This window comes from Mustela nivalis (assembly GCF_964662115.1).
Source record: "Mustela nivalis genome assembly, chromosome: 7".
Classification (NCBI taxonomy): Eukaryota; Metazoa; Chordata; class Mammalia; order Carnivora; family Mustelidae; genus Mustela; species Mustela nivalis.
In genome coordinates, this window is record NC_139026.1 from 35,295,100 (window position 1) to 35,871,815 (window position 576,716).

Below are 576,716 nucleotides of genomic sequence, written 5' to 3' on the forward strand. Positions count from 1 at the left end.
TAAAATAAAGAAAGAAAAACTTACCAATGTCTTCATGATTACCCCCTAATATGTTTGTGTCTGTAATCTTACACATTGTTTCTGGTAAAAGAGGTAAATGGACTTTGGATCACTGATGCACCATGGCCACGTCAGAAAAATAACCAAGCATTGTCAGCAGATGACAGGAATGGATCGTTGAAAGTGGTTTAATCTACCCTAATACTTCCATATACCACTTTTACTTAGACCAGCTGTGTTTGGTTTGGTACGCTTCATAAATTTATTCTAACATGAAGAGTTCATGTCTTAAGCAAGGAACCCAAACTGAATTTACTGACATAGGAGTTTCAGGCAGTAGTATCTTCCATGTATGCAATCCACTAAGAATCCATGATCAAATCTTTCCTGGCAAGCTTTGTGTCCACACTTTACTCGAAAGAAGAGGTGTTTTCACAAACCCTGGATGGTTGGTATTGGGCCATGAAGGATGTAACCTGTAGCTTGTACTTGAACATGTTACCTACTACACTGGATCCACTGTGGGTGTGTAAGTTTAGCTACATCCTCCGACTGCCCCAAACTATAGGTCTTTTCACTTGTCAGCTGCAGAGGTCACATTCTGTGTTCACTCCTCTGATGTCACACTACTGCCATTTCTATGAGTATCACTTTGTGGCCACCTGAGAAACAGCAGACCAACTCATCTTCAGCATCATTCACAGAGCAAAATTTTGGAACAAATACAAGTTCAAACAGTAATTAGTTCTATAAACAGAAGTGACAACAGATTACCCCAAATTTCCTTGACTTTGTAGAATGAGACAGGCTTTGCTTGTATAGTCACATTTTATAAATAATATTGACAGGGCAATTGGTAGAGTTATACCCAATGGGATATAGTAAAACCTGATATTGATGAACTCTACTGTATCATTTAATATAAAATTATCCAGTTAAATATTAATAAAATGTAGTAATATTTAAATATTTGGTCGCATAAGACAAATTTCTAAAAATATGCTTTGAAACACTGTAATTCCAGGGAAATTTCTCAAATTGTCATTATCATAAAGTATAAGCAAGGCACATTTACAGAAAAGTAGCCTATTGCAAAGGAAACATAAAGCAGCCAAACATTAAGCATAACAACATATTTAAAATAGCACAAAGAGAATTAAAAAATGAAAATGTATTGAGATTATTAATTGGCTCTATGTAATTTAATAAGTTAATGTCTGCACAGTTAAAAACCTAGTTATTATTGTTAGAGTCATCATGGCCATTACTTTCTAAAGGAGATTAGAACAAAAGGCTACATGAAAATCACTTGTTTCCCCTTCCCATGCATACATACTCATCTCTCTCCTTCCTTGCCAATCTTGATTTTCTGGTCATAAATAATCTTTTACAATATACAAAAGAACTATCTAGATGCAAAATACTTCTATGAGATTTTTGGCATTTTTGAAAACAAATCAAACTGCTTGATTTCTTAGTACACAGTTTTGACAACTTCATTAGAGTCTCTAGCTGCTCCATGATATTACCAAGAGGAAGTTCTTAGAGGAGTTACTTCCTTTGCATCTTCTGAGACAGAAAAGGAAGAGACATGAGAGAAATCATTAGAAAACGTATTTCTAGAAGTCTTCAGCTATTACTTGAAACATAGAACTCTATTCTCTCCATCCGACTGGAGAATGCTGACAGCTTTGTCTTGAATGAGAGCAATTTCTGTCAAATCCAAACAATGCAGGAGAAAATTTCAATATATTTCAGATCAGAATAGAAAACCAGTTCTAGTCTAGTCTTCAACTGGCTGAACATTTTTTCAGCCTCTCCTGTGATTGTATTATAAACCATTCTCTTATTTGTAACATTTTCCCCCCTTGCAATACAATGACAGATTATTGGGCAACCAAAAAGGACACAGTCTCAAACTGTTCTAAGTAGATCCTCTACCTCTATGACAAAAATGTAATTAGTTCCAGTGTCATTTAATAGTCAATTCCCCAAGTGCCTATCCTTTCTCTTTCCACCTTGACCTTCTCCTTTTAGGATCTCTAGCAACTTTTCCCTAGCACTGTTTCAGATGCTATATTAACTTCTTAGATCCCTCTAAGTATTTATTAATGACCCCAAAAAGTTGTCTCATATTTGCAACGTTTTATTGTAGCCAACAATTTTCTAGCTAAACAAAAGTTTCTCTGTCCGCTCTTTGGAAGTAGATGAATAACACAATAACATCAGAGAGCAGTTGTAAAAAGTTGAGGAAACATTTTGAAAAACTTAGAAGAAAAATGTCATAGAAATTTCAAGTTAATGGAACTTCAAATCCCAGCAGTGCTGCAGGGGGAAAAATCCATCTCAAAGTTCTACAAATAACAGCAGAAGGCCTATATGTGGTGAAGTGGCAGATGGAATGAAAGCCAACGCTAAGGCTTCTCTGATTACATCCTGCAGGAAGACCACCCAAAATGACACAGCAAGAAAGGTTCAAGTCCTGGTACATATGCATCTTTCTCTATTGCAAAACTCAGCAGAACAGAGTGAGTACACTGTTCTCATATGGCCATTTGAGCTTGTTCTCTCCTTCCAGTGTGTGGCAGGTCCAATGCTTAACCCAAGTTTTCTAGCAATACCCACGAGATTTAAATAGTAGGAAGAAAATTCTATAATACTGAAAATATGTAAATGAAGTGGAAACTCATATTCCAAAGGTACATACAAACGAATTGGAATCATTGTCATTCTTAAATTATCCCTACAAACCCAGTTTCCTCCCTTGTAATAGCAAAAAATAACCAAGACTTAGATGCATTTCCTTTCTTTGTACTAGAAATGTACAAACACTATGAGAAAATGCAGCCCTAAGATGAAAATATCAAATGCAAAGAGTTCTTGAAGCCCCAATTTCAACTTATTATTATTATTATTTTTTAATATAATTTTTTATTTTTTATAAACTTATTATTAAAAGAGTTTTAAAAAATATATCAGGTTGATCATGAGCAAGTAATAGAATTCTTTCATTTAGAGTGTTATTTTATGTTCTACTCAGCACCAGTGTGCCAGGCTGAAGAAACAGTGCCAAAAAGGAAAGGCATGGCCCCTGCTTTTACTGGTTTCAGAACAGAGGGCTTTCAGTCCAGGTCAAAACTTTACCTTGAGGTCAGAAGAGCAAGATGGTGGAGTCAGAGACTGAAATGACATCAGATTCCAGGAGATGAGCTAGATAGGTATCAAACCATTCTGAACAGGTACAAACTCAACAGGAGAGTGAAGAGAGGAGCAGCAATTCTAGGAACAGAAAATCAACCATTTTCTGGGAGGTAGGATGTGCAGAGAAGTGAATGCAAGGCGATATATGGGAAGAGAGACCATGGGGGAGAGGCTGGCTCCTGGCAAGCAATGGAACAGTGGAGCACAAAATTGGGACTTTTAGAAGTCTGCTCCACTGAGGGACATCACTCCAGAGTCTAAACAGGGGGGTGGAGCCCTCGCAGAGACAGTGTGTTCTCAGGTCCCACAGGGTCACAGAAAGATCGGGGGTGGCTGAGTGGGGCAGAGCTGCCAGGTTTCAGAGCAGGGAAGCTGGCTACAGAGACGGAGCCCAGGAGAGGGCTCTCAGCTGGGGTTACCTTAAACCGTGACCCAAGGCACAGTCAGGCCACTGTTCTTCGAACAGAAACCCCAACAAGCTGCAGATCCGGGGAGATTCACCTTTCTCCTTCGGGAGGAGCAGCTTGAGAGTGTGGGGCAGGAATCTGCTGGTTTTGGGGCCTTGCGCCAGAGACAGAAACGCTTGGTCACAGGCTGGGTGAGGTTGGAGTGTGGCCGGAGACCAGGGAGATGGGAAGGACTGTTTTTCTCTGAGGGCGCACTGAGGAGTGGGACCCTGAGCTCTCGGCTCCTCCCGGCCAGAGATCCGGAGGCCTCCATTTTCATTCCTGTCCTCCAAAGCTCTATGGAGAGCGTTAAGGGAACAAAAGCTCCCGAGAGCAAACTCCAGCCGATTACTCAGCCTGGCTCCGGGCAAGGGCTGTCCAATTCCGCCTCGGGCAAAAGACATTTGAGAATCCCTGCAACAGGCCCCTCCCCCGGAAGATTAGCAAGAACATCCAGCTGAGATCAAGTTCACTGATCAATGAGAACTGCAGAACTTCAGAGGCAGGGGAAAGCAACACATAGAATTCATGGATTTTCCCCATGATCCTTTAGTCTTTCAAAGTTAAATGTTTTCAAACTTTTTTTTCTTTAATTTTTCTTTCTTATTTTAACATTTTTTATTTTATCTGATCAACACCTTTTAAAAAATCTTTTCTAATTTTCATTGTTATAGTCATATTTTATCTCTTCATTGTATTTAACCTTATTTTTTGTATACATATAGATTTTTTTTTCTTTAAAATTTTGGGATACAATTTCTTCCAATCAAAATATACCCTAAATCAGGATCTTGGCTTTGTTCTACTCTCCAGCCTGATCACATTCTTTCCTCTTTTATTTCTTTTTTCAACCAATTTCTTATCAATTCCTTTTTTTAGAATCTTTTTAAACTTTCATCTTTATAGTCATATTCCATTCCTTCATCGTGTTTACTCTTATTTTTGTGTATATATGTTTTTCTTTCTTTAAAATTTTGGGAGGTAGTTTTTTCTAATAGACCAAAATACACCCAAAATCAAGGCACAGAGAACCCCCCCTCAAAACCAATAAAAATAGACCCATACCCCATTATCTAATAGTAAAACTTACAAGTCTCAGTGACAAAGAGAAAATCCTGAAAGCAGCTCTGGACAAGATGTCTGTAACATAAAACGGTAGAAATATTAGATTGACAGCAGACTTATCCACAGAGATCTGGTAGGCCAGAAAGGCCTGGCACGATAGTCAGAGCCCTAAATGAGAAAAATATGCAGCCAAGAATACTATATCCAGCTAGACTGTCATTGAAAATAGAAGGAGAGATAAAAAGCTTCCAGGACAAACAAAAGCTAAAAGAATTTGCAAACTCCAAACCAGCCCTATAGGAAATATTGAAAGGAGTCCTCTAAGTAAAGAGAGAGCCTAAAACTAGTAGACCAGAAAGGAACAGAGACAATCTATAGTAACAGTCATCTTATAGGCAATACAATGGCACTGAATTCCTACCTTTCAAGAATTAACCTGAATGTAAATGGGCTAAATGCCCGTCAAAAGATACAGGGTATCAGAATGGACAAGAAAAATAGGACCCATCGATATGCTGTCTATAAGAAATTCCTTTAGACCCAGACACCTCCAGATTTAAAGTGAGGGGGTGGAAAACAATTTTCCATGCTAATGGACATCAAAAGAAAGATGGGGTGGCAATCCTTATATCAGATAAATTACATTTTAAGCCAAAGACCATAATAAGAGATGAGGAAGGACACTATATCATACTTAAAGGGTCTTCCAACAAGAAGATCTAACAATTTTAAATATCTATGCCCCTAACGTGGGAGCAGCCAATTATTTAAACCAATTAACAATAATATCAACGAAACACATTGACAATACAACAATAGTAGGAGACTTATACACCCCCTGCTCACTGAAATGGACAGATCATCTAAGCAAAAGATGAACAAGGAAATAAAGGCTTCAAATGACACACAAGGCCAGATGGACATCACAGATATATTTGGAGCATTCCATCCCAAAACAACAGAACACACATTCTTCTCTAGTGCACTTGGAACATTCTCCAGAATAGATCATATCCTGGGTGACAAATCAGGTCTCAACCAGTACCAAAAAATTGGGATCATTCCCTGCATATTTTCAGACCACAATGCTCTGAAGCTAGAACTCAATCACAAGAGGAAAGTTGGAAGGAATTCAAATACATGGTGTATCATGTACAAATACAAATACAAAGAGTATCCTACTAAAGAATGAATGGGTCAACAAGAAAATTAAAGAATTTTAAAAAATCATGGAAACAAATGAAAATGAAAATACAACTGTTCAAAATCTTTGGGACACAGCAAAGGCAGTCCTGAGAGGAAAGTATACAGCAATACAAGTCTTTCTCAAGAAACAAAAAAAGGTCTCGAGCACACAACCTAACCCTACACATAAAGGAGCTGGAGAAAGAACAAGAAAGAAAGCCTAAACCCAGCAGAAGAGAAAAAATAAGAACAGAGCAGAAATTAATGAAATAGAAACCAAAACCCACTCATGAGGGACCTGTCCTCACAAACTAATACTCCCCTTATCTTATAGCTAAATTTTATCTTTCTTTTTATTTCTTTTTTTTTTAAGATTTTATTTATTTATTTATTTGATTTATTTATTTAATTTATTTATTTGACAGAGAGAGATCACAAGTAGGCAGAGAGGCAGGCAGAGAAAGAAGAGGAAGCAGGATCCCTGCTAAGCAGAGAGCCTATGCGGGGCTCGATCCCAGGACCCTGGGATCATGACCTGAGCCAAAGGCAGAGGCTTTAACCCACTGAGCCACCCAGGCACCCCTTATATTTCTTTTTAAAGATTTTATTTGAAAGAGAGAGAATGTGCACATGCACCAGCAGGGGGAGGGACAGAGGGAAAGAGACAAGTAGACACCCTGCTGACACATGGGGCTCAATCCCCAGACCCCGGGGATCATGACCTGAGCTGAAGTCAGGCACTTAACAACTGAGTCACCCAAGCACTCCCAATTTTATCGTTAATAAAGCTATCAGGCAGTATGTAATTATGTTACTATGCAATGACAATTTTAACAAGATGATCAAATTTTCTGCCAGTTTCTGCCAGTTTGCACCTTGTCTAGGACCCAAGGTTTTCTTGTAACTGACACCTGAATGTGCCATACCTAAGTCTCTCAACCGAACAGGGTTGTGCTTTCTTCTAGGATCATGACTAGAGAATCAGGGTCTTCTAAATATGACCATTTTAACTAAATGACCTATGAGGCAGAGAATGGGCTATGCTTGGGCTATTTCCTAACACTTTTCTACAGTTCATCAATAAAACAAAAAAATTACATCATCTTTTTTAGAAAGCGACAAATTGGATGTTACAGGCAACTCTTAATATTATTATAACTATTACATATTAATGATTATTGATAATTATATTTATTAATTTTATTGATATTAATTAATATTAATATCATAACTATTGCACATTAATGATTATTGATAATTGATAATTAATGATTATTGATATGTATATTATTGATTATACATTATGTACATTATTGTACAGTATTGATTATACATTAGCCTTGATGTGTCTCTGTTTGACTCTCAATCTCTACCTTTTTCAAACTTTCTCCAATTTCTGTTAAAATCCATGACAGCGTTAAGTTTTGTTGCTATAGATTTTAAAAAAGGTTTACACGACACGTTTGTTATCAATGCTTTATTGTTGAAAACAAAATTGAAATTCTCTGGCACATAAAACAATTATTTCTACAAAAGGAAAGCCTACAAATCTTGATAATTTATACAAATAACAGTTTCTCAAAAAATAAAACTTTAATTTAGTAAACTTGTCTTGTGCTCTATATTTTTAGCACTGTCTGCAATAATCCACCATAAATCCCTGAGCGGAGACATTTTTTGACTGTGACCTTTAGTCCCCCCCAACCTCCCCCCACGTTGGTCAGTTACTAAGCCCAGCCCTGTAGTGAAAGGTGTCAGGGACATTTAGCTATTAAAGATCCATGCATTTTATGACACAGGCCCAATTATTAATGCTACTTGGGAACTGGGTCAAAATGAAGTGCCTCTACTGGTGCAATCACCGAACCTATTAAGAACCAAGTGTGTGAAAGGAAGAACATGAACAACAAAAAGACATAAAATGTTAAGACTAGGAAGTCATCATAGGTCAATAACTATTTAAATAAATAAAAATGTTAGACATTGAATTTATCTCTATATCCTTATATTAAATTCCTTACTTATTTACTTACTTTTTTTTTTTTTTAGCAATTGCCAATGCACTAGAAGATGAAAAATACACTTCAACCCACATTTTTGGTTTGACCACGGGTTTGCTGTTGTTAAATGTTAAATATCATTCTGAACACACAGTGATTTAGTTATAATTTAACTTTTGGCCCCTTCCATGAAATGTTTATGAAATAATATACACATTAGGAAGGCCTTTTTATTAATGCCATTAACAGACCTCTCTCACTACATCTGCCCTTCTTAAAAAAACACTAATGCCATAGGAACACTACTTTAAATTCTTTATCCCACTTTACTCAGATATGTAGGAAAACATTTAAAATATGGAGAAAACATAAGATGATGTATTAGGTATGTCCAGCCTCCTTTTAGTGGGGACGCTGACCGATATTTACATGAAGTGTTAAAGGAAAGGAGGAAAAGCTAATTTTCAGTTGCAAAGAACTGACTTAATGAATCAAGTTTTGTTTTGTTATTTTGCTGTGGTAGAATAATAAATAAATAAATATGCAGGGTACTCTACAGCTACTTTCTCTATGAAGTTGATAGTGAACCCTTTTGCAAAGTTAATTTTTAGTAGCAAAGTTTCCAAGCCAAAAAAATGTTTGATAAATGTTTTTCTCTACTTCATTTTTACTTGTGTAATGATCACTGAAGTGGTTACTAATAGGTAAAGAGGTAAAATATCAGTATGCTAGTGAAAGTAGCATTCAACTGTGAAAAAAAGCACTTGGCAGAAGACCTAGAAACACACGGGGTGATGGTATACTCTACTATCGCTTAAAATAGGTCATTTTTTGATGTCTTATAGGAAGAGCAAAACCAGTAAAAATTACTCCTTAAAAACAGCAGCATTGCTGTTTAGGAACCTATTAGAAAGGGATTAGCATTTTATACCAACTCTTTCTAAAATATAAAATCATTGGCAGCCATTATGATATACTTCTTTGCGCAGACTTGATTTTTTAAGTCAGTAACATCTGGGAAGCATATAGCACCTTCCCTTTTGTCTAACAGCTGCTGGTTAGTTATCCGAACTAGATCACTTTTAAGTTCTTTAGATGTAATCCTTATATAAGCATGTGCATTAACCAGGAAGAGCCATTTCAAAAGCCTTAGAATTAATACAATGAATTCTCCAAGGCAGTTTGGGGGAATATGTTGGTGACATTAAAATAAAAAATGCCTGCCGACACTTTTAAGGTCTCCCCAACCTGTCCTGCAACACCAGTGTGAAACGTAGTTAGCTCTGCTCAGAACATGAAAAGCAAATGCTGTCCAAAAGAAATGAAGACTGTGACATCCAAATCATAAAATGTTATGTGCAATAGTCAGGAAATAACTAGATTCTGACAGATCCTGATGTTCTTAAAAAAAAAAAAAATTTTTTTTTTTCCCTAAGTTTCAGAAATTGATAAGCAGGCTGTCCGGAAGAGGGAAGACAGCAGCATCAGGACAACTGGCCAGCTCACTGGGATTCACGCCACACTTGAATCATTCCCTATTAACACTTGATCTTAATAGCTTACCGGGGCTGAACAGACCCTCTGACTTCCTCTCACAGTGTTTAAGGAACAATATAATTTCTAAATTAGCTTTCAAGAATGAGCAAAATTTGTAACTTAGATTCCCTCCCCCCGCCCCGCCCTCCCCCACCCTCCCAATGCCATAAGATCCTGTTTTAAGTGCTCTGGTTTATAGTTTATGGGTAACAATTACATCCTTCAGGAGGTTTCCAATGTTCCCCTTTTTGGTGTTAATGGCTGTGCCAACAACGAAGTGAATACTGGCAGTGACCTCAGTGACCTCTGCCCCCGTCTTGAAGTCCATACTAGCTCTTGTCATAGCACTGCTGGGAAGTTCTGTTCATTCTTGAAGCCAGCTTCCTAATATGGAGGAGGGCGAGGTACTGCCCTCCAGTGTCAAGTCTTGGAAGTCTTTAAACCTTGCTTCTCCATGATATTCCACAGTTTGCGGAGATTGGACTGCGTGATGACGTCATCTGGCTTGAGCTGCAGTGCCCGCAGGTAGTTGGCCTCAGCCTTTTGCAGCCGGCCATTGAGATGGAGAATAGCCCCCAGGTTCATCAGAGCTGCCGGATACTGGAACCAGAGAGAGGGAGGAAAATGATTAAGAGTCTTGTTTCAAGCTTTCCTTCATGGAAGACAAAAATCTTCATCCACTTATGCAAATGATTCCCTTATGTCTGGAGGCATTTTATGGAAGCAATTTAACAATTTATACAAATAGACCAAGATAACTAGGAAGAAAAAAAAAAGTTTTCAAACAGCTGGTGTACTTTGTGCTTTAAACAGGGCAGGCAGCTTGAAAAATATTCTTCGTTAATGAGAAAGCGCAGGTTACATATGAAAACCTAGTAACCTAGTCAGACTGTACTTTCCTGAGAAAAAAGGTTAAAGTCCTACATTTTCAGATAAAACTACGCTTTCTTTTTTCAACTCAAAGCCAAGAAATATTAAGTTGGAAAACCTGATAAATCTACATCTACCCACTCTTTGTTTCCTCTCCTTAGCAATATCCCAGGCCACTTAGGCAAACATAAGTAAATAAGTTAAAAATTTGTAAAATCTTACTGATGTTTTCAGGGTAAAAACCCTGGAAAAAAATTCAAATGTAACCACTAACATCCTTTCCAAATCTAAGCCAAGTAGTTTAATGAGACAAAGATCTCCTCGTGAAGTCAATCTTTCAAACTTCTAATGGTGAGTGTTTATTATAAATACAGCAAAATAACAGCATACCAAAACAGATATAATATAGTACATAAAAATATAACTTCTGTAAGAAAAGTTTTATATTATTTGCTTAAAAGTAGTTGTGATTCTTCAACACAAAATTTTTTGTAATGTGTGATATTTGCAATACAAAACTATCATATGAAAGGCCGAGTTAAAAAAAAAATCTATATATATGAGTTATATACCATTAACTTAACACAATGGTCTCCATCCCCCAATTCTCATTCATTAACAACAAAAAAGTCCTTCCCAAAAGAAAAAATACTTTGCTTCCTATCTACACATAAAGGCTGTTCTGCTCTTGTCTTATTGCTGGAACTTTCTGGCTAACAGAGCAGCTAATATTTTGGCACTTACACAAATGCATATTTCAAATATCAGATAAAACTAAAAATGTTTATGCTAAGATTGTGCTTTCATTTTACAGATGGTGTCAACTATTAATTGTCCTGACAACTCTGTGATGCAGTGTAAAATAATTCACAATTATTTTTGCAATTCAGTATTTTCACAAAATGTGTGCATTTTTCACCTAAATTCAAGTGAGTCCACTCTTTACTGTGAAAACAATTATTTCTGAACAAAAACCAATGCTGGGGGCAGGGCTGAATAGCTCAGAATAAACCAACTGGAAAGAGATGATCAGATATGGATTTTAAGAGGTCTGGATTTGAATTCTTGCTCAACCACCGACTGTGATCTTGGTGAGGTCCGCTATCATATTTTTCCTCCTTTTATTCTGCTTGAGGTATACAGCACATGCATATTTATGATTTTTATGCTGTTATACATACTTTATAATTTTTATTTCAACGGCTACATAATGTCTCTGGGTATATAGCAAAATTCTCTCAAGTCCTCAACTACAGGGCATTATTTTCAAACTTTTCTACATCCTTTTTTTCTTTTCCAAAAATAATATTGCAAATATAAGCTATGCCTGACCTTCAAAAATCTTTTTGGTCAGAATGACTCCATACTTATCAAGGAAAATACAGATGGTCAATTTCTAATTTTAAGTCCCAGTCCAAACAAACACAGTTCTAAATTACATGTACAATGAAGCTCCACCCTGGGAACCCAAAATAATACCACCTACTCTATCTTCCCAAAAGAACTTTGTTATCATTCTGCCTGTTATTATCTTGACTTTCTTGATGCCTAGACACATTTCTCAACTATGTTCCCTCACAGAGCTTAGCACAACTATCAGTAAACAGATACTACACTAATGGCAAAGTGTGTTCACAGTCTGAATTACTAGAGATGCTAAGTAGATAAAATGTTTAGACTTCCGCTATCCTGAGTGGGAAGAGAGGATATGGGGAGGGAGGACTCCAGTTGGAGACCATTCCTGGCTAACCAGAAATAGAAGGGACCCAGGGACGGGGGCTGAGAGAAGCCAGATGGCTCTGTGGGGTGGTCATTATTTCTTGAATCACTTTTGTTATCGAAGTATCCATGCCTCACTATAACTACAATTCAAGGGATTATTAAAAACACTCAAGAGTCACAGAGTCACAAGGCCTAGCTTCCAGTACCAGCTCTGCCCCAGTACCGTGTGCATTCAGACAAGTTGAGTGATCACTCGAGACCTCAGTTTCTTCCAGAAACGGGATGATAACAGTACTCACTTTGCAGAATTGTTGCTGAGATTACATGAGAATATAATATTATGGGCTTTTCCCTCTTCTCCTCTGTCTCCCTATCATCTCAAAAACACAAAGTAGAAACTCCTGCCAGTGACCACGGAAAGCCAATGCTGTGGATCTGTGGCCTGGCTCTACCAACCTTCCAAGCTCCGTGGCCTTTCTCAGGCTAAAGTTGGAAGGGAGAGATGTAAATACACGTGGTGAAGAAGGTCCAACCACAGAAACAGGCTTTACTATTGTTACTAACTGACATCCCGGGTTCTTCTGTCCCTGGAACACTTTGAAGACACCTCCCTACCATCAAATGATGAAAAGCGAAAGCTGAATATCATCCTAGAAAAAGCACAATTAGGAAGTTTGTCATCAAAATGAGTTCTGAATGCGAATTATAATAGCATTTTTGGAATAACTTCAATTTTGCATTATCCACCCTAGCATGTTATTCATTAAAAAAAATAATAAAAAATTGACATTAGGAAGTTAAACAGAGCCCATAAAAGTTTACATAAACTCACTGTGCTCCTTAAAGAGTAAAAATCCAAGTAAACTAGGGCGCCTGGGTGGCTCAGTGGGTTAAGCCACTGCCTTCGGCTCAGGTCATGATCTCAGGGTCCTGGGATCGAGTCCCACATCGGGCTCTCTGCTTGGCAGGGAGCCTGCTTCCTCCTCTCTCTCTCTTTCAGCCTCCCTCTCTGCCTACTTGTGTGATCTCTCTCTGTCAAATAAATAAACTAAAAAAAAAAAAAATCTTAAAAAAAAAATCCAAGTAAACTAAAAATGTATACATTTAAGAACATAATATTTCTAAGCAGCTAGTGATTTCTATGTTTAGGTAATAACATTTTGGTCTGAATATATCTATCTTACTAGAATAAAAAAGATTTTTATTTTAAAAACCTACAAACACCTATCATTATGCAATGCTTTTAAAAATATCACTATAGGGACACCTGAGTGGCTCAGTCAGTTAAGCATCTGCCTTCGGATCCAGTCCTGATCTCAGAGTCCTGAGACTAAGCACCGCATGGGGATCCCTGCTTGTCAGGGAGCCTACTTCTCCCTCTGCCTGCTGCTTGCCCTGCTTGTGTTCTCTTTCTCTCTGACAAATAAATAAACAAATAAAATTTTAAAAAAATAAAATGAAACATCACGATAGCTTCTTGCTTGAGTGAGTGGAAACTGAGGGAAACTGCATGTGTGCCCAAACGTGATCCAAGATAACAGCTTGGAAGTGTCAACAGTAATTATGACATAAACAGTTTCATGTGTTTGTTAAAAATTTACAAATAAAACTAGATATAGGTTACTTTTTGTTATATGGTTGTTTTCTTTATTCAAAGACAACGCACTCCAGCAGTGACCAGCAGTAGCTTACTGGATGCCCAAGGGACTGAATGCCTGTAGGTCTTCTGGTCTTGCCTCTAGTTCAGGGAGAAGCCTCAGCATCCCCTGGGAGTTTGGCAGAAATGCAGAATTTCAGGTATCAACTAGCAAATCAGAATCTAAACTTTAAAAAGTTCCCCAGGTGTTTTGTATACTCATCACACTCTGAGAAGCAGTGTTGTAGAGGTTATTTCCTGATCTTAAGTCATGTTACTGTCCAACTTATGAGTTTCATATGGGAGAATGAAGTCACTTACAGAACAAAAAATATCAGATCAAATGTCTTTTCTTCCATGAAGTGAATTCTTTTGGTCATGCCATTATTTAAAGTAGTAAATGTTCAAGTGAAACTTTATTAACAGAAGCTGTAAGTGACTAAATAGTAATAGACAGGAGGGGGCATAAAAAGCCTCTTGATAACCAAATAGGAGCATGTATAAGTTTGTGAACAGAATTAAAGACTCTGTAGCCACATAACTGAAAGGCAAGAGGTCCAGGTGACTGACTGACTGATGACACACTGGTGTCGTTTCTCTCTGCCTGCTGTGACTCATGGGCTGAGGAACAGAAACCCAACACAATGGCTGATGTCTTCCCTCACACACATCTTTTATTAAAGACAGCTGATGAAATTTTCAGCATGTTAACAAAGACAGTCAGCAGCTTGCAACCCAGTAAAATGGAGCTTGTGGTTCCGTACAACAAATGATACTGCCTCCCACTTCACAGACTAGAAAGGAGAACCAGACCTTTCTTATTTCCTTGAAAAAGACAGATGCTTTACATCAAAAGGGCTGACTGGTAGCCATACCCAGGCAGCAGATGACGGCTTTTTCAAGTCTCTGGGGAATTATGACTTTGTGGTTACTTGACTGTGGTCTTTGGCTTATTTTTCCAACATTAGAGAAATAAGCAAAATTCAAGTAATAGGTGTATAATGGGGTGGGGTAGAGCAAAGGCAAGATTATGCAGGTCTGATTCCAGTCTAACACCTCCCAAGGAATTCAGGTGAGCTCATAAGCTATCCCAAGCACATGGGATTAGGAAACAAAGTTATTTTCCTGAACTTTACCTATTAAGTAGTCTTGGAGACATATCTATGGAGGAAGAATAGTAAAACCATCTGGGCAATTAGGATTGGGCACTCATGTTTCCACTGAGAACAGGACTAAAAAGTAGAACTTTTGAAGAGAGAATTTGGGTAGAACTTAAAAAATGGAAAAGAGCTTAGTTGAGATGGTCTGATGAGGCAGGAGTTGGAAATCTATACTACAATTGGGTCTTCTTTTTTTTTTTTTTAAGATTTTATTTATTTATTTGACAGACAGAAATCACAATTAGGTAGAGAGGCAGGGGGGTGGAGGGAATCAGACTCCCCACTGAGCAGAGAGCCTGATTCGGGGCTTGACCCAGGACCCTGGGATCATGACCTGAGCCAAAGGCAGAGGCTTTAACCCACTGAGCCACCCAGGCACCCCAACAATTGGGTCTTCTTATCCCATTAGTGCCTGTGAACCACTTCCCTTTGGCGAGGGTAAATCAATAGGCAACAGAAGCTTTGAGAAAGATGAAGATAGAAATATTGACCCATATTTCTAATTTTATAAATCTGCTTATTCCCATTTAGAATGTTGCTGAATTCATCCATATAATCGTGTATTTACTGTTGTATGAACTAGATAACTTTTGAGGAGGAATTTCTGAGGTTAGCCTTATCCAGCTACTAATTAATACACTAAATTTGGGGGATGTTTTCAAGATAACCACCTTTAACTTCTGAATATAATTTGCAAACTTAAATGACTTTTCCAAGCTGTTCTTAATGGATTCTCTTTTTCAAATAGTTACTAGCTTAACGAAGGCTACATACTATCATTCAACTGTATTCACTCAGTTGAAATTGCTTACCCTACTGAATTTATTGACACAGGAACTGTACTATGATGCTTAAAAAGTAATGGTATAAACTTAAAAAAAAAACATATTCAAGAAAAAGAGTATTTACACATGAATTTAAAGGATTTCTATTTATTGTGCCTTGTACAGGTAGATATTTAGTAAGTAATTACTGAATTAAAGATTATCAGTCAGGCTTATGAAGAAAAAGTATCAAAGTTTTGATAACTTAATTCCCACTCTGCTCCAATATCATTCCTCCTCCTCTGTCTCACGGGCATGCTTAACAGTCAATGCCAAACTAGAAACCCGAATAAATTATCCTTGATTTCTTGCCTTTCTTTATATACACATATATATGTACATCCAATTGTTAAATCTTGACTTTACCCAATCATCTCCCTTCAATTTGTCTTCTAATTCTTCTTGGTCCCTCTCTCCCTACTTGTTTTAAGCCCTAATCACCATTTCTTGAATTATTTAAATAAAATTATTTTGAGAAAGAAGAATAACAAGTGAATGGGTAGTTGAACAGATTAACAGGTGACAGATTAAATTAATGAATGAACACATGAGTAAAACCATGTGCAGGGTTTTTACTATAAATATTACAGGTATACAAACAAAAGCTTCAGAGAGTACAGGAAAGGCGGTACTTGCCTAACAAATGAAGCTTTATAAAGACAACATAAACCCTCAAATATCTCTTGCTATCATACTACTGAACTCACCCCCATTCTCTCAAGAAAACCACCATTCTTGAAGTTGGTTATCATTCCAATACATTTCACACTTTTATTTTTTTGTACCCATAATAAGCGGACAATCTTCTATAAGTTTTGATTTCATAAATTTGTCATCATCCATCATGAGATGTCATCCCACCAAGAACACATAAGAAACCTGGATTTTTTGCTCATCATTTTGTTTTTCAGATTTATCCATGTTGATATATGTAAGGTTCAGATCATTCATTCCATTGAATGACTACCCATTCTCTTAAGGATGAACTTAGAAATTCTTTAGAAGAAGAAGAATATGCCATCCATATTCTTGTGGCTATCTCTATACATACTTATTGGGAGAGTTTTGAAGATTGGACCTGCTGGATCACAGAAGATCTGCAACTTTGGCAGATGTTACCAAGTTCTTCTTCAGTGTGGTTGTTAACAAATGCGTAAGCATCAACATGTAACAGGGGTTCCTTTATTCCGTCATCCTTAATGATACTTGACATTGTCTGACCCTTTAATTTTTGCAAATTTAAAATGGTAAAATAGTATCTTATTCTGTGTTTGACTTCTTTTCCCCGATTACTTCAAAGGCCAATAACATTTTTGTGTTTATTAGCTCCCCCCCCTTTTTTTTTTCAGTGGTCCACCTGTTCTTTAACAATTAGACAGAATTTACCCAGGCTGAAGTTTTAAATGGATTCTCACTGTTTTTCAAATAGTTAGTGAATAACTTAACAAAGGCTTCCTTCTATCATTCAGCTGTAGCCATACAGCTGAAATTGCTTACCTAATTGAATTTCCTGGAGCAGTATGGGCTGGCACCTACACGGTGGTATTTGAAAATAAGGGAATTACACAGAGCTCCCACCACCTCAAAACAGCCCCAGATAGGACTGTCTGGTCTAGTGTTTTGCTGGTCAGTCACTTTCTTAAGACGGACAATCGGATAGGCGCTGTTTCTAAGATGAAAAATCTGTTATGCACAAATGGAAAATCCTCGATAGAGGTGCACTTTCAATGTGGGTGGGAAGAGGACAGAAATCTGGGCAGTAGAGAAGAGCCACAGGATCCACAATGATGTCTCGTAGCAATGCTGGGGAATCTTGGACGACAACGTGTGGGTGAAGGCAGGCAGCTCCTAGTTAGCCCCACACAGAACTGACTTTTCTTTATGGCCTCTTTCTCTGTCTTTATGTTCTTGCTGGCTTCCTTATTAGTTATTTTTCTTAGGGACAAGAAAATTTAAAGCAAACAGTATGCTTCGTATTCTCCCTCTCTTTATTACCCTCCATTTTTAATGCCACTGTCTCCTATATATCATTTGTTTCTAAATTCTGTCTCCTTTTGTCCTTCCATCTTCAATTCTTGCTTTGCCCCAGTCTATCTCCCACTAGACCATTTGTCTTTTTTAAACACAAGTGGGGTTTCAGAGGGTCAACCTGTGCCTACAGCAAAGAATTCACACTCTTCAGCTCAGTGCTAAGAAACCGATTACTACATGGCACCCAAAAGAAGCCCTCAATATACCTACTGAGTGAGCCATGTGAAACATCTATTTCTGCCATGTGCAATTTTGAGCATCATTTTTTTTTTTTTATCAGACTGCTTCTCTGACAAAGCCCTTCTTCCATTTTCTTTCCAGCCAACTTCTCATTAAAAAAAAAAATAATAAATAAAAGAGTTTAACAATATCTTATTCATACCTTACTTCTCTATGTTCCCATAGTATTGTCTACATACATTAATTGCAACACTTACTACAGTGAACTATATCTACTTGTTAAAAGCATCTGTCTTCTTTGCTGGAGAGTGAAACAGACAGTGAATTTATTTTAACTGTCTTTATAATGCTAGTGCCAGGCTCTGGCATATGAAAGAAATTCTCAATGAATGCTTGCTGAAAGAAGAAAAAAATATTTGATTTAGCAGAAAGAGCTGACCTAGAAGAGGTGAATTCTAGCCTGATCTCAAAGTAACTTAATAAACATTTATTAAGCTCCTACTATATGTCAAGGTTGCTGTCAGACACTCTAGAAAAGTGCCAAACAAGAACAGTATTTTTTTAGTCTGTATACAGTCTTAGCTAACTTTAACTGCACATTTGGCATTTATCACAAACCGTTTATGCCCCTCAAATTTATGAGATCCGTGTAACTGTTATACATTTATTGTTCTAAGTATTGTTCTAAGCACTACAGGAGACTTCACAGATGGATTCACTGCCCTCGAGATGTTTATAGTCCAGAGCACGGATACAAATTTTTTTTCTACAGAGAGGAATCAGAGATGTCTAGGAGGGTGAGCTGTGGAGGAGAGAGAGGGGAGATTACTTCCTTATGGCTCTGAGGCTATTAGACAAGACGAATTGTCAGGTTGCTTCTAGTCTTTGATTCTTCCAAAACTTTTGAAATTGGTTGTCACGTCAAAATCAACTTGTTACTTTTTAGAAGTGTTTTCAGTGAACTGCTAAGAACAGAGCCAACAATGGACAGAAGCCCTAACAGAGAAGTGTCTGTATTTCTATTAGTTCAGAGATTAAGATGTCAACAGTGAGAGCCATGCTGTAACCTTTTTGAGACCAAATCAAAATAGGCCAAAAAAAATCATATTAAAGAATGAACTACTGATACAGTAAACTAAAAGATCTGCTACAAAATTCTGTGATAAGACAAAAAATCACATGTACTGCTATAGTCTCAGTTCAGAAATGACAGTTCTTTGTGGTCATAGTTTGACTACAATCATATTTTGAATAAAGTATCTCTGCAAAAAGATTTACCAAACTGTACCCATAGCAAGGGAAAACAACATGGGGGACTTATCAATGGCAAGGCAAACTCTGACAGATAATAGAAATGATTCATTGTGATTCTCAGTTTCAACACAGTATTTGCGTTTTTGAAATAGCTTTGAATAAAATAAAAGAGGTACAGGTGACAAGCAAGACACAATGCTGTATTAAGGGAATAGTTTCAGTATCTCAGTGACACATTTTATCCTGTGTGCTCAATCCTTCTCTCCTACATCTGCCCCATCCCAGCGGGTGTTGCAAGAATGTTCATTTAACTTTTATGATGGGTGTGATCGCCACAATGTGGAGTGCTATTCATTTCTATGGCAATCAAAATGCCAAAAGCTGTGGTTTGGGGGATAGCAAACAGTGATTGTAACAGAGTCATTTCAAAGGTGGTAGTTACTGCTAACAGAATTTAAAGTGCACATACTAAATTAAGATTGTAACTCAGAAATTATTTTTCACTGGAGATTATTCTATTTCAAAGACAGGTTTTCCTGATGGCCTTAATTTCCTAAGAACATCTCTTACATGATCCAAATGGGAAGCTTGGATTTCAGGCCACCTAAGTGTCACTCATGGCTTTTATAAAAGGCAATCAGTACGCTATTTATCTTGATTGGCGATAAGCACGTAGCTCATCATTTGAAGTAAAACTATAAATAAAAGTTCTACGTAAGTGAGAAAACATGACTTAAACTACATGCAGATTAGAAGAACGAAAATAAGTAGAATTTATGAAGGTTAAAAACCTTAAAGGAATGAAATCTGGAAAAGAATCTGCACCACAGGCAAAATCTATCTGAAAAACACCAAGAGCTGTCTTTGCTCTTACAAATGCGGATATCTGCTACGAAAACCTACAACATCTTCTTTTCCTTTTCTTTGAACCAAATTCCTTGTCTGTTTCCAAATGTGATTTAAGCAACATAATTCACTCTACACTTGATTTGCTTCTTTTTGGTATGAAGGGGAGGGAAGAACACGTGCATGCTTTCTCAATCATAACGGTATTACGCAGAAGGATTTCCAGCTGTGTGGGCCATCCACATGCGTATGTGTGAAGCGTGAGTTTGAATATATCTAATAAAATGATACTCATTCCAAGGAGTTGAAACATGTCCCTGGGGTAATTATGTTGTTATTAAAATGTATCTCAGAGATACGCTGGAAGTTGAGATTTGAGTTTACAATACTTAAGAACTTAATTGTCATGGGAGAGAAAGGACGAGAAAAACATTTTTTCTTTTTTTCCTTTTTTCTTTTTTTGGAGGGACTGGCTTTTTTGCCATGCAAATGGATCATCTGATTTTTTTTTCATCTGATTTAAAAAAAAAAAAACTACAATGCAGCAAGAGCTATTGACATACTACATTGGGTGTTGAGTTTAAGAAGTTGATGGGCACCGGGTGTTACATGCAACTGATGAATTACTGAACTCTACATCTGAAACTAATGATGTTCTGTATGTTAGCTAATTGAATTTAAATACAAAGAAGGAACATACTACCTTGACAAAATCCAAGTTACAGCTGGGGTAAAGATTCAACAGATGCCATGACAATCAAATTCAGGAAAATGTTTTTAACCTATGTGTGTATCACTTCTCCAACTGATTTCTATGTTTGTCAATCAATAGATGTGATCAGATGGAAGTCAACTGAGAGATTCCCCTTTGCATATTGTTGAAATGACAAATTCCTGAATAGGCCTTATTGAAAATAATCATTAAAAAAAAAAACATGGAAATGAGCACGTCAGAGACCTCAAAACAGTAGATTAAATGAAATCTAGAGCAGGCATACATGCTTAAAAGATGAGTAAGACATTTTTTTCCTTTGACAAAGCAGATAAGCAGGATTCATTCAAGGATGACAGTTTCATTCAGATCAATCACATTTCAACATGACATTAGAAGGGAGCAACTGTCCACCCACAGAATGAATATGAAGAAATCTGTTTCACAAAGGGAATTGACCATAAGCTTCACACACACAGCAAGTGGAAAGTTTTTTTAACACTCTCAGTTAGGATGACCAGATCAAACATAACAAGCAGGGGTAAAGCAATCCCTACAGAAACTATAAATCTTTCCAGGGACTAAAAATAAAATGTAAACACACTAGCTGATGCCTGGTATTCTATTTTGCACTTTTATAAGACCAAGACTTTGTTGATACATGCTTGGAAAAATAGTGATGCAAGGTGTTCACACATCATTTCAAAAAATATTCCATCAGGACACCAATCAAGGTGAAACCATGCTGACTCCAAGCCAATACACTTGCCAAAGTGTCACACTTGCTGAAAATGTAAAAATAAACATGGCTTGTGTGTATCTAAATTCATGGCAAATCAAGACACGTTGAGTGGCAGAACTTCTGCCTCTCACACAGTATAACCTCACATAGTACCCTCAAGATCCCCATATTCAATCACAAATTTTGCCTTTATTTTTGAAATGTTCATACCCAAAATTGCTACATTCAGACTATATCAATCATCTAATTTCAAGCCATACAGTTAGCACATTTTTATATCTTCAAGATGGTTTTAAAGGTGGGCTTGATGACATTTTTTTGCATAATAGCTTCCTAAATTGTATATGATATGATTTTGTATTGCCTTTACCTACTCTACCAATGTCTTATCTTTTCTCTGAGAAACTCTATTTTTTAAAATGCTACACCCTTACTTTCCTGCCTCCCTTCCTTGGTCTATTCAGTTAATATAAAACAAAGAACCAAGCAAATAACAAGCAGTCAATAAAGCAATGACACAGATCCAGAGTCCAACCAATTGCTGGCCTCAGATATATTTACTGGATATTTATTTATTCTTATGCCACAAATAATAACCCAAATGAGACTTGAAGAAGAACAAGATAAAATATTTTGAACCCAATGACTGATACTCATATGCTAACTCTGATTTCTTTTAGACTTATTTTCCATACTGAGCTAGGGAACAAAAATGATTATGTGATACATGCCAACTATATTTATAAAAATCACACAGTAATACATTTTTACCTCCTCAAAAAAAAAAAAAACAAACATCATTTTGCACTGGTAATACAACAACCTTGAATAGTGATCTGATATTTAACTACAGAAGAACTTAGCCACATATCTCTTCTACCAAGGATTCATGTTGAACAAGTTAAACATAAAGGTCTTTTCTAGAAGTACAAGAAAGGCACAGCTTTTTAATTCTTCCAGATAAGAAACCAGAAGCAAGATCTTTTTCTGTTATTACATGTTAGTTATTCTTAAAACAAATTATCTTATTAATACTTAGCTAACTAAGTTGTAAGCCATTTATCTCATAAATGTTTAATGTCCATTACATATAGTAATTAAATCCAATTTCAGTATCTTGAAATGGCTCACAGAAATTAAGCTATGCTCTAATGCCTATAATTTAACACTTTTATTTACTTCAGTCAAAGACAGAAGTTGAAGAACTTTGTTAACTTCTTTGGTTCATCTGAGAGAAGTAGGAATGAAATGGTAATTGTAAAGTCAATATTCTTAGGAAATTGAGTCCAGGATGCTATGGAATATGATCATTCATAGCGGCCATGTGGAAAATCAGCCTCCAACAGAGCAGCAGGAGTACCTTTGGCTAATCTATAGGTCTGTTTAATTCCAGAACCTGGGGAACAATGGGAAGCCAGAAAGTGTGTATGGCCATCCCATGAAAAGAGAATGGATGTATGAAGCTATCTCTTACTAAATAAATGGGACTTAAGGGAGATGAAAAAATTATTTTTAACAAAGAAATAACAATAAAGAATTTAATGAGAAAGTCATGAATGGACCTTTTTCAGGCTGCATATGGTTAAAATGCTATCTTAGAATCCTTGAAACTATAACTTCTAAAATAACTGAGTTCTTAAACTATCTCATCCCTTATAGCCAACTTTATTTCTTTTTAAAATATAATTTTTTCATTCATTCAAAATCTAATTTTTGAGCACCTACTTTGGGAATTCAGCAGTACACAAAACAGTTAAAAATCCTGTGCCTCACGGAGCTTATATCTTATTTTAAAACACACATAATAAACACAAAAATATAAGCAAAATATATAGTATATTATATTGTGATACATGAAAGGATAAAAAATACAGCAAGTACAAGGTTGAAGAAAGGTATGGAAGGAGGCTGATCAACAAACCATAGCCTGGAAGTCATATCCAGCCCAGCCCTTTCACTCAAGAGGAAGAATAATACATCACAGCACATGAAAATTATATAAAACTCTAATATCAATGCTCATAAATAAAGCTTTAATGGAAAATAGCCACATTTAATCATGTACATATGGTCTACAGCTGCTTTCATGCTACAAAAGCACAACCGAGTAGCTGCAACAGAAACGTATAGCCACAAAACCTAAACTATTTACCGCCTGGTCCACTGCAACAAAAGCTGGCTGAACGCTCATATACAATATTAAATAAGAAGATCTCTAAAGGTCTTGAGAGAAGACAGCATTTGAGTGTAGAACTAAGGAAGGCAAGGGAGTAAACAGCACAAGAAGTGACATGGTCTGCCAAGCTTTGAATGTTATTTTGAAAGCAGACTAATGAAGGAGTTGACTGCAGTATTATATATCAACAGTGATGTTGAGGTCTGTGACAAGGATAGCAGCAGTGGAAGTTGGCCTGTGCAATTAGAAGAATGAAACAATTTGCTGTTGAATGAAGAATGAAACAATTTGCTGGAAAGACCATGGGACAAGAAGGCATGGGAAGAAGATCATGAGTTCAATTCTGAACTAGTAGCTTGTGGGGTGGGGGGGTCTCTCCAAGTACAGATACTAAGTAAACACTGGGTAGATTAGTCTGGAGTCTGAAGAAGAGATCTCAGCTGGAGATTTAAATTTGGGAGCCATCAGTATATCAATGCTATTTAAAGCCATGAGAGGGGATGAGATTCTGAGAAAGTGATGATGCAGAGAATAACAGGTCAAGAAAAAAGAAAAAAAATCAAGGTCAAGAGATTGGATGGCTGGGAAAGAACAAGCCAGGGGGATGAAGGTTAAGAGGAACCAGAGCTAAGAATCTGGAAACCAAGTGAAGAAAGTGTTTCAAGGAGGAATGAGTAATCATCTGTGTCAAATGCTACTGATAGGACAAGTAAAATTAGAACTGAGAACAAATGGATTTAATGTTGTTGAGTGCTGTTCCAGTAACTTTGACAAGAACAGCTTTGGTGACATCATTGGAGAAAAAGCCTGCCTGGAGTAGGTCCAAATGAAAATGGAAAGTTACACTATAAAGGGAAGGAGGAAAATGGAGTGGTAGCTAGAGGCATAAATTGGTTTGAGAGGCTTTTTGTTTTTCAATTTGGGGAGAGATAACATCATGTTTAAATGCTGATGGGATATTTCAGTAGAAAGGAGAAATTTTTTAATACAGGGGAGACAGTGAAAGACAGGGAGAGTGACAGAGAGGCAAGAAACTGTAGGACTCTTGTCCTTCGATAGTTAAGGACAGAGGCATCTAGTGAAGAAATGAAGAGGCTGATTTAAGCTAGAAGTAGAGATTGTTTATAACAGTAGGAAGAAAGGTATCACTTACAGGCACAAATGCAAATGGGTGGTTAGATGGGGGGATGGAGGTTTGTGAAAGTTCTGATTACTTCTGCATTCTCGATGAAAAAGGATGCAAAGCTGTCAGTGGAGTGGGATGATGAGGAAAAAGATGTTGGAAAACTTAGATGTGAGAGTAGAATACGAAGTTATCTAGAAAACTATCAAGACAGAATGGACTAGATAATAACATGACTGTCACCCAGCACTGAAGGCTCACTTGAGGCCAGTGATACTGAACTTTATAGTGAGTTGTGTTTTTCTCTAACTATGTTTAGCTTCAAGAAGCAGGCAGAGAGGGATGTAGCCAGGTGTCGATTTGGTCAAGTATGATGACACAAAAAGAAGCAAAGGAATGATTACCATGACTGATCTTGGAGTTTATTTAAATAAGAAGGTATGGAGGCATAATGTGGTCAAGGACATTGAAACACTGGTGATTTAATTGATTGTAGATCCTGGCTATGGGCTGAAGCATTTGGGATGTTCGTGCCACAGCTGGAGGTGGTACTCAGGTTGTGGGATGTTTGAATGAAATCGTTGAGTTATAGAAAACAGCAACCAGGTAAGAGGGCTCCCTTAGGAGACCAAAGTTGGTAAACTATTTCATAACTTGTAAAGTGACAGGTGATGCGGGCAAAAGAGGGATACATGGTTGTTTTATGGGGATTAGATTCTAGGCACGGTGGATGACCTGTGAGAACTGGGTCTTCTGGGGTGACTAAGATGATCTTGACTATAGCAAGGAGAAAACAATACAACAGCCTTTTTAAACAAATACTAGTGAAAATGGGCTTTAGTTAGGATAACTGTTTTAGTAAAGTTAGGTTTCTTAAAGATATGGATAAATAAGATGTGGGATATACATACAATGGAATATTACACAGTTATAAAAAATAAAATCTTGCCATTTGCAATGACATGGATGGAACTAGAGGGTATTGTGCTAAATGAAGTAACTCAATCAGAGAAACAGAATTATCATATGATCTCACTGATATGTGGAATTTAAGAAAAAAACAGAGGAACACAGGGAAAGAGAGGAAAAAATAAAACAAGAAGGCTGAAAGATACTCTCCACTTGTTAACAACTAACTTTATGCATTAAAGTAGCTATTATTTAAGACTCTGGAACTTTCACCAAGAAAGCAAGCAAGGCACCCAAACATGTCCCAAAATGTTTCTAATAATTAACACATTTCTTAATTTTGTTATTAGATTGTTCTAGGTGCTTTGCAGTTCACGTTTTATCATCTTATTTTTCCTTGTACTTCAATAGCTAGTGAAAAGCAATACTGATCACATTTTTATTTGGTGTCAAACTCAATAGCATTTAATAGATGAAAAATAAATGTTTATGTCAAGTAAATTAAAAGAACCATGGATTTAACATGATAACCAGTAGTATTATTTTATAGTTACAAACTACAGTATTCAGTGTGGTGATTCAAATAGTGATTATCTCTTGTGGGGAGAGACAAGGGGATGAGATAGGGAAGAAGCACGGAGGTAGATGGAAGTTATTGACGATGGTTAGTTTTAGAGTTTCAAGGAGTGCTCCATGATGTTCACAAGCACAAATTTCATTGTTTATTATTATGCATCTTTACTTACATAATATGTTACTAAATTCTATGTGTTTAGATATTAAATTTGAAATGTATTGTAATACCATGCCTTTGTTGGGCTCCCCCATTGGCATAAACCAAAAAAAAGTCCCATATACCCAGGGAAAAATTTCCCTTCTGCCATATATCTTTGGTCAAAGTCAAGTGGGGACAGGTGAATAAGATGCCGCATCATCCTAGGCCCCAAAATGAAACACACAAAAATCATCAGTCATTAGATTATTCATTCATTCAGACTTATATCCATGTTTGCTGTTTTATTTGCTTGCCACTCCTTCTTGTATCTTAGCTTCTCCTTTTGGAATTTCTATTCTTCCTAAAGCAGATGCTTTTAGAAAATGTTTCTTTAATAAAAGATTACTGATGGTAATATTTTTCAATTTTTGATTATATAATGTGTCTTTCGACATTTTTTTTTTTTTTTGGTCCAAAGGAAACAAGGTTTATTGTAATATTGGTCTCAATGCATTTTCTGTCCAGAAATTAAATAAATACTTTTATCAATATTTATTAAACACATATTATATGTCAAGAAATTTACCTAGCACTGAAGATTCCATGGTGAAAGAGAATTCAGACATTGATTTTAATGTCTGTAATCCAGGGTCACAGAAGGATCGTGGGTGTCTGAGTGTCGCAGAGCTTGCACGTCTTTCGACATTTTTGAAAAATATTCTCAGATGCTAAGAGAGTATTACAGAAATTTTCTTTTAACATCTATTTTTTTAAAGATTTTATTTATTTATTTGACAGCAAGAGATAGAGCAGGAGGGGAGTATAAAAGGGAGAGGGGAAAAAGCACACACCACCTTGCACAGGAACCCGATGTGGGGCTGGATCGCAGGACCGCGGGACAATGATCTGAGCTAAAGGCAGATGCTTAACCATCTGAACCACCCAGGTGCCCCTTCTTTTAACATCGTAAGGAGATATTTCATTATCTTGTGTCTTTTAGGGTTGTGTTAATTTTATGTGTTCTTGTTTAAATTAGCATTCCTTCATATGTAAGTTTTCTTTCTGGTTGCTTTTAGGTTATAATCTTGCCTCTGGTTCCCTATAATATACAATGCTGAGCCTGCATACAGATTTCTATTTATTTATTCAATTTGGGATATATTATATCATCCGAGAAAATTCTGGGATATTCACTATTCTCTTCTCAATGTCTGGTTTCTGAATAGAAATACCTATTCTCATTGTATTCTCCAATTTTCTTAACTTCTCCTTCATATTCCTCATTTTTCTTTTCCACATGGCATTCTAGGTAATTTGCTCGCATGTACCAATTTCATTAATATTCTCATTTGTCATTAACCTGTTATTCAATCTAACCTTTGAGCTTTGATTTCACTCTCCTGTCTATTTCTTAACTATGTCATACAGAGCTATTCTGTATTCTGTTTCTGACATTTCAGTATCTGTAGTCTTTGAAGGTCATGGTGGTTACTTCCTTCTTGTTTTCTTTAACTAGTTAATTGTTTGGTCTTAATCTGAGGAGTCCAGAAAGCCTGAATTGGGGATGCTTTTCTCCAGAGAGGATGTGCATCTACAAATAGAGAATCTGACCAACCTAAAACCACCACATTCTGCCTTGAAGGTCCTGATTCAATTATAAGCCCTGTTTCACCACACTGGTGCAGGCACAGATTCATTAACCAGAAGGCAGGGCTGCTAAGGGGCTCCAAGCTCAGGATAACCCTGCTCCTACAGGTGACTTGCCATGCTGAATCCCAAAGTCCAGTTCAGAGCTTCCTTTCTTTCCTTCTTTTCTTTCTTTCTTTTTTTGTTTTATTCCTCATCCCCATTCCTTCTTTGGAAGAGTAGTTCTTACCTCCTCCTTGAAAGCCCAACAGCATTTCAGAAGGAAAAATATTATTCTATCCTCTACCTGGGGAGAGAATTTCTATGGCCTGCTCTGCTGACAAGAAGTAAAGGTCTTTGTGATTATAAAAGTCATTGAAATTTTGACAGTTTTAAGAATGGACTTCAAAATTCAAGAGCATACTAATGAAGAGCTGGTCAATAACAATTACATAGTCTGTATCCTGTACGTAACACCAGTCTAAATTACAGGGGAAGGAAAGTGGATCTTGCTCTTAGAATGTTTTCAAATTCAAGGGAAGGGAGGCAGTGGCAAATACAGATAAGCAGCATCAACAAAACCATACAGAGAAACACGTCGACATCCTCCTGGAATGTTACCCACTTTTGGCAGGACCCTACTCTGTTTAGCTTATAATCGAGAACCACTACACAACCCACAGTTTATTTATCAAAAGTATGTAGTGTTTTTTAAAAAAAAGTACATAGCGCTTTTCTTACAAAGAGCACTTATCGTCATGGGAATAAAAGGCACAGCGTAGGGAGTGAGGTCAATGGTATTGTAACAGGGTCAGATGGTGACAGATGGCAGCTACACTTCTGGTGAGCACAGCAGAATGGATAGAGAAGTTGAACCTCTGTGTTGTACACCTAACACTAATGTAACGTGTGTCAACTATATTCAAATAAAGAACAATTTTTACAAAGAGCCTGGGTGGCTCAATGAGTTAAGATTCGACTCTTGATTTAGCTCAGGTCATGATCCCAGGGTTGTGGGCTCAAGCCTTGCACTGGACTCTGTACCAGGCATGGAGCCAACTTAAGATTCTCTCTCCCCCTCTCTCTGCCCCTCCCCCCTCATAAATAAATGGATAGATAGCACTTATCACTTGCTTGACTGCTTTGCGTTTTTGGCACAATCCCTTTCTTATATTTCATGGAAATTTTAGTTTGATATTATGTTGTCAGCTGAGCAATTCTACCTTTTGCTAAGATAAAATCTAATTTCACTCCCATGAAACAAGAACGAAGAATTTGCTTTCCTCCATCTAGTCTCTTTCTTTATCATTAAGCGACAAATTAGAGTAGCAAGCACTGCTACTTCACAGAACACATACATTTATTCCTTCCTTCATCTACAGAAAGAGAAAAAAAAAAGCCACTTCCCATGCTGCCAGGATTGGGGTTCACAGGATGGATAAGTGTTCATGTCTTACTTTCTCTGTTGTCTACCTCAAATCAAACTTTCTCATGTAGACACAAATGCACTTACAGGCATATATCCTTCAAGCGGCAAAGTTCTACCCAGCTGCGAGGAGCTAATGTCAATCTACAAACTGGTCATTTATGGATTACTGTCAACTGAAATATTTCGGAATTATCCTTACAACATTGAGTGGTTACCTGCTTTCTACATGTAAATTCCCGAACAGCGTTAGATGGCTGTTAAACATGGCAAATCATTTTCATGCTCAAAATGCCATTATTTGTTGAATACGTATTGTATACAAAGCCTCTACATCTTCTTTAGTCTTAGTGTCTTAATGGGTCAAAAACTCTGTCTGTCATCACCAGAATCATCACCATCATCATATCATTATTTATACTACAGGTACCTTACATTTGTTTGCTATTTTTAAATTGTTTGAAGCACATATATTTACTTGGTTTCATTTCATTTGCAACTGGCTACAGAAATTTGGATCTTAAAGGATAAAGTAAGTTGTTCAAGGTAACACAACCAGAATTCAGTACTGCTGGGCCCAAACCCCAATTTTCCACTCCATTTCCACTTCCTTTTCCACTCTACTATTCCAATTTATTATGATGGTGCTTGTTTTCATCTTGGCAAACACTGGTAGTTCATAATGTTTGTCATAAGGATTTGGGTACATTGGGTTGACAATATCCTATAAATATAATTTAAGGGCATAAGGCTAACTGAAAGATGGAGAGAATGACAGAGATACAGAAAATCTATTTGTACCAACATGGATTTTTTATGATTTTTCTGAAGCATACTAAAACACATTTGTGTCATAAAACTATTCTTAATTTAGCTTTTATTTCTTGCTTCATGTACTCTGAGAATAAAAATAAATACTTAGAGAAAAATAAAATTTATTTCTTTACAATTGGCTCATTGCTCACAAACAGTAGGGTTAAAACCATACTGCGTAGGTATTGAAAAACAAAACACTGCTGTTCGTGATTATTAAATCACACCAAATATTCTATTGACTTTTCATCTTTGAATGCAAAATAATGTCACTAGCAATCTTGCTAAATGCCCGTTATTTTAATGTACTTAATTTATAAATTTGCTTTCCATGATGTCCTATTGAATGAAGATTGATTAAAATATGATCAATATTATTTTTAAAAAGCCACTAAAGTATGAGGAAATCTAAGATTGATAAACGTGAACAACAAAGCAATTCAATAACAAAAGAATTGGTTAATCAATTAGAAATATCTATAATGTGCTGGTAGTACCAGGTTTCCTTTCTGGGAGACAGTTCCAGAGGTATAATGGGAGCTACTTCAGTGTTTTTTAGTGTTAGAGATGAAAATATTACCTTAATTGCAGCCCATTCTTGCTAGCATCTGTTAGGTGAAAAGAACCATTTTCTAGATAAGTAAAATATAGAATAGCTCTACATACGTTATTTAGGAAGCATTAACAAGATGCTGTTTTATCTACATAATTACATTTTGTTCAGATAGATCATTCTTGTTGGAAATCAGAGAAAGACCTTAGATTATAAAGGTGTTGATAAATTCATTTCCAAAAGAGGAGGAATTGTACCAAAACCTGTGTGTGTGTGTGTGTGTGTGTGTGTGTGTGTGTGTGTGTGTGGTGTATACACACATACCACACACGTCTTCAAAATGGCAAGTAGGAACAGCTCTGGGTTAGTAGTAGGAAGAACTGGTCTTTTATTTATTTATTTAAAAGTTTTTCTTTATTTGACAGAGAGAAAGAGCACACAAGTAGGCAGAGCAGTAGGCAGAGAGAGAAGGAGAAGCAGGCTCCCCACTGAGCACAGAGCCTGAAGCAGGGCTCAATCCCAGAATCATGACCTGAGCTGAAGGCAGACGCTTAACTGAGCCACCCAGGTGCCCCAGATCTGGTCTTTAAATCCTTATTTTCTCATTTCCTATTCATATAACTTTGCAAAAATTATCCAACGTTGTCATGTCAGTTTCTTACATGAAAACAAAAACCAAACCAACCAACCAACCAAACAAAAAAATCCCAGCAGAAATAGCTGTCATTTTGCTTACTGGATATTACAAGGAATAAGTTAATAGTGGAGGTATACAAATACTTTGAAAGTTTGTAAAACTCCACAGAAATGTTAGTTATTTTGTAACATATTATCAAAAGAAATGCTATAATATTTCAGTGGTAATTTGCAAACTTTGAGGTGGTACTTCCTTAGTGGAAAAAACACAAATCAAAAATGAAAATACATTATTTATAAGGGTAAGGTAATCTAAAATGGGAAGAAAATCAACAATTTTTTTCTTTTAATTTGTGGGATATAAATTCTATTTTGTGAATTCTTCAGCTGAAGAAGAACAATATTAGACCTTGGAGAATCTCTTAATCTAGTTTGCTCTCAAGAGGCATCCAAGACACATAAATATCTGTGCATAGAGCATATATCAAATGTATTTCTTTCTCCTTCCTAATGCTGGAAGAATTTGGACTCTAGGAAAAAGTAAAAGTTATTGAGTAGCACAAAGAAATTCAAAATATATTTAAATGTTGGCTCTAAATCACAAGTGTACACTTAAAATCCAAAATGAGTAGACTGTGTCAATATTGTACACAGTAAGAATTTTATTATAGAAAAAAATTAAATCGTACTCATTTGCCTATGGGGTTGTTTCTATTTAGTTTAGAAAATTTCACTACTATTATAAATCTTTATCATAAATGTCAAAGAATAACACCTACTGTGTAAGAAAAGAGAATGAAATTAAGCTTTTAATCAAGAAATTAGGAGCTCCCTGGGAAAAAGTTGGGAGAGGAAACTATGTCGTATTTCATTCTTCTGCAAAGTAGAAAAGTCTGAAAAAAATCTTGAACCTTTATAAAAGGATATTGGCTTTCAAAGAAGCTGATGATTATGAAAAAAAAAAAATCACTACCTCTCAGCAACAGAAATGGATGTCTCTTCGTAGAGCATATTCATTAAAAACACCATTGGAAATATATGACATACTCTAATTTATTCTAAGTGTTCATTAAAAAGATATGACATACCCTGATCTAACAAGTTATCTCAGTGGGTATTTAGGTTGCTTCTATTTTCCTTACAATTAGAAACAATACTACAATGCATGAAATATTTGAGATAGATTTTCAAAGATTAGTTCATGCGGCCAGGGAGAAGAACAGGAAAGGATGTGTGGGCAGAAGATGAATTTCAAAAGAATAAGGGTAAAGGACATGGAATTTTAGAGATGTTGAGTCCACAGATGGTGAGTAGCACTGAGGGTTGGGAGGCAGTTAACAGCCAGTTCCTTGTAGTCCTATGGTACTAAGCATGGAGACAGGGATAGGGTATCCTTGCTAAGAAGAACTCATCCTTTACATATTTGGTTTCTGCTAAAACTTTTGCTTAAAAAAATGGCTTTGTTTCTAGCAAAGAAGTGTGGGAAAAGATTATCAGCAATCAGAAGTCTATTTATAACAGTAATTTGAAGGCACTATGTTTAGAAAGATGCTGTTTTTAAGGCAAGATTGAAGAACAGATTTAAGGGACCTAAGATCCGAGGCAGAGAGTGGAGACACCTTAAAAATTTCATGTAAGGAATTACAGAACCAAAGACCAGGCACTTAAAAGAGAGATGAAAACTATTACAAAAAGCCATTTTTGGTCATTCTCTGGTAGGATTTATTGATCTGCTGGTTAAGGGAGAAGAAAAGGAAGGAAAGGGGAAGGTAATTGAGATTATTAGCTTGGCCAACTTGAGTAGAGGGTAAGTGTGAGAATCCATGAGGGAGAAATGTCTGAGAAAGAAGGATGGAGTCAGTTACTCTGTATCTTCCATTTCTTTCCATCTCTACCTAGCACCAAACCATCATTGTCTATAGCATGGGCTACTTCAATGGCCACACTCTCTACTTCCTACTTGTTCCTATAATTCCTTCTCCACACAATGGCCTCAGAGAGCTTTGTAAAATTTAAATAAAATTATTTTACTCGTATACTTAAATCACCCAAGAAGTTTCCTTCTATAGTTAAATTCAAAATCGTCTCTGTCTACCCCTACTTATTTCCCCAACCTCAGCTCCTGCCCCCCACGCCCCCCACTCTCATTCATATGCTCCCTTCACTTTGGTCTTCCTTCTGCTCCAACCTTCCTTCCACCTTGCTTTCAGGCCTTTGCACAAGCTGCTTCTCCCCTCATTTTTGCATGGCTGGCTCCTTGCTATATCAGTCCCAGAGTATAAATCATTTTTCAAAGAAGCTAAAAAGTGGTTATCCAACCTAAAATATGGATCTTGTTTTCTTACGGCTTATGCTTTATTTTACTCATAACATTCAATCATCCAATAATATCTCATATTTTTAAGTACTTTCACCACCAGAAAAAAAAAAATTCTTTTCATAAACAGAAGAGACTTTACTTACCTTGTTTACTGCTAGTTCCTAATACCTAAAGCAGGGCTAATGATGAATGGGTATTCTATAAATATTTGCTAAATGAAAGAATGCATGCTGTGTTTGAAGTGCCCTGTGGTACAACCATGTACAGATAGCTGGAAAGTAGATTTGAGCCATGGGGAAAGATAAAATTGAGAGAAACGCAGGAATGAAGTACAGTTGTTTACAGTTGATTTATATCTTATAGGCTCAGCTGTAATTTGTGTTGGAATGTTGTGAGTGAGTGAGTGTGTGTGTGTGTGTATGTTTGAGAAGGACAATCTTCCCATAATAATTACTTATAAATGACTTCGACATACCCTTTCCAAGACACAGTATCAAACTGAAACTCATCTCTCCCTTATTTCTCTTTAGATGACTAGTAGCCTGGATTGAAACCTTGGCTCTGCCACTAGTTAGCTGTGTGGCTTCAGACAGATTCTCTGTAACATTTATTCAATAACTATTTAGTAAGTGATCACCAGGGACAGACACTGTATTGGTGTGATGGACTCAATGTTCAACTAAACAACCACAGACGCTGTCCTCGCGGGGCCTATATTGTTGTGAGAGAAATGAACAATCAGGTAATCATAGAAGTAAATAAACATCAACTATGATAAGAACTATACATAAGAAGCAAGGTGTAGGGAGCAAAGGTACTTCCAAGATTTCCCGATAATAACTGTCAAGTTGAGATCAGATGAATGAGAGAAATCTTCATCAGAGTTACCCTCGTTCAAAAGTAGAAGTTCAAAGTTGTGAGTTGGGACTGAGCATGGCATGTTCAAAACCCTGAGAGAAAATCAGGCTGGTGATTGCTCAGAGAGCAAAGGAAAAAGAAATGGAAGAGATGACAGCAAAGATCACTCAAAACCTGATATAAGGACTTTAGTGAATGAAGGAGCCGCACTACACATGGTCTTTCACAGGGAGCTCCTTATCTCTCATAATGATACGCCCATTTGTACTTGGGTGGATGCCAATGGTGGGCTTCCTAAATTGGCACAGAACATATTATTTCAAAACGTGACTCAAAATTAGGAACTATAAACTCTTTCAGATATGTCAAAGGCCTATCTGGGAAGTACCTGTAAAGTGAACTGAGTAAAAGCAACTGGTGTTTGTGCTGGTTCAAAGGAGCACATCTGTGACATTTGTAGAGTTTTCATCTCCATCACGTACGTGCTCATGATGCCAATTTTTATAATAGTAAAAAGTCATTCGTTCTGACTTCAGATTGAGAGACAGTCTTCCTCGTCTGAGTTTAAATTTTCATTTCTAATATCTAAGAAGAAAGAGCTTGTTAAGCAAATGAATATCGTGAAGAGGGTTTCCTGGAGGCATATTTAACCTACTTGCAAGGTCAACTACTTTATGATGCATGGCTTACATGCAAATGGGAAGCTACTAAATGTAAATTAGTTTGTTCATTACAATGGTCTAGTGAGGTTTTCAAACACATTATCATCAGTTAAGTCACTGTGATAAAGTTTTAAAAGCTGCATTTCTATTATGAGTCATTCATTCTTTATTTCTTTCACTCATGCACTTACTCAATAAATCTGTTCCTTGGGGAGTCTCATGCAGCTCAGGATGCAGCAACTCCATCCATCTGAAAGTTGCTCGGGCCAAAAAGCATGGTGTCTTGACCCTTCTCTCTCACACCCTACATCAAATCCATCAGCCAAGACTGTAGTGTCTAGCTCAAACACGCACATAGACACGGACACAGACACAAACACATATGTACACATACATATAATCATCCGCCTCTTGAAGAATTTCTTCTTGGTCATTCTTGTAAACTTACCTTCTGACACTAACACATCAGGTTTGGAAATCACAAAAACTGAAATCTTTCCAAGGACTCTGGGTTTAGAACATCTTTTCTATGTGTTTTCCCTGGTTTTTGCAGGGATCTAAACCTGGATCTCTGGTCCTGATTCTCCTTTAGTCTTCAGTCTCCTATTCAGTTGTCTATAGGAATCCCAGTAGTCAACTTAACTGCATTAACTTGCACATTAGATATGTTCATCCTTCAAGAGCCCCTGTTTACACAAGTGCTATAATCCACCTGTCACCCAGCCTATAAACTCCTCTCCTTCCTTACTCCCATGCTCCTTATTCAGGAATCATCAAACGTTGCCTGTTTGAACTATATATTTCTCGAATATTCCTCTTCTCCCTCCCCTGCTTATAATCGCCCTAGTTTTAGGGAGCTTATTAACGTTCTCTTCATTTCCTGGACCTTAACTTACCTCTTTCTTTGTTCAGGCAAGAGGAACAGGAGGCGAGTTTCTTTTGCAGAGATTTAGGGGGTAAAAGCTTAGCAAAAACCCATCGATCACAATCCCTTGCTGATTTTCTAGACTCTCATAGAAACAAACCCAACAATAAGTTGACAACTTATTTAATACACAGAAAAAATTTGAAGCAAGAGTTATAAAAATATTTTAGTGCCTTTTCTTCCTTGTTTTATATGACACATTTGGGAATTCACTGGAGGTAGTGTTTCATTCACTGAACTTGGCAGTTTTAACTCTCAGGCACAAAGGAAATGGAAATGTCTGGGGATGTCTGAAGGGTTGTGTTTTACTTTCTCTTTTCCATTTCTTTTTCAGCAAAGGTCTGCCACAATTGAAAATACAAAAATATAATATTTAAAATAAAATTTTACAGACTTGATGACAATAAATTTAGCTATGTATCCTCTGTTTGCAAGGATTATCTTCCATAATGTTTCATTATTGATTACTTGTTGAGCTAGAGGTAGAGCTAGAGGTAGAACAGACTTTGATAGATGAATATGTGTGTACACACACACACACACACACACACACACACACACACTGACCTGGCAACAATTACTTGCATGCCTCCCAAGAGACAATGTGGGATGCTGAAGCGCCAATACTTTAACACATCGAATCTTAAAAATCTTGCCACACTACCACCATTAAATTTCAAGTCAGTTTGCAAATAGTCATTTGCATAATCATAGAGGGGAGAATGCTTTACACTTTAACTTAACTTTGCCATTTGTCTATTTCTTAAGACAGAAAATCCCAAGTTTTTCTTATTTCTTTACAGTTGCAGTAAATACAACTTGATAGTAACTTAGAGAGATGCCTGATAAGGGACCCATGATAAAAAGGCTCATTTTTAATCACAGGAATTGCAAGAACATGGATAGTACTTTTATTTAATTGAACTAAGCAAAACAACCCATTATAAATAGAAACTCATAAGATAGAATAGCAAAGCAAAGATGGACTATGAAAATAATATAAATAACATGGTGAAAACCTTATTATTTTTCCCCTAGTACACTCTGGTTTTCCCTTCTTTCTGGGTACATAGTTGCCAGCCACATGCAACATTTCCCACTTTTATTTGGTGGCTAGGGTTCATCATGGACTTAGGTTCTCATCAATGAAATGTGAATGGAAAGGATGTGTGTAACTTGCATAAAAGGAAACCCTTACCCTGAACTTCCTTTCTTTAGCTCTCCATACATTAGGGCAGAGGTGTGTGTGCAATTAGCCGTGATGATGCAGAAGTGGCTAAGGCTCTAAGGGATGGCAGAGCAAAAAAATGGAAGATGGAGGCCCTGAGACTCTGTCTGAGGCTGAGAGCTCCTAGTCCTGGCTTCTGTGTGGGAGAAATTCTGCCAAAATATACCTTTTGGGAGAAGGCGGGGTTATCTCTATAATATAGTGGCAACCATGAAGGCAGGAGGCTCGTTTAGGGCTTCCCTATGAGAAGAAACATGGCTCTTTAAGGAACACAAATGTATTTTTCAAAAGAAGGCTCATAATTCCCACTTTTTCCTTTCCATCCAAACCAGTATGTGCATGTTAGTACTTTTTCTCTCTTACTTATCCGTCTTATTTATCTTCTTATTCTCACTTAGTTATCCATTCATTCCCCTTCCTCTGTGTGTATAAACTGGGGGGTGTTCAAATACAGTGACAAATCTATACCTTGCATTTTCACTAATCATATATCTATTTCCGGATGATACCTTATAAACAGAGTGTGTGTACGTATGTGTGTGTGCATGTGCACACACGTGTGTGTGTTTTTAAAAGATTTTATTTATTCACTTGACAGAGAGAGAGAGAGCAGAAGCTGGGGGAGCAGAAGACAGAGGGAGAGGGAGGAGTGGGCTCCCCACTGAGCAGGGAGTCTGAATCAGGGCTCAATCCCAGGGTCCTGAGATCATGACCTAAGTCAAAGGCAGACCCAGGCACCCCAAACAGAGTGCGTTCTTAATAGCTCTGCAGCATCTCTATACCATATACTGAAACCATAAAAAAATAAATTCCATATAAATTAAAAATCTAAATTGAAAATCAAAAAACAAAACAAAATCTTATTGTGAGAGAGGAGGCCTTCTTTAGCAAGACAGGAAACTCACATGTCATGGTGGAAAACATAGACATCTTGATGAGAAAACCCAGCAGAAAAAAATGGGCAAAAGATATATGACAGGCAAGTCTCACAGAGAATGATAAAGAATTAATTTACAAATATTTAAGATATGGTATCACAGTAGTAGTCAGAAAGATGCAACTAGAGACAAGAGATAGTAATTTTTGTTTTTCATGTGGATGATAATATAAAAGATGGATACTCTTCATATCTGGCAATGGTGCTGGTGGGAATGTGGATCTTAATAACATCTAAGCAGATATAAAATAAAAGTAGCACTGCAACACTGTCTATAACAGCAGGAAGAGTAGGAACAAAGTAGGAAGAAAAAAAGAAGTACAAACAGTAGGAAGAGGAAAAAAAAAAGAAACATGTACTGTTCATCAACAGGGTAAAATCTGAAGAAATGATGGTAATACTCTGGGTTAAATTTTTCTCTTCTTTAAAATGACCTTTAGTCATTTTCCAGCACCTTTTAAGAAGTTTTCTTATAAGCCCAAAACTAGTGTCGTCTGAGCAGAGGGTGGTTAAGGAAGGAAATCTGGGGCACGGAACACTGGAAGAACAGTGAAGGGAGGTGCTGGGCTTTAGATCAAGGAGGGTCTGGACAGAGAAGGCTTAATACAGTGACTAAGAACACAGACACTTCTGTAAAACACATAGCAATTCTTTGGGGGAAAATGCTGACATTATGAGAAAGGTTAAGTTCAGTCAATATTAAAGAAAATGTAACTTAATTTGGCAAACACAGGATGTTGAGGTCTTCGGTTATATCTGATACGACTGAATCTATTTGCTGATCTACGAACATTTCGATGGAGTCTCAGAGTACAAAAGGAAGTCTCGGAGTATTGTGTGTAAGAGGAATCTCTTAAGTGTAGACTTCATTCAGGAGAATAATATGACCAGATTTACATGTTAGAAATGTCACTCTACAGCAACCTAGGAAATGGGTCTAAGAAGGAAACAGACAACTCGTACGTACAGTGGTAGGATCATATTGAGGAATCTGGACAAGGGCAGTTTGGGCAGAGATAGAGAAGGGGAAGACAGATTTGAGAAATGAAAGGTGAAATGCCTAGCAAAATGGCAGATTTGGGGCTGCTTTTTAGGGCGGTTCCGTGCCTAGGAAGATAACGGTACTATTTACAAACTCCAGGAATTCAGGAGAAAGAGCTGATCTTAAAGAACCATCGTATTGAAACAGGTTAACTTTTCCAGACACTTGTGATATGTCAGCCGCATGACTCTTAATTCATAACAATGGAAATAGAACTTTCAATATTAAATTACAGCAAATGAGTTTTCTCTCTAAAGGGCATGAATGTGACACTCTTTAGCAGGATCTGATGTTAGAATAAAGTACTTTAGTGATTATATTTCATTTGATTTCTCCAACTGTAATTGGTTTCTCCTTTTCTCCTTCACTCAGCCCATGGATTGAAGAAATTTCTTAAAGACAGACTAAATCTAGGAAAGTATATCTACATCTGACCTTTCCCTCCTAAGGCTTCTGAAAATTAGATATCTCAATGTCACAGTTAAAACACCTAAACCATGGTAACAATCTTACAGTATATTATGACTATGTATCATCTTTCCAAATAAATTATTAAGAATTTCATATGAAAATAATAGCATAAAAGTGCTAACTATGGAGACAGGAAAATGCTTTTTCTCTCCATGTCTTCTATCAAAGCTGAAGTTCAAGCCCTTGAGCTCATGCTGACTATAACCCTAGTGTATATACAATGAATTCTAGAAAATGTAAGGAGTAGAAAGAACATATACAGAACCACAAAATGTAAAAATCTGCTCTTTTTAAATACTATCTAGCCAACTCCTTGTTTTGCTTTTATCAAGTCAAGATACCTGATTGAAAACCCCAAGAGTTAGCAGTTATCTACGGAAAGATCATGACTTCTAAAGAGGTCAGCATTTGGAATTTCGAGGAGCTTCTCTGGCTTACCACCGTGTAATACTTCAAACTGATTCTCAGGCTAAGACTGTAGAGATTGTAAGGATTTAAAATTTAAGCATTTTGTGGCTTATGGTTTTGTTCTTATACTTCCTACTTGGCATCATGCTGGCTGCAGAGCAGGTGATTACAACGTGTCTGATTCAGTTTCGGAGTGCTTATTATGCCTATGTGACTGCTTAGTTTGGCTAAAAGCACATACAAAATATAAAAATGTATCTGCTATATTGAGAATTAGTTGTCTTCTGAATTCCACAGCTAGTAATAGCAATAGTACCATAAAGCTAATAAAAGCAATAATTATAGTGACATTCAGTGACTGCTTAGTATGTGTCATTCAATCTTCAAAATTCACTTTCACACAAACTCTATGCAATAGATATAATGAGAAAATTGAGTTAATTTGTGCCAGGTCATACAACATTTAAATGGCTGCCTCAGAATAAAAGCAAAAGTTTCACTGAGTTTTATAATATAGGCATACCTCAAAGAGGTATTGAGGGTCCAGATATTGTGGGTCCAGTTCCAGATCACTGCATAACATGAATATCAAAGTAAAACAAGTCAAATGAATTTTTTTAGTTTCCCAGTGCATATAAAGTTATGTTTACAGTATACTGCAGTCTATTAAGTGTGCAATAGCATTAAAAAAAAACAATGTATATACCTTAATTAAAAAGTATGTATTGCTGGGCGCCTGGGTGGCTCAGTGGGTTAAGCCGCTGCCTTTGGCTCAGGTCATGATATCAGGGTCCTGGGATCGAGTCCCGCATCGGGCTCTCTGCTCGGCAGTGAGCCTGCTTCCTCCTCTCTCTCTCTCTCTCTCTCTCTGCCTGCCTCTCTGCCTACTTGTGATCTCTCTGTGTCAAATAAATAAATAAAATCTTAAAAAAAAAAGTATGTATTGCTAAAAAATGCTAACCATCACCTGAGCTTTCAGTGAGTCATAATCCTTTTGCTGACTGACGAGGGCAGTGGCTGCTGAGGTGACTGTGGCAACTTCTTAAAATAAGGCAACATTGAAGTCTGCAGTTATCAATTAACTTTCCCTTTTACAAATGATTTCTCTGTAGCGTGTTATGCTGTTTGAGAGCATTTTACCCAGAGTGGAACTTCTTTGAATAGTTGAGTCAGTGCTCTCAAAGAGTGCCACTATTTTATCCACTAAGTTCATGCAATATTCTAAATACTTTGTTGCCATTTCAACAATCTCCACAGCATCTTCCTCAGGAGTGGATGCCACCTCAAGCAACTGCTTTCTTTGCTCTTCCCTAAGAAGCAACTCCTCGTCCACTCTAGCCATGTCATGAGATTACCACCATTCAGTTCCATCTTTAGGTTCTGCTTCTCATTTTAGTTTTCTTGCTCATTCCACCACATCTGCAGTTACCCCCTCCACTGAAGTCTTGAACCCCTCAAAGTCATCTCTGAGGGTTGGAATCAACTTTTTCCAAACTCCTATTAATGTTGACATTTTGACCTCTTCCCACAATTCACAAGTGTTCTGAGTGGTATTTAAGAATGGTGAATTCTCTCCAGAAAGTTTTTAATATGCACTGCTCAGACCCATCAGGGGAATCACTATGTATGGCAACTACAGCCTTACAAAATGTGTTTCCTAAATAGTAAGGCTTAAAAGTTGAAATCACTCCTTGATTCATAGGCTGTAGAATGGATGTTGTTGTTAGCAGTAATGAAAACAACATTCATCTCATTGCACATCTCCAGCTCTTGGGTGGACAGCTGCATTATCAATGAGCAGTAATACTGTGAAAGAAAAAAAAAATTTTTTCCCCAAGTAGAGCTCAACAGTGAGCCTAAAATATTCAGTAAACCATACTGTAAGCAAATGTGCTGTCATCTAGGCTTGCTGTTCTATTCATAGTGCACAGGCACAATATTTTAGCATAGTTCTTAATGGCCCTATGGTTTTCCTAATGGTCAGTGAACACCGGCTACTATGGAACATCACCAGACGCATTGGCCCTTAACAAGAGGGTCAGCCTGTCCTGTGAAGCCTGGAAGCCACGCACTGACTTCTCTTCTCTAGTTACATAAGCCCCAGATGGCATCTTCTTCCCATAGGGCTGTTTCATCCATACAAGCTTGTCATTTAGGGTAACTACCTTCATTAACTATCTTAGCTGGATCTTCTGGAAAACTTGTTCCAACTTCTGCATCAGCACTAGCTGCTTCTTCACCTTGCACTTTTATGACCAGGAGACAGATTCTTTCCTTAAACCCCATAAGCAAACCTTAGCCACCTCCAAGCTTTTCTTCTGCAAGCTTCAGAGAACTAAAGAGAGTGAGGGCCTTACTCTGGATTAGCCTTTGGCCTGAGGGAATGCTGTGGCTGGTGTGATCTTCTCTCCAGACTACTAGAACTATCTCCACATCAGCAATAAGGTTGTTTCACTTTTTTATCATTTGTGTTCACTGGAGTAATGCTTTTAATATCCTTCAGCAACTTTTCCTTTGCATTCACAGCTTGGCTATCTCATCAAGAAACCTAGCTTCCCACTGATTTCAGAGGCTTTCAACAAGCTTTCCAAGATTTATAATAGAAATCTATCTATCATCTTTCTACACTATACTAGTCATTTTTAGCTTTTGATTTAAAGTGAGAGATGTGTGACTCTTCTTCTCATTTGAGCACTTAAAGACCACTGCGGAATTATTAATTAGCCTCATTTCAATGTTGTTGTGTCTCAGGAAACAGGCTAAAGAGCGGGAAATGGAAGAATGGTCAGCCAGTGCAGCAGTCAGAACACATACATGTATCCATTAAGCTGACCATCTCACATGGGCATGGGTAAGAAGCCCCAAAACAATTTCAATGGTAAAATGAAAGGCCACAGACACAGATCACCATAAAAAAATTATAAAGAAAATGTTTGAAATATTGTGAGACTACCAGAGGCATAGATTGAGCAAAAGCTGTTGGAAAAATGGTGCCGATAGACTTGCTTGATGCCGGGTTGCCACAGACTTTCTATTTGTAAAAAATAATGCAGTGAAATCAAGGGAAGGGCAATAAAATGAGGTTTTCTTGTACAGTGAAAGCACAAATGTGCAGATGTTTCAGAAGAGCACACGTTGTATACATAAGGAAGCCATCCAAAGCTTGATTATTATCATTGGATTTTAAAAACTGAGAAGTTAATGCTGATGACAGCTTATCTGTATGGCACTTATGTTTCAGGCACTATTTTAATTTCTGAAAATTCAGTAATTCACAGGATTCTCAAAAATGATTTTATGATTTAAGTACAATTAGTATCCTGTCTGACAGAAAAAGAAATTGAAAGAGAGGTGAAACTACAAACCCAAGATCATATAGTAAATGGCTTTGCTGCTACTGACTGAGGCAAAGCCAATCAAGAAGAGAATGACCTTTCAGCTAGAGGTCCACAATCTTATGACATGTTAGAATCACCCGGGGAACTTTAAAAACTAGGATGATGAGCCCCATCTTTGACCAATTAAAATCAGAGTATCTAGTAAGACCCAGGGTTCAGTACATTCCTAAAGCTCCTTCTAACATGGTTACAGCTGAGACAAACTGTATTACACAAGGGCAAGACTGGTATTTTTATTCTCAACAAATAACATTTGGGCTCAAGGTCAATGACAGCAGGCAGATTTAAAAACAAAAACAAAAACAACAGCAACTAATAGAACTGTACCACTATTGCCTTTGCTGTGGTAGAAAATTTGTTAGCATTGATTGTAAGCAAGAAAATTATAGATAATATAAAACAAAGAGTCCCAGAGTGGATGTAGAATCTTGGGTTTATTTAATGAATGTCAAAGCCAACTTTCTTATCAGTTTTAATTGGACAATAAATTCACCCTGTTGTTTCCAGGAACAGTTCAAGAATATCATGTTAAGGGAGGCCTTGCAGGATCTTTTGTTAACGGAGCTCAAACAGATGGTTAATTTCTAAAATGTTAACTTCTTTCTGTGGGTCCTATTTTTCATGCCACTATATATTTTTTTCTTTGTTAAGTTTTTTATTTTAATTCCACTACAGTTCACATACAGTGTTACGTAAGTTTCAGGTGTACAATATAGTGATTCTACAATTCTATAACATACCACTTTATTTTTGACAGACACAGAGGGCAGTATTTTCAAGGCATATCAAACACTTCTCTCAATTCAAATAAATCCATACAACTATTTTCCCACTGTTTTATGAATAGGGTTTCAAACAACAAATGAAGTCCTAAAGAGAAATAAGGATGTCAAATTGTTTGTAGCATGATGGCAACTAGTTGTGACCATAATTTTAAAAAAACTATTCTTGGGCACCTGGGTGGCTCAGTGGGTTAAGCCTCTGCCTTCGGCTCAGGTCATGATCTCAGGGTCCTGGGATCAAGCCCTGCATCGGGCTCTCTGCTCAGCATTGAGCCTGCTTCCCCTGCTCTCTCTCTGCCTGCCTCTCTGCTTACTTGTGATCTCGCTCTCTGTCAAGTAAATAAATAAAATCTTAAAAAACAAACAATGTTCTCCCTGTGGCAAATAAAAAAGCTCTGAGATAAAGGTAAAGTAGATAAAGGTTAATGCTGGGCAAACCTTATCTGTTGGGGGGAATGTGGTCAAATACTAACTTCATTAAGACATTTTCTCAAAGGCATAATTTTCAAAAAAATGTAACCACATTCCCTGCCCCCCCCCCCTTATTTTAGCTTCCTTCCATCAGTGTAACTCATGGGAGAACAAATAACAAATGTAAATTGTGGAGGAGGTTAAAATTGAGTGCTCTTTTCCAGGTGCAGGGTGTTGTTTCAATGACCCTACAAAAATAAAAACATCACAACCAAACTCCACAGAGGAGATGCAGTTAGCACTCAGGCCCTTGCTTCTGACCCAACAGACTCACCACTGAGGCTGGCCACAGGGAAGGCAGACAAAGTCTGGAAAAAGATACTCTCCCTGGAAAGCATGCATACAGTTGAGCTAATTTGTTATTTTCATCTTTAAAATTATTTCTTGACCACAATCAGGTTTCTTAAAGTGCAGGCTACTTCTCTTTTAGAGACCATGTCTTTTCCCTCTCAAGGCTGAATCGAACACACTGACACCCAGGTCAGTGGTCTGTCATGTCAGCTCCCTGGGGCACTTTCCCTCTCGGGATAGGGACCTCCCCTGCTGTTTTTGTCACTTCCTTTCCACCGGTGTATTCTTCCCATTGTGGCTCCAAATATGGAAACAGTCACCCAGAGACAAGAGCACAGGGAAACTAAATGCAAGGTTTTGTTTTTCCCTTATAAACTTGGGGAGGAAAACTTCTTAGCTCCTTATTCATACCCTAAATTCTCTCACATACTCTTATCTTCAGCATTGCAATATTTCTGTCATTTTGTGAAAAGAAATTTTTTACAGGGTAAATTCCCTGTTGGGAGGGAAGTATGCCCTTTTAGGGGTCAATTTTTCAAAAACCAGGGTCAAGTTTTCATTCAGGTCTGAATGAGTTAAAAAAAAATCAGCTTCCACCTTAAGATTTAGTTCGTGTTTTTCAAGGTTACATGAGGCCGGTAACGTATGCATACCATCACGCCAAGGAAAGAAGCGTAAGAGTTAAACTGCTTTCTAGATAATAAATAGCAAATGTATTTTATTTTAGAATACAGAGCTCTGTAGCCCCTGTCCCAAAGGTTTATATATGTTTATTCTATTAGATGTGTTGTCACGTCTACCACAGGCTGAGTTTTAGAATCCAAAAGTATGAACACTAAATAGGAGACGCAACTACCTGAGTGATTCTGAATTTCATGAGAGTAAGAATTCATTTAAAATGAGAGCTTCCAGTTCACTGTGATCACTGTCCCCTGATACTCCGGTAGCGAGACTGAGTGAACCAAGAGACCCAGGCGGGTGCCTGTCAGGGATTAGGAGAGAAGATTTCAAGTTTCCACATTCACTGAGAGTTAAAACTCAACCTCAGCCTTGAAAAATCTCTTAAAAATCACTCAAATGGCTCTTCAGCTACTGTACAGCCTCTCAATGTGTTCTTGGCAGTCAGTGTGGTTGTGTTTGGGTCTGATTTCCAATGTTGCAAAAGATCAACCTGTTTTGTGCCGAGCAGTCCACGCAGTGGTTGGCTTGCATTTAGAGGCCAAGTTTTTCTGGGGGAGAGGAGGAGATACACAGCCTGTTCAAAGTGCTAGACCCATGCCACGAGAGAGCCGCAGTATGGAAGGACAGGAAGCCAGCACAGACTGAGAGGACAGAAGCCTCGCGTGCATTCCTTCACAATATTGACTGAGCACCAGCCCGTTTCAGGGACCGCATTACATACTGCGGAAAGCACGCTACAGGGAATGAAGTCCCTGCCATCTCAGAGCTCACATTTGAGAGAGCAGAGGCAGATAATGCACATACAGAAGGAAAGACATAGACTACAGACGATGATAAGCTCCAAGGGGGAAAAAAATACAGCAGGGTAAAAGAGCGAGGGCATGTTAGGGGTACAGGAGTGTTTCAGATTGGGCAGGAAGGGAAGTCTTCCTGATATAAGGTACTATCTGAGCAGGTATTGAAGATAACACTTGAACAAGGCGTGCTACTATCGGGAGGAAAAGCATGAGAGCTGCAGGAAGGAAAGAGGGTAAATGCCCTGAGGAAGGAGCGTGCTTGAGCCCGAGATGGGTATTGTCTACAGAGGCTCATTGTCTACAGAGCCTGGGAAGTGGAAATGACTTCTTAATTTAAATTTATGCTATGTTAAGAATACATAGACATATTCCTGCAATGTAAATTATGTAGCACTTCCTACGGATCACGCAGCATTCTAAGTGTTTTTTATGTATTGTGAAGTTCCGTAACAAACCCTCTGAGGTGTCTATTATTAACTCCATTTACAGAGTGAGCATATGAAGGTTGGGGAGGAAAGCGGTCATCTTGGTTTATCCAAGATGCTAGCGCCAGAGGTGGTGAATGAAGCCTGATTTAGTGTGCACATCATTTGATTCCGGAGCCCAAACGGCCAGAGCTACATTGCCAGGGCAGGTGAATAAGACATGATTCCATGAGGAGTTCCCTGAAGAGACTGCTGGCACACAACTTTTTTTTTTTTTAAAGATTTTTTATTTATTTGATAGACAGAGATCACAAGTAGGCAGAGAGAGAGAAAGGAGGAAGCAGGCTCCCAGCTAAGCAGAGAGCCCGACGCAGGGCTCGATCCCAAGAACCTAGGGTCTTGACCTGAGCAGAAGGCAGAGGCTTTAAACCACTGAGCTCGGGCGCCTGGGTGGCTCAGTGGGTTAAAAGCCTCTGCTTTTGGCTTACGTCATGATCCCAGGGTCCTGGGATTGAGCCCCGCATCGGGCTCTCTGCTCAGCAGGGATCCCGCTTCCCTTCCTATTTCTGCCTGCCTCTCTGCCTACTTGTGATCTCTCTGTGTTAAATAAATAAATAAAATCTTAAAAAAAAAAAAAACATAAAAAACAAAAAAACAAAAAAAATTCTGAGCCACCCAGCACACAACTTTTTTAACTGCTGCCAAATCATGAGAATACAGCCGATGTCTAAGCATTTCCTAAATTTGATGCTATTAATATACCAGAACTATATACTCATTATTAAGATTTATGCTTTAGAAATACAACATGTCATGGCTTAACTATATCTGTTCCTAACAACATATTAAAATTTTAAACATTGATTTAAGTTTGAAAAGCACTGTCTATTCTACACCAACGATCATTGGGCATTGCACACTGTTCATTCAGTCAAAACTTTTTGTTCGACATGAGCCTTCAAAATGTGCAACAATAAATTGTCTCTGGTGGTCAGACGTCAGTGATGGTGTGCATCTCAGTGCTTCAGAGGGGTTCCTGCCTGCACCAAAGGACCCTGACTTGTTCTGTGGCTCCTACCAACACCCATTGGCCAGACTCTGGTTATCCCCGGAGTTCAGAATGTTCTAGTATGTACATATAGTGCTAAAGCTTGTACACACTTGAAGAGGGAATACATTTCCCTCAAACAGAAAATTCAAACCAAGTTTTAAAAAGAATTGAGTCATATAATGTTTTCATGCAGTAGTTCCTCCGACATAAACATCTTTAGCTACTTCAGTTTAGATATAGAAAGTACTAAAATTAGTTAAATAGGAAGGACTAGAAGACCAATTCTGAATTAATAAGTTTTGCTGTAATACTCCATTAACACGACTTCATCAAACAGTTTAAAAACCTACAATCAATTTAACACATTTCTAAGGAGGTTTTGTTTTTTTTTTCAAGGAATATTTTTTTTAAAAAGAATATATACTGGTTTATTTATATGTGGGAAAATTTTAGATTCCTATGTATGTAAACATTTTTCTTTTATTGGACATGAAATCACAATCACCATAGTATATGAAGTTTTTCTCAAATATATCTCTAGATCACAAACATATATAGTAGAAATAAAATAAAATTGGATATGATGTACCCATGGCATTCTAACACAATTCTTATTATATTTTATTTTTAAAAGATTTTATTTATTTGACACAGAGAGAGACAGCCAGGGAGCAGAAGCAGGGGGAGTGGGAGAGGGAGAAGCAGGCTTTCCACAGAACAGGGAGCCCGACTCGGGGCTTGATCCCAGGACCTGGGCCGAAGGCAGATGTTTAAAGATGGAACCACACAGGCACCCCTCAGAATTCTTATTCTAAAAACAAATTCAGGGGGCACCTGGGTGGCTCAGTGGGTTGGGCCTCTGCCTTGGGCTCAGATCGTGGTCTCAGGGTCCTGGGTTCAAGCCTCACATTGGGCTCTCTGTTTGGTGGGAAGCCTGCTTCCCCCTCTCCCTCTGCCTGCCTCTCTGCCTACTTGTGATCTCTTTCTCTCTGTCAAATTATAAATAAATAAATAAATAAACCACATTCAGTAATAGCAAAACTTCCCAAAGAAGTTTTACTTGCTACCAACTAAGTTAGTACCTACTGTCCAAAGTGGCCTTCCAAGTCGTAAAACAGCATTTCACTAAACCATTGTGCTTGCTTCAAATTTTCTAAGGACTTATTAAAGAAAAGGAAATAAATTTTCTTTACGAGAAAATGAGCAGCACATTTACTGTGACTGTGTGAACTAGTCAAGGGCAAAGTAATCAATACATTGCAAGCAATACAAAATAGTAATTTGTCTGCTATGTTTCTTGAGGTCCCTAAATAGGCTTTCAACACACAACATGACAAGGTGATTGAGTTTATGCATTGTTAGGCATTGTTGTATAAGCTGTAGAAGATGAAAACTTTCAAGCTTCATCACCTAGATAAACCACTCACGACAAAAATTAAGGAATAAGTAAATGCTAAGACTACATCTGCTACATCTCTAAGAGGGCAGAGATCATAACAACTTTGTTTCTCATTGTATCCCCAGAGCCTACTTTAGAAACTGATAGGTACTCTGCTTCTCTATATTTAAGGCCTGTACCATTTTATTTCTCCAAGGTTTCTCCAACTGGGATCTATAAAGACTATGTGAAGTGGGGTGGATATAAGCATATGTTCAAGGATGTATGAATTAATCTTAAGAATCTGTCAATTTTTCTAAACAGAGCTTCTGCTCAAAATGATTAGTATACAAACATTCTAGACAATGTCAATCACCACATTTTAAATAAGAACTGTCCTTTGACTTCAGAGTCTGAGGTTTTGTGACCATTATTGAATTTTTGGTAAACAATCTTATAAAAGAAGCAGAAAGTTAACAACACAGGTTCTGAAGCCAGACCATCTGGCTTCGTATTCTGACTCTACCACTAGCTGTGGTACCCCAGAAAGTTGTCCTGCCTCAGTATTCCCATCTGTAAAAATGTGGTAGAACTTTCTTGGGAGTCAAGATGGTGGAGGAATAGCAGACTGAGATGACATTAGGTCATAGGAGTTCAACTAGATAGTTATCAAACCATTCCGAACACCTACAAACCCAACAAGAGGTCAGAGAGAAGAGAAGCAATTCCAGAAACAAGAAATCGACCACATGAAAGGTAGGACGTGCGGAGAAGTGAATCTGAAGCAGTGGGAAGACAGAACACAGGGAGAGGCTGACTTCCAGCAAGCAGTGCAGCAACGGAACACAAAATCTGAACATTTAGAAGTCTGCTCCACTGAGGGACATTGCACCTGAGGCTAAGTGGGAGTGGAGCCCTCTCAGGGACAGTGTGGTCTCAGGTCCTGCGGGGTCACAGAAGGATGGGGGGGTGTCTGAGTGTGGCAGGGCTACAAGGTATCTCTGATACCTCACAGGTATCAGCTAGGAGGTATCTGCTCTGATACAGCAGGGAAGCCAGCTATAGAGTTTGAGCCAAGGAGTGAACTCTCAGCTCCGGGTTACCTTAAGCTGTGATCTGCAGCACAGTCAGGCCACTCTTTGAGCAGGGACCCGACAAGTGACAGGTCCACGGAGACTCACTTTCCTCCTCTGGAGGCAAAATCTGGGTTCGGAGACTCCAAACGGGGCTGTGCACCACAGACAGAAACACTTGGTCATAGGCCAGGTGAGCTCAGAGCACCGCCGGAGGCCAGGGAGATATGAGTGACTTTTCTCCAAGGGTGCACGGAGGAGTGGGGCCCCAATCTCTTGCCTCCTCCAGGCTGGAGATTGGGAGGATGCCATCTTCATTCCCATCCTCCAGAGCTCTACCGAAAGTGTTCAGGGAACAAAAACTCCAAAGAGCAAACCCGAGCAAATTACGTAGCCCCGCCCCTGGCAAGGGCGGCACAATTCCGCCTCGGGCCAAGACATTTGAGAATCACTACAACAGTCCCCTCCCCCAGAAGATCAGCAAAAACATCCAGCCAAAACTATGCTCACTGATCAAAGAGAAGAGCGGAATTCCAGGGAGGGGAAAGCAAAGCATGGAATTCATGGCTATCTGTCCATGATTCTTTGGTCTTGCAAAGTTAATTAATTTTTTTTAATTTATTTTTTTCTTATTCTAATTTTGTTAACTTTTCCTCTTTCCTCTTTTAATGTTTTTACACAAGTTAATCTTAACAATACCTTTATAAAAAAAATCTGTTTAAACCTTCATCATTATAGTCATATTTTATCTTTCAGTGTATCTAACTATATTTTTTGTATACATATAGGGTTTTTTCTTCTAAAAAAAGCTGGGATAGAATTTCTTCTAATAGATTAAAATGTACCCTAAATCTAGCACACAGTTTTGTTCTAGAATCCAGCCTGAGAAAATTCTCTCCACATTCTTTTTTTTCTTTTTCCAACCAACTTATGTTATAAATTTCTTTTTCAGAATATTTTTAAAATTTTCACCTTTACAATCATATTCCACTTCATCATGTTTACCCTTATTTTTGTATATATGTAAGTTTATTATTCTTTAAAATTTAGGGAGGCAGTTTCTTTTTTTTGGGGGGGGGTAGTTTCTTTTAAGGGACCAAAATACACCCAAAATCAAGTGAGTGGCTCTGCTCTATTCACCAGTCTACTCTCTCTCTCTCTATATATATATATATATTTTTTAATTTTTTTAAAAAAATTCTTTTTACCCCCTTTTAGTATTTTATTCTCTAGTTCATATATTATTATCTAGATAAAATGGCAAGGCTGAAAAACTCACCACAAACAAAAGAACAAGAGGCAGTTCCAAAGGCTATGGACCTAATCAATATGGACATTGGTAATACGGCAGATCTAGAGTTCAGGATGACGATTTTCAAGGTGCTAGCTGGGCTCAAAAAAGGCATGGAACATATCAGAGAAACACTGTCTGGACAAATGAAAGTCCTTTATGGAGAAATAAAAGAACTAAAATCTAACCAAGCAGAAATTTAAAAAGCTATTAATGAAGTGCAATAAAAAATAGAGGCTCTTACTTCTAGGATAAATGAGGCAGAAGAGAGAATTAGTGATGTAGAAGACCAAATGATAGAGAATAAAGAAGCTGAGCAGAAGAGAGACAAACAACTACAGGAACAGGAGGGGAGACTTCGAGAGATAAGTGATAACATTAGACAAAACAATAGGAGAATTTGGATTCCAGAAGAAGAAGAGAGAGAGAGGGGAGCAGAAGGTATATTGGAGCGAATTATAGTAGAGGATTTCCCTAATATGGCAAAGAGAACAAGCATCAAAATCCAGGATGCATAGAGAAACCCCCTCAAAATCAATAAAAATAGATCCACACTCCATCATCTAATAGAAAAACTTACAAGTCTTGGTGATAAGGAGAAAATCCTGAAAGCAGCTCAGGACAAGAAGTCTGTAACATACAATGGTAAAAATATTAGATTGGCAGCAGACTTATCCACAGAGACCTGGCAGGCCAGGAAGGACTGGCATGATATATTTGGAGCACTAAATGAGAAAAACATGCAGCCAAGAATACTATATTCACCTAGGCTCTCACGGGAAATAGAAGGAGAGTTAAAAAGTTCCAGCACAAACAAAGATGAAAAGAATTAGTAAACACCAAACCAGCCCTATTGAAATAGGAAATATTGAAAGGGGTACTCTAAGCAAAGAGAGAGCCTAAAACTAGTACACCAGAAAGGAACAGAGACAATATACAGTCATCTTACAGGCAATACAATGTTAACAAATTCCTATCTTTAAAGAGTTACCCTGAATGTAAATGGGCTAAATGCAATTCAAAATAGAAAAGACACAGGGTATCAGAATGGACAAAAAAAAAACCCAAAACCCATCTGTATGCTGTCTACAAGTAACTCATTTTAGACCCAAAGATTAAAAGTGAGGGTTGGACAAGAATTTACCATGCTAATAAACATCAAAAGAAAGTTGGGGTGGAAACCCTTATATTAGATAAATTAAATTTTAAGCCAAAGACCATAATAAGAGATGAGGAAGGACACTATATCATATTTAAAGGGTCTGTGTAACAAGAAGATATAACAATTTTGAATATCTATGCCCCTAACATGGGAGCAGCCAACTATATAAACCAATTAATAACAAAATCAAAGAAACACATCAACAATAATACAATAATAGTGGGGGACTTTAACACCTCCTCACTGAAATAGACAGATATTCCAAGCAAAAGATCAACAAGAAAATAAAGGTCTTAAATGATACACTGGACAAGATGGACATCACAAATATACTCAGAACATTCTGTCCCAAAGCAACAGAATACACATTCTTCTCTAATGCACATGGAATATTCTCCAGAATAGATCACATCTTGGGTCACAAATCAAGTCTCAACTGCTACCAAAAAGTTGGGATCATTCCCTGCATATTGTCAAACCACAATGCTCCGAAGCTAGAAGTCAATCACAAGAGGAAAGTTGGAAAGAACTCAGATATATCAAGGCTAAAGAGCATCCTACTAAAGAATGAATGGGTCAACCAGGAAATTAAAGAAGAAAAATTCATGGAAACAAATGATAATGGTAACACAACTATTCACAATCTGTGGGACACAGCAAAGGCGGTCCTGACAGGGAAGTATATAGTGATACAAGCCTTTCTCAAGAAACAAGAAAGGTCTCAACTACACAACCTAACCCTACACCTAAAGGAGCTGGAGAAAGAACAGCCAAGAAAGCCTAAACCCAGCAGGAGAAGAGAAATAATAAAGATCAGAGCAGAAATCAAGGAAACAGAAACTAAAAAACAATAGAACAAATCAACAAAACTAGGAGCTGGTTCTTTGAAAAAATTAAAAAGAATGATAAAACCCTGGCCACACTTACCAAAAAAGAAAAGAGAAAGGACCCAAATTAATAAAAGCATGAATGAAAGAGGAGAGATCACAACCAACACCAAGGAAATACAAACAATATAAGAACATATTTTGAGCAGCTATACACCAGCAAATTTGACAATCTAAAAGAAATGGATACATTCCTAGAGACACATAAACTACCACAACTAAACCAGGAAGAAAGAGAAAACCTGAACAGACCCATAACCAGTAAGAAGATTGAAGCAGTTATCAAAAGTCTCCCAAGAAACAAGAGCCTAGGGCCACATGGCTTCCCAGGAGATTTCTACCAAACATTTAAAGAAGAATTAATACCTATTCTCTGGAAACTGTTCCATAAAATAGAAATGGAAGAAAAAGTTCCAAACTCATTTTATAAAGCCAGCATTACCTTAATCCCAAAACCACACAAAGAACCCCACCAAAAAAGAGAATTACAGACCAATATCCTTGATGAACACAGATGTGAAAATTCTCACCAAAATACTAGCCAATAGGGTCCGACATTAAAAAGATTATTCACTACAACCAAGTGGGATTTATTCCAGGGCTGCAAGGTTGGTTCAACAACTGCAAATCAATCAATGTGCTACAATACATTAATAAAAGAAAGAACAAGAACCATATGATACTCTCAATAGATGCTGAAAAAGCATTTGCCAAAGTACAGCATTCTTTCTTGATCAAAATTCTTCAAAGTGTAGGAATATAGGCTACTTACCTCAATATCATCAAAGGCATCTATGAAAAACCCACAGCGAATATCATTCTCAATAGGAAAAAACTGAGAGCTTTTCCCCTAAGGGCAGGAACATGGCAGGGATGTCCATTATCACCACTGCTATTCAACATAGTACTAGAAGTCCTAGCCTCAGCAACCAGACAACAAAAGAAAATAAAGGCATCTGAATCAGCAAAGAAGAAGTCAAACTCTCACTCTTTGCCAATGATATGATTCTTTATGTGGAAAACCCCAACGACTCCACTCCAAATCTGCTAGAGCTTGAACAGGAATTCAGTAAAGTGTCGGGATACAAAATCAATGCACAGAAATCAGTTGCACTTCTATACACTAACAAAAAGACAGAAGAAAGAGAAATTAAGGAGTCAATCCCATTTACAATTGCACCCAAAACCATAAGATAACTAGGAATAAACCTAACCAAAGAGGCAAAGAATCTGTATTCAGAAAATTATAAAGTACTCATGAAAGAAATTGGGTAAGACACAAAGAAATGGAAAAGCATTCCATGCTCATGGACTGGAAGAACAAATATTGTGAAAATGTCTATGTTACCTAAAGCTATCTACATGTTTAATGCAATCCCTATTAAAATACCATCCATTTTTTTCAAAGAAATGGAACAAATAATCCTAAAATTTATATGGAACAAGAAAAGACCCCGAATAGCCAGAGGAAAGTTGGAAAAGAAAACCAAAGTTGGTGGGATCACAATTCCAGACTTCAAGCTCTATTACAAAGCTGTCATCATCGAGACAGTATGGTACTGGCACAAAAACAGACACCTAGATCAATGAAACAGAATAGAGAGCCCTGAACCAGATCTTCAACTCTATGGTCAACTAATCTTCGACAAAGCAGGAAAGAATGTCCAGTGGAAAAAAGACAGTCTCTTCAACAAATGGCGTTGGGAAAACTGGACAGTCACATGCAGAAAAATGAAACTGGACCATTTCCTTACACCACACATGAAGACAGACTCAATGTAAGAGAGGAATCCATCAAAATTCTTGAAGAGAACACAGGAAGCAACCTCTTCCACCTCAGCTGCAGCAACTTCTTCCTAGAAACATTGCCAAAGGCAAGGGAAGCAAGGGCAAAAATGAACTATTGGGACTTCATCAAGATCAAAAGCTTTTGCACAGCAAAGGAAAGAGTCAACAAAACCAAAAGACAACTGACAGAATGCAAGAAGATATTTGCAAATGACATATCAGATAAAGGCTAGTATCCAAAATCTATAAAGAACTTGTCAAACTCAACACCCAAAGAACAAAGAATCCAATCAAGAAATGGGCAGAGGACATGAACAGATATTTCTGCAAAGAAAACAGCCAGATGGCCAACAGACAAATGAAAAAGTACTCCACATCACTCGGCATCAGGAAAATACAAATCACAGCCACAATGAGATACCACCTCACACCAGTTAGAATGGCTAAAATTAATAAGTCAGGAAATGACAGATGCTGGAGAGGATGTGGAGAAAGGGGAACCCTACTATGCTGTTGGTGAGAATGCAAGCTGGCGTGGTTACTCTGGAAACAGCATGGAGGTTCTTCAAAAAGTTGAAAATAGAGCTACACTATGACCCAGCAATCACACTACCGGGTATTTACCCTAACGATACAAATGCAGTGATTTGAAGGGGCATGTGCACCCGAATGTTTATAGCAGCAATGTCTACAATAGCCAAACTATGGAAAGAACCTAGATGTCCAGCAACAGATGAATGGATAGAGATAATGTAGTACATATACACAATGGAATACTATGCAGCCATCAAAAGAAATGAAATCTTGCCATTTGCAACAACATGGTTGGAACTAAAGGGTATTTGCTGAGCAAAATAAGTCAACCAGAGAAAAACAATTATCATATGATTTCCCTGATATGAGGAGTTTGAGAGGCAAAAGGGGGGTTTGGAGGGTAGGGAAGGAAAAAATGAAACAAGATGGGATCAGGAGGGAGACACATCATAAGAGACTCTAATTTTTTTAAAGATTTTTTTTAAAAAATTTGACAGAGAGATCACAAGTAGACAGAGGGGCAGGCAGAGAGAGAGAGAGAGAGGTAGCAGGCTCCCCCTGAGTAGAGAGCCCAATGTGGGGCTTGATGCTAGGACCCTGAGATCATGACCTGAGCTAAAGGTAGGGGTTTAACCCATGGAGCCACCCAGGCACCTCCCCCATAAGAGACTCTTAATCTCACAAAAGAAACTGAGTGTTGCCAGGGGCATGGGGATATGGAGAGGGTGGTTGGGTTAAGGACATGGGGGAGGGTGTGTGCTATGGTGAGTGCTGTGAAGTGTGTAAGCCTGATGATTCATAGACCTGTACCCCTAGGGCAAATAGTACATTGTATGTTAATTTAAAAAATGTGGTAGAACTTAACTTTGAATGTCAAACTAGTATAGATGTTATTAGGCTGACATTATCTCATTGAAGAAAAAAATGACAATTTTCTGGAGCCCAAGTTAGACACAATTTTCAAATAATCAATAGACTTATACCTAGAAATACAGACCTAGAGTAGTTATCAACTTTTAAACCTCTCAATATTATTATTCCCATTTAGGAGAATGCTCTTTTTTTTTTCTTTTTACATCTTTAGGTATATGTGAAAAATGTACCTACCATCCAAACATGGAGATCCAGTTTATACACATTCAAATGTTAATAATGGGTTTAAAAATTTTATTTATTTGCCAGAGGGAGAAAGAGAGGTTGAGAGAGAGAGAGAGAAAGACAACACAAGTGGGAAAGGAAGAAGTAGGCTCTCTGCTGAGCAGAGAACCCCACGTAGAACGCAATTCCAGGACTCCAGGATCATGACCTCAGCCAAAGGCAGACACTTAACCAACGAGCCACCCAGGTGCCCTTAAATAATGAGTTTAAAGCAATGATAAAATCATATAGTGCTTAGGGTATTATCCATCATCTGATCTCCATAAAATTTCCCTACAAGTAGCAAACGTTTGGGAGTTACTGTGTCAATCAGCATATTATAAAATAAAATGATAATGTCATATTATTTGATGAATAAAAAACTCAGCATATGCACATGTCTCCAATAAAGATTTCTAAGACTAATTAAAGTAAATAATTCTTGAGTAGCAAAATAATTCCATCCCAAAGACCTGAGGAATCTATTGCTCTCAATACAAGTCTAATGATGCTGTATCAAAAAAAATGAGATATTAAAGTAGAGACAACTAAATTTAAGTGAGAAGTTATACATTCTTAATAGGAATCTCTTTGTCCATTGAAAAAATAAAATAGATGTCCATGTATTGAATTTAAGTAGAGTGACCTACAGAAACACATCTTTAAAATCTTTTGGTCTTTTATTGGTTTCATACTGGTATTTTTCCAAATAGTTTTTTGTCATGTCTGGTATCATTTTAATAAAGCAACTAATCATGATGAAGATATATCAACCCATACTATGAATTTACTTATTATTGCAGGTCTGATTTGCTGATAGTTTGATAGCACAGCTGTGGTTACAAGCAAAAGTAGAGCCAATGAAATAAGAAGAAACCCATGATTAGGGGCTCCTCGGAGCCCTCCTAAGCAGTTGACTCTTGGTTTCAGCTCAGATCATGATCTCAGGGTCCTGAGATCAAGCCCTGTGTTGGGTTCTGTGCTCAGCACAGGGTCTGCTTGAGATTGTCTGTCTACTCCTTCCCCCACTGAGGCTGTCTCTCTTTCTCTAAATGAATACATTTAAAAAAAAATCTTAAAAAAAAAAAACCCTTTTGATTATAAAAATTTAGCATATAGTATAACCCTTTGGGAAAAGACAGTTGAAACTTGTTAAGAAAAAAGAGAAAACAATTATTGGTTTCTGGTACTATAATGGAAAATGTACTATATATTTAAGAGAAAGAATTTGTCACACAGGAAACTGTAATATATGTTGAGGATTTTAAGGTGTTTGTTTTAGTGGGTTTTATCAGTATTCTTATATATACAACCAATGAAAATTACAAGTGGAATCAAGAAATAAGTTGGTATAAGAATAGATTCCATGAGGAAGATTCAGCTGTCTCTTCTTTGATCAAATAGTTAAGTAGATAAGGATAGAGTACCTTAGAATGAGCAATAAGGAAAAAAAAAGTGATGGATAGAGATAGTGATAATGTTTAACATCCATTCTTGAACTTGTTGAAATCTGTCATATCACACTTTCAAAAACACGGTTTATTATTTCTTCATGTAATTTAAGCACTTAATTTTTTTTGGGGGGGGGGGTCATGAATTGCTAGAAGTATCTCCTATATATTATTTGGCAAATCATTTTAATAAATATTTTTTTCAAAATTGCTTATCTTTAAAATTCAGCATTTCTAAATTCCTAAACTACTTTTCAGGTGAAACCAATTTAATCATCGTGTAACTAAATCCAACTCTCTTATCACAGAGCTCTCCTGACACCACATTTGCTCTCTATAACTTCCCATTTATTCTTCAAAAAAAAAAAAATTTGCACACATTGTAAAGCTGCATTTCTGAGCTTTATTTCAGTGGAAACCATTTAAGAAAGTAAAAACAAACAAACAGAAAAAAGGAGATGAAAACCAAATAGGAATGATGAGAGAGTTGGTCAAATATAAATCTCCTGTTCTTAAGAAACTGAGTTCTCTACAGTTTTAACTTTTGATGTAACCATAATGTAGTTCAGGGTCATTTCTAAAACTCCTGAGTATCACAGTAGCCACTTGTTGCTACTTGATATTCAAGGAAATAACAGATGATTACAAGACAAAGACTGAAAAATTGTGTAGCACACACATTTTCCCCCCTCTTAAAAATGTCACTCTGTTCAGCCGTATATTCTACTGCTTGTTAGCAAAGATTATGTTACACATATTTAAATAAATTCTTCTCAAGTGATAAAGAAAAACTCTTGATTCTGATATTATCCAGTGATAGGAAATTTAGCATTTATAATAGCTCGCTCTGGGAGAATAATGTCATTCAGGATAAAAACATCTCTCCTTGACCAAAGAGAGACACAGGCTCCTCTGAGCCCTCTTTTTGAGTAGGCCTGGTCCTTGGGTCTTCTCTGAGGCCATAGCAAAAATCCTGCTAACTTCACTTAGTGAGAATCTCTCCACCCCTGCTCTCTGAACAAGTTCTTCATCCCTCACGCTTGTTGGTTATAAATCCCCAGTGTTTTTACTGTATTTGAGGTGACACCCCATCTCTCCCCCCATTGTGACTAATCCTCCTAAATAAAGTTTTGCTTACTTTTTAAAAAGAGTATCAATAATCATTTTTCTTTAACAAGGACATAGGGCTTTCATAAGAAAATAATCTATCAATTTACTAATTTTTCAGGATCTGCCCAACTTTTACTTGTCTTTATGATCAAATATAATAATATAATCTGCAGATATAAATATGTAAGAGTTCTGATAGATATCAAGCAGTTAAGGGTAGAGGAAAAAACAAGGAAACCAAAAAAGGTGGTAAGATGTTATGGGAAAATTAGAAGAAGGAGGGAATAAAGATTCATACACAAACATAGCTTTTGGTTAATGTTTCAGTATATATTTAGAAAAACATAGCCCCGTGAGATCAGCCAAGATCAGAAACATAGATGCCTATAAGGATAATAGAAATGGAGAAAACTAGCTGTCGAAATAACCGAAGGGGATTATGAAGAATGTGATGACTGGGGTGGGGGAAGGGCACATCCTTCTGATGGTGGCACCTCCCAGCCCCCCCACTTGATACTCCCAGGTAGCATTGTGGACCACTGTGGTTAGATTAGCTGAGTTTTCCCAGAAAATGCCAGGAATCCAGTTACTCTGGAGAAGGAACTAAATACAATTTTAGTGTGTGGTCCCACAATTCAAACAATTATAGTTATAAATCCATGCAAAGGATACCCCCACAAAGAAATGTGAGTAAAAATAAACATGCTTGGAATCAGAGAACATAATTAAGTGAATTTCCCAGAGGTTTTGATGTTCCCCAACCTAAAGTACTCAAGCTGATTTTCTTTATAGCCAAGAGCCCCTTATGTTCCTGCCTGTGCCTCACACCTCCTCCCCAACCCATCCTTTTCTGGTTGTGATTCTGAAACACACACAGAGTGCATACACACATTCAAAAACTCATGTTTAAGGATGATTGCATGTGGACTGTGATGAATAACAATGCCCCAAGTATGGAAAAATTGTAAATACAGCTTAGTTTAGGCCAACTATATGATCCGAGGCTAGGCAAAACCTATCCCACACCAACAGTTAGTAAACAAGTGCATTCTAATAATCATCTTTATATTCCAAGCATGGAGACTTGTACAAGATAATACACAGAAGAAAAAAAAAAGCAACCACTTCAGACATACATTTTTTTTTTTCTGGTTTACCTTACATTTTCAAAATGGAAGTACAATACAAAACACAGTACCATGTAAGCAGAGAGAGGTAAATGTACCCCAAACTAGACTTTGTAACTTGTTAGAGGAAAGAACTACACCATCTAAATGGGGAAGAAGATCGACAGTGGAAAGGAGCTTGAAGACAGACCCAGGTGGGACAGGACAAAAACTGATCTTGGCGTAAATGAAGCTATCAGGGAAGCGAGCATCTATGTTGGTGAAATTAGACAAGAATTAGATATCTTATTTCTCCTGATGTGTGCATAAATATACATATCGATGTGATGAAGGTTGTTTATGAACTGAAGTAGAATGAGTGTTTGTTGACTTAATTACATACCTGTGAATAAACAAGTCTCATTTCGATGATATCTCTGGGCCCATTTAATAAAACCAGGTAAAACGAGGGGGAAAACTAATGGCAATTTCTCTCTTGATTGAAACCAGTTTATTCTGGGTTTGTCAACTTCCCTCATTCCATTTTCTCACTGTAAAATGTAGAGATGTATTTGAAACTGAAATCACTAGCAACGTGAAAGCACATTTTACTCATGAAGTCAGTATGGTGATTCTGGGATCCACATATTATTAACGTCTGAAAGTCAAAAGACACATGGTATATAATTTTCCCACATCACAGAGGGTTGTGGAAACTTCTGGAACAGGCCATATGGTTCTTCCTCCATTTACAAGCAGAAATGTGGTTTAACTGCTTCCCAGACAAATTATTATTAACTGCCCCCCCCCCAACAAAAGGACAATCTCAGTAATTTCCCCACCAAAAATCTCTTACATGGTCAAATTTGAATCTGTCCTGTTTAACTTAGTTTCATGGTCTCTTGTTCTAGTTAGGGTGGAAGAATATCTTTCCCATCAGTAAATAGCTATTTTCAAAATATTTTCTTATCCCATCCATCAATAGCTGCCCAAATGATTAATTCTTAACTGCGACCCCCCCCACCAGCCAATCCCAGCCTTAGTGGTTATTTCCAATGAGCAGCCATCTCCTCTCACCCTCCCACCCACCCCACCACATTTTTCATAAAAAGGGTAGTCCACACTGAAATTCATACATTATAAAAATGTTGATTATCTCATAACACAGCTGCAACTCTTACATAGAAGCTCATTTCTTTGAATCCCATATTTCTCATTTTATCGTTGACTTAAAATCATTGCTGAAGAGCCCGAATGGATAACACTGGCTTTAATTTTATAGTAACACTTTAAAATAATTTATGCTCTAAGTGCCTAGGAAAGGTATAATGTACATATGTAATTTCCTATTGGATAATCTGATCCTTGGAACAGATTTCCCTTTATTTCATATGTAATAACGGCACATGATAGAACATTTATGAAATACTATACATCTTAGAGATCTAAATCTCTGACTGTAACATCTGACACAAAAGTCAGAGAAGTTGGCTCAAAACGAGAACTCATCTGTTGGTGATTTCAGAACTTCATTTAAAATTATCACAAAAGGGGGCACCTGGGTGGCTCAGCCAGTTGGGCATCCGACTCTCTCTCTCTCTCTCTCTCTCTCTCTTATTTTTTTAAATTAACACATAATGTATTATTTGTTGCTTCACGGGTACAGGTCTGTGAGTCTTCAGTCTTACACAATTCACAGCACTCACCATAGCACATACCCTCCCCTCAGCTCAGGTGCACTTTTTCTCATTTTATTTAAATTCTGTGTTGGGCTCCACACTGGGAGAGGAGCCTACTTAAAAACGTGCACCTCAGCACAACAGCTGTTCACAGGTCTTTGACCTCAAATTCTCTCCTCTTCCCACAGCATTAGCAGATAAGTAACTGTGATAGAAGTAATTTACTACCTCAGCTTATGCCCCTCTATTTCTAATTTTCCACCCTTTATATCTTCAGTCTACTTTCTGTTCTTCAGCCCCTAAGGAGAAAATGATCTTTGAAGATCTTTGGTATGTTTCTGCTCTCTCCTCTACTTGGACACATTCTTCATCTCATATTTAGAAACATTCACATCTCTTACCACCTACCTCTAATATTTGATAAATATACACTTAATGCTTCTTTCTTATTACCCTGTCTCTTTCATTTATCTTCAAACTTACAGAATCATTTGACACTCTCTGTTGCCAGTTCTCCATTTCCCTAACCCATTACCAACTTCTGCCCATGTCACCTGCACAAAGTTGTACTCGGTATAGGTAGTCAAGGGCATCTTATTCTCTGAAGTCAGCAAAAATTCTCAGTCTTTGTTTTCCTTTGCCTTTAGCAGCAGTGAGACTTGCTCATTAACACTGATTTCTATGTTCTATCATTGTCTCATATCCTACATTCCAAATGCAGAGATTTCCAGGGGTTTGAAATCATCTCCCTTCTCTACTTCTGTACATCTCTCCCTGGTCATCTTAACCACTCCTTTGGCAGTGTCTCCTTTTTGCAAATAACTCCCACATCTCTATTCTTAGCTCTGGCCTCCCTCAACTGCCTACTTGATAGGAATGTCCCATGGACAATTATAATATCCTATCTCTCACTCAGAATCTGCTTGGTCCAAACTTAACATTTTTTTTTTCCTTGAAATAAATACACTCCTCTGACTTCCCTGTTTCTGTGTAGGGTTTTTCTTTTTCCAAGTTACCTAAACTCAGAATTTTATTTTATTTTTTCAAAAATTTGTATTTATTTGACAGACAGAGATCACAAGCAGGCAGAGAGGCAGGCAGAGAGAGAAGGAGGGGAAGCAGGCTCCCTGCTGAGCAGAGAGCCCGATGCGGGGCTCCATCCCAGGACTCTGGGATCATGATTTGAGCTGAAGGTAGAGGCTTTAACCCACTGAGCCACCCTATACTCAGAATTTTAGAACATTTCATCGGGCCAACTAGTTTTCCTATTTGTATCCCATCAAATAATCTTATTTCCTCTGCATATTCTTTTTCATTGCAATTTGTTTCTGTACTTCTTTTAGATTATGACTTCTGCTTAAAAATATTATAATAACTTTTTATTTGGTTTTCCCAAGGTGGCACCTTCTTCCAACTCTAATTTCCCAAATGCAACCCACATTCTTCATTTCAAAATATGAATGGCCATTCAAAATTATCACTTTCATTATGTCATGCTGTTCAACATAATTCTGGAATACAAACTCCTAATTCTTGATATGGCATCCAATGCCTTTCTTCTGGTTTTATCTTCATTTCTTGTTCTATTTTCCCCCAGTAGTCCTCTCTGCCCCTAACCCCGGACAATATAAGCTATATGTGTCTGCTTACTATTTCTCATGCCTAGTTCATGTTTTCTCAGCTCCATGCCCTTATTCATGCATAGGTCTCAACCTGCCAGAATTCTATTTTTTCTCCTCCTCCTGCTAAAATCTTTGCCTACAAACAGTCTATCATTTCATGACTATCTAACTTTCCTACTCTGACTCAAAGCCTTCTAGGATCAATCCAACTGAAAGTAATTTCTCTCTCCTGTACACTTTTCTAGCACTACCTTGTATCACTCACAAAGTACTTATTATATAGCATTATTTACTGCCCTAAAGTGTGAGGATTTGGATCCATGCATTCTCTCCTCCACTGCCTCCCCATATTAGATAGTACAATTTCTCAAGATCAAGGGTAATTTTTCATAACTTTGAAATCTACTTTGAAGCCACTGCACTTAGCATAGAGTCTTATACAATGCTGGAATTTGATTAAAAAAAACAAAATGAAATGAAATCAGACTAAAAATAATAACATCTAGAAAAATATAAGATATATAGACCTGATCATTAGTAATTACCCCTCTCTAACTTCTAGAGTTCACTAAAAGCCAAACACAAGTCTTGGGTGACTTTGTATTATGCAAATTTCCCGTTCTTCACATTAGAAAAAAAATTAAAAATCCATAAGTTAATGCAGAATTTGGCTTAATTCCCAAAGGAGGAAAAAAACTGTTTCATTTAAATGTTCCCTCTAGTCCTCAGGAGTCAGCATTTTTTGATGTGCATAAGTGAGAGAGAAGACAGAGTTATCTTTTTAAAGTAACCTCCAGAGAGAAATCAGTTTTATTTACACAAATGAAAAGGTAAAAGTGAAAAACTTAAAAATAGCAATTTTGGTTAAGAGTCTTTCCATTATAAAAATATTTTAGTGTAGTACGAGATTTAATGTTAGATTATTCCCTCCTACTCACCAAAAAAATCAACCAAATAGGATTAAAAAATGTAATGGTGCCATTTTAGTAATAAATATATTTCTCTAACTGTATGCTTGAGTAAATGACAATGTATTAAATATCTCTGATGAAGAGACAATATCATAATCTAACGGTGAAAATTACATGCGCTTGCTAATTTAGACTTTGATTACTTTAGCATTTGATCACTGGAATTCTTTGTATTTAAAATGTTCCAAGAAGTCCATTAGCAACTTTAAAGCAAACTGTATGAAAAAATATGGCTTTTGTAGAATAGAAAGAAATGAAGAAATTAATTATGGATGTACTAAAGAAACAGAATAGGTATTTTATTAAGAGAGTAATATATTCCACGGATAACAATGTTTTCAATATGATGATAATTAAGTGGTAGTGCACAGGGTTATAGCCACAAAATTTACTTTGGAGAGTCACGATCTGACATGAACATTGCTATAACACCCACAGGGTCTCCCACACAGAGCTCCTGATTGTCATAGTTGGACATTCAAAAAACAGAAGAACATGCCTTTTGAAAAATAAGATTAGACTACTGTATAGACAAGAAAAGTATAAAAAACAGTGTAACTACTGAAATAAAGAAGGAGAAAGGAAGTCTGTTTACTAAGTTCTTTTGCAAGCAGGGAACTGAAATTTATTCTATGAAAGCACAGAAATAACATAGGATGTTCTTAAGACAAAAGGAAGAACAGTTATGATCAAGACAAATGTTAGATGGATGCTTTAATTTGGACTGGATGCTAACTTCTAATAAATTGTTACATGGACTATTGTTTAAAGAGGTCTCCTTGGTTCAGAACACAACCTTCTATTATTGCCAATGTCTTTATGAGTCTTGCCATGGTGGCAGCCTACTTATCTAGATTACTTACAGAGAACCAAAACCCAATTCATAAAACAGATTAGGGAAAGACCCCATTTCTTGACCCATAATTGTAACAGCATTTACTTACTGTTAAGTTTGATCTTCCTATTCTATCTAATCCATAAAATACTTAATTTATTGTTACTAGATAAAGGAAGTAGCATTTGAATAAACGTATTTTTCAAAAACAGGCTGCAGAATGTTTATGAAGAAATTTGGGGGGTTTCAGAAAAAGTGGCATTAAATTGGGAGATTAAATATTGATTTTATGATTTGGCCAGCCATTTAAAATAAACAATCTCATGAGTCTGGCTTAAATCTAGGATATCTCAGTGTCTTTTTCATTTTTTTTTTTTTTTTTAGGTCAAGTCAGATTGCTCAGCTAGTTCTTTTCTCACTAATCCATTATAATGTGCTGAAGAAGACCATTTGATCAACTACTTAACAAAAAAAACCCTGACACTTAAGTGACTGATACTCAATGAGTAACAGTTGAACTTAACATTGTACTTATTATGTGTGTTATAGGCATTATATTAATCAGTGTGAAGGGAAAAAAAAAGAAAGAAAGAAAAAACTCTGATTCTTGCCTTCAGTGAATGAAGCTATATAATGAAGATCTCAGGGCACTTGGGTAGCTCATTCCTTTTAGTGTCCAACTCTTGGTTTCAGCTCAGGTCATGATCTCAGGGTCTTGAGATCAAGCCCCAAATTAGGCTTCATGCTCAGCTTGGAGTCTGCTTCTCTGTCTTCCTGTCCCTCTCCTTCTGCCCTCTCCCCACCTGCACATGTGTGCACATGCACGCTTTCTCTCTAAAATAAATCTTTCAAAAAAATTAAAGATCTCATATTCAACCACTATAAACACTATACAAAGATGGTCATCTCAGGCATTTACAAAGCTACACCTCCTAATGTCTCCTATGTCTCCCCCTGAGCCTCCTACTTCCCTTTTCCTGATCTGTTTATCCACAAGCACTTATCACTGTCTGACACCATATATGTTTTACTTATTTTTCTACTTCACCTTCTCAGACCAGACTGTCAGTTCCTAACAGGCAGGGACTCTGGTCAATTTTGTGCACTTCTGCGTATCCAGTGCCTGGAATGGTCCTTGGCATTTAACAGGTACTCAGTAAATATTTACTGAATACATAAATGAGAGGACCGTTACTATTTTCATTTCCTAATCTCCTGGCTTGCATTGCCTTCAATATGCTGCATTTCTCCATCAAGCTCTCTGTTACGCACTGAGTAGCCTGGGTTACAATGTGATAATACTTATCAACTGCGATACTGAGTGAGATATTAATTTCTCTGGGCTTGGGCAGAATGGGGAGCACAGACATATCTGTGGGCTGTTGTGAGAAATGAATGAGAAATGAATTCCCATGAAGTACTTAGCACAGTGTCTGACGCATAATCAGTGTGTTCAATAAATTTTAGCTGTTATTGTTCTTACCATTATAACTATTAAGTTATTTTCTTCTGTTGCCAACAGCTCACCAATTCTTGAAGTACCACATAATTAATGTAACTGGGGACATCAACATTCTGGGCTAAGGTTACATGTGGTTGTATCTGCTTAAAAAACAAAAAAAACAAACAAAAAAAAACAACTCCCCCTGTGTGTTGCATTCAGGGAGCATTAATTCTCCTCTTTCGTGCTCCTACAGGACTGTATATACCTCTGTGTAGCAATTGCCACACTGTATTTGAATCAGTTGAGTATCTTCAGTGTTCTCCGCTCCATTATGTGGTCTTCTAGGGAATGAAATCTCTGTATCCTATGGCAAAGCAGGCACTCTATAGATGTTTGCCCAATGGATGAGTTACTGTATAGAAATGAGACTTATCCCACTATCTGTAGTCTTATCACATATGCACTTTCATTACTGTTTCAAAATTACATTTCTCGACAGACAGTCAAGACCTAGAGAGGAAGGGGAGAAGGCTTTAGCATTGGAGGGCAATGCCAGGCCGTGTGCATGAGAATGAAAGCAACACGCTGGAGGTCAGTGGTGTGCAGCGAATAAAAAAATGCTTAGAAAACAGATATAAAACTGGTTCTTATTTTCTCATAAATGATTCCTCCATTTCAATAGTAATGATCTAATTTATATCCATCCCACTTTATGGAAGTGTGACTACCCAGGGAAAAATTCTAATAAAAACATACTTGATAAAGTTGAAAAGCACAGTTATTAGAAATGAGGACTGTGCAAGAGGCAGCGGCACAGCTCGAGGTCTGAGTGTATGTAAAGATCAAAAAAAGCTTATGATGTTAGGAAATCCTTAGGTATTTAACACCATAGCAAAAAACACTTTCAGGGAACTGATTTTAAAAGCAACCAAATGCCAAGTATTTGATAATGCTAAAACCTGTATTCAAGTGATAAAACCATACAGTATGGTGCTTTACACAGGATAGAAACCGCAATTTGTATCTCTGCAAAAAGAAAAGAAGCTTGAGACTGGGAGATCGGATTGTTGAATTAGCCATTTAGTGAGTATTCAGAAGAAGCGATCAGAGAGAAGCAGCCCAGTATCATGAGGCTTCTATGTCTAAAGCTATCACATGCTGTGACTCTATCCCTTTGAGTAATATTTCTCATTAGGAAGGTACTTACATTAGGTCTCAGTCTGGCTGCCAGATCATAATATTTCTCGGCTGCTTCATTGAGGCTGGCCTGTCTGTTAAAGATGAAAAAAAAAATCAAACTATATCATTTATTTTAAAATTTCAGAGAAGTGAACCAGAATCATTATGCAGCAAGATAATATTAACTTTTAAAAATATTACCATCATACCAATCAAACTGTAAGTTGCCTAAAGCAGATAAAATACATTAAATTGAATGCATGCAATATACTTATTGTCTTTAAGGCATTACAAATAGTATCTCAACATAATCCTTTTAGTAGTTGTTATTAGTTTAAATTTACGTATTGAGAATTAGAAATGTTATTTTTATTTTCCAAGCTAACCCAGATAATGTTTTAGGGTTGGGATTCTCTAGCTTCAACTGGATATCCCAGAGAAATCTTGATTTTTAAAAATAAAATGTCAAAAAATTCTCTATCTACAAGTCAATTTGCTTTCCAATTTAGGTGGTGAACCTTCCATTGTGTGCAACCTACAGGGAAAAAAAAAGGCGAGATTCTTCCTCTCCTTGCTGTCTGCACCAGCGTGCACCCATGACACAGCCTCGGCTCATTGTATATTCCTGCTTGAGACTTACATTTCCGAATGAGAGACAGAAAGATGGCTACCTTTACTGACAATGGTGGAAATAATAGGCTATATCCTGGTCAGACTCTTTCTGTAAAACAGTTGCTATCACATGTCCTGTCTCTTCCCCCTTCCAGGGCTACCTTTTTTTCCTGCTGATTCAAGCTATATTCTCTGGCCTTTAGTGAATTCTGTCATCCTTGAAATAGCCAGTTTCTCTTGACTAACACCAAATACCCTGAGTGAAGCTGTTGACTTACACAAATAAGATACACACTGAATTTTAATAAGTTTATGCATTGTCTGCTTTTGCAATTCAAGGGATACTCCTAGGTTTAGCCAACTGGTTAGCAGGAGAAATAAAATCTCAGGGTCCTGAGGAAGCCTGGCCAGTTAACCATCATAAACACAGTATGTTTTTCAATCATACCATGCTGCTTCATAAAACCCTCAAAGATGGCAGGTAATAAAGGCTGGAAGTTCTTGCAGTTGTATTGTAACTGGTGACTCTATTTGCAGAGTATGGAAATGCTATAAAATAAGTCAAATTCAACTTCCAAAGATGCATACAGCACACCTATAATGTGAACAATAATAGTAAATGGCTTAGAGTCTGAAGTTGAAATGGAGTAGTTTCTTTTGAACCTGTGATGTTAAGAAGCTTCTGACAGAATTCAATGGAATGTTACTCAGCCATAAAAAAGGATGAGATCTTGCCATTGGCAACAACATGGATGGATCTAGAGGGTAAAATACTAAGTCAGGGAGAGAAAGATAAATACCATATGATTGAACCCACCTGTGGAATTTAAGAAACAAAAGAACAAAGAAACAGAGACAACCACACCCCCATACACTTAAATACCTTTAGAGAACAAAGGTGCTTGCCAGAGGGGAGCTGGGTAGGGGAAAGGTGAAATAGATACAGGGGATTAAGAGTACACTTATTTTGAAAAGCACTAATGTACAGAAATGATTAATCATTATATTTAATCGCTATCTTGTACACCAGAAACTAACATAACACTGTATGTTAATTATGCCTGAATACAAAATAAATGAATTCCAAAACAGGGCAGGCAGGAGTGGGGGGAAGGAAGAAGTTTTGAGGTGAGAAGATGACAGAGAGGTCAGGAATAAAGAGGAGAAACAAAAATTAACTCCCTCAATTAGAAAATCACATTCAGGCTTTAAAAGAGGAGGTACACTAGCCTATAAAATTGAATTTGCACTTTGGTCAAGTGCGAATAAAAACTATAAAGACATATCCTATGCAACCATATAAATAATAGGAATAACTGAAGATAACATCTCTCTGGAGACCAGGACATATTTTTCTAATTTTTAAAGGAAAAATAATTAGAAACACTGCTATTTTTAATGGGGTTACCGAGAAAGTAAAAATCCTTGACCTAAGGCTCTACTGGACTCATGACAGTTACAACGTGCTGTTGCAATTTATATTCTCATAAATGTTGGAAGTTCAATTTCAAAATGTCAAGAAAAGTACTTTAGTCTGGTATGAAACAGTAAAAATTCCCTTGCTAGGGTATTTAATGAAGGTTCCCTCCACCAAATTATAGAATCATTTTGGTTCAAATTCATTTGGAAATTTGAACCAGAATTCATTAGGTCATGCCCTGGAAGGGTTTTCTCCAGAGGAAAATAAAAGGCAGGGAGGTAGAAAATTAGAGTAACTTAATACTACAAAGAAGTTAAGTTACTTTGAAGCAAAATCAACCAATAGATGTCTAACATAGAAAGCATAGCAAACATTAATATTCATCTTTATGGATACCCAAATTCATCAGGTAGACACGGATCAAAGAGAAACTGAGGAATTCGCTAGATGACATGCCTTTAAAATAATAATCAATAAAACTAAAAAAAAAAAAAAAAAAGGTTTTCTCCCCCAAAATGTTTGCTCATTTTTAAAGTCTTCTTTGTCTTTAGTGGTTTAATTTCCAAGGGAAATATCTAGTTTAGAAGGCTTAGTTTCTTAACCTAGGAGTAGAATTGATATTCTAATGAAATAGAAAAAAAGTAGAGTTTATTAGATTTGTCATATAACTGTGAAAATTAATTTTCACTCTAGGACAGTAGGGGAAAGAGTATGTCAATTCTACCCACTGAATGTTCATTTACTATTCTTGTTTTATTTTCTAGATGAGAGAAAACTCATGATGGACTGTCCATGTCCCCTTTACAGGGTATGCTGTATTTTATACTCGCCTGCAAGAAGCATCACGGGAGTGCTTAATACATCTTCATTGCAAAAATGATGGAATCATTAATCAATATTTGAAAACTAAGGAAATTAACAATATTCTGTTAGTTGCTTAGGGGATTCTTGAACTCTCAAGAACCTCAACCACTGAATTGTTAGCACAGACCGCAGGACTCAGGTTGCCAAAACTATCAGGATAGAATTTATTTAGAGAAACTAATGAATAATTTTTCCTGAATATCCCTATCCTTTCTTTCTTCACTATCTCTTCCCTGAGACAGAAAACTTCTAAACCCTCTACCTATGTGTCACTTACAAAATACCAGGAATTGATTACTCCATGTTCCAAAAACACCATGAAGTAAGTACTATTACTATTCCCATTTTACAGATGGTTAAAATGAGGTTTAGAGGGGCTCCTGGGTGGCTCAGTGGGTTAAAGCCTCTGCCTTCGGCTCAGGTCATGATCCCAGGGTCCTGGGATCGAGCCTCGCATCGGGCTGTCCGCTCCGCGGATAGCCTGCTTCCTCCTCTCTCTCTTTCTACCTGCCTCTCTGCCTACTTGTGATCTCTGTCTGTCAAATAAATAAATAAAATCTTTAAAAAAAAAAAATGAGGTTTAGAGAGGTTGACAACTCCCCCAAGGTTACATAGCTGGAAAATGAGAGATCTGGGTCACAGACTCCACAGGTAAGTATCTGAACCACAGGATCGTGCTGATATCTTTGTATATACTAAGATACTGTCAAATGATATGGGATACATTGTTCGGTGGCAGTTTACCCCAACAATTTCTACATCAAATACTAAGAAAGGAAGAAAACATGCCTTTTGATTATAATGTTTAAAAGCCACAATTTAGGGGCACCTGGGTGGCTCAGTGGGTTAAGCCTCTGCCTTCGGCTCAGGTCATGATCTCAGGGTCCTGGGATTGAGCCCCGCATCCGGCTCTCTGCTCAGCAGGGAGCCTGCTTCCACCTCTCTCTCTGTCAAATAAATAACATCTTAAAAAAAAAAAAAAGCCACAATTTAAGTGTAAGAGATGAGATCTGTAAAGGGAAGAATGTGGAGGATGTTTGCAATAACAGGTTTTACTTCCCGCCCACCTCCATCCCCCATATTGATAAAAGTGCCCTTCACTAGACTAAATCAAGCAGACGATAGTTTTTTAAGAACAGAATGAAATACACTATTGTGGTTTGCATCGTGTACCCCAAAAAGGGGGAAAGGGAGGAACTGAGAGGAAAGGCAAAGAAATAGGGAATGAGGGAGAGTGAGAAGAGTGCTGGATACTCACTTCCTTACCCCACCATCTCCTGTTTTTAGGGAAGAGTCACAATTAGGTTTGGAGGGCAACCATAAGTTTCCCATGTGTCCAAGTAGAAGACTCAGAAAGTGGGTAAAGGGGAAAAGCAGTTGGCCTTGCCAAGAAATCTCCCAGGCCAGATGTAGACAACCTTGTGTTTTGACCAAGACACACTTTACAAAGCCAGGAATGGGAAAATGAGTTATACAAATTATTCATACCAGGAAGCTGCACTGGGTCCAGATGGGTGACTACTCCCATCTAACATGCCACCCTTAGGAGTTAACATAAAGTTATGTCTCATATCATCTACACCAACAATAGACTTATCAAGCAGAGATGCAGATGGGGGCTCTTATCTCATTGCCAACTCCTGCTGGTCATATACATAGGGCCCTCCCTGTCTTCACCCCTTCTGTGGCATCTCAGGACCAGGAAAGGTAAGGAAGTAGAAACAGCCTCCAGTATAAACTGGACTGTGATGTAAACCTTGGATTCCCAAGAAATTACTGAATTGTGCTATCTTTAAAAAGTCTTCATTTTTTATTTATTTTATGTTTTTAAAAGATTTTACTTATTTATGTATTTATCAGAGAAACAGAGAGAGACAGCACACAAGGAGGGGGGATGGCAGGCAGAGGGAGAAGCAGGTTACTGCTGAGCAAGGAGCCCGATGCAGGACTCGATCCCAGGACCCTGGAATCAGGACCTGAGTCAAAGACAGATGCTTAACTGACTGAGCAACTCAGGCATCCCTAAAAGTCTTTAAATTCAGTCCTTATGCTGTCCCAAAAAAGGTGTGTTTAGAGTGAAAACAGGAATGAAAGTCACAAACAAATGTTATTATCTCATTACTACAGAATTCCATTTTGTACCTGGGACTATGAAACTTTTAACTGTTAAAAATATAGAAATATATTTCATATATCTAATTCCCCTCCCTGGCATTATTTTATAATAGAAAAGTATCTTTTGGAACACAGGTTTATGGCCCAAATTCTTAAAAGAAAAGATATATCTAGGAAATTTGGGAATCAATGAAATTGTGAAGTAACAACTTAATACACTATGAAATGTTTGAGGGAGTGTGATTAAGAGAATCATTTATATTTAAATACATTTGAACACATTCTGTGAAAATTAAGGTTGCTAAATTCAAAATTACTTCCTTGAAAATATAAAAAATAAAAACTCTAGTTGCAGCTAGAAGACTACAATTATTATTATTGTCAATTTTATATTAAAAATTATTTCATATGAAAAAATTATTTCATATTGATAGTAACTACTGTTTGACTCATATAAAAGACAATATTTTATTAAAGTCTTAGTAATTATTCTAAGATAACTTATAGGTTTTCTTTTCCCCCACTCCTTCCTCTTCCTCCCCTTCTCCTTCTGCTCCTCATTCGTCCTTCTCCTCCATGTTCTTTTTCTTTCTTTTTTTAAAGATTTTATTTATTTGAGAGAGAGAGAGAGCGCACGCATGAAAGGCAGAGGGGCAGAGGGAGAAGCTGGTTCTCTGATGAGCAGAGGGCTTGATGTGGGACTTGATCCCAGGAGTCCAGGATCATGACCTGAGCCAAAGGCAGTTCCTTAACCAACTGAGCCACCCTGGTGCCTTTTTTTTTTTTTTTTTTAAGATTTTATTTATTTATTTGACACAGAGAGATCACAAGTAGGCAGAGAGGCAGGCAGAGAGAGAGGAGGAAGTAGGCTCTTTGCTGAGCAGAGAGCCTGATGTGGGGCTCAATCCCAGGACCCTGGGATCATGACCTGTGCCGAAGGCAGAGGCTTTAACCCACTGAGCCATCCAGGCGCCCCCCATCTTCTTTTTCTAACTAGAAAGCTGTCTGTCTTTATATCATGAAAGTAAAATGAACAGTAGCTGAGTTTTCCCCGGTTCTTGCTAACAGCTAAACTGAAGTGTAGCTTAAGTTACTCAAAGCAGCACTAAATTTTAATTCTAATTGATAAATGTATACTAGGAATAGAAGTAGAATTGAGATAAACAAGGACATAAAAATGTGTGGAAAATCTTAAAAGGGCAAAGCTAGAGTCACACACATGTATAAAAACAATGAAGTAGAAAAGATCCTTATAATGAAAGTCCTAGAAGATATTGTTTATGACCACCAAGCCATCTTAAGTGAAAACCTCTCTCTCAATACATCAAAAATAGCTTCATGATCTGTTGGTATCCATCTCAGTTCTAAACATAAAAGTTGGTGAGGTAAAGCAGAAATGTAGAAGTAACAGAGGAAAACACTAGGCTGATGGTGTAATTTCACAAAGGATTCCTCTGAGGTAGAAACTTCTTGATGCCCCATGAGAGTGTGAGCTCATTCTTTCATGGCCTCAAATCTTTCAGGGCTGCTAAGGACAGGTTAAGCCAATGTCTAAACAGAGTACAGAATGAAATGTACTGGGAAAATTGAAAGGGAGGAAATATTTATTGGCAATGCCAATTATTATAGTGTTCATATATAGTAAATAACTCTTTATGTTCAGCTGGTAATGCTTGGGTGGGAGAAAGAGTTCGACGGGGGCGGGTGTGGAAATAAGAGAGGCAAGATAGAACTTGCTTGCGGGGGTAATCAAGAACACACACTCTAAGTATCACTTGGGACTTGTCAGAAGTGTAAAACCTTAGGCATCACCCAAACATACTAAATCAGAAGATGCGTTTTAACAAGATCCCCAGGTGATCCACATACACATTACCGTTGGAGAGGCACTGGGTTGAAAGACACTCACCTTTAACCTCATCTATCACTGCCCTTTGCTTTATAGACCTTACAACCCATTAAAACCTAGTTGAAATAAGCCCCCTTTGGGCCAAATTTGAAACTAATAGACAATTTATAATTAAAAAACCCAATGACTTTTTGAGGGGTTTTAGGTAATTTTGGAAGTATTAAAAAAGAAAGGCTTAGAGAGCTTAGGGGGAAAAATATATATATCCAACTTGGGTGCGAGTGTGTGTGTGTGTGTGTGTGTGTGTGTTTGTGTACACATGTGTGTACACTCCCAATCTACCTTGAGAAATAATCTGATTCGGTTCCTTTTTCCCTTAAGAATTTACATTTTAAGTCACTTCCAATGGAATTTATAAAGAAATTAATATATTTAAATTCTTGATTTTAATATATTTAATTACGTAAGATGTGTCAAGCACAGAAACTTAAAGATAACAATTTTTTTTTTTTCATTTGTTCATTCTGCTCTCTAGAAGTTAGGGCAGCAACGGGAACCTGTTGGTGAAGTACAGTTTTGCTTTCTTTACTACCTTAGGGAGCAATGACAACCTGGGTTCTTAGCCCTGGAAAAACCATATAAGTTCACGCTTAGCTCAGCTATAAGTGTGTCCTTTGTCAGACACTGTACCATTCTAAAAACTTAATATCCCCTTGAGAGCACAAATGTCACATTCTCCCTCCTATGAATGTACATCTATTTTCTAAAATTTATCATAAAGAGGTAATTTAATAATATTGGAAGGATCTTACTATTTAGGCTTTACACGTTTGATAACCTATTGCTCTATAAATCCTTTCTCCAACAAAACATTCGAGAATCACAGCCTCTGGGTAGTCATCCAGTTAGGAAGACATAAGGGAGCCAATGTGACACAGTGAAAACAGTATTATACTTGGCCAGAATACACTAAACTCAAATGTCAGCTTTACCAATGGTGGGAGATATGGACTCTCTTTAAAATTCAGTATCTTCATATATAAAATGGAAATACTATTGTCCATGTCACATATATGCAGATATAATAAAGAGAATGACAGATATGAAATGCAAAATAATAGTACCAGACAGATAGATACTTAAATAAATGTGACTTTGTTCTTCCCTTAGTCTGTAAATGGATTAAAACATTTTTTTTTTTTTCTGCCAAAGCCCATGAATGCCATGAATCAGGTAAGGTTTGTTTTTAGTGACTCTGAAATTCCTACTGGTATCAAGGATCTTTCTGCTCTTTCTAGCTTCTAGTTCTAGGAGACCACTGAATAAATTCATCTGTACAAAATGCTTCTAACAGAATAATTGATTCAATACTTTCTTCTTAAAACTCTATAGCTATAAGTCAATTGAGTTCTAGCATTTTGAATTCCTTTGATATTTTCCTTTGATGATAACTGATGTTCTTTTTTATAATACTCTCATCCGGAAGCATCCAGTACTTTCCCCATTTTATTTGAAGTACTAACAATGTCATCACATATAGTTTAATGTTCATCATGGGAGGCCACTCAACATCTGTGATCACCCTCTCTAAAAGTATATTTAGTAGTTAGCTGCAATGTGGATCCCACCTTCCCAAGAAAGACACAAGCCAGAAATTCTCTCTTCTTCCAAACTTTATAAAGTAGCTGAGATTCCAGCACATGACTCACATTCGACCAATCAGATGCAACCTCAAGGGAATGGAAGCCAGAAGTAAGCCTAAGAGGGAGGCAGCAGGGTCCAAGAGAATCATCCAAGGAATGTGACTCTGCTTGGTTCCTTGTGGGTGACGGTGGTGGAGCTCGGGCCTTTAGAAGCTGCTAACTCCCAGGGAGAGCCAGATAGATGGTCGGTAATTATTTCTGACCATAAAGAGTGTTTTCAAGCCCAAGACTGAAAGTGTGGCTGCAGAACACTCTTTCATAAATCCTGTTCCTGCTTTAACTGGCAAAAGCATATTCTTTAGTTTACAACTAAACAGTGTGACCCATTCATGAGACAAGTTTAGGAGCAGATGCATTTTCAGCAGTTTTGCTTTCAATACAATCACTGAAGGCCTTCAATCTAGCTTCGAAATTTCCACTATTGTTGACAGCTGCTTATGTGTTCCATGATTGCCATCAGAAATTTCCTATTTATACTAACATTTATTTATACAAGTCCAAGTGAAACTATATATATATATGTATAAATGCTAAATATAACTACATACACATATACAGCATATAATTATATATACTTATTTACAGATATACAAATAAAACTACATATACATACTATATACCCACCACATATATACTTACATGTATATATACATACTTGTATACTATATATAATTATACTAACAATATGTAATTATTAGTGTGTATACAATATTCTCATTTTATCCTCTAATCATTTATCCTTTCAGTCATCATTTTGATACCTTTAGTACTTTACATTGAATTCTGAGAAGAGATCTATAACTTATATTTAAATTCTCAGCCTCTCAATTGTGCCCTGACTCCACTGTAATTATAAACTCAGAAATCCTGTTAATCTCTTAGGAATCTTTTCTAATGTCATATCGTTCCTCTTCCAAAGTACCTATTTCATTTTCCCAGATGTATTCTGTGTCAGAGCTAGGGTAGGTTACATTGTTGTAATAGAAACATATCCTACCCTCCTACACTGTTGGTGGGAATGCAAGCTGGTGCAGCCAATCTGGAAAACAGCATGGAGGTTCCTCAAAATGTTGAAAATAGAACTGCCTTATGACCCAGCAATTGCACTATTGGGCATTTACCCTAAAGATACAAACGTAGTGATCCAAAGGGGCACGTGCACCCGAATGTTTATAGTAGCAATGTCCACAATAGCCAAACTATGGAAAGAACCTAGATGCCCATCAACAGATGAATGGATCAAGAAGATGTGGTATATATACACAATGGAATACTATGCAGCCGTCAAAAGAAATGAAATCTTGCCATTTGCGACAACATGGATGGAACTAGAGCGTATCATGCTTAGCGAAATAAGTCAAGCAGAGAAAGACAACTATCATATGATCTCCCTGATATGAGGAAGTGGTGATGCAACATGGGGGCTTAAGTGGGTAGGAGAAGAATCAATGAAACAAGATGGGATTGGGAGGGAGACAAACCATAAGTGACTCTTAATCTCACAAAACAAACTGAGGGTTGCTGGGGGGAGGGGGTTTGGGAGAAGGGGGTGGGATTATGGACATTGGGGAGGGTATGTGCTATGGTGAGTGCTGTGAAGTGTGTAAACCTGGTGATTCACAGACCCGTACCCCTGGGGATAAAAATATAGGTTTATAAAAAATAAAAAAAAGAAAAAAGAAACATATCCTAAACCTCGTGAATCAGGACAATATTTCTCGCTTCCTTACTCAGGGTGGGTGAGTAGGAAGGTTTGTCCCCATTTGGTAACGTCGGGATCTATTTTCACAATTTTCAAGTCAGAAAAAGGGACAAGTACTGATTCTTACAGCTTTGGTTAAGTGACATACGTGGGGTACCTGGGTGGCTCAGTGGGTCAAAGCCTCTGCCTTTGGCTCAGGTCATGATCCCAGGGTCCGGGGATTGAGCCCTGCATCGGGCTCTCTGCTCAGTGGGGAGTCTGCTTCCTCCTCTCTCTCTGCCTGCCTCTCTGCCTACTTGTGATCTCTGTTGGTCAAATAAATAAATAAAATCTTTAAAAATAGAAAAAGTAAAAAAAAGTTTAAAAAAAGAAGTGACATACGTCATGTTCATGCATATTCCACAATTCAACTAAGAACCATGAAGTTCTTCAACTTGGAGGAAGGCAGAAAAGTACAATCCTATTACATGTGTTGTAGGTGGAGAGCCGACATATTTGGTGAACAGTGCTGATACTTCCACACCACATAGTGTTCTTGTGAATCACCTTGATAACAGGGATTAGGGATGTTCTAAGTGGCTCTTAGGTTTTAACTAAATCTCACTGCCCAAACGAGGGCTCCTTACTTGGATACACCTGATCTGTCATTCTTACCTGAACTGCCAATTTGAAATCCAGTATTTCCAAACTTTCTATGTGCTGATTCTATAGAGAAAGATCATTATCCACAACTGAGAGTTGAAATGGGTCTGTTAGAAATTTCTCAAATTTTAAGCCTCTTGAAGTTCACAGTAAGATAAAAATTTGTCCCTTTGTGGCTAGCCCCAGGAACTTGCCTCTTCCAGTTTGGTCTCATTTAGGTGGTATGACTTTTTTTTTTTTTTTTTTTGGTGATGAGTAGTTTTTCCTCATTGATAGATTCTTTGGGTCATTTTTTTGGGAATTAGCTAAGGAAAGGGGAAGTCAAATGTATATGTTCAAACCATTTCTTGAACTATGACATTTTCTAAATTGCTGATTTTGGATATAAGGGTAGCCATTAATCCAGCTAACCTAGACACAACCAGGGAGACATCTATTCTTTCCCTCATACTCTTTACCTCACCAAGCCCTGTCAATTTTATATCCTAAGTATCTTGCAAAAGAAGAGAGCTCTGAGGGAAGACTATCAAAGTCAATTTATAATAGTTTGGTATCCCCAGAGGAAATTACATGTAATAATAAATAAGCAAGATCTTGCCAGCTAAGGATTTTGATGAGGTTGCTTTCAAAGCAAAGCAAGTAAACTTTCTTACTCCTTTCAGCAAAGTCCTCAATGCTCTTGGTGAATAAGGGAAGAGGTTGAGCACTTGCACAGTAAGTGCTCAAGAAATACCTGAATTTAATAAAGTCAAGAAACAGAAAAACTAAGTGAAAACGTTCATGGGGGCTGCCACCAAGTGGAATAGGATATAGTCAGGCTGCTGCGGTCATAATGGCAATCAGTATTAGGAAAGCGCTGACTGACTGCACATTAATGAGGAATGCAGACTGCAGAAAGCTAGAAAGAAGGTTCTGAAAAATAAACCCTGAAGATTTCCACACTGCCAATGTATAACAAAAATTTTCCGCTGGTTTCTAGCACTATGGTAACTAAGAAAAAGTTGGAAGTGATATATTCAACAAGGACCTTATTTGTATCTTTCTCATAATGGGTTTTCATTGGTAGACCTTGAAGTTCAGATACTGATTTAGTATGTAGCAAAATACCTTGTTGAGGAAAGTATCTATTAAGATTAAGATGCATTAGCCTGTAGAAACTTGTGCATATCCTTCCTTGTAAATGGTTTACTGTGACTAAAAGCACAGTGTTTTATTCCTGAAGAAGAGACAGCCCTCTCCCTATAACAGCACCTACTCCTGTCATGCAAATGAAGATGTCTTTTTAAAAATTATCTTTGCATTGAAGGTCCATGAGATTGGCTATAGTTTACTTTTTTAAAGATTTTATTTATTTCTCCCACTGAGCAGGGAGCCTGATGCAGGGCTCAATCTCAGGACCCTGCGATCAAGACCTGAACTGAAGGCAGATACTTAATGACTAAGCCACCCAGGCACCCCTGCCTATAGTTCATTTTATAAATATACCATCAGTTGATTGAATGCTGATTTCTCTTTATAGATATCAGTTTTAGGAATGCAAAAGTTTAAATGTGGAGTGAGCACATTCAACTAAAACCTCACAGTATACTTCCTTCTCAAACAGGCTTTGAATTCCTTATTTAAAACTTATAAAAAGCTGGGACGCCTGGTGGCTCATTTGGGTAAGCATCTGCCTTTGGCTCAGGTCAAGATCCCAGGCTCCTGGGATCAAGTCCCACATTGGGCTCCCTGTTCTGTTGGAAGTCTGCTTCTCCATCTCCCTGCTGCTCCCATTGCTTGTTCTCTCTCTGTGTCTCTAACAAATAAATAAAATCTTAAAAAAAAAGTTATAAAAAGCTAGGTAAGGGGCGCCTGGGTGGCTCAGTGGGTTAAGCCGCTGCCTTCGGCTCAGGTCATGATCTCAGGGTCCTGGGATCGAGTCCCGCATCGGGCTCCCGCAGGGAGCCTGCTTCCTCCTCTCTCTCTCTGCCTGCCTCTCTGCCTACTTGTAATCTCTCTCTGTCAAATAAATAAATAAATCTTAAAAAAAAAAAAAAAAGCTAGGTAGGAAGCCATGTGGTTCTAAAAGGACAACACAAAGGATGCTTGTGGTATTGGAAATCGTCTATACTCTGACTAGGGTGATGGATACACAAACCTACATAGGTGTGATGAAAAAGCACAGAACTCAATACACACACACACACACACACACACACACACAGGTATGAGTAGAACTGGGGAAACACAATAAGACCAATGGATTGTATCACTATCAATATCCTGCTTTTGATACCGCACTGTCATTCTACATAGATCACCATTGGGGAAAGTGAATAAATGGTACAGGGGATCTCTCCGTATTATTTCTTACAACTGCATATAAATCTAAAAGGATCTCAAAAAGTAAACAAAACTACTTTTCTTGAAAAGTAGTGTTAAAGCTATTGAACTGTGAAGCCATTCCTCTGGTATTTTTCTTCCCTTGTAAGAATAATCTACATAATTACAAACCTATTCCTAGAGCCAAACACAGAGCCCATAGTGTGGATGTCAGTTTACGAAGCATTTAGGTGAAGATTTAATCAAGTGAAATTCACGTAAGAGAATGGGAGAAGGGGTATACATATTGCTAACAGAACAAACAGTCCTTTTAGAAAAACTGTATAAATCATTTGAGTTTCTTAAAACCACTCTCCTTTAATCTAAAACACCACTCATGGATGCAGTAACTTTCTTTTTATAGTCACAACAAAAATTGTTGATCTAACTTAATTGTTTTGCTATTATAATAATCAGGCTTCAGACTATCCTTCTGAAAATGGAAGCACTAACAGGTCTACAAAGATACATTGTTTCCATACATAGCAACAATGTTAAATACAGCACCATTGTGAGACTTTGCTAGCCCTTAGGTATATTTGTACTTGACAGTTCTCTCTACCACCAAACATAATAAAGTGCATTCACATGCCATATTCAATATAATTAATATAAAACACAAATACTGAGATGCAGTTGACCAACCAACATAATGTTTGTTTCAGACCTTTAAACAGTTATTAATTTTAATTTTTTGATTTTTTTTGAATTTTATAGTGATTTTTGAAAGGAAAGGAAAATGATTCTCGGTAATTTTCAGAGTCCTGAAGGCTTACATCCTCTACATACTGTGCACATGAACTGTAACTAATAAAATACTCCTGACCGACATTAGCGTGGTAAAACAGCATAACTCACTTCAAGAATGTGGAATAAGGGGCACCTGGGTGGCTCAGTTGGTTAAGCAACTGCCTTCGGCTCAGGTCATGATCCTGGAGTACCAGGATCAAGTCCCGCATCGGGATCCCAGCTCCACAGGGAGTCTGCTTCTCCTCTTTCATGCTCTCTTTCACTGTCTCTCTCTCAAATAAATAAATAAAATCTTTAAAAAAAAAAAAAAAAAGAATGTGGAATAAGGGAGTATGACAAGGGACTTAGTCTACCTAATTCCTTTCCCAAAGCTGCAGTGTTGGTCTTCCAAGGCACAGGGGCAAAACTCACCTGAGCATGTGCGCAGCACTGAAGACCACATCAAACTCTGTGCTGTCCAATTCAGCGGCTTTCTTCGCCATCTCAGCTGCTTCTATGAGGCGGGCTTCTTCCAGAAGAAACTGACCTGCAAAGTATAAAACCAGGTGAGCTTCAACTGGGAAACTACTGCTCTAATCCTGAGAAACAAATAAAGTCACTACAGAGAAAAATAGAGTGGTAAACATGATCCGAAGCTAAGATTTATGTGTGCTCCTCATCTACATCTCGTGACTTGGTCCTGTTTTCTATGCCATTATCTTCTTTGCAGGACATCCCAATGCATCTGTCTGGTATATTCACAAAGTTGTTTTTGTTGTTACTTTTTTTTTCCCCTTAAAAAACAAATCCTGTATAAACTATTGAACTAAAGATATATTACAATTAAGAGTTGAATTGATTTGTATTATTGGTCATTTAAAACAGCTTCTGTCTCTGATCCATATGTATAGACAAGGCTATCTATATTGAGATGTATAAACTTGTTATACTTAAGCAGCACTAAAATTATTGGAAGAACATATAAAGGTCCACGGAGCATTTACTTACTCTTAATTAGACTGACTAATAAACATGGAGCAAATATTAACACGTTCACATTTTTGAGATAACTTGAAGGTCAGTTTTGCAAGGTTAGAATTATTCCACACAGAGCCATATTACTCTTTGAAACTATACCTCCAGAACTGGCATGTAGTGTTATCCCCAAAACCCATAAAGACAAAAAAAAATAAATAAATAAAAAAGAATTTGGTCCAAGTTTTGGGGTGCCAGGGTGGCTCCGTGGGTTAAGGCTCTGCCTTCACCTCAGGTCATGATCTCGGGGTCCTGGGATCGAGCCCCCATATTGGGTTTTCTGCTCAGCAGGGAGCCTGCTTCTCTCTCTCTGTCTGCCTACCTCTCTGCCTATTTGTAATCTCTCTCTATCAAATAAATAACTAAAATATTAAAAAAAAAAGAGAACAGGCTGTTTTTCTCTTTATTTTATAGGAGGGGATTTAGTAACAGCAAAAGTAATGATGTTAAGCCCTATCTGAAAAGGAAATTCAAATGAAAACTAAATCAGTGCATAAAAGAGAGATGCTGAAATCATTCACGTAACTTTTGGGCTTGCTGAGTTGTGGGCTAATGATTATTTCTTTTTGCTTTGGGTTTCCTGTTTGCTTAAAGTTCAAGATTTTAACAATATGAGCAAAAGTTATAAAAATGATTTGCAAGTCCTAAGCTGCACAGGGAAAAACAAATTTAGAAATGGTAAATGGCGAATTTTCCCTGATGGTGGTGGTTTGAAGGAGCCCATTATTTACTGCTTATCTAATTCATATTACAAACTGTCTTCCAAACCAAAGGACTAGTCCTTAAAACACAAGAGGCCATTTTCCGTTTTAAGAATTTATAATAAGCCCCAGACTCTGGTCATATATAAACGTCAATTGCAAAGAAATGGTGAGTAACGATAAGCCGACTTTTAAGACCAGGACTTAGAGACATCTTAGCTATTTCTACAAATAATCGTACATCACTTTCTTAGTCTATCCCCTAACATTCTGTGCCTTTCTCAGGTCTCAAACATAATTGTTAGGTCAGAAAATTATTAAGAACACTGATTTGTAAATACAGTTGACCCTGGAATAACACAGATTTGAACTGTATGGACCCATTTATATCCCATTTATATGTAGGGTTCCCCCCCATAAATAGAGTACAGTACTATAAATGTATTTTCCCTTTCTTAATGATTTTCTCAACATTTTTTTCTGTAGCTTACTTTATTCTAAGAATACAGCATGTTAACACATCGATAAGATATGTGTTAACAGTCTATGTTATGAGGAAGGTTTCTAGTCAACAGGAGGCTATTAGTAGTTATATTTGGGGGGGTGTCAAAATTATACACAGATTTTTAACTGTGGGGATCGTGCTCCTAGCCCTCATGCTGCTCAAGGGCCAACTGTGGTTTCATTTATAAACAGAAAAACACATTACTTATGAAACTTGTGTGTACATTAGCTATAAATATATTGATACGAGATTCAGCTGAAAGTAATGCTGTTTAAAGACAGTGAAACAAGAATTAAACACTCTATGGCATAATGCAAAGTAATATCGCATCATATAAATCTTAGTAAAGGATACCAGACTAAACCTATTCTTCAGTTAATTACTCTGATTACAGGTTCCAAAAATTAAAACATAATATTAATTGCTACCTATCTTCAAAGAATAATGTCTACCTAAGTAAAAAAGCATTAATAAGTATGTTAATTAATTATGTGATATTTAAACAAAAGATAATGTAGGAGTTTATTGACAGTTACTTTTCCTTTCCAGACAGCTATTAACTCTGAAATGTGTTCTGTATTAATAGTAGGAAAATGCAACAATTAACTGAATAGAGAATAATGAAGGTTATTTAGTAAAACTCATTACTCCAGAGTATACAGGGTAAAGAAGACACACTAGCTCTGGTAAAAAAGAAAGAGAAAACAGGGACACGGTATCTGTACTGTCCACATAGAAACAGAGGACCATGACAAGATGCTTCCGTGTTGAAGATAATGAGGCTCAATGGCCTAAAAGGTCAGTTTATGTGCAATGTCCCAAGGGCAAAGCCTTTCAAGCCTCATGGATGCCAAACCCATCGTTAATGTACAACAACTTCAACAATGGATAATAACATTAACCAGTTGTATAAAATTGAATATACAATTTTTATCATAATTTCCAAAGCTTTCTTAAGCTTTGTCAGCTTTGTTGTCCAAAATGCAATTTATAGACAGTTTGCAAGGTCCCTAAACCACATGAAACACGTAATTTTTACAAAACAGTAACAGAAAAAAATCCCCATATGATCATTTTTAACAGAATTCATTCATCATATTAACATTCAGAAAAACAATATCACAACATATTAGTTAGGTATTTGCATAATTCCCCCCATTCTGTTCTCGGCAGGCCATAGATCTCAATATTCCAGCATTAGTGTTCTGCTATGATAAAGACATAAAATATTATGCAGCATGGACCTTTTGGTGTCTTTTTTTTTTTCCTTCACTAAACTTGAAAATGTGAACCGAAGTTGAAAGTGAATTATTATCCTGGTATGTTATATAATGATTGTTTGTTTGAAATATAGCCCAGAATTGATGGAAAACGGAGCGATAAGCATTTCAAATACAGAGAACCAACATAAATAGGGAAACAAAGACACACTAGGTTTCTTCTTAATAATGATCCAAAGAGCCACTCATGATATATTATTGGGGGAATAATGAGAAACAAAATCTGCTCTTACTTCTTCTGGAAGACTTTGCCTGAAGTCACTCTTCTACCAGCCCCATCTATTACAGTTACCACCAGACATTGCCTCCCTTAATGTAACCTGCTGTTTCACATCCTTATTTATCCTCAACTCTCAGGCTCGAAGGCTTCTCTTGTCCCATCCCAATCACCAGTCCGTCTTGCCTGCCTATTGTGACTGGGCATCTTTTGTTTTTAAGCCCTAAAACATTTCCTTCCTGGTGAATCTTTCTTTGACCGCTTCCCAACAGTATTAGGATTGCTTATGATTAGTTCACTGCAATATAATTTACCATCTAAACCAGAGCTCTTAAAAGAATAAAAGGGAATGGTATTATTCATGAGACAGGAATAAAGGGGGTATAAAGCAGAATTGCCTCAGTATGGCCTTCCGACACCCACATTCCGAGAGAGGATGTGGGTGTCAATCCTTTTTTTTTTTTTTTTTTTTTTTTAAGATTTTAGTAGGCAGAGAGGCTAGCGGAGAGGGGGTGGGGGGAAGCAGGCTCCCTGCTGAGCAGAGAGCCTGATGCAGGGCTCAATCCCAGGACCCTGAGATCATGATCCAAGCCAAAGGCAGAGGCTTTAACCCACTGAGCCACCCAGGTGCCACACTCCTCTCATCTTTATCACTACTGGATAGTGAATCATTTTATACAGTGTCTTTGAATGACTGTTGGCTGAATGTGATCAATAGTAACAAGAGAGACTAAGGGGCTCTTTACTGAAGAACGTACACATCTATGGAAAGCCCACCAAGTCGGAGCCACATGCTGAGGCTCAGTGGGTTGGAGCAGCTACTTGGCCTTTGATGGTGAAGGGAATTACAAGGAGAAGCCATGGAAGTATGGGGAGTGGAAGGGAAAGCGGGCACTTCAAGGAGCCCATCTACAGTGGCGGATTCTGGAAGGTGTGAAAGGTTACATTTTTCAGTGGCTCATAGCCTTACTGCACAACAGAATCATCTGGAAAGTCCGACAGAACAGAGCTAGGCCCCAACCCCAGAGTTTCAAATTCAGTGGGTTTGGGGTAGAGCCCATGATTTTTTTTTTTTTTTTCTTCAAGATAAGTGTACTCTTCAACCCTATCACCCACACTGCCCCCCCGCCCCCCACCAACCATCCCTTTCTGGTAACCATCACTTTGTTCTCTGTAGTTAAGAGTCTATTTCTTGGTTTGTCTTTTTCCTTCGCTTGTTTGTTTTGTTTCTTAAATTCTACATGTGAATGAAATCATATGACATTTTTCCTTCTCTGACTTATTTTGCTTAGAATTATTCTCTCTAGCTCTAACCTTCTTGTTGCAAATGGCAAGATTTGATTTTTATGGCAGAATAATATTATATATGTAAAATATATAAATATAAATAATACACACGTGTGTGTGTGTGTGTGTGTGTGTGTGTGTGTATAAAAATGTCACCTCTTCTTTATCTATTCATCTATCAATGGACACTGGGGCTGCTTCCACAGTTTGGCTATTATAAATAATGTTGCAATAAACACAGGAGCATATCTATCCTTTTGAATTAGTGTTCTCATATTCTTTGGGGAAATACCAACTAGTGTGATTACTGTATCATAGGGTAGTTCTATTTTTAACTTTCTGAGGAACCTCCATGCTGTTTACAACAGGACTGCATCAGTTTGCATTCCCACCAACAGGGCATGAGGGCTCCATTTTCTCCACATTCTCGCCAACACATGTTGTTTCTTGGGTTGCTGATTTTAGCTACTCTGACAGGTGTGAGGTGATAGCTCATTGTAGTTTTGATTTGCATTTCCCTGATGATAAGTAATGTTGATCATCTTTTCATGTGCCTGTTGGCCATCTGGATGTCTTCTCTGGAGAAATGTCTGTTTATGTCTTTCACCCATTTTTTAATTGGATTTTTTGGGTTTTGGCTCTTGAGCTGTATCAGCTCTTTCTATCATTTGGATACTAACCCTTCATCAAATATGTCATTTGCAAATATCTTCTCCCATTCAGTAGGTTGCCTTTTAGTATTCTAGATTGTTTCCTTTGCTGTGCAGAAACTTTTTATTTTGATGTAGTCCCAATAGTTTATTTTTGCTTTTATTTCCCTTGCCTCAGGAGACATACCTGGAAAAATGTTGCTATGGCCAACGTCAGAAATTACTTCATATGTTCTTTTCTAGAATTTTTATGGTTGCAGGTTTCACATTTAGATCTTTATCCATTTTGAGTTTACTTTTGTGTATGGTGAAAGACAGTGGTCCAGTTTCAGCCTTTTGCATGTTGCTGTCCAGTCTTCCCAACATTGTTTGTTGAAGAGACGTATTTTTTCCCCCAGTGTATATTCATTCCTCTGACAAATTCATTTGACAAATGAGGAATGAACATGATTTGCATTTTTAACAACTTCCTACTGATGCTGCTACTCCACTGTCCATAGTTTGAGAACCAGTGACTAATGGGAACAAAATAATTGTTTTGTACCATACTCTGGTACAACAGGACTGCATCAGTTTGCATTCCTGCAATGGGTGGGATTAGCCACCCTTTAGATTAAGCTCTTCTGGTTAATAAACAACATATGGCATGTCCTTCCCTACATTACAAAGAACAATGACCAGGTTACACATATGTGTGCAGATAGAAAGATACATCTGTATGAGTAAGATACATGCAATAAATACAAGTTTACTCTCACAAATTCTTAACATAAGGATATTTAAGAATTTTATCTTTCATATGTAGAACAGTTGTGAGAAATCACTTCTCTCTCACATACAGTAAACAAACACATTCTTGGTGTTCAATAATTGAGCAGAATTTCAAATAAAGAAACACGGAAATCTTAAGTAAAATACATTTTGTTCTCATGTATATCTTGTGCTATCACACTTTATCACTATTTGTTTGATTTATAATTTGTCTTACCCAAGTTAATTATCATCATCTTATTTAATTGTCTTCATTCAAAAGGAGAACAAAGGCAAAAACAAGACTAGAAATTACAAAGAAAAAAAAAAGTAATCTGAGTAGAGAAATACAGAAAAGGAATTTTAAAAAGAAAGCATTTCTAGAGGTCCTGATTCAAAGAGTGTTAAGTCTCCCCATAGGCTAAAAAAGGAAGAGAGAAAAACGAGTTGATAGTGCTAGACTCAAGTGCTTCTGTATTACAGTTATACCATTTCTTCTCTGGACATTTCTCTAACTGAACCATTTAAACTACTTGGTGGATTTTTACCAACATTTCAATATGACAAGCTGGTGAAGATCAATCCTTCATTAATTCCTGGCTTTAAAAAACTGCCAGAAAGGTAGGAATCCATAACAATGTAAGCTGGCCTTAAGCCTAGGCTCAAATACTGCTTTGTAAAAGTTTTGCACATAAACTCCCTGGATTAGTTGGGATTGGCATTTCTTACTAAAATATATGAAAAATCCACTCTTGTGATCAATGCAAGTAAATTAAGGAGCTAAAACAAACTGTAATAGATGTCATGATGATACAATTCTCTCTGGGGGAAAAAAATCATTCATAGGTAGCTTTAAAAAATGTTCAAAGACAAATGAAAATCTTATTTATCAAATAACAGCTAGAACTTAACATCTGCATTAAAATAGTTCCCCTTGGCAGAAGACATCAGACCATCTAAGCAGATCCAGAATCAACGGACTCTTAACCACTACCACCTTGTCCTAAGCCATCATGTCACTCTAAACTGCAGCAATAACCTCCTAACGGGTCTCCATACTTCTGCCCTTGACCTACAGGGTATTCCCAAAATAGCAGTCAGAATGATCCTGTTAAAATGGGAGTCAGTGCCCATCATTCTACCCCTGACCTAGGGAAGGTGACTGTCCTTATACTGGACTATACAGCCCAATAGAGTCAGCAGGGTGTTCCTCCCGCAATCTCTCATCCTATTCTCTGACCTCATCTCCTTTGTCTCCCTCAACGCTCCCTCTTGGTCACTTATTCCATGTACACTTGGATAATGTTGTCTAACATGCTGGAGGAATAAAGACTCCTGGTATGGAGTATTTATTTGCCACTCCCTGCCCTGGAGTGCCCTTCCCCCAGGTACCACAGTGGCTCACTCTCTTACTTCTTGGCACACTGTGGGGATTTAGCCACTACACATTCACTAACAGGACTGAATTACCTAGGTCCCCATGTGGCTACCTCCTTCATCTGCAAGAACAAGACCAGCAAGCAGAGGTCACCGGCTGCTTGCCTATTCACACCTTCTCACCTTAGAGTGATTTTAGGCAGGGCTGCAATTAATGGCCACATGCTGGGTATTGCAAAATTTTCAAGGTTGCCTTTCATGGTGAGGTCTCTATGAACAGTGCCTCTGGAATATAAGCAACATGGCAGCCCTGGTTTAGATCTCGGAATGTCCCTTGGAATATGACAAATAATCCAGACATCAATCATGCCTTCAAAGATACCTTAATTCCAAAACAATCTAAACTATGCCATTTGGCTAGAATCTATTATATGCTATTGTACTGTGGAATAAATTCAATGGTCTGGGAAAAGGAAGAAACTACAGAATTATCGTATCCAACCCAAGAAATGTATACCGTGCTTAACACACATAAGATGTAGCGATACTTGTAGGAGAGGAGGGGGGAGGATGAATGCAACACTTATCCTTGAATCAGTTCCAACTTAACAGAGAAAAGAGATGATTATGGAGATAGTTTAAGCACAAATATATATATAAACTTGAGATATAAACTTTGAGGAGATAAAAACTTGATATAAACTTGAGGAGATGCAAGGTCTCACAGGCTAAGTGCATCATATCTGGATGGAGGTAAATGTTTGGTTTTGCACAACTTATAATTAAAATTGAGTATACATAGAGTAAAGGGGACAAGTAAGGGTACCACTTGAATTTTTACACAGTGGCTCCGGTCATATAATCAGCAGCCAGATCATAAAAAAGAATATCCAGAAGCACTTGTCTAAACTTTTCAAAGATTCAGATGGTTGGAGCAAGGAAAGAGCCTGGAAGATGGAAATACCTGGGCTGATTTTGGTGGTATCTACGGGTAATGAGACAGGTGGATCAGGTAGAACAGAAGTAAGCCCTTTAAGGAGTGTTTCCATTAAGGAAGGTGAATAACACACCCCTGATGAGACAGGGTAGGGAATAATGCAATGCTCAGGATTTAGACCACCTGTCCAAAGGAGATGCTGCTCAACAGAGGTTGTTAATGTATGCTAATTAGACCCAGGAGAATTAAAATGTGGAGGGGAATCATCTCTTTTGCTTCTCTGAAGGGATGCTTGTTGAATGTCTCTCTGAGAATCCCTTGCATTTTTAGGTATGTTCTTAATTCTTTTTTCTTTCTTTTTTTTTTTTTTTTAAAGATTTTATTTATTTATTTTTAGATAGAGTGCACGAGAGAGAGCACGAGGGAGGGGAGGGACAAGGAGAAAGAGAGAAGCAGGCTCCACACTGAGCAGGGAGTGAATATGGAGGCTTGATTCCTGTACCCTGGGATCATAACCTGAGCCGAAGACAGCCGCTTAACCAACTGTGCCACCCAAGCACACCTTCTTTTTCTTTTTAAAAGTAATCTCTATGCCCAACATGAGACATGAACTTATGACCTTGAGATCAAGAGTTATATGCTTTACCAACTGAGCCAGCGAGGCACCCCTGCTCTTACTCTTTAAAACCAGTCACTCTCAGGGCACCTGGGTGGCTCAGGCAGTTCAACAGCTAAACATTTGACTCTTGATTTCAGCTCAGGTCATGATTTCAGGCTCATGAGACTGAGCCTCGTTCAAGGCTCTGCATGAGACTGTCTCTCTCCTCCCTTTGCCCCTTCCTCCGGCTCTCACGCACGCATTTTCTCTCTCTCAAATAAGTAATCCTTAAAAAAATACATAAAACCAATCTCTCTTCCCTTCCCTTCTATTAGTTTTGTTGCTTTGTGTTTTTGTGCTCTTGGCAGCTTGACTTAATAACAGCTCTGGTTTATTGAGACAAACCCAATGTGATAAATGTGCAGTAGTTACTGGCCAAGAAAACAGGTGGGCCAGATGAACAGGGAAAGGATGCCCAGGAGAGCAATCCAGACTGCTCACTTTGAGGGTGGGAGGGCCCAGATCTGTCCCTATGTGAACATGAGACCAAAAATTTGCCCTGAAATGGACAGGTGGCAAGGAAGGTGTCTACGGCAAAGGAGATTAGAGGAACTGCAGGCCAGGGCTCTGTGCTCAAGCAGAAAGGAGGTCAGGAAGGCTAGGGATGCTTTACTGTGTTTATTTCTCCCCTGACTCTTTCCAAAAGGGTTATGAGATGCCAGGAAAACCACTGAGGGGTTAGAAGACTGTCAGATGGAGAGCAGGAAGTAGAGGGAGGCAAGGAGGACAAGAGGCGGGGCTGGGGAGGAAGTAAAGAGAAGACATTAGGGAAAGAAGCAGTGGGGGAGGGGCAGAGAGGGAGAAGCAGCATACCCCACTAGAGGCGTAAGTAATACATAGATTTAATAGCGATCAAGTGCACCATAGAAAGGAAAACAAGTCCATGCTAGGCTTCAAACAATCTAAAGAGTTTCACCATCTAAACGAAGGGCAAGACATAATCCAATGAGGTTGGGACCTACTCAAAGATACAGAGATGGGTAGTGTCATTTCTTAGACAAGAGCAATGCAAGGAAAAAGACACGACAGACGTGAGGGGTCCAACACAGGGAAAGTCAGTAAGGAAGGGAGTATGCCTCTGAGACGAACTTGGGGTGGTAATGAGAATGTGGGGAGGTGACCCCAAGGGCCAGATGCTCACATCCTCTTCCTCGGAAGACCTCCGCGTCTTCTCCTTGCCCTCCCACACCATCTCAACGGGCTCTTCTGACGTATTCATTTATAGACATGTCACTAAGGCACAGAAGAGTTAATGACAGGGGAGCAAACTTCAGAACAATTGCTTTCAATTAAGAGGAAGGCAGAACATAAACAAGAATCTCAAAGTGCACTCAATTGCTAAATCAAATAGCTAAGACGGGAAAAACCGTCTCTCTCTCTTTTTTTCCCCTCTCTGCCTTCCTTGCTTCCCCACTGCCCCCCGCCCCGCTCTGTTCCCAATTACTTGTTCCTTATAATATCCATCCTTCTTGCAAACAGTTACTCCTTTTCTGTCCAGATGTTGATGGATACAGATTCCTCTTTTTCTTAGAATCTAGATTTTTGCCTCCTCTTCCCCTAATTTCTGCCTCTTTTTCATATACCTTATTCAAAAATTTCTCTATACGATTTGTTCATTCTCCAAGATATTATTATGGGTTCTATTATATTTAAAAATAGGTGGCCATTGTTACAAGTTATTGAGGATATATGACACGCTAGTTCTTTTATAAAATTGTAAATGAATCCTCACAACCTGAGGCATTTGTAATCATCTCCAGATTAAGAATTTGAGGAACAGAGAGGCTAGCAAAAGGTACAGCATGCTCAAGGAGTAATCAACAGAGAGGCGAGGAGAGCCTCATTCCAAAATCCCCTGTACCCTCTACTCCCTAATCTAATGCTTAACTTAGTTCTTATCATCCTGCTTTTGTGGCTTCTGGTGTCCTGAACAAAGATAGATTCAGAAGAATGCATATACGTAAATTGTTGCTACAGTCTGAATGTTTGTGCCTCCTCCCCCTCCCCCAATCCTAGTTCAAGTTTTGAAATCAGGAGTCCTCCTGAATGGGATTAGTGTCCTGACAAAAGGACCCCAGAAAGCTACCTTGTCCCTGCCAACCATGTGAGGGCACAGTGAGACCATCAACGGGGAAGTAGGCCTCACCAGACACTGAATCTGCCCACAGTATGATCTGGGACTTGGAGCCTCCAGAACCGTAAAAAATAAACTTCTCTTGTTCCTAAACCACTCATATAAGCTATGTTGTTACAGCAGCCCAAATGAACTAAGACTGGACTGAACTGCATCACGTAGTTACAGTTTAAAACAAAGTGGATTCTAGTCCCATGCAAAAACTGGGAGCAGAGATGAGAAAAGGAAAGAGTAAAAACTAAAGGTCAGCAAATTCTTCTCTAGTCACTCTTTCATAGTAAAAATACTGATGGGCCATCTTCGTGTGGGGCACTGCAGCCCGCGTGGGACTCTCCAAAGCAAGGCCACTGTGTTTATTTTCATGATTCTTTGATTTTGAGCCACAGTCTGTTCACTTTGCAAACAGGGATAGCCTGCCTGTGTTATCAGAAAGAATAAATGAGAAAATGACAGCACGCTACGTGGGGTGAGGTCTGACGCCCTGTCTCCTCATTCTTCCTTTCACTCCTCCTTACATGGGCTCCTTCTCTCCCTCTCCCCCCTTCATGTTCTCTTGAAGACCTCAGGCTGCCCTTCCTTCCTGAGGCCTCTAAGTACATGATTATGAGAGCTCCATGACTTTCTCCACCACCAGTCTGCCAAAACCTCAGCCGTCGGAGGCTCTGCCACCATTGGGACCCACCAGGCTTACATTTGATAAGAGCATCCTTTAAAAACACAAGGCCTGGGTGGCTCAGTAGGTTAAAGCCTCTGCCTTCCGGTCCTGTCTCCCTGCCTTTTTGTGATCTCTGTCTGTCAAATAAATAAATAAAATCTTAAAAAAAATAATAATAATAAATAAAATCTTTTTTTTTTAAGATTTTATTTATTTATTTGACAGAGAGAAATTACAAGTACACTGAGAGGCAGGCAGAGAGAGAGAGAGAGAGAAGGAAGCAGGCTCCCTGCTGAGCAGAGAGCCCGATGCGGGACTCGATCCCAGGACCCTGAGATCATGACCTGAGCCGAAGGCAGCGGCTTAACCCACTGAGCCACCCAGGCGCCCCGATAATAAATAAAATCTTAAAACACACACACACACACACACACACACACACACACACACACACACACAAGGCAAACCAGAAACATATCACAGGCTGAAGAGTCAAAGGAGGGTTCAAATCCTTCCTTTGCCAACTTGCTGGGCCTTCAATATTGTCACATACACTCTTGATACCTTAAACCCCACATCTGTAAAACCAGGACAGTATTATTTCTGCACAGTGTTGGATTACCGCAACAACAAAAGATACATAAAAACACCCAGCACTGGTGCAGAGACATAATTGTTGAGCACTGAGTTTCAAAATAATAGCGCTAGCATTAATGAGGACAGATGTGCCCAGCATGACATCAAACGCTTTTCTTCATGTAAATTCTCAAAACGCTGGCGTCAGGTCATACCATATTACTCCAATTGATTTAATCAACCTTATATTGTGAAACATCTTATAATCTTTGTATATTTTATTTTTTTTTAAAGATTTTATTTATTTATTTATATGATGGATCAAGATCACAAGAAGGCAGGGAGGCAGGCCAGGGAGTGGGGGGGTGGGGGAAAAATGCTCCCCACTGAGCAGAAAGCCTGATGTGGGCCTTGATCCCAGGACCCTGGGATCATGACTTGAGCCGAAGGCAGAGGCTTAACCCACTGAGCCATCCAGGCGCCCCACGTCGAATATTTTAGAATGACAGAATCAATAGTATTTTTTTGTTAGATTTATGATAAAATATGGTGGGTACTATGGTCCGAATGTTAGTGTCCTCCCCAAATCCATATGCTCAACTCCTAACACCTAAATTGATGGTAATAAATAAAAGGTGGGGGAGTGGTTTTCAACTTTCAGTGTATCTGATACATATTTTATGTATCAATAAACCTACCAACAGAGCATGTAAGCATCTCTTTATCTCCTGTATTGATTAAGAGACAGTGCAGTGTAACATTCAGGAATACCTTGGTTCAAATGTTGCCCCTACTATTTTTTTTCTTTGTTTTTTAAAGATTTTTTATTTATTTATTTGGCAGAAAGAGAGATCACAAGTAGGCAGAGAGGCAGGCAGAGAGAGAGGGGGGATAGCAGGCCCCCCGCTGAGCAGAGAGCCCAATGCAGTGCTGCCCCTACTATTGACTGGCTCTGAGATCTTGGGGACTTTACCTTACAGCTTGATGACTTCACTTTCCTCATCTGCAAAATGAAGACAGTCTGGTAACCTCCCCACTTGGCTTTTGTGGGGATTAGATGAAAATTCCATGAGAATTTCTCAGGACAAAAAGGTCCTAAGTAAATGCTTTGTTACTGTTACATTTGATGAATTCATCATGAAAATGTGGTATTTAACAGAGAATTCAGGCAAGATGCCTTTTGCTTTTTATTCCTTTCTCATTTAATTTTTATACCTTAAATTTTACATGTTGAGTTCAGTTAAATAATTTTTGGATAATTACTTGTTTACTATAATTTTCTATAAACTATCTGAATGATAGTTTAAGTCACTAATTTTTTAAGATTTTATTTATTTTTATTTGACAGAGAGAGAGAGAGATCACAAGGAGGCAGAGAGGCAGGCGAAGCAGGCTCCCCACTGAGCAGAGAGCCTGATGAGGGGCTCAATCCCAGGACCCTAGGACCATGACCTCAGCCGAAGGCAGAGGCTTTAACCCACTGAGCCAACTAGGTGCCCCTAAGTCACTTATTTTTTACATTTTATCAAGTATATATTCCTTCATAATGTACATGTTAAAGAAAATATAAAATAGAAAGTAAGCCTTTCCCCCCACCCCCACACACAAAAAAAGGCTGCCAGAGTCCAAAAACCTAGAACAACTATTAACATAGCTTGTTTGGTTTTCTTTTCTTTCTTTCTTCTTCTTCTTCTTCTTTCTTGAGAGAGTCTGTGTGTAGAGTTGGAAGGGGCAGAGGGAGAGAGAATCCCAAGCTGACTCCACAACCAGCACAGAGCCTGACACCGGGCTTGATCTCATGACCCTGAGATCATGACCTGAATCAAAATCAAGAGTTGGATGCTTAACTGAATCACCCAGATGCCCCTTGTGTTGCTTTCTTCATGCTATAGTTATTTTGTAAAATTTAATCATTCTTCATGTACAGTAACATAGGTAGCTGACTGTTATTGTATGTTCTTTATAAATGTAACTTAGGATTTTAAATATTTCATCAAATAGAAATAACACTAATGTATTTAATCATTTTTCTTTTTCAAGTATTTAGATGCTTTTCCATTTTTGCCTCTAACAAATAGCAATATTGTGCTCCAATTACAGGCTTTTGTTGATAATCTTAAACATAGAAGAAAAATATTTATTTAACATATGTTTTAATGAGAATTATTGAGAATAAATGCTAGAGTAACTTAAGGGAATATGTTGTTATTTGAATGTGAATCTCTTTATTTCTAATGAAATGCTGTATTTACTTATCTTTTAAAATCTGTTATATTTCCTCTTTGGGGAATTACTCATTCATGTCCCTTGGTCTTTATGTTCTGTTTTCCTTGCAGGTTTACAGCTTCTCATGTCTTAAGTAGACGGATGTTTTATCTTGTGATTTTATGGAAATTATTTCCTATCATTTAACTCTTTGTCCTTTAACTGTATTTCTTTTGGAAATACATTAATCCTTTAATTTTTCCTCTATTCTTTGCTTATAAGCTTAAAGACTCCCTTTCCTGGTCTTCCTTTTCTATTCACGATGAAGTTTTAATTTTAAAAAGTGTTCAAACATATTGCACATAAAATACACACAGGTGTGAAGATTAAAAAGATTAAATAATATTAACCTATTAGACACATTGTAATAGCAAATTTAAAAATAAAAAAATCACAGGTAAGAAATGAAATAGTTTAGAATGATATTTAGAAATATCATGTTCTAATTATGTATCTGTGAGCTGTCTGTGCTGTCCTTGGAGCAATAAAGGGACACAAATACTGATATTTTAATAAAATATTTTGGTCTTAAGCATTAAACATAATTGCATCTCAATGAAATTTTGGAAAAGCTAACCAAAATCTATTTTCAAAAATGTATTTTAAATCAAGGCAATACCATTACTTAGTTCATTATTTAATTTTTAAAAATTACTCTTGGAGTTTATGAAGTGATTAAAATATAGAATGCTACAACACAATCAACCCCAGTTCATTGCCATCATTGCCATTCATTAAAGCTGTTCAGAACAGCTTTAATTACAATAATAAAAAATAACTACAGACCTCTTACCAATTCGACCTATCACATATTTTGAATTCCCCCTTTCAGTGTTCACTGAAAAAATATCAAATATGACATTTTAACAATTTCCTCCCGGACCTACTTTATTTTTTTTTTTAAAGCATTATTTTGTTATTTATTTGAGAGAGACAGAAAATGAGACAATGAGTGGGAGGGGCAGAGGGAGAGGAAGAAAGAATCTCAGGCTGACTCTGTGCTGAGTGTGGAGCCTGATGGAGGGCTTGATCTCACAGCCTTGAGATCAGGACCTGAGGCGAAACCAAGAGTCGATGGTTTAACCGACTGTGCCACCCAGGCACCCCAGGGCCTACATTTTAAAATGAAGTTTAAGAGCATCCTGAAGCCAAAGAGACTATAATATCTATAATTGAAAGTCCTGTGCTTAGAAGTTGAAAGAGCTGGACTTTTCAAGTTCTTTTCCCACTATGAACGTTGAAAATTTCTGACCTAGAGAATCACATGGAAATTCTGAACTTCCATTATTTCAGTCAAATGGAGTTGAGATCTATTCCTACCTCACAGGAATTACATAATGATTGAAAAAGATCGGGATAAATGTAGTAACACATTTTCAGGTTTCTAAAATTGAGAAGTAGAGCCAAATAATAATCTAGATAATCATAATTTTAAAAATTCTACACTTCTTTGTAGGTTCAAGAAAAAAGACAAAATGACTGTTCCTTTACATTAGAAATGATTTCATGGTTGCCCAGATCAGTCCTCTTCTATTACCAATGCTTCAATTCCCTCTATCATCCTTATAAACCCACAGTTGAAAAATCTTCAATGGGCATTCATTTCATAAGCTGATGGCTCTCATAAATTCTAATGTTCCTCCCATGGAGCCGGAACTATCTTCTCAGAGTTTCCAGCTATGGTCCTAATTCTGCCCTTGAACTATCTTCCAGACATATGCTGTGTCTTCTGCATCAAGCACTCTCCCTGCTTTATTGCTCTTCAATGTATCCTCTCGTATCTACAATTCTTTCTGGTGATCTCCTATTTATTCAAATACAGTTTATGTGTAAGTTCATCAGGCATAGTTCTCCTGCTCCCCAACCCCCCAAATCAAGGCCCCTTTATATTCCTTCATAAAACAACTGTAATTATAATTAAATGATCATTTTTACAATGTGGGCCTCCCTTACCAGTTTGGCATCTCTATTGGAGCCTGTCTTGTTCCCTGTTGTCTCTCTACATCTAGCTTGATAAATACTGAGTTGGATGAAGAGGTTCAGGACTCATCACTATATAGCTGAACCCCTAGAATGAACAACTTCACCCAAGATTATAACTGTAATTAAGAAAATAAGGCTAAGGGCTTAACTCTTAAAAACATACAGTTAGAGGTTGATAGAAAAAGAAACCATCCAAGGTCTACACAAAAGTGTACTTCTCAAGAACATTTATCACAGTCTGCTTCCTTTTCCCTTTTTTGTTTTTGTCCTTAATAGCTAATGAATTCCCATCCACCCAGATTTATACACAGTAGTTGTCTTATAACAAATGCACATTAACTTAAGCTGTTTTAATCTACATAAAATTTACTACTATACACATAAAGAAAAAATTGTAATAGAATTATTCTGTTTGATAAAATGGTTTTCCTACTAATTCTTCAAAAAGAAAAATAAAAGAGAGTGACTTCTTGTCTTCACTTTTATTCTTTTGGCAGAAGCTTTCCACTGGAGCCACTGGGAAAACCAGGGAGAATCCCTTGAAGTACAGGCCCCCATGGCACTTCAAGGCACCAAATTCTCATCTTTGAAATTTATAAACCAAATTCCATAAAAATTTCATATGATTTGTTCCATATGGGCATGGGATGCACTGTAAACTTGATGACACATGAATGTAACATTCTACTATTACTGATACCATGGTGTGAAACCTGTTTTCTACATATTCTTTAACATTTTTGATGCAAGATCACGTAGAAATTGAGTATATATTAACAACAACATGAAATCTTAGTATAGAAAAACATTTTGAAAGCTCACATCAACTCTTTCACATTTTACAGATAAGGAATCTTAATCCCAGAGATTACAGGTACCAGAAAGCCCTACATTTAACAAACTTATTGAACCAGTTTTATAAACCTATCCAGCTTTCTTTGTTGCATGCCATCCTGAAGAAAAAAAGACAATCTTGTACTCAACCCTTCCTCAAAAACACAAAACTGGTAGATTAAAAATACAAGTAACTGAGAGTAATTTTTAAAAAATACTTTAATTATTTATTTGTCAGAGAGAGCGAGAGAGCATAAGCACAGTATGAGGGACAGAGGGGGAAGAAGGGAGCAAGATGTGGGACTCGATCCCAAGACTGAGCTGAAGGCAGATGCTTAACTGACGACTGAGCCACGCAGGCATCCCAACTATGAGTACTTTTAAATACTGCCTTCTAATGATCATTGCAGTCAATATAAATTATATAATTAATTCTCTTTGTCTAGTCCCAAATGGATGGCATTTTCAAACTCATGTGTATAATTAACAAGCAAATCAAAAGCACATCAACATACAGGAGAGAGAATTTCCAATAGAACAAAACTCTCCCACGCTGACATTTTCATGGGCATTTGCAAAAGTATTGGGAAAAAAAAAGATAACAAAACAACGTGTATATCTTATTTAAATAAATAAAATTTTTAAGCTGAGGAAGTATTATTATTCATTCAATTGTGGGTATAAATATCCTAAAAATATCCATAACCAGTAAGTTGATGGAGAACTGATAGGAATCATACTATGTATCTCCTTGGACAAGAAATGCTAATGGAACAACCTTTTGGTCTATTTTGGAAACCACATTCAAGTCTAAAATGGAGACCATCTCTAACTGAGCTCAACCAACATTTATTGCACATTACCGTGTATAGGACAATATGCTAGATATTGATGTGCAAAAATGGAAATCATGGTCTCTCCATTCTCAATTGTCTTAGATATTTTTTTTTCTTAGATATTTCTAAAGAAGGTAAGTGTATTCTTTCAACAAAATATTTACATTTCCACAACTGTTCCCAAGTCTAATCTATCTTCTCTTGACTAAAACACAGCAAGAGTTCCCCTAGACCTTTCCCTAATCCTGTCTTCTCCACACAGTCCCCTCCTTTGCCCTAGGAAGAAAATGCAAACTCCTTAGCTTGATTGATAAAACCCCACAGGCTCTGCTCTGCTTTCTCTCCAGTCTCATCTCCTCCCACTTTCCAATTTGGTTCAATATGATCCAGTCATATTGGCTTTCCTTCTCTGCTGTGAACACCAGCTTGTTCTTGCCTTTGGCCTTTGAACTTTGTTTCTTCTATCTGAAATGCTCTTACCTGGCTCTTCAAATAGCCAGTTCACACGTAGAGATTTCAAACATCACCTTTTCACAGATGTTCTCCTTGACTCCTTGCTGCCAAGAAGCACCCTACTTCTCCCACATCACCTTCTTAAAATGACATCACACTATTTATTTCATACATAGCACTACTCACTTTCTGAAAATAGAATGGTACCTCACACCATCAGACACGTTGTATACACATTAAAGTGGATAAAAGTCCTTCCCTAAACTTTTTAAGCTGAATTATAATTATATGCATTTGACATTCTAAAACTGCATAGAAGGACCTACTAATTGAAAATACCTACTTATCTACCTGCATATCTGCTTGGGTATCTCCCCATGTTGTGAGAGAAATGGAACATACTTTAGAGAAGAAAAGTCAATGGCAGTTATCAAGAGACTCAAAGGTTAGTTACTTTTAACTAACTTGGGCAAGCCAATTTCATTTCTCTAGGCTTTGGTCTTTAGGCTTTATTTGTACAAGAGAGGAATTATATCAGAGCATTTTAAGGAATCTTCCGGTTCTAAAATTTAGTTATTTGAAGTAGATTTATCCCAAATTAAATGTACATTTTTTTAGAACATAAGCACAGTCAGACAGGAATATCAAGCACTCAATTATGGGCTTCCTATCCATTTGTAGGTTATTTTGTCTTAACTACCACTTCTTGATGCTTTATCCTGAGTCTTTTTCATTTCCTATTCCAGAATGGGAAAAAGTATTGAAACTATTTCATAAAATTATAGGACATTATGTACTCATTCCTCCCATTAAAAATACACATATTTTTAATAGTGTATATCGCTAGAAACTTTAAAATAATCCAGGAGTGCTGAGTCCGTTTTTACACATACAGTTACAGAATGCGCATTATCACTATTTTCAAGTAACCTTTACAATAAAGGATTTGTTACACTTTCTGTCAAAACTAAATCCAAAAATTTCTCACTAATACCGAAACTGGAAAAAAAAAATCAGGAGGATGATGTCATAGAAAATAATAATAAAACAGAAGTGGGTAAAGACAGATAATTCATAATAATGAGGAGGCAAACTCTTAAAACGAACACAACAGCTTTTTTTCTCTTTGCAATTCCAATGAACCAGTAAGGAAATATAAAGGAATCAACTATGAAAAACCTAAAGCATATAATAAAATTATGGAAACAAGATTAGGAGATTATTAACTGGAACTAGTTTGAGGTAAAGGAAGCATAGAAGGCAAGATCGGGGAAAAAAATTCTACTTCAAAAGATGCAATAAGAAGCACTCAGGGAAAATAATCATGGACCTACTTTAATGCACAGTAGGGGTGCCCAAAATAGTATGCATGAGAAAATCTAATTTAAAATAGTTCATATGAGAAATCCTGTAAAAATAAAATAAATTCTGCAGCAAACTTAAATTAGTTGACTGCCAACCCAACATGCAATAACACTGCATCGTGAAACAAAATCTGGACTAGTTATGTAACAGCCCATGTGAAATTACAGGCTGCGTTATGCTGGAAAGATAAAGCATCATGACCCGAGATTTATAAACATATCCAAAATGTAAATAAACAAATGGACTTGTGGTTGGTAAAGTGCATCTTCCATTTTACTTTTTCCATTTTCCATACTGACAGCCTCTCACTGAATTTTGTTTTACCAACTGTAAAATGTTAGAAAGAATAACTTTAAGAAGGGTATTAGCTTTATTCCTTCAAGATTTAACCACCGTCTATCTTTCAGTTCACTACTCGATAATAACACATCAAAGCCAAGAGCGGTCAAAAAATCATCCCCCCACCCCGAGAATCAGGAAAATTAAATGCTTTTTGATTCCTTGAAAGTCATGCCAACTACAAATCTGGTAGAAATAAGTACTCTTACCCAACACCAAACCAGCTATATACTTCACCTCACTTACCACATGACTCACTACTAATGACAGAGTGGAGTGTGACAGACTTGTTATGTAAGTTCAACTCTGGGCTGATTAAGGCCAATGCTAACCTGAATGAGAAAGACATCTTTTACACTATTTATGGTTTATCCTTGACCCCAGTCTCAAGTATCTAGAGGATTGGGTACATATTTTATTTTCCAGCAAGCTAGAACTTGTCGTCAAAATGTAAACCTCCAAAACTTCAAAATGATAGATCAGTGAATAATACATTATCATTTACAAGTATAAGAGAGCTAATATTCTGGGTCCATACCAGGCATCAGGCAAAGAGCAGGATGCTTTTCTGATGAGCCCTTATTTACAGTTCACACTGGACTTGAAAGAGACAATTGTGAAAATGCCTCTCCCCACTGAAGTCCTATGAAAATTACTAATGGAAAATGTAATGCATAGCCCTCGAGAACATGACTGCTTTGAATGAGAAGCTAAGACTACAGCATGGGGCGAAACCTGGAGCAACGAAGCCCATGCCGTCTCAAAATGCTCTTTGCTGGCAAATCCTAAATCTTATACCAACATGAACAGTAAATGTGGGGGATGTGGAAAAAACTATCAACCACTCACCATAATGCATGTAACAGTTTCCTTTCGTGGGATCCAGCTCAATAGCCTTCAAGAAGAATTTTTCAGCCTCACTCTTACGACCCTTAAAAAACAGAGAAAATGGATGATTCAGCAGTAGATCGTGAAGGACCATTTACCTCCTGGGCCCAAATGAAGTAAGTAGACTCATGCCTACTTAGCAATCATCACACACGCAAAAAAGTGTTTTGTTTTGTTTTGTTTTTTAAATTTTTAATCTAAACAAGGATGATCAAGGAGAGTATGCTGAGAGAAATGACTGAAGTCAGAACCCTGGGAAACACCAAAATTAGAAGAAAAGACAGTGAGAGTGAGTTCATCAAAGAGATCAGAGAAGAGGCCAGGAAGGCAAGAGAAAAAAGTTAAAAAAAAAAAAAAAAGGATTTCACAAAAACCAAAAGGATGAGATAGTTTGAAAGAATGGTGGGAAACATCATTTTCATTTTCTATTTTATTATCTCCCTTCTGTTGGTTTCCTCTTCACTTCTTCTTCCTGGTAAAGAATTTGGAGCATTTTGGCTTTTGAGATGATTTTGTCCTAATGGCTCGCTTTACATATGAAGAAGTAGGTCACAGTTTGTTGAATCTCACACAACTACTGCTTATCTTTCATGACTAAAATACTCCTAAACCAGGATTTAATCTAAAGCTAGTGCTTCTTCCTAGCTATGGTTTTAATTTTAAGTAAGAAAGAAAGTAAGAAAAGAAAATAAGCAACAAGCAGTGGGAAAGACTTGTAGGCAATAGACTGACTTTTCATAAAATAATATGATTCCTGGTAGATCCTAAAACTGTATGCTCTTTACCGTGTTATAGCTTCTGAACTGAAATGGCCTACAGAGTAACACAAAGGGGTGGCTTGAGATAGAAGAGCCCCAAGGAGAACTTTCCCGGCGCAACCCTGTCTTGCCCTGTAAGGCTGGAATGAAGAGTTCTGCTGTCTGCGTGGCAGCAAGGCACTGGGTGGTGGACATCTCCAGAAGTCATGGTCTAGAGTGAAGAAAGCTCATCTGATCTCCTTGCTCCTTCTAACTTATACACCATCTACCACAGCAACTTCAGGCAATGTTTTTCTTTCTTCAGGTACTTTTTTAAACCACTGCTACATAGATAAATCTTATAAAAGTATAGGTGTGTAATTGACCTACATTCCACCATTCAACTTTGACTCACTTCTCTGTCCACCCCTCCCTTTTTGTTCATTCACTCATTTAAAAAATCACTGTCCCTACATCCTCTATTCACCATTACTCTCCACAGTAGGGCCCAGCCTACATATAGTTTCTACCGTCTACAGCAGACGGCAGACAACTGACATCTTCATTTCTTCTGCTATTTCACTAATTCTACTCCAGTCAAGTAACTTCTCTTTAACTCACAAGTCTTGCAAAATACCCAATAATTAAAATTTTAATTCCCTGCCATATTTCTCATAACATTTTAACATCCAAGGAAAGAAAGGAAAGTACAGGCAAAGGCTCCCTACACATGTCATACTTTCATGAAGTTAGTAAGACTTAGCAAGAATCTTACAAAGTTACGATTCCATAAAATAATTAAATAACTGCACTGAATCAGGCCGAGTAATGTGTAAGTTTGGATCATAGGTTCTAGGCTGGTAGAACAGCTTCCCCATTGGTGTAGCCATGTGACCCTCAGAAAATTATATCATCTCGTAGCTGTAGTGTTCTCTATTACATAATTGAAGATAGGTAGAGCACAGAGAATTTCTGGGGCAGTGAAACTATTCTGTAGAATATAGAAATAATGGACACATGTCATTATATATTTGTCAAAACTCATAGACAACACTAATGCAGGTTGATAATGATAGCAAAACTGTGTAGGGTCATAGGAAGGTAAGGGAGTATTTGGAATTTGCGGAATTGGAAATTGCAGCTCAATTTCTTAAAACAACATTTTATTTATTTATTTGTGGGGGTGGGGAAGATGAGAATGGGGGGTTAAGGCAGAGGGAGAGGGAGAGAGATAATTCCAAGCAGACTCTACAGCGACTACAGAGCATGATCCTATGACCCCAAGATCACAACCTGAGCTGAAATCAAGAGACTGATGCCCAACTGACTGAGCCACCCAGGTGCTCCTCAATTCTTTTTTATAAACCTTAAACTGCTCTAAAAATAAAGTGTATTAACTCTAAAAAGAAGATATCAAATCTACTTCATAAGATCAGTAGATCACCTGAGACAAACTGAAAAAGTAGTTATTACGGTAACCTAGGTATAAGTTTGTAATACATGTTAACTATTACATATACACACATACAGTATGCAATAGAACACAGAATTCTAAATGTCAAAGAGTATTTTTTGTTATCTACACAGTCTCAGTAAGTTGTGCTCAGCCTTTAAATCACCATTAGAAAATGATGTACAAAGAACTCACAGAAGATAATTAAAGATACAAAATGAAAACTATTCTTGTAAAGTCTGTACAAATGTTATGTGCAAAGATACAGAGGGTTGTGAAGCTTCTTCCACTTAAGTTTTTAAGTTTTTCAGGATAGAGAAGAAACTGGCTCATTTATCAATGTCACAGTAAACGGGGTTATAAAATGCTTGTGTGTAGTCCACTGGCAAAACAATAGTATGTAGCGCTAAAAACATGCACCAGATCTCAAAGGACAGTGGACTCTGGTTGCTCAGTGGACCAAATTATTAAAGGCAATGAGTCCCAACGTCTCTTAGATGTAAAATAAACACATCAAAGGCCAGAACAATCTTTCTTGGGGTAGAGGGGAGTATAAAACCATCATGCAAAAACCTATCTTTCTGCTTGGATCACTATTTATTTAGTCAAGTGCCAAATAATGAGGAGGAAAATCAAATCCTCACAAGAATATAAGAAATCAAGTCAACCACATGCATAAACCCACCACACACATATATTACTGTGTCTTAGCAAGAAAGATGGCACCTGGGAGGTTAACACTATGCTTAATCCAATTTATTCTTTCAACTGTAACTGTTTTAGAAAGATGGTAGTTAAGGAAGTAGAGAAGAAAAAGTAATTTCTCAGCAGGTTTTTCTTGGTGCTTTTAGATTTTGTCAGCATTTTCTACAAGCAAGGACCATGGAGTACTTACTGGTTGTACAAACTCCCTGCATCTAGCACATTACTCATTTCGTATACTGGCTGATGTCTGAGCATGTGGGGTGGTTCAGAAAACCAAGTAAAAGGCACTGTGGTCAGCTGTGACAAATAAGGGAAATGTGAGTTGGGAGGCTCAGTTACTACCACCATCTCTGTGACTTGTTTATGTGCCTGTTCCTTTGTTTTTGTTGGTTAAAAATTATTTACTGAAGGCCTACTCTTTGCCCTGTACAGCTCTAAGTAACGGGGATGGAACTGTGAACAGCACAGCATGCTTGGCCTCGGGTCCTTCGTTGCAAGAAGCACATAACGAACACATAACCCAATAAGCAGGGGAATTAGTTACAGAGCACTGTGGGCAAACAATTTCTCCAATTCTCACTGAAAGAACTGGCCCAGAGACAACAAGCCTGTGTTTGAGTCTTGTTGAATCTACTTATTTAACAGTGAGAGTGACTTGGAGTATCTTTAGGAACACATCTGAGTCTCTTTTTCCTCATTTGGGAACGTAAACATAATTAATACCAATTTGGAGGATTGCTTAAAAAAAAAATCACAAGTTGTAGGGAAATAACTAGCTTCGGATTTATCATACAAAACTCGGACATTCTTTGATATTTTTTCCTTCTGTCTTTTCAAAAGAATCCTTCCTTCCAACTTCAATGCCACTATGTGGTTTTTACTTACCAAAATTTAAAAATCCTTTTCCAAATTTCATGTCATATAGAAAGTAAAAAATTTTTTAAAGATTTTATTTATTTATTTGTCAGAGAGAGAGAGCACAAGCAGGGGGAGCAGCAGACAGAGGAAGAAGCAGGCTCCCTCCTGAGCAGGGAGCCCAATGTGGGACTGGATCCCAGGACTCTGGGATCATGACCTGACCTGAAGGCAGACACATAATGGACTGAGCCACCCAGGTGTTCCTAGAAACTAAGTTTCACAATTTTTCTATAAAATGCTTCTCATTCCTGACACTTTCCCCTGCCTTAAGTCAAATCTCTTCTCATTTTGCCTCTAGAAGGACACAGATTTCAGACGTCCTGACCTAATAAACTTCATTTCGTCATATTAATTAATTTCTTAAGTGAAACTGTTTTTAGCTTATGCTCTTGCTCAGAAATATTTTAATAGCTCCTAGTTTCCATACGTTCTGTTTAATAATCAATTTAATTTTCAAAATCTTCCACAATCTAGCTCAAATCTTCCTGGAAAAATTCCCCTACCTTATCAGGCCAATTTCCTCATCTGCCTTATCCATAGCTCCTATGTCTTCCCTTAGTTATTTCTTCCAGTCTGTAATGTTGCTCATTTTTTCACTTGTTATGCATTTTTTGCCTCAAGCCTTAACTAAACACTCAGTTTTCTATAAGGCTTTCTGTGATGGCTGCAACTGCTAATAATTTCCTTTTTCTCTTAATTGTGATGATGTGATTACTTTTAAGAGTCCATACTAACATGCTAATTATATGACTTGAACTCTAAGATACTAGACCAAGTCCCTTTATATATAAAGTGCTTGGAGAGCAGATATTTAATTTGTACAAAATTGTAATTCTAGGTAAGTATTTACAGTTTGTACATGACTATTCACTGTACCTACACACAAGTCAGTTAAAACAGCAAAAACCCAGTATCCCAGAAAAAGGAGCAGTTGACAATGCAGGTGATTCAGAAGTCAAGGACATAAAACAGCTAGAGAAATTCTTGGCATAGTGCTAGACTAGACACTGTGCAGAGCATAGCGTCAGTCCTGAAAATTAACCAATTGGACTGTGAGCAGCACAGTGCGATCTGGGAGCAGTGGCTGTGGGATCAGAAGAGTGAGCAGGATGAGAAGAGAGAACCGACATTTCCCTGGACAAGGACAGAATCGATACCCAGGGATTAGAGCTTTGCGAGTATCAATATCCCTACATTATATTTACATTATATATTACTTGTAACACTATACTGAGTATTATAAACATAGACACAAGATAGCATTATTTAAATTTATGGAAAAATCATTAGGTCTTGTCAGGTCATCCCTCTCTTGACTGGCAGCAAGCAAACCTACACATGGTAGTTAAATAGTGAGTAAGGCTTATAGAGCCTGTTCCATGGTGTGGGAGTCACTTTCAGCTTATTTTGTTTCCTAATTAAACTGGATGCTACCATCACTGTTCAGAAACTGATGCCCACCCACATGGGTGTACAAGGCAAGGAGCACCTCTTCTGATGCCTGAGTAACACTGCTCCCCACTACAAAATATACAAATATATATTTTTTCCATTTATTTATTTATATATATTATGGAGGGGGGCAGAGGGAGAGGGGGAGAGAGAATCTTAAGCAGGCTCCATGCCCAGTGCAGAGCCCAACATGGGGCTCAATTCCACAACCCTGAGATCATGACCTGAGCCCAAACCAAGAATGGATACTTAGTCTCCTGAGCTACCCAATGCCCCTACACATAACTATTTTTTATATAAAAATATATACACTCCCACAAATATTCTTTTTAAAAAAATTTATTTATTTTCAGCATAACAGTATTCATTGTTTTTGCACCACACCCAGTGCTCCATGCAATACGTGCCCTCTCTAATACCACCACCTGGTTCCCCCAACCTCCCACCCCCCACCACTTCAGACCCCTCAGATTGTTTTACAGAGTCCATAGTCTCCCATGGTTCACCTCCCCTTCCACTTTCCCCCAACTCCCTTCTCCTCTCTAACTCCCCTTGTCCTCCATGCTATTTGTTATGCTCCACAAATAAGTGAAACCATATGATAATTGACTCTCTCTGCTTGACTTATTTCAATCAGCATAATTTCTTCCAGTCCCATCCATGTTGCTACAAAATTTGGGTATTCATCCTTTCTGATGGAGGCGTAATACTCCACAGTATATATGGACCACATCTTCCTTATCCATCCGTGTGTTGAAAGGCATCTTGGTTCTTTCCACAGTTTGGCGACCGTGGCCATTGTTGCTATAAACATTGGGGTACAGATGGCCCTTCTTTTCACTACATCTGTATTTTTGGGGTAAATACCCAGTAGTGCAATTGCAGGGTCATAGGGAAGGTCTATTTTTAATTTCTTGAGGAATCTCCACACTGTTCTCCAAAGTGGCTGCACCAACTTGCATTCCCACTAACAGTGGAAGAGGGTTCCCCTTTCTCCACATCCCCTCCAACACATGTTGTTTCCTGTCTTGCTAATTTTGGCCATTCTAGCTGGTGTAAGGTGATATCCCAATGTGGTTTTAATTTGAATCTCCCTGATGGCTAGTGATGATGAACATGTTTTCATGTGTCTGATAGCCATTTGTATGTCTTCATTGGAGAAGTGTCTGTTCATATCTTCTGCCCATTTTTTGATATGATTATCTGTTTTGTGTGTGTTGAGTTTGAGGAGTTCTTTATAAATCCTGGGTATCCACCTTGCAACAGCAATCAGACAACAAAGAGAAATGAAAGGTATCCAAATTGGCAATGAAGAAGTCAAACTCTCTCTCTTCAAAGATGACAATCATGATTCTTTATATGGAAAACCCAAAAGACTCCACCCCCAAACTACTAGAACTCATACAGTAATTCAGTAACATTGCAGGATACAAAGTCAATGTACAGAAATCAGTGGCTCTCTTATACACTAACAATGAAAATACAGAAAGGGAAATTAGAGAATCGATTCCATTTACTATAGCACCAAGAACCATAAGATATCTGGGAATAAACCTAACCAAAGAGGTAAAGGAACTGTACTTGAGGAACTACAGAACATTCCTGAAAGAAATTGAAGAAGACACAAAAAGATGGAAGACCATTCCATGCTCTTGGATCGGAAGAATAAACATTGTTAAAATGTCTATACTGCCTAGAGCAATCTATACTTTTAATGCCATTCTGGTCAAAATTCCACCGGTATTTTTCAAAGAGCTGGAGCAAATAATCCTAAAATTTGTATGGAATCAGAAGAGACCCTGAATCGCTAAGCAAATGTTGAAAAACAAAAATAAAACTGGGGGCATCACGTTACCTGATTCCAAGCTTTACTACAAAGCTGTGATCACCAAGACAGCATGGTGCTGGCATAAAAACAGATACATAGACCAGTGGAACAGAGTAGAGAGCCCAGATATGGACCCTCAATTCTATGGTCAAATAATCTTCAACAAAACAGGAAAAAATATACAGTGGAAAAAAGACAGTCTCTTCAATAAATGGTGCTGGGAAAACTGGACAGCTATATGTAGAAGAATGAAACTCAACCATTCTCTTACACCGTACACAAAGATAAACTCAAAATGGATAAAAGGCCTCAACGTGAGACAGGAATCCATCAGAATCCTAGAGGAGAACATAGGCAGTAATCTCTTCGATATCAGCCACAGCAACTTCTTTCAAGATATGTCTCCAAAGGCAAAGGAAACAAAAGCGAAAACAAACTTTTGTGACTTCATCAAAATCAAAAGCTTCTGCCCAGCAAAGGAAACAGTCAACAAAACAAAGAGGCAACCCACGGAATGGGAGAAGATATTTGCAAATGACAGTACAGACAAATGGTTGATATCCAGGATCTATAAAGAACTCCCACAAATATTCTTAACTCTCAGAGCTCTTAGGAATACTAAGTATGAGAGAGAGTTACACTGGGGATGCTTGGGTGGCTCAGTCGGTTAAGTCTGCCTTCGACTCAGGTCATGATTTCAGGATCCTGGGATTGAGCCCCACATCAGGCTCCCTGCTGAGCAGGGAGTCTGCTTCTCCCTCTGCCCCTCACTCCGCTCCTACTCTCTCTCTCTCACTCTCTTTCTCAAAGGAATAAATAAAATCTTTAAAAAAAAAGAGAGAGAATTACCCTATTAGGCTTTAGCTTGAATTGTTATAGTTGAAAAAGTAAACCATACCACAAATTTTGTATATACTTTTTTAAATAATAAATAAGCCATTATATCAACCCCCCCCGATAAAGTGTGTCTTAATCCTATAACTCAGAATTTACTGAATGACACCAAAAAACAGCAAGATTTGGCATTATTGCATTGCATTATATACATATGTGTGTATATATATACATATATATAGTATATTTACATATATAAATTATATAAATATATAAACATGTATATATTTCTTAAATTTATATATTTATACATGAATGTAATTAGTGTATTAATCTTATTATGAACTAAATTGCTCCCAGAAGACTTTACCTGTCCTTCAACAGTCATCCAAGCATTACATAAATAAAACCAGTCATAAAAGAACTAGGCTATCAATTTTGTCTTTATAGAACTTAACAGCTTATAGTTACTCCTTAGTTATTTAGTTCACATGCTCACATGTTTTCAGTAAAGTGCAGAGCTGTGAACAAAGTAGTAATTTCTCCACTTTACATCTGAAAACTTAACATGAACTATTTTCTATAAAATCATAAAGACAGTTCCTCAGGACAAGTCTAATTTGCAATCAAGTATTTATAATGTAGCCAGGGACTACCTGTGTGTGTCTTCAGTGTTGGTTGGAGTCCCAGTTAGGATAACTAGACAATTTCCCCTCAGTGTCCCTGGTCCTTATTTAGAGGCTGCTATAAGTTTAATATAGAAGCCTTTTGCAGTTGTGTGCCCACAGGCTACTTCTGGACATGTTAGCATTTACTCTTGGAACATGTCTGACAATTACGAATAGTGGTCATTTTCCACAACCAACGAAATTCACACCTTCATTTCACACACAAGTGTCTATCTGTAGGGTCAATACATAAGAAAGGGAGGCAGCCATACAACAAGTCCAAAATCTTAAGTGTAGCTTGGTAAATGTGTTGTTTAAACATGGATTGTGGTTTAATGAGTGCAAAAGGAAGAGCAAGCAACTAAAAATATACTCTTGAAAAATTAATTTGTGAAGACCACCACTTACCAATGGAAAGGGCATTATTTGATAGTCTATTTTAACATCACCACGTTAATGTATGAAGTGCCTTGAGGTAATAAAGGTGTTTCCTTCTCAAAAGACCAAAAAAAAAAAAAAAAATTCAAAAAAGCCTGATAATTCAACTAATTTTTACAAACCAAAATGATTGACATCAAACCATTTATTTCTCATACCCCTCTAGTTATTATATATTATCAACCAAAGCTAACTTGAATTACAGGCAAAGTAGAAAGATAAGACAGTGGTAACTTTAGTGATGAGATATTTCATCTCCATACCACTAAAATAGTCTTTCCCTCTTGAAGTGATAAGAAACAATTTGATTTGGAATCACTGGAAGTTAGATGGTTGATGAATTGGATACAGGTAGAACAAGAAAACAGGAATCAAAGATAAGTTGACATCTGTGGCTTGTAACATCTAGGTGAAGGCAGATTCACTTATTCAAATGGGAAAGACTTAAGTGTTGGTAGGAAGGTAAACACACAGTGGAGTAATCAAGTTCTACTTGATTAAGATGTTAGGGCAGGAGAGTATGGAGAACTAATTTAGGTAAGACTGACCAGATAGGAGGCCACAGACCAAGCACTGGTAGGGAGAGAGAACACTAGATACCTGGTACTGTGCTTTATAAGAAAGTAAAAGGAGAAAACTTCCAAGAATGCCAAGAAGGGAGGGGGGAAAATAAAAAGAAAAACAAAACAAAAAGAGCTTTTATAGGGACGCCTGGGTGGCTCAGTTGGTTAAGCGGCTGCCTTCGGCTCAGGTCATGATCCCAGCATCCTGGGATCGAGTCCCACATCGGGCTCCTTGCTCGGCAGGGAGCCTGCTTCTCCCTCTGCCTCTCCAGGCCTCTCTGCCTGTGCTCACTCGCTCTCTCTCTTCCTCTATCCCTGACAAATAAATAAATAAAATCTTAAAAAAAAAAAGAGCTTTTATATTATAATGTTTTCAATAACAGAGAAAATACATATCTTACAATAACTTTAACTTGGCTTTCATAAATATTTAAAATAATAATTCAAAAAAATTCTAAATTATATGTTGCTTTCTACACTGCTTTGATGTTATGAGTAAAAAAGTTAGATTTTAGGGGCACCTGGGTTGCTCAGTGGGTTAAAGCCTCTGCCTTCAGTTCAGGTCATGATCCCAGGGTCCTGGGATCGACCCCGGCATCAGGCTCTGCTCTGCAGGTAGCCTATTCCCCTCCCCCACTCCCACCCGCCCCTCCTGCCTCTTTGCTTACTTGTGATTTCTGTCAAATAAATAAAGAAAATCTTTGAAAAAAAAGTTAGATTTTAGGGTGTAAATACAAACAGCTAATTTCTAAAATGTTATATAACTGAAGGTGTTTAGCTTCAGATTTCCTGTTATATTACAAGTGTTCATTTCCTTTCTACATCTGTTCACTTGCATATTTTCCCTTCAAGCTTAAAGAGGTCATCCACACATACTGTAATAACATTTCAGTGGGAGATAATTAATTTGATAGGATACATCCACATCCCAAGCTCCATCTGGACAAATTGCTTCACTTGTTATACTGCCTTGTTATACTATGCTCAATGTCAAGTTAAAATCAACATATTACCATAATTCTTCTCCATCCATAATAGTTTATAAGAGTATTCAGATATTTTATTAAAATGTCTGATGAAGTGGTGGTAAAGTAAAAAATTTTATTTGAATCAAATTTATAATTACACTACAGATAAATGTCCTGTAATAGTTTACTTTACTAAACATTTTACTTTAATAAAATTTTACTTTTTTTTTTTTAAAAGATTTTATTTATTTATTTGACAGACAGAGATCACAAGTAGGCAGAGAGAGAGGAGGAAGCAGGCTTCCCGCTAAGCAGAGAGCCCAATGCGAGGCTCGATTCCAGGACCCTGAGATCATGACCTGAGCCGAAGGCAGAGGCTTTAATCCACTGAGCTACCCAGGCGCCCCTAAGATTTTACTTTAATAAAATTATGCCAGTCATTTTTGGGGGCACCTGGGTGGCACAGTCAGTTAAGCCTCTGATTCCTGGTTTTGGCTCAGGTTGTGATCTCATGGTCGTGAGATGGAGCCCAGCACTGGGTCCATACTCAGCGGGGAGACTGCCTGGAATTCTCTCTCCCTTTGCCTCTGCCCCCTCCTCTTTATCTCAGATAAATAAATCTTACACAAAATAAATTGTCAATCACTTTAAAATATTAATATTGTCTATTTTTATTATTAATTATATTTTTATTAACATGTAATGTATTATTTGCCCCAGGGTTATAGGTCTGTGAGTCATCAGTCTTACCTACTTCACAGCACTCACTATAGCGCAAACCTTTCCCAATGTCCATAACCCAGCCACCCTATCCTTGCCCCCCAACTCCCCAACAACCCTCAGTTTGTTTTGTGAGATTAAGAGTCCCTTATGGTTTGTCTCCCTCCTGATCCCATCTTGTTTCATTTTTTCCTTCCCTACCCCCAAACCCCCCACACTGCCTTTCAAATTCCTCATATCAGGGAGATCATATGATAAAAAATTTGTTATATTTAGATGTTAAGAGTAATGCATGTAATTTATCTTTAAATCACAAATAGAGAAATATCTGTTCTTAATTAAAATAATGAACTTTTAGCAATTCCTTAAATTTATTCACTGGGTTTCTTAATTCAACAAATATTTATTGGGTACCTATCATGTGCCTATCACTGTGTTATGCACCAGGATGAAAATGGTGAATAAAGACATAACCTCTGCCAAAAATAAGGGCTATGGAATTTCAGTTAGAACAGCTGACCCAACCAAGCTGAGTACTTGGAAGGAAAAGTTTTAAAAGGGAATTGCTGCTTGCTCTAAAAATCTGAAAGGTGTATATGATTAACAAGTTGAAGGGGAGAAAAAGTATTCTAAGTTGAGACACAGCAAAGGCAAAATCTCTGGGGCAGGAACACAAACTCACTGTATAGAGCCCAGGATGAGGGAGACAGAGAAAGGATGGGCCATTTGAAAACGCAAGGAACAGTAAAGCACACCTGGTTTATGGGTTCTAAGAAGCAAGCTGTCATTATCTGCTCTGTTAATACCACTCTGAGGGCAGCATGGCTTCTGGGTTGGAGTGGGATCAGAAGGCATGGGGGCAGATTCGTTGAGGCTTTTAAAAAAGCAGTGATGGGGTTGCTCATGGAGATAAAGAATACTGGACAGACATGAGGGATATTTAGAAACTACAGATAAAACTACCCGGTGGATAGGAAAGGGAGAGGGTATGATGAGGGGACGGAGGTAACAAAAATGACCTCTACGATCCTGACTGTGAAATCGACAGAAGGAAAAAGAAAAAAGCATATAAACAATGGAGGAAGAAGACTAGGGAAAGGCAGTAAGACTAGTTTTGAAAATTGTAAAGATCGAGGTACGTTTGGGACATATGAGATGCCAAGAAAGCAGTTTGTTAATAAGGCTGAATCAAAAGGCTGGAGGTAGAGTAAAATAGTCTTTCAGGAAAATAGAAATAGTCAATTAGGTCAAATGCTGAAAATCATCTACTGGATTTAATGACACAGAGATGACTGGTAACCTCAGTAAGGCATGTTTTCATGGAATAATAAATCCTGAAGCCAAAAGGAGGTGGGGTAAAGTTTGAGGGGTGGGGATGGGGACATGGATAATGCGCATAGACAGCGCCGTCGGCATGTATGTCTGGCTGTAAAGGAGCGGGGAAGCGACAATGTCAGTGGAAGGGGAGGAGACACACGGGGTGTTCTAAAAAAAGAACATAGAAATCAAAACATTAAGTCACAACCAGACATAAAAAAGAATGCCCAAGTTTTGTTGTTGTTGTTGTTGTTGTTTTTTAATCCTTAGTTTAATTGAACATTCATAGGGAAAATAACCCCAATCAATTTTTGGATATATTGGATAATTTTCCAATCATGGCCTTGGCCAAATTAAACCTGCCCAGAACTTTTACCCAAGTCCTTTCCTCCTGGGTGCTCTAACAATGACTTGATCCCTGCTTCTGTAGGGACACTTAACATAAATACTCTAATTATCATTTGTTATCCTCTTTTCTAATTGTGAACCACTTCAGGAGAATTGTTGGATCAACACTTAGCCAAGGGCCAGATGCATAGTAGGTGGTCATAAATGCATAAAAATGTTAAGTATCTCGGAAAGGCAAACACTAAAAACACATTTCTTAAAAGCATATTCTCATTGGGATTGTTGCTTCAGTGATAAAAGGACAGAGCCTCCAGTGGGTAAATCTGATGAAATCATGAGGCCAGACTGATACCCAAAACGTCCCTACGGTCATTATTGTCAACACCTCCATTATACCAGGGAGAGGAAAAAAAAGAAATCACAACTTTTATCAGCATTCTGGGGTCCATAAGATGGCACCAGAAGTTCATAAAAATTGGTTTCCAACAGGAAACTTGACTAGGATGGATAAACTGGTCAATGTGATTTGATCTCCGTTTAGACAATTAGGGCAACTGAAACGTCCCTGAATCTCAGCTCCTCACAAGTCCAACCATTCAGCTGGGCTGGTTTATGCACAGAGTGCTTCTTGTTTGTGTCAGGACCCGTTTCAAGAACATTGGCTGCATCACTCCCTCCCAAACTCTTTAGCAATAGCATGGGAAGCAGCTCTGCTGCTTGCCCCCCCACCCCCCCAAGGCAGCCTTGGCTCACACAGCCGAGTTGACACACTTGCTGCAGAAGCTTAAATCCCATGGGGATGGTTAGGAAAGCAGCCTTGTGAGAGTGGAAAAGCAGGAGCCTCAACACAGCTGCTTTGCAGCTGGGTCACAAAGGAGAGCAAGAAATCCCTCGACACCATAAAAGGTAGCGAATGATGGGAAGGCAATCTCAGCGCGTCCATTTGTCACTGGCTGGGAGCCACTGGCTCTCAAATCCACATGCTCTCACAGGAGGATAAAGCCAGATGTAAATAATTCCCTAATTTTATACTTTTTTTTTTTTTTTTTTTTTTGTAGAAAGCTTCAGCAATAAAGGAGAAAGAGAGTTATTTGATTTATTTAGACCCAAAATTTCTTTGATGAGTTAACCAGGGTACTGAAGAAAACACTGGATTCAGTAACAGAAATCTGAATTCTAGTCCAGTTCTGGTACCAAAAAGGTGAAACCAAGGAAAGCCACTAATTTGAATAGGTTTCATTTTCTTTATTTGTTGGTCGAAGGACCCAGGCTAACCAAACTCTATTGGCTACAACTCCCTGCTTAAAAAGTGAAATTCAATTCCGGGACTCAATCATTAGTTTAAAATTCAGATTAAAGAAAAGCTGAATTCTTAATTTTGCTTCCACTGCTTTTCAGTCTATGAGAGGGAAGAGTAATTGGCCCTTTTGCCCCAGAGCCAGTTAGCTAACACTGAGGTCGGGGGTAGCAGCTGAGACTAAAAATCAAGTGTAGCTTATTCTACGTACTAACAAATGAAAATAAATGGAGTTTGGATAAATGATCCATTTATCTTCTTTTAAAAGTACTTTCAAGGGAAAGATGCCTGTCAAAGGTGGAATGTTCTAGAAAAGTTCTTCCACCAACCAGGACACATATATATTGGAAGTATATACTATACTTGTAAGTAATTCCGGTTTGCCTGAAAATACCCTGTCTATACCCACTGTTCTAGAGTATAAAACACATCACCCCCTTCCTGGTTTGGACAAAAATTCTATAGTAAACCTGATTCTTTCTTAGTCTCTCACAAGCGTTCACCTAAATTAGAAGAGTCAAACCAGGGCCTTTGTACGCCGGCACTGTCCCACCAGAGGGAACCTCTAGGCTCCATTAGCAGCATCCGTGAGGTCTCACGGTGACCTCGGCCTCCCATTCCTCAACACGGTCCTAACAAAGAAGGCATTAACAAAGATATCCTTTCACAGCACAAGACCTTGGGATATTTGTCAGGCATAATTAAGTTTCCATTCATCTCTGCTTCCCAAAACACATTTTTCAAGTAGTCTGTTGTCTCAGCACATTACAATTCTGCTTTTATAAGTTCTAGAATAAGAACAGAAACATGACAGAACGGCTCGCTCTGTGCCCGGCACTGTGCCAACCGCTTCCCATGGATTATCCTACTCCCTCAGAGATAGTACCAGTATCTGTTTTATGAAATAAGAAACTGAGGCCCAGAGAGGTTAAGTACCTGGCCCCAGGTACAAAAGCTACATCTGGCTGAGCTGCGGTTCAAACAGAGACATTCTGGCTGCAAATTTTGTGTCCTTACATTATAACCTTGGTCGGGAAGTCAATTAACAGGAATCATGGTGCTATTTGAAGATAATCTCTGCAGAGCCAGGGTCCACCCATCCATCTCTTCCTCATGGTGTATTCTGAGAGTACCTACCACAGGCCTACCACCGTGTCAGGCACAGAATAGGGGAAGATAAAATGATACCACTCCTGCTCTTAGAAACTGAGTAATATCACGGTGACTCTGGAAGCAGGCCCTCACCAATTGCAAGATAATACTTAAAAGGGCTCTTGTTAGACATATGCTTAGTACATAAGGAGAGAACAGAAACCAAGACATCTATTCTGCCTGCATGAGTCAGGGGAGGTCTCAAAAAGGAGGTGGTATACTTCAGCTGGCTCACAGATGGAAGAAAAGTTGGCCAGAAATCAAGACAACTGACTATCCACTCAGTCCAAGTGCTGGTGGCTTAAAAGTTCTCTTTATAAGATCCAAGTAAAGAAAATTATTTCAAAAATCAGTCTAATGGAGAATTTTTTCCTTGATTTACCACCATTCAAAGGACCTGTAGCTTACAAAGGTTCATTTGATACCAACTCAAAACACATCTCTTTGATAAAATAAGGTTATTTGACAACAACCCTTAGCCAATACCTACTTTCTGTCAGGCCAGTGAATCTTGGGCAACCTTCTGTGAATAATAATTTTCTGTGACTTACAAAAAAGATCTAATGCAAACCGCATTGTTTAATAAACAACGCTCTTTCACTTTAATTTCCAAGAGTGTGAAGGAGCCAGAGGTAGTACATACAAGATTACAAGAATCTTTAAACTAGGCGGGAAGGGGAAAACATACACACACATACAAGCAGCAAATGGTCAGAAGCTGGCACATTACCAGCAGGAAGGTTTGTATATATAAATGCGCATGACAAGCATATCGCTGAACTGGCTCATTCCCAAGTCCTAGCAGTACAGTGTGCTAGTTGACAAACACATGGATTTCGGCATTACTGCAAAATAAAATTCTCTTTCTTTCTTTCTTACAGTATGAGAAAAACGTGTAAAATCACAAGAAAATATGGGCCACTAATAGGAAAATTTGAGTAGAGAGGTGGCATGGAGATGGGAGAAGAGCCTGTCTGAACTTCTTTGCCTCTAGATGGACAATTTAATAGTAGTTTAGCTCAAGGCGAAATGATCACTGTCAACATCTCAGAGCCTCTTGACTTTGGTAGGAAAAATAGGTGATGAAGGCTGCAGAGAACTCATTAAGCATCAACCTCCAGAACTGTCTTCATCACATTCTGAAGTTTGACATCTCAGCTGGCAGGTGTATCTGTGAGATCCAGGAGGGACTGATCTGACACATCAAATCATGAGAGCATTTTTAGCAAAGCAGTGCAAAGGTATATAGGATGGCAATGTAGTCAGCTTGACACCATTCCTTGCACAACTGCTATAAATACAGAGGAGGTGTTGCAAGAAACATACTGACCTACTCAAATGCTGGAAATGGAATGCATGTGCACTTTGGGGGTACATGACTCCAGGCCATGAAAACACAAACATGGTACTCTGAAGACTTGGGGAAAGATATAAGCTATTAAATCACCTAACCATTTAAAGCAGTTTTTATTTAAAAATAAGCATAGATGTGTTATAGTGGACACCTGATGAGATCAGTCAGTAGAACATGTGACTCTTGATCTTAGGGTCATGAGTTTAAGCCACCACATTGGGCATGGAGTCTACTTAAAAAATAAAAAAAAAAATTAAAAAAAAAAAAAAAGAGTGAGGGAGAGAAGCACTGACAAAGAAAGAGGGATACAGGCTTGGAAATAACATAGATCTGAGTGTAATCTCCTCAAGAATAATCCCTAAATAGCTGGGCTACTTGAGCAAATTCTTTAATGTATCTAGAAATTTAGTTCCTTGCAGGGATAAGAATGATACTTCCTGATGAAGCTCATAACTGAGATAGATCATGCAAAGCTCTTAAAACAGGATGTGGTATACAGTAAGTGATCAACATATGTTAGCTATCATGATGTCTGTATAATATGAATACCAATAGCTACTGTTCAGTATCTTAAAAGGATTAAGTGAACTAAAATATATTTTAAAAAGCATAGCACTGCAACACATTGTAAGCACTCTAAGAAAAACTTAATTCTATTCTTAACTAGAACTTTTATACTTAAATCCATTTGTTCAAAGGTAAGTCAGAGAAAAAGAGGATTTATTTTTCAAGTATTTTACATAGCATTCTTATAACACACCCACATGAAGAACTTGGTGACTCAAAATACTGTTATCAACCAAATTGTCTCTTGTTCTGAAATGCCTTAGAATGTCGTAGGCAAAATCCAACTTTGAGCTCAGAGAATTTGAAGCAAAGACAAAACAGAGAGAATACCGAAGCTCAAAACTGTTACAGTAAAAATAAATTAGAACCACTGTTGATAAAATTGGGAAATCCATATAAATACCAGTGACAGTTTAAGAACACATTTCCCCCCATCCGGAAATATGTATTTTCCAAAAGGTCCATTTTCGCTTCTTAAATCCTGCCATGATTTGGCAAGGCCAGGCTGAAGTAGCTGGCATGGTTCAAGCTGCTACTGATCTTAGAATGATAAGTAGGAGAATTATCATTGACTCTCAGTATTTCAATATGCAGATGCCTGGTATTTCATGGAAGGAAATTTTAATCAAAATATAATTCTCTTCAAACCTGTCGTGCTTCACACTTAGTTTTCTTTCTTTCTTTATTTTTAATTGTGTTATGTTAATCACCATATAGTACATCATTAGTTTTTGATGTGGTGTTCCATGACTCATTGTTTGCATGTAACACACAGTGCTCCAGGCAATCTGTGCCCTCCTTAATACCCACCACCAGGCTTACCCATCCATGCATCCCTCTCCCCTCTAAAACCCTCAGTTTGTTTCCCAGAGTCCATAGTCTCTCATGGTTAGTCTCTTACTCTGATTTCTTCCTCTTCCTTCTCCTAATGTCCTCCAGGCTATTCCTTTTTTTCCACAAAAAATGAAACCATATGTTAATTGACTCCCTCTGTTTGACTTATTTCACTTAGCAAAATCTCCTCCAGTCCCATCCATGTTGATGCAAAGGTTGGGTATTCATCCTTTCTGATGGCTAAGTTATATTCCATTGTGCATATGGTTCCCATCTTCATTATCCATTCATTTGTTTAAGGGCATCTTGGCTCTTTCTACATTTTGGCTATTGTGGACTTTGCTGCTATGAACATTCGAGTACATATGGCCCTTTTTTTCACTACCTCAGTATCTTTGGAGCAAATACCCAGTAGTGCAATTTCTGGGTCATAGGGTAGCACTATTTTTAATTTTTTGAGGAACCTCATCATTGTTTTCCAAAGTGGCTGCACCAATTTGCATTCCTAACAACAGTGTAAGAGGGTTCCCCTCTCCACAACCTCTCCAACATTTGTTGTTTCTTGCCTTGTCAATTTTTGCCATTCTAACCGTTATTAAGGTGGTATCTCAGTGTGGTTTTGATCTGAATTTCCCTGATGGCTAATGATGTTGAACATTTTTTATGTCTATTAACCATCTATATGTCTTCTTTGGAGAAGTGTCTGCTCATGTCTTCTGCCCATTTTTTGACTTGATTTTCTGTTTTTTGGGTGTTGAGTTTGAGATGTTCTTTATAGATTTTGGATATCAGCCCTTTGTCCATAGTGTCATTTGCAAATATCTTCTCCCATTCCATTGGTTGCCTCTTTGTTTTGCTGACTGCTTCCTTTGCTGTGCAGAAGCTTTTGATCTTGACAAAGTTCCAAAAGTTCATTTTTGCTTTTGTTCCCTTGCCTTTGGAGACATGCCTTGAAAGAAGTTGCTGTGGCTGATGTTGAAGAGGTTATTGCTTATGTTCTGCTATAGGATTTTGATAGATTCCTGTCTCACATTGAGGTCTTTCATCTATTTCAAGTTTTATCTTTGTGTATGGCATAAGAGAATGGTCGAGTTTCATTCTTCTTTATACAGGTGTCCAATTTTCCCAGCACCATTTATTAAAGAAACCGTCTTTTTTCCATTGGATATTTTTTCCTGCTTTGTTGAGGATTAGTTGGCCATAGCGTTGAGAGTCCATATCTGGGCTCTCTACTCTGTTCCACTGGTCTATGTGTCTGTGTCTGCACACTTAGTTTTCAAAGTAAATGGCTCCAGATATCTGTGTCACTATTTCTTTGTTTTTAAAAACAAGCAATAAGAAGCACTAGAGAGGCAATGTATAGAGAACTAGAAGGAAGTACACAAATCTAGAGAAGCACTAGAGAGGCAGTGTATAGAGAAGTAGAAGGAAGTACAGAAAACTTCCAGAGAAGTTATGACCAAAAGCAGAGAGCTTGCTAGAAAAGCAAGGAACAAAGTGGAAAAGGTATATTTACATGTACCTAGATTAACTAGATTAATGACCAAATGATTAGATTAACTAGAGTAAATAAAGTTAGAAAAGAATGAAAAGTCTAAGCTATGTGTCTACACCAGGCTCAATTATAATAATTCATATTATTTTTAAGAAAGATTTTATACAACAGGATGTACCTTTTTTTTCAGAGATAGTGACTGTTTTAGATGTTGATGGCTTACAAGAATACTACTAAATCCATTCATTTGGAAGATATATGGAGATGTTCACTATCATTTAAAAAAATTCCTCAGTTTTACATCAAGATCTCTTAACTGTCTTTTAATACAAGTAAGTTATTTTAATATTTGTTTCAAATTGAGTGGTAGTATGTTAATGGAAAGTTAACACTTTCTAAAGATCATAAATGAACTCCAGCAAAACTGTAGTGAAAAAGAAAACCTTGCTTCTTCTATAATCATCATCAGTGTAAACTCAATTTAATCACTTCCAGTAGGGAATTTTTCATATTGGTTGCCATCCTATCAAACTTACATGTCAAGATAATTCTTTAAGAAAAATGTAAAAATATTATGATAATTTCTATGAAAGATATTATTATTCCTGGCTGCCATATATCATACTTTTAAAAAATAGAGGATTATCTGTATTCTATTACACCTGTCAGAAGAACACATATTCATTATCGTCACTACCACTGTTCATGAAATTCTACACATTCCCTCTGAAATGAGTGATTTATATTATGCACTCTTCTGAGATTACATTCCGATGGCTATCAGAACAAAATATATGGCCAGAAGATCATATCCCACTATGTTATTAATGGGAAAAAAGGAATACAGTCAATTTTGCATTTTTTCATTCCTATCTTTCAATAATGATAATGATTTCTATATTCAGAGGAATACCATATCTTTTTACTGAGACCAAGAGAAGAAAAATTATTTTATACCCCAAAATGTTGTCATCCAACTATTTGACCCTTTAAATTCACTCTTCAATCCCTTTTTAACCCAGAGGATCTTTGACATATCTTTTTTCCATTTCAAGTTTCTACTTAAACTTCATTTAGTTAACATATAGTGTAATATTAAAGAATTTAGTGATTCATCACTTACATACAACACCCTGTGTTTATCACAAGTCCACTCTTTAACACCCATTTCCCCCTTAAACCATCTCCATGCCCACTTCCTCTCCAGCAACCCTCAGTTTGTTCTTAAAAGTCTGTTTTATGGTTTCCCTCTTTTATCCCCAAGTTCAACTTTTTTGTCTCTTAAATTCCACATAAGTGAAATCAGATGGTATTTTCTTTTTCTCTGACTTATTTCACTTATCATATACCCTCAATCTCTATCCACGTTGTTGTAAATGGCAAGATTTCATTCTTTTGATGAGTAATGTTCCATTCTATACACAGATAGATAGATACCATATCTTCTTTACTCTTTCATCAGTTGATGGACATTTGGGCTCTGTCCATAATTTGGCAATTGTTGATAATGCTGCTATAAACATCAGGGTTCGTGTGTGCCTTCGAATCAGTATGTTTGTATCCTTTGGGTAAATACCTAGTAATGCAATTGCAGAATTGAGGGTAGTTCTATTTTGAACTTTTTTGAGGAATCTCCATACTGTTTTCCAGAGTGGCTTCTCCAGTTTGCATTCCCACCAACAGTGTTAATTAAGAGTGTTCCCCTTTCTCTATATCTTCACCAACATTCTTTCAAATTGCTAACAGACAGAATGGAAGAAAAATATAAGTTCTATTTTTTACTTACTTTAACCTACTTCGAACATTTTTTCATTTCCAATTACTTATATAAAACACACTGTTGCCATTTATCTTTTAAAATCTTCATTCTTCCTTCTTTCATTCTTTTCTCCCACCATGCAACACTAAAATAACTTATTTGTTCAACAAATAGTTATTGCTGTACAGAATCCTCCCTTGGCATCTTAAAAAATGAGAACAACTGAATTGATATCCTAAACTAGCTCTCATTCTAGTGGGGAAGACAGACAAGAAAACAGTTAAGAATAATAGACGGTGACAGAAATGCTTTCATGGGAGCACAGATAATGGAAGAATTGAGTCAGCAGGGAAGGGTAGTGATGTGTCAGTGTTATACCCTGACAGAAAACTTTTATGTTAATTGGCCAATATCTGTTTCAGAATCATTTCACTTACATCCATTCAATAAATATTTATTGAATAACTATGTGCTAAGCACCAAGTCAGTAACAATAATGAATATCCAGGGCCTCTATTCTTACTGCCTAAAAAAAAAAATGATAGTAATACATTAGTATTCAGTAGATACTCATGCACGCATGCAATAAGAACTCTGGAAGAAAAGCGTTAAGGCCGTCTGGAAGAATCAGTAACCACTTTATGAATGGTAGTGTTAAAGACAAGACTGGATGGATGGGTAGGACTATGCCAACTGGAGACAGGAAAAAGATATTGCTGCTGCTGGGATTCATATGCCGTGGCCACAGCATATCTGGAAGAGATAAAGAGTGAATAGATGTAACATACTTTGGGAGCTATCAGAAGCTTAATGTTGCAGGGGTAATTGCTGGTGAGACTGAACAAGAAAGACTGCAGCCAAATAATAAACAAAATTCTATATCACACAAAGACATATAGATTTTACTGAATAAGAGTCATGCCATTGTTCTTTCTGCTAACGGTGACATTTATTTTGTCCTTATAATATGCATACCAGGCAGTGTTCTAACTGCTTTTATATACATGCATAAACTCATTTAAATTCTGACCAACCTCTCAACAAGGGAATCTTTTGCTTTCATTATGTATACATGTTGAATGACATAACAAGAAATTAAATAACTTGACCAAGATCACAGAGCTGATAAATGGTAGAACAATCTAGGCAATCTAGAGGCAGTGTTCATATAAGTGTATCCCCTCTAACATGACAGAATGCTAATGGAAAAGGGAAACCTGTTACATCTTCAAATGTATTTTTCAAAATATCTGTTTCTATAATGTTGAAATACTAAGAATATATCTAATGAGCATTTGCTATATACAGTATGTTATAGGAAAACAAAAATATATACCACATTCCATAAATACCTGTGATTCCCAATATATCCACACATAGATAAAGACACAGACACAGACTGAGATAAAGAAACAGAAATAGAAATAGAATCACAGCTAAGATGCGTTTATCAGACACAGAAACCCCTGGAGCCATAAACCCGTAGGCAAAGTGTACTTTTAAGTAATTCTGATGACTTGCTGGAGGTTGAGTGTGAAGTAGCTCATGAGAAAGAGATTCCCAAAGGCCACAGAGCTTAATGGGCTCCCAACCTTTCATGGCCTTTACTTCCAAGAACCCAATGAGGTTTTCATAGTAAAGAACCAAAGAAAAGATCCTCTCCTGTAAAGTCAGGGAAAGGAGAGTAATCCTTGTAAATTATACGCAGAGCCTTCTCCACAACACAATCCCTCCTCTACAAAGTAAGAGACTATACCAGAGCCTTTCACAGAAGTGAGGAGAAATGGCACTCTTACTTCATCTTCCTATCTCCTTTTTGTCTCATGGAAGGTGGTGAGAAGGGAGTAGCTACATAAGCAGAAAAAATTGTGAAGGTCACAGGACAGGGACACTGGCCAAATGAAAGACTGAGATTTAATTGAATGATTAGAGAACATTTCCCCCTCCATCAAACCTTACCACCATCACAACAGTACTCTAGTACAAAAATAATGGAATATGCTTAAAAGCTGCAAGGCACAGAGTCTCTCTGAGAAACAGTACTGAAGATAACCTAACACCAAGAGAGAAGATAAAAGGACCCCAGAAAAATTTAAAGCCTCCAGCTACAATAGCTAAAACAAACACTGAACTATGCTTAACTATTAGTCAGATTAACATAAATCCTCACATTAGAAGCCTATTAATTTGGATTCCTATTACCAATTCAACATGTCTGGCATTCAACAAAAAAATGACAAGGCATGCCAAAAGGAAAGAAAAACATAGTCCAAAAAGACAAAGCAAGTGTCAGAACCAGACTCAGATGTTAGAATATGAAACAGATGGAATTGTCAGAAAGGGAACTTAAAATAACTATGATTAATATGTTAACAACTCTAATGGAAAAAAAGTAGGCAACATGCAAGAACAGATGCATAATGTAAATAGAGAGAAAGGAATTCTAAGAAAGAATTAAAAGGAGATGCTAGAAATCATAACTGAAATGAAGAATGCACATGATGGGATCATCAGAAGACTCAGTATAGCTAAGAAAAGAATCAACGAGCTTGAAGAGAGGTCAATATAAGCCTCCCAAGCTGAAATACATCATTACACAAAAATGAATGAAAAGTACAAAACATACAAGAACTGTGGGAAAATTTCAAAATATGTAACACATGAGTAACTGAAATATCAAAAGGGAAAGAGAATAGAATTGAAGAAATATTCAAAATAATGAGAAATTTCCAAAATTAATAACAGACACCAAACTACAGATTCTGAAAACTCAGAGAACACCAAGAAAGATAAATTCCAAAAATAGTAAGCCCAGGTGTATTATATGTAAACTGTAGAAAACCAAAAGCAAAGAGAGAAACTTGAAGGAAGTCAGAGGACTTACACCTTATACATGGAGGAACAAAGTTCAAAATTACATTGGCCATCTCATCAGAAACCATTAAGAAGTGAGTGAAACTCTCAAAATGTTGAGATAGAAAAACAAAGAAAACCACAACACAAACCTAGAATTTTATATCCCACAAAACTATCCCTAGAAAGTGAAGTAGAAATAAAGACATTCTAGGCAAATAAAAACTGAGGGAATTCATTTGTTCCTCTCATTGATATAAGGAAAGAATCTCACAAAATTCTGTGCTTTTTCATGATAAAACACTCAGAAATCTAGTAACAATAGCATCAAAAAGAATGCTTAGGAATAAACTTTGCCAGGAGGTAAAAGACTTGGGACACTAAAAACTATAAAATATTGCTGAAATAAATTAAAGAAGACAGAAATAAAGGAAAGCCATTTTGTGTTCATGGCTTAGAAGACTTAATATTGTTGATATTGTTAAAATGTCCATACTACCCAACACATCTACAGATTCAATGCAATCCTGACAAAAACACAAAAGGGTTTTTTTTTGGGGGGGGGGAGGGAACCTTCCTAAAATTTATATAGAATCTCAAAGAACCCCAAATAGCCAAAACAATCTTGAGAAAGAAAAACAAAGCTAGAGTTCTCAGACTTCCTGATTTTAAAACATTAAAAATCATAATAAAAACAGTGTGACATGGGCATTAAGATAGTAAAGACAGACCTTTAGACAGTGGAGCAAAAATAAAAGCCCAGAAATAAACCCTTATGTATATGGCCAAAGCCATGCAACTGAAGAAAGGATAATCTCTTCAACAAATGGTGCTATAGGGGCGCCTGGGTGGCTCAGTGGGTTAAGCCGCTGCCTTCGGCTCAGGTCATGATCTCAGGGTCCTGGGATCGAGTCCCGCATCGGGCTCTCTGCTCAGCAGGGAGCCTGCTTCCTCCTCTCTCTCTCTGCCTGCCTCTCCGACTACTTGTGATTTCTCTCTGTCAAATAAATATATAAAATCTTAAAACAAAACAAAACAAAACAAAACAAAAAAAAACAAATGGTGCTATAGAAACTGGATATCCACGTGCAAAACAAAGAATCTGGATCCTTCCCTTAAACAATAAATAAAAATTAGCTAGGGGTGCCTGGGTGACTCAGTGGATTAAGCCGCTGCCTTCGGCTCAGGTCATGATCTCAGTGTCCTGGGATCGAGCCCCGCATCGGGCTCTCTGCTTGGCGGGGAGCCTGCTTCCCCTTCTCTCTCTGCCTAACTCTCTGCCTACTTGTGATCTCTCTCTGTCAAATAAACAAATAAAATCTTTAAAAAAAAATTAGCTAAAAATGGGTTATAAACCTAAATATAAGACCTGAAACTATAAAACATCTAGAATAAAACAAGAGAAAAGCTTTATGATAGTGGATTTGGCAGCAAATTGTTGGATATGACACCAAAAGAAGAGGCAAAAAAAGTAAAAATAGACAAATGAGACCACATCAAACTTTAAAAAGTTCTGTGTAACGAAAGAAAAAAAAAAAAAAAGAACAAAAATGAAAAGGCATTCTATGACACTGGAAAAAATATCTGCAAACCATATATCTGATAAGGGGATAATATCAAGAATATAGAAATAACTTCTACAAGTCATCAACACCACTAACAAAATGCAAATAATGTGATTAAAAATGGGCTAAGGACTTGAATATAATCCTCCAAAGAACAGGTATCCAACAAGCATATGAAAAGATGTTCAACATCACTAATCATTACAGAGATGAAAATCATAATCAGAGTAAGATGTCACTTCACACCTGTTAAGTTGGTCACTATAAAAAAAAAAAAAAGAGAGAGATGATACAAAAAAATAGAAAACAAGTGTTGATGAGGATGTGGAGAAACTGGAAGCCTTGCATGCTGTTGGTGGGAATGGAAAATGGTACAGCTGCTATGGAAAACACTTATAGCCATTCCTCAAAAACTGAGAACTAGAATTACAGGATCCAGCAATCTCTCTTCTGAATATAAGAAAAAAAACTGAAAACAGGATCTTGAAGTGCTATGTGCAGCACACCCATGTTCCCTGAAGCCGAGAGGTGGAAGAAGCCTAAGTGACTACTGACAGATGAGCAGATGGGGAAAATGTAGTCTATACATACAATAAAGTATTATCCAGCCTTAAAAAAGAAGGAAGCCCTGTCATAGTCTAGAAAATAGATGAACTTCGGAGACAATTCTGTTAAGTGAAATCATCCAGTCACGAAAAGACAAACGTGGCATGATTCCCCCTGGATGAGATATCTAAAGTAGTCAAACTCTTAGAAACAGAAGATAGAATGTCAGAAGCCACAGGGATGAGAGGAGCTATTGCTCGACGGATAGAGAATTTCACTTCTGTAAGATGGAAAATTTTGAGAGATCTGAATGTGCATATGGTTAACACCACTGTACTATTTGCTTAAAAATGGTCATGATGGTAATTTTATGTTATATGGGGTTTTTTGACCACACAAACACCCCCTGCCCCTCCCCCACAAGAGCAAGGTAGAAAAAAAGTAGAGAAGAAAAAGAAGCCTCGGAAATACATAAAAAATGGTTACAGGGGCGCCTGGGTGGCTCATTGGGTTAAGCCTCTGCCTTCAGCTCAGGTCATGATCTCAGGGTCCTGGGATTGAGCCCCGCGCATCAGGCTCTCTGCTCAGCGGGAAGCCTTCTTCTCCCCCTCTCTCTCTGCCCGCCTCTCTGCCTACTTGTGACCTCTGTCAAATAATTAAATAAAATCTTTAAAAAAAATGGCTACAAACATGGCTAACATTAATTCAAATATAACAATAATCACTCCAAATGTGAATGGTCTATGTATATACCAATGAAAAGACAGAGAGTGTCAGAGTGAATAATAAGAAGAAGAATAAAAAGAAACCAACTACATGTTTACAAAAAACCCACTTTCAATATAAAATCTGATAAATAAAGCAAAGGGATAAATAAAGATAAAGCATGCTAACGCTAGTCAAAGAAAGTTGGGCTATTACTTTCAGACAGAGTAGAACCGAGAAAAAAGGAAAATTATTACACAGAAAGAGGAGCCTAATGAGAAAGTCAGGAGATACCAGGATGGAATACAGAATGTGACAAAAGAATTATAATATATGACAAATACATGAAACAAGCTGACTGAATGGGGTGAGGAACCAAGGTGCTAATCTATGTTAAGTCAGAAAATGAATGAAATGTGTAAAACAGAAGGGAAAAGAAAGAACACATAAGAACAGTCCTCTAATATAAAGCTCTTTCCCATGGCACTACAGGTGAACAATTCTAAAACAACTATATGTGAACAGTAGAATATGAACAGATAAGAAAATGCATGGTGGATGGTAAAAGCCAGGTTTCTCTCTGTTGAAATGGAAGTTACAGATAAAGAAGAAAAGGAAACTTTAAAGATTTGTACGGTAATGGATTAGAGCTGAAGGCATCAATATGAACTTGTGTTTATATGTAAATGAACATATATATATATATATATATATATATATATATATATATACACACACATTTATATATGAAAATATATAAAAGAATCTATATTGGGGCGCCTGGGTGGCTCAGTGGGTTAAGCCGCTGCCTTCGGCTCAGGTCATGATCTCAGGGTCCTGGGATCGAGCCCCACATTGGGCTCTCTGCTCGGCAGGGAGCCTGCTTCCTCCTCTCTCTGCCTGCCTCTCTGCCTGCTTGTCATCTCTCTCTGTCAAATAAATAAATAAAATCTTAAAAAAAAAAGAATCTATATTTGTATGAACTTTTGTTTAGCATAAAACAGATACAGTTACATATAGAATATATATTATCAATGTATATACATTGGCTAGTAGACTGACATACATTTCTGTCACCTGAGAAGAGCCCAGAAGCAACAAGAGCCCAGAAGCAGAAAGTACACCTAATAAGTACATCTCGGTTCTAAACCATTCCCAAATAAAAGGAACCAGGACTCCTTGGAAAAATACCTGATTCTAGGACTTGGGCCATAAATATTCAAGATGAGTCTGGAGCATGTTTTAGTGACAGAAAGTAAGAAAGTTCCCAAAGGAAAACAGACACGCATACACACAATGAAGTATGTCATGGGGATGTCGAGGCCTATGGAAAGAGTTTCTATTTGTCAAAGCTGGGAAAAAGAACTAATCTGAGCGACAAACTAAATAAAATAGTATCCTGTTATAATCCAATGTGTAAATGAACATAAAATGTCGAATGATAACTGGCGAGAAGAGACAAATCTCTCACGCAGAAGAATTCCAAATAATTTATGCTGATATTCTCTCCTTAAGGACATTATTTATGGACCATACATAGCCACCTCCTTTCAAAGACTAGAAGGTGGAAAGAGAGGGAAAAAAAAGAAAAAGTCTTTACACAGGAAAATCTGATAAAAACTACCTCAGGACAGGTCATCAAAGTTAATATAAATAGTGATAAGTTATACTGATAATATATGAATATCCTTGATTTGATATGATGGGAAGGATACTTTATCTCTATCATCTTCCTCCTCAAAACTAGTAATTCCATTCTTTTTTTTTTTTTTAAAGATTTTATTTATTTACTTGACAGAGACAAATCACAAGTAGGCAGAGAGGCAGGCAGAGAGAGAGAGAGGAGGAAGCAGGCTCCCCGCTGAGCAGAGAGCCCGATGCAGGACTCGATCCCAGGACCCTGAGATCATGACCTGAGCCGAAGGCAGCGGCTTAACCACTGAGCCACCCAGGCGCCCTAGTAATTCCATTCTAATGACACAATATCAGCCAAAGACTCATTGAAGAACATTCTACAAAATATATGACAGGTACTCCTCAAAAACCAAGCAAAGCCTGAGAAACTCTCGTAGCCAGGTAGAGCTAAGAAGGCAAGTCAACTAAATGAAATGTAGAATTCTTGGCACAACAAAAGTTCAGCAGGGAAAAAGTGAAGATACCCGAATAAAACAGAAACTTAATTTAATAATAATATATGAGTATTGGCTCATTAATCATGATAAATGTACCATAGTAGAATATGAATTTAATAGAGAAAGTCAGTTTGAGGGCATACTAGAACTCTCTGTACTAACTTGATAATAATTCTGTAATCTAAAACTGTTCTAAAAGTGTTTACTTAAAAAATTAGTTTCTTAAAAATCTAATGTAAATGCCACAAAATTTTAGCCTTTGGCTTACTTGACTTGAAAATATTTGTATTGTATTTGTTACAAAATTCTCTTCTACTATATGCTCAAAATTGTTTGTAAAAACAGCAAGTTCATAAGATAAAAAATATTTTTAAACACCTATTATGATTCCAACTGCTAAATGGGAAGATGAGATTATTCTAGGCAAAGGAAAAAACTCAAGGAAAATTGAAACTACTTCCTCCATGTATTACGAAGGATTTAAGTATAAGCATTTAGTACAGGCATGTCAGCAAAAGATTGTAACGCACAAATTAATGAAGTGAATTTCTTCTTTCAAAATTACAGCTCAAATTTAGTGAGCATAAAAACAAAGTTGTTTTTCTCAGCTAGTGTTCTGGAGATTCCAAATGCATCCACATTATAACATTACCAACTGTAGTTTCATTCATTTTGGTTTTGAACTAATTTAGACAAATAGCTATTTTTTGAGTAGTCCTAGGCCCAATGCGAGTAAATGTTTTCTTTCAAAATGTTGAACTTGGTTATAGCTCTATCCTGATTCTTTCCTACTAACTCTGTCTACCCATTTTAGGGGAAAGTGATGAACTATACTCAGTAAGTATTTAGATGTTTAAAATTGAATGATTCTTTAAGAAAGAAATTACCAGGTTAGCAATGTCTCAGGTGTTCTGGCTCCAATTCATTGGTCTACCAGGTAAAACTCAGTGCCTTTTCCACTTATGCATATTTCTAGAACTTCTGCACTCTCTCCGTCCTGCCCCCTTTCAATTTGGCATACTATGTATTTCCTCAGAGTTCATTTGGCAGAATATTCTTTTCTCTGGATGATAAGAGATTCATATTAAAAGGAAGGAATCCATGACAAATATACTAAGTAGGGCTTTAACTATAAAAAGACTTTCAGAGCCTTTAATAGATAGTATGAATGTTAACATATATTAAGGAAATATAGTATGCAGATTTTTCCCACACTAAAAAAATCTTTTAAGCAATATCTAGACAGACTAATGTATGGAATACATTTTGGGCCTGACATTTTAACAGAAACTATCAAAACAATAATGACAGTGGCAAAATTTTGGCACCCTTAAGTTTCATTGTATTTGAAATCCCTGTTTTTATTATCAAATAAAATCCATCCTTGCATGTAACATTACTTGCTTAATCAACTTGAGTTAATATTTCTAGTCATAACAAAGTTAATCAATACATGTCACATATATACATACGTGTGTGTGGATGTGTATACCGAGCAAGATATTGGTGTATTGCTGGAAGTAGGGACTGGGACAGGATGGAAGACCCATCTTTCACATAAGTGAAAATAGAGTGTGGACGATAATTGCCAGTTGGGAAGAACATGTACCCGAGGTGGAAAAAAAAAAGAAAAGAAAAGAAAAGAAAAAGCAGATAACCTCAGGAAACTATCTTGAACTAAAATAACAGATTTCAGCTAAATCCTATACCTCTGCTGAGGTAATCTCTGTGAGGTATGCAAAGGTATCTTGAAAATATAAGAGTGCAGGGTTCTGATTAGTAATTTTCTGCTTGAGGTGAGTAAATTTCTGATTCAAGCAGACAGAAATGTTGTTCTTTTAACAATTAATGTTTCATCTCAAGAAATAAGAAATAGAAAAAACTATATACTAGGGATTATCTTCAGGTTCTGTTTCTCGGGAACAAAAATTTCCCAGACTATTAAATCTAACAACTATACTACCTATTTCTATCATTATATGACATCATGATACACACAATACATGGTCTGTGCCCACCTTACACCCAACGCCACATGGCTAATAGCAAACTGACCCAAGGGTCCTATGTATGGGTGAATCCTATATGTTGCTGTCTTCCACCTATACTATTACTACAATGAACATGGGCTACAATGAACAGTCAAGAATGTACCTCGTCACTTTTGACAAAGAGCCTCAATTATACCTTGGAAATGAGAGTCCTGCAATGTTAAGCCTTTAGAAAGAATTATGCTTCCCACTAAGAGAAGAAATAAATATCTGGGCAGATAAATCTCAGGTGTTTTGGCTCCAGTTCAATGTTCTACCAGGTAAAGGTCAGCAGTCATGACACGCAGGCACCCCACACTGTCCTCCCTTTCAGTTGGGAATATCACAGTGCTTCCTTCAAAACCTAAAATATGAGAGAAATTCTGTGCTATATATGGTATGCCATATACCATACAGACCATATTTAAATAAAAAAATGTGATCTTCACTATTTACATGCATAGATACCTGAATCCATTTTACAATTACCTGTTAAAATTCTTTTTTATTTAACAATTTACACAGAAAGTATCTTTTCACTCCAGAACTGTATTACGAGAAAAATCTAAAAACTGAATGAAGATTTGTTTTAAAAATACATTTTTGTGCATTTGGAAGTTAAAACATTTATGCACATGAGGCACTGTCTATGCATGTTTTATCATAATAAACAAAAGTCTGGAGATCAATTGAAATTGTACAGCTTTCAGGAAAATCTAGGTGTGGTATAATCCAGTAAGCCTTGGACCTGATCTTGATTGAACCTCTGTGAACCTCAGTTTCCTTCTGTATAGTAGGTATGTAGATTGAGGCATTGTATGAGGACATATTGGAATAGCATATGTAAAATGCCTAGTTCATTGCAGGGTAACAAGTATTAGTTACTTGCAGAAGGTACCCTTCAAACATAATGTGGGTAAATACAAGGAGAAATATGACAACATTATGGGTTTGTGAACATATCCATGGTCGGGCTGGTTTGAGCCTATTTACAAGACTGCAAAAATGAGAACCTTCACATCTTAGAACAGATGTGGCCTCCTCTGTGTGTGTGAGAATATTTATGGAATATATATGTCCATATCCAGATGTCACAGGCTGAAAAAAAAAGGCATTGTTCTTTTGCAAAAATAATGATCTATCAACAACTGGGGAGGATAGCTAGCTATTTTTGAAAATGTATGTTGTGGGTGCCACCTTTCCTAAAGATGAACATGGGCTTAGAACAGGATGAGGTTCTAACAAGGAAAGCTACTTCAATTTCCTATTAGGAAAAAAAAAAAAATTACCAAGTGAGGGAAATATAAAAACAGAATAGAAAGTGTTTCACTCACAAAAGGTTTCCGTGCTGGGTTACATGACAGGAGAGTCAAAGAATAACAAGCTGGAAGTCATGAAGCATAATATATGTACTATAAGAACACATCACTGAGGCTTATTTAAGAAATTAAAGAACTGTAAAGTGAAAGAAAAATGCCTACCAAGTGGTGTGGAATCCCAGGCCTACAATAAAAATTAAAGAGTAAGAAAGTAAGATCAAGGTACCTACATAATTGTCCCCTCTGAAACAAAAGCCAGAAGCATGACAGCCCACAGCTACAGTGGCTATGGACGGTCTGGCTATGATTTTCTCCTAAACAGAAGATGATGAGGCTTTCTTGAGGTGAAGGAAATGCCCTACTGGTCTTTGTACCCCCACTGTTTACTATGGAGCATGAAATGAAGTTCAGGCTCAGAAAATTTGTGTAAAAATGTCGATTTTTATGAAGGATTGGTTTTTTCTTCTTAGACTCCTGCAAGGAAGCCAAGGTATATTTAAGGGAAATACCACTTCTCCATCTCCATCATTCCAATAATGTGGGATGCCAGAGTACAGGGGAATTATGAGGTCTGAGCCTGCTGAGCTATTTAAATTGCACTAGATGATAACTATAGACCAAATACAGAAATCAAATCAACAAAATAACAATGCAGTGCAAGTTGGTTTAAAAGCGATATAACATTATTTAACCCTACAGAAAAAGTTCAGTTTTTTCAAACATAGCAGCATGTATATGCAGCTATAAAGCAGCTAGAATTATTTTGTGTGACCTTTAACGCCGGAGAACTTGATCATTTTAATTTTTTATGATTCTGCATTTTAATTTTTATGATTCCTAAGACTACCTGGCAAAAGAAAATATCTCTAACAATGACTTCTACTAAATGACATATAAAATCAGAATAAAACTGGTGTATTTTCAGATATCTGGATTCCTGTCACTTAGTGGCAGTAAGTAGAGTAATTGTAAGATTGATTCTAAATAACAAAATGCATATCTTGAAGTGAGTGAGTGGTTTCTAAAAAAAGCAAACTACCAGATTCATCATGGTTCACAGTGAAAATAATACAATGGTAAGTATACTATCTCTAGAAACCTCTTACGTTTAAATGAGGTAACTCCATATAAAATACTGATCTGAATTTGTACTGTAAACTAAACTTTCTTCTACCTATATCTATCTTTTTAAAAGATTTAAATTTATTGACAGAGAGAGAGAGATCACAAGTAGGCAGAGAGGCAGGCAGAGGGGGTGGGGGAAGCAGGCTCCCTACTGAGCAGAGAGCCCCATGCGGGGCTGGATCCCAGGACCCTGAGATCAGGATCTGAGCTGAAGACAGAGGCTCAACCCACTGAGCCACCTAGGTGCCCTTCTATATTTCATTTAAGATGTCAGTAGTATGATAAATGCAATATTATGCCTTCTCTTTTCATGGAACAAATTTTGCAACTTGAATTGAACATCTCCATAAGAATCATTCAGTCAGAGTCACGGGGAATTTTGTCCCCTCTCCCTCCAATCTCAACACGGCTGGGCAGTGATTGTAATAAAACAAAGCAAGCCAAATGCTAGCCAACATACAAAATGAGAAGAGCTTTGCGTTAAAGAGAACCAAATGGAAAAATAATCTCGGGTCTAAACAGCAATAATTATTACAAAAGACCCAAGGAAACACACAGCACTGCCCTTCCAGATGGACTACCTCGACACCATTGTGGCCTTGGGGAATGGAACTTTACTATGGAACCTCAAGTACTTTCACAACTGGAGTTTTATGTAGCCCAATTAACTTTGGCGAGACATAGAAATCTGGCTCAGTGCTTCCATGCAGTAGCCAAAATAAAGGTTTTCTGTATCAAGAATTACTGCAGAGTCTCCCATATCCTTCCTTCTCTCTTACTAACCCAAACCTGAAAAATAAACTAACAGCTAACAAGCTTTTTTTTTTTTTTAAAAAAACTACAATTTAAGTCAATATTAATTTTACTGGCTCACAAAAACCACAAAATATTTGGCTTAAATAAATTGAACAGGACAAAAAGAGAGGAAGACCAAGAAAAATTAAAGTAAGGATGTGCACACAAATAGAGAACATACAGCTTTAGAAACAACTATTAAAATCATCTGAAATACCAAAATAATAGAAATGTTATTCCTTCCTTTCTCTCTCAACGCATGCCCAATTTTAAATTCATGGCATTAGCCCTAGGTAACAAAGTTCAAACAAGGAATAAATCACAATTCTAAGGAGAGCTCGTGTTTAGTATTTTAATTGGACATGACATTAGTATGAAAGTTCCATATATTTTAAAGAGATGTCACCTGGGCTCAACTATATTTAAACATGGAGGGTACCAGTGACCCTAAGGCAGAGCTATTCCCCATGGTATCCTGGAAAATTTGTAGTCTAGTTACAGTGTCGGACCTAAAAGTACCAATAGTCAAAAACAGAAGTCTTAAGTTCACGACCTATGATGTCTAATAATAAAAATGTGTTTAAGCACTCAAACTAAACTAGTATTTAGAGGTGATATTTAAAAATAAGTTATAAAAATGGGGAAGTATGAAGTGCTGGCTTGTTTTTAGAATCTCCAATCAGGGGTGGCAAGGGGTTCAAAAAACAGACTCTACTGTTACAACTATTTAATATACAATGGAAATTACTGATGTTCAACTGAGAAAACCCTGAGGTTATGTCCAATTCTACTATTTAGTAACTAAGTTATTCCTGGAGATGTTGCTTAAATCTTTGAAGCTGAGTTTCTTCATTTATAAAAAGAGGATAATAGGGGTGCCTGGGTGGCTCAGTGCATTAAAGTCTCTGCCTTCGTCTCGAGTCATGATTCAGCACATATCATTGGAAGACAAGTGATGCCTAGAATGCAGGAGTTTCAATACACATGCTACCCAAATGAAGGGATGCATGCGGAAACAAGCTTCAGAACAGGGAAACAAAAAATATTAAAAAGTCAGTCACGTACCCAGACCTTATATAACTTAAAACTGGAAGGTACAAGAGACTACAGGAATAATTATACCAATATAGTGAAATGGACATACTGAGATTAAAAAATAAATAAATAAATGAAAAGTTCGTTCCTCCTCTGTGTCTACAGTCAAAAGATGTAGATTTACATCTGCCATCGATCTGGGAAGTGCTCTTCTTATAGAGATACTGAAACCAGTGCTATGAAAGTACAGAGAAGGAAAAATAATTGCTTGAAAGACTCAGGCAAGACTTCACAGAAGTAATAAAACTGGGAAGAGAGAGACAAAGGACATTTTTCAGGGGAATAAAAAAAAATTTGCTCTATGGAATTTGTCAAAGCATTCTGGGAAACTCAAAATTGATTTGAACTTTTCTAAATACCATAAATACTTACAAATTCTGAAAGAAAAATTTGTATAAAAAACATACGGGCGGTAATTAAGCCACCAAAATCATTTCCTTTTAATATAATTCTTATATAAATTTTATACTACAGTCTTAACGCTGATTTAGCTGCATGTCACTTTTACATATTTTGCCTGTGGTTAGTTTTGACCAAACAGCAAAAATACCACACCCCATTTCTATTCCTCTTCTCTTGAGACTAATAGCCAATTCCACTTCATCTTATATTTAAAGCATTCAGAAGTCAAAATGTGTGGCATTTTCCACCTTGCCAATTCCATGTTAAGTCAAAGGCATATTACCAGCCAACAAACCCAAAATTAGACAAAGGCAATCCATTGGGATAAGAAATTTGCCAAATCTCATAATTCAAAAAGAAACTGCTAAAGATGGTTGTGGGGGGTTGGCACTGTGAGTTTAAGCTTTTCCATAATAAGGCTTGTATTTCATCTAATCAGCTAGTCGGAAACTATAAAAGTTTTGTTGGTGGGGGGGAATTAAAATTTGGATTGTAATGCACGAGTCTTTCCTTCCCTTCCATATGTTTCAGTAAATTAAAACTTCTAAATCCTGTTTTTTTAAAGAGATGCCTTCTAGAAAATAAAGCAGCCTGTAAAATCATATTTTTGGTACAGGAACCTTAAAATATTCAGGCTTGAAATGAAGAAGAAAAAAAGAACACATGGTTTCTATATCCAAAGCAGTGTCACGGTCTAGGTATATTCAGAATTAAGTACATTTGCGCTTTCATCTTTTTTTCTTTGCTAGATGACTTTAAAAAAAAAAAAATCAGGCATCTTAAACTTTTATAGATTTTTTTTGAAGATGGCCATTTATCAATCTAATTAAAAATGTTTCCATTTGAATTCTATAAGAATATCTCAAAGACAGCATTTGTAGTAAGAGGTAGATATGAATTCTGTTCTTAAGTGCAACTATGTGAATTATCATACTGTTAGAATAGGAAATGAAAAGATTTTTATATGGTAAAACAAATTTTTTTTCCAATAGTGATCCTATTAATGGCAGAAATAGCAACTTATACCTCCCAATTCTGAGTAATGTTCTCCTCTCCCTTTGTTCTTTCTCTATTGGGCCTTCATATTAGCTTCTTTCATTTCTTCTTTCATATTCTTCTTTATTGCTTCATTTTTTTGTATATGGAAAGATTTCCCCATCTTTATTTAATTTAATTTAATTTTATTTTGTATCTCTATACCGAAGGTGGGGCTTAAACTCACAACCCCAAGATCAAGTCCCATGTCCTACTGACTGAGCCAGTAGGTGCCATGTTTTCCTATCCTTTAAATGAAAATTGTTTGCCATCATCTTTTTAACTACTAAAAGCTGTTTCCTGTTTTTTTTTTTCATTATTTATGTTTTTATGGCATCCTACTTTATAAAAAACGCTATATTACCATTTCTAAGGCTTTATTTTTATTTATCTATTTTAAAGATTTTATTTATTTATTTTACAGAAAGAGAGCGCAAGCTGAGGAAGCGGCAGGCAGAGGGAGAAGCAGGTCCTCCACTGAGCAGGGAGCCCAATTCAGGGCTAGATCCCAGGAGCTGACCTGAGCCAAAGGCAGAGTCTTAACTAACTGAGCCACCCATGCATTCTTCCATTTCTAAGGATTTAAAAAAAAAATCTTGTTTCCTCCAGTTTCCTTCTCCTAATAATTTGCTTCAGCTCCAATATTTTACAGTTGAAATTTTCTAAATATGATTGACAATCCTTGTTTGCCCATTGTTGTTTAAAAGCTATTTAATAAAAGCTGAAAGGAGTTCCTTAGCTATAGGTGTGCTTCCCAGATGGCAAAGATTCACTTTGGTGCATCTGGTTTGGGAACTAGCCATTTATAGGTGGTCTTTAAATGTAGGTATATGGATTTCTTTTCTCTATAGTGATTCAGTTTCTCCAGATAAGAATTCAGACAATTTCTTGGACAGTAGGGCGTGTGTGTGTGTGTGTGTGTGTGTGTGTGTGTGTGTACAGTGCTGGGTGAGTGAACTCTGGTATTACTGATATCCCGCTTGTGGTGGGGGAGGGGTACTGACAATCTGGGCACTCCACTGGAAGACACTGAATCAATCTTTTTAGTCCTCTTTGCATTTCACCTTTGATTGTGCAAGCTGTCCTAATCATGAACCTCTCTTATTCAACTGCTGTACCACTATAAGCTTTTCCCCTGCCTTGGACGTTGAGTATCCGGTTACTGGCATTGCACACACAGAAGAGACCTGACTGTTCAAAACACAGATGACAGCTGATTATCCCCTTTAATAAAAATTCCTTAACTCACTGTCTTCCATGCAAACTGCCTTCAAGTCTTGAGTCTCTCTGGGTTTCTTTTTGAGTACATACAGACCTCTTTTTAACATTATCCCAAAGTCTCTTCAGATGGTGGACTCTGTTCTGACAAACCAATTTCCACTTTCTGACTTCCAAAAATCAGCTTAAATTTCATTTGCCCCACCATTCTGATTGTTCCTGTGGGGCTATTTCTTCTCAATATTTTATTCAATATTATAAATATTTATTATAATATTTATTATGATTCTTTACCCCCATGATCACCATTTCTTTGTCCACCCTTCTTTTTGCAACATACTCAGCAACTCCTTCCAGATTTGGGATCTTTTGAAGGACATCTTCAGTAACTTCTTTAGCAAGAGTTTCTAATGGCCTGATTTTTATTTAATTTCTTGGTCTAGGAATTTCATCATCATGCAAGTAAATTCAAAACTCAAAACCTGATAAAAGGAGGGCAGTAGTACAAACTCATTCCTCCTCCATTCAAATCCCATGCTGAGATAGCAAACCTTCATGCTGCCTTCTGATATCAGTAAACAAACTTATTTTAGATTATTCTTTCACTGAAGGTGTGAATTTTCTTCCATTATTTAGGAATCTAATCCCTAGCCTTCCATTGGTCCAAAACTTTATCTCTTACTCCAGCAAAAATGAAAAACAAACAAAAAGTCCATTCCCTCCTGTTACTGCAACTGGTAAACTCTCCCAAATCAGCTGCAAATCAGCCAACTGTTTACTGTTCTGGCATTCAGTTACCCCTTACTGCTAGCCCCTAGGAAACTGTCTCACTACTTTTTGAGCTCACTTATGCATAAAGAGTGTATCTATTTATTAAGCATATCTAAATGTATTTTAGTAGTGTATCTTCTGGCTACTGAGTCTGCCTACATAATTTCACTAATAGCATTTTAGTGGTCTCTTCAAATGGCTATGTAATAATTTTAAGTATTTAGTCTACCATCTTTGGTAGAAAATAAAACATTATTTCTTCTATATAATTATAAGATACTTCTCTATAAATTCATGCCAGAATTAGTCTCCTGACCTGCTCTATGCTTTTTTAGGAGTCATTTATTTTTATTAATATTGAAGAGAGATTAGGTGATATAACTAAAATAGCACAGATAATAGATTCAGTTTAGGATTGAAGGCTAGTTCCACTACTTATTATCTTATTATCTGGATAAACTCAGAAAAATTTACTTAAATAGTATGAACAATCCCCTCTAGTGCAAAATAAAACATTAAGATTACTTTGTAACACATAAAATGACAATTTTTCTAAGTCAAGTAACACCATAACCACAAGAATGTGGACTCCAAGGTTGCTTTTCACATAGGGGGTGGCCAAATGATGGCTCTGCTGCTCTCATGGAATGATTTCTAATTAATATGAATTCCAGGTGACACTAATTGACACACATGCAAAGCCTTACATAACGCTGGCTATTTGGAAAGAATCAGACCTCATTCCACAGTGTAGCCAGTTTGGGGCCAATCGTGGTTTACAGAACATAATCTTTACACAAATATTGTTACTGTGACAAATTCATTATGTAATCTATATTTGGGATTCACTATTTCTATTTTTCCATTAAGTTACATCAAGGATCATGACATACCACATTTTATCGATGGCAAACGCTACAGAAATACATTTGTCTACAGGTTCTACACAGAGTTCTGACAGTGATAACCATCTGACAGTGGTTACCTCCTAAGAGTCTGAGTTAACTGACTGAGGCCCAGGACCTTAAACTCTATCCACCTCAGTCTGCACGGAGAAAACCAGCTTCTGAAGGGTGAAGAAGGAAGGTAGTTACTCACTGTTAGAGCTAGCAGTTTCCCATAGGTAAGGTGAGCAGGGATGTGGTCCGTCTTAGATCTCAACGATTCCATATACCAATGCTCTGCTTCAGGGAGTTTGCTTAATCGCATGTACGCTTCACCTGGAAAGAAAGTCATGAACATTAACCTGAGGATATAGCTTTCCAACAGCTGCAATGGAGTCACATCATGTTTCCCTTCCATAAAATGTCAGATGTTGTGGCATGGACTTTCACTCATTATCTCATCTGAGTCCCCAAAAGTCATCAGAATTTCCATTTTACAAATAGGAAAAACTTGTGTTCAGAGAGATTAAGTGAAATACCTAAGTTTAAAAATTTAGTAACTAATAAAGCTTTGGTTTTTAACCTAGTAATGCTAGACCACAAGCATAGGCTCTTTGTCTTTTTCTTTTTCCTAAAGACAGGTTTGGGGGTGCCTGGGTGCCTCAGCTGATTGAGCGTCCAATTCTTGATTTCAGCTCAGGTCAGGATCCCAGGGTTGTGAGACTGGGCCCCGCACTGGGTCCCGCACTCAGCTTGGAGGGGGCAGTCTGCTTGAGATGCTCTTCTACTCTCTGCCTCTCCCCCCACCCCATGCTCTGGTTCTCTGAAATAAATCTTTTAAGAAAAAGATAAGTTTGCTCTTTCTTATGTACAGTTGTTCTTTTTTATTCACATTTATTCCTTTAGAAATTCAAGTATTTATAGAATAAATACTAAGTAGAGAGAAGTATGAAGACCTAGACAAAGAGATTAAGGGCCTGCCAAGATTTACAACATTGTTGAGAAAATAAGATTAGTTGGAGGAGTGAGAAATATTTTGTATTAAGCATTGGTGCTAGATTTTTTTCAGAAATCATTTGCAGGTTATATTTTAATAAAATTTCTGAGTATCACTTGGAAAATCCAGTGACTATATAACAATTATTCAGCATGCCCAGTACTATGTACAAAGCTAGTCTAAAGACTTTAAGCCATCCGTTATTATTTCCAAGTTATGCAGATGTTACCTGTCAAAGATCATTTCACTAACACAAGCAAGAAAAAAACAAAAACTAAAAAACTGGAAATAAAGCCAAAAGTCTATCAGTTCTCTACTTTTTATTACCCTTCTCCCCTATTTGCTTATAGTAAGGAAGAATATTTACCTGATGAGAATATTATATTTTAAGTTGATTTGTGTATTTAAGTTAAGCATTATAGTTTTAATAACCACTGCAAATATAGATGGTACCTCAATTTCTAAGAACAGGTAATAGACTGGTAACCTGAATTATTTGCCAAAAAAACCATTTATAGCTTAACTAATCATAATGATGACAGCTTATTCCATTTAAAGGCATAATCAGAGGCTTTTCCTAAATATATTACCCACATTGGCTATACATCTTTGCTTCAAAGGGAGAACTAGCTTCCTTTTATTTAAATCATTTTCTCTTTGTTTTACCACAGTGCTGCCAATACAGATATGTTTCATGTACTGTTGATTTGAGTCTCCTGACCTTTTGAGTGCCCTTTGCTTGACTTGTTAGTAAAAAATACTGGTGGCAAATCTGTAATATGCACGAAATTGTATATACTACTCACACACATCAATGTATTTCTAGTTCTTGGAACAGTTCTTAAACTCTACTGTCATGAAAATGATAGTTGGAAATGTTTTCCTTTAATCTAAAACTTAAAATATGCTAGCATTTAGGAATTCGATTAGATTAAACAGAGTACTTGTGTGCATGGCAAGAAATACTGAACCAAAGACCAACAGAATGGAATACACAATAATGCTTATGGTGGTGGTAGGATTAGGCTTGAATTTTTTAAATTTTATATTTCTGTTATTTTGTATTGTTATTAAAGTATCTCTATAAAAATGAAAACACTGCAAATAGATTTTTTTCTTTTTTGCCATGTTGAGCTAACAAATGTTTCCCCAAAAACCCAAACAGTAATTTTTTTTTTTTTTTTTTTTTAGGGAAAGCAAACCATTTTTTCATACTACAAAAATACTAGGTATGATTTATGTAAAAAAATGCAATAATCCCTAAAGTATTAATAAATTTAAAGCAACTAATGGCAAGTTATACCTAAATATTGATCTCTACAGTGGATTCTAAAGTAGTAGAAAACACAGACTAAAGTCAGAGTTAGAATTAAAAGATGGGAGGGATTAGAGATTCTGTCTGGAATCAGCCTGAAATGCCCATTTGGGTCTTCAAGTGCTCACAGGTCAACTTATAGAAGCTGTACCATCATTACCATTAACATAACTTCTACTTTTCATTTCTAAAAATTCAGCTAATTTGTAAAATAGGAAACAGTAGGTATTCTGTACAAAAAAAAGGTGAAAGAACCCCAATTCCATAGTGTTTTGAGACTGAAATGTGTATATTTAAATTGTTGTCTGAAGATCATTTCACAAAATGTTCTATTTTTCCCAAGTCATAAATCTATTATTAAAAGCTATTTTGAGATGAAATACTAACTTGCTAAATAATTAGTGGCTGGCTCATTTTCTTCAGTAATAATTCACATTTGAAAAACTTGTAAGATGGGGAAATATGAAAGGGCTACAAGAAATATAATGTAATAATGCCTCATGGCAGTATATGAAAAATGTAAATGACCAGCCTACTTAGGTACTACCCATTACCTCTCAGAAAAACTTCACATAATCATTCACTGTATCTCAGTAATAACCATGATAATCATTCACTGAATGTTTATTATGAGTTACGGTAGCAAGCCATAGGGGGCGCATGCCTGACTTATGAGCACCTATTCCTCTCAATCTCTATCTTTGGGCATGCAGCCCCACGAGGAGCCTTCACACATTACTCCCATTCAACTACCGCTAACTAGCTGTTCAGACTTCGTTTGCAAGATGAAATGATTTCCAATCTCTATATTAGTTGCTTTATACACGAATCTCATTTTTTATTAGTGAATATCTTTCCCTGGGTTTTACAGATGAGAACATTCAGAACCTGGGTGGCTAAATAAAACACACCAGGTCCTAAAGGTTGAAAGTGGTAAAGCTGGAATTCAAACCCAGGATGACCTGACCTCAAAGCATGCTGCTTTAACCTGCTGTAGGGAACAATCACAAACTTGTCAATTTCTCGGCTCAGGGGAAAAGTATACTCTTTCTCACTCCTGGAAAATTGTTTTCTAGCTTGTGATACATTCCCCATCCAGATAATTTCACTGTGCCTTGGGCTTATCTACAGAATTAAAGGAATAAGGAAGAACAATAACAATCTATAGATGACCTTTAAAAATGCTTCTGCTGCATATGTTACTCAACTGTTAAGAATATGGATCCTAGGAGATGCACTTGAATTCTACGGCTAATCTTAACACAAAAGCAGCCTATAAAAGTGGTAATACAATCAAGATGCAAACCTTAAAATGCAAGAAAAAGATAATGGATGAATTTAAATGTGTTTTAAAAGTGACTCAATAGGGGCACCTGGGTGGCTCAGTGGGTTAAGGCCTCTGCCTTTGGCTTAGGTCATGATCCTAAGGATTGACCCCCGAGTCAGGCTCTCTGCTCAGCGGGGAGTCTGCTTCCCCCTCTCTCTCTGCCTGCCTCTCTGCCTACTTGTAATCTCTGTCAAATAAATAAATAAAATCTTAAAAAAAAAAGTGACTCAATAGAGATGTAGAGAACAAACAATATATTGACAAGAACTGGATACGTACCTACCACTGAAAATGTAGAAGCGTCACATTTCTCACTTCTAATTCGTACTAGGGATTAGAGGACTCATTTTATGGATGAGGAGGAAGGCTCAGGAACTACAAATGACTTGCTCAAGGACAGTTAATAACCCTATTCTAAAAGTTTTGAACGGCTCTAAAGCCCATGTTTTTCTCCAAGGCATCAAGATGCCTACCATACAAAGCTGATTATTTATCAAATACCTACTAATGTCTTAAATATATTTATACTTTATTATCCCTACACTGTAATTAACATCAGTCTCATTTCACAAATGACGAGACTGTGGCTCACTGAGATTAAGCAACTTGTTCAAGGTTCAAAACTAAACAAATGCCAGATTCAGGATTCAGATCAGGGTTCTCTCTAGCTCCTTCTACTGTACCATTCTGTCCAAATACTATTAAAAGAAATAGAGAGGAGATAAAATAACTGCAAACAGTGCCATCAGTGGATTCAGTTTTAGAAGAGAAGGATATATATGTAATCCCTCAAGCTTGATTAAAATATTAAAATCATAAAAATCCCATGAAGAAATGGCCACAAGAAAAGAAAATGTTACATTCAATAAGGAAGGAAGTGAGAAAACTTGATCAGGAATAGAGTGGGGGGTGTAGCCTTAATTTAAGTCATCTTCTCTGGTGCTGTAATTCTTCTTAACTTAGAATAATAGAAAAAATGTTTATAGTACCCAGGAGGAAAGAAGCAACGAGGACTATTTTTCCTTCTCATCCTGAAAAAAAAAAAAAATTGATATAATAGAGGCACTTTCATAAGAATGAGAAGATCTGCTGTGATGATGTAGTGATCAGGTTCATCACCCAGATTTATCTTCAATTCACTTGCAGACAAAAGGGATTTGGATGTCTCCAGGCTGGCTTCAAGCAGGTATAAACCAGTTTCAGATGTAGAACAAATAATGTCACTCTTCCTCCCTAAAAAGCCCTAGGTCTAAATAACACAGGAAAAAGCTAACTCCTTAAAGGGAAGAATGCTGGATTATTGATGATGTAATAGCCCAGATTTCACTGATTCTCATGTTTCAAGTTACTGGACAGCTCTGGCTTGCAGATAAAGAATAGAGTATGTAATGGGACACACTACCTATACCTGCTAGAGTTACCTTCTGTTTCCCTGGTCTCTGCTCAGTAGTATATTTCTGTGTGAAGACTCAGTTTAGATTCTCTATTTTTTTTTTCTTCTGGCCATTTTACTGAGATATAATTAACATACAACCCTGCCCAAGTTTAAGGTGGAGAGCACAATGACTTGATTTCATATGCTGTGAAATGATCACCACAATGAGTTCAGTTAACATTCATCATCTGGCATATAGTTTTTAAAAAAGAAAAACAACACTTTCTCTTCCTGTGATAAGTACTTTCAGGATCTGCTTGCTTAGCAACTTTCAAATATGCCATACAGTGGCATTAATGGTAGCCATCAGGTCGAACATCACGTTCTTTTACTGGAAGTCTGTACCTTTCAACTGTTTTCATCTAATTCTCCTATCTCCCATTTCTTTATTAAAAAAAAAAAAAACTAATAAAAATAAAAATCCCCAACTTCTGTGACCACGTTTACCAAAAGTGATCATGCTTTACTCAAAATTTATAATAATTGAGTAGTTGTAAATGTTTCTTTTTACTCTTCAGTGCTGTCTCTCACACCAATTTAGGGTAATCATCATGGACAATGCATATGATGGTAAGCATAAAAATTAATTAATTAATTAATAATAATTCATTTCTACCTTCATGGTACTTACAGTCGAGTGACAATGAAACGTGTTTTTTAGGTTTCCAAAATTTGATGCTCAGGGCACATCAAACAACACAAAAACTTTCTAGTACTTATACTTCATTTATTTTGTGTTTAAAAAGGTAATTTCAGGGTGCCTGGGTGGCTCAACCAGTTAAGCATCTGCCTTTGGCTCAGGTCTTGATTCAGGGGTTCTGGGATGGAGACCCATGTAGGACTCCCTACTCAGCCCACCAAAATACGGTACCAATTTCACTTCCACAGACATTATATAAAAAGAACAACTTCCTAAGTCCCCAGGAAAATGAGATTGTGATACATTTTTAAATGTCCGTTTGAAAAAGAAAAAGCACTATCACTTCAATTTTATTTAATTCCTACATTTTTACAAATTTTTTCCACAACCTATTGGCCATGAATATTTTTTATTTGCAGGTCCTTGTTTTTTTCTTTTTTTTTTTGATAGTTTTAAGCCATTTTTCAACTAAGATATATACCTTTCCCTTTTGATATGCAAAAGAAGGTCAAAACGGTTTTTCATGTCAGACTACTTTAACTTTTATTTATGCAAATTATTTTCCTTTGTAGTTTTGTCACTGCCTTTTATGCATAAAAATTCTTTATCATAGGGACATATATTCTAATTATCTAGCTTTATTATTAAAGTTAGCTACTTATTCCATATGAAATACATCTGTCATGTAATGTGAGAGAGGTCTAATTTTATTTTTGCAAGCATCATTTAATCAATTGTCCCAATCAACTCTGTTTCCTCACCAACATTTAATTTTACATTATCTAAAAAAAACCTGTAAATTCTAATTGTGTGTAGTGTGTACAACACTACTCTAACTACTACAGGTTTTTCTGATACTTTCATATTGGGTAGAGCATATCTCTCCCATTATTTTTTCTCTATCCTTTCTTGGCTCTATTTTTCTGTTAAGTCTACCAAATAAACTTTAGAATCATTTTGTCAAATTTTTGATAAAATTCTTTCTGGAATGTTTATTGCTATTAAACTATAGTTTATGAATCAATTTAAAAGGGAAATTTTTAGAAAATTGAGTTTCCCTATCCAAGTACTCAGTTCTACAATGTATTCAAGGCTCCTCCCTTTAATTATTATTATTAATAATAAAATGTTATTTTTATAATATTCCTGATCTCAAACCAGACTGGGAGATGTGTCGAGCCAGACACAAAATCCTACATTTCTTCATCTGTCCTCTATCCTAAGTTCAGAAGCCTCTGGTTCCAAAGAGTCTTGATAAACACCTGAAAAATAATTGATCGAATTATGTACCAACTTAAGATTTAGATGTGTTTTTGCCAAGTATGTGATTGAAGAGAAATTTCCAAGTAATATCTTTTTCTAGAATCTGTGATCTGACAGAACTGTATGACATCAGGAGCCTATTACATCAAGGGTTTAACTTGCTGTGATTTTAATTCTCACTTTTTACTTCACTGTGTTGGCATTAACAGAGAAGCCTTAGGGAGTCTGACTTTTTTATTTATATATGTCATAAACTTGTTATAACAACAGGTTGTCAAATTTTGTGAATCTTTTACACTCCCACCCCAGTCCTTTCCTCGGCCTGATCTTATCCTTGTAAAATACTACAGTCCAGTTGCCTTAAATACATTAGATCTGATGGGAAATGCTCAGTAGCTACTGTACAGAGCAGGAAAAGATAAAGAAAGAAATTAAAGTGGTTACAGAAATTAGAGGCTGTTTTGTATTTGACACCAGATTTCAACAATTATCACTTTTTCCACTGGGGTAAAGGGATTAGAAGTAAAATGAAACAGGAGTCTAAATTAAGGAGGGTCATGAAAAGGTTCAACATGTTAACGCTTCACCAAGTCCTACTGCATCAACTTAAGAAGAAACCTGTAAGCCAGAGAGGTTTAGTTATAAGCAAAAAGAAGAAATGCAGGGAAAAAACTGAATACACATCTCATTAAGTTAAAACAAAAAAACAAACAAACAAAAAAAACAAACCCGAATCATCAAGAAAGCGTTTAAACCTCAGTGAAAGTTAAAAGGGTTCCTAATTTCTAGTGCTAAGGTCATATACAGGAAACATCTGATATGCCATCAAAAGTTAACTTGGAAAAAAGCCAGGAGCCTGTGTCAATATTTCTCTACATGCAACTGGGGATCCTGGAGTTGCTTAGGCTAATCAATCCCCTTTATGTTTTCAGGGAAATAAATCACTAAAAATAATCAACAAATATTAGAGCCATTCCTTTTTAATGCTGAGAATTTTCCAAAATATAGAAAATGAGACTGTGTACGTTTTCATGTGCATGTTGGTGGAGGTGATGATCACCTCCCCCAAAATAAATACTGTCTTCAAAAAAACTACTGGAGTAAGTAAAATGGCTTAATACAACTAAAATAATTAGGAATCAGCAGAAATACAAGGAAGTGCTAAAATAGGTTTTAAAAATCAAAGTTTACACTGGAAAATGTTAAAAGAATGAATAAATGTTGTACAAGCCTTTAAAGAATTAATGAAAATAATGGTATTTGAAGAAATAAGACTTGAATATTTACAGGAAGATGTCAGAAGAGTATAATTACAAGCATTTTCAGATTTACACTTATCTTCTTGGGAATGTATTTCATAGGTATTTCTGGATCAAGCAATATGTCTCTACAATATATAATGAATAATTTATTTTATACTATCTTTTTTATATGAATAGCACTTGCTAAGATATGTCAGGAACTTAAAAATTCACCCTATTTGTAATGATTATTTGAAAATAAGATTCTAGAACAGCTCAAAAACTCCATGACCATACGTAACATGTTGGCAAAAAAGACTTGCATTCTGGAAGAAAACTTCGTATGCTCTTTTTAAATTCTTTATTAAATTTGAGTATAACAATAGATTCTATCAGTGTAGATAAAATTACAACTAAGTAGCAGCTCATTTGGGAAGTTAAATGATTGATTTTTATGTAGAAAACAGTTTTTCCCTACCTCTTAGGAAAAACAGATACAAATACATACATAGCAAAGTACATATAATTACTAATATATTTAGTTTCATTTATTTTTAAGTATATTTATTTATTTTTAAAGTAATCTGTACACCCAATGTGGGGCTCCAACTCACGACCCTGAGACTAACAGTCACATGGTCTTCTGAATGAGGCAGCCAGGCACCCCAAGTAATGTTTAATTTTAAACTTTATTTGTATTACTTGACAATTCTAAATACATTCAACTTAGAGTTTCCTTGACACTGACTTTCAAAATTGTATCCTTTATAACAAGATTTTCTTCTTACTCAGGATTATACCTATTTCACCTAAATGTTATCAAAACTGGCATCTTTTAAGAATGGCAGATTTTGAAGTCTAATTTCCCAAATATAACATAACATCACCTCAATTTTTTAAAGAATAAGCTAATACCTATTTACTTCTGAGTAAAAGATTCACTTCATGGATATTGCCCAATAAAAGAGTAAAATATATGTGTTTTTTTTTTCCCATCATTCCTACTAAAGCATCAGAAAACGTTTTTTTTTTTTTCAAGGAAAAATAGTGAAACTCTGGAAATCAGAGAATAAGGATATGATTAGGCATTAATTTGAGTGTATTCATTTCCTTATAACTCAATTTAAAAATAAAGTTTTGAAACTTCAATCTTTTCCTTTGCCACTAAACTGGCAAAAGTATGAATTAATGTAACAGGTGGGCTCATGTGGTTTTAATAGCAATGAAATATAATCAACTGTCTCATATCATATTTCCAGGAAAGCAAGTGACATCTAGACCAAGCATGATTCTTAGCAACTCTACTACTGGCATGAAAGTGTTCAAACTCCCCATAGGGACCATATATCTTCTGGTCCTGCATTTAATTGAAACTTTAAACAAAATATATTACCTATTTAATGCAGCTGAACTAGATGCTGGCCTCTGTAGTGTACAGACTAATGCCTTACAAATTAATGTCTGTAACCATTGCACATAATGTAGAATCTGTACCAAGAGTGAATGGTAAAAAGAAGAAAATTAAACCACTACAGTTTTATAATGTAAAATGAACTTTGAGAAAAAAAAAATTTACAGATTCTGAACATATATTTTATATATTTATTCTTTTGTGATACACAGCCAAAAGTTCATGATATCCTTATTTCCTTATCTTATTGGTTCCATATCTAAAATTGCTCAGGTTTATATTTCACTTTTCTGGACTCATAAACTACACACCTAACACTGATCTCCTGGTCTTGTCCTTTCTGACAATGAAAAAAAAAAACAAAGTGCTATAAAGAGACTTATCTTAAAAACTAGAAGTACATAATCTTTTGGGAGGTACATAGATCAAGGCTAATCCAATTATATGGTCATACTCATATTTGTAGGGCTGACTCACTAATTTTCAAGAGTGCCAGTGGAAGCAATCATAGGAAAATCACCAGAACTCAAAACAGGGGAAGCAGATGGTATAAAAAGCTTAACACTACCAGAGTGTTAATGCTTCCACACTTGAAGGATGTGAAGTTCAAATCTGACACAGTTGAAAACCATTTCTTTCACAGTCAGCATGCTAAATGCCTTGAGCAAGCCACTTAAGAACAGCCAGTCACAGAAGAAAACATTAAGCATATGAACCATCACGTCCAAAATCTATTCTGAATATCTTGATTCTAAATGGATTCTAAAACAAGGTGAGGTGCACACACACGCATTAGAATAATCCAGCAAAAATAAATGATTCAGTTAAAAAAAACCTAGACATACAGAAGGCTGAGAGAAAAACAGAATCATTTATAGCCATTCTACCAACTGAATTCAGCATGTAATGTACACTTATTTCAAGTGGAGTTAGGGTAGATTTTCAAGGGAGAATTTTTACATGTTGTTTTCAGGAAGGGCATTTGACATTTTGTGTGTCAGTTCTCATGTAAGAATAAGGAATCTGAAGATCACTAGCAGCCATTTATGACACTTGGCTCTTTTATTTCATAGGTCTCTTTCTTAAAAATATAGTTCTAAAGTTTGGACCAGCTTTTTGATCCCAAAATTGCTCTAATAAATTCACTGTGTTCCCTATTCATTGTTTCTTTCCCCATTCTCTCTGACTGGCTCAATAAAATTTAAGGAAAGCTCTCATAATTAAAGAGCTGGGGTTTTTAAAACAAAACTGAAAATTAAAAAGATTCCTCCCTCCTTACTAGAGAATATGAGGAGAAAACATCTTTTCAGTTTCAAATCTATACATGTAAGAGAGTTGTTAGTTATAGGCTGAAGGAGAAAAATATATTTCCTATCACTGAGCTGGGATTTCATAAGTAATAGGGATGTGTGTTAAAAAAATGAGAAATTTTCAGGAAGAAGAGAATCAAAATGGTAAGATCAAAATAAAGGGGAATAAGGCAATAGATACCAATGGATCAATATCCTGTCATTCCCATGGAAGAAAAGTACAATCTCTCTCTAACATAAAAAGCATGTTAACACTGTAAACACATTTTCTTTTAAAGAAGAGGAAAATATAAATATGTATGCAAATTGTGACAACTAGTGTCACATTAGAAATAAAAAAGAGGATTTTCCAGTTTGGTTGGTTTGGTCCAGACAACATGCATTGCCTAAAGTTATAGATAAAATATTCTTGAGTTGGGGTGCCTGGGTGGCTCAGTGGGTTAAATCCTCTGGCTTCGGTTCAGGTCATGATCTCAGGGTCCTGGGATCAAGCCCTGCATCAGGCTCTCTGCTCAGCAGGGAGCCTGCTTCCTCCTCTCTCTCTGCCTGCCTCTCTGCCTCCTTGTGATCTCTGTCTCTCAAACAAATAAATAAAATATTTTTAAAAAAATTCTTGAGTTAGAGTAATATAATCTTCCCTCTTATTTATAGGCATTAACATACTAGGGAAAGGTACTGAGAGCTCCAGCCCAACTGCGAAATCACCTAGAAAGTTTCATGAGAACAGGAACCATATGGGTTATTTCATGTCATACCACTACCACCTCTGTAACCTCCACCTAGCACTTGAGACCTAAAAAACATTTTTTTTTGCACACAGAGGTTATTCTGAACATACCAATTATACACTGTAATGGCAAGGCAATAATTCTAGATTCTCTCTTACTCCAGGCAACACATTATGCCCTTTTGTTCTCAAGATCTATTACCCAGATGAAATGGCCTAAATTGCTAATATAATTAACCCAACAATTACTTTGCATTGAGAAAGCCAAGTAATTTTATTTTAAATAGTAAATAGGCTTAAAATGACCTTTGGGATTGAGAGGGCTCAAAGTGATAAAAGTAATTTAAAGTTACAGTCTAATTTAGTTTTCTATAATCTCAGGAATATTCAAAAGCAATATTTTCATATATATAATAAGGTAAATAATTATAGAGAAAAAGGAAAAACTGAAGATGGTTAAAAATTATCCTACATTTAAAAAATTTAAATATCCTGCATATTTCATTTTTGTAGGTGTTTTACTGATTGTTAGTAAAAATGAAGAGATTTTTAATGTATCTGGACAAAGAATAAGACATATACATCTATAGATATTTTGCTGATATTAAAATTGGAAAATAAAAGCTATATTGACATAGTAAATAATGTGTCAACTTCAGTAATACACAAGGGCTAAATAGAAAAAGCATTTGAATGTGAATCAGGAAACTACCTTTCTGGGGTGCTGGGCTGGCTCAGTCATTCGGAGCATGCAATTCTTGATCTTGGGGCTGTGAGTGTGAGCTCCATGTTGGATATAGAGATCACGTAAAAATTTAAAAAAATCTTATGGGTGCCTATGTGGCTCAGTTGGTTAAGCATCAGCCTTCAGCTCAGGTCATGATCTCAGGATCCTAGGATCAAGCCCCAGGGAGCAGGGAGCCTGCTTCTTCCTCTCCTCCCCACTCATGCTCTGTCTATCTCTATCTCTCTCTCAAATTAATAAAATCTTTAAACAGAAAAAAGTTTTTAAGTCTTTAAAACCTACCCTTTTGGTTTCAACACAAACTATAATCCTAAAAAAATCAGCTCAACTCTTTGGGTATTAATTCCTACTTCATAAAGTAAAAGAGATTATATTAGGAGGACTTTTCAAGATAAGAATCTTCCATCTCTAACATTCTATGATCCTAAAATAAAATATAATTTGAGAAGAGGAAAAACCGAGATTCAATCAAGGGCTACAATGGATGTCAGAAAAAAAAAAAAAAAAAAGTTTTACAAAGTTCAGAGGAAAAAATATGTCTTGACAGGAAAGGAGAAGAAATCTAACCTAAATATGACAACTTTAATTTAAAGGGTGTACTCTATTAATGGAATTAAATCAATTGGGCATTAGCTGAGTATGCTGTTTCACTTCAGGTTAGCATAGTTAAGGCTACAAGATGGATTGTGACTGCGATTGCTGAGGAAAATGGACTTCATGAGAAAAAACCCAAAACTGTAGACAGGACAGAACTAAATGCAATCCTTGTTGAATGTCATCACTAAGACAAAATCTTATTTATAAAGAAATCATACTCACTTTGCTAAATATAAAAAGATCTGACAGAATACAACCAAAGACTTTTGGGGCTTACAGGCTTTCAGAAAAGACAGTGACTACAATGGACGGTAATATGAAACACCCACCATGTTGTGCATTTGGTCCAAAATGCTGTACTTTTCACTAAGATCGATCCTCAAACTAATGCTTCTATTACGGCCATCTTCTAGATAGGGAAGCTTCAGTTAAGTATTTTGCTCAAAGTCACTTATCTTAAGTATCAAAGCCATAATGTGAACCTATCTGACTTCATACCATAGCGAATCTTCATTTAACCCTAGCTATTGCCTCAAGAAGAAACTGAGGCCCACAGAAATAAAGTCATAACTGGCTAGGAGCAATTTCAACAGTTACTTTGTGATGTGATCTCTTATTTCATGTATTCAAATGCCCGGCCAATTACAAAAGCCACCTAGCTGAAAGTTTATTTATTTATAAAATAATACTTAGGATCTCCTTTATGGTTCTATGAAATCAGAGAAAAATGAAAATATATTTTAAATAGTTATTTTTTTAAGTTTACTTAGGCATTGCCACCAAAAAACAAACAAAAAAACAAACAAACAAAAAAAACCACAAAGAAAAAACAAAACAACACAGGATAAAATATAGAAAAATTTAAGTTGGGAAGCAAGTTAATCAAACTTGTTATTTTCTGTTAATACACAAACAGGAAAATATGCTCATTTCGTTTCAGGATAAGTAGACTACTGGCATGTAGCACAAAGAATAGAAGTTTTTCATAAAATGTTCAAAGGATGAGAAAATGCAAAGACCTAGAGAGTTTGGTTTTGTTTTTTTAAAAAAGCAACTGCAATGAATTGAGTTATGACACTAAAGAACATTCAAATATAGTTGTATTTTTTTCACATACACTCCTTTATTGCTCCTAACCTCCAAATAAACTAGAAAACAGAATGGAAAAAGGAGAATATTTGTATATATAAACACAAGTGCCTGGTTGCGGGGGTCTGGTGGTCATGAAAGTGTCACTGAATGAGCCCTGAGAAAAATGCATACTTACAGGCTGAATCTAGACAGACATTATAATCCATCACTGATCCCTAAAGGGCACTAATAATATGTAAATGTGTGAATTAGAAGACACATTCGAGGCTGTTGATAAACTTGATAGGATAATCAGCACATGCTGACAGACTAATGAAACTGATGAACTGATAGGGCAGCTTATCTCCTGGGCCATTTTTTCTCTTGTCAAATGGAGGCTAATCAAAATGTATTAGGAGTTAAAGCAAATACTCCGAGGATTTCACCCATTTGATTAGGAGGTGAACTCACTCTGAGAAAATTATAGTTTCGTGAACAATTGAAACTACGAAATCTGCTCAGCTGATAGACCCTCACCTAAAATTAAACAGAAGGCAGCCACCGTAATTACGGAAGAAATGTAGAATCTTAAATTATATTGGGATTCTCCCCTTGCAAATTGTTAGAGTGCTTTTCAGAGTCTGGGTGAAATGACCTCTTTCTATAATGAAAAATAAGACAAAAGACTAAGCAATAACCCCAGGGACACACTTATCCTTGGCTGCCTGTGTGTGCTCAGCATCTGTTAAACCATATGAGAGTCAGATCCCAAGGTACCAGCTGAATTTTCAATCAAATTTATTTGCATAAAATAATTGAATGAATTTTCTGCAATCACTAACTATAGTGAGTACCATACTTCCTATTAACAATAAAGATGCCAGATGCAGTCCGTTGCCAAGGAGCTGAGTCCTTTCCTCATTTAAAGAAAGACATCTTACTTGATAATTCAGGAAAATTGGGAAGAAGGCCCTCTAATGCATTCACCTTAAAAATAAAATCATAAATGAAAAGCACTGTGCCTCCTTAGAGAAAGCTAGAGAAAACAATCCTTCTAATATTCATTTTGACATGAGTAACTACCCAGCATTAATACAGAAAAGTTAATTCAACTGACAAATCTATACACTAGCACAAAGCTGGATAAATGGGCTGGGTAGATAGCTAGAGAGTGAAAGCTACTGCTTTAATTCTTAAGAGCATGATGGCAAAAGAACACTTAATGAAGCTAGATTTTAACCTTTTAGTAATTATACAGAAGAGAAAAGAAACCACAACTAAAATTACCCCAGGCCCTCTTCCACATGAGTGAAAAATCCCTCCAATGCTGTATGGGCTAACGGGGACTGGGATTCCCAGACACAAGAAATGAAAATACTGACCTTTGCCAAACTATGTTTTTTGTTTGTTTGTTTTTCTGTTTACAGACCTGTGCCTCATTCTATCTCTAAACTATTTCTGATTTTTTTCTTATTTAGGAAAAAGAGAAAGTGAGTATGTTTCCTAGCCATGTATTTTCTAGTTTGGGAAGGTGCGGGATTTTTGTGTGTGCTCAAACCAAACAGCTACTATCAATTTTCTCAAATCACAGAATATAGAATCATCAGTTGCTGGGTCATAGGGTAGCTCTATTTTTAACTTTTTGAGGAACCTCCACACTGTTTTCCAAAGTGGCTGCATCAATTTGTATTCCCACCAACAGTGTAGAAGAGGGTTCCCCTTTCTTCACATCCTCTCCAACATTTGTGTTTTCTTGCCTTGTCAATTTCTGCCATTCTAAGTAGTGTAAGGTGGTATCCCCAATGTGGTTTTGATTTCAATTTCTCTGATGGCTAATGATGATGAATATTTTTTCATGTGTCTGCTAGCCATTTGTATGTCTTTTTTGGAGAAGTGTCTATGCATGTCTTCTGCCCAAGTTTTGACTTGATTATTTGTTTGTTGGGGTTGAGTTTGAGAAATCAAAACCCACACTGAGATTCCACCTTACACCACTTAGGTGGGGGTGGGTGACCCTGGTGATGGGTATTAAGGAGGGCACACATTGCATGGAGCACTGGGTATTACAGGCAAACAATGAATCATGGAACACTACATCAAAAACTAATGATGTACTGTATGGTGACTAACATAACATAATAAAATTTTTTAAAAGTTAGCTTTCAATAAGATATTATTTTAAAAAAAAAGCATCAAATAATCTGAAAGATTACATAGTCTCATTTATTTTATATGCAGAGAAATAGTAAACAACTTAACCAAGTTTAATAAAAAAGGAAAAATCTGAGTTTGCAATTTGTGCTTTAGAGAAAAATATTTGATTTGAAGACAAAAGCAACTTTTTTTTCCTCTCCTTTATGTGGAAATAGCAAAGCTAATCAATCAGCAGGGCATTTTAAACTGTAGGGATTCTTTTCCAAGAGTCACATACTGAATAGGCAGTTTTCTCAGTGGTGTCTACTATCAAACAGATATGGTAACAATTTACTATATAATGCAGTCACAGAGCAATCACAGACGATAGATAGATAGATTATTTCATTAGAAATTCTAGATCCTAACCTCTTGCACCTAGAAAAATCCATGTCCTAACTTACATACTATCTGACTAATAAGACAACTAAACTAATTATTCAATGTAGAAAAGGAATGATGATAGTAGCACATTTACCTTCTTCACATACGGTTCTTACTCTAAAATAATACTCTGAAAAACCTACGGTGATCCAAAACCTTATCAATGAAAACCATACAAGTTGGTTCAGTTATTCTCATCTTTAAAATCATGACTCTCTACTCTCTTCTTCAAAATCATAACTCTCTATATCATACCATGTATATTTGGGGGGAACTTCTGATTAAGAAAATAACATTATTAAATATTATGAATTTGATTATTAAGATATAAAACTTTATTCACCATTTTCAATCTCTAGAGTCTAGCTAATACTCATTACCCAAATGGGTTTGTGAGTACCTTGCAACAACTCTGGGATCTGGCCAATTTGTTAAGAATCACCATGTTATGTTTTCATTAGCTCTTGTTAGAATACAAGTGCTTTGTTGGGGTGCCTGGCTGGCTCAGTCAGTAGAACATGCTACTCTTGATCTCTGGGACACGAGTTTGAGTCCCACACTGAGGGTAGAGTTTACTGAAAGAAAAAAAAAGATAATAATAAGGGGCACCTGGGTGGCTCAGTGAGTTAAAGCCTCTGCCTTCTGCTCAGGTTATGATCTCAGAGTCCTGGAATCAAGCCCTGCATCAGGCTCTCTGCTCAGCAGAGAGCCTGCTTCCTTCTCTCTCTTTCTGCCTGCCTCTCTGCCTACTTGTGATCTCTGTCTGTCAAATAAATAAACAAAATCTTTAAGAAAGAAAAGAAAAATTGTGCTTTGTGAAAATGTGAATGTATATTACCCAACTGTGAATAAGTTTTTCTGTACTGCGGATGAGGATTAAGGACATGAGTTATTAGAATTCTGTTTACAGAAGCATAGATTTTAATTTCTTTTAATTTCTGAAAAATAAATTAAAGTATTACATTTCACATACCCATCATGTTGTACAAGCTCTGTGGAGCAAACTGCCTCGGCATTTTCTGAATTGCTTCCTTGTATACACTAAGGGCATCCTAATTCAGGAAACAAAAAGAGAGAAAGTACAGGGATATTCACTACAATTCATATAATAACATCCTTCCAAAATCAAAACCTTTCATTGCTATTTCTAAATGGTTCATTAAAGGAAAATAATTGATCTGTCTTTTGATGTCATACTACCCCAATTTCATGAATGAAAATATTCACCCCAGTTAGTGAAGAAGACCATATAAAATTTTTGTTGAACAAGCAGTCAAATGGTGCCGAAGCTTATTTATTTAAATATAAATTTTCCACTTGACATAGATGATTCAGCTTAAAAAAAAAAAAACTAGTAAAAATCACATTTGAAAGTTACCCATACTCATCTAAAATCTATAGTTACTTTGAGCCGAACAACCAAATAGGATCTAAACAAAACAGCAACTAATAGTCTTCTGGCTACTGAGATCTACTGAGATTATAAAATGAAATTATTTAAAATACAGTATCTTTATCCTTATATTTAAGAGTATGGGTTTGACAGAGAGAAAGGTAAGGAGGAACAATATTCAATGTTAGAGAAGAAACCCATGCAGGTTTGCTTCTTGTGAGGGAAAGAGTACACACACCTCCCAGCTTCCTCTGCAACATCGCATCTCCATTACTCTTCTTCTCACCCCAATTAAAAAAATAAAATTAATTTTCATTTTATTACTATTGTAAAAAGAATCAAAATAAATGGGTATGATTAGCACCAAATCACTTCCTTAATACCCAAGTGTACAAACAAAGTATTTTTTTTTAACACCAAACACTGGAAATGAGATAATAATAATAACTTGTCTTGGGTCATAAAATCAAACAGACTAATAAGCAAATAAGTTTGAGACACAATGCATGTTAACATCCCTTTCTAGAAGAGTCACAAGTGCTCTGAGAAATTCACAGCAAAGAAATCTTAAGTTTTGTTTAGCAGAGGTTCTTTTCCAAATGAATTTCACCATAAAACTATCTGAGTAAAAACTCGTATTAACTTCTGAAGGGATCATAGTGTCTCTGCAATGAGATCTCAGGGTGTAAAATATGGAGACTCGGACCAACAACACCAGGGAAGGCAAAAGGCCGGGGTTTGGGCCTGACCTCATAGTGTCCCTGTTCATGGTAGAGTTTGCCCAGGTTGTAGAGACAGCTGGTAACTGAGCTCTTATGTGCATGAGGATCCTTTAGGTTTTCATCAGGGATCTCAGAACACTTGAGGAACGTGCGTCGAGCTTCTTCTGTCTTTCCTTGGTTCATGAGAATAATACCGGTGTTTAAATATGCAGCTGAGGGGGGAAAGAAGGGGAAACATAAATGAGAAGATAAGGTACCCTGGGACAACAATAAAGTTAATTTTATTCCAACTTAGTTTCTATGGATTAGTTTTGATCTTATGAGAAAATCAAGAGATCAATTCTCAGGGAACAAATATATATGGGGCCAACAATGCAGTAAGGACTACAGGTGTCAATGAAAAGTCTGTGGGTAGGCTTGGCCCTCGAAGAGCTCAAAATATTTTCAGCTTGAACTCTAGATGAATAAAAGTTTCATTATCTTAATATAGTAAAAAATGATAAATGGATATTAAAACTTGATTAAATGGAAGGGAGATGTAATTGGTAGAGGCTCATAATCTGATTGGTAAGTGTTCAGAAATAGAAATAGCATGTTTTTTTCTCTCTGAGGCTGTAAGTCACGAAGATAGTTTTCGTGGATAAAGAAGGGGGAAAAAAAAGAGGTGCTTTCAAAGAACTTGAATTATTACTTACAAGCCAGGGTAGGCCTGCTTCCGATCGCCAATTTGTAATAATGTAATGCTTCCGCAAACCTGCTGTTCTCCTGTAGAAGTAACCCTCTGCATGAGAAAAATAGAAATTTGGAGAAGGACTGTATTACTACCCATAAAACCACAAATTTGTATTTTACATTTCAAAAATAAAAATGGTCAAAGGGACTGTAAAAATGCTGACCTGGTACTATAAAAACAAATTCTTAATAGAAGGAAATGATTCCTCAGGAGAGAAAATACTGGCTGGGTATCAGCTACATTTATATTGCATTAGAAAGTATTAAGAGGTATTTTCAAAGAGCACTTTACCCCCAGTGAACTTTTCCCTTTCCAGCAGTTTTTCTCTCCCACTGGAATGACAAACCACCTGGATTTCTTCTTGGAGCAAGCACAGTTTTTCATCAGTTCATAAAGGAAACTTGTCTAAGGCAGTGATACAAACACACACACACACACACACACACATTTAAACATGAGAACATGAGGTCTCTCTCTCACGAACCACATTACCGTGACTGCCTGAAAGGCAAAAGGTAATCTGGGTCAACAGGATAAAGAGAGTCAGAATTTAATCAGATGCCATAAAGGAACAGAGAAAAAGATTGAAGGTTATCCACATTGTTATCTCCTTAGTTTCTGGATTCAGTCAAGTAAGTCTAAATTGTAGAATCACTGGGCAAATCTCACTGCACTGTCGTGAGACACATTTTTGCCTCCTCACCCTCAGACCACCCCGCCATGGGCCTCCTGAGGAAGTCCATTAGGCAGTGGCCACAGGGATTACCCATCATTCCAGACCCCACCCTTATGACCTAATCAGAATCAACTGTAGTCATATCTATGAAAATTCAGTGTCAGAGAGCTGGACTAAGTTTAGAAAGCTCTCTCAGCAGCTTTTTGGCTTATGTCTATTCTCCTGTAATCAGTGAGGATCTTATAGACATTTGGCACCTCTATTGGGCCCAAGTACTGCTCTTCTCAACCTTGAACTGCAGAGTCCACTTGCCAGCTACTGAGGCCTTTGCAAAATGAGCAGGTTCCTGATAAAAACTATCATTCTGGAGAATATTTTAAAAACACTCACCTTAGTATTTAATGGGCAGCACTGAAAATACATCGAAGAAAATCCTTTCAAAATTAAAGTTTGCCCACTCGTATCATTAGCAAAGATTAACCTAGTACTTTTTTTTTTCTTTCTCTTTTCCTTCGCTTTTGGGGGCAGAGGTGGTGGGCAGAGAGAATCTTGAGCAGGTACCATGCCCACTTTGTGAGCCTGATAGGGGGCTCGATCCCACAACCCTGAGATCAGGACATGGGCCAAAGTCCAGAGTCAGACACTGAACTGACTAAGCCACCCAGGCACCCAAACCTCACTAACTCTAATAGTTGTTTAAAAGTCACATGAACAGACCAAACATCACTTATGTAGAGATATAAATATACATTTCTATAGAAAGTTTTGAGCAACAATTTTTTAAAGATTTTATTTATTTATTTTTCAGAGAGAGAGCAAGCACAGGCAGGCAGAGGCGAGGGAGAAGCAGGCTCCCCACCAAGCAAGAAGTCCAATGTGGGACTCAATCTCAGGATGCTGGGATCATGACCCCAGCCAAAGGCAGCCGCTTAACCGACTGAACCATCCAGGCATCCCTTGAGCAACAATTTGTTCATGAAATTGATATGTTTTATTGCTGAGTATTCTTTTTAGCTCCTAGAAACAAAGTTTCCTGCAGTACTCAAAAGTTTGTGAAAATGTTCAGTTGTCTTTAAAAGTAGGTATATACCTGAAACTACTATAATACTGTATGTCAACTATACTTCAATACTAATTAAAATTTTTAATGGAGTAAAGGGATGCAATACTCTTTGGAAAGACCTGAGTCTCTTCTTAAAAAAAAGATAAAACTGTTAAAGAGAAAGAAGACTCACATGCATTCCAAAATAGGAATACTTTTCTCCACAATAATAACTTATTGATAAAATGCTGGATTTCCAGTTAACTAAGCTCATCTGCATTATCTCATTTCAGAAACTTATCTACCACCTTAATTGCCTTTATCACTTTGATTCAGATAACAAGATCCTTCCCCTTTGATACAAGGTTAATGGTACCAGAGGAGAAATACCATCAAGATATTTTTTTTTTAAGATTTTATTCATTTATTTGACAGACAGAAATCACAAGTAGGCAGAGAGGCAGGCAAAGAGAGAGAGGAGGAAGCAGGCTCCCCGCTGAGCAGAGAGCCTGATGTGGGGCTTGATCCCACTGAGCCACCGAGGCGCCCAACCATCAAGATATTTAATCCCGTTTTTTTCTACCTCCTTTAGGAATCAAAATCTTTCCATGAGCCAATCTCTTTGTCCCTTACAATTTCCTTTGCCTTAAAAATACAAAAAAATATTCATGTGCCCCTTAGCACAGAAAGGAAGAAAAACCTCTACAACCTTTACTCTTTCCTATCTCCACCTCTACCATTCCTTCTTCTCCTCAGACTCAGATTTCCTTTCAGAATAATCAGTAGTATAAATGTCCAGTGACTCAAATCCCATATACGTCCTAAATCCCGCTCCAGCTCTAAGTATCAACCCTCCCCAAAATCATGGGCTTCTATGAATGGCCCATGTAACTACAGCATTTGTGACACTGTAACTCCTCTTCCTTCCTGAAACTCTCTGTCTTCTGCTTCTTGCAGACCAGTTCCCCCTAGTTCTCTTGACCTGGGACCATCCTACAGAGTCTAAAAAAGCCATCCCTGGAAAAGCATTCATATACTCCTTTACAAGAAGCTGGTGCTTCAGAGGGCTCTGTCTTCTCTTTTCTCCATACACAGTCTCTGTATGATATCACGCATTCGTGTATAGATGGACTGTTCTCAATTCTGAAAGAGTGACTGATCTCCTGACATCCAGACATATTTTTGACAGCTTCCTGAGCTGCATCAAACTCAGTGCTCGCTGGATTTCAAAATCAACACATTTAAAAATTGAAAACAGCATATCCCGATCAAGAGTAAATAAAAACATAAACAAATGAAATAAATAAAAGAAGGAAAAAAATCTCCTCAGCAATCAGGATTGTCATTCACTGCATTTACTAAAATCAGTAGCCTGGTTATCACTGTTGACCTTTTGCTCATACTCACAATTCCATGTTTTATGAAGTCCCCAAAGCCCACCGATGCTTCTTTCTATAACTCTTTATTCTGCCTCTCAAGGTTTAGCTTTATGGCTCTATCAAAGCCCTCTGTATCTTTTATTGTCACCTAAATAACTGCAGCAGCCCACTAATTAGTCTCCACATAATTACATTTCTAAAGGGCAAATATGCTGTTAGGCTAGACAGAATTAACATGAGGGGATGAGCACATATCTCTGACAATGTGCCTAAAGACCATAAACCTCGCAAACTGATGAGTTCAGCCTCATGGACTCCCCAACACAGATGTATTATATTCCTGTCATTTCCCAATTCAAAAAAATATATACAAAGAGAAAATGATAAATGGCATGATCACTGCACCTAGACAATCCTGTCCAGCCTGCCTGACTCTTTAGAGGACCCGAGTCCCACGGAGTGACGCAGCCGGCAAGTGTCCAGGATTATATAGCACGTGGTTCTTTGAATGTAAGGGCATCACCCCCTTCATTTTAGGAATAAAGTTAACAGTGGAGTGGTCCAAGTTAGAGGGCTGCCAGGGCTGATTTCTCAGGGCTAGAGATTTTAACAAAGCATCAACTATGCCCTCATGTGCACGCTGCAAATGTGCACAAGACAGAGATGCACACGCCTGTGGGTGCACAATCTATAGGGGAGAGGATGGGGGACCAATGCTGAACCAGCTCACGAATGGACAAGTGAAGGTTCAGAGTCCAAGTGACACTGGCAGAGGCTTGGGATAAGTGACACTTAGCCAAAGGGAGAAAGTGTTATCAGCTCCATGTTACACAGGAAGAAAAGAGGTTCAGAAAATTTACCCACTAACTCTAGGTTTTATGACTAATACGAGGCAAAATGAGGACTGGAACACAGTTTCACTGAGAATAAATCCCCTGCTCTTTCTAGAAGGAAAGGAGTAAAGAGAAAATAATTCCATTTGAGGTACATGCATACGAGCTTGTTCTCCTTTCACTCTAGGATGCTCCGATTTTGTAAAACGCTAAACTTGCATTGATGCTCTAAAAAGAGAATGGAACACGGTTCAGGTAGATCAGGATGAATGTGGGTAAGTTCTAGCACTCTTAACTTGGATGTAAATTCTAGTACTCTTAGCTTGGGTGCAAGCTTCTGTGACTGACTTTTGCCACATTTACAGAAACCATTCTTTATTTACTGAAGAGAGGACAGAGGAATAGAACCCCTTAACACTGAAATACCTATGGTAACGATAACTAAAGTTAAACTTACTTGATACAGTGTATCAAGAACATTGCATAAAATTCATTTATTACTCATCACCGTTATGAAGAAGGCTATTAATACTAGCCCCATTTTACAGACGATGAGCTTTAGTATTTTTTTTTTAAGATTTTTATTTATTTGACAGACAGAGATCACAAGTAGGCAGAGAGGCAGGCAGAGAGAGAGAGGAGGAAGCAGGCTCCCTGCAGAGCAGAGAGCCTGATGTGGGACTCGATCCCAGGACCTTGGGATCATGACATGAGCCAAAGGCAAAGGCTTTAACACAGTGAGCCACCCAGGCGCCCCCAGACGATGAGTTTTAGACAAGAAAAGGTCAGGAACATGCCAAAGGTCACACAAATGGCGAGAAGAGTGTTATAACAGAAGCCCAGCTATCAGATTATAAGAGGCTACACTGTAATAAATCATTCACACCAGAGGCTTTTCCAGAACTTTAAAATTGAAGACAGGGTTTGTTTACATGCTGGTAATATCAAAAAAATCCTCTGGATTCTAAGTATATTAAAAATAAAAGTACACTTCAGGGGTGCCTGGGTGGCTCAGTGGGTTAAAGCCTCTGCCTTCGGCTCAGGTCATGATCCCAGGGTCCTGGGATCGAGCCCCACTTTGGGCTCTCTGCTCAGCGGGGAACCTCCTTCCTCCTCTCTCTCTCTGCCTGCCTCTCTGCCTACTTGTGATCTCTGTCAAATAAAGAAAATATTTAAAAATAAATAAATAAAAATACACTTTAATATACCATCAAACCACAATCTAATGAGAAATCATTTTATTCATATTACACGAAATTGATTTATAATTAATGAAACTAACTCCATTAATGTAAAGTTGAAGTGACTGTTGAGAAAGAAATGGAAAAAACAAACTTACTGATCTCTGACTAATAAGGTGGGGTCACTTTTATATATCTGTATATGGAGGTGGATATATTATACTATTTTTAATAAAAAAGATATTTAACTTTTCATATTTCTCCCCCTGTGATTTATCCTTGAGAAACAATGAAAATTAAGCACCCAGTGAAGAAGAATACAAATTGGGAAAGCAGAGAGAATAAATATTGTTTTAGTCAAAGGAAGAAAGCACATCTGGGTCTATAAACTATTATTCATTCTAACAGTTAAATTTTAGAACACAATATTTAAAAAAAAAAAAGCCACACACACATAAAACAACAAAATGCCCACCGTATATCCTTTCAACTATTTTTAATCTGATTTTGATCACCTATTCTAGGAATTACCTTTGAGTACGAGAATTTTTTTCCTCTGTGAAAGTTTTGCCCATCTCTATGCCAGTCTCCCTAACAATGCTGTCTTTGTCTAAAATGTCATTTTTAAAGAATCACAATAACCTAGACACTTGATAAATGAAAACCAGTCAAATCCATGATAGAAGTGGGTTGGACAGAGTTAACGCAAACATTAAATGTAAATAGGCATACAAACCCCTAGCTAATTCTAAATATTGACAGAGACAGACTGGGAACATTTATTTAGCACCGTGTTTCTCATTCAGTGATGACTTTTGTCCTCCCCATCCTGTACCCAAGGGAATGTCGACAACGTCTGCAGACATTTAAGTTGTCATATCTGGGTGAATTCTACTGGCATCGAGTGGGTAGAGGCCAGGGATGCTGCTAAATATGTAAACATGTTAGAAAACATAAGACAGCCCCAAAATAAAGAATTTTCTGGGCCCAAATACCAATAGTGTTGAAGTTAAGATACCACATTTTGTATCTCAAATGTACTAACAGCAACACATTTCTTCAGACCTTCTCTTTATGTCCCTGCCAATCACATACATGAACTCTGCAAAGAATATAGAAAATTATTAATCAAGCTACAGGAATTAAATTATGTTACAATAAAAATCTAATTTATCATCATTTCTACTTTTTTCATTACAAAAAGGCAAAAGGAACTGGGGCGCCTGGGTGGCTTAGTGGGTTAAGCCTCTGCCTTCAGCTCAGGACATGGTCTCAGGGTTCTGGGATTGAGCCCCGCATCGAGAGCTTGCTACCCCACCTCTCTCTCTCTGCCTGACTCTCTGCCTTCCTGTGATCTCTCTCTCTCTCTCTGTCATATAAATAAATAAAATCTTTTAAAAAATAAATAAATAAAGAGATGAGGGATGAGCAACATGGCTGAGGAGTAGGAGACCTAAATTTCATTTGCTCCCAGGAATACAGCTAGATAGCTATCAAACCAATCTGACCACCTCCAAACTCAATAGGAGATTGAAGAGAAAAAGAACAACTCTAGGAACAGAAAACTAGCCACTTTGGGGAAGGTAGAGTGTGTGCAGAAGTGAATCCGAGGTGAAGACAGATCGCATGGGGAGAGGCTGGCTTCCGGCAAGTGGTAGAGTAGAAGAGCACAAAAATGAAACTTTAAGAAGTCTGCTCCACTGGGGGACTTCACTCCTGGCTAAGAAGGCGGTGGAGACCTCGCAGAGGCAGTGTGGTCTCAGGACCCTCAGAGTCATAGAAAGACCAAGACCAGACCATAGAAAGTCTTACTGCAGCAGAGCCCCCAGCTGTCAGAGCAGGAAAGCCGGCCGCAGAGACAGAGCCAAGGAGTGGGCCCTCAGCTTGGGGTTCCCTTAAATCTTGATCCAAGGCACAGGAGGGCCACTGCTTTTTGCGCAGGGACCCCACAACTGGCAGATTGGGGAGACACCCTCCTTCCTCTTCCAGGATGAGTGGCGTGGAGCACACTGCAGGAATCTATTGGGTTTGGAGCCTCCAAAAGGGGCCCTGCACCAGAGATAGAAATGCTTGGTCACAGGCTGGGTGAACTCAAAGTACAACCAGAGACCAGGGAAATAGAAGGGATTGACGGCTTTCCTCTGAGGGTGCACAGAGGAGTGGGTCCCTGAGCTCTTGGCTCCTACAGGACAGGAGATTGGAAAGCCGCCATCTTCATTCTCCGCCAAAGCAGTACATAAAGTGTTCAGGGAAGAAAAAAATAGAGAGTAAAACCAAGTGCATTACTTAGCTTGGTCCCTGGCAAGGTCAGTGCAATTCCATCTTCAGCAAAGACATTTGGGAATCACTGTAACAGGCCCCACCCCAAAAGATTAACAAAAACATCCAGCCAGAACCAAGTTCACCAATCAACGAGGACTGTGAACTCTAGAGCTAGGGGAAAGCAACACACAGAATTCATGGCTTTTCCCCCCAGGATTCCTTAAGTCTTTCAACATTAAATTTTTAAAATTTCTTTTCTTTTCTTGATTCTATTTTTTTAAATTTTTCCTCTTTCCTAGTTTAAACTTTTTTAACTACCTTATAATACTTTTAAAAAAAATCTTTCTAAAATTTTCATTGTTATATTCTATAACTTCATCGTATTTAACCTTATTTTTTGTATGGATGTAGGTTTTTTTAATCTTTAAAACTTGGGGTTAAAGTTTCTTCTAACAGATCAAAATACACCCTGAACCTAGCACATGACTTTGTTCCAGTCTCCAGCCTGATCACAATCTTTCTACTTTTTTTTTCTTTTGTTGACAATTTCTTATCTAATCAATTCCTTTTTTAGAATCCTTCTTTTAAAATTTTCATCTTTACATTCATATTCCATCCCTTCATCATGTTTACCCTTAATTTTGTATATATATAAGTTGGTTTTTTTTTTTTAAATTTTGGACTGCAGCTTATTCTAACAGACAAAATATACCAAAATCAAGTGCGTGGTCTATTCTATTCACCCATCTAACATATATATACATATATATACACACACATACATACATACACATTTTTTTCCTCCTTTCTTCTCCCCACAGTTTCAGGTCTCTTGCAATTTGGTTAGTATATATTTTTCTGGGGCCATTGCTACCCATTTAGTATTTTATTCTCACATTCATCTATTCTCATCTGGAGAAACTGACAAGGCAGAAAAACTTCACCACAAAAAAAAAAAAAAAAAAAAAAATCAAGAGGCAGAATCGACGGCTAGGGACCTAATCAATACAGACATTAGTAAGATAGCAGAACTAGAATTCAGAATGACGATTATCAAGGTGCTAGCTGGGCTCAAAAAAAAAGCATGCAAGATACTAGAAAATCCCTTCCTGGAGAAATAAAAGAACTAAAATCTAACCAAGTTGAAATTTAAAAAAAGCTATTAATGAGGTGCAATAAAAAAATGGAGACACTTACTGCTAGGATAAATGAGGAAGGAGAAAATCAGTGATACAGAAGACCAAGTGATGGAGAGTAAAGAAGCTGAGCAGAAGAGAGAAAAACAACTACTGAACCATGAGGAGAGAATTTGAGAGATAACTGATAGAATAAGATGAAACAATAATAGAAAGATCCCAGAAGAAGAATGAAAGAGAGTGACAGAAGGTATATTGGAGCAAATTATAGTAGAGAATTTCCTTATATGACAAAGGGAACAAGCATCAAGTTCCAGGAGACATAGATAACCCGCCTCAAAAATCAATAAAGATAGGTCCACACCATGTCATCTAATAGTAAAACTTACAAGACTTAGTACAAAGAGAAAATCCTGAAAGCAGCTAGGGACAAGAGGTCTATAACATACAATGGTAGAAAGATTAGAAGCAGTCCTATCCACAGAAACCTGGCAGGCCAGAAAGGCCTGACATGATATATTCAGAGCATTAAAAGAGAAAAATATGCTGCCAAGAATACTATATCCAGCTATGCTGTCATTAAAAATAGAAAGAGAGATAAAAATCTTCCAGGACAAATGAAAAGAACTTGCAAACAACAAACCAGCCCTATAAGAAATATTGAAAGGGGTTCTCTAAGCAAAGAGAGAGGCTAAAAGTAACAGACCAGAAAGGAACAGAGATAATCCACAATAACAGTCACTTTACAGGTAATGCAGTGACACTACATTCCTATCTTTCAAGAGTTACCCTGAATGTAAATGGGCTAATTGCCCCAATCAATAGACACAGGGTATCAGAATGGATTAAACAAACAAACAAACAAACAAAAAAAATCATCAATATGTTCTCTACAAGAAACTCATTTTAGACCCAAAGATACCTCCAAATTTAAAGTGAGGGGGTGGAAAACAATTTACCATGCTGATGGACATCAAAAGAAAGCTGGGGTGGCAATCCTTATATCAGATAAATTATATTTTAAGCCAAAGACCATAATAGGATATGAGGAAGGCCACTATATCATACTTAAAAGGTCTGTCCAACATGAAGATCTAACAATTTTAAATATCTATGCCCCTACCATGGGAGCAGCCAATTATACAAATCAATTAATAACATCAAAAACAAACATCAAAATTAAAAAAACATCGATAATAATACAATAATAGTAGGAGACTTTAACACTCCCTCTTCACTGAAATGGATAGATCACCCAAGAAAAAAATCCAAAATGAAATAAAGGGTTTAAATAACATACTGGGGGGCACCTGGGTGGCTGAGTCTTTAAGCATCTGCCTTTGGCTCAGGTCATAATCCCAGGGTCCTGGGATCTAGTCCTGCTTCGGACTCCCTTCTTTGTGGGAAACCTGCTTCTCCCTCTCCCACTACTCCAGCTTCTATTACCTGTCTCACAGTGTGTGTCTGTCAAATAAATAAATAAAATCTTAAAAAAAAAATGACACACTGGACCAGATGGACATCACAGATATATTCAGAACATTCCACCTCAAAACAACAGAATGCACATTCTTCTCTAGTGAAAATGGAACATTCTCCAGAATGGATCACATCCTGGGTCACAAATCAGATATCAACCAGTACCAACAGACTGGGATCATTCCCTGCATATTTTCAGACCACAATGCTCTGAAGCTGGAACTCAATCACAAGATGAAAGTTGGGAGGAACTCAAATACATGGAAGTTAAAGACCATCTTACTGAAGAATGAATGTATCAACCAGGAAATTAAGGAAGAATTTTTAAAAATCATGGAAACAAATGAAAATGAAAACACAATTGGTCAACATCTTTGGAACACAGGAAAGGTGGTCCTGAAAGGAAAGTATACAGCAAAATAAACCTTTCTCAAGAAAAAAGAAAGACCTCAAGTACACAAGCTAACCCTACACCTAAAGGAGCAAGAGAAAGAACAGCCAAGAAAGCCTAAACCCAGTAGGAGAAGAAAAATCATAAAGTTCAGAGCAGAAATCAAGGAAATAGAAATGAAACAAAACAAAACAAAACAAATGAATGAAACTAGGAGCTGGTTCTTTGAAAGAATTAAAAAGACTGATGAACCCCTGGCCACATTTATAAGAGAAAGAACCCAAATAAATAAAATCATGAATGAAAGAGGAGAGATCACAACCAACACCAAACATATACAAACAATTATAAGAAAATATGATGAGCAACTATACACCAGCAAATTTGACAATCTGGATAAAATGGATGCATTCCTAGAGACATATAAACTACCACAACTGAACCAGGAAGAAATAGAAAACCTGAACAGACCCATAAACAGTAAGGAGATTGAAGTAGTCATCAAATGTCTCCCAACAAACAAGAGACTAGGGCCAGACAGCTTCTCAGGGGAATTCTATTTAAAGATTTAATACCTATTCTCCCCAAATTTTTCCATAAAATAGAAGTGGAAGGAAAACTTCCAAACTCATTTTATGAGGCCAGCATTACCTTGATCCCAAAACCAGACAAAGGCCCCACCAAACAGGAGAATTACAGGCCAATATCCTTGATGAACAAAATGCAAAAATTCTCACCAAAATACTAGGCAGTAGGATCCAACCATATATTAAAAGGATTATTTACCATGACCAAGTGGGATTTATTCCTGGGTTGTAAGTTGGGTCAACATCCGCAAATCAATCAAAGTGATACAATACGTTAATAGAAGAAACAGCAAGAAACAAATGATACTCTTAATAGATGCTAAAAAAGCATTTGACAAAGTACAGCATCCTTTTTTTTTTTTTTTAAAGACTTTATTTGACAGAGATCACAAGTAGGCAGAGAGGCATGTGAGGTTTGGGGGGAAAGCTGCTGATTAGAGAGTCCAATGAGGGACTTGATCGAGGACCCTGAGATCATGACCTTAGCTGAAGGCAGAGGCTTAGACCACTGGGCCACCCAGGCGCCCCTACAGCATTCTTTCTTGAACAAAACTCTTCGAAGTGTAAGGACAGAGGCCACATACCTCAATATCATCATAGCCATCTATGAAAAACCTATAGCAAATATCATTATCAATAGGGAAAAATTGAGAGCTTTCCCCCGAAGGTCAGGAACACAGTAGAGATGTCCACTATCACCACTGCTATTCAACAGAGTACTAGAAGTCCTAGCCTCAGCAATCAGACAACAAAAAAGAAATAAAAAGCATCTGAATCAGCAAAGAGAAGTCAAACTCTCACTCTTTGCAGATGATATGATACTTTATGTGGAAAACCCAAAAGACTCCACTCCAAAACTGCTAGAACTCATACAGAAATTCAGCAAAGTGTCAGGATATAAAATCAATGCACAGAAATCAGTTGCATTTCTATACACCAACAGCAAGACAGAAAAAAGAGAAACTAAGGAGTTGATCCCATTTGCAACTGCACTCAAAATCATAAGATACCTAGGAATAAACCTAACTGAAGAGGCAAAGAATCTGTACTCAGAAAACTACAAAATACTCATGAAAGAAACTGAGGAAGACACAAAGAAATGAAAAAAATTTCCATATTCATGAATTGGAAGAACAAATATTGTGAAAATGTCTATGTCACCTAAAGCAATTAAATGTGTACATTTAATGCAATCCCTATCAAAATCCCATCCGTTTTTTTTCAAAGAAATGGAACAAATAATCCTAAATTAATATGAAACCAGAAAAGATCCTGAATAGCCAGAGTAAAGTTGATAAAGAAAGCCAAAGTTGGTGGGATCACAATTCCAGACTTCAAGCTCTATTATAAAGCTGTCATCATCAAGACAATATGGTACTGGCACAAAAAGAGACACAATGGAACAGAAGACACAGTCCAGAAATAGACCCTCAACTCTATGGTCAATTGATCTTTGACAAAGCAGAAATGAATGTCCAGTGGAAAAAAGACAGTCTCGTCGACAAATGGTATTAAGAAAATTAGTCAGCCACATGCAGAAGAATGAAACTGGACCATTTCCTTACACACGATTCCTGTCCTGTAAGACAGGAATCCATCAAAATTCTTGAAGAGAACACAGGAAGCAACCTCTTCGACCTCAGCTGCAGCAACTTCTTCCTAGAAACATCATGAAAGGCAAGGGAAGTAAGGACAAAAATGAACCACTGGGACTTCATCAAGATCAAAAGCTTTTGCACAGCAAAGGAAACAGTCAACAAAACCAAAAGACAACTGACAGTATGAGAGAAGATATTTGCAAATGGCATATCAGAAAAAGGGCTAGTATCCAAAATCTATAAAGAACTTATCAAACTCAACACCCAAAGAACAAAGAATCCAATCAAGAAATGGGCAGAAGACATAAACAGACATTTCTGCGAAGAAGACATATGAGAGGCCAAAAGAGACATGAAAAAGTACTCAACATCACTTGGCATCAGGGAAACACAAAACAGAACCAGTGAGATACCACCTCACACCAGTTAGAATGGCTAAAATTAACAAGTCAGGAAATGACAGATATTGACGGGATGTGGAGTATAGGGAGCCCTCCTAAACTGCTGATGAGAATGCAAGCTGGTGCAACCACTCTGGAAAACAGCATGGAGGTTCTTCAAAAAGTTGAAAATAGAGCTACCCTACAGCCCAGCAATCGTACCACTTGGTAAAGATACAAATGATACAAATTTAGTGATCCACGGGGGCATCTGCACCTGAATGTTTATAGTAGCAATGTCCACAACAGCCAAACTATGGAAAGAACCTAGATGTCCATCAACAGATGAATGGATAAATAAGTGGTATTTATCCATTCATAAACAGAATACTATGGAGCCATCCAAAACCTGAAATCTTGCATTTGCAATGATGTGGATGGAACTAGAGGGTATTATGCTAATCAAAGTAAATCAATCAGAGAAAGACAACTACCATATGATCTTTCTGTTAGGAAGAATTTGAGAGGCGGGGCAGGGGCGGTCAAGAGAGGTAGGGAAGGAAAAAATGAAAGATGGGACCAGGGAGGGAGATAAAAGATAAGAGACTCTTAATCTCATAAAGCAAACTAAGAGTTGCTGGTGGGTGAGGGGGTAGGGATAGGGTGGCTGAGTTATGGACACTGGGGAGGGTATGTGCTATGCGGGAGTACTGTGAATTGTGTAAGACTGATGATTACAGACCTGTACCTCTGGGGCTAATAATACATTGTATGTTAATTTAAAAAGAAAAAGGCAAAGGGAAATGAAATTTTCTTTTTTAAAAACAGAAGTTTTTAAATTAAAAAGAAAATTAAAAAGAAAAAGTATGCTTGTACCACTTTTAGCAGTACATCTGAGCAAACTGTCAGTGGCTCTTTGTAATAAGATTACCCTCTAGATAGAACTGTAGAAGCATACAGATCTTCAACCAAAGTTATCTTTTGCCTCAAGTTCTAACAAAATCTTTTAAAATGGTTAAATTCTGAGTTACTGAAAAGTTGGTGTTTTCTAAAAGATTTTATTTATTTGTCAGAAAGAGAGAGAGCACAAGCAAGGGAAATGGCAGGCAGGGGACAAATCAGGCTCCACACTGAGCAAGGAGCCCATGCTCGATCCCAGGACCCTATCCCAGGACCCTGAGATCACGACCTGAACCAAAGGCAGATGCTTTTTAATCCCCTGAGCCACCCAGGCATCATCAAGAGATGGTATTAATAAAGCAGGCCCATAAATGAAAAGTGTACTCTTTAAGAGTTTACAGGATGTTTACAAGCTGTTTATAAGCTGATGTTTACACAAAACATGGGTGAAACAGGACACAGTTTATGTAGTCATACATCTTTAAAACTAGGGAAATACTAAGAGATAGTAACGTTCTTCCTTTTTTTTGTTTGTTTCATTAAAGCATAATTTGTGACACTCCTACAACACATTAAACATTGACAACAAAACTTCAAAAAAAATGAATAAATTTTTTTAAATGAACTGTTTCATGGTGGATATAGACAAGCAAACAGTCACAGCACAGTGTAAATAAAGTATAAAGTGTTTTAGGGAACACATGAAAGGAATACCTTCCCAAGCTGACAAAATCAGGTGAGGTTCCAAGAAAAGTCAAGAATGCAGGGAATGAAGTTCTAGACAGATCAAGCCATGCATATACGATATCATTTTAATTGGCCACCAGAAATAGTGACAGGCCTCACAGAAATAAAATGACAATCTACATAGGAAATATTCTGGAAAATGGAAAGCTAAAACAACTTTAACTTAAGACTATGTTATTAATAGAATATTTCAGTAATGAATTATTTGTTTATTCCCAGAAATATTCACAATAGACAAATTATAGAAAGAGCCCAGATGCTCATCTTACAGATGAATGGATAATCATTTCACATACTCCATCCTAATTATCCATTCTTAATTATCTATCTTAATTATCCTTTATATATATATATATATATACATATATATATATATATAGGAATATTACTCAGCCATCAAAAAATGAAATCTTGCCATTTGCACTGACGTGGATAGAACTTGAAGGTATTAAGTTAAATGAAATAAGCCGATCAGAGAAAGACAATTATCATATGATCTCACTCACATGGACTTTAAGAAATAAAACAGAGGATCATAAGGGAAGGGAAGGAAAAGTAAAACAAGATGAAATCAGAGAGGGAAACAAACCATAAGAGACTATTAATCATAGGAAAGAGAGTGTTGCTGGAGGGGAGAGGAATGGGGGATGGGGAATGGAGGTAACTGGGTGATGGACATTAAGGAGGGATGTGATGTTATGAGCACTGGGTATTACATAAGACTGATGAATCACTGACATCTACTTCTGAAATTAATAATATACTGTATGTTAATTGAATTTAAATTTTAAAAAATCGTTTAGCTATTCCCTGAGCAAACATGCTTAGTAATCCATATAAATCAGATAACTTAATGTTTACAAAGTAATGTTTCACGAAATAATTTGTAAGCCCTATGGCCCAAGTACAGTAGCCCCCCCTTAACCATAGTATTACTTTCTGCTATAGTATTACTTTCAGCTGTTCAACCATGGCTGAAAAGACCATCTTCCTTCTAATGAATCATCAGAAGGTCCACAGTCACCCAATACTACCTCCCAAGGCCTACATCATTCCCTGCTTTCATCAGGCAGCCATTTTATCATCTCATACCATCACAAGAAGAAGAGCACAGTACAATAAGATACTGTGAGAGAAAAAGAGCATAATCACATAACCTTTATTATAGTATAATGTTATAACTGTTGTACTTATTACTGTTGTTGCTAATTTCTTACTGTGCCTAATTTATAAATTAAACTTTATTATAGGGATAAAGGTACAACAAAAAAGTATAATACAACATAGAGTCTGGTACTACCTACAATTTCAGGCATCCACTGGGGGATTTTGGAACATATCCCTCCCAGATAAGTACCCACTAGGACTATTATAGTAACAGAAATATGTTCATCTTAAATTGAAAAGTTTTTCTGAATGGTATTTTGGCTGTCCTTGAACACATGCAGGTACTTTGAAACTAAGATGCTTTTCCTCAGAGATAAATATTATAAATATTACATGTTCAATTTATCCTAAGGTATTTATGCATTTGAAATTTCCCAACTGAAATTAGCATTGGATTGGAGAGATATCTGAACTTTGTATAAACCCAAATTTCCTAATCAATTTTGTTAATTTAGCTAATGACTCTAATAATGACATTTTTATATAATTTAACAGTCAAATGGCATTACAGTTCCATTTACTGATTTTTTTTTTTTTATGATTCAAGACTTATGCTTAGTTTTAGGCTATGTTTATAATGGGACATTTGGAAAAATAAATCTTTCATCTCTATTATCAAATAGAAGTGACAGAGCATGTCATGTTCATGCACAGAAATGTTTCTGCATCTTGCTTGATAAAATAGATATCAAACAGAAATCTCAAGTGACTATACCACCAATAAATGGAATCTATATAGAGGGCAATATTATTATAAAGAGCAACTGACAATTTGCTCAGATGCACTGACAAAAGTGGAATAGGCTTTTTTTTTTTCAATTTTTAGAAAATTCCATTTCACTTTGCCTTGATGAAAACAGTCCACAGAAATGATAGGTTGAAAAGATAAGCCCGGTTAATAAAATGGATAAGTTACTACTACTTGAATCAACTGCAGTAACTCCAAGATTTAGACTGACAGGAGCTCTCGGAAATTAGGTATCTAATAGGTACTGACCACTGACCTTACAAAAAGAACCACGACCAATCAGAAAGCCAGACTTGATAATAAGTCAGCTCTGTCCAATGAGATGAAAGCAGTGGTCTTGGTCCCTCTTAGGAAAGGTCCTGGAAGAAGAGGGACCGTGTTCACCCTTACTCTTCCTCCCTTCCTCCCCCCACTCTCCTGCTGAGAGAGGATTGTGGCAAGTAAACAGTCCTTCATGAAACTTTCCTATGACCTTTGGGGCTACACACCTCTGGACTTCTTTTTTGTAAAACAGAGAATACAATTTTAACAAGTTTAATGTTCTTTTAGGTTTCTTATCACATGCACACCAAAGACTTTCCCAACTAATAAAATGCCATATGTGGCATTTTGTTTTGTATTTGTTTGTTTTCTTTTTTTGAACCATTTAAGACATTAAAATATGTAATATCAAGTATTGCTCTGCTAGAATTGTCAGGGAAACTTCTAATTATATTTGAATAAATATAAAAAAATGAGTTGTCTGGTTGAGTGATAACCAGACCAGGCGATTGCCAAGTATAAAAATAGCAATTAATATGTTTAATTAAAATTATATAACTTAAGAGTATAATGGGTGCATGAAATTGGAACTCTTAAATTAAGCTCCTAGATATCAGAGTGGTCAGAGTTATCAGTCTTCACCCAAAAGAGTAACATATTAGTAGCTTTTTTTATTAAAGCATTTTAATTAATTCTCTCAATCCCTAAATAACTGGAAAGACTGAAACTCACAGCAATTATCAAGTGAAATGAAATAGGTAGGATTTTTGTCTCAGAAAAAAAAAAAAAGAGAGAGAGAGAGAGATTAAGTGAGATATAACTGATTGAATTGGAGCTCCAAAGGAAAACACTACGGACAAAAGTTATACTTTCTCGTCTCATGTGGCATTTCTATGGCTTTTCAGGCACCCTGGGATAATAAACTTTGTATTTGAGGACCAAACAAAAGAACTCTTTCTACTCCTATCTGTTTTCTCAAATCATATGCTCAACTTTCTCTTCCAGTTCTTTTTTTTTCTTTAATTAAACCTTTTCACTTTCAGAGGTAAAAATGACATTTTACAAAGATGACTTTGGGTGTAAAAGCACTAACAAGGAAATGGACATCGATTGTTGACACATAACCTCAACTTATGAGAATAGTATTGAATATATATGCTACTAGAAGCATAACTTAACTGGATCCTTATTTGAAACAACACCCTGTTATTGTACATGATGATTATATACATGTATTGTAAGCAAAATAAAAAAGATGTCCTTTCTTGAAAAGGTTAAATTCCTTCCTCATTAAAGGGTAATAAGCAAGTTCTTTCCTGGCTCTGAACTTAAATAGCATGAAGAATAATAGAAACAGAGATGCAGAAAAAGACAACAGCCATGTGACATCAATTAGACAGATGGGCATGCGTAGTTCTACTATTGCATAGTTCCCCAAAGCTAACCCTGTTTGTCACTGGATGTCACTTCTAACTGTCACATAACTTCCAAGAAGAGTTCAGAAAATACAGTTAAGCCTCTTTTCTGTTATCTTTCTTTTGACATAGACCTGTTTCCCTGTGCTAAACTGAATTTAGACTTTGACAAATTAAGTATAATAATGAAGAAAAATCTTCACAAAGATTTTTTTTAATCCTAACCTGCCAAATATGGATCAGTAGGCATCCAATCAAAATGATTTTTCTGTTGTTGTTGTATTTCAATTGCATTACCAAAAACGTTACCAATAAATATTAGGGGGAAAATTAAGAAGTTGTAGCTTTTTTTTTTTTTTTTTAATTTTAAAGTCAGTTTTTGCTTATGGTCTAAAGAAAGAATATATTCTCACTTTAATACTGTGTATGAAAAATACATGAGATCTCAATTAAATAGAACATTCACTACACAAAGGTGCTTCTCCTGAGTAAGAGTTGGGACTATGACATCTAGATAAGCTTTTATATCCATATAAAGTCCATCTGTATCTGTGATAGGTCCTGAAAAAGATGCTTCATGATTATTATCTTTCATAATTCTGTCAATAAATCAATAAATACACAGTCCTCATTTTACAAACAGGAGTGCCCCCTATTAGAATGGTTACTCAACATAAAAAAATCCATGCAGCTAATTTCTTGTTGGATCTGAGACTCACAAAACTACATTGCCTATTAATATACGACTAGTTTGCATTATACTTGTCTCCTGAATATATAATTAAGCCTATATTTTCCTCTACATGTCAAAAAATAATAATAGGTATGAATATACATTCCTACTTAAAAAAAAGTAGTGCTTGATAGGAAGTAAGAAAGAAAATACTGGATGGCTTTGTGATAATGTTTTCTATATTATTTCCTTTCATCCTTAAAATTAGCAATGTGAGATACTGCTCTTTTCACTTGAGACATGTGAAAGCGTCAGGGAGAGAAGCTGAACCACTTAACAATGATAACACAACTGGAAGTCTCAAGATGAGATTCCAGTTCAGAGCTGCTGGTGTTAAAATCCCACTGTCTTCCCCCTACTGCACATTGGTCCACTGGGAAGAGAGCCTGTATAGTATAAGTATAAGCATTAATAATTGCCCTGTCTGGCTCATACACCCAGTGCTTCTTCATTGTCTGTATTAACAGACATTGTCTGTTAATACAGACATTGTATTGTCTGTATTAACAATATTTATATATGCCCATGCCAATATATAAATATCTTGGATTGTCTTCAAATGTGGATAAACTACATCTTCCAATGTCAGTCAGCTTTATCAAGAACAAATACACTTGTGTGATAGCTAATTTTATGTGTCAGCTTCACCTGATCATAGCATGCCCAGATAGCTCGTTAAACACGATTTCTAAGTATGTCTGTGATTCTAAGTATGTCTGTGAGAAAGATTCAAGAAGAGATCAACATTTCATTCATAGATCGTATAGAGCAGATTACCTTCTTCCCCAGTGGGGGTGGGGCATCATCCAAACTGTTGAAGTCCTGAAGAGAGCAAAAAAGAGACCAGGAAGATTTGCTTTGAACTGAGGCATTGACCTTCTGCCCTCAGACCTCCTGGTTCTTGGGCCTTCAGACTCAGGCGTATTTACCAAGGCTCTCAAGCCTCTGAATTACATACACCTTGGCCTTTCCTGGGTCTCTGGCTTGCTGGGAGCCAATCCTCAGACTTCTTCACCTTCATGATTGTATGAGTCAATATATTATAATAAATCTTTTTATTTTAAACACACACACACACACACACACACAGACACACACACACACACACCATTGGTTCCGTTTCTCTGGAGATCCCTAACAAAACTTATAAAGGAGTTTCTCTGAGTTACTCTTACACTGAAGATCCACTCCTCGTCTTAGAATGTAGGTATATCCCCACAAAGGCATAGCCATGAACAGTTGGAAACAAAATAAATTAGCAGCTAACCAACTCTTTAGCTTTTATTACAATACAATTATACCAATTTCCAGGTATTTTATTTAATCCTTGCTACAGCATTACAAGATATCATAACCCTATTTTGCTGATGAAGAATAAGGATTACCCAATTTGACAAGGCAGCCATGGGACCAATAAATGGGAAATTTGAATCTAAGTCTGCTTAATGACAAAGTTCATGCTGTTAACTATTTCATGAGGCTGACTCTATGGTGCAAAGGTGGTAGAGAGTTAAATTTTTTAAAAAGTAAACATTTGCCTTTTAGTCACTCTATTCTTCCCCATGAAAAGAAATACTATTCTGGTAGCCCTATATATATTCTGGAATTGTAGTTAAAAATCTGTCAAATACTACCTCATCCACTAAGAGAATTTTGTGATTTAAAACAAATAAAATTAAGAACTAAAAAGCACCTGAAAACATTAAAACACTAACTACCGATGATTTAACTTTAAACCTGTGTACAGATTTGCTATTTATCCTTTACTATTTACAAGGACTATCCAACATGGATGATTAATTATTATGTAGTTTCTTGAAAAAGAAACATTTATCAGTTAGATGGGTTATGGGCACAGACCCAAGCCTGATCTACCTAGTAAAAGTCAAGGTAAGTAGACTGCTGATTCATTCATTCATTCATTCATTGAAAATATATTTCATAGTGCATTTTAGAAATTTGATGACTAGTAGAAAAGAGATAATTTAAAAAGCAGGAATAAAGTTGTAGAGAGGTTATTACAATATAGTATGATGTGCTATGGAAGTCCATAGCAAGAAAACTTAACTGAAACTAGCTTGTACAGGCAGCAGGGGAAAAAGAAATGAACATTTGTGAATTCCACAGGCATCAACACACTCAAAAACAATTGCAAAGAAAGAAAGAAAAGAAAAGAAAAAGAAAGCAAGCTTCGGTGCTAGATTTTTTTCATAGATATGGTTATAATTTGGGTTAGAGATGCTCCCATGGGCACACAGTGATTTAGTGCAATGTACTCACTTTAAACATAAATGTTCAACAAAGTGGGTGTTTTCTTTGTCCCTTAACAGCAGTACTCTAACAAAAGTCTGCTGTTGAAGCAATAAATTATGAAAGGGGAAAAGGTATCATGTATCTCACAGACCAGCAGGAATAGGTGTTAGGTCACATAAGCAATTTCTAACTGACGAACAAGCAAGATGAGTTCCAAAAATGAAAGTCTGAGTTTACCTTTTTTTTTTTTTTGGCTTGGAACAGACTTTGCAACTTAAAAACAATTTACTCACAGGCTTATCCAGAAATACTCAAAAACTGTAGAAGAAAACATTTCTAACAGTGTTCCTAAAACTGACTTTGCAGATTTAATTTTGGTGCTGAGAAAGGATGTCCCTTCACTCAAATCAGGGATCAGAGAGACTCAGGATCTGTTCCTGGCAGCGGTCGTGATTTCAGGTCCCAGTGTGGGAGGAGGAGGCAAGCTGGTGTCTAAACCTGGTCAGGGAAAAAGAGCTGACAGTGGAGTGACGGGAAGTTGGGGAGTCATGTGCTAAATGAAGAGAAAATTGGTGAGTACTTTCAGCAGCACTCGCTTTTATTTTCTTATCCCTTCTATGCCACCCACTTGCTTTAGACAGGTATTGGTCTGGTCCCAGAGAAATGTCTCAGCCCCTTGAGCTCTGAATGCTTCACATTACTTTTTTTGAATGGGGCCTAGAAAAGTTGTGTGTTTTTCCTTGGTATCAATTGTTACTTTTTTTTTTTTTTTTAAGAGAATACGTGTTTATTTGTGTTCTGTTCTATTCTATTCTATTTATTTTATAAGTAGGTTCCCTGCACAGTGTGGAGCCCAACAAGGGGCTTGAACTCACAACCCTGAGATCAAGATCTGAGCCAAGATCAAGAATCCAAGTCTTAACTGACTGAGCCACCCAGGCATCCCTCAGTTGTTGCTTTTGATTCAAGTTGCACTCTCTTTTCCAAACCTGAATTTCTAGAGACTGAGTATACATTTTGCATCCCAGGTTTGCACCCACTCCTGAATCTGGTCTTTGAAGATTTAGATTTTTTTTTTCCTAAAAATTTTTACTTCAAACAAGCAAATTTACAGAAAACACACACACACACACACAAAATCATTAAAACATTAAAGGCTATTCATGAAATATAAATGGTGTTAAAAATTAGTCTATCTTCAGAATTCAAGAAAAGCTCAGATTATTTCCTTAACCTAGAATTTCTAGTCTCTAAATAAGTACCTGCCTGTCATTTTCTGAGTAAGATGTAATTTTACTGACCAGGCTGGATTTGGTTTTCCTTCTCGGGATGACTAGTGAGCATTTTCTTCTCCCTTGTTCTCCTTGTATCACAACAGTAAGATGGGATCATTTATCTCCCTTGCCTTTCAGCCAACCCCCATCTAGTCATCTCTAACACTGAGAGTCCTTAGGAGTAAAGTCAATTTGGGGCCTTATATAATTAAAAGCAATGGAGGAGTAAAGCAGAGAGGGCATTCTTCCGTGTTCTTTAATTCTACAGAGGCAAACAGGGACAGAGGAAGAAAGAAAAAATGTGAAAGAAAGTTTCTAAAATAATCTATGATGTACCTGTTAAGGAGAAAATCATAGGCCCAAAATAGCATCACTTAGAGATTCCTAAACTGGGGCTTGATACCTTATCTAATTGCAGTTTCAGCATCTCCCAGAAATGCAGTCTTAACCAGCCAGTCAGGAATTTTTTAGTTAGCACCGATGAGTCCGTCATTCACATAGGCTTCCTCCATCCCCCCACAAAATGAGGTCATCTGAATGATAAAATCCTTTTCTTTTCCCGCAAAGGAAAGTCACCTTGCCTAGTACAATCCTTTCCTTTTGCTAATAACTTTCGTGCCCCACCCACCTTCTATGAAGCCGTCCTTTTTGTACATCTCCTCAGACGACCCCTCTATTTGCTAGATGGGATGCTGCCCAATTCATGAATCTTTTAATAAAACCAATAATATATATTGGTTTAAATGTATTTGGTTGAATTTTTGTTATTTAACACACCCTTCACATATGAGGGATTTAAGGAAAATGTGTGTACACGAGTCACAGGCACATTGTGTAAATATATATTCAGCAAATACACATTGACCTTGGACTGTGAGTCAAGTCCTATGCTAGGCACTTGGGGTGAATACAAAAACGCTACCTCCACGGTCTTACATGTTAGCAATATACAAAACTAACTACAAATATTTATCTATTTTAATATCACTGTATAATTAAACAGATTATATAGTTCACTAGAAGGTGACAAATGTAATGTTTTAAAAAAAGGAATCAAGGAAAGAACGGAGTGTGAGTGGTAGAGAGTCTCCAGTTTAAATAGGGTCAGCTGGGGGGCCTCATGGAATTCTCTGAAGCAAAGCACTGAAAGAAGAGAGTGATAGGAGATAAAATTTGGCCATGGAAATAATATATTACTTGCATGAATAACATATAAACAGCAGATGACAAGATATTACTTTAAAAAATTCATTAACATTTTAATATTCAGATGGCCTCAAACTTCACTTATACTTTAAGCAACTTCTCTGTCATATAGGCAAAACCACAGTTGGGTTTTGTATAAGAAAAAAATAAATTAAGTAGAGGATAACATTACTATATTTCCTGGTGTGTCGAGGAAATAATTCTTAAGTCATAGTAATTGGAAATCTGCAGAGGACTGATTGGAACTACACAAATAAATTTACATCTGTTCATTTTTCTTCAGGAGCAGAGGAAAAAAGATACTTTTTTTTTTTTCATAATGCAAAACCTCCCTCTGAGAAAACTGAAATTAATTTACTTCAAATTCTGCTGCATATCTGCCTCCATTTTTTACATGAGCATAATTTTAGGACAAACACATGCAAAAAAATCTTCTGACCATTTAAGCAACTTTCAATCAGTTTTAAAGTGAAACCAAACAAAAGGCATTAAAACAGAATGTGATTATGAACTTCTTTATAAAAAAAAGTTATGGGCTATCTAATACATGTCCTCAAACTTACCTACAGAACTCTGGATGAAAACGATTATAAAATTAAAAGCCATTTTAATGAGATTTCAGGAAAAAATGCCTTTCATCATTTTTCCAACATGGAAAACAGTTTAACTCTCTCTATACAATTACCCTTGAACGAATATTTCTACATGGAAAAGCATGACCCACACAGTGCCATTTTAAAATTACATTTGTAATAGAAAACCTGTGATACAAATGCACACAGAAATGATTCAATCTCCTTCTTTCTCTTGCCAGACTCTAATTTCTTAAAGGATTCTGATTTCCCCCAATTTTACACTGGGTTGTGTGGGGAGGGCAAAACTTAACAGTTAGTTCCAGGAGGCAATCCTAGACACCAATACTATAATGTGTAGTTTCCACTGTTATAAAAGAAATCAGTGTGAAATAATAAGTGGCTCGATTCAGTTCTATTCAAAAGCATTTATTGAATACCAAGGAGGTGTCAGGACTTCACTACGCGCTAGAAACAAAGACACAAATTATTTATACCCCCAGCCACCAAGGAGCTCCTAGTGTGAAGAACAGTTCTTAAGTCATTGCACCCATGCATTTCATAGGATAAAATCATTCTATGGGATATCCTGTAGCTTCGTGATGAGAAAATGGACTTTTCTACTTCATTCAAGAGAAGTGAATAATATATGCAAATTTCTAGACCCATGTTGTCACTATTTTTTCCCCACAGGTACATAAAGCCACCAAGAAATATTTAACTTCTTTATACTAGATGATCTTTGGCCATTTTCCCCCTTCTTGTTGTCATATTCATCAGCATCAATAATATCAAATACCCCAGTCTTCTTTCTTTCTCCTTCAACATACTTTATGGTTCCTCTTTCTCCATTCAACTCTTTAAATACTGATATTCTCCAAGATTCTATCTATGGTCTTTCTTTCTTTTTTTTTTTTTCTTTTTTTTCTTTCTTTCTTTTATCCATGTGTGTATACACACACACACACACACACACACACACACACACACACACACACACAGTTTCAACTTCCATACTGAGATAATCACAACTCCAATGTACTCATGAGCTGTAAAAATGCATTCTAGTTGCCAAGTGGGTGCCTAGTAGGCATCTGAAACTTACACAGCCAAAACCAAATGATTCTTTCCCCAAATATCTTGTTAATTTGTTTTCCTGGTATGACTCTTCTTTTCTTGGCTTTTCGTTGTTATTATTATTATTATTATTATTATTATAATTTTTGTCCAGGCTGAGTTAAGTCTCTGTCTGCCTTCTAATAATAATATAAGCTTATCTGTTAGAAAGGATGCTACTTTATTATTTAACAGATTTTTAAATCCAAACTACAAGCTACTTGATAGCAGAAACTACACACCCGGTCAGCTTGTCCCCACCATTTACCACAATGTCTGCTACTCTGAAGGCACTCCGTATTTGTCAAATAAATTAATGAATCCTTATTTCCAATACATAAATTTGCAAATGTGCTCATATCTATAAATGTATTGAAAAGATACAATCAGTGTTAACCAAACTTTATAACTGCACATTCTTTCTCAGAAATTAGTGAAAACAAATGATGTTAGACATAGGTGTTAAAAGAACTGGGGATTTTAGAATGACAAGAAAACAGATTTCATCTCCTGATCTAAACTTCAAAATCAACTCACAATGAAACAGAGAAGAGGTGTACAAAATGAGCCATGAGAGAAGATGGCAAGCAAGTATGAAGTGTTCACTTGTCTAACTATAATTGCAAAACAACTGAAGTGCAAAACTAGGTGCAAAACAACTAAGTGCAAAACTATGCATGGAAGAGCAGGTGGTGTGACTCAGAAGAACGGTCTATAGACTGGGATTTATAGAGGCAAATGTCAAGGATACTTATTCCAGCACTTTCCAGGAAGGAGCTTCAGCCAAAGTTTCACAGCAATAGGCGGTAGGAGACTAATGTCACTGTAAATTAATTCATCTAATAGTCCTCAGCCTGATTTTTTAATAAACTAAATGTTTTCAATACATAGAGAGAAATTCACTTATGTATCCTATACAAACTTGACTGGTCTCTGAGTCTTCCAGTACTTGTAACAACACAGTGGAGGAAATCCCATGAAAATGCTAGCACAGAGGAACTTTCCTAACCTTTTGTGAGCTTTATTTAGATAAGGTGGGCTTCCTGGGATTGCACCAGGCACTTGAACAGATCCAGCTTCTTCCCTTAGAACACTTACAGAAACTTACTGAATACTACTGAGTGCGATGAATTTTCATGTTACCTACAAATTCTAATTTTAACTGATAATCACATAGATGCTTCACCATAAAACCTACAACAAAAAAAAAATCTTTCTTTTTGTGTTTTTCCTTTATTTAATTGACCTGATGTATTAAAATTGCAGCTTCCCCATAAAATCATTTCTGACTTCCTCTTTACTCTCCTGCAGATGTTCAGGTCATTATACAATAATTCTCTTGTCTTAATCTATTTTGGCATCCAACAGGACAGATGTAGCCAAAGTTCTTCATTATAAGTATATCATGACCAAAACCCGAGAATGGATAGTTTAATACTAAAACATACTCAAGAATTTGCACACACAAATGCATGTTTTGTTGATGAAATCACTGAGCATGGTTAATTTGCCCTAGTATCAAATAAATGTTAATTTTTACTTTTAAAAATATCCCAATAAAAGCTACACTTATGTTCTTAGCTGATCTATTTGTCCTGCAGAGATGGTTAATATTACTCCAAGTCCAGAAATTAGGACTGAAATTACTAAAAGACAAATTTTAATAATGTGTTTCTATTAACAAAAAACAGCTGTTAAAGCACTCATATATCTCAAGTTGGATTTTAAAATAATGACTCAATATTCTCAGAACCATGAAACATCTTATCATCTCATTTTTAACAAATCAGAATATAAGGATATACTTCACTATTTACTATTTAGTTTTTTTTCTTTTTTTTTTATTTTTAAAGATTTTATTTATTTATTTGTCATAGAGAGAGAAGCGAGAGCGAGCACAGGCAGACAGAGTGACAGGCAGAGGCAGAGGGAGAAGCAGGCTCTCTGCTAAGCAAGGAGCCCAATGTGGGACTCGATCCCAGGACGCTGGGATCATGACCTGAGCCAAAGGTAGCAGCTTAACCAACTGAGCCACCCAGGCGTCCCAGTTTTTTTTTTTTTTCTTAATTAACAAATGAAAATACCAAAATGTGTTTTGTTGAAATGTCCCTTGGCTGTATCTTTGGGGTAAATACCCAGAAGTGCAATTGCAGGATCATAGGGAAGTTCAATTTTTAATTTCTTGAGGAATCTCCACACTGTTCTCCAAAGTGGCTGCACCAACTTGCACTCCCACCAACAGTGCAAGAGGGTTCCCCTTTCTCCACATCCTCTCCAACACACGTTGTTTCCTGTCTTGCTAATTTTGGCCATTCTAACTGGTGTAAGGTGGTATCTCAATGTGGTTTTAATTTGAATCTCCCTGATTTCTAGTGATGATGAACATGTTTTCATGTGTCTGATAGCCATTTGTATGTCTTCATTGGAGAAGTGTCTGTCCATATCTTCTGCCCATTTTTTGATATGATTGTCTGTTTAGTGTGTGTTGAGTTTGAGAAGTTCTTTATAGATCCTGGATATCAGCCTTCTGTCTGTAGTGTCATTTGCAAATATCTTCTCCCATTCCATGGGTTGCCTCTTTGTTTTGTTGACTGTTTCCTTTGCTGTGCAGAAGCTTTTGATCTTGATGAAGTCCCAAATGTTCATTTTCACTTTTATTTCCTTTGCCTTTGGAGACATATCTTGAAAGAAGTTGCTGTGGCTGATATTGAAGAGGTTACTGCCTATGTTCTCCTCTATGTTCTGCCTAGGATTCTGATGGATTCCTGTCTCACGTTGAGGTCTTTTATCCATTTTGAGTTTATCTTTGTGTACGGTGTAAGAGAATGGTCAAGTTTCATTCTTTTACATACAGCTGTCCAATTTTCCCAGCACCATTTATTGAAGAGACTGTCTTTTTTCCACTGTATATTCTTTCCTTCTTTGTCAAAGATTATTTGACCATAGAGTTGAGGGTCCATATCTGGGCTCTCTACTCTGTTCTACTGGTCTATGTGTCTGTTTTTATGCCAGTACCATGCTGTCTTGGTGATCCAATTACATAATACTAACATATTTTCTCTTACTGATTTTGGAAAATAGTTTATTTTTGTTTGTAATAAAGAAAATATTTCCAGGGTTTTGTGGGAGAAAAGGAAAATAAAACTCAAGCCTTGACATTAGAGGATATATTCCAGAATCTTCATCCCATATCAGTATGTACATATATTGTACACAATAGCAATGGTCTCTCTAAGGGAATTTCACCACTTTTGGACACTGACTCTTTTCATAGACATAGATAGATGGATATAAATTTAGAAATTTTACAGTAAGTCAACGTGAAGAGTCAGGTAAGTAGACATGGGCAGTAACAACAGCAGGGAAAGAAGTGGATCAGCTAGGTATAAGGAGCAGACAGAATTCCTATCCCAACAAACTTGAATTTTGTTGATTTATTTCCATTCAGTAATGTATTCATTAATCAACTCGCTTATTTGTTTATTAATCCATTCACTGGTTTATTAATTAATATATCCATAGTCTAATTCATTCATTAGCTTGTTAATCAACATGTACATAATTTAAAGTCTATGTGCCTGTCACTATATTTGGCATCAAGGATGCAATGGTATCTAAGCGCCCTCTGACCTTAACGAAATCACACTGTAATTAATGGGAATATGGTTTTCAAAAGGCAATATGATCCTTGGGGCGCCTGGGTGGCTCAGTGGGTTAAGCTGCTGCCTTCGGCTCAGGTCATGATCTCAGGGTCCTGGGATCGAGCCTCGCTTCGGGCTCTCTGCTCAGCAGGGAGCCTGCTTCCCCCCTCTTTCTCTGCCTGCCTCTCTGCCTACTTGTGATCTTTCTCTCTGTCAAATAAATAAATAAAAATCTTTAATTAAAAAAAAAAAAAGACAATACGATCCAGACTCAACGGAGCCAAGTATTAGTTGCTATGGTGAGATTTGCAGGGGGTACCTATCTTCCAACTCTGAAAATATAAAAGATCAGGAAATTTTCCCAGGGAGTGTCACATCAGCTAATATAAAAAGAATATAAAATTATCATCCAGGTAAAAAGAATGGGAAGTGAGAGGTAAAGAGGTCAAAGGGGAGAAAATGGCGGAAAATGTTACATGGAGAAAACAAATAGTATGTGCAGGCCTCTCAGCAAAAAAGAATGTGATATAGTTGGGAAAACTCCAAAAAGAACCTTCAACTAAAATTCAGATATGTGATAAAGCCACAACAACAATAATAAAAACTTAGAATTAGGCATATTTAGAAAAAATAAACCTAAACAATCAGGAATAACCAATTTAAAATATAATGGGGGGAATCTAATTCACATTAGCAAAAATAGATTGTAAGAATATTAAGAAATACATAACATAAATATATAATTTAAATTGGTAAGGAAGAAATAAAACTTTCACTATGTTTAGATAAATGATACTATTACAAAATATTATAAAGAGTCCACCAAAACAACTATTAGAACTGATAAATTAGTTCAATAAAGTTGCAAGATACAAAATTAATATACATTATATCTGTTCTATTTCTATACAATAATGGGTAGCAAAAAGAGAATTTAAGAAAACAATCCCATTTACAATTGCACCCATAAGAGTAAAATATCTACGAATAAACTTATTCAAGGGGTTGAAAGATCTGTACTCCAAAAACTATAAAACATTAATGAAAGAAACTGAAGATGAAATAAGTGGAAAGATACTCCATATTCATGGGTTGGAAAAACCAATATTATTAAAAATGTCCATAACAACCCATAGCAACCTACAGATTCAATGCTATCATTATCAAAATGCCAACAACATTTTTCACAGAGCTAGAACAAATAATCCTAAAATTTTTATGGAACCACAGAAGATCCAGAATCAATACTGAAAAAGAAGCTGGAAGTATCATAATCCCAGACTTCAAGATATCATAAAAGGCTGTAGAAATCAGCCTTTGGTATTGACACGAAAGAACTAACACATAACTCAGTGAAAAAGAATAGGGTCCAGAAATAAACCCACACTTTTATGAAGGCTAATTAAACTACAACAAAAAAGTCAAGACTATATAATGGGAAAAAAGTCTCTTCAACAAATGTTTCTTTGGGAAAACTGGACAACTACATTCAAAAGAATAAAATTAGACCACTTTCTAATACCTTACACAAAAATAAACTCAAAATGGATTAAAGACCTAAATGTGAGACCTGAAACCATAGAATTCCTTAAAAAAAGCACAGGCAGTAATCTCTCTGACATCAGTTTTAGGAGCATTTTTCTAGCTACGTCTCCTATGGTAAGGGAAGCAAAAGCATTTTAAACTATCGGGACTACACCAAAATAAAAGGCACAGCAAAGGAAACCATGAACAAAACAGTAATGCAACCTACTGAATGAGAGAAGATGTTTACAAATGATATATCTGATAAGGGGTTAATGTCCAAAATAAAGAACTTCTACAACTGAACACCAAAAACCCACAAATATTCCAATTTAAAAAATGGGCAGAGGATCTGACTAGACATTTTTCCAAAGAAGACATACAGATGGCCAACAGACACATGAAAAGATGCTCAACATCACTAATTATCAGGGAAATGCAAATCAAAACCAAAATGAGATATTGCTTTATACCTGTCAGATGGATAAAGTCAACAACACAAGAAATAAACATTGGAGAGGATGTGGAGAAAAAAGAATCTTCCCATCAGTAATCACTAAAAGAGGATTATGCCTTAATACAAAAAATATCCTGGGTTGATTAAGGACTCCCCCACAAAAACACCCCAAAAATAATTCTAAAAGTATTTAAGAAATGTACAATTTTAAAATTATCCGGTGAATGGTCTTCATAAAGACAGAAAATACAGAGGCTTTAAGTGAAAGGAATTGTGGTTTTACATAGATAGATAGAAAAATATAAAATTCAAGTTAAGTATAATAAACATTATAGGAAAAGCATAAAAAAAAAGTAAAAAGTAGGAGAAAATATTTGCAAAACCAATTTTTATGTATATACTTAGAAGTGCATGGGGCATTTTATTTTAAACCCCACAAATCGGGGCACCTAGGTGGCTCAGTCGTTAACCGTCTGCCTTTGGCTCGGGTCATGATCCCAGGGTTGTGCAATCAAGTCCTGCATGGGGCTCCTTGCTTCATGGGAAGCCTGCTTATCCTTTTCCCACTCCCCCTGTTTGTGTTTCCTCTTTCACTGTGTCTCTCTCTGTCAAGTAAATAAATAAAATCTTAAAACAAAACAAAACAAAACAAAACACAAATCAACATGAAAAATGTTACCCAGAAAAACCAGGCAAGAAATATGAACAATTAGTTCCGAGTACAATTACAAAGATACAATAAAATAAGAAAAACTGTTCAACTCTACCTGTAATTATGGAAACAGAGAATGAATCAGCAGTTTTGAAACCATTTTATTGGGCTTTTATTAATGCTAAGTAATCGTCTCAGTAGAAACCACTTAATGTGAATCCAAATGGGGAGGGTCATACAAATTTTGACACACACACACACAAATTTAAAAATCAATGGTGCTAAATATATGCAGGGGAAAAAAGTTAAAAAATATATGTACAACTGCGTGTATATAAAAAGTTGTGAAAAATCTGAAAAGATATCTCGCAGAGCAGGGAAAAGCTGGGTAAGATGCAATCAGAAACTTTTATGCTTTACTCCATATTCTTCAGTACCGTTTTAAAGTTTTACAAGATTGTATTTGTGTATTGATTAGTGAAAATTATCAATTAAAACAAAGTATGTAGTAGGTTGTAGGCCTTGCTCTTGCCAGGAGAACAAGCAGGTTACTGTAGACTACCCTACCTCCTTCCAGCCATCAGTAAAGAGCCAAAAGAATTGTGTATCCGAGTCCTATAGACCTAAAGCCAGTGAAATTTTACCCAACACCTCTCAGTCATGTTTATTTCACATAATGGAAAGCAATTCCAGGCACTCCTGTTGGAGATCCTCTTCCCAATTCTCTATTTTGGGGGACCAGTCTGCTTACCTAATATCACATGCTCGTCTCTCCATCCTTAACACACACGCACCACATACATCCATCAAACTTGGCAGGAAACCCTGTTCTGAACTCTAGTCTGTGGCCAAGGGGTTCTTTCCGCTTCATTTCCACCAATCCTCAATCCATGGGCTTCTCATGCCTTGTTTGCAAAGGAGCTCAAGAATGGCTCAGCTCTGTCAGGTAGTCTCACCACTTCTGTAATCTCTGATTCTTCTCACCTCTCAAGGGTTCTCAAAACCTGACCCCATAAGAAGCCATCAATCTCTCACTGGAATCTGATCTATAGTAACAACTCTGCACCCCACATTTCCCTCACTGCTGTATCCTCAAATTACTTCCCCAAGAGTTCTTGTCAGCATGATACATAAACTCATTGAGAATCTACTGAAACGTTTTCCATAAGGCGTCTTTCACCTGATCTGCTCCTCCATGGGAAACTACCGTATGATCTCTGTCAAACTGAAGCTTTCGACAGGCAGCTCTTACTGGGTGAATTAGGTCTCCTCCAAAAAAGTCATGTTTAAGTCCTCACCCCCGAAGTCTTATAATATGACCTTATTTGGAGTCAGGATCATTGCAGACAAAAGCTGTTAATTTAACGAGGGTGGGCCTCCAATCTGACAACTGGTCCCCTTATGTGAATGAAAACAAGAACATACAGGGAGACCACCACATGATGGCAACGGCAGAGAGTGGAGTTCTGCAGATGCAAGCAACAAATGCCAAAGAATGCCAGCAAACCACAGGAGAGAAGCAAGGAAGGATTCCCCTATAGGTTTCAGAGGGAGCAAGATGCTGTGGATACCTTGATTTCAGCCTATAAGCCTCCAGACCTGCGACAAAGTCAACTTCTATTGTTTTTAGCCACTTACTTTGTGGCGTGGTTATGGCAGCTCTGGGAAACATGAGCCATTCTTGATATAAATGTGTTTGCTTCTGAAATTGCAAGAAAATGCAACTCTAGACATGTAATTCAAGAAGGCTCCTTGTGACCTGGAATCATTTTGTGATAATAGTTAAAATGCCCTTATACAATTCTAAGGCCGAGGTTATTTAATATCCATTACTAATCTTATCACTTATATCAATAAATGGGATCTTCTTTGCTCTGACACAGATTTCATAATTCATTATAAAATCAATACAATTAGAACTGCTTACATATGAAGAGATAAAATGACCAATAAGAAACTGCCACTACCTCAAGAAAATGAATGTGAATGGAAATGATCACTGTACTTCAATATTAGATATAGTATTGCTATTAACTTTAGGTGCATATTCTTTACATTATAGAAGTACATAGTTATTCCTATTTTATTATAATTCTTATATAAGTTTACCTATTATTTATGAAGCAGACATTGATCCAAAGCTTCTTGGCATTTCTAGAGATGATCATAATTCTTTCCTCTTGTGACTTTTTAAATTGAAAGAGTATAATAACTGAAGGGTAATACCGAATACCCCCTATAAATCTTAGAATAAATCCCATCTGATAGTGATGTTTTACTTTTTAATATGCTGCTACAGCCACCTTATTAATTTTAGGTTATATGTATGTTTATAATTACAAGAATAAAAACTTGTGGTCCTGTTATTTTTGTTGTTTATTTGCTTTTGTTGAATGGATTTGATTTTTTGCCTTCTGCATTTTTTTTTTTTAGTTTTCGATGTTTGTTGTTATTGTTGTCATTATCCTCCTTTGTTTTATCTTCCTCCGTTATTTGTTAAATATAGTCAGACCTTTTGCCATCAATTTATCCAGCTTCACAAGTGTGACTGGTACAAGAAACATCACCTGACTGAAGATTTGACAGGACTCACTTGTCAAAAGCTTTAACTTGTTTCCTTGTGGAGAAAATTCTTTAATATGGTTTTCAAATTTCTCCAAATTGCCTACTTCTTCTTAAGTTAATGTTGATCATTTATATTTTCCCAGAAAAGCAATCATATCACAAAGATTTTCATTATGTATAACCAATATTTTATTAGTTTAAGCTTCCATTTGTGGTTGTAGCCTCTTTCTCATTTTCTGTGTTATATACTCAAGATTTTCTATTTTGTCTTATATTACCCTTGCCAGAAATTGTTGATCTTTTTTTTTTTTAAGATTTTATTTATTTATTAAAAAGAGAGAGCACAAGCAGGGGGAAGGCGCAGAGGGAGAGGGAGAAGCAGGGTCCCCACTGAGCAAGGAACCCAACACAGGGCTCAATTCCAGGAACCTGAGATCATAACCTGAGCCGAAGGTAGTCCCTTAGCCAACTGAGCCACCCAAGGGCCCCAGAAATTGTTGATCTTTTAAAGAACATTCTCTTATACTTATTATTTCCCATTGTTTCTTCATATTCTACTTCATTAACATTTTGTCTTTACCTCCTTAAATTATTTTATTCCTCCTTTCCCAGCTTTTTATATTAGAGGATGACACAGGTTCTTACAACATAGAACAAAATGGACAGCTAACTCAGGGTGGCAAAATCTCTATTATCCACGAAAATGACCCCTTCTATTTATATAACATATCAAGAATTGATTAAACCACATTAAATTTATTATCATCACTGTGAAACCTAATACCCAATGAAATATTCAATGCTCTATTGAATTACTTGTTTAAATATCATCTGGAACAGACTGCGAGGACAAATCTATAATCATAATGAAAGAAAAATGGCTGAGTATTTTTCAGGCTAGAAATCAATTATACTTCAGATGCAGTGAGTACTACAGGTTGAAAGTCAACTATTTATTTATAAACTTTGACAATATAAATCATTGAGCAATAGTCTATCTGCTTTGTCCCTGAAAGAGAAACCGACATCATAACACAGATCTATTAAACTGGTCTTAAAATTACTTGTATAAACTACCAGATTTTAATGAATATAGCAAAATGAATAAAAGGCTGAAGATAAGGCTGTGTGATAAATGTACTACATTGGTTGTTTTTAGGAGTTATAGAATGGGGAGATAGTGAAGTGGGTGAAGGGGTCAAAAGGTACAAACGTGGTTATAAAATATCTATGTTATGGGGATCTAGTGTATAGCATGGCCACTATAGCTAATAACAATGGTTGTATATTTGAAATTTGCAAAGAGAAATTTGCCAAGTAAAGGCTGTTACCAAAAGAAAAAAAAAAGTAACTATGTACAGTGACATATAACTAGACTTGTGATGATCATTTCACAATACATACCCATATTGAATCATATTATATGCCTGAAACCAACACAATATTATATTTCAAATATCTCAATCTTTTAAGAAGTACGTAAGTACTGTTTCAAATTTTACATTATATGAGTGTTATCTGTAAGCACGGATGGAAGTGTTATCAAAACATTGTAATAATGGATTTAGACAATTTAAAATAATTTCTGTACCACTTCCTGAACTTAGTTCAGTTGTATAAACACATGATCCTTCTAATAAAACTCTATAGCAAAAGTTCAGGAAACTGGGGCACCTGGGTGGCTCAGTGGGTTAAAGCCTCTGCTTTCAGCTCAGGTCATGATCCCAGGGCCCTGGGATCGAGCCCCACATAGGGTTCGCTGCTCAGCAGGGAGCCTGTCTCCCCAGCTCTCTCTCTGCCTGCCTCTCTGCCTACTTGCGATCTCTGTCTGTCAAATAAATAAATAAAATCTTAAAAAAAAAAACAAAGTTTAGGAAACTTAGTTTCATTAAAAAAAATAATAACTGATACTCTCTATTAGATTATACTCTCTATGTATTTTATTTTATTACTATATGCAAAGGTAGTCTGAATTTTATTTTTCTGTATTTAAAAGATATATATGGAGGTTTTTTACCCCATACCCTTGTTTATTTCTGCCAGCTTGAGAAGAAATACTATTAGTGCATGGATATAGAGTCAGAACATCTTACATTTAAATACTGTCTCCTTTTTTACTTGTGTGATCCAACACAAACTACCTGAGTTTCACTGCCCTCATTTTGCAGGCCTCATGTGAAGACAAACTGTCACAACATATGTAAAGAATCAAGAGCGTTCGGCACATAGAAGTAATTCAAGTAATTGCTACCAGAGAAAAAAATTAAAATTATTCTATCATTTTATAAATAGGCAGTATAACTGTATGTCTGTACCTCCAGATATAACTTGATATTAATCCTCCAAAAAAAGTTCTGAAAGTTTTAAAATCTCTTAATGTAATAATGCTCCCTAAACTTCAGATACAACAACATATTCTTTGTATTATTGTTTACCTATTATTTTTCCAAATCATCATTTTTTCTTTCTACGTGGACTTAGAACAATGTTTAGATATCACAGTTCTATTTTAAAAATATAAGCAGAAAAATAAAATCACAGGGATTAATTTAAAGATTATCACTGACCTCTTAGAATCATCCTGTGTCTGGCCAGTGGTAGTAGACCTCACTATACCCATCATTGTTTTGAAGTTACATAATAATGTATGTCTATCTACAGATTATTTTCCTAATATAAATTCCTAACAACATGAAATTTTTTCAGTAGTTTACAAAGCAAGTAGATTTAGAAACACTGAATATGTTTTTTAAAAAAAAAATCTAGGTTACTGATTAAAAGTTAAGTGCAGGACCTAACAGGATCTTATGATTTCCAAAAGCTTCTAAAATTCACAAATATATGGGTACGTCAAGTCAACTAATATAATGGGTTCATTAGTTTCAGCCTTTTATTATAAAACAACTTTAAGAGTAACTGATGATATGAAATGTGATTATTGCCTGCTATCACCACAAAGAAGTGATATCACATTAAGCTTACTGGTAAAACTGAGCAAAGCACATTCCTTTTTTCTTTCAGAATTGAAACAGGGCATGGAGCAATTTCTGTGTATCAGACAAAATTATGTAAAGAAAATAGCATTATATATCTTAAAAGAAAAACTTTTCATCAGATAGTCTCTAAATGGTCCATGAGAAAATTGGCTTCTTTCCTAACTATGGAAATAAACAGAAAAAAACAAAACCAAAAACAAAAGTTTGCTCCTAGGGACATAGGATATCAGACATATTTATGATATTATGGGTAGTAAAATATCTATCTTGATACATTTTATTAATAGTTGATTAAAATGAGTGAAGAATTCACCTCTTCTGAAATATATGTAGTATCAGAATTCTATCAATCACATGGGTTTTATAATCCAATACTTGAAAATCATTGCAACATTTCTTATGGGATTTAAGCCTCTCCATCTGAGCTAACAGTTAAGTGTAGTTTAAAAAAACTGTCATATTAGTAAAAATATTCTGGAATTGTACATGTCATTTATAAATAAGAAAAAAATTTTATCTTGTTAATAACCAATTCTCCAGCCAGGATTTTTCATTTGGGTTTGGGGAGGTCTGCCTTTACCATAATAGCTCAAATATACGACCACAGAGGAAGTTATAAGATACAGGTTTTAAATTACATGTAAAGTGTATTTGTCTAATTGAATAGATTTCTCTTCTCAGCAAAAAGTAAGCCTAGATAGATAGATTTCCCTTTTCTTTCAACCCATGCCAGATATCACCAGGAGGTAGGTAACCTTAAACCACTGGCTCTGGGTAAGAAAGAGAAAAATAAGCTTAGTGAAGAAGCATGGGTTGTTCAGTTTACCTTCCCCTCTGTAAAACTGTGGAGAATGGGAACCAAAAGAAAATTGCCATCCCATATTGCAAGACAAGGGGTCCCTTTGAACATGCTACTTTCAGATGAAAAAAAAAAAAAATTGCAGATTTATCAAACTGGTAACTTCTTTTTTCATAAAATAAAAATGTCATTAATCAGTAATAAAGAAACAACACATTATTCAGATGAAGCAGACATGGGGAAAGCATTTGTGGGAGTATCTATACTCATTCAAGTAAAAAAAAAAAAAAAAAAAAAGAATTATTTCCAGAAAAATGGTAGTATATACACGGTAAAGCATGAAACAGGAGAGCATGAGAATCTGGGACTGTACAAACTGGAGGTGTTCCCCCACTGAAAGCATTCCTGTTAAGAGAAAATTAAACACTATGCAAATCAACACAAAACTCATGCTGATCTAATTTAGATCATAGCCCAGGAGACTGAGATCCTGGGGTTACAAAGTCCAAAACAAGGTAAATATAGGAACAGGAAGTTAAAAGTGAGCTCATCCTATCTACCTTCCCTTAAAAATCTAGATTTTGTTTATTTTCATTCATCTTTTCATTTTTTTTCTCTCTGTTCTTTTAGACTTAGCCTACAAAAGATTTAGTTGCAACCAGAACATAAACACATATTAAAAATTAAGTTGTGGGCACCTGGGTGGCTCAGTTAGTTAAGCAGCTGCCTTCAGCTCAGGTCATGATCCTGGAGTCCCAGGATCAAGTCCCACATCGGGCCCTCTGCTTATCAGGGAGCCGGCTTCTCCCTCTGCCCCTTGCCCCTTTCATGCTCTCTCTCTAACAAATAAAATCTTTAAAAAAAATAAGTCTCAAACCAGTTTGATACTATCAATATAACACCATATTCATTAAGCGAAGTAGTAAACATATTATGCCTGGTCCCTTCCTACAGAGACTTGATCCTTCTCTAAATGAGTCCAACACCGGAGTCCCTGGCAGAGGAAGTGTCTTACTGCTCTTGCCCGTCTCCCCCATGTTTCCCTCAAGAGAGGAGACATGACCCCAGAAGGGTCATCCAGATACCCTTCCCAGGATTAACAGAGACACCAACCCAACTCCTTCTGAGTCTGAAAAGGGTCAGGATATTACAAAGGTGTATGATTTTTTCATCTTTCCAATTGATATAGACAGAGTCCTACAAAGAATGGAGTGAACCCAAAAGAAATCACAGACGCAAAATATAGAAAAATCTCTGAAACAAAAAACACTGCCTCTAATTATGCCTACATTTAGTCAACCCCAGGAATTTTCAGTTACAGGAGTTAATAAATTCTGTGTTGAAGCAAAGTTAGAACAAGTTTCTATTACTTGCAAACAAAAAAATGTCATAAATATAAGAGACAAAGAAGAGATTCAGGTTTTGCCTGTTTCCATTAATATCTTGCTGTACCCCCCCCGCCAGGGCTTTCCAGCCAAAGAACAGCAGATTATTTCCCTAGCGATTTTTCTAACCTGACATACATAAATACTCTAAATTATCCCATTATCCTAACTTAATTACCAGTACCTTTGGAGGAGGCGGAGAGGTGGGAGGTGAAGGTGGAACCACATCATCTATTGATAACTCCCCAGATTTAGGGCATGTTCTATATCTACTCTGACACAAACAGCTCTTTATTAGAGGATTACATCTATTCTTAATCATGAAAATACTAATTATATGAAGTATTATACATACCAACCTGTTTTTCTGATCCCAACTAAGTATTAATGGAACTTAACCGAACAAACAAAAAAATAAAAAACTACAAGCATTTAACCAATTGTTATATGACATAGTACATCAAAAAACAACAACAAAAAAAACCCTCAACCACACTATATCAATATGCACAGATATTGATGTAGAAACCCCAAACAAAGAAATCACAAATACTATTCACCTACCACTCTCACAGGTATGATTAATGAAAAGACTATTTCAGAAAAACAGCCATCATCATTTCCATTTCCAGCAGTTAAATCAATAGTCTCTCGCCACAGGTTTCAAAGATGAACCAAACCAGAAAAAGTAATGCATACTCACAAATTATAAAGCATGTCAGCCATGTTGCTGCGGTAGTACAAAGCATTTCTATAGGCGCTTTCAGCTTCAGAAATTTTGCTCTGACTCTTCAGAACATTTCCAAGGTTACCCCATGCTGCCAAGAAGAGAAAGAAGTATTCAGGCTGAGCGTCAATCCAATTACACATGACATAATATCAGGCCATCAGGAAGTACCACAGGGAGAGAAAACCTTCATAAAACATTCTGAAGAGGGAAAATTTATTTCCTTTATGCTCTAACATTTCATCAAGCCAGGAGATTAAATACAATCAAAGTCTTAAAAAAATTAAAGTAATTATTATGTCTCAAAGCTGATATACATATGCAGTTCATCACAAGGCCAAGAACAATGTTATCTTAAGCTCACCTACAAAGACTTCAGGCTCTTTTAAATTTCGGTAGGGGTCTTCCTGGCCTGAAATTATTGTATATTTACTGAACGAGAAACTGTAAGAAATCATCTTAAAGTAAGCAAAGATTTCATTCAAACATGATAAAATTGATAAATGACGTGGAAGAAGAGGACAAAAAGCAAGATAACTAAGATCAAAGCAATAAAGAGGCTTAATAATTATCAGAACATATTGGTAAAACACTGTATTCCTTAAAGTGGTTAAATACACATGATTTGTTCAGATATAATATTCTTTTATACCTTCTCTGCTAATAAATCTATTTGTAGGAAAACCACTGTCTCATTATTTTCATAGATAATATTTATCTTTCTTAAAGATTTTATTTATTTATTTATTTGAGAGAGAGGTGAGGATATGTGAGCACAAGCAGGCAGGAGGGGCAGAGCTAGAGAAAGAAGCAGACTCCCTGCTGAGCAGGGAGTATGACACAGGGCTCGATCCCAGGACCCTGAGATCATGACCTGAGTGGAAGTCAGACACCTAACCGACTGAGCCACCCAGGAAATGCCATACATAATGTTTAAATAAAATCTGTAATTTCTGTATGCTCTTAATTTTTCACCCCAAGTAATAATGATTTGTCAACATTCAAAAGACCAAAGATACACTGTCAACCACTGTCTGTATAGAATGCCTCTCAAGCTGACCTGGACCTCCAACTTGGATACTTCTATTATCTTTCTTCCTTACCATAAGGACATGGGGTGTGGAGTCCTGAAACTGGAATCCTTCCCAGGTAGAAGACAAGGATGAGAAGAAGGCTTATGTGTATCAAGGTATATTAACTTGGGTAATTACTGACTATATCTGAGGAATGAAGGGGTTTGGGGGTACCCATTTTTAATGCATAAAAAGGTGCCTAATCTTGCAAAGGCAAAGTCTCCGGTGTGCCGTGCTAATTTAACACTGTGCCTTAATTTACTCATCTGTAAAACAGGAAAAATAATTAGTATTTCATGGGTTTTGTGGTGAGGATTAAATGAGTTAATGTATGTAAGGTGTTAAGACAGTGCCTGTCATGTGGCGAACACTCAGCAAATATTTGCTATTATCACTAATATTATTGTGATTGATACTTTTTACAATTTATAATGTCGAGCTTTGCTTATAAAAATAATATCAAATATAATACACTTTATGGCCTTATATCATCTACAGAGAGTAATAATTTTCTATATTTGGAAAGTCATATACCTCCTTTTTCCTCTGATGGAAAACAGAAGGAAAGCACTGTTCGTACAATTATTCATCACCTAATAACATCACATACGACACCACACTCCTGAATGGATCGTCTCGCTGAGCTCTGAACCCAGTCCTATACATAAATACACTGCCCGCTCTGTGAGTGAGGAAAACAGCCTCAGAGACACTAAAGAACTTGCAAAGTTAATACAAAAGTATCAGAGCAGGAATTCCAATCCAAGTCTGGTGGCTTCCAAACTTTTTCTACCGTCCACCTAGCATTTTCAGACCACATTTCATCTTTCACCACAAACCAATATTCACACACTACAAATCAGACCTTGGCATTATAAATCCATGAAAAACTGAATCCATGAAGTGAAAGATGAAACTTAGCTTTAAAATATGGTCAAATTAGCTTAAAATATTCTCAAATTCAAATACTACATTTAATAATAGGAAATACAAAATGGTAGGAAAAGCATAAAGTAAATTATAATTATCTTCAAATTTAATAAGGTTAATATCACATGTATTTTATATCTAGCCCTTCATCCTCTGCCACCAAAATTACAACATGAATGAAGTATGGCTCTGTGGAAACTTCTAACAGCCAGGCTGTTTTCAACACACTTCACCTCTCCCAAAGTTCTGCTCTGATTATGGCATTAGTAAATGAAATTCTATTTACACTGGAATTACTCCAGAGAAATGCCTCCATATATTAATTGAAGCACCAGGAAAACACCATTATAGTACTATCTCATCTAGCCCAGAGTCTTAGAATACAGACACTGAAAAAAACATAGCAAAGAACTACTTTGAAAATTTTAAGGCATATTTCCAGAGAAACAGATTGACATTTTGCTCAGGTACTTATATATCAGTGAAATATTAAGCTAGTAAGTGCCTCTTTAATAGTCAAGAGACAGAGTTATGTTTAGAATATATGTTTACTGAGTTGGTTATTCATTTGTTCACTCATCTACATACACAATTCTTAAACCAGTATTTGCTAAGCACCTGTTTGGTGTGGAGAACCTGATAATGGACCAGGCACCTGGACCTGCACGTACATGCAAGATCTCACCCACACAGAGCTCATGTTGGAAGTGGGAAGTGGAGTGGGGAAGGAAGAACCAACCACACAACAGAGTAAATGAGTTAACTGAGATAATGGTAAGTGCTAATGATAACTGCTAACAAAATAGCCATGTAAGATGGAGGGGATGAGGTGAATTTATACAGAGATTATCTTAGAAAGGAGGAAATGGAGGTGATGTCTAAGGGCGGAAAGATAAGGGAGCCAGCCTTGCAAAGACTGGTGAATCCAGCTAAGGGGAAGAGTAAAAGCAAAGGATTGAAGGTGGCCCCCACTGGGACAGGCAGCAGGGGAGATGATTACTTCAAAGTGAGAACACAACCCAGAATTTAAAAAATCCCTGGCAAGGCTATCTGAGGCAAAGCCACAATGTGAAGCCAAGTTTCTTGTTTTTTGTGCGCCTAGAAGTCTCTCACATCCTTATGATTCAGTCATTGCCCTGGGTGCCTGGGAAATGAAAAAAGAAAATTCCCGAATTAAGTATATATGTTTAAAACAATTTTACCTACTTATTGGATGAAAGAGGAAGGAAGGGAGAAAGCAGAAGAAGGGTAGACTTTGATGTCCTGAACTCAGACACTCACAATCAGGCTACTTTTTTTTTTTTTTTTTAATTGTCCCTACACATTCTTACAGAATACCAATTTGAGAAAAGATTATTTTGAATCCATTATAAGTGAGACAAAGCAAGATTACTTCTTAATTTTACCAAACACAAAAAAGAAAAAGACCGCAGTAAACCCACAAAATACCAAACATCCCTCTCTCTTGCTAAATGAATGACTTCTTTATCCAGTCACAGAATTGCTCTAGCATCCAACCTAGAGAAGAGTCCTGCTCCTTTACACCCTCTCCCAAATCACCCAACCTAAATTCAAATCTTATGATATAACCTCAGGATCCCCACAGTGTAATGTTCCCTCAATGAGAGTAGTAATTAAGCCAAATTCTTTACTATCAATATGTTCCCGAATGTCTTTGGCTGAAAGACATTGATGGAGGATTTCATCATACTCAAATATGAAACAATTCCTTTTCAATATCTTCCCTGCCTTGTTCTTTTTCCTCATGCTCTTTTATTACCATCCTACCAGTCTATTCTTTCAGTGTTTTGAAGGAGAACACAGGCAGATCATGACTCCCAGGCATCCAGCAAAGGAGGCAGGTCACCCTGAGGGCCACCTTCACCAGCTCAATAATACATCTCACATTGGCCGTGAACATTCTGGTTCTCCTTACTCATAAGTTTAAGGCATCAAAATCCCTTTTCTTTTATAATTCTTCACAAAATAGAATTTATTTACCAAAATAAATTTTGGGTTTTATTTTTTTTATTTTTTTATTTTTTTTATTTTTTTATTTAAGGTAAGAGCTACCAAAATTTACACTAAAATTGTTGTACCCTGGTTTTGTTTTGTTTTGTTTTTTTGGTATGAAAACTGCTGTCACTATTCTGTCACTATTCTAATTTAAATGTGATTGATTCTTGCATCCAGGCTACAAAAGCTCAATGTTAATATAACCATCACTTCTAAAAATATAAAACTGCCCTACAGAATTCTGACCTAAATTTTAAAATGCCACTAGCTGTCAAATAAATACTAATTCTTTTCATAGAAGCTATTCATTTAACATTTTTCAATGATAAAACAAAAGTGCAAAAAACCATTGAATTAAAAAACCACTGAAGATTTAGCTACCACAGATACGGTTGTTGTACCCTTAATCGGAACTATAAAAAGTACATTTTAAAGGTTAATGTTATGATTTCACATCTATATAATTATCCTATAGAATTAATCAGTGCAGCTATTGTTTTTTTTCTATTACTTAAATTTGATCACTTCAAGTCAACTTTTTTATATCAGATCAATTTTTAAATCTAGCTAGTCTGATTATTTGGAAGTATCCAAGCTAAAAACTTGAAAAATACAGAGAAATTTCCCAAGTATCATTGGTGGGACAATTTAACATTATAAAGATGTCTAATCTCCAAAATTAATCTATAAATTCTATATAATTTCAATCAATACTTTCACATAGTTTATTAATAAACTCAAATTTTTTCTAAGCATAATATAAGAGAAATAAAAAACGATTTTTATACCATAGTTACCCATATACAAAGGTAAGTTCCAGATAGTTTTAAAAGTTAAATGTGAAAAGATAAAGCTAACAAGAATATTTAGGAGAATTTCTCTGTGGAAGGAAAAGAGACTTCTTAAAAAGACCTCTAAATATAACTCAAAAGGTTTTTAAAAATTATGAAGTTGATTATCTCAAAATTAAGGACTTCTAATTATTGAGGGATAATATGGACAAAGTTAAATATGCATTCATACACTAGGAGAAGATATTTCAAAAAATGTAAAAAAGAAACTGTACTTTAAAGAAAAAACTAACAAAGCAACCAGAAAAAGATAGAAATACAACAGAAAAAAAAAAAGTGGGCAAAAGATTTGAACAAAAATGGAAACACAACAAAAAGTTTAAAGCATTTTAACTAGTATTCAAATTCTTCAATAACCCAGAGAAACACAAGTTATTACAATAAGATTTGAGATTGGAAATATTTAGAAAACTGGATAAAGCCAAGTTCTGCTGGGTTGTGGGAGAAGGCCCTGTATCCTGTTAGTGGCCATGTAAGACTGTGAGAGTAGTCCTGTAGGGCCATCTGACAGAACTCCATGCAATCAACAAGAATCACTATGCCCAAGACAAGCCCTAACCAGCAATCCCACTCCCAGAGAACATGTAAGAGGGTGTTTAGTGAGAGCCTCTTAGTGTTGGCTGACACTGGGAACGAAATCAACATGTCATTGTCATGGGAGTAGCACATGGGCCATACACTTTAGAGATCAAAATGCAGAAATGAGGATCAGCAAATTCCCTGTAAACACTGTAACGTGAAAGGACCTCAGAAAGCTGACAAAGAATCAAAACATCAGAGGCATTCTGTGTCACAGACCGAGAAATATATATTAAAAATTCATTCCCACCCAAAATATCACTACGCAGTTTACAAAGATAGATTATAAATTGAAGGACGCAAATCAAGTACTTTAGAGCAGTTGTCCATGGTGCAAAGGAAAAAGGAAGTTAGGAATAGAGATAAAAGGGAATAATCACAGGAATAGAAGAGAGGAAAGCTGCAGGAATCATCCCAGCCATGCTCAAACTGGCCATGAACCTAGGAATATAATTAATCTAGCTCCCTGCAACTGGGTTTGGGGTGGTAGAGGGAACACAAGGGAAATGGAGGGGAGAGGAGGAAAGGAAAGAAGAGAGAAAAGAAAAATTAAGGTCACATCCCACATTCTTTTAAAATAGAGATGGGGTTATCCTATATCCTACTCAAGGAATAAAGGGTTTAACAGTCACTAAACTTTTTCTTGTACTAAGACAATCAGAAACAGATGTCTGGGATTATCTTCAAATTTTCACTTGGTAATTACACTTTGGACCAACAGAACATAAAGATCTTACATCTTCATTAATATTTAATGTCACTTCCATTATTTTTTTACATGTTTAGGCCCATATACTTCAGTGATACATTCATTTCATAAATGTACCTTTTGTTGAAGTACAGTTTTACTAGAATAAAATCACTAAAATTCATCCAAGAAATTATGAAGTCTAAAAAAATACACAATGCTTTGAAAATTTGTATTTTAATAGACAGTGTGTGCACATGAATCCAATTCACACTTTAAGCTCTGGAGATAATATAATATTTGAAGTTTAAGAAATGTAATTATTCTAAAATCTCAGTGTAGTTTTTAAAAGTTCTTTCCAATAACATCTGAAAATATTCAGAGTACTCATTTTATACTTGTTTTACAAAATGAATATGATCAGAAGTTTCTCTCATTTGAGGCAACTGCTATCCCATCCCATGGACTTCTCTTCTAGCCCTATGAGACAAGGTAGATGAAAAAGTGGAGCAGAGGAGGCAGAGAAAGAATTTTAAAAATTCACTGTAATAATTAAAATAATAAAGAGTGCTTTCGTTTATTTAAAGCTTGCTATATGTTTGTCAGTGTCCAGAGCTTAACCTAATAAAAGAAACCTTTATGATATATTATTATACCCTTCCACACATTGAGGTCCTTCATCCATTTTGAGTCTATTTTTGTGTGTGGTGTAAGGAAATGGTCCAATTTCATTTTTCTGCATGTGGCTGTCCAATTTTCCCAGCACCATTTATTGAAGAGGCTGTCTTTTTTCCATTGGACATTCTTTCCTGCTTTGTCGAAGATTAGTTGACTGTAGAGTTGAGGGTCTATTTCTGGGCTCTCTATTCTGTTCCATTGATCTATGTGTCTGTTGTTGTGCCAGTACCATGCTGTCTTGATGATGACAGCTTTGTAATGACTCTTAATCTCACAAAACAAACTGAGGGTTGCTGGGGGGAGGGGGTTTGGGAGAAGGGGGTGGGATTATGGACATTGGGGAGGGTATGTGCTTTGGTGATTGCTGTGAAGTGTGTAAACCTGGTGATTCACAGACCTGTACCCCTGGGGATAAAAATATATGTTCATAAAAAATAGAAAATTAAATAAAAAAAAGATATATTATTAAACCCAATTCACTGACAAGAAAACTGTGCTTAACTCCCTAAGTAGCAAAAAGTTACTGACCAGGAAGAACAAAGATATGTTAGCTTCCAGGCATCAGAATCTATTTACATGTAATGCTATCTCATGCCTTCAATATTTAGTTTGAATATAAAGTAGAATAGCATAATACTCAGAATTTTTACATATTTAATTGAGGGCTAAAGAATAATATGAAAACAAATTATTCAAATGAATCATCCCCTCAGAACTGGTAGGGGCAAAAAACAACAACAACAAAAAAGAACAACAACAACAAAAACACTCCAGAAACAACAGCAAAACAGCTATCCCAGAGGTAACTGGTCAAGATGGTGGAGGAGAAGCAGACTGAGATGACATCAGGTGGCAGGAGTTCAACTAGACAATTATCAAACCATTCCGAACACCTACAAACCTACAAACCCAACAGGAGATGGAAGAGAAGAAAAGCAGCAATTCCAGAAAGAAGAAATTGACCACTTTCTGAAAGGCAGGAGGAGCAGAGAAGTGAATCCAGAGCAATAAGACAGACTGCAGGGAGAGAGACCACCTCCAGCAAGCAGTGCAGCAACAGAGCACAAAATCTGAACATTCAGAAGTCTGTTCCACTGAGGGACGTTGCACCCGAGGCTAAGCAGGGATGGAGCCCTCACAGGGACAGCATGGTTCCAGATCCCATGGGGTCACAGAAGGATCAGGGGTATCTAAGTGTAGCAGAGCTCACAGGTATCAGAGCGGGAAAGCCGACTACAGAGAAAGAGCTGAGGAGGGGCTCTCACCTTGGCCTTACCAAACTGTGATCTGTGGCAAAGTCGGGCCACTGCTCCTTAAGCAGGGACCCCCACAAGTGGCAGATCTGGGGAGACCAACCCTCATCTGCCAGAAGAGCAGCACGGCACGAATTTGCTGAGTTTGGAGACCCCAAATGGGGATGTATGTCAAGGACAGAAATGCTGGGTCACAGGCTGCGTGAGCTCACAGTGGGGCTGGAGACGAAGGAGACGGGAGTAATTGACTGCTTTACTCTGAGGGCACACTGAGGAATGGGACACTGAGGTCTTGGCTCCTCCAGCAGGAGATTGGGAGGCCGCCATATTCATAGCAGACCTCCAGAGCTCTATGGAAAGCATTCAGGGAACAAAAGCTCCCAAGAGCAAACCCAAACAGGTTACTTAGCCTGGATGAGGGCAAGGGCAGTGCGACTCTGCCTCGGGCAAACATTTGAGAATCACAACAACAGGCCGCTCCCCAGAATATCAGCAAAAATATCCAGCCAAGACCAAGTTCACTCATGGAGAAGAGCGTACTTCCAGAGGAGGGGAAAGCAAAGATGAAATTCATGGCTTTCTGCCCATGATTCCTTACGCTTGCAAAGTTAATTAAATTTATTTTATTTTATTTTGTTCTTATTCTAATTTTTTAAACTTTTCCTCTTTCCTCTTTTAATATTTTGTAACTAGTTTATCTTAACAATACCTTTCTTTAAAAAAATCTTTTTAAAACTTCATGATCACAGTCATATTTTAATCGCTCGTTGTATCTAACTTTATTTCTTGTATACATATAGAGTTTTTTCCACTAAAAAATTTTGGGATACAATTTCTTCTAATAGATCAAAATATACCCTAAATCTAGCACAGGGCTTTTGTCTAGTCTCCAGCCTGAGCAAATTCTCTCCATTTCCTTTTTTTATCTTTTTTCCAAAGACCTTAGCAATACCTTTTTTAGAATTTTTTTTAATTTTCATCTTTATATTTATATTCTATCCCTTCATTATAATTACTCTTATTTTTTCTGAATATATAAGTTTTCTTTCCTTAAAATTTTGGATTGCAGTTTCTTCTAACAGACCAAAATACACCCAAAATCAAGTGGGTGGATTTGTTCTATTCACAAGTCATATATATATATATATATATATATATATATATGATTTTTAAAATTTCTTTTTACCCCCTTTCTTTTCCCCCCGATTTAGGGTCTCTTCTGATTTGGTTAGCATACATTTTTTCTGGGGTCTTTAATACCCTTTAAATATTTTATTCTCTCTTTCATATATTCTTATCGGGATAAAATGACAAGGCAGAAAACTCACCACACCAAAAAAAAAAAAAAAAAGAAAAAAAAAAAAAAAAAAAAAAGAAGGACAAGAGGCAGTACCGAAGGCTAGGGACCTAATCAATATGGACATTGGTAATATGTCAGATCTAGAGTTCAGAATGACGATTCTCAAGGTGGTGGACGGGCTCGAAAAAGGAATGGAAGACATTAGAGAAACGCTGTTGGAGAAATAAAAGCGCTTTCTGGAGAAATAAAAGACCTAAAATCTAACCAAGCTGAAATCACAAAAAAACTATTAACTAAGTGCAATAAAAAATGGAGGCTCTTACTGCTAGGATAAATGAGGCACAGAGAGAATTAGTGATATAGAAGACCAAATGACGGAGAATAAAAAAGCTGAGCAAAGGGAGACAAACAACTCCTGACCATGAGAGGAGAATTTGAGAGATAGGTGATACCATAAAATGAAACAATATAAGAATTTAGACTCCAGAAGAAGAAGAAAGAGAGAGGAGGGCAGAAGGTATATTGGAGCAAATTACAGTAGAGAATTTCCCTAATATGGCAAAGGAAACAAGCAGCAAAAATAGGAGGCACAAAGAAACTCTTCAAAATCAATAAAATAGATCCCACCCCCATCATCTACTAGTAAAACTTATAAGATTTAGTGACAAAGAGAAATTCCTGAAAGCAGGTCAGGGCAAGAAGTCTGTAACATACAAAGGTAAAAATATAAAATTGGTAGCATACATATCCAGAGAGACCTGGCAGGACAGAAAGAACTGGCAATGATATATTCAGAGCACTAAATGAGGAAAACATGCAGCCAAGAATACTATATATTCAGCTAGGCTGTCAATGAAAATAGAGAGATAAAATGCTTCTAGGACAAACAAAAACGAAAAGAATTTATAAACACCAAACCAGCCCTAGAGGAAATATTGAAAAGGGTCCTCTAAGCAAAGAGAGAGCCTAAAACTAGTAGACCAGAAAGGAACAGAGACAATATACAGTAACAGTCACCTTACACACAATACCATGGAACTAAATTCCTATCTTTGAAGAGTTACCCTGAATGTAAATGGGCTAAATGCCCCAGTCAAAAGATACAGGGCATCAGAATGAATTAAAAAGAAAAATCAACATGCTATCTACAAGGAACTCATTTTAGACACAAAGACACCTCCAAATTTAAAGTGAGGGGGTGGAAAACAATTTATCATGCTAATGGACATCAAAAGAAAGCTGGGTTGGCAACCCTTGTATCAAAACAATTAGATTTTAAGCCAAAGACTCTAATAAGAGATGAGGAACCTCTATATCATCCTCAAAGGTTCTATAACATACTCAAAGGGTATGTCCAACAAGAAGGTATAACAATTTTAAATATCTATGCCCCTAACATGGGAGCAGCCAACTATATAAACCAATTAATAACAAAATCAAAGAAACGCATAAACAATAATACAATAATAGTAGGAGACTTTAACACCCCTCTCACTGAAATGGACAGATCATCCAAGCAAAACATCAACAAATAAATAAAGGCCTAAAATGACACACTGGACAGATATATTTAGAATATTCCATCCCAAAGCAACAGAATACACATTCTTCTCTAGTGCACATGGAACATTCTCCAGAACGGATCACATCCTGGTCATAAATCAGGTCTCAACCAGTACCAACAGACTGAGATCATTCCCTGCATATTATCAGACCACAATGCTCTGAAGCTAGAACTCAATCAGAAGAGGAAGGTTGGAAAGAACTCAAATACATCGATGCTAAAGAGCATCTTACTGAAGAATGAATGTATCAGCTAGAAAATTAAGGAAGAACTTTTAAAAATCATGGAAACAAATGAAAATGAAAACACAACTGGTCAAAATCTTTGGAACACAAAAAAGGTGGTCCTGAGAGGAAAGTGTATAGCAATATAATCCTTTCTCAAGAAAAAAGAAAGGTCTCAAGTACACAACCTAACCCTACACCTACAGGAGCAGGAGAAAAAACAGCCAAGAAAGCCTAAACCCAGCAGGAGAAGAGAAATCATGAAGATCAGAGCAGAAATCAAGAAGATAGAAACAAACAAACAAACAAACAAAAACACAATAGAACAAATCAATGAAACTAGGAGCTGGTTCTTTGAAAGAAAGAATTAATAAGATTGATAAACCCCTAGCCAGACTTATCAAAAAGAAAAGAGAGAAGACCCAAATAAATGAAATCATGAATGAAAGAGGAGAGATCACAACAAACACCAAAGAAATACTAACAATTATAAGAACATATGATGAGCAACTATACACCAGTAAATTTGGCAATCTGGATGAAATAGATGCATTCCTAGAGACATATAAACTACCACAACTGAACCCAGGAAGAAATAGAAAACCTGAACAGACCCATAACCAGTAAGGAGACTGAAGCAGTCATCAAAAATTTCCCAATAAACAAGAGCCAGGGCCAGACGGCTTCCCAGGGGAATTCTACCAGACATTTAAAGAAGACTTAATACCTATTCTCCTCAAACTTTTCCATAAAATAGAAATGGAAGGAAAAACTTCCAAACTCATTTTATGAGGCCAGCATTACCTTAATCCCAAAACCAGACAAAGACCCCATCAAAAAAGAGAATTACGTGCCAATATCCTTGGTGAACACAGATGTAAAAATTCTCACCAAAATACTAGCCAATAGGATCCAACCATACATTAAAAGGATTATTCACCAGGACCAAGTGGGATTTATTCCAGGGCTGCAAGGTTGGTTCAACATCCCAAATCAATCAATGTTATACAATACATTAATAGAAGAAACAACAAGAACCATATGATACTCTCAATAGATGCTGAAAAAGCATTTGCCAAAGTACAGCATCCTTTCTTGATCTAAACTCTTCAAAGTATAGGGGTAGAGGGTACATATCTCAATATCATCAAAGCCATCTCTGAAAAATTCATAGCAAATATCATTCTCAATACAGAAAAACTGAGAACTTTTCCCCTAAGGTTAGGAACACGGCAGGGATGTCCATTATCACCACTGCTATTCAACATAGTACTAAAAATCCCAGCCTCAGCAATCAGACAACAAAAGTAAATAAAAGGCATCCGAATCAGCAAAGAGAAGTCAAACTCTCTCTTTGCAGATGATATGATACTTTATGTGGAAAACCCCAAGGACTCCACTCCAAAATTGCTAGGACTCATACAGGAATACAGCAAAGTGTCAGTATATAAAATCAACTCACAGAAATCAATTGCATTTCTATATACCAACAGCAAGACAAAAGAAAGAGAAATTAAGGAGTCAATCCCATTTACAATTGCACCCAAAATCGTTAAGATTGCTAGGAATAAACCTAACCAAGGAGGCAAAGAATCTGTACTCAGAAAACTACAAAATACTCATGAAAGAAATTGAGGTGAGGAAGACACAAAGATATGGAAAAACATTCCATACTCATGGATTGGAAGAACAAATATTGTGAAAATGTCCATGCTACCTAAAGCACTCCACACATTTAATGCAATCTCTATCAAAATACAATCCATTTTTTCAAGGAAATGGAGCAAATTATCCTAAAATTTATACAGAACCAGAAAAGACCTCGAATAGCCAGAGGAATGTTGAAAAAGAAAGCCAAAGTTGGTAGCATCACAATTCCAGACTTCAAACTCTATTACAAAGCTGTCATCATCAAGACATTATAGTACTGGCACAGAAACAGACACATAGATCAATGGAACAGAAGAGAGAGCACAGAAATAGACCCTCAACTCCATGATCAACTTATCTTTGAAAAAGCAGGAAAGAATATCCAATAGAAAAGTCTCTTCAACAAATGGTGGTGGGAAAACTGGACAGGCACATGCAGAAAAATGAAACTGGACCATTTTCTTACACCACAAACAAAAATAGACTCAAAATGGATGAATGACCTCAATGTGAAAACAGGAATCCATAAAAATCCTTGTGGAGAACATAGGCAGCAACCCCTTCAACCTCAGTCGCAGCAACTTCTTCCTAGAAACATCGCCAAAGGCAACAAGAGCAAAAATGAACTATTGGAACTTCATCAAGATCAAAAGCTTTTGCACAAGAAAGGAAACAGTCAACAAAACCAAAAGACAACTGACAGAATGGGAGAATATATTTGCAAATGACATATCAGATGAAGAGCTAGTATCTAAAATCTATAAAGAACTTATCAAACTCAACACCCAAAGAACAATGAATCTGATTAAAAATGGGCAGAAGACATAAACAGGCAGTTCTGCAAAGAAGACATCTAGATGACCAACAGACACATGAAAAGGTGCTTCACATCACTCCACATCAGGGAAATACAAATCAAAACCACAATGAGGTACCACCTCATACCAGTCAGAATAGCTAAAATTAACAAATCAGGAAATGACAGGTGCTGGCAAGGATGTGGAGAAAGGGGAACTCTCCCACACTATTGGTGGGAATGCAAGTTGGTGCATCCACTCTGAAAACAGCATGTACGTTCCTCAGAAAGTTGAAAATAGAGCTACCCTATGACTCAGCAATCACACTACTGGGTATTTACCCTAAAGATACAAATGTAGTGATACATAGGGCCATGTGTACCTGAATGTTTACAGCAACAATGTCCACAATAGCCAAACTACAGAAAGAACCTAGATGTCCATCAACAAGATGAATGGATAAAGAAGATGTGCTCTACATATTCAATGGAATACTATGTAGCCAACAAAAGAAATGAAATCTTGCCATTTGCAATGACATGGATAAAACTAAAGAGTATTATGCTGAGCTAAATAAGTCAATCAGAGAAAGACAATTATCATATGATCTCCCTGATATGAGGAATTTGAGAGGTAAAGCGCGGGGTTTGGGAGTAGAGAAGGAAAAAATTCAACAAGATGGCATTGGAAGGGAGACAAACCATAAGAGACTCTTAATCTCACAAAACAAACTGAGGGTTGAGAGGGGGAGGTGAGTATGGAGAGGGTGGTTGGATTATGGACATTGGGAAGGGTATGTGCTATGGTGAGTACTGTGAAGTGTGTAAGCCTGACAATTCACAGACCTGTACCCCGGGGCAAATAATACATTATATGTTAATAAAAAAAAAAACTATCCTGTACCCATATTTCATAATGTATTTTCCATACCACAGAAAAATTAATGCCAATTTATTGTTTTATATTTATTTGCATATGTAATTTTAAATGTCCCATTTTCCAGTTAACTTACTGGAAATAGAACATAGTCTGTGTAATCAAAGGGTTGTTCCTCAGGGATGCTGGGGACTTCCATACATTAATCAAGATCTTGTAAGTGGCCTGTAGATGCCTTGCACGGAAGAGAGATTTTACAAAGCATTGTTTAACAAGTATATGATAAATTCCTAAGACCAAGCATAGATGATGATTATATGAAGGGAAAGCAAACAGCTGCTTCTAGGTATCACTAAGTTTTAGAAAATCTGACCTCTGAAGTTATTTTATTTTCAAAAAGAAATCAAATTTTTTTCTGCTAAAATATCAGGAAGTGAGGCAGTAGGAATAACTCTTCTATCTCAAGGGCCCTTCACACTGATATTCAACTGCATCTACAAGGTATCCACTTACAAAGAAACTTGACCTTAATTCACAATGAAAGCTCCTCTTGTACTTAGCCCACAATCTGCCACAGTTTATTTTATTTTCCTTGAAAGGCAGAAGAACAATTAAGTATTCCCATCTTGCTAAAGTTGTTCTAAAGGGAAAATCAAATGTGAGCTCCCTCTAGAAATGCTAAGTGATCTACAGCAACAAATATCTCCAATTTTTTTTTTCAAAACCTTCATTCAAATACACAGTATTTCTAAATTCACAAACTAACTTCAAACTTACTCTACTGCAATTTCCTATCTCTTCATATATTTCACAAAATCAATGCATGGAGGAGATTAGAGCAATTTTTTCAAGGATATTTTTACTTCATACCAGAAGTCTGAAGACATGTATGTTTGCCTATTATAAAAGCTAAAATAATTTTCTTATGATTTTGGCATATAATGCTCTTCAAAAAATTAGCTAAGATGAATGACTTCACTATATACATGAAGCTACTTACCATTCAGGTCTAGATCAACCATCACACCTGAGGGTTATCTTATCTGCATGTTCATCTCATTGGTGCACTGAACACAACCACCAAAACCAGTCAGGACTCTCACTTTTGATTTCTGCCCTAAGTTAGCATTTATTTTTACCATAGAACTTTCCCATAGATCTTCAGGTCCTATATCAAAATCATGAGTTCTATGTAAGGATATGGCAAAACTGAAACATTTAACCACATAAAATAAGGTGATAAACCCCAAGTTTTGTTTCCTTCAAATAGGAGTGACTTGTTGGAAACCAGAATGCTACCACCTAAAAGGGTTAAATACGGAAATCTCACCAGATATCAAAGCCAGACTAGGTGTGAAAGAAAATAAATACAGGAGGGCCTCATGCATCAGATAAGAATTCTGCCAACTTAGGCTCTAGGCCTATTTCTAGGCTAATCTTTATATATATATATATATATATACTCTTTTAATTCACATAACACAGGAGATTACCACCAAGCTGATACTAGTTGAGGAAACCGAGCCTGGGATTAGTCAAGCCAGACTTGGAAGTTAACACTACAGGCCCTTGCTTATAATCACAGTGGGATACCGGGACTTTCCATGTGTTCCCCAAAATGGTATAACCAAAGATATAATTTAAGTATCATTTTAAATTATAAAGGTTAATTATGTTAAACTCTCTCATTTTAACAGAGACAGAAAAAAGCAAAAAGCAGAAGGAAACAAACAAACAAACAAACAAAAATAGCCACTAAGTGCATGGAACTTAAGATAAATGTGAATATGTGTTTTGTTTTGTTTTTTTAACTACACTCCTTTCATTAGTGAAGATTGTAAGAGGGTCAACATTTGTAGCCTGGGCTCTTTACTCATTATTTGATAGTCAAATTACATGACTCCAGGGAGATAAAAGCCCTTAAAAACCTGTAAGAATTTATTTTTCCTAAAGTAACTAAGCCTTGGATTATTATTAAAAAGAATATATTATTAAGTGGGTAAAAGAAAAGAAACTATCTAGTTAAAAGGTTAACTAGACGTAAGCGGACATAATATAAAGATTATGATTCATAGGACACCAGAATGCATATATATTTATATGTAATTATAATTAGAGCAATTTAATAATATGCAATTACTTCTCTTGGTTCTTCATCTTTGGTTACTGGAGACCTAGAACTAAATTTATTCTTATTAAGGAAATTATTGAAAATGGCAAGGTAACATTTAGTATTCCAATAATCTATTCATGCTGTCTTGAAAACACTGTAACTCACTATAATATCTATGTGCAGACTGTAATATCCATAAACTCAATTCAGTCCAGGCTTTTTGTTTTAATACATTTAAGTTGTTCCTTAGCATTTTAGCATCTATAATCCCTACCATAGTCCCGATTTTGCAATGAGCAGCGCCCACATCCATAGTCTAGTGTCTGCTGCCAATACCATTCCTCATCTGTGCTGCTGGGTCTCCTTTGAACCTGCCTTCATTAACTTCTCATCCGTGGTTGGAATTTTTCCCATTTTTGTTTTGTTTTGTCCACCATTAAAACAAAACAAAACAAAAATCTGCTCTACATCCTTTTCTTTCTTTCTTTCTTTCTTTTTTTTTAAAGATTTTATTTATTTATTTGACAGAGATCACAAGTAGGCAGAGAAGAAGGCAGAGAGATGGGGGGAAGCAGGCTCCCCGCTGAGCAGAGAGTCTGATGCGGGGCAGGACCCTGAGATCATGACCTGAGCCAAAGGGAAAGGCTTTAAACCACTGAGCCATCCAGGCGCCCCTAAATCCTTTCTAACCACAATGCAAAATTTCAGATTAACTAACCCACAGTACTGTGTAAAATGACAGTAAATACAACCGCATTTACAAGTGTAAGGACTGGAAAGGGGAAACAGTTTCAAAGCACCTGAGCCTTCCCTGAGCTTCTCAGATCTTACAAATAGACCCTTTTCATGCTGCTAAAAGTAGGCAGTAAAACACTCAGTGAATATATAATCAGCATGCCACAGAGAATCACCCTATTTACCAACATACCAATTCAGAGGGGGCATTTTACAATTTCCTCACTATCTGACTGATCTCTCCTGAAGTCAAACTGAGTCCATGAAGTTGTTCAATGGGCACCTTTAGACGGATAATAAATTCTAAAAAGTGGTTGAGGTGCTTACAACTTTTCGTCAGAAATTGATATGTCCCAAAGAATCCCTTGTTTCTGTCATGACTGGTACTATCTGAGTCTGGCTCAGCTCTGAAGATGAAAAACACGCTTAGAGAGGACAAGAGTTTTTATACAACTTATCAGGAGTTGTAAACTCCAGTGTGGAAAAAGTGAATTCTTTTATTAGTTTTTTTTTTAAATTTTTTATTTATTTATTTTTATAAACATTTATTTTTATCCCCAGGGGTACAGGTCTGTGAATCGCCAGGTTCACACACTTCACAGCACTCACCAAAGCACATACCCTCCCCAATGTCCATAACCCCACCCCCCCTTCTCCCAACCCCCCTCCCCCCCAGCAACCCTCAGTTTGTTTTGTAAGATTAAGAGTCACTTATGGTTTGTCTCTTAATCCCCTTCTTTTCTCCTATAATCCAATCTCATCATCTACTTTATCTCACAGTGAATCCTATCACCATTAGGAAAGAGCCTGCCCTCAAATGGCCCCAGGTCAGTTTCCTAGGACATGTCATTGAAAGCAATTTTATTATTATTATTTTTTTAAATAAGTAGACATGAGGCGCCTGGATGGCTCAGTTGGTTAAGTGGCTGCCTTCAACTCAGGACATGATCCCAGGGTTCTGGGATCGAGCCCCACATCACGCTCCCTGCTCAGCAGACAGCCTGCTTTTCCCTCTTCCTCTGCCTGCCATTCTGCCTACGTGCGCGCTCTCTCTCTACCTCTCTGTCAAATAAATAAACAAAATCTAAAAAAATAAAAATAAAAATAAATAAGTAGACGCCGCACCAAGCCTGGAACCCAATATGAAGCCCAACACAGGGTTTGAACTCACAACCCTGAGATCAAAACCTGACCTAAGATCAAGAGTCAGATGCTGAACCAACTGAGCCACCCAGGCACCCCCACTAAAAAGAATTTTGATGTGGAAGTGTAAGACAATATTTCCCAAACCTAAGCTTTAGTCCTGGTCCTGTTAACAATGAGATTCCAATACACAGAAGTAAATTACCTGACTCTTTTATTTATCAGCAACAGTAAAAGCGGTAATTTAGTAAACAAGAAATGTGTGCCAGTACTGGTAGGTATGCTACACATACTCTGGGCCACACAGCAGAACCATCTGATCAATATACACATCAGCAACTTCAGCAACTTGAGAGCTCTGAGGGCTTGTGACAACACTAAAATAAGGATAATGAAAACAGCTGTTAATGGTTTGGGTTAAGATCAGTGCCCACGCCTACCTCTTACTGCAAAGTCTGCACTCTTCACCATGCTGTTTCTCCTTAAGCGTTCTGCCTCTCTTAATTTCTCATCTGTGAAACAGGTGGAATGATGCTTGCCCAAGTTAAACTCTAGCATGACTGAGACAATTAAATGAAATAATAGGTATATATCCTGGAAAGTACATTATTATGGATAAGGAATGATATTTCATTATCATCCATTAGAAGTATGACCAATTAGATAATCACTGTTATATTACATCTTCCTGTACTCAGTACCTCTGGGAATGCCACTGAGAATTTATTTCATTGCCAAGTAAATCCAGACTAACAAAAGCAAAACTCAAAGCAGAATTAAACACTCCTGAAGCTAGTTTTAAGGTAAGAAAAATAACGAAAATCCTAAAGTTCATATTTAATTTTATAAAAAAGAGATCTGCTTCTAAAATAAAAATAAAGTACATCTCAAATACAATATATTGTGACACTATTTTACACCTTACATTAACCTCTATACATTAATTTTTGATAGTAATTTTTATCAACTCAGCAGCTAAAGCTGAATATGGCAAAAGCAAAGTTAATACTAGACAAAGAGGGAATTTAAAAAGAAATAAGAAGTAAAAATATAAATTTTGAGAATAAAGTATGTGAGTGAAAAATATTTATGCATGCTAATGAGAGAAAAGAACAATTATCTATTGAATAACTATATGAAATTTCCAAAAATAAATACCAATTATCTTTGATAATGCACAAATCTTGGGCAACTATCATTTGAAATTATTTTCTTCTGTACTTATAGCTGACTATTAACAACTAGAAAAAGAGGGAGGTTAATTGCCTCTGCTTTTTTGATGTTACAGGTCACCAGATAAGAGTTCTTGAGAAAGGCTATGCAGAAAATACTTGAGGCATTTTTACATCACATGAAAAAGTTATTGAAACAAAGAACGCTGTTTCTCATTTAACAGAATTTAATATACAATTCAGAAAGTCTGACCTCTAAACAGTGAAAGGAAGCTACTACCCAGATGGGTAAAATAAACAGGAAGAATCAGAAGGGTCAATGCACTAAAATGACCTTATCATATCAATCAAGCAGTGTAAGAGAAGGGCTGGCTTATTCTCCTGAGGCTCTAATCTTAACTAAATTGGGCCACGGCAGGGAATTCTCAGAGGCCATTACAGGATCTTTTGCAACAAACATATCCCCTGGACACTTATTAATCATTAATGAATATTACCATCTAGAAGTTATGATTAGATTATGTGGTTGTTTTTAAGATTTTTATTTATTTATTTGACAAAGAGTAAGAGAGATCACAAGTAGGCAGAGAGGCAGGCAGATGGGGGACAGGGAAACAGACATCCTGCTGAGCAGAGAGCCCAATGTGGGGCTCGATCCCAGGACCCCGAGATCATGACCTGAGCTGAAGGCAGAAGCTTAACCCACTGAGCCACCCAGGCACCCCAGATTATATGGTTTTAGAGACATAAATCTGAATATCTCATCTGTGAGTCCTAAATAATATTGACCTTCAGACTAGTTTCATGTCAGGTTTTTCAAAACTCACAGAGAACCTGTATTTTTCCTACTAAATCAGGATTGAGGTTAGGATACACTTCTTTAAGTGTACCAACCTTTTAACTTAAAACCTCAAAAGTAAATATCTACTCTAGTTTCAACTTGGGAATGAGAACCAGTAGCCACAACCAAAGCATGGTAGGCCTCTGAGCAAAGTACCACATAACCTCTTGCTTCTAGACTCACACCAGAGAGCAACGAGGCATGGCCAAGATGGACTGGAGTGCTTGTATCACCTGTCCTCAAAAAGTGTCTCAAAATGATTGTCCCAATGTGTAACAGCAAAAGAGATATCAGTGCTCCCAAATAATAGAAATCAAGGGCCAAAGTAGTCTTAAATATATCATTGTGACTAAAGATAAGAAAAAATGCAGGATATAAAGATTTGTGCAAAATCATTAATTAGTATCCTCACAGAAACTCATTTATTTGAAATTATTTTTAACACTCCCACAAATATGGACGATACTCTTTAATCTTAACCACTAAGGGTGAACATGACTCGAAGCTATCCTTAGAAAATACTCAGGTTGGGGCGCCTGGGTGGCTCAGTGGGTTAAAGCCTCTGCCTTCGGCTCAGGTCATGTTCCCAGGGTCCTGGGATGGAGCCCCACATCGGACTCTGCTCAGCAGGGAGCCTGCTTCCTCCTCTCTCTCTCTGCCTGGCTCTCTGCCTACTTGTGATCTCTATCTGTCAAATAAATAAAATCTTAAAAATAAAAAAAAGAAAAAAGAAAATACTCAGGTTATTCAAAATTGGACTTAAGTAGAAAAATGAGGTAACATATACCAGTTTTCCAAACTGCCAAAGCTTATTTGTAAAACCGTAAAACTCAGAGTAAGCCAAGTGATAAAGTAAAAACAGATAATATATCAAAATATCAGAGACCTTCTGCTCTTTGCTAGTATTCTTGTGATAAATAACTTGAGAAATTTACTCCCTTTCCTCAAGAGAAGAGAAGAAAAAAAAATCATTTATCACGTCTTTATTACAGAAACTCCCAGTTGTAATATGCAAAGCCCCAAACATTGTAAAACTGTGAGTTTCCTCTACCATCCAGGAGAACTGCCCTCACAGAAAACAGTACCCTGACACCTCGGTAACCTGTTTATGTCAAAATCTGACTCTCAGCTCTTATACTGAGTATCTCATACAGCTCCTCCTTTCTAAATCTTAAAATCTCTAGAAAAATTTCCTAATTAAAGTGTGTCTACACTCCTTCCAAAAAAGATATTAATGTTGATATTTTAATAGACTATCCCATGGTGTTTTACATAAAAGAATTGAATTAAGCTGTTTAAGATGACTGAATGAATGTTCAGAGTGACAGCTAGTATTATTATTGGGAATTAGAATCCTAAATCCAAGACTCAATAAAGTCTTTAATATACCTCTGCCCTGCAGAAGGTTTTTTTTTTTAAAATCTCTCTCTACTATTTAATCAAATCGGATTATGGTTTCTTACTTGGAAAACAATATTATCATTTTTTAAATCAAAACTTTTAATACATTTTATCCTTATTTAATTTTTAGTAAGTGCATAATATTCACATTCCTGCTAGATCCCCCTGGCTGGTAGTATACACATTTTTAAATTACAGACAAATTGAATACTAATATGCAAAGCTAAAAAGATGAGATTTCTAATTTAATACCTGTATGTAAATACAGGGCTCACACTTTGTTTTAACCAACTTCCCATTCAAGTATATAAACAGTCTTCTACAGCCAACCCATTTTCAAAAATTATTATACGACTTGGGACATCTCAGATTTCTCCATAATCCCTTGAGACTAAACTGAAATTTTCTTTTAAATCCATGAACACCAGTAATAGCTGTACAGGTGTATACACAGTAAGAGTAAAATTAAAAAAACATGTTCTGTTTATCTTCTTGAAAATCTGCTCTATCTATGACATTATCTGTAACTTCATATTATAAGCGGGAAACATACGTATTTTACCCTTCTGGGTTTTATATGGGTCAAATACCTATAATTTCATTTTGTGTAAGATAGTGCTATAATATACTCTTTAGCTTACATTAGCAGCTTGCTTCTCTTTTCTTAAAAGAGAATTTAAAATTTCAAAAATATTAGCTATGCATTAAATAAATCTATTCTCAAAAACAGCTTCTATAATATACTTAACCATCTCTTTTTTTAAAACTTTTCACTCATTCGAGAGAAAGAGAGTAAGCGAGAGCACAAGCAGGAGGGAGGGTCAGACGGAAAGGGAGAAGCAGAGTCCCCTCTGAGCAGGGAGCCTGATGTGTGACTCGATCTGAGGTCCCCGGAATCATGACCTGAGTCAAACGAACACCCTGAACCAACTGAGCCACCTGAGTGCCCCAGCTATTTCTTAATAGATGCCGTATTTTAAGAGATTTCTAAGCCTTCCATTTCTGGTACTATAATGGAGTGTCATAGCCAGACCTCCCCTCCAAGTACAGAACACACAAAAGTTCTGGATCAAAAAATAAAAGTATTCATTAATGGAATGTATTAGTTGATAGAAAAGTAAGGGGGAATCCCTGAATCTAGAAATGGTTTGAAACCAGGACTCCAGAAGGGTAAACAAGCTCTTACGATGTCATTCAGTCTGCATATGGGACACTATTATGAATGAGGCCTTGAGCTTTAAGCGGGAGTTTGGATTGCAGAAACTGCAGAAACCCAAGCCCACTGAAAGGGAAGAGCCTGAAAAGATGAACAAGAAGCAATCAAACACACAAACAACCCCCTCTCCCAAACAATTCAGAGAAGGAGAAGGTAGATATATTGTCTGCTAAAACTACCTGGACAAAACAGAAAAAAGAATTAAAATCCCCTGTGATTTCCTATACATAAATACACCTTCACAAAGTTTGGGGCAAACCTACATCTGTTGCTCAAAGTGTCTCAAATATGTTTTAAAGTACAGTTGCAACAGAGATTTCAAAAGAGATACTGTGAGAACATTATGTACAACTTGGTGCAAATAAATTTTGAAACGGGCTAAATTGAACACAATCCAGGGAAAAAATTTTACTGAAATTGATCCAAAAATAAATCTCAATGTTTCCAAAATCATGAAAAAAACTAAATCAACAGAAAAATATTAAGACCACGAAGGGGTCGAGATGGCAGAAAAGTAGCAGGCTGAGACTACTTCAGCTAGCAGGAGATCAGCTAGATAGCTTATCTAAAGTTGCAAACACCTACAAATCCATCGGCAGATCGAAGAGAAGAAGAACAGCAATTCTACAAACAGAAAATCAACCACTTTCTGAAAGGTAGGACTGGCGGAGAAGTGAATCCAAAGCGACGGAAGATAGACCCCGGGGGGAGGGGCCAGCTCCCGGCAAGCGGGGGAGCAATGGAGCACAAAATCAGGACTTTTAAAAGTCTGTTCCACTGAGGAACAACGCACCAGAGGCTAAACCGGGGTGAAGCCCACACGGGGTGAGCGTGGCTTCAGGTCCCGCACGGTCACAGAAGGATCGGGAGTGTCTGAGTGTTGCAGAGCTCACAGGTATTAGAACGGGGAAGCCAGCTACAGAGACAGAGCCGACAGTGAGCTCACAGCTAGGGGGTACCCGGAACTGATCACAGGCTCAGTGAGCTCGGGGCGTGGCTGGAGGCCAAGGACACGGGATTTACTGGGCGCTGTTGTCTGAGGGGGCACTGAGTGGGGCCCCGGGCTCTCGGCTCTGCCAGGCCAGAGACCAGGAGGCCGCCATTTGTATTCCCATCATCTGGAACTCTACAGAAAGTGCTCAGGGAACAAAAGCTCCATAAAACAAACCTGAGCGGATTACTCAGCCTGGCCCCTGGTAAGGGCAGTACAATTCCGCCTGGGGCAAAGACACTTGAGAATCACTACAACAGGCCCCTCCCCAAGAATATCAACAAAAAATCCAGCCAAGACCAAGTTCACCTACCAAGGAGTGCAGTTTCAATACCAAGGAGAGCAGCAGAATTCCAGAGGAAGAGAAAGCAAAGCATGGAACTCATGGCTTTCTCCCTATGATTCTTTAGTATATCAGTGAATTTAATTTTTTTTCTTCTTTTACATTTTTTTCTCTTCTTCTGCTAAAATTTTTTTAACTTTTACCCTTTTCTTTTTTAACGTTTTTTAACAATTTTATCTTATATATATATATTTTTTTCTTTTTTATACTTTTCTTTATTGGTTTTCTTTTTTTTAATACTTTTCTTTCTTTCCTTTTTTTTTTTTTTTTTTTCTTTCTTTCTGAACCTCTTTTTATCCTCTTTCTACTATCTCACGATTTGGGATCTCTTCTGATTTGGTTAAAGCATATTATCCTGGGGTTGCTGCCACCCTTTTAGTATTTTACTTGCTCCTTCATATACTCATCTGGACAAAATGACAAGATGGAAAAATTCACCACAAAAAAAAAGAACAAGAGGCAATACCGAAGGCTAGGGACCTAATCAATACAGACATTGGTAATATGTTAGATCTAGAGTTCAGAATGACAATTCTCAAGGTTCTAGCCGGGCTTGAAAAAGGCATGGACGATATTAGAGAAACCCTCTCGGGAGATATAAAAGCCCTTTCTGGAGAAATAAAAGAACTAAAATCTAACCAAGTTGAAATCAAAAAAGCTATTAATGAGGTGTAATCAAAAATGGAAGCTCTCGGGACACCTGGGTGGCTCAGTTGGTTAAGCAGCTGCCTTCGGCTCAGGTCATGATCCCAGCGTCCTGGGATCGAGTCCCACATCGGGCTCCTTGCTCCGCGGGGAGCCTGCTTCTCCCTCTGACTCTGCCTTCCACTCTGTCTGCCTGTGCTCGGTCTCCCTCTGAAAAATAAATAAATAAAATCTTAAAAAAAAAAAAAATGGAAGCTCTCACTGCTAGGATAAATGAGGCAAAAGAAAGAATTAGTGATATAGAAGACCAAAAGACAGAGAAAAAAGAAGCTGAGCAAAAGAGGGACAAACAGCTACTGGACCATGAGGGGAGAATTCGAGAGATAAGTGACACCATAAGATGAAACAGCATTAGAATAATTGGGATTCCAGAAGAAGAAGAAAGAGAGAAGAGAGCAGAAGGTATACTGGAGAGAATTATTGGGGAGAATTTCCCCAATATGGCAAAGGGAACAAGCATCAAAATTCAGGAGGTACAAAGAACAACCCTCAATATCAATAAGAATAGGCCCACACCCCGTCACCTAATAGTAAAATTTACAATTCTTAGTGACAAAGAGAAAATCCTGAAAGCAGCCCGGGACAAGAAGTCTGTAACATACAATGGTAATAATATTAGATTGGCAGCAGACTTATCCACAGAGACCTGGCAGAAAGAGCTGGCATGATATATTCAGAGCACTAAATGAGAAAAACATGCAGCCAAGAATACTATATCCAGCTAGGCTATCATTGAAAATAGAAGGAGATATTAAAAGATTCCAGGACAAACAAAAACTGAAAGAATTTGCAAACACCAAACCAGCTCTACAGGAAATATTGAAAGGGGTCCAATAAGAAAAGAGAGAGCCTACAAGTGGTAGATCAGAAAGGAACAGAGACAATATACAGTAACAGTCACCTTACAGGCAATACCATGGCACTAAATTCATATCTCTCAATAGTTACCCTGAATGTTAATGGACTAAATGCCCCAATCAAAAGACAGAGGGTACCAAAATGGATAAAAAAACAAAACCCATATATACGCTCCCTACAAGAAACTCATTTTAAACCCAAATACACCTCCAGATTTAAAGTGAGGGGGTGGAAAAGAATTTACCATGCTAATGGACATGAGAAGAAAGCAGGAATGGCCATCCTTATATCAGATCAATTAGATTTTAAGCCAAAGACTATAATAAGAGATGAGGAAGGATACTACATCATACTCAAAGGGTCTGTCCAACAAGAAGATCTAACAATTTTAAATGTCTATGCCCCCAACGTGGGAGCAGCCAACTATATAAACCAATTAATAACTAAATCAAAGAAACACATCAACAATAATACAATAATAGTAGGGGACTTTAACACTCCCCTCACTAAAATGGACAGATCATCCAGGCAAAAGATCAACAAGGAAATAAAGGCCTTAAAGGACACACTGGACCAGATGGACATCACAGATATATTCAGAACATTTCATCCCAAAGCAACCGAATACACATTCTTCTCTAGTGCACATGGAACATTCTCCAGAATAGATCACATCCTCGGTCCTCAATCAGGACTCAACTGGTATTAAAAGATTGGGATCATTCCCAGCATATTTTCAGACCACAATGCTCTGAAGCTAGAACTCAACCACAAGAGGAAGTTTGGAAAAGAACCCAAATACATGGAGACTAAACAGCATCATTCTAAAGAATGAATGGGTCAATCAGGAAATTAGAGAAGAATTGAAAAAAATCATGGAAACAAATGATAATGAAAACACAATGGTTCAAAATCTGTGGGACACAACAAAGGCAGCCCTGAGAGAAAAATATATAGCGGTACAAGCCTTTCTCAAGAAACAAGAAAGTTCTCAGGTACACTACCTAACCGTACACGTAAAGGAGCTGGAGAAAGAACAAGAAAGAAACCTTAAACCCAGCAGGAGAAGAGAAATCATAAAGATCAGAGCAGAAATCCATGAAATAGAAACCAAAAAAAACAATAGAACAAATCAACAAAACTAGGAGCTGATTCTTTGAAAGAATTAATAAAATTGATAAACCCCTGGCCAGACTTACCAAAAAGAAAAGAGAAAGGACCCAAATAAATAAAATCATGAATGAAAGAGGAGAGATCACAACTAACACCAAAGAAATTCAAACTATTATAAAAACATACTATGAGCAACTCTACGCCAACAAATTTGACAATCTGGAAGAAATGGATGCATTTCTAGAATCATATAAACTACCACAACTGAAACAGGAAGAAATAGAAAGCCTAAACAGACCCATAACCAGTAGGGAGATTGAAACAGTCATTAAAGATCTCCAAACAAACAAAAGCCCAGGGCCAGATGGCTTCCCGGGGGGATTCTACCAATCATTTAAATAAGAACTAATTCCTATTCTCCTGAAACTGTTGCAAAAAATAAAAATGGAAGAAAAACTTCCAAACTCTTTTTATGAAGCCAGGATCACCTTGATCCCCAAACCAGAGAAGGATGCCATCAAAAAAGAGAGCTACAGACCAATATGGTTGATGAACACAGATGCGAAAATTCTCACCAAAATACTAGCCAATAGGATTCAACAGTACATTAAAAGGATTATTCACCACGACCAAGTGGGATTTATTCCTGGGCTGCAAGTTTGGTTCAACATCCGCAAATCAATCAATGTGATACAACACATCAATAAAAGAAAGAACAAGAACCATATGATACTCTCAATAGATGCTGAAAAAGCATTTGACAAAGTACAGCATCCCTTCCTGATCAAAACTATTCAAAGTGTAGGGATAGAGGGCACATACCTCAATATTCTCAAAGCCATCTATGAAAAAATCATTCTCAATGGAGAAAAACTGAAAGCTTTTCCGCTAAGGTCAGGAACACGGCAGGGATGTCCATTATCACCACTGCTATTCAACATAGTACTAGAAGTCCTAGCCTCAGCAATCAGACAACAAAAGGAAATTAAAGGCATCCAAATTGGCAAAGAAGAAGTCAAACTATCACTCTTCGCAGATGATATGATACTATATGTGCAAAACCCAAAAGACTCCACTCCAAAACTGCTAGAACTTGTACAGGAATTCAATAAAGTGTCAGGATATAAAATCAATTCAGAAATCAGTTGCATTTCTCTACACCAACAACAAGGCAGAAAAAAGAGAAATTAAGGAGTCAATCCCATTTACTATTGCACCCAAAACCATAAGATACCTAGGAATAAACCTAACCAAAGAGGCACAGAATCTATACTCAGAAAACTATAAAGTACTCATGAAAGAAACTAAGGAAGACACAAAGAAATAAAAAAATGTTCCATGCTCCTGGATTGGAAGAATAAATATTGTGAAAATGTCTATGCTACCTAAAGCAATCTACACATTTAATGCAATTCCTATCAAAGTACCATCCATCTTTTTCAAAGAAATGGAACAAATAATCCTAAAATTTATATGGAACCAGAAAAGACCTCGAAAAGACAAAGGAATATTGAGAAAGAAAGCCAAAGTTGGTGGCATCACAATTCTGGACTTCAAGCTCTATTACAAAGCTGTCATCATCAAGACAGCATGGTACTGGCACAAAAACAGACACCTAGATCAATGGAACAGAATAGAAAGCCCAGAAATAGACCCTCAACTCTATGGTCAACTAACCTTTGACAAAGCAGGAAAGAATGTCCAATGGAAAAAAGACAGCCTCTTCAATAAATGGTGCTGGGAAAATTGGACAGCCACATGCAGAAAAATGAAATTGGACCATTTCCTTACACCACACATGAAAATAGACTCAAAATGGATGAAGGACCTCAATGTGAGAAAGGACTCCATCAAAATCCTTGAGGAGAACACAGGCAGCAATCTCTTCAACCTCAACCGCAGCAACATCTTCCTAGGAACATTGCCAAAGGCAAGGGAAGCAAGGGAAAAAATGAACTATTGGGATTTCATCAAGATCAAAAGCTTTTGCACAGCAAAGCAAACAGTTAACAAAATCAAAAGACAACTGACAGAATGGGAGAAGATATTTGCAAATGACACATCAGATAAAGGACTAGTGTCCAAAATCTATAATGAACTTAGCAAACTCAACACTCAAAGAACAAATAATCCAATCAAGAAATGGGCAGAGGACAGGAACAGACATTTCTGCAAAGAAGACATCCAGATGGCCAACAGACACATGAAAAAGTGCTTCACATCACTCAGCATCAGGGAAATACAAATCAAAACCACAATGAGATATCACCTCACACCAGTCAGAATGGCTAAAATTAACAAGTCAGGAAATGACAGATGCTGGCAAGGATGCGGAGAAAGGGGAAACCCCCTACACTGTTGGTGGGAATGCAAGCTGGTGCAACCTCTCTGGAAAACAACATGGAGGTTCCTCAAAATGTTGAAAATAGAACTACCCTATGACCCAGCAATAGCACTACTGGGTATTTACCCTAAAGATACAAACATAGTGATCCAAAGGGGCACGTGCACCTGAATGTTTATAGCAGCAATGTCCACAATAGCCAAACTATGAAAAGAACCTAGATGTCCATCAATAGATGACTGGATAAAAAAGATGTGGTATATATAGACAATGGGATACTATGCAGCCATCAAAAGAAATGAAATCTTGCCATTTGCGACAACATGGATGGAACTAGAGCATATCCTGCTTAGCGAAACAAGTCAAGCGGAGAAAGACAACTATCATATGATCTCCCTGATATGAGGAAGTGGTGATGCAACAGGGGGGCTTAAGGGGGTAGCAGAAGAATAAATGAAATAAGATGGGATTGGGAGGGAGACAAACCATAAGTGACTCAATCTCCCAAAACAAACTGAAGGTTGCTGGGGGAAGGGGGGTTGGGAGAAGGGGGGTGGGGTTATGGACATTGGGGAGGGTATGTGCTATGGTGAGTGCTGTGAAGTATGTAAACCTGGTGATTCACAGACCTGTACCTCTGGGGATAAAAATATGTTATATGTTTATAAAAAATTAAAAATTAAAAAAAATATATAGCAAGGTTTGCAGGTGAATTCTACTAATTATCGAAGAAAAAGGTAACTCTAATTTTATGTAAAATCCTTCAGGAAACACAAAAGAGGTACACTCCCAAACTATGTCTGAAAGGATAATTGATTTTGAAACTAGAATATGATACCACAAAATCAGAACTGCCAATCTCACTCAGAAATGTGGGTGAAGGGGCGCCTGGGTGGCTCAGTGGGTTAAGCCGCTGCCTTCAGCTCAGGTCATGATCTCAGGGTCCTGGGATCGAGTCCCGCATCGGGCTCTCTGCTCAGCAGGGAGCCTGCTTCCCTTCCTCTCTCTCTGCCTGCCTCTCTGCTTACTTGCGATCTCTCTGTGTCAAATGAATAAATAAAATCTTAAAAAAAAAAAAACACTTAAAAAAAAAAAAAGAAATGTGGGTGAAAACAAATTTAGAAATATACAAAAATGATAATACATTATAAGCAATTCCTGGGTTTACTCCAGGAATGCAAAGTAGGTCTATTAAGAAATCTCTTAATATAAACCATCAAATCAACAGATTGAGTGGGGGAAAAATCTGTATCACTATCAATATTAATTCCTGAAAACAAATCTTAAACTAGAATCAAGATGAAAACTCTACAGATACAAGCATCTATGGAAAAACCTGTAAAATGTACATAATTAATGGTGAAATATTAAGAACTTTCTTTTTAAGGCAAGAATGGGTTAAAAAAAATCTGCTGTCCTCACTGCTGTTTTAACACTGTAGCAGAGGTTCTAGAATAAAATAAAACCAAGTATTTATAAGAAACAAAACTGAAATAAGGAGAGGTATCAGGGAAGGTCTTCAAAGATACTGGTATAATTTTTTCCTCAGCTGCAAAATGTCCATTTGTTTCAGTGACATTCTTTAAATGGTAGAAATATGATGTGTATATATACATTTCTCCTGTATACTTTATATATATAATAAAAAAAAGCAAAGAAATGTTAAGCATTTTAAGAATCAAACCCAAAAACTAATATGGAAATCAGAATAATTTAACATCATCCTTGTTTTAATCATACGCAAGTATGAATTTCTTTGAAACAGAACCACTGGTAAATACATTCAATCTAAGACAATGCTAATTTTAGGTTTGAGGGTTTTCAAAATCCCATAAAGATTCTAAAAGTTTTGTTATGGGTAATTGTAAAGACAGGGTAAGCAGTAAGTCACCTGCTTCATGTTGTGGTCCAGTATCTTTTTCCCTAACAACTGTATTTGTACTCATTAGAGCTGGAACAAAAAGGAAAGATTTATATGCCACTCCATTCATAGAGTCAAGGAAACCTGATGCTTTTGAACTTCTGGGAGTATTCCATACCAACTGAAAAGCAACCTTAGTTGATTTCTTTAAACTCAAATGTTTAAAGTGGCCCCTAAATGAACAGTTTAACATACTTATTTTTTTAAATACTTGAGTCTAGTTCAACTAAGGAGACATTTTCATTTTATTCTCATCAGCCTCATTATTTTATATTTTATTTTTCTAATTAGAAGACAAGAGATGATCTGAGATTAAGCAATACAGAATTTCTGTCTACCCCATGGAGGGCTGATTCAACTCTGTAGGATTTTTCTTCCCATCAGCCTCGACTGGTGTCTTTAGCTATCTCACTCCAACCATATCTCTCTGTTTAAAAAAAAAAAAAAAAAAAGTCCGTATTTTACAGCTATTTAACTCAGGCCAGCCAGTCTTAGTAAAATGCTACACTGGCTGCCCTTCCTGACTTTACTGCCAAATTCTATTTTTTTATAAAAATTTGAACCTCTTTTGAAAATTCGTCATCTTACTTTAGAAGCAACACAATGAGTTATCTACGAAATAAAATGAACCGTACTATACAATTTCATTGCTAGCTGCTTAAATGCTAGCAGTTCACCACTGCTGAAGACACTCAACTAGAGGTAAACAAAAACTCAGACCATAAAATCTACAACGAATTAGTCAAGTTTCACATGACTTGAAGGTTTGGATTTCACTTAAATTATGAGTTGTTTCCTACAAAGAATGCTACTCCTTCAACATACTTGTTTCTTGAAATCTGAAACTATGTGAGGTTGAAACACAACTATCAGTTTTACACAAATCCGGGGTGAAAGAAAAATTGCCAAGTCTTGCGTGCCTGCAACAACTACTTTCTCTGTTCTTTGTATCAAAATGGGCCATAATTGTCATTTGCAGAAGGAGGGAATGAACGTAGAATGCTTGGGCAATCCCCTTTAGAGTTTCAAATATGTGCATCATTAAATATACATCTTTTGTATCATATCACATATTTATATTAGAAATAGGCATTAAAATAAACTTTGTTGTTTAATAAGTTTTCCTTAGATTAACCCTGCTTAATTAAACATCACAGTCATATGTTCTTAAAGCAAAATGATATTTAATAAACCAACTACTCTAAAAAATGCTTTGATTTTTAATCTGTAACTGTAAAAATTTTAAATATCTTCCAGCATACCAGATATGCCACCTATAGGCTATCATTCTTTTTCATGTTTATGTGCTCACTGATCTGTTTCTCTATGATCAGTTTGCTAGTCTGTGCTTATGACCTTAATTCATAAGGAAGTTGGCAAGTAGTTGGTTTTAGGGAAGATGGTGATGAGTTTGAGATACTGGCAAATCATCCAGGTGGAGAAGTTCCAATTAGGTATCAGGTCATGGGGGAAAATAACTTAGAAATCCAATGGCATGTTTATTGACACACACCCCCCACACACACTCTATACCAGGAAGTGTTTTAGAATCTTAACAAAAAGGAAAATAAAGGGGCGCCTGGGTAGCTCAGTGGGTTTAAGCCTCTGCCTTCGGCTCAGGTCATGATCCCAGGGTCCTGGGATGGAGCCCCGCATCAGGCTTTCTGCTCGGCGGGGAGTCTGCCTCCCCCTCTCTCTCTCTGCCTGCCTCTCTGCCTACTTGTGATCTCTGTCAAATAAATAAATAAAGTCTTAAAAAAAAAAAAAAAGGAAAGGAAAGGCAATCTTTGAACAGAACCTTGAAGAATGAATCAATTTAGAAAGGAGGCAAACCTATAGAAGAGAGAGCTATGGAAAATGAAAGATAATGAAAATTGTGAGGTGCTTTGAAAGCCAGAATAGCAGAGATCAATGGTACTCAGTTCTACAGGGAGCCAAAGATGTGGGGATTTAGAGAAAGCCAAAGGCCAGAAGGGTGATCATACATTTAACCACTTCTAATGAATTAAAAAATGCTTTTTTTTTTTCAAGCAGATAAAAATCAATATGGTTCACAAAATATGTTGTTTTAAACACACACATACACTTTCAAATATTATGTGGCTTGCTCATTAAAGCAGTCATCAGAGAAAATTTCCTCTTTCCTAAGCACAAAAATGCAGAGAGTCATTGTGAAATCAGCAAACTACAGTAATCAACTATGTCTAGTATTTTCCTGACATTATCAACCACATAATGAGATAGGACTCGTGGTTTACATAGTCCAAATCAGCTATCATTTCTCTACTATCCAGATTTAAACCATAAATTAGCAGCACAGTCACTATGACAGGCTTTACCCATCATCATTTGCATCCAATCAGTTAATGACTGGCAGCTGTCTACAGGACCCATTACTGAAGGCAGCAGCTTTAATGTATAATGCTTCATGAGGCTTAAAATCATATTCCAGTAAAGCACATGGTAGACTGAAGTACTCCAGAATTTGCAGAGGCTTTCAAAGGAGGGGAGGAAAAGAAAAAACAAAAAACAAAAAACTAACTCAATGAAATAACTGTAATCTCAGGCAACCTTACAAAGAACTGGCTTTAAAGGCTTTCTAATCTTTTGCTAGACTCAAATAACATAGCAGACTAAGAAAAATTTACCTTAAGGAAGATTACTACCAGCCTCATAATTGCTAAGAAAGCAACCGTAGCCAGAATTATTATTAACATGTTACCAATAGAAAAAATAAGGAACATAGATGTTAAGAATTGTGCCTCGTATCAGAAGGGAAGCACATGCACAGAAGGCAGCCATGGGATCCCAAACTACCCCCATCTCCAATTCTATCCCTCTTAATATGAAGTATCTCTCAGCTCCTGATATATCAACAGCTTAATATTTTACCCTCTCATCTTCATTGCATATACATCTTATCTCTAAACTGATTACAAGCTCTTTACAAAGACTGTGACTTGGACATTTATTTTTCAATGTATTTATTACTGCATGCCTTCTCTTAACAGGCAAGAAAGAACAGAAGCAGGGAAGCCAACTGAGAGGCTTTTAGGAATAATCGCATAAAAGATGACTGTGCCATGGGTCCTAGTGGTAGCACTAGAGGTGGTAAAGAGTGGTCAAGTTCTGGACCTATTTTTGAAGACTGAGTCAAGGGGCCTTGCTGATGAAATGGATGCCAAGTGTTAAAGAAAAATGGAAGGTTGATGACTCCAAAGTAACGGTCAGAGCTGCTAGGAAAATGGAGTTGCCATCAACTGAGATGGTAAATAGAGGCTGTAAATACAGGAGGGGTGCAGGTGGTGCTGATGGGGTTGAGGGGGCGGGGCAGCATTCAAGAATCTAATTTTTGATGTTTCGGGGACTTAACAGTATTAGTCAGTCATATATTCATTTAACTAATAATACTTGCAGCATCTAAATACTATAGCACTCCTTAAGTATTAGGAAGGAGACATGAAAATATATCGGAAACCAAAGAAATGCTTAGTAATTGTTTTACTGAGTGGAAGGATGAAGAAAGAATCAAGCATCTTAGCTATGTCAGCAAAATAACGGAATCAAAGTCAGAATAATAACTGCCGAAAGTATCATAGCCAAGTATAACTAGAATCGTATCTGGGCAGTATCTAGGAGTTTACAAAATGCTTTCTTATCTCTGTGAGGACAGATTCTGCTACTTATATTCTAGCATCTGAGTATCTGCCCTTATTTTCAAGAGGAATGAAATTTGGCTGAGTACTTGGCTTCTCAGAATTAAGATAAAATTTCCCAGCCTTCTTTGCAGCTAGGTGTGGCCAAGAGTCTGTGAGCAAACATGGTGTGTGCAATTTCTGTGATATGCTCTTAAAGAGAATGGGTACACCCACTATTTGCTCTTTTTCTCTTTTCCTGTGAGCTGAAGTGCTGATGTGATAATAAGCCATCTCAGACCATATGGACAGGGTGACACTACCAAGATGGCAAGAGAACAAAAGAAAAGGAGCCAGATCCTGCAAACCCATGGCGCCATCTTATCAGCTCTGGGCTACACATACTTAGATTGTTACATGAAAGAATAAAGCTTCTATCTTACTTGAGTCACCATTATGGGGGGGAGGGGGTTGTTATAGTAGCTTAACCTGAAACTTCACCAATAAATTAAATAAATGCTCAGAACCACCTTGTGAGGAAATTAACATGCTGGATTTTTTTTTTTCCTTTAAATTCTTTACAATGTCTCTGTTTTAAACAGAGACAAATTTCCTAAATAGTTTATTTAGGAAAATAAACTAGCAACATAGCCTTGCTTTACATACTTTCATCTACCAGTGAAGAAAAACCAGCTGAAAGGCATTCTCTGAGAACTGATTGCAACATTTTTACAGCAAGATTGGGGTTCATGAATTCACTAACCTGTGGATCAGTCACTACCTATAAAAGCCACATGATAAAGATCTTTTCTACAAGAACTGAGGAATTCCTTGCTATGCATTAGCTCAATTTTAATGTTTCTACTCCCATTAAAATCCCTGAAATCTATTCAGTGTTACAAGTACCAATGATCAGTTCCTTAGCTTGAAGAAATAAGTAGCTGCTCGCTGAAGTCTTAATTGGTAACTGGAGAAAGATATCAGAGTTGCTTTTAGGGTATCTAGATCTTCATGCATATACCCCAATATCCATCAGTAGGTCACTCCATTCATTTGGAACAGTTTTACACTTCCCATATCTGGATACCCAGCGCACAGTTGTGTTGGAAAAAGCAGAAGCAGCCCAGTTCAAATGCTGTGCGAGCAACCACAATGTAAAAAATAATTTAAAAAAGAAAAAGGAAAGCCTTATGAAGAACAGGACTAGCTGGCACTATTTACTATGATATATTTCTGCACTTAAAAGGTGCACTTGCTTTCACTTAATTGCTCCCTGGCTTCTATCATCATTTTACTGTCTAAACCAGAGAAATCACCTTAACAGCTTCTGCCTGTTCATTTAAGCTTTAAGGGAGACTTTCAGTTCTGACTATAGATTCTGTGATTTGCTAAAGTAGTTTTCTAAATCAAAACCAGTAATGAAATACATGATCAATCTCACTGTACAGTGAAGTGCATTTCCCTATGTGACTTAAGAACTCTTACATATGAAGTGCTAACGGCTGGGTAAAATCCAGCTTACCGGGGCTCTGCAAAGCCGAGGGTGACTCACATTTGTATGCGCGCACACTGACACCTAGAGACACGATTCCAAGATTCAGAGGTAGCGTCACCTCCAAATCTTTTTAAAGATGTCAGTGTAAGTCTCACGGTATTTCCTCAGGCGATGCTTGGAAAACAGCAAAGCTAAAATATCAAGTGGGATACCTGACTTCTATTACATGATGAAAGAGATGACGTGTGTCCATTCTTAAAAGACAGAAACCAAGCATTTTTCTAAATTCTTAGGACAGTCAATGCTTTTGCACAACTGTCTAAATTCCTCTGGACAAATGTAGTCTGGAACATCAGAATATACGTTCCAAAAATGGAATTCTGGGCACATCTCTAAATTGGTTGTACCGCTCAGCTCTTAAAACATGAAATGAAAAAAAGATATGAGGAGTACAGAAAAAGACGTCTTCCTCCTTGAATACTTAGTTTTAAGGCAAGAAGCAAGGATATAAAATGGCACAATGAGTAAACTGTCCAGGCAAAAGTATAAAATAAAATATTACCTTTAGCTGGGTTAACTTTTATCCCTGACCTATACAGCATTTCCTCATTCTGCCAGTCTCCATTCCTGATCGCAGTCTTGAGTCCATAGAAAACAATTAACGTAGCTGTGGCATAAAAAATCAAGCTCTTGAGAAATCGCTTTTGGACCTTGACATAAAGGGCTCTGGCACCCACTGTAATGAGGAGGCAGAAGCCCATACTAGGAATATACAATACTCGCTCTGCAATTACAAAGCCGACATAGAAAAACAGGTTCGTGGCAGGAACAAAGGGTATTATTAGCAAAGATAAAGAAAGAACAACAATGTTCTCCGTAGAAGGAAGTTGTGTTCTCTGTGATGCATGATTTTTAATGCCATTTTCTACTTTGGATGCAAAGCTGGGCTTAATCTCTGAGTTCCGGTACTCCACATCTGAATGGCAGCTATGTCCATTTGCATTCTGCTTGCCATTTGTTACAAATTTCCCATTGCATTCTCTTTCCACGCTTGGGCTCTTCAAGCCATAGTAGGCAAGGAGGAGGAGTCCAATATAGAAGGCCACAGTGTGTAGGTTTCTCCAATCAAAAACCGTTTTGAGCAGAGGCACAGCATCCATTGACCAATCAAAACTGAGGGTGTCTGGGCATAGCAACAGCCAGAGGTTCTTGGTTGGCAAGTAGAAGAAAGTGAGCGTTCGAGCCAACAGGCTATCCGAATCTGCAGCTGGGTTGTCAGAGTTGGAAAAGCTTGGTGGTTTGTTTCCCATCCAGTACAAACGGGCACCCAAAAGGGAAGTCCCCCAGAAAGTTAACAAACTAATGCTGAGGAAAAGAGACAAGTTCTTCCTCTGAAACCAAAAGAGAAGGGAAAAAATTAAGATCATCATCAATACAGCCTGGGAACACTTCACTTAACATTTAGAGATAAAAGATACTTTTTGAAGGGAACAGTTAAAACCACAAAGGTCTTAAATACATGGCTTTATTTCTATCTCCTTTTAAACATGCTTAGGGAAAACTTAACCTAAAAACAAAAACAAAAACCATTGACTCTGGAAGCCTACTTTGTATATAACTTTTTTTTTTTTGTATATAACTTTTGATGAGCATTTTTTTCTTCTTGTTCTAAAAGAGCAAGGAAAAACAGCTTCAATATCTTGACCTCTGTAAAATGGGCTGAATGTATTTCCCCCTCAGAACTGATGTCAAGTTAAACTGAGACCACAGTATAAAAGTACTTAGCACTCTGTACAAGATAGAAAAGACATCAAATAACTATCTTCTTTCACTTCATGGTTTAGATTCTAGGGAAAATAAAATCAGGCATGCCCCAAAATATGGAGTATGACAGGATTCTGCTTGGCTCAAAGTAACAGCATTTAGCTATGTCTACGCCAGTCCACATTTCATTGTCTCAAATACTCTTGCAGAATTTATCAACCAGGCTTTCATCTGCTACCCCATGCTGTCAGTGACATCAGTGACATCGAACATTTAATAACACTCCTCGTGAATCCCAAATTTTCCACGCTGATGATGACTTTTTAAAAATAAAATGACTTTGATAATGTGCTTACTTATTTTAAGAGAGAGACAAAAAATTATGAGAGGAAGGCCAAAAGGGCATTCCTGTTAATGAGAATTTTCTGGCAAACTCTTTCAACCTGAGTGACCTCAAACAATCTAAGTCCTGAAGAGGCAAGTGGAAGGGGGAGAGATGGATTCTATATCCTAACTTTAATGCTTCCTTGGTAATGTGATCTCTGACTGTACATATTGACATTGTATAGAATTATACATTAGTAACACTCAAAGTGGTGCTTGGAACCTCAACGGTATACCAAACACTTAGTTTAAAACAAACAAAAAGAAAACACAGACTGCAACAAAAGCACAAATACATAAATGGAACTCTTATCAAACTAATAAAAAAGTTCCATACAGCAAAGGAAATTATCAACACAATGAAAAGGCAATCTGCTGAACGAGATTTGCAAATTAAATGTTTGATAAGGGATTAATACCCAAAATACAATTTTAAAAAACTCATACAACTCAAAATAAAAAAATAATAATTTGATTACAAGTGGACATAGAATCTGAAGAGCCATTTTTCCAGGGAAGACATAAAAACAGGTACATGAAAAGGTGCTTAACATCACTGATCATCAGGGAAAGGCAAACCCAAACCACACTGAGGTATCCGCTCACACTTATTAGTATACCTAGAATCAAAAAAGATAAGAAATAACAAGTGCTGGCAGGGATGTGGAGAAAAGGGAAACCTCGTGCACTGTTGGTGGGAAGGTAAATTGGTACAGCTACTATGGAAAACAGTGTGGAGTTGCCTCAAAAACAGAACGACCCTGTGATCCAGCAATTCCACTTCTGGTATTTATCTGAAAATAAACAAAGTCACTTTCTCAAAAAAATACCTGTACCCCTACATTTATTGCAGCATTTCTTATTTATAATAGCAAAGACATAGTGACAACCTAGGAGTCCACAATGGATGAAGGGTAAAGAATATATGCTATACATTTTACATTTTTGATAGAATTTTATTTGTCTACACCAAAAAAAGAAAGAAATCTTGCCATTTACAACAATGTGGATGAACCTTGAGGACATGACATTAAGTGAAATAAGCCAACTGAAGAAAGACAAACACTGTATGATCTCACTTGTAGGTGGGATCTTAAAAAACATAAAGCCTGAACTCCTAAATAAAGAAAACAGATGGGTAGTTGCCAGAGACAGGGATGGGAGAGTTGTCAAAATAGGTGAAGAAGTGAAGATCTTCAAGGTACTGTCACGGCCGGCGCAACAAATTGACCAGGAATGTGAAGGTAAGAGGATGAAGAAAAGAACTCGAGAAGCAGAGAGATGGGGGCAGGAGGAGCACTGAGGAGGATGTCCAACAGTGCTAAGTTTATTCAAAGCATTAAGGCCATATATATAGTGATATTACCATAGGAGAAGCAATACACCTGTGTCTAGTTAAACAACCACGAGTTCCCATAATAAATTTCACCATTGACTATAAGCAGACCTCGTGACGCCAATGGCTGATGCCAGTACAATTGTTCTGTATTGATGCAGCAAACCTGAAAGTAATTCATGGGCTGTACTAGAGCAGCAAGGACCAGCCACGAACTTATGACCCCAACCCAATTGTTCTTATTTGTTTAGCAAGTATGTGGGAAGTCACGTAGGCAAGCACACAACATACAGCACAGACCCTTTCTCAGTGCTACTCAACTTTTCCCATTCTAAATCTTTTGTTAGGTTATTTGGACTTTAAAGGAGGCACAAGTCAGGGCCTGGTTTGGTCCTCATCTCAAGCCTTACCGTGGCCTCCCACAAGGTATAAACTTCTAGTTATACGTTCTGTGAATGTCATATACATCATACCGACTGTAGTTAACAATACTCTATTACATATTTGAAAGTTGCTAAGAGATTATATCTTAAAAGTTGTTATCACAAGAAAAAAGAAAATTTATTTGTGTGTTCATGGATGTCAACTACACTTACTATGATGATCATCTCACATATCTACATACACCAAATCATCATGTTGCATCTGAAAGTAATAAAGGCTAAATGTCAATTAGTTCTCCATTTTAAAAAGTCCAAAGAGCAATATTATCTCGAGCATGTACAATTTCTATGAAAATAGTCTCTATGTATTGTATATAATTGCCACTGGATGCTCTCTGACTCCCCATTCCCCGCACCTTTCATTGATGGAAGCCATAGAACAGGCCATGGACCATCTACTCCATCTCTACTGTTAATCTAATGATCTTAGCAAGGTCTGTGATTTTAAAAAATATTAATATATGCTAATGATTCCACCTTAACCTTCCTTTATCTCCACAGCCATTTATTCAATTGCCTATTGGACATATTTGCTTAGGTATCTCAAATTCAAAATGCCCAACACAAAGCTTGATTTCATACCCCCAACACTAAACACGTCCTCCTTTAGTCATCTTTACCAAAGACGGTAAAACTATGTAACCGGTTTCTTCTTCCCAGCCCCCCTCCCTCCCTCCCCATTTTATCTATTAGAAACTCCTCTCACTTCCTCTTCAAAATATATGCCAAATTTGTCCATTTCTCGCCATCTCTTCTGTCACCACTTGAATCCAAAATACCCACACTTGGAATATCACAATAGTCTCCTCCTAACTGGTGACCCAGCCCTTTTAAACACAAATCACATCATTCCCAATTTTCAAAATCATTAATGGGATCTTACTTTAAGACCTTGGAAGTTATCACTTCTATAGAGAAGATTCTAATTCATAAGGGGTGTGTGTGTGTGTGTGTGTGTGTGCGCGTGTGCACACACATGTGCAATGTGTGATATGTCTTTTATATTCATTATATTCAAATATATGTGATATGTCTTAAATTTCAAAATTATTTTGAAAAATATTTTAAGTATTTAAAGATGGGATACGTCTGGATATAAAAGAAATGAAGCAAAAAAGAGGAGGTTAGGAATTTAAAATTCAAAATAAGTAAATTGAGAAACAGCAAACAGATGGAGATTATGACAATTTTAAGTGGTAGGATTGTTAATATCAGATCACAGTAATGCTAAATTCACAGAATTAACTGCCTGAGTGTTTTAAAACATCTGTGGCTGGCTTTTACTCAAAGTATTTCACATAATGCTGCATGGGATTTTTAGTGGGAGGGGAGTAATATGTTCAGTCATCACTAATTTCTCACTTTCAGGTCTTCTCTGGAAGAATAAAACGGTTCAGAATCCATATTATCTAAAAATACCTTTTGCATGCCATTCTTTTGTTCTTCTGAAATTCTACCCATTAAAAATCCTAAAATTTATTGATTTTAAGAAAAAAAAACACAAAACACAAAACTGCACATTAGGAGTTGTAATAACTGGACGGACCAATCACATAACTGAGTATGCTTTGATTACATTAGAGAGAAACATGTCATTTGGCAAAGATAAATGAAATGGATGACAAAGACTGATCTTGAAAAAACAGCTCAACGTTAAGATGTGTACCAAAAGTCCACTTTGCCACTAAGTGTAACTAAGTATACAAAGTATACCTGAGACCATTCTATTCCCATGTCTTCCGGTGCGAGTGAGGAGAGACAAGGGACAGGCAATACAGAAAACTCTCATCAGTCAAGAAGAAAAAGCAAAGGAGTAAGAGAACGACATGGGACAGGAACTATAATCAGTACTCTTTGCTAGTCATGAAATTCTGGAAGAAGTTAGCCTTCATCATTGTATAACTCTACTTTATTCTATTTTTTTTAATAATTTTTTAAAAGATTTTATTTATTTATTTGACAGATAGAGATCACAAGTAGACAGAGAGGCAGGCAGAGAGAGGAGGAAGCAGGCTCCCCGCTGAGCAGAGAGCCCAATGTGGGGCTCGATCCCAGAACCCTGAGATCATGACCTGAGCCAAAGGCAGAGGCCTAACCCACTGAGCCACCCAGGTGCCCCATAACTCTACTTTATTCTTAAACTTAAACTTTATTCTTAAAATAGAAATATCGTAAGGCAAAACTACCTCATTAATTTTTAATAAAGGCATCTTTAGCAATGTATTAAATTTTAATAAATTATCAAAATGAAGCATTAAGAGTGAAGATGTGATCAAAATGATTTTCATTTTTATCATACTCTAAGAATATTTAAATATCCTGGAGTATACTGAATATTTAAATTTAGTAAACTACAAAATAAAGATTAATGAAAACTATTCAGTGATAAAATAAAAGTCGTCTAAAGGCTGAGCAAATAATAAAAATGAAAAAGAATAATCAAATGCTGACATTAATTTACAAACATTTTATATTTTAAAATATTTCCACATACAGCTCCCATTTAAACAACTGGTAGAACAACTAAGATCAAGAGACACTGAGGTTCTGAACTGAGATGCTCTTATACACTCATTCTAACTTAACGGGAAGGTCTATACAGGCTAAATAAATGACACCGTTAAAGGAAAATTGAATGAACAGGTAAAAGAAAATTGATGCTAAAATGTTTAAAGTGGAAGAGCTTCTAAGCCCTCCTGATTGGCTACCACTTTTTATGTATTTTACGATTTCTTTGAAATCACAACTTTCAATCTCTTTAATGCCTTCTCATAGAATTTTGTTAAAAATGGTCACCTATAAAGTGGGATTCTGATAAAACCAAAACTCTCTTCTAACCTCATGCATTTTTTCTGTGGTAACAGCCTTAAAAATAAGGTGAAAGGAAAGAAAGCATGGAAAGGCTTTTTTATTAATCATAGTCCCTAGGGGTTCCTGGGTGGCTCTGTCCATTAAATGTCTGCCTTCAGCTCAGGTCATGATCCCAAGGTCCTGGGATCCAGTCCCTTACCGGGTTCCCTGCTCAGCAGGGGTGGGGGTTGCTTCTTCTGCGCCTCCTCCCACTCACTCTCTCAATCTCTCTCTCACTCTCAAATAAATAAATGAAATATTTAAAAAAAATTTTTTTTAAAATAGTATGCTTTGACTCGTGGATTAAATCAGATGAACAAATTTTTACTGAGTTAATAGCTAGGAGTCAAGTTACATAATTTGCCTCAGCGTTTTGTTGTTGTTGCTGTTCTTGGCTTAGTGTTTCAAATTGATTCAGCACAGGTATTTGTTGAGATGAGGCATGAGAGTTCTGAAGAATTACCACTAGACTTGAAGGTTAAAACTAGTAAAAATCCACACATAGAAAATGAGAAGTCTAAGGTCTGGGAAGCTTAACCTGATGGAAGGATAAACTCTGATGGGTAGCATTAGAAAATGACTGCAATTTAATAGAGAAAACATAATGAATCCATTGAGCATATCATTAAGACAGCTGGATGCAGCAGGCACTCTCCTACTAGTCACCGGATGTATACATGTAAGCAGAGAGACGACAGACTCTGCTTGTGGAGTTTGCATGTTCTAGTCTGTCTTGAAAAACACTTTGGGAGGCAAAGAATCATAGTGCCTTAAAAGATAGCTTTCAAACCTCAAGGACCATCAATATGAATTGTGAGCTTCTAAAAATACCAATGCCCTGGTCTGACTAATATCTCCATAGGAGATTCTAATGCAGCCAAAGCTGAAATTATCCCATATTTGTACAAGACTAATTCTTAACAGTGACACTGAAAATACTCTGGGACTCTGGCTTTCATTTCACAAAGTTTTAAGGCATATTTTCCTCATTCTAAATGAATAAATCATAATGAAACATAAATAATGCTTTCTCTGAGGCTCGGGGACAAATTGACTTCTTAGGATAATAAATGAGTGTCATGAGGTCAGGCTACAAAGGAATTGAGATCTCTGTAATAAGTATAATTCAGAGTCGAAATATTCAAGTCTTGTTGCAATATACAGAAAACAAAGGATTTTTTCCAAGGGGGGAAAAAAAACAACAGTCTCTTAAACGTGAATCACAGAAGACAAATAATCTAACAGAAAAGATTTAAAAATATAGATCGGAAATTCAGAGAAAAAGACAATAATAAACAATTATAATTCATTTGTTAATAAAAATGTAAATGAACAGAGTTCAAATGAATCTAAGTGAAAAAAAACGAAAACTAGGGGGAAAAAGAATTGGCTATAAAAGTCACTAAAATTGTGTTGTAACAAGAACTATCATGTACTAAGAAAATATAAATTAAACTGTTTGGTGAGAAATTTGGAAGTACTTCGGAAAATTAATAATTTGTTTCATCTATTATTTGGTTATCTGGAATTAGTGACTCTGACAAAACCTCTTAGATCTAAATATGATTTTTAATGTAGCATTGTTTATAAGAAAAAAAATACATCATTAAAAATTTCACTAAAGCAATAGGAAAATAAATCATGGCATACCTGTATGTTCTGAATCTATAAGGCAAGTAACAAGAATGACCCACCAATATAAACTACATATGTAGTATATGGAGAGCTACATATATTTACATATGTAGGCATACATATATACTAACATGAAAAATACTATATAGAAATTAATGCAAATGAATCAAATCATTAGACATTAACATGACACATAAAAACCCAGGTTGCAAAATATGCATATTATAAAATCATACACGCCATTCAGGAAAAAAATTCCATATATTTTTTATAACTATATACATATGTTTGTAAAATTGTTCCCTCCTACCCCACCCCAAGTCTAGAAACAATTACACCAAATATCAGATGATGTGAAATTGCTAGAGCAGGGCATGGAAGGAAGCTGGATGGATAGAGATAAAGAGATAAAGATGATGAGGAAAGAGATAAAGATAGAGATGAAGAGATAAAGATGGCTTCATATTTATGAGTGGTTGCCATTTATTCACAGTCCCAAAATATGTATCCAAAAAAACCAAAAAATGTCTTGACAATCTTTTCTGTCTAAACTTACATTTCTCAGGTGGAAATAATTATTTTGCAACAAATATATATACAAATAATGGTAACAAATCCAATTCTGGTTATAGACCCATAAGCATCCATTAGTTTATATACTTTTCCATATTTAGTATTCATTATAGCTATTATTTTATACTTAAGTTTTTTCAATATTAAAAAATAATTTTCCATGTCCCAACTCAATCTATTTAAAATTATTTTATAATCCTTGCCTTAATTTTGCTAGAAGATCTCTTAAATACACAAGAAAACTAGATAAAAACACAATGCACCCCAGTTGGGATACAAAATTGTGATAATATTACCCCAAAATGCTCTTTTAAAACTAGGATATAACAAATGGCACATCTTTGAATTCTCAGAGATTACTACAAAGCCTAACATTCCTAGGCATTTGAAAATGATTCTTAAGGGATGCCTGGGTGGCTCAGTTGGTTAAGCGGCTGCCCTCAGCTCTGGTCATGATCCCAGCGTCCTGGGATGGAGTCCCACATCGGGCTCCTTGCTCAGCAGGGAGCCTGCTTCTTCTTCTGCCTCTGCCTGCCATTCTGTCTGCCTGTGCTCGCTCTCCCTCCCTCTCTCTCTCTGACAGATAAATAAAATCTTAAAAAAAAAAGAAAAGAAAATGATTCTTAAACTCTGACCCTCAAACCAAAAGTCAATTTTTTTTAACCTATCATTATCTTGCCCATTTTTTTTAAGATTTATTTACTTGTTTGAGAGAGTGGGAATACACATGCATGAACAGGAGGGGGGCAAAGGGTAGGGTGAGGGTGGGGAGAAAGAATTTCCAGCGGATTCACTGCTGAGCAGGGAGCCCAAGGCAGGAGCTCAATCTCAGGACCCCCAGATCATGACCTAAGCTGAAATCAAGAGTTGGGCACTTAACAGACTGAGACATCCAGGTGCCCCCCACACATTTTTAAATCCTATTATGGTAAATCCTCACTCCCAATCCTCCACACAAAGGATCAAATGAAGTAATACTGCACAACACCAAGGCCAGCTTGACTGTCATCATATACAGAAACTTGTCCTTATCACCTTTATGTAACACCATTTTCTGCCTAACTCCATACCTCTCCATGAAAAGTACACATGAAGGCAGTAACATGGTCTGGAGGAACATATTCCTGACTACAACTTCATTCCAAAAGTAGAATTAAAAATGGGGAAATGACTGCATCTCTAAGAATTCTTATCCGGTACATTTCATGTCAATTACTAAATAGAAAGGGTTCCTTTATGTTTTAAATCACTGTAAAATCATATAAATCAGCTTTATGAAAGTCTAATTTTTCTAAAAGTTCAAATGTGCTCTTCATATTTTTAAAAAGTTCTTCTTTAACATTAAAAGGGAAACTAGCTTTCCATGTCACTGAATATACATATATACACATATTCCTAACTACAAAATTTTAGAGGGATTTTTCTGGAACTGTCAGATACAGAAATCATAGAATAAAAATCAACTAGAAATATCAAGTTCATGATTGGCAATTTCATCTCGAGTCTTTGGACCCACGAACAGAATAAAAGAACATAGCTATAATGAGCAAATTTACCATATGAAAATGGTAAATGAAATTTACCATAAAACATCAAAATCTTTTCCACACATCACCTGAAATATGAAGGCAAATCTGATGAGAAGAACTGTCATATTAACTAGCAGTGATGACTTTATAGAAGCCTTGCAGTGCATTATTCTCTTCTATGAGAATCTTTGCCTAAAGAAATAGCACAAGTAAAGAGCAAAAATCAACTATAACAGCTCCCCTCTCTACTATTCAAGGAAAACTGCCATTCGTGGTGGCAGCTTCAATACTGCCTTCAGATCTCAAGATTCTGTAGGACATAGAGGAAACTGAACAGGAATATTTTAGACTCAATGAAAGAAAAATGTAAACATTCTGCCTTAGAGTATTAAAATCATCATGAGACTCACTTTTTGGCAAACTAATGAAAATAAATTACTTAAGCATAAGGCTCATTTAATTCCAAATTAAGCCCTTGGCAATGATAGTAGAGTAGTAATAATAAAGCAGATAAAAATCAGTATCTGAAAGTTTTAAGAATAACTGAGAGAAAAGGCTATGCAGACATAACAAAAATCTAGCATCCTTTATTTTGTATCCACTATTCATCAATGAAGTCATAAGCTTTCCTTACATCAATAATATAGGATTTCTCCTAGTTGCCCTCCTTCCTAAAATAGTTCTCATTGAAGACTACCCCAAAAAGTGAATATAAAAGCATGTATTTCTGACATTTCTGAATGTGACAGGAAGGCATTCAGGGTTTAAAGTATAATTAGAAATTGTTTCTAGAACATATTCATATGATTTATCAAAGTTTTGCCAACATCAAGTTGTCAGAGTATTTGTTTCCCATCAAAGAACAAAAATGGGTTTCCTTATTAATAATTATCCTTTATTCAAGATGAGAAACCTTTTTTTTCCTATACCAACAAAATAAACAAAAGAATTTTAATGTTTAGTATTTCAAAAGATATAAAGAGGTTCTCTTTAAAATCTTTAAAAAAAATTTTTTTTAAATGTTAGTGATCTCTTCAGCACTTGAGATTATAAGGAATTCTTTCACTTGTTCAAGCTAACTCTATACCACAGCATAATATTGTCCATTGATTTCAAACATCAGAAAGTATCTGTATATATCCCGATAAATATATAAAAAGCTCAATAAATCAGTTATAGATTGAAATCCACTGATGAAGAATCACACTGTTTTAGGCCAGATTACAATTTACCAAACAAGGTTGGCATTAGGGAGAGTATGATTATAAAAAATCCAAAAGTGTCAAAGCATATTTCATGTAATCTGATATAATGAATGACATGGTATTTATCCAAAATTTAAAACCAAACATAATCGGTTTGATGTGGTAGGAAAAGGTCACCAGAGACAACAGTTTTCCTTATTTCAGTTACAATCAAAACTATTAGCCTGAAATTCCTCATAATCTTTTTTCATACATATGATACTAGCTAACACTGGTAAAAAATGGACATCTTTTTAGAATATTTTTTAAATGTAACAAAGTGAAGAAACTTAAGATGACCATTTATTCTTTCATTTAATCATAATTAAAGAGATTCTTCTTAATTTCATTTAGAAATTCATTCCTTAAGTGGTATTACCTTGATTTCTAGTATCATTTTCCAATAAAAGGAACTAAGGTTCCTTGGAGAAATGGGACTGATTTTAAGACTGAGGCAGGAAATATACAAGATGAACCTAGTACATCTTATGGTGCCAGAAAGTGAGGTCCAGACGGACACACACACACTTGCACACACACACACACAGACAAGGATATGTCAAAGGATCTACAGCACATGGGAGCCCCCTTCAAGAGCTCCCAATGGCCAAAGCTGGAACAATTTGGGCAACAAAATAAATAGTACTGAATTATAAACTAAAGCATAAAAAATAAAAATATCCATGAATCCATACTGATAAATAAATGATATGGTGGATAGATAGATACATAGACAGATAAGGGAGAAGACACAAATCTCCCTTGCCAAACAATGTCAAATAATTTAGATATATACTCCACCTTCAAGGAGAGGGAGCACAACTCCTCACTCCATAAACACAGGCTGGACATAGTGCCTTCTTCCAGAAAGGAGGGACAAGGGACGGAGGAACTTTACAATACATAAAACCGGAAAAACACTATCTCCACCAGGTGGTTAGGGTCAACCTTAACGGTGGTAAGTCATGTTGTCAGCATGCACCCTTAATCCCTTGATAATATGTGATAAAAATGTCACTTGACCTGTGTTCTTCCTCTCAAAATCCATAAACCCAGTTTAATCATGAGAAAAACATCAGGCAAATTCCAGCGGAGAATGTTTTATACAATATCTGACTAGGAATCCTCAAAACTGTCAAGGTTATCAAAAACAAAGTCTGAGAAACTGTCACAGCCAAGAGGAGCGAAGGAGACATGACAAATCAATGTCATGTGCCATCCTAGATGTTATCCTAGAACAGGAAAAAAACATTAGGTAAAAATGAAGGGAATCTGAGTAAAGTATGAACATTAGTTAATAGTAACATATCGGCATCGGTTAATTGATTATAACATATGACTATACTCATGTGTGAGGTCAGTAAACAGATGGAACAGAGTGTGACATACATGGGAACTTTGGTTCTACGCAAATTTTCTGTAATCCTGAAACCATTCTAAAAAACAAAGGCTATTCAAAGAATGGCTGTAACCAGAATAAAAGCTTTCAGAAACCAAATGAAATTAGATGGGCTTTGATAGATCAGTATCTAAAAGCTGTGGGCCAAGAAATATCAAGTGAAAATTAACATCAGCATTAAGTGCATATTAACATTTTCACTGCCTTCAGACTGAATCTAAGAAGATGAACAAAAGAGTGAACCAGAATTCAGTAACTCACTCATATTATATGAGAGATAACATTGATTTCAAATCCCGTTTGGGTTTTGTCTGACACTCTACAGCAACTGTAGTATACTAGAAACCCCCAATGAGAAACAAACATCAAGGAAAGGATGTTTCTAAACCCATTGCTATGGTGTTTTTGTTGGCATGGTGACCCATTCTTCCTCATTAAGCTAACATGGGGAAATCAAGCAGTTAGCAATTTCTTGCGCACCCATGGCAGGCTCCTTCTAGAGCTAACTATTAGGGACTGAAGTACCCAAAGAGTTCAATTACTGGAACTGTAAGGGGTGTGCCACAGCCCCTAACCCATTACACTAAAAGCAAGCCCCTGAATGCCAGTCTTCAGAGTAATCTTGTTTAGCTTAAAATAAGAGGTTTAACACTTCCCACCAGGCAGTGCACTATGGTCAAATCGGGTTAGCCACAAAACAATCCAGCCTTTATGAGGAAAATATGTGAAGAAAATATCCTTTTGTGACCTGAGACACAAAAAATACTTTGCACAAAAGAAGACACCTCTTTCTGACTATCAAATCACTTTAGGTTTTTATTGGATTCCTTTCCCTGCACTTTAAGAATACACCTAATAGGGGAGAATCAAAATAAAACAGCTCAAAATTAATTGAATTTGGACAAGGAACTCCTTTCTATCCATCTCTCCTCAAGTGGGCAACTGCATTGCAAATGCATTTCCTGCGCCAATGGATTAAACTGCAACATTCTTTTAACTCTGTGTGGCTTTAGCGCAACAAACCAGCCATTATGAGATGTGTTCCAGTCTCATTAATGAGGTAAGCATGTGAGCCCAGCATTTTGGAAACCTAAAGAGACAAATTATAATGAGACTTCACTCAGTGGGGAGGCCAAGATATAGCCCTCTTCTCTCAATGATATCATAATAGGCAGCTATTTAATGAGTGTAGGACCTCCCTATGAACATATAATAGACACCAGTAAGAAGAGGAAGACTTCACCAAGACAAATCCAACTTAATATATATATCTCATAGGTAGGTGTTCATTGATACTCATAATTTCAATGCTTACTGCTTTTCACTGAGAATATGCTTCCCCTATAATGACACATGTCTTCTACTAAATACACGGTAAATTCAATGTCAAACGGACAGATGATTCTTTTCTTTTTCTCACAGATAAAAATGTGGCCCTTTATCTATATGTTTTGCATGTTGCTTTGTCCTTATTCTCAAAATGCCACACTGATTTATAAAATAACACTTGTTTTTTGGATTGGGAAACTGAGGCCACGTCATGAGGGTTTTGAAAGAGAATTTTCACTTGAGAAAACAGCCATCGATTCTGCGACTCTGTAACTGAATTTCATAATTCAATATCAGGTAATTACAACTATTCAGGAATTCTCAGACAACACTGGGGCACCTGTTTAGGCATTATAATTATTAGTCATTCAGAGCAGAATCAAACAGAAGTGGGAGCCTCACAAAATCAGTTGAGCAGAACATTCTGAGTTTACTGAACAGGCAAAGGAGTCATTACCTATTCTCTCCCTACTTTTCCTAAAAGAAAAAAGAATAAACGAACAGCCATGCCAAATTTTCAAATTTTCATTAGAGCAGTAAAGGGGGTTACGGTTACTAGAATCTGTTATAGAAAAAGCAGTCTTCGTTGGTTGCTGTTCGGTTCATTCCCTTTAATGCAGGAAGAAATGTAAGGAGTAGCCAACAAGTGCTACAGCAGTAACCAGACTAATTATCTGAAAATACTTTACAAACAAAAACGGAGTCTAGGCAAGGGTGATGTGGGAAAAGCCGAAAGACATTATTTTAGTTTCATGAAAAGAAGATTTCAAATCTTCCACACCTACTCCGGAAGTGAATTCCTTTTTGAAACACAAAAGAGTGAACCCCGATGGCGATATTTCTTATAAATGGGATAACTTTTCGATGAGCATCAATTAATATTTGTACCACCAAATAAGCATTTTTAAAATGCACACCTTTATGACCTGGAATTAATTACCAAAAGAGTGACCCTCAAATTGTACCTTACTTTAGGAATAATAATAAGCTAGTTGCATGTTTCATGTTATGCAGACAGAGAAATGATTGATATGGCTGCCAAATGGCCAAGAGCCAGATGTTTGGGAACAAACAAAAATACTGAAGTTTTTTAGTTCAGAACTGTTCTGATAGCCTCTCCAAGAGTCGCTTCTTGCCAGAAGCAACTTGGCAAAAGCAATTTTTGGAACCTCAAGGTGATGGCGACCAACCTAGACAGATGAAATCTTTGTATAACTGTAACCCACCTCATTTTTTTTTCTTTCGGTCTTTTATTATTAGATTTGGAATTAAATTTTAATCATTTAGTAACTCTTAGAGATCCGTATGGGAATGGAGGTGCTCAGTAGGTCATAGGCAACCTTGCACAAGAAGATTCTGAAACAGAATGGAACGTGAAAACTGTGAAACCCATATAGCCATAAAAGAATTTGTCTTCCACATGAATAAATCTTCAGTACAATGCAAAAGTTCGATCTCACTTCAAATTGTTAAAAACAAAATTTCTGCATTTATTAAATACCTATATTGAGGGCCATTAAAACTCCATTAATTTTCCTTCTTAAGTTTGTCCAGCCTTTGTAGCTATCATTAAAGTCCTAGTTTTCAAATCATTTCAGGCAGGGTTAAAATCTGGTATTTTTTTCATTAATATGTGTATCTTTGATTTTTAACATTACCACACACACACACACACACACACACACACACAAAAACCCTACAGTTAAATACGATTTACTGCAGAAATCTCTCATGAGTCTTCAAAACATATTTGGATAATTCTTTCAGCCCGACATAGCTCCAATTAGCACTGATCATGGCCATGCCCTAATTATTTAAAATTAAATAAATTGAACTTACACGTGCAAACATTTTGCAAATCACCCTGCATCCACTTCTCTTTTCAAGTTAACTCATAAGATTAGACAACTTGTTTTAATAGATTATTATCATTGGATGAGGTCCAAAAAGCATTCACCTAATGGGGATTCTGTCTGCTTTAACAGTTGTGGTTTAGTAGACGTTCTGACTTAACTGTCAATCTTTTTTTTTTTTGGACTGGCTCCTGGCCGGGAGAACCCTTCTGGGAGATAAGGAAGAAGTTTTTACCAGGTACCAGTCAGTCTGGACTAAGCAAATGGAAGTGGAAGGGATTGGCTAAAATACCTGACTGAAACGTTCTGGCTTCTTGCTCCCACCTCACACCACTCTTGTTCAAATGCCCTGGTGATCCCTGGCCCCTCATGCTACACCCCATTCCCCACCTCAATACAGCAGTCACCACCAGCAATACTCGGAAGTGCAGAAAACTCACGGAGCTCATACTGTGGGCAAGTCAAACATTAATAAAACCAAAAGATGAAATATCTTAACCCCGTGCTAGAAGTGTTGAAATATAAGAAAATAAAAGAAAATAAAAATGACAGGGTGTGCTAGTCTTTATTCACCCTCCATAGCTCAAACATTCCCTTTTAAGTAATACCAAAAAATTCCATTCTTGAACAGGTTCCATAATAACTCCTAAACTAAACACTCCAGAAATTTTACAGGGCGGATCATATTTCATAATAAATCCACGTTTGTTCTATTCCACACCATATTGCCAATCAACCCACATGTCTTGTTGCTTCAACAATCTAAACAAATGCAGTTCATCCGAAAGATATACTAAAGTGAGTACAAATTAAGCTCCATTGTATTCTTCCATAAGAGACCAGATATTATGAGCAAAGAGAGAATCGTGTATAATTGCCTAATGAATTCCAACACCTGTTGAGTCATTTTATACCTCCCAGATGGGGTCCTGCCTTCTAGTGGAGAGAGCAGTTGTCTAGAAAATACCATTCTCTTCTGGCATTATATTCAACTATGGAATGTGGGGGGAAGTCATGTAATAGTAGTAGTAACACTAATTATACATGTTTATTAAACATTTTACAATGTTTATACAATCTCAAGTCATTCTTTCTAAAATCCTCTGATGTTTGCAAACTCTGTGAGTCAGTACTTTACAAAAGGATAGGGAGACTTGGAGATGCAAAGCACGTTGCTCAGAATCCCATTGCTAATGAGAAGAACTGGAACTCAAAGCTATTTTTATTTTTTACCCTAAGACCAGGGTTTTATGCCCTAACCCTCCCCAAACCACACAGTGTCCACTTTGCAATCACCACTGCCAGTTCTTCACCAGCCACATCCCTCAACCTTAAGGTGGCATTGGACATAAAAGACCATTAACTTCCACAAGGAAAGTTCGTAAAGCCACAGATGGGTAAATGCTAGAGAGATCCAGAGCTCAGCAGTTCCTACCTGTAAAATCCCTGAACTTTAGAAAGCATCTCCTCAATGTGTATTCTGCAGTGAGGAAACTGATGTCCTAAGAGCTTAAACATGTTCCCCGGGGACACAGAGCTATTTGGTGCCATTCAGGATCAGAAATTTCATCTTCCTCTGCACTCATGGCTTAGTACCTTATCCCTTTGTTTATCCTTTTAGTCACTACTCTTCATCACATATCTACAATAATTCTCAATAACAGGCAATAATAAAATAAGAATTAGACTCCTATGTCCTTGGACTAGGATTCAAAGCTGTCCAAAATCTGGCCTGTCTTTACTATCTAAAGTTCAAAGTCCTTTAAGCATTACTGATATCTTTATTGATACTTCAAAATTCCCTCAATGATACCAGTCTCATGATTATTCTAGATACAAACCAAATACTCATTCATCAATCTAATGTTGTCATTATCTGAAATGTTCTCCCTCACCTCCAGGTGAAATTCCAGTTCGTCCACAAGACTTCCCCAATTTCTCCAGGCTACATCAATCCCCGCCTCCTCAGAGCGTACAATCTTACACCATATGAAGGAAACCATGTACGGTAAAGGCCAAGTCTGAAGTTGTTAAGGCCCAAGGTGGCACTGAGCAAAAGCAATCTTAATTAACACACTCTTCTGAAATGACTCTCACAGCTCTCCTACACAAACACAAGCTCATAGAAGTTGTGGTCACAAAGTATATGATCCACACCAATTCTGTTAGCACCCACCACAGAACACTTAGTACCGAATGGGTGAATCAATGCATGAATGACTGAGAAAATGATGGAATGAATGAATAAAAAGGACAATGAAACAAGACAGGAGCCCAGAAGGGGGCAGGAGAACAGTATATGAGGGCAGTTTTAGTTACACCAGATCTTGATACAGTCCAGTCTGTTCTCTCTAGTCAATGGACCTACATAAGATAAAATATAGAAAAGGCCCTTCACCCTGAGACTTTCTGAAATCTACACGGTCAGGGGAGATACTACAGCTGTTCATTTCTTTGACATACATATTTGTGCTGGTGTCCACAGTTTCTTCAACAATTTGAGTTTTTCCCCCCTGGTGGGTACTGCACTGATTTGGGATTCAAAACAATTTAAAGCATTTAAAGTCCCTGTGGCAAACGAAGCCTGTCCCAGACTGTAGAAAAAATTTCAAGTGTGTTTTAAATATCCCTGCCCTATGAGGCCCAGTCAAGTTCCTCATGCTTAGGACTATTTTTAATTAGTGAAGAGGAGAGGAAGGATACAGTATCTTATAAAGAAGAGAAGGGACAAAGGCGATGGAGACACAAAGAGAAGAATCAGGAAGACAAGACTTTGAATGATTAGACTTGCAAGTTCTCCTTAACAAGATGCAAGGAATCAAATTATGTAATAATCTCTGGTCATCCTTTGCCCTTAATGAAGAGTCTTCAATACTTGCTGAGGTCTTTAGGAGGTGACTTGAGGTGAATACCGGTTTGTAAACAATGAACCCCTAGACAAACGTGAGAGATGAGGATATGGGAGCTAGGATATTCTTGAACAACATCAGTTCCTTCAAAAGGATGCTATTGTGGCATTTGAGAAACTTCTACATAATTGCATACTTCCAGTGTATGGACCCTGTGGTCTCGGGGAGGAAGTTATTTTTATCTCATTTCTAAATATCCCTGTTAAAAAGATAGCCACTTCACAGTTTAGTGTTGCAGTGAAGAATAAAATTTAAAGACTGATGCAGATAAAAATGAAATAATATCCTTGCAATATTACCTAATAATATCAGAGTAGTCACATTTATTCTAATTCCTCTAATGGACTCTGACTTCTAAAACAAATGGTAATGGGAACAACCAGGTTACCTGTATGGTACATATTTTAAAATAGCCCATTCGCAGAGAAAAGGACCACCTTAAAAACAGATTAAAATAAAAATGGCTCAGATTAATTGAGCACTTACTATGTGCTGGACACTCTAATATTTCTATGTATTCACACTCATTTGATCTTCAAAAACCCTAGATTCGAGATGTATGGAGGTACAAAGAGGTAAAATCAGAATCCCCAGGCCATGTTGCTATTAAAGCAGCAGGCATATTTCTTCATGCAGCTGACTGCCTAATTAAGAAGGGGAAGAAAATATTACAAATCATTGTAAAAAAGAATGAAATAATTTTGAAAAGGGTCAAATTAAAATTGCACTCAAAAGGAACAATTAAACAATACTTGTTATAAAATGTATTTACAAAACATTCAGGATTTGAGATCTTGGCTTGGTGAGCCTGGCTGAGGGAATTAAAGGGGAAAACATATGTGAAATTTACACTGATTGCAGGTTTTATTTTATCTTAGATTTTTAAAATCTGAACCAATAATTCTAATGATGTGTGACTGCCCTAAGTGTTCCTCATTCAGACAGAGCAAAATGGCTGCTTTTCAAGGAGCAGTAAAACAGTAAATAGCATAATGCTGTCAGGCTTTCTGCTAGTTCCCAACTGAACTATGCCACAACCACCAATGCACTGATCACCAAAACATTAAAGAAAAAAAAAAAAAAAATCACTGCCAAAGCCAATCACTTCATTCCTACTCAGGAGGTAAACACGACAAGAAACACACCATCACTCCACCAACAACAACGGCTCTAGGACAAGAAAAAAAAAAATGTTAAACTGGTATTTACTTTTCTTTTTTCCAGTGACAGCTCTTCTTCATGATAAAAGATTCTGGCCTTTGTATTAAGAATAATCAATAAATAGCCTCAATATATTTTTCTAAGTCACTTGCAAAAAAAAAGAAAGAAAGAAAGAAAGAAAGAAAGAAAGAAAGAAAGAAAGAAAGAAAGAAAGAAAGAAAAGAAGAAAAGAAATTGAGGAAGATATGCAAAAAGCAAAATTCAAGTACCCTTATATTACAAGCTAAATTTCAACTGAAGATGTATTTTTACAGCTGCTATGAACTTCTAGAGCTGGTTATTCTTGGAAACCACCTTCTGCTTACTTGGGCTTCCTGTAGGGGGGAATTGTTACCAAAGTTTACTTTCTATGATTATTTTGAATGAATCCGGTATCGAGAGAATAGTCACAGTGTTAAATTTGGACTTGAACTTACTTTCAAAATTCTAGGGTACAGGATATCCAAGTAACACAAAGCAAGACTGAAGATAACTTCTCAATGAGTTCACTAGTACTCTGATAAAATATAAAGCAGGGAAACAGAGTAAAATCTTGTTCTCCCAGGGTATCCTTGGGCAAACAGTGCAACTCTGGGCTTTCTCAACTGTAAAAGAGGAAGGTTAATATCGTCTTGACAGAAGTTCACAGCATGTCCCCTTTATCTCTGAAATCACAACTTCTCTTCAAAAATAAAAATGAATATAAAAGCCCTTTGTAAAATGTAGGTAACCTGTATGACATTGAATGATTCACCCTACTATAAATACATTGTTCTTGACTTAATCTCCTTGGAGAACTTGTATGATGTAATAAGCATGGGTTTACCAATTAAGTTACTAGATAGAGAAATGCCAACTATAGCCTGTGGGCCAAATCTGGTACCTGCCTGATTTTAGATAAAGTTTTATTAGAACACAGCTACACCCATTTGTTTGCAGTAGGTCAGTAGAGCTGAATAGTTGTCATAGAGTCTACATGGTCCTATAAAGCAAAGGAAATGAACTACCTTGCCCTTTATACTGAATGTTTGCCAAGCTCTGCGACTGAGGATGAAGTATGATGAGTTCTCAATCCAGATCATAGTTCGACACTTTATAATATTATTTCTTTTACTTCTTCTTTATTTTTTTTTAAATTTCCCTCGAGAGAATGGCAACTTCATTTTGGTTTTTAAGGAAAATATGCTATTTTTCCTGCACAGAAAACTGGATCAGAGTCCATTTCTAATACACATTAAATCACAGCATAGTTAATGTAAAATGACATAAGGAAATAATGACGTAACTAGAACAAGAAATTAAAAACGTATGATTTACTTCTGAGAAAATCCATTTCAGAAAATCAAGTGTTAACTGTATTTAAGTGTACAAGGTCATGAAAAAGATAAATATATACCCTCATGATATAAAGGAGGAATGGATGTATTTTAATACAGATAGATTCCTCTGAAAGTTGGAATAAAACACACACAGCCCATTTCAGTTTGCAGTACATACCTGGCCTTCAAAAACCATTATTATAAGTATTTTGGGATCTCATCTTTTGTTCATGGGAATAAATGAAGAACTTAATATCTGCACAATTAATCCATCTTTCCAATCAGATTATTTCAAAGACAAAGAAAGCTATCAAAAGTTTTTTGAAACTTAGCAATAAAATTATTTTTAATTATGATTAAACATAGTATCAAATAATTTGTTTCTTTAAGCATCCCCCAAAACTCTCATATTAGGAAAAAAAAAAAAAAAAAAACCCACTGCAAAGGCTAAATGACTTGTCCACAATTACACAACTAGCTAGTGGAAGAAACTGTGTGAGAACCCAGGCCTCCTGATTAGAACTGCAGGATTGATGTCATTATGCCATACGGCCATACTTTTCACAGCATGCTCCCTTTATCTCTGAAATCACAACTTCTCTCAAATGTCTAACATTTTTCAGAGGCTTTCATGTAATTAACTTAGAAAAAGGCTATCAGCTGGACGCAAAGGTGTAGGTTCAAACAACCTTTATATAAATCTGATGTAAATCAGCAAATGTCTTAATGGCATATTAAATCTTTATAGAATGGTTCTACCATAATTAAGTTTATGTTATTGCTCTTTTAAAATTGCTCAGGAGTGAATTTGTCTTTAGGAAGCAACTTGGGACATATTTTAGGATGGCCATTCCGTTAAAGGGATAAAAAAATGGAAACAAAAACAAAAAAACCTTTAAACTCAGCTCCATCTTTTAAATGTATTTAAGTTTGTCTAAAAATACATTTTCTCTTTTTTTTTCTTTTTTTTCTTTTTTCCAAAAAAAGTAAGGGAATGGAAATTGGTTTTATTCTAGATTTGACAAGCACCTTTACACTTTGATAAAACTCCTGATCAGAGCTAAAAACAACTCAATTATATGTACTTAAACACAACTTAATTACTTCTGCATGTGTCAGACATGTGTAATGCACTGAGAGGCAAAGATATGGGAAAGAATAAGAAGTATCCAGATTCCTACCACTGTTCTTTCAAGAATCAAGGGTTGCAGATACCAGACACACAACCAAAAAAACAATCAAATTCTGACGTTAGATTCTTATTCCAGAAAACCACATTTATATAGGGGACTATGATTCATCATACTTCAAAAAAAAAAAACATTCTGACATCAGATTCTTACTCCAGATAACTGCATTTATGTAGGGGCCAAAGATTTATCATGTTTTAAATAAAAAAAAAAAAATAAAAAATAAAAAAACAGAAAGAAAGAAGGATCCAGCACTATGACCCAAAAATAAAAGTGAAGAAGATACCTCGACTACCCAAACTTCATTACCAATTTGTTAAACAGTAAATAAGATGTGCAAACAATATTAAAGAGGTGAGAACAGGGGTCTCAGTAAGTCTTTAACCAGGTTTATTGACATACATGGTTTAAGGTTGTAACTTTTCTCTAAAGATCATCTTAAACTTGAAAAGTAAAAAATAGGGGCGCCTGGGTGGCTCAGTGGGTTAAAGCCTCTGCCTTCGGCTCAGGTCATGATCCCAGGGTCCTGGGATCGAGCCCGGCATCGGGCTCTCTGCTCAGCAGGGAGTCTGCTTCCTCCTCTCTGCCTGCCTCTCTGCCTACTTGTAATCTCTGCCTGTCAAATAAATAAATAAAATCTTAAAAAAAAAAAAGAGAAAAGAAAAGTAAAAAATAAAACATACATCTTGAAAACAAACAAAACACACACACACACACACGCACACGCACACACACACAGTCACCACAGATCTAAAGCTCCTTATCCTTAACTTCAAAATATATACTTAAGAATACAGTAATAGGGACGCCTGGGTGGCTCAGTGGGTTAAGCCTCTGCCTTCATTCAGCTCAGGTCATGATCTCAGGGTCCTGGGATCGAGCCCCACCTGGAGCCCCACAGAGGGCGCTCTGCTCAGCAGGAAGCCTGCTTCCCTCCTCCCCCTGCCTCTGCCTACTTGTGATCTCTCTCTGTGTCAAATAAATAAATAAAATATTTTTAAAATAATACAGTAATAGTTACAGAAACTCAATGAATATATTCAAAAAAGCAAACTGTCCACTTTAAGTGGTTCGATTTTATGATATATGAATTATATCTCAAGAAAGCAGTTAAAAAGAAATAAAACTCCTGATTTAAACTGACATGAGGTTATTTAGTCTTTATTCCTTTTATTGTAAATATTCATATATTTCCCTTCAGAAACTCTTAATGTTTCTTACTTCAAAATGGTGCCATGTTACAAAATACAGAATTTACGCACCCTATTACTTTTGAATAATAAAAAAAAATATCAGAATCACATCTGGCCTCAAGCATTTTAGGTATTGAATCAGGGAACTTCTCATCCTTTTTTTTTTTTTTTTTTTTACATAAATAGAGAATTGCTCAGACTCTAAAACTAGTCTTTACTATCCACATCAAACAAGACCTGACATCCTACACAGCTTAGAACCCACTAAGACACACAGGAATCCTTGGCATCACATTGTTAGTTAATCTGAACTGTTTTATATTTTTAATGAAATTTGCAGGAAAAAGAGTTTTTATCTGAATTAAAAAACAACCTCTATCGTGCAGACTCATCTTTCCCCTTAAAGAGCCATTAGATATGCACTGCCTCTCCCGGGGACATAAATAAGTTAATATGGTTGATTAGCAATGATGCGACAATATGAAATTCAGAGCCAAACCAAATACTTCAATGTAAACGGACTCCAAATAATTCTTTTCTGCATGCTTTTGAGAAACACTACGCATTTCACAGCTGGTAGCAGAAGTTGATAGGAGTTTCAGAAGCAAATCGAAAACAGTTCAACTTCGAAGGACATATACACGTACAACATCTCTCTCTTAAATCTGCATGGCGTAGGACAAAACTACGGCACATATGATATGCCCTGTCGCCCAACGTGATATTGAGGATCAAACTCCAAATACCAAGGTCTCAATGTCAGGATCTCTGGGACAAGGGGATGCAAAAGAAATAAAGGATCCGGTGCTTGGTCTCAAGGTTTCTAAACCAACTACATACCCGTACACACACACAGTACTGTTCATCTAACACCTTAAATAAATAGACCAGTTTTTCCTTAAGGGAACTCAACGCAGAGACCATGACTTGCGCTGGAAATGATCTGGATTTAGATTTAGCATTGCCTTTGAAATCCAGTCTCATGGTATACTGATCAATTCAGGGGAGCTCATTCAACTTCTTGTAAAATGCAGCACAAAGAGTGACCTCACCGGGTGACTGGGACAGCTAAGTTAGAAAAGAAATGTGAATTCCAAGAGAACTGGAGGAGTTCTGCCTGTTTTCTTCACTACTTTATCCTCAGCATCTAGAACAGGACCTCCTATCTAGAAGACACATAGTACCTGTTTATCAGACAATAAAAAAAAAAAAATTAAAAAGCATCTAGCAAATTTTGGAAGTTGACTCTGAATCCAAATGAAATGCACAAGCATGAAATGATGTAACTTGCAGAATTTTTTTAAAATTTTTCAGAAGATTTTATTTATTTATTTGAGAGAGAGAGAGAGAGAACATGAGGATGGAGAGGGTCAGAGGGAGAAGCAGACTCCCCATGGAGCTGGAGCCTGATGTGGGACTCGATCCCAGGAGTCCAGGATCATGACCTGAGCCAAAGGCAGAAGCTTAACCGACTGAGCCACCCAGATGTCCCCTTACAGAAATTTTTAAAACCAAAACAAAATCCCAGATGAACCACGCTATTTAGAAGTCATGACTTCTCTGCCACCTTCTCAGGCTCTTCCTTAACCAGGCTGAATCAATTTGCCAGACACATTTGCTTCTCCAGCACTTTCCATGGAATTCTATTAGCACTTAGTGCAGAGTGATCTGACCATTGCATATTTGCCTTATACTTCCGAGGGGCTGGGAAAATATATTACCCATCTATGTATTTTTAGCACCCATAACGCTAACTGTTGCCTATGGAAGAGATGATTATTTGTATTTCAAGCTACTGTAAGTAAGCAGCACTGGTCCCAGGGCCAAGGAACAGGAGAATGGTTGTTTCTTTCAAAACACTCTTTGGATGGTCCACTTCAGTTACACTTGTGTAGAAACAGTATTATGGGAAGACCACCCACCTTGGAGTCAGACATTTGGAATGAGTTTCTTTCTCTACTTACATACTACCTGTGACTCCTTGGGCAAAATTATTTCACTTCTAGAAGCCTCAGCTTCCTTAACTGTAAATGAGATTAATAATACCTACTCTCATAGAATGAACAAAATAATGCATGGAAGACACTTTGCTAGCACACAGTAAGCCCTGATAAATGGTGGTTGTTACCACTATTACCACCAGCTCTGTGTATATGCAAATGAAAGCTAATGAATTCAAATGGGTTATTTCTTTTCCTCTTTGAACAATATGAAAGTCAGCACAGCCCTGGAGAAGATTATACTGCAGAGCAGGAGAATCAAAGACTACAAATTATCCTGTCCCCAAACCAGAAACTTTAGGCTGCTGCTTTGACAACTTAAATTCAGCCCTTTTGTCGCTCAGCCGGCCCATTTTTTCAATTGGCACCTCTACATTTTCTCCTTTCTTGCCATTTTATCTCTAAAATACATTCATTTTGGAGTTATCCTCACTTTTGGCATTGCAGTTGTCACCGATTCGAATATCCACGCAACAGCGAGACACTAAACTCACACTGTTTAGTCAAAAGAAACTCTGAACGTCTGTAAGACACTACTGGTGGCATTTTAAAAATCCCACCACAATTCTGGAATAAGTACCAGGGTAAATAACAACACAGCCAGCTGCTCTGTCTGCTGCTGCTGCCCCTGTTTCTGAGTTAGTGTGCGGTGCCTTGGAATAGAGGAAGAGGGTAGCAACAGAGAGCTGCCCCAATATTTGTTTAATTCTCTACTTCCAGACCAATCTCAGGCTCCACATCATCCAAGACAAGATCCCTCTACTGAAGGGTAACCTACTTCAAACAGGAACGTGCTGTTAGTAAAGGCAATTCCCCCCAATTAGGGGAAAAAAACACACCGTGGTTTTCGTCTCTTTGTGTTAAGTTTCTGGTAGCTCCAAAAGTAAATATTCCATTTGAATGCAGGCTTAGCTCAAACTAAAGACCTAGAATGACAGCATGCAAGTACATAAGCACTTAATTGAAGGTAGTTGGGGGTGTGGCAGGGGACAGGGACCAGAAAAGAAGGGGCCTGGGAGGAGGTTAACAACCAAACAAAAAACTCAGTTTCAACAGGTACTTTCGAATGACTGACAGCACAGAGAACCTAGGGAACAGTAAGAAGGACAGACTGGGGGAGGAGGCTCTGTTCTCAACCAAGCCTGTGCCACACATTCGTGAAAAGAGGGGGCATGGCTTGTAGATATATAGTTTCCAATACCTCTCTCTAGCCCCCAAATCTTAAGTTTCTATAAAAAGTTGATAATTTTAATAATATCGTATGTGGGTATCAGATTCTCAATGGATACATCAGTGGGTCCCAAACCTAGCTTTTCATCAAAATCAGAGGGAGAGCCTTTAAAAAGTAGTTTTTTTCCTGCTACCTCTCTACCAGCTCCCTGTCAATGCCTCAAAGACAAAAAGGAAACAGACCAAAAGAATCTGATTCGGTAGCTCCCGGTTTTGTGCTACAATCTCTGTTTTAAAACCGTCTCCCCAGGAGAAGATAATGGTCATCCCAGGTTGGACTAGTCAAAGGAAGCCCATGATGAAATGAATCCTAAAATCTTTGAACAGTCACCATCCCCCACCCAACCCCTGTATTCTCTGTCAGTTAGAGCAGATTTTTAAATACTGTATTTTCTAAAAATCAAATCCAATTTTACCTATTACAGACTTGTCCCGGCAAGCCAAAGTTACAAGGATTTAGGTTTCTATAAAAATAACTTGGTATGAATATGACTATGACATCCAAAGTATTTTTTTTTTAAGATTTTATTTATTTAATTGAAAGAGAAAGAAAGGGAGAAGGAATGGGAGTGAGCAAGAGAGAGCACAAGCCGGCGGGGGGCGGGGGGGCAGAGAGAGAAACAGACCCCCCCGGTGAACAGGGAGCCCGATGCCATGCCCAGGACCCCAGGATCATGACATGGGCACAAGGCAGAAGCCTAACCCACTGAGCCATCCAGGCACCCCGGCATCCAAAGTATTTTATAAAAAATTTTGGTAGCCAGAAACCATATTGCTCCTAAAAAAACAAAACTTCTGCTAGAAAGGTGGGCAAATAAATGAACAACAAGAAAAAACCAGCCTCCATGTTTCCCTGAAAAGGTTTGTTGTAACAGATTCTGGAATCAGCTGCAACAATATTGCCTGCCAGGTTTGGGAAAGAATAGGGGGAAGAAAGAGATTAACATTCACCTCTAGGTGATAACAGTGCTTCCCCGTTCTTGAGAGAATGAGACTTAAACGCTGCAAGCTATTGCTGATACTGAACTCATCTTCCTTCCTATAAACCTGGCTACAGGAAATACACAGGCAACGGGGTGCTGGGGGAGGAGAACAGGAAAGCCGGTCTCCCCTCCATTTTCAGATACATAAGCAACAGCACCATCCTGAGCCCAAAGGGGAAAAAACCAGGCTATAAAAGTAGGAGCTGATGGGAAGATATTAACAGTGAAGAAACATTAAGGAATGACTTCAACATACTTGTTTTCAATCAATTAAACAAAAGTAAATGATCAAATTGTTGTTCAGAAGCATTATCCTTGAAAAAGAGTTTTGTTCCTCAATATTCTTTACATTGGCAGCAGGGGTGAATGCGATCGCAAACACTCCATTTCTTGAGTGACATTTCTTCCTGCATCCCACAAGAAAAGCCACAGCCACACTAATTGAGTGCTCAGCAAAATGACACACAAAAAGTTCACTGCCGCTGAAACGTTGTGGAAACACAGTAAAACGCTGATGACCATGATGGTATTTCTACAGGAAAGGAATGGAGCAGAAAAGTGTACACTTACTATATTCATACCTAACAACCCTGCAAGGCAAATATTATATTCCTATTTTACAGACCATGTCACTGATGTTCAAGATGTTCTGTAATTTATCCAAGGTCACAGCGACTTAAATCTAAATCTTAAGGCTCCAGTCCTTTGGCTTTTCCACGGCAGCCTTCCTTGTGCTTATGCACGGGGCGATTAGCCAAACACCCAGTGGTGATTCAGAGTAAACAGCAGTTGTTCTTATACTCTTAGATATACTTAACTGTTTATCACACGATGTCATGAGATCTTAAGAAGAAACTACACTCCATGGAACACGGAAACTGGCAAGTTTCTGCCTGACTTCAAATAAGGAGAAATAAAAATTCTATGCCATTTGGAGTTTGCTATTTCATGAAAGTTATGGAAATCACTCAAATCGTTCATGTAGAACCTTGGTATAATCTTACTACAGTATAGTAGTAAGTAGTTTATCCTAATGGGACATGTAACACACACAAACACGCAAATACTTTTGAAGGGGAGCGGACAGAGTTTACACACTAAAAATTGATACAATGCTCTCCAAAGGGCTAGGTTGGTTTTACCAACAGATACAACAACTCAAAATTCACTAAATTAAAATATTACGTTTTTCATCTTTTTTTCATTTTTGAACACACAAATTATATTTTTAAATACAGCTAATACTGCATTTAATCAAGAACTCTATTAAAGGTACTTGCTATATAGTTACGTTTAGCAATATTTTAATGAAAATCTAAATACATTTTCCATTTCTTCTCTTACTAAAAGCTAAGTCACTTGTTTTCAAATGTCCTTCAGTTTTCTCACGTTGTCCCTGCTGTTTGCTTTGAATCTTACATTAATTATAAGCCAAATGACAACCACATACCAAGTGCAGGCCCTGTAGATTCCCCCATCATATCAAAGAGAAGGATTATCATCTTTGCATTTCACTTGATCTCCTGAAATTAAATGAATAAACATGTGGAGAAAAAAGTGTCCTTTGGAACTGAAACACTGGCTTCACTAATCAAGGCCATAATTATTGAGGAAACATGTATTAAATTCTGAATTCATGCTATTTCACTTGATGCAAGAGTTATAATCAGACCAGCAGAGCATGCAGGAGCCATCTGGGTGCCGCACAGTTGTAAAGACAAATCCTGAGAGCAAGGGCACGTTGACCTTCCAAGCACCACGTCACTGCACACTTTGGCATGTCTGTTCTCCCCTTCTGATTTCTTACCATTCTTCTTTGAATAAAGGAACACTGTGATCAGGAGGTATGAAACTGATGTAAACAATAAAATATACCACGCCTTGAAAGCTTACTGTACTAAAACATTTCCTAACTATTTTAACTATCAATGAATTTGATTTCACACTCAGTTTCATCTGCCCCACCTCCTACCCCAGTTATGCCTTTTAAGGAATCTCTAATGCATCCAGGAATCTGTCTTTCTATAGCTTAAATTTGAGAAGTTAACACTCAATTAGCATTCCCATTGTGCCGAGTATTTAAGACAGAAAGCTGACTTCTGGGCAATGACGATTTGAAATTGGTGCAGACCACATCGTTTTTCTGTGAAATTGACAGTACCGAGCTGAATACAAGCAACCAGATAATCATGAGATCCCGTCAGTCACTCTGATTCCTCTGAGGCAGCAGGTTATCGAACATTGAGCCGAGTGATGTAATACGGATCCCAGACAGTGTTATGAGAACAGCATAGATGATTTCAGTGAGACTCATTATTTATTCATCACAAGGTCCAATTTGCGTGTCATTTTCACTGATGGTATACTGAGTTAACTGGCTGGAATTCAGTGCTGATAGAGTATTTTATTCTGGATTGTAAAAAGGACCATTTTGAAAAATGTTTCTTTCTTCCTATAAGAAGGAATGCAAAACAAAGAGGCATTTTGTAATTGTGACCATTCACTGTAACAACATTTGAACATCGTTCAGCAATACTAGAAGAACGGACACAGGAGAAAGCCCTAAAAGACTCCCCGTTTTTCCCATCAAGAGTATATAATAAGATGCTAGATACTATGAGTAAAAAGTAAAATAATCTAGTCTTCAAAAAATAACTGCCCCCCCCTTTTTAAAAAATGCTAAAGAACAAGACAAATGCTGGCAGGAAACACTCACTGAATGAACTAAACCTCCTGAGTCTGATTCTTAAGTCTAGTCTCATCACCAAAGGGTCCCACTCTCAGGTCTGTTCCCAGGGAAGGACAGAGAAGAAAATCTCCCAAGGAGCAAAACGGAGCTAGCCTGGACATTGTCAAGTTTCTCCAACATACCACATACCATTCCACATACCAGTAGAAACACAAAAACATTTAAAAACCATGCAATGGGGACGCCTGGGTGGCTCAGTGGGTTAAAGCCTCTGCCTTCGGCTCAGGTCATGATCCCAGGGTCCTGGGATCAAGTCCCGCATCGGGCTCTCTGCTCAGCAGGGAGCCTGCTTCCTCCTCTCTCTGCCTGCCTCTCTGCCTCCTTGTGATTTCTGTCTATCAAATAAATAAATAAATCTTTAAAAAAAAAAAAAAAAAAACATGCAATGTCTCCCAACATTGTTGGAGCCACAACATATCTTAAAAGGTCTGTACATCATTATACATACTAGCTCTCTAAACCTACCTTTCTAACTCATTTTCCTCTATAAATTCATGCATTCTATGTATCCGTCAAAACCATTGTTCAGTGGTCCCATAACTTCCTGTGAGTTCCCCTCTGGGCAATCCTCATGCTCTACCCTCCACTTTCCCTTGCCTCTCTAATTATAAATGTCTCTATCTGAACCACCCTTCAGGGTCTTGCTCAACTGTCTCTGTTCCTGAAAGTGTTCCCTGATCCCCTTAGCAGAAAGTACACCCCCACCCCTTCCTCAAGACTGCCCTAGCTCTCCCAAGGCCTCCCTTTATAACCTCACCACCTTCCAGACTGAATTTCACTTCTGCATTTACATGTACTACTCTCGCCTTCCTAGCATACTCTAAAATGCCCTCACAGGCAGAATTCTGTCATTGCGTCTTTGAATCCACATATCACCTAACACACTGTTTTGTACAAAGATGAATCTTTTTTAAAAAAACAACAAAGATAATGTGTGACTAGATCACTGTTTCATTAACACTCTAATGCAAACATTACATGAACTTACAAGAGTAGTCAGCTTCCCAATTTCACTCAGCTTGAACCTAAACTGTCACCAAAATACAGAATCGTCTTAAATCAGCTGAGCAGAGAAGCCAACCTGCAGAAATAAAATACCTTATTAATCTTTGACTTTTTGAATTGTAAAGTATTTTTGAACCTCAACTTTTATTTGTGGTAATATCTGGTTAGCAGTGTTGGCAGCTGTTCAAAGTTTTAAAGTACTATAGGTCATGAATATTAAATGCTACAACAAGTTTACTGGGATGAAATCCAAATTCATTTGTAAGTACATGACAAATAGTCAGCCCTCCAGTTTCAATAATGCTAGAAAATACTGTGATCAGAATCTGAGTATCTTGCGATATCTGGATTCTCACAAAGTCAAGTGTAAGGCAAGCGAAGAAAAAGAAAATCATAAGAAAGCGGGAACACTACTTGAAGTAGAGTGGCACAGATGTTGATTGAAGAAAATCAGAAACAGCAAATATGTCATATTTCACTCAGAGCAATCGATATGAGAGTCACATCTTGAGCAAAACTACAACCTAGTCTAGAAGGCGAAGGGACAAAGCTGTAAATGAGAACATATTCTGCCAATGCCATCCCCCAGCAGATAAGCAAATAAAAAAGCACATGTGGCTTCAATGTGCTAGTACCTGGAGGTGCTGTACCTCCCTTTTCATGCCCTTCTATACAGGGGGAGTCCCGCAAACTAGATGTACAGAAGCACCAAATTTAGTGTCTTCAATGTTCCAACAGTGACAAACCAGAAACCTTCAACAGCATATAAGCCCCCATCCTCAGAAGCCATTCTCAAGGTAAACCCTGTAAATGGTTTGGAAATACAGGATTATTTGTTTGCGTTCGATCACTACACCCTGATGTAGAACCAAGCTTATGCATCACATCCAGGATAAACTTTATCACCATAGGCAAACCCCACCACTCACATCCTGCTTAGCATTAAAATAAAAAAGTTAGGGGCACCTGGGTAGCTCAGTAGGTTAAAGCCTCTGCCTTTGGCTCAGGTCATGATTCCAGGGTTCTGGAATCGAGTTCTGCATCAGGCTCTCTGCTCGGCAAAGAGCCTGCTTCCCCCTCCCTCTCTGCCTACTTGGGATCTCTGTCTGTCAAATAAGTAAATAAAATCTTTAAAAATAAATAAATAAATAAAATAAGAAAGTTATTTCTAGACAGAGTTGACTCGTTTTCCAAAAGTGGCAATGGCTTCCCATTTCCTCTCTCATAATATGATCTTTTCATTTTGTTTACGTGAAACAGCACTGCAAAATTTAATTTTAAGAAAAGGAAGTTGTCTGAATAATGTACATCTTAGAAGCAACTTTAGCAAAACAGAGGAAGTCATCTTCATAGAAATTCTTAAAAGATCAAACGAGAAGGGCTTCATTTTTCTAAATCAATTTGGGCTATTATTAGAATTGTTACACTGGTTTTCAGGTTTCCTTTTTTTATCCACCAGTAACCAAATAAGTGATTATGAGGCTAATAAAGGGAAAAAAGATGTTTCCACATTAAAACAGTTAACAGATGTTAAATAAGCACAGAAAATGGCCACTAGGTAAGTAATGACTGATGTTTGGTAAGTAAGAAAAATGTTGCTTTTGCTGATTTTATTACCCATATACCTCCCGGGATCATGGGAGACTTGTAAAAAATTTTGTGGGCAGATAAAAGTCAAGCATTTATTTGCAAGGCTAGTTTAAGTGTGTTTCAAGGGTTCCTCACCACTCCCTCTTACTTTTGACCATATAAAACTAAGTAAGTGAAAGTCATCTAAGAAAGGCTAAAATAATCATTTGATGAAAAGGCAAGAACTTATTTTTCAACATTTTTCTGACATGTATTTCTTCCAATTCTACCCTCCAGATCCCACTGTGAAATGAAATCCTCATTGCACAAAGGGAAGAGGAAAGGATTTTACTTTAACATTTTAGGCGCATATTTTTCCAAGACAAATCTGAAGAAAGTGTGAATTCGATAATATCCTGAGTACCTACTATGTGCCAGATGGCGCACTAGATGCCAAAGATAATATAGAAAACACCTTAAATAGAATGCTGACGCTAAGTACTAGGAACATTTAAACATTTTAAGATGGCTATGAACATTCATTTTGTTCATAAATGTTTCTGAAGATTTTATATTTGGTGTTTTCTTACAAATCCCCCCTAACTATTGATAACTGTATTATTGTATTATTTCGTATCATATTCAATCATATTATTCTGTAAGTCATACTATCTCAATAAGCACTTATTATATAAGTTAACTGTGTTTATGTTTTTTGCATATTCAGAATAGTGGCTAGCACATAAAGACTGTAAGTTTTTATTAAATACTAAATAAAATGTCTACAGTATGACAGGTCTCTACTATTTTTCACATACTTCCACGAAATAGAAAACTTACATATTTCCTTTGCAGAAATGCAAAAGCCTTTCACATAATATAAAGATGTGCATCATCTGCATCAATCTTAGAAGTTAAAAAAAAAAAAAATTTGCAGCCAAGAATTCTGGCCAAATTCAGCCATCTCAAGGATTTTGTCTGGCCCAAACAGGATTTGTCTTTAAATCAGTAACCAAAAGTAAGTAATAATAAATGTCACTGAAGTGCGCCTGGTTGGCTCAATGGGTTAAAGCCTCTGCCTTCGGCTCAGGTCATGATCGCAGGGTCCTGGGATCGAGCACTGCATCGGACTCTCTGCTCAATGGGGAGTCTGCTTTCCCCCCCCGCCCCACCGCCTCTATGCATACTTGTGATCTCTGTCTGTCAAATAAATAAATAAAATCTTTAAAAAAAAAAATGTCACTGAAAAATCCAGAGGTCTGTCTTCTTAGGGAACTCTTCAACTCTCCCAAAAGCAAACCTGTATGTTCTTATTGCAATAATAGGATGAAGAGGAATCCCCGAGGTGGGCGTAATCTTGCTTCCACCAGTCCCTTCTGTCTGGTCCTGGTGCACATTTGAGTTTGGGGGCCAGGATCTTTTAAGAGGTACAGAATTCAAACCAACACTGTGAAGAATGAAGCTGAGTGTTACTGCTATGAGAAAAACATTACTGATGAAACTATCAACACAGAGAGCCTTGCCCCTCTGGTCTTAATAATTTCCAGCTTTAAGAGGACCGCCATTTTGGGATTTGAGTACTTGGCTAGTTCACTGCTTTGCATAATAGAGTTAAACATTTGTGCATTGGAGTTTTCTGTTTATATAAAAACTGTGTTTTAATAGAGCAGGAAAGTTTATTTCATCTGGCAAACCATGATCTGGAGTTAATTGGTAAGATATTTAAGATGATTTATTCTTTTAAGGTTGAAAAGGACCTTCTAAAGTCTTTTAATTCACTTCCTTCAGAGTCTCTTCTAACTCACCCCAGGCATAGAAATCTATATATTATAAAGACAGAATATGGAATTTTCTATAACTTCCATATGTAATCTGTGCTAGTGTTTACAAGCCCCATAGACATAAAATTCTAAATGAAAGTTTTTGCTTAAATATTCATGCTTCAGCTTTGGTCGATTCCTAATTCATATGCTTTCGAAAGGACTGTATGTTTAAAGACAAACAGCAGTTTATCTTTTGGCTTTCTCTTCCTTAAAATAAAGAACTATAACTTCCATTAATATTCTTCTTTCTCTCAACTAATACACATCAGGTGCCTTCCAAACACCGGGCACCCAGCTCACACTGGACGCCCCACAATTTCATATAATCTTCACAACATCTCTAAGAGAGAACACTCATGATCTCCATTTCCAGATAAAGAAGCAGGTCATTGAACTAGCCCAAGGTTACTCCGCCAGTGTGAGTTAATATTTGATTCCATTCTAAGGAAGTCATCTGACATTACATCTGTTCATTCATCTTCACACCTTTACAATATAGTAAAATCATCGCTAGACACACACAAATATGTATTTTAGTTCTAGTGATTCTCCCATTTTCTGGGTGACTTTCACATCTCTGGTCTCTACACCTTAGCTGGAAATAAGGGGAATGCCATAGATGATCTCTATAGTCCCTTGAAAATCTATACAATCTGTTACCAAAATGTTCTCACTAAGCTCACTGACCCAAAACCTGAGAATGAAACAAAGAGTGCGCTTGAGATACCAACTCCCAGATGAAGTGTTTTTGCTGCCCCGACTACTTCCCTTGCCCACATGCAGTGGCTGCCAGACAGTCTAGGCAAGTTTCCATTTGGAAACTTCTCAGGACACTGAATCTTCAAAGTGTTAAGTCCTTTCCCATGGCGTGGGGGGGGGGGGGGGGACTTCACTCTCCATGGCTAGTTCCTTTGCGGGTGACGTTTCTCATTTTCTTAAGCAGGACGCTCGGTTACATTTTAATATCGGATAAACAAAGATAATTTCTTATTACAGCTATGTCCCAAATACTGTATGGGACACAGGTATAATAAGGATCTCTATCAGCAACTCTGTCCTTGAAATATGCTTAGAGAACTGAAAATTTCTTAGAAAGGAACTTCAGAAGGTCATAAACGCAAGTCCTGAGTTGATATACCAAAATAATTTCCTAATTGAGGAGACAGTAAAGTGGAAATTCTGTAGAATGCTGAACCACAATGTTTCACAGGTTATCAATGCGAGGTCCTGAAACACAGAGCGTCTATGTCCTCAACTAGACCTTTCTCTCCCAGGGACAAGGACCATGATTTATATGTATTCTATCTACTATTTCCAGAAAATCAAGAAAGTTTACTGTTGTTGTTGATACGGTTTTAAAACAAAAACAAAAATAAGATTTCTCTCCCTAAATTTTCCTGAACAAATAGTTAAAATGGATTTGAAATTAAGTTTGCCTTTCAAACTGCATCGTTTTTAGGCATCAAACTCGACCCAACCAGAGTTTTCTTTTACAGGTTCAGCATATAATTGAAATCACAGAAGAACTTCATTAACCACTGGATACTTAAGTTCCAACTGAAAGGGTTATGCTTCCTCACAGAAGTATAGCAGTAATTACCCTGCCTACTAAGTGGAAAAAAATAGTCATTTAAAAGTAATAGTAATAATAAATGTTTCTATCTCCCTCAATTTTTTTCCTTTCACTTCAATTCCTTCCCAGTTTGATTTTTTTAAAAAATTGAGAATTGAGGGCAGGGGGCAGGAGGAAAAGTCACCAAAACTAGTAAACTCGACAGCATTCCTGATCAGGGTAAGTATCCAAAACCATAGCTCCTCACATAAGTGTCCAAAAGGAAAGAGGAGCTGTCCTAAAACATGACCGAGTTTTGCAAACAGTGGTCAAGCTCACACCTTATACTAGAAGGCAGAGCTAGGGCAAGTTTATTATGAATGAGAGAGAAATAGGGAAGGAGATAGTTTCTCAACCACCTCTGTCTGCCCAATTCCTTCCCTTAACACACTAGCCAAAAACTGGTTCTCTTTAGGTAGATGGGATCTGAAAGCACTTCTGCACTTCTGTGACCTTCAGACAACATTGCGTTTGAAACCACTAAGGGAATACAGAAGAGCAAATATTAAGCCCTGAGGCAAAGGTCTTCATTGGCCTCAGGGCAAAACCTATAATAACCTCCTTCTGCTTTGATTCTTCTATTCTTATTCATTACAACAAGGAAAAAGGTGAAGATGATTCACTGTTGAAGAATCTGAGTTCCCATGGCCCTACAGAGAAGGGCTGTTTTCCAAAGTCAGGTCAGGAAAATACTATTAACAAATGGCAGAGGATTTCCCCTCAGTAGAGTTTAGCATGTGGCTCTATTACCCGCTCTGATATTTTTACAAATACACATTACAGGCAATCTACTGGATTACAGAGAATTTGGGCTGAAATAAAGAATGAATAAAAACAAAGATTGCCTAATCTTTACCAGGCAAAAGTGCCCTTCTACCCTCTTTGAAATGATGAAAATACGTTAGGACGTCCGAGAAATAAAACAATCCATGAATGAAAGGCATGTTAGGAGGGAAAGGTCGAAAAGGACACTTCCACTTACTGAAGATCAAAACATAACTTCTTCCAGCTTCTCTTTGAAGAGGAACAAATTTGCTTTTTAAATGGGGAAAAAGGACCAGGCAAGCAGAACTGCTCAGTAACCCAATGCTCGAGCACCAATAATCACTTACTTTATAGATGGCAGGTAAGATCTGTTTCATTTTCAGCCTGTGAAAGACAAAGACGTCATAAACTGCGGACACGGCGAGCACCGTCACTCCTTGTTCCTTCCACAGCATGCTGCAGCCCGCACACAGTCCCGTCCCCAGGAACCAGCCCCAAGTCCGGGCTGAGTAGCCTCTCGTAGAACAGTGTTTCATGTAGCACAGCAAGGACAGGAGAAAGAAGAGACTGGCCCCGACGTCGGCCCTGCCCACGATTCCCGCCACTGCCTCCGTGTGAATGGGGTGAGAGGCAAACATCAAGCCGGCCATGAAGGTCCAGTATCCGTCCCCAAGGAGGATCTTGGAGAAGCTCGTGAAGACACCTGTGACGGCCGCGTGCAGCAGGACATTGACCAGGTGATAACTCCAAGGATTCAGGCCTCCGACGGCATGGTTCAGGCGAAAAGAAAGAGTGCACAGGGGCCGGTAGGATTTGTGGCTGCCGCTGTGGGTTAGAAGAGTCCCCCAAAAATCATTGTAGAAAATGTGTGTCCATGGAGTTTCGGGGAGAAGGTCTTGATTAGTCTTGATAGCACGGCTAAAAAACAAAATGTTTTTGTTTTTTTTTTAAATCAAATTTAAAATACGGAAAGGAAAAAAAAAAAAGGAACATGAAGACATTTGACCCTTGACCTACATGGGGGTTAGGAGCGCTGACCCTCATGCAGTTGAAAATCCAAGTATAACTCGGGAATCCCCAACCTAATAGTCTACTGTCAACCAGAGGCCCTACCAGTGACATGAACAGCCGATTAGCACACATATTTTGTATGTTGTATGTATTATATACTGTACACTTCCGATAAGGTAAGCTAGAGAAAACGTTATTAAGAAAATCATAAGGAAGAGGGCACCTGGTGCTCAGTCAGTTAAGTGGCTGCCTTTGGCTCAGGTCAGGATCCCAGGGTCCTGGAATCAAGCCCTACATCTGGAATCAAGCCCTACATCTCAATGACGGAATAGCGGGAGGGGGTCTGCTTCTCTCTCTCCTTCTGCCCCTCTTCCCTGCTCGTGCTCTTTCTCATGCTTTCTAATAAATAAAATCTTAAAAAAAAATCATAAAGCAGAGAAAAGGCTTTACAGTACTGTATTTGTTGTAAACAATCTATGTAGAAGTGGACCCATGCTATTCAAACCCGTGTTGTTCAAGGGTCAACTATATGTGACATAGCTAAGATATCGCCTTCCCATAAGCTGCTGTCATGCGTACAATGGGATCCCAGGTACACACAGGACTGATGAAAATGAGCCTTATGGAAGGCTTTACATACAGATTGAATTCAGATCCTCCCCTTACTTCTTAAGATCACTACAATTAGGTTGTTTCTTTCCTCAAAAGCTTTGTTTAAATGCAAATACAATTGAAGAATAAATGCAGTTTCTATCAGTGGTTTAAGACTTACTGCAGCAGGGGACCTGGGTGGTACAGTGGGTTAAGTCTTTGCCTTCGGGTCAGGTCATGAATCCAGGGTCCTGGGATCAAGCCCCACATCTGGCTCTCCACTCAGCGGGGTGCCTGCATCCCCCCCCCCACCCCCACCTCTCTATCTACCTGTGATCTCTCTCTCTGTCAAATAAATAAAATTTTTAAAAAATAAATTTTAAAAAATCTATTTAAAAAAGTGTTTAAAAAAACTTACTGCAGCAGTTGCCAAACAACGGCCCTAAAAATCATGTGGTATCCTGGCTTAAAATGCAGATGACAAACAGCTGGTTGATGTGAGGTCTGAGAATCTACATTTTCTAAAAGGCATAGCCCATGGGACACTAGTGGTCCTTGTGCAGAGAGCTGCTTAAAGCAAGAACTAGCAAGCTCCCCAGTAGAAATAAACTATAGGGGCACCTGGATGGCTCAGATGTTAAGCATCTGCCTTCGGCACAGGTCATGATCCAAAGGTCCTGGGATCAAGCCCCACATGAGATCTCCCTGTTTGGCGGGAGGCCTGCCTCTCCCTCGTACACTCCCCCTGCTTATGTTCCCTCTCTCATTGTGTCTCTCCGTCAAATAAATAAATAAAATCTTACTTTTTAAAAAAAGAGAGAGAGAAAGAAAATAAAGAAAGAAACTTTAGATAAAATATCTGTGCCCTGGGGGAGCCTGGGTGGCTCAGTGGGTTAAAGCCTCTGCCTTCGGCTCAGGTCATGATCAGAGTCCTGAGATCGAACCCCACATAGTGCTCTCCGCTCAGTGGGGAGCCTGTTTCCCCCTCTCTGCCTGCCTCTCTGCCTACTTGTGATCTCTGTCAAATAAATAAAATCTTAAAAAAAAAAAAAGAATATTTGTGCCCAGAGCAATGTTTCTCAGACATATAAATCATGGAGGGTGGGGGGTGACGGGGGGAACTTGTTAACAGGTATGTGCTGAGTCGGTAGGTCTGGGGAGAGCCAGAGACACCATGGTTCTAACAAGCTCCCAAGTAATGCCAAAGCTACTGGTCCTTCAGCCATGCTTTGAGTTGAGAGTTTGAGGAAGAGTTGGGGAGGCCAGGAATAAGGTCTCTCCTTCACCCAAATGTTTCCCTCTCTCCTTCATTATAGAAAATTTCAGCCTTTCCCCACTCTGAGTTCTCATAGGACTTATAATCTTTTCTACCAAGTGCCTTGTGTCCTGCTTTTGAGAATTCATACTTCCAGGTTTGCATGCCTGGGTTCGCCAAACAGACTTCAGGAAAGAATAACCTAGTATCTGCTGAGAGCTCGCTTTCTGCCAAACACTGTAATTGTTTCCTTGGCTCTATCTTCTTTAATCCATAGAGTAAATGACAAAGTAGATATTATCTACATCTCTCAAGTGAGCAAATTATGGTTGAGAACTAATAATGGTTCCAAAATCACACAGTTGGAAATAGCAGGGTAGAGTTCCCCAGCCCATGCTCTTTCCACTCTGTTGGGATTCCCAAAATGTGATCTCCAAACCAATGCAAGTATGTAAGAAGCTACACGGGTGAACCTTGTAAAAATTTTAATGGTTCTATTTATTTTAATGTGTATTTGAAAGGAAATTTAATTATCAAATCAAAGCTGGATTTCACAGCTGTTTGTTCAAAATAAGGAAGTTAAAAATTAAAAAGTCAATGTAGAGACAAATATTAAAGAATCAATGGTGCTGGTACATGTGGACAAGGTACAAGTGTTGGCATGTAAATGATTCAGTGAGGAGGATCCCTGCTCTAGGCCATTATACTCTCCAGAGAATAGGGGGTATCTGCACTGTTTTGTATCCTTAGTCCCTCTCTGTACTTATGGAACACAGGGGAGGCACAGGACTTAGAAGGACAGAGAAATGAGACAGTCAGGACACCTACTCCACATATAGAGACCTCTTGCCTCGTCTGACATCACGGCTTTTTTAAGGGGTGTGGGCACATGAGTAGCTGAAGACTCTATGACAGAAAATCACCTGATGACTTTGACCTCTAGCCCCTCCATCTGTTCCGCCTTTCACTGTGAGACAGGGAAAGCAAAGGAATTTCTACATGCATAGGACCAAAAAACCAGGTTGGCAGAGCCCTGGATTGAGGAAAAACATGCCCGAATCACCAGCTCTGTAATTTACCTGAGTGTCCTCAAAAACAAGAAAATGCAACAAATTCAAAAAGATTAAGAAACCCATCCAAGGTGACACAGCCAGTGGAAATAATAGCATTCTGGTTGGAATAAAATGATACGGCGATGCTGGTTTTCACCTCCTTCTCTAAATTGCTTCCCTGTTGACCTCTCTGAGCTTCAGTTTCTGTGAAGATAATGGTGGGGTGGTTTTAGGGTGGTTTTTTTTTTTAAAGATTTTTATGTATTTGAGAGAGAGAGGGAGAGAACACAGGTGGGAGGAGGGGCAGAGGGAGAAGCAGACTCCCCACTGAGCAGGGAGCCCAATGCTGGGTTCAATCCCAGGACCCCAGTTGGGATCTTGACCTGAGCCAAAAGCAGAAGCTTAACCGACTGAACCACCCAGGCTCCCCATTGTGATGATAATAGCTTTACCTTGAAAATAGTTAACAAACACTTGTAATTGTTCATTTATCTTCTATGTAGAAAATCAAAGAACACTATCTTGCCAACACATGAATGTTCTGGAGATTGAGCACAAATGACATCTGGGCTCTGGGAGCTGCTGGTGTTATTATTCTATAAAGACTGGGGTACAATGTCCAAAAACTCCCTTATTAAAGTCAGCTTGGTGCACAGTCTCTGAAATTAGATGCAATTAGGGGTTAGAATTAAAACATATCAACAGTAGTTGGTGATTATCTTTTTTGAGCCAAACACTACGCTAGGCCTTCTACATAAATTATCTACTCATAGAAGAACAAGCTGAGTTTTCTAGGTGCTCCATAAAAAGGCTGAAGGTCTATTAAAATCGTGTCTTAAAAAGTGCTCAACATGGCAGAGACAGTCCTTCTCCATGGTCTGATCTCCCCTTTCCCATATTCCTAGCTCCTAGCTCTTCATTTTTTAGCTGGGTACATGGTCATCTGGAAAAAAAGATTTCATTTCCTATTTCCCCTTGCTGCTAAATACAGTTCTGCAGTGAATTTTTGGCCAGTGCTACATATTACTTCTAAAAAGTGTCCTTAAAAAATCAAACCTCCAGGTTCTTCCCTCTTCCCCTCTCCCTTGTTCTTGCTGGAGCAAAGCTGTACGAGCTGGAGTTCCTGCAGCCATCTTGGCCCATAAGGGACCCTTAGGAATAAAAGTCATGCCCAGCAGAGCACAGGAATAAGACTGAAGGAAACTGGATCCCTATTATGGTAGACCACACCAGCCTTAAGCTAACTACCTCTCCATCCTGTGAGTATGAGAAATAAATCACTATCTTGTATATCCTAAACTGTGATATTTTGGGTGTTAGGTAGAAGCAGCTAAACCTAGTCATCAGTGAAATCCTTTGTTAACAGAAGACCTACTGTATCACAGTGGTTTGATTTTCCATATTTATTTTTATTTTTACAAGTCTCCGTGTATCGACTGTGTACCAAATTTCCATATAAATTGGCTTTTAAAATATTAGAAACAGATGTTATTCTGGATCCATTAAATTAAAACACCCTGCTTTGACATTCATCAAGAGTCTAACCCAGAAGTAACGGCTTAAGACCTGATGGGTTATAATTAAAATTTAAAGAAATGTGAAAAACTGCCAAACTGCCAAATAGTGTTCGCACAGAGAGCGAATTTCAAGTAATTCAGAATGAAAAGCCAACTGGCCTCTACTAAACATCAACTGAGATATTGACGTAAATTCATATAATATCAACGCAGAAACATGCAGACTATCAAACTCAGGGCAGTAGAAAGACCGAGAGCAAAGCATTCTGGGAGGCGGCTTTGTTAACGCAGTGAGCAAGGCTGGAAAGCACATTTTGTTCTGGACCGTACTTCGCCCCTTCACTGGCAGATTCAGACAGGAGAAAGAACCACGTTCTCCAAACCAGGGTTTCTACGTGCCATTAGATCAGTGCTGTAACCAACTCTACAAAGACTTTCTCAGGACCAAAAAACAAAAAAAACAAAAAACAAAAAAAAAAACAAAACCAACAACCACTCCTGCTTTTAAAAAGCTGTACAACATTGCCAGAATTTATTAGACTTAGAGCAATAAATCTAGTCATCTGCAGTAGCCAACAAAATATACTATACACCTAACTCTCACAAAACAAGGGTTTCAAAAAAATGAATTAACAAATCTCATAATTACACCATGAGAGAAAACTCTGATGAGACACAGGCCCAAGTTTACATGGTTGGAAAAAATGTAGAGGCAGTTTTGCTGAACAAAAGTGGGAGATCAATGTAACACCTCAGCCCTATGCAGAACATATTCTACTAAGGGACACTTTAGTATGATAAAATCCTCTGATGGGTGTTACCTGCTTAGGCAGGTTCTTATTAACCATAATGAATATTATGGCAAAAGAACATGAAATAAAACGAAATTGTACTGGGCTTTAGTATATAAGTCATGTCACACATGCAAGTCAGTGATAAGGGATGCATGACACATCCCCTCACATCATATTCAGAAAAATACGAACCTGAAGGGCCTTAATAGAAAGAATCTAAATAATCTGCCCGCAAAAGGAGAAGTAAAGGTAGTCGTTCAACACTAAGCAAAATAGATCTTCGCCCATTTGCATTTTCTTACAAGAGTCCAAAATGGAAATAGTAAAACCTTTTCTGTGATTTCTCAGCTAACGAAAAACCTTAACTCAAAACAAAATTTCAGGCTGATATAATTTCTTAGGTTACTGCTGTGAATTGGTGTTGAAAATTCAAAAAGACACTAAGGAATTAGGAAATTTTCCACTCTGGGAAAGGTGAAGAACATCGGAGCAGCAGATGTGAAAAAGAAACAATTGCAGGCAGAATTCTCCAGAGAACACACGACTGAGAGGCTGTCTTTTGAAGCAAAAGGATCCAGTCCCTCAAGTCTTCAAGGAGGGCTTAACCTGTTCCAGTTGTGTTCATTTGTGGCTCTTTGTTTCTGCTGCCTTATGATTTTTCCTTTAGAAAATGTTGACAAAGGCCAACACTATTGTAAAGCTGATGAATGGGGTGACACAGCCATCCTAACTGTCCTCGTGTGTGTTTCTCTCACTGCTGTTTTTTCTGTCCATTGACCTTTTCAGTCACAAACACCATAAATGAGGACCATTAGTCCATCGGAGCAGAAACAATGCTCCTATTCTTCAAACGTCAAATGGCACGCTTTCCGAGGTGCTTTCAATGGTTCTACTGAAAGGTAAGTAAAGGCCAAACTTTTAATTAAAGGGAAAAAAAAACCTTCAACTAATGGATGGGTTGAAGTTTGTTATACAAAAGAGCGAAGAAAAAGAAGGGGCTTTGCTGACCTGCCCTGCTTCAATGATACCCAAGGATGCCTGGCTATGCCTGGCTATGCCTGGGTAGGACAGTGAAATGCAGAAGGTAAGAAAATTGACTCTAGAGCCGATGACACTAGAGTCCAAGGTACCTCACTTTTCTCATCTGTAAAATAAGGATAATAACTGTACTTGCCTATTGGGATCATTGTGGGGAGCGAGTGAATTAGTAAGCAAAAAGCAAATTGTTACATGTAATAGAAGGTGTATAATGGACATAATATATGTAATATGTCAGCCGCTATCATTATTAGTATTATTATATTCAACACCAAACTAGTGATGCTAGCCATCAGCGCAAACACAGTGCTCTTCATTACATTGATAGCCTCCAAAACCTATGGATCGTGGTCACTACTATCACACTTAAAATTTCTTTGAGCTTTAACGATACTCTCAAGATAATATTCATGAAGTCTTACTTTTGGTCTTCAACACATTAATCTTCTGAGTTTCCTCCTGCCCTTTGGGCTATCTCTTTCTAACTCTCCTTGGCTAGCATCTGCTTCGCATTTTCCTCCCAAAGGTGGATGTTTCTCCCCTGCTTCTGTTCCCTGACCTTCTTTCTCTGGACATATCCCCCATCTACAGTCAATCACCTCTGAGCCTTCCAACTCCAGAGCTGCCTTCTCCACCTACACTTCCAGCCAGAGTGTTACTCATGAACCTCCACTTCTAACTGGCCATTGATACCCACACTGGAATGGAAGGAAGAGTAATGAAATCCTGGTTCCTTCAGGACCCCCAGGAGTACCACCTTTGGTCTATTAGCCTCTCTAAAGCTCAGCATCCTTACCAATGGTTGGTAGATAATAACAATACATCTCATAAACTGTTGTGCTGGAGATCAAATGAAGCAATGTTACCTTAAAATGTTTGGAAAATCACAGAGCCTTGGGGTACCTGGGTGGCTCAGTAGGTTAAGTGGCTGACTTCAGCTCAGGTCATGATCTCAGGGTCCTGGGATTGAGTCCTGCATCAAGCCCTGCATCAGGCTCCATGATCAGTGGGGAGTCTGCTTCTCCCTTTCCCCTTCCCCCTAACTCATGCTCACGCTCTCTCTCAAATAAATAAAATCTGTTAAAAAAAAAAAAATTCCAGTCTTGTGTAATGCATATTTGTTGTTGTTTGGGGCTGCTGCGATGCTAGTTCCCTGTGTCCTGTTTTTGGGTTTTTGTTTTTGTTTTTCTCTTTTGAGAAGAGCCCAGGTTTACTTTCAGTTCATATGGATAGGGTGAGGCTGTCTTTACCTCCTGACAAAAGGTCATTATATGACATGGCCAATTAGTGTACCATAATCACCTATTTCGTTGCTGGCTGTGACAACTGATTTAGCAGCAAGCTGGGTCAAGCAGACTCAAATACAGCCACAGGAGTCTACTGAGAAAGAACATCTTTTGAGAATGAGATGAAATCCTAGCTCTGCTCAAGAATTCCCTGAAGACAGAGCCTGCCAAAGAAGAATAAAGCCAAAACCAAAGAACCCAGATCTAGGTGACAAAGCGGCCATTCCTGCTGCAGCCTGAGCCCATCATGCCTGAAACTAACACCGTTAACTAAAACAAGAAATGCCCCTTACTCCTAAGTTAATCCGATTGTCATTCTGACATCTACAAGCAAAAGAGTGCTCAACAAGCAGTTGGTGATGGAATTACCAATATTGTTAGTTGTCCTTTTAATATCTTAAGCTTAGTAAGTCTGAACCCCCAAAATTTTCCTCATCACCCATCCCCTTTTTCGTAGAAGCCCCTGATTAAGTACTGCCATTCCTCCAACACCATCATCAAAGTTGTACTTGAGGGCTCCTTCTCCCTCTGCTCCTACATCCATTTTTAAATGGGTTAAGGATATTTTTACACTATCCAGAACCTCAGAGAAAATCCAACTTGCAAGTTTCCCTTGAATCCACCTCTAACTTCTCTGTTGTCGTCTCATTCAGGCTTTTATTATGTCCTGCCTGTACTGTTTAGCATGCTTCCTGAAACTGCCTGTTCATTTTTCTTTCCTTGGTTAGGCGTAAGTCCCCTTATGGAAGGAATTATGTCCTTTTTTTTTTTTTCTCCCAGTGCCCAACACATACTAGGCTTATGATAAATATTTGTTAAAATTAAGTAAATAGTTATCCCTGACTGCTTTCTTTTCCCCTTTGATCCACTATACACATGCTGCAGATAAAGAAACTTCCTGAAATCTAACTCGAGCATCACTACTCTGTTCCACAAAACCCCTCATCATGCCCTATTTCTTACCATAATAAACACCCTTTACAGCCCAACACTCATAACCATCCCCACTACACTTTCTGTGCCAATCTCCCATTACTTCTCCAGAGGCATCTTAATGTCATCCAAACTTCCCAGCCTCTAGGCCTTTGCTCAAACCATTTCTTTTCTTCCTCTGCCCAGACCACAGTTCTTCATCCAGTTACATCTGTCCAGATAGGCTTTGATCCCCCATGATCAACACGCCACAATCTTCCCAAATCTTCCCTAGCAAATATGCTTGATTTTGACACTGAATACTCACCCATTCCCATTAATCACACTGAATTCTTTGTACGATTAATAGGGATCCTAAATGGGATGACATGTGGAAGACATTTTGGAAGGAGTAGGAGGAAATAAATGCATTGAACTTGGGGCACAGGTAATTCTAATAGTCCCTCTTCCACCCCCTACTGAAAATCACTGCCCAAAAAAGGGAAATTTGTCAGAAGAAAATTATTTACTCAAAAAAAGAAAGAAAGAAAGAAAGAAATTCATTAACTTGCTCATATATCCACCTATTCATTGATGGACTAGACATTATCAAAGGGTACTACAGATAGAATAGTGAGGAAAACAGACTCACCAACTGTGAGAAACAGTCAGCTTAGCAGAGGAGGCAAATAAGTGTACAGACAATTTCACCGTAGTGGGAAACTAGTACTCTAACATGAAATCCTGACTGCTACAGGAGAACAAAACAAACTCCCAACAGACTTAGAAGATCCAAAGTTGGGACGCCTGAGTGGCTCCGTCAGTTAAGTGGCTGTCTTCAGCTCAGGTCATGATTCCAGGGCCCTGGATCTAGTCCAGAGTGGGGCTCCCTGCTCAGTCAGGATTCTGCTTCTCCCTCTCCCTCGGCCCCTCCCCCTGGCGTGAGCTGTCACATACTCCTACTCTCTCTCAAGCAAATAAATAAAATCTTAAAAAAGAAGAAGAAGAGGAAGAAGAAGAAGAAGAAGACCCAAAGCTTCCTGAAGAAAAGCACGTCTACATACATAGAAGAAGTTACATGAAGGAGTAAGACAGTGGTGGAGATGTTGCCAGGCTGATAGTCAATAGTTTCAAAGACCGTGAGTCAGAAAAGAAGATAGTAAGCTTAGGATCTGGAAGAAAAACAAACAAACAAACAAACAAACAAACAAAAAACCAGGTTCATTTGCTGGAGTGAGGGAAGCTTGAGGGATTGTGTAAAAGGAATCACTGCCATTACTCTGTCTGGCACTATTGTCCTTCATGGGATGGAGGGGGATTTGGCTAGATATCAATCTCCCTAATGATCTTTGGGTTTGATTCAGCCATTGTCTTGTTAGAACCTGTTTTATTTCCCCAGTGCACTATTAACTTTTAAGAAGTAGAAAAGCATCTAATTTATCTTTTGGAATCTAGCACAGAGGTAGGTAGGCATTCGATATATTTCTGATGAATGGAATTCTAACTAGAAATGATTGGTACTGATAAGCTGCACTCACCTTTTAGGAAAATTCTTTTTAAAATTCTTCATTGTTTTAAATATATAGGACATTATCACTTTCATCCAAAGTAGTTCACTCACTTTGGGCACTAACCTCTGCTCATTCAGTGATAATTAACTGTGAAAAACCATCAGGTTAATTGGCTTACCCAAATGTCTTTGGCATTCATTTGCCACTTAACCTATAATCCCTTCATTAGAGTCCTCTTTAGGGATAAGCCATTATATTTAGAAAGCTCCAGTTAATATGTAAATAAATGGCTAACAGGAGAGAGGAATGAGAAATCCTATAACATCCAGAGTCTGTCACAGTTCAGGGAGGAGCGATGTGTTTCAGATTCCTTGAGGAACTTAAGGTAAGTCAAGTAAATTTCAGTGTTGGGTGCTGGACTGGTGGAAGCAGTATTAAGTTGCAAGGTCCCGGCAGAAATAGAAGGTACAAAGTTTTTGGATGAATTTATCATGACACATGTTAACACATTACTAAGCTTGCTTGTTTCTATCTTGATCTCCCCCTACTAGATTATAAACCCCTCAGTGGGAGAGAACAATGACTTCCTAAACAACTGGCATCTAAAAAACTTTTTTTTAAATTGCCACCCTGTAGATGCTGAATGAAAAGAGGCTGCTGTAGTAATAAGAGGCCTGTCGTCAGACATCCAAGGGATGGGGCCCCAGAGTAATTGCCTGCTTTGTACAAAGTATGTCTGAGAATGCTCAGCCTTGTTGCTAAAGAAACATTCTTCGTGGTCCCTCCTTCCATGCCTTTAGGAGTTTTTTCCCATGAGCAATAAAGGAGTTTTATGAATTTCATCTAATACCTCAATGCCCCCTGGAAAGGAGGAAGGAAGGAAGGAAGGAAGGAAAGCTTCTAATTCAAAGCAGTCCCAACTGCAGTCGACCTAAGTAAGCCCAGAGCTGCTAGACATTCACTCTCCTAGAGCTTCCTCAGATGAGGCGGCTTCTTCCTCATCCAAGTCTAGTGTTTGGCCAGACACTTGTTTCTCTTACCGGGAGAAAATGTGGAGAAGGAAACTTGATTCAGTATTTTTCAAGTATCTATAGTTCCTCAGATCAATCAGTACTGTCATTTTCAGAATTTTTACAGGAAATATCCAAGAAAAAACTTTAAGTGACCCTAAAAGCTAATGAATAATCGATGTGAAAGAAAGATGTTTATTTCAAAATTAAATGGTCAGTTAACCAAAGATTTTTTTTTCCCAAGTAATTATAAGAAAAGCATTTTACAAGATTAGAGCAAAAACTAACAGCCTGAGATTATCAAGAAAACCATACTCCCAAGCATTTTATTTCACTGATTAAAAGAATCCTCTACCTCAACATTAGCTTCTTAACACCTTAAAATGTTTTCAATGCCTTGCAATTGGCATGACAAAAATATTAATATTTTCTACACAATTATTTGTTCACTGTATTCTTAGCATGCCATCCTGACAAAAGATTATAGTCACAACTCATCTCCTTCACACTGTACTAAATTGAATCAGAGTCGCAACTTAAAAGCTTAATGAAAATATCCTGATTCTGCTTTTTCAAGTCTCACGTCTTGAAATTAGTACCAAAAGGGGTACTAAGAAGCTTTTTGTTCCAAAAAAGTTAATTCAAGTATATGAACCACTTCAGGACACTCCATTATATATATCATTTATGAATTTCAATCCATTTCATAGGTTTTCATACATTCATCGGTCTATAAAAAGATGATTAAAATGTTTTTGTACTTAATATATCATACTGTTTCCCTTACTCTGGAGTCTTGAGCATTAGTGATATGTTTTAAAGAACAACTGGTTCCTTATAATTTTTTTTTATTTACAAAAAATAAAAAAATATTTGACTCTTTCTTAAAAGAATAAATAAATATTAGATGGATAGTTTTTTCATGATGTTCAAAGCTTCCAAAAATGAATGGGCTCGGGGCGCCTGGGTGGCTCAGTGGATTAAAGCCTCTGCCTTCGGCTCAGGTCATGATCCGGGGTCCTGGGATCAAGCCCCGCATCAGGCTCTCTGCTCAGTGGGGAGCCTGCTTCCTCCCTCTCTCTCTCTCTCTCTCTGCCTGCCTCTCTACCTACTTGTGATCTCTGTCTGTCAAATAAAGAGGTAAAATCTTTAAAAAAATGAATGGGCTCTATCAGACCCCAGATTCCAAGAGGAAAAACTATAAGAATAACCATGAAAAGTTCAAGAGACCTATTTTGTGCATGGTCTTGTTCTGTGTGCTTTTAAAAAAAGATGTAATCTTTGTGCTTAAGCATTAGATCATCCAAATATACTCTAAATAGGTAGGAATGACAAGTTACATACACATACCTTTGTATGTAAAAAGTACTTTATAAATTTCAGAACAGATATACTAAGTACCTGGTAGTTTTTCCCAACTACTCAAGTATTACCCTTAAAAAAAAAAAAAAAAATCACATCTTTAAGGAGAAATCATAAACTTCACTTTCAGGTAAACAAGAAAAGTACTTTCTGACTACAACCACTGCTTGTGAACCCACTAAAAGTTCTCAGCCTGAGGACTGACAGACCATGGAAGTTAGGGAACAAAAATTTAAACCAAGAAACCAATAGACTCTACAAATACAGGTGACAGGGGAAGGGAAGAAAGAGATTCACGTTGCACCGTCCAGATGTTTGGCTTCTCTGTTAGCCTAACTCCTGTCTTCTCTGAATTAAGTCTTAACCAAATCACCCTTCTTTATCTACGCTTCTGCTGCAGCCAAAGAGAATAGCCAAGAAAGTTCTTTCGGCAAAATGTTTGCAATGATCCTTTGTCTTGTCCAATTAAAAATTTCCACATGTTGCCAATGTACCCTTCACAGGTACGCATAGCATAATACCACCATGTCTTTGTATCCAGCTTTTACAGAATGTGCTTGTGTTCATGATTATCTGGAATCCTTGTCACTACCCTGTGAGTAAGCTGGTGTGGGCAGATACGGGCAGGAGAAGTTGAGAGTCCTGCCTGACACAATGGTATCGGTACATTTCAGAGACACCCACACCAAATGCAAATCTCGGTTCCGCATCCACTGCTCTCCCTACATTACAGGTGAAATTGTCACTCCACCCCCTCCCACCAACCAAAAAAAATTCGCATGTTGAATCCCCAGCCTGCAGAATGGTGACTTCAGAATGTGACTGTATTCGGAGGTAATGCCTTGTAAGGTAATGCCTCGAGGAAGGTAATTTAGTAAAAACAAGGCCATTAGGATAAGCCCTAATACAATCTAACTGGTGCCCTTATCCAAAAAGAATCTTTACACAGACATTAGGGATATACATGCAGAGAAAGAAAAAAAAAAGACCCATATGAGACTGCAGAGCAAAGGTGGCCGTTTGCAAACAAAAAAGGGGTCTCACGGGGAACCAAAATCTGCCTATACCTTGAACTCTGACTTCTCCTCCCCCTTGAACCATAAGAAAATAAATTTCTGTCGTTGAAGCCAACTCGTCTGTGGTACTTTGCTACAGCAGTGCTTACAAGAGACCATAGTCCTATATAATTACATACACTACCTGTTTATCCGTCAGAGCTCCAGGAAGACTAGATTTCACACAAAATCCTGGCTTCGCCAATACTACGTCTGGGGCTGTTTCTCAGCGACAGGGGTTGAACTGCTTTGTGAGTAGAAATAGGACTTTAAGAGGTATCTTATTCTTAGTCCGGCCAAGACTAAGACTGGTCTCCGTTGTCTAGCAGAGGTAAGAAATTTCCTGATCATGCCAGTGGGGCATTAACGCTAACTAAACACATAAAATAAAACACTAGGACTACTTCATATTTACATTGAGATTGATAAAACTTACAAAGCACACACATGCGATCTCATTTTATCCTCACAATACTGCTATAAAATAGGAAACTGAAGCTGGACAGTTAAGTCAGTTAAAGAGCACACACTTAATAAGAGGCAGAGAAAGACCCTGAATGCTGTTCTCCAAACTATTCCATTTAACCTTCAAAGCAGCTCTGTTCCTCCACATGTACAATAAATCTCCAACGAGAAGTGTTTCTAAGATGATTTGAAAGTAAAATCCTAGCCTATTATTGCATTTTGTCTGGAATCCATATATCTGCCCTCAAGACTCCATAAAGCTATAAAAAATGCTTTTGTACCATATTCTTTTAATTTCTGCATTTCAAACAGAAAGTCTTCTTTTAACACCAAGGAGTCTTGGAAAACGTGAGTCAAAGGAAGGTGCTTGTTGTCTTCCAGTGACGGGTGAAAAAGGCAGCTTTATGAAAGCCAAAAACTAACCTGTAATTTCATATTACAAAATATAATAGAAAACATATTCTGGCAGAAATTTTGCTGCCTGCATCCCTTTTTGGCTATAAAAGTTACACACTCACATACATCTGAGAAAGATCAGACTTTGAACCTATGGCAGCAATATACACACACAACATGGGAAGTTTCACCAGGGTTGCCTGTGATGACAGGAAACACAGACATCCCTACAATAAAATCAGCCTCACAGCTAAATCACAGAGTCTTTTTGGACACAAGAATATATGATCCCTGATGAAAAACAGAAAGGCAAGGAGGAAAACACTCTAATTTAAAGCTAACACAGATGAGCCTACACAAAGTACCCAAACATTTGGTCCACAAACCACCAGCAACTCTCTAATTTGTCATGGAAGGCAAGAGATATTTCATCCAAGAATGAGGAGTGAAGGAGATATTAACTCCACCATTAAAATTTATTGACATTCACTATAGAGTACTTTCTAATATAGATGTCATTCGGCAACCAAACTTTAATAATCAAGAAATAAATTAAGGAAGCTCTCGGGAAGCTCTGACACTTTTTTGCTCTGGAGCTCTTTAAATTGCATGGTAGGCACTTAAAATGCACATGCTAAATGTTAAATGAAAACTATCAGCTCTTTCAGATCTCATGCTATGAAGAGACAAATTAGGAGGCACCAACATGTCTTTGTGAGAATCTTACACACGGTTCATTTTACCCTTTTGCTGACTCCCAAACTGTCAAACTTGGGGCAGTTGGATATGAAGGGTATCTTTTTAGCACCCCATATCATGATTGCCTAATTAGTTAATCTCCATTCGGCTGGAAACTCTGAAAACAGACCACAACATCATTTTCATCCAATCCTGACCAACACTGCCTTCACTAAACCTAATTTCTGAAACACCGGCAATTGCCAATAAAAGAAGAAATTTTTTGATAAATTCACTAGATATGAAATGAACAAGCAGAACCAAAGTATAAGAATGGAGGATGGTGGGGCGCATGGGTGGTTCAGTGGGTTAAGCCTCTGCCTTCAGCTCAGGTCATGAACTCAGGGTCCTGGGATCGAGCCCCACATCGGGCTCTCTGCTCCGCAGGGAGCCTGCTTCCCTTCCTCTCTCTGCCTGCCTCTCTGCCTGCTTGTGATCTCTCTTTGTCATATAAATAAATAAAATCTTTAAAAAAAAAAAAAAAGAATGGAGGATGGTGTTCAGTCAGAGGGATCAAAGCACAAATCTTCACTCCAAACTATAAAAATAAAAATAAAATCTATATTCATCTTTTATCAAAAGAAACACCTAAAATCCACATTATATGTTAAACATCCACTTACCTACTCTAGAGCTAGCCAAATCTTGATTCAAATTCTTTCTCTTAAACTGACTAGCTGAGTGGTTCCATTTTCTCCTCTGTAAACTTTACCATTTCTGGTAAAGATAAAATAAGGTAATAAGTAAGAGGGCTCTCTTGAACTTAACAAATGACTGTGACTATAATAAATTACCACCCTTGCCTTTCTGGACTCCATAAAAGAGCACTTTTTTAAAGCTTATTTATTTATTTGTTTAAGTAATCTCTACATAGACACAATGTGGAGCTCGAACTCATGACCCTGAGATCAAGAGTCGCATTCTCTTCCAACTAAGCCAGGCAGGTGTCCCAAGAGGGCACTGTTTCCCCCTGAAATGTTGCTCAATTTCATTACATCTAGCATTCAGTTACTACTGCTGTCTATCTTTTCTTTTAGCATATTCTCCAGGACCTGTCTTCCTCTCTCCTCTATTACACCAATGTGAAAGTGTGCCTGGATTAATGATAAATTAAGCCCATCAGCCCATCGAAGAACACAAGAATGATATTTGTAGCAGTCTAACTCATCAGGAAGGATCGCTAACAGCAAAGTTAAGTGATGGGATCAACAAGCATAACAGAAAGAAGAAATAGTCACAAGACTTATGTCATAGCGCACAGCCTAATTAGGATATTCTGGGAAAGAGCTTCGTTGGAAGAACAATACTTGCATACTACCAGAGAAGCTGGGCTTGCTATTTCTTTTGGACTAAAGAACATCAGTTCTAACAAAACAACTGTAATGTGATCTGCAAACTATTTTTTTTAAGCTACCCCTATTTTTTCTTGCACAAAGTGGAAAAGGAATTACTCTAGGCATTTCCAATCACACGCATAACATATTGTTATATTTTCAAAGACAGCACCTTCTAAAAAGCAGGACAATACATATTAAACTTCTTGTATCTTTGCTACTAAAAATAAAAGTCAACACAAAATTTGAAAAATGTCCTCTGCAGTCTCTATATAAGCCAACGCTGAGCACATGAGCAGTAAAGAACCTATAATTTATGATGACCTGGAATATAATCTAGAAGCGTTCAAGATCAGAAACGTGATAACCTCTTGGAAAAGGGTAATACCACTCACTCTCTGATGGGTCACTCCACTCACAGAAGATGGATTTTCGCATTGAAAAACTAACATTAAAAGTTGCCTTGGTGAGGATAACAGAATAGGCATCCCCCAAATGCTCTATGGGGCCTGTCTTCTAATGGTTTCTTTTCTGAGGGCATCCTGGAGAGAAGTTCAATCTTTCTAATGGCAATATAACTGTACTGCAACTCTCCAAGGGCATTTAGCACTTTCAAAAAGGAACTCCAAACTCTGCTGTCTTTAAAAGGCAGTGGGTCACTGGGAAAAGTCATTTCTCAAAGCTCCAGTGAACTGGCACTCTGCTTTTAGGCAGCCACAGAGATAAAGTGTACAGCCTTAGTAACAGAACTGCCTTTCTTTAATTTTTAATGCTTGTCCATTTCAGGGCTCCCAAGAGAAACTCATGGCATCATACATGACTTGGACTGCATATGCATGTGTTTTGACAGAGCAGGTCAGAAAATCATCTATCACCTGTTCATTTTAGATGAACATTTGATATTACAAGAAATACAACATAAAGCATCTTCTTAATCATCCCAAAAGGGGGACAAAATAATCATCTCATCATTGTCACCCCTCAGAATTTAAGTGAAGATAAACTCCTAGAGGGGAAGACACATGTTTTTTATTGCCCACTCTGAAAGCACACCCAGGTATGAGCGTGTCCAAATGGCCGTGAATTCGTCTGGAATGTGCAAGACCATGGGGTTCACACATATAAAGATCAACAGTTGTTTTAGAAATTAACTACACCAGATCTTAAACTTCTACACAAGTTCTAAACTGATCCAGGTGTTATCATCAGGGTAGAAACAGACGCAGTGTTAGCACATTAAACTGTGAATCAGCTCCAACACTGCTTAATGGGCTCCACATGCTGAAAATGATCATCATGGTAGGAAGCGCACTCAACCAAAAGCTTAACTTTCAAACAAAACAAGAGTTTCATTATCTGCATCTTGCTCACCAACCACTACTCGGGGACTAACACTGTTTTTACACCGCTTATGGTGCATTAGTAATTCTGAGGGAGGGAATTGATGGCGGGACAGAAATGCAACAAAGAACAACAAAGCTATGGCTGTCACGGGGTGACGACATCATGATACCAAGCCTGTCACCACTGCAAAGTGAGCCCTGGTTGCACCAGCCTATTTTATCTTGTGATTCCATCTGGATTCCCACAGTGGAGAAAGGAGGTGAGAAGAACGACAGAGAAGTTTAAATAATACCCATGGTGAATCAGTGGATGTACAGAACTTTCTAGTTTTTAAAAATATTTTTAGAGGCGCCCTGTGATGTCACAAATGTTTCCCCCATTTCTTTAGAGACGAAAATAAAAGGCTGCCATCCAAGATCACATAGAGAGTTAAGATGCAGATTTAAAAAAAAATACCAAAAACCAAAAAACAAAACAAGACAAAAAAAGCAGATCTTGGGACTGGTGTTCTAAAGCAAGTTCTACTCTGTACTGATCCCAGCTGTGTTACCTCTGTTCTGAAGAGGCCCTTTGCCCTCATTTCATGTATAATGGGGGTGGGGGGCAGCTTGGGTTATTCCAGAAGAAGAAAGGAGCATAACTGCGTTTTAGTCAATTCCCTCTGGCCCACACCATTTCGTTCGCAACTAACAGCACTGACTAAATGGTCTAAACAATTCTGAATTAGTGCAGCACGCTGGAAAGCCGTCTGGAGCGGAAGGGATTTCACCAAGGAGTGTTCTGCATTTATTGCGTTCTCTATTGACCACAATGCCTTACGGTCTTTAAATAACTTCAAAAACAGACAATTAAGATAATGCCAAACAATTTTTTTGCAGTTTTTCCACTTCCAGAAGACAACTCCACTGAAAATTGAGGCCTTTTATTTTTAAACTCTATTGGGAAGTCATCATTGTGTATTTCTTGAGTCGTCTAATTTTTAAATCCATCCTTATTTCCTGAGCATCAGCCGTAGTATATATTTTGCAACAAGCAGACCTCGGTAGACGGTTAACCTCAAGGCAAGCCAAGTTCCAGCATAACTCGTGTGAAAAATAAAGATGCTCTTATAACAAGCAAACAATATATTTCCCAATCACATCTCAAGAGGAAGACTTTAGGAACAGGTATTAGAGCTGTTGTCAGAAGATCCTTCTGGAAGGGCACCTGGGTGGCTAGTTGGTTAAGCAGCTGCCTTTGACTCAGGTCATGATCTTGGGTCCTGGGATCCACTCGTGGTGTCTAGGCTCCCTGCTCAGTGGGGAGTCTACTTCTCCCTTTCCCCCTCCCCACTGTTTGTACTCTCAATCTTAAAAAAAAAAAATCCTTCTGCAAACTGGGCTTCTATATTTCTAAATATAACATGGGCTGATTTTGTTCTTTTTTTTTTATTAAGATTTTATTTATTTATTTGACAGACAGATCACAAGCAGGCAGAGAGGCAGGCAGAGAGAGAGGAGGATGCAGGCTCCCTGATGAGCAGAGAGCCCGATGTAGGGCTCGATCCCAGGACCCTGGGATCATGACCTGAGCCGAAGGCAGAGGCTTTAACCCACTGAGCCACCCAGGCGCCCCTGATTTTGTTCTTTTTGACTAATGTATATAGTATACAGATTAGAAACTAAGTGAATTAGAGGATAAAGAGAGAGAAAAAAATGATGGTAGAGGAGCAGTAGGAAACTTTGAGACTTGTGTGAGAGAACTCCATACAAACTTCTCAGCTTTCCTGGCTGGGCAGGAATGGAGGGATGGAGGCAGGCCAAATGGTTTTTTTCTTCTGTGCTATGTTGGTACTTACCATTATAAGAAGTAAAGCTGAATAATCTTCGCTATTGGCAAAAGAGGTAAATTACTAGCGTGATATCTGTATTAGTTTCCTACTTTTACCATCATGAATTACCATACACTTAGGGGCAAAAATTCACAAATTTATTATCTTACAGTTCTGAAGGTCAGTCTTAAGTCCAAAATGGGTTTGTTTCATCTAGGTATTAGCTGGGCTGTGCTCCTCCTGGAGGCCCCAGAGAAGAATCCAGTCCCTTGCTTTCTCCAGCTAATCAAGGCCATTCTTTGACTCGACCCCTTTTCTCCATCTTCAAAGCCAACAACTAATTACATCACTCAGCCTCTGCTTCCATGGTTTCTCGAATTCTGACTCCTCCACCCTCTTTCCATCACAAGAGCCCTTGTGATTACACAGGGTCCACTCAGATAATCCAATACTCTCGTCCACTAAAAAAATCTTTAACCACATCTCCCAAGTCCCTTCTGCCATGAGAGATAGTGTACTCACCAGGTACTGAGGATTAGGACATCAATACCTTTGGCTCTCTTCCTCTGCCTACCACAGTGTTGCACTTAGCTAGGCTTCACCAAGTACACAAATAAGCTGTTATGTCAGAATCACTTCCTCACTAAAATATACAAGATACTCCATCTCCATAGGCGTGTAGAAGCAAGAATCAACAGTTTATAGGAGCATACAAATGAATAAAAGTTACCATCATTTCTTATTTTCTACTAAATTACCAAATGAAAACATGACACAAAGGACTGGAGCAGCACACAGATAAAAGAAAGTAAAGTGAAGAAAAGCTAATAATAATTAATAATAAATAGTCTCTCCTGGGCCTCAAAAACAATCTTGAGAACTAGAACTTATAATTCAGGTGAGTGATCAGTTTCGTGGTGGTGGATTTCATACATGTTATGCCATACCTGGGGGTGATATTCAAAATATTAACAACTAACACAGAATGGGTACTGGCCACAGTACTGGAGCAAGGTTTTATAGGACCTGGGTTATACTGAGCATTCCAATTTAAGTAGCTGGAACTTGGGGAGCTCCAGGTGATCTCAAGTGAGGGTACCGGAGGGTCAAGGGAGAAGAGAGCCTAAGGAGAGAGGAGGCAACAGCTCTTTACCAACTGCAATGGTCAGACCAGTGAGAAACTGGTTAAATATTAGCGCCCTCAGAAAATTCGTACAGGTGGCCAGTGACTGCTGCAATGAGCACGCATTACATTCCTAATCAGGGAAATAAAGTAAGATGGCGAAACATGCCTAATTTAGGAAAAAAAGTGTCGATACCATTCTAAGCCGAGAAGATCATTTGCATTAGCAGAGTGCAATATCCAAATAGATCTTGACCGAATGGAATGACCAACTGAAGTAAACAAAGTTAAGTTTAATAGGGGTAAAAATTAGATCCTAAGACCTAAGCTCAGGTCCAAAGCCAAAAGTGGCAGGATGGGAAGATGTGAGTCAGCAACATATGCATGGAAAAACACTTCGTAGATTTTAGATGAAAGTAAGACTCCATGAGTCAGTATGATGTAGCCCCAAAAAAAAAAAAAAAAAACAAAAAAACAAAAAAACATATACTGCAACTGACTATAATAAAAGCAAATATATAATCAAAAATCTGCAGTCTTTATGATAAGGATATAATAAACTTGTAACATTTTCCCAATTTATTCTGTATTATAGTTACATATTATCACTATTACTAAACATACTGTAATAAAAGTGATACATATTACTTTATGTGATATACTCTCTCATAGAAGAATTCTAATGCACCATCCACTTCATTTAAATTAAGTTTAGGGAACCATTTGGGAAGGCACTTTAGAACTAGAAAGCATTCAAAGAAGCAACCAACACAATATGGAACTCTCAGAGCCACGTCACTTTGTGGACTATCGAAGAAAAGAGGCTTATTTATCCTGTAAAGTGATTTAGAAGAGAAACAATAATAAATTTCCTCAAATAATTAAAATTGCATCATAAGAAAGAAGGATTAGACTTGTTCTATATTTATCATGACACAGACTGAGATCATGGAATTACTAACAGCTGGATGATGAGCTATACAGAAGAACTTTAACTGTTACATTTATCTAGTGATGGAACATGCCACCTCCAGGGGTAGCGATTCTCCATCAGTGGAAGTCCAAAAATGGACGACAGATGGTCATGATGAAATAGCAGATGAAGGCTACACTAGGTGCATTTCAGAGCACTCTAAATCTTGGAATTTGATCCTTCCTTATCTTTGTAGGATACCACTTCTCAGTTACTCATAATCCAATGTTACCCACACATTAGTCATTCATACAGAATACCTCCCTAATTTTTGCCACACACATAGGCCTTGCACTCCTTGTACTTAATATCTACCTTTAAATTGCCTCAATTTTGTTCTCCTTATTACATTTTGCCATAGTCCATCTTTACTATCTGACATTCGGGTTATGTTTTCAATGATACCCTTAAAATAAATATTAAAATCTTTATGTGTATACCTTTTAAGGATTTTTTTTTTTAATTTATTTATTTAGAGAAAGAGAGAGCATGCAAGTGGGGCAGGGGTGGGGGGACAGAGGGAGAGGAGGAGAGAGAAAGAGAATCCCAAGCAGACTCTGCGCGGAGCACAGAGCCCAACACAAGACTCAATCTCATGGCCCTGAGATCATGACCTGAGCTGAAAACGGGAGTAGGACACTTAGCCAAGTGAGCCACCCAGACCATCCTATGTGTACACCCCTTAAGATAAGTAGCCCATATACCACACTTGAAACACAGTTTAAAGTTTCAGTTACAAATGTATAGAACATTTTTTCAATTAGATATTTTTCCTTAAATCTTTAAGCTTTGAAAATCACCTGTAATAGACCTGGTAGGTAATTATCATATTTTGGCACAGTTCTGGTATTGTTGCTGTGTTTGTTTAAGAGAGGACGGTAGAACAACGTTCTCCAGGCCTCCTACTTACTTGGCTGTATTTGCCTCACGCTTTGGAAACCAATTATTCGTATAATGGGTAACAGCCCTAAGTGTCAAGATAGAGTGCTGGTTAAAATTAACGTTTCTTAAAGTTAAGCTCAAAAATCTTGAATACATTACAGAATTTGTCAATATTCCAATTAGCTAACAGATTAACAGCTGTATATTTGGCATATTTGTTTGGGATCTCCACTTTCCTTACAGACTTATTTGGCAACAGACCATACATTTGAGAATAAAACAACTGAATGTGTAAAGAAGCATTCTGAGGAAAAGAAATAGATGTGTCTAATTGCCTTTCTTCCACAACTTCCTGAAGAGAGAACCTCAACAAAGAGCAGAGACTTCTCAGTGCCCCAACTACTGAAACTAAAACATGAAAGCTCGTCATTGACTTTTAGTTGACACTGCTTTGTAGCCTGACTAGTGATTTTGAATATATCTGCCATTAAACTAAAACAAGGCTCTTAACACGTGATCAAGCTTCAGACAGGGATCCCCGCCTCACGTTAGCACCTACTTTAGTTGATAAATGTTTGTCCAGCTGATTTTATTGGTTTATTATTCCGTGGTGAAACAAAACATTTTCCATCTTGCTCCCTTAAAAAAAAATAAACAACTTTGTCCTGAAAAACACTCTAGAAAATATGGCTCCATAAAGTTTACTGACATGTTGAAATGAAAACAAAAATGCATCAGGAGGAGAAAGTCCTCCACTGAGAGAAAGCAGCCAGGTCTAGCTATAATTAGACAAAATGTATGCTAAACTGAAGCCATCTTGGACCGTCCTTGCTAAGGACTCAATCTCTTGGAAAGTGCCTTGATCACAGCCCAAACTTTACATTCAATTTCCATGGTGGGTGGAACTGGGACTACTAATCTGGAACTAAAACATTTGCTTTTCTTGGGAAAAGACTCATCTATTACATCTTCTGTCCTTTATCCCTCTTTCCTCCTTTTAAAGAAATTTTTTCATTTCTTTGGCTGACAAATTAAATTAAAGCTATAATTCTGAGAATTTTAAAACTTTCTGCTGGGATTCAAAAGCTGCTTTGAATTAGGAGCTCCTGCTGGCATTCAATTTACTTATAGTGAAGACTTTTGCCTTTCTGTAGATTTGGGGGGGGGGGGGCACTAAGCCTTATAATCCATAAGAGTTTCATAAAACTTCACCAGTGCTTTGCAAAAGATGTTTTGTTGGGATTACAGAAGATACACCCCAGGCACTAATGTGGGGCAAATTACCATCACTCAGAACAAAACAGAAAGAGGTACTCTAAGACCCCTTACTAAGATAACAATTGCGATATAAATAACTGAGACAGTCCACAGTAGTATACTATTTATTCAGCCTGAAAATTTGTAGTATAAGTTCCACTTATAAAAGAATTGCACACATAATTAAAAACAACTGTTTCTCAAAACATACATTGTTTGGTCATGGTAAAGATAAATAACAAAGCAAGTTTAGTGAGAAATTTTGCGACATAACCACCTGCTTGCAAAGTTGTAGTTTCATTTTTTTTTTTTTTTCATTTTTAACTTCATGATTAAATGAATTCAGCTAGATGGTCAGTGTAAGAAAATAAAAACACTAGGCATGTTTAGTTCTATGAAAAGGAGTGGTTGTTAGCCCGGTGATCCAGCCTCAGAAGTTCACCCTGAACTTGAGGTCTCTTCAGAAGAGTCACGGTCGGGTACTTCCCAGATATACTCCTCTATATAATCCATTTCCTATCAGTTACCAAGCAACATTCAGCTTTATCGATTTTAGCCAAGTGCCGGCGTAATAACGGCAAGGGATGTAGGAGGACTTCTATAGGTCTCAAAAAACTTCTCTCTCTTTTTTAAAGACTTTATTTATTTATTTATTTGACAGACAGAGTTCACCAGCAGGCAGAAAGGCAGGCAGAGAGAGAGGAGGAAGCAGGCTCCCCGCTGAGCAGAGAGCCCGGCACAGGGCTAGATCCCAGGACCCTGGGATCATGACCTGTGCCCAAGGAAGAGGCTTAACCCACTGAGCCACCCAGACACTCCTCAAAAATTTTCCTTAACATCTCTTTCAACCTCACCAAAAGTTCTTAGTATAATCCTTCAGGAGCTTCACAGCACCAACGACATTCTTGGAGTGTGGACAGCATGAGTGTGTACAGTTTCCAACCAGAGTGGAAATCAAGGGCTGGGAGTTCCAGTGTCAGTACTCCCACACCTGTGTGAACACCTACTTCTTCATCTGGCAAAAATGAAGATTGAGACTAATCACCTTCAGCCCCCTTTTGGTTCATTGAAAAGAACAGCAATACACAAAAATAAATAAGACTATGAAAAGCTCTACACGTCACATTTCAATGAAAGTGCATCATCAATAGAATTTGGCCAGAAGGGAAAGACAACTCATAAATTCAAACCTCACTGAAGAGTGGTGACAATCCCTTTCCCCTTTACTAGAAACACACCTACTCAACAAATATTTATTAAGCACCTATTATGGTCTGCCAGGCCCTTACTAAGAGAGGTCTTAGCTCAGGCTCTACTTAATGAGACTGCTGAAAAATATATTCTCATCATGAGAGAGAATTCCTCATTCCTTCCCAGTCCCACTTCGGGGACGTCCTCTGAGCATGTGTGAGATGTATGGAGCTACAGTCACTTCCCCTATGGGAGAGAAACTGCTGACAAACGAGGATGGGTACACCCAAGTCCCCAGTATCCTGGGTAAGCCACCAAACCAACCCTGAGACCACCTTCCTCCAGAATTCTTACTAAATACACAAAGAATAACCATATTCCACTTTCTGTTCGTTCTAATCAGCTACTACTTGCCACCAACGTCAAAGCAAATGGCCATATCCTTCTCTGTTTGCTATTTCACACACATCATTCACCACTCAGAACTAACAAATACTCAATTTTTGCATTATTTATTTCAACTATGCTTTTCTTCCAGAAACAAAAGCTGTAATTAATGTTAAAACTATTCCTATTCTATCCCTCACCTTCCCTTTCTGAAGTTACTACCATCTCCAAGTTAGTAGGATTCTTCATCCTGTGTGTTTTTATTTTTACTACTTAAATACTTTTCCATGTAAAACATGTAAAAACATGTAATACCATGTGTTTTACATGTAGAACACATGGTGTTGTCTTGTGCATCTTTAAAGCTTACTGAAATAGTATATAAGCTAAACCTCATTCTGCAACTTGCATTTTTATCCAACAGGTTACTGAGACTTGCTCCATACTGATGCCCCCTTTCTCTTGTACCTACCACACAGTATTAATTACAGTATAGTTTCCACCACTCAGGGATACTGACAGACATTTTTATTATTTCCAATTTTTTGTATGACATGTATTTTTTTAACACATAAAACTAAAAGCTACTGATTCATCTTTCAATTATGCACTAAATAATGGAAAAATTAAAACTGAGGACACATAGTACATCTCCTGGGAGACCATCAGGGCATGGAAAGACGGCCCAGAAAGAAAAAAAAAAAGCCATACTGTCCTTTAGGAAAAAATTGTTATCCAATGTTCTACTAAGATAATCACCAGGTATTTGTAAATTAGGGCATCACCAATCAACTATTCTCAACACTGAAGGGCCAAGATATCACAGGGTATCAATGGGGCACCATCTAGCTGGTTCGCCTCGGCTGGCAGAGACTCTTATACGAGCCCAGGGAAGAGTAGATCAGTAAACACTTCGAGGCCACTGTGCCGAGTAGAGACACAATGGGACAATTACAAAAACATAACAGAATTCAATTTGAGACCATGCAATTTAGTTTGTAAAAACGCTGTTTCAAACCTTTCAATTTTGTAGACACTATGTAGAAACCAAACTGATTTCCCTGAGAGAAAGGAGGAAAAACAAAAAAGAAGCTGCCAGGTTGTTTTTGTAGCAGCCCATCTGCAAACTTCATTTGTAATTCCACTCTTCAACATGCTCTCAAGTGCATCCCATTGCTCTTGGGACAAAAAGGAAAACCTTTAACATCGTCTCTGGAGTACAGGATGAGATGGAGTTGCTCACCTTCTCAGCTACATCTGAGGCCAGTTCTCTCTTAAAATCAAAACGTTCGGCCACATCTGACTTCTAGCCCTTCTTTTATGGAGCTCCTGATGTCCTCTGTACCTTTGTGAAGACCTTCTAAAGCTTTCCCTCCCATCTCGACCTCATCCACCTTTACCTTGCTGACTCCCTCTCATACTTCAAAGTTCAGTTTCCAAGTTCACATCAGAGCCCTTCTAACATTTCTGAGACAATGAGGCCTCCTTGTCTCACCTTTATAAAACTCAACCCCATGACAATCCTTTGCCTAACGGTGGTCTCCTCTGCTAAAATACGAGGACGGAAGGGCAGGGACCGTGGTTTTGTTTTCTGCCATTATGTTCCTAGATCCTGGTAGAGCGCCTGAATTCTATTAGGTACTCAGATAACTTCTCAAAAACAAACAAAGCTGCTGCCAAGCAAATTGTCCTAGGTTTTGGAGCATGGTACACTCCACATATGCTGGCTGAATAAACAAATCTCAAGTAACACCAAACACCAAACAGGAAACAGTTTAAATCCAAATGCAGGCTTGGCACCTCAAAAGAACACATTTTGGTCTTTCCTTCCTCAGAAACAAGAACATAACATTATGATAATCATCATCCTTAAATAAAATGACTCTTAAAAATACTATCACTCATGGGGTTATGGACATTGGGGAGGGTATGTGCTATGGTGAGTGCTGTGAAGTATGCAAACCTGGCGATTCACAGACCTGTACCCCTGGGGCTAATAATACATTCTATGTGTATAGAAAAATTAAAAAAAAAAATTTTTTTTAAATACTATCACTCACAAACCTTCGTAAATGCTTCGTGATTATTCTGTCCTGATGTGTGCTTGGTCTGTCATTGCCAATGACATTGACTTTTACTCTATTTTCAAACATCATCAGATGAATTAAATTAGGAAATGTCCATTGACTCATGAATGGATAAAGAAGATGTGATATAGATACATGATAGAATATTATTCAGCCATCAAAAAGAATGAAATTTTGCCATTTGCAATGACATGGATGGAGCCAGAGTGTGTTATTCTAAGTGAAATAAGTCAGTTAGAGAAGGATAAATACCATAGGATCTCACTCATAGGAGGAATTTAAGAAAGAAGACAGATGAACATATGGGAAGGAGGGAAAGGAAAAAGGAGAGGGGAAACAAGCCATAAGTGACTCTTTTTTTTTTTTTTTTAAGATTTTATTTATTTGACAGAGAGAGATCACAAGTAGGCAGAGAGGCAGGCAGAGAGAGAGAGAGGAGGAAGCAGACTCCCTGCCGAGCAGAGAGCCCGATGTGGGACTCGATCCCAGGACCCTGAGATCATGACCTGAGCCGAAGGCAGCGGCTTAACCCACTGAGCCACCCAGGCGCCCCATAAGTGACTCTTAATGACAGAGAACAAACTAAGGGTTGACAGAGGTAAATGGGTGGGGGCGTGGCCTAGATGGGTGATGGACATTAAGGAGGGCACTTCTGATGAGCACTGGGTATTGTATGTAGGTAATAAGTCACTGAATTCCACTCCAGAAATCAATACTGCACTGTATATTAACTAACAAAATTTAAAATTAATCAATTAATTTTAAAAATTAGGGAAGAATAAAGGTTAGTGGTGACTACATTATAAAAGATCTACTATTTAATATTTATAAACCACATTTTTCAAATTGGCAAATCAGAACACTGAGATTTCAATTCTTTCCTCATATTTCTTTAAAACACTAGAAAGCACATATCACACATCAGCATCTATTAATATTTAATATTTATTTACCTATTTATTAATGAAGACTTCTTTAGCCTTTGGCATGTGCCAGGCTCTGTTCTAAGAACTTTACAAATATGAACTCTTAAACCATCTTAAAGTTGAAGAGGTTAAGCCAAAAAAGCAAAAATAATTATATGTAAGCGGTATTAAGTTGTCTATCTACAACGTTTTAAGTAATATGAATCAATTAGGGGTGACATTTGTCAAGATTAGCTGATGGCATGTTTATTAGTACTAATTTCTGTCATCAAGATAGGATTGCTTTCATGCCTCTTGAAGTCAATGATCTCTTTACTTATAAAATATTTTTAAAAATAGTCACAAAAATCAGAAACTTGGATGGTGTAAATTCTCTTTTAAATGAAAACAAAAAGCCACTCTGAAGATGAAAATCATATAAACAAAACCTTTGCAGATAATCCCTGATTTCCTACTCACACACTGAGTGTTTTCTCATCTATAAAGGAGGGATCAGGACACAGATACAGATTCTCCTCCAGTTCTAGCGCTCCATGTTTCCACAGCAGAACTCAATCAAAAGGGAAGAGAATTGGTTCTCATTGTAGATTGAAGTGAGGATACTTTCTGATTCAATTATGTCCCTGGCTCCTCAAATCACAACAAAAACCAAAGAAAGCTGATAAATCCTAGCACAGTCCAGAAATTAAAAGTATTTAAGACTTAATTCCTAACAAGGACAGCACTGATGCTACCTAGAAAAATACCATTACCAAAATAATACAACCCCTGCTCCACACTTTGCTCAAGTGCTTGCATTGTTATAGTTTGGTTCTATAACAGTGTCTGATTACTTTTCCCATTTTCGTTTCCTGGAAGATTGCAAAGAACATTACCATTTTTCAATAAATGAGACTTCTGCATGTATTTGAATCACTATATCAGATAGTTCGTAACTTCCCAGATTTTTGCCCCTACAAGTAAGAACTTCATGAATTTTAGTCTCTTGGTTGTTTTAAATTTTTTTTTTTAAGATTTTATTTATTTAGGGCACCTGGGTGGCTCAGTGGGTTAAAGCCTCTGCCTTCGGCTCAGGTCATGATCCCAGGGTCCTCGGATTGAGCCCCGGATCGGGCTCTCTGCTCAGCAGGGAGCCCGCCTCCCCTCCTCTCTCTCTGTGCCTGCCTCCCTGCCTACTTATAATCTCTGCCTGTCAAATAAATAAATAAAATCTTTATTAAAAAAAAAAGTAAGAATTACTTTATGCAAATTACTTAACATCATTGCACTCCAATCTCTGGCACCAGTAAAATAAGGGAATTAGCTCCCTAGAATCTTCAGCTCTAAAATAGATACATAAACTTTAAGATGAAATATGTTGATCATAGAAGCAAATTTTCAAAGAAAGGAAAGCCAAGTTGTAGACACTAATACTTCACAAATATGGACAGGGCTCTATGCTTTAGCTTTGAAGTCATCGTACAGGGTTGGTCATCAGAAAGATATTCCAATCCCCAGTAAGCAAGACTGCATATTACGTGGCCATGTCAGAATGTCAAATAGCTCATCAGGAAGGCTGTGTACATTCAACCAGAGGAAAAAAGCCAGTACATCCAGTAATTAAAAAATACTCTCTACTACCACCAAAGATGTGCAATGATTTGAAGCAAATGTTGCTGCATAATTACATATGAACATAATTGAGGCTCTCCATCTCTGCAAGCCCTTTTATGTGAGTAAATGATTTGAAATGGAATGCAAAATCAAAAATATCTTTTTGAAGCAGACCATTAAAATTATACTTTAAACTCTAAAACTTAGCAGGGAATAAGAAAAATCTTCAGCGGCATGGCGTAAAATGATGAAAAGGAACACAAAGTCAAAATCCAGAAGATGATGAATTTTGTGCAGCCATTTTGGGGGTAACATTAGCATGGTATTCTGAGGTTCTGACAAATGAGAACAGAATGCACGTCAGTACACTCAAACATAAGCTTCCACCATAATTATTATCGTTTCAATCTAGAATCTTCAGGAGGGAAGATACACAGGATGAATATTGGATATAAAGTACTGTCATGAAACCTCAAACCACAATGAATTATGTGTTTCTTTGCCAATTTCCTTCATTACATGAAAAGACATTGAAATAGAATACAAAACGGATTCATGAATTTACTGACATATGCTTTTTTAAAAATGATGTTTGTAGGTCAACGTGATATGTCAGTGTATGCAAATCCAGGATCGTCTACCATTCCCCCTCAATAAGCTATAGCCATCACTCTCAAGTAAATTTTCTTAAAGCTGTGGTAAAAATTTCAATTAGTTATTAATTATTTATATGTACTCTCTTGCTTACAGATACTGAAGAAACTCAATTACTCTCCACCAACCAGGTGTTTCTGTTTTGCTTTGTGTTTTTCCTATTACACAGTGCACAAACTATGAAAACATTAAGGAAAAGTCACAAAAATACAAAACCTTACATAAATAGCATAAAAAAAAAAAAACTTCTCCAAGGAAAACTTTTATTCCTTAAAGTTAAGTCCTCCACAGAGTAACCCATTTGATCACTTGGCTGTTTACATAAACATAACATAACTGGAAGAGAAATGATTAGAAAAGGAAGCAGTTCCTATAAAAGGCATGAACAGCAGAAACAAAAGCACCAGTGACATGAGATAGTATGGTGAAAAGTTTAGAACACTGTTCATTTGAGAAACTGACATTACTTTATTTATTTTTTTCTGACATTACTTTATGAACAGCAGCATTGTTCACCTAGTGTCTCTTGGTTCAACCCCAACCTGCTCTCCACTCCTCTGACTGACTGCATCTGGGAGTCCTGAGTGCCCATCCCATTCAGGAACAGCAGGAAAATAATATTTTCACTTCACATTTCCAACGGGGTTTTTTGAGCCATTATAAATATCTTCTGTTTCCAGTATAATAGCTCAAAAAACTTTCAAATAAACTTACTTCAGATGTCATCTATGAATCTATTTAAGAACATCCTCTTGGGGTACCTCCGTGGCTCAGTAGGTTAAGCCTCCACCTTTGGCTCAGGTCATGATCTCAGGGTCCTGAGATCAAACCCCACATTGGGCTCTCTGCTCGGCGGGGAGCCTGTTCCCCGCCCCCCCCTCCGCCAATCTGTCTCTCTCCCTACTTGTGATCTGTCTGTCAAATAAATAAATCTTTTCAAGAAATAAATGAACAAACAAACAAACAAATAAATAAGTATAAATAAATAAAAAGACCATCCTCTTAGTTCCCTACCTCTTCTGTCAAAGGAGAAGCTAAATCATAATAAAAGATATACAGTGGTATTTAAACTACTTATATATCTTTTTTTTTTAAGATTTATTTATTTATTTGACAGACAGAGATCACAAGTAGGCAAAAAGGCAGGCGGGGGGTGGGGAACAGGCTCACCACTGAACAGAGAGCCCAACACTTGATCCCAAGACCCTGACATCATGACCTGAGCCAATGGCAGAGGCTTAACCCACTGAGCCACCCAGGCATCCCTACATATCTATTTTTATAGATTATTTCCTGAACATAATCCCATCAATAACTAGCTTGCCCCTTAACTAGAAAGCTTAAAATTCAAACGCAAATTTCAATGATCACAAATCACAGAATCGATGGCATTCATTTCTAACAACCTAGTGAACGGTGATTTCCCAGGCCATTTAATTTTACTAAGCTTTTACAGACACAAAATTCCTATTAATTTATTTTATTTCATTCTGTATCTTTTCTTTATATAGAATACTGGCATCACTCCTTTCCTGCACACACTGATAAATGTGGTATAAATTAATTTTCATCCAAACACCTAACTAGTATTTCATTTCTCTTCATTCATCACATTTGTATTAAGTGCCTGATATGTGCTACACACTTTGATAGGTGAGTTATAGAATAGTCCTGACCCAAGTTATTATGATTAATAGTGTTCATTTTTATTAATATATCAAGGTCACACTGTGATCCAATCCAGTCACCAAAGCTTATCAGACAAAGAGGGCTCTAGGTTCTGTTAATGGATTCAGCCTGTTGCATAAACTATTATTGTTTCTTCCAAGATCAAGTCTCAGCAATATAAATTATAAGATCCAGACACAATACCTATTGCCTAAGAGACTGAATAACAACTAGCACCTAAATCAGAATTTAGTATTTACACATTATTCTTCCTCTCTCTTCTTTTGTAAGGAAAGCTATGGGGAAGAAATACCGAGAAGGCATAAAGGGAAGTACAAGAAAAGATTCAAGACTAGAACATAGGTCAAGATAAGAAATAGCTATTTTCAGGGCCACCTGGGTGGCTCAGTTGGTTAAGTGTTCAATTCTTGATTTTGACTCGGGTCATGATCTCAGGGTCCTGAGACTGAGTTCGGGTTGGGCTCCCCACGCAGCAGAAGTCTGCTTGTCTCCCTCCCTTCTTTCCTTCTGCCCCTTCCCCCACTCATGCACATGCTCTCTAAAATAAATAAATAAATAAATAAATCTTTTTTTTTTAAAAAAAAAGGAAAGAAAGAACTATCTACCGTCTTCCTCAACATTAGAGATAGGACTAGAGAACATAAAAGCAAAAAAAAAAAGAAAGAAAGAAAGAAAGAAAGAGAGAGAGAGAGAGAGAGAGAGAAGAAAAAGGAAATACCTACATATTCCCCTTCAGAAACAGGACTACTTGGGGTTTCCCAGTGGAAATAAAGAATGAAAGCCAACCAGAAACTACCAAAAGGTCCAAATCCTAAAGTAATTGCATGTTCTCCAACTGTAGATTTTTATCTATCCCTCTTGAAGCCAACGAAAATATCTATGCTAATAATTGTCCACTCACACTTAGAAATACTAACAAGCTAAATATTCTATTTTTTATTCCACAGCAAATTGGATTTAACAAATCAGGAAATGTGGAAAGCCTGTCACCGTACTCATGAACAGCAAGAACTAACACCTGGCAGTGTAATTATGAAAGAAAAAATATTAAAGCTATTTTCTTAAAATACGAAAATACAACTGTAAGTCTGTGGCCATTTTGTGTAGGAAAAAAGTATCCTATTCATATAATGAGTTCCTGAATTGTGTCTAAATGTTACCAAAAAAAATAAACTCACTGATTATCACAATAGTACTGAGTCATGTGAAAGAATATATCCAATAGACTCAAAAGAAAGCAAGTACAAAATAAATTTTAGAAAGATTTCCCAACATTAAAGTGAAATGTTTCAGAACATAAGAGAATTAATTTACAGAATACAACACTTCCCAGAAACAACACTAGAAGACCTCTTACTACAGGTTACTTTCCGCTCCATAAAAGCATCCTGCAGTAGACGTTAAAAATCCTCAGAATACATTGGCTTTCTTCTAACATCATTTCAAAGAAAGCTTTGTAGATGCCCCTGCCATCCTCTGTCCTATCTTTTTCTAGCATTTTCTCCCACACCTGCTTTCAGACTGCGGACCTGTCCCAAGCTGTATAAGGATTATGAGGATAATTAGTCTGGTCATGGCTAGCCCACCACATGGAAAATGGAGAATGCCACATGCTGCAGTGAACTCAGCTGTACCAAGGACAAAATAACTACACCACAGTAGGACAGTCATCAGCATTTTTATAGAACTATTTCAGAAAAATATCCTATGTGTTTGGTAACACTGTCAAATTCTCCATTTGCTGCTGGGAATTTGAAAGAAATGCTCACTGGAAATTAAATTTACAACAAAATCACCCAGAAACGTTTCACTTGGTATCAGAGGCTAATCAGGTTAGACTTGAATACCCAGGGAATAGCGTGTTTACGGGACTATACCCAGGGAATACATCTGAGTTCTAGTTTGGTTTTTCCTGAAGCTATGATATTAGATATTAGAGGCCCTCCTCCCAAAAAGGGAAAAAAATGTGCTATATAAGCATTAGTTTTAAAATAGAACTTATGGGGCGCCTGGGTGGCTCAGTGGGTTAAGCCTCTGCCTTTGGCTCAGGTCATGATCCCAGGGTCCTGGGATCGAGCCCCGCATCGGGCTCTCTGCTCAGCAGGGAGCCTGCTTCCTCCTCCCTCTCTGCCTGCCTCTCTGCCTACTTGTGATCTCTGTCTGTCAAATAAATAAATAAAGTCTTCAAAAAAATAAAATAAAATAGAACTTATTTTCAAAGCAGTATCAGGTTCACATCAAAACTGAACAGAAAAGTACAGAATTCCCAGATACCCACTGCCCCCCACCACCATACACACAATCTCCCCCACCATCAACATCTCGCATTAGAGAAGTACATTTGTTAAGATCAATGAACTTCCATTGACATACCATTATCACCTGAAATCCACATTTGATACATGAGAGTTCCCTCTTTGTGGTCTCATTCTATGGGTTTGACAAATGTAAAATGACATGTACCTACCATTATACTATACAGAATAGTTTCACTGCCCTAAAAATTCCTCATGAACTGCCTACTCACCCCTCTGTCCTCCCTAACCCCTGCCAACCACTAATCTTTTTACTGTCTCTACAGTTTGCCTTCTCCAGAATGCATATTATTGAATCATATAGTATGTAGCCTTTTCAGATTGGTTTCTTAGAGTAAACTGCACTGAAGATTCCCCTCATCTTTTCATGGCTTGGCAGCTCATTTCTTTTTTTCTTTTTCTTTCCTTCTTCCTTTCTTCTTTCTTTTTTTTTTTTTTAAATAATCACTATACTCAATATGGGGCTTGAACTCACAATTCTAAGATCAAGAATCACATGCTCTAACAGCTAAGCCAGCCAGGCACCCTAACAGCTCTTTCCTTTTAGGGCTAATATTCCATTGTATTAAAGTACTTTTGAAGAAAATTTTATCACAGTTTCTAAGAGTTACAAGGTCGAGATAATATCTATCTTTTAAAAAACTCCCATGTGCTTATCACTGAGGAGGTATCCAGTAAGTGACCTGTTAAAAGAATATATTATTGGATAAATCAACATACATCTAAAGTTACTTAGTCTTTGAAATTTAATATCCCTCACCTGTAAAATGAGGCTTATTCCTTTCTCTTAACACTGTATGAGAATAAGAATATATTTAAAAGAAACCTATTATCAATAATCACTATTACTATGAATTTATTTAATTAAAACAATATTTTCAAGTTGAGACCATGAATCCTTTAATTCTAGGAAAAAAAAAATGGAAAAGGTAGGAAGAAAGCAAGGTCAGAACTAGGGGGGAAGGGACCTAAGGCACAAAATTTAAAGAGGCATTCATTCTCCTGTTGGGTATATCAATATTCAAAACATTTTCAACAGACTAGAAAAATGATATATAATGTATTTGAATATAAAAACCTAGAATCCAGGTCTACAAATCAATTGCACTAGTAAAGGACAAAAGAGCTCTGTCTTACTAGCAGGAAAAAAAAGTGTTTTAATTATTTGTAAGGTTATTAATAATATTAGAATTCATTTATAAAAGTAATTAATACAAAAATAAGGTAAATTAGGATGCCTAGGTACCTCATTTGGTTAAGCCTCTGCCTTCAGCTCAGGTCATAATCCCAGGGTCCTGGAATCGAGTCCCACATCAGGTTCCCTGCTCAGCGGGGAATCTGCTTCTCCCTCTCCCTCTGCCTGCCATTCCCCCTGCTTGTGCTCTCTCTCTCTATCTGACCAATAAATAAAATCTTAAAAAATATCTATATAAGGTAAGTTAATAAACATTTATAGCTTTCTTAGAAAGTAGAATGAGGTCATTAGCAGTGTCTAGTTTACCCCACTTTAATAGGAGCCATGATAAACTGGAGAATATCTCAAAGAATACCAGAATGAATGACTTAGGAACCATGTTATCTAAATGGTTAGAAAATGATGGATGTCAAGTCTGACGAAAGAGCCATTAATGTTGAAGGTGATAAGAAAGTTAGCTTTTGATTTTTTTTAAAAAATTGTCTAATTATTAGAGTTGTTCAAGAATGGAAAAAATTGTGCTCTAAATCAGCAGTCATTGGGTTTTTTTGAAACTTTATTTTTTAATTAATCGCTACACCCAAAGTGGGGCTCAAACGCACAACCCCGAGATCAAGAGTCACATACTGAACCAGCTGAGTCAGGCAGGCACTCCATTAAGACAGCACTCTTCTTTGAAAAGAAAGCATTTGAGCAGGAGCTAGATGGGTATTTCTAAGCGATATTGTAAATGCTGTAATTTTAGCATTTTCCTCACATCCACGATGAAATATAAATAATCCTAAAAACTAAGTGAAACACTACTTAAGCATTGCAGAGCGCCCATTAGATGAACTCTTGGAAATTATTTAGAAAAGGCTAGATCTTAACTTTATGCCTACTGTGAATTTATCTTTCCACAGCACATTTAAAAATAATAAAAATACATGATAGTGGTAAGAAAGCCTATTCACTACAACTACTTCAGATTTGAGATGCAGACTACAGCTGCATATTTAGCTACTAACAATGCACTTTTTTATTTTCATATTAATTAGCTTACAGTTCATGAAGTTCAAAACGGATCTCTCTTTAGGACAAGTCCCATTCTATCATAAAACTCTAATAGGCTGAACATGAGGGAGCAAATAAATGATGGCTGAACAGGCTAGAACACTATTTAACATCACAGCGTTTTTGTTAGATGACCATTAGTGAGCCCTGTAGCACTGAGTATTAGAGATTCACGGAGCCTTAAAAATGTTGACAACCAAACCAGGGGATGCCTTTCTTTTGATATACTGACACAAGAAATAAACACAAATACGTCACCTACTACCACGCTTATTGTTATCAATGACCTGAAGAACTTTGCAACTAACTTTCTCTATGGGGATGGGTCTACGGCATGTGGCCAAGCACTCGGGAAGAGTTGGGCAAAATTTTGTTGTGTTTGTTGGACAAGATGGAAGCATTAAAATTAAGCCATCCAGTCTTGTTTTAGACCTCCAATAAGTAAGAGACCATTCTAATTCTGCAAGGGCTTACATGGAAAACATACATTGAGAGAAAAAACCACAACACGAGCATAGATGAAAGAAATTACTTTTCTTTGATAAACATCATCTGGAAATATCTGAAATTATATTTTTCTCATTGATTAACTTAAAATATAAAACACAGCCAGTCAGCAGTTCTATGGCAATTACTAGCATAAAGTCAAAAATAAAGCATAGGTTTGAAAGGTCCAGACATTAAGAGTCCATGTCTAAGAAATGCTACTATTTTCAGAAGAAAAGGTAAGATACAGGCATTGAACGATAAGACACAGGGAAAAATCAGTGATTTTGCCCCCATCTTAAAACCACAGCTCCAGCTCATTTCTTCCTTTAAGGTCTAAATGTAAATAAAATATGCTGCCTGATACAACATAGAAAATGCTACCAAAGGCGGCAAAGATAGAGTAAGACTCCTGAAATGTTCTATTATCTAAAAGGTTATGCCACATATCCAAGAATGACTTGGATATGCCTCCAAGCTTGAGTTTACAAGGGGACAAAATAAAAAACTGACACTTGAATTACTCCATAATATGGACTTCCCTACTCCCAAATGAAACAAATCGATTAGATGACCCCATGACAGTTATCTTTGACAACTCCCGATCAGTTGCCTTTTTCCTCTCTGCATGTTCTCACTGGCAGGCTCAAATTTGGTGGCACACATCAGTGGTTCTTAGATGTGCAGGCTGACCTTTGTGATAATGGAAAATTTTAGACTCTAATTTTGATCTTGCCTTATCGCAGAGAACAAAAGGCAACTGATCTAGAGTTTAAAAAGATAACAGTTATCAGGGTCATCTAATCAACTTGGGTTCATATGGAAGGAGGAAGTCCATATTACGGAGGACCTGATGTGCCAAATGCTGCTTTTATGGCCTCACTATGCTTCCTCTCATTGAGGAATGAGACAAAGTTTAAAGACACAAATGACCTGATGAACAACAGTAAAGAATTGGATTCAAACAAGTCCCGTAGTAAACAGTGACATGCACATCAAAGTGATTCTTTTCTTCCTTTGCCAAGGGCAATAGATTTTTATAGCACAAACAGCCTTTTGTCGTTCCACTTACAAAGACTCACATTTAAGAATTATTACATGCATGATATAGACCAAGTGGCATTATATGTATCTACTGAACTGTAGGCTCAGTTCCTAGAAGAATATTATATAACAATAAAATAAACACAAAATGGTCTTAGGAAAAGAACATTTTAGCTACCAGGTAAATTTGCAATACAGACTTTTATAGAGGAAAGAAAAATTCCTGACTTTTATTCCTTTTATTCCCATGTTCATATACACTCCGGTATCTCTGCTTCAACAATTCAACCTAAACTATTTCTAAAGCATTGACTAGAATAAACGGAAGCCAAGTTTTATTTGCTTAGGCAGACCTTCTCGATCTTTCTCCCTAAGAGTAGATTCCAACTACAATCTCTAATTTTTCTAATCTCTACTAAATATTTCTGGTAATTGGAAGTTTACTAGTTTATAGATCTGCTCTTTCTGAGACAACTAGAGGTCAAAAAGCCCTCTCCTCTATTGAAATAAATGCCTAGGCCCAATAGGAAGCTGCTCCTGCCCCGGGGTACCACATTGGTAAATCAAAACTTACATAAACCACGTGTGTTCCTGTACATGTCCCAGCATGACCAGGAACTCAGTATATCCAGGCAGCAGATCCCCAAATCCAAACCAACTCTGGACCTTCATACCCCAAACAAGGTTGACAAGATGGCCAATTCCTATGTTTGTCTTTTTTGGTCCGTCATTGTTTTCCTTACAAAAGCTACCTGCCTTATGCTTTATTTCGCATTCCTAACTGTCCAGTTCATGAAGTATTAAAGTTTGTTTATATCACCTACATTGTCTTCAATCGTTTTTAACAAATCTTAACCTAATGTTATTTGAAGTAAAAACCATATTTCTGCTGGTCCTTTGAGGTAATGGAGTCATTCGTGATGTACACACTGGAAGATAGTGGAGGATTATTATATTGGACCTATATTCTATTTCATTCCAAACTCACACAGGTCTCAGAGGCCACAACCTTTTAAAACCATCACCAAGGTGCCATCTACTCATGAGTTTTTTTTGGAGATTTCCTGGCAATCCCTTAAAAACTTTATGACCTTCAAGGAATTAATGAATATCAAAGTAGTCCCTGATTCTAGGGTGATGGACTACAGAATGAGTCATTGTATATGGACCTCAAGTGAATGCATTTCAAGTTCAAATGAACTCTTTACAAGTGAAGATTAATTTTACCAAAGGACTTTAGCTACTGCTATGTTTGGTCATTTTGAAATGATTCAGGTTTTCCTAATGTCCTGAGGTTCACTCATTTTATAGCAAGCAAAATGCTCTCTAAATGGAAATTTCAGCATTCATTTCTAAAGTGAAGAGTTAGAGAAAGAATAGCTACCACACAGCTAACACATTCAACTTCACAAAAATTTTTAAATGAACACACTTCCTTTTAGACAAATTTTTGTCCATTCATGTACTTTTTTAAATGATTTAAGAGACCCCGACTAAACCAAATATTATGTTCAGTTATAGAAATGCAAAGATGACCATAGTCTGCTTATAGAGGGGAGAGGTGTGACGCTAAGATAAGTCTATTAGAATCCAAAGGAAGTAGAGAGAGGAAAAGACTTTCTCAAATTAAACCACTCCCCCTAAACCTCAACCCACATACCTATAAAGAATTATCCTGCATAATGCAAGTTAATGAAGCCTATTACTCTCTCCAGGGAACAGGCAGTATTATCTTTCAGACCGATTCAACATGTCAGTCTAAAAGCATACTGGGCTCTTTCAGTTTGCTGGGTCACACCTTCACTGTGCAGTTAATTCAATGTCTTAGCCTACAACCTTTCACTCTGACTTCTTCCTGGGATAGAGTAAGCAAAAATATATTTATCTTCGGCAGAACACTTGCCAACATCAATAAAAGTTGAAGGAGAGATTTCCCAGAATGGATTGACTGTTATGATCCCTTTAAAATGCAAGGATAATAGAGAATTCAATCCCTGACCCTCGGTGTCAGGGGAGCTACACTTTCCCTTCCACTATTAAATATAAGGTCAGACTGTGCCACAAGGGAATTGTTATTTGTTTCTTTAAAATCTGCAAAATTAAAGGGTATTATTCAAAGAGGATGATTTTAAATATTTATAAATGTAATAATCTTACCACTAATCAGTACAAATTTGGTGGGTTGCCAGAGGCATATAAGGCCATAGGCTTCTTAAGACTCTAAAGACCACACAGGAAATCACAAAGAAATGATGATCAAATAATATAAATCAAGCTACATTTTGCAACACAGATAAACTCTAATGCTTTACAGAAACCTCAGTGAAGTCAGAAAACACAGCCTACCTGACGGTGAAGCATGTGTAAGATTGTGGGCCACAAGATGCTAACTGGATAAGAAACATTTAAGAATGTGCAATCAGAAGAGACAGTAGAATTTATAGACTACAAAAGGAAAGAGTTCAAAGAAATAACCATGAAGAGTTTAAGCCAAGTGATGAAAGAAATGAAAATAAGGCAAGGATTTGGTTGTTAAATGTAAAGTAAAATCTGAAACTTTGGCAAAGATAGTGGAATTAGCATCTGGTCTTAGTAATGAAGTGTTTGAGGTTGACCCACTCATGGAATGTAGCATAAAAAATCAGGAAATGCATGAACAAAGAGCTTAAGTTGAAATTACATGCAAAGTCCTTAAAAAAATAGCCAAGCTGTTATCTGTCACATACTCTTCTCAGAAAATCCCTTTGGTCATCTCCAAGCTTAGAAGTCACCTGCAATGTCTCTTCCTGCCTTTATGCACCATGTTTTATGCCTCTTCCTTGACATCTAAAGGTGTTTTACATCTACCACCCTTATCTGCTCTTCGATATCACTCATTCTCAAGTTGCCTACAAGATATTTCCATCTGGATTTCACAGCAATACTTCAGATTCAACATTTCTAGAGGTCAACAACTCATATTCTTTAAAAAACAAATAAACAAAAAAACTCAACCAGATCTGTTTCTGTTAGCAGCATCTTCATGTTCAGTTCCTACTTCGTGCTTCTTCCAATATTCATTTGGTTTTAAACTCAAACAATTCAAGAAATGTCTTGTCTTTCATACCTATTCTTTATGTTCCCACCATTAATAACTAGTAAACCTGGCTCTCATTACCCCTTAGAGTTTGATTAATGAAATAGCCCCTAATTTTTTCCCATTCTGATTGTTATGTATATGCTTCCATTGTAATCCTCCCTAAATGCTATAAGATTATATTTTTAAGGCATGAGAGGACTATGGAATATCCCTGCTCAAAAACCATTCATGATTTCCTGTTACTTACCAACAAAACTTATACTTATTTTGGCATAACACATAGGGTGGGTACTCAACAATTGGTCTCTGGTCACTTTTCCTCTTATATTTCAACATGCCTATGTCTATGCCACATTGGAGCCGAAGTGCACACACAGGGTTCCCCCCTTAATGCTTTGTAGTCACCCACCCTCGTACTCCTACCTAGTGATTATTTCTCTCCTAGAAATATCTCCTTCAAAGTCTCATTTCCTCAAAAAAGCCTGAGCCATTCATGCTAAAAAGCAAAGCCTTTCCCTTTAACTTCTACCTTGTTCCTGTCTTAAGAGAAGGGTGAAAACAATCGACCTTGCACACCATCATCTGGATTCTAAGGCTAGCTCTACCAACCACTAGCTGACCATCCACAAGTTACTTTACCTCTATGAGCTCTAATTTCTTCATCTGTAAAATGGGAATGATAATAGTACCCATACCCGAAGGATCATTGTGAGAGCGAAATGTATCAGCATCCGGTAAGCTACTCAAAAGCTACCGGCTGTAACCAGCAGCAGCAGCAGCATCACCATCGTCATCCTCATTATCACTCTCCACTCTCTCTAATGATAGAGTTACAGTAACACAGGAAATACAGTTTGGTGCTACATCTTGTTATGATCTCTCAGCACGTTATCAGAATTTCTGGCCCAGGGGTGCCAGGGTGGCTCAGTCAGGTAAGCCTCTGACTCTTGATTTCAGCTCAGGTCATGATCTCAGCATCTTGAGATTGAGACCCATGTCGGGCTCCGTGCTGGACGTGGAGCCTGCTTCAGATGTTCTCTCTCCCCCTCGGGTGCTCCCCCGACCCCCACTCACTCCCTCTCTCTCTGTCTTAAAAAAAATAAAATAAAATAAAATAAAATAAAATAAAGAGTATCTGGCACATAAGAGTGCAATAAGTGTTTGTTAAAATTATACATCAGTGAATGAATCTATACAAGTGAAATCAATAAGGCAAACTTAAAGACTTAAAATTATGGTTAAAAAAATGATTGCATATAGAAAGGATAGCAGAGGGGAACACAGCATAATTGAGTAGGAAGGATAAGGGAAAAAACAGAGCAAGCCCAGTGGCGTAAACTGGTGGCCAGAAAAGCTTCTGAAACTGCACAAATACAGTGGATAGGTCAAGGGAGGTAGTGGTTTCATGGTAGTGTTCAGTCTAGGGCCCTATTTTAAATGTGGAACTGACTCAAAGGAATATATCAAAAGAAAGGTGACCATAATAGTTAGGGATTTAGAAATAAAGTCAAATAAACTTCAAACAAAGGAAATGGAATGTTTAAACTGAAAGAACAAAGCTAAAGTGAAGATAGAACCAATGGCTTAAAATATCTGAAAGGCTGTCACTGGGCAAAGAGATTAGCTGATTTCTCTGTAGCTTCACAAGGCTTAACAAGGAGAAATATAAAGAAAAGGGTGTTTTGACTCAATATAACAGAACTGCTGTTAAAGATGCCCAGGAATATATCAAGCTGCTGGTACAGAATAGTGAGTCCTCCTAAAACATAAACATTCAAGCACAAACTAGATGGAAACTAGATAGCATCTAGTTTCATCTGCCAGAGATGCTAGAAATTTTTAAATACATATACTGCCCTAAGTACTAAACAGCTGAGTCCGCATACATGAAAAGGAAAAGAGAATGGAAATCATTATTAGAGGGAGGCTGAGGAATCTATGAATGTACTGGCCTGATAGGTTTGTTAAAAACTGATTTTCCACAGAATGATAAAAACGATGTCTACAGTATGATTGTAACCAAGTAAGCTATACATACTACTTAAATCTAATAATCAAAAATGAAAGCTGTTATTCTAGGGACAGAGGTTATAAGTGATTTCATTGCTTCTTAAAAATAGTCATTAATCCTAAAAATCATGTTTTATAACAGTCACAATTTCACATATTTTTTTATTTTTTAAAGATTTTTATTTATTTATTTGACAGAGAGAGATCACAAGTAGGCAGAGAGGCAGGCAGAGAGAGAGAGGAAGAAGCAGGCTCCCCGCTGAGCAGAGAGCCCGAGGTGGGACTCGATCCCAGGACCCTGAGATCACGACCTGAGCCGAAGGCAGCGGCTTAACCCAGGCGCCCCACATATTTTTTAAAAACCCTATTTCAGAAATATTTTTTTAGGGGCTTACATGATATTTATAAAAGAAATAAGGAAGACTTAAAGAAAGAAGGAAAGGACAGAAGGAACGGAGGGAGGGAGAGAAGGAGGAAAAAGAGAGGGAGACAGACCAAACCAGTCAAGGATTTATAATTTAATGTGGCCATTGATTTCAATAAACCTGGAGACAACCTTTTATCACATATAAAAGGCAGCCTCCAAAATTCCATCTGAACTGCTTTTGGCATAGCTGTCCCATATGATACAGAAAATATCCAATAGATTAAGTTAATAAAACTCCACTTGACTTTAGTTCTATCCACATTTCAAATCGATTTCATGTCACTGTAAATACCCCTTTCATTCAAAAGAGTTAGTTAAGACTGTTGACATTTTCCATTAAATGGACAAGTTGTACAACATGCAGATTTCCAGTCTGTCCAATACTTTAAAGTAATTCCTTACCTCCTATGGGATTTGTTTTTAATCCCCAAGGAACTTAAGGATACATGAATCAATTTTCTCCATACAATCACTATTAGAGAGAGATGTGGTTAAAATAACATTCAATGGCAGCTGGTCTAAAACAACTAAAAGAACTGATTTTACTTTTAGTATCTTTTAGTCAGTGACATGTAGAAGCTTCTGAGGAAGGAAAAATAAGGTATTAACATTCTTCTAAAATTTTGGATATGTTAAAATATCTTAGCAGAACATGCTATAGAAACCATCAAATAAGCCAAAAAAAAAAAATGCACTCATTTTACCTATAGCAAGAATCTAATATTAAATAGTATTTCTCTTAATATAAATGGTTACTGTCAGAAAAATGTCTATTAGTGCTTATCATTGTAACTTAATTATATTTTGGGTTTCTAAAGTAATTTGCAAATATTATGTAAGTTCAGATCTGTCTTTTGTTTCAAAATAACAATTTAAAAATTTTTTTCAAAAATATTTCTTCTAACATATACATTTGCACTGATTTTTTTCTACTGTATTCTTTTGCAGTACACTGACTATAATTTATGCATAATATTAGTATAAGTAACATGAATAGTAAACAACCAAATTAATTCTATTCTTGTGAAATATAAAAGATACTGTATGAAACCTCATTAATTTATTAGAATATAATCTCCAGAAGGGTAGATTTTTCTGTGTCACAATGTCCTAAAGAACCTAACACATGGTAGGTGCTCAGTAACTATTTCCTATATAAAATAAATAAAAAACAGTTGATTTCTGCTTCATAAAAACCCTATTGGAAAGTATAAAACTTTCTATGCTTGAAAGAGGGTCTTGTAGACCTAATTTGGGAATCATTACTTCATGTATAAGATTTATTTTGTTTTCTAAATACTTCTTTTATATTAGTGTAAGTTATAATTAATTTTTACGTTGCTTAAAATTGAACAGCCTGCAATGTGGAACTCATATAAACATGGCACCCTTGCCTTTCACATGGAAGACAAATTAAAATCTCATTTACTGTGCTTTGAAGAAAATCAAAATCTTCTACTATTTGACAGTAATCAGCATAAGCTTCTTTTGACCACAGCAAAGGGAAAAGTACATTTCTACTATGCTTGTAAAGAAAATGACATGTAGGGGCGCCTGGGTGGCTCAGTGGGTTAAGCTGCTGCCTTCGGCTCAGGTCATGATCTCAGGGTCCTGGGATCGAGTCCTGCATCAGGCTCTCTGCTCTCTGCTCAGCAGGGAGCCTGCTTCCTCCTCTCTCTCTCTCTGCCCGCCTCTCTGCCCACTTGTGATCTCTGTCTGTCAAATAAATAAATAAAATCTTTAAAAAAAAAAAAAAGAAAATGATATGTAAGAATCATTGATTACACTTGAGTCCTCTCTCATTAAGCTTGTATAGATGTTGATTGTGAATGGCATTTACTCTTCATATCCAAAATAAAATCAAGTATCATTACATAGGAACAAAGCATTCCCAGTCTCTTCAGAAAAAGTCTCTGTATATAAATTCTCAGTGTTTCAGCTCTTCCAAAATGGACAGAGATTCAGGTAAAAGATAAGGTGAAGGTATTTAGAAAATATCCAAATTATACAAAGACCTACTCCAAATATTCCTATCCAATACAAAAGATGGCTTGAGAAAACATTCCTAGCATGGTACTCATGTCTCTTCTCAATCACCTGTCGAGAGAAACTGAGGAAGAAAGGATTTTTTCTCATATATTAGTCACTCCAGACATGAATCCCCAACTGAGTTTTACACTCCACTTCCAAAGCTCCAGGCAATTGGCAAGGACCAACAACTCACATAGACCCCACTTCCTGCCTTCAATCCTTATTTGTATCTAGACACACTAGGTTCAAAAGTAAAAGAAAAAGTGCAAATAAATATATGTGAAAATATTTAAGAGCAGTAAGACTCGCCCTGTCTTCCTTGGTGCCACCTATGGAAGTAGCAGCCATCTCTAACTCAGCATCATGGCCAGCCTCAGACCTCTCAAGAGCCCCACATGGTTAAAAAGAGGACCAAGAAGTTCATCCGGCACCAGTCAGACGGACCTGCCAAAGTTCAGCACAAATGTCAGAAACATCTGTGAAGCAATAATGAGAGGGTACACAGAGGACTGGAGAGCCAAAACTTGGCTCCCAACATTGGTTTCGGGAGCAACAAGAAAACAAGGCACATGCTACCCAACAGCTTCTGCAAGTCCCTGGTCCACAACATCAGAGAGTTTGATGTGCTTCTGATGCACAACAAATCTTAATGTCCAGAGATTGGTCCTAAAATGTCTCCTCCAAGAACCGCAAAGCCACTGTGGAAAGAGCAGCCCAGCTGCTCAACGCAATCACCGATCCTAACACCAGACCGCGCAATGAAGAAAATGAATAGACAGTTTATGCACACATCCTATTTGTGTTACTAAAACCGTAACACTACAAAAATAAATAAATAAAAGCAATAAAACTCTTTTGAAAATAATCTATGTCTAGCCACATCTATATCCTGTATTTTTATTCTGTCTGTGCTTCTCTTTATCATGTGGAACCACATCAAAATGTCCATTTCCTCTACAGAAATCTCATCCCCTAAAATGAGTTGCAATGCAACCTTCTCCTTCAACCTATCAAAACTTGCACCAGGAAGATTTAAGCACTCCCTCCTTCGGAGCAATCAAGGAATTCTTTTGCACTTATTTTCCACCTCTTTGTAATGTCTGCCACTATGAATGTCTTCCCAACAAGGTGACAGACACATTAAAAGATCTGAGGTTTTCTGTTTATCTTATAAGGCACCTAGCATGTTCAAGAAAAATTTATTGAACTGGATTTGCAATTTTCTTCCTTATGCCAATGCATATTACCAGTAACTAGCTATACTATACTTTATTTTCTATAATGGATGCTTTCACTATTTCTAAATAGTAGTATATTTGTAAATCAGTAATTTCTGAGTTTTATCATTTTCTCTGAGGGTAGAAAGTCAATTAAGACATTTTTTTTCCATTTAAAAAAAAAAAACAGTGCATAACAGATTATCAGTGTAAGAAATCTTTAAAGTAGTGGCTAATACCAAGGAGAAACAGAGATTATGTAAGAGTTAAGTGTAATTTGATACAATAATGGACAAAACTTTTGACTTATACAAATTTACATTTGAAAAAAAGCTGAGCACAGAAAACCAATACACTAAAATGTTAACAGGAAAGAAAAATAAAAATCTATTAGAAAACAAATTGAGGAGGGCCTGGGTGGCTCAATCAGTTAAGCACCTGCCTTCAGCTCAGGTCATGATCTAAGGGTCCTTGCTCAGCAGGGAGCCCGCTTCACCATCAGCCTCTGTCTGCTGCTCCACCTGCTTGTGTTCTCTGTCAAATAAATAAATAAAATCATTAAGAAAGAAAGGAAGGAAGGAAGTAGGGAAAGGGAGAGAGAGGAAGAAGAAGGAAAACAGAAAGAAGGAAAAAGAAAGAAGATAAATTGAAAACTAACACCAAACTCAACTTAGTAAAAAAGGTTATTCTAATATCTAAATAAAACAGACAAGAAAAGCTTAAATTATAATTTTGAACTGAAGTTTCATGTGTAGCAAATAGCAGGGAGGAAGAACACTGGATTAGAAAGGAGCCAGTACAAGTTTTGTCTCTTGTACTTAGAGAGGCTCTTCCCTAAAGCACATACAGAGGGTGAGCAATAAGTGTCTGAACACTAAATAAGTGAACCAATGCAAGAAGAGAGACTGTATAATTTTGGTTATTAATTTGATCTCTCAGTACAGGTTACATACCCACAAGCTAAAAGAAATAATTTTTTCCTTACCTGGTGATTTTAAAGATTAAATAAGTTTATAGATATAAAAAATCTTTTAAAACTACAAAGCAACTTATAAAGTTATTTTATTGTAATTAATGTTCTCTTATTACATATAAAAATAAGATTATATTGATCCCTGTGTTTCGAGCAAGCACTGTAATGTAAAACCAGGGAAATTCTTTTTTAAAAGGATACATGCAGACTAATTACATCATCAGCCACTTCATTCTTTTGAAACATTTCAAAAGAAAACACATGTTGTTTTTAGGTAATTTAGTTAATTTCTGAAGTATCTGGAATTTAAGGAAATTTTGGTTCAATTTGTATTCCCCCCAGAGAAAGGGCCACAAAACACTTTTTAAAGATTGAATCAAGAGAAGCCAACTTCTACATCTAATTAAAATTTATCGAAGTCTCAACTGAGACCTGAAATTTCTTGGGGCCCATTATAAGAAATGGCTAGTAACTTTCAGATAGCTACCAATATAAATTGGGCAATCCTGTTTTTAATCATCCATGTATATTTTATTTTTTTTTAAGATTTTATTTATTTATTTGACAGACAGAGATCACAAGTAGGATGAGAGGCAGGCAGAGAGAGAGGAGGAAGCAGGCTCTCCGCTGAGCAGAGAGCCCGATGTGGGGCTCCATCCCAGGACCTTGGGAACATAACCGGAGCTGAAGGCAGAGGCTTAACCCACTGAGCCACCCAGGCACCCCTCCATGTATATTTTAAATAGTTTTATTTTACTCTCTCATATGTCCACTTAAATGCTAATAATTGTTTTCTAGCCCATACCTCAACCTAAATATATCTATTAGGAATACTCTATCACCTATTGCACCAATATTCTGTCACTGATCTGATCTATTTATGCTGTCCCAGAATAAATTAATTTGGACATTTTGTATTCTGTAGTTATTTCAGCGAAGGCGGATTTTGCTTCTTACAGCGCTGATCCATGCACCTGCATTCAGCTTGGCCATACATTCAGAGTCCTTGTAAAATTTACCCAAGATCCAAAAACAGATTTATGGAATTTTACTTACATCAGCTACAGAAACATGCCTTGCCTCACAGATGGACCCTTCTGGCACACCTACATTGACGTTTGGTGCCTTACGTCACAGATAAAACCCACACTTCCCTATCTCCTTTATCTCACATGGTAGCACATGACATGAAAAGGAAATGGTATTTTCCCAGCAATCAACACTGAAGGAGACCAGTTATCCTTCTTTTTGCTCCCTTATGAAAAATTCAGTCTAGAGACTTGGGACTCCAGTTTAAACTTCTCTGCCCTTCCAGTCTTCTGTCAAAGAGTTAATGGTCTGGAAACTAACACCTGAACGCACTGGGTAAGCTACCTCATTAAAGGAACCCTAAGTGAATCCTTTTATAAAGAGAAAAATCATTTGGCAATGAATACAATCACGTCCTTGTAATGTCTACTTCATAGGTTTCTATTTCATTATATATGGAGTGAGGCCACGCATTTGTATCCTAGAATATTTCTGAATATTCCTGTTAATTATTGAGAATTTGAGGATCTACATCCCCTTTCCTGCTTGCTTCAATCAATCAATCATCCCCCCTAAATTCCTGTTTTCAACCAAACAAGGTTCTGTACTAGCTGTCGCAAAGTTAGGGGTAGATTTTCTAAGAGTGGATAAAACATGGACACAATCCATGTATTTGAGAAGGGTATGTATAGAAATCCATATTCTCTATTCTTCTCTCCCTGGGAAATGAAATAAATAGAAATGCTATATACTATCATTTGAGTACTTCTTTGGCCCTTGTGGGCAAGTTGAGGAGAAACTTAACTGTAGCTGCCAAGGAAAATCATCATCATCTCCTAACTACTTAACTTAAACAATTTTAAGTGTTAATGTACATGTGTGACTAATCGAGTCATTTCTTCTTTCCTTTCAAAAAAAAAAAATACTGCTGACAGAAACAGTAAAGGACACTGAATCTTCTGAATCCTTTATCGTTTGTGAACCACTTAGGTTGCCATTTTCCAACAATCTTTAACTCAACCGCATAAAATTAAAGACTCCCTTCCAATTCCTCTAGCTTTTCCCACTCCCTCTACATGCCCCACCCTCCACCCAGATTTTGCTCATATAGTATAATGGCTTAATTGCAATTTCTCTGTTACTCCTGTCTCCCCCACTAGACTCCATGCTTCAAGGATAGGAACCATATCATTCATCTCTACAGTCTCCAAAGTAGCACAAAAGTAAATTAATTTTCTTAATGAGTCCAATATTTGTTATAGCAACCAATCTCTTTCATATTTCCGTTTACCTTGTTAGGTATAGCCAACTGGATGTCATGATGTTAACCTAGCCACTCCAACTCAACATACCCAAACTTTAACATCTTCTTCCTATATTCTTTGCAGGTACTAATGGTACCCAGTTTTCCCAGAAACTCTGGATCACAACCCTGGGGCCATCTTAGATTCCATCTCATATTCTAACCTGCATCAAGTCTCAGTAACAGTATTTTGCACATGTTGTCATTCCCTCCACATTCCAGCCTCCATTAACAACTCTCAAGGCCTCATCTCTACACACTAGGAATACTAGAGAAGCTCCTTAAAGACTCCCTAAACACTCTCAGACCATCTTCTCTAAGTATCCTACACTATCAGACTAGCCTCCCCACCGCAGAACCTGCTCAGAGTGGCTGTTCCTATTGCCTTACCTTGGGATCTACACCCCTAAGCCTGCCAATTTTAATCTTCTACAATTCACTTTCATTCAGTTTTTCCAACATTATTGCTAAACTTTATTCATCAAATCAGGCACTTTACTGTTGTGTATGTCACGCCTTTTACTCAGAATTTTCTTCTTCTTCATCCTATTTTTCTTTGCCAGAATCAGTTTCATCATTCAAGGAAGAAAACCTTTAAAAATTTCCTTGAATTCCCCAATTGGGAATTCATTCTTTTCCTTCAAATGACTTCAGTCTACTGCCTTAACTCCCTTATTACATTGGAAGTCTTCCTCATTCCCACCTCATGCATACAACCTCACACATAGGAGATTCTTTAAAAATGATGGTCAAATATTTTGGAAGTTGTCAAAACCCTTGCCTCCTCTTTAAAAAGTTTAAAAATAAATATGGTCGATTAAAAAAAATACATAAAAGTTACAAAAATATAGCTTGGTACCCCGAACTTCTATTAACACGCCTTCTAAGCATGCCAATGTGTGTTTCTGATTTAACCCCCTCTTTGTTGTTTAAAAATGATCTACAACCAACAGGGACAGCTCTAAGCCACACACAAACACATTCCATATTTCCAAGTAAATGCTTAACAGGAAAAATGTGCTTGTATAAGATTTGACTCTACCAGTTAAAAATCAACAAGGACCAACCCTGTTTTCTCCCTACCCCTGCAAGAAGTGTGGACATGACATCTTGATTATTTCCTCAGTGAGAATAAATCATACATTTCCAAGTTCATAGTGTGGGAACACTGAAACTATTAGAATTTTGGTGCTGGGGGCGGTTACTGACTAGCATTTATTACTTAGAAGCTTAAGTAAACTCTGTCTATACTTTTTCCTCCAATAATCTGCTTTAATGACAAAAATATGAGCCCTGCTCTGAAAACACAATGAATGAAACTTGAAAGAGAGGAAAGAAGCCTGATGTCCACCTGGGTGCCAAGTGTAGCGATCAAGGACCCAGACACAAGAATTGAAGGGAGCAGAAAGCCTGGCGGGGTCAGGGATTGCAAGAGGGGTTGCAACACAGGTAAAAGGCCCTATAAGGTGCGAGCCAGATGCTTCCCTGAGCTCCAGGAAATGCCTGCTTGCCGAGGTCTGAGATCTGCAGGAGCACAGCCTTTCTGCCTTATGTTTTAGCATTATTATTTTATTACTTATTTCTTTCTGTCTCACAAAAGCCCGGGAAACCTGACTTGGCCTGGGGCTTCTGTGTGCATGTATGCACACATGTGTGTTTGAAAGATATTCTATTTATTTACTCATAAAAGCAAGAGAGCAAGACATGTGAGCACAATTAACTTCTAAGAGAATTAATTACAGCAATGGAGTTGGTCAAAATTAGCAGCTTCATCAGTGAGGCTGAATAGTTAGGTGTATGCCCGTGGACCTAAGACTCTTAAGAATAAAGCAAACCTAACTGCCTGGCATGTGTCCTTGTTAAAACTCACCATTATGCTTCTTCACGCCCCTCATTGTCACGATGCCCTGCCAAGCAACTCTCAGGGGTTTACCAGCAAGACTCTTGTTAAGGTAATCCTGTGTTCTCCCATAAAAGGTATATAGAGTCCTAAACTCCAGGACCTCCAATTGTGACCTTATTTGAAGACACGATCTTTACAGAGATAATCAAGTTCAAATGAGGTCACAAGGGTAGGCTGCAATCCAATGTGACTGGCATCCTTATAAAGAACAGATATTTGGACACAGTCACACACAGAAAAAGAATGCCATGGGAAATGAAGGCAGAGATCAGGGTGATGTTTCTAAGGCCAAGGAATGCTACAGAGTGCTGGCAAAACACCAGAAGCGAGGGGAGAGTGAGGAACAGATTCTTTCCTCTCAGCATTCAGAAGAACCCAACCCTGCTGATACTTTGATTTCAGACATCTACTTCCAGAATGGGAGACAATACATTTCTGCTTTCTACGCCTTCTTAAGCTTGTGGTATTTCATTTCGGCAGCCCTACCAAACTAATACACCTCTTTCCAAAAACTTAAGAGACATGAGGCCACAATAGCAAATATTTCTATTCTCCCAGGTCTCTATCCAACCTTGGCACACATTCCCTCAAAAATGCTTCTTCAGGGGGCGCCTGGGTGGCTCAGTGGGTTAAGCCTCTGCCTTTGGCTCAGGTCATGGTCTCAGGGTCCTGGGATCGAGCCCCGCATCGGGCTCTCTACTCAGCAGGGTGCCTCTCTCTCTCCCTGCCTACTTGTGATCTCTCTTTCTTTCAAATGAATAAATAAAATTAAAAAAAAAAAATGCTTCTTCAGTATATAAAGCTCACTTCTTACCTCTGGGCAACAGGAGAGCACAGCTTTTCCTCCTGCACTAGGGAGTCCGGAAGCAAAAAAGCTAAGTGACTCCCTGTCAAGGAAAGCCTTTATACCACCAGTCTGTAATAATCTGACCTCTGGTTTGCAGGATTGAGTACATTTTTCATCACTGAGTATATTTTCCATCGGTGTTCTCAAAAGTGCAATAAATCTAGGTGAGTTTTAACATTACAGATAGAATTCTCTGGTAGTAATTCACCCATGAAAATATTTTATAAACTAGAGTATCAGCTAGAATGATACACAGGCTGGAAGAAGGGAATGACTTTATGTTGTAAAGGGGAGGGATGACATTTTTTGTTGGAGTTGCAAATGTAACAGGGGCTTTTCTCAATGCATCAAGTAAGATAACTGCTCTTGAAGACAAAATTTTTTTCCCTGCAAATATCATCATTGCTTGGATTTGTTTCAAATGTATATTTTCTTTACCTCCAGCTGCTCCTTAATCACAATTTCTCAAAGTAGCAAGCCTTTAAAACTTTGATTTTTTTTAAATGGCATCAGTTATTTAAAAAGAACTATTTTTTATAAAAAACTGCTCTGCAAACAAAAATTTAGGGATATCCATGATACCCAGGAATTTTAAGCTTCACAGCATTTTATACAAATCACATGATCTAAAATTCCCATATGAGCCTAAAGTGACTTAGTATCTCCTGGTTCCATCTATCTAAATTCCCTCAAAAATATGCCATGAATGTATAAATAAGCCAGCAAACCACTGTCAGATAATTCCAAGCTGACGAACAACAGCCTATTATCTTAGAAACTGATTCACTATATAATACACAGAATGTGGAAAAGAGAGGCACTGAGCTATGCTTTTACATATGCTTTTCACATGACTTTTTTGTTTTTTTATATGCCTATTTCACACAGCAACCAATATATATTATGACACTTGAAGAAAATAGCTAGTGCTTCCTAAAAAGACCACATTTCAGGATACCACGGGGTCATTCCTATGAGAAATTCAGCAAATCTATTCACTTTAACAACAAGAAGCCTTATTCTCTGAACTACATATGCGTGGCTCTCAGATTTATTATAAAAAACATAAGGATTGCCTTTGTGATTAAAAAAAATTTTTTTAAATGAATGAGGTGATAGTCCCCTAACTTTTCTTGAAATTATAATTTTCTTGAAATTATAATTAATTGCCTTTGTGATTAAAAGAAATTTTTTTAAATGAATGAGGTGATAGTCCCCTAACTTTTCTTGAAATTATAATTAGTAGGATCTTGGCTATATAAAATATAAAACTTCAACAAATTACTTTCCAATGATATAAAAATGTCAAAATCGTTTGCAGAACATCTACAGTGTTATAAAAATGGCAATGAGTGTTGCAGAAAACAAGACATGGAAAACAATGAACTCTATAAAGTATGAAGGGTAGAGAATAAATAGTTTCAGTTTGAAAGACAACTGCAAACTATTATTTTGGGTACTCTGGTGACATAAATCACGGTAGTACCAACCAACCTTTACCCTTGCGTGACATAGACATTACCTTAGAACTATTTGTTAGTATTATTGCTGACTTCTATTTTGAGCTGCTTATATCTACTCATATGATGATTTAAGTAGAATTTCACAAAAGCCTGAGCCAGGAGCACCTGGGTGGCTCAGGGGGTTAAGTCTCTGCCTTTGGCTCAGGTCATGATCTCAGGGTCCTGGGATCAAGCCCCACATCGGGCTCTCTGCTCAGCAGAGAGCCTGTTCCCCCTCTCTCTCTCCCTGCCCGCCTCTGTACCTACTTGTGATCTCTTTCTGTCAAATAAATAAATAAAATCTTTAAAAAAGAAAAAAAGGGACGCCTGGGTGACTCAGTTGGTTGGACAACTGCCTTCAGCTCAGGTCATGATCCCGAACTCCCGGGATCGAGTCCCGCATCAGACGCCCAGCTCCATGGGGAGTCTGCTTCTCTCTCTGCCCTTTTCCTCACTCACGCTCTCTCTCACTGTCTCTCTCTCAAATAAATACATAAAATCTTTAAAAAAAAAAAAAAGGAAAGTATATTATTCTTCTAAAATTCTTTGCCACCTACTTTTTTAAAGTCTACTCTCCAGTGGATGCACAGATTACAAATATAATGTCTTCAAATATTATTTTTTAGGATATATAGGATTATGCCTAACTTCAGAAAACCACATTAAATTTAACATATCTCTCACTTAGTACTTTATCAAATATGCTATGCAGAATATATATATATATATATATATATATATATATATATATATAGTCCCCCTCCCAACTTCACCACCCTAACAAAGTTATTCTTAGACCAACTACTTAAATTAAACTGCTGGAATAGGCTGAAGTTATTTTTATCAATTCTTTTCACCAAAAGATAAAGGGGGCTGTTGAATAACTTAAAATATATGTAAAGGACCAGAAATAATTAGTCATTATATGTGTATTTATACGTGTTAGTGTAAAGCCTACTAGCTTTTCCAGAAAATGTTTCTCTAGTAAAACCAGAGGCCAAAGGGTTCAATTTACCACCAGAGCCTTCAGCTGGTGTCAGTCTATTGTAAAACTTATTTCTTACAGCAAATAAAATTCATTCTTCAGCCCTGTTTCAAGATACCTTAGTAACCAGCACTATCCCTCACCCCCCAACCCCACCCCCTTAGTGCTCAATCCCTTCACAGAAACACAGGATGGCAGAGAATCTGGCCAGTCACCTTGGCTACAAATAGAGTCTCCAACCAAGAAAACTTCCCCTCCACTCTCACTAAAATCCAGCAACTCAAAGGCCTACAGGAGGCTCTCATCCTCATCTCCTCATCACAGAGATACATACTCTGGGTCTTCTATGTGGTCGGCGTATGTAGCTTAAGACTCTGGTGTTCAGAACACATCTGGTGTTCTAACACATCTTGTTATCTCTGAAAGGCCAAAATTGCTGATAATACTTACACTAAATCTGCAACATAAGAGGGGGAAAACAGGATAAATTATCTAATCATGCTTCCAACTATACATCTGTGAAAACCAACATTTCTTTAAGGTGCCCAATCTCTACCCCTCAGATATAAACACTAGGCTAATATGGCATCAGGATATCAAGATGTGAGTGAGAGTTTTCTATACTATGCAGAATTTATGGAAGGAACAGCCTGCCTTACCATATACGATGTTCTCAACTTCTTCTCGGTCAAGAAGGTCCTTAGTGAGCTATTCTGTGTAGCCTCACATTTCTTAGGATCCCAGGCTCCTTTACTCTATCTTCTCAAAAGGTTTCTGTCAGCATCACTGCTACCTACCGAGTGTTGCACTCTTACTACAAAGCAGACTGTTACCGGCAGCTTCATAGGGCTATTCATAAGGATCCTGTGGTTACTCTCTCCTTGTCAGAGGGAGAAACTGACACAGAGTAGTTAAGGAACATGTCTAAAGTCAAACAGTCAACAACCAAGGCAAGTCTCTCTGGCTTCTCACTCCAATCTCTTAACAAAGACACTTCCAAGAGGTGGTTAAATTTACCTTATCAAATTGGAATGTCATATATTATAGTAATTGGATTATCAGTTCCATGTCTTTATAACAAAAGCCTTTAAAAAAAGGAGAGTAAGAATACAAATACCTCTTTTTGATGTAAGACAAAACTGTAAGATGTTTTTAACTTAAAACACAAAAGGTAAAATTCACAAGAGACACAGCCTGCCACCTGTCTGCGCCATCAACGGGCTCCACGTGAGTATGGCGGGGCTTGGCCTGTCCTTGGGAATAAAAGTCCCGAACAATATACCCAATGTATTTCCTCTGACAGAAACCCTTTTTGTGTACGGGTGGGTAGATCTAGTGGAAGAAGGGAAATGGGCATCATTTATACCTTTCAAGGACCAGAGGGACCAAAGCTCAATAACCAGCAGGAAAAAGAGCGAGGACAAAGGCTAAAGGGAGGAGTCAGAAAGAAGGGGCGCGCCCCAGGAGTCGGCACTAGCTGAACAAATTGCAGCCCTGTGCCCTGTCCCACACGCCAGCGGAGGACAGCGAGTCGCCCTGGGTCCAAGTCACATGTGCCCTCTTCTCACGCATCAACAGACCCTGTGCAAATCACTGAATAGCAGCAAGAGAGTGACTATGGCACCCTGGAGCCATCAAATTGTAAAGAAGGTTTTCTATCAGAGAGCTGAAAATCAAATATGTTAAATTTACATTGTGGGTATAAAACAGCTGAGGCTGAAACCCTTCCCTAGAGATCAAGGAAGCATAAAAGTTAAGTCATTTTCCCAAGTCCCATATACAGTAGATAAGCCTATTAAGAACATTGTAAGCTATGCTAATTGGCTCAAGGGTTATATATCTCTTTTGTTTGTTCCAACTGAGCCTTCACACACTGCGGTGAATTGGGGGAGAAAGACAGTGTAATAAATCTATCTGAAACAAAGCAGCATTAGAGTTTGAAAGATGCAAATGAGCACCAGTGTTCTGACTTGAAAACTCCCATTCCCACCCCCACGCCATATTACCAAGTCCTAAGTAGTTCCTAAACTGGCATGCCAAGAAGTGGCGTAGAAATTCCTCACATCCTCGCGCTGTTAACTCTTTATTACAATTAATGCTTCTAAACTGAAATCAAGTGTCCTTTGAGGTGGTAACACTAATTTACTCATTTGGAATGAAAGTATGTTCTTCTGCATACAAAATATTAGGGGTATATTGGACTCATACTATGTCCATAGAAAATGAAATCAATATTAACTAAATAATGTTTTTTTAGAAGTTGTTAGTTTCAAAATAAATCTGGACCTAAACATAGAACTGAAGTTGTGTTTTAATGTTACAGAAAAAAAAGAAAAGGACTAAGTTTTATTGTTGTATTATTATTATCCAGGGATAAAGATTAAATATGACATATGGGGCATCTGGGTGGCTCCACTGGTTAAGCATCCAGTTCAGATCATGATCATAGGGTAATGAGAGCAAGCCCTACATCAGGCTACAAGCTGGGCATGGAGTCTGCTGGAACTTCTTTCTCTCTTTCTTTCTCCACAACCCCCACCTACGCTCACATGTGCCTTCTCTCTCTCAAATAAAATAAAAAAATAAAATAAAGGCAACACAAAATACAATGTCTTTTACAAAGGTTAAGTACTGTTTCAAGGGCTGAAAAACCCAAGGTCCAGGAAGTGAAAGAGAGGAGGTCCAATAAAGAAAGTTATACTCCACTGCCCCATCACAACCGTTAGGCTTGTATAAATAACTAGATAATAAGGAAACTGTGCAAACTATCCAGAATAATAACCATATTGCTATTATGTAATTAAACAGTGAAATGGTTGTGAGTAGAGGTTCTCTCCAAAGGAGTCCTGCTAAAGTAAAGATAACAATACAGACACTGCAACAAATCACAAAAGAATTATAAAGACTGTGCGACATATACTTATTTGATCTGGCAAAAATTAACCATGTTTCAAAGTCTGATTTAGATACTCAGCACATTTCAATTTGTCATAATTAAAACACAAAATGTACACAGACCTCCTGGGATAAATACTCTAGAAAATCAAAAATGGATATGGTAATAAGCATCTGAAGTAGCATGTGAAAAGACCATGTAAAAGAAAAAAAAGTAACACTGAAGAAAGAAGGGAAGAGGGAGAGACTGCTAAATGGGTCCAGGGTCTTCTCTGGGAGTGTCGAAATGTTTGCGAACTAGACAGAGGTGGTAATTGCTCAGGATTTTGAATATATGGGAAGCCATTAAACTGTATACTCCAAATGGCTAATTCTATGTACTGTGAATTTCGCCTCAAAAAAATTATATTGAACTCTCCCTGATAGAATATAGGATAGGTGCTTTATACAGAATATGTCATTCGGTCTCACAACAATGCTAAGATATCACTATTTTTAGATGAGAAAAACCATGCTAAAAGTAGACGCACATCTAGTAAATGACAGTGGACAGATTTTAAATCAAGCCCGGTCATATCTGTTCCACTACACTTTGCATCTGTGCTTCTTGCATCTGTGGGAATTCACCAAGCATGGGGGTCGGGGGAGGGAAAGAACATGTTGATAAATCAGAATAGCTCAGCAAAGTACAGGGCATGCAAGTAGATGTCATGTGCTGAAAATGACAAGAAGTCTAGAACAGTGACAGTGGGGCAAGTGGGTGATGAAGACAAAGCTTGGAGCAGGACTATTGAGGCATGAGCTGGTCCAAGGCCCTACATGCCTGGTAAGAAGGACCAGCTCTGCCCCACTACCCTTGCAGTCGTTCTCAGACTGTGGGGTGTATCGGGATCACCGAACGCTTCATAAAACAAAGATTTCACATGGTCTGGGGTGGGGTCTGAGAATTGGCATTTCTAACAAGATCCTATGGATGTCAACGTTGCTGGTCAAGTGGCTGAAATTTAAGAATCTCTGGGCTATCGAAAAACCACAGGTTTTTAATCAAGAGAGCAATTCGATCTTCTAACTATATGCATAACATTTTATTTAAGATTACTGGCAGAGAACAGACAAGGGGGTATTGCAATGTCCAAAATAAAAAACAATGAAAACCAACTGGGAACCAAACGCAAAAGGGTTTGGAAGTCAAGACGCTCCTGACGTATGGCTATGTTAGTGAAGAATAAAATCCTCTAGCAAGATGGCAAGTTTAAAAGCTCAAGAACTGGAATCACATAATATGGGAACAGACTTTTTATTGCAATGACTAATTCATGTAGAAAGAACAGACAAAGATGAGATGCAATATCAAGCATAAGTTACAAAGCAAATGATTAAATTAAGGAAATTAAGGCAGGCAGACAGCTACTCTCAGACACACTACCAACGCAAGTGGGGACTTCGCTCCTTATCATAAGAAGAGTGGCAAAAACTTTTCTTCCTGATAAATACCAACTTCAGAAAGGATGGATTTAGGAACTGCATGCAGGATAACTTCCAGAACTATGGCTTCTCCCTATAGCAGAGGCATATGTCTCCTCTTGAATGTGCTTTCTCGTTAGAAAAACCTAATAATGCATTAGTTTCTCTCACAGAATAATGCTAAATCTGGGAAAGAAGAGTACCATATTATTGAAGCTTAAAACATAAATTCTTCGGTAGGCTTCCCTCCCCAGGACAGAAGCGAAACATACTCAAGACGGCTTGTTTACTGGGCTAGATTTATAGTGTTTAGAGAGGAGCATCTGATCCCATAAGACAGAAACACAAAGATGATACCCAACCTCACCCATGACATTTGAGCATTATGGATGGGCTCCTTTGACCACCCCCCCCAAACAGGGGTTAAGTGACACTATAGTATCCTAAAAATCAGTACATTTTGCTCAAAACACACTCCAAAAGAAGGGCAAAAGGCAGAGGGGAAAGGAAAAGAGGGGATTTTTTTTTTTTTTTAAACAAACAGGAGTCCAAAGATTGACCTGTCACCAGCCAAATCAGCATCCCCTTCTTCCCAGGGGGAATTCACAAGAGAAAAAACAAACAAACAAACAAAAAAAGCTATCAAATGGCATTTCCAAACCAAACCTAAGCACTGATATTAGAGAAATTTCACAACCTGAGTCTCTCAAACAGGAGCAGTAAACCACAGCCAGAGAGAACACCAACTCCTACTGGGCCAACCCATCCCCCCACCGTTGTGACAAGGCCCTGGGCTCAGCATCAGAAAGCGTGGGACTCTGGACCTGAGCCTCGGGGAGTTCACTCACCTCTTCTGAACAGGTTCTTCCTCTGTCAAATATATGATAATATTAATAATACTTGCCCTGCCGACTCCACAGGTTAAATGTGAAAAGCAAATACAATAGAGCATACAAAGCAAATTGAAAGTAGAAGGTATCACAAAGTTTTATTCTTTGTATTCCCATCATGATCTTAGAATAGACTCAAGGTTACATTCAAAGAAGGAAAGATGAATCAAATGCCCATCAGTCAAGATTCTTTTTGTAGTATTAACAGCACAAATTTCCTTAGATCTCCTGGCTTCATCTGTCACTGTTGTTTCTCCAGAGATGATCAAGAACAAGAGTTGTTTGCATATCCAAATAGAGAGCCTGGCTCAGTCAATATTTCTACATAACTTTAAATCAGGCATGGCACTGTACTTCAAGTCAATATTGTTCACACTAGATGGAAAGACAAACTTTGTTTAATGAATCTGTGTATTACTTGTGCTAATGCCATTAATTTGTGATAGTCATATTTATTTATAGAGTCCAGGTGCCTGCTTATTATTTTAAATGTATCTTAACGTTTATAGTATCCTTAAACCTTTCCCTCTCCCCCTTTATTAACAACTTCTGGAATTCAGCATACATACCAAATAGAGCTCACAGCTGGCAATCTACCTTTTTCCCTGACACAGTTTTGGATGATCCTGATTACTTAGCAAAGACCCACTTCCTACACCTGCCATTCATAAGATCAGAAAACCCATTTCTTGGGCGCCTGGGGGGCTCAGTCTTTAAGCATCTGCCTTCAGCTCAGGTCGTGATCCTGGCGTCCTGGGATCAAGCCCCACATCGGGCTCCCTGTTCAGTGGGAAGCCTGCTTTTCCCTTTCCTACTCCCCCTGCTCCCTCTGTTTGTGTTTCCTCTCTTGCTGTGTCTCCTCTGTCTAATAAAGAAATAAAATCTTTAAGGGGGAAAAAAAATGAAAAGAAAAAGAAAACATGTTTCACTTTGTCTATCTCAGGTTTCAGTGACTTGTTTCAAAAAGACAAAAAGAATGGATCTGGGGACCCTAGGTAGCTATCTAACGAAAGGAAACTCTGGTGATGGACAGAGGCCAGGCTCTCTTGTACAGGTCCATTCAAAACTCTCAGTTCGGGACATGGAAGAGAAGAACTGCCAGGGTCCAGAACTTCAGAGCACTAGGAAAAGGAGACACAGAATAGGCCAAGAACCCAAGTGCAGTTCCTTGCTTAAGCAAATGCAACAAGACGTGAGACACTAAAATTATTTAAAATTATTTCCCAGAGACACTAAAGTGCCTGCTGGAAAGGGTGGGGACATGAGTTCTTGAATATGGGAAGGGTCTGGGAGGCAAGAATGGAAAGCCAACTAAGTGAGTAACTTCTCATCACATGAGGAAGACAGCAGCTAAACAAATTATCAAAATGGTAAAGAGAAACACATAAAATATAAGGGAGTATGCAAGAAAGGGGCCTCATGGTGGAGGGCAGGGCCACAGAGGGCCATGCCACTGACAGCTCCCTACCCAAGCAACCTGGTTATGCACGGTACTGCTATTCCTAGCCTACCAAATATTGCTTAAAAAAAAAAAAAAAAAATCAGGTAACCATAATAATTGAGTCCTTAACAAATATGTGTCATCAAACCTCAATTATGCCAGGTGTTACAGATAGATGCAATGATGTAAGAATTTTGAATATTTCCATTGAATTTGTGGGAAAATTTTTCCTTATTTTCCTTATTCCAAGTAGCTATATAAAAGGTCAGAAGAAGTAGTCATTTCTTTACTTGAATAATATTGCTATAATAAACTCTACTCAAAATAAAAAGCACTTTACCCAAAATGCATGTTTCCAAAATGTTACATAAGAATAGATTTTTTTTTAAATCAAGTTATATTTAAAATCTAGAAACAGATCTGACTTTTTTAAACTTATTTTATGGAAACCTATGACAGACGTTTTGTAAAGGAATCATAGAAATGCTATTGGGGCACCGGAAAATCTATTCTTATCTCACACCAAAATGCCATTCTGGAAAGCATATATTACTTCCTTAAAATAGGAAACGCATTATCAAAATGGAGTGAGGAAAGAAAAGTTTTGCCCACTCTTGGTCTTAGGACATTTAATTTCCCATATCTATTTTTAATCACCTCAGAGAATTATATAAACACAAATCTATGTTGATATGATAAAGTGAATTAGGTCAAAGATAATTGTAAGGGATAAAGACTTTACAAAGCAATTCTAGCAAGCAACAGTCTGGGAAGACTTAGCAAATACTAACACTACAGGGAAACGTATAATTTCATTTACATATAGATGGGTTCTGTATTATTCGAGCCCTTTAAGAGTAAAAATCTAAAACATCATTATAAACAATTCCTTAATAGTAGCTCCTTTCCAATTCAGAAACAGTTAAAATACAAACAAGCTATTACAATGTAAGATGGCAATTTACTTCAGAAAACAAGTTCCAGTGACATTTCATAAATAATATCTCTTAGCCACGCCATTCTAACTCACACCATGTGAAAAAACACAGAAATAAAATGATAAAAACCACTTATCTAAACCGTAGTGAAAATATAAACATGAAAAAGATTATTTACCAGTTTTCACTGGGTATGATAATTTGAAGGTACAAGCACACTGCCCAACCAAAATATAACATTTGTTAGAAAGAAACAGCCTGACAAAGCTCAGTGAGCAAAGAAAAGAGTGTTGGGGCTCAACACAAACCTCTTTATTATATAGGCTTCGACTGCCTGAGAAAGAGAAAATAAATTGAGCACTTTTCAGTTTTTCCAGCATGTAACAAGAAAATGGATAAGCATGAAGAATTCATGTTTAAATGCCATGTATAGAAATCAGCTACAGCTTAACTGAAGAGTAAAAATGTTTATAGAAAGACAAAAAAGGGAACACCTGGGTGGCTCAGTCGGTTGAGCCGCTGCTTTTGGCTCATGTCACAATCCCGGGGTCCTGGGATCGAGTCCTGCATCAGGCTCCTTGTCCAGCAGGGAGCCTGCTTCTCTCTCTGCCTCTGCCTGCCACTCTGCCTGCTTTGTGCTCTCTCTCTCTCTAACAGATAGATAAATGAAATCTTAAAAAAAAAAAAAAAATCTTTAAAGAAAGACAAAAAAATACACAAGACCCCTTGGAGTTGGGGTTAGTTTTGCTCCAAGGTACTCACAAAGACTGAAGAAAACCACTCAGAGCTCTTAAGGACTTCAGACACTTTACCCAGAGACACTGGACCCAAGTCACTGGCTGGAGACAAACGGGGAAGTATAGTAAGTAATATTCCAAATCAAAAATTTCGCAATAAATGAGTGCTTGCAAAGGCAACATTTAAAGGCTAACTCATTAGCACTACCTCAAAATAATGTCAGATGCTCATCTGTCCCCCCAAATGCAACCAAAGATCTATTTCCCTATCAGAAATACCAGCTGGCAAAAATAATTCTCAAAGTACAAGATGGAAGAATTCAGTAGTATTGATCTCTGCATCAATATGAATTAAATTATTTTTAAAAAGAAGGAATAAAATCAACACCACTGAAAAGATACATGCACCTCTATGTATATTGCAGCATTATTTACAAAAGCCAAGATATAGAAGCAACCCAAGTGTCCATCAATAGATACTTGGATAAAAAAAAGATGTGTGTGTGTGTGTGTGTGTGTGTGTGTGTGTTTAAAATAAATACATAATGGAGTATTACTCAGCCACTAACAGAAAGAAATCTTGCCATTTGTGACAACATGGATGGACCAAGAGAGTCTAAGTGAGAGAAGTCAGACAGAGAATGACAAATACCATATGATTTCACGTATATGTGGAATCTAAAAACAAAACAAAACAAAAAACCAGACTCTTCAACACAAAGAAGAAACTGGTGGTTGCCAGAGGCAAGGTAGCGGGGGGAATGTGTGGATCAGATAAAGGGGATTAAGATGTACAAACTTTCGATTATAAAATAAATAAGTCACAGAGATGAAAAGTATGGCATAAGCAAGACAGTCAATAATAGTGTAGTAACGTTGTACCGTGACAGACGGTAACCACAAGGACCATGGTAAGCACAGAGTAATGGGAAGAGATAAAAAATGCCTCCTTCTGAACTGTGAGAGCCACTACGATTTACTGGGCAATATGCAATGTAGTAAACTCTGGGACATCTTGTCATTATTGCCTTACCCTATTATTTAAATTGGGGTGGAGAAGCGATCAATGACCTTTGCCAGGGTGCATGACATAATTTCTTGATTAGATTGTAATTCCTTTGAAGAAAGAAGACAGAAAGTTAGATATACCTTCGTGTTCTCTCTAACACCTTATATACATGCAGACAGATACCTACTGGATGACCTGATTGCCACTTCTTAAAGGAAAAAAAACCTCACCAAACAGAACACAGGGAAATAAGGAAAAGAAAAAAGTATCAGCAAAATAACCATCACCTTACTGGGTTGATTACCTTTCTGTACTATCCTATAGGCAAAAATTGTTTTTTTTTTTTTAAATCAGTAAAAAATACTAATCTCTGCACTGACCAAAACTTAGGAAGAAATCTAAAAATCAAAGAGGATATAACATAAAATAGTCATATTTCACTCAGAATTTTAATATGTACATAAATTGACATAAACTCATATTGACTGCCTTCTACTTATCAGATGCTTAACTGATACCTGCAGAAAGGGGACAAATCCTCCAAGGGGCAGGGGTCAGCTCTGAATTCTAGTGTCTAGAATCATGAGGACTAGAGCATCCTAAAGTACCAAAGAAAGCCAAGCTTCAGGCCTGCCAAATGATGTTCAGTTGTGAGAGACTGTCATTTTTTCCTTCAGTGTCACTATTATCTTTAAGGCATTTCAGATATTAAAATAATTTGGCAAGAAACCATTCTTTGAGTGGCTGCCCTGTCTTGTGAAATCAGCTTAAAGTATGCAGTCAGCAATAAATGGACAGGCATGGATACAGGTATATACGTATACATACGCAAACACTTACAAAAACATATGTATAACAACTACAAGTGTATCTGTTATAAAAACTTAAATTCTGAATCTGAGAACTTCCCTCTAACTGAAGAGACTGAGGAAGATGGTGAAAAGAGAGAGAAAGGGGGGAGGGGAACAGTCTTGCTGGCAATTGTGTCAATCAAGAGAATCAATAATAAGTTTTCTGCAGTTGTAAATTTACTGAAGAAATTAGTAACTGGTTTTCAAAATTCCATCAATAGGGACACCTGGCTGGCTCAGTCCGTAGAGCATCCAACTCTTGATATCGGGGTTGTGAGTTTGAGCTCCACCCTGGCTGTAAAGATGAGTTAAAAAAATAAAATCTTAAACATAAATAAAAATAACAAAAGACCAGGGGTGCCTGAGTGTGGCAGAGTTACCAGGTATCAGAGTGGAGAAGCCAACTTCAGAGACAGAGCTAAGGAGGGGGCTCTCAGCCTGGGATTACCTTAAACCATGATCCAAGGCACAGCGGGGTCACAGTTCTTCGAGCAGGAACCCCACAAGTGTCAGAATCCCAGGAGATCCCTTCCTTCCTCATCTGGGGGTAGTGGCACAGGAATGCGCTGCAGGAATCTGCTGGGTTTAGAGACTCCAAATGGGGCCATGCACCAAAGACAGAAACATTTGGCAAAGGCTGGGTGAGTTCAGAGTGCGGCCAGAGACCAGGGAGACAGAAGTGATTTACTGCTTTCTTCTGAAGACACACTGAGGAATGGGGCCCTGAGCTCTCACCTCCTCCAGGGCTGGAGATTGGGAAGCTGCCATCTTCATTCCTGTCCTCCAAAGGACTATGGAAAGCATTCAGGGAACAAAATCTCCATGAGCAAACCAGAGCAGATTACTTAGCCTGGGCCCTGGCAAGGGCAATATAATTACACCCTGGGCAAAGACATTTGAGAATCACTGCAACAGGCCCCTCCCCAAGATCAGCAAAAATATCCAGCCAAGACCAAGTTCACCAATCAATGAGAATGGCAGAACTCCAGAGCTTGGGGAAAGCAACAGATAGAATTCATGGCTTTTCTCCCATGCGCCTTTAGTCATTCAAAGTTAATTTTTTTTTTATTTTATTTTTTTCTTACTCTACTTTTAAAATTCCTCCTCTTTCCTATTTTAACTTTTTTTAAACTACTTTATCAATACCTTTTTAAAACATCTTTTTAAATTTTCATTGTTATATTCATATTTTATCCCACCACTGTATTTAGCCTAATTTTTTGTATGCATATAGGGTTTTTTCCTTAAAATTTTGTGATACAATTTCCTCTAATAGATCAAAATATACCCTAAATCTAGTACGTGGCCTTGTTCTTGTCTCCAGCCAGATCACATTCTTTCCTTTTTTCTCCTCAACCAACTTCTTTCCAATTCCTTTTTTAGAATCTTTTTAAATTTTCATCTTTACAGTCACATACAGTCATATTCCATCTCCATCATTTTTATTTTATTTTTATTTCATCACCCTTATTTTTGTATGTGTGTATACATGTATATATCTCTATATATACATACGTGTGTATATATGTATATATGTGGGGGGGGGGGTTCTTTCTTTAAAATTTTGAATTGCGGTTTCTTCTAACAGACCAAAATATACCCAAAATCAAGTGGACGATTCTATTTTATTCACCAGTCTAATATAAGTATTTTTTTTCTTTTTTCTCCCTTTCTTTGCCCCCTGGTTTCAGATCTCTTCTGATTAGGTTAGGGTATATTTTGGGGGGGTGGTCATTGCTATCCTTTCAGTATTTTGTTCTCTCATTCATCTATTCTTATCTGGATAAAATGACAAGGCAGAAAAAACTCACCACAAAAAAAAAAAAAAAAAAAAGAACAAGAGGATATACCAATGGCTAGGGACCTAAATAATATGGACATTAGTAAGATGTCAGAAGTATAGTTCATAATGACAATTACCAAGGTACTAGCTGGGCTCAAACAAAACACTGACAATATTAGAGAATCCCTTTCTGGAGAAATAAAAGAACTAAAATTAACCAAGTTGAAATCAAAAAAGCTATTAATGAGATAGAATCAAAAATGGAGGCTCTTACTGCTAGGATAAATGAGGCAGAAGACAGAATTAGTGATACAGAAAACCAAATGATAGAGAATAAAGAAGCAAAGTGAAAGAGAGAAAACAACCACTGGGCCACAAGGGGAGAATTTGAGAAATAAGCGATATTGTAAGATGAAACAATATTAGAATAATTGGGATCTCAGAAAAAACAAAGAGAGAGAGGGGCAGAAGGTATATTGGAGCAAATTATAGTAAAGAATTTCCCTTAGATGGCAAAGCTAGCAAGCATCAAATTCCCGGAGGTACAGAGAACTCCCCTCAAAAATCAGTAAAGATAGGTACACACCCTGTCATCTACTAGTAAAAATTAAAAGTCTTAGTAACAAAGAGAAAATCCTGAAAGCAGCTCAAGACAAGAAGTCTGTAACATACAATGGTAGAAATATTAGATTGGTAGGAGACTTTCTACAGAGACCTGGCAGGCCAGAAAGGACTGGCAGGATATATTCAGAGCACTAAATGAGAAAAATACATAGCCAAGAGTACTACATCCAGCTAGGCTGTCATTGAAAATAGAAGGAGAGATAAAAAAAACTTCCAGGACATACAAAAACTAAAAGAATTTGCAAACACCAAACCAACTCTACTGGAAATCTTGAAGGGGACCTCTAAACAAAGAGAGAGCCTAAAAGTAACAGACCAGAAAGGAAGAGACAATCTACAGTAACAGTCAACTTACTGGTAATACAATGGCACTAAATTCCTATCTTTCAATAGTTACCTGAATGTGAAATGGGCTAAAGGCCACAATCTGGGTATCAGATACCCAAATACCCTGGCCACATACAGGGTATCAGAATGGATAAGAAAAATAAGACCCATCGATATGCTGTCTAAAAGTAACTCATTTTAGACCCAATGACACCTCCAGATTTAAAGTGAGGAAGTGGAAAATAATTTACCATGCTAATAGACATAAGAACCTGGGGTGGAAACCCTTATATCAGAGAAATTATATTTTAAGCCAACGACCATAATAAGAGATGAGGAAGGTTACTATATCAAACTTAAAGGGTCTGTCCAACAAGAAGATCTAACAATTTTAAATTTCTATGCTCCTACCATGGGAGCAGCCAATGATACAAAACAATTAATGATAATATCAAAGAAACACATCAACAATAATACAATAATAGGAGGGGACTTTGATATCCTCGAAATGGACAGATCATTTAAACAAAAGATCAATAAGGAAATAAAGGCTCTTTAAATGACACACTGGGGGGGGGGGGTGCCTGGGTGACTTTTCCCCTGGTTTGGGATGTCCACCATCATCACTGCTATTCAACAGAGTACTAGAAGTCCTAGCCTCAGCAATCAGACAACAAAAAGAAATAAAAAGCATCCAAATCCACAAAGAAGAAGTTAAACTCTCACTCTCTGCAGATGATATGATACTTTATGTGAAAAACCCCAAAGACTCCACTCCAAATCTGCTAGAACTCATACAGGAATTCAGTAAAGTGTCAGGATATAAAATCAATGCACAGATATCAGCTGCATTTCTAAACACCAACAACAAGACAGAAGAAAGAGAAAGTAAGGAGTCAATCCCATTTACAATGGCACCCAAAACCATAAGATATCTAGGAATAAACCTAAACAAGGAGGCAAAGAATCTGTACTCAGTAAAATATAAAGTAATCGTGAAAGAAATTGAGGAAGACACAAAGAAAGGGAAAAAAGTTCCATGCTCATGGATTGGAAGAACAAATATTGTGAAAATGTCTATGTTACCTAAAGCAATCTACACATTTAATGCAAGCCCTATCAAAATTCCATCCTTTTTTTTTTAAAGAAAAAAAAAATCCTAAAATTTGTATGAAACCAGAAAACAACCCAAATAGCCAGAAGAAAGTTAAAAAAAAAAAAAAAATTGGAGGCACCACAATTCCAGACTTAAAGCTCTACTACAAAACTGTAATCATCAAGAAAGTATGGTACTGACACAAAAACAGACACACAAATCAATGGAACAGAAGAGAGAGCCCTAAAATAGACCCTCAACTCTATGGTCAACTAATCTTCAACAAAGCAGAAAAGAATGTCCAATGGAAAAAGGACAGTGTCTTTAACAAATGGTGTTGGGAAAATTGGACAACCACATGCAGAAGAAAGAAACTGGACCATTTCCTTACACCACACTCAAAAATAGACTCAAAATGGATGAAAGACCTAAATGTGAAACAGGAATCCATCAAAACTCTTGAGGAGAACACAGGCAGCAACCTCTTTGACCTCAGTCATGGCAATTTCTTCCTAGAAACATCGCCAAACGCAAGGGAAGCAAGAGCAAACATGAACTATTGGGAGTTCATCAAGATCAAAAGCTTTTGCACAGCAAAGGAAACAGTTAACAAAACCAAAAGACAACTGACAGGATGGGAGAAGATATCTGCAAACAACACATCAGATAAAGGGCTATATAAATCTATAAAGAACTTATCAAACTCCCCTGGGGATAAAAATATATGTTTATAAAAAATAAAAAATTAATTAAAAAAATAATAAAAAAATAAAATAAATAAGAACTTATCAAACTCAACACCCAAGGAACAAAGAATCTGATCAAGAAATGGGCAGAAGACATGAACAGACATTTCTGCAAAGAACACATCCAAATGGCCAACAGACACATGAAAAAGTACTCAACCTCACTCGGCATCAGGGAAACACAAATCAAAACCATAGTGAGATACCACCTCATACCACTCAGACTGGCTAAAATTAACAAATAAGGAAATGACAGATGCTGGTGAGTATGCAGAGAAAGGGGAACCCTCCTAAACTGTTGGTGGGAATGCAAGCTGGCGCAGCCACTCAGGAAAACAGCATGGAGTTTCCTCAGAAAGTTGAAAATAGAGTTACCCTACAACCCAGTAATCACTCCTGTGGGTATTTACCCTAAAGATACTAATGTAGTGATGTGAAGGGGCATGTGTACCAGAATGTTTATAGCAGCAATGTCCACAATAGCCAAATTATGGAAAGAACCTAGATGTCTATCAACAGATGGATAAAGAAGAAGTATACACACACACACACACACACACACACACACTCACACATATATACAATGGAATGCTATGCAGCCATCAAAATACCCAACATCTTGCCATTTGCAACAACATGGATGGAACTAGAGGGTATTAAGCTAAGTGAAATAAGTCAATCAGAGAAAGACAATTATCATATGGTCTCTCCAATATGAGGAATTTGAGAGGCAGGGCAGAGGGTTGTAGGGGGTAGGGAAGGAAAAAATGCAACAAGATGGGACTGGGAGGGAGACAAACCATAAGAATTAATTAATTAAGGATTAGTTTCATGAAACAAACTGAGGGTTGGTGGGAAGGGATAGGGTGGCTGGGTTATGGACATTGGGGAGGGTATATGCTATGGCGAGTGCTATGAAATGTGTAAGCCTGATGATTCACAGAATTGAACCCCTGGGGCAAATAATACATTATATGCTAATATAAATAGATAAATAGCAAAATGTATAAAGAACTTATGTAACTCAATATGAAAATTAATTAATTAATTAACTATTCCAGCAATGGACAAGCCATGTAGGAAATGATACTGATAAGAACAACTCAAAAGATCGTCTTAATAATGAGATTAATAAGATACATGTAGTAACATTCCAAAATAGTGAAATGATTCCTTCAATTCACCATTTTTTCAATGATGTAGGGATATTCGATACTGGGGGAGGAGGGGACTCCCAGCAAGATAGTCTTCTTCGCAAAATGTATTTTTCTGTTTGAAAATAAAAAGCTTTACTGCCAGTGACTTGGTAAATCAAATAATAATCACACTAAAAAAGAAAAAGTTAAATTCTCACATTCCAGTGTAGGAAGAACATGCTCTGATTTGTTCTGTTTTCTTTGGTGGGGGGGATTATTTTAGATTAAAATTAAAATATCTGATACCAAGAGAAGTAATAGAAGGCTCAGGATTAAGCACAGGATGAGGAAATTCCTTTTCTACTAGCATTTCCCAGTTCTGATAAAAATCAAAGCAAAATGAATTTTTCCCTCTGTCTTCGCCAAGTAATGTTCGCATGCCCCTGAAATTCCCCAGCAGCTTCAGCCCCTAAGGAGAGTCTACAATGTAAAACTGAGTCTTTTCCCAGGGACTTAGATCTTAATGTATCCTACTTGCACAACTGCACCTTTAAGAGAAGCAAAACCACAGGAAGCTACAGCAAACCTCTTCCCCTGTAAGCCAGGTAAAGAGGCTTGGATTATTCACTCTTACGGTTCCCAAATGGAAACTGGAAAAACCAAAAAGACATAAAATTATAATCTGGGCTACACACACACACACACACACACACACACACACACGCATGCACACACATACACACACATGCACGCACGCATGCATGAAAGAGAAATCAATGCTGTTCAGAAAGCTCCAGGGCAGATTTCTATAATAAAGCTGATGTTCTCCACTAAGGAAATTAATATGCCATTAACTCCAGCTGAATGTATGCCAGGATAATTAAAAACCAAAAACCAAAAAATAAAGCATGGCATTATCCTGACAAAATGCTAACCCCACATTGCCTAACCACTTTCAGACTTCCAACAGAAGTTAACACAAAGTCAGCCTTCATCTAGAGCTGGAGGAAAAAAAGAAGTGAGGTGGCCTTGAGGTGGTGAGAAAGACAAAGGCTAGAGGGTTTTAATTTCTACAAATTCAGCCTGGTCTTGCCAGTAATGCAAGAAGCCTTGGCCCAGGATCCAATTGCTGCCCTCGGTTAATTTCTGATAGAGGAGGCGGCAACCAATTTTACCACCATGCGAATATATTAAATACATCAGGACTAACACGCAAGTCACCTCGGACATATATCGAACGATAACATACTGTGCCAACTTCATGTACTATTAACGTTTGCAGGTCCTAGGACAACACAGCCCATCTTCTCCAGTGTACAATCTCCCAGGCTGTGCCTTTTTTAAAAGAGGGTTTTCATATTTTAAGGGAGAGGAGTTGATACAAGATAATCAAAAAGGGTATGAGAGAAATATACTGAAGTTTCTATTTTGGTTTCCACTTTTATAGCCTTATAATACACGAAGCCTATCACTACAGTATTATATATGTATGATATATTTTTTAAATATTTAGGTAGTGTACATGTTCTCAAATTTTGTTTTGGAACAAAAGGGTGAATTTGTCAAAAAGAAAAAGAAAGAAAGGAAGGAAGGAAGGAAGAAAGAAAAGGGAGAATAACTTACCTACTCTATGTATTTGCATCTTGACAGGCTTACTCTTTAAGTATTTGCATCTGCTAAGGGCAATTAATGGCATAAGGCTGTACTTGGAATTCTCCTATCTTTGTTCATCCCACTTTACAATTTGCAGTGCTATTACATACCCTCACTTCAACCTACCATCATCCTACAATAGAGCAGGTAGAACGCGGTGCAATCCCATTTTTCACCAGCTGCGGAGACCAAGAACTGGAAGGACCGTCTGAGGTGGATCTCTGTTTGAGTCCTCGTCTCCAGTCTCTCCCCCACCCGCCTGCTCCACTGGCTGCAAAGCCTTGTATCCTTGAGACAAAAACCACCTCCATCAGGATCCTTCAGATGTTGGAGAAAACCAGTACGAATACTTTTCATGAAATGACAACTTGGTGGTGAGCCCCTGTCCCTCAGATTTTCACCACCACATAACCATTTGTCTGGCCGGATTAAGTACCTTGATGAAACGTCCGCTCTCCACTTACAAGAAATTGAGGTAGAGAAGAAGAATCAACAACCTACTAAAGGAAAAATATACAGTCTCAATTTCCTACAGATAGGATGAAACATATTTCTACTCACTGGGCTACAAATATCAGTGTCAAATCAATGCCAAGGAAAGAGAAGCTCTGACTCCATCCATCTCCTCTTCTTGTTTCAATCTGAGGAGACAAAGCTGAGGGACAAAAGGCAAGGTTGGATCTCTAAGTTGGCCTTAGGACCACGCAGAGTGTCTGTGAGTCTGTCTGTCTCTCTCTCTTTCACACACACACACACACACACACACACACGTTTATAACCCCTACTTTTTGTAGAAAGAGCTACCAAAAAAGAAAAAAAAAGAATTATTTAAAAAATTACGTGCCCAACAAAAAGAAAACAGGCTTATCTTCTAATGCCATGAATTATTCTAAGTAAGCACTTTGATTTAAAAGACCCACCTTGGGCGCCTGGGTGGCTCAGTTGGTTAAGCAACTGCTTTCAGCTCAGGTCATGATCCTAGAGTCCCGGGATCGAGTCCCGCATCGGGCTCCCAGATCCATGGGGAGTCTGCTTCTCTCTCTGACCTTCTCCTTGCTCATATTCTCTCTCACTGTCTCTCTCTCAAATAAATAAATAAAATATTAAAAAAAAAAAAAAAAAAAAAAAAATAAAAGACCCACCTTACTTGCTTTTTAGTACCTATTAATTTTCTCCAAATCCAGGAAATTACTCAAATCCACTTAGGATCCAAACTCATTTGCTTTTAATTGAAAAATTTCTAATCAAAAATTCTAATGTACCCTATTTTCACTGTAAAAGAAACTGCATAAACATGTTTATGAAGCCAAGTAGCCTGTCAACATGAGATTAATGATGCCCATGAAAAACCAAATGAAAGCATTTCCCCCCAATAAACGCCACATACTCTTCTCTGTGCAAAAAGGAACATGCAATATTTTTTGTTAATTTCTTCGCAATAAGTATGTCACATTATCAAAATCAGGAATAAAGAGGCTACTCAGAAGTAACACAAAGGTTCTGTATATCACACAAGCCTTGCATCTGAATGCTTTAAGCAGCCATTACATTGCACTCCTTTTATAAATGGTAGAAAGGACAGTGTCCTTAAGACACAGATTTCTTTCCATTGTTCTCTTCTCATGGACAGTGTGGTTCAGTGACTATGACAAATGCTGATCTCAGAGTTTCCGTGTCAGAATGGGGCTTTGTAACCAGCTTTCCAAAGTGATCACGGGTGAGGTCCTTGACTTAATGCTGGCTTCAGTTAACACTTCCATACATGAGAATGTCAGAAAGCAGTATTGGTCAAAGAGTCTGCATCCATTAGCCAAACACCAGGAAGGCTAGCAGAGCTCTCCACTAAAATACAGACACAGTATCTATCAGATGAAGCCTGTAATAAATTCCGGACCCTACATTTACCAAGGTCAAACACATATCATGCATGAGGGTCACAGAACTGTTTCTTTTGGTTCAAGCAGTTTCATCAAATAGATAATTATACTGTAAATAATTCCTAAACTTGGGGTCACTTAACCTGCCCTGTTTTTCAGCCCTCTATCATAGCTTTTTCTGATGTTCACAGTTGCAGGGGAGACTGAGATGATCTAATTTTTCTAGGACCCTGGAGTTAGGGATTAGAGCAGAAGGAGCATTTGGCTATCATTAAGAAGCATTAAGGCCAAAAATTCAGTTCTCAACTATTTGTTTGTTTATGTTAATGATGTGGTTGCTACATATTTCCAAAGAAACAGAAACGTAAAGAGGCTTTTCTCTGGGGCGAGGGGGGGGGGGTAGTCTTCAATCCTACTAGTTCAGTTTAAGACCACCAAGGTGGTCTTTGGAGAGAGCCCTGCTTTCAGCTTTCTAAAGCACACAGTTGTAAACAGCAACTGGTTGAAGTCCTAATTAGCATGAAACAGGCCCCAGGAATGAACACCAAGATGACAGGGGTCACTGAACTAAAGAAAAGGTCAAGCTATCCCAGTCCTCCAGGACAATGCCCAAGGTACCCATGCAAATTAGGGAAGCAGCCCAGGCTTGTAGGGGATGAGCAGCCACAGGAAAACCTCCAAGTCTCCTTTCACTTTCCCCTCCTTAAAAGAAAGAAAGAAAGAAAACAGAACAAGAAAGAAAGAAAGTGAAAGAAAAGAAAACCAAATGACCCACTTCTGCAGAGCAGTATGATACATAATTAGTAATCACTTCTGTCGTGGAGAAACAAGAAATAAAAGGCAGCTAAGAACATCGCAATGGCAACCAAGAAGAATTACAGAATACAATTAGCATCTGTGCTAAGATGGGCAGTGGTTTTCTCCCACAACATCCCAGTATTTCTACCACAAAGAGGAAAGCTGTACAACCAACTGCCAACTTGTCGATTTTTTTCCACTGAAAAAAATAATAAAGAGCAAATTCTACACACATACGCTATTCACATGTGACAAAGGACCCCTTTCTTAAAATGTACTATAGGACTGTTGGTTTTTCCATTCTCCTAGCAATGAAAACCCTTCCTTCTTCAAATTACTGCAAGATAACTGCAGAAATTTGATTTGGAAAAGTCTGAGAGATAGGTTTTCAGCATTTTGAGCCCTATTAACTTGATCTGATCATCAACCATAATCCCCCCTACCCCGTTTTGATTTGTTTTCATTTTTGTTTTAGATCCCACTTTTGTTCATATGCAACTTGGGAAAAGTTTCAGCTACTCTGAATAAGAATAGACTTTAAATCAGCAATCAAGTTATTTAAGGTCAGAAGATAATTATAATTGCAAAGGCAAAATAACAGTATAACTCAAAAGGAAACAGAAGTTCAGAAAACTCAAAATAAAATCTAATATTCATTATTGTAGTTCTGCTTTCTAAAATAGAAAACTGTCTTTGTAACAAAAAGAGATCAGAAACATAACCCCTATTAAGAAACTTCCTTCAACTAGACTGTGACTTTAAAATGACTGTTTGCAGCCAGAAAACTCATTAAGTCTACTTTAAAAGAGAAGGGGGGGAAAAAACTGATATGTTGAGAAATCAGTAATAAAAAGGAAACTAAAACATTTTTATTTACATACATAAGTATAATTTGTGTTCCATGCATTTTTTTAAATATTGACCTCTGAGAATACAAATGCATTTTTACTGCAGAACTGAAACTGTTAATCCCACTTCTCATGGGGCCAACAATATTCTTTTTCCGGTTTCTATTTCTAAGAGACATTTTTAAAACACATTTTCTTTATTATTCTCAGCCATTCCATTGATGGTTATAAAGCATACTAAGTTTCATAACTTGTCTCAAGTGATGCTACTCAGGCTTTTTATGTATTCACATCACAAGGTACCAATACAGTACATGGGATTTATATGTTGTATTCAATAATACCTATATAATATAAACATTCAAAAAGGAGGTGGTGGTTGCTATCAAAACTCAGCACTGAGTCCGATATTTTATGGAAATTATCTCAAATCCATCTACCCTATAATTCTCACAAAAGGGAAAAAAGGAATAGAGTATTTTATTACTCTTTGAAGCTGGAGAAAATGTTTTTCTTAGATCTTAAAATGGTCAGTTAAACTCATCTGATCAGTGGAAATGAGGAAAATATTCTCATTCACTCTAAGATTATGCAAAGCAGACAAGAAAGCAGCAGTTTGGGCACTAAATACTTAAGGTTTAAAAAGCAGATATCGGCAAAAAGCATATATGTGCTTCACTCACTCCATTAGCAATCTTACAGTGGATGTGGATGTGCTAAAAGGCAAACCAAAGATTAAGAACAGATAATTAATAAAAAATAATGTTTCCCATAATCAAATACTTACAAATAAATTGTACACAAAGGAATTTACAAAACATCCATTTCTAAAGGCAAAACTCCAAAAGTAGAAATCTAACCACCAAGGTTCCATTAATGCCAGAACAGACACGTAACATCCTAGGAATGTGGCTATTTTATTTAACTGCTATGCTAAATGAAATTGCTAAAAGATCCATCTATTTTCACATCTTCACCACTCTTGATTCCAGTTCAATCTACACCTGCCAGTATATACTTGCTGAATAATGAGGTATGAGTCACATGCTTATTCTGATAGGTTTTATAATGTACAATTGTGCCTTGAATATCAAGTTCCTAAATTATAAATGTGAGTTAAATTTGAAAGGCTTATCACATGAAACATTCTTATTTGCTATCCTTGATGAGTAACCACGGTAGAATAATACACTTAATAGATCCTACCTGCAACTTACACCCCCCAGCCTAAATCCTTCAGTATGTCCCCACCGGCATGGTTACTGTAAAGCCCATCCAAATTTGCCCTTGACCAATCTTTCCCACCTGAAATCCCATCACTACCAATACCATCTCCAGCACTGTAAGCAATGCTTTCTACTCTGCCATGATGTTCAGATTCTTGGCCTTCGTGTTGTTCTCTCTGTCTGGAATGTCCTTCTCTGTCACATTGTTTTGCCCAATGAGCTACTCAGCTTTGGAAGTGTCAGGTTGTGCAAGAATTCTTAATTCAGGGGCGCCTGAGTGGCTCAGTGGGTTAAAGCCTCTGCCTTCAGCTCAGGTCATGATCTCAGGGTCCTGGGACCGAGCCCCGCATAGGGCTCTTTGCCCAGCAGGGAGCCTGCTTCCCTTCCTCTCTCTGCCTGCCTCTCTGCCTACTTGTGATCTCTCTCTGTCAAATAACTAAAAATAAAATATTTTTAAAAAAAAAGAATTCTTAATTCACTAACAACCACAATAAAAGGCACTTTCCACGTTAGTACTTAGCAAGCCTTATTTCAAACTTCTTTAGAAGGGTGAAGCTGAAGGAGAGAGAAGATTCTGGAGGGACTTGGAATGCTTGTTATTTAATAATGTGCCCATCACATTCCTACAATCCTGTAGGAATGGGTGGGTAAAAATCAAATATTGTAAGATATTATCTCTGCTCTTAAGCTACACAGAATGTTGCTGAGGAGGTAAGGCTATTGTACGTAAAATAAGTAGTAGACCTTAACAAAATTTGACCAAAAACCAGAGACTGGAATCATAGTGAAGAAGATTTACATAGTATTTTAGAACTTTTACTTATAAAGTAACTTCCCTACTTTACCAAATGAAATCCTTACATTCGGGTGAAAAAGTGATTTGTATTACAACCGACTTACTGAAAATAGATTTGGAAAGTTACACTTTTCTTCCTAATGATGGCTCTGGGCCATGATTCTAGGACACTACTGCAACTCACCATCATTTCACTTTCTCCTACAAGGTGCAATCCCCATAGAGAAGCAGGCAAAAGAAAGGGGCCTTGATAAAAGCGTTGAAGAATGGGAGGGATCTGGACAGGCAGAAAGGGAGAAAACAGCAAAGCCATGAAGAAAAACTACGGAAACAGTATGACTATCAACAATTTGAGAACCTTTGAAGAGACGAATCTATAAGAGAAAAGAAGGAGGAGAAGGAAGGGAAGAGGAGGAGAATCAGCTAGAGAATGCGAGACAAACCCGGGACGTACGGAGAGGCAAAGCTGAGCAAAGGCATTCGGAATGAGATGGTGCATGAAAGTTTGGGACTGGCAGCTTGTGAGTAAGGCAACATCAGATTTAAAGAATTTTAAAAAGACATTTTTAAATAATACTCTCCAGAACATTTTATTGGATAAAACCTCACTCCAATTCAATGTAAGTTAACAGTTTACAGCAGCCGGAGAATCTTAAACACATATAAGAGAGCATTCTGAATCCTCTGTAAAGAGGATTACAAAACAAAAAAACAAAAGCATCCTCTAAAGATTTCCTTTAGACAATCCACAGTATAGAAAGAGGAGATGGTTCTTAGTAGATTTCATTTTGATGGATTCCTTTGTTTCATTGCCTTGCTATATCAATAAACTATTTTTAAAAGAAATGCTTATTTAACCTACCTCAATTACCAACCAGGTTCTATGCTCATTGTTGTAAGCAGGAGAACCATAAATGTCCCTTGTCCCAGAAGAATATGAGCTCATGTGTGTGGCTCTGTATAGTTATTAATTATGTCCTCTTCTCAAAAAGGTTCCAGCTTGAGTGAAATAAGTCAAGCAGAGAGAGTCAATTATCATATGGTTTCACTTATTTGTGGAGCATAACAAATATCATGGAGGACAAGGGGTGTTAGAGAAGAGAAGGGAGTTGGGGTAAATTGGAAGGGGAGGTGAATCATGAGAGACTATGGACTCTGAAAATCAATCTGAGGGGTTTGAAGTGGCAGGGGGGTGGAAGGTTGGGGTACCAGGTGGTGGGTATTATAGAGGGCACGGATTGCATGGAGCACTGGGTGTGGTGAAAAAATAATGAATACTGTTTTTCTGAAAATAAATAAATAAATTAAAAAAAAAAAAAAATAAGGGTTCCAGCTTGGATAATGAGAAATGGAAAAGTCACTCTAAGCTATAACATATGACAACTAATGATACCAAGGCTGTAACCAGAGACTCTACACTATACAACCCAAGGGGCACCATTTACACTGAAATCTATGAATATAGCACCCCCTGGAATCATGTAACACAGAGACACAGGAGCCCACGGATATCAATTGAGCAGGCTGGCACCTACATTCAGGGCATACTTTCAAGTCTGTTTAACATAACACACATTTGTCTGGTATAGGGTAGTGTCCATACTAAATTCCCATTGGGAAATGAAAAGAAATGAAATATCCAGGGGACCCCAAAGCCAACACACCCAGAGTGGAACCAGGATGCTGTGCTAGCGCTCCCTGGGGGCCTGTGGCGGTACTGCACCACTTGCTGTTAGCTAGGAACCATCAGGAAGGCCTACACTGGCCCCTTTCTCTCTTTGCTCCATATTTCAAAAAAGAAAAATCTAAACATAAAGGAGGTACCCTTGGAAAGGCTAACATGAATAAGCCAAGACTTGCTTTCTTGCTTTTTTTGAAGCCAAGACATTCTTAACATACATTGGCTAATATCGGTATTTATGTATGTATTGCTAGAAACTCAGTAAAAGTTAGTTCAAGACAATAGGATATTCTCATATACACCTTAAATTTCCTGGTAAAACAAGAAATTGGGCTTTATTCATACACTCAGACAACCCATTGCCAGTTTTTTTCCTAAATTATATTTCCTCTTAAAAGAAAAGAACACAATCCCATCCTCTCAAAGAATGAAAATGTGCCAAGCCCTCAATTAGATACTAAAGAAACTTAAAGATTACAAATGTGTCAGAGAAAAATCAAACCAAGCATAAAAGGAAAATGGGCTGAATTTTGTCTCTTTCCACTAGATACGACTTGGTACATTTACATTCTCTACCACAGTGCTATTGAAAAAGGAAGAAATATGAGCATCATTATATATCACAGGCTTTTATTACTACTAGAGACTAAGGCTGGCCTAAAGCAGAACATTTTTATTCTCCAGTAAAAATATTTTTCTTTTTGAGGTTGCAAAAAATTTCAGTGACCATTATTAGTTATCTAGAACTCCATGAACTGCAGGAGGCCTAAAATCAGGTATAATTACTCCACACATCCTCTTTTAACATTCCTTTTATACGCATGTCCCACGTGGTTTATTCTCATAGGCCTTCACGGCTCCTAAGGATGGCAATCTTGTTTCTATCTCTTCCCACAAGCCCTAGAAAACAGGCAGCCCTGTTTTAATTTTTTCCTTGCCATGAAGTTAAGATTTTTAATTAGTAACAAAATAAACCCTAAAATAAAACCCTTCTTACCCATGGAATCTTGGTGACAGTTTTACCAATGGCAAAATTCACAATTTATCTAAACCCTGAATGGATATCATGTAGTTGGTTTGTGGCAGAAGCAACATCTTGTTTCCGGATATACTTCCTCTGTATTCCTTTAGGACAGAGCATTCGTTTAGATCTGGGCTGAGGATGGGAACACTCGGAGACTATTTCTCAGCCTCCCTGGCAATCAGCTGTGGCCATACAATCAAATTCCAGTAAATGAGACACGGTGGAAGTGATAAGAATAACTTTTTGGTCTTGCCCCTGAAGGAAAGTGGGTGCCATCCAAGTCCTGCTCCCCAGTACTGCCTGCATGAAGACACAGTGCTGGAGGACACAGCACCCATCTAAGACCTGAGATGAGAGCCCCATCTTAAGGTGGATAGAAGGAGCTCTATCAGTTCTAGACACGGTATTTTTCTGTGAGAGAAAAATGCACGTCCTTCACACTGAGGTCACTGCTATTTTGGCTTTTCTTCTTCTTCTGCCTCTTCTTCCTCTTCTTCCTCTACTTCTTCTTGTTCCTCTGTTGTTCTTCATTTCTTAGATAAAATAAGTGAGGAAAAAGGTAAAGCTACCCTGGATGAAAGAGGCATTCCTTCTAACCACTGGCAGGGCAATATCAATTCTCAAAAATATCCAAACAATAAGGGATTCCTCTTTTCATTCTGACACAGAAAAATCTTACCTAAAATTCTTATCTCTGAAACTGCCAAGAAAAGCGACAACAACAACAACAAAACAACACAAAATCTGCTTTACGAAAATGGAAAAAAAAAACAAGGTCTCAAGAGGCCACTTTGGGGCTCAGGCATTAATATCTTGGCTAAAGAAATATTGCTCCTCATTTTGCTATGGATAAATTACATGCTAGACAAATCTTTAGTCCTCAGTACAAAAACCACTACCTCGAAAACCGAACAATATTAATTATTTATCACAAATCAACAGATATTTTATCACAAGCTGCAACAGAATCAAAAGAACATTAGGTTGAACAGTCACAAATCACTGCCAAGCTTTTGACTGTATATAATTTAAAACAAGACTTAAAACTGCCAAAAAGACATAGAAGCTGGGAGTCCCTAGTGACAACCAATATAACTAACTCAGGAGTAACTGTGAAGAGAAGTGAAGTGGGAGAATGTTTAGAAGCAGCAAAGCAACATATAACATTTTCACTTGGGCTCAATTTTCCCATCAGAAAACCAACATGGCATATAAATTATATGAAGAAAAACTATAAACTACATATACATCAAAATATCAAATCACATTTGAAAACAAAACAACAAACCAAAACTTCTTTCAAACCTCTGTCAATAAAGAAATATGAGGACATTTTTCTAAGTAATTGGTAATTATCCTTTCTTTCAAACAAAAAAAGAGGTACCTTTGCCTGCCCCAACACTGCTTTCCGGTTTCTATCAAAAACTGAATAATTCCACAGATCATAACAGAAACAAGGACCCAGGACAGAATTTGAAAAGTTGTAAAATTCCAGAATTCCTTGGGGGAAATTAGCATTATTTGGCATAGCTTTTCATTCTAGGGGAAAAAAGAATCAAATTTATTTGGGTGTGGGGAGACAAAAAATGCTGTTAACTATTTACTGTTCACCTTAATAAAAGTCAAAATTTTTCTACTTCCTCCAATGACACAAACTACTTCCTGTGTCTACCATCAGCAGACTGTCAGTGGAACTTTCCACAATGATGGAAATGTTCTGCACTTGATAGCCATTAGTCAAGAGAATTTCCTGAGCTCCAAAAATGTGACAAGTGTATTGAAGACTGAAGTCTTCATTTTATTTTAATTAACTTTCATTGTCCCGTGTGGCTGGTGACTGCCATATTAGATAACAGGGGTCTAGATGGTGCTCCATCTCTACCATCTTTTGAGTCCCCACGCAAATGCCATCTCCTCTACGAAACATTTCCACACCCTACAACCTAGAAGTTAGATCTCTTTCCTCTAGTGTACCACAGCAATTTAAATACATAGAGAAAAGTTTCCATTGGGATTGGGTCAATACATAAGTCAAAAGTATAGCTGAGTCAAAATTGTTCTTAAGAATCTCTTACAAAGACCCTAATTCATTAATTAAATCTAGCCAGTTTTCCTCCCAAGTCAGAAGCAAGTTCCTGTTTGTTCAGTTAAACACCAAATGTAGCAGCAGATTTGCATTTAAAGGCCGTATTATGAGAACAATTCACAACTAAATACCAGTTAACAGCAGCAAAGGGAGAGACAGGATGTCAATGAGACCAACCCTGGGAACAGAAGATTCCCTTACCCCAGGTACCACCACTTATTCAGGTGCAAATGTGAACGTGGCACAAACAGAACCGATGAAACAGCGCCTCTCTTTCCTCATCCACTGCTCCCCCCTTCTTGCCTACCTCAGCCGCCTTCCTTAGCTGTCCATTTCATGTCTGACCCCCCTAGCCCTGCTGCAGCCATCCCAGGTATTTCAATTCATGTAAATTAAACGTAGGTATGGTGGCATTCCATTAAAATAGCACTTACCAATTTCTATTGTTCATTAGTTATTTATACATAACCTCTCTGTCCTGCTCAATTATTTATTTTTGTCTTACTCATATGTCAATATAATTTGTATTGTTGTCAAATGCAAAAGCACTAAATTTAAGCTACACCATTATTTGTTCTTATTTATAATAAAATTAAGGACTGGTTTGAAAGCACATGTACCAAACTCAAGAGCCATCAGCGGCCAAAAAAAAAAAAAAAGAGGTACTGACTATATATCAAACAAATGGTTCTGGAAGGCCATGAATTTCTGATCTCTGCCCTATAGGGTAAAGTGCTCTAGGCAAATTCTGTTGTTTGCAACAAATCTTTCCTATGAACTCAGCTAGGAATACTTTGGTGAACCAGACATTTAAGTTACTGGCTCTGGGACAATTATGTTTTGACAGGCAGGCAGATAATAAACAAAAACACAAATTAAGAAGATGATTTTAGATAATCATAAAGGTTATACCAAAAGCACAATGATTAAAGAGAGATGGGCTCATTCAGAGTAAGGGCTTAGGGCAAATCAGCCTCCCTCTTGGCTTTTCTTATATAAATGGAAGATAAAATTACCTCAAGGGAGAGCTCAGCTAGGCTATTTTAGAGGTCAGTGGTTGTGTTTATTTACCTTGCTCTAAGGATTAACACATCCTCTTCTGTAGGCTAGACTCTACAGAAGAACAGTATTGAACCCTCCAACAGATGGGAAAGTCCTGAACTAAAATAAAGCGTTCCCTTCTAACATTCTGTCACAGAGTAAAACAGATCTGAAAATCTGAAACCCTAAATCTTTCAGATACCCTTATAAACAATGAGCCAAGAGCTACTAGAAGCAAACCAATTCATTAAATGCATATGTTTGAGGAATTTAATTGCCTCGCCATTTACTACAGTCATATCATATTAAATGGGATAAATTTCACAGACTGGAAGGTTTATTATTTCCTAGGCAAACTCAAGTAAAAGTCACAACTTGACTTGCAGTTATGCATTTTATTAAGAGTACAATAATAAATTACTCAAAAACACTTACATTCTAATGGGATTCACATCCACACACAAAATTAAACACTAGCAGTAGAATTTTAGACTTAGGGTAACATATAATTTTCAATAAAAAGTCAGCCTATAGTCATCCTGGTTCCTCAGATTTTGATACAACTATATTAAAAGAAAACAAAACTCAACGATGAAAATAAATGTTCTGACATCACTTCTCACACTCATGCTCCAGAAAACATAGAGGGAAGATGATGGCTTGAACACATGCAGATTCTAGGTCACCAGCATAATTGTTTGGTAGCTACACTTAACCTCTCCATCTCACACTGCTGGCTATTCAAGTAACCTGGCCAGTCTCCAGTGCCCCTCAACTGAATGCTGAGCTGCGGACTGAGCTGGACATGGTATCAAGTCCCGCCCTGGCACTCTTTGGGACCTACCTGCCTTGGAGACTGTATAATTTTATATGCTCTCTAGGCCACAGGGCAGGTAGGCAGACTCTGCCCTTGGAAAAGAAGGTCTCTGGTGGCTCACACTGCCTGTGGCTGGGTATGGAAGACTTGTCCGGAAAAAAGCATTAGCACTCCCAATTGTCACACTGTGCCACATTCAAAACAGCGGTATTGGGAATTCGGCAATATGATCTCCATTGATGCCTTACTCTCTCTCAAGTGGTTTGGATCCTAGACAAAAAACTATATATAGACTCTCAGAACCTCAACTCTAATGACCAATAAATATACAACTGCAAAAAATCCTGCATCAATACCGTAAAGTAAGGAAGCATCCCCCTCAAGATGCCAGAAATGTTGAGGAATCTATCCTGGATATGTTGCATATGGAACCTAATTAAAAAGACATTAAGGGCCTCAAAAAAGCAGCCACACCTCCAGAAAACTACCCAGTGTTGTGGGAAGCAAACAAACCACGTTTGGCAGAATTCCACTAACACATCTTAATTTGCAGAGTTAGGAGCTGGAAGTGTGGACAGGCCATGGAATATTGGGCACACACTATTTAGCTTAACTCAGAGCAGCTGTGTTCGAAGGCATAATAGTCACAAAATGTTTATGACATGCAAAAATACAAGTGTGCTAGGGTTCTTTCTCTATTCCAAGCTGAAGTACCAGAAAGAGGGTTGGACACAGCCATAGCACAAACCTGGCTCTGAGATCAAAGCAAAAACACAGACCCAAGTGTGAATTCTGTCCCCACAGATATACTAAATGGCAAAAGGGAAGACAGCAGACATAATACTCTTCTGCCCATCTGTAGAGCTCTGTCTTCCTCTCTGCCTAACTTCTAGGACCTTCCACTGACCGTGTTGATTTTTACCAACTAGCTCTCCAGCACAAGTTCTAAGAGAAGGAGCCTCAAGTTAATCCTGTAAAGTTGTAAGATAAACTCCAGTTCCAAACAGACCTCTCCATTTGTGAAGATGACTTAGCAGAATAAATAAATAAACACACACACACACACACACACACACACACACTTTAATACATAAAAAATATGTGGGCGCCTGGGTGGCTCTGTGGGTTAAGCCTCTGCCTTGGGCTCAGGTCATAATCTCAGGATCCTGGGATCAAGTCAGGCTCTCCGCTCAGCAGGGAGCCTGCTCCCTGCCCCCCACCAACCCCCCACCTGCTTCTCTGCCTATTTGAGCTTTCTCTCTCTGTTAAATAAATAAATAAAATCTTCAAAAGTAAATAAAACACCAAAAAAATGAAGAAAACTTATTTAAAGATTTCAGGAAACAAATTCTCACCTTTGTGTTCTTACTACAACTTGAGAAAACATGGCCTCTATGAAATACAAGATCTGAGAGAACAGCATGAGATTTTGTAAAAAGCAGGGAAGGACGAATTGAGGAAGGAGCAAGATTTAAAGGTAGCTGGGTTTTTTTCGGGAAACAGTTTACTGAAGCTGAATTTTCAACAACAGAATTTAAATCCTCAGGAAGACAAAAACAAATAGCAGAATTAATTGACAGTAAACAAACTTCTTCTATTCCACGGAAAAGAAGAAAAGAAAAAAGAATCAGATGGAGAAGGAAAATTAAGATAGGCAGTAGGAAGAGCAGAAAACAACCCATACGTAACCTTAAAAGAGAAAAGATGACAAGGAAAAAAATTAAACATTTGTAGGGAAGAAACTTCCACAGGTTGATGAAAAGCTGAAGGAACAAGGTAACACTCAGTACCTGGCAAAGCAATGAAAATTGACCAAAGCCTAGCTACATCCTAGATCATCTTTGAGGTGTAAGAATTGTTTAAAAATCCTAACAGCATCAAGACAGAAAAATGTAAAAACTACAAAGGAGGAAAATATCAAACTGACTTCAGATTTTCCAAAAAGCCAAGGACGCAGTATTTCAACTCACGAGTAACAGACTCTCAGGAGTTGTTCATTTGTGACTGAAAACAAGAGAAGAGTGACAGGCAAGAGTCTTTACATATTTGTATATAAAGGCAGCATTCAGACACATGCAGAGCAAATTGAAAAGTTAAAAAAAAACAGCCACTATAAATGCTGCCAAACAAGGGAATGCAAAAGGCACAAGTAATTTCTGAAGAAGATAAATATATGAAAACATAAAAACAGTAATAATATGCCAAAAGAAATGGAGAATAGTAAAAGGAAGTAAAACTGAGTAAATACTGTCAGTTCTAAAAGAGGATATCAATGTATCTTCTCTTATATCAATAATGAATATGAAAATATGTTAATGGCTCTATCAAAACTTGTTAGAACCAAGAAAGAACCCAAAAAATGCATTCCTCTGAAATCACTTAAAAATGAGTATTTAAAGACAGTGTCTCAGAATGAAAAGATACATGTAAAGATACACACGTGCACATACACAGATAAAGTGGGGGGCTTGTAAGGTACGGGAGAAAGGGAGGAGGAAGGGAGAAACACACTCATGCAATCTGTTCTAAGCACGAGGGTAAGGACTGTGAAAAGAGTATCTACGTCTGACATTAGAGCACATGAAAACCGGTGGTGTAGGTGTTCCCCTTAAACTGTAACCAGAAAATCTGCAAATTAGGGAGGTTGCAAGTAACAAAAAATAAAGTACTAAACACATACAATAAAAGAGAATGTCGAAACCTAGCAGGGTGGGAAATAAAGCTCTCACTTTTTGTTCATTTAAACAGGCAAAAGAATTGGATATTCAGAGAATTTGAATATACAATTGATATGGCTACTTTAATGAATGTATGTTAGATCCACACTCTATAACAGATAAACCTTTTGGGGAACCTGGGTGGCTCAGTTAGTTAAGCAACTGCCTTAGGCTCGGTCAGGAGTCTGGGGAGCCTGCCTCTCTCTCTGACCCTCCCCCCTCTCTTGCTCTCCCTTGAAAATAAATAAAACCTGGGGCACCTGGGTGGCTCAGTGGGTTGAGTCTCTGCCTTTGGCTTGGGTCATGGTCTCAGGGTCCTGGGTTTGAGCCCCATGTCGGGCTCTCTGTGCAGCTGGAAGCCTGCTTCCCCTCTGCCTACTTGTGATCTCTGTCGAATAAATAGATAAAAATCTTAAAAGAAAAGAAAAGAAAAGAAACCAAATCTTAAAAAAAATAAAAAGGTACACCTTTCATTGTTAAGGAGTACTTTGAAAACTAATCCCCCAACACATGTTTAAAAGGAAGCCTTTCTTTTATCACAGCAAATTGAAATGATAAATTTTAAATGTGAAAAAAAATCACAGGTGAAACACTACTTTATCAAGTAATAAAAATAAGTTGAAGGTAGAAATGTAGAACATTAGAAAACCATAATAAAGTTAACACCTATACTTTGCTGCAAATAGTAATGAGAGACAAATTTCTAACAAAATGTTTTCATTTCTAAGCACTACAAGGTAGAAAAAGTTAGTAAGCGTTCAACTACATAAGTCAGAAATATAACAAGAAAAAAAAAAAAACTATAAAGACCAAGTCAGAAATCGATTATAAGACAGAAAAAAATTAAAGAACTGATTAACACATCTAACCGCATGTGTTATAAACTAAAAGTATATCAAAGATAGAACCCTCTACATCACTAGTTCTCAACATTTCCTGCACCTACCAATTACTTAGGGAAATTATTAAAAACATACTGACTTGGCTACAGGGGATTATGTCCAGAACGGTCAACTCTAAACTAGTGCCCCAGTGGTTCAGACACCTGTGGTCTGAGAACATTTTGAGAATTTGAAAAACTGTCTCATACTCAGCTAAAGTCTATTAAAGACAAACAGGCAGGCAGATAAAAGAATAAGGAGGAGACACAAAAACATGCCACAATTTTTCAAGTTATATGAAAATACTAGGCACCCCTTTGTCCTAATAAATTTTAAAGACACAGAGATGTAATTTACTTTCCAGGAAAAAAAAAAACTGATCAATAGCCACAAAGCAATAAAAAGTTGTCAATGAAATACCTTGTAAGAGAGCCAGGCCAGTATTGTTACACAGATAAAGTCATACAAACCCAAGGGACAGATACTTCTGTCATATAAAATGTTTCAGAGAACATAAAAGCTCCCCAAATGATTTTATGATACTAGCATAATCCTGACAAATACAGCTTAAAAAAAGAAAACCACAGTCCAATGGTGAAACAAGTACAAAAATAAAGTACTGGCAAATAGACTCTAGCAGTATATTAAATATATCACCCTGCACCTATGTTGGTTTTATTCTCAGGTGCAATATTCATTTAGTTACAGGGTAATTATGAGTGTAACTCTTTCCACCAATATGTGAAGGCAGAAAACAAATTAATAACTACATTTTTTTTTAATGGAGGCTGTCGAAGATAGCCAAGTGAAAACATGTATTTACCTCTGCTCTCTCACAAAACCCCAGGGAAACATCAGTGAAAAGAGTTTTTTCAAGGGAGGTACACACTCAAGGACACTTTGTTGAAAGGCCACACTTTGCCGTACTCATAACACCTATCTGTGTCACAATATTTAATCATGCATTCAATAAATGTGATTTAAGATTTCGCCTGTGCCAGTTATGATGTCAGGTATTTTTAGCTGTTCTCCCTCCCCCAGAAAGAATATTAGCTCCCTAAAATAAGTGCTCTGTCCCCGTACTCACCATCTTGTCAACCTGATCAGTTAACCGGGGTGCAAGAAGTATTTGTCAAAAAACAAAAAGAATGAGAGAAAAGGAAGAAGGAAACTGTTTATTAAAAAGGAGCATTAAGAAAAAAGGAGTAGATCATCAGCAAGATTTTTAACTGAAAACACAAAATATTCAAGACCTCAGTGTGCCTGCACATCCCTTAGCTGCCACTACACAAGGATTCTTTGGGGTGGGACCTCCTTAGGACGCATACAGCAGCATCAGCCAAGGCAAGCCAGCTTCAGGTCCTGGCCCAGGCTCTGCTGGCCCAGAATTCTGTGACAGCTTAGAGTTCAAAGCCTCCTGCCGCTTTGGATCATAAAGCCTTAGAAGTTTCTCTGTGTCTGGGCTTTCAATGCTGATGCTGAAAACGTTCCAACCCTCTACCTATTTCCAACATCACAAGGCTGAATTTGCTTCACATTTGAGCTGGTCCCCTCCTTCCGCCTTTGGGCTGCACATTCTCCACTGTAGGCTTTCTGGAACATCCTAAGAAATGCGTACCCTTATCTATGTCTGCACTCTCCCATTCCTGGGAAGAATCCCAATGAACTACGTTACTGTGTCTCAACCAATTTCCTGTTTTTCATCAACTAAATGTCCTTCAGAAAGAAGATGGTGTTGATTCAGTGCCTCCCCCTGTGATGATCCTTCCCTAAGCCCGGAAGAACAGACAAACAACTGCGCGGTGACTGATCACGGGCTATGTTGTTTCAACTTAGTTCCTGTACTTCATTTCCTCCTCCTCAGAGGAACCACAATTAACAGGGGATGGGTTTTCCGGCTTTCTGCCCTTCCACAGTTGCATCTGTTAGCTTACTTCTTCTACAACTCGCCTGATGTAAGTGCCAAACATGGCAAAGAGTTTCCGAATGTTCAGATAACGTTCCCTGTATCACCATGTCCATTTCCTTCAACAATTACGCCATGTGCATTTCCTAGTCTAGAAATCCTAGACTCGTTGTGATTCCCTCTTCTTCATCCTTATACTCAATCTCCCAAGACTTATCAAAGGAAATAAGGCCTTGAATGACAGGGAAGGGGGAAAGAGGTTAAGTGACCAGAGCATTCCTCTCAGGAAGAGGCTGGGGTTAGGTATGGAGTAAGGCCCACAATGCTCCAGGACAAAATGCTTTAACAGCTCTGGAGAACCGCAGAAGTGTTTGAGAGAATGGGCCCCAGTGAGGTAAACACGAGAGAGAAGATACCCAGTGATGTGACAGAGGGCTGGAACCAGAGTAGAGAGAGAAAGAAGCAATCGATGAACATTCCCCAGAGCAATAATAATGGAGGGGATTTTTAAGGCTGAGGTTTCTAAGGATCCACTCTAAGTTGTTGCTGCATTGTATCGCAAACCCCTGGCTTACATAAAACCCTCATCAACATCCAGATATCCAGTGCTAACATCAGTGGTGCTCTGGTAAATGATGAGGTCATTTTAGCCTAGCAGGGTCCCAGGGAGGGGAGAAGAGACGTCACAAGCAGACACACTGTGTAAGAGACCCATCCAGAACTCAGCAAGAGCAGAAATTAGAGTTGGCAGTGCCGGGGGAAATGTGAGTTTTCTATGAATCCCTCAAGACAGGAAGGTCACAGGGAACTCTGCCATGTGTAGAACAGGAATTCAAGCTAACAGTTACCAGAATCTCGGGGGCCACAGCTTGGATGGCATGTGTCTTACTGCTGAGCCATCTCCATTTCAAGCAACACTGTACTCACCCCAATCCTGGCCACCCTGCAACTGCTTCAATCTGATCAGGCTTCCCCTTATTGGAGCAACAAACCATTTACCATTACCAAGCAACATGCCATGTCAGGCAGAGAGGGAAGCACGTTGTATCAGTGTCCCCTTTCACATCAGTACAATGAAAAATATACTCATATTTTCAACAGAAACTCAGAGAAGTTAACAAACCTGGTTAAGCCCCCAGTGCTGCTGAGTGGGAAGGATAAACACTGAAGTCATCTGCTCGAGACAAAACCCTTGCTCCTTACTGTTTACTGCATCCTCAAGCCAAGAGGTCCCTTTCTATAGGTGAATGTTTCACTTCTAACTCCCAATTTCCCACTAAAGACTCCCCAAGAAGCCTGAGCCACAGGACGACCTAATACCTAGTAAGGAACAGTTTTAGTAGATGATTTAATATTCTCCCCTAAAGCTAAGAAAACAGAGTCATCAAATAAACAATTGGGAATATGTGTACATTTGACTCTGCTTTGGTGTTTTTGGTTTTTGGGGTTGTTGTTGTTATTATTGTGTTGTTCTTTTACACTATTTGTAAATAGAAAGGTATGGCCAAATAACTATCAGAAATCTTGCTAGGAAGATGCCACAAATATCTTGGGAGAGATTCAACTAAATGAGAGTCCCTCGGGAATGCTGACTACACATTTTAGAAAGAATTTAGAAAGCAACCCAGCTATTTTCTTCATATAAAGTAGTCACTTCGCAAATTTACTTGGTTAGTTTTGTCTTTCCTAATTCTGAGTCCTGACTTGGGACAAAATAATAATGTGACTTGAATAATGAGGAAATTAAAGTGAGGAAAGGAAAAAAATACATGAAATAATCCAATGGCATCGCTACATCAAAAAGTTATTTTAGATACACTTCTCTAAAACTTAGGTTACTGAGGTAACCCAAAATCTTTTCAGATAATTCTGTTTGCATTTAGCTTAGAATTTCAAAGGTTTAAATACAATCACATTTATCCAAATCACTTTATATATTAACTCCCAGATTTCTAGTCTATGGGCATTAATTCATCTATGCATTAACTTGAGTTGATATTTATAAATTATTGACAGTTTACAAACTAGTTTGGGGGCTGTTATCCCAAAAAGGGCACAGTTTCTATATGTTACCAGAGCTTGAAGAAACTGTACATTACTTTTTTTTTTTAACTTTTTACATTTCCAGCCTTTCACAAAGGAAAGTTTTCAAATCATTATTAACAAAGTTTATAATGTATCAATCAAGTATTAGAATTTTATCAGGACTCAAGCTAGAACTTGGTGCTTACACTGTAATCACATCAGATAGCTACCCACATATGGGATCAAGACCTCAATGTTACATTTTATCCTCCTCACATAAAAGTGCTTTTGTATCATTCTTGGGAATTTTTCCATAAAGAGCAAAGGAAGTATTCAAAATTTACAATTAGAATCTTATCTCTCTTCTAAGATAAATTTTAGTCAAGCCATTTGAAGAAGGAAAAGTTACTTTAAATTCTTAGAACAGCTCTTGGCTATTTTATGTAAGAAAATAAAAACAAGTTTAGATATTCAGCAGGGCTCAAGGCCTTCTTTTTAAAAGGCTGTTTTAATATACACCAGGGTACTGAAACATATTCTCTTGAAAAAATGTTTAAAGATGCAATCTGGGGGGCCGCCTGGGTCCTCAGTTGGTTAAGCACCTGCCTTCGGCTCAGGTCATGATCCCAGAGTCCCGGGATCGAGTCCCACATCGGGCTCCCAGCTCCATGTGGAGTCTGCTTCTCCCTCTGACCTTCTCCCCTCTCATTCTCTCTCTTACTCTCTCTCTCGCTCTCTCAACAAATATTCTATAAATAATAAATAAATAAATTCTCTCTCTCTCTTTCAATAAATAAAATCTTAAAAAAAAAAGATGCAATCTGGATTTGCCTACTAAGTAGGGTTCTTCCAAACAACAATAATGATATGATGATAATAATAATAATAGTAAACACTCAGCTTATACAGCATTTTACAATTGGAAAGAATGTTCCCATTTTCTATTTCACTTAATTGACCTACCACTATGGAAGCAAGACTAACATCATCAGCTCTGTTTTACCAGTGATGCAACTGATGTTCCGAGGTTAAGACCAGATTAAGACCACCGGGGATGGAGTAGTATTGTACAGATCCCAGTTCTTGACACTCAATCCAGGATTCTTCCCTTATGGCCGCAGTGCCTCCTAGACATCATACATAGTGATTTTCAAGTTCATGTTAAATATTTAAGAAATGGGAAGCTCTACCAGCCACATACCAAATAATACTAAAGTAACCAAAATCACTTTATGGTATCTTCAGGGTTTTTATTATTGTCCAACCTTTTCTTATTATAAAGAATAATATGCTTTGAATTTATTTATTTATTTTTAGATTTTGTTTATTTATTTGACAGACAGAGATCACAAGTAGGAAGAGAGAGAGGAAGGGAAGCAGGCTCCCTGCTGAGCAGAGAGCAGGATGAAGCTCCATCCCAGGACCCTGGGATCATGACCTGAGCCAAAGGCAGAGGCTTTAACCCACTGAGCCACCCATGCGCCCCATATGCTTTGAGTTTAAACTGCTGTTTGAATGGAAAATAATTACTCCATTGCTTTACTTTCACACATCCAACCTTCTATACTACACTTATAAAATGGACTCTGTCATAGATACTTTCATAAAATTAATAATTCAAATCTATCATTCTAGATTTAGGATCTATGCCTAGAGAGGAAACTGTATAAACAGCTACATAAGTTAATGCCAAATTCTTTTTTTTTTTTTTTTAAGATTTTATTTATTTGTCAGAGAGAGAGCGCGAGCGAAAGTGAGCACAGGCAGACAGAGTGGAAGGCAGAGTCAGAGGGAGAAGCAGGCTCCCTGCGGAGCAAGGAGCCCAATGTGGGACTCGATCCCAGGACGCTGGGATCATGACCTGAGCCGAAGGCAGCTGCCCAACCAACTGAGCCACCCAGGCGTCCCAAATGCCAAATTCTTTTTCAAAGTTTTATTCCAAGCTACACTCCTATATATAAGATCGCCTACAGATATTATATGTAAGAATTCCTATGGATCCACATCAAATGTTGGTAATGTCAGTAATGTTATAGAATAGTATAAAGCAGTGTAAATATTAAAATAGAGCTATATATCACAATAATGAGTTTTAAAACATTATATTGGTTTCTTAAAAGGAAATGACAAAAGCCTTTCTAGAGGTCAACACAGTGGTTTCTTTTTTTCTTTTTTTTTTTTTAAGATTTTATTTATTTATTTATTTATTTGACAGAGCGAAATCACAAGTAGATGGAGAGGCAGGCAGAGAGAGACAGAGGGAAGCAGGCTCCCTGCTGAGCAGAGAGCCCGATGCGGAACTCGATCCCAGCACCCTGAGATCATGACCTGAGCCGAAGGCAGTGGCTTATCCCACTGAACCACCCAGGCGCCCCAACACAGTGGTTTCTTAAAAGGAAATGACAAAAGCCTTTCTAGAGATCAACAAAGTTCAAAACCAAACAAATGTAAATAAATACATGGTAAAATTACTTTCAAAAAAAATAAAAACAGAGGAATAATAAACACAAAATTCTGCATGGGTTTTTTCTTGGTAATAGCAGAAATATGGGATTTGGGAGAAGTGCTTATATATTTTACCCATATTCTTTTGTAAGTATAAAATAATGTAAAATTTGTATTATTAAAGTGTTAAGTGATAACGACATCATCCAAGCCTTCACATTGCAGTAAAATCTTCAAACAAACACTATTTCTGCCAACATAGTCAAAAAGTTTGATCTTCCTAAGAGTCTCACCTAATCCTTTGATATTTCAATCATGTGCTTGTGAAGGGCCTTTTTGTCATTATCATGGTGATAATTGCCTGATCCAATCCTATCATACCCCATTTGTCCACAGGTTTATGTGCTAACTCAGATCTTACCGAGCCACTTGCACTCACTTCACAGAATCCCGCACCCTTTGCAAGACTGTGCCTTTTGGAGTGCATTTGCATGTGATCTTGAGATGTTCCCAAAAGACAGAGAAAAACTTACCTACCTGATGTCAAAGAGTGGACTGACAAATCATTAACAAATATCTTTGTGTTTTTGAGAGTAACCTTGTAACTGAAGGAATTGTGAGAATAAGCACTGCACTTAAACATTAAGTACATTTTCCTAACCCGTATAGAATCTCCAACTGCTTTTCAATGAACAGACCGATGAGAAGAACAGCAATGAACTGCTGAGCCCTTGAGGTTACTATAAAGAAGGTAAGGCCGTTTATATGGAAAACTCTATAAACATTCAAGTTCATTTAATCATATGTTAATATTTTAAAGAGACTTTGTTCCTGAGCAAATTGCAAGAGAAAGCAATTACACAAATGAGACGGTATTTATTTCCACTTAGAACCAAATGAACAAAGCACATCATGACAAATAATACAGGAATATTTCGCTAATAAGCATGTCCCAAAGATCACTGGAGGAGGCTCTCGTCTGCTTCCTAATAGTGTCCCAGTGGATTATTTAAACGGCAAACACTTCCAACTATGTTGAAAATAGGAGTCACTCATTTTCAGCTTTACAGGAACATATCCACGTTCAACAAAGTTAAGGCTACCTACACATGTAAGCCAGACCCGAAGTGAGAATATTTGGGGTTTGTCACGTATTTTCTTTGTATCCCTGGAAATCAGGGTTTTGTTTTAGGAAAAGAAACCGGACTAAAAAAGATAAGAGGCCTAAAGTACTTTTTAAATTGCAGTATTTTTATAATCACCACTAGCACACTGATTCGAATTTTCTTCACAGAAAGAAAAAGGCCCTGGAGGCAAAGGGCTCAGGGAGAGCCATTTGGGGGAATGCTCCTGGAGCAGTGGGATACTTGGACTGGCAGTCGCCCATCTGTGTACACAACCAGCAGGGCCATCACTTCCACTGTGTGGTAGACTCCTTTAAAATTAAAAAAAGAAAAAAAAAGGAAAGGAAAGGCTGCCGAGCCCAAGGAAAATGCTGTCAAAATCCACAAATGTCTCCACATTCAACAGAGCTGGTGATTACTGTTAAACAACTCCCCAAAGCCAAATCTCTCCCGATTCTCTATCTGCTTACTTTGTTTATATCCTATCACTGCTCAGGATACTATGCTGACGCTAATTATCCCAAGGCAGGAAGGAGGTCTGTATATTCCTTTGTCCCATGCTGTGACCAAATCTGGAAGCAGTAATACCTGCCAAAGCCGCAAAGCCACATCAGTGAGGTGAACTCCTCACGCAGCTTTACTGGCAGGAAGATCACTCCCAAGCATGCCCCGCCTCCTCTTTCCTAAAGAAAATGCGCGCTTTCCCCTCCGCTTCCTGACACAGACTCTAGTAACTGGCTACTCTGCTAAGCAAGGACTTACCTGTCCTTGGAAGTACTTCCGATTTCTTCAAAGTCCTGACATTCCTACTCAGGAAAATATATGTGGAAGTGGTATTGAAGGTTAGGGTTACTGATTTTTTTTTTCTAACCTTACATGCTTTTATTAATCAAAAGAGAGTATTTTAAGCATCCAACCTAAAAAGTGAGAAAAAAAAAACCAAACTCAAAGAAAATACAAGGAAATAATAGCCTACGACTAGATAGTTTTACAGATAATGTCACCATACATCCAAAGAACACATAACTCTAATCATACACAAATTCTTTCACAGAATAGAAAAAGAAATTCTCTCTCAACTCCTTTTTTCTTTTTAATTTCAGTTCCACTTGGGTATAACTGACACATAAAATTTTAAGACATAATCCCCCTGATGGCTAATGATGATGAACACTTTTTCATGTGAGAGACTGTGGACTCTGAGAAACAAAATGAGGATTTTTGGCAGGCGGGGGGGGGCGGGGAATGGGTGAGCCTGGTGATGGGTATTGCGGAGGGCACATACTGCATGGAGCCCTGGCTGTGGTGCATAAACAATGAAACTTGGAATACTGAAAAAATAAAATTAAAAAAAAATTAAAAGTTCATTTAGATGGAAAAAAATTCTAAGACAGATAAAGTGTACAATGCATGCTCCCTCAACTCATTTTATAAGCTACTGTAACTTTTACTCCTACTAGACAAGGGCTGCCTAACCTCACTAGTGAGCACAGATGAGAAAGTTTTGTAATAGAGGTCTGTCTGCTCTACTGTACCACTTCACATTTAGTATTTTTTTTTTAAGATTTTTACTTATTTATATGACAGAGAAAGAGATCACAAGTAGGCAGAGAGGCAGGCAGAGAGAGAAGGGGGAAGCAGGCTCCCTGCTGAGCAGAGAGCCCGATGCGGGGCTCAAGCCCAGGACCCTGAGATCATGACCTGAGCCGAAGGCAGAGGCTTAACCCACTGAGCCACCCAGCTTCCCCTAGTATTTACTTTTTTTTTTTTTTTTTTTAAAGATTTTTTTTATGTATTTATTTGACAGAGAGAAATCACAAGTAGATGGAGAGGCAGGCAGAGAGAGAGAGAGGGAAGCAGGCTCCCTGCTGAGCAGAGAGCCCGATGCGGGACTCGATCCCAGGACCCTGAGATCATGACCCGAGCCAAAGGCAGCGGCTTAACCCACTGAGCCACCCAGGCGCCCCTAGTATTTACTTTTTAACTGGAAAAAAAAATTATTATTATTTTTAAATTAAACTGACCAAAGAAAGCAATAGTACATACACTAAAGTTAGCTTTGAGGATGAAGGTGGATCCAATTTTAAAGCATTAAGAGTATGTCAATCAGGTCCATTAAAGTCACAAATGACAGAAACCAACTCAAACTGGTTTACACAAAGAAGAATGCACTGCCTCATACAACTGATGGTGTATACAGACTAGATGTCAGGATTCTGCATGTCCAGCCCACGCCTGGCCTCTGTCTCAGCGATGATGAGCGCTGCCGCCATGAGCAGGCTTTCTTGCTTACTAGTAGCTAAGAAATGCTGGCTGGGGGGTTAGGAGGGTGAGGGATTGGGGGGGTGGGGTAAGGGGACAGGATGCATTTCAATATTAGATTCCTTTCCAATAATTCCAACAACAATGACAAAAATGTAACAATTGGTCTCATTTGACCAATATTAGTTACTTAACCATCTACTGGGTGGGCAGGAATGCGTCCCTCATCCAGCACCCGTCCCAAACTACACAGACTGAGAATATGGGAGAAAGGTTCTCCCAAATGAAATTCCAGATACTGTAAGGATAAGAGAAGGAGAACTGATGCTGGAGAAGCACAAGCAACAAGATAACCACAATCAACTACCACTCAATACCTTAAAATAACAAAGGAAAAACACACTTCCGTTTTGTTTCAGCTCACCTGTCCAGTGCCTCTTCTCTAATAAGGTGCCCGGCAATCAGAATTTAAAGACATGTGCCTACAACACCAAGGAATCTGAAGAACTTCTCACTCAAACTGACTGCCAGTTGGAATGCTGGCAGGCATTCTGAGTACAATAGTACGCCGATGCACTTAGGCTGTGAACACCATTTTGAGGAAACTTTCACTTGTGAAAGCTGCTCATGATGAGTACTTGGAAGATAATTATGCCTCACACAACACCTTTGTTGCAAATGCTTTCTGTAGCTTAAACATATTCTCAAACACACCTGTTGACAAGGACATGAAAGCAACTGTCCTGGACTTTGATATCAAATATGAGAAAACCCAATTTCCAGGCCATGTAAATTCATGATTGCTTTTTCACATTCCAAAATGATACACTATTGCATGAACTGACTCACCTGTGGTATTTTTCAAAAAGTATAATCTAGGGGTGCCTGGGTGGCTCAGTCAGTTAAGTGTCTGACTTTGACTTCGGCTCAGGCCATGCTCTCAGGGTTGTGAGATCAAGCCCTGCATTGGGCTCCCCACTGGGTGTGGAGTCTGCTTAAGATTCTCTCTCTGCCTCTCCCCCCCAATAAAAAAATAAATTAAATAAATAAATAAATAAGTATAATCTAAACATTTAATTTGCAAAGTTTTGTTCCATCAATAAATTAGCAGAGCCTATTATTTTAAGTAAAACTATCTACTTCTTATAAAACAAAATTTTTAAGCCTAGCACCCCAAGTGAGTTCTTTTGCTGTTTTCTTAACACAGTGAATTAAACTACTAGTGAGAAAAATCAATGACGGAATATTTGTTTCTAGAAGGCACTTAGAACAGAGCACATTTAAAACAACTCAGTTACTCTTGATTATTAAATGCCTTAATTTCTCCATCTTCTCTCAATTCATTTATGATAAACAAAAGGCAGAATAATAAAAGAGCAAATGCCATTCCTTTGGGATACCTTCTAGAAAAACAGATGGATTCCCAGGCATAAATCTCTGTCTCCTGATTGTGGTGACATTACCACTTGTCTCTTCATAGTGGTAACTAGGACCCCAAAATGTCCCAATATGTGGCAAAATATGACCTACTCAGACTCTAGAGAATCTGCTCAATGACGGCTTTAACTCCATTGAGCTTTTCTAATTAACAGAGTACAATTTATTTTTTACCTGTGTTTCCCTAGGAGGGCCAACCACTTTCATCACCACAAGACATGGGCTGACATTTGAAATCAATTAACTTATGCATCAAAAAACCAGAAATGCATTTTAGAAGATCTTTGAAAATTTAAACAGCTTTACACATTAATCAATTGGGTCTCCCAGAGAATTTAGTATGCCTTCGGCTACTTCACAAGAGAGACCTAAATTTTCAGAAGTCATGTGTAAAGTTTTCCTACCTTCTTTGAAAGAAACATGCTTTTGAAGTTTTCTTTTTTTTAATAGATCTGTCTCGATTCAACAAACAGAAATGAATAACTATTTTGCTAGTCAGATCTTTCCAGTCAACATGATTAAGCCACACAATACAGAAAACACTGGTCAATATGAAAAAATAGTTATAAACCCTTATTTATAAAAACACTGCATTTACTTTTAAACTTCAAGCCCTCCACACCGTAAAGCCACATACAAGAAATCACTGAAAGGATGTTTACGTGTGGTCAATTTTCTTGTTTTTACAAAAACTTCTTCCTTTGTTGATGTTGTTGTTGTTTTTTTTTTTTTTTTTTTTTTAAAAAAAGCTGTTTTGTTTTCAGTGAGCAAACTGGCATCACAGTATTAAGACTGTAGCAACGGGCAGCCTGGGTGGCAAAGTCAGGTAACCAATAGACTCGGTTTCAGCTCAGGTCATAATCTCGGGGTTCTGAGATCGAGCCCCTCATGGGGCTCTGCGCTCAACACAGAGTCTGCTTAAGACTTCCTCTCCCTCAGAACTTGCCTCCTCTCGTACTTTCTCTCTCTTATGTTCTTTCCTTCAGATAAATAAATAAATCTTAAAAAAAAAAAAAAAAGACTGCAACAACAAATGATTTCCTCTCTGTATATTTTTTTTTTTAAACTCAACTTTACACAGTTGATCTACAGAGAGTTACTTGGCTTCTGAGTGTAGGAGGGCAACAGTGAAGAGTAGACAAGATAAGCAGCTGACAGGACCAACTCTCTATCTGGTATCGCCTGATTGCTTCTTTAAAGGAAATGAAAAGCCAGGAGGTCAACAAGGTGTAGGCCTCTATCCTGTTGGCTTAAGAGAGCAGTGCTCATTCAAAAAGATGATGAAAAGACCCAAAGAGAGAACCTCTCAGTGTGGCAGCCTGCAAGGACAGCAGGCACAATTGATATAGGTGACTGGAGCCTGGTGCCTAATGACAGCAAGACAGTAACACCTGATGTGGGAGATTTCAAAGCCATTACGCCTCCTAACAGCACGGCTATGAGTAGGATAAAGAGAAGACAGAGGAGACGTGTCACAGCATATTGCTAATACAAACCCCCCAAAGTCTTAGGTTATTATTCACAAAGTTCACTGCTACTATTTCAAGCAAAACTGTATTATAATCTCTATTTTCTTTAAATTCTAATCCCAGATGTTGTCTAATTTCTACTAAGGTATAGGCTAATATTACGGAGTCATAGAATCCTAATTTAAAATAAATTTGTGGGATGTCGTGGTTGGTTTTTATTAATTCTTTAAGCCAATATAGCAAAAGAGTGGCTAGCTGCTCCCAATTTTGTGCTCACCATAATATAAACAGCTTGCATATTAGTAACTCAGGATAATCTTAGGCACGAGATTCTTAAAACCAACTACAGAGAACACAAAACAAAACCTGCCAATAAATGAAGAAATGGATAGTCTATGGCAGAGTGTATCTAATTAATATTCTTCTGTAAAAATGTTCACCTTTATAAAAAAAAAAAAGACTGCAAATTAAAATGGAATGCCCTTTTTCTCCTATAAAAATTACATTAATTTTGAAAACTAATAGCCAATAATATTGGTTGGAATAAAGCACATATTCAAAACATTCTGGAGACAGTAGAAATTGGTGCAATCTTTTTGCAATACCTTGGAATTCTATTCACCTTTTTTTTTTTCAAAGATTTTATTTATTTATTTGACAGAGAGAAATCACAAGTAGATGGAGAGGCAGGCAGAGAGAGAGAGAGGGAAGCAGGCTCCCTGCTGAGCAGAGAGCCCGATGCGGGACTCGATCCCAGGACCCCGAGATCATGACCTGAGCCGAAGGCAGCGGCTTAACCCACTGAGCCACCCAGGCGCCCCTCTATTCACCCTTTTAAACACAATTTCCTGGCAACACCCTAAATACGTAAGGATCAAAACCACAGTCTGACTCCATACAAAATACATGTTCATAATTCCAGATACTCTTTGTTGAATGACTTATTTATTTATTTATTTATTTGACAGAGAGGCACAGCGAGAGAGGGAACACAAGCAGGCGGAGTGGGAGAGGGAGAAGCGGGCTGCCCGCTGAGGAGGGAGCCAGAAGCAGGGCTCAATCCCAGGATCCTGGGATCATGACCTGAGCCAAAGACCCTTAACGACTGACCCACCCAGGTAACCGCAGGTATTCTTTGTAAAAAGGAAAAGAGAAAAGCATTACAAAATAGTAATAGTAGAAGCTAGTATCAATAAACTATGGAAATCCATCTTTTAATTATGTATTATACTTTATAAAATAGTAAACACTGGCAAATTTGCTAAAACCATACTTCCAACTTTTCCTTCTTTAAAAGGACTAAAAATGTTATTGAATGTGTCACAGAATTTAATGTATTCATCCGCACCCACATATTTTCATGTATATGAATATATTCATATATATTAATATATTCATATATATTCATATATATATGCATGTACATTCATATTTTGCCATAAATAAGCAATACTCACATTGTATGATTTCCTCAAGATTAGCCATTCTAACCTATAGCTTTTCCACTAAGAAATGATTTACAACAGTTCAAAATAACTTTTTGAACAGTTTCCAAAAGAAACTTACTATTTCAGAAACCTAGAATTATACATCACTCAGCCTCTAAATTTAACATTACTGCAGAAATTTGTTAACAAAAAGCATAATTCTTATAGCTCATAGGTATAAATTACAGGCTCTAGCTAACAGACACATTAAAAGATGCTCAGCATCACTCATCATCGAGGAAATACAAATCAAAACTACAATGAGGTATCACCTCACACCAGTCAGAATGGCTAAAATTCACGACACGGGAAACAACAGGTGTTGGCAAGGATGCAAAGGAGAACCCTCTTACACTGTTGCTGGGAATGCAAACCGGTGCAGCCACCTAGGAAAAAGTATGGAGGTTCCTCAAGAAGTACCTGGGTGGCTCAGTGGGTTAAAGCCTTTGCCTTCGGCTCAGGTTATGATCCCAGAGTCCTGGGATCCAGCCCCCTGTCAGACTCTCTTCTCCGCAGGGAGCCTGCTTCCTCCTCTCTCTCTGCCTGCCTCTCTGCCTACTTGGGAACTCTGTCAAAGAAATAAATAAAATATTTGTTTAAAAAAAATAGCACTACCCTATGACACACCAATTGCACTAGTAGGTATTTACCCAAAGGGTGCAAAAATACTCCTTTCAAGGGATACATATACCCTAATGCTTACAGCAACATTATCAACAATAGCCAAGTTACAGAAGGAGCCCAAATGTCTATCGACTAATGAATGACTAAAGAAGATATGGATATATGTATGTGTATATATATAAAAAAAAGTGGAGGGGGTGGAATATTACTCAACCATCAAAAAGAATAAATATATGTATGTGTGTATAGGTGTGTATATATATGTGTATGTGTGTATATATATTATATATACAAACATATAACAGAATATTACTCAGCCATCAAAAAGAATGATATCTTGTCATTTGCAGTGACATGGATGGAGCTAGAGAGTAATATACTAAGCAAAGCAAGTCAGAGGAAGGCAAATACCATATGATTTCACTCATATGTGTATTTTAAAAAACAAAACAAATATACATAGTGGGAGAAAAAAGAGGCAAACCGTGAAACTGGTTCTTAACTACAGAGAAATGATGGTTGCCAGAGGGGAGGTAGGCAGGGGAACGGGTTAAACGGGGGATGGGTGTGAAGGAGAGTACTCATGATGAGCAACGGGTATGTTAAGTAAGTGATGAATCACTAAATTCTACACCTGAAACTAATATTCTACAGCATGTTCGCTGAATTTAAATAAAAACTTAAAATTTTTTTAATTAAAAAAAAAAAGAGAAATCACAGGGTCTTAAGTCACACTTACCTTGGTATAAATTCCAGCTTCACCATTTGACCTTGAAGAAGTTATTTAACTTCTTTTTAACAGTCTCCACATTGTAGAATTTGGAATGTGTTCATTCATTATCTACTTATTTACTAAGCGTACATGTACCATGGTGGTGCCTGGTCCTCTAACCCAGGATTTAACCCAGAAGAAGAAAACAAATAAACAAAGTAGTGTGCCCTCGTAGAGCTTACATGCTGGTAGGATAATACCTTAGAAGGTGGTGCTAAAGAACTAGAAAAAAATACTTATGAAGCCCTTTGTGAAGTGTCAGAAATAAGGATGCACTTGAAGACATGGGATTGATAATAGTTATTATTTCACAGGACTGATGCTAGCTATAATTATCTCACAGGACTGTTGGGTGAAATAAATGAGCTAATTCATATCAAGCACTTACCCTTAGGTTAAAAAAAAAACTCTATATATCAGCTCTTATTACAAAATAATTAACTTTATGATTATTTCTGATACAATCTCTATTCACTAGCAGTGGTAGGTGGGGAGAATGAAGAATGCCAAGATTTTTAAACTCCTTTAAGAAATGATAAACCCGGGGGGTCTAAATGGCTCAGTCAGTTAAGTCTTGACTCTTCATTTCCAGTCAGGTCATAATCTCAGGGTTGTGAGGTGTAACACCCAGCCCCACAGTGGGGACCCTGCTTCAGATTCTTTCCCACTGCCCCTCCCCCCACTCACGTATGCATGCACGCGTGTTCTCTCTCAAATAAACAAATAAACCTAGGGGCAGAAAAAACAAGAAAGAAAGAAATGGTAAACCCAATGTTGTTTCTAGTCACCACTCAAAAACATAAGGAAAATATGTCAAGGTCCATCTGGCTCCTTCATGTCAACCACACATGCTGGTTTCCAACATTTGCCTGCCTGATTGGTCAGCATTACAGGAAGTACCTAACATCAGTCATTCTTTGTTTAAAATATGGGTTTAAACTTTGGAAAACAGTGTGGAGATTCCTTAAGAAATTAAAAATAGAGTTTCCCTATGACCCTGCAACTGTACTACTGCGTATTTACCCCAAAAATACAGATGTAGTGAAAAGAAGGGCCAGCTGTACCCCAATGTTCATAGCAGCAATGGCCATGGTAGCCAAACTGAGGAAAGAACCAAGATGCCCCTCAATGGATGAATGGATAAAGAAGATGTGGTCCATATACACTATGGAGTATTATGCCTCCATCAGAAAGGATGAATACCCAACTTTCATATCAACATGGACAGGACTGAAGAGATTGTGCTGAGTGAAATAAATCAAGCAGAGAGAGTCAAGTATCATATGGTTTCACTTATTTGTGGAGCATAGGGAATAACATGGAGGACACTGGGAGATGGAGAGTTGGGGGAAATTAGAGAGTCAGGTGAACCATGAGAGACTGTAGACTCCGAGGAATTAACTGAGGGTTTTGGAGGAGAGGGGAGTGGGAGGTTGAGTGAGCCTAGTGGTGGGTATTGTGGAGGACAGGATTTGCATGGAGCATGGGTGTGTTGCATAAACAATGAAATCTGGTACAGTGAAAAGAAATTTTTAAAAAAATTTTAAAAATATGGGTTTAACTTTTAGGGCTCAGTGATAGACAACTTAGGAGGCACTTCACAATTTGAGCTAATGAAATGAATGACGAAAATGATGAAAAAAAAAAAAAAACAAAAACGAAGTGTGCTTTGTGCCCTCACACACATCTGAATTGGCCCACTGTCTGTTTTTCTGTGAGAACTACTCCCTTGTCCATCTTTAAAAACTACTTTAAAATAAATAGCTTCGATCTGTTATCACAATCTTAATCCAATTTCCTGAGGCACTAGACTTGCTTCTGCTTATACCTGCTCTGAAAGGCTGCGGGAGATCTAGAGAAACGGAGCCCACCTGGGACCAAGAGGCACGGAGACAGTGTGTTCTTTGTGCTGAGGCCTCAACTGCAGGAGTTCAGCCACGGCACAAAGAAAGCATCAAGGCTACAAGGTGGAGCTGTAGCCACATTTTTAGACTCAAGTGTGAGAAGCCAAGCAGGTAGACTATCATAAGCCAAAAAAAAAGGGTACGTCATCGGTCTCTCTCACTGGAATATAAACCAGGAAAGACCAGGATTTTGTTTTCTCGCTTTGTGGATACAAATGAATGGATAATCGTTTCTAAAGCTGAACCAAGTCCAAGATGAAAGAGTTTGGCTGATCTTAATTGTTCCCAACATTAGAAGAAACGGTACTTATGTGACATGATGGAGGCGTTGGCTAAGGCTACAAGGGCAATCATATTGCACTGTAAATACATCAGAGCAGTATGTTGCATACCTTAAACGTACACAGTGTTGTATGTCATATAGATCTCAATTAAAAAAAAAAAAGTTTGTCACACTCAAGAGAAATGAGAGTGATTCCATGGTAACAAGGGACCTCTGGGCAGGAAAGGAAGATACGAAAATAGAGCTCACACTCCACCTCCTCCACAGCCGACACACTCCAGGCCAACACCACAGAGGTTCTACACGGAATTACTATAAAATAAGCAAAGAGTGGGATTCACTGGGGCATCCTATTCCTCAGATTCAAATAAAACAAGAAGCTATGCTTTTCATCTTATCACTTACCTACCTATAAATTAACACTTTGAAAAACAAAGTATGCTTAAGCACAAAATATGTTCCAGCTTTTATTTATTTATTTATTTTTAAAGGGGATCAAATAGCTCTATCAGTAAGGATGCTCAAAAGAAAGGGCTAGGGCTAGTGGGTTAAAGCCGCTGCCTTCGGCTCAAGTCATGGTCTCAGGGTCCTGGGATCGAGTCCCGCATCGGGCTCTCTGCTCAGCAGGGAGCCTGCTTCCCTCTCTCTCTCTCTCTCTCTCTCTGCCTGCCTCTCCATCTACTTGTAATGTCTCTCTGTCAAATAAATAAATAAAATCTTTAAAAAAAAAAAAAAGAAAGAAAGAAAGGGCTAGATGCGTCTGAAGTTAAAAAGAAATAACCCCTTATAATAATATTGGAGACAATCACAGAATCCTTGTGAGAACTCAGCCATGGGTCAACTTAGAAGGGAGTAATATTCCACTGAAAGTATACATTTGTGAACGTATACTGGTTCACAAACCAGTCACAGTATTCCATGCTTTAGAATCTTTAGATAAAGAATAATCATGCTCTCTTGAAAGTACCTTTCTTTTCCACTCATTTCCTTCCTGGCATTTGGCATTATCACAGAGAAACTGCCATGACTTAGCTTTACACTTTGGTTCCCATTTAAAGCTTAAACTCCTTACGCACCACTGAGAGATTCACGGAAACAACACTGAAGCCTGAATAAGGATCCAGGCTCCTGTCCCAGCTCTGCCGCTACCTCATGCCAGAACCCTTGACAAAAAAGCTAACTCTTCTGGACCTCTATTTTCTCACGTGTACAATTAGGATATTAATGGTAAATCTAAAATTCTGTTAATGTTATTCAACTCTTTCGGGGGATAGAGGGGGAGAAAGTAGATCCTTAATCTAGAATTGATGAAGAAGGGTTTCTACCATCTCCTGGCATAGAAAAATGACCACCTTATCTGTATGTGTGTATTCGTTTCCTATTGTTACAAAATAAATTACCTCGAATGTAGAGGTCTCGAGCAAGACAACTTTATTAGCTCACAGTTCTGCAGGTCAGAAGTTCAGCATGACTCAGCTGGGCTCAGCTAGGTTCTCTGCTTAGAATATCATACAAAACCAAAATCAAGGTGATAGCTACCCTGCCTTCTTATCTGTAGGTTCTAGGCAAGAATTCACTTCCATGCTTAGTCTGGTTGCTGGACTACTCCTGTCTCCTTGGTACTTTGAGAATGAAATCACCATGATCTTGCTGGGCTGTCAGCAGGAGCTTCTAGAAAGTTCCTTCTTACATGGCCCCTTCCATCTTCAAACCAGCCATGGCATTGTAAGGACGGTCCCTGTCAGTCTTGGAAGCTCTCTGACTTCCTCTTCAGCCCCTGTCAAAGAAAACTCTCTGCTTTTAAAAGTCTCAAGTTTTGGAGTCAGGCCCATTTACATAGTCTCCGTATTTTAAGGTCTCCTGATTTGGGACTTTAATTACATCCACAAAATCCCTTCACTATAACACTTGCATTCATGTTGGATTGAATAGCCAGGAGAGGGGAACCTAGGGGAGCCATCTTTAGAAGTCTGCCTATGACATGTGGTGTCTGTTCATGTGCGCAAGTGTGTCTCTCCCTTTCACAAAGCTAGAAGTCATGGCCATTTTTATATCCCCATGACACATGAAAGTGCTGAAAAATGATGTGTCCCATAATATCTGTTCAACAAACTACCACCCATTAGACAAAAACACACATGGTGCCAAATACTATCAATTGAGCCTTAGAAACTCAAGATGAGATAGAAATTCAGTGTACCTACCTCAAAGCAACTATTTTAAATACTGTATTAGACAGATGGATAAAATGTTGATGATGTTGGTTGTTTCAACACAAAAATGCTAGATACAAACCAAGAGCTAAATGAGCAAGTGAGAAAGAATTTTACAAATGCATGTAGACCCCTTAGTTATTCCAAAACTCTAGTGTCCCATACCTTTTTCTAATAGCTACAAAAGCTCTTTTTATCACTAGAAGAAACTTAAAGTACAAATGAAAAACCTCTATTTAAGAATCTTTAAATATATTCCATAACACTTTCAGTAGCACAGTAAGACAGGCAAACACTGCTTTCTCCATAGCCAAGCCCAATAAGTATTACAATTTAGGATCAGCGCCTTGAATAAGGGCCGACAAGCAAACAGACTGCCCATGTAAAGAACAGGACAAAAGAAACCCATCATTCTGCCACAGTTCCTAATTCAGGAGGCTGAAGCATTTTGCAGTACTTCTTGAATTTAAAAGGGAGAAGGGAGGTTAAAAACTGTGTACTGTATTCCTAGGTGCTCTGAATAAGCCACTGAGTTAATATCCACTCAAGTAATTTATTCCTTAGCAGCTATCTGCCTGCTCTGCATCTTCATAAAAACAACATGGTATTTTTTTCCAAAGCATAAATAATCCCATTCTTTTGCAGGCTGATGTGACATCTGCATAAAGATAATTAATTCCTATCTTCCGCTATTATCTATTTGTCCGCTACCAAAGGGTAAGTGGTGTTTTCTCTAGGCTCTTGTGTGCTAATGCACAATGTTTGGTGGTAATAAGCATTTTAAGCTACTGAAGAGCAGCTTCAAAAGAACATGAAATTAACTAAACATACATCACGACACTGTGCTATTTACAACTGGCTCCCATGGATAATGAAACTTCACTTAGGACACTCTATTTCTATTTCTGTTCAGTCAACACATTTCAAATACTATTAAATGGATCACTACCTGCAAAGGCCTCAGCTGATCTAATTTAACTTTATCTTGTAACATGGGGGAGTTACAGCATTCTCTGTGACAGCTGTCTTTACACATACCACAAAAGGGTTTCTGCAACAACTGTTATCTGTCCATCTCCAGAACAGCCAGATAAGATTTAATCATCACGTGCTACACGGCATGAGCTACTTTAATTTGGGGTTGCCTCCACTGTGCCTGAAGAATGAAAAAATTAAAGGGCACACGCATGAACAGAAGGCAAAATAAATTCCCGTTGTGTCTTTCAAGACGCTTGCTGGTGCCTTCTTCTTCTTTTTTTTTTCATCCAGCAATACCACAAGATTCATATTCTGAGTATTTCTTCAATCCGAATCTGAGACACAGTATCTTCTGTATGCGGTCTTTCACAACAAAAGGAAAGCCAAGGAATATCAGGAATATCAGGACCCCATCAAACACGTATGAACTTCCCCCTCTAGAAAGTTCCATTATTAGTTTCATTAGCCTGAAACACGATTTTTTTCAGATATATAGTAGAGGGCACTTTCAGGGTTGGGTTTCAGGTGCCAAAACAGCTATCTGAGCTGTTACTTAATACTTGTGTGGGTCCTGTTGGCGTCCCCGCCAACCTTCATTTGCCCCCTCCTCCAGCCACATTTCAGAGAAGGGTCACCATGTGGCACTTTTTGATGCAAGATGTAAGTAAATTTGCCGATGGGAGTTCTGTAAAAATTCATGTTGCCTCTATAAACAAAAACAATTGTAAAGACCCAGCAGGTGTGCCCCTTTCTTCACTCTGCCTCCCCCACTCTCCTTGCTCAGAACATGGACCCGACACTGCCTAAGGGTAGCAACCACTCTGCAAGAATGAGGAGACACGCCCCGAAGATCCAAGCCAAAAGTTGGGGAGGAAGCAGTAACAACCACCTTTGGCCATATTAGATTCATGAAGAATTCCACAAGGGAGGCAGTGAACCCTGCATTTTCTGCGACCTAGGAGGGGAAATATAAATGCTAAGGGATGCATGGGTACTGAAAGAGTACTGGGATCCAAAGAAAGAGATACGTCCAGGCTCTCTCCTTAGAAAGACAAAACTACTCCCATCTCCATAATCACTTGTCCTGATCATGTTCATAGCAGCCACAGGAAGAAATGAGACTGCCAAGGGCTCCATACAGACCTAAAGATCCCATCTCTCCTTCTACCCAATGTCTCATTTTCTCCCCCATACACTCACATGACCTCTTGAAGGAGAGCACATAGGAAGAAAAACCCAAGAGCCCCCTTTTTTTACCTAAAGATACAATTTAATTCTGTTGCACTGTTTCTTTTACTTGACTTTGTAGCGGTCCCTTCTCTACTCTCCTAGAAGCAGAGAAGGCCAGATCAGTTAACAGAGTAATAAGAAGTTCCCATTTTCTCTGCACATCTGGGCCAAGATGAAGTAATTTAGCCAAGCATTGAAATTCAAAAGCAGCAATGCTACCCCTAAGAAAGCCCTCCTGAGAGAGAATACAAATAAACTTTTATATTTGAAAAGTATGTGTAACTGGATATTAAAAGAAGAGTTTTTAGTTCAGGCCTCAGATGATAAATATCAGATACACAGGAAGATGTAAACCAAAATGCAAATTTCCAAGGAAACAGCACAGAAGTATTTGACCCTTTGCTGATTCAGTGGGTACAAAACTGTCCGGTAACACACTGACTGAGGAGAACAGGAGTGAGTCCCACCTCTTTCCCTTCAACAGAAAAGAACCTCAAGGGCACTTTGAAAGCTTATTTTATTGTCCCAGTGTTGGAAGTCACAATTTACTAGTGTTCCCAACCTAAGAAATATCAGGTGGCCTGCTGCCACATGATAGAATACTTCACTTGGGAAGCATGGACAGTTTCCCTTCCTAAAAGGACACTGAAGGGGCACATGGGTGGCTCGATGGGTTAAGCCTCTCCTTCGGCTCAGGTCATGATCTCAGGGTCCTAAGATCAAGTCCCGCATAGGGCTCTCTGCTCAACAGGGAGCCTGCTTCCCCCCACCTACCCCACCGCCTGCCTCTCTGCCTACTTGTGATCTCTGTGAAATAAAAAAATAAAATCTTAAAAAAAAAAAGAAGAAGACTACCAGGCAGGGTCCCCAGTAAAGAAATACTATGACACAGATCCCCAAAAAGCAAAGGCTGAAGGGGAAAATGTCAGACAGAGAGAAAAACAAAACTGTCCAGGGTGGGCTGTGGTCAGATGATCCCAGCAGGAAGGGCTCAGAGATTCAGAGACACACCCAAGACCCAAGAAAATGAGTCAGCTCTTGAGTATTCACTGCATCCAAAGTGGGCAAGGCCAGTGTGAATCCCCAACCCAAAAATTGTCCTGTGGATACTTGATACTGTTCTTATATCTTAAAAGAGTCTATGATAGCAGCTAGTCAGTGGAGAAAAAGTTAGCCAGGAAGAAATTAGTAATTAGTAGAAGGACGCTCCAGGAAGCAGGAGTTTCTGTCTTGTTACTTACTATAATCTCCAGCCTAGAACTATGCCTGCTACACAGAAGGGGCTCAATGAATATTTGTCCAATGAGTGAAGGCCCATCATATCTACCCTTCCAGAATGCAGACTCCCTTGTATAATGTCTACCAGAGACGAAGATTAACTTCTCCACTTCTTTTTTTGTCCGACGTCTTTGCAAGACCACAGGGGTGGCCGCTGCTCTCCTAGCTTCACTCTTGCACCCAAGGATGACAAGGAGAAGAAAGATGCCTGAAAGTTGGCCAAAAAAGACAAAGACCTAGTGAACAAATGTGGTGGCAAGGCCAGAAAGAAGTGCTCCAAAGGCAAAGTCCGGGTCAAGCTCGATAACCTGGTTTGTCTTGCTTGACAAAGCGACATGTGACAAACTCTGAAAGGAAGCTCCCAACTCCAAGCTTCTAACTCCAGCTATTGTCTCAGAGACTAAAGATTCGAGGTTCCCCGGAACTCCTCAGGAAAGAACTTATTAAACTGGTCTCAAAGCACAGAGCTCAAGTCACTGACAGTAGAAACACTGAGGGTGGAGATGCCCCAGCTGCTGGGGAAGATGAATGAACAGATCCCATGTAACTGCATATTTTGGTTAAAATAAAGCTTTACTCAACCAAAACAACAAACAAACAAACTCTTTCCCAAATGAGACTATAATTGCTATTTAAAGGAATTATGAGGCTATCTAGTACCAGCGAACTTAGAAAAATTCTAGCAGGTTCTCTGACTTAGGAAAATATTTGATTTTGTATTTTGCTAGAATTTTCATTAAAAACCGGGGGATAAATTTTCCCCTCTGAATACATTTTAAATGGATAGCAGGAAGCACAATTTAAATTTGTATTATGACTTCATCCTCTGAGTTGTACCTGTTCAATGCGCTAATTACCCAGAACATGGTTTACAAAGCAATTCACCATACATGTTCTATTTTATCTCTGTGACAATGAAAAGTACCTCTCATAGTTTGAGGAAGTAGGGTTCACCAAAGAGTCAGCAGCAATACCCATTGCATGAAACAGGCTTTGTAAAGCCAGCTGTAGTTCTCTTTCCAATATTACTTTCCTTTAAAAAGGGTTTTCTGAGTCATTCTTCCTGAATTCCTATCTAGCACCTCATGTCCACATAAAGATAGAGAACTCTGGACTCCTACCTTAATTATATCCCTGCTATTCCTAACAGATGGTCGTTTCATCCGTTATTGAATCCACTTAGCCTACCTGGCTTCCTGACCAACAACTACAACATTTGTCTCATTAGATCTTAGCATGAGATTAAGTTCAGCAAAAATAAATAGAAAATCCAGAATAACAGTGGCAAAACCAAGATGGGATTTCATTCCATCTGCATAACATATAGTCCAGTGCCAGAAATGACAGGACCCTGACAGTACAGGGCCCAGACAGACTCCTATCTTGTTGTGGCATCTGCTTTGGGGCCATCTTGGTCCCCCCATCATATCTATCTTCCAGCCGGCAGGAAAGAGGAAAGAAAATGCCACCTATTAAGTTACACACATCTCTTGTCCTTATATCCACTGGCCAAAACCAAATCATATGGTCACATCTACTCACAAAGGGGCAAGGAAATCTGAGCTCTTATATGGCAGAAATACGTCTCATTCAACTTCTAGTATTCAACACATATCTGGCACTGTTAAGACACTGGGCCACTATGATTCTTATAATCACTGCCATAGTCACCCACAGGACAAGCATTTACCAAGTTTTATTTATTTATTTGGCAGAGATAACAAGTAGGCAGAGAGGCAGGCAGGGGGCGGGGTTGGGGGGAGACGCAGGCTCCCCGCTGAGCAGAGAGCCGGATTGGGGGCTGGATCCCAGGACCCTGAGATCATGACCTGAGCTGAAGGCTGAGGCTTAACCCACTGAGCCACCCAGGCGCCCCTCTACGTATCATTTTTAACGGAAGAGAAGAGTGATGAAGGATAATTTTACTAATTTTTTTCATCACTGATCAAAATAGTTACCGGTGGCATTAAAAGAACTAACATCAATAAGTGGTTCTTCTTTCCCCTAATAGCCTCAAAATGTTTAAATATTTGGTGGTAAATGATCTGGAATTCTCACTTGGTATGAATGAGCACATTTTCAACTATTGCGTTTTCCTACTAGGCCAACATACAATTTATCCCAAGTGACTCAGAGGAAAATGCTCCCTATTCCTAAATAAAACTCCTCTTAGAGCATTAAAGCTTGAAAAGCACTATAAAACTAAAAGGAACACAAGATGCTACCTGTTGTTTCTGTCTATTTAAGAAGAAAAACAAGTAACTATTAACAATTCTGTGCATTCATCTGTAATGTAAATGTCTGTCACTCAGCAAGTGATCACAAAATTTAAAAGGCAACAGATCACCCTTCTTATTCAAAATCAAAAAAAAAATATTTTTCTAAACTAATAGAAAGAAAGGTAGGGAGAGAATTCTGATAAAATAGCTTAAAGAGTAAGATAAAAATAAACTCCCCCATGGCATCTACTCTAACAACTCTGCATTGGTAAAGGTGTACTTTTATGAATAATGAAGCCATTTTCATCTGTTTACTAAATATAATACAGTTTTGTCCCTTGGGATGCTATTTTAAGGGAACATAGTAATTTCTGCCATTTGTCCTTTACAAACTTGTAAAATGAAAACAAAGGGAAAAATATCTAATCATACAAGATCAAATGATTTATACTAGTTTGTTTAACCTAGAACTATTAGAAATTTCTAAGAAAGACAAAAATAAAAATACCACAGTAACTCAATGACTCCTAGCAAATTGCTATTGGCAAAGCTGAGAAAGTATTTAAAGCATGCTTTGCACACCAAAAGACTTTCTTCCCTTCTCCCAACATATATTTATTATTCTACCCCATTGTCTAAGATGCTTTCTGTTGAATGTGATCCTTTCAAAAACATCAGACAAATATCTCCCATTGGGCACTGGTATTTAGGCATTAGAAAGGTAAAAAATTCCTTTTAAAAGCGCACAAAAAAGCTCAATAGGTTGTTTCTGGCTTACTACAATAGGTTGTTTCTGGTGAAGCTTGAGCATCACGGAATTAAATCAGCCCCAGATTTCTTCACAAACAATCAAATCTGTAGTTGGAAAATTCCCTGCTTTTTTAATCTTTCACTTCTCATTCCCCATTTATATTTCCTGAACTATTTGCCATATGGATACCAACAAAACTAAGAAATAAGCCTGTAATGTTGTTTGCGGTGGTATCTACTTCCTGCTCCTTACCCAGGGTAGACAGAACTGCTTGCCATTTTAAATTAATAGATTAATAATGTGGCTATTTTTAAAAGTTCCCTACAGAGTAGTTGCTTTAAAGCAGCAAATAGAACTGTCTAGTTTCACAATGTGGATGCTTTGGATATAGGTTTAAATGCATTTCTAAACAGTGCTGCACATAACAATTTTAATTATTAACATTACTCTCCTACCAGTGTCAATTTCACACCTGACATTAAAACACACAAACAAAAAAAACGCGTGTTAAGACTGTTCAGTTGAAGGTACCCAGGTAGCTCAGTCAGTTAAGCATCCAGCTCTTGGTTTTGGCTCAGGTCTTGGTCTCAGGATTGTGAAATCACAATACTCATCAGGCTCCATGCTGAGCAGGAAGTCTACTTAAGATTTTCTCTCTCCCTCTGCCCCTCCCCCAACTCTCTCTCTTGCTATTTAAAAAAATAAAAATAAAAAAAAGATGGTTCAGTTGAAAATATACAGGAAGAAACTTGGCTAAATTAGTATTATATTGACTGTTATTTAAATTTATCATTACATCAATGTGACATGAGTTTCTCAAAAGGATGGAGATTAAACAATATCACAATTTTACAATTCCAGCCAAAATTCTATTAAGGAAATCACTCGTGGCATTGTCATTTGATGCTTATAACCTTTCAGAACAATTTTTTTAAAAGATTTTATTTATTTATTCGACAGAGTGAGAAAGATCACAAGTAGGCAGATAGGCAGGCAGAGAGAGAGAGAGGAAGGGAAGCAGGCTCCCGGCTGAGCAGAGTCAGACACAGGGCTCGATCCCAGGACCCTGAAACCATGACCTGAGCCGAAGGCAGAGGCTTAACCCACTGAACCACCCAGGCACCCCTCAGAACAATTTTTAAATGGAAGTATCAGGTTTCCCTCAGATTAATTAATACTATGTCCCGTGATGGACATTTTATTTTATGGTCATAAATTCCAACTGATTTTTAGTTGCTTATATTTTATATGATTTAAGAATATTTGAAGTCATGGGTATATCACTGTATAAGTATGGGTATTTGTTCACTAGTAAAGGAAAAGGGATATTAATAAATTTTTCTACCATATCATAAAAGCTGTGTAACTGCAACCTTCACTAAATCAAAGACTTCATTTTATCTTCTATTAGTCAGAAGCAATGTTTTCCTTTTCCAAGTATCTATTCTTAGCTTAACTGTACTGTTTGGAATACATTCACAACAATAAGTGGCATCTTGGTTTGCATTTCTCAGAAACGTTAAAATGCTAGCAATAATACAGCAATCATAGGACTAAATACCCATCATGGGAATAATGCCCAGACCATAGAAAATGTTAGCCTTTTCTGACAAGGCTGTGGAAGGAGAACACAATTGAGTAGAAATTTTCAATAAAATGTCACTCTGATATTATGTGGCAGTTGCCCTAACCACTTGCATTACTGGAAAGCACCCGTAACAGCGCGCAATAGCTGAAAAGAACGACGATTACAAAGCCCCTGAAATCAGAGAGGAATTAAACAGAAAAGTCAAAACTGACAGATCTGTTATTACACGAACACTCTAATAGGACTTTATTGAGACTCAAAGATGTTTAAAGCAACTCCAAAATTTAAAAAAGTATTCTACAATTTACACACAGGACATATTTTTTTTTTAATAAGCTAATCATCTGGACAATTATTGATCACTATTTTAATAAATGAGGAAATGGAAGAACTACTGAGAAGAATGCCAGGACGCTAACTTAAAATAATATTTAAATGTAAGTCGAAAGCATCTTCAAAGTGAAGTTTAACTTTGATTACATTTTGCGTATCATTTATTTAACTTCTATGCTCTGTAGCTGACTTCCAATGTCCCAAAAGAGAAAGGAAAAGCCTTATCCCAGGTGAACAGGGTCAGGGTTAGGGTATCGTAAGAAAGGCTTTCACCTTGAGCGTGAAAATTAACACTCAGGTATCCAGATAATGAAATTAACACAATACCTTTTTAAAAAATCAAAGTTAATACAAAATAATAATGTTTAAATACAGACAGAATCAGTATTATTGACTTTTACCTCAGACATGGCCCCACGTACAGTATGACTCAGCACAAGCAGTGCAGTCTTGATACTGATACTTGGCTCATTATGGATTTTTTGCATTAATTTTATTTTTAAAACATTACCTAACATATGATTTATCTTACTGCTGAGTTTGGAGCACTACCCTTCCCTAACCCCTAAAATTTTGTCCTCAAGCTAAGTATCTCCCTCACTTACCCTTGTCTCAGCCTCCTATTTAGGAGTCAGTAAATACCCGTTGAATGAGAGACAATGTGTAAATTAACCTCTGTCAATACTTCCTTCCCACCTGCAACTCACCTCAGACTCTTTCCCATACACTCCTCTTGATAGGGCCATGGACGACACCCCTCTTTGTCAGGTACTTTACTTATAGGACCTCTAATTCTCACAAGAACCCTTCAAAGTAAATGTTAAGTCCCCTCCATTTTAGGACTGGGAAATCAGTCTCTGGCAGTGCACTGACTGGCTCCTAACACAGGCCGTCAGTAAATATTGGTTGGACAGTAATGACAAAGCCAGTAAGTGGAGACTTGGGACTTTAACCCAAGTGTATTGTATGTCCTCCAGCTCAGTGATCACCCACTCCAAGTACCCATTTTTAAACCTCACTTCTGTTTCCAGTAACAACTATAGTGGGCAGGATTCTAAGACGGCCCCTGTGATGGCCACTCCCTGGTGTGACTCCTGTGATTATGGCAAAGGAGTGATTATATGGTAAACCTAATCTAATCACACAAGACTTTCAACAGCAGGCAGTTTTTTCCAGCTGATGATAGAAAGGGATGTTGGAGAGCCACCACTGCTGGCTTTGAAGATGGAGGGACCCTCCTGAGAAGGAACGTGAGTGACTTCTGGAAACAGAGTGACCGCTAGCTGACAGCGAGAAAACAGGAGCCTCAGACCTACAACAGCAAGGAACTGGGTTCAGCCAACAACCTGAATGAGCCTAGAAACACATCTTTCCCAAAGCCTCTGGAAAAAAGCCCAGTTGATGCCTAGACTTTATCCTTGTTAGATACTCAGCAGAGAACACAGCCAAGCCTGCTCAGACTCAGAGTGACTGTTTACAGGCAAAAGAAAACTTACAGATCAACTCCTGCATAACTTCATCATAATATCCCAAAGCAGGACAATTATCTGTTCTTCTGAGCTCCTTATTATCAGGCTGAGGATTTACGCACCCAACTTGGTGTGACCTGCCCAAGGCCGGTCTCATTACAGGCAGCCAGCCTGAATGCACACACTAGCTCTTTACCGAAATTTTAAGGTACTGAAAGCAGTGAGGAGAGGAAGCAGCCTGTGCCGGACATGGGCTTGAGGGAATATTTGTGGGCTAAAATTTGCCATTTTATATCCTGGTCTGCACTTGAAGGAACACACTTTTTTTTTTTTTTTTTTTAAGATTTTATTTATTTATTTGACAGAGATCACAAGTAGGCAGAGAGGCAGGCAGAGAGAGAGCAGGAAGCAGGCTCCCTGCTGAGCAGAGAGCCTGATGAGGGGCTCGATCCCAGGACCCTGGGATCATGACCTGAGTGGAAGGCAGAGGCTTGAACCCACAGAGCCATCCAGGCACCCCTAAATTTTTTTTTTAAGATTTTATTCATTTACCTATCAGAGAAAAACACAGCAAGAGAGGGAAAACAACCAGGAGGAGCAGGAAAAGGAGAAGCAGGCTTCCCACCGAGAAGGGAGCCTGATACAGGGCTTTATCCCAGGACCCGGGGATCATGACCTGAGCCGAAAGTAGATGCTTAACGACTGAGACACCCAGGCACCCCAGGAACACACATTTTTAAAGACTGTCCCACAGCTATGTAAACTTGAGATATTTACCTGCATATATGCTCAGCCTCACTGTATTTAATCTATAAAGAACTACACAAGCTTACATTACAAGGACTCTGGCATTGTACTCCCCACAAAGAAGACAGACCAATACCTTCATGTCGCCATGTCCCTTACTTCTCTGGACTCCAACTGCCGTCTTCCAGCTTCTTTTTTGGTGTTGGTAGAACACTCAAAATCATAATCTGAGAAAACCTCCCTAAAAACTCTAAAAACTCCTTCTACCTTCTAAGAATGGTATATCCAAAGGCATGTCATTTACCAGAAGAAAGAATATGAAGTAAACCCAGTCACTTGGACTGACTGCCTATAAGTAGTTGCTAGAGACACACACAAGAAAGCTGAAATCACCGAATTAGCTGCTCTACACACTGCACAAGGACAGAGCTGGCATGTACACTGTGTATTTATTCATCTGTGAATCCTAAACATATAATAGAATTTTGATACCTGGTAACACAGTAGTAGTAGGTATTCAATACATGTTTACTGAACTGATGTAGCACTAGGATCTATGATGACTTTTGGTATCCTTACACACATATGCTACCCTCGCCTCCCAGCCAGGAATTCATTACTTATAATTCAGCAGACTTAAATGATCTTCTCCAATATTCATCCTTTCTTAATGGCATCATTTCTATTATTCAGCTTGCTTTATTTGTATATGCATAACGAATAGAGAAACTGCTTCATAAATGAAAAGTACTTCCAGAAAAGTGTCTAAGAGAAATGACAATTTTAAAATTCCTTAAGTTTTCTTACAGACTAGTCAATGACTTTAATTACTACAGTTATGTGAATAGAGCCCATCAACATCTCGCAGTGATGCTGATATTAGTGTCCATGCTTTGGAACTCCTTCCAAAAAGGTCCTCATAGGGCAATTAACCCTATTCGGATGGCACTTGAGAGGAATCTAGGTTTTATCAGTTTCTAAGCTCCAGCTAACAGTGTTTTAGGGAGGTGCTGGAATATTCCAAATTAGAACTATAAAATTACTTCATTGTGTGACCTACAGAAATACAGCCATACCATGCTTCCACACAGCTGGAAATCTAAATTAGTCCTCATCTGTCTGTGTATAACTACTGTGTTCAATTGTTCACTGAGCCTTAAAGATCATGAAAACCAAAATGTAGGGAAGTTACAGCTGTTCCTCCAGAAAAAGGTAGCCAGGGAAAAAAAAAAAAGAGCCCATTGAGACATTTACTCTGACAAGAATCTGTACAAAAATCGATAGTAAAGCATGATGGCGAATTTTAAATTTCCTGAAGCAGTAGGATACAGCCAGAGCCAACTGGAAACTGCTTTCAGTAAAGAAGGCTAAATAAAATTTTTTAAAATACATATATAACTAGTTTTGAAATTTCACACCAGCAAGACGTTTGAACAATTCCTAAGATCCAAAAAATATCGGCCAAAATCCCGACCAAATAACCCCCCATCATTCTCCCACCCAAACCTTTTGGAAGCAGTTATGAAAATGAGGATGGGAAGGGGAACAGGCAAGGAACAAGGAGAACGAAGGGGAAGCCTCATGACTTACAAATTAGGTAAACTTCCTATTAATCAAGAATTGGCTCTATGTTGTTTCTGCATACATTAGCACGATCCAAGAACTAAAGCTGGGCCATTTAGTCATTTATTACATAAACCATCCCTTACAAAATAGAACCTTGCCAGCCACGCACTTACTTGGTTTACTAGTTCCTGATTACACAGCAATCTAATTGGCAGTACACACATAACTAAACTGTTGATGTAAGACATTACTTGTTCGAAATCCTATATTTGTTATTTTTCTTGACTCTGCCCCCCCAAAAAAGGCCTGTTATTTATACAAAAGCCTAAAACTTCAACAAATTGATAAGTAAACAAATTAATATACATATCAAGCATTTAAATGCAGGCCTCCAATGCCTGGAGTTTAGTTAAGAGCAAACAGACATAAATTTCTAGCCAAAAATTCCCACTGTTCTAAAATTTGTATATGGCCTACTAAATACTTCTCATAAATTATGTCCTGACAGCATGTTATTTCTACTTACTGAAAATATTACTGTACTCACTAACGTATAATTTTCTTTCTTTAAAAGAGGAGAAAAAACCCTGAACTCCCATGCCAAGTCTTACCACCACACGGCCAGACACTCTGGAGCCCCATGTTGGCAACCTAAGAAGTAACATTTGCTCAGTTCAGCGATAAGCCTGTTAGGTGACCCAACACAACCTTCTGTACCGCGTATTCCACAGCAAATTTCAGTGGTGACAACGACCAAGTGGTGTGCTTTGCAAACTCTGAAACAATGCACATTTGTAAAGGTAGCAGCCAATATGAAATAGATTTTTTTCATTTGTTGAATATATAAACACCGATAAATCTGGCACTTGATTCTAAATTTGCCAACTGTAATTACAAACACATGTGCGCATTACATAGCTACAGATGCACTTAAAATAATTACCTTCCTGAAGATGCCTGCTTCTCCACAAGCTACTAGAAAAAGCGGCTAGCTCGTCTCAATGCTACAGTTTTCCATGTGCAAACACATTAATCAGAATAACTTATATACTTGAAAAGACAAAGGAGTTATCTCTATGCCTCACTTCTTCATTTTACCTCCTAGAAAATTTTAACAGTGGGTTACACTGTTTCCAAGTAGGTCTCACTCTGCAAGTGTGCCCGTTAAGATTTTCAAGGAGGAGCTGTACTCAGTAATGTAAAGTGTACTATGTCTAGGCACAGCTCTCTTTTCCGGATGGCTCCTGTATATTTATTTTCTCAGTCCTCTGCCTCCGATTCTGAGATCGCGTTTAACCACCTCACTGTTCTTAAACTAGCATCTTCACTAAAGAGAATTTATGTGTTATGCAACTGCCCAAAACAATGTGCTAAGGGTGTTCATCTCTGTCGTGGACACGGGTTAAAGAGAATGGTCAACAGTCATGGGCATTTATTGGAAACCTGAAAATCTGTCTCCACTGAAGTCCACATTGTCTTTTGGAAAGAGCATTGTAGGCTAAGGACCCATCAGCATTTTTTCTCGAAGGGCACATAACTGATAAGTGGGCTTAGGGCCGCCCTGTTATTATTCCAATACACAGATACTCAGAAATAAAGCTCGAAGAGATGAGAATGGCCATTCTGGGGGGAAACACGGCTCTGAAACAGGGAGTGAATGAAGTGGGGTCTGTTTTTCATTAAAAGCCTTATAGTACTTATGACTTTTCAAATTAGAAGGATTACTTGAATAAAAACAAACTTTTTCTAAAAATGAAGAAAGTTCAATAATCTCAAACCAATTCTAGGTAAGACATTTCCTGCTGTAGAGAAAGCTCTGGGAGTACATAAGACCAAAAAAAAAAAAGAGAGAGAGAGAGAGAGAGAGAAGATGACTTCACGTCTATCGAAAACCATTTGCACAACCAGAAAGCTTGCATTGAACCAAGCACTCCACTAAAGTAAGTGATGCTGGGGACCACGGGAGCCCAGGATCGCCTGGCCTTCCCAGCTACTCGGACAATGTTGCTGCCCATGCTAGAGACCACCTACTACCAGAGGAAGAACAGCTAACGAGGAGACGAAGACCAGATCAGATGCTTAATCATGGCTCTCAAAGCTCTATGTCAAGAGTGTCAAAAGGACACACCTCGCACACACACAGACACCACAACATAGACATGAAAGTGCTTAACAGCTAGAACTTGTTCAATAACTTAGTCTTCTGCCATTTCATTTTATTTTATTCCTTCTTTTTTTTTTTTTTTTTTTTTTTTTACCTTTTTTGATTTGTTGGACTCTTCCACCACTGGTACATTTCCATTTGGAGCTGCCTGAGGGAGTGATTTCTTGCCCTCCTCCTCAGGGTTCTGGGTGAGGGCTTGAATTAAAAATGTATGTTGTGGTTGTTTTAAGTTGTGGATCCCCAGTCTTGGGAAGGGGATGCCAGGCATCTCTTGCAAAGATTCTGTCACACCAATATAAGAGAATAAAACAGAAAATCCAAAGACCCAATAAGCAGAAGGCAAAAGACTATGAATAAGCGGTGTAGTTTTGTCTCAGCAGAAATAAATCAATACATACAATTGAAAGGATTAGAAGAAAATGTAACAAAGGGTTAAGACTGGTTCTATGTTTGACGTACCGGAACTGCAATTTAATTCCTCTATTTTTCTTCTACTTTTGACAGTGAAAAATAAAATAAGTGTGACAAGTGTTGTTTAGAAAGCCAACACAAAAGAGCAGAATAGAAGGGAGACAAAGAAAACAGACTTTCCTTATTTAACAGGTCACCCAATTGCATATCAGGAAAGAAAAGGGGTTTTCCTAAGGATACACAGCAATTCAAAGGCAGTGTGGTATAACTGATTAAAAGGATATAATCTGAGCTCAAATACAGCCTTTGCACTTTCTAGTTATGTGACCGGCGCAAACCACATAATATCTGGGGGCTCTACTTTATCTGTAAAATACAGGTAACGACAGAACTTTCCTGTCCAGATTACTGGGAAATCTACAGGGGAACAGTGTAAACAAAGTGCCTAGGTCCATACCTGGTACCTATGACAAACACAAGAAATGTTGTTGGGTTTTTTGGAGGGGGGAGTGGAGGGTCTTGGAGGGGTTTTTTTGCTAGGAAAAAGAATCCCAAGTGTCACTGCCATCCCGTTATCATCGTGTGGTCGGCATGCTTCCTGCATACTGTTCCAATCGTCAATGGTTTCCCGGCGCTTTTCTTCGCAACCTGTGTGTGCACTGGGTGTGACGTCCAATTAACAATAGCAGAGAGACCCAGAATAAGTTTTCTTGACATATTATTCAAGGAAGAATAAAAATCTTGGGGTGCCTGGGTGGCTCAGTGGATTAAGCCTCTGCCTTAGGCTCAGGTCATGATCCCAGAGTCCTGGGATCGAGTCCCGCATCGGGCTCTCTGCTTGGCAGGGAGCCTGCTTCTTCCTCTCTCTCTTTAGCCTGTCTCTCTGCCTACTTGTGATCTCTGTCTGTCAAATAAATAAATAAAATCTTAAAAAAAAAAAAAAAGAATAAAAATCTTGTGAACTACTCATCCTGAAACAGTGAGCCATAAATCAACATTTCAATTTTCTAAAACTACTTGTTCAAAAGAAAATTAATATTCAGTACAAACTAATTCACACCTAATGAAAACACCTCCAGGTATTAGGAAACTGACAGAAAACAAAAAGGTGGAAAAGCAGTGAGAAGAAAACTTACTTTTGATTATCCAGGTTAGCAAGATCTTTTGAAAAAATACTCTCTCCTAACCCCACTTCCAAATATGGATGCCCTCCAAAAATAGACTCTACTGATGGCTTAAAACAAAACAAACAAACAAAAAACAACAAAACAAAACAAAAAAAAACCCCACACACAAATTTTGATTAACATTTTTTGAACAAGAAAAGGCCTCTCACTCTATCTCGGTTGTAACTCCCCTTCCCACTCTCCCACTACCACAGAGAGGAACACTGTGAAATTGTGGATAATAGTAAGAGGTCTCAACAATGGGAGGTGATCATCTCACAATGACCTTGACCTTCCCTGATTTCCTGATGCTCTATGGTTTGCACACATCATCTCCCGCACACCAGGAGCACAGAGGTGTTTGTTGTCTAAGCATGAATATTGCCAAAGGTCATGAAGTCACTGAATATTTTTTCCCAGGGAAGTACAAATGGATACTGCCATCTACAAGAAATATGATATGAGAGAATAACATCACTCAGTAACAGCCATATGTTCTTAGAGAGTCATACCAATCGATCGCTAGAAGATTTATGATGGAATATAAGCTAGACAGCTGATTATCAGTCTCCTTCCAAGTTTCCATACAACATTTCTATTTCCTGGAAGTCTAACACGTAGCATATTGTTGTCTTCCTCCTATTTAAGCCTGACAGATGAGAGGCTCTAAAGAGCCAACCTCCCTTCAGTCCTCCTGAGGTAATGACAGATTCTAAAAGCACACCAACACATTTTCTAAGACTCCAAAATTAATAAATGATTATTTCTGAATTTCCAGTCTGGCTTGCACTGTCTTGGTGCTCTACAGTCAAACCTGAGCTATGTCAAGAGGCAACTGGACAACATTTCCTTTTATAGTATCACTCATTCTTACAATAAATTATGAGAATAATGGACTCTTACAACAAATTCAGAAGGTCTTTGTTTCCTCACTTGACTGGTGAGGAAACTGGAACTCAAACAAATTCAGTGACTTATCCAGGGCCTCTCAGCTCTAAGTGGCAAAATAAGGCTGGTACTCAAGTCGCTACTTCGATAGCGAGCACAGAGCAGACTAGGCATGTTTTCAAAAGTCCTAGGAGGCTCTGTAACATACTCTAATTTGTATGTTGGTTTGTATTAGATCCCATCTCTCAGGATGCCTTGTACAACCACAGCTAACTGGGCAGAAAACTGCAGTGGGAATGTTTAAGGTGAAACAAATAGAAACCTCCACTTCTCCAGCCCTCCCCTACAAAGCAGAATCCCTGCTTCTGAGCACCTTACCTGCACCAGTGATTCTCAGCCCCAAACCTTCTCGTGTACCAAATTATAAGACCTGAGATCTAATAACTGTTACAAATTTCTCGTTCATTCTCCTTCACATTCATGATGACCAACTGAATCCTAATTCATTCATTGAGCACACATTGGTGAGTGTCCACCATGTGTCAGGCTCCGCAACAGGTACTACAAAGATGCAATGAATAAACACTTCCACAAAAAAAGACCGTCTTGCAGACGCATCAGATGGAGCATGTGAAATTCAGACAATTATAACATGAGGCAGAAAGTGAGGACTGCTTGTCAAAACCCACTTTGTTTCTTAAGATGGATTTTACTGACACTCAATGAAACTGGGTGGGGGTGGGGGGGAAGAACACGAAATCTTTTTACGCCACTGAAACTAATTTTTCTTCAAAACTAAACTCTACAGCACAGTAAATTACATATTCTTGAGGTGGCAACATTCTATGAGGTTTCACATTAGTATTTAAATCATTCTTTCACAAACAATTTTAGGGGAAAAGAAAAGCATGTAAGAAGTAGTATGTTTCCGTGTGAGAATACTACTTAAATCCAAGTCCTTTGATTTTTCTTTTTTTAAGTCAAATGCTGATGCATAATTCATTAGGAGAGTCTTTATAATGGCAGGAGTGGGAGAGCTGGTGAACATTTTGCAAAATACACAAAGAAAAAACCTTACAGTTCTTCCAGAAGCAATCCAGCAAAAGTGAAACAGCCACAGAGTATAGGTTAAAAAGTGCTAATGATGTCAGTGGACCCAGATTCAAATCCATACTCTATCAATAACCAGAAGACAGACTGGGATAGGTCATTGCCATCTTAGGATCTCAACTTCTTCATCTCTGAAGTGAGGAGAATACTGCTGCCCTATTTATATCACATAGCTCTTGTGAGGAGCCAACACAATACTGGATGGGGAAACACTCGGAAAAAAGTATTACATCGTTTATAAATGGCCACACGCTATCATTACAGAAATCTTAGAAATTTTGTCCAGGCAAGGCACTGACTTTTCCATAAATGTTTAAATAGCCTGAATATTTTGATCTCTATTTCTGTCTTCTCTCACCAAAATTGACTTGGAATTTTTTTTTTCAAAGCATTTGCTAAATCAGTCCGTTATCCTCTTACTCCACTATTTTTAGAAATTATCTCATAGTCAACTGTTGGATGCAAAGGGTCTTTTTAAATAGACAATAGGTTCATTGCATAATTGTAGTAGACATCTTCCCTATTCAGCAGGAAACTAAGGAAGACTTATTTCCTTTTTTTTTTTAATTTTAATATTGAAACTGACCAAAACAGTATTTATTTCAGGAAAGAAAAAGCAAAATAAAACATAATTGAAGCTATTAGAAGCAAAAGCAAATAGAAAACTTTTTTTTTCCCCCTCTCTCTGCTCCTTTATCAAAACACGCATGTTTTCTGGTCCATATGAAAACTGCAGAGTGTGAGTTTCTCCCCTAACCTGGGTAGCTTACACCAATGAACCTACTCAGCATCTGCCAATCACAGAGAGCAGGAGGAACAAGGAAGTAAAACGCTCTTCTGAAGAGTAACTTTTATTTACCCGAAACTGAAGGAGGGAGGAGGGATTATAGCTATTTACTGAAAGGTACACAGATTAAACCCAATAACTTATGTGTCCTTTCAAATTAACTCCACTTAGAAAACCTCTCATTAAATGTAATCTAATTTAAATGCATATCGGAACCACTTATATTTGTTACTCCTCTTTTGATGAGCAATTAGTTCTAGTCTTGTTTTCCTTTCCTGATCTGAGAGCTAAAAGACAGAAGTGAGAAACATTTACTAAACCTTTTGCTGAGTTTTCCAGATGCACATTAATCATTCACCTCCCCCCCCCTCAAGCCTGGCCACTGGTAGTTGGACAAGACAAATAAGACAAAAGTTAGAGTCTTCTGATTTAGCCAAGAGTCATAATAAAATAACAAGGAGACATATGAAAAGATGTTCAACAGCACTGGTCATCAAGAAAATGTAAATCACAAGCACAAATGAGATGCCATTTCACACCCACTGGGATGACAGGACAAAAAAAGATAGTAGCAAGGGTTGAGGATGTGGAGAAAACGGGAAATTCAGACATTGCTAGTGAGAATGTCAATGGCCACTTTGGAAAGCAGTCTAACAGTTCCTTAGCTGGTAAAACATAGTTTTATCACATAATCAGCAAGTCTACTTTTAGGAATATACCCCAAAAAACTGAAAGCAGGTGCTCAAACAGAAACTTGACTAGGAGTGTTCACAACAGTACTATGCACAATAACCAAAAGGTAGAAACAACCTAAATATCCACTGACGGATGAATACCTAGATAAAATGTAGTATATTCATACAAGGGTGTATTGGGCAGTAAAAAGGAATGAAGGACCAATGGATGCTACAACATGATAAACCCCACTAACATTTGGCTAAGTGAAAGGAGCCAGTCACAAAAGATTACACATAATTCCATTTATATGCATGTGATTATGTCCAGAACTGGCAAATCTATATAAATAGAAATATCACTGGCTGCATAGGGCAGAGGGGAATGAGGATATATGGAATGATAGCTAAAGAATGTGGAGGGGCACCTGGGTGGCTCAGTGGGTTAAGCCTACGCCTTTGGCTAAGGTCATGATCTCAAGGTCCTGGGATCAAGCCCTGCATCAGGCTTTCCACTCAGCAGGGAGCCTACTTCCCTCCTCTCTCTGCCTTTCTCTCTGCCTACTTAAGATCTCTCTCTGTCAAATAAAATCTTTTTAAAAAATAATGCGGAGTTTCTCTCGGATGTGATTAAAGTGTTCTAATCAGAGGTAGAGGCAAGATGGTAGAGGAGTAGCAGACTGAAGTGACATCAGATCCCAGGAGTTCTGCTAGATAGTTATCAGACCATTCAGAACACCTACAACTCAACAGGAGACAGAAGAGCAGAGGAGCAGCAATTCTAGGAACAAAAAATTGACTACGTTCTGAAAGGTAGGACCTGAACAGAAGTGAATTCAATGCGACAGGAAGATAGACCATGGGCAGAGGGGCTGGTACCTGGCAAGCAGCAGAGCAATGGAGCACAAAATCAGAACTTTTATAAGTCTGCTCCACAGACTTTTATAAGTCTGCTCTGGACATTGCTCCAGAGGCTGAGTGAGGTGCAGCCCTCATGGCTAAGTATGGACTCAGGTCCCGCGGGGTCACAGAAAGGTCAGGGGTGTCTGAGTGTGGCCCAGATCCCAGGGTTCGGAAGAGGGAAGCCAACTACAGAGAGCCAAAGAGTGAGCTTTCAGATGGGGGTTACCCTAAACCGTGATTTAAGGCACAGTCAGGCCACTGATCTTCAAGCAGGTACCCCAAAAGTGGCAGATCCAGGGAGATTCAACCTCCTTTTCTGGAAGGAGCAGAGTGGCAGGAATCTGCTGGGCTTGGAGAATCCAAACGGGGCTGTGTGCCAAAGACATAAATGCTTGGTCATAGGCCAGGTAAGCTCAGAGCACAGCCGGAGAACAGGGAGACAGGAGTGAATGACTGCTTATCTCTGACGGTGCACTGAGGAGTGGGGGCCCAAGCTCTCAGTTCCTCCGGGGTAGAGATTGGGAGACCGCCATTTTCATTCCCATCCCCTCCTCTCCCCCAGAGCTGTACGGAAAGCATTCAGGGAACAAAAACCTTGAAGAGAAGTCACAGATTACTTATCTCGGTCCCTAGCAAGGGAGGTGCAATTCTGCCTCGGGCAAAGACATTTGAGAATCACTGCAATGAGCAGGAAATATTGAAAGGGGTCCTGTAGGCAAAGAGAGAGCCTAAAAGTAGTAGACCAGAAAGGAACAGAGACAGTATACAATAACAGGCACCTTACAGGCAATACAACGGCACTAAATTCATATCTTTTAATAGTTACCCTGACTATAAATTGGCTAAATTCCCCCAATTAAAAGACACAGGGTATAAGAATGGTTAAAAAAACAAAATCCATCAATATGCTGCATACAAGAAACTCATTTCAGACCTACAAAGACACCTCCACATTCAAAGTGAGGGGATGCAAAAAAATTTACCATGCTAATGGACATCAAAAGAAAGATGGGGTGGCAATCCTTAGATCAGATAAACTAGATTTTAAGCCAAAGACTATAATAAGAGATGAGGAAAGATACTGTATCATAATCAAAGGGCCTGTCCAACAAGAAGATCTAACAATTTTAAGTATCTATACCCCTAACATTGGAGCAGCCAACTATATAAACCAATTAAAAAAAAAAAATCAAAGAAACACATCAACAATAATATAATAATAGTAGGAGACTTTAACAACCCCCCTCACTGAAATGGACAGATCATCCAAGCAAAAGATCAACAAAGAAATAAAAGCCTTAACTGACACACTGGACCAGATGGACATCACAGATACATTCAGAACATTCCATCCCAAAGCAACAGAATACACACTCTTCTCTAGTGCACATGGAACATTCTCCAGAATAGATCACATCCTAGGTCACAAATCAGGTCTCAACTGGTACCCTGCATACTGCCAGACCACAATGCTCTGAAGCTAGAACTCAAATACATAGAGGCTAAAGAGCATCCTACTAAAGAATGGGTCAACCAGGAAATTAAAGAAAAATTGAAAAAATTCATGGAAACAAATCATAATGAAAACACAATGGTTCAAAATCTGTGGGACACAGCAAAGGCAGTCCTGAGAGAAAAGTATATAGCGATACAAGCCTTTCTCAAGAAACAAGAAAAAGCTCAAGTACACAACCTAACCCTACATCTAAAGGAGCTGGACAAAGAAGAGCAAAGAAAGCCTAAACCCAGCAGGAGAAGAGAAATCATAAAGATCAGAGCAGAAATCAATGAAATAGAAACAAAACAAAAAACAAAAACAGTAGAACAAGTCAATGAAACTAGGAGTTGGTTCTTTGAAAGAATTAGTAAGATTGATAAAACCCTGGCCAGACTTAACAAAAAGAAAAGAGAAAGGACACATAAATAAAATCATGAATGAAAGAGGAGAGATCACAACCAACACCAAAGAAATACAAACAATTATAAGAACATATGATGAGCAACTATATGCCAGCAAATTTGACAATCTGGAAGAATTGGATGCATTCCTAAAAAATATAAACTACCAAAACTGAACAAGGAAAAAATAGAAAACCTGAACAGACCCATAACAAGTAAGGAAATTGAAGCAGTCATCAAAAATCTCCCAACATACAAGAGCCCAGGGCCAGACGGCTTCCCCAGGGAATTCTACCAAACATTTAAAGAAGAATAGCTAGTCTCCTGAAACTGTTCCAAAAAATAGAAATGGAAGGAAAACTTCCTTACCTTGATCCTAAAACCATTCAGTAATCCCACCAAAAAAGAGAATTATAGACCAATATCCTTGATGAACACAGATGTGAAAATTCTCACCAAAATACTAGCCAATAGGATCCAACAGTACATTAAAAGGATTATTCCCCACAACCAAGTGGGACTTATTCCTGGGCTGCAAGATTGGTTCAATATAATCAATTTTATTATTTTAATTTTAAAATAATCAATAAAAAATTTTTAATTTTAAAATAATTTTATTAATGTAATGACATAATACATTAATAAAAGAAAGAACAAGAACCATATGATACTCTCAATAGATGCTGAAAAAGCACTGGACAAAGTACAGCATCCCTTCTTGACCAAAACTCTTCAAAATGGAGGGATAGAGGGTTACATACCTCAATATCATCAAAGCCATCTATGAAAAATCCATAGCAAATATCATTCTCAATACGGAAAAACTGAGAGCTTTTCCCCGAAGGTCAGGAACACAGCCAGGATGTCCACTATCACCACTGCTATTTAACATAGTACTTGAAGTCCTAGCTTCAGCAATCAGATAATAAAAAGAAATTAAAGGCATCCGAATTGGCAAAGAAGTAAAACTCTCACTCTTTGCCAATGATATGCTACTTTATGTGGAAAACCCAAAAGACTCCACCCCAAAACAGCTAGAACTCATACAGGAATTCAAAAAGTGTCAGGATATAAAATCAATGCACAGAAATCAGTTGCATTTCTTTACACCAACAGCAAGACAGAAGAAAGAGAAATTAAGGAGTTGATCCCATTTACAATTGTGCCCCAAACCGTAAGATACCTAGGAATCAATCTAACTAAAGAGGCAAAGAATCTATACTCAGAAAACTACAAAATACTCATGAAAGAAACTGAGATAGACGCAAAGAAATGGAACAAGTTCCATGCTCATGGATTGGAAGAACAAATACTGTGAAAATATCTATGCTACCTAAAGTAATCTACACATTTAATGCAATCCCTATCAAAATCCCATCTGTTTTTTTCAAAAAAAGAAAAGGAACAAATAATCCTAAAATTTATATGGAACCAGGTAAGACCCAAATAGCCAGAGGAATGTTGATAAAGAAGACCAAAATTGGTGGCATCACAACTCCAGACTTCAAGCTCTCTTACAAAGCTGTAATCATCAAAACAGTATGGTACTGGCATAAAAACAGACACATAGATCAATAGAACAGAATAGAGAGTATAGAAATGGACCCTCAACTCTATGGTCAGCTAATCTTCAACAAAGCAGGAAAGAATGTCCAATGGGAAAAAGACAGTCTCTTCAACAAATGGTGTGGGAAAAATTGGACAGCCACATGCAGAAAAATGAAACTGGACCATTTCCTTACACCACACTCAAAAACAGACCCCAAATGGATGAAAGTCTTCAATGTGAGACAGGAATCCATAAAAATCCTTGCGGAGAACATAGGCAGCAACCTCTTTGACCTCAGCCACAGCAACTTCTTCCTAGAAACATCGCCAAAGGCAAGGGAAGCAAGAGCAAAAATGAACTACTGGGACTTCATCAAGATCAAAAGCTTTTGCACAGCAAAGGAAACAGTCAACAAAACCAAAAGACAACTGACAGAATGGGAGAAGAGATTCACAATGGACATATCAGATAAAGGGCTAGTATCCAAAATCTATAAAGAACTTATCAAACTCAACACCCAAAGAACAAATAATCCAATCAAGAAATGGGCAGAGGAAATGAACAGACAGTTCTGCAAAGAAGACATCCAGATGGCCAACAGAAACATGAAAAAGTGCTCAAAATCAGTCAGCATCAGGGAAATACAAATTAAAACCACAATGAGATACCACCTCACACCAGTCAGGCTAAAATTAACAAGTCAGCAAATGACAGATGTCGGAGAGGATGCGGAGATAGGGGAAATCTCCTACACTATTGGTGGGAATGCAAGCTGGTGCAACCACTCTGAAAAACACTATGGGGGTTCCTCAAAAAGTTGAAAATAGAGCTACACTAGGACTCAGCAATCGCACTACTGGGTATTTACCCTAAAGATACAAATGTAGTAATCCAAAGGGACACATACACCTGAATGTTTATAGCAGCAATGTCCACAATAGCCAAATTATGGAAAGAACCTAGATGTCCATCACCAGATGAATGGATAAAGAAGATGTGGCATATATATACAACAGACTACTATGCAGCCATCAAAATGAAATCTTGCCATTTGAACAGCATGGATGGAATTAGAGGGTATTAAGCTGAGTGAAATTATCATTTGATAATCCCGATCTCATTTGATCTCCCCGATATGAAGAATTTGAGAGGCAAAGTCAGGGCTTTGGAGGGTAGGGAAGGAAAAAACGAAACAGGATGGGATTGGGAGGGAGACAAACCATAAGAGACTTTTAATCTCACAAAACAAACTGAGAGTTGCCGGTTGGGGGTTGGGTAGGGAGAGGGTGGTTGGGTTACGGACACTGGGGAGGGTATGTGCTATAGTGAGTGCTGTGAAGTGTGTAAGCCTGACGATTCACAGACCTGTACCCCTGGAGCAAATAATACATTTTATGTTAATAAAAATAATTAATTTTAAAAAGTGTTCTAATCATTGTGGAGACAGGTGCAGATATCTGTGAATACATTAAAAACCCACTGTTAGATACATATACCCAATGCAGGTGAATGGGGATCTCAAAGAGATCTCTGCACTCCCATGTTTACTGCAACATTAGTTATAATAACCAAGTGCCTTCAACAGATAAATGGATAAAGAAGATATGCACAATGGAATATTATCCTGCCAGAAGGAAGCAGAAAAGCAACAACACAGACGGACTTTAAGGCTATTATTCTAAGTAGAATAAAACAGAGAAAGACAAACACTGTCTGATCTTACTTATATGCAGAATCTAAAAAGAAGAAAATCGGAGATAGGAACAGAAAGTACAAGCAGGGCACAGAGGAGTGAAGGAAACACAGAGATGTTAAAGCGTACAAAGCTGCAGTTATGCAGAACAAACAAGTGGAGATTCAATAGATAGATATAATGACTATATTTAATAATACTGTCCTGAACAGTGGGAAAATGCTAAAAGTGTATTTCAAGTGTACTCGCACACTTTTTATGTGTGTTAACTCTGTGAGGACATATGTTAATTAGCTTGACTGTAGCAATCATTTCACTTTAATATTTTTTAAGATTCTATTTATTTACTTGAGAGAGAGAGGGAGTGAGCAAGGGGAGAGGCAGGCAGAGGGAAAGGGAGAAGCAGGCTCCCCGCTGAGGAGAGAGCCCAACTTGGGCTCCATCCCAGGACTCTGAGATCATGACCTGAGCTGAAGACAGACACTTAACCAACTGAGCCACCCAGATGCCCATCATTTCACTTTATATGTACAGCTGACCCTTGAACAACATGGGTTTGAACTTACAGGTCCACTTAGATGAACATTTTTTAAATAAATACAGGACAGTATTGTAAATGGATTTCCCTTATGATTTTCTTAAGAATATTTTTTCTCTAACTCCTTTATTGTAAGAATATGTATGAGTATTTTGTAAGAAGAGTAGGCAATACATACAACGTACATGTTAATAGATTGTTTATCAATAAAGTATCCAGCAGTGGGCTATTAATTGTTAAGTTTTGGAGGACCCAAAAGTTATACTTCAATTTCTGACTGTGCAGGGGATTGACCCCCCAAACACTCTGTGTTCAGGGGTCAACAATATATCAAGTCATGCTGTACACCTTAGATATATACAGTTTTTATTAAAAATATATCAACAAAAGGGAAAAAAGCAGTAAAATGTACAACTTAAATAGGTGAATTATAGGATATCTCAATAAAACTATTATTAAAAAAAAAAAAAGAAGGATAGAAAGGATGGAATTTTGGAGATTAGGTAAACTAATCATTGTATTTCAAACCTGGAATCACTTTAAAATATTGCATGTAAAAAATCATTTCAACAAACAACAATGTAGTAATGAAACTACCATTTATCTAGCCTGCACCATTTACCACGAACTTTACACACTGACTCTTAAACTCCCCTAGAATACAGACATTGTCATTTCCATGATGCAGTTAAATAAGAGTCAAAGAGGGATGCTTGTGGGGCTCAGTCAGTTAAGCATCTGCCTTCATTCGGCTCAGGTCATGCTATCAGGGTCCTGGGATTGAGCCCTGTCTCGGGTTCCCTGCTCAGTGGGGATTTTGCTTCTCCGCCTCCCTCTGCCCTTTTCTACCATTCATGCTCTTTCTCACACTCTCTCTCTCAAATAAAAAATAAAATAAAATATTTTAAAATATAAATAAGAAAGAAAGAAGGAAAGGTCGAAGAGAATTCATAAGTTGCCAGTGGTCACCACAGAAAACCAATGGAACCAACATGTGCACCCAAGGTTATCTGAGGCCTAGGCTGTGTTCTTTCCCCTACATTAGAACATCATGATAAAGAGGCAGAATCACACTGTCTTTATCAGGCACAAGCCCAAGGGAAAAAGCATTCACCTAGTGCCATGGTACCCGGACTGCATGATATTTTCACTCATTCCTTAAATATCTCCTGAGAGCCTACTATCTGCAAAACAGAGAGATGGTTGCTGAAACTTTCAGTGACCATTTTGCTCATTTTCAGTCTTCGCCTACTTACCTTGTTATTGTATTTCAAGACTCAGACTTCGTTAAAATAAAATCAACAGAAAGCCACAGAAACGTTGTAAACTCTACATACTAGCACTCAATATTCTGAATATAAATGCTAACATGGAGATGTGCTGCTTCCTCCTTGTAATGGACAGGATTAAATTCTCCACCGTGGGCAACAAATGCAGTGTTTCCAAGTCTAAATCCCAGATCTCTGTGCTTAATCTGTTCACGAGGACCCACAACTTCCATCTGGATGTTAATAAACTTAGTAACTGCCCTGTTTCGATTTTCCTATGAAAGCTTAAATCTCTATCAACGAGAAGGATGATGCCGTAAACAGAACAGGGATCGGGAGGAGTGCTCTAGAAGCACTCCCTAACCCATGTGAAATTGCTGATAGTGAAACTGCAAATCCCTGACCATTCTTTACACAAAAACAGCACCGCCATGAGGTTCATCCTACACTTGAGAATAACACATTTTCTGAGTTTAAGCTTAACCTTCCGATTATTAGCCAACCCCCTTACTGATCTTCCCAGCATCCCAAAGTCTCCAGCACCCAAGGTCAGGGGATCGGTGTTCTAATGTGGACACTGTCACTTCACAGATTTGCGACCGTGTGTGAATTATGCTCTAAGCCTCCATAGCTCCCCTTTCTGAAAGGAAATTAAACTCCTGCCTAGATTTACAAGTTTGTTGTTGGAGTGTACTGGTGTAATCCAGGGCTCATAGATTTAAAGCATTTCCAAATGTAGGAAATACTCGTTTCTATTTCGCTTTGCAACCTCCCCAACACTCTACAACGTGAAAGAGGAGAAAGAACTTTTTCCGTGTTTTAATTGGATTAGATTAAGTTTGCAATCTAACTCCACAATATCCAGTCTGTGTCCTTGGGGATGCTGTGTTCCTTAAGTTGTCTCATCTATAAAACTGGTAATGAGGGGGCAGCCACTCTTTTGCTCCTGCTAATTGGTTCCATGCAGGAATAGGAGCCTGCTGTTGTCAAATTCTTTTTAATTTGCTTTAAATGAAGAAAGCTGTAAATATGTATCTGGGAATAAAGTGTCCTAATTTTTAGGTTGTTGGCTACTGACTAAGCTTTATGGGTTTTGTTCTTTTTCCTTGGCTTTTTTTTTTTTAAACACAATTCAGGATTTAAAAAAAAAAAAAAAAAAAAAAAAAGGCTGCCAATTTACAGCTTCCAACCCAGAAAAATGCCTGACACACTGACAGTACTGAACAATTTACTGAGTGAGTGCCCTCTGGATAATTAACAGAGGTCTCTTGACTACTTCAAAGTATGGTGCATAGTTCGTTTCTTGCTTTGTATTTTCCAATTTTTTAAAGAGCTGGTTTTTATTTGTTCAATTCAGGTGCCTAAATATGCCTCTCATAGTACGTGATACAAACATGATTCTGTTGGTCTTATAAGTAAAATCAGCAAACAGATAATAAATTTGTCCTGGCGGCAGGTTCACAGAATGGGGAAGAATTTATCCCTGATCTGCCTGCAGGACCTCAACTTTCAAGACAGCGGCATGGACGTGATATACTTCTTCCTCACGAACACAAACATCCCAGCAGCGTAGATCAGCCTCTCGTCTTCACCCCTTAGATTTGTGAGGCTTTAAATGTGAGGCTTTAAATGTCCTGTTTTGCAGGACCAAGTGAATATTATCTCCTCTACACATATATTCCCTTCCCCTGTCCTCTCTGGCTCAGCAAAGTGCATCAAGAACAATGTTCGTGGGCACCTGGGTGGCTCAGTGGGTTAAGCCTCTGCCTTCAGCTCACGTTATGATCTCAGGGTCGTGGGATTGAGCCCTGCATCAGGCTCTCTGCTCAGCGGGAAGCCTACTTCCTCCTCTCTCTCTCTGCCTGCCTCTCTGCCTACTTGTGTTCTCTGTCCATCAAATAAATAAATAAAATCGTAAAAAAAAAAAAACAGTGTTTGTATGTGAGAAGCAGAAAAGGCACCGGCATATTTCAAAAACTAAGTCTTAGTTTTATATGTCAACCTCATTGCTTTCTATTTTTTTTTTTTAAGATTTTATTTATTTGACAGAGATCACAAGTAGGCAGAGCAGCAGGCAGAGAGGGCAGGGGGAGCAGGCTTCCCACTGAGCAGAGTCTGATGTGGGGCTGGATCCCAGGACCCTGGGATCATGACCTGATCAGAGGCAGAGGCTTAACCCACTGAGCCACCCAGGTGCCCCAATCACTTTCTATTTAATAAAAGATGGTACTTTAGGCACCCACCTTAAAGACATTCTACTTAGATCTGGTGATATGTCCAGGTACCTGACATATGTCTGCCCCCACACTGAACTGGCACTCACAGAAACAATTTACCAAATATCCCAAATCATCCAAATATGAATGTACCACTAACACTTGACAAGTGTCCACTAATTCTGATAAGAGCATTATTATCATTTGTAATCCTACCACCAGCAATTTGCACCATGCTCTGATGTCACAGAGAAGAACAGAAAATTAGAAATAAAAGTTTGCTCCTTAGGACACAATATTAAAATTCACACATCAAGTTGACATTTTACCCAAACTTTGTAGTAGATTGGGCAAAGATTTACCAGGGAAGTCTGCTGCATTCAAAATTGGGACTTATTTGACCAAAGGAAGAAGAAAAAAATGACTTAAACACCAGGGTTTATAAAACACAGCAGAAGAATTAAAATACCTATTATCTCTCTCCTTTTAAATTTTACGTAACATTAGATAATTTAAGGTAATACTTCATAATGAAAAAATCAAAGTAAACGGTGATCAAGTGACAGGACTTGGGGGTGGAGGACACAAAGAGGAGGAACTAATTGGTTTTGTCATTAACCTGCTTCTATAGGTAGTGTAGCAAATGCAGTTACAAGAAATCCTTTACACGGACTATAATAAAATATGAACTTTCTAAGCAAGGTTGTGCCCTGCCTGTGTTTGGGTCTCATGAACCAAAAAATAAAACCAAGGCAAGACACAGAGGAGCAATGTTGCAAAGAACCTCCCTCGTCTCCATGAGGGAAGACTCAGAGCCCCACTGAGTCATTTGTAATACCTAATTTTAGAATGCCAGTTACATGGGAATGTTTTAATTACCTTCTTTGTTGTTGTTGTTGTTGTTGTTGTTGAATTCCTTGTCCCTAACACAATTCCGGAATCTAGAAGCAAGGGAGAGGGCAAAGGAGAGCTGAAAGAGGGCAGAAGACGGGCTTAGCCATCTTGCCAAGATGGTCATCCCCAAGATTAGAAACAGCAAGTTATAACAGGCAACAGGAAAATGCTTCACAGACAATAATCAAGTAACAACCAAAAGACTGCCATAAAAGACCAAATAACTTTTTTTTTTTTAAGTACAGGAACAATATTCAAGGTGCCATGAAGCACTCTAACGTGCCTTGATATCTTTACGAGCATTTTTCTATTACAGCCCAGTGAAAACAACAGCTAAAATAAATTATTTATAATGATCCTGACTCCACTTTTTCCTTTTTACAACTTTGTTGACTTTTCTATCATAAAACTCACCCCTTTCAAGTGTGCCATCCAATGATCTTTAGTAAATTTACTGAGCGTGGGGCAACTATCACCATATTCAGCCTTTAGACTATTTTTTTTTAACTTTTTTTTTTGTTTTTTTTTAATGATCCTGACTCCACTTTTTCCTTTTTACAACTTTGTTGACTTTTCTATCATAAAACTCACCCCTTTCAAGTGTGCCATCCAATGATCTTTAGTAAATTTACTGAGCGTGGGGCAACTATCACCATATTCAGCCTTTAGACTATTTTTTTTTAACTTTTTTTTTGTTTTTTTTTAAAGATTTTATTTATTTATTTGACAGGGAGAGATTACAAGTAGGCAGAGAGGCAGGCAGAGAGAGAGAGGAGGAAGCAGGCTCCCTGCTGAGCAGAGAGCCCGATGCGGGACTCGATCCCAGGACCCTGAGATCATGACCTGAGCCGAAGGCAGCGGCTTAACCCACTGAGCCACCCAGGCGCCCCTAGACTATTTTTATTACCCTAATGTTTACTTACATCAACCCCATTCCTACTGCCAGGAAACCACTCATCTATTCTCTCTTTTCTAAGGAGATTTGCCTTTTCTGAGCAGTTCATATAAATGGCATCACAGGCTACTCCACCGCTTTCTAAATATGTAACTTTAGTGAAGTCACTTAACTTTGCTATGACTCATTTTTCTCACAATCATCATACCTACACCTCACAGAGCTCTTAGAAGGAATAAATGAGATCATCCGTGTGAAGCGCTTAGAACCCTGGCTGGCACAGACCAACTGCACAATAGACTAATTGTAAAGCAGTTAAGACCCCACTCCTGCTTGCTTGTAACTCTTCTCTAGTTTCTATGCCAATGGAGCCTCCAAGTCAACGTGTCCAAAACTGAAGTCTCTATCCCTCTCTTCAAGACTGCTTTCTCCTGTGTGCCTTCACACAGGAAATACTCTGAGCATCCAGTCATCAGAAAGTTAACAAATTCTTAAACTCTTTCACATTCGTCATCCCATCCAATCAGCCTGTTCTAGAGTCCTCTACTCCCTTGAATTTGCTTCCTTCTCCATATTCCCTCAGCTTTAGTTACAATTCTCAGTTCTTCCACTTACTTTGTACAAAAGCTTTTGTTCTCTCTGCCTTCAACTGGCTCTTCCTCTAGTCTATCCACCCTACTTCTGTCAGAAGATTCTCTCTGAAAATCCCAACCTGCTCCTTTCTCTCCTTTAAGGGTACCCCCTGCCTTTCAGTGTAGCTCCTTAGCTTGTCAGGGCCCAAAGCAAACTGCTTTCTGCCTGCTTCTGTATTTCCATCTCTGGCTGGTCTCCAGAATCCACCCTTGGGACTGGTCATTCTGAACAACCTGTGGTTTTCTGAATGTGCGAGCCAGCTTTTGGGCTTCAAGCAAGCTAGTCAATCCAGAGCATCTCCAAGATCGCCATTTGCCTTTCTCAAATGGAAGCTCAAGTATATCTCTGTTTGTCAGGGTCCCTGGACCATCTAGCAGAATTTGGAAGTTCCTGTTCTGTGCAGAGCTAAAAGAGATAATATACAAAAAGAAGCTCTCAGAGTGTCATCAGCTCTGTGAGACTCAATGAGATGTCCCCTTGTTAGCCCATGTTCAACATCACTTGAACCTGGTGAAGGGCGGGTAAGGAAAGGGAGGAGGATGGAGGGAAGTGAGTGGGGGAAGGAGGAGAAGGAGTAAAAGGAAATGGACAGAAGAAGGAGTGGCACGATGTGAAAGGATAGGAAAGGAAGAGGGAAGAAGAAGAAGATAAAGATAAAGGGCATTCTCGGAAGACAAAGCATGAAAAATAAAGAGGAAGAAAGGATAGGACCTACTTCTTGGAGGAAAGCCTTTTTGGGGGACATGAGCCTTTAATAAAAAACGTGAACCTTTTCTTTTACTCCTAACTATGATGATAATCCTACAATATTTCTCTCTGTTCTCCTGTTTCTGAACCACTAGCACTCACAGTGATTCTAGCTCTAATGTGGAGGAAAAATTTACACACTTCCATCTGCTGGAGACAACATTTCATTTCCTTTCTAAAGCATTCTGCACATTTACTGTCAATCAACCAAGAGTTACTTTTCAGGTTTTCCATCTGTTTTCATTTTTTTTTCTTTTCTTTCATCAGAATCCATGGAAAACTAGACATATTTCAATATGCCATAAATATCAAGGATATTTGGGCGAAAGAATCAGAGTTAAGAGAGGTATTAGAGATTATCTAAATCAGCAGTCCCAAGGCCTGGCTTTCCAATAGTTTTTATACCAACCTTGGTCTTTTCACAATGCACTTCCCCATTTTACTGATCAAAGCTAGTAATCCTATCTTATGACTACAAGCTAGTAACCATATCTTATGACTACAAGTAACCATATCTTATTATTACTATCCAGTGCTACCCCTAAATTTATAAGATTATTGGGTCAAAATCCAAGACAAAACAAAGAAAATTTCAACAGTTTGTCAGGTTATATGATCATGTATTGGATAACTCTATGTTCTGGGTGTTAACAGAAGTCAATGATAGACTCTCATTATGAACTTCCATGTCCCTTCCTAGGCTTCAAGCAACTTATCCCAAACAAATTCTTCCAGTTTAGAGAGGGGAAAGTTCAATAAATAGCATACATCTATACTCCTGATTATCCTTATTTTCTGCCTCGTTTCTTCGCAACATCTTAATAAATGCCCTCTTATCCTACCACGGGTTCTCATCCTGGGATGCACAGAGAGAATTTAAGAAGCCCATGAACTTGGATGGGGAAAAAAAATAAATCTTAGTTTTCTCTAGTCCTAAAGAAATTAGCATTTCCTTTAATTATGAATGATAGCACATCATGGCAGTGACTTTACCACCAGCAGGAATCATAGTGACTTCTCTATCATAGTACGGTTATTGCAAATTTCTCAAAAAAATCATTTATACTCATCACTATTTTGATAATATGGTAGCTAATGGATGTGCCACTTGATTTGTTATTAAATAGACTAATGCAGAAGAATATATATTACTATAATGAAGTGGAGTTTTAGTATTTTGATAAGAGTATCTCAATGATGGGGCTTCTATGTGTTTTGCTTTATGCATTTAAGACAATTCTGGGGGAATATATCCATAGGTTTTACCAGATGGCCAAAGGGAGCCACAGCCCAAAGAAAGCTGCATTAAAAGCACAATTCACTTAGATTCACCTCTCTGTTGCAGGAACAAGATGGGGTAGTACAAAGTAAATGTGCAAGCTCATACAATTTATGCAGAAAAATTCGGACTCGGATTCAGACTCAGATCTCCTGAACGCTCATCTATTCCAATGCTTTAATAGACGGGGGTCAGGAGCCTGAGCTCCAGAGACAGATATGTGTGGGTTCAAATCTGATTCATCATCGCTGAATGGCTCAATAGCCTTAAGGCAAGTTACTTAACCCTACATTTCCTTATTTGTAATAAATGCTTTATTGGGTTAAGAGGATTAACTAAAAAATACTTAAAGAACTTACTGTATTTTGCACATAATTATTAAAAAGATACAACATCTACGTCATGGTTAATTAATGTTGTGGGGTTTTCATGATACTATTTGTATTTTCATTTAGTTGTATACTTTTCTAAAACTTCTCTGCTGCCAGTAGGATGTCATTCTCCATACAACTCTCAAGATCAGAGCCTACTTTTTTCTCAAATGCACCCGTGGCCCAGGAAGATCTGAGACCAGAAGCCAGAGCACCCTCTCCCTGCTCTCATTTCCACCTTCACACTATCCCACTAGAGACTTCACTAATAGGTCTATCTTGGCACCTCACCACATTCAGTCACACTACCTCCCCCTGCCCTCATTTTTAGTCACACTACCTCCCCCTGCCCTCATTTTCTGCTAAGCCGAGGATCCTAAGCAGCTTACTTTTTTTTTTTTTTTCAGTCCACCATTATCCACGCTGAGGACACATGGAGAACTCTGCAGCGCCAGTTTTGAAGTCCCACCATCCTAATGACCTGACATGGCCTCCACGAATCCTGTTCCATTTTCTCAAAGGTAATCAGATTCCTCCAACAGGCCTCCACTGCATACACTCATACCTCAGCAACGAGTTCACTGGTGTGGGAAACCAAAATATGTGATGACTGACCAGCAGGGTTTTGAGATCGCTGAGACCAGAGAACATATGATTCACCTCTTGCATGCCATTCCACTCACACAGCGCCTGACAGACTGGACGCAAACAATGCATATGAAGCTGAATTGGATTTCATGCTCATAACAACCCTATGAGATCAGGAATTACTGTCCTCTTCAGAGATGAGCAAACCCAGGTTCAGACGAGTCTCTGGTCCATTGTAATAGTTGTTGCCAGAGTGAAAAACTCTGTGAATATACCCAACAGCGCCCATGAGTCCATGATCCATCCTACTGGACTCTCTTCAGTAAGAAACACGTCGTGCCTATTTCCTCAATTTCTTATTCCCCTGGAGAATTAAAATATACACCATCTAAATGTTTCCCTTTCTAAATTCATTACTCAATTTGTCACATTCACAGTGATCCTAATTTATTCAAGTCTAGATTGAGGCACACAACAGGGGAGCTGGAAGTGTCCTGAAATGGAAATACAGAGCTGCCTAGAAGTGAAAGAAGCATCCTCACAGAAGCAAGGACCCAAGCCTAAGCTTGTTCACAGCAATGACCCTGGACTAAGCGAAAGAGAGAAAGGAGCAGAGCCGGATCTAAGAGGAACAACTAAAAGGGAGACTGTGATAGACTTCGAAAGTCTGAGGGAGAAAACAGGGCATCCACGTTGGAAGCCACGTCTTCCTAGAGGATAGTTCAAAGTGATCAACATGATTAGAGCAGAGCCAATGAGATGCCTAGATTCAGACTCGAGCCCCTGCTGGAGGGGAACTGTGTCTCAATTGATCACGTAGCACCAAGCAAAACCTTTCAACCTGAAATGAGATTTGGAAGGGAAACTTCAATATAAACACTGATTTTATGGATATGATTTCAACAGGACACATTTCCCTATTACACCCATAATGTATTTCACTGATATCAAAATACCTCCAAGCCTTACATAATGTAAGTGCCTGGACATGTTCACATATCACCATATCTTTGGCTCCCAGCAACATCAGCAATTCACCACTTGCATATTGAAAGAACTACAGAATTACAACAGGCCCAGAAGTGCCGCCAACAAATTTACTGCCTCTGTGTTATTTGTAAATTGATTGTTTCTTCTCTGGCTTATGGCAAGTGGAGAACTGCATATAAATGCGTATAGATTACATACTACTCATAAAATTCAACGTTAGGATTGAACTTTCCCCAAACTCAAATATTATGATACCCTTTAAACAAGTATTATAATATACGTTTGACTTAATGTGTCTCTTCTAGATTATTTTTTTAATTGATTACACTATCTTCATGTCAAAACCTTTCTACCTAAACGTCTGCTTTTACAGAAAATGTTTACTACCTGGCTTATGAATTAAGAATCTTTAATAGGCTATTATTGAAAAATTAAAACAAGAAAAAAAAACAGTTTTTTTGGCATTGTTTTTAAGTAGAACAGGTAGCTATTTGCTAAAATGTATTTCAGTTATTTACCGGGTCTTAGGGTCTCACATCATATGCATATATAGTTTTTTTTTCAAATTCACTATTGCAAATAATACCAAAGGCAGCATTTTCCACTTAATAAGGATGAATCTACATATTATTTTAAATCCACAAACCAACCTTTGAGCCACAAATTTTAAAAAGCCAGGGGCCTCGTAAGTGAACAAATTCCTGAAAAGCTTAAGAATCAGCTCCAATCCTATAGTAGGCAATCCTGACACCCATTTTTCAACCTGAGGACAACCATATCCAAACTGCAACCACCCAACCAATGGGGACTCTCAAACAGTGCAGAAGATGGCCATCCAGTTCAAAGTAAAACAAAACAAAATAAAACAAAACGACGACACCAAAAAAACAGAAAACAAACAAACAAAAATACGGCCTTTTTCTTTGCAAAAAAAAAAAACAGGCTATCAAGGCGGTGCATTATTGAACACATTTTTTATCAAGGTGTCTCCTGGGGAGACCAAAGAACAAAAAAGCATCAAGACGAGGCTGTCGACAACCAAGCAAAGACGCAGAGTCACTTTGCAGGTGTCAAAACCTCAATCACAGAAAACCAGGACCAGTGGGCAGAGCACATGAGAAAATGGATACCAGAAGAATACCAAACAGCTGCTCAGCCGCTGAGCTAGAGCAAGGCAGATACCCATGGGGAGGTCAGCAAAACACTTGGAGAACACATCCAAGCAGAGCCTGAAACAATGTAACAAAGCAGCAGACAGCTGGTCAACAACTGCTTGGAAACACAGGCTTGGGGCACTGGAAGCAGGCCGGGGGGGGGGGGAGGGGGGGGGCAGGTCTCCAAACAGCTACACAAGCATCCCAGAGGCCTCCACTCTGGGAGGAAGCACAGACACTTGCTGCAGACCCTACAGAACTGCCGGGGCCGTGGGGCAAGGGCAGACAGCACCAGCACGCAAAGACCCATGGTTGCAAAAAAGCCACCGCTCACCAGCACACTCAGGATCAGGGCACTAGTTAAGACAAAAGCCTGGCACCATTGTGGAGATGTGGAGATGTCCATGCCATGGTTGGATAGAACTCACCTGCAAGGCTTACTCTAGTGTCATCTGAGGGAAAATCAGTCCAATCGTACGTTGGTAAATCTGACCTCGAGCTGTAGCTCGAACAGTAGTATCTCACACCTGTGTCTCCCAGATAATATCAGGGAACCCCGGAGAGCGCCCAGATATGCTCTCGGGGATCAGTAAGATTGCTAGACAAATTTTAAATGTGTGTGTCTCTGTTTAGATTGGGGGTGGTAAACTCTTAAAGGTAAGGGCCAGATAGGAAGTATTTTAGTCTTTGTAAGCCCCAAGGTCACTGTCACAACTTCTCAATTCTGCCACGTATAAAGAGAAAGCAGCAGTAGATAATACAGACAGGCCTGGGTACAGCTGTTTAAAAACCAGACTACAGGGTGGATTTGGCCCATAGGCCTTAGTGCCTGTTCCTGGTTTAGATGATAATCCAAAATCCATACACATAAAGCTACGTAAATGTTCTACCTTGAATGAGTGACCACCTAATAACTGTGCAAGGCCACAGGGCTTCTGAGATTGCATTTATTATCCAGCTGGCACCCAACAGTGCTACTCAAATATTCGAGGGTAGTAAGTATAGAATTGAAGTGGACATCTCAGGTTCCATGATGTGGTCTCCCCATTCCCAGAAACTTTGCCCTTTCTTGTAACAGAGCCCCCTTTCCTATGGTGAATCTATTGGTGTGACAAGGGAACACCTGCCTTCTCTCTACTCGTATGTCAGACCATAGATTCGGGCACATGCCCTCACCTGGCCAAAGTACTGCCATGGCTAGCAGCTGTGTTGCATGCATGAGCTTGGAACCTGAGTCAGGCTAATCCAGGTCCTTCCTGGAGCATTCCTGGGAGAACAAAGGAAGAGCATTTAGGTTGCCATTGGCTATGGTAACCATGATGGCCAGACCAAGAGATGAAAAATATGAAGTCTTCACAACCTCAACAAGTCTCTTGAGTTCAGACAAGCAGAAGAATCTACGTTCCCCGAATTGGCCCTTTGACACTTACAACCAAGAGTCCTCATTATCGAAAAACATAGTATGCCAGCAAAAATAAAAGCCCAGTGATATGTTAGCAACAACTCAAAACTTCAATACAGGCAGGCAAACTCTAAAACCTCCACACATGGAACATGCAGTGAGCAGAGATGTTCTGGTAGCTCATGTCTCCTCTTACTCACGATAGAAAGTAGACACATTCTGCCACCTCCCTTCGCCCCCAAGCTGATCTACTGGGATTTCCTTTTCTTCCCACTTGCACAAGACAGAAATCCTCTCAACCTGCCTCCACATTCAGCTACTCACCCCAAGCAAGACCGATTTTTCTTCACTTTTCCTTTTCTAATCTACTCAAATTTCTTTTTCACCTCTGTCCTTAACTTATAAGTAACCCTCATCATCACTGTGAGTACAAATCCTCTGATATAACCCTCTATCACCTATCTAAACCTATAGATCCTGCATGATCCTATAAATGGACACTCTTTGGGTTCTCTCTGCTTTGGATTTCACCTCCTTTAGACAATTCTCGAAAAATTATCCTGGAACACAAGGCCCATGGTGATCGAGCCCCTGGCCACTTCACCCACTCAACTTTCCTTTCTCCCTCTCCCTACCCTCTCCTCTGGCTTTATGGCCTGCTCTTTAGATACAATGCCTTTCCCTTCCTGTACATTTTTTCCCCAAATTGCCCTCCCTCTCTCTCTTCTTTATCAAGCTAATTTGACTCTTTCTTCAGCAGTCAGTTCTCACAAGTGCCCCCCCACCAGCCTGGGTGAAGTGCCCCTCTTGTACACACTTAGAAGCATAAGCATGTCTCTATTTTAGAGACACTATCTAATTACTTGGTCTCTCCACCAGACTCTAAGCAACTTGAGATGATGGACAACATCTTCTCCTAGGTCAGTGCCCCCATGATCCAACAGGTTCCTGACACAGCTAAGCATTTACAAACACTCACTGAAGGAATACAGTGGTGACATGAGCTGAGAGCATCCCACACAGATGCTTTCTTGGGAGACAGTGCATTTCTACATAAGAATGATTTAACACTTTACAATCAAAGGCCAATGTCTATTTGAGATGATTTCCTGAATTTAAAATAAACCGCATTCAAATCTCTCTCCCAAACGTTGAATAGAATTATCATAACTTTACACCATAATTTGCAGAAATCAGACTACTTAAATGGTAAACATACCCTTACAGTTCCTCTCTTTCCATCACTTCTAGTAACAAGAACCAGTTCTGGCATCTGAGATAAGTGCCCAGAATATACAACAAAACAATTTACAATGGGATTATTAAATATCATTAAGTCTTTTGGTTGACATGGTAGAAAGACAATTATCTCCTTATCATTCTTGTTGCTTTCTTAATTTCCACTCATCTTCCTTTTCTGCTCTCAAGGCTGATACAGAACAGAAGTTAGTTTGTGAAGAATGCCAATGAGTTAGCAACCGATGTGATTTTCTTGGGGGAGAGGGGAATCCTTAAAATACAAATAATTTTCCAAAAAAATACAATTAATTTTCTTTAAGTGAACCAAAACCAATAATATTTTACAAAAGAAATCATTCATTAGCTTCCATTTGCTCAGGATTTTGAGAGAGAATACTATTCTAGTTTTTCAATAAAAGTTTAGTTGTACTGTTACTTTGGCCTACTTCTACCAATTCCAGTCTGTTCGGGTAAACTCTTTCTGAACACACAAATAGCTTGCAGACATACACAAAAGATTTTCTTCAAATGCAGTAGGTAAGCTGCATGCAAAGCATTTACTCTATTTTTATATAGACTTCCAAAGACGCTAAAGAAAAAACATTCAGACTAAGTTCTGGTTTGTGTTTAAGTTCATCTTCAAGTTTAGAATAAATAATGTTTCTTGTCAAAACTTATGATTTACAAGAAATCTTTGAACTTAATTTTCAACCAGTTTTCATAAACAATGATGACACAAAAAGAAAAAAGGAATGAAAATTTAAACTTAAGATTATGCTTTATATTAAAAACAACTTTAAGTTTTGAATATCATCCATGGTCCACCTTAAATCCACAAGATTTGTGGCATATAAATAAACTGTCCAATTTAAACATTAAATTTACCCAATTCTTTCAGGCTTCAGTTTGAAAAATAAACCCAACTCTCTCCCCCAAATAAAAAATTCTCAGAATTCAAATTCCAAGTGCACAAAGGTGAGTTATTTACTCTAATGATAGCTTTTTAAAAATATAAATAAGCTGGTATTTTGTAATACACACCAAAAATCCAGCATGTAACAGGTTAAAAACACCACTGAGTTATTTCCACAAATAGTTAAATTCGGAGGATTCCATTCCTAACAACTTGTCCTGATTCCACCTTGAAAAGCTGACAATCATGGGCTGCCTGAGTTCCAGTTCACAAAGACCAATCAAAATGCCCACCTTCCAATGCTGTGCCTTGTTTTACCCCACAATTTCATCCAAACTTCCCCCATAATGTTCCCCCTCTGTATCATAAAGGAAAGCACCATATCAAAAGCAAAAAAGGGGCAAAACCCTCTTCAAGTCAACTTCTGTCAAATCCACCAAAATTCAATTATAGGAATATCCTACTTCACAAAATGATAATATATTAGCCTCCCTTCATATTAGATACCCACACCTTCCCATCCAACCCTCACCCTGGAGAAATCCAAACGCTAGTCTTTTGTTTAGTCCTAAAAATGCAGCTGAGGCATGTTAAAAAGGTCTTGAATTATTGGTTTCTTGTACTTATTTTAAATTACTTCCAGAGAGTTGAGGACTATCCTGCAAAAACCATGTTATTTTCCTTTAATAAATTAAAACAGCATAATTGATTCTTTTTAACCCATCAGTAACAGAATCTGGTTTATCAAGATACTGTGTAAATTTTCACCTGAACACTCTAAAAATGTTCTAAGGAACAGATGTGCACTAGAGAAAACTAGGCTGTTATCCAACAAGAACCAAAAGTATTCTCCTTTTTAGGAGCTTGTCACTCGCTGTTAGGATTTCGTTATCAATAGGAATGGGGTAAACATGCCAACTGAGAATAAGGTAACACATAAGACATAAAATGATGATTATGGCTGAGGTAGAAACATCTCTGGTTGATATGGTCTGTTGTATTCATGTCCCTCATTTTCCACTATACATAGGACAATAGGACAAATATTTTACTTAGTGTATTATTAATTACCCAAAATGGCCAATTTCAAATATATCTTTTAGGCAAATGAACACAAATCCATAACCCTAGAATTGTGGTCAGTTTTAAGCTGGAAGGGACCCTGGGGAATCATTAGAGCCATACCCTGACGTTAAAGAGAAAGCTGTTATCAATACCATAAACCTGGGGCGCCTGGATGGCTCAGTGGTTTAAAGCCTCTGTCTTCAGCCCAGGCCATGATTCCAGGGTCCTGGGATCGAGCTCCACATGGGCTCTCTGCTCAGCAGGGAGCCTGCTTCCTCCTCTCTCTCTGCCTGCCTCTCTGCCTACTTGTGATCTCTATCTGTCAAATAAATAAATAAAATCTTAAAGATAAATAAATAAATAAAATCTTTAAAAAAAAAAAAAAGTAAACCTTCAACACACTTATCTTACCTGTGGTTCTTTTTTTTGGGGGGGGGAGGAGGTTTGAGGAGGGGAAAGTCTTTTTCTATGGAAAAAAAAAAGAAAGTAAGATATATTATTAGTGTTAGAAGGCTATATGTTCTCTTTATATAGGGAAAATGTTATGCAAACATGTGAAAGATCAGTTTTAATCAGGAGAGAGATCAATATTCTTAAATGCAGAACTAACTATAGGTAAATTAATGCAAGTAGTAGGTCCTGGCAAAAGAGTAAGTTCATGAGAGAAAGAATAACAAGCTTCCCAGAGAAGGTTTCAAAAAACAATGAGCTTTTATGTCCAGTTTGCTCGCTATAAAACAGAAGATATATAAGTATTTCTGGGATTTGGGCTAATTCTCATTTCAACATCATCTTTCACAATGTAACAGAAAACAATTCCATATTTTCATTAAGATTTTTCATTGTCTAAGATACAATCCACATCATAGAGTGGGTCAGTTCTTATAAGATGCTAAGAAATCATAATTTTGCATATGCCCCTATGCACAGTATCACCAAATTTAAAGAAGAGTATCAATTATGATGAAAAAGATGGAAGACATCATCATTCTATTTTTCATATAGCTTTTAGTTGCATATATATTACAGACATTTTATTGGAAAAATTTACTTGTGTGTATGCATGTACACATGTGCACACGTATAATGGTTAAGTTCTAACATCATTTTTCCAAACTGGTAACTCGAGATGAAAATTAAATTCTAAAATTCATAGTTAAGGGTGCCTGGGTGGCTCAGTGGGTTAAGCCCCTGCCTTCAGCTCAGGTCATGATCTCAGGGTCCTGCGATCGAGCCCCACAATGGCCTCTCTGCTCAGTAGGGAGCCTGCTTCCCCCTCTCTCTCTGCCTGCCTCTCTGCCTACCTGTGATCTCTGTCTGTCAAATAAGTAAATTCTTTAAAAAAATGAAATAAAATAAAATTCATAGTTAATTCAATATAGTTGATTGAACCCTTTCAGTTATCTTACATCTATCTGAAATGCTAAGTGAAAGATTACTACAATAAGTTTAAAGGTTCAATATTTGCTTTTAAGAGAAATCCCCTAATGCTCAGCCCTATTTGCAGATGTTATTCTATAGTGATTTTCCACTATCAGCAAGAGTTAATGAATTAGTTCTCAATTAAGAGAATTATTTATTAAGTATCCAGGCAACACCAGACACTGTGCCAGGCACTTTAGATAACTTACTTCATTAAATTCTTCTGAAAACTCTATCAAGTAGGTATTGCTACCCTCCTTCTATAGAACAGGAAGCCGAGGCTGAATGAGTTTAGGTAACAATCAAAATTACACAGCTAACAAGTAATAGTTCTGGGGTTAGATTATCTGACTCCAGACTTCTCCAGGTCTTTCTCCTTTTGCCACCCTGTTGCTTGGAAAGAGCTAAAAGAAAGAAATGGTTTCTAGTTAGTTACAAAACTGTGTCAGCAGGTTTAAATAGTGGATGCTGCTATCCAGCACATGTACTGAATGCCCTTACTGCAAAGTCTCAATACATCCTGATTAACACAAACATTTCCACGCAGGAAAACGTTGGCTTATCTGACATACAGCTTCCCTAATCACCAGGCTGCCAGAACGCCTCTGAATCTGAACATATTCCCGAAAGAAAAAGGGCTGTCATTGAGGAGGGAGACCATGAGTACCCAGTAATAATACATCCTGCCAAGCAGAACCAAAGTACCAAAGATTATTTACACCCGATGCACTGTAATTGGTCCTTTTACTCCGCAGAAGGAAAGAAGCGTTCAGATTGGCCGGAATGTCTATTCAAAATAACCCTCCATGCACAGAGGCCAGAAACATAGGGAAAGCAACAGAAAAGAAATACAGGAGAGCAAAAACTGTGAGACTTGGGACCGCTCACTGTGAGGGTGGACAGAGATGAGAAGCAGAGCTGGGGCGTAGAAGTGGCAACAGAAGCCGGGACGGCAGATCTCAACCACTAACGCCAAGTGAAAAAGTTAGCAACGACATGCACTGGGACACAGCTCTGTTCTCAGATGCTCATGTGCAGCGATACTGGGGTCATTCACCTTCAGGCTAAGACCCTCCACGTCGAAGGGTATAACCGTGTAGCTTTTTAAAACACACAGAGAACATTCACCATACGATTTCATTTCATGCTCACGCTGTGGTCACCTGTTGTTATTTCCACGTCCTGATCCATTTTAAGACAGTTTCAGAGCTCGATACCATGTAATAGCACGGCTGAAATCCTAGTCTTTGATCCTGGCCCAATCTTCCTTCACGACACTGCCTCTAGTGCACAGCATAGTATTTTAAGAAGAAAGAGATAATCATTACCTATATGATGAGTTCTTTAAAAAGATGTTTATTAGTAAGAAGTTAAAATTTCATATAGATAGGGCAGCCACCTACCCAGAAAGCCCTCCAAAACTGCCCAAAGGCTAAAGCAAAAAGTACCAAGTTTTAAAAAAAAAAAAAAAAAGACAAGCGTCCAGGCATTTCTAATCCTATCTGCTCTCCCATGACAGCATTGCCCAGTGCCTGAATATCACTAAGAAATCATTATTTTCCCTACTCCCAGCTGCCTCAACATCTATTTCTTGCTGCCTGCCTAAAGTCTGCAAAGTCTTCACACAATGTAAGCCAAGTTTCCTTACAAGGGATTGTTTGACAGAAGTACAAGCCAATAAAGGCACTGACCAGACTCGATGTAGGCATCAGTATTCGTCACGTCCAAAGCCTAAGAATACTGCGTATCAGTTTATTTGTCAAAATCAGAATCCAACATCTGTCTCCCTAGTCGTGTTACAAGGAAGACGATATTGTAATACAAGATGGTGACAGATATTTCAATAGAGATCATCTCTAGAATTTCAACAGGCTCTCTACCTTTTCAAAATCTACACAACCCCTCAAATCCATCAGATCAATTTAAAGATGTGGTGACTGAACAAATGTGAAAACAAAACATAAAGATTAACTAAGATGGCCAAGCTCACACACAAAGAACAGGCACCTTATCCTCAATCTTATTCCACCCGGGTACTAGGCAATCTTTCCAAAGTTCTATGAAACAGACCGAGCTGATGTAATACACTTAAAAGGAACAGAGTCTTATTACTCAAGGGGTTCATGTACCACCATCAGCTGGAGCACCTGCAAAAGAAGAAATGTACTCTGAGGCTCACTCCAGGCAGAGCTTGCATTTCTTTTTTAAAATTTATCCATTTTTCTTTTCTTTTCTTTAAGTTTTTATTTCAGTTCTGGTCAGTTAACATACAGTGTTATATTAATTTCAGGTGTACAATATAGTGATTCAGCACTTCCATCGTCACAAGTGCCCTCCTTAACCGCCATCACCTATTTGACCCATCTCCCACCTGACCCCCAAGTCCCTTACCCCTGACCCCCCCCTCCCAGTCACCACCACTTGGTTCTCCATAGTTAAAAGTCTATATCATGATTTGCCTCAGAACATACATTTTCACTCCCCAGGTGATCTGGTGGTACAAAGAAGTTTGGGAAGCACTGATCTAGAAATATATACATGTATCTAGATGGAAAAAGATCCAACAAGAGGCCCAGCCCAAAAATGTTGCTTTAGGAGAATCCAAGTGATCCATCTGACTCCAAGAAACTGGAGATTTAAACTACATTTTAAAAGAGTTTCTAGGGGGTGCCTGGGTGGCTCAGTGGGTTGGGCCTCTGCTTCAGATCGGGTTGTGGTCTCAGGGTCCTGGGATCTGGCCTGCGTCTGGCTCTCTGCTCAGCGGGGAGCCAGCTTCCCCCTCTCTCTCTATCTGCCTCTCCACCTACTTGTGATCTCTGTCTGTCAAATGAATAAATAAAATCTTAAAAAGAATGGTTATAAAAGAGTTTCTAGGGGCACCTGGGTGGCTCGGTGCATTGGGCCTCTGCCTTCGGCTCGGGTCATGATCCCGGGGTCCTGGGAACCGGCCCTGTGTCGGCCTCTCTGCTCTGTGGGGAGCCTGCTTCCTCCTCTCTCTCTCTGCCTCTGCCTACTTGTGATCTCTGTCAGATGAATAAATGAAATCCTTTAAAAAAATAAAAATAAAAATAAATAAAAGACTTTCTAAAAGGCAATCATCCATATTGAAGGATGAAGGCAGGGAGCAAGTTATGAGAGCAGCAGGTCTAAAACCCCCTTGTCTGTCATGGGCATCCTCAGTCTTGTCAGGCACGAATTCAAAAGTAGCTACTCAATACTCTGTCATAGAAATGGTTTACACTTTTTATGCTGATGACATACAAGAGATTCAAAGCAGTGAAATTTCATTTTCTATTCAACATGGAACAAATGCCAAAAACACCACTGTTTTTAAAAGAAAAAAATACAAAGACTCTCTTAAACACAGAGATGGAGGAAGGAAACCTAGAGATCATTTCCAATGGGATATTTTAAATAAAAGACTAGATATTTGTGGCAAAGTATAGTTAGTAATTTCAGGCTACACACTGGTTTCTTTCATAGATTCTAAATCTCAAATTCACATTTTCTTTGCTTAAATCAGTACATAACCCTGTAGGAGTGGGTGACAGTATAAAACCTCCTTTCTTTAATATAAATTCGGTGACACAATTCAGCATCATTTTTTTTTTCAATAGACTAACCTTCCTGTTTTAAATGAGATTTACCAAATGAATTCAGGTATACCGGTTTTTCACATCAGCTATAAATAATTGCCTCCCTCTGAAGGGCCTATTTCTGCAAATAAAAATGTCTTTTTGCCTGATTAAACTTCTTCATCATCTGAAAACTTTTCTTCTGCAAATTTGTGGTTGGAAAATTTGTCAGTAGAAGCTTACTTTGTCAAAATGAGCTCTTTTCAATGGCTTCGAGAGCCCAGTCCAATAGTTAATTATTTGGAGGAGGAGGGGAATGTCCTATTCTAAAAGAAGTACACTTGACAAAATATTTGGACCCAAGCATCCTACCTACAGACTTAAGACATCTTTTACAATTCAAGGCAGCAGGCTCAGTATTTACAATACCTTTAAAAAACCTGAAGACAGAAAGGTAGAAATAGCCAAAAGACAGTTAATAAAACAATGAGAAAGGTCCCCATATGAAAACATGTCAGCTGCCCACCCTAACCTCAACAACCACTTCTCCCAAATGGCTTTGGGATGACAACACGTCTTCTCCAAACTAAGAGAAGTGGTCAAGTCTACCAATGTAGTCTTCATAGCCACCACCCAAGTCACCTCCCGTTGAAGACACAGTTTGTAGGGATATTACTTCAACACACACTGACATTATAAAAAATTAAACTACTGACTTGCCTTATTAATCCAAGAGATTCCATTAACAGAAAAGAAAGCAGGATAGGCCTGCTTTCATGGTGGAACAAATTGGAAATTCACAAAAACAAAACATTTACTTTTCCCATAGTGTTTTCACTTACCTGCCTCTCTCATAGACTAGTTTTATAATCTAGGGTTTAAAATAGAAATTCAATAATAATATGCTTTATAACAATGTCCTAAACATAGGAATCTAACCCAGCTAAGAGATGAAAGCCAAGACAAACAACAAGGCTGTGGTCTGCATCCTTTCAGTCTCTTAATAGAATACTTATAAGCAATTCAAAAAAGAAAACAAAATTTCATAAGACACAGCTGTAAAAAATTTCACTGAAATTACTCATCTTTCATTTAAAAAAAAAAAAAACCTTATTTTATAAAAACCAAACTTGTGAACTGCATTTAAAATTAATACCCAAGGAATTCCAAGAATGCAGGCTTATATGGATTGCCATTCTTCCCACTGGATTTTTAAACAATGCTGAAACATGGCTGTTTGAAATACTTCAGTACCATCACTTAACACTGTTCAAAATGTCAAGAGCCATATTGCGCCCCAGTGGCCACTCTTCAGCAAATAACACATCCTTTGAAGTTAAAATACTCCTAAATGATGCCAAGTGAGAATTTCTAGGAGAGCACAGTCAAAACTTTCCACTTCTAAAGAAATCAATAATCTGGAATCACGGTTAGGAAAAAAACACTTTCATTATCAAAACTCGTGATTTTTTTCAGTTTCAAATGTCAGTAAATTCCTTTATCCCATGGCACTACTGTTTTATATGTTGTTCCCTAATGAAATCACAAGCATAAGCCTGTAGTAAACTTGTTGGGTTTTTTGTTTTTGTTTTTTTACCCTAATGTTTTGTTGGAATAATGACACATTTATTGTAACAAATGCCACAGAAATGAAGGGTAATCATTGAAGACAAAGGGGTCTGACAAAAACATTTCACTTGACCTAGGACACAGCTGCTATTGCAAGGGCACTGATGTATGTTTCATTTGACAAATCATGTAATTTAGTCAATCTCCCTGACTGTGACTACGTGGTGTCTTAGTCATACCCTGCCTTACTCCGATATCATAAGATACATCGGCAAAGAAATCAAGAAACCAAAGCTTACATCAAATTATCATAAGCCAACAGCACCTCCTCTACCGAATACGAAAGCACTCTTAAAACAGATACTATAGCACTGTCCTCAAGCTATGAGGCCTATATGTACCTTTAGTAATTTCATTTAATCCCGCAATAAAATGGGATCTAAAGGTGAAGTTAGAATGTTCAGTTCTAATCTCCTTTGCACATTAATTTTTAGACCTGAGCAAATAAAGATCTCTGCCCATTTCATCTTCAAAACAATCATTTCTAATTGTTCAAATTAACTACACATTAGGAAATGTCCTTAAAGAAAATAAATTACTCTAAAAACAGGAGAGCAACTTCTCATGTAGCATCTTGAAAACAACTCATTTCAGTCTTCCTACCTTCTAAAAATTTTCCTCTGTGGATAGCCTTACTCAATTCTTTCCTATTTAGCTGTAAGGAAAAAAAAAAAAAAAGTCATAGTTGACCCCCAAATGGTAATCTCAAAAATTTTCTAAAAGACTGAAATGAACATTTTTACCTTTGATTCTAGGAAATCTTGAGTACAAGAGAAACTGACAAATATGATTGAAAAGTTAAACTGTCAGAGGAAGAAAAGATCAATAGAAATTTGATAGTGCCGCATCTTAATGGAATTATCTGCCTAGAAAATACAGGGGGAAAAAATCTGAGGCAAAAGTCTTCAATCCCTATGACCAGTCGAGGCAAATCTAGTTAACTCCAGGTGTTTTCCTCCAAGGAAAACAACTGATCTGGACAAATAGGAAGGACATCATTTGGGAGAGGTACCCTATGCGTACGAACACAGTGCCAGTGAGCACCAGACCAATAACATGGCCAGTCCAAGCCACCTACCATGGTTGCTCCACATGGCTGTTCTGGGAATGAAGCCAGCAGAGCCCCAATCTAAGTTTTAAAATATGAGTATCAGTCAAAATAAACATGGCTAACTGCAAGTGAGATTCTGCTAAAGGACAGTCTATCAGCATTTTTACAAGTCTATCATCAGACTCCCAGATTCAAATACTTTACAACACCAGCTACAATACAGGTCGGACAAGGACAGAAAGGTAGAGATGCTTTGTTGACAAGGATGACCAGCTGGTGTTTGTATCATGCATCACATACGTGAGATGCGTACGTTTAGGAGTATTCATAATTAGTGAATTATTGAGTGGACTCATTTATTCCTCAGAAGTACATACAAACCAAATCTTCAAAAAAGCCATCTAGCATTGTGCACAATTACACCTGTAATTATTCAAAATATTATGCTTTTTTCATCCTATGAAAAACAGAAAGCACACAATTCCTGGTTATATGCCTCTCCCCTTTTTTTCAACCAGGCTCTAAACGAGGACTGCTATTCATAGAAGAGGGGTCTTAACATTCAACAACCCATTTGTCCTTCCCATCAAGGCTGCCACACGTGTCACTTTTGTGAAGCCATTAAAGTAGGTACACAAAGCTGTTGTCATATTTAGCTCATAAGAGAAAACCAAAAAATTTAAAAGGTAAATGTTACTGTGTTAAAAGCCTATTAAGTGAAAATAATAGTGTTGAAATGTTTGTCATTTTTCAGAGTGACAAGGGTAAACTTTATCTTTTCCTAATATTATGAAGGGCCTGTTCCTGAGGAATGTACCCTTTGCTTATGATAAACAGCAGTAACATCATGGGCATTTTAAATAAGTGTTTTTAATGTACAAAACAGCAACAGAGAGAGATTCAGAAGACGAACTGTACTCCTAACTCATGTTGGAATAATCCAAAAGGTTCTAGCTATTTCAGAATTATAGCTTCGAGGAATTCAGTGTTCCCGCAGGGGCACGTTAGCCCTAAAAAACTAAACAGAGAATACCAATGTAAACTAATAATATAACCCCCCCAAAAAACTATACATACATAATATTATTATAATATATATATTATACACACACACACACACACACACACACACACACACACATATACATATATAAAGACAACTAAGAGACAGATGGCTGGCAAGCCATAATTTTCCCAGTGGCATTTATACATGTCCATTCAGTGCTTGTATCTGGGTCATTCGCTAGGATAAGCCCCACGTGACAGGCTCACTGAAAGTAAGGCAAAGTAGTCCATACTGGCTTCACCTAATTTTAATTTACTATTAAGAGATGTACTTGTTCAAGCAGCAAAATGAACCTGTTCTGCATAGATCTGACTAAACTTTGTTAGAAAGTAAAAGATCATATTAAAATATTAAATATAAAATTATATTATATATATTACATATAATATATATTATATTATAATATATTAAAATATATAAACTATAAACTGTAACCACTTGCATATTTTCCAATGTATCATAAACTTGGAAGGAAATTGGTCAAATAACACCCTTGTACACAGTAACTTCTTCCAATAAAGACCTGAGGGGACAACTCTGGATACAAAACAAACTTCTTCCTTCTATACTTGATCTTAGAGCAATGCTTCCTAAACAGGATTTTACTAAATACCAAGCATGACTTCAATGGTTGAACATACTAGAACTGTAAGGTAACAATCCCAGATTGGTCCACTGCAAGTCCATTAAAGAAAATCTCAACCCACTGAGCCACCCAGGAAGTTAACAGAGTGATTGATCATTTCATAAGGGATTCTTATCATACCAGCTCAAAACCCAAACAGATAGTCACTTCAAAAGGTCAACTAGAAGGAATAGTTGAATATCTTTAAGAAAAAATGGTTTAAAAGAAAAAAAAAAGGTATCATGCAGTAAATCCTCCATTCCTTCATCTTAAATGCTGTTAGTCAAAATCTTTATGACTTTGAATTAACTCATGTCTCTATAAAATCAGATTTATATTTATAAATTAAATTAGTGAATAACTAAATTAGGAACACGCTATTAAGAGTTTGGGGTAGTTTTGATGCAAAAATAGAAATTTTGGCCTTGGAGTTGCTCCTCCAAATTTCAGACAATTATTGCACAATGAGATAGCTAAGAAACCCAAAGGTCATGTTAATGATCAAGGTTAAGTTGAACAAATGCAAAATGGGCAAAAAGGAAAACAATTTTCAAAGCAGCCACAAACCCACTTCCCACTTCCCAAAACTCAAATTATCATTTTTTAAGTAATGCATGATTTTATTCACCCAAGAATAAAAATATGTATTAGCTGACTATCTTTTTACTTGTTATACATCTTAAAGGGCTTGCCATCAATTAGGTGATATGTGCAAAAAGAATTCAGACTACAAAACAATAGATATGGCATCCTTCTGCTACTCTGAAGTAAACAGACTCCTCTTTTATCTCAATGCAAAACTTCTAATAGTACTTTTAAAGCAGATATGGTGAAAATGATGCAATGTTATCCTCAATAAATATATAAGAGAGCAGAGAACTTGGGATCAGCAAGTTTTTTTTTCCACTGACCTAAACACCAAATTTCTCCAGAAAATGAGATTGTCCTTCAAGATGTCACATTCATGATGACTTAGAATTTGGCAAAGACTGTTTATTTATCATTCCAACTGGACTCTAACCACAATTTAAGATTCAATACAATCATGACTAGACTGAAGGCAAAGGGATGAAGAAGGGGATGAAGCTGAAACTATATATGCTTTTTCATCAGATACGATGAATTCTACTCTTCGGTTTGTTTCATCACATCCTAGCCTTATTCTTAAGTTTAGCATTAAGACACTTGTAAAATATTAAGTTTTACCATAGGGAAATCGATTTTGCTACAAAAAAAGTTTCAGATTACCACTTAATCTCAACCAAGCTACATCAAACAGTGGAAGAAATCATATATGTAGTTTACAAAGTAAACTTGATCACTATATTTAAAAGAAATGATAACTTTGAGAAGTACCACAGCAATAATGTTTAAGCTGAAGCAATATAAAGCCCTCCTACAGCGAATGCCAGATTCTTCAGCGAAAATGCAGAGTCTTGATTTAGTTAAGCAAGTCAAGCGTAAGAGCCATCTCCCTCCTTGTGAGCTGCTCCCAGCCCTGGCCTCTCTCCTTCTAGAACTCTATTTCACAAAGTTCTTGGCGGGGGCAGGGGGAGTGAGCACAGTGGAATCCACAGATGCCGTTTACACAACGTTTTAAACTTGAGTCTTTGTAGTCTGAAATGGAGCAGTGGAAGTAAACACATTATCATCATCCTACAGTTTCCACTTGACTCCCCAGCTCTCTCCCTGCTCCACAGACCAGTGAGTTAGAGGAGGCAGATAAAAAGTATATCCGAAAAGCCACAATTTACAGAGCACCTTGGCACTGTGCATGCTATGCAGACATCCAGCAAGTTCCACGCTGCTACTAAAAGGTGTTTCAGAATTTCTAGGATACATAAAAACTAAGTTTGATTCTGTTAAGACTGCACACTCTTAAGAGTATAGGACTGCATATGCAGTTCTGCTACTAAGAAACTTAGACTAACATACACTTCCATGTTGTGGCCAAGGGCAATTTATATTTACAGGCTCTTAACATCACAATATAATATAAAGTCTATATGTCATATATTGAGCAAGCCCACCATCAAAGCACAACTAATTTATCCCCTCACTCACACTGTTCTCCCCATGTTATAAAGTCCTACCACTACTGACCGATGATTAAAGAACACATAATAATTAAATCTACAGAAAAAATGTACATGCAAATTTAGTTTAGTTCAAGTCTTCATATTTTACAGGATGCTTTCTTCTGAGATATAATTTTTAAAGAACTGAACAGCAATAAAGGATAGCATACTCTGGGAATGCCTGACTTATCACAGTATTCTACAATACTTACTGTACTACAGCAAGCTACTTTTTTCCCAAAACTCTTTATTCTTAGTTTAAATGACTACTTTTCAAACTGTCCCCAACAAAACCAAGAACTACCCAGATCCGTCCCTGAGCTCATTTTAGTGAAAAGTCGCCCATCTTTGGAAGGAAGAGCTGTTTCTTCCCATTCCTTTTTCTTCCCTGTCAAGCGCCTTTTTTCCCCATTCCCCAGAAAGAGCAGGTGCACAGTAACACAGAAATGGAAAGAACAGAGCAGCTCACCTCACTCTTACACAAAGACCATTTATTTCTCAGACCATGTACATAATTGCTAGATCTATACACTGCTTAAAAGTTAAGGAAAAGTTTATGTCTAGCAGTGGCTTCCTTATCAACCAGTCTCTGACAGACACTACATAAAATGCATTAAGAAGAGTTTGCTTTATTTCATTGCACCTATTATCAGGGGATTTCATAACAAACATGTGGGTGTAAACTTAGATTCACGGATTTCAAGCATATATCCATGAACATGCTTTTAGCCAGAGAGTGGGTACACCAGAGAATACAGAACATGGCTAAGTACCACCCACAGAAGATTCTGCCTTCACTTGCCCTCACTATCAACCACTTTGCTTAAGTTCACTCTCTGCCTTGCCTTGACCCTGGGGATCCATTCGCTTTCCATAGCCCAGAGAGGCTGCTGAAAAGCTGTCAAAGTAAATCTGTGCTCACTTTTTGGATGGTTTAATTTCAATGGAGCATGAAACACCCCAGGACGGTTAATAAGTTTAGCCAGGCGTGCTGTTCTCCCTAATATATTTTAATTATGCATCTGTTTTAATTGTAATCAGATTAAGTCACCGGAAAGGCACAAATTGGAATTTTCCCTAATGGCTATTGGAGCTTTTCATCAGTTTCTAAACACTAACAACATTTAAAAAATAGGTAGAGACACGAGCACAAGTGTGACATTTTCCAGAAATCGATGCAGTTTCTTTGACAACACAGTTCAGGTCTCATTAGCCACCCAAACTAGCCCAAATGCAGAAGACAACTTCAGTCTCTAGGGGCGTCTTCTTCCCCAATTAGCACAAAAGAACCGCTAACGTCTAATGTAAAACTCCCAAACAGAAATGAAAGCCCAGGCTTTTATAAAGTGCTACTCCATCGATTGGTGAGCCAGGCGGGGGGAGCCGGAGAGCCCATCAGCACCATTATCTGTAAGTACCGTAGACGTCCAACGGGAAAGTTGCAGCTGAGTACGATTCTTTCCTTCCACTATTTTGATAACTGTCAAAAGTGTGGCTTTTTCCCCGGGAAATAAAAGTGTCCCATCAATAAAAGGAAGCGCTACAGGGAAGATCTATTAAGAGGAGGGGAGCGGCTTCCTTCCAGCCCAGACGTAAAATCGCTCAATGTGCACCAACAAAGACCTAAGACATTTTTTTCCCCATTTAATATGATCATTAACAGTTCCCCAAATTGCTGCGATTTCCGATAAGAAACTTAAGCGTTCGCCAGCAGCCAATAAGCAAGAGAAAGAACCTGCTGCAAACTAGGAACCCAAACTCCTTCAGACCGCCCAGCGCGCTCGCTTCCCCGGTGTTTGCCCTGGGTGCTGTTTACGCGTCTCCTAAACCTTCAGGTGCTGGACCAGTTCCTCCAAGACGCACTTCAGTCTTAAAGCGGGAAGCTTCTGAGCCACCGCGGAGTCCCCACGCAGCCCGCCGACCCCTTACCTGTCATCATAGCAGAAATCCGCACTCAAGGTGTTGAGATACAAGGCGAGCCCCAGAGCGCTGCTCACCAACTCTGCAATCATCTCTCCACCGCCTTCCCTCCGGCTCGGCTCCCAGCGCGAGGGCAGCAGCGGCAACAAAAAACAGAAGCATCAATCCCCACCTTCCGCCGCCTTCTCCTCCCAGCTTCACTTTTTCCTAGCTCCCCACCCTCTTGTCCCTCCCTTCCTCCCTCGGGTCCTTGCAGTCCACCGCTCTCCTCCTCCTCCTCGCGCCCGTCTCCGCAGCCGCTGCGTCCTCTCTGGGTGCGGGCTCACACCACGCTCCCCATGCCGGGCGCCCGCGAGCGGCTGGCGTCTTTCGGGCTTCGCGCCCCCCGGCGGATGCACAGGGCTGGTCCTTCGCGCGGCTCGCGGCCCCCACCCTAACCCATGGCAGTTCGGGGCGCCCTAGGTGAGGAGTGGGACTCGGAGGAGGTGGAAGAATGCGGGATGGGGGCAGAGGGACCGGACCCAGCAGGGTTCTGGGACCAGCTGGAGGAAGAGAGAGAAAGAGGGGCGGGTAGGAGGGACAAGGCGAACCGCCTCCCCTCGCCGCCTCCCGGGCGCACGGCTCCGGTGCTGCTCTGGCTGACTCCGGCCGCCACAGCGGCTGCCGCTCATTCACTCTTTATTAGCTCCCTCCCCGCCCCAGCCCCTTCTCCAGTGAAGTGAGGAGCGGCGGCTGGAGACTCCCGAAGCTCCCGCGTGGGGTTCTCGGCGCGGCCCCCCCCGCGCCTGCGTGGCCGCCCTCCATCCCGGCTTTGCCCGGCCCCTTTCTCCACCCAGATCCTCCCCCCCGAGGCTCCTCCCACCCTACCCCCTGGCTGGAGGCTCCGCCCAGCTCCCCGAGGCCCGAGGCTCCTCCTACCCACCTCCCGCCCTCCTCTTGTTTCTTTCACCTTCGATTTCACTCTGGAAAGCCCTCGGGACCCAAGGGCAACCGCTGGAAGACAGCCCAGGGGGGTAGCTGGAGGGCGCCCTGGGAGGAGGAGCTGGAAGAGAATCGACACCGCGGAGGACACGGTCGCTCGCGCCGCTGCTGCCTGGCTGCGCCTGGCACCGACTCAGCCCCAGCGCTGCGCGTGCCAAGCGCTGCCAGGCGTAAGTCCGGTCAGCTGGAGGGACTTCTGGGGACCGGGAGAGGAAGAACAGGTTTGGCGAGGGCTGCAGCCTCCCTTGCCACCAACACCGACGCGACCTCGCATACACGCTCACACGGTGCGAGCCGAAAAGGGAGGGGGTACTGGAGAGCTTGAGGGGCATCTCAGGAGGAGAGATTGCAGCTCCGAGTCTACCGCCGTCCCAAATGTCAATAGAAAGATGAATGGGGGAGGAAAATGGTCCCGCAGTCAGGTTAAAAAGAAGGGACCCCAAAAGAAGGAAGAAACACATACACACACGCCGCAGCTGCGGGGGCCTTTCGCGGTTTCAGGGGGACTTTCAGGCTGACTCTGGAAACATTAGAGAAGAGACGCCTCTGCAGCCCAGCAGCGCAGCGCTATCCTCAAAACCTAGGAAGGCGGGAAGCTAATGCCGTTTCCTTTCCGCCCGGATGCAGGACTGGATGGAAGGCGTCCAACCAGATAAATTATGGTGTAGAAGAATGGCCTGCGTAGACGAGCTCTGGGTACTAAAGTTGCGAGACCAAAGAGGACAGCGGGCTGCCTGCCACACCTCCGCCTGGCTTGGCCCCCTTCTGGCTGGGCGACGCGCGCCGTGGGACCACGAAGAGCACTACTGCAGCGCCCCCTGCTGCACGGCAACCACAATGCTTGGAAAACAGACCTGTAGAGGGCGGACCAACCCCGCCCCCCGCCCCTCCGCCCTCCGAGGGAAGCACCTAACTGGGGAGCTTTCCAGGACTCTGGCAAGAAATCGAATCTCCTGGATGTCTGGCAGTGGCCTGAAAAGTAGATACGGTGGTTTGGGGTTCAGCGAAACACAGCTCCAACTTTTCCTGATTTCACGAAAAAAAAATCTGTGTAGACACAGATGAAATGATGAGTATTTATTATACCTATTTTGCCAGGCACGACAGACACATTTTTGTTCCCTGAGACAAACATACGGGAGCATACAGAAAACAGAGCTGTAGCTTTAAAGGCAGAGACTGATCTTTTACCTTTTTATTGTAACTCCATAACCTCTGCTTACTGTTGAAAGTTTAAAAAATCCTGTTAGTTGACCCATCAAGTGCCTTGGTATCTGTATCCCTCCACTGCATTTACATGTTAATATTGGAACCTAAAAGGAACCTACGTGTAATAGAAGTGATCATTTTTATTTATTTATTTATTATTATTATTCCCTCCAACTTTCTCTTATCCTTTTAATTGTTAACTAAAACCTAGATATATACCTCCAAAATATAGACTCTGACATCCACACTACTCCAACACTAGTCCGAACTGCCTTCACTTCCTGCATGGACGAATGCAGTACCTTTCTAAATGGTTTTATTTGTATTCCTGCTACTCTCTGCTCCCCACAGTCTTAACTTCAGGCATCAGACAAGATTCTTTGGAAAACCTACACTCTCTTTACTTTAAAATGTTCAATGATTTCCTGATGCACATCAAATAAAACTCTTGATTCTTACCATGGCCAGCCAAGCCCTCATTTGGCCCTGATCCCTCCTCTCCCCTGACCTTGTCAGCAACAGACCTCCTCCTCGTCTGATACTTACCACTTTCTTCTCTTTCCTCATAGGATGCCTTCTCAGACCTTCTCTAGCTCCTTCTCGGCATTCTGATCTTAACTTAAATGCTCTCAACGAAGAGACTTTCCCAGCTCACACTAGCATTGTACCAGGAACCCTACCAGAATGGCAGCTCCAAGAGAGCAGGAGCCTTATCAGCCTGGTTTCCCACATCATACCCAGAGCCTGTAACATCTGGACAGGTAGAAGAAACTAAAACAAAACAACACAAAATGTTGACAAGAAATGAACAAATAAACATGCTTAGCAGAAACTTGATAGCAGCTGAAAATCCACAAATTTTCATTATGAGAGAATAAGGTAAGCTGTTTTGTTGTCCATGTCAAATAATGAAGAATTAGCACAGGAGAGGGGGAAGAAGTAGGTTAAAAATTCTTAAGATGCACCAGCTCTTCAGGAAAACCTGTGGTAAGTCACACACAGATAGCTCTCTTCGATAATTAAGAGGACTCAGAGACATGAAGGTAGTAGAGAGGTTTGGGTTCAGTGTGCTAAAAGCTTATGCGCATTTCTAGAGCTGTCTTCACTTCGAGGCTCCAACAGTTTTAAATAAATATTTTCCACACACATTCCCCCACCACCACCTCCTCCTTTTCTCCTCTCCCTACCCTGAACTCCTGGAGATTGGGAGCTTGGGAGATGGTGAGAAATGTACATTTTGCTCTCCCTGATGAATGAAAGGCTGAAAAACCAACTGTGCTGCTTTTAACAAATTTTTCTATTTTAATTTAATGTGAGTCTCAATATTCTTCCAATGCATTAAATCTTGGTTACTTTCAGACTTCTCTCCAAGGACTGAGAAGCATCCAATGTCTGCCTTTTCCACCTCCCTTGAACACCAATGGGGGAGAGCAGAATCAGTTAAAAGATGTCATCGCTATCTTTGGAGACCATTTCAAATCTGGGGACATTGCTTTTTAGCTTATTAAAGTGTACTCACTCATCGTGAGCTCACTACCTCAGTTCTGAATATATTCTACTTAAAGCTACTGTTGCTCTCCACAGATGAAGGAAATGAGGCTGGTTGGCTTGACTTTCCTACCTTAGACACGAGACTGGCCAAAAAAGTGCTAAGCCCTTATTTTCCCAGAGTAGGTTCCACACATCTGCTACCTCACCACTTCCTCAATGAATTCTTTTTTATAGTCTCCCCGACCTACCCTGCATTTGTTCTGCATTCCCAGGTCTTTGTTGTATAATTCATACCTTTGCAGTGCCAGGTCCTAGGGGGAAAGATTTCCTTATTTGCCTAAGACATTTTTAGTTTATTGTGCAATACTATCTTCCCTTTGGGTGTTGCATAAATATTAACTAAAAATCCACATCTGGTCTTAGTCTTCATTTCTATTTGTCCTAATATAACTTCTCTTTGAACAATTCATTTGGAAAGTGTGCCAAGGGTGAAATGTGGCACATAAATTCTCCTGCCTGCACAGAATGCCTTTTAAAGTGCCCACAGATTTGGTTATTTATGAACAGAAGATTTGCACCTCTTCCTTGCTCTCTCAATTCTAAAATTGTACCAGGCCAAAGTAATTACAAGCTCCCATATGTTTTGTGAAAAAGGTATCCAAGAATCTCCTGCTAAAATCTTAACAGATTGACTAGGAAGCAGAAAAACACTAGCCCAGCAGGTGAAACTGCCTCTTTAGGGAGGTCAGAACAGAGCTCTCTGCTGGGGGAATCATAAGCTCTGGGCTTTACTCAGGAAATAACCCTGCAGGAGAAAAACAGCAGAGCGTGGATGAAATGTGGGTCAGGGAGCTGAAAGAGGCACGCGCGCTGCTTGGTTAACTAATGACAGCAAAAGCATTGGCTACACATGCGACATTGAGATGTTCCCAGCATACCATAAAATGCTGCCCCCGGACACTGCAATATGTAACATCGCTTTGTCCCCAGACTTGTGATCCATTAGGAATATAATTAGGACAATACAGCCGCAGAAACAGATCCTGTCACCTCTGTCACCAACCCGGGGCTGTTAAGAACCAGCTGCTCTGAAAATAATGATCACTTTTAAAAAACTCTCGCAGGCACCCAGCTTGTGGTTCAGAGGATATGGGGGCAGGGGAGGGGAGGGGAGGAGGAGGAGGAGGAGTGTAGAAATAACATGTTAATAATCAGATATGGGCAAACTGCAGAGATGTTCAGGCTAATGATAGAATTCAGAAACTCAGTCAAGAAAGCCAGGACAACCCCGATCATAGACTCTCTCTCAGTACATTCACATGCACTGGTGTAAACAGTGATCAAAAATTCTAACAGCTTGAAAAAATTGCACAGACTCTTGGGTAACAGAGTTTTGATAAACCTCACATTCTGTAAAATAAAAGAAAAAGAAGAAAGAGAAGACTAGTTTTGATGTGAGCATTCAGTAAACCAGTTACCCAGGAAGTTTGCCCTGGTACTCACCCCAGCATGGACCCTTTAAACCTGCCCAGTCTGCCAGAGCTTTCTGCAAAGGTGGCTTTATATCTGTAATGTCCAACAGAGCAGCCATCAGCTCCATGTGGCTAGTTAGCATCTAAAATGTGGCCAGTATAACTGAGGAACTGAATTTTAAATTTAAATTTGAAATGAATTTAAATTTGCATGGGGACAGTGGCTAGTGGCTACTTAACAAGAGAATGCTTATCAAAGCCATTGTCTGATCTTTGCACCAGTGACAGCTTTAGTTCTGAACCTTTTGTGCCGGACTGCTCCACACCCACACATGGCTTGCCTTTATTTCTAAAATAAGGCATCGAACACTTTTTGGGCGTTAGGCATTTCACTGAGGATGCTATCTTTAAGTTCTCATTTAATCCTTACAACTGCCCTGGGAGGTAGGTAGCATTACTGTCCCTGTGTTACAGATTAGGATGTAGAGGCGTGGAGAGGTTTAGTAAATTGTTCATTCTCCGGAAGCCTCTAGTGGTGGATCTGACATTGGAACGTCTGTCTTTTAACTCCAGAAGTCTATGCTTTAACAACCATTAAAGCTATGCTTTAATGAAAATGAAAGAAGGCTATGCTTTAACCAACCAACATCAGTCCAATGTTCCTTCTGCTGTCAGAACACCACATCCCCACTAGGGTCTATTTCAGGAGAAGGAGCTCCTGGCTATTACCACGGTGCTCTGACTAAATTCATCTTCTTCCTCTTCTACCCTCCCTCAGATGAGTAGGGATAAAATGCTTTAAAATTTCCCTTATCAACCACTTTTCAATTTTTTCCCCCAAACCTGCTATCAAAACCTGCAGACTCCACAGACTATATACTAGAAACCCTTCCCTATAAAATACACACTCCACATATATATCTTTTTAAGATTTTGTTCATTTATTTGACAGACAGAGATCACAAGTAGGCAGCGAGTCAGGTGGGGGGGTGCGAAGCAGGCTCCCCGCTGAGCGCTGAGCGGAGAGCCCTATGTGGGGCTCGATGTGGGGCTCGATCCCAGGACCCTGAGATCATGACCTGAGCTGAAGGCAGAGGCTTTAACCCACTGAGCCACCCAGGTGCCCCAACACTTCAACTTCACATATATTTTTAAAAATAGATTTATTCAGGGGTACCTGGGTAGCTCAGTTCTGGCTGAGCTTCTGACTCTTAGTTCTGACTCAGGTTGCAGTCTGGGGTTCCTGGGACCCAGCCCCATGTCCCTGCGCACATACATTCTCTCTATATTAAATAAATAAATAAATCTTCTAAAAAGATGTATTCCAATCATGTATAGACATTTTTTCTAACATAATCCCCATCGTGTGTTACAAAAATAGCTGAGATAAGGAACATAACCCAGACTCCAGCAAAGTAATGAAAGTATTAGTGCAAATCACAATTTGGAAAAACCAAATAAAGCATTTATAATTGACTTAATATTATCATGTTAAAAACCCCGCTACAAATTTGCACCTCATAAAGCATTTTTAATCCATTCATTATTGCTGTCAAATGACTAGAAAGTCTATTTGGAGTTTGGTCTATTAATCTAATATTATATGATAGGAAGCCAGTGTATTTAAAACTTTTGCAATAGATTTAAATTCCCCATTTCAATGAATAAATATCTTATAATGTGTAGTACTGTTATTTAATAATTATAAATGAATGATATACTTAAAGTCTTGCATATAGATTTCCACCACCCTATATTTTTTTCCAAATGTTTATTCCTTCTTTCTTTTTTGTCCTTTAGAATCTATTATTTTTGCATATTTTGCCCAATGAAAACATTTATATTGGCACATAATGTTACAATCATTTCAGGAGAACTTTTAAATCTTAATGCATGAAACAACAAAGTCACCTTCACCTATGTTAAGATCTGCCCTGAGACAGACAAACTATTAAGAAAACAGGTTATCTGCAATGGTAGATTTGAAGCTAAGACATTTATTTTCTTGGCAGTCTGTTTGAAAGTCAGTCCCCAGTTGAAGTGGACAAATGATGAAGACATTAGATTCATCAATTCCAAGCTGATTTTTGGCCAAGCGTCTCCTGTAATTTATGTCACAAACGTGATACAGGCAAACACGGATCTGCTTTATGTGGCTATAGATGAATTTGCATTTTCTAGAACTTCATATAAATGGAAATAACGCTGTGTCCTTCTTTTGCTGAGGGGGGCTTCTTTCACTCAACATAATTATTTTGAGATTCTTCAAAGTTTTGTGTGTATTAACAGTTCATTTATGTTTATCTCTGAGTAACATCCTACTTGTATGGCTGTACCACAATTTGTTTATCCATGTATCTGTTGTTGAGGATTTGAATTCTTTCTAGTTTCTGGCTACTGCAAACAAAGCTGCTATGAACATTCATGAGAAGAATTTGCATGGACACATGTTTTCATCTGTCTTGGGTAAATACCCACCTAGGAGTGGGATGGCTGAGTCATTCAGTCCCCTAGTGTCTGCTATGGTAAGAAACTGCCAACCTGTTTTCCAAAGTGGTTACACCACTTCACATTCCTACCATCAGCTTGTGACAGTTCCACTTGTCCACATTTTGCCAACACTTGATAGAGTCAGTCTTTGTAATTTTAGACCTCCTAGCAGAGTGGAGTGATACCACATTTCACTTTTGTCCTTCCCCTAATACTAATGATTTTGAGCATCTTTCCATTTGCTCATTTTCATTTTCAACACACACATCTTTGGTGACAAGTCTGTTCGAATCATTTGCCCCATCTCTTTTGTTGCTGTGATTGTTGGCTTCTTCTTCTTTTTTTTTTTTTTAAGACTTTATTTACTTATATGCCAGAGACAGAGTTAGAGAGAGAGTGAGAGGGGGCACACAAGCAGGGGGAGCAGCCAGCCGAGGGAGAAGCAGGCTCCCTGATGAGCAAGGAGCCCAACACAGGACTTGATCCCAGGACCCTGGGATCATAATCTGAGCAAAAGTCAGACACTTAACCAACTGAGCCACCCATGTGTCCCTAATTGTTGGCTTCTTATAGCAAAATTATGAGTTCTCAGGTCTGCAGTGACAAGTCCAGCATGGCTCGACTTGATGAAAATGAAGGGTGTAGATGAAAATGAAGGGTGTAGAACAGCTGGGCTTTTACCTAGAGGCTCTGGAGAAGAACCCACTTCCCAACTCATTCAGGTGATTGAATGAGTTGCAACTGTAGGACTGAGCTTGGTATTTCCTTGCCTCAGATTTTAGAGGCAGACCACCTTCCTTCTCAGAAGTTCCCCTCCATTTGCAAATTAGCAACAATGCCTAAAGTCCTTCCATGCTTCAAATATGACTTTTTTTCCCATTTAAAAAAAAATTGCTTTGTCTTTATATTATTAAATTTTGAGAATTCTTTATTTGAAATACAAGCCTTTTATTAGATATATAATTTGCAAACATTTTCTTTCTGCCTTTGGCTTCTCTTTTCATTCTCTTAATGATGTCTTTCAAAGAGCAGACATTCTTAACTTTGATTTAAGTCCAATTGATCTTTTTTTATCATGTTTTTAATCTTGTATCTAAAAAATGTTTCCTTAATCCAAGGTTACAAAGACTTTCTCCTGCTTTTCTCTAGAAGTATTATAGTTTGGGGTTTTAGAGGTAGATCTATAACCCTTATAGGTTAGTTTTTGTTTATGGGATGAAGTATTGCTTAAAGTTCTCTCTCTCTCTCTCTTTTTGTCTTTGGATATTTAATTATTCCAGCATGATTTGCTAAAAATGTCTATTTTCTCCACTGAATTGCCTTTGCATCTTTATGGATTGGCACATGTATGTAAGTCTATTTCTGAATATATATTCTGTCCATTGATTCTTTTGTCTATTTTTATGCCATAATCAAACTACCTTGATTACTGAAGCTTTATAAGTCTTGAAGTTGAGCATTGTCATTTTTATTAATTTGTTCTTTTTCAAAGTTGTTCCCTTTCCTATTTAATTAAAAATTTATAGATTGTATTTCCACTTGTTACTATAAGGCCCTATCATTTGGGGCTTGTTTTCTTTCACTACTTTTTGACTTATCTATTTCTCAGGTATATTATATATAAGTATGTGATTATGTATGTGTGGGTATGTTGGTCTAAAAAATGTGATTTTGTCTGTTCTTTGAGTGAGTTCTCTGTGTGAGAAGTAGAGTGAACATTTATGGCCTAAGATACAGGTTGGTACAATGGGCAGGTAGGATTGAGACAGGCAGATGTCACCCTTTCTAAGCAATATCTTCAACATGTATTTATGTTCAAAATGAGAAACTTATACACATTGGAAGTAACACAACACTTTAGCTTTTTTTTGCTCAGATCTGTACTTTTAGCTTTTATTGTTCAGATCTGAACTGTCATATGCATAGCACTAGTCACTAGCACTCACAAAAGATAAGTGATTTTAGTGTATATATTTAGAAGTTTTTTCTTGTATTTTCAGTTTCTCATCTCTTCCTCCCATCCCCTATGCCCTTTCATGCATTCAAGCCAGCAAAACATTTCCCATTCTTCTATGGTTCCTGTTCTATCATAAGTTTTATTTTTGTGATGTTTCAGGACAAGACAGCATCTTTGAAAATATCTTACTTGTTTAAACTTTAGTTGTAAATCCCTGGATCTCAACAAACATTGTGTATCATGTGCTGTAGTCAGTTTAAACATTTCAGCTGCCAACACCTACAGACCTCAGTCTCAGTTGAGACTGGTCAGTCATTACACCGTACCACCTACTTACAGAAATATGCCCCCAAAATACCCAGGGGAGATAGGTTGATTCTGACCCAAAGTGACTTTTGAGCTGCAATTCAAGGGTCAATCATCTTTACATTTGTGAAAAGAACCAAATATGAACTGTATTTCCAATTTATTTCAGTTATGAATTCGTATTCTCAATGGAGAAATCATGAGCACCCACCTGGCTGACCCATCCTTCAACTTGGATTTGGGTCCAGGTGCCAATCCTTTGCCCAGGGTAATACTACTAAAAGCCACAAATGATGGCTGCCCACAGGTAAACCTGTGCTTTGTTTGAATATGTTTTTCCTAATCTCCTCCCCACTCCCTGTCTCTCTTACCCACAGCCAAAGTAAGTAGGGTTTCTGATGTGGAGACAAAGGAAAAAAGAGGTGTTTATATTTGTTGAGCACCTACTATGTGCCTACTGATACTATGCCAGGTATTCTAAATATACTATATAATATAATTCGCACAATAGTCTGGCCAAATCCGTATTATTACTGTCTTTTCACAAATGACAAAACTAAAGGTCAACAATATTAACCTGTGCTAGATGGCAATATTAACCTGCTAAATGTCCCTTTGTAAGGGACAAAGGAACAGCTTTTGGAAGGACTTCAAAGTGTCTTCGTTTTTGCTCTGGTGAGATTTTCGTGAGATAATGGAAGGGAAGGAGATAGACTCATGGGTCATACAAACAAAATCATGTTTAGGTTTTGCATAAATAAAACTGGAGGCAAAGTCCAGAGGGCTACTGAATTTTGGCAGGATATGAAGAATTTGGAATATAAAAGATAGAAATACTAAAGGTAGTGAATTCCTGCCAAGAACACCAAGAAGCTAAGATTCAGGCAGGGAACAGACTAACTCCCACTGTTGGAAATTTTTATCTCCCAATCTAGTATTGAGAGCCAAGCAAGGGGATGCCACTCTGCACAGATACACATGAAGGAATACCTTTTAAAACCATATTGTAGATAGAGAAAAATTAGCCTTTACCTTGAGGCCAGATGTAGAGATAAAAGAATACAATGTATACATGAAGACACACAAATTACATTTCCTATCTCTTCATCTTATTCAAAATACCTCTTAAAAATCATGTTTTATAACAGAAACACCAGAAAACAAAAAAGTAAAAATTGGCTATCCATCCCTGGAAAGCATTCAGAGATTCTGGAAACAATTATTCAATAAAAGCAACTCAAAAATTCCTTAATAATATGTATAGATACTCTTGAAGAATTTGAGAACTATATAATATTAAATAAAGGATTATTCATTAAAAGTGATGCTGGGAGTGATTGCCAAGTGCTGTCGGGGGTGGGGGGGCTTGGGGAGGGAAGGTAGGAAGTTCCTGTTCAATGGGTATAAAAAAGTTCTAGCAATCAGGCATGCAAGAATGTGCATATAGGGGCACCTGGGTGGCTCAGTTGGTTAAGTGTCTGCCTTCAGCTCAGGGCATGATCCCTGGGTCCTGGGATGAGCCCAGCGTCAGGTTCCCTGCTCAGCGGGGTGCCTGCTTATCCCTCTTCCTGTGACCCTCCCCCTACTCTTGCTGGTGAGTGTGTGTCCGTGGGCACATGCATGCTATTTCTATCTCTCTCAAGTAAAATCTTAAAAAAAAAAAAAAAAAAAAGAATGCATAGAGTTAACAATACGGCACAGTACACTTAAAAATTTTTAAGAAGGTAGATTTCATATTATGTGTTTTACCATAATTTTTTCTAAAAGTGATTCTGGGAAATCAATTTTCAGTGATAATTAATAAATACTTGCAAAATACCCTTTCTTAAGCCATTTCAGATCGTTAGGTAGTATTCAAACTAAGAATTATTATTCATTTATGTGTCTTTTTAAAGTTACCCTACTAAATATATTTTTGAAATACATAATACAGTGTATCTCTATAATATGGACACTTATTTCAATAAGTTGACTGTTGGTAAAATAATTTCAGCAAAATAGGAGCATGTATTTAGAGGTAGATTGATCTGCTGGCTATTTTTCTAATGGATATAAGCAGAAAATATGAAACTATAGTTAAAATCAGAACATTTGCCTGAATATCAACAAAATGGATTTTCTACAAAAGCATTTTCTTAGGGGAGGTCATTTCCTAGCTCAGATCTGCAATGGAGTTGAAATATTAAAGATAGTGCCTTTTTAGGAAAATAGTCAATAAAAATGATTTTTACTTCCTATGATTCACTGATTGCCACTTATTATAAACTTGTAGTGCCCTGAAATCTAAGTAGCTGCTTGGCTTCTTGATTATGCTCTTCCCGTGTCATATAAAGACAAAATCTTTGGAAGGTAAGCCAGTAAGAACAGGTAAGAAGTGCATTACATTTGCCAACTCAGTCCCTTGAAACAAGTTCCAAATTCAAAACTTTTTTCTTTGAAATCTCATATAATGTCAGTATTACCAACAGCACTGAAAACCATCTTTAGAATGTAAAAGTAATCTAGAATTGATTTTCAGGACTGGAAAGAAAATACCTTATCTTCCTCTTAAGATCTGGGTCTCAGAAATTTACATTTTCATGGACAGAGATGATTCATGGATAAGCTTTGTCTCCTAATAGAGATTTGTTTTTACACCTGATACTAAAATGCAGGACACAATTTCAGCCATTCAGCATTGTCACAAGAATGGTCTCTATTAAGGTAATTGGAGAGTCACAGGGCCCCAGATTCACTCATAGGGAATAGCAGTATCAGGAGTCTTAAGATGTATAATAAAGAGTTTCCAAAATTCATTATATATATATATATATATATATATATATATACCTAAAATAAGTTAATAAAAATTTGCATAATGTTTTAATACAAAATTTACCCATGAATATCAGGTCAAATATCATCATAATTAAAGTTAAATTAAACCTCACCAATATATTGGACCTATAAATTAAAATCATAATAAACAATTTCCCCCACAATCCCATAAATGCACTTTAAAAATGTGCCATGCCATGGTACTATTTTAAAATCATTCACCCTATGCCCTCATGAGCTCCACTCAGCTATAATCACAAATGCCCTTTCATTCAGATTCAACTTCAAACCAAAACAGAAACTATTCTTACCATGGCAGAATACACATCAGCACCATCAGCAAGTGGAAGGGACCCAGGGTCCACACTGCTTCCTGTTTGTTTCCCACCATTTGCCAACTGAATCGGTGTTTTCCCCCACACCCTTGTTGTGTTAGCTGAATCTATGTATATATCCAGACATCTGCTTTGGTTTTCTGTAATCATTTCAAAACCCATATGGATATAGAGCTTTCCCTGCACCCAAGCTCACTTGGCTGGAGCCCTGACATCCTCCCCATTTTGACAGGCTTGTCGATGGAGTCTGAGCTCTGTTACCTGGACCATCCTGCTACTCATGGAGGTTCTGCTATATATCACTTGAAACCACAGTTCCATCTATCTCTTGACTCCTGGATAGCCTGATACCTATGGGCTCCTTTGGCTGTGTTCCCACCAAGCAGATTGAATCTCCTCAGAGAGCCATACCTACTGGAATGAAGCCCAAGTTTATCAAACGTTTTTGGACTCTGTATGTTGGACCATCACAGTCCCCTCATGAAGTAGCCCAACAGCTGGGGTAATTTTTTGTTCCACAATAACCACTTTTTCACCACCTTCAATCTTGTATTCCTTAGGTCCTGGTATACCTTGCTTGTTTATATGTTCCCATTCATGATTCTGTCAACGCTCACAGCTTTAGTGTGGTATTCTCAACTGATGCACATGGCAGCGAGAGAATGATGTGGAATATTAAACAATTTATTTCTTTTAAATTTGTACTGTGGATCTGGTAATACAGTGTGATACTGATTCTTTACATTGGCAAATACATGGGCCCTGAACGGTAGGATGCTTAATAAGTAAATAAATAAATAAATAAATAAATCTCATTTAATAAGATTTATTTAAATAACTTTGATTTAAAGTATTTTTATGTACTAATTATAATTTGTATTTTTCCCTAGAATGAATATTTTAGGACAACCATCATTTAGTTTGAAAATGAAATAATTTGTTGATATTTTTCATATAAATTCACATTTTCAATGAAAATATATTCAAATTTTGTGCTTTGAATATAATTGCATACTTATTTAAATCATTGTCGTTATCAGAAAACTATATAAAATCTTGATTTCAAAAACAATGAGTTTACTGAGATGAATTTGAGAAAATAAATGTTATAGAAAACATAAAAATGTAGGTATTATAGTTCTTTACTTTTTGACTTATGAAGACACCACTAGCCCATCAACTGAACACTCAACATGAGCAGTAGTAATTAAATTCATTTGGCTTTGGTCTTTTGCCAAATTAAGTTATATGAAAAAAGCCTAGCTATACGCATATTTTCTGATTTTTTTAATGAAAGTATATTTGTCACAATAGAAGGAAAGAAGCATTTGCTTGATTTTAAAGGTGGATGGTGTGTAATCTTCCATTGATGCTCTTGCCTTAGGCTCTGCAAATGTCAGGGGTAGGCCTAGGAGCTAAATACTAATATGTACTTAAAATTCAGTGATACAATATGGACCCTAATTTCTCTTAATGTTATCTGTTGTTATTTGTCTGTTTATGTTGGTGGAGATGAAAGTGCGATTCTTCCTTCTACTCTAGTGTTTATGTGAGCCTCTGAATACTAACGCGAGACTTATTTTGAACCATTTTCTAAACAATGTCACAGAAATACTCATTTGTTTTCTTTGATTTTTCTGTAGAATACAATATTTCATACGAGAAGATGATTTCCTGCCCTTGAAGCAAAGAAATGCTGTGATTTGTCAGGATGTGATGCAGGTGGAGGGGTTCTGTGTGTGTCATTATCTGTGTATCCTCATTTCTTGGCAGCTTTGTTGTCCAGTAGAGAAAAAAAAAAAATTTAAAGAACAGCTGAAATCTGTTTCTTATCATCATATTTTCCAGAGAATGGAGCAAGTCCTCTTGTCATCTGTTGGCTCAGTATCCATCTCTGCCGTTTGTTCTGTAAGATTTCCCTTGAGATAAAAATGTTGAAAGACCGCTTCATGCCTTTCGCACTCCAGTCCTTCGCCTAACACCTGCCCCATAAATGCACGTCACTCCAGTAGGATTGTTAAGTTGTCCGATTCTCGAGTGATCTGGTTGAAAATTTTGATTTGTAAAATAAAAATACTTTATTTAATCCTTTTGCCATATACCAGTACTACCACCCAGCAATCAAACCCATCCTTTTATTTCGCTCTTCCTACATATTCTGTGTAATCCTGGCATTAGAAATTATGGAAACGGTGTGTGCAAAATACACACACATTTTCAGAAGATGGTGCTCGTATATCACGCTGGGCACTTTTGAACGAAGAGTCCTACACCAAGGCAAGTCATTATGAGGAGAGAAGAAGACCACCAGGGAGGGATGGATGCCAGTTAGCTGGTGGTGTGACTGGTGGTGCAGCAACATGTTCCTTTCTCCAAGGTGCAGTGGTAGCTCCCCCATTCTGGCTGCAATCCCGGGTGGTCAGTGGTATGCTGCCTCCCTAAATCCTGCAGTTTGAATTACAGTCACTGTTCTAACGCACTTCCTATCAGGAAGGGTTGTGGGGACGTGCCAGTTAAAACAGCTGTTGCATCTGATGTGTGCAAAGCTGTCATCAGGGGAGCAAAGAGGCTCTCCTAGACGTTGCCAATGTAGGAGTTAGAGAGTTGCCAAACAAACAAACCAACCAACCACGTTCTTTTGAAGTATTCCCAACTGCTCCTCTTTTATTTTAATATATTCCTATACTCTACTACAATTTGTTGGTTAATTTTCTAAAGACAGGCGCACCAGTGGGATCAGTCAGTGGAACATGTGACTCTTGATCTCAGGATTGTAAAAGTTCAAGCCCACATTGGGAGCAGAGATGACTTACACTCTTAAAAAAAAAAAAGAAAAGAAAAGAAGAAAAATAAGAAGAAAGAAAGAAAGAAAGAAAGAAAGAAAGAAAGAAAGAAAGAAAGAAAGAAAGAAAGAAAGAAGGAAAGAAAGAACGTACGGACAGCCTGGTTGTATTTATTTTGAGCTTTTCAGGTTTCCCAGACATTCCAATTAGAACACACAGATGGACTCCTCTTGATGATTAAAGACTGATTGCTTCGGTCCGTTGCATTGTGTAGACAAAAACAGCACCTCAACAGCCATCCAGTGGACACTCCATCAGCATGATGCTTTCACCTAATTCATGACTCCTGATTTAAGGATCCACAAAAACTTGTGCCCTAATGGGCCTTTTGATCACAAAACTATTTTTTTTCTTTAGATCTGTTTGTTTATTCGTTGCTTTTCTAGGCAGAGAGGAAATGAGAATTTTATTCTCTCCACTGTTAAGCTAGGCATATTGTCTGACCCTCTCTTTCACTTCCACATTGAGCATAAATATTTTTAAAAATTCAAACAGCTTAAAAATATCCAAGTAGATTGAAAAAAAAAAAAGACCACGCAGATTTTTACTCTTGTTATGGTTAAAGGCAAATTCTCGAAATAGTCCTGGCACCCAGTGGTTGCATAGTAAGTACTTGCTGGACTGAATTATTGCACCCTGTCCCTGCATTTAACTCTGGAAGAGACCATTTGAAATAAAGTATCAGTTTGAACGTTGATTTTTGTTTTATTTAAGACACTCAGTTTATGATAAGGTTCAGCTTCATAGCATATTATATTAAATTGTTAACTATTAGAAAATGATGAGTACCAACAGCAGAAAGAAATATGCTAGTTACTTATTTATACACACAGTGTTCCTATTTTTATATATTTTTTCAGTTACTAAAATGGAACTATAAACCAGAGGGCAACACATTTCTTTTTCTCTATCACCAGATGCATATAATGGAAATGTTGCTCACAAAGAGGACATTTGTTATTTCATATGTGATCATCAAGAAACAGATGGAGAGTGATTATGCGGTCCTTGTCCCGCTGACTGTCTTAAAGCAAATAAATGTTCATCTTTATTCTCTGAGTTTTGATTAATAAAGAGTGATCACTTAGAATGAGTGAGGTGCAGTTGCAGAAAGGTATGATTATCATCACTAAAAATGATGTTGGAAGATTAAGTCCCTTTAGTTCTGTTAGGCAAGTCTTGGTGGACATAGTTGGACCATGGCTTAGTGTACAGTGAAGTAGCTGTATGAGATCCAAAAGCTTTTATATGAAGTGGAAAAATTCATTAAATTATTCAGTCTACAGTGTAGTTAGAGAAGCTTCACTGAGTTCTCTATATTTACAAGGTGCTGGGAATATAGAGATGAGTCAGATGTAGCAGACTTCCTTGAATCAAAGAACATGAAAAAGTAGTGGCTCTCATTACTCCTCTGTTATTTTGCTATGGGTGGTACAACTTAAGCCAACGTTCTAAGAAAAAAGGCACTTGGTCACTAGTTGTCCAATAGGTGGCTATGACCCAGAAGGTAAGGTATCCCTCCTCAGGAGGGTTAATAAAATTAATAGAAATTCATGACTCTTGCCCTTTGGCATTTACTCTCAGTCATAATTTGGCATTCTTTCCTTCTCTCAAATGCCGACTTCCTGTTCCAATACTTTATTACATTAGTCATAAATCTCGCTTCCCTGTCTTCTCTTTCTTGTGCTGTTTTAGTGGATTTGAATCTTAGTCCCCCAAATAAGGTGAAAAAGGAACATCACATTGTTTAATTAATTTGAATTAAGAAGTCCTATCTCACTGGGTTGTTTGAAAATGAAAACTCAGTCATTTGGTGGGCAACTGCTCTCTTTCCTGGGGCTTTCTTGAGTTTCCCGTGATTTATGTGGCTGACTAAAACGGAAGAGGAGCCCTTCATGCTCAGCCTATCCGGATTGCTGTAGAGAATCCTCATCATCTAAGCCTAAATGAGTCCTTGAAAGGTAGCAGCCCTTCTGGCATGCTTGGGACCTCAAGAATGCCATTGGTGCCAAAATCTAAGAGCCAAGTATTCAGCCTTCCAGGGCCCACTACACTTTTTTTTTTTTTTTTTTTTAAGATCTTGTCACTTTTTTCAGGTACTGGAAGGGAGTGGGTTGACTCTTACTGAGAATCCCCACTCATCCCATGAACCTTTAATCTTAGGGACCAAACATATTTTAATCTATGAGTTTAGACAGGAAGAAGTACTCTTCAGATACTTTTAACTGTGTACCACAAACTCTTCCTCAAGGCAAAGCCTCCAAAGACCCCAGATAACTTCTTAGATCTAGGGAGGGGCTAAAAAATTATACAGAACAAAACATAAGATTAATATTTCATAATTATTTTGTTTCTCTCTGAGGACTTAACCCTCTGCTTCAACTGATTTCTTTTTCTTTCTTTCAGCATAATAATGGAATGCTTGCTAGGGGTCAGCCTTACAGAAATCCTGAGAGGTCAATATTACTAATCCCATGTGAGAGTTGAAGAACTGGAAGGTACAAAAGATAAATGCAGTAGCAGAGTTGAAATGCGTGTTTGCTTACCGGCTCCTAAGGAAGTGTAGTTTAAATGGAGAGAAGTATCCAATGTGGGACTAGAACTCTTGTATTATCGCCCAAGTGTCTACAAAGTGGGTGATCTTGACAAAAATGCTTAACCTCTTAGATCCTGAGTTTTTCCTTCAGAAATGGAGCTACTTGCTACTCAGATATTAAATGAGATGACAGGGGAAGCCTGGGTGGCTCAGTTGGTTAAAGCCTCTGCCTTCGGCTAAGGTCTCCATCCCAGGGTCCTGGGATTGAGCCCTACATTGGGCTCTCTGCTCAGCAGGGAGCCTGCTTCTCCTCCTCTCTCTGCCTGCCTCTCTGCCTACATGTGATCTCTGTCTGTCAAATGAATAAATAAAAATCTTTAAAAAAAATAAATGAGATGATGGACAATAGACTAGTTGACAGTACTGTACAGATGTAAGACACTTAGAACAGTCTATGGCTCCACAGGTTACACAACCAAGGTGATCAGAATTTGTGGGGATCAGTCAGCCCATGAGATGATAGAGATGTCCCCAGGAAATCAGGAAAAAAGAATCTCTATGTAGAATAATAGGCATCTGATTCTGAGTGGGGAGGAGATTAGGTAGTCAAAGAAGAAAGTAATAGGCTCCCCTGAAGATAAAAATTTATGGTGATTCAGGGAGGAGTCAAGATGGCAGAGAAGTAGCAGGCTGAGACGATATCAGGTAGCAGGAGATCAGCTAAATAGCTTATCTAGCCATTGCGAAGACCTACAAACCCAATGGGAAATCAAAGAGAAGAAGAGCAACAATTCTAGAAACAGAAAATTCATCACTTTCTGAAAGGTAGGACCTGCAGAGAAGTGAATCCAAAGTGAAGGGAAGAGAGACCGCGGGGGGAAGGGCCATCTCCCGGCAAGCGGCAGAGCAATAGAGCACAAAATCAGGACTTTTAAAAGTCTGTTCCATGGAGGGACATCACTAAACCGGGGGGAAGCCCACACAGGGTCAGCATAACCCCACATCCTGTGGGGTCACAGAAGGACTGGGGGTGTCACAGAGCTCACAGGTATTAGAGCGGGGAAGCTGGCTACAGTAACAAAGCCAAGGAGTGAGCTCTCAGCTTGGGGTTACCTTGAACCGGGCACAGGCTGGGTGAGCTCGGAGCGTGGCAGGAGGCCACGGAGAGGGAAGCGACTGGGCGCTTTCCTCCAAGCGTGACCAGAGACCAGGGAGATGGGGGCGGTTGGGCGCTTTCCTCTGAGGGCACATTGAGGAGCGGAACCCCAAGCTCTTGGCTCTTCTGGGATGGAGATTGGGAGGCCGCCATATTCATTCCCATCCTCCAGAACTCTATGGAAAGCACTCAGGGAACAAAAGCTCCCGAAAGCAAACCTGAGAGGATTACTTAGCCCAGGCTGTGGCAAGGGTGGTGCAATTCCACCTGGGGCAAAGACACTTGAGAATCACTACAATAGGCCCCTTCCCAGGAAGATCAACAAGAAACCCAGCCAAGACCAACTTCACTCACCAAGGAGAACAGTAGAATTCCAGAGGAGGAGAAAGTGAATCTTTATCTGGACAAAATGACAAGGAGGAAAAACTCACCACAAAAAAAAGAACAACAAGCAGTACCAAAGGCTGGGGACCTAATTAATGCAGATATTGGTAATATGACAGACCTAGAGTTCAGAATGACGATTCCCAAGGTTCTAGCCGGGCTCAAAAAAGACATAGAAGATTTTAGAGAAACACTCTCTGGAGAGATAAAAGCCCTTTCTGTAGAAATAAAAGAACTAAAATCTAACCAAGTTGAAATTTAAAAAGCTATTAATGAGGTGCAATCAAAAATGGAAGCTCTTACTGCTAGGATAAATGAGGCAGAAGAAAGAATTAGGGACATGGAAGACCAAATGACAGAGAATAAAGAAGCTGAGCAAAAGAGAGACAAACAAATACTAAACCACAAGGAGAGAATTCGAGAGATAAGTGACACCATAAGACAACACAACATTAGAATAATTGGGATTTCAGAAGAAGAAAGAGTGGGGGGAGCAGAAGGTATATTGGAGAGAATTATTGTAGAGAATTTCCCTAACATGGCAAAGGGAACAAATATCAAAATCCAGGAGATACTAAGAACGCCCCTCAAAATCAATAAATATAGGTCCACACCTCGTCGCCTGATAGTAAAATTTACAAGTCTTAGTGACAAAGAGAAAATCCTGAAAGCAGCCTGGGAAAAGAAGTCTGTAACATACAAGAGTAAAAACATTAGATTGGCAGTGGACCTATCCACAGAGACCTGGCAGGCCAGAAAGAACTGGCATGATATATTCAGAGCACTAAAAGAGAAAAACATGCAGCCAAGAATAGTATATCCAGCTAGGCTATCATTGAAAATAGAAGGAGAGATAAAAATCTTCCAGGACAAACAAAAATAGAAAGAATTTGCAAACACCAAACCAGCTCTACAGGAAATATTGAAAGGGGTCATCTAAGCAAAGAGAGACCCTAAAAGTAGTAGATCAGAAAGAAACAGAGACAATATACAGTAACAGTCACCTTACAGGCAATACAATGGCACTAAATTCATATCTCTCAATAGTTACCCTGAATGTTAATGGGCTAAATGCCCCAATCAAAAGATACAGGGTATCAGAATGGAAAACAAAACAAAACAAAACAAAACCCATCGATATGCTGTCTACAAGAAACTCATTTTAGACCCAAAGACACCTCCAGATTTAAAGTGAGGGCGTGGAAAACAATGTACCATGCTAATGGACAGCAGAAGAAAGCTGGGGTGGCCATCCTTATATCAGATCAATTAGATTTTAAGCTAAAGACTATAATAAGAGATGAGGAAGGACACTATATCATACTCAAAGGGTCTGTCCAACAAGAAGATCTAACAATTTTAAATATCTATACCCCTAACATGGGAGCAGCCAACTATACAAACCAATTAATAACAAAATCAAATAAATACATCAACAATAATACAATAATAGTAGGGGACTTTAACACTCCCCTCACTGAAATGGACAGATCATCTAAGCAAAAGATCAACAAGGAAATAAAGGCCTTAAATGACACACTGGACCAGATGGACATCACAGATATATTCAGAACATTCCATCCCAAAGCAACGGAATATACATTCTTCTCTAGTGCACATGGAACGTTCTCCAGAATAGATCACATCCTGGGACATAAATCAGGTCGCAACCAGTATCAAAAGATTGGGATCATTCCTTGCATATTGTCAGACCACAATGCTCTGAAGCTAGAACTCAACCATGAGAGGAAATTTGGAAAGAACCCAAATACATGGAGACTAAACAACATCCTTCTAAAAAATGAATGGGTCAACCAGGAAATTAAAGAAGAATTGAAAAAATTCATGGAAACAAATCATAATGAAAACTCAACGGTTCAAAATCTGTGGGACACAACAAAGGCAGTCCTGAGAGGAAAATATATAGTAGTACAAGCCTTTCTCAAGAAACAGGAAAGGTCTCAAATACACAACCTAACCCTACCCTTAAAGGAGCTGGAGAAAGAACAAAGAAAGCCTAAACCCAGCAGGAGAAGAGAAATCATAAAGATCAGAGCAGAAATCAATGAAATAGAAACTAAAAAAACAATAGAACAAATCAATGAAACTAGGAGCTGGTTCTTTGAAAGAATTAATAAGATTGACAAACCCCTGGCCAGACTTATCAAAAAGAAAATAGAAAGGACCCAAATAAATAAAACCATGAATGAAAGAGGAGAGATCACAACCATCACCAAAGAAATACAAACAATTATAAGAACATGCTATGAGCAACTCTATGCCAACAAATTCAACAATCTGGAAGAAATGGATACATTTCTAGAGACATATAAACTACCACAACTGAACCAGGAAGAAACAGAAGACCTGAACAGACCCATAACCAGTAAGGAGATTGAAACAGTCATCAAAAATCTCCAAACAAACAAAAAGTCTAGGGCCAGACGGCTTCCCAGGGGAATTCTACCAAACGTTTAAAGAAGAACTAATTCCTATTCTCCTGAAACTGTTCCAAAAAATAGAAATGGAAGGAAAACTTCCAAACTCATTTTATGAGGCCAGCATCACCTTGATCCCAAAACCAGACAAAGATCACATCAAAAAAGAGAATTACAGACCAATACGCTTGATGAACACAGATGTGAAAATTCTCACCAAAATACTGGCCAATAGGATCCAACAGTACATTAAAAGGATTATTCACCACGACCAAGTGGGATTTATTCCAGGACTGCAAGTTTGGTTCAACATCCGCAAATCAATCTATGTGATACAATACATTAACAAAAGAAAGAATAAGAATCATATGATACTCTCCATAGATACTGAAAAAACATTTGACAAAGTACAGCATCCCTTCCTGATTAAAACTCTTCAAAGTGTAGGGATAGAGGGCACATACCTCAATATTATCAAAGCCATCTATGAAAAACCCACTGCAAATATCATTCTCAATGAAGAAAAACTGAAAACTTTTCCGCTAAGCTCAGTAACACGGCAAGGATGTCCGTTATCCCCACAGCTGTTCAACATAGTACTAGAAGTCCTAGCCTCAGCAATCAGATAACAAAAAGAACTTAAAGGCATCTAAATCGGCAAAGAAGAACTCAAACTATCACTCTTTGCAGATGATATGATACTATATATGGAAAACCCAAAAGGCATCACTCCAAAACTGCTAGAACTTGTACAGGAATTCAGTAAAGTGTCAGGATATAAAGTCAATGCATAGAAATCCGTTGCATTTCTTTTCACTAACAATAAGACAGAAGAAAGAGAAATTAAGGAGTCAGTCCCATTTACAATTGCACCCAAAACCATAAGATACCTAGAAATAAACCTAACCAAAGAGGCAAAGAATCTATACTCAGAAAATTATAAAATACTCATGAAAGAAATTGAAGAAGATACAAAGAAATGGAAAAATGTTCCATGCTCATGGATTGGAAAAACAAATATTGTGAAAATGTCTATTCCACCTAAAGCAATCTACACATTTAATGCAATCCCTATCAAAATCCTATCCATTTTTTTCAAAGAAATAGAACAAACAATCCTAAAATTTATATGGAACCAGAAAAGACCTCGAATAGCCAAAGGAATGTTGAAAAAGAAAGCCAAAGTTGGTGGCATCACAATTCCAGACTTTAAGCTCTATTACAATGCTGTAATCATCAAGACAGCATGGTACTGGCACAAAAACAGACACACAGATCAATGGAACAGAATAGAGAGCCCAGAAATAGACCCTCAACTCTATGGTCAACTAATCTTCGACAAAGCAGGAAGGAATGTCCAATGGAAAAAAGACAGCCTCTTCAACAAATGGTGTTGGGAAAATTGGACAGCCACGTGCAGAAAAATGAAATTGGACTACTTCCTTACACCACATACAAAAATAGACTCAAAATGGATGAAGGACCTCAATGTGCGAAAGGAATCCATCAAAATCCTTGAGGAGAACACAGACAGCAACCTCTTTGACCTCAACTACAGCAACTTCTTCCTAGGAATATCGCCAAAGACAACAGAAGCAAGGGCAAAAATGAACTATTGGGATTTCATCAAGATCAAAAGTTTTTGCACAGCAAAGGAAACAGTTAACAAAACCAAAAGACAACTGACAGAATGGGAGAAGATATTTGCAAACGACATATCAGATAAAGGGCTAGTATCCAAAATCTATAAAGAGCTTATCAAACTCAACACCCAAAGAACAAATAATCCAATCAAGAAATGGGCAGAGGACATGAACAGACATTTCTGCAAAGAAGACATCCAGATGATCAACAGACACATGAAAAAATGCTCCACATCACTCGGCATCAGGGAAATACAAATAAAAACCACAATGAGATACCACCTCACACCAGTCAGAATGGTGTGAAGCTAAAATTAACAAGTCAAGAAATGACAGATGCTGGCGAGGATGTGGAGAGAGGGGAACCTTCCTACACTGTTGGTGGGAATGCAAGCTGGTGCAACCACTCTGGAAAACAGTGTGGAGGTTCCTCAAAAAATTGAAAATAGAGCTACCCTATGACCCAGTGATTGCACTACTGGGTATATTTCCTAAAGATACAAATGTGGTGCTCTGAAGGGGCACATGCACCTGAATGTTTATAGCAGCAATGTCCACAATAGCCAAACTATGGAAAGAACCTAGATGTCTATCAACAGATGGATGGATAAAGAAGATGTGGTATATATACACCGTGGAATACTATGCAGCCATCAAAAGAAATGAAATCTTGCCATTTGCGATGACGTTGATGGAACTATTATGCTTAGCAAAGTAAGTCAATCAGAGAAAGACAACTATCATATGATCTCCCTGATATGAGGAAGTGGAGATGCAATGTGGGGGGTTTGGGGGGCAAGAAAAGAAAAAATGAATGAAGGTGGCATTAGGAGGGAGACAAACCATAAAAGACTCAATCTCTAAAAACAGGCTGAGGGTTGCTTGGGGGGAAGGGGGATGGGAGAGGGTGGTGGGGATACGGACATTGGGGAGGGTACGTGCTATGATGAGTGCTGTGAAATGTATAAACCTGGCAATTCACAGACCTGTACCCCTGGGGATAAAAATGCATTATATGTTTATTTTAAAAAATAAATATATTTTGAAAAAATTTATGGTGACTTTTAGAAAAGTGAGCAGAGCATTAAAAGTCATACTCAGTGACCCCAAGCTCCTAAAGTATAAAAGAGAGTCTCTAAGCATCCTGAATCAGGAAATTAACAAATAAACAGAGACCAAGTGAAGAGTCATCTAGGAAGAACCTATGTACCTTCAAATCAAATTTAGAAATCTCAGCATCTTGACAGAGCGAGTTATAGACTACAAACAAGAATAGAATGGAAGTATGTGTTAAGACTAACACAAAAGAAAACACAAAAACTTAAGGCCCCAAACTGAAGAAATAACTTGAAAACCTGTAATATTTTTTATCATTTCTAGCATGTTCTGGGCACAGTTCCAGTGTGCTTGAAGACAACTGTTAGGTGGTCATTAATGTGCCTCTACTCCCTTTGCATTCAGTCCAATTGAGAAATTATAGACAGACATCAAAAATACACTAAAAAAGAGCTTTTTAAAAAAAACTAGTAATAAGAATTGCTCATTTTTATTGAGCATTTACTAAGTGCTTTATAGGAATTAGTTAAATTAATCTCCTAATAATGCCTTGAGTTATGCTCTATTAATATCCCCATTTCACAGATGAGGAGAGACAGACAGACAAGAGAAAGGTAATGAAACAGAATAAAATAGAGACGTAGTAAGTGGCAGACCAATATTTGAAACTAAGCCCAGGTTCAGAACATGGCAATTAACTGGTTTGCTCTGAAGCTAGACTAGAGAATTTAACTTAGCCCTGAAGCCAGAGAGAACTCCTAATGTAAGAGCCCAGATAGAGCTCTGGATCCACATTTGGTAAATGTGAGCTTACAGACCATCATACAGAGAATTATTACCTGCTACAAACCCCATCAAGCATGGTGTGGCCAAAAGGCCAAAAACCTGAGAAACAATTGGATTTTACCCCAACTCTCTGATGTGTGCTATTTTGAACCAAGGCTTTTAAAAATAAGTTTTGTCCCTACATGGTAGAGAGGCAGTCACCAAAAAGGAAATAGCTGCCTTGGACTTTTACTGAGAGACAAATCTTTACACATATCAGGGGCATCTTATTGTGTTTAGCTTTACCCTAACAGACATGGGGCAGTAGAAAAAGTAAGGTCATAGGTGTACCTGAGTTTTAATACATTATCTTGGCCCAGTAGAGAAACATGGAGTAATGGATGCCAGACTCCCTTCCTCTTGTTGGTTATATAAATTTCTTTTCATCCTGTGGGGACAGCCACTGAGGAGGGTTAAAAAAAAAAAAAAGCAGAAAGCCTTACTTTAATCTCTCTTAAAGGCAGAAGTTTCTATTTCGAGACGGAAAAGTGAGTAGGGTGAGAAAATTATTTTCCCCATTCTGAGGGTATTATTGTCCTTATTTGAGAGATGAGAAAATTGGGGTACAAGGAGGTTAAGTAACTTGTCTACATTTGCTTCTATTTATACTTTTATTTGTAAGACATAATTTGATTACATGACAGCAAAACAAAAGGTCTAAAAAGCAAAGTGTGTCAAATGTGAACAAAATTATTGAGTTGTGAACATACATTCATTTACTGAAGACCAAAATTAGGGAAGAGCCTTTTGAAACAAAATGTCTTTGACAATAAAGGCATAAAACCCCATACCAATAGATTTGCCTGTTATATTTTCCTACCATAAACATGAATCCCTGTGAAGTGTTTCAATAAGAACTGCTTTTCTTTCAAAAAGAACATCTAGAGAACACAACCAGAAATTAAGGCTGCCCCTCTTGGTTTTGAGGCAGAAAGTCAGGTAACAGTGCAGTCCAGGTGTCTCACAAGTTTGGAATCTGTCCCATAGGCGGGGTCTTACTACCAAGCAATGATTAACTCGGAGCATGTCGATACCCTAGAATTTCGCATAATGCTTATTCCCAACCATGTCCATCTTCCTTAAGGTCTAGGTGTCTCCAGAATGTTACATAAAAAGACCTTGCCTTTGGTCCATGGAGACTGAGTGTTGGGATGTGACAATTAAGTGATTAGTATGGGAGCTGGCAGTGGGTCTTTAAGAGAGACTCTGGAGATGTGACCCTCTCAAATGGACAAAGGGTCTGACACTCTTTCCTGTGGGTTTCTGAGAGACCGAGTCACCATATCTGAAATGCACAGAAGTGAGATGGCAGCAGAATGGCAATTTACTAACTTAAAATACAAAACTTGAGGACCAGTCCATTCTCTCCTCATGTGTACCCATGCATGAGAATCTACAGCGTAATCAGAAACAACATTGAATTTATTTAGTGAAAGTACAGGGGCAGAAGGGGTGACCCTTGACAACCCCAGGATAAGTATTTTCTCTTCTTGTGGTCAGGTCACATCAAATCTGATGGTTTCTTGGAAGGCAGAAACCAGGAATTGGGTTTTGGAATAAATGCTGAAACTTCTCCAGCTTTCCTGCCTGGCTCTCTATTTCTCGCTCTCTATCCTCTCTCCAGGCTCTCTCGCCCCCACACACTTACATCACTGAAACGAGGCAGATGACTCACAGATTTGTTGCTCCCGGCCTTAACCTCTTCTCTGAGTTTCAATCCATGTATCTAACTTCCTACTTGACATTTCCACTTGAACATCTCAAAGGCATTTCAAAATAAACATAGCTACCAAACCAACTCCTGAGCTCCCCCACCCCCAAACTCTCTCTCCCACTGTTGTATCTCAGTGAATGGCACAGCATTCATCTGGTTGCAGAAGACAGAATCTCTAGAGTCAATCTTGATAGTCTCCTCTGGCTTACCACCCTCATAATCAATTCCTTTCCACATCCTATTGATTCTAGCTTCTAAAACAAACAAACAGAGACAAAAACCTTACCCCCTCTGCTCTCCAGTCCATTGCCATCAACAAAACCGTGTTCAAGGTACTCCCATCCATCACCCCACCAACTACAACAGCCTCCAACTGATCTCCATGCTTCCATTCTCCAATATGTGCTACATATTGTAACTAGGTTTTGTAAGGCACATAACTAGAGGTGCCTCCACAGGGTGCGGCCCAGAATAAAGATGGCGCCGGCTTGCCGTCTCTTCCGGCCAACAAGGCGCCAATTTCACAGTTTCAGTTCCTGAAACCTATGGCACTTCCTCCTCTCGCCCGACACGCCTTACCCAGCAACTGCTACTTGGCATAATCTTATTGGCTCTTCCCCCTCTGTCCTCACTTCCCTTCTGCTGCTCTATATAAGGTGTGCCCCCGCACAATAAAGTGAGATCCTGCTTCGACAGATCCCCTGAGCCCGGTGTCTTCTGTGGGTGCGTTCCGGGTTCGCGACACTCGCCATTCCGCTCAGCCCCAAGGAGAGGCCTCCGGCTGGCCCGGGCGCCTCCTCCCCTCGGCGGGGAGCCCAACAAGGTTTATTTAAAACATTTGTCCATACCGCCAACATTTAGCCGTACCCCTAGCCCCAGTGACTTCATGCTACCATTAGGATAAAAAAGTGCAAATCTCCTAGATGCCACTTGAGGTTCTGCATGGTCTCTGTGGCCCGCTCCAACTTCCTCTTCTTCCACAACCCTCCGTCCCCACAGCTCCAACCACAGTGGTGTTTCTGTCTCAGGATAGCTCAACTCCCCTAGCCACAGCAATTTAGTGCACCATGTTCCTCCTCTCTAGCACTCTTCCACACCCAGCCCCCTCTTCATGGAGTTAGCTGCTGCTCATCTTTTAGATCTTGGTTCGAATGCCATGTCCTCAAGAAAACCCTCACTGGACTCTCTGACTTGGACAAATGGCCCTGTCTAGGTTTTGATGGCCTCATTTCCCTCCTTCATATCATTTATCACTACTGTCATTTTATATTTATAAGCTCCATGATGGAAAGAATTGTGCCTGTTTTTACTCATGATTTTGTATCCCCATGCTTTGCACAGTTGCCTGAAATGGGTACTCAATAGTATTTGTCAAACCAGTAAACAACAAATGTTGAGGGGACAATATACTGGTAGCAGCAGGGTAAGACGGCAGGATGCATCGCTCACCCTAACAATGGGTGCACGTTAAAAACTGAACCCTTGAGGTCAGATGTCCTTGTCCCTTGTCTCAGGATGCCCTGTCAATATCCGTATGAGCCTGGAGGCAGACTGTCTGGATTAGAACTCATACCCTATCAGCAGTTGTGTGCCAGGTCAAGTTATTTAACTGCAGTAAGCCTCAGTGTTCTCATCTAAATATAGAAATAATTGGTAATTAAACAGATAGCTATGAGAATTAAACAGTACTGCACACACTGAGTTTTCAGTATGTGGTGACTACTAGCTCTTTGGCTGTACTTGTAAGTCTGATCAATGGCTTCATAATCTGACTGACTTAGTGTTTTTGGAGTTATGTTAGTATTTAAAAACCACTATCCTTAGGTCATTTCAAAGAGGAGTTGTGGGACCAAAACCAGGAACACTTCATACTGTGACCAAATATCACAGTTCTCCATGGGATGTAATACAGCTCTATTTCCCTGAGGAAACAGAAGATTTAACCACTCATATCCATGACTGGTGATGTGGGAAAGTAAATAGATGTGTCCCAAGTTTAAAACAAACAAATAAACAAAAGAAGTAAATTAAAAAAGTCACCATCCCATCTTCTGAGAGATGGGAGCTGTTATCTGGTGTAATGTAAAAGAGACCTCCCTCCCCCAAAAAAGGCAAATCCATGCTTTTTATATACTGGAGTACAGCCCTGTGATTTATGTAATTTACACTCTGATCATCCTTACTGCCCCTCCTGCAGAAGGTGAAGGGGACTTCCCAAATCTCGTCTTCCACTCATCAACCTCAGTTCTTATCCTTGTAACACTGCTTCCAAAATCTTCATAACCCCATTCACATCCTAGTTCAGTTATATTCCCTCTCATGGATGATGCATTCAGAATTGAGTACAATGCTTGAGAAGTGATCTTATGAAGTACCTGGCTCACCATTGGCCAGTAGTAAATAACTTGTGAGTATGTTTATAGATATAGCTCCACAAATGCAGCCTACTTTAAATGGAGAATTAAGAAAGGTATATTGGGTTGAACAGTGTCCCCACCAAAATCCATGTCTTTCTGAAAACCTCAGCATATGACCTGAATTGGAAATAGGGTCTTTAAAGATGAATTAGTTAAGAGGAGGTCACGTTGGAGTAGGTAGTCCTTTATGAGAAGAGACATAGACACAGAGAGGAGAATGTCATGTAGAGACACAGAAGCACAAAAGAAAGATGGCCATGGGACAATGGGAGGATGCATTGGAATCATGCAGCTATAAGCCAGGGCAAGCCAAGGATTGCCAGCAACCAGGAGAAGCTAGGAGAGAGACATGGTATAGAGTCTCCCTTGGAGCCCCCAAGAAGGAACCAATGCTGCCAACACCTTGAGTTTGAATTGGCCTCTGGAACTAAAAGAAAATAAGTTTTTGTTGTTTTAAACCTAAAAACAACATCAGTATCAGCTGCAAGTGTCTCTTGGAACAGCAGATTGCTTTTGGGTGACTCCGCCCATCTAGGCTTAGATTGACCATGCCTTGGTCTCAAAATTCCCCAGTATTCAAATTCTTGGGACCACTTTGCCATAGTCATTAGAACCAACCACACTGACAAATGTTCCTGGATCTGTATTTGATTCCTTTTTTTTTTTTTTTTTTTTTAAGATTTTACTCTTTTATCTGACAGACAGAGATCACAAGTAGGCAGATAGGCAGGCAGAGAGAGAGGAGGAAGCAGGCTCCCTGCCGAGCAGAGATCCGGATGCGGGGCTCGATCCCAGGACCCTGGGATCATGACCTGAGCCGAAGGCAGAGGCTTTATCCCACTGAGCCACCCAGGCGCCCCTGTATTTGATTCTTGCCACAGGTATTTGCATTAATACTGCACATGTCTTGATGACACATCTGAAGCCTTTTAAAAAATAAAACAACTTTGTTTCTGCTCCCCTGAAATTATTTCAAAAGCACATACTTAAGGAAAACTGAAAATATGGACAGATTTGACAAGCTTCTGCCCTTTCCTCCTTTTGTGTTATTATATTTAGGTGGCAAATTTAAAATCCGGCACATTCTTTGCATGTGGTCAAGAGGGCAAAATTCTGCTTACCATGTTCTCTGTTACTGTGTGAATCACTATCTCCATTGCTGCTACTATGAGCTCTCTGCTTGCCTCCTCTGATAGCCTCTCTGCCGCTCTCTGTACAGGTTGAGGCTTGCAAATATTGGAGCCCACATTTTCATTTCAAATACAAGGTGCTCCCTTTAAGAAAATATTTTTACAACACAGGCCAGGCTCACCAACCTGATGCATTTCAGAGCACTGTCCTTCAAACTGCATGAGAACAGAGCTGAGGCTGGGATACTGAGTTGGATTTGCTACCATCACTGAATCATATCTGGCTTGGTTAGTGGCAGCAAATACTTACAGGGGGCTTGCTGGGTGCCAGGCATGGGTCATGGTAATAGAATTCTCCTTTACTCAGGGCTGCAACAAGTGTCGTGAACATGACTAACCCTGCATAAAGCAATTCTGACAACATGCAGATCTTGAAGAATAGTCTACATCTATAGTTAGAAAGCTAATGTACATTCACTAATATATACATTATACTTTATAATATAATTTTATAATATATAAAATGGGATGCCAAAATCTAAAACCCACAATAGAAACCAGTGGCTTTGCAGTCTCAATGAGGGACTGTTTGAAAAAAGAATTATTGCTACTAAAAAATTATGGGAAAGCAGAGACATTAATTTTGCATGTCTCATATTACTGTGTTTATAATCTGTTATGTTTTAGATAAAGGTCTAGAAAAGATTCCTCATATTCTGTGTGCAGCCTACTTTCAGTATACTCCTCCAGGGGAAAATAATAAGGAAAAATCAAATAAATATGTTTGTGCATAAGGAAAAAATAATTTGGTTGCCAACAGGAAAATTTATCACGATGAAAGATACTCTCTAGAGATAGGGTTTTTGTTTTTGTTTTTGTTTTTTGGTGAATTCAAGGTTTGCTTTATTTTCTCCTTCAAAATATCTTTGATCTTCCATTTTGTCATTTGTGGAGAACCTCAATGTTGTGAAAAGCATCAAAATATATAATCATTAAAAGCCATGAGTTCTGAAACAAAACATATGTAAAATATCAGGAATCAAAGTCCTTAAAGAATACCTAATGGACCCCAAATCAAAGCAGTCTGTTACATCATTAAAATTAAGATAAAAATAGCAAAGCACTCTTTCCTCCTTTAGAGGAGGAGGACTTAATCTGCCATCTCTAGGGAATCTGTGCTTGGATGATGGACTTCCGGGGTCTGTCATGAGTCCTGGGAATTCATGAATTTAATTACAACATTTTAAATGGGTCATATTCACTTTCTTCTCAGACAAGGCTCTACTATGTCATCAGATTTTCAAAAGTCTGTGACATCTCAAAATTAAGACCTGTTGCAAAGGAAGCTCCATTCCAAAGTTTTTTAAAATAAAAATCTGATTTTTGTTACTAGGTAATCAAATACTAGGAAAGTTTAAATTTTTTTTTTTTTTTTTTTTGGAATATGAGAACAAATTCGGGTGTTTTGTTTTGTTTTTTTGTTTTTTTTTGGCTTACTTTCTTTCAACAAGATAAGGAACAGAAGAAAAGCAGAGTACCTCTTTTTAGAAAAGGATAATATAGCTACAATTTAGGTAAAGGAATAAAAGGCAGAGAGTCAAAGAATCCTAAAACCTTCAGTAAATTTTCCTATAGGATATACCATATTTCTTCCAATACCTCCTAGATGAATCACAATGCCCACTTCTGTTAAATTCGAAACTTCTTGCAAATTGTCTTCTATTCTCATTCTGTTTTGTCTCGTCCTTATTCAAAACATCCACCACTATCTGCTTTCTGATGACCCTTCTACTTCTTCTGCTCAGATCTCTCGTCAAAGAGACAAGCACTTTGTGCATCTCTAATTCACGATTCATCCGGTTGAGTGTCTAGTCGGAAAGTCATATTCTTTTGCAGGTGGAAATCCAGTTTTTCTAACACCATTCGAGGAAGATACGATCCTTTCCCCCACATGCATTCTTGGGTCCCTTGTCCCTTGTTGAAAATCAGTTGACTATATATACATGGGTTTATTTCTGGGCTCTCTATACCGTTCCATTCATCTATATATCTGTTTTTATGCCAGTACCATGTTATGTTTGATTACTGTAGCTTTGTAACATTAGAAATCAAGAAGACTGATGCTTCCAACTTTGTTTTTTTCCCCCCTCAGGACTGCTTTTGTTATTCATGGTGTTTTATGGTTCCATGCGAATTTTAGGATTGTTTTTCTGTACATCATAATGTATATATTTAGCAATACTCTATTGCACATTTAAAATTTTGTTGAAGGTTGACTTAATTGTGGTCCTTACCACAATTAAAATAAAATAAAATAGTCATATCAAAGCAGCATGTCCTAAACATACACGGCTCTTCCCTCTAACCCTGGATTTCTTCCAATGGTTCCATTCTCATGAAAGACCTCATCCGGGGCACCTGGGTACTCTAAATAAATGTTCCTTATGTTTTTCTTAATATTTTTTCTTTAGCTTAATTTATTGTAAGAATTCAGTACCTAATACATATAATATACAAAATATGCATCACTTGGCTGTTTATGTTATCAGCAATGCTTCTAGTTGACAGTAGGGTATTAGAAGTTAGGTTTTGGGGGAAGTTAAAAGTTATATGTTCCCTGCCTTCAGCTAGGGTCATGATCTCAGGGTCCCAGGTTCGAGCCTCACATTGGGGTCTCTGCTCTCTCTCTCTGCCTGCCTCCCTGCCTACTTGTCATCTCTGTCAAATAAATAAATAAAATTAAAAAAAAATACCTCATCCAGTTGCACAAACTGAAATTTGAGGACCAAATGAATGCTTTCCCATATTCTCGTATTCTATTTTTCACAGATTCCTGTCAATTTTAAACATCTTTCAAATTTGTACCTTTTCTTCTATTTCTAGTCTCTCTATCCAGGTTCAGGCTACACTCATCACTTGCCTGGGCAAGAAATACTCCATCTTCCTGCTCCACGTCTCATTGCTTCCTTACAAACCATCCTTTCTGCGGCAAGCAGAGTTAATATTCAGAAACACAAGTCTTCCATCACTCATCTGCTTAAAACCAGGAAATCGCATCGAACAGCTCTTATGATGATAAGCCAAATGATTAACATGGATGCAAAATCCTGACAAAGGTGGCCCCTGAATTCTTCCCCGTATCATGTTTTACTGTCCTCCTTGCTTTCTGCAATCCAGTTTCTCTGGTTCCTTGATTTCTCAGTTCTATAACTGCCCGAGGTCATTGTGCATTCCGTGCCTCATTCAAGACTCCCGCACAAACTACATGCTTTCCTCCTCCTCTCTTCCATTCTGAGCTACTACTCCCTTCCTTCAAACCTCAGCAGATACATCATTTTATGAGGAAGGGTCCACTGATTGCCATCCCCACCCCTACTTCCATGCTCAACAGTCTCTTCTGGGTTTTTTTCTGTTATTACAGGTAAGACAGCTTGTCATTTTATATTTGTGTAATTATTTGAGAACTATCTCCTTCCATCTTCCCCTGCTTAGCTGTAAGTTACAAGATTGTCTGTTTTGCACATTAGTGTAATAAAACCACTATTTTATTCCAAATAAATATTGAATAATGAATAAATGAATGAATGGTAGTTTTGATCTTGGTAAGGAAGCTATACATAATAAGATTAAGAACTGAAACATAAAGAGAGAGAGAGTGAAGGAAGACTGACTGACTGACTACCTTTTTTTTTTTCTTCTTGGCCATTTTTAGATATCATCAAAGCAGAATGTTTAGCTCCATTGAGCCAAAGATCTATTTGTTTTACCATTAACATCAGATACAAGTGGGTTTTTTTCAAAGAATTTGCGTAGGGATATTGTGTCAGAGTTCTAGCAGAAAACAGGCACTTCAAATGAAGAGACTTACTAAAAAAGTTCTTACAGAAGTGTGGGCAAAGGAAAGGAAAAAACAAGGGATGGTAAGGATCCAGAGCCCATTATCAGTGGGAAATTATTGCTACCCTTACCACCAAAGGGAAAAGGGAGTTAATAGTGACACCAGGGCTCAGTGAGAGCGGAGATTTTAGATCAGGGGCCTCCCAGTAAAGTTAGGGTGAAGGTGAATGTGAAATTGGCCCTATGAAAACCTAGTTGACCCATGAACAATGTGGGGTAAGGAGTCCTGGCCCCCACAGAGTAAAATATTCACATATAACTTTTGACTTCCCCCAAAACCTAACTTCTAATACCCTAATGTCAACTAGAAGCATTGCTGATAACATAAACAGCCAAGTGATGCATATTTTGTATATTATATGTATTATATACTGAATTCTTACAATAAATTAAGCTAAAGGAAAATATTAAGAAAAACATAGGAGCATTTATTTACAGTACTGTACTGTATTTATTGAAAAAGGTCTGCATACAAGTGGATCTATGCAATTCAAACCCGTGCTGTTCGAGGGTCAGCTGTATAGTGCCAAACCATGGAGGAGAAACATTCTATGCCCCCTCCTTTCTTGCCCTTGTCTCCCATTGGTTGAGGCCATTTAGAAGCCAGATGAAAGCAAGGCTGGGATTTGTGGTCCACAGGTGTCAGCCTCTTGTGCCAACACTATATGAGAGACAAGAGCAGAGAGTGGATCTGTGGCAGAGTGTGGACACAGGAACATATTTTCTATTTATGCCGGGAGGGGTGGAAAGTGTCTCCATTAGGAATGGAGACTTCTATTTTACTATCAGAAAGAGATGTTTAAAATGTCAAACTCTAAAAGCCTAGAGAAGTATTGTTGACAGTATCTATGCACTAATCAAATCTGGGTCGCAAAGATGAGTTAGCTACATAGAAAGGCTGTAATAGAAATTCAAATTTTTACAAAATGAAGTCTGCACCAGAAATAAGGTTTATCTTAGCTAAAAGAAACAGGAGAGTGAAATTAATCAGCAATGAGGAGCTAAAAGATAGATAGCAAAGGTACAAACACAGTCAGGGAATGGAGCTGAACACTGGGAGTGTCCAGCTAATAACTGAGCTGTAAACCTCAGTTTCTCTGGTAGGCAGTTCTGTGCCCCGCCCAACCCCTGAACATGTCCAAATCCCAATCTTTGGAACATGTGGATATGTTAGGTTGCAAGACACAGGGGAATTGATTTTTCAGATGGAATTAAATATATTAATCAGCACACACCTTAAAATAGGAGAGACTGTCCTGGGTTCTCAGTGGGGACCCAACATAACTAAAAGCTTCCTTAAAAATGGAAGAGAGAGGCACAAGGGGTCAGGGTGATAGCCATGAGAGAAGGGCTCCAAAGCTGCTCTTAACTGGCTTTGAAAATGGAGAGAGTGATGAGACAAGGAATGTGAGCAGCTTCTGGAAGCCGGAAAAGGAAAGGAAATAAATTCTCTCCCTTCCCCAGTGCCTTGTCACTGTTTCTATCCAGCTAGTGGAAGAGGAAAGAGCTTGCATCAGCACAAGGGGCCAGGTGGGGGGAGTGTAGGTAGGGTCTGGAAGACGCACATACCTCTTACCATGGGTGATAACTCATTTACCTACACTTTACAACAAGGATACTCAAACTGAGGGTTTTGGGGGTGGGGATATGGGGTGTGGGGTGAGGCTGGTGGTGGGTATTAAGGAGGGCATGTTTGCGTGGAGCACTGGGTATGGTGCATAAACAATGAATTTTGGAACACTGACAAAAATTTAAATTTTAAAAAAAGAAAAGAAAAGAAATGTAGTCTAGTTGCATGGGAGTCTCTAAAGGGAGATCAGATCTGGTGTATAGCCAGAAGTCTTCCCTTGCTGGATTATGGGACAAAAGCTAAAATCCTGGCACTGTTTCTACACAAAAATCATGTCTCAATGATTCAACTTGGAGACGTCAAGAATGATTACTTCAGGTTTTAGAAGTAAAAGCTATTGTTTGATGATCAATTACCAGTAGAAACTGGTTAGTTTCTGGTTCTGCTATAAACTTATCTCACAGTTATTTGTGGATTAAAAGAGCTTATATACTTGACATTTATCCTAAACCTTGGCACGCAATAAGCATTCTGCTAAAGTTAGATGTTATATACTATTAAAATTACTGAGAGAGTTAAAGTTATCATTACTTAATTTGTGATAGAAAAGGAAACAGTTGGTAAATTGAGATCAGAAGTAATATTTTTAAAAACAGTAATTAAGCATAAAAAGGAACTGCCCCAATAATACTGATTAGTAACAAGTTTAGAAATGAAAAGCTAAAGCAGCCTGAACCAGAAGGTTGTCCCTCCCAAAATTTTCTAAGTGGATCTTATGGGAAAAGTTTCTTTTCTTCTCTGGGGGCGCCTGGGTGGCTCAGTTGGTTGAGTTTCTGACTCTTGCTTTTGGCTCAGTTCAGGACCTCAGGATCGGGGCATCTAGCCACATGCTGAGCTCCTCATTAAGCAAGAAGTCAGCTTGAGATTCTCGCCATCCCTCTCCTACTCTCCTGCCTCTCCCCACTGCTCCCATGCTCTCTCGCTCTCACTCTCAAATAAATAAATCTTTTAAAAAAAAGAAAAAAATTTTTCTTTTCCTCTCTGGTCCTGGAACCTTAAAGATGTGACCCCAAAGTTATTGCAACCATGTCTTTTCTCCAGAGAGAAAGCCTGAAAAAACAAGGCCAAAATCCAGAAAAAAGCAAAAAGAGAGAGAGAAGCTACAGGAGAGGCTTCACTTCTATCCCCCAGCGACCCTGGAACTATCCTGTTTAACTTTTTTTTTTTTTTAAAGATTTTATTTATTTATCTGACAGACAGAGATCACAAGTAGGCAGAGAGGCAGGCAGAGAGAGAGGAAGAAGCAGACTCCCTGCCAAGAAGAGAGCCCGATGCGGGGCTCGATCCCAGGACTCTGAGATCATGACCCGAGCTGAAGGCAGAGGCTTAACCCACTGAGCCACCCAGGTGCCCCCTGTTTAACGATTTTTATTTTGGGAAATACTTCAGTATTTTTTCAGTCAATCAACCTGTGTACCCTAATTAGCTTGAGCTGAGTAACAAATACAAAATGGATGCAATTTTTTGGAGGTCTTGGTAAAAAGTTTAAAAGAAATACTAAAAATCTTTGCTCACAAGAATCCCTGAAGGGGGGGGGAAGGGAGATGAATAGCTACATAAACATATCAACAGAGAATAACTTAGGAAGAAAGGAACCAGAAAATTGGAAATTGCCTCAGGATAATTCTAACCTTCCGGGCTGCTTATCAGGGTTCGGATAGCTCTTGGATTCCTCATGCTAATGATGTGGAGGCATTGCACTGAAAAATCTTATTTTAGCCATTGGTTTTCATCATAACTTTATAAGCAACAGAATTGATTTCGTCTTCCCTCTACTTCCCAGCAGATTTTAAAAAGCATTAATGAATTATGAAAGGGACGAAGGCCACAATGTAGGAGAAAAATATACAAAAAGTGGATAATTCTCAATTTGGAAAATCCATTTCAGGTAACAGAGAGCTGACTCTGATAATACACAGAGGGAATTATTCAGGTCTCTTGAGCTGGGAGTCTGGAGAGAGAAAACGAAAGGCAGAAGTTGAGGTTAACATTTTGGACATACTCAGATATGTAGGGAAGGAAAAGATTTTCCTTAACCTTCTTAGATTCCCTGGCTGGGTCTGAAAATGAAACTGATGAAGACAGAACAACAAGAGAAAAGCATACAAATTCATATAAATTTTACATGACACAGTCGCCTTCATAGAAAATGAAGACATGGAGAAGCAGTGAGGCCTGAATATTTTTGTGTGAGGTTTGATGAAGAGTGGACAGTCGTGGAAAAATACAGGTTAAAGAGTGTGAGGTAGGTATAGTAAACTGGACAAACTTAGCAAGGCCTGTTTGGATTCTTCTTGGAGTCCCTCTGTCTTCAGAAATAAGGATGTTCCTTCCTTGGGAGATAGGGAGAACACCTCACATGGGGATTTTACAACCTGTTTCACTCTAACCTTCCTGCCTCTGGTGCTTTCTCCACCTACTACTTCAGCTGAAAATCTTCAATATGCCAAGGTGCCCTGTTTTGGGGTAGCAGGTCCTGGACTCCAGGTAATGGAATATGAAATTAAAACAATGAAGATCTTTCTAGAACTTGCCAGAATTATGTTGGTGGTCTCTATAAATGAAAATGGTACCTCATTTTTAAATGTTACTCAGTTATAGAGATGGCCAACATAATGTGTTACCAGCATAAGGCTTTTTTTGAAGCTACTTCAGAATGAAACTTCTCCTTTCATCACCTGATTACAAGTATGCCATGATTGAGGAGGTTGCTGCCACATGCTGGTCTTCTATTTGAAACGTAGATCTGCCGGTAGAAGACAGGATTGTACAGGTGAGGGCCTCCTCCAGCACATGTGCTCAGGGCTGGATTAAGTACCTGGGTCAGGCAACTCACATCAAATGAGGTACATCTGTTGCCTACAGTGTGTCCCATGAAAATATTCAGTTGTGGAAATTACAACGAATCCTCCACTATGCTCTTATATATAACAGAAATGTATTCTGTTATATATAACTGAAATATATTCTAATGTTTATGTTAGGTTTGGGCTGTTTCAAGGAAAGGGAACAATTCGTATTTATAGCAAGTTATTAAATTCTGAAATAAACAGATTGTGTTATTAAATTCCAAGTTAAAATGACCCTGGCTGAAACAGGACTTTAAAATTGTTTAAAACTCTTCGTGAGATTAAGGAAGAAAAAGTAGACAGTGTTACATATTTTTGTCTTCTAAATTTTGGACACTTGTATTTACCTTTGAGGCAGACCACCCATTTATTTGGGGGGGAAAAAAACACACACCACAATGGACTTTTTAGGGATGAAATTGTAAAACTAGATCCCACACTTTATCCTGAAGAAAGACAGGGAAATTGCTTGAATGCAGATGTTTCAGGTCTAAGAAGTCATTTGTTCTGTTTGGAAATGTAAATTGAATACCTTTTAGCAGAATGTGGCCTCTGCGGATTTGGTTGTCTCTGGGAGAAATGTTAATTTTTAAAAACTTCCCAGTGTTAGAGATGATTACTCAGTCCCAATGAATTGTGGGTGTTCTCCTTCAGGCAACTGTTTACAGGAAATCTGTAAGTGAGATCACAGGGAGTGATAGAAACACCAGCGGGCATAGAGCTCACTCTGGAGGACACCCTGACAGAGAAATTTGATGCTTCACTTGTGGTTTATCTAACATTCAATCACTTGACTGCAGGGACAGTAGACCGCTTTGATCCGCTGAGTCATGGGACCACACCCTTGTGGGTGGAGTTTTCCTAATAATTCCTTAATTAATGTTCCCACCCTCCTTCACAGAAAGGTTAGAGCAGGGACAGGAAATGAGGCAAGTCTTAGTGTGAAATGTGTCTGAGAAAAGCATTTCTCTCTGGAGCCTATTGGCAGTTTGGTCCAGATTGCTAAGTGTGGAAGGAAGTCTTTTGCTTCAACGTTCAGAACAAAACCCTGGAGTCCAAAGAATCTTGATCTGCTTCTTAGAACAAGTTGCTGAACAGTGTTGTTCAAAGTTCAGTCCACATCAGAGCTGGTCCAAGAAGTGTGAGGTATCAGTTAATGAGGAGAAAGTACAGGAAGGTAGAATTAGAAAATTTCAGAGCAGGTTGCTAGGGCGATTTTATGTCTATTCAATCTCATAATAAATTGACATTTGTATTTGTATAGTTTTTTCATTTAATGTTTTTAGTTATTTATTTTTATGAATTTTATTTATTTTTGTGATATTTTATAGAAGTTTTAGTCGCTAAAGGATTGGAAATAAAACTCTTCATTGAATTTTCTTATCTGGGAAATACCACAGATTTATTGTAAACAGGAAATGAGATGATGTTTGAAATGTACTTAGCCTGATACCTGGTGCCTGGTAACCATTCAACAGACAGGAGCTAATTTGAACAAATATGCAATTTCTCGCATTTAAGTTTGGACTTAAAGAATGAGGAGAAATTTACCAGGTGAAGGAGTTCAAAGGTGAAGAAGCTTGGTGAGCAGGACCAAGAAATAGAAGGTAGGAACTTATGAAGGGATAGGTCAACCTGACTGAAACTTTAATGCGCAGGACAAAGTCCTAAACACCAAAATATATATGTGGCCATCACATGCTCTAGGGTTTGATGAATAGTCTTGATCAGTAGACAGGCCTATTCTCCTTAAAAATTATTTTCAAAGTCCTCAGAATTCCAGAATTTCTGACTCTTACATTTGTCCTCATATTAGTTCTGGAAATATGTCCACTCAGGATATTGGTGTTGACAATCTCTATTGGAGATTCAAAATTACGGAATATGGGCATTACAGTTTATTTTTTATAGAATGCTAAATGTACCCAAATTCAAAACTAAGTTTGTCAAAAGACGATAGAGGAAATATTTTATGCATTTAAAAAGATTAAATTTTTATAAGCACTCTATATTTTTCACATTATCAATACTCTTAATTATAAACACTCCTAAATTATAGGCCCTTGTATAACCTCTGCTTCGCAGAACTTTGTTATTCATTACATTAAATGAGAATGTGTCCTTGAAAGTAATAAATCTATGTCTTTACAGATATCCTTTAATTACTTTTCCTTAATTGAACCATTCAGAGTTATCGAAGTGTAAATGCAGATGCTCTCATGTTTTAGGAAGTAGCTTAATAAACATTTTACTTCTCATTATTTATGTATCACAATACACCTATATTGTAGGAAATATGTTCCAATTCGCAACATTCATAATGCCGTCGAATGGAGAAGCACAACCATTAATGAGTTAACAGCAGAAATTGCATTAAAACTTCTATTTTTCATTTTTTGTTGTTTTCCTTTTTCCTGCTGAGACAGCTTGCCTAAAATTTTTGAAGGCAGTTTTTTGTTGTTATTTCCATCTCCCCCTTCTAATTTAGATTTTCAGCCCTTCGGAAACACATTCTCATTTTATTTTTAACTAAAAACAAATGAGTCTCTCATTCCCGTTAATGTGTTATGGTTTCCGGCTTTAATGTTAGAAAGTGATCTTTCTCAAAAAGAATTCTAACAGCAGCATGAAGTATCTATTAGCAATTGTTGAGGGTATGGTCTCCTTTCCGTGACTGTCACGGTTCTGTTGTTTGATGTTGTGGAGTTGGCATTGTTTTCCAGAGAAAATACGCGCTGCAGGTGGTGGGCAGCCAGATCTTGCTGAAATGGGTGATTGTAAGATAGACCAGTCCTGAAAAGCCCTGAGCCAGTGAAGTGAACTGGTTATATTATTTAATGGGGGGGGGGGGGTCTTGGGGGAAGGGGATATGGTGATTTGGGCCCTGAATGACTTGAATGATAAATCAGAAGCTTCCGCTCATCTGTACACTACATCTGACAGGGAGATTTTGCTGGACACAAAATTGCAATCGTCTGCGGAAGTAAAGGGTATGGAAATTAAAGTGGTCCATTAAATGCAAATCATCACCAATCTCGGATGGGTATCGACTGACCTGGCTAGGTAAGTCATACTTTGATGATTATAGCAGTCATTTCCCTTTTAATTCAAAGTGGAATTCAAACACACATCATAAACAATCCTTTGGGCGATGAACCAGCCAGCTCCCTGTTGGCCCTTCTACTCACTATGCCCCGGTTTGCAGCAAGTTCTCTTGCGGTTGGGCGTGCTCAGCTCCTTTGCAACATTCCAATGTCAGTCCAAATGCCTCCTCCTTGAAAAGGACCCTCCTCTGCTTTATCCAAAGCAACACCTTCTTCCCATCATTCCATGCCTTTGCTTTAGTAAGACTCTTACCAATAGGTGTTACTATCTCACTGATAAGTTTGATTGATTGCTATTTTCTGTGTCCTTGAGGTAGAACATACATATGTGTGTATGTGTATGTGAATATGTATATGTGTGTGTGTGTGTGTGTGTATAGAAACCACATTTTTATTTTTCACTCTCTCTGATCCCTGCCTCAGTAAGAGCTCAATCAATTTGTGTGAGTAAAGGAAGGAAAATTTTTAAATGGGGAGGTGTGTGTTATCTCTTTAAAACAAAAACTACCCCATATTACTTTTAACCAGGTACAAGAAAAGCTGCTGATTATTTTATAAAGCTTTTTCTTAGAACCATAGTTCCAAAGCCATGTCCTCTTTCTACTGGTCTTGGAAATGCAAAGAAATGTGTGTATTTCTTTGTAGGAACTTGTTTTAAAAGGACTGTCAGGAAAAAAATAAAGAGTTTTCTATAAACGGACACACAGATATAAACCCATTAAAGATAATGCATAATCATATAGCTATTTTTCATTTGTTGTTTTCCTTCAGAGAGAATGCAAGCATAGAGCAGTATCATTAACTTGAGAAGATTTGGGGATATCACTATCTTCTTATAGAACTTCTATATAATATTCCTTTTCCCAGTACCTAGTATTTGTTCTGAGTTGAATCCTATTAATCAATCTATTTAGCCTCTACTTAATCTTTATTGATCCTTTTTTCATATAAAAGAGAAAAATCAATTTTCTATTATGTTTGTTAAACAGGTAGAATAAGATTGCACTAGGCACAGCAAATAAAGCAATTGATAATTATTTGCTCAGATGTTCAACTTAATATATCAAGGGGAAACTACAAATAAGATAATAAATCACCACTTGATCTCTGTTAGTACTTGTGTTTATCCTGAACATCCCAAAACCTGTGTGGATCAGAATGTTAAAATTTTGAAAATAATTTTTTTAGAGAGGAAACAGACATCTTTAAAAGTATTTACCACTTTAATTTCCAATTTTAATGTGTCTTTAGTGTGCCTGACTTGGAAAACAAAATGAGTGGAGGCACTAAAAGATATTAAATTAGCCCAAGGAAACTGGTATACAAACCGAGGTTAACTAGTTCTGCCCTCATTTCAATATACCATTTCCAAGGCGGCTACACTTAAAGTTCTGTCTTTCCTATGCTTTTTGCTTATTTAGAAGCTGAAACTTATATAATTTTAGTGTCCAGGGATTTTATACTGTCCATTACTCCTAAATTCTGAAAAAAATGACACAATGTAGAAAAGGATCTGTTACACAGGCTTACCATTCTATCACCAGACTTTCCTTTGTTCTAACAGAGAAAAATTGCTCATCTACAAGAGGAAATTAGGCAGAGGACATTTGCATGCATTTATTTTATGCACCTGTTAACATCCATTATGGGCAGATTACTGTCACTTGAATACAAAGAGATGAAAACCAGATCTCTATGTTCAGAGCTTAAAGTCAAATGGGAGATGACATATCTATGAACCCTTTGATGACATATGCGACAATAGAAAAAGACCTTGAAGCCTTTCTCACAGGAAAGAAAACTTTTTATGAGAATGTGTAGTTTTTATAGGAAGGTCATCTATATGGGCATGAAAGTGTCTTTGAGGATAAAGTAAGTAGGTTGGGGCAAGAGTGTGCACTTGGGAGCCATTTTAAAGCAACAGTGAACTTTGTAATGTTATCCTGCCTATTATTAAAACATAGGCAGTATTTAATATAATTACTTCTAAAAGCTACAACTAACACAGGCTAGAGCTATTATTGTCATTGTTCTCAGCTTATTAAATAAGATATACTGTGTCCTCTCAGTATATCTTTACTCACAAAAGCGGGAGGTAAATGAAGGTAAATAGAGCCATTACAATTTGAACATTGTTTAGAAATTTAAGATCAAGTTCTGTCAGGTCAAGGTAGAAAACACAAGCCTCTGGTGACTTGCTCAGTCCTGGCTCTACCATGAAGCACACCAAGGAAACTGACCTGATCATTTTCAACTCTGGGGCCTTTTGCCAGAAAGCAAGCTGGTAGGAGACACTCAGAAGGCTGTGTTGTCTTGAGTTAGCCCTCAACCCATGTACTGCAGCTGGTGGTCCTTACTTGGCTATAGTTGGAAATACCTGGAGAACTGGTTATTAGCACCACGCTCTAACCAACTGAGCTAACCGGCCAGCTTGGAGAACTGGTTAATAAGGCTGATGCCGGAGCTCCACTCCAAAGATTCTGAATTAAATTAATGATTTGAAGTAGGACCCAGGATGTTGGTGAATGCCATCTTCCCCAGGTGATTCTAATATGAAGATAATGTGGTTAATCACTGAGGCAAAGCAACAAGACTGCCCCTTCAAGCAAAGAGGGTGGGTCAAGCCTTGCTCTTTCAAGAATGCTTTGAAGCTATCATTTTGTGACTTTTCCTTCTGAGTGCTGTCCCTGATATTTATTTGACTGAGATTTCTTCTAAGTAAAAGGGATCAGGGCACTGGGAGAAGACATAGCAAAGGAGACATGTGTCTTCCGCACTGGACTTCACCATCTAATGGGGAATCTACTTTTGACCAAAGTGCCCAACTTGGAACAGATCAGAACATGAGTTATTTAATATTGGATAAAGAACATAAAAATGTATTTCAGGGATTGCAAATGTTTATTTTTATGAAATAAATGAATAGCCAGCAAAAAATCTTGATGTACACATTTATTTTGGCCTGTCAGAGGAAAAGAATGTTTTTATTATCTAACAGGCCTTGGTGTTAAGTGTCTTGGAGTCTGTGGGACTGTTCTAGATATTAGAAGTCTTCAGTAAAATCATAAATAAGAAACATATGGTAACACAGAGTCTGGACGTTCCAAGCACATGTGTCTATAATCTTGACCAAATCCTTGGAAAGGAAAAGCTGCAACCAGCTTTTCAGGATGCCTACATTTGGGAGCCTGGAAAGTATTAATAGACAGGGGAATGAACAAGAGCAGTGATGTGTAGTAACAGCCAGAGCTCACTCCTACCTAGCTAGCCACCATAGGTCAGCTCCCAGCTGCATGTTGCATTGTCTCTGCTGATTCTTTACTTGCACAGGTGGATTAGCATGCACACATTCTAAATTTGAGGATCAGCAACAAGTCTCAACCCTAAGTCTATGTCTTTGCCTTGTCATAGTGCTGAAAATTCCCAGCAATATACATAGAAGGGATTGGATTAAAAGACAGGTACTTAGATCCAGAATCTGCTACTAACCAGAGGAAGGAACTTGGGTAAGTTTTTGAAGCTCCGAGTGTCAGATTCCTAAAATGTAATATAAAGATGATTTAAAAAAAGGGGGGGGGGAGGGCTTGCCACACTTAACTCACAAGTTTATTAAGAAATAATGTAATTTATTTGAAAGACATTTTATGTGTACTTTACAAAGTATTGTGAGGTGGGAGATATCAGTGTTATTAAAGCATCAACTTTACAAACACCACTTCAACAAACTATCATGAAAATTGTAACTGTCACCAGTTACCTAATGCTATGTAACAACTTATCCCCAAACTGTAGTATGCTTTTAAAATCTCAGGATCAGGGGGCGCCTGGGTGGCTCAGTGGGTTAAGCCACTGCCTTTGGCTCAGGTCATGGTCTCAGGGACCTGGGATCGAGCCCCGCATCGGGCTCTCTGCTCAGCAGGGAGCCTGCTTCCTCCTCTCTCTCTGCCTGCCTCTCTGCCTGCTTGTCATCTCTCTCTGTCAAGTAAATAAATAAAATTAAAAAAAAAAAAAAAAGAAAAGTAAAATCTCAGGATCAGGAATTTGGAAAGGGCTCAGCCAGGCACCTCTTGCTTGTGATTCCTCATGCTTGCAATCAGATTTCTGCTGGCACCTCTTCAATCATCCAAAAGTATGACTAGGACTGGAGGATTTATTTTCAAGGTGATTTGTTCCATGGCTGGCAAGTTGGTACTGGCCATTGACCTCAACCTCTCTCCAAATGGGCCATGGGGCTACTTGAGTGTTTTGACATTTTGACAAGCTGACATCTACCATAGCAAGCAATCCAGGAAACCATGGTGAAGTTGCATTACCATTTATGACCTAGCCTTGGAGTTCATATACATACAGTCACTTCCACTTTGAGGTTTGAATCAAAAAAGGACTATATGAGAGTATGAGTCCCACTAGGTGAGAATGACTGGTGACCATCAAGGAGGCTCACTACTAACACTTAGCTCTTTACATTTTTCTACAAAGTAGATCCTCAGGGCCTCTCAGATGCAGTTTGAAAGGGAAATGAGAAAGAAAACTGTGAAATCAGCCCAAAGTAAGAAGGACTTGTATATGCTGCCACAGCAAGGAACCCAAGACCAGAAAATAACTAGAGAGTGCAAACCAAATTGTAGAAAATCTTGAAAAAGAAGATGGAAGAATAGTAGAAATAGCCAACACTATATTGCATGATGTTTTGAGATTAGTTTAGCTCACAAAGAGCTCAAAAGTAGTCAGTGTTTGGGGTACCTGGCTGGCTCAGCTGGAGTAGTTCATGACTCTTGATCTCTGGGTCATGAGTTCAAGCTCCACGTTGGACACAGAGATTACTTAAATAAAGATAAAACATAATGGGGTGCATGGGTGGCTCAGTCAGTTAAGCATCTGCCTTCAGCTCAGGTCATGATCTCAGGGTCCTGCAATCAAGCCCCACATCGGGCTCCCTGCTCAGTGGGGAGGCTTCTGCCTCTCCCTCTCCCTCTGTGCTCTCTCTCTCTCTCTCTCAAATAAATAAATAAAATCTTCAAAAAAAAAAAAGATAAAACTTAAAAAAAATAAGGAGTCCATGTTCAGAAGGTCTTACAATCAAATTGAGCTCTAAAACTAAATAGTTACCACTTGAAGGTAGCTTATACAGTACATTTATTTAAAAAAGATTTTTTGAGGGGGTGTGTTCTTTAAAAAAATTTTTTTTATTAACATATAATGTATTATTTGTCCCGGAGGTACAGGTCTGTGAATCATCAGGCTTGAATTCCTCACAGCACTCACCATAGCACATACTTTTCTCAATGTCCATAACCCAAACACTCTCTTCACTCCCCCCTCCCCCTGGCAACCCTCAGTTTGTTTTGTGTGATTAAGAGTCTTTTATGGTTTGTCTCCCTCCCGATCCCATCTTGTTTCTGTTTTTCCTTCCCTACCCCCCAAACCCCCCACTCTGCTTCTCAAATTCCTCATATCAGGGAGATCATATGATAATTGTCTTTCTCTGATTGACTTATTTTGCTCAGCATAATACCCTCTAGTTCCATCCACGTGGTGGCAAATAGTAAGATTTCATTTCTTTTGACAGCTGTATAGTATTCCATTGTATATATATAGGTATATCTATCTATATATATACCACATCTTTATCCATTTAAAGATTTTATTTTTTTATTCATTTATTTGATGAGAGAGAGAGAGAGAGAGAGAGATATCACTAGTAGGCAGAGAGGCAGGCAGAGAGAGAGAGAGGGAAGCAGGCTCCCTGCTGAGCAGAGAGCCTGATGTGGTGCTCGATCCCAGGACCCTGAGACCATGACCTGAGCTGAAGGCAGAGGCTTAACCCACTGAGCCACCCGGGCACCCCCTATGGAGTATGTTTTTTATTAAGTAGACTGTGCTGACAATTGGACTGTTAATTCCCAGATACATTATTCACCATTCCTTAGCTTTGCTCTGTATTGCAGGTAACTGAACTCTGCCAGGGTATTTTCTCTATTTCCTCTCTACTTTAGGTAGAGTCTCCAACAATAACTGCATCTGCTCCACATGTCTAATACCCACTGGACAGCTTCTTCCTTTGGAGTCCTAGCTGCCCTAGGAGAAACTCTGTCAAGGTGTGGTTCTTATGAAAAGACAATGGCTCCTGGGCTTTGTTAACTCTACCTCCTCCCATGGGTTTCTTATTATTGCTATTTTCTGGCTTGTCTTTCTATCCCCTACAGATCTTTAGATCTTTTAACTCTCCCAACATGTAAACTATCTGGTATGGGCTCTGTTTTCCTGACTGATCCTGATTGATAATAGTAAAGAATTATTATAAATGGTCCTAAATCTTGCTCAAACCACAGCACAACATGTCAATCTAATTAAAATTATGTAGAATGATTAGGTAGTCTGGGATCTAGACTAATAATGTAAACATAATAATTTACCTACCAAAAAAAGGAACACCCCTATTAAGTCTCAAAGATCATGTGTACAAGAGGTTTGTTTGATATATGGGAGGAAGGAGAGAAGAGGGATAGACCATATGTAAACAAGTGTAACTTATTTAGAATATGTCTAAACAAGGGGCTATAAGGTCTCAGAGGAAGAACACACATTAGCCTCGGGGATCTGGATGGTGGACATAGAGTAGGGAGTATTGAATAGGACCTTGATGGATGAGTAGATCTTGAAAATTTAAAGATGGCATGAAAATATTCTAGAAGTAACATGGAACAGATACAAATATTCAACAGAAAGGGGCACCTGGGTGGCTCAGTTGGTTAAGCATTGCCTTCAGCTCAGGTCATGATCCCAGGGTCCTGGGATGGAGCCCTGTGTCAGCCTCCTGGCTCAGTGAGAAGTCTGCTTCTCCCTCTCCCTCTGCCTCTCTCCATTGTTCATGCTCTCTCTGTCTCTCTCTCTCTGTCAAATGAATAAATTTTTTAAAAAGAAACTTAAAAAAATTCAACAGGAGAAAAAAAGATGAGAAATTTCTATAATGAAATGTCTAGTTTCACTGGAATAATAGAAGAAAAATGAAATGTTAGGCTGGGTCCAATTTGAAGGGCTTACATAATATTTGAAGAGTCTCAGTTCCTATTTTTCATATATCCATGGCTTATAATTAGTATAGAGGTGACACTTCTCCTGTGCAACAATATGGTAGCAGGGATTTTGTTTTGTGTCCCTGCCCAATCTGATGTACCTAATAATGTGGTTGGTATAGTAGTTGCTCAGTAAATATTTGTTGACTGCATTAATAAGGCACAGGCTCCATATTATAGTTCACAGGAAGTATAAAACTATTTACTCATTCATATAAGGATCAGGCCCACACTAAGTGAAAGGCTTTTTTTTTTTTTTAAAGATTTTATTTATTTATTTGACAGAGAGAAATCACAAGTAGATGGAGAGGCAGGCAGAGAGAGAGAGGGAAGCAGGCTCCCTGCCGAGCAGAGAGCCCGATGCGGGACTCGATCCCAGGACCCCGAGATCATAACCTGAGCCGAAGGCAGCGGCTTAACCCACTGAGGCACCCAGGTGCCCTAAGTGAAAGGCTTTATTTAAATGTCTTCCCCAAACATTTCACAGAACAAAGCACAGCATTAAAAAACCATTCGAACTACATTATCAAGATAACTGCCAACACCTCTCAAAATGTGAGCTTCGAAGCACATGAGTCTGTGTGACCTCGAAGATCATTTAGTACAATTCTTTTTTAGCACAATCTGGGCTTGGGTTCAATCGGATTCAACACTTATTTATCCCTGAAAAAATGTTCGTACTCTAAAGTGGCCCTTAGCAGGGGTTAATGGATCTTCAAACTGGAACGTCTTTCCAAACTTGCACAGCTGCTGTGAGTAAAAACACCAGACTCCCAGATGCCAGGCTTGTGTGACAGAGCTCTGGCACCAGCTGAGTTTGCTATTCATTATTCCATTGTCTCACAACACACCCGGAAAACAAAGCCCTGTAGATGCCTGGTCGTTTTCCTGGCTCGTGAAAAGCAGGCCCAAAGGGCAGCACTTGGAAAAAATCCACCTGTGGGTATGGACTCTTAATTGAAAACTCAAATACATTTTAGCACTCTGGAATGCCACTTCTTGGAGCTATTCTATTCTTCTCCACTGGGTACATCTTTACTGACTTTTGTAAGGATGGGAAGCCTTTCCAATATATGCTGCCGCCTGGTAAATGTGGTCACGGGGAGACATGAACAAATCCTGTCTTTGGGGAAGCCGTTTCTGATGGTGGATGCTTGCTCTGAGCCCATCCACTGCCACGAGTTTAGTTTCATCTTCTTTAGTTTCTAACTTGGTCTATTTTAAACAAGCACCTAAGAGCCCCAGCACAATGAATTTTTTTAAAAAATGGTTGTAATTCTTTTTTGGAGTGGGAATGTCCATTTATCAAGTGTTTCAAAGAAGTATGTGTGTGTACATGGATGTGTGCATGTTTTAACAGAAATTTTCATCATAAGGGATCTTGACCTTCTGGAGAAAAAGAAAAAGGAAAATAAAAGTTTACATTGGTAATTGTGTTTATGGAGGCAAGGTGACAGAAAGTTTATATGGTGGTCCCTTATTAAACTATTGCTGGGGCTCTATCTCACAATCTGAAAACAAAGTTGTTGTTGCTGTGGTTGTTGTTTTTCTCTTAATAAGTAGATACCTTAGATGGAAAAGAGTAATGCACTCAGGATAGAATTGAAGAGATGTTTTTATTTCTTCCACTTGTCTAAGACCAAAGAATTTTATTTGCCAATAGCAATGTTCAGTTTAGCAGTGAAGAAAGTACTCAGAAGATGTCATCCTAAGAATGTCCTGGTGAGATTGAAACTGGAGCAATTGGCTAAAATTCTGGAAATCCAGATGTTATAGAAACCATGACCGTAGCCATGAGTCCCTCTCACCATCAGTTGTCACTTCAGATTCTAATTCTGAGGCTTGTCTGAGAAAGACTTTTACATTTTATAATTCCCGTATCTATTTCTGCTCAACTTATTTCCATTCTATGTGGAGATAAGTAGAGTCTCATAAATTATTGCCTGTTCAAAATAACAGACACTCCCACACTGGGTAGAATGTGTGTAATTATCAACCTGAGCCCTCAAAAGTATGAGCCAAATTTGATTTATAAATAGAAGAAAGAAGATATACTTTGTCAAAATTTAAAATGTAAAAATCTAGGGGTTCCTGAGTAGCTCAGTGAGTTGAGCATCTGGTTCTTGGTTTTGGCTCTTGGTTGTGATCTCATGGTCATAGGATCGAGCCCCATGTCAGGCTCTGCACTCAGAGCTGAGTTGGCTTGAGATTCTCTCTCCCTCTCCTCCTGCCCCTCCCACCTCTGCACTCTCTCTCTCTCAAACAAATAAATCTTTAAAAAAATAAAATAAAATTTAAAAATCCGATGGATTTTTAAATTTAAATACTAAATTTAAAATTTAAAAATCACGGTATGATTATCTTTTGCCTTGATAAATTATTTCAGTATCTGCAATTTTTCACGACACCTTTAGTATTCATTTCTCTAGGGAACCTAACATGAGATAAAAATATTGGGAAGAATTTACAACAACATTGAATTTTCCAGTTGTATTAACAGTAAGAAATAAAATACAGTTTAATTCTGATTTCAAATCTATTGCTACTTCTCTTTTTATATATCCATCCCTTACCTCCTTTGTCCCATTGCATTATTAATACTATATTTATTTATTATTCTTGTTTTATAATGATTTCAGTTTTTGGTAAACATTATGGTTGTTCATCATTTTGGAAAAGTTGACAAATACAAATTGGACAAGCACAAAACAAAAGTTTTAAAAAATCCCACTATCTAAAAATGACCATTATTAATATTGAAATGGATTTTAATCCTCTCCTGTCTTCCGCATGACAAAGAAAGGTAAATATATGAGTTTATTATTTCTTTTTTTAAAAAAGATTTTATTTTTAAGTAATCACTACATCCAACATGGGGCTCAAACTTACACAATCCCAAGATCAAGAGTCTCACGCTTTACCTACTAAACCAACCAGGGGCTCCTGGATTTATGATTTCTAAGTAAAGGTGTCCAAGGCTAGGTTCCCTGGAATCAGATACTAAGATGGAGTTCTGGGAACAACATATTTATAAGGGATCAACAAAAGTGAAAGGAAGCGGCACGGGTAGAGGGAGAAGTCAAACTGTGATACAGGTTGGCAAAAACCTTGGCCAACCCTGCAGGGAGTTCTGGGGTAGGTTAGCCCTGTGGGGAGGTCCATGAAGGCTTCACATGCCCCCTTGGTCAGGAAATGCAGACTGCCCCCAGAAAGAGTGTGGTACTGGTGAGGTGTCTTCATGTAGCTGTGACTGTCCTTGAAGGAGCCAACAGCCCAAGCTGTTTGTTGGTCTTATTCCCCTCAGCCGTGACGGGAAGGGGAGCAAGTCTTTACTTTCAGGGGGCCCTGGGCAGCACATCTCCATGCTCACTCCAACAGAAGTCTGTCTTAGTCTCTATTTTTTTCAAAACATGGCCAAGAAACCAATTCCTCTAGCACGGTTATCAAGTCCAGGAATTAAAACATTGCACAGAAGTAGCTTATATAACATCCAGCCAAGTAAATTTAGACTTGCCCTCACATCTTTTCTCTAGTTAAATAATTGCTTTAATAATCTGATTGCCTTCTAGTTTTAGAAATGAATCCCTGTTGCTATGGCATATGGAAGTTTTTTATTAATCATCTGTTAATTCCTATTTGTAAGTATAGCTTATGCTACATAACAGTGTAGTTTCAAAGTTGGAGAGGGCCCATATTTTCATCTTGTCTAACTCCTGCATTTTATATCTGAAAACACTGGCTCATAGAGGTAAAGTTCCCGGTCCAGGTGTACCCAGTGGTAGAACAAGTGCAAGGACTTGTCACTTAAATAGTAGCATAATTGCTATTTTATAAAAGATACAGTGAGTTTTCTTTTTTAAGGATCAATTAAAAAAAAGATGATGAAAATATACCCCTAAATCTTACCCTCATAAAATTTAACCCCAAGTGTATGGTATTTCAGAGTTTATCATGATAGTTCTCATTATAAATACTATCATTTGGATTGGTGTTTATCAATGAACTGTACCATTTTTAAAATTATTTATTTATTTATTTGACAGGCAGAGACCACAAGTAGGCAGAGAGGCAGGCAGAGAGAGAGGAGGAAGCAGGCTCCCCGCTGAGCAGAAAGCCTGATGCGGGGCTTGATCCCAGGACCCTGGGATCATGACCCGAGCAGAAGGCAGAGGCTTTAACCCACTGAGCCACCCAGGCACCCCAAACTATACCCTTTTAGATGTGATCTTATATGAAAGAGATGAGCTGTCAGGTTCCTCTAAGAAATTTGGCAACATCAGAGCCCTATAGAAACTCAGAATTTTCACAAATGGCATTTCATATTCAGTTCAGGGAGTCGTTGTTGGGAAATTTTTGAAGTGGGGAAAAAATCTGTATGTCTTTCAGTCTTTTATTAATTTTTTTTTCTTTTGGTCTTTTAATTAAGGGTTCTGTGTCAAGCTATGTGGAATCTTTGGAAAGAGAAAACCCTAATAGCCTACTCTTTTGCATATGAATTATGTTCTTCATGGTTACAAAGTGGAGGGAAAAACCCTGGAGAGTACATGTGGCGATCTGAAGGGTTGAGGCAATACAATAATTGACACCCAGCACTGAGGAAGAGCAAAGACACAAAACTACGTTTGTCTGTCACCTCCTTTATGAGAATGCTGCCCTCTTTTGATTCTTTGAGCAAAAGAGACCAAGACCCATGTATCTCAGTCTTCAGAGGTTCTGTCCCTGCCATCATGTTCACAGACTCTCAGCGCTGAGTTAGACATGTCTCCCACCCAGCTCAGATTTTATATGAAAGAGTTTCAGAATCCTCTCTTAGTATATCTGTGCACTTCCATCACCATGACAACCAAGGATATTTTCAGAGAAGTCAGCCAGTCACTAATTTCTTCTCAGCAAATTCTGAGACACGGGATTCAGAAGATTCACCTTTTCTCATGAATTTTTGGAACCTTGTGACAGCTGACACTAACTTCTAAGCATTGACATCTTGGTATCAATGTATAGTCAGGACTTTGGTTCTGTGTGTCAGAATCCCACCTAAACCAGTTTAAGGCAAAGAAAGGAGGAACTGGTTGGTTTCTGTGACTGGAAAGTCTAAACAATGATGACTTTAGGCATTGATAAATTCAAGTTCAAAGATATCTTCATTAAACAACTTTATTTCTCCATATCTAAGTTCTGCTTTTCTCTGTGATGGCCTCAATTTCATATAAGCATTGGGTGACCAAAAAAAAAAAAAAAAAAAAAAAAAAAAAAAAAAAAAACATGCTTGCAGCTTTAGATTTACATATACTTTATAATTAACAATTCCAGAAAATAGAGTAATCCTTTTTCCACATAATTCCAGTAAAAGTCCCAGGGACATGTGTAAGGGACTTAGTCTGAGTCATGTGCCCCACACACCCAGAATTTAAGGGATAGTAAGCACCACCCAAACAAACTGGGCTAAGAATTAAGGAAGAATGATTCCATCTAAGGAGACATTGGGCACTAGTAAAAAATTCACTGAACAAGCATATAGTTTGGGCTACTTCCCATGAATTGATTAGCATCAAAACATGTGCAGATGTTGCTTATCAACCTGAGAAAAGAAGAAACATTCTAATCCAAAAGAGAGAAGGCTGAATGACAGAGGGTTGAACATTTTATACTCCTGAATAATCACAGAAACAAGGTGTTATCTGGAGTAGCTGTGACTGCACACATCCTCTGAAGACACATGATTGTTTACTAGAATTGGACCACATTTTAACTTCTATCAGTCAGATCACTGTCTATTTCAAGTTTAATCAATATAATGAAAAGTTGCTTGAACAAAAGAAAAATTATCAGCTCATGTATTAGAAAACACAGGGCTTTATTTTTTTTTTTTCCCCAGTTAGAACTAGGCATAGGGCTCAAACATTGTCATTTGAATCTTGTTTCTATGTCTCCATATCTCAGCCCTACTTCTTTGGCTTCAAAAAGTCCTGAGGTAGAAGCTTATCCTCTCTGGCACAGTGTGGATCTACCATCCTTGAACCAATCACTGGACCAGAGGGATGTGGTGCTTTGATTAGCCAGATGAGTGATGTGCTTATCCTGGAAGCCAGAAGCTAAAGCCAATTTCGTTCAAACCACACTGACAGGGGTTGGGGATCATGCAAGGAAAAGTTAGGAGACAGTGTCAAGAAGAGAAAAGAAAGACATCCTCCATGTAAGGATCCTCTTCACATTAGCAATATACATGATGTAGCATCCCTTAAGTGACAGGAGAGGATGACATCAAGGTTTAGAGAAGATATATCATAAGACTTAAGTAACTCTCAGCCACATTAGGAATAAGGATGGGAACTTTTAAAAATCAAAAAGGGTGAAGCAACAACCTCTGGGTCACCAGTGACCCCCCAAAAAAAGCTTTCAGCACAATTTATACTTAGGATCTTTGATCCCTGTGGCTGCCCTGACTAAATCCATTTCCATCCTTGATTTTTGATGTCATTTCACTGGGCTATAAATCCAGCGACCCCAGCTCTGTTCTCATTCCATGGCTTCAGATTTGATGCCTCTCGTGGTCTCCCAGACCTAACCTCCTCCCTCTTTAGATGGATCCTTGTTTCTAGGTATCTTGTCATCCACACCTGTCCCTCCAGCTGTACACCTTCAATCTCTCAACCCTCATACCCAACCATCATTCATTCCCAGTGTTCTCTGTCATCTGTGTCTTGCCTCCATCTGCCCACGGGCAGCAGGAATCATTCTTCCTCCTGGAATCTATATGTCAGTATTTCCTTAAAGTCACGAGGAACTTAACATTCTGGGATTTTGGCTGCATTATCCTTCGGAACTTTTCTTTCATACACATAAAGTTCAGAGACAATACAATGATGTAGGGAATTGTCGAGATGAAGAAGGACGTTAGAAACACTCATATGGTACAGACTCTGTCTTCACAGACACATAGGAGAGAGAAACAGATGCTCAGAGAGATGGAGGGCAGAACAGCTGTGTAAAAGTGGTAGGTAACCCTTGAGATGACTGAAGATATTTCTCAGTTGCTGTGAGGTCTCAGCTGAGGTCACACAGCATGAAAATATGTTGCAGGGGGAAATCATTGCATTTTCCTTCTCTTGGTTATTTGAAGATATTTATATCATTTTTATGTTTGTGCATAAATTCCACTAATATTTATATCAGTTGAACAGCATAATGAACTGCCTTCTAGATTGGTAAAATCATCAATGAGTCTAATAATAAATTGAGTCTAAAAATATCTTTGTGATCCTCAAACATCTTTAATCACAAAGTTAGGTCAAAAATCAAGATACCTTTGGCCCAGTTTTTGTTTTGTGGGTTTTTTTGTTTTGCTTTAAGTTTTAGAGTCTGTAAATTTATAACCCTTTACCAATGATTCTTCAACCTTTCTGTTTATGAAAAAAATTCTGACTCAGTAGGTCAGTGTTAGAGATTCTGAATGTATATAATTTAAAACACTCTATGATTCTGCGACACTTGGTTCTAGCACCGTTGGTCTACATGGAGGGATAGGCATAGTGTCTGTCAGTCTGTACAGTCTGTCTGATGGAATTGGCCCATTGACTCAACTTTCCCACCCATTTTATGCTGATTCTAAAGGCTCAAATTTATTCTTCTTCTATCTCAGTGAAGTACAATGTTTCACCAGTTTGCTGGAATGGAACATGGTTCCCAATAATTAGCAAACCAGTTCAGATGGCAAACTATATTTACAAAGGAATCAAAAGATGAAAATGAGCAAAGCTAAAAGCCTAAGGCATCACATTTTAATGGTTGGATGACAGCAGACTCTGCTAACTGATTGCATTTTATAACCACAGTCTAATAAGGAAATTCGTCTTAAAGGCTTGCCCGAATTCCTACACATGTATTTCCTAGAAGTGATAAAGCAGTAGTAGAGATAAAGGCACATTTTATATGCAGGAGCTTATTATGATATACCTGACTCTTATAATAGGAAGCTGGGGACTCTGAGTCATAACTTAACTATGTAAGAAGGGGGAAAATGCAACTGATAAAACACTTGTTATGAACATAGAATACTATCTCAGATCACCTGCCTCTAGCTGAAAGAAATGCAGCCTGGGTCAGGGGGATCTTTGGTATCTTAGATTTTGGAGCACAGAACCACCAGTGGAAAGCTATATGTGTTCTCTGCAACAAGATCATCATAGAATTTAGATTTCAGGTAGGAGAAAGAGAAGAAACATGATCTGGTTCATTTAAGGGGGTAGAAAACATTCATTTTACTTCATCATTTCTGAGTATGTGCTGCTCTGCAGTGTCCCTCTTGGATATATCTAAAATCCAAAGTGAGGCTGTCCGGCAGAAGGGAGTGCAGAGATGGATGGAGACAAGCAATGCGATGGAGTTGGGGATGGGACAAAGTCAAGATGGAAATAATGGAAATGTATTGATATGCTCTTCCTCCCCTAGTCTTCTAATTCAAACAATTAAAGCTACTAGGAGTTTCCTGTTATCATTCATTCATTCAATTATTTATACTACAATCTAGTGAAATGCTATTATGTGCTGAGGGTTGTTAAGCTCTTGGCTCAGGGGATATATCCTTCCCTTCACATTTTACAAATGAGAAAATAGAAACAAAGACGTTTAAACAGTACAAAATCCCATTCTTAATATCGATAATGAGAGGGAGAATAAAATATCAACAGGAAATATATATAACTTAATTTTATAAGGCTTATGGAGTGTTGAAGACTTGAAGAGTTGTGCAATCTATGATCTATCAACTAAACAGAATGTTATTCAACCATTAAAAGGGCACCTGTGCGGCTCAGTTTCTTAATTGTCTGACTCTTGATCTCAGAGCATAAGTTCAAGTCCCTCATTGGGCTCTACACTGGGCATGGAGTCTACTTAAAAATTAAATACATACATACATGCATACTAATGTAAGGCATAAATAATGTGAAAATGCATATAATATAGAAAATTTAAAAATAAGATGTCATATAAAGTATAATATTTATTAAAATATTGACTATAAAGGCAAGTAAAATTAATCAAAATATTAATTTTGATTGTGCCTTGGTTGATAGACCTGTGAACATCCTGGTTTCTTTCTTTTTCTTCCTATTGTTATGTATTTCCATATTTCCTTTTATGAAAAGAAAACATTCTTAAAAATATGATTTATTAAATAGTGTCCAAATTTGATTATATATTTTGAGCATATACCATTGCATATTCTTTTCAATTGTTGTTACTGATATTTATAAATACCAGTTTTATATTCTAGCTTTGGGTTTCCTCTAGCCTTTGAACCTGAGTATGCACAACCTATCTTTTTATTGCTTATACACTTGTCAATATGTCAATGAATTATCTTCTCATAATTACACCTAATAAGAAAGAGAGCCACAGTTCAGAAGATGTTATAAAGTTGTGGTGCAGGAAATTTTGCTTTATCTGGTGCTACCCAATCTCATTTTGAAATTATAATTTTAAAAAAGATGACCAAAAAGCACAGCATAAATACCTGTAGTGGTTTGGAGTTTCTAGAATTAGTCAGTATCCATGTGTGTTAATGTGTGAGTCTCATGACATGAATATGTAGAAACATGGTTCCTAATAAATATTTGAGAAATTTGACATCACGATATAAGTTGAAGATAACCATATTTGGCTCAAGATCCCACTAACTCTCAATCCTTCATTTATCATTTTTTTTAAAAGATTTTATTTATTTGAGAGAGAGACCACAAGTAGGCAGAGAGGCAGGCAGAGAGAGAGAGAGGGGAGGAAGCAGGGTCCCTGCAGAGCAGAGAGCCCGATGCGGGGCTCGATCCCAGGATCCCGGGATCATGACCTGAGCCGAAGGCAGAGGCTTTAACCCACTGAGCCTCCCAGGCCCCCCATTCATTTATCATTTTATGCATGAATTTTAACATATTCAATCACTTGCTTTTCCCAACTTGAGAATTATTGTCATTAAGACAATGACTTGAGCTACCTATCAATAAAAATGCTTTGTTTTTTTTTTTGTTTTTAAGATTTTATTTATTTATTATTTGACAGACAGAGACCACAAGTGGGCAGAGAGGCAGGCAGAGAGAGAGGAGGAAGCAGGCTCCCCGCAGAGCAGAGAGGCCGATGCGGGGCTCGATCTCAGGACCCTGAGATCATGACCTGAAGCGAAGGCAGAGGCTTTAACCCACTGAGCCACCCAGATGCCCCAAAAATGCTTTGTTAATGGCAGAAAGATGTTTTCTCATAATTTTTTTAAAGATTTTATTTATTTATTTGACAGTCAGAGATCACAAGTAGGCAGAGAGTCGGCAGAGAGAGAGGAAGGGAAGCAGGCTCCCCTCTGAGCAGAGAGCTCGATGTGGGGCTCCAACCCAGGACCCTGGAACCATGACCTGAGCCAAAGGCAGAGGCTTTAACCCACTGAGCCATGCAGGCACCCCTTCTCATAAATTTTTTAAAAGATTTTTATTTTATTCATTAGAGAGAGAGAGAGCACAAGCAGGGGGAGAGCTGGGAGTCTGTTGTGGGGCTCCATCCCAGCACCTGGAGGAGCTGAGGCAGATGCTTAAACACCTGAGCCCACCCAGATAACCCCCTTTTTTCCCCACAAGTTTAATAGAATAACACATTTCAAATACTTGAGAAATGGTGATTTATATATATTTTAGGGATTCTATTTTTCTCCTCATCCCACCATAGCTGAGACCTGGTAAAAGATCTTTAAGGTAGGCTTAAACTAATTTACACTGCCTTAATTTTAATTAGTTCAAATCAGCAGGGTTTTATTAATATAACAGCATAAAATACAGTCAGGATAAAGGTATTTATACTCCACTGTATGGCAGAGATGGGTGCATGTGTGAGTAGGACTATGTGTTTGAGAATGTGTGTGTTTCTTGCCTTGATGTAGGACAGAGCAACAATGGCACCAAGGGGGGCTTCAGAGAACTTCGCTTCCCTTCGCTATTTCCATCAACTGCTATATCTTTTATATGCATGATAGATGCTTCCTAATCTTTGGAGAAAAGCTATGCAAATGCAGCTTCAAGATTCATCTCACCTCTTTCTCTAACTAGATAATCAACCCTAAGATTCCTAAATATCATGTAAATAAAAATTCTGTAACTGGCCTCCCAGGGAGGTCAAGGGGCTCAGGGTACTCTCCGTGCAGCAGAGCGCCCTTGCACCTCTTACCTTCTCCTGGGCACCAGGTAAAATTCAATATCCTACAGACACATTTTTGCATGGGAATGCATCCCACTTCAAAACCATAGCTGTTTAAGAAATCAAATTAAATCTGACTCAACCTCTATCTTGCCAGGATGATAGGAAATGCAATGTGTCACTATTAATTTTTTTTGAGGGAGAATAGGTCTCAATATTTCTAGAATCCCATGAAAACTCAAGAAACTTATATAGGCCTCAGAAATGAAAAAGACCACTTCAGCTCATAATGTTCTTCATGGATTTCATTCATTCATTCATTCATTCATTCATTTATTCATTCGTTCGTTTGTTCACTCATTCATTCAACAAATACGTAGAACTTACTAATGGACATGCATTGCTCTAGGCACTAGGGATACCTCAATGAGCCAGACATCAACATCCAGGCTCATTCGGACCTTTGCAGGCAGGCAGCTTTGTGGCTCCAATGCTAAGTCTGAACACTTGTGGGTTGCTGATGTTGAGTGGCTGTACCCCAAATCCATCTTGTCTAAGTCTGCCCCTAAACCCTTCCCCAAAGGGGCCTTGCTGCTTCCAAATATCACTGACACTCTCCCTCTTGTTCTCTCTGCCCAATTTTTTTTTTTTAATTTCTTTTCAGTGTAGCAGTATTCATTGTTTTTGCACCACACCCCGTGCTCCATGCAATCCGTGCCCTCTATAATACCCACTACCTTGTTCCACCAACCTCCCACCCCCCGCCCCTTCAAGACCTTCAGGTTGTTTTTCATTGTCCATAGTCTCTCATGGTTCACCTCCCCTTCCAATTTCCCTCAACTCCCTTCTCCTCTCCATCTCCCCATGTCCTCCATGTTATTTGTTATGCTCCACAAATAAGTGAAACCCTATGATAATTAACTCTCTCTGCTTGACTTATTTCACTCAACATAATCTCTTCCAGTCCCGTCCATGTTGCTACAAAAGTTGGGTATGCGTCCTTTCTGATGGAGACATAATACTCCATAGTATATATGGACCACATCTTCCTTATCCATTCATCCATTGAAGGGCATCTTGGTACTTTCGACAGTTTGGCGACCTGGCCATTGCTGCTATAAACATTGGGGTACAGATGGCCCTTCTTTTTACTACATCTGTATCGTTGGGGTAAATACCCAGTAGTTCTCTGCCCAGTTTGATTCTCTTCCTTCTCCCCACTCACTACCAAACTCACTCTCCACATGTACCTTCCTCCAGTATGTTTCTCTTCAGAGAACTAAAGCCCAGAAAGCAGGTTTTCGTCAAGCAACTTTGGCTTTTTATGGTCTAACACACACCTGCTCTCTTGTGAGCTGGCACAGAGGTCTGACTGAGAAGAAAGGGCCCTGGGGAAAGGTTACAGAAGAATGAAACATAAGTTTATAGGACAAGAAAAGACCTTGAGGGAAGTGTGCTGTGGTCCTGGAGAGCCTTTGCATTCCTCAAGCCAGTTCACCTTTGGCTTCCCAGGATTTTTTTTTAATAAGGTCAGACTGACCTGTTATGAAATTGAATTTAAGTTGATTTTTTACAATAAGTCAAAGGACTTAAGGTCATATCTCATGAACTTTATCTCGGTTCTAACATTTGTATGATTTTAGATCTTATTTCTCAATCTGCTCCAAAATCAAAATAGATGAACCAGAAATATTCTAGGCTTTCAAGAATATATTTTTCCTATTTAAGCATCCCTATATCCTTTATTCTTTGCTAATTTTCTATAACCTGGACACATTTGGTATAATTGTCTAGGGATCAAAACAATTGAATGTAAGAAAATAACAATTATAGTTACTCCTGCCAAAGAGAAAGCATATCGATTTCATTTATATCTCAGGTAGGAAAAGAACATTCAGTCGGTGAGCTAAAGAAAAAAGCAAACAAATCATAGGGAATTTTAAGAATGCATGATACTCAAGGCGTTCTGTGATAGTTTAGCTCTTTTAGAATCAAAAGCTAAACTTTGGGGTTTTGAAGTCAGCCCTTGTTTGAAGCTGGTGTGAGAAGGAATATAATTTGGCCTTGGATGGAATATAAATCTTAGTGTGGATAAATGAGCGCTACAAACTCTGTAATTTGCTCAATTTTCCAGATCATCTTCACAGCTAATTTTATAGCACATAACATTTAACTTTGAGTTTGGACAGCTTTGGCATTTCTGTACTTGAGGGTGACTATACATTATTTGAATCTTAAACCATATATACTTTTTTTTCTATTTCTCCTTCTTCCTGTTTCTAGCTCAGGGAAAAAGGAACAAAAACAAAAACAGGGATGGGGGAGAGGCCCTTCTCTGGTAAACAATATATTCTTTCCCTTTACCCAGTCCCTAATATCCCCACCCCACACAATTCCTTGTCTTGCTACCTGTGTGTGCCCCATACAATCCCCTTCCCTACAATCCTTGGTAGGAATCCAGTTTTCAGTTCAAGTCCTAGACATTGCAAGAGTTATATACAAAAACAGAAATGCTTTCAATGTATGTTGGCGAAATGCTTTGGTAAGCTTAAAGATTTATTACCCTTAAAGGCAAATGTTTAAGAGGTCTCTTTTAAAATAGAGTTTCTATGGAAATCTTATATTTGCTTTGGAATTATTTGTATATTAATCATTTGCAACCAGCTGGATATGTGCATTAGAAGAAAATCCACAACTCCATCTCTGCCATGGTGGCAGTAGGAAAAGGTGGGCTGGAATCACTGATTTGGTCTTCCAAAAATATAGGAGTAAGTATTCCAAATCAGTGGTGGTAATCTTACTACCAGGGAAGGATTTTCAAAAGTCAGTTTTTGTTGGAAATGGTTCTGCAGAAGGTTTCTTAGGTTTTAGTGATACTGCTTGAAATGTATTGTATTTCTAAACAATTTAACTAATATTTATTGCACCTGATTATGTGCCAGGACTGCTTCCTCAAATCCTTTGTAGAAAGGAAGAAAGAAGGAAGCAGGGGATGAGAAGGGAGAAAGAGAGGAATAAATGTGATTGAGTGTTATGGTAGGATAAACTTTTCTAGTTGCTTTCATCAGGCACCAACACAGGGATCTATATCATTGAAAGCTAGATTTACGATACTACTTAGAGTTTTGGAAACTTATTTTGGATCTGAGAGCCTCAAGTTTCACACAAGAGCCTGAAGTATTAATTTACATGCCTAAGCACATTAATCAGCCTCAATGTCAAAATGACCTAGAGTGGGTAGATACAATGACGCTGAAATGGATCAGGCTTTCCTTTTCAAATTATCCCTAATAATTAAAAAATCCACTTCTCAAAACAAACAAAAAATCCCAATTCCTTACAAAAATTTAAATGCAGGCCATAAGCTTTTCACATCTAAAATATAAAGAAAAAATTTTCTCTTTTTATTAAAAACGAATAAAGCTATGTTTGGAGTTCTTTCTATATTCCAAAGATTTTGCTGAGGTCCGTAGTACTCTTCCTGTCACTGTTAATCCAGAGGTACAGTATCCTTCACTTTACCAGAAGTCTAAGTATCTAAGGTCTTATGAGCGTTACCTGGTGGTTCAGGATTCCAGCCTTGGGTTACCTAAGTCCAAAGTGCATGCTCTTTAAGTATCTTACAGCTTTGATATGAATACAGATTGAAGCCAGAAATGAAAGGCTAATGTTTGAAAGAGAAAACATCTAGAGCCTGTGTCGATAAGATTAAACTAATCACAGATCAAGTGCAAGCAAAGGGAGCATTTAGGAGCTGGGCACCTCACTAAGCCCACACAAGACCACTGAAATCAAATAAATAGTGAAGTGAAGGTAGCGAGAGAAAGTCACTTGAGGTGATGGGAACATGTATATCGGACTGATAAGCCAGTAAATAACATAAGGAGGTTAAAATCAACTTATTGCAGAAACATTTTTTGAGTGTATCCCATGTGTGGGGAGAGACACATGCTGGGAATAGAGACAATTCTTATGGGGAAAAGCAAAGCGTAGGTCAGTTAGGACTCCATTAGTTCAAGTGATGAAATACTTGACCCAAACCAGTTCAAGCAACAAGATGATATTGAGATCTTAACAGAAAACACTCAGGCATTCAAGAGGCCATCTGGTTTCAGGCATAGCTTGATTTGGGGCTCATGCTATGTCACCAGATGTGCCCCCCCAACTCAGCCCTCAGCAATTTCAGGCTTAACGTTTGTCATAGTCTCATAGGCGAAAGATTGCGAGAAATCAAATAACCTCGTAGAAGGACCTAAGTCCTAGAATTGAATCTTATTGGCTATGATTTACCTTGCTTGGGTGTATTCATCCATGAAGCAATTGCTATGGGATGAGACGCACCTGCTGGCTTTGCCTAAAGCAGGTGCTCTAGCTCTGGAGCCTGCAGGTGATGGAATGAGCAAGGGAGGCAAGGCAGAAAAGACTAGACAAACCAAAACCATGACCTTAACATCACAAGAAGAAGGAATGGACCTTAATGACCAAAGTAAAAGGTTGCCACCTATATGCCAAGAAGAATTTCAATATAGTGAATCACTTAAGGAGTGAAATCAGAGAGTGGGAAATTTCTAACTTGGTTAAACGTGACATTTATGTTGAGTCTTGAGGATAAATGGAAATAGGTCAGGCAAACTGAAGGGGAAAGGGAAAGTTACAACAGTGGAAAAGATGGGATACTTTGGGGGAATAGTAAGAAGTATCTCCCTGGAGAATTGGATGTTGAGATTGTGAGAGACAGACGGAAGGAGAAGGTCAGGGTGAATAAGCAGACTTATGGTCACGTCATGGGAAAGATCATAACTTTGGACTTTATTTGCTGAGTGATTCACTGAAGTTTTCCAAACAGTGCCCTAAGACAAGAGTTGGCAAAGTTTTTCAGTAGAGGGCCAGTTGGTAAATATGAGGTTTTAAAGGCCATATGGTCTCTACTGATCACTCTGCCCTTGTAGTGTGAAAGGAGCCACTAACAACACATCAATGAATGGTCATGGCTACAGACCAATAAAACTCTATTTTGGGGCACTGAAATTTGAATTTCATAAGATTTTTACAACTCGAAAAACATGATTCTTAATTTTTTTTTCAACCATTGAAAAAGTGTAAAAAACACTCTCAGCTTAAGGATGGTAAAAAAAAAAAAAAATTTTTTTTTTTAATTAAAAGAAGAGGTAGGCCAGGTTTGGCCCGTGTACCTGGTCATAGTTTGCGGACTCCTATTTGAAAATGACCAGCTTTATGCTTTTGAATTGCCTAGAACAAATACAAAAGGAGTAATAGAATAAAAAGAGAAAGCAAGAAGAGATCTTAGGGGATCATAGCAATGATACAGGTTGAAGCTGCTTCATTGTAGATGAGAAATCAAAAGTCTCAATTAAGAAAGAATAACCATGAGCCAGGTATTACAGAATTGGGCCCATCAGAGAACTAATATGGAGTGATTAGAAAGAGGGCACGATTGAGGTGTGTAATCCAGGTGGCAAGGAGGGAATTAATGTAATCCTCAGAGGTAGACTGTATTTCCAGAGACTTGAGATATGCAGCAGGAGGTCTAGGTCAGTTTTGTGGTAGAAACACAGGAGGTGCTAGGACCTGGGTGGGGAGAGGTTGTGGACAGCTCCAGAGATGCCTAGGGTCAGTGGTTGAGATTAATACCCAAGGAATGAATGCAGTTAAGGTATGAGATGGTTTTCAACTTCTCTTTGGTGGATTGGAAAAGAATCTCAAAGGTGACCATTACAGACTAAATATCAAAACTCTTCCCTCCTCTGGGTTTTTTAAGCCCTTGTGTTCTTTAAAGATTCTAAGAGAAGTGGTATATTTTGGAAACAGACTGAGTTGGACTTTCCATTATGTAGGTGGCTAGATCTTAAGACAGATTAAATTTCAGGGATGTGATTATTTTCCAAATTGTCTTGCATTGTGGGCAAATATACACCAATGACTGATAAGAAATTTGAATTTTTGCTACAAGTATTTTTTTAAATTAAATTAAATTTAATTTTATATTTTGTGTGTGTGTTCCAAAATTCATTGTTTATGCACCTCACCCAGTGCTCCATGCAACATGTGCCCTCCTTAATACCCACCACCAGGCTCATCCAACCCCCCACCCCCCTCCCCTCCAAAACCCTGTTTGTTTCTCAGAGTGCTACAAGTATTTTCATGAAGAGTTTGCACTGCATGCTGGTCTATTGAATCTAGCAAATTGGGAAATACAATGGTGCGAGCAGATTTCATCCTTAATCAAGTCAGAAATTCCAACTATATAATAGCAAAGAGCCATGCCTACTGTCCTGAAAATTCAGTCACTGCATATAAAGTGAGAAAATGAAGATTACCTTATATAAAGATGTCCCATTCTAGAGAAAGCAATTCTAAGCATGGGTCCTTCACCCTTTGAATTGAAACAAATCCACCCCATGTGAAGGACACTCTGTAACTGAAGCATTTATATATGAAGCCCAGCAGAGTGCTCCAAATGCAGAGCTTCTCTGTAAGATAATTTATCAAGTAGAAGGAAATTTATAGACATAATGCAAGAGAACACTTGCTGTAGTACATTTGGAACTTTTACCCAATTTGTAGTATTCATTATATTAAAGTTAAATTCAATAGGCTTTATATGAATAAATTCTTTCTGAGATATTTTTTCAAAAGGCCTATTCACTGAAGTATTGCTAATGGCCTCTTAATCATCCAACTAAGGCTCAGATATTGTACTGTGGAAAGTAAAATGGTTTGCTCAAGGCCACTCTATTCATGGAAGCACTGGAAAGCAAATGGAAATCTTAAGACTCCTGACTTTTGCTCTCATCTCTACCATTACTATTGTCTCTCTTTGTTTTTGCTTCCACAATTTATGCTAATGCATGCACTTTTATCATTTTGAGTAATTTCTGATGAAGAGGAGAGATAAAATCATTCCGCTTGTTATATTGGTTTCCCTTGTACTTGGCATTTTTCATTCCTTCATTCTTTTGTTTGAAAATAGTTAATGAGTATCTATTCAATAACAGACATGGAACTAGATGTTTGATAAACCAAGATAAATAATAAGAAAGCAAGCCCAAATCTTAGTCTAAAACAGTAGCCAAGCATGATCACTCTTAGCTTAGGCCAGAACTTGCTTGAGAGCAAAATCAGGCCCCCAACTTCACCCAACAATTTGTGTTTTAACAACCCCTCCAAGGCATTCTGATCTACACACAGGCCAGTGGTCTAAGGAAAGTAAGACAAGCAAATAGAGTTACAAAACATTTCAATAAAGTAAAGAAGAGCTATGTATAAATTTCTCTTGGAGCAGAGAGAAAGAAGATTCTGATCTCTTCTATATTTAGTGTAGAAAATACATGCTCCATCTAAAATGCATGTATATCCTTGGCATCCTCCCTTGCATGAAACATTTCAGTGTTCCCTATTGTTTTCAGGATAAAGTCCAAGATTCCTAGCATGCCATTTAAGGGGCTCTAGGATTTGGTCCATTTTCTTTCCAGTCTCTTCTCTTGCTACTCCATCACTGTACAACTTGTAGTAGAAAGATATGCCGTATTATTTTCATCTCCTTTGTGCCCCGAACGTCCTTCTCTCATGCTTCCCTCCAACACTGGACAACATTAGGACTCCCTAAGTACAATTCCCTAAGGCAAGTGTTTCCAAACTTCCCTACAGCTATTCCAGCTCCAGCTGTACGTAATTCAGTCACTGGGTAGAGTTACCACATTGTATTGTTTCTTAGTTTTTCTGTCCATCTCTGTCATATAACTGTTAGTTCCTGCAAACAAGAATTTAGTATTCTAGTTTAGTATTCATTTTTGTGTTGTTAATGCTGATGCATTTTGTGTTCTTAATGCCTGGCACCAAATGGAAGTGCCAAAAAGTATTTAAAGAGTGCATTTTAAGAAAGGAATGTATTTTTTAAAAAAAGATTATTTACTTATTTATTTGACAGAGAGAGAGAGAGAGAGAGAGAGAGATCATAAGCAGGCAAAGAGGCAGGCAGAGAGAGAGGGGGGAAAACAGGGTCCCCACTGAGCAGAGAGCCCAACACGGGGCCCTGATCTCAGGACCCCGAGATCACAACATGAGCCGAAGGGAGAGGCTTAACCCACTGAGCCACCCTAGTGCCCCAGGAATGTTTTTTTTTTTTTTAATATAATAAGTTTTGTATTATATGGTGAACCTTTCACATAAGTTTATTCTTGTTTTTTAGCTCTGGAATTATTAGGGCAGTACATGGGTTGGAAAGTTCCTATGGTTTCAAACTTTTTGAATCATAAATGTTGTTGGAACATTAATGGAAGACCTTTAAAATAAGAATGTTAAATATTCTCATTGATAGAAATGACGAGAAGGTTTATAACTTCCTTTGGAAATTTTTCTGTGGATATCTGATAAAATGCTTCCCTCTCACTTGTCAGATGACAATGCTCAGAAAGAGGATCATTCTTATCTGAAAAGGACACTGTTAACTGACTTCCTCCCGATCTTGTTATATTATACCAGTTTTAGGATTCTGCACAAGTCAACATTTTGTCATCTTTTCTTAATATTGATCTGAGGATTTAATGGATACCATTATGTGTTAGTGCTAGAGGTAGAAAGCAGAGAGCTACATAGAGTTTAGACCATGTTCTAAGAAAAATGGGAAATTGTGAAGGGGTTTAAGCAGAAGAATGGCATATTTGAGTTTTATAAAAGTTTCTTTGGTTGCTGCATAGAAAATCAAAGAGATAAAATTAACACTGGGAGCAAAGATATTCATTAAAAAGTTGTGGCCCTAATCCAAGAGCACATGATGGTGACCTAGAGTAGAGGCCTTGGTGTTTAGAGACGTGGGTAGACTGAAAAGATATTTAAGAGTTAGAATTGATCCCACTTGATAGTGGGTTGTCGGTAGGGGAGGAGCTGGAGGGTGGGATCAGAGATAACCTCCAGGGTTCTGACTTGGACTGCTTGCACAGATGGTGAGTCTGCTTTTGAAAGGTTGAGTCTGTGAAGTTGGTAAAACATCTTATTGTGGATTTGGACTGTGCTGGTCACAAAGACATTTACAGAAGACTTAAAGTATGGAAGTATTAGGAAGTGTCTATAATGTGTCAAATGCTTCCTTTTCTTTTCTTTCTCTCTCTCTCTTTCTCTCTCTCTTTCTTCCTTCCTCCTGCCCTCCCTCTCTTTCTTTTTTCCTTCCTTCCTTCCTTCCTTCCTTCCTTCCTTCCTTCCTTCCTTCTTTTTCTCCTTTCTTTCAGCATTTAGCAAGCTCCATATCCAGCATGGAGCCCAACACAGGGCTTGAACTCACAACCCTGAGATCAAGACTGGCTGAAATCAAGAGTCAGACGCTTAATCAACTGAGTCACCTAGGTACCCCATGTCAAATGCTTTCTTAAAGCATAATTATCAGAAGTTACCTCTTTTTGAGTTTAGGGTAAGCCTGAAGTCCAAAATTTCCTTATAACCCTTAAAAATACTGATGCTTAGTACCTACTTAAACTTATTTTTTTTTTCTTTCTTCTTTTGTTTTTGTTTTGTTAGAGAGAGAGAGAGAGAGAGAGCATGAAGGAGGGGAGAGCAGGGCGGGGGGGGGGGGGTGGCCAAGGCAGATGTAGAGACAATCCCAAGCAGCCTCCATGCTCAGTGTGGAGCCTGACATAGCGCTTGAGTCCATGACCCTGAGATCATGACCTGAGTGAAATCAAGAGTCAGATGCCCAACCAACTGGGCCACCCAGGTGCCCCCCCAGTGAAACTAGTTTTGATGGACATGATTCCAACAACTAGAATTGTATAATTCAAAATAGATAACCCCACATGTCTTCAACAAATCAGCCATCCTGCAGGTACCACTGAACAGGTATTTTTTTAATGTTTTAAAATTCCTGAGTTCAAATTTTAATTTTCACTGGAAATCAGATTACTGAAATTAATTCTAGAATAGGCTACATTTAAGAATTTTTTAGTATTTTTGTTAATTGAAACATAATGTATTAAAAATGATCTATATATATTCACAATATTTCAGGAGATAGTATTTTTTTTTTTTTTGCTTACTCTCATAAAGCCTTGATCTCAATGGGATCCATCTTCTTTATTTTATTAATCTTAATAAAACTAATGAAGCAATAGTTTTCCACCAGTTAATGGGAAAATGTCACAGAATAATCATTCTTTTGCAAGTTATATTGTAACTTACTTTAGTCAACTCTAATATATTAGGCATTTTATTCTGTTATCTCATTGATGATAAGTACTGCCTTTAAATGTGGAAGTTGATTCTCCATTTTGTACTATTTTGAATACATGAGTGCTGTCCCTTCTATGTGAGAAGCCCTCGCCAGCTCATACAGTTAATCAGCACACCCAGCCACGCACCCAGACTCAGCTATTGTCAGAGCTGACCAAGGTTTCTCTGGCTGTACAATAGTCGTGCTAGAGAACACATCAGCATGCATCATATCAAATATGAAAACATGAACAGACGTGAATAATCTTAGTCATAAATACAATTGATCTGATGAAAATGACTCAATTCAAATCCCCGAACAAAGACTGTGCATATGCTTTGCAAGTCTCAAATAAAATTTCATTCACTCCACAGTAAAAAAATAAATAAATAAATAAATAAAATAACACTTGAGGGACTTTTATGTTCATCGGGCAGTGATTTAGATTAAAGCAACCAAAAGTAAAAAGCATAGCACCTAGAAAATGCCATTGAATTTGAAATCTCTCTGGGTTTGATTGGGAACTTTTAAAGCCCCTTTCAGGGCTATATCAACCTGATACTCAAAAATGCAGCAAAGAAACAAAGTAATATAATCAGAAAGGGTATTATAGGATCTGTTAACAAAGTAGCTCAGACACAGCAGTTGAAGGGAAACAGCTGTGGATGCCGAAACCCTTAATAAATTAACCCTCCTGTTGCTATTTACAAGAACTCTGTCATCATGACTGTTGTGTCTGTCATTTGCACCTGGTATGAAAGTCTCTTGGAGCAACCGCATATCATTTACACGCAGTCAAGAGCCATTGAATTGTAGAAACATTATTTCTAAATGCCGACTGTTTTGAATTTTAAAAAAGACAATGCTTGGGTACGTATTGAAATAAACACATTACATTGAAATATATTAGCTAGAAGATATGCATAATGTTATTTCTTTTTAGTTCTTATATTTTCTGACTGGTGATGCTTAATTAATCATAGTCATTGTCATATCTAACTATGATTTAGGATGTCACTCAAATATAGCCTCTGCTCTGAATGAATGCTATCAATCTCATATATATATATAAAACATTATATGCCTATAAAGTTTCTTTTCTTTTTCTGCCTTTCTCCATGTTGGACTTAGTTTACTCAGAAAAAGGAAGATTCTTCTGTTCTTTTTCAGAGGATTTCATTAGCAAGTCAGTTATCTGGTCAATCAGTTACAAAGCCCATGGAGCGCCTGAGTGGCTCAGTCAGTTAAGCGTCTGCCTTCTGCTCAGGTCACGATCCCAGGATTCTGGGATCCAGTCTCATGGCAGTCTTCCTGCTTAGCAGGGAACCTATTTCTTCATCCTCCTCTGCCCCTCCCCCTGCTCATGTTCTCTCTTTCTCTGTCTCTCTCACAAATAAATAAAGTCTTTTTTTTTAAGATTTTATTTATTTATTTGACAGAGATCACAAGTAGGCAGAGAGGCAGGCAGAGAGAGGGGGAGGAAGCAGGTTCTCTGCAGAGCAGAGAGTCCGAGGCGGGGCTCGATCCCAGGACCCTGGGACCATGACCTGAGCCGAAGGCAGAGGCTTTAACCCACTGAGCCACCCAGGCACCCACAAATGAATAAAGTCTTAAAAAAAAAAGTTGGGGCGCCTGGGTGGCTCAGTGGATTAAGCTGCTGCCTTCGGCTCAGGTCATGGTCTCAGTGTCCTGGGATCGATCCCCGCATTGGGCTCTCTGCTCAGCGGGGAGCCTGCTTCCCTTTCTCTCTCTGCCTGACTCTCTGTCAACTTGTGATCTCTGTCAAATAAATAAATAAAATCTTAAAAAAAAAAAAGTTACACAGCCCTTTGGACAACATGGAACCTTTCAACTCAACCTCAGATAATTATAAGGAATAGACACTGATTGGATGTATACTTTTGCACCTGATTATCCAAGTTTCTGGAGCAGAAAGAAGATGATAGAGAAGGATGCTGGGAGAAAAAAAAAGATGATGAGAGCGAGGGAGGCAGGCAAGTACCTAACATACACCAATAGTACCTTCCATGTTCATGGTTCACTTAGATACACTGTCTTTTTGGCTGGCCTCCTAAGAACATTTATTGCTTTCTAATTATCCTCCAACTCAGGCCCTGCTGGGCAGCCTCAGAGACGCACCCACAAGGCCTCCTCACTTTGCATCACACTCCTTTAGTCTACAAATAAAAAACACGGCCCATTGGGAGGCTTCTGACTTTGGAATGAGATTTCTGCTCTTGGCAACAAGCCTCTAGGGACCTTCTGCCTCCCGAAGCTTAATCCCATAAAGATCTGATGCTACATCCTTGAAACATAAATTTCTCTCTAACTTGAAATCTTTCTGGATAATACTTTCCGCTCAGGAGAGCAGCGTGTGGGTACGTTGTAGATAAGGCCACTTGCATCGGTAAAAGTGGCCAAGATATGCATGCCAAGGAAAGCCAGAAAAACGGTTTTCAGGGACCGGCTTTACATTCTCTTTTCTTGAGTTTTTATTTACCCCTGGCAAATGTCTGTGGTTACTGGGGAGTGTATGATTGCTTCCTGGCAGACCAGAGTACTACCCTGCTTCTGATTTTGGATCTGACACACCCAAAGCTCAACCAAATCCTCAGGGAGGAAGACCCTCACAGAAGGAGAATTCGCCTCCCAAGATTCTCCAGAACTCACAAGCACATACTAACTGGCCCCATGCAAACTATTTTTCATAACATGTTCTCAGGTTAAGAATCTCTAACCTTTTGGGGTGCCTGGATGGCTCAGTGGATTGAGCCTCTGCCTTCATCTTGGGTCATGATCTCGGAGTCCTGGGATCCAGCCCCGCGAGTCCTGGGATCCAGCCCCGCATGGGGCTCTCTGCTCAGCAGGGAGCCTGCTTCCTCCACTCTCTCTGCCTACTTGTGATCTCTGTCTGCCAAATAAATAAATAAAATATTAAAAAAAAAAAAAAAAGAATTTCTAACCTTTCTGTCCCAGGTAAACAAGGATGGCCAGTCACGCTCTTTGTATCCTTCCTCCTCAGTCTGCTCCATCTTTCCTCTCTTCCCTCTCTTTCCTCCCTAACAGCTTTTAGGTAATGGAAATCCACCACAGCTGAGTTTTCCTGTAGCTACTAGACTTTTCACAGAGCCAACACCTGTCACCTTTGTCTCCTAATGAGCCTGGTTCCCCTGGGCAGTGATCTGTCCATTTCTTCTTTTCCCTGTGGACCAAACAGCCCAGCCCAGCCTTGACTGCCTGGTTCTTCCTTGAGGCACAAATGGCACAAAATGCCCCAAAGAAGAAATAAGTGAAGACAGGCATAAAGCTTACTTTCCGTAACATGGCAACCGCCAACGGCTGCTTTTGAAGCTGCTTGTTAGTGTGAATGTTATTTTGCATAAAGTTACATGTTAACTGGGCTAGAAACTTCCAGCTCCCTGTAAGTCTTGCTTTCTTACAAGTTATTTTCTTCCTTAGAAACCTTTACAACCCGAAAGAGATGTGCAGATATCACACGAATGGTAGGAAACACCTGCCAACGCCCTTCCAAATGGTTGACAGTGTCCTTGCATCCTCGGACTAAATTACTTCGGGTTGTTTCTTATTCCTTTGACTAGTAAATTATAGAGCACAAAGCTGTACTCAATATTCTTTTCCTCCAATCCAAGATAATAGCTCAGTCCCCATATCATTCAATCAGGTATATGCATCACAGAGACAACTGAAAATTATGGGGGGAAGTTGTTTGGTGATTACCCACCTGCTCTCACACCCAACAAAGAAAAAAATTACTGGGCTTAATAATTTGCAATCCACTCTTAATTTACTTATACAGTTTTATTTCCAACTACTTGCTTCTTTATACAATTTAACCAGGTGTTCTCACTGATCTAGAAAGAAACGCTCAATAATTTCCTGATCTCTACCTATGCTGTTGCTGCCATCAGACTATTCTCTTTGCTGGTACCCACACCTCAGCTCAGGTAATTATTGCTACTCTGGTTACTGTAACTACTACTAACCCTACTCCTGCTAATACTGCTGCCACTAGTGAAACTGGGACTACACCAACAACTACTATTTCTGCTCGTAGATCAACATCATTAGTAAGTGCCTTTGATGATTCTGACCCTATACTGAGCACTTGGCAGTAATTGCCTCATATGACTCTTCACCATAACTCAACAAGTAACGATTAATTCTATTTCATGGGTGAGGAAAATTGAATCATGAGATATTGAACTGTGTTCAAAGTCACCAAGAAAATTGGCCTTAAAAATTGATTCTAACCCAGGTCTTCTTGGCTTTGAAACATACATGCTTGTAAACAATGGATCACGGAACACTAACATCAAAAACTAATGATGTATTGTATGGTGACTAACACAATAAACAAAAAGTACATACTTATACTTAGTATAATGTTAAGTGAAGTAAGTCAGTCATGGAAAGACAAAATACCATACTATTTCACTCCTGTGCAGTATTTAAGAAACAAAATAAATGAACAAAGAAAAAAAAAGAACACAGGCTCTTAACTATGAGAACAACTTATGGTTACCATGTTGGGGGGTGGGGAATGGATGAAATAGAAAAAGGGGATTGAGAGTACATGTCTCATGATGAGCACTGGGTAATGTACAGAATTGTTGAATCACTTGATAGTACACATGAAACTAATAGAACACGGTATGTTAACTACATTGGAATTTAAAAAATCAAAGCCACCTTAATTTTTAGATATTTAGCTGAGTAGTTTTAATAAAACTTAATTGGAAAAAAAACCCCAAACCTCACGTGCTAACTCCCTAATGTTGCTCTGCCCAGGGAGATTTTCCTTGATAATTACAGTCTACATTGATTCTCTTTCCTCAGTGGCCCTTATTTTCTATATCATTCATATAAGCAGTTGTAATATATCATTTAATATTATAATTTTACCAAGTGGCAAGCACATATATTTTTACTCACTGAAATAGTAAGAGGTATATTTGTTTCCTTGCTTTGGGGCCAATGATAAGCACATAATTGAAGCTTAATAAATACCTCTTCTATTGACTTAATTACTGGCCCTGTATGCCTACCTTAACAAAATAACCAAATTATTTCTAACATTATTTTTTAATTTAAAATACAGAAGATGCTGTTTCTAATAAATGAAAGGACCATGACCTATTATAATTAATATATATTTTATGGGATTAGTGAAAGACTTACAATTATACAGTAAAATCTTAGTACGTTACAAATAATATAAACTTGAAAGCACGTGACAAGAAAACGTTAAGGATAAATGACCCCCTATAATTATCTGCCTGTTGGTCAACTGTTGGTTCCCTGACCTGTTGGTCAACTCCCTTGGGATTATCTGTTCCTTTTTTTTTTTTTAAAGTACTCCTGAAAATATTCAATATGACTCTCCCTTTGCATTTGCAAGTCTGATTTTGGAGCCTGCGGTCCGGTCCCCACCTTTGCCTGGCAGCCCCACTCCTCCTTATTGCTACATGATCAGCTGATGGGCCTTTTCCCTAGAGCACTTTTCTCCTCTGAATACAAGCCCCTCAGGTTGTTTATCTTCAGATGAACTGGGCCATTGTCCTTTCCAAATGATTTGGTTTTCAGGTCTTCTTTGTATTGCCACCATTCAGCACTCAGCACAACTCTGTTTAACATTTATTGAGCAAGGCATTTTACTACTTAACCTCCGACAGCCCAGAAAGGGAGACAGGTAAGTAAGAATAACAAGATGTGATGAGAGAAGTAGTGTTATTTTACTTACTAATCATTATGGAAACAGTCATTATATGCTTTTTAAAAATGATACTTGAAAAAAATACACTGGTTCCAGAATAGACTAACACAACTGTAAGACTCAAATAAGTCAATCTTTACTTCATGCTTAGAGAACAAACTTTTCTGTAAGCAGTGAGGAGTTCATGTGTGGTGATGAGTTCGTGTGTCTTGAGCAGGAGTGCCCAGGGCTTAAATCCTGGGTCTGTTACTTAGTAGTTAGGTGAGCCTGGACAGCTTACTGCCTCACTTTTTCCTTGTTGATAGAATTACGGATAATCATTAACACTTACTTTCAAGATGGTTGTGACAATTAAATAGGCATAAAGTGTTCTGATGGTGCCCGTCAGTAAGTGAGTGCTCGGAAAAGGTAGCCATTCTTCAACCATGCCGACTTGACAGGATGAAGGTGTGTTTTCGTGTTCGGGATAACGTTTGGGCGGGGGGTTGCTCCAAGTGAAGAATGCCCATGGCCCTGGTCCTCGGAGTTGGTAGGCGATTGTGTGTGTCTTCCACGGGGGGCACTGAATGTGGGTTCTGCTCAGGCACATCTGGGGAAAACAGAAAGGAAATGAGAAACTTGAGCTGAGGCTGAGTCTTCTCTCATTTGCCTTTTGATACTTGTGTGCTTCCTTGTTTCCAGGTCAGAAAAATAAAAATAAGGAGAGGATGCTGGATGAACTATTACTCTTCTGTTTTTCAGTGAGATAAATATGCCTTTCTAGCATGCTTTTAAAATTGTGCCTTTTTTATTTTATTTTATTTTACTTTGGACACTTTCCCCAGGCTTTTTTTTTTAAAGAGCTGTTTTGTCCTCAGGCCTTTGCCATAGTATTTTGTCTTCTTGGGTTCCTTCTGAGAATGTAGGTTAATAGCAATCATCTTTTCTTCTTAAAAAAAAATTTTTTTTTCAGTATATATGCTACTGAAACCAGCATAAAAGTCACTCTTCTTAAACTTTAAAATTGCTAACATTAAAAAAATAAATTCTTGTTCTTCCTTAAACAGTTCAGTACAATGAACTGGAAAGCTTCATATAGAATGAAAATTTCTTGCAGAAGGACAAACAAGCTTGTCATGTAGCTAGAGGTAGTTAGAGTTATCATTAAAATTCAATTTATTTTCTTTATCTGGGGTGAAAAGCACAAGGTCATACAATGACATTAATTCTTAAGTGATTCTTAACACATAAAAGCATTTTTGGTAAAGTGTCTTGCATTCACTGCCTCTACTTAATGGCAATGTGAAACTTGACAGCTAGAAATGAGCTGTATAAACTAGCATTTTGGTTGTCTAAAAATATTAAGAATTTTGGAGATGTCATTTTGGTGCTCAGGTTCTTTGCTCATGCTAAAGACTGAAAACTTCCCTACATGCTTCACTGGTAAGAGTGAGTGGCATTATTTTTAGAACCTGAAAATAATTACATAGTGTGTTAAACCCAGTCTCCTGCATACGGAAACGGCCCCATTCAATGGGAGAGTCAGCTTTGTTAAAAGCTTATCTGATATCGTAATTGAGGCTAGAGAAAGGAAAAGATGCTTTCCTTCATAATGAATCCATTTGGGACTTTTTTTAGGTTAAAGATCATATTCATACCTGTTTACTGCCCTTATGTAAGGTATAATATAATTTTGGAAATATAGGTTTTAGAGTCAAACAATATTAATTTCAGTTCAATGTTTTAGCTCTTCAGCTTTTCAATATGTCCAGGTATCAGTTCCCACAGTTGTAAAATTAAGTTGGTAATACACAGTTGAACTGTAAGTCTTAAAGGAGAAATTTGTGAAACACTTAATATTATTTTTGAAGTATATTAGGCCAGAAAATATTTGTGACTTTACTCCCTTCTTCCTAAAGCATAATTCTGAGTTTATTTCCTTCCTCCAGAAATTCTGACCTCTTATCGATTATCAAATGTGTGTATTTCATTTTAAAGTTGGTGACAGAAAGGGATGGGAAGAATGCAAGACCCTGAATAGCTCATTATATCCTTCCACAAGTCACCCTCGTCCTAGAGGTCACTCAGAAGACAAAGCCGTGCTCGTGTCCATCCCTTACTGAGGCGTTGGCTCAAAACCACAGTGCAGTTCCCAGGGGTGACCTCAACTCAGCCATGTGGGGAACTCCTCTTCATAGTCCAGGGGCATAGGAAACGCCTCCCTGGCTTCTTTTCTTCTAACACTTAGGTGAATCTTGCTTCCTTTTGGCACACATCAAACAGTAGAGAAAGTCCTGAATAAGGATTGTAGTCTGCTAGAAGGGAATGCTTTTTCCCTGTTCCTAAAAAAAAGTGCTACTAACAGAACCCTTCTGCCTCTCTACACCCTCTTACTCCCTCTTCCCCAAGGGGCAGGGCCCAGTGGGAGTTCAGTGCTGTCATGGCATTGCCTGTGATTAAGTCTGTCTGAATCTGAGGGTCGATGTAAGGAAGTACCTTGTTGCCATGCACCTAGCCATATTTCCCAATATCATCTTTAATATTAAAGACCTCACATCACCCTTTGCCCCTTGAACTCCTTCTGGGTTCAGAGCCTGTAGTAATGAATCAGATACTTCCTGTGGTTGCCTCACATCCTTTCAGTTTACCTTTCACTCTAGCTATGCCCATACCGCAATAACCAGCTTTCTGTAATGTACTCTGATAGCAGTTCACCTTAGCGGGATTTCTCTCCCACTTTCTGCCCCAGGGCTTCTCAAACTCCACAGCTTGGGATGCCTATGAAAGCCTCCCTAGCATTCAGACGTGTGTGGCACATGTGTATGCTTGCATGCATGTGTGTACAACCCGGAGGTGTGAGGGAGTCAACACTTCTTGACCAATGTGGGGACAGGAGCTCTCCTGTGCACATTTCCAAGGTGATACTACAAGAATCTGTAGAAGTTCCCATTGAAGTCAACACCAATTTGCTCCGTCATACATGGCTTACTCTCTGTTGTGGTTTCAGTTCCCATCTTCACTACCATTTCCTGGAATCACTTCCCAGAAATGAATTATCTGCCTGCAGGCCCACGTTTTAGGCTCTTCTGTCAGGAAGCCACCTAGGCTAGGAGAAATTGGAAAGCAGAGAGCTATTCATGCCTTTCCTCCCCCACAACATCTCGGAAAACCAGGGAGCTTGAGAAACAGGATTCAGTAGAATTTGAGAATCATAATAATATGGAAAATGTGAATTTTGTTGAGGATTTTTCTCTCACCTTGGCTGATCACTGAACCTTGGTTGTTCTACCCATGAGCAAAAGCCATTCTAATAGTGGTCAAGCCAGACTTCAAGAAGCACACTCAAGTCTTGGGCTGCTTTGGTTTCACGTTGAAGTATGCAGGTACAGATTTTCCTAGGTTGGTGTAGCCTGAGAGTTTTGATAAAGAACTTTTGGATAACAGAGGCCAAAGAAACATTTTCTATTTAACTATGTGATTAAAAAATCAGATACACCAGAGCTTTAAAGAGTAACTAACTTTTCTCTGGGCCATACGAGTTCTATTGTGAAAGCTTTGAGCTTTTTAAGTCATTTATGCCAGACTTGGGTAGAGAGAAGAGAGGGGCTGTCCTACATTCTGTGCCACTGTCCTGTGCTTTCAATTACATTTAGGACCCAGGAAAGAAACCACATAGACAGAGGCAGATTTATCCTGAAGCTAATTAAGTATTTGCTTCAGGATCCTCCATTGCAAATGAAAGGTCCCCCACTAATGGGTCCGTGATTAAAGGAGCGAGACTGATATAAAGCGAAGGTCAAGCAAAGCTTTATTCCGCACCAAGCATCAAGAATCAAACCGACTGGCCGGGGCCGTGCCTCTTACAGAGAGGGTGACCTCTCTCTGCCTTACAGACTAGTTTTTAAGGGCAAAGGCCATGTGGTTGGGCCTGGCCATGCACACGTGGCCAGTGAGATTGTAACACACAGAGAAAGCTGCACAGTCATGCTAGGTCACACATAAGTGACCAACTGAATTACAATTTACCCTATAGTAGACATTTGAACTAGCCTATCACCTTGGTCAGAATTGGCACCCAAAAGGCGCCCAAAGATGCCCATACTCCTTGGTAGCTAGGGAGACAGTATGCCCTCCTCCCCCCACTGATAGGATGTCTCCACCTGGCCTGACCCACCCTTGTATTTGGGCTTTGTTACCTAGGACTGGTTTCTGGGACTTGTTTTTAATTAAGTCCCCTTGTGCCCTTACACAGAGACCCTTTCAATATGCTCACATGATTATATTTTCAGGGATTCTGAGAATTAAGATTTTTTTTCCCCCTACCAGTGCTTTAAGAAATGTTTCTTTCAATAGGTGGTTGCAGGCTGTTTTGGAATCTGGGCTTAGGATAACTGATTTGGAGATCCATTGGAATTGGACTTAGTGAGATATACTCAGTGGTTTACCTTCACTTTCAAAGAAGTTATTGTTCATCATTCCCGAGTAGAATAAGCTTCTGGGAATTCTTTAGTGCTTATTGTCCCAACTCACTGAGCAATGCTAGACAAAGGTACAGACCCAAAGTTCATATCATGATATGGATGGAAACATGTGGGTGGTAGAAGAGAAAATTTGACATACAAACCATTCCTTCACCTATAAACACAGAAAATTATGCATGATTATTCCTTCCTCATCAATGCCTCATCAAAATGTAAGTTGTCATTCATCAGAAATACATTTCATAAAGTAGGATATATATTCATAAATATACTAAGCAATATTTTTCTTTTATTGATAGTGTTCAGGTAGAAAATATTATAACAGAATTCATCTTTGTAGACCACCACTCTCTAGCTGTATGATGAATAGTAAATACATCTGTGCGTGAAGTAAAAAATTTGATGGGTCCTGACACTTAATAGTAATTTTAAAAAATTGATCAACTTAAAGAAAAGACTGAATTATCTTCCTATATTTCTAAATTCTCTATAAAAAATCCTGTATGAAGAGGTGATCAAAGAGTATACAGATAGAAATGTAAGAGAAAATTATTGCCAAAATATTTTAAGCAATTAATTAAATATATATTTAATATATATTATATACATATAATATATGTATTTTTAAATTTGGTGATGTTTGACAGATTTTAAAATTTGTAATTCACTGTTTTTTCCTTATTCCAAATAACTAGGTATTTTTTTTGACCTAGCTTTGTATTCGAAATTTCATGTTCTTTTTCTTAAAAATGGGTCCAGAAGGTAATATTAAACTTTAAACCTGACAAACCTAATTTTGGCCCCCAGGTTGGTGGGCCAATTCCTAGCATTCAAGCCATTTGCTTATAGATGGCGGTGCCAGGCTGGTTTTGGATGTGATGATTCTTTTTTCTGACTATGCCTTAGATTTTGGAGATACTAAGTGTTAATTTACTTAGGGAGGGGTACTCTAGGGGGGTACTCTGTGTCCATATTAAATGAATAAGTAAAAGGGAACAGTGGGTTCTCTCAGAAAGAGATGTGTCATCTTCTTGTGTTAAAGTGTTGTGGAAACTGGACTGAATACTGGTGGAAGAGCCAAGCGGCACTCGGAGACTTTAGGATCGCAGGTTTATTTAACACCAGCACGCTCATACGAGGTTGTTCTCCAAAGGTCTGAGCCCTGAGCACAAGCAGAGAGGGGGATTTATACCCTTCTACTTCCACATACTTGGCACTTTTGGCGCGTGAACGCATGGGAAATAGGGTAGGAAAGAAGAATCCGGAAGGGCTTTGAGACAGGGACTGGAATTTCCTTGCTGGTTTGGTCAACCATCTTAAGAGTACAGTTTTTCCCTATCAAAAGTACACAACTAATTAAAATAAGCAAAGCAACAAGGAGGCTTGTGCCTGGAATGCTTTGTTTCTAGGAATTAAGGTTTGGTTTTTTGTTTTTTTTTTTTTAAGATTTTATTTATTTAGGGGCGCCTGGGTGGCTCAGTGGGTTAAAGCCTCTGCCTTCAGCTCAGGTCATGATCCCAGAGTCCTGGGATGGAGCCCACATCAGACTCTCTGCTCGGCAAGGAGCCTGCTTCCACCTCTCTGCCTGCCTCTGCCTACTTGTGATCTCTCTCTCTCTCTGTCAAATAAATAAATAAAATCTTTTTTTTTAATATTTTATTTATTTATTTGACAGACAGGATCACAAGTAGGCAGAGAATCAGGCGGGGGGGTGGGGGGGGTGGGGGAAAGCAGGCTGGCTCCCTGCTTAGCAGAGAACCTGATGTGGGGTTTGATCCCAGGACCCTGGGATCATGACTGGAGCCAAAGGCAGAGGCTTTAACCCACTGAGCCACCCAGGCACCCCAGGAATTAAGTTTTATTTGAGACATCTAGGAGAAACCAGAGCAGTTTGAAATATAACCTTCAGTCTTAGTATCAGAAGAAGAGCAGCAGGGTAAGAACAAAGACTTAAGCTAGAGGGAGAATTCCTCCTTCCTTAGGAGGAAGTTGAAATTTTAGTGGGAGACTACAGTGATAGGAATGGAAAAGTGAGTTCACAAAGGCCAGGAGCCTGGAAGATAAAAAGCACAGGAGGTAGATCTGCCAACTGTTCTTGAAATGTGTTTTAAAAATGGGGCTGATAATCTTACTCACTATTTGACTGAACACTGTGCTGGGCTCTTAAAGAATCTAGCAGAGAAAGAGAGACAAGTTCTCAGAAAGCTTCCTGGAATAAATTTCCCCAGAGGGATAGAGATTCAGGAAAAGACAACAAAGAAGGAAACTTTGTCAAAGCCACAACTAACATCCATAGGCAGAGTTATCTGGAAAGTACCCCCTAAAGCATGTGCCAGCTATTCAAAGTCCTTAAAATAAATTGGGCTGGTCTGCAAAGGGAAGACCAGAGTAGTATCATAAAATATTCAAAGCATTACAGAGAATCAAAGTGAAATGAAGCTGTTACTGTATGTGGGGAAGCAACAGCTATTGTCTGTATCCTGGGGGGTCCCTGATTAAGAAATATATGTAACTGAGATTCCAAGAGAAGGTGCAACAAAGTTATTCAAGGAGAGCTGAGCTGGCAAATAATAGATCAAGTTCAGGCCTCAGACAGATGTTGGTCTGATGGGAGAATTCCTCCCGAGTGAGAATATCCAATTCATAGACATGGAGGTAGCCAAGATTTATTTGAAAAATAGTTGCTCTGGCAAGTCCAGAGCTCACTCATTTCCTATTTCTTATTATGAAAAATTGTTAGACAAATAAATGTCTGTCCAAAAAGCAAAGTAAAAGTGAAAGAAAACAAGACCTTGAGATTCTGTAAATGGTACTAATTTTATACTGGTTAGGGAAGGAAAGGATCCATTTAAAAAGCAGAATAAGTTTCATAACTTTATGAAAAGAATTGAGAGATGGTGGAGGCAGCAAGAGATATAATAATAAGAGAAATGCTATTCGTGTCTAGCACATGAAAAATGTGAGAAATTTCCATGTCTTTGGAGCACAGAGCCTGAAGATTAGCCTAGCCTAGACCTCTGGAGGTACATACTAAAGAAGCCTCAAAAGAAGCTTCAGTGTTTGAATCTATCAAGGATGACTTTTCTGCTGAGACAAATGTGGAAATAAAGGGGAAATCTTCCCAGGAGGCAGGTTTCTTTGACTTAAGATATTCCACAGCAAAAGGCATTTCAAAGGCTGCTGTAGCATGATAGAAAATACTGGAATACAACATACAGTGGAGTCTATGTGAGTCGGTATAGCTTATACTCATTTCAGTATTAGAGGGCCAGACATATGAGGATCAATAAGCCAATGAAAATTAAGAAGTACTAAATGTGCAGAAAAGATACCTCAATGTAATACCTGATAACTAGGGCTACTACCACAAAAATTTCTAAACTTTGTGAAAGACAGTGATGTAAAAAATGTCACCGTCTGAGAGAGAAAACCGTATGCCTAGGTGGATCTTCCCGTCAGTTGTGGGTATATTTGTAGTGCCAGAATTAATTTCTTGATAAGAAATTTCTTCCCACTATGTGTAAGGACCCTAGGAGTAGACCCTGGACTGCTGACCACAGACTGAGGAGTACCCATGTGATGCTGAAATTCACAAGGGGTTCTCCATCTCTCCTTTCCTCATGAATGATTGCGTTTCTGCTATGGTCTTTGAAAACACTTAACACTGGGTTTGGGGAATGGCATCAAACCTGAATATTGTTTCATAATTTCAAAACTTATTTCATAAATTTGGGGGATCAAGAAGTGCTGGATCATTTGCTGTCCTATTAACTTTTCGGATGCCTCTTCTGAGTTCCTGAAGGAGCTTTGTCATTTTTAGTAGGAGAATGCATTAGCTTGGGCTGCTTAACCAATCACCATGAAAGCTTACTAAGACTGAGTAGAAAAAGAAGTTAGGAAGGATGATTTCTGGATTTTAATTTATTTGAATTTTAATTCATAAGGACAAGTACATTTGTTTTTAAATTTTAACTCCTTTAGGGCACCTAGGTGGCTCAGTCACTTAAGTGTCAGCCTTCGGCTCAGGTCACAATCCTGGAGTCCCAGGACTAAGTCCCTTATAGGGTTTCCTGCTCAGTAAGGAGTCTGCTTTTCCCTCTGACCCTCCTGCTTCTCATGTTCTCTCTCTCAAATAAATAATTAAAATCTTTAAACAAAACAAAACAAAAAATTTAACTCCTTTGGACTTTAACTTATGGATTTTGTATTTTCATTTCTTTGAAAGTTTACCCCACAAGGGCAAGACAATTTGATTTCTGAATTTATGTTTTTACTAAAACTTGCAGTGGGATTAATTTTGAAACATACTCTTTCCTCAGGAAATTCACAATAGGCAAGATTTATATTGAAATTCTGGTCAATTTTATGTTGTTAGTAATTTTGTTTTATGCTGTCTCTTTATCTCCTTGTAGAACCTTGATTAGTTGATTAAAAAGCATAGTTTGACAAAATTTGGAACACACTATGGAGTAGAGAATGGCCTTAGAGTTACAGAATTAATTTACTGTTCTGACAAATTTCAGAACATCAAAGGGCCAAGTATACACTGGCCATTTCAGAATTTATGATAAAATATTTAAAGTCAACTCCTAAATTTAAGGGACTCCAAAGTTCAGATAAATTTCTTAATGTAAATTTCAGAATTTGTAAACCTGAATCTTCTTAATCTATAAAGTAATCCAGAAGAAATTATGTTAACATTAAACCATCCATAGCCTGAAACTTTAATAATCAAAACAATCTGGAATGAGTAATGCCATATAAGAAGTATTATAAACAAATGAATAATATGTGTATCTGACTAAAAAAAAAAAAACCAAAAACTTGATCTTGGTTTTTTTTTTTTAAGGTTTTACTTATTTATTTGACAGAGATCACAAGTAGGCAGAGAGGCAGACAGAGAGAGAGAGGAAGGGAAGCAGGCTCCCTGTTGAGCCAAGAGCCCGATGTGGGGCTCGATCCCAGGACCCCAGGATCATGACCCAAGCCGAAGGCAGAGGCTTTAACCCACTGAGCCACCCAGGCAGCCCTTGATCTTGGTTTTTGTTAGTGATATAAATGTTGATGCAGATGGTCCCCAAGTTTGCATTATTCCAATTAAAAGTGTTCCACAATATATTTCTTAAGAATTACACTCATGTTTTGGTGAGTGCTGTGAAGTGTGTAAACCTGGTGATTCACAGACCTGTACCCCTGGGGATAAAAATATATGTTTATAAAAAATAAAAAATTAAAAAAAAAAAGAATCACACTCATGTTTTGTTAAAGCTCATGATTCTAATAAAGAAAGTTTGCAGTTAGCAATAAGGGCAACATGGAAAAGAACTGTTTCATACAATAACATGTTTGGAAAATTATAAAACAAATTGCAGCAAGGAATTTTTATCTGTGTCAATAAAGCAAATTAAAAAATCTTAGAAAGTGCAGTAAGAATTTTTAGCACATTTGCTGGATGGTTGAAAAACAATCAAGCATTTTCAAATATATATACTATTTATTTATTTATTTATTTATTTATTTATTTTTAAAGATTTTATTTATTTATCTGACAGGGAGGGAGAGATCACAATTAGGCAGAGAGGTAGGTGGTTCAGGGGGAGTAGGCTCCTCGCTGAGCAGGAAGCCCAATGTGGGGCTTGATCCCAGCAACTTAAGATCATGACCTGAGTTAAAGGCAGAGGCTTAACCCACTGAGCCACCCAGGCACCCCCCAATATATATACTATTTAATAGAACTTAAAGAAAAGAATAATATCAAAATGAACATAAAATTGTAATCCAGAGAACACTTCTCAGATAACTGAAATATCAAGGTGTCAAAAATTTAATTATTAATAAAGCACCTACTGTTTTACATTAAAATGTTTTAATAATTTACTTAAAAGCTGAAGTTTATGGTTTAAAATACATTTTAGTACTTTTTTTTGATCCTGTAGACCAAAAAGAAGAATAGCCAAAATAAAATCTTATTTTATTACTTGAGAAAAAGTTTCAGTGAGGAATATTATGTGAAAAACTCATTGAGCTTTGCATCATCTGCACAGATGATGCTAGATGAATGCTATAGGAGAAAGTCGAGTGTTCCAGACTAAATTATAGAAAAATTTCCACATATTTTAATATAGCACTATATTTATTAGTCACTCACTTAATTATCCCTGGGTATATATCACTTTAAATATTTTCTCAGTATACATTTATTTACTCTCATATATCAAATGAATTCTGAAGAGAATTAATATGTCAGAACATCTTAGAGTAACATAATAAAAACTGAAAGAATATTTGGACTTTAATAGGCAGTGTATTACCTGAGCTGAAACCAGAGTCCCATGCTTAACCAACTGAGCTACCTGGGTGCCCGTAGAGATTTCGTTTTAATAAATAAGGTTCTAACCAGAGAGTGAATAGAGTCTTTAGCTGTATAAGAAAAAACTTGTCTCAGTTACAAAAGCTGATGGCAATAAACAAATGATGAGGATGACTGAAATACAAAATTAAGGGAAATTGTGAAAGTGAAGCACATGACATTATAGCAGTGTAAAAAATTGTATCATTTAAAATAGAAGTGTCATCTCAATAGAGATTATTATCCTGTTAGCTATATGAAAATACAATTGTTGTTTTGCTAACTGAAGAAAAAGATTTCCACTTTATTGAATCTTGAAAATTGTCTAAAATGTTTTGTAAAGCTTTGTTCACTGAAGTGAGGAAAAATATGAAGTTAAGCCTATTAAATAAATATTTCAAGAAATGATCTTGTGAGTCAGTCAGTAATAGAAATATTGAATATATAAAAATTTTGGAAGAATTTAGATAATAAAGGGAACATATTTTTATATTAGTTTATATGTAAATTTACATATAAATTTATATATTACTATACAGATTGCTTAACATTTTTTCGCAGTATTAAAAATGTTTAATTTTTTTAAAATTTACTATTATTTAATGAAAAGGTATAATCTGAGAGAGTAGCACCATAAACAAAATAATAGACATTAAGAGATATTCTCTGCTTATTACATTACATATCACCAGTGACTATAAATTTCAGTGGGATATCAAAGAGATTAATGGAGTATGAGATCATGACTTTGATAAGTGTGTTACTTAGCTGTTTAAAATTTGTCAAACAAAAGATTATATCAAAAATTCATAAAATCAACAACTTATAAAAATCAATAAATGATTTAGAAATAGTTAGAAATAATTTAGAAAATAATTTAGAAATAATTTAGAAAATTTTAAAAAATTATTTGTTCAGGGACCCCTGGGTCACTCAGTCAGTTAAGTGTCTGCCTTCGGCTCAGGTCATGATCTCAGGGTCCTTGGACTGAGTCCTGCATCAAGCTCTTTGCTCAGTGGGGAGCCTGCTTCTTCTTCTCCTTCGGTCTGCCTCTCTTCCTCCTTGTGATCTCTCTGTCAAATAAATAAAGTCTTAAATAAAAAGAATAATTTGATCACAGATTTGCATTATAGGTTATTCTTATTTAGTATTGTATAACATATTGTGTATTTAGATAATAAGGAGCTTGGTTTTAAATACTGATCTGTATTTTAATTTATATTAGTATAGAGAGTATTAAATACTTTTAATATGACCCTTGAAAAAAAGGGGATATTTTCTCTATGTCTTCCTAACAAGTTCATAATTTGCATGGAGAAAAAGAAGACTCACATCTTTGCACAGTCCATCTCTCAGGAAACAAAAAGATCGAGAGGATGTGCTCCATGCCTAGTGTCTTCAAGGCCTGGGTAGTTCCTCTCAGGACTTTTTAGGAAGGAGTAAGCTATGGTTCCACTCATATGCTGTCAGGCATGTGGGGGAGACTCACTCAGAAGGTACTAAAGCAAGAGCTCCAAAGTGATAGCAGAGAGAGGGCACCTGGCCTTAATCGCAGCAGGTAGAATCCCACACACAATCTGTCTATAGAAGAGAGAGACTCCCACAAAAGAAAGTGCTGAGACATGAGCTCTGAGCTCAGTTCCAAAATCTAACAAAACATCCTTGAAGCTGGCTATATTCATTAACTACTGTTGCTATAACAAATTGCTACCAACTTAGGCTTAAACTGTCAGCCATTTGTTAGTTCACAGTTCTGTAGGTCAGAAGTCAGAGTAGACCTACCTATCTGGGTTCTCCTGCTCAGGGTCTCACAGGTCAAAACCAAGGTATGGCCCAAGCTGGGCTCTTCTATGGAGGTTCTGGAGAAGAATGTGCTCCCAGTCTCATTCAGATCATTGGCAGAGTTCAGGTCCTTGCAGTAGTAGGACTGAGGTCCCCATCTTTCCCCTGGCTGTTAGCTAGAGGTTACTTCCAGCTCCTAGAGACTACTCTCCCGTCCCTTTACATGGACTCCTTCATCTTTACAGCCAGGAACAGCACAGCAAATCCTTCTTGTCCTTCAAATATCTCTGACTTCCCCTTCTACTACCAGCTAGAAAAAAAAAAACTCTTAAAAAAAAAAAAAAGCTCATTGATTAAATTAGACCCACCTACACAATCTCTGTGATCAACTGATTAGTAAACTTAAGTACCTCTATATAATCCCTTGTGCCATATAATCTAACATAATCGTGGTCATGGTATCTCATCATATACACAAACCTGGAAATCAGGGTGGGATATCAGAGGGCACCATCACTGAATTCTGCCAATCCTTGCCAACAATACTTTTCCTTTGAGAGCACAAGAGAGGAATGGGGCAGGAGTCCAGAGTGCAGTGTCTGGTGTAACATAGCAGTGGTATAACATATAGCAACCTGTGCCCAATTGCAGGGTAGCGAGTAAGGGAGGCATAATTTCTTCATAAGATCAGTTCTGTGTGTGATGTTAGTCCTGGCTTCTGAGTCTGGTTCTGTTTTCCTGGAGACTGTGTTAAGTACTCAATATCCTCTAGAAAATTTATTTTCTGATCAAATTATTCAATGTTTACATTGCTTTCAATTTAAAGTCTACACTAATCTAATGGTTGATCATATTTTCTTCTTTTTAGCTTCCAAAGCTTTGCTCAAGTTTTTTTTTTTTTTTCTTGCCTAGAATGCATACCTACTGGAGATGCCACTTTCCCATAGGTCTTCTCTCATTTCCTGAAAAACTATGCTTACCCCTTCACCTTGGCTCCAGAAATTTTTTTCTTTTTCCTTTTTAAATGTTATTTGGTACTTATCACAAGTACTTGTGGTACTTATCACTTTTTAGTTGTGTGTCATGTGTTGTATAAACCTTAGAATCCATTGGATAGCTTGAAAAGTCTTTAAGGATATGATAGTGTGTTGAATGGTACCCCCCACACCCCAACAAAAGATAAGTTCATGTTGTAATCCCTGGAATCTGTGAATGTGACCTTATTTAGAAAAAGACACCTTTTAGTGTAATTAAGTATTTTGAGATAAGATCATTTCCAGAATTGGGTTTTTTCTACCTAGATGCAATAATAAATACCCCAATAAGGGAAAAGCAGTAAGAAATTTGAAATAGAGATGTACCAAGACACAGAGGAGAAGGCCATGTGAAGATGGAACCAGAAATTGAGGTATGCAACCCCAAGCCAAGGAATGCCTAGAGCTACTAGAAGCTGGTCTTAGAGGCAAGGAAGGATTCTATCTAGAGCCTTTAGAAGAAGTACAGCTCAGCAGCCTACACCTTGATCTCAGGCTTTTAGCCCCTGGAACTGTGAGAGAGTAGTTTTCTACTCTTTTAAGCAACTCAGTTTGGGGTCATTTGTTATGACAGCCCTGGGATGTCATTACAGTGGTCATTACAGAATCTTCAATGGCAATCTTTCTATAACTGGCTGTGATCAATTAACTGTACATATCACTGCACATGGACCAGCCAATGGCAATTTTTCATTACCACATCTGAGTTACCTGGGTACTGTGATGGACTGCTGTGGTTTTGCCTTCCTATCATCAAGTCCTCATTCTTCTAGTAATATCCCCTGCTTTTATTCTGGGGATCTACCTTTCCCTTTTAGTGGAACTCTTCAAGTTTCTTGGCTTTCTCTGGACAAAAGACCCAAATGCTCTTTCCTTGGAGTTTGAATCTTCAGAAAATTGAGAAAAGACTGAATAAGAGTGTAATTCATTTTTTTTAAAGGAGTACCCCAGAGAAACTTTTTACTAACTACTGTTATTGAGATCAACTAAGCTTCCTAATAACTCTCCTTTGCAAAGCCTGGTCCTTTAACTTATTGCGGAATTCTACGAACAATCTCAAATGTGTCTAAGAACATTTTTGTGCTTAGATTTATAGAGTTTTCTCTTTGCAACACTACTATCTGAGACAGCTACTTGTTGATAAGAACATTCCTAAGACTCATCCTAGACCAGAATCAGAATCTGGATCAGACTATCTTGAGGATGAATTTCATAATTCACAGGCAATTCTTTTTTCTGTTATTCCTTTCTCTTAAAAATGTCTATTATTTGTTGTATGTATGATACTACACTTACCTTGGACTTGGACAAAAATATTTATAAAGACAAATGCTAAATTTTACTTTGGACCTATTCCAATCTTTAAATGCTAATGCAAATATTGAAATTGGGTAGCAAAAATTATTGCCTCAACAAGGATTTATGGGTCCTATATATTTATATGAAAAGAATATAACCCTACAATCATTAGTAAATCCCAAAGACAAACTAAGGTTGTCCTTCGGTGATTCTCAGATTCTACTTTTTTTTCTAAGCAGACTTCAGGCTAGAAAATGGGACAAGGAATATTTAGGCTCTAAATCTCAAGTTCTATGATCTCAGTTCCTAATCTTAACCTGAACCTGAAATTTCTAGTGGTATATACTTATAGAAGTTATTTTGAAAAATATCTCAGGTCTGAAAAAGGTAACATTTAATTTTTATAAAAAACACAATGCATCTGTGTTCATCAGGCCTGTGTCTGCTAAAGTAGATAATAAAACCTTATCAATTCAGGAGAACTCAGTCACTTCCACCGTGAAATGTAGTCACCTTGAGGTTACTTAGTTAATTCAGATTTTGTTTCTCGTCCCCTCTCTTTCTCCTGTCCTCTGTAGAGGCACAGTTGTGTTCCTAACCGATGCCAATATTGGCAAGTGGGAACATCTGACCCAACTACCCTCTTCTGTTGTCCCTGGCCTTTACTGGGGGTAATTCATTGAGTCTGGGAATAGGCAATTGGGTCTTTGTTGTTTCACTGCCAAAGGTCCTACTACTGCCATAGCCTGTGGTGATTATGAATGTAAATCGTGCTTCCTTTCCCCCACTATTAGATTTCTTATAGTCCACTGGCCTCAGCATTTCCTCTCTTCTCCTTGGGGCTGGGGAAATCTATGTCACTGCTCTCAGACCCAGGCCCTGGGACACCCCACTTTAGTCATTCTGCTTTATTGATCAGGGACCATGTTGGAAACTTGCAGGAGTACCTTGTGAAAACTTGCAGTCTTTTATATTCTGGGAGACTCTCAAATAATGTTGGGCTTCTATCACAGTTTTCATTGTGCTACTATACACTACCCCCCAGTTCCAGCAATGTGGAATCCTTGAGCACCCTTCAGGGATCCACAATCTAAAGTCTAGCCATTTCCTTAATGACTTTCCCTTATTACCCATTAGTCTCACTTTTCTATCTTTTTGACATAGAAAATTATTCTTACATTGTCGTATATCCCTCCTCATCCTCTGATTTATCCATAAACACTGTGCTTGAGAAGTCCAAGGATCTTAATCTTTGGAAATCATCAAAATCTTTTATTACTCAAAAAAAGCCTAGCTTCTATAAGAAAAACACTTGCTTTCAAGACTATAGCTTATACCACAGACTTTTAAAAAAACCTAATTTGAACCTTGAAGATGAGCAATGCCTTCTTCTTGGTTATATTCTCACTGGCCCTGAGGGGCCATAAGCAAAAATTCTTCATAAGCAAAGCTCTTGTAGCTGCCTGGATGGTGGAAGAATAATTGGTATGAGCAATTAGGAGGGGAAAAAAACCACTCAAGTTAGTTTGTTGCAGAGTGTTAATTGCAATACTTCATACAAGGAATGAGTAAAAAGGAGATATTATTTAAGGCTTCTTTTATATTTCTTTTTCTACTATCTTGAAAATGGTAGTGACAGCCAAGCCCTAGTGAAACATCTACCTATGTCACAGGTGGCCAAAATCCAACATGAGTCAGCTTATGTATAACACAGAGAGAGTGAGACTTACTCTAAAGGCACTGAGATATCTCAAGGCATTCAAGGACAAGAATGGGATTATTGGTTTAGAAGCAACCAAAACAAGGCATGTTTATACCATGAGGACCACTCAGAACCAGCCCTCCCAGCTCACCAGGATCAATTATTTTGAAAGCTCACTGTAAAGCATAATTAATCAAGTCTCATCATTTCCTGATTATTTGGCCATAATTGGTTTTAATATTATCTATTTAATATTTTATTATTATCTATGCTTTTGAAATTATATACATTAATTGTATCTCTGTGTTGGAAATACTATATAATGGTGTGCTGCTAGGAATCACTTTTGAACTCACATTCAGTGACATCCCAATAATAGTCTGAAATCAGCTGTAGTAGGAGAATTTACACCATGGTAATTGGCAAATGTTATAATCAATCCTTTAAAAAAAACTTTTTTTTTTTTTTTTAAATGAGAACAGGTTGTTAAACATATTCCAGCATACCAATATTTGGGAGTCTTTCTATTTCCCATGTCTTTCCTCTTATCATTTTATGCCTTTGTTTCATTATTCTTTTCTCTCTGCTGGTCAGTTATCTCTGTGCTTTTATACATGTGGGAAGAAACATAGATACAGAAAATTTCACCATTTAAAAACAAGTCACTTAAAGATAGTACTGTTGCAATAGCTCCTGTGAAGACCCGGGAGGTGGACTGAGATCAGAACAAATTCCCAGAACAGGGATGCTAGGTAGATAATCTCAAAATCACCCACTGTATTACCATGGTCACTTCCCTTGTTCAGAAGTTTCCCTTAAAAGAGTCTCCCTTACATATAGCTGCTCAGGGTATCTCCAGGAAGATACATACAGCTGCTCCCATACAGCTGCTCAGGGTATCTCCAGGAAGTCCATTTCTTGGTGTTCTAGTTGTCTTCTCCTCAATCTAGCCTCTTGTCACTATCCTCAATGCAAGCTGAAGAACCATTTTTACCAAACTCAAATGCCTAAATTGGTTTCTTCCTCTGAAAGTGGAAATTTGATGTAAATTTAAGTGCAGAAGTAGCCTTTCAAGCTTCCCATAGTCGGCCAATAAAACAGAAAGATTCTTTTTGAAAACAAGTTAAACTCTCATTGACCCCAGGAAGTTCAGAGGACCTATTTTCTCAAACTCTCATAACTCCACTTAATTTTTTGAAAATGTATTCTATAAAATATTAAGGGTACTTTTTCAAAATTATTTCAAAGACTATCAATTCTCTTGAGCTTTCTTCCCAGTTAAGATGATTAAAAAATGCTTACTGGACAGAATGATGCAATGAAAGTCCCTCTAAAAAAGTGATGTATTGTTCTTACATGACAAACTTACGTACAATCTTTGCCTGACATAGAAAAAGCAGCCACTGAGGGGGTTCATTGTAGGATTCTGCCACATGAGGATGAAACTCCAGAGGTTTCATTCTTCTTCTTTTCAAAATTTTAAAAATCAGCTGACTCTCTTAGAAATCCACTTGTGACCAATGACACACAGTATCTATTCTCTTCTGGTTGATTTTTGGACCAAAATTATTTATCCACAATAGTCTTTGTTTTTAACTTATCTGTAAATGAAATACACTTAAGAGGCCTGGGATAGGGCTAAACCAGTTTTTAAAAGTTAATACTCAAATGTTAAAGGTTTTTTTGATTCTAACAATTCTATATATAAACTTTCAAATCAAAAAAAACCATGAACAAATTGAGAATAAAGCATGTTTTGTGATGCAATGCCAAAAATAAACATTTTAATTTCCAAAATTAAAAGTCTTACCATTCTCATTAACATAGTCTTGGATCATGTCTAATATCTACTTAACCAGCTATCAGATATTTAATAGCTAGGTCAGAGCTCTTTCCACTACTCCCTTTCCAATACCTCTGCACAGTTAATTTATTTATAAGGCTAGAGTCCTGGATTTGGAGGAAACTGAGGCCAAATCCAGGAGACAGACTCCAATGTGTATTTATTTATTTATTTATTTACAGACAGAGATTACAAGTAGGCAGAGAAAGAGGAAGGGAAGCAGGCTCCCCGCTGAGCAGAGAGCCCGATATGGGGGTCTCGATCCCAGAACCCTGGGATCATGACCTGAGCCGAAGTCAGAAGCTTTAACCCACTAAGCCACCCAGGTGCCCCTCTAATGTGTATTTCTGAATCAATAGCACTTTCTGCAGTTCTAGACCTACAGTAGGTGGTTAATAAATCTTGACTGAAAAAGTACATGAATGAAGGTCAGAGATCCTTCTTGAGATCACTCGGGACTTTAATGACAATGTATTTGTAATCTTTAAGAATAATAATTATTTAGCTTCCTTGGTAGTTCAAACTAATGGTTTTTCCTCATAGGAACAAAAGAAAAACAGAAAGATAGACTAGCTCGATGGGGTGTGTCATATCATAATGGTGGTTCTTTAAATGCTTTCCATAAAAACCGGTAGTTAGAACTAGAAGCTTAATTACTGTTGCAATCATTTCTCTTGCAATAATTTCCTTTTCCTTTTGTGATAATATTACCTGCATAGAGCTGTGCACTTCCTGTAGCATCACAGTAGAGTAAGAGGCATCAAGTCTGGTTGCTCCACTTTGCGTGATGGGAAGGTTCATCGGTTGCTAGGAACATCAGTCCCATTTACTTATTATAAATTTCCCTATCGGGGTGCCTGGGTGGCTCAGTGGGTTAAAGCCTCTGCCTTCGGCTCAGGTCATGATCCCAGAGTCTTGGGATTGACCCTGCATCGGGCTCTCTGCTCAGCAGGGAGCCTGCTTCCTCCTCTCTCTCTCTCTGCCTCTCTGCCTACTTGTGATCTCTGTCTGTCAAATAAATAAATAAAATCTTAAAAAAAAAAAAAAAGGTCCCCATCAACTGCAAGCTCTGATCATCTTGGACCAGCTTTCTATTTCACTAAGGATTGCAAAATATTGACTTTCTTAGTTTTCTTATATCTTTGAATTATCTGTTCTACTATAAAGAATTTTTCCATATTCGCTATTTGTTATTGAAATAGAGTTTGTATAGGAAAAGCAAGATACGTGCTTAATGTATTTCCTTTACTTACCAGTTTTCAAAACAATAGAGTGGTGCTCTAGCAAACAAATAAGGTTGCCTTTTTTTTTTTTTTAGTATCATGAAAAATTCAGGGATTTTTACATATTTGATCTGTTTTATGGCTGTGCAGTCAGTATTCTTTTTGCCGCTACATTTTTCCCTTTTACTCCAGTGAGACCTTCTTAAGCTGGCTCCTAGGATCTTTTGACTAGACCCTAGTAGTCTTGGCTCACTTCTGTGCTTTTAGTCCAGCAAGATATTCCAGGCAAAAGAATCCAACCACATGCTGACCCTGAAGAGGGTCTAGAACATGCCCCAAGAGAAGGTAACACAATCTAGAGGTGCTGTGAGGTGGGACGAACTTGAACCAGAGGCCTGGGATAGGGCTCAAACAGGAAGAGGCTAGCAAAATAATTCTCCCTTTACTTCCCTGGCTCTTTGTCTGTTCTGGGACATAGTAGTTCATAGGGCCCCTCTGAAGATCTCTCTGAAGCCAAGAAACAAGTTGCTTCAGTTAGAAAACTTTGGCCATCTTGGAAATGCACCACTTTCATTGATATACTCCTCCTTTCTTACTTTGCTTCCCTCTTTCCCTCATTCTTGCTTTCACGGACTTGAACTTCCTAATAAAGTATTGGTACCTTGGCTCTATTGCTACGGGTTTGTTCCCATTTTCATTCTACATTTCTGGAATTTTTTTTTTCAGCAATGTAAAATGAGAAGACATTAGAGAGACAGTAGATAAACTCTGTAATTAGTTTGTCATTCTGAACAACATAACTGATGTCACAATTTTAGAAACTATCAGTACCACACTGGGCTCGTATATGCATTTGGAACCAAGGCCGGAGTAATATTCTTTTCTTTTTCTTCTTCTTTTTTAAAGATTTGTTTATTTATTTTGAGGAGGATTGGGAGAGGAAGACCCAGGGAGAGCATCTCTGGCAGACTCCCCGCTAAGTGCGGAGCCTGAAAACGCAGGGCTTCATCTCACAAACCCTGAGATCATGATCTGAGCCAAAAGCAAGATTCTGACATTCAACTGACTGAGCCACCCAGACATCCTGGCAAGAGTCATTTTCATTCATGCATTTATTCAGCATGTATTTATTTGTGACAGATGCTAGATGCATGGATTCAGAAATAAGGGATATGTTCCCACTCTCAAAGAGATGATTTTCAATGGAAATACGTATATTTTCTGAACAAATACTTTGGTAATGTCTCAGCATACCTTTCCTGCACTTTAATTTTTGTCAAAACTCTTCTTGGAGCCTCTGTCCTTATTTCTTGGAGCTGCAGAACCCGAAGGCTGACCTTTGAAGCTGGCCACAGAGTTACAATCTCCTTTTCCTTAGGTGTTTTTGTTTTGTTTTGTTTTTTCGTTTTTAACTTCTCTCTCTGCCATGGCTGAGAAATGGCTGTTCATAACAAAGGCTGAGAACGATGCCAAAGGGAAAGTAACATTTTTCTCTTGATCTTTTTTCTCAATTTACTAAGCTATCGCATCCATTTTCTTACACGTTTATCACAACTCAGGAGGCAAACAGAGCGGGTGTTGTTTCTTCCTCATGCAGAGGAGGAAAATGAGGCCCAGCCAGATTGACCGTCTGGCTCAGGGCTCCTAAATACAAAGTCAGGTCAAGAATTCCATTATTAGGGGCGCCTGGGTGGCTCAGTGGGTTAAAGCCTCTGCTTTCGGCTCAGGTCATGGTCTCAGGGTCCTGGGATCGAGCCCCGCATCGGGCTCTCTGCTCAGCAGGGAGCCTGCTTCCTCCTCTCTCTCTCTCTGCCTGCCTCTCTGCCTACTTGTGATCTGTCTGTCAAATAAATAAATAAAATCTTTAAAAAAAATGTTTAAAAAAAAAAAAAAAGAAAAGAATTCCATTATTAGCCCCCAGACCACTTCCCCCCTGCAGTGGAGCTCCAAGGCCCAAGGTGAGTGTGGGAAGACAGTATAGTCATCTCACTGTGCCTTCTGTTCTTAGCACTCCCCATGGATTCAGCTGTGCCCTATATTCAGAGATGACTTGCACAATTTCCAGAACCAAAGGAAAAATGAAAGAACCTGGCTCAGGAGGAAGAATGAGATAGATCCAGGGATGAAACAGCTCCGTTTTCTCGCAGATCTTGTTCTGACAGCTTTCTATCGGTCTATTAGTCCTTTCTCTTGGGTCCCACTTTCTCTGCTTCCAGCTGTCTAGCTCACCTATTAGTTCACTCTCATGTGTTGTGGGATCTCTTTACTCCCATTCATTTGGATGCTCCCTGGCTGGTATCTCACTCCTGCCTGACCCAGGATAGGCATTTAATAAAAATGCATTAAATCGGTACATGGATGAGGAGGTGTACATCCTTAATCTGAAAGTCTGCCTCAGTCTTGTTTCTAAAACTTCAGTTCTGCCATTTCCTTTCTTTTTAACTGTTTTGTTAATTTCTGATCTCATGTCCTGACATGTTAGTATTCCTAGAAGCAGAGTAGGAATTACAGTCTTTTGGTTGAAAGCAAAAGAAACAGGCTCTGTTGTGTTAAGCAAAAAGATGAAAAATATATACTAACAAAATAAATAAGTGTGTCCAACATGGGACAATGCAAAAATGGAAGGAAAAGTGAAAAACCAACCATAGGAAAGACCGAGGCTCATTAGGAGCCAGAATGAAGGATTCCCGCAGCTGATTTAACAGACAGGATTGTCCGCTTGCCCCTGTGGCCATGACTCAGCTCCATGGGTTCTCCTGTCCTAGAATTAGCAGATTCAGGATTCAAAGCCTCTGAGAGTGAGTCTGACTTGTCTAGCTTTTCGTCACACACTCAGGTCTGAGCTGGGAGACAACTTGACCGTCAGTCCCCCAAGACCACAGACAATTGGCAAGAATGCATCTCCTGAGCCCTAGGATAAAAATAAGGAGAAAACTGTCCTGCCTCCTTGCTTTCCTTTCCACGGTTCATTCCTGTCTCCTGGATGACATTCTGTCTCTTCAATACTGTTCACAAAGTGCTTAATTTCATTTTCACTAATAACCAATAAGGAAGCTATTTGCTTCTTTTCTTCATTTCTTTTGCTAAGGAACTTCATTGTCAGTCACACTGACAGCAACATTTTCAACCTTATTCTTCCCACCCAGAGTAATTAAACCCTTAAATTTTTTGAACAGTTCTACTTTCTCGATTTTATCCAGAACAGATAAACTTTCTATCCTGAATAAAAAATTGAGACGACCTTTATTCCCAGCATCTTTATACTTTGTTAATGTCGACATGAGCAGTCATTCATTTTTTATTTCTTTCACCACTTTTGTGGACGGTGGGTGAATTGATTCTACCTATCACCACCCAGAAAAATAAACTCTTACTCTTTGTCCTCATAAAGTATTCATTTTTACTGGGCACTGAGTTACTCCCTGTTACAGAGGCAAAGATGCACCAGAGAGACACCCTACCCCACAGGATCTTCCATCCTAAGTTTTTTGAGGGGAGATGAAACATAACAGCTTCCTAAAATGCCATAAAACAGTGGTTCACAGTGTTGCTGGTATAAAGAAGAGAGAAATGATTTCCCTTCATGGGGAAAGGGAGTATTAGAACTAGGGTCCAGGTAAGGAGACGACTCTCTTCCTCTCTTGCTCTCCAGGAAGCTGTTCTTCAAATAGGAACAGGGGCTAGCGAGTTAACTGCTTCCTGATTCCTTTCCGTCCAACCTTCCAATGACTCCTCACTTGGCTGGGAATAAAACCCCCACCTCTTCCTGAGGCTTACAATGCCTTACATGATCTTGTCTTTTCTCCTACCATCCTTTTTTTTTTTTTTTTTAAACATAGAATGTAGTATTTGATTCAAGGGTACAGGTCTGTGACTCATCAGTCTTACACAATTCACACCGTGAATTGTGGGAAAGTAATAGTCACTAATATTTGACTTTATGAATAAATAATTCATTCTTACACAATTCACACACACAATAGCACATACCCTCCCCCAATGTCCATCACCCAGCCACCCCATCCCTCCTACCCCTCTTCACTTCAGCAACCCGCAGTTTGTTTCCTGAAATTAAGAGTCTCTTATGATTTCTCTCCCTCTCTGGTTTTGCCTTGTTTCATTTTTTCCCCTCTCTTCCCCTATGATCCTCTGCCTTGTTTCTTAAATTCCACAAATCAGTGAGATCATATGATAATTGTCTTTCTCTGATTGACTTTTTTCTCTTAGCATAATACCCTTTAGTTCCATTCATGTTGCGAATGGCAAGATTTCATTTTTGATGGCTGTGTAGTATTCCATTGCATGCATGCATCCCACCCCCATCTTCTTTATCCATTTGCCTATCAATGGACATCTGGGCTCTTCTCATAGTTTGGCTGTTGTGGACATCGCTGCTGTAAACACTGAGGTGCAGGTGCCCCTTCACCTACCATTTTTAACACTTGTCTGTCATTTTTCAGCCATGCAGAGAAAGTCTTGGATACAGCAAAGCACATATGCTATAGGACACTTATTCTTGCCGTTTTTTGCCTGGAGTGCTATACCTTCAGATCTTTACAAGATCTGGGTTTTCTTATCATTAGATCTCACCCCAAATGCCACAGCTTCAGCAAGTCCTCCCATAAACTCAATCCAAGTGACTGTTTCTCCATGTCTCTACAGCCTCACACTCTACCTAACTTCTCTCAAATTTCTTAAAATCTTCTTGCTTATTTACTTGTTTACTTTTTAAAATTCTGCTTTCTCCTGACTAGAATTTTATTAAGAATTTTTATTGTATGACGAGCTTTAGTGTGGGAAAGTAATAGTCACTAATATTTGACTTTATGAATAAATAATTTATTAATCTCAGGACTTTATTACATATCACTTTTTCAAATTCCTTTAAGTATCACAGAGATTAATGAAACAAAAATTTATGATTTAGCAAAGTAAATTTCTCTAAATTTTTATATATTGTTTACCTAAAAATACTTTGAAATACTTTATATTCTAGGTTACTTTCAATGTTTTAAACACCTTTAACAATGGGCAAAACATGAGTACAATGATTACAAAATTGGTGAATACACTTAACTTAAAACCAAGAATAAAAGTATCTTATGTTATTTTTATCCTTATTTTTATTATTTCTTTTCTTGTCTTACTAGGTTTCCATTAAACCCTCTTCATGGAGTTCTAATAATCTTACCAGGTCTTTAAGAAAATAGAATCATTCCAGACTCACCAGGTTGGGGATATAGGTTATAAAGAGTTTAATTCTTGGTTGAAACATGGCCCTGGTTGAGCAGTCTAAGGTAATTTCTAGGCTGCTTAACCAATAGTAAATTCCTTTTAATAGTAAAATTCTAATTATTAAAACTTGAGACTTTTAATTTTTTTATTTATAAAAGTTTTAATGTTTTGAGACTTGGTAGCTTTCTAAGAGGTTGGAAACTCTTTAACCTTAATCCTGTCCATTGCTCTGTCATGTTGATGTATTAGTATGTTTGTTAGTACTATTAAAATCTTATATATTTCTTATTAGTATTTTATTATAATTAGTTGGACCATCAAGAGTTGTCAGCTCCTAGGAGATGAGGGATTGTGTTTGCACAGTCAGCTTTACTCTTTTGTACATTTGGCTAATTTATCATTTTAGAACACTCTGTTGAACCCTCCTTTGACTTGATTATTGTGTGTGGCCACTGAAGCCAATTAGCTGTGGACACCCTTTGAATCTGATTAACTATATGTGCGGATCAGGTCTTCCCTTTCTTGCTACTGAATCTACTTTTTCTGGGATAACTTGGCTTTCTTATGTACTTTGGACTGATCAAATAAAGTACGTACCTAAACTTTACGGATAGATATTAAAATATTTTGCATACTAACAATTCCTTATATTTATATATTAACAATTCCTTATATATTCTGATCAATCAAATATTAAGCATATTCTAATATACTCACTTTTCTTGTGTACTTTAATACTTGAATACCCTTTGATAATTATATATTTAATTAAATATATAATTATATAAATTTTTCTTGTTTTTTAAGAATTTAACTTTAAGATTTTCTTAGATTCAATCTGTTTAGTTTATTATAATTATCATAATAGTTGTATAATAATTTTGTTTTAATGATCAAAAGGCAAAAATTCGATGCATGATGGTCCCTATAATTTGTCTCCCTTTATTTTAGCACTTTTGTTGACATTTTTGAAAGTAAGCTTGTGTCTAGCAATACCCTTTGGAGTTCAATTTCCTCATCTATAGAATTAGTAGTAGTAACAAATAAATGTTTCAAGTCCTTACTGATTTTTCTGCTCTAAAATTTAGAATCACCTACATTTCAGGGAGTCTTCATGTATCCACCTAAGTGCATGTAGATTAGAGACCAAAATGTGGATCTTAGAGGGTTGTAATGAAGTTATAATAGTGACAAAGTTGAAACAGATGTCACGAATTTACACTGTTTTTTTCTACTCAACATGTCACAGGACTAAGCTGATACACACACAGCCACACACATGTAATATGAATGTATACAACTGTATACGATTAAGTATATACATAAGAAAGAGAAAAGATATATAAAAGCATAAAATTAAGATTTTCAAACATTCAGAGGTGAAAGATCCTGGAAAGGGGGGGGCAGAGTTTTTTACCTTCCGCAAATCTTCTCCCATAATAAGGTACAAGAACTAGGATAGCAAAACCTAAACACATGGACAACACCTTCCACCAACCTAAAACTGGATCAACTTCAAACTCTAAAATAGAGCAGGTGAAGACCAACCACCATCACTACCAAGAAGAAACCCATGGTGTCAGCAACAACATGAAAGAGAGGCAGGGGAAAAGCAAAGAAGGTTCTGATGGCCCCAGAGCTGAAGAATATCCCAACGGCCAGCAGGTCCTCACTGGTAAACTCCTCAGGAATATTTGAGGCTAGCGGCTGAAACTGTAAGGGGAAATGGACAGACCCCCATTCCCAGTGTGAGGTGCTGGACCACAGTGTATGTGATGGTGCTAGAAGATCCAGGCTTCATCACACTGGGTAGTGATCAGGTGTGATTCCCTACCAGTACCAAATCCAGCAACATGTGAAAAGTACCAGGAGTAGAACTCCAATAGGAAAAAGGAAAGAAGCACTAATGACTTTCAGCACAAATGAGAACAGATACAATTTTATCTCTTTTCACTCAGTTTTATCTCAATTTCACTCTTATCACTTAACAATACATTTTTAAAGTATTTATTTATTTACTTCTTTGTTTATTTATTTATTTTTAAAGATTTTATTTATTTTTTTAAAGATGCCCGATATTCTTTTTTTTTTTAATTTTTTATTTTTTATAAACATATATTTTTATCCCCAGGTGTACAGGTCTGTGAATCACCAGGTTGACACACTTCACAGCACTCACCAAAGCCATACCCTCCCCAATGTCCATAATCCCACCCCCTCCTCCCAGCAACCCTCAGTTTGTTTTGTGAGATTAAGAGTCACTTATGGTTTGTCTCCCTCCCAATTCCATCTTGTTTCATTGATTCTTCTCCTACCCACTTAAGCCCCCATGTTGCATCACCACTTCCTCATATCAGGGAGATCATATGATAGTTGTCTTTCTCTGCTTGACTTATTTCGCTAAGCATGATACACTCTAGTTCCATCCATGTTGTCGCAAATGGCAAGATTTCATTTCTTTTGATGGCTGCATAGTATTCCATTGTGTATATATACCACATCTTCTTGATCCATTCATCTGTTGATGCACATCTAGGTTCTTTCCATAGTTTGGCTATTGTGGATATACTTCTTTGTTTATTGAAGCAATATCTACTCCCAATGCAGGACTCAAACTCATGACCCCAAGATCAAGAGTCACCTGCTCTTCGGACTGAGCCAGCTGGGTACCCCCACCTAACAATTTTTGGAACTTTGTCAGCACATGTCTACATCATTTTTCATAGCTGCATAGTAATCCATTGTACAACTGTAATCATCATTTACATAGCCTTTCTGCCACTGGTGAGTATTTAGAATATTTTGCTATTGACATTACTATATTGAATATCTTTGTACATAAATCTTTTTGCATAACTGGAAGTATATGTTTAGGATGTGAGAAAGCAAAGGTTAGTCCCTGACATCACTTAGAGACCGGTTCCAGGGATGTCTGAAGCTAGCCTGGCACTCAAAACTAGACCACATCATTCTCTGGCTGGACATACACAATACCATAGAATACCGACCTCATATAGTCATTCTGAGACCCTGATAACATTTGCCAAAACAAAACCACTTCATAATTTTGTCCCAGCACAGACAAAACAAGTTCACTCTACAAACACACAAAATACCAAACATCTCCTCTTCCACTTAATAAGACTGCCTGCTCTGTGTGTTTTTTTAAACTACAAATTACAGCTTTAGCCTCTTTCTAGTCTGACCCGATCCTCCCTCTAAGAAAGACTAATTGAGAGACTCAATCATAGATGGTCCTGACTTTGTGACGGCACCCAATCCAGACCCAAGCCCCAGTTCCTTGAACTCTCTCCAGGTCATCCAATCAAAGTCCAAGGCCCATTATAGGGTGTTAGAAATGAGCCTCTCCTACCCAGGCACCTCACAGTTCTCTGTGGTATGTATCTTATCTTGCTGGGATAAGTAATACATACACCAAATTCAACTGTAGCTGCCTTCCTGGTACTCTTTGACTGAAGGGCGTTGACAGATACAATCCTCAAAGTCAAACTGCATAGCCATGAGGTAGTATGTTTTCATTTTGAGTGATATGCCAATTGTCCTGGAAAAAGATTATGCCAGTTTAACTTCCCATCGAAAATGGAAGAGAAGTTTTGTTCCCTCACAGCTTTTCTGGTCTGTGGTAATCTAATATGTGAAAAAGGAGGTCTGTTTCTTTTGATTTATATTTCTTTAATTATAACTGAAGCTAAACATCTTTTCATTTTTTTTTAAGATTTATATTTATTTATTTGACAGAGAGAGATCACAAGTAGGCAGAGAGCAGGCGGACGGTGGGGGGAAGCAGGCTTCCCGCTGAGCAGAGAGCCCGATGCAGGGGTCGATCGCAGGACCCCGGGATCATGACCTGAGCCGAAGGCAGAGGCTTTAACCCACTGAGCCACCCAGGTGCCCCTTTTTTTGTGTTTTTAAGCCATGTTTTCCTATTAATAACTTACTCTCAGTTTCTAACTGGGTTTATCTTTCCTTTTGTCAGAGCTCTTTAAACATTAAGGATATTTTCTTTGCACATCACATGAGTTGCAAATACGTTACCTGTTTGTTATTTGTCTTATTTTTAATAAAACTATGTTGATATAAACATGTAGAATTTTAAGGTTTCATGTAGTCAAATTTATCTAGCAGAAGCTAGATAAATTCTCCTTTATGGCTTCTGGGTTTTGTATGTTAACTAGAAAGACCTTGCTCACTTTAAAATTAGAAAAATAAAAGTCCTTCCATGTTTTCTTCTAGTACTTTCACAGTGGATATTTATTTGTTTTTGTACTTTAGGTCCTGCAGCAACTGCCTTTGACCCCCACACCTCTTGCAATGAAAATTTCACATTTATTGGCATGTTCTTTTCCTACCACCCCCACCCAACTAATTTGGTGTTTTATTTTCAGTTTCTTTGATAGTTCCCCCCTAATCCCATGGGCAACTATCACTTGTGACTCTGACCCATTTCCCTTTCTATACAGCAGTAACCTCTAAAGAAAATATTGTGAATGACCCTTTGCCATTCTCAGCTATGTGTTATTGGATAAGGTGGTTCCAGGGGAGTCCCTGAAACTCTAAATGGCTTAAGTTAAATGGTGATTCCATCTCCTGACCATAGCGGTCCAAAGTCGGGCCCACAATATCACAAGAAGTAGTTACATTACAAAGAGACACTTTTTTGGAAAAGATATTTTTTTCCCCTTATGAAAGAGACATTTACTCTCTCTTCTGCAGGCACTAAAGAACTTCTTTTTCTCTTAGTCACCAAGGTGTGAAGATGTGAAGTCTGGAACATGGAAGCTACTTTTCAATTCTAATAAAAGAGACTGGGGGGTGTCTGGGTGGCTCAGTGGGTTGGTTAAGCCTCTGCCCTCGGCTTGGGTCATGGTCTCAGAGTCCTAGGATCAAGCCCCACATCAGGCTCCCTGCTCGGCGGGGAGTCTGCTTCCCCCCTCTCTCTGCCTGCTTGTGATCTCTCTCTCTCTGTCAAATAAATAAATAAAACCTTAAAAAAAAAAAAAAAAAGCCTGAATCTACTGAGTGTCACCATGTGGAGCCTGAGGGTAAAGCAGAAAAGTTGAGACACAGGGAGAAATGATGTTGACCTCGCTGAATTGCTAGTTACAGCCCTCTCTGAAGCCAGTATTACATCTGGATTTCTTACTTAAAATATCTCCCTCTGTAAAAAATCAATTGGAGTAAATTATACTCAAATAAAAAAGTTTTAAAAATAAAAATAGCCAGTTTGAGTCGAATTTTCTGTCACTTGCAACCAAAGTTCTCTTGATAATTTTTTTTCTTTTTCTGTTTCTTGCTTGATGTTTCTAACAATTCTGTCTTCTAACTTCATTTCACTCTAAACCAGATATTGTACCTGGTGGACTATGACAAAATTCTGGCACACAGCTACTTACTTTTCGGCCCACACAGCAAAGATCTACAGAAAATACTCTTTCCTTTAATTTGAATTAGTTGCCAACATTTAAAACTTGAAAAGAATTCCCATGAATATGTAGATTTGTTAACACCAGGCCTGCAATTCCAATTGGCTAGAATTAAATAGCAGCCATGATACTGAGACGAGTCACATCTCTACTTTTCATAATCTCCATACCTCTGGTGCCTTTCACTGGGCACAGAGCCCTTATTTCCCTGTCCAGTCTTGGCTTTTGAGTTCACAAGGCTGATCTACAGTGTGGTAGATAATAGGGATGAAGAGTGACGGGGGGTCCAGGCTTGTTTCCACAAAGAATAAGAACACAATAACCCCAATAGGACATCTTCACTACTTTGATTAATTCCTACTTGTCTTTCTTCAAAGTGTTCAGTAAATTGTCATTCCTCCAGGGAGTACTTAATAAAAAATTAATTGAAAAATTAAGAATTACTTTTCCAAAACCGATGAAATGGAAAGGCAGTTAAAATAAGAAGGCTTAACGTTATTTTCTTCTGCTTAATTTGATACATTATATATGCATAAAAACCCATCTCATAATTGAATGCTACGTTAATGAATGTGCTAATGGTAGCATAAAGCTTTTTAAATTTAAAAAGATCTAAAAATATCGATCCATTCTTCTCTCCAACACATTCTACTTTATATAAATCCAGCTTGACTGAGTCTAAATGACACTCAGTGGCACACTTTAGTTCTTTGTAAAAGGCTGTACTAACAAGCAAACATAATTGCAAGATGTTATCAGTCCTTCCAAGCAAAGAAAATGAAATCAGTCCTAGGCAGGTGACATGTCTGGAAGGATTGTTTGCCCTTTCTAAGTCAAGGGGGACAGATATTTTCTAAGAGAGTCTGGATTCTGCCCTGGTAAATGAACAGGCACCTTGACTCCTGGTGGATTACAACCAGCAGTTTTAAGAAGCAGTGTTAACACAGATAAGAGCTTTCTTCTTCTTCTTTTTAATAAAAATCTATCACACTTAAAACTTGTTTTGGTATGATATAGGCATTCAAATAACTTGTATAGTTGTAAGTATTTTTATTATATACACTCTAACATTAAATGTGAAAATCCACTTTAATAAATATTCTATACATATTTAATAAATGTCATTCATGTATTATTTTCTTAGAAGAAAGTTATGTGATTATTTCTTTGTGTTAAGATTCAAGTTAAAGCCCTATAAATCCTGTTTAGTGTTCAAAATCCCGTCCTGAATGGCACTGATGTGTTTGAATATGGAGTTGGAAATGATGAAGAAGAAAAGTGAAATCAAAGACTATTGAATCTATAATGGCAGCCAATACGGACTACTTACTATGTGTCGGGCATGGTCTAAAAACTCTACATGCATTTCTCACGGAGTCTTTAAAACACGTCTTTATTATTCTTATTTTACTTGCCCAAAGACTCTAGAAAGTTTTGAAATGTTTTTTTGTCATAGGGGCTTGTGGTCACTGTCATAGGGATCCTAGCCCAGAGATGAACAGGGAGGTTGTTTGTGACAAGACGAAAAGCAGGAGATATGTTCATGCACTAGATTATTAACAGCATGTTATTTTCTCTAGCATTTCCCTTTGGGTTCCCATTTAGTCCAGTCTCTGACGGACCTAGATGACTCCCGAAAGAAACTGCTCATCAAGCTGAGCAGGGTTATTATATTATATCCTTACTGTTAGAGAGCAACCTTGTTAGAATCTTAATAGAGTCCCTGAAGGATGTCAGAGGTATGTATGTAGAGGGTTTTGAGGTCTGCGCCCCTGTCATTTAATCCTAGTCTTTCAAGGCAACGATCTGTTTGGGATTGGGAGAAGTTCATGATATAAAGGAGTTTAGAAGTAATGGTCACAGAGAGGTAAGGATCTTGGAGCATTTTTTTTTAAATATTTTATTTATTTATTTGAGGGAGAGTGAGCAAGAGAGAGAGCACAAGTGGGAGGTGGAGAAACAGAGGGATAGGGAGAAGCAGACTCCTGTCTCAGCTGAGAGCCTGATGTGGGGCTCGATCCCAAGACTCTGGGATCATGACCTGAGCCAAAGCAGATGCTTAACCCACTGAGCCACCCAAGTACATTTATTTATTTATTTATTTTGAAGTGACTCTTTTTTTTTTTTTTTTTAAAGATTTTATTTATTTATTTGACAGAGAGAGATCACAAGTAGGCAGAGAGGCAGGAGAGAGAGAGGAGGAAGCAGGCTCCCTGCTGAGCAGAGAGCCCGATGTGGGACTCGATCCCAGGACCCTGGGATCATGACCTGAGCCGAAGGCAGCAGCTTACCCCACTGAGCCACCCAGGCGCCCTTGAAGTGACTCTTGATGAATAAACAACTGTCATCTACAGCTGCTTACCCAGATGAGCAATCTATTGTCCTGAGAAAGGGATTGGTTGAATAGTTTATTTTTCCAAATGAATGTTCTGGAAGTAAGTTGAAGAGTAGCAGAATGCACCACTCCATAATATGCCTCTTTGACATAAGAATTATTGGGGGCTGATTATTTTTAAAAAGCTGAAGACACAGCAGAAGCTCCGGAAACAGAGTAGAAGTTACCCTTTTGTAAGAAAAATATACATTTACAAAGGAAATTTATTTGGAGGAGCGAAGTTGTACCGGGGAGAGAGTTATAACCAAAGATAACCTTTTTACTGAGAAACGTCTCTGCATCGTAGGACAACTTTTGTTTACCAAACATACGCTCTTTTTACCTTCCTGTGCACGAATTGGCTTCCCTCTTTTGAAGCCCTAGAATCCTCTCCCTTCCCTTAGCTGAGGATGGTATAAAAACTTCAGTTCCCTGGCTGCCTTTTGAATCTCATATTTTTGTGCTGCTCCCATAATGTATGTAGGTAGTTGCTCTGTTTTGTTTTGCTCCTGTTAATCTGTCTCCTGTTGCAGAGTTCTCAGCCAAGAACTCAGAAGGTAGAGGAAAAATTCAATTTTCCTCCGCTTTAAAGAAATGAAGTAATTCACTGGTCTATGGCCTTATCTTCCTGGGGAAAAAACAACAACAACAAAACAGTAAAGTCATATTGATATAGGCAATCTTAGATCTGTTGATATAACTTTCTAGCTCTAAGGTGGAGCTACTCTGGCCTGGGGTGGCTATGTCAACAAAACAAAATTCAGGTAACTTTTGGGTCCCCGCAAACACTCTGTTTAACCAGAAATACAATATACCCAGCCAGCCAATACTCACATGCCAAGCCAAATCTCCTCTACACTTATTTCCTTGTTCTTTATTTTTTTCTCTACTTTTCTCTTCCTTCTTATTCTTTCCTCTACAAAATCTCACCACTCTCTCCCCTGACTTGCTGTTCTCCGGAGACTGTCCACTTCATGAAGTATTCAGTGAAGTTTGTTTGTACCACCTAAATTATCTTCTTTAATTATTTTTTCATAGTTCTTTGACTTGGTAGTAAAGTTATGTGGTGACATATAGTCTTATTTTTCAGGGATATATAAAGATACTTGAAAGAAGGACTGGAGCTATTGAATAAGCCAGGACTTTGAAGTCACCGAGTCCTAGGTATAGTTCTTGGAAAATTATTAGATTTCCTCATTTTTGAGAATTGAGACCAACTATGTCAAATGACTTAACCATTTATTTCAGGTATTTTTTGTTCAGGAAGATAAGAATGTAAATTAACAAAATGTAAATGTAAATTTTGTTCAGGAAGATAAGAATGGTTTTTTTTGTTTTTTTTTTAATTTTTTATTTTTTATAAACATATATTTTTATCCCCAGGGGTACAGGTCTGTGAATCACCAGGTTTACACACTTCACAGCACTCACCAAAGCACATACCCTCCCCAATGTCCATAATCCCACCCCCTTCTCCAAAACCCCCTCCCCCCAGCAACCCTCAGTTTGTTTTGTGAGATTAAGAGTCACTTATGGTTTGTCTCCCTCCCAATCCCATCTTGTTTCATTGATTCTTCTCCTACCCACTTAAGCCCCCATGTTGCATCACCACTTCCTCATATCAGGGAGATCATATGATAGTTGTCTTTCTCTGCTTGACTTATTTCGCTAAGCATGATACGCTCTAGTTCCATCCATGTTGTCGCAAATGGCAAGATTTCATTTCTTTTGATGGCTGCATAGTATTCCATTTCAAGAAGATGTGGTATATATACACAAAGGAAGATAAGAATGTTTTTGGAAATTCTTGCAAACTGCTTTTTCTGGGCAAAGAGTGTGTTCATTCTGGCAAACAGTTCTTCTGTCAGAACAACAGGTAACTTATCTGGACAAACAACTCACTTATCAGAAAACTTTACTGTCAAGACACTTTTAAAAGTTATAGCTTGCTGTATCTTTCAAATTTTAATCATGATGTCATGAACTATTCAATCCTCAATAAGTTTCCAGCCATGAAAGACTGGATAAACCACTTACTCTCAGACTCCAAACCTTTTAAATTTCTTTCCCTAACCCCTCCTTCAACCTTTTAAGATAGTACTAAGACTATGTTAAAGTAGTGTTCTCCCTTGCTGTAGTAAATCTACTAAACTTAGGTTTTTCGATTAACAGGGTTTTTTTCTTGAAAGTCAATAACTGTCATCTTAAGATAACAAGTATTGGTGAGGATGTGGAGAAAAGGGAACCCTCATACACTGTTAATGGGAATATAAATTAGTATAGCTGCTATAGGAAACAGTATGGAATTTCTTAAAAAAAATTAAAGATAGAACTGCTATCCAATCCAACAATTCTATTTCTGGGAATTTATCTGAAGAAAACAAAAATATCGAACCCACTCTTATCAACTTTTACTCCATGTTCATGACAGCACTATGTACAATAGCCAAAATATGAAAGCAACTGTGTCTATCAATAGATGAATGGATAAACAGGAATTGGTACATATCTACAATGGAATATTATTCAACCAGAAGAAAGAGTGAAATCCTGTCATTTGCAACAACATGGATGGACCCAGATGGTATTATGCTAAGTGAAATAAATCAGACAAAGACAAATCTCACACGATTTTGTATGTGGCCTCTAAAAAAACAACACATTAAAAAACAAAACGGGCACCTGGATGGCTCAGTCGTGAGGCATCTGCCTTCGGCTCAGGTCATGATCCCAGGGTCCTGGGATTGAGCCCAGTATCAAGCTCCCTGCTCTGCAGGAAGCCTGATTTTCCCTCTCCAACTCCCCCTGCTTGTGTTCCCGCTTTCACTGTGTCTCTGTCAAATGAATAAATAGAATCTTAAAAATAAATAAATAAATAGAATTTAAAAAAAAAAACAGAAAAGACTCAGAGATAGAGGAAACCAGCTGTTGGTTATCAGACAGGGAGGGGTTGGAGGGCAGGCAAAATAGGTGACGAGAATCAAGAAGTACAGACTCCCAGTTATAAAATTAGTAAGTCATGGGGATATAATATTTAGCATAGGGGATGTTGTCAATAATATTATAATAACTTTGTATGGTGACAGATGGTAACTAGACTTATTGTGGGTATCATTTTGTAATATATAAAAATATTGAATCACTATCATGCACACGTAAAACTAACAGAATATTTTATGTTAGTTATATTTAAATAAAAAATGGTAATTGTCATCTTGAAAAAGAGAATGATAATAAATATCTTCCAGTTTGGTTATAAAAATTAGAATATGTATTTATAAAAATACTGAGCATAGGAGCATAGTATCTGGCTTATTAAAGGGACTTTTTAAATGGTAGTCATTATTACTATTATAGGTAAGTTTCAGAAAGATTATATTCTGCTCAGCAGCCCAATACCAGCGAAGACATGTTTTCCCAAATAGAAAGGTTATATTTCTGAAAAATCCCTTTGGCAGAATTAAAGGATTTAAGAATATAAAATGTTAATTAAAAAAAGGGTAGGGTCTCGGGAGATTACACATGACCATACAAAGGTCCTTAAAATGTTTTTTTACATTTGCCAAAATAGAATAACAATGATAGCATATATAGTATGTGCACCAAATTAAGAGAATGACACTTGTATTTGCACATTCTAAATACAATTAATTTCCAATTACCATTCCCAGCTGCCTCGAAGCAAAACCAGACTGTTTTTCTCAGTTTCAAGAAGGCATCATTTCATTTACTTGGTTGAATATAATATGCTACTCAGAGTCAGCCAGACTCAAGCTCAAGACTTCAGAAACCAACTGCAAGTCTGGGGGTTTTCCAAAACTACCATCAGTTTTGGTAAGTAACTAGAATGACACAGAATTCAGGAAAAGGCTATACATAATGATTATAGTTTTACTATAGCTAAAGGAAACAAATCAAAGCCAGCCCAAGGAAGAGATTCAGAGAGCAGAATCTGGGATTGGGAGGCCTACACATGTGAAGCTTCTGTGCCCTCAGGGACGCATTACTCTTCTGGCACCAAGACGTGGCAATATGTGCATAAAGTCCTGCCAATCAATGCAGCTCACTTGAGGTTCAGTTTCCAGAGGTTTTATTGGAATTTCATTATATAGGTGTCATTGATTGAGTCACTGTCCATGTGGTTGAACTTGGTGTCCACCTTCCACCCACCAAGGTCAGGTTGGTAACACATGGTGTAAAACCTCTATCTTTTTAAATCACTTAAGTTGGTCTTTTTGATGTGACCAGTCCCCATTCTGAGTCATCTTGTGACCCTGAATTATCTAGGGGCCACCATAAGTCACTTCATTACCATAAAATATCAGCTGTGGTCTGAGGGAGCCACCAATGAAGAGCAAAAAGGCTGCTGTCAGTTGGGAAATTCCAAGGGTTCAGAGGTTACATCCCAGGAACAGGAACAAAAGTCAGACTTTTCTTTAGGTAAAGTTAATTCTTCACTATTTAAATGAATAATACTAATATTTATACACCAGTGATCATCTATAAGATGACAAGCACTTTATATAGTATCTCACTAGGACTGGTTTGATAATGTGTTACAAATAACACCTGAATGGCTAAGAATCTAAGTGCATTACCCAAGACTAATCTAGTACCTATCTGGCCTATAAATTAGGATCCTAATCTAACTTCAAAGGTCACACACCCTTTCTGCCTCTAGCTTCTTTTTACTGTCAACAAATACAAATAAATATTATGGTATTCATAGTATTTCATTAATACTATGGTCCCTACTCCAACACCATCCAACCAAATATTCAGTATCTTTCTGGTTTTTTTTTTTAACATGCCTTTCTTTTCTTTTAATATTTTATTTCTTTATTTGTCAGAGAGAGTACAAGCACGAAGAGCAGTAGGCAGAGGAAGAAGCAGGCTCTCTGCTAAGCAGGGAGCCTGATGCAGGGGTCAATCCCAGGACGCTGGGATCATGACCTGAACCAAAGGCAGATGCTTAACTGACCGAGCCACCCAAGTGCCCCTTCTGGGTTGTTTTGTTTTTTAAGTAAAAATCCCTAAATTCCACTCCTTAGATAAGAACTTAAAGTGAAAGCAATATACTCGACATTCTTTCAAATAAAGAAAAGTATACATAAAGTAAAACTTAAAGGATGCATTTTTTAGTATCCTCTGATTATAAGGAACAGAAAACACTTTTGGATAACTTGCAAATAAATTTCTTGGAAACATATGAAGTAATTCATAGAATTAAAAGAGAAGCCAAGAACCCAATAAAATTCCCCTGGCAGAGGAGCCAATGGAGAAGTTTGAGTCATGTCCCTAACTTTTGATAACCATAGCCAGTCTTCACAGAAAGGAAGAGGGATAATTCCCCACAGAAAAATCAAGGTACTGCTATTGTAAGAAGGAGGAATGTAAGTTTAAGAGAACAGAGAGAGAAAGATTTCCACACTACGGAGAATTAGTGATAGGGAAAGTACATACATACAGATAAGTATAAGAAGGACATTAATCAAAATCTCCATGGAAAGTTTGAAAAAAAAAAAAAAGCCCTCACTTTTCTGTACACAGAATAAATTGAAGGGAAAACTTGACAATATTAGGTCAGTGACAGTGGAAACATTTACTTAGATAAATGAAGTTGTGAATCATTAAAATATACCAAAAACTTGAACTAGGTTATCTGATTTTTCCACTGTGCTTGAGTTATAAAATAATGTCAGCAGAAATAGGACCAAAAAAAAGAGATCGCATCACATTTCTTATAATAAACATACACTCTACCCCAAAGCAGGGTGTTGCTGTGGAAAATGCAGCTTTAAGACATAGGCCCCTCTCCAATTCCCATTTTCACCAAGATTGTTATCTATGTGGTGGATTTATTACAAAAATGTGCCAATCTCCATCCCTCTCTATGGCCACCCTGCTGAAGATGTGATTCACTAGTTCCTCCCATGAAGTCCTGAAGTTTTCCTGCTTTTCACGCGGGGCTAGCCTTGGGACTTGCTTTAGCCATTGTTATGTGGCCTGAGGCAGAGAATTCCGATTCTGATAATGGCCTTGTACACGTCTACTTGCTCTTTTGGATTTCTGCCATAAAAGTGAGAATAAGTTCCATTAGTCCGCTAACAGGATGTGAGGAAAACTTAAGAGGTGAACAGAATTGTCCCTCCTGAGGCCGTCCTAGAACAGCCAGCCACAAGCTGTTCTTCCGCTGGCTGCCTTAACGAGCCCAGATCAGGTTAGCCGAGCCCCTCTGAGGTCCACAACACACCAGTGAGCCCACGTACTTGTAAGTCCAAATAAATGTTTATTGGTGTATGTTCCTCTGAAGTGTGGTGTTTGCTTTTCATACAGCATTATCATGGCAAAGTGTAACTGAGTTGCTCTTTGCTAGATGACATCCCCTGAGACGCAGGAATCAGAGACCTGCTCTGGTTCTTCCCTTTTTCTCTTGCCAATATCCACAGATAAGTAAGGAATGAGAATTGAATTATACTATTTGGTCATCCTGTTTTCAAGAAGCATTAAGAAGAATATGAGAACCAGAGCAACCGAATTTGAGGAAACCAACTTTCCTCTACGAACACATAACCACAGCCTGAATTTACTTAATAACCATTAACTTTTCTCTTCACTTCGTGGCTTCCTAAACCCAGACACAATGTCCACCTAAAATAAAAGTACTTAGTAGTAGGTATCTGAAAAACATACAGCGATGAGCAACTTTTTAAAAAGAAGTTTTCATTCAAAATGATTTGCTTTTATGCTAACTATAAAAACTATTCCTTTCCAACCGAGACAACAAGCCAAAGTATCTCCTTAAGCTTGGAAAAGTACTTTTCCTGAAATTAAAGAAAACCTTGAGAAAACATAGAAGTATATCACTTGAAATCAGAGCTGAGAATGAACACTTCACATTTTCCAGGTGGATTTATTCATGTATATTGCGTGCCGATGGGGCGTTCAGAACTATGCAGCAGACCCGTGTGTTTCTGCGGAGCTTTTAAATATTTTGAACCTGACTCTTTTTTTAGGTTCCTTCTAGAACAAAAGTTGCTTGGCATCTCTATCCATGACGTGGCACCCTTGCATGTAAAATCTTTTCTGTTTTTATTTGCCCTGACTAAAATTCTTTCTTTCCTCTCCTCTTCTTTTCTCCCCTCCCCTCTTTCTTTCTTTTTTTTTCCTAAGTCTCTCCCTGCCTCCATCTTCTCCTTCAATGAGTCAGATAATTTTAGAAGGGAATGAATAATCACTCCTAAGGAAGTGATAAGAATAGCCGGCTTCCCAGGACCCATGACCAGAAAGCTCTATGGGATGCTACTTCTTCTCTTTCCTCCACATTATGGTGACTTTAAATAGCAGGTTACTACAGGATCCTTGGACACCAGATTACATTCTTGATAGGCTACAGTGAAAGGAGTCAATCTCCTGAGTAGAAATAAATGACCTCTCTCTCTTTGACTGCTGTGATTATGAGCTTTTTAATTATGGACTTTCCATTGTAGTTTTGTACCCTTATCAAATAATTATTTCTCACCCATTTCATCCAACAGCCTTCCCAAAGGGCTGAATTTGTTAATGCACTTTTCATAGAAAGCCCTTTTGTTTTGTTCACTTACATGTTTCAAAGAAGGGACAGGGTTGCAAAATATACCCTGTGCCCCCAAAGCTGTAAGGAAAATAACAGGCTACTCCAGGTGGGGGGTGAGGGGAAAATACTGGTGTGCTGAACCAGAACACAGATGTTTCAAAGCAATAACAGTGGAAACATTTAAAAGCAAACTGATCATTTGTCTATTAAGGTCTAAATATGCCTCAAGAATATCTAAGTGGGGTTTGGGAGGACGATGATAATTAAAAGGAGACATGCAGATTTTTGTGTAGAAAAAGAGCTCTTGGTTCAGATGATCTTGGCTGGAATTGTTTGCTATCCAGAGGTTTGGAATTTGGAATAATAAAGGATGTTTTCAAAGAAGGCCTAAAGGAGAAAAAAGGACAAAAAGAAGTTTATATCTTGGCTCAGTCAAAAAAATCAGAACCTTGGGAACACCTGGAGAGCCAGACCTAAATGTATAGATTGGGATTGAGAAGAGATTTAAAAAAAGAAAAAAAAAAAAGAAAGAAAGAAAGAAAAAAGAAAAAAAAGACTGTCTCTACAGCCTGGCCTGGGACAGAATAGCAAACTTGGTCAAGAATGTGGGACAATTACAGACATAGAGAAGTCACTTAAGGCCTTAGCTGGGTAGGCTCAGGAACCTATAGAAACCCAAAGATGAACTAATATATCACTACCTGATCCCAGAACAGGCATCAGAAGGTAAATAGACTATCCAAAATCCCTTTAGTGGCAGGGAAAAGGGGAGCAGATACACGGTATATAAAATAATTTATTTATTTATTTTAAAAGATTTTATCTATTTATTTGACAGACAGAGATCACAAGTAGGCAGAGAGGCAAGCTGAGAAAGAGGAGGAAGCGGACTCCCTGCTGAGCAGAGAGCCTGATGCGGGACTTGATCCCAGGACCCTGGGATCATGACCTGAGCCGAAGGCAGAGGCTTTAACCCACTGTGCCACCCAGGCACCCATAAAATAATTTAATTATGTGTCAAGAGAAAGGGTGTTAACCAGCGTTGTGGCCTTATACAACTCTTTGGATGAAGTTTCTTCACTTATACAATGAAAAGGTTGTGCAAACTCCTCCTTTAGATTTCAGCTCTCATATTCATGGAACCTGGCACTCTTGCCCAATTCAGGTTGCATTTAATCTGTAGATCAGAATTTCTCTGTGGGGGGAAGGGTATTTGACAATATCTGTAGACACTTCGGGTTCTCATGACTTGGGAAATTCTACCGGCATCTGGTAGTTACAGGTCAGGGATGTTGCTGAATATTCTACAATGAGCAGGGAAGCTCCTCCCCTCTTCGACATAGAATTACCTTGCCCAAAATGTCAGTAATGCTGAGGCTGAGAAATTTTGCTCTAGGCCAAAATTCCTTTGCATCCAGTTCTTATTTAGGAATAGCTTGTTCTACAGCTCGTCTAAGAAGAAAATACTGATGTAAGCACGCCATTAGAGGGAATAGTCATAAACTGGGATCAGAGATTTTTTTTTTAAGATTTATTTATTTATTTGACATACAGAGATCACAAGTAGGCAGAGAGACAGGCAAAGAGAGAGGTGGAAGCTGGCTCCTCACTGAGAAGAGAGCCCGATGTGGGGCTCGATCGCAGGACTCTGGGATCATGACCTCAGCTGAAGGCAGAGGCTTTCACCCACTGAGCCACCCAGGTGCCCCTGGGATCAGGGATTTCTAAAGGAAGAAAGTTTATACTTAAAAATAGGCACTGAATTAAGAATGTCATGACCATATTTATCATAGATTAGCAATGGAAAAAGATTTGTGTCCTTAATTCTCTAATGGAGACCTATTCAGCCATGGGAACAGATTTTGGTAGCCAGGAGATACAGATTCCAGTGCGTTTGGTCTGGTTCTGTCATTAACTAGTTGTAATCGGAGCAGGTCACTCAGTCACTGAAAGTTGATAGTCAATAGTATAGAGTTAATACCTTCTTTACCTTCCATCAGCGTTGCTATGAAAATCAAAGGAAGAGAGATCTGAAAGTGATTTGAGAGGTTAAGAAGAGCTTCACTATATAAAAAGTGATTTATGCTTGTGTTTGACATTATTTAAAGCATTTTCTCAGCTCAGTCTTGCCATATATGAAATTGAGCTCAATAAAAATTCCAATTCCAACTTAGGAAGGCATACGACTAGCTATATTGCAAACTACAGAAAACAAAAAACAAGTTTGTGTTCACTAACAATGATAGTCTAGTTTAGGAAATGTATTAGCCACCTATTATCATAATAAACAGTTATAAAAATCTAAGTGTCATATAGCATTAAGCATGTATGGCTCATATGTCAGGATCAGCTGCGGTTTAACCAGGTGGCTGTGTCTTGGCTTAGCTCACTCGTGTGTCTGGAGGTTGGCCAGTCGTCAACTGATCTAGGATGCTCAACTGGGGCAACTGGCTCTGCTCCAGGCATCTGTCATTTCTGCGTAGACGAGCCTTGAGCACGTTCTCGTGTTGATAGAGGACAAGCTTCGGCTTACATCTTGTCTACTGTCCTCCTGTTGCTCAAAGCAGCTCCCGTAGCAGAGCTCCGTGTCAAAGGGTGGGCATAACCTTTCATCCACAGTGAGCGAGTGCTGCGAAGTTACCTGACAAAGGATGTGGAGCCAGGGAGTGGTCAAGATTTGAGCCAATGACGTAATCTACCTCAGGAAACTAACGTGGTCACTGGACTAGAGGAGTCCCATCCATTCCTGCTAGCGAGGCTTATATACCCCCAGACTTTCTGGATGTTGAGTTGCATGAAGTGACTGAATCCAGCTCTGGGTTGACAGTCCTTGAAGGGGTAAGGAGTTTGTCTTATGTATAAGAAGAAGGGCATTCGCAAATATTTTTAGCTGTCAGAGGGATGGATGGCCGAAAAGACAGCTGTGCATCCAAGTTGGGCTTCCCTTTCTCCCTAAATCCATATGGAAACACAAGACTCATTTTCTCCAGTGGAATATAAGCAGAAGTGACGGTGTCATTTCTAGGATTAGGTAGTTCAGAAGTAGGTGTGTATTCCCTGTTTTTTTCCTATTCCTAGGGGTCAAAGTATTTCAAGGCCCTAGGAGATGGTGGAACCACAAGATGGAGGGAAGGAAAGTGTCTGAGTCTAAGCACAGAGGAAAGTCACTGCCAACCATCAGTAACAGCACGGGACGGGCGCCCGAGTCTGAAATCAGGATTTTTCAGGCCACTAAAATTTTCAGACTAATTTGACACATTAGTTAGCATTATCCTAATATGACATGAATTTAATAAAACACTGTGTCAATTTAAAATAAAAAATAAGAAATGAATTGGTCTTTCTTAGAAATTTAGTATTACCTTCTCACCTACACCTGAGAATTTAAATCTCGATACTCACCAAGGGACTATCTAATCCACTTGATATTTCCAGTGACAGCATGCTTACTAAGCATGAAAATTAAGAAAATTCTGTTTATAGGAAACGCTTTCTCTACTTTGAGCTGCATATCCTTATATGTCTGTCCATTTATCCATTCTAGAATTACCAAGCTTTAGTTTACTTCCTCTTCTAAAAGGCAGATCTTTTATTATTTCGATTAAATCATATCTTAAAGAAAATAAACGTTAAGCTATCTTTGGGACACCCAGCAGCAGGATTTACATATCAAAGCCTCAGTGTTCTTTGTAAACTGTGAGAGTCATGAGGAACACTAACGGGATGACAGGTTAACTTTTATTGTGTAGTTGAGGAAAGAAAGACATTAAAAAAAATCTAATATACAGCATGAAAGTCACAGAATAGGTCAGGGCAAAAACAAACACTTGTGCTTTTTAAGGGTTCCCAATGCAGTGGTAGAGAGAGACCACAAAACCGTTTTACAAATATACGGACTTTACTGTGTTGGGATTTGATAACTTTTTGAGGTTTTTGTTCCAACATTCTGACATAAAGAAGGATTTGTATTAACTAAGTCAACTAGAAAAATTTTTATGTAATTTCTAAGAAATTCTGTTTTTTTGAAGTTCTGTAACACCAACATCTTGTATCCATTATTTTTATTTATACTTTTTCTCTTCCTTAAATATTGGTTCAATTATGCAAAGCTTACAAGAGGAAAGCTTCATATTGAAAACTTCTGACCCCTTCGTGCATTTTTACTAACCAAACACTCAAGATTTTTTTTCCTTCCTTAAAATGCTAGAGTGCGGTAGATGGCGACCTCTACTGGTCCTAAGATAATGTAGGTAAAGTCACCAACAAATTTCTGTAAGAGTAGCCAATAAGGAAAAAATGCTAGCGTGAATTAAAAAGCCAATGTTTAAGAAAAATAACAGATCTCTGCTGGTTTTAATACAGTTTCAAGTTCCATATTCAATAATTTATTTAGTTTAAGAAATGCATATTGGGTTTTTACTACCTCCCATCTGTGTTTTATTTATCTTCTGAGAATAAAAGCATAGTTGCTGGAGAGGGACAGTAAAACACATATTTCAGATTTAAAAAATGATGCTTGACATATTTTTACTTATATACTTATACTTGGTAATATATTTTACGTAGTACAAAAGGAACACAATCTTGTAAAAAAAATTAAATACTTCCAAAATATACCAATAAAAAAAAAGTGAATCTCTTCATCAGCACCTCACCTAGCCCTACTTCCAGGATTTGAATTAATCTACCATAAAAAAATTTATTTTTAGTGTGGATTACTTGATTTGGGATTTTAGACTTAGTGTGGATAGATGGAATTTAAGCATGCATTGGCTTTTAGAGTAACAAGGTAAGGAGGTAGAAAAAGAAAAAACATTCTTTCCATGCCCTTAAAGAACTTAATACTCAAGAAGATTGCCCACTGGTCTTGCTAGAGGGAGAACTTAACCAGTTCTTTCTTCTAGAAATGTCAATAGTGCTAATAGTAATATCCAAACAGATAGGTAAAAGAAAAAAAAAGTGTTTAAATCAGATACCCCTATATGCAGGTTTTCAAAATTTAGTACAAGGTAAGTCTTGATTTTTAGGCTCATCTTTCCTTTCAGTGAAAAGCTACCCCACTCTCATTAATAAAATTAAGTTACTTTTCACAATTGGGCAAATCTCAAATAAAAATATCAGAACATCAAAAATCACAGAACAATAAGCCTTCTTAATTCTCCTTTTGCAGACTATTTGTTACTAGATATTCAAAACAAGACAGTGCCCCCCCCCCCAAAATAATAAAAGGCAGTCTTCGAAGTTTCTTAGGAGTTCATGGTTGGATTTAATCTGTGAAAAAGAATGAGTATCAAAGAGCTTCCTTATTCAGGATGGAAAAAAGGGAAAGAAGTAAGAGTGTTCCTTTCTAGAATGAAGAATGTTCTGTGCATGCAAATTAGACATTTTCTAATGTTTCAAGATATTTTAAGAGTTTTGATAGAAACTATTCAAAGATGGGTAAAATCGTAGCTATAGCAGGTCTTTGAAAATGGGGATAAAAAAAAAAAACTCTATTCCAAGGAATTTATTGTATAGGTACAGAATACAATAACATTCTCCAACACATGTAAAAATTCACTAGGAGATTTATCATTTGTCCTAAATTACAAGAGTTTGCTCTCTAGTTGCTTCTCTAGTTAGTTTTCAAATAAGATTTTAATAATGACTTAGGGTAGAGAACCAGTTTATGCTAATGAAGTGAATCAGACTAGTGGTTTTCAATTGCAGGTCTGCAGACCAGCTCTGGTTGGCCACTATATTTTCACTGGTCTACGATGAAATTAGAACACTAAAATAAACCAAGATGAGTTTTCACAAAACTAAGTGCATTAAATTTAAAGATCTGTGCTTCAATTGCCAATTGTGCTGCCAATTATTTTATGAAAAGATAATGATAGGATACAATTAAAATTAAGAAAAATAAAATAAAAACTGATCTTATCGGACAAAAAAAATTGACAGTGCTCTGGTTCCCTCCTCCCAATACATTTAAAATGTTACCTATTCCTAACAATCAAAGACTGTAGTCACTGCCCTGCCAGTCCTACACTTTACATTTTTCCAAAAAAGTCATCAAACCCTACATCTCCGGGATGAAACTTCAGAACCAAGTTTCCTCAGATCAGAGTCGGTACGGTACTCACAAGATTCCCTATTTAGCAGTAAGACACTGCCAAAATAACATGTAACATCATCATTAGAAAATAGTTATGGAACTTATGCATTTTGTGGAATGAATTTTTTTTTTTTTTTTGTCTTATGGTTTTTGAGAAACGCTTGTGAAATCCACATGTATATCAGTGGGATTTATCTTTCAGAATTGGGAAGATATGTTTAGCCAGTCATAAATGAACGGTAATCTCTGTAGACTCAAGTTTAATTCAAAAACACTCTCTCCAGAGCTGCTAAATTTGGCAATCCACATTCTCTCCTCCATATGCGATCCTTAGGGAATTCTACATACATTGTCCATAATGGTTTCTACTTAGGATGTCTGGAAAAGTAGATATAATGGTCACAGAAGGGCCATTAAAGGGAATTTGAAAACAGATCCATTAAGTTGAAGTATTCAATTGTGAGAGTCTTCAGGTTGGATGGACTATGCTAATTGATATTCAAGGAATAACTCCTTGCCCCTGCTCCTTCCACGGCAGCCTCTAACTACTCACGCTTGCATAGCTTACCAACCTGGCTTGGTATTATCCCTGGAGAGAGGAATATTAGCAGAACGCAGTGTGCATAAAAAGTATAGCAGATAAATAATGAATTGTCCCTAAATGTGAACCTCATTTCCATTCCATTCTGTTGTTCAGTGCCTTCACTGTTTCAAATAGCCATCTTTTTTTCATTAATTACATCAGCTCTGCTTTTGTTATGTCTTGTTGGAAAAGAGAAAAGAAAGTTTCCATTATTCCTCTTGTAGACTGTGGAATGCAGCAGCTGTTGTGTTTTGCAAACATCCAGTCATATCTTAGAATCTCTGGTCAGTTTTTGAATGGATTTAAAAATACTTTGCTGTATTGCTATGCTTGCTTTCCCCGTATTTGTGATTTTGTGCCTCTTTTCTCTCTCTGCTCATCTTTTGTAGCTTTTCTCTCTTTTCCTCCACCTGGCTCTCATTTTCAAGCCTCATAACAGCTCTCAAGAGCAACAAAATATCCCAAAGGTTTCCCAGCTTGGCCCTGTCTCAGGAATACAACACTATTTTTGAGTTTTGTTTTTTGTTTTGTTTTGTTTTGTTTTCGGTAGGTTTCTTTTCCTTCTGTTCAAATGATTTTCAGGACACAGTCTCTCTTCTGCCATGCAGACTAGCTGCTCTCTGCCAAACAACATCTCTGTGATCCTTGACATATGACATTTAGCTAAGGATGAACTTGCTGTGTTCCTTACTGTGGCTGCCTTCGCTGACTTTGGAATAACATAGAGTGATTCCCTGAACTGGGTCAGTACTTCAGGAGCTGGGAAACTTCTCACCCACCCTTGGCCTCATTTGATCCCACATGGATCCTACAAAGCAAACGGGATAGATGTTACTCTTCACATGTGATAGATAAGGAGAAATATGGCCGTAAGGAGTTACAGCACTAGACCAGCAAGCTCTAGGCAATGGAAGAACAGTCACAAAAAGACTGGTCTTCTGTCTTCAGGGTTTTCTCCTGTGTTTTTCGTGGGTTTCTCTTTCTTCATCTGTAAAGTGGGAAAAATACTAACTTTGTGGTGTTTTGAAGAAAAACGAAAACAAAAGAATCTAGGTAAAACACTTAGGAAAGTGCTTGGCTCCTCGTGAGTGCTCGGCAAATGTTTACTGTTAACTGTTATCTTTGACTTGTCATAGAACAGATAAATTAGCTGACGAACATACACATGAAGCTGCTTTCTGTCCACGTCATGATGTATTAGTCTACAAAGAAGAGCTTTGCCTTTTTTTTTTTTTTTTAATTTTAAGTAATCTTTGACCCAACATGGTGCTCAAACTCACAACCGTGAGATCAACAGTCACACATTCCACCAAAGGAGCCAGGCAGGCGCCCCCTAAACAGAGCTTTTAAGTAGCCATTGACTAAGATATAATGAGTGGAAATTTATGTTTGGTTCCAGCTATTCAGCAATAACAACTCTCCTCCCCTGCTCCCACAAGGAAAATTACACATACAGGTTGATTCTTCTATACAATGAAATCAGCTAATCTAAAGGCAATGTGGTGTACATGTGAATAACAGATTCTGGACTTGTATGCTGTCTCACAATTTATAAGCTGTCTGACTATGGTTTGGACAAATTATTTCCTCTCTCTGTGCCTCAGTTTTTCTACCTATAGAACATGGTTCTTGACAACTATCAAACAGGTTTGTTGAAGGGACTAAATGCATATAATAGGGATGTTTAATTGGAATTTTTTAAAAATGATTTTTATTTATTTATTTGACACAGAGAGAGAAATCACAAGTAGGCAGAGAGAGAGGGGGAAGCAGGCTCTCTGCTGAGCAGAGAGCCCGATGTAGGGCTCGATCCCAGGACCCTGAGATCATGACGTGAGCCAAAGGCAGAGGCTTAACCCACTGAGTCACCCAAGTGCCCCTTTAATTAGAATTTTTGATCAAGACACCAGGATATGATAGATGTCAGATATAATAGATGCTCAAAGTGCAGATTTACAGATAAAACACTGAAGTCCTTTGAGATTATGGGTCCTTTACCCAGGGTTTTTCATTCAGGGTGCCTTCAGATGGAAAAGTACCAGACAAGTAGAGATTTAGGACAGATTCGTCAGGAGACTTTTCTGTAGGTGAGAGCTGCATTCTTACCTCCCAGGTGGAGAGGGGTATAGTGGTACTGCTTCCCAGTGGTAGGTCAGGTGAGAGGAGTTTCAGTGGAACCACTCAGAGAGCATTAGAAATGTTCCCAAGCCCATAGACTGTGAATTAACTCACGTGTGAGGAAGCAGAAACATCTGATGACAACAAAGCAAAAAGAGGTCCCTGGGAAGTATTTGCATCTGCCTTGATCTATAGTAGGTGAAAGGCGTTATTGACCCCAAAACAAAATGTCGAAACTATGATTGTGATGCCAACCTGGGGTTTTTTTTTAAAGGGATCTCCCTCAAGTACATGGTCTACCAAGGAAAGGAGGTGGTGGGCACATGTGACTATACCAGCAAGGGGAGCAACTAAGGGAGGACAGTGAGTCCAGTCAAAGTTGAGGCCCAGCCCATGACAAGGGAGTCCCCAGAGACAAAATCTTTCCTATACAAGAACAAGTAGGCATCAACTCTCACTCCATCAGGCTCCTGAGGACATGAACCATCCTAACAAATATGCCTGTTGGGGAAGATTGTTCCTCTGGCCCCTCTCATGCCTCGCCTGAACCGTCTTACCCTGCGAGCTGCCAACCAAAGGCAGCCTCAGGCCCACGAGGACATGAAGGCAGGAGTGTGTTCACTTTAAATAGAGTTTTAAATTTTGATCAAAAGACGAAAATGGATGTTTTAAATTATAAATTAGATCATGTTTGTGATTTGAAGTGACTGTAGAACTGTTATTTAAATATAACTTGTGAAGTCACGGACTCCAGGATGTCATCCAAAGAGGGAAAGGAATAGCCCCACCGAGCAGGATTAAAAGGAGGGAGAGAAACAAAAATAAGATCATTTTGTAATTATATCCGTGGCCTCTGACTAAGATTAGTTAGATAAAGAATCTTGAATATTGTATGTTCTCCAAGCCATTAGTATTCTTTTTTCTTTGCTTTGCAGACCTATTTTCTTAATCCGAAAAAATTCGGAATGCAGAAGAATATTAAGAAAATTTAAAATATTTAAAAATATCTCACCCAATGGAATAATAAGCAGTCGAGTTTCTGCTTGATTACTTCCAGGAGTAAGGAACCCAGTAGCTCATTAAACCGCCTGTTGGAAATCTACAGATGTTAGAAAGTTCATTCTTATTCCAGAACAAAATGTATATTCATATCATTTCTATCCATGTGTTCATGTTTTATCTGCTAGAGGTATGCAGATCATGTTTAGCTGAAATTCTCTGGGCTTTTTTCTCTCTTCTACATAAAATATTAGAAGACAGTTATGTCTTCCTCTAGTCTCTATTTTCAGCCTAAATATTACTGTTTCCTCCAACTATTTTTCATACAACGTAGTATACTGATCATTTTGATCTCCCTCATCTTCAGGTTTTCTGGTTTGCTGATGTCCCTCCTCTGAACTAAGCATGCGGCCCAGATGGAACCTGAGGGCAAAGCTAATTAGCAGCCATACAACAGGCATAGTAGGTCAACTCCAACTCATCGGGAAATTTTCACAGGAAATTCCTCCACAAGTCAGATCTTCCTTGTCCTGTATATATATAGTTGGCTATTAAAAAGTGGAAGAAAAAAATGTATCTTTGTTAAACCTCATTTTGTCAGTTTTGCCATAGTTTTTCAGATTATTATTTTCTAAATAATCCTGGCTTTGGCTATTTGACATTTTATTAGTGGTCTTTCAAATCTCCATATAAATCACTGGTAAAGAACTGAAGAGGACAATTATCTTTCTTTTTCTTTGTAAAATTATTTTTTTATTTGACAGAGAGAGAGAGGGATCACAAGTAAGCAGAGAGGCAGGCAGAGAGAAATGGGGAAGCAGGTTCCCCGCTGAGCAGAGAGCCAGACCTGGGGCTTGATCCCAGGACTCTGAGATCATGACCTGAGCCAAAGGCAGAGGCTTAACCCACCGAGCCACCCAAGAACCCCGAGGACAATTATTTTTCAGTAAATATCCTTGGATATGTAGATCCTTGTACATACTGAGTTTCACCAAGGCATATACTCTGAATTACTGGAATTACTGTTTGATACAAGCATCTTCATTTTTATTAGGTATGGATAATTAGACATTCTTCAAAGAAGTTAAATACAAACAATTTGGTTACAGTTAGATTTCCTTATATGAGGCAGTTGCTGCTTGGGAAATCACTGTTTAAGCCGAATATGTGTGAAACGGGCCACAGAACACATATGGCATGATACCCAGGGCCTAGGGCTGAGTGGGCAAATGGCAAGGTCCGGATTCTTACGGTGACAGGAGAGGTGTCATCACACTGGCTTGTAGCATGATTTAGGTTCTGGTCTGACCTTGTTTCTGCAACATATTCTAAGCCTAGTTTTCTGACACCTTTTGAGCTAAGCTGAATTCTTTCTTTTCTTTTTTAAATATTTTATTTATTTATTTGACAGACAGAGATCACAAGTAGGCAGAGAGGTAGGCAGAGAGAGAGAGGGAGGAAGCAGGCTTCCTGCTGAGCAGAGAGTCCTATGCGATCTCAGGCCTTGATCCCAGGACCCTGAGATCATGACCTGAGCCAAAGGCAGCGGCTTTAATCCACTGAGCCACCCAGGCACCCCCAAGTTGTATTCTTTCAACACACTCCATTTCTCCTTAAGTATAAGGCCAGAATTATTTTCTGTTGCACACAGTTAAGAGAATATCATAACTATTTTCCCACTGCTTCTTAAATGATCATTTCCATTTCTTCTCCCCAACAGTTTCAGAGCAAGATTTCTCACCTCTGTTAATCTGCATATTCACAGCAGTCTAGGCTCTCCTGCAGACTAACCAAATGCTATCATAAATGGGATTCACTTCATTCCTTTTCCTCTGAATGTCCATGCTGCTGCTTTGTCTAGGAAATCCATCGGTTCTGAAGAATGGGGTTTCACATCGTTTCCATGCTTTACATTATTTTTTCCTTTTCTTGTTTACTCTGTGCCTTCATTTAGGTTTTGTTTCCATGTTTATTTCTCACACAGGCAACAAAACCCAAAATCAAAATAAACCCCAGAAATAAAGAGACCTAATATTAGCAAATTTAGCCTTGATCAGTACTTGGAGAGAGTTGCATGTAGACCAAAAATATGTTAGTTTTTTTTTTTTTCCTGTTGGAAGTTTACATAATCAGCATCATGTATACATGATAAGTCAAAAAAATTAAATAGTAAGAATCATGTCATGTTGTTCTGCTGGTGTTAAGCGCCATTTTTGTTCTCTTAGTTCGCTTTGCCTATTTATATTCCAATCCATGATATGCCTGCATATCTTACAATGTTTCTCAAAGGACAATTTTATTTCTTGTACTTACTAGTTCTTAGGGAAAGGAGCACCTTTTTTGTACACAACTGCATTTTAGTAGGAGAGTTTTACACAGACTTCAAATAAATGGTGGAATTGGGAGTCTCTCTACAAGTTCTGGTCACCAGTTCCAGTGTGTATGTATGGGGTACACACCACCAACAAGCCATTCTCCAACACCGGGGGCAGGGGGTGAATCCTACAACTCAACTTAATTCCGACCCTATCCATCTGAGATAGTATCAGATCCCAACGGTATGGGTTCAGTCTCACATGATGACCCTGCCCCTTGTTAGATGCCAGGTGCAAGCCTAGGATGTCACGTGTGCTTCTGACCCACCAGCTATAAATTAGAGGTCCCCCTCCTGAGGCTGGAGTAATTCTCTAAAGCTGCGTCACAGAACTCAGAGAAACATTTTACTTAACTAGTTCAGTATTACTGAACTTAACTAGTTCAGTTCATCAGTTCAGTATAAACATATGTAATTCAGGAACAGTCAGATGAAAGAGATACAGAGGGCAAGGAATGGGCAAAGGGCGTGGAGTTTCCATGCCCAATCCAGGTGTCACTCTTCCAAATTTCCATGTGTTCACCAACCCAGAAGCCCTCCAAATCTACTCCTGGGCTTTTATGGAGGCTTCTTTACATACGCATGATCAATTAAATCCCTGGACATTGATGAGTGATTCAACCTCTAGCTCCTTTCCCCTCCCAGGAGGTCAGGGGTAGGACTGAAAGTTGTAATCCTCTTGGTCGGTTACCCTGGCAACTAATCACCAGCCCACTCCCCACCCTTAGATGCTCTTCAGAAATTACATCATTAACACAAACTCAGGTGAGTCTGAAAGGAGTGCACTAGGAATATCGAGACACCACTATCACTTTTTATCACTTGGGAAATTCTAAGGGTTTAAGAGCTCTGTGCCAGAAACAGGGATGAAGACCAAATATATATTTAATCACGATGTTACACTCTCATTGGTGTCTAATAACTTATACCCCAAAAGACTGTATCTCATTAAGCTATCAAATAAAAAAGAAAAGTACCTCTGAGTCGAGTCCCTGGTCTCTGTAACCTGGAACGGCTTCTGAGAAGTATGTAATCAAGATTTCTGAGGTAAGTCTCTGGCATCTGTAGTTTTTAATAAACCCCCAAGTCCTTTCAGTGCACAGCCTCGTTGAATATTAGTGGCCTAGCCGAAGGTTGCTAACACTGTAGTGGACTTACTAGTGTTGCCTGCCGGGAGGGCCTCTTCTCTTCCGGTGCAGCCACCTTGATTTTCTTCCGGGAAGACACCCTGCTTCACTCCCAGCAGATGGCTCAAAGGTGGTTGATCCCAGGCTGCCTGCTAAAGGGGAAAGAAGCAACCTGGGCAATAGTAACCAATCCATAGGCACTGGTTCAGGGACCTGATCAAAGCTAGCCGAGTAAGGCTCAGAACTGTCAGTGAAGAGAAGCATTCTTCTCTTCTAAAATCCCTGGGATTTTACTAGGATTCTGCACTAGGGTTGACTAGGATCAGCTGGGGACTGAGAATAACTACGTTGGCCTGTGGGGGTGGGGGCACTTAGAGGACACTGACCTGAGAATGTGGTCAATTCAGAGGAAACAAAAACTAGAATGGGTACGAAGGAGAGCAGGAGAGGAAGGGAGGGATTGAGAGCCTAATATTATTATTTGAGTTCCGGAATCCATCTGTGTGTAATCAGATTAATCCCAAGACTTTGCAGAGCTGTAATGTATTTTAGCCCGCTCCAGGCTGCCATAACAAATACCATACACTGGGGGGCGTTAGCAATTGGAATTTGTTTCTCATGCTAATGGAGGCTGGAAGTCCAAGATCAAGGTTGCAGTGAGGCCAAGTTCATTCTGAGACCTCTTCTCTTGGCTTGCAGGCAGATGTCATCCGGCTCACAGAGCCTCCCTTTTGTGTGTCCCCAGGAAGACAGAGAAAGATGGGGGTTAGGGTAGGGCAGGCAGGTTATTATAAGGCACTAATCCTATTGTGTCAGGGCCCTACCTTTATGAGTTTATTTGACCTTAATTAACTTCTTATAGGCCCTTTCTCCACATAATCCCATTGGGAGTTAGGGTTTAACACTTGAACAACACAGTCCATTGCATGACTCAAGAAATTCTCCTCCTTTTTCACCCCAAGTCAGTAGGTTGGGTTTTTGTTCACTTAATATGACAGAATTCTAAAGTCACTGCTGTTGACTTTAGCACTCAGGCCACAGTTCTGTTCTTATGAACTAGTCTGTCTTCCAAAGCAGACCACAGTAGTGGGCAACAATGCCTTTAGGACAGAAAAGGCCTCTAATGGGATGGTTCAAAAAGAGGCCTCTGGAGTCCGCCTGCATGGGGTTCAATTCCAGCTCTGTCATTTGTATAATTTTCCTCTGTCTGAACGTACTCATCTGTAAATGGTATGGACTCCCTACTCTTGGAGTTTTGAAGATTTGATATATGAATATTCATAGAATACTTAGAATAGTGACTGGTGCTGGGCTACAGCCATGTTTGCTGAACACACAGGCTGACCTGCATTAAATCTCTGCTTCTGCATCTACCAGTGTGTGACCGCATGTCACCCAGCTTCCTGGAGCTTCCTTTTTCTAAGGAGGAAAAAGAGGAGCTGCCTTCTTTGGGTAATAGCATGTGTGCACTTAGTAGTGCAGGTCCCTACACTGTAAACACTGAACAGATGTGTGAACAAATGGGTAAATTGCAATTAGAGAAAGAAGTTTCCCTTTTCGTCTAGAAATTTTCACTTTGAACTTGAGCATATTTAATTTTGAACTACTTCATAGATCTATTAGATTCATCTACTTTTCTCTCTTTACTTAAGAAAGCATCAGTGACCTAATGCTCAGATGTAATTACACGGAAATGACAGTTGTGCCCAAATGAAATAGAATGATTCAGATGAGCATTTGGTAATGGTGCTCTCCACAATTCTTAGAAAATCTGGTGCTGAAAAAACACTAGTGCAAAGTAGAAGTCTAAGGGAAGCTCTGTAATTACCAAGAATATAGATGGATTACTTTTCTAAGAAACTTTCTGTGATGAAGCAAACCATTAGGCTGCCTATTAAAATTATACTCTGTGTATTGAAAATAAAGGCCAGAAAAGCAGAATGGATTGCCTCTTTCTGACGTGTTTAGTAAGGCTTATTTGAAGCCAGGGTTCTACCTGACTTTAAACGAGATTTATATAATGGAATTCCACTTCAAAGATTTTCTTAAACTGCTGACTTGAGTTGGGGAAAAAAAGATGATAATTGTGCAGTTTTGCAGGCAGATTCACATTATAAATTAAATTTTTTCCACTTCACCAGAGTTGGTGAGTCTCAGAAGCAGACCTCTTTCTTATCAGGGAAATGGATTCTTGTCCCAAATAGACTATGAAGGTTATTAGAGATTTTGTTTCCAATGTACACCTTAAAATTTTTCTATTTTAAAACTATTCCTATAAAAAGTCAAACAATAAAGATATGTTTAAAGAAGTTTAAATAGTCTTTCATCCTCTACTACTCCTCCAGTCTTATCTGCCTGAGGTAACTAATGTCAGTGTATTTCCTTTTTTAATGAAAACTGAATCATGTTGTACATATTACTCTGCAATTTGTTTGTTTGTTCATTATTGGTATTTAATGAACCTCTCTCCTCCAGGGCGGTACAGGCATAATATTTCAAGTGAGTGTGCACCAGAATTTATTCACCAGACCATTTGTTTTCAGATTGTATTTTTTGGTCACCACAAAGAATGTGTCCAAAAATATGTACATGTTCTTATGTTGATAAAACACGAAATAGTATTCTCTAATTTGCAGTTATTTCAGGGTGATTTGAAGGTGCTACCACATCCTTATAACACAGAAGAAAATAATGACCTTTGTTGACAGAAGAAATTGATAATAAAGATAAAAGAACGTAAAAAATTAAATAATTTAGGACACGAGTGATCCCATTCACTTTTGCAATGTGGTACTTGTAATACTTGACCTTTGTAAATTATTTCTAGATCTCGGAAGAGGGCCATGAAGTCTCCCTATTCATGTGAAGGCCTAGGGTAGTTTGTCAAAGTGTGGTTCCTCGAGCATGTTCACAGCGAAGAT

The 576,716-nt window shown here is 38.0% G+C and overlaps 1 protein-coding gene and 1 pseudogene across 3 annotated transcripts; one reads left to right on the top strand and one right to left on the bottom strand.

The window, feature by feature from the left end:
* Positions 1-7,359: 7,359 nt before the first annotated feature.
* TMTC2 (transmembrane O-mannosyltransferase targeting cadherins 2) lies at positions 7,360-444,429 on the bottom strand. 2 transcript variants are annotated; one of them, XM_082742213.1, is made up of 12 exons: positions 443,308-444,429; positions 278,710-279,280; positions 241,039-241,867; positions 203,948-204,062; positions 163,852-163,937; positions 163,184-163,368; positions 162,015-162,093; positions 144,600-144,721; positions 104,465-104,546; positions 83,211-83,325; positions 68,810-68,873; positions 7,360-10,033 (listed from the first exon to the last, which is right to left on the bottom strand). In XM_082742213.1, the coding sequence occupies exons 1-12, from the start codon at positions 443,388-443,390 to the stop codon at positions 9,854-9,856; spliced, it is 2,511 nt and encodes an 836-aa protein (XP_082598339.1). In that variant the 5' UTR covers positions 443,391-444,429; the 3' UTR covers positions 7,360-9,853. The 2 variants fall into 2 exon arrangements, with proteins under 2 accessions (XP_082598339.1, XP_082598340.1); XM_082742214.1 differs by lacking the exon at positions 278,710-279,280 and having other exon boundaries at positions 443,308-443,523.
* On the top strand, positions 383,727-392,355 carry LOC309868817 (small ribosomal subunit protein eS25 pseudogene; annotated as a pseudogene). The gene is made up of 3 exons: positions 383,727-383,762; positions 385,778-385,952; positions 391,962-392,355. The product of its transcript is annotated as a small ribosomal subunit protein eS25 pseudogene (transcript).
* Positions 444,430-576,716: the final 132,287 nt, after the last annotated feature.

What these genes read in the sequence shown, in the direction of transcription:
- TMTC2 (XM_082742213.1), bottom strand. Translation starts at nt 443,390, where the DNA reads ATGATTGCAGAGTTGGTGAGCAGCGCTCTGGGGCTCGCCTTGTATCTC. An exon ending in GATTTCTGCTATGATGACAG is followed by an intron (nt 279,281 to 443,307) that starts GTAAGGGGTCGG and finishes TTTGTTTTTTAG; the next exon opens with CCGTGCTATCAAGACTAATC. An exon ending in AAACTGTTACATGCATTATG is followed by an intron (nt 83,326 to 104,464) that starts GTGAGTGGTTGA and finishes TATACTTTGCAG; the next exon opens with GTCAGTTTCTTCTGGAAGAA.